The 576,716-nt window shown below is 43.1% G+C and overlaps 4 protein-coding genes across 8 annotated transcripts; 1 reads left to right on the forward strand and 3 right to left on the reverse strand.

The window, feature by feature from the left end:
- Positions 1–3,134: 3,134 nt before the first annotated feature.
- LOC144263542 (uncharacterized) lies at positions 3,135–13,305 on the reverse strand. The gene is made up of 6 exons (XM_077814437.1): positions 13,180–13,305; positions 9,258–9,317; positions 8,030–8,164; positions 5,245–5,391; positions 3,465–3,525; positions 3,135–3,274 (listed from the first exon to the last, which is right to left on the reverse strand). Exons 1-6 carry the CDS (start codon positions 13,303–13,305, stop codon positions 3,171–3,173), a joined length of 633 nt encoding a protein of 210 aa, XP_077670563.1. The 3' UTR covers positions 3,135–3,170.
- A 7,609-nt stretch (positions 13,306–20,914) lies between these two features.
- Positions 20,915–54,268, reverse strand: SETD7 (SET domain containing 7, histone lysine methyltransferase). 4 transcript variants are annotated; one of them, XM_077815257.1, is made up of 9 exons: positions 53,960–54,260; positions 44,891–45,020; positions 37,728–37,929; positions 35,108–35,297; positions 33,367–33,448; positions 32,041–32,158; positions 31,731–31,888; positions 27,503–27,637; positions 20,915–26,877 (listed from the first exon to the last, which is right to left on the reverse strand). In XM_077815257.1, the coding sequence occupies exons 1-9, from the start codon at positions 53,997–53,999 to the stop codon at positions 26,862–26,864; spliced, it is 1,071 nt and encodes a 356-aa protein (XP_077671383.1). In that variant the 5' UTR covers positions 54,000–54,260; the 3' UTR covers positions 20,915–26,861. The 4 variants fall into 4 exon arrangements, 3 of the variants coding, with proteins under 3 accessions (XP_077671383.1, XP_077671381.1, XP_077671384.1); XM_077815255.1 differs by having other exon boundaries at positions 20,915–27,637; positions 53,960–54,257; XR_013345925.1 differs by lacking the exons at positions 20,915–26,877; positions 27,503–27,637; positions 33,367–33,448 and having other exon boundaries at positions 31,752–31,888; positions 53,960–54,265.
- A 37,124-nt stretch (positions 54,269–91,392) lies between these two features.
- MGST2 (microsomal glutathione S-transferase 2) lies at positions 91,393–120,895 on the forward strand. Of its 2 annotated transcripts, none has more exons than XM_077815260.1 (5): positions 91,393–91,503; positions 101,898–101,997; positions 104,364–104,434; positions 116,590–116,671; positions 120,552–120,895. In XM_077815260.1, exons 1-5 carry the CDS (start codon positions 91,446–91,448, stop codon positions 120,682–120,684), a joined length of 444 nt encoding a protein of 147 aa, XP_077671386.1. In that variant the 5' UTR covers positions 91,393–91,445; the 3' UTR covers positions 120,685–120,895. The 2 variants fall into 2 exon arrangements, with proteins under 2 accessions (XP_077671386.1, XP_077671387.1); XM_077815261.1 differs by lacking the exon at positions 91,393–91,503 and adding an exon at positions 97,075–99,020.
- A 3,010-nt stretch (positions 120,896–123,905) lies between these two features.
- Positions 123,906–478,585, reverse strand: MAML3 (mastermind like transcriptional coactivator 3). Its single transcript, XM_077815259.1, has 5 exons — positions 477,269–478,585; positions 265,333–266,823; positions 135,143–135,385; positions 132,977–133,070; positions 123,906–128,509 (listed from the first exon to the last, which is right to left on the reverse strand). Exons 1-5 carry the CDS (start codon positions 477,722–477,724, stop codon positions 127,524–127,526), a joined length of 3,270 nt encoding a protein of 1,089 aa, XP_077671385.1. The 5' UTR covers positions 477,725–478,585; the 3' UTR covers positions 123,906–127,523.
- Positions 478,586–576,716: the final 98,131 nt, after the last annotated feature.

Below are 576,716 nucleotides of genomic sequence, written 5' to 3' on the forward strand. Positions count from 1 at the left end.
CCAATCGTGTCCTCCAAAGTGCTTGCAACCACTCCCAGCTTGGTATCATCCAAACTTTAAGTGTACTCTTTATACCATTATCCAAATCATTTATGAATTTAAATAGAATTGATGCAGGACATATCCCTACAGGTCCCCACTTGATATGCCTTTCCAACTTGACTGTGAACCATTCATAATGACTCTGAGTACGCTTTTCCAACCATTTGTGCACCCATCTTATAGTAGATTCACCTAGGCTATATTTCTCTAGTTTGTTTAAGAGAATGTCATGAGGGCCAGTACCAAAAGCCTTACTAAAGTCAAGATATATCACACCTACTTCTCCCCCCAAAACACAAAGCTTGTCACCCTGTCAAAGGAGAACATTAGGTTGGTGTGATATGATTTGTTCTTGACAAATCCATGTTGGCCATTATTTATCACCTTATTATCTTCCAGGTGCTTATGTATTGTTTGATTTACACTCTTCTTTCTGGGTACCAGTGTTAAAATGACTGTTATATAATCCCTGGGGTGTCCTTATTCCCCTTTTTATAGATAGGTACTATATTTGCCCTCTTCCAATCCTGTGGGATCTCTCCTGTCCGCCACAAAGTTCTCAAAAGTAATTGGTAACAGCTCAAGGACCTGGTTGAAGAGATCTTTAAGTATTAGGATGCATTTCACCAGACCCTGCTGATTTGAAGTCATCTAACCGATGTAATTCTTAATGTGTTTTGTCCTATTTTAGCCTCAAATCCTACTCCATTCACATTGATCACTATTTTAGTCATCCCATCACTACTAACCTTTTTGGTGAAAACAAACAAAAAGCATTTAACACTTCAGCTATTGCTGCATTTTCTGTTGTCGTCTTTCTCTCCTCATTGAATGATGGGCCCACCTTGTCCTTGGTCTTTCTCTTGCTTCTAATGTATTTGTAAAATGTTTTCTTACTACTATTTATGTCCCCTACCTAGTTTAAGCTCATTTCATGCCTTGGCCTCTTCAGTTTTGTCCTTACATTGTTGTGTTTTTGCTACTCATGATGTTCATAATTTAACTTCATTTTCACATTTTGTAGGATTTTTTTCCCTTTCCTCTTTTTTTTTTTTTTTTTTGAGTTTCAGATGGTTGATGTTCTCCTGGTTAAGCCAGTGTGGTGTCTTACCATACTTCCTATCTTTCCTACACATTAGGATAGTTTGCTCTTGTGCCCTTAATAACGCCTCTTTAAAAAACTGCCAACTCTCAACCATTGTCCAGCTGAGAAGTATTAAGTGTCCCAACTTCTTGAGCACACTGGAGTTCTGCTGGAGTGATTGCCATTTGAAACAAGTCTTATGTTGAAAGTTCCAACCTTCCACACATTAATATCAACTATCACAATGACGTTCTCCTGAAGTTAATGTAGAAAGTAACCCCTAGAAAAGTCACCATAGAGACCCACAAGGCATCACGCATCTTGGTATTGATGTCCACCCTTCTATTAAACAACAAAGCCCTAAAGCAGTAATGATATTACCCCACTATACAATACACTCGGTTCCAAAACCTGACTGCCTTCTTAGCCAAAGGGTAAGTAATAAGGTCAACCTTCTCTCTGCTCCAATGATTCAACTTCCATTCTTTATGAAGGAAGCGGGCAGGGATGTCACTAGTTCGTTCATAACTATTATTCCAGGCCTGGGTCAATTGAACCCAGATTGACAGCCACTGCAACCCTTAACATGATTATGACTTCGGTAAGTGATTGATTCTAGGATCAGACCTGTCAAATACCAACTAATGACCCAATTTTGCAGTTACAAGGCCAGTGCACTAACCCTATAGCACCACAGAGCAGAGTGATTTTTTCTAGCCAACTCCTTATCTGTTGCTAGCCTAAGAGGTTTGGCTAGGGACTAAAGCATTTATCGGAATTTGTGTTCCACCCAAGAGTACTAGCCAATCAGAAATTAGTACACATTGACCGGCACTTTGTATAGACACTGAGTTGTTAGTGATGGTATTATAAATTAGCAGAATTAGGTGCATTTTTGTTTGACAAACTATGAAATACCTCAGGGTGAATATATGCGGATTAGATTGTCATGTTGAAAGAGAATGATGTTAGCTTAGCAACAGCTAGGCTGGGTTCTCTAAGATAGAATTATTTAGAGCATTAAACCACTTCACCCACTATAACATTAAAATCTTATATGAATTTAACATCCATTTTCTTTAAAAGTAGCACACTGGAATTATAATCATGCTTTTTGGGCTACAGCTTTAGTTAGTATTTGTTCTTGGTCCTATGTACTTAACAGACATTATATACAAAAAAAGCAGGACTTATAAATGAATATCCCTTTTTCCTCCAACCAAGGAATTAGGACCATAACTCCCCAGTAGAACTGAAGATGCACAGAGATGCTAACAGTTAAACAGGAAGTTGTAGCACTTCACAAATAGGACTGGCTGTTGTGAATAAAACTCCCATCATGTTAAGACACTGATGAGCACAAGCCAGAAATCTAATTAAAATTCTGTTTTATTAGGTGTCCATTGATAAAACATAAATAAGATTTTTTTTAAAAAACACAAAACTGTTTGACAGCGGCATTTCAAGTTTTAATTCCAGACATTTTAGCCTGTTCCCCCAAGAAAGATGGAAGAAGATGGTTGAATATCCAGTGCAGTCTACAGAAGTATAAGAAATTATGTCTAACCATAAGTGGCTCCTTCATTCTAGTATAACTTGTTTAAAAGGCAGAAAAAATACAAGTTATATTTGAGAAAAATATAGATGTATTAACAAACATTTTAAAACATTCAATATGATTTAATATTTGAATGCGCAAAGCTAGCACTAATAAACTGAAGCTGCAAGACAATTCCATTGTCTAGACTTAAAATATGGATCTCATCTAAATGCTGCAGAAGACTGGTTCATACATCCCAGAAGAGATGAGGTATTTTAACTGTGCAAGATCTAAATCAGCTTAAGAACCTGTAAGATCTTTTCATCCACGAGTGCGTAGACAATTGCACTGCCATCTTTGTTGAACTTTCTGTGCATTCAGTAATTCCGTGTTTAAAGAATCCAAGAAAAAGTGCACAGATTGTTTTTAAAAAAGTCTTTAAAAAGGTAGCAAAATATAAGGTAAGGTCTCCAGTGTATTAGCATTAAAATTCTTAGTCATTCTTCAAGCAAGTCTGATATAGGGAAGTGGTTTGGATAGTTCTTCCTCTGCATCTAAGTCTTGATCTGGAAACTGCACTGGGGCATTAAAGATTCTGTTCCCATGACCTATGTGAGGGGGAAAGGAAAAAAGACAATATCTCAACATACTGTGGCTGCTTGGGCCAAATTACTTTGTTTTCAGTCACTATCAGGATTTGGCTTGTAATACATATTCAGTAGATGATACTGTATGGAATGATCACCTTAAACCCCAATGATCTATCTAGGAGTTGGAAGGGAGGAGAAAGTTACTTACTTTGCATAGTGCAAACCAGTTCCACAGTCTGCTGCGGATCCTCAGCAGGTTGTAACCATTCCTAGAGATGAGATTTATATTTATTTTTTCATTGCTAGTCAAATATGGATGTTCTTAAGCAAGTTTATAATCCAGTTTAGAAATTATCCTTGAAAGTAAACTTTGAATTCGTATGTACAATAGAACCTCAGATTTACGAACACCAGAGTTATGAACTGACCAGTCAACCACGCACCTCATCTGGAATCAAAAGTACAAAATCAGGTGACAGCGGAGACAAAAAATAGCTTACACAGTATACTGCCATGTTAAACTACTAAAAAAAGGGAAAGCAGCATTTTTCTTCTGCATAGCAAAGTTTCAAAGCTGTATTAAGTCAATGTTCAGCTGTAAACTTTTGAAAGGCCAACCATAATGTTTGTTCAGAGTTCGTAACTCTGAAGTGTTCATAACCTCCGTTCCCAAAAGGTTCATAACTGAGGTTCTACTCTAGTTTATTTGAAACGAGGCTAATTTTAATGTACTAGATTTAAATTTCATTATCACCTTTTCTCCCAAAGGAGGGCATAGTTTAACACGTGGAATTAAATAGTGACATTCACCACTTTTGATTTAAATGTCATTTTTGACATGTATATATGATAGTCTGATACTTTATACAAATTCCTTTTCTTGATATGTGATGTAGTCAATTTTTATTTATATTCTGATAAAATAGGAAAAAATGTGATTTTGTACAAGTTGTTTATTGAATCCACTAGCAGTCCTCCTTCCCGACACTAAATTTAAAAATCAGGAAAGCGAGCTAGAGAACTGGAGTCACAATATTCAGAGAGATTTTATAATAAACAGCTCAGATCTTAATGAAATCCGCTTGGTCAATTATAGTGCTGGTCGAACGTTTTCAAAGTTTGCAGTTTTTACACAAGAGGGACAGTTTTCCTGAAAATTACTCCTTTGTCCCTGACTGGCTCTACTGTAGTGCACGCACACAGACAAATAAGCTTAGCGAGGTATTTAAATTTAAATCTAGTACGTTAAAACACAAGAAGTGTTACTGGTATGTGTTTGGGATGACATTTTACTCATAATTTATGCAGATCATCCCAAACAAGTACTAGTAAAACCCTTATACCTCATGATGGAGTTTGTATTTGCTATAGTTTACAGGAAGTGCAGAGTTTAAAATTAAGGGGTTATTTTATTCATCGGTTGGTACTTCAATTGCATCTGTAAATCAAGCTGCCCTAATACAGGCCTCAAAAGGAAGAGAGGTGATTATTAAGACACTTCAGAAACCTCTATAATTGTTCTAAAATGCCTTTCCATATCTAGCATTACAAGTCTGATGTCTTGTGATCTACTAGGACTAGGAAAAAGGTCTTAGAGCATTAGGACGAGGCATCCCCAGCTCAAGGTCACAAAGGCACATCTTACACTCTGGGGGTTTAAAAGAAGATATCAGAACTTCTGCCTTTCATCGGATCAGGGCTGTCCCACATCTCAAGGCCAAAGTAATTTTAAGGAGCTGGGGGTGGTGGGGGAGGGAAGGAAGCAGGAAGCTTTGACAGCTCCATTTTTGAAGAGGGAAAAAAGGTATGGCACTTTGACAATTTTAATTGTTAGAATTAGCCATAGTGGGGCTAGATGGCATAGAACTCAGATAAACCAGTCAGATAGATGACTAATGCATTTACCCTAATCCACACAGTTTTCCCTATGTACCACATGTGATGCAATAGAATTAGAAACTATGTTCAAAAAGTCAGCACTTACATACCATTCCAGTTACACCGTCATAACATGAACAACGTGGAAGACTTCGGCAGCCCATGTAAGCAATAATTAGCACAATGAAAGCACTGCAGGTAGATGCAATTAACATTGCTACATTGGCTCCTTTGACAAGTTTATTAAGCACAAACTTCTGAAACAGAAACAAAGGAAATGTCAGATGGATAAACAACGCAGGCTTCAACTTTAACTTAACTTCCAAAACAATGTTTTGATTAGTGACTGAAATTCTTATCTGTAGTGTATTTACTCTTTCCATTGTAAAATCTTTCCTATTCTTTTACATGTCAATGGGGGAATACAATAGTAGTTTTTAGTATTGAGGTACTCCAAGTACTTCTCATTTAAGATTAATTCAGTAACATCACTGATGTCGATGGGAGACATTTCCCTTCTGTATTTGTGTTTTTCTTTGTACTACCCTCTGCAGAGGCAACAATAATTTCTTATCCATTTTGTACTATATAGTCAAGTTTGAAATTAATAGGCATTTTGTTTAAAGTTCATTGCATTTAACACCTTGTCCCAACACGAGTGCATACCAACATTGACTAATGTCAGCTTTGGAAACTGCTGTACCCTTTGCTGCATCAGTAAAACTAAGTAAATACTGAAGGACCATCCTCTTAGATCAGTGGTCTCCAATCTTTTTACACACAGGATCACTCTTTGAATTTAAGTGCAACCCAGGATCTACCCGTCCCCGTCCCCCTCACTCCCATTCGCCCCCCCCCCCCGCCACTCTCCATCGCTTGCTCTCTCCCACTCTCGCTCACTTTCACCGGGCTGGGGCAGAGGGTTGGGATTCGGGAGGGGATGCAGGCTCTGGGCTGAGACTGAGGGGTATGGAGTGTGGGAGGGGGCTCCAGGCTGAGCCTGGGGTACGGATGCAGAAGGGGATGAGGATTGCAAGCTCTGGGAGGGAGTTTGGGTGTAGGAGGGGGCTCCAGGCTGGGGCAGAGTGTTGGGGTGCAGAAGGAGGTGTGGGGTCTGGGAAGGAGTTTGGATGCAGGAGGGGGAAGAGTGGGTAGGGGATACAGGGTGCTGGCTTTGGGAGGGGGGTCAGGGCAGGGGATACAGCAGGGTATGTGGGGTGCTGGCTCCGGGAGGGGGCTCAAGTGTGGGCTCCTGCCAGGTGGCACTTACCCAGTGGTTCCCAGCCGGTGGCGCTGTGGGATTGCTGCTAAGGCAGGCTCTCTGTCTGCCCCATGCTGCTCCCAGTAGGGGTCAATGCGCCCCTGTGGCCCCTTGGGGGGGCGGGGTGCACTTGGCTCTGCATGCTGCTCCTGCCTGCAAGCACCACCCCTGCAGCTCCCATTGGCCACAGTTCATCATTCCCAGCCAATGGGAGCTGGGGGGGCGGTGCTTGCAGGCAGAAGCAGCACACAGAGACCTCTGCCCCCGGCCTCACCCCTCCGGGGCTGCGCTCGCCACTTCTGGGAGCTGCATGGGGCCAGGCCGGGAGCCTGCCTTAGTGGCAGCCCTGCTGCGCCACTGGAGATCACAGTTGACTAGGAGAGTCTCCAGGATCGACCGGTTGGTGACGAGTCAACTGCCTTACAATCATCTTGTTCTACAGTGAGACACATCACACCTAAGCAGCATGACATCAGAAAGTTGGCCTGCAGTGCATGGCTCTATTTGCATTTTTTTCATAAATATATTAATCCCAACAAGCTATTATTGGTACCAAAAGGAGACCAGATATCAGCAGAGACCAAGGCAAGAGACCAGATATCAGCAGAAAATTTGCAAAAGCAAGTATCTAAATGTCAGCACCTAAATCTACATCTAGGTACCTAAGTGGGCTGATAATTCAGAAAACGTTTACACGTTTTACAAATATGCAAACTGAGGAGCAGAGAGGTTAAGTGACTTGCCTAAATCATATTGCAAGCTTTGATGGAGTTGGGACTCAATTCTTTCCTCAAACCCCTAGACTATACTGCAGTTTAGTGAAGTTGCTGAGTTATCTTGTCATTTGTTTACATTTGAGTCCCCAATTTGTTTTATAGTAACTCAAGCCAATGGCATCCCTTCCTATCCCATTCAAAGTTATTCATTGTTTGAAGTTGGGACAGATATTCTAATTTCTCAGTACTTCCTAGCACAATGGGCCTCAGTCTCAGTTCGTGTTCCTATTTGTCTCCATAATCCAATAAAACTGTATGAATAGATTCTGTGGCCAAGAGGCTAATGGTTTCAGATCAAATCAAGTTAGAATGTTGACGATTTTGATCTTAACTCTTCCTGTTCTAATTCTCCTACACTCAATTTCATATCGAGAACTGTCGGTACCAACTCTCCAGTTATATAGGCTACATGCTATAATAGCCACCAAGTACTCCCACCTCATGGGAAACATCTCCAAAGCATTTATGTTCTACAAGGCAAGAACCCAGATCTTCACCACTGAATGTTCTCTCTGTGGGGAAGACCCCATGTTCCTAACATATTTTGACCACCAGGTTCCTTGCTACTCCAAATTGATGTCTCCTAGGATAGGAGTTCGGTATCTTAAGAATTTCCACATCAGAGGAAACCAGTGGTCCACCTAGTTCTGCATTCTCTCTTGGACGGTAGCAAGTACCAGGAGAAGATTATACCGTGGTTCTTCAGAGAATCACAGAGCTTCCTGCATTCAGCAATAATAAACTGATTTTAGAATTGTTGGTGTATGCCTAGTTTGCACATACTGAAAGGAATTGCAAAGCCTGGATTACATTCCTACAAAAGGAAGCACAATTTTGTCACAAAATACTGCCACTTACCGTATGAACAACATGAACTGGCTCATGTGTGAACATCTCATCTTCTTCACCATAGCTTAAAGTTAGGGAAGCATAGACAACTACAATGATGATGGCACAACAAGAAAATATAGAAGCTAATATCATTGCATTCACCTGCATAGGAAAAAATTCAAGGAAAATATGGGAGTGGGGACAGGAAGAGTTAGTGCATTGTCTGTTTTTTCTTTAAAATTAATAAGCCACTCTGAAATATATTAACAATCAAACTTGAATAATTTCAAATGCTCTGACCACCACCCTTAATGCTGCAGTGATTGTATTCTATTGAGGCTGGTTTGAGAGATAGACTGAAGCCATGTGGAAGCCCAGTGACTTTGCAACAAGATATCAGAGCATCAAGAGCTCCCCACAATACTCATTACTGTGTTTACCAGTTGTTTTTCTACTCCCCTCTTAAGGGATCCACAAGTCAGGAATCCCTTGTCTAATTCACTTCCTTTTATAGAAAAAAAAAAGTCTACCTTGCCCTCCAGGTCTCTCTTTCCAACTTTGAGTTTTTGATATTAAGAGGGGCAAAAATCAGGATCATAATAGAAAATAATTTGCAGCAGCTCCTAAAGCTTTATAGTGATAGATCGGTAACAAAGGACAGTAGCAGGAAAAATTATTATGAAACCATGGTCAAGTTCAACATGTATCTCCAAGCCACTACCACCTCTATATTATATATGCCCTATAATCTCAAATCTTGACCACAGAGATGTTTGTCTGTTAAAGCAATTAGATTAAGTAAAACCCCAAGGGTCTTTTAGCAGTTCACTCATTTACAAATAAGAACATATCCTTTTGGAGTTTAGCTGGCCAGAAAGTCAAGAAGCAAGCTCTTTACACATTCCATTTTAATTCCTATCGTACTATATAGTTCAGCAAGCAGATTAAATTTGTGGAAATATTTCTCTAGTACATTCAAAAGTAACTGCTAGAAAATACAGAGCTTGAAGGAATCTAAAATCAGTTACGAAAAATCACATGTTCTGGAATAACTGATCAGTAAATGCTGCCAGAATTCTCATTTTTCTACAGAATTTAATACTGCTACATAGAATCAGAGTGAGGATCTTGCAGCAAGATTTAGCACCAAGTACGATAAAGTGAACTGGGCCACTACCAACTTAATGTTGTTTACAAAAGATGTATCTGGTCACCCCTTCGCCTACCCCTTTAAAAAAAAATTCTACAAACTTACAAGAACTGGATTTTTTTTCTGGGAAGAAAATAAAGCCAGAATTCCAGGAACACCCATGACCTGCATGTGAAAAATAAACAGATTATTTTGCAACTGGAAAGAAACCATGCTAACCAGTTATGCTACTATATTGGGTATGACAAGTTTCAGAAAATATATTCCATAAGGAGCCATTTTAAATTATAAGCACTTAAAGTTATTTAAGTTCATAGTGACCACACAGAACTTGAACCTTTACACCCCACTTTATAAGAAGAATGAGCCTATGAAGAGAGCAGACATTTTATGCCACAATAACTGACGTGGTTTTAACGGTGAAGATCCTGGAGTTTAAGAAATGGCATTCTGTCACTTCTTTAGAAAATGAAACATTCTGAGAGTGAAAGTTAATATCAAATTAGCAGTTATTCCAGCCTCGCTTTATAATTTTGGAGTCAGATTTCACATTTCAGCAGCGTTACATTTCCGCTAGTGTGAAAAGTGTGTAACTAGCACATAATATTCCAGGGAACTAAGGACATTTGTGTTTGGAAAACATACAGCTCTCTTCAGTACAGGAAAACTTATCACCACATGTCTAGCAAAATTTACCACATGTGTCGACACATTTATAAATTATATAGTAGTTTAAATTTCATCAACCTTTATAGCATATGCTGAAGGTATTACAGAGAGACTGTAGATAGCTGTCCACTACCACAAGTTTTGATGCTCTCCCTAACTTTGCTAATGCTCAGCTAATCCACCTGAAATATCCCATGTATACTCCTATCTTGAGAATGTGTATAGTGGGCTGGGGGAGAGGCATATGAATTGGGAAGGCATTTATCAAAGTAGTATTTTGCCATTTTAATATTGGTTTGTCATTGACATGTCATCTTAAGCGTCTTGGCCGAGAAACTCCAAGCTTGCTTTCTTTAACTGGACTCAGTGAGGACTGGTTTCTCTGACTATTTTTGGTTAAGCCTGTCGGCTATTTGAGTTATTTAGGCTGATTTTGTAGACCTACAGTCACAGTATCTGCAACAGACTATTCATAACTTAAAGCTTGCCACTACCTACCTATCCACCTACCATTGGTCTGGAATTCCTGTTTTCTAAAGTTCATTCCATGAGGCAGCCTTATTCGGCTTAATTTCTGGAAATTAGGACATTTTCTGTCATTTATGTAAATATGGTAACATCAATCAAAAATGCAAATTAGGACATTAAGTTACTTTCTAAAATCTCCAGTTTTCTGAACTTTCAGTCTTTAACAGCAAGCCAGTGCCAGCATTGGAACCCAGATCTTCTGATTTCTGGGTACATTGTACTTCAGTGTCAATCACTGTGACCCTGAATGGGCAAACAGATGAGGATTGCAAGCACAGACCTGCTGAAGTCACAGATGACAGAGCAAGGCTGTATTCTGGCAATCCCAGTTTGGAGCAGCAGAGACCAAACCGTTCTACTACCCTTCATAGTGTCCCAGAGACCAAGCCCAAAGTGGTGCACTCTGGTAAGAGTGACAAAGATGAGGATGGGGCAGAATATTGGCCAGGTAGGGCTGAGGTAAAGGTGGCAAGCCTCTTGTTTCAGGACTTAAGCTTGTCTAACTATTAGAGATCAGGATGAGACATAATTTGTTGGGTGATTATCTTACCGCTAAGTTCTTACACCTTCCTTTGAATCGTCTGATGTTGGCCACTGTCAGCGACAGGATTCCAGACTAGATGGGCCACAGTCTGATATGGTATTGCAACTCTTGTATTGACAACCCCAAGAACAGCTTTGAAGCTGCGCAATAGCCAACATGTGCCAAGGCACCAGTGAGCTACTAAAAAGTTGCTTACTCCAACATACATTAGTAGTTCTCTGCTCCTTTTGTGAAAGGAAAGAAGCTATGACTCAGAAGGTAGGAATGAGTCCAGGATGAAAGAGGATGCTTTGGGTCAGCAGCTTCCTGAGTAAATTGGCTGGAGTACATGGACAGCGAGGAGGGAAGATCTGGGGACATGTGAGGAATAGGGAGAAAAACTAATGAGTTTTGTACTTTTAATATTTTGTTTGTATTTTTAGGCACTATGGAACAGAAACATTCCCCTAATAAAACTTTATTAAATGTGAACTGATGTTGTCAATGTGTGCCAGTAACTTAACGGATAAAATCTTAACATAAAGGTGCAGTAAAAATAATCTGGTGGAAGTCAAGAAACTCACAAAAAGGAGCAGGGAACTACTAATGTATGTTGGAGTAAGGTTATGTTTACCCTCAAACATTGGAAAGCATGGAAATAAAGAGTTTGCATACACCCAATGTACCTTATATGGTGGCTGCACAAGATGGCAGGAACGAAAGAGCAGAGTTAAAGTCGTTTGTGGTACCCTAGTGCAGTGGTTTTCAAACTTTTTTTCTCACGACCCAGTTGAAGAAAATTTTTGATGCCCGTGACCCAACGGAGCTGGGGATGAGGGATTTGGGGTGTGGGAGGGGCTCAGGGTTGGGGTGTGGGGGTGAGGACTGCAGGGTGGAGCCAGGAATCAGGGGTTCAGAGTGTGGGAGTGGGGCTCTGGGCTGGGGCTGCGGGGGGTTTAGAGCTGTAGCAGAGGGTTAAGGTGCGTTAGGGGTTCAGGGCTCTGGGTGCAGGAGTGCAGGCTCTGGGCTGGAGCTGGGGATGAGGGGTTTGGGATGCAGGAGGGGGCTCCAGGTTTGGGGGGGGCACTCAGAGCATGCAGACTCCGGGGTGGGGATGAGGGGGGCTCAGGGCACAGCGCAGTGTTGGAACAGGTAGGGACCAGTTTGCGTTAGCTGGGAAACACCGCCTATGGGACTTTTAATGCCCCGGTCAGCAGTGCTGACCAGAGCTGCTGTGATCTAGTGCATTACATTCCGGGAACCAGTGCTGGGTCGCGACCAACAGTTTGAAAATCACTGCTCTAGTGTACTTTTTGAGGAAAGCTTTCTGGCTTCCATTCCCATCCCCCTCTACATCACCTCTCCTGCCCTTCAACCTTAAACCCATATTAAAAGATATGCATCTTTGGGTTATCTACACTTATCTAGAATGAAATCCTGGCCAAACTGCAGTCAATGGGAACTCTGATAATTACTTAAATGGGACCAGGATTTTACCCCCAGGGTACAGTTTATTTAAAGTTTTACACAAGTTGCACTTTAGTAACCTGACAACCTGCTCTGACTAGATAACAGAGAACCTATTCTTCAGAAGCAGTCGACAGACAGACAACCCAAGAAGGCACCACCACCGTGCAGCAATGACTCCTGATCATATTATGCTGTAGCAATGGTATGTTACTTTTGAATAGTAGGAATATTTTCATACGGGAAACCTTATGAATCTGAGCTGCTCAGAACACCTATAAAGCTTTGATGCAATTATTAAGCTTTCATCCCTAACATCAATGAAACGGTGCTGCCCCTAATAATGAAGTTAAAACCAATTAGGGTATTGTTGTACTCTTACTGCAATTCATTTTCAGTGAAAAGTTCAGCTGTGTTATATGGGCACCGAGTCAATCTTATGAAATGAAGGGGTCCTCTGTGTCCCACCACTACATTGAAGCTCAATACAATCATTAGCTTTATACATTTTTCTTTTGGTTACAACTTTTAAAATGGCAACTCTCCACAGCCTCATTTTCTAAATCATCCCATGCCTAATGAAATAAAAGCGGAGTTACAGTGTGTCTTGCTATTCTAGTCCTCGCTGAAGGTCTCCCCCCCTCACCTCGCAATATCCCCAAATCTTTTCCCGGTGCCTCTCCACTCTTGTGCTTTCAGAGCAGTGGACAAATACCAGATTCCAAGAGAGGTGCTGGAGAAGAGTCAGCAGAAGTTCTCCCAGAGGGAGCCATAACCATAACCATGAACTATAACCCCCAATAGGATAAGTAAACAGAAAAATAAGATATGCAACTTTACCATTCCAGCCCAGACGGGTGCTCTCGTTTTACTCAGTGCTGTTTGTGTTCTGAAGGTGCCATCCATTAATCCACTGACGACACACACTGTAGCAAAGGCTATCTGCAAGAACCCCAGCACAACCATACTTTTCTGGTTAAAGATGAAATATCTGTAGCGATCCATTATAATGAATCCACACGTGAACTTGTGTGTGTACACACTGTGTGATCTTAGGAAGAAGCACAGGGATCCTTCAGGAAGAGTCAGCCTAACTGTTTTTCCCTAAACAGAAGGAAGAAGGTGCAAGAGGATTAGCACTTCAACAAGCATCATCTGACAAATTGCTGACATACCTTGCCATTAATAGCATGAGGATCTGCTATAATAGCGCAGCGTCAAACATTCAGCTTTGCCATGTACATGGAACTTATCTTTTTATGGTTGCCAGAAGATGTGGGGAAAAATACAAGAATGAGAAAAATGGACCTCAAAGTCACTCACGCACCACAAAAGCTTTGTTTTTAAATGCACACAGTAAGGTGTTTCTGGATATAGAGAATTACCTAGACAGATAAATCTTTCTTACAACCTCTGCTGCAATTTTTTTCCCCTTCAAAATTATCAGACAACCAGTAGAACATGCAAGATCCAGTTTATTCTTAAGCTTTGTTTAGAAGCCAGGTTTTGTTCCCTTTCAGCAATGACTTGAGTGGTCACTCCTTGGAGCAAGGATCAGGGATTATACTGCTCTAGTGTTTAAAATAAAACTGCTAATAACTTTGCTATAACAAGATTCAGATTGTAGCATGTTTTCAACATTTTAAATGTATTGTCTCCATATTAAAAAAAACCTAACTGTTGCCCCGGTATTACAAGCCTATCCTACTGTACGATTTAGCAATGCTTAATACATTTAAAAGGACAGGATTCCAGCTAGTTCATGACCTCCAGAAATCCAGGGTTTAATCTGCTACTGTCCTAACCTCACTACAATTAAATGACATTAAGGAAGCTAAACATTTAAAGAAGTTTAGATGCCTCATATGAATACACACGTTAATGACATTTCAGCCTGGCAGCTTGCTGTAGAATAACATTAGTTGACCTTCCTAGTCATCCCCACAATACACACACAAATAAAGAACAGGTTCGCAAAAGTTCTCAAATTTTACAGTCCACATTTTGACAGAGTCTCATGAACCTCCTGTTCACAGTTATGCAAACTACATCCCATTCCTCTGACAACTACAGTAATTACTTATGTGGACATTTAACATTAAGAAAATAAGTGCTAAAGCTATCTCAATACAATTCTGTAACTGAAAACACAGAGCTGACCCATGTGATCAGCCTCCTCTCTACTTACAACCTGCAAGAACTCCGTGGTCTACAGTTGGGGAACTTCATTTCTGTAAGTCTTTGCTTTAGCTCAGTACTTCCAAACCAGGAAATAAACATGGATATTTGTCTGATCACATTCATATATATTCACCAACTATCATAATGAAACCTACAGTAAGGACCCGCTCCAGCAGCAATCCCCTCTTAACAATTCTACAGAGCCTACTTTAAACAAGGTTTCCAGTATAGTTTAGTTTGACCTTCAGAATCCACCGCAACTAGACAACTAAATTTGGTCATTCTGGGAGCATCAGGAATACTACTGTACTACTGTGAGAGAAGCTGAAAATGAAACTGGTGCATTGCTTACTTCATAATTTTCAGCTCAATCAACATTACAAAGTTACCATTTTAAAAATCTAAAAGGTGTTAACATAAGTAAGGAATATTTTAAACCTAAGGACTTTCCTTTAAAGGAAAGTCACTATCGAATGATACAAACTATCCTTCTTGTCCCCAACACAGCAAGTTAGGCACATGGCTCAACATTTCCAGTCCCCACTAACCTAGGAATGGAACTGGGGGGAGACAGTGGATTCTCCTACAGTACAAAATATTATTGGGCCTGACTTATTCCCCCTTTAGCGTCAGTTGAGAGTGGTAAGGCATATGATAAGTTAATTTTGAAGAGGATCTTAAAATGGTGGTGCTCATACCAAATTGTTATCAAGAGTATAGTGCAGGTGTTTTGGACATTTATGTCATGTTGTTAAAAGATTAGTCAAAATTTAACTTGGAAAATGTATATTTTTAACAACATACATCTTTAAACAAAACTTTTTAGCCAATCAGTAGTGATGCCGAATTGCTTCACCCTACAGGTTTGATTTTTACCCCCAGTAGTTACACATATTAAAGTCAACAACAAAAAAGAAATTCAAAGGCTCACAATCTTTTTAACATATCTTGTTGGCCTAGGTGCTAGGAGTGTCTCCAATAAGTGAGATTTTAAGGCCCTGGTATGCCTAGACAATTGATTAAATCAGCTGTCCACTAGGTTTTCTGGCTCTTGTATAGAAAAGCTTTACTTCCAGAAGAGAGGCCTTCCAGCCTGGAAGAGTGCCACCCACTCAAACAAAATGTTCGTCTAGAGTTTAACTCAGAATAAAGCAGCCTATCCAACATATGCTAAACCTTACTATACTGAAAATCTGTTAATCTCACAGAAAAGCTTAAAGCCTGGTCCTAAGGAACAGCTTCAACGAAAAAGAACCATTACCCAGGAGGACTGGAAAGGTGACCCATGTTCTTCGTACTGTAGCAGAGAGTTTTCTTTTAAAGACACTCTTTCCTTACTTTAGCGTTAAGGAGAAGAGCAGCCCGGGTGAGCATACAGAGATGCAGTATCGTTAAGGCCATGCTGGATTTGGGCGGGTGTGTACTTTTTGGACTGGAACTGCGCCAGGAAAGAAAGAGAAAAATGGCACGATTGTTCCTGGAGGGATCTAACAGTCTGCTGGAAAACGGGGCCCCGCGCCCTCGGTGCGGTAATGAATTATTTTGCCCCTTTTCTATAAGCAAACCCTGCGCGTGGCTGCCCGCCTCGCCCCCTGCGCGCGTCTTTGCAGGTTAGTCTTAGCGCAAGCCAAGGCCTTCGCGTCCGAAGCACGCACCCACCCACACCCCGTTCACCTGCCCCGGGGAAGCGAAGAGGAGCGTTAGCCTGACAGCCCCAGACAGCGAAAGCCCGTCGGGGCCCAAGTAAGCCGGGGGAGGGGAGGGGAGGGGAGAGGCGAGGCGCGCACACGGAGCCACCCGACCCCTACGGGGAGCGGCCCCAAAGCCGGCCTTGCGGCTGGCCCGCTGCGCGTCCGGAAGGGCAGGCGGGAGCGAGCCCCGCCCCAGCCCGGGCCAGCCCCCCAGCAGAGCGGGCAGGCGAAGCGAAGGGGGCCGCCGGCCGGGGGCACGAACTCACCTGCGCCCCAGCCGCCGCCGCCGCCTCCGCCCAGCGGGAAGCCCCGGGTGCACCTGGGCAGGTGAGTCAGCGCGGCTGCTCCTGCTGCGGGGAGAGCCGGGGCCCCGCCCTCGCCGCTGGCTTTAACCCCTGCAGTGCCGCCCCCGGCAGCCACGGGCTGGTGTGCAAAGGCGGCCACCCGTGCGAACAGCTCCCCGGGCAATGGATTGATACCGTCTGACTACTGCGGAGCTGCCAAGGCCCCGGAGAGCAGCACTGCTAACGTAACCGGCTTCAGCAGGCCAGGCTGCGGTTCCAGGGCTGGGCTGTTGGAGGTGGAGCAGCCTGCCCTCAAGGCTGACACCTTGAATACTGGGTGCAGTTCTGGTCTCCCCCTCTCAAAAGAAATGTATTGGAATTGGGAAAGGTACAGAGGAGGGCAACAAAAATGATGAGGGATATGGAACTTCTTCTGTAGGAGGAGAGGTTAAAAAGACCGGGACTTTCCAGCTTGGAAAATAGACAACTGAGGTCAAATGATAAGAGGTCAATAAACTCATGCAGGATGTGGAGAAAGTGAATAAGGAAGTGTTATTTACTGGTTCAGCTAACACAAGAACTAGGGGTCACCTAAGGAAATGAATAGGCAGCAGGTTGAAAACAAACAGAAGGAAGTACTTTTTCACACAATGCACAGTCAACCTGTGGATGTTGTAAAGGCCAAAACTATAACAGGGTTCAAAAAGAACTAGGTAAGTTCATGGAGGATAGGCCATCAGCAGCTGTTAGCCAAGATGGTCAGGGATGCAAGCCCATGTTCAGTGTCCCTGGCCTCTGCCTGCCAGAAGCTGGGAAAGGACCACAAGGGATAGATCACTGCATGATTGCCTGTTCTGTTCATTTGTTCTGAAGCAGCTGGCATTAGCCGGTGTTGGAAGACAGGAAGGATACTTGGCAACAGGGACCTTCGGGCTGATGCACTATGGCCATTTTTATGACATTCTAATGCCACTGCAATGGGCTCCTCACAAGCAGCCTAGGGAGATTATGGCATGGGGTGGGGGGGGGGGCGCTAGTGAATTGCTCAAGGCTGTGCATGTGGAGTGTTCATATGGAGTTGCTTTTAATAGCTTGTCACACACCCCTCACAGCTGAGCCAAGAAGGCCCCAGGCTAGTAAGGGAAGCCTTGAGAAGCTACTCTTGGCAAGAGGCAGGGCGAGTAAAGGGTGGTCTCTGCTTCTCGAGCAGCCTTACAGAAATTTGTGGAGCAGAAGCTAAAAGGCAACCATACCCCACCCCAGCAGACTGCTTCATCTCTTCACTGGCGCACAGCAACTGTCCCAGCAGGCAAACAGCAAATATATTCAGATTGTTTAGCGACGCCAGGTCTAGTTATTGTGCAAGAAAAGCTGTGCCCTGCCTAGAGGAGCACATGGCTGAGAGCTTTCACACGAGCGAGGTAGGAAGGTTAGAGCCTTGCTCTGCACTGCAGTCCTGTCCACAGCAGCCCTAGGCACCTGGTGAGGCAGGAACCATGGCCAGCTGCTCTTCTCTCCACCCTGCTGAACACACACTTCTAGGCATTGTGGCTTGGTAATATGCACACAACCCTCCCCTGTGCATAGGGAGAGATCACCATTCTTGTACATTTGGGACCCATGTCCACTTTGTGCCCTCAGCACTATTCAGGTATATCTTCCAAGGGGGGCAAATTCCAGTCCCCACGTCTTCCCCTTTCCTCCCACAGGGATTCCAGGTCTCCTACACCCAGCTGGAATCTCCCCCCCCCCCCAAACCAAATAAGCCAGTGCCATCAGGAGTCAAGTTCTTGGCAGACTCCCCTGCTCTCCACCATATAGGAACAGCCTCCCCCTCTGCCAGAGAGGTGCAGCCAGGCCAAATTTCAGCAGCATGGGTGTTGCAACCTGGTGCACAGAGTCACACTCACTGATGATCTGGCCATGCCTCCATTTGTATGGGAGGGGCAGCCGGGGCAAATTTCAGTAGCACTGTGACCACAGCAGACAGCTCTGGCAGCAACCTTACTGATTCAATATAGGACCACTGCTTGGAAGTGATCAGGCCACTGCCCCCCTCAGCTCTGCAGCCTATGGAACTTTGAGCAAGTGCAGGAACTTTGGAGGGGGGTTGCTGCTGCCATCAACCCCTTCCTCCCCAATTCGCACTACTGCTTTCTACCTAGGTTTCCAGATTGAAGAGCTAGGGGAAAATATTACCTTAAAAAGATGTCAGCCTGGGGCTTTCACAATTCCATCCTCTCTTGTTTCTCTTACTTCTCTGATAGTCTCTTCCCATAGGATCTCTTCTCTCCCCTCCTCCCCAGCCTGCAGCTCTCTTATAGAAAACTCCATGTTGGGGTCACTCCTCTCCTCCCTCTACGCCTCCAGATGACATCATCTGCTCTCACAGCTTCCAGTGCTATTTCTATGCCTGTCTCCCTCCAGTCAACCCAACTTTGCTTGGCCTCTCTAACATCTCCTGGATGTCTGTCAACTTAAAATTAATGTACCCAAACTGAATTCCTTGTATTCCCTCCCATACTCTCCCCATGCAATCAATTGGTTACTGTTGACACCACCACCCTCTTCCTTGTCACTCAGCCCCATAACCTTGGTGTCAACATCACCCTCTCTAAACCCACACATCCAGGCCCAGTTCAAATTTTTCCCTGCACAACATCTTCAAAACCTAGACTTTTCCATGACAATAGTTAAAACTCTCATACATCTTTCCAATTTCTCTTGATTAGTGCAACCTCTTCCTCCCTGGCTTTCTGTGGCTCCATTCAGAATACTGCAATTAGCCTCTTCCTCCCCCATAATTCTGACCATGTCATCCTTCTAAGTTCCTCTACTGCTCCATCTTCTCCACTGTAACAAAAACAGGTTTATTTTTAAAGGATTGTAACCATTTAGTGCCTCCCTCCTTTTATCCACTTTTCCAATTTATTACAGCACCCTCCAACTTCCTCCACTTTGTACACAAAGGCAGTCTCCTTGACCTGTTTGTCCACTTTTCCCACAACCTCCTGTTGTGTTCCCCCCCCCCCATATACCATCTCCCAACTGGACTCTAAAGCCATTATAATCAAGATTTCAGTGCCCTGTACCATAGTAATACAGTAGCAGTTTTAAGCCTCTATAGACCACCACCTAAACACTAAAATTGTACTGATTAAACTATTGCTTTAGAAAGAGATTTAATTAAATCAGTGCAATTCTCTTGTGTGAGCACTCTTAAAAATCCGTATCAGAATGGGTAATACTGATTTAGCTTAATTCTTAAATGGTATGGGGCTCAGATGCTCATTTAAGTTTTCTAATTTCTTCAGGCTACACCACCACACTAGTTGAGGAGTGTGCCAAATTTTAAAATAGGAATACTGATTTTAATTTTTTTTTTTTTTTTTAAATAAAAGGCAAACCTTTTCCTTACATGCAGGAAGTTTGGGATGAATACCCGTACAAAACTGTAACCGACACATCCTCCCCAGTAATTGTGTTAAGCCAGTCCTTTTCCAAGTTTTGTCACTGACAGAGTCTTCCAGGTGGCTTCGTTATCTGGGTATTGGTCAAGTGTGGTAGCAGCCCATTTCTTCAGTGTTATGATTATGGAAGTTCAACAGGCAGTGCAGAAGCCACACAGAGCAGAAAAAGGGCAGAGGTACAAGTAGTCTTCCTGTATACACCTGCACAGTGGACAGCATATCCACACAAGGACCAGGAAAATTTTTAAAAAGTGGAGATCTCACAAGGCTGAGCTAGGACAATAGCCTGGCTCCTTTCCACACCAACCAGATTCAAAGATCCCAGCCAGAAGGGACTGTGGTGATCATCTAGTCTAGCTTGTATAACACAGGCCATAGAACTTCCACAAAATTCCGGGAGCGTATCTTTTAGAAAAACATCCTATCAGAGAATGAGCATCAGCATGAATGAGTGGGGTGTGCATCGGGGGCAAGGACGGATGAACATTTCAATGGGTATCCCAAGTACTTGTAGCATTCTGGCTACATTAGGCAGGAAGCTTCTGTGGTTCTTCCCCACCTCCCCCATGCATACCACATTGACTGCAGCAGTAAAGAGTTAGAATAGAGTTCCAGCCACAACCAAACACTTCTAAAAACATTTTAAAAGCTGTTTTGGGTAAACAAAAATCTGCTGTGTTCTTCCAATGCACAAGACACACTTCCTGTTACTTTAACATGAAAACCTAATTCCATGGGAAAGTGACTAGTACAAGAAATGTTTTCTTGTTAGTTCACTATTTTGTATTAGTATAACATAGCCCAAAAGACCGCTGAAACTGGGGCAAATTCTACCTATGCGCCACCAATAAATATGGTTGCAGGGATCAGAGCAATAGAAAGCACATAAAACAGGGCGGAGTGTTGGCAGTCCAAGATTTTATATTAAAAAAACACAAGAGAACAGAGATTGTTCTGTTTGAATATTTTAATACCTGCATTGCTTTCATCACGCAATTAAACAGTTTGTAAGATTCATTTATCACAAATGTTTGTCAATATTTTTCCCCAGAAACATCTTTCCTACATCTGGGCACATGCACCCAAACACACTGTATAAAAAACCTCATTCATAACATGAGAGGAAGGGCAGGCATCATTCATGTAAACATCTTTCTTTAGAGTTATCCATTGTTTTAAAAGTCATAAATAAACCTAATGATGTTCAATAAGGCTCACAGTTCTAGTACAAATGTCATAAAACACCTATCAAGTTCTGTATACAAGCTAATTGTTGTGGGATTCACTTCTCAAGTCACATGTAAGCTTACCCCCAGACTGGATTCTTTAGCATACCTTAGAATTCAGAGACCGAACAATTGTGGCCTAAAAAGTGTAAAAATAGCAGAAACTGTCAGAGCTGGCAGCTTAGATAAAATGGAATGGTTTCCAGTCTCAGTTTTAGTTAACTAAGTACAGTAGTTATTTTGAAATAAAAATTAATTACAGTTGAAAAAAGTTTTATAGGAGAAGACGGAGACTGAAGCTTTTATTACATAATGCATATAACTGAGGGAGAATTGAAAGGTTTGTCTTAAAGATGTGATTGGCCAGGGTATTGAAATGATTATGACAGTTATATGCAACACTACATACATATTCTCTCTCAATAGCTTATCTATTAGCTACTGTAAGGATAATATGCTGCATCTCCAAATTTTAAAAGTTTCATGTATTCATTTTCAGTTATACTCAGATCTTATAAAAAGACACCCTTGTAAATCTGATTTCAAATAGAGGGGAACTTTTTTTTTAAAATATATTCATTCTACCATGAAAATATTTCATACAAACATCTATTTACATACAAACACGTTAAAACTTGTGAAAAGGGTTTCCCACACCTGTGGTTTTATGGCTTGAATTCATTGCTTTGAATTTATATACCTAGTTCCTTTGAAAAAAGAATGAAGTCTATTTAAAAATCAAATGTACCTGAAATAAAATTAGAGAAGGGCAGCTTCTGCTGAACTGGAGGGAAAAAGACAGACACAAGAAGGATCCACTGGATAGTTAGAAATCAGTGTTCAAAACCTTTGATCTATGACAGGTAAACATACAACCATCAATCGTGCAACAATTTTTTAAAAGTCATTTGGAATACAATTAATAATCACTACTTCCAAAATATAGTTCTAAGGCTGCTAGTTCCATAGAGATATCCCCAGATTCTCCACTGGTTTAAGTAAGTGCAAATCCATTGATTCCAGTGGAGTGGTGTATGCTTATATCAGATGGGTGAAGTTGGTCCTCTGTCTCAAGTTGCCCATCCAAATACTCGAACATTAGGTTACTTATGATACTATATACATTGCCCCTGGTTTTTTAAGGACCATGTTTCAGCTAAATGGGAAATAGTGCTTTCCTTTTTTTTATTTTTTTTTTTAAATAAAAAGTTATCTGGTACCATTGGACCAAATTGAGAGGTGGCCTCCAGAGGCATGCATGGGCAGAGAGCTTTAGGATACATCTGTTGTGCAGATGAAATAAAGCCACAAAGAATCTGATCTGGGGAATCCCGTACCTCTGACCACCACCAATGTCCTCTCCAAGGGGATGTCAAGTCAAGTGAAAGTGGTCAAAATCGAAAGCTTTTCAAGGCAGAGATAATGCCTTCCTGTGTTTTAATACAGCCACTAGTGCAATGGGGCTGCAAGCATCTTCGGGTTCTACTGCAATATAAGTGACACCCACAAACTGCAGCTGGGTAAATGGGACCACACAGTATGAATAAGTAGGATCCAAAGCCAATGGAAAAGGGAAGCAGATGGGCTACATCTACCACTACCACAGACATCCAGCAGTAGCTAGAAGCAAACTAGGTGCACAGGCTGTTCTGTGCCTGAAGCACGTGGTGGTGGTTGTGAATCCCCCTGGTAATCCTGCTGAGTTCTCTTGCTGCTTTGTTCACACAGGAACATTACTGTGGCTCTGATCCTTTGTTTGGGATTGTATAATGATAGTCTCCCCTTTAATTTTAAGGCCTTTTAAGGCTTAAAACTCTATTCACTCCATAAATGTCTAAGTTCTCACACCACAGATCATGATGGAGGTGGAGATCATCATCAAACAAGGTCCCAGATGATCTTTTGACTGTCTGTTTCATCAGTGAGCAGTTAAAAGTAGATGAGAATTTCAGAAAGGCAGAATGAAGTAGAGAATTCATGTAGTCAAATCTTTCTAACCCATTCCACTTTCCACTCAGGTTGACTAATGGTCAGCAAAACCCAGCTCCAACATGATTTTGATTTTCCAGAATTATCCCAGCTCAGATTTGTCAGGTTGACTTTTGTGAATTAATTCCTCTTAACTTGAGCAAAGCTCAGCGTGACACCCTCGTCAGATTTGTAGTTAAAATGGCCAAAACCAGAGGGAGGTTCAACAGATACAGGAATGCAAGGTGGCCAAATTATGGCATCAGAATCTCCTGGAAACCCCTCAGAATCCTTAAAAGGCATGTGTTGAGCATGACTAAGGAAACAGCCTAATCCCACTTCCCTGTTCCTGAAGTCCACAAAATACACCTAGCAGCTAACATTACAGTTTAGAGCCCTTTTTCTCATGCTGCTTTGGCTCTTCTACAATTACTAGGTCTTTCAGCAACCTCAGGTTCCTCGATTTCTCTAGTTTCATAAGAGACTTGATGCTAGCTCTCCACAAACTACTGGACTCCTGATTACAATGACAAGCTGCTGTCTTGGCAGTGCTTGGTCCTAGCCAGATTACCTGGCAGAAAGACAAAGGCGATCCAGGGCACAAACCACCATAGTATTTAGGTTGAGGACTGATTTGCAAACTGCTTTATGTGCTGCTCCTTCATAAGGAGGAGCTGGGGCAATCATCTTATTACAGATACTTATTTATGGGAAGATTTTGCAGACCCTGATACAAACAAGGAGGCTGGAATTGGAGTCACACCCAAATCACAATGAACATCTAGGTGGGGACTACATATTCTGCTGTGCCATCCTCCAGGAATAAAGAATACTATGCCACGTAGTCAAGCAGTGTTCCCTGGACAGCATGTGTCCCTATCTGTAGTTCATCTGCCTTCAATTTCTTGTAATAGGACATGTCTTTGCCAGGCTCTGAGCACAAGAGTTTGCTGTCCTCATGTCAATCTAACTCTGTTTAGATTTTGGTTTCATTTCATATTAGCAACACAGTAAATGTATCCATTCTCCTGTGGGCCACTTTACATAAAGACTACTTGCCTAGAACCAGAGAGAAATTTTCTGTATAGGTCTCTTAAGTGCCACTACTCACAACTCATTTCACAAAAATATTTTACCTGAAGGTTCCACAAGTTTATCTGCAAGGTCTAGAATGGATTAACAAATTAAACTGCAGGCTACCCATGTAATTCTGAACAATCAAAGGTTATTGAGCCAACAAGGCCATTGAAACACATGAATATATATCAGACTGCATTTCAAGCCAAAGTCAGTGTCCCTGTAAAAGAAATGGGTATTTACACCAGCAATTTCCAATCCCCGAGAGCCCACAGGAGAAATGAAAAAGAATCAGACCTGACTCAAAACAAAGATGTTGATGTTATAAGATGTGTAATTGGGGAAGAACCAGCAGGAGGATCAACAGATTCTAATGGAGCAGGGAGTAGTATAGTAATGTGAAGAGAGAGACTAGGCTTTTGCTTATCATAATTATGGCACATCCTCAGACTTCAACATCCTTAAATCAGTACTTGATAATCTACTTGCCCAACACCAAAATGAATGGCTTTAGAAAAAAACCAAACAATTAAGACCATTATTTTGGCAACCTGCAGGCTTAATTCTCTATTTTTGCATTACAACAATCAAGTCTGTAAGCAGCAGAAAGCATTTGTCTAACGTTTGCCTTAAAAAACAAAACAGATCACCTCCATGAACAAAGTTCATGGGAGACAGCAGAGGCAGGAATCAAAGTGAAGCAAGAGGACTGTAGCAGACAGAACACCTTATACAAGATTTTCCAAGTGACATGGAAATGTAAGCAACCTCCCTATGGACAATTACCTAGAGTAAGTCAAATCAGTTTGCTATTCATTCATAGCAGAGTTCAGCCAGACCATTTTTGTTTCCCATTGAAACACAACCCTAATTTTCAAGATCCTTTCAACAGTTTAAAGGAAGACATGCCTCTAATAAAGAAGCAGTTACGTCTCAACATTGTGATGCTCTTAAAATGTTGATCTGTGTGGAGGCAGGAATAGTTCTAACATTCATATTTCCTTTTGAGAATCATCTACTGAAGTGGTATTGTCAATCAGCCTTTGACAACTCTCCACTACGTGTGAGGATCAGTTTGGTCTTAGCATACCCAAGCTGAGTCACCAAAATATCATCTGTGTAGGCTACCTGCCATATATGAAGAAACACCAATGTGCCTACAGTCTCCAGAGTGAAGGAGTGGGTGTTGAAAAAACCTGCATTCTGATCTTTGCTGGGAGAGTGCCATGGAACCCAGGGCATAGACCCACCAACTGAAGATTAGCTTCTGTGCAAGCCTAAACGTCAAAGTCCTCAAAAGGCTTTGTGATCAACAACTGTATGAGCTAAATAAATAGAGCCCCAAATTAAAGAGGGCCTTACTTAAATTCCCTAACTTCGTATGTACACCACATTGAGGATCTTCACAGCATAAAATAGCAACATCATTCTTCTGTGTCTTTGGTCCATCCAATGCATTCTCTAAAAACATCTAGTTCCTATACCGTCAGATGCTTTTCTCTATTTGAATTGGAAACCTGTATTCATACTAGTTTTCAGATCCAAGAAAACTGGATGGGTAGCTCTCAACTCTTAAAGCAACAGATCAAAGATGCTACTGCTCTTGTAGAAATTTAGGTCTAATTTTCCCTAAAATCTTTGTATGTCACACACACACGCAATTCTATACTCATTTAAAAGTAAGCATATTGAAAATGCATTTTAACTGTTCCTGAACTACTTAAACCCCCCAAACACAAAGGTCAGCACGATTGTAGATGCCCAAGAAGGCCCGGATTATCTAAACTGAAATGGTGGCTTTATTAATCTCTTCTACAACATTAGGCGAGATTTGTTCATTTCCAGATGAATGTTCAGGAGCCCGTTATCTGCTGAAGTAGATCTATAAACAAGAGAAGCTGACATTTTCTAAATGTCTCTTAACAATAGCGACTGATGTTTTTACATTAATTGTTTCAGTCTTTCCGTAAAACCCCTTTTGCAGTTGCTATTTGAATCTTAGTATGTCACCTATCTTAAACTCATTTACTATGCCTCAAAATGAACAAGACCAGTATGGACCATATTCTCTGCAGATGTTATACTAGTAGAGACGCTGACCCTCTATACTAACCCAGGACTACCTTCTGCCTGCAGATGCATATACTTCTACTGACTTCAAAGGCAGAATTCAGCCTTAAGAATTAGTAGCTCTGATAAGTGAGACATAGAAAGAAGAAGTCCCCCAGACACCATCCAATGCTTCCCCCCTCCCCGAACATAGGTGCTGGAAGTAAGGGTGCTGGCTTAAAGTGTTTTCCTTCATATAGATGGTTTACAGTTTGGTACGATGGCTCTCCGCACCCCCTCAAAATAGTTCCAGCACCCTTGTTCCTCAATGTCAATCTTAAAAATAATAAAAAAATCAAACCCCATTTTCTCATCTTTGAACATCTTCATGCAAATACATGTTAATTCATGTGCGATAATCATAATTAAACAGTGTATCCCAGCCCCAAAGGCCAAACACGTGTTTGTTTTGGACATGAACATCACTAAAACTATTTATATAAAACGCCACAAAGATCTATACACAGCACTCTCTCTCTCTCTCTCTCTCTCAAGTACACAAACCTTTTTCACTGGTCAGAAAGGTTTTCTCCTGCAAGAGAGGATTTGTAAAAAGAACAACGCTCAGATAAGAGGACCAGGGAATTAAAAACCCAGCCTCCCATACACCAATAAATAAACTGCTCTATTGCAAGATTAAGATCAAAGGTTTAAAAAGGCAAATTACACTATTAGAGAATATCAAAATATTATCATCACAAATGGCATGTATGTAAAATGCAGTCACACAGTAATGCCTAGGCCATAGAAATAGTAACACTGAAGTCTGCTGACTAGAAGTGAATGAGCTTTTCATTTTCGGTCTAATCTTTTGGCATCTTTGCATATGGTGCAGAATTAGATAAAAGCTACTAAAAATATCACGCTGCCTTGTATAGAATATTTAATAATTCTTTCAGATAAGACTGGTGCAACACTAGCTAATTTAAAATCTGCTATGAATAACGCAGTCAAACCTAGTTAGTACGCAAGAAACTGGTTTCTAACACTGAATGAGAGGTTATGATGCAACAGCATGAACAAATCCCTGGTTGTCCAGTTTTCAGTATAAAGGTAGTGCATAGATCAAATTTTCTATTTCAGTTTGCTGAACTGAGAATTTTCCTGCATTTCACTTCTGCTGGGCAGCCTCGAAGGCTTTCAGTTCCACCTGGTACCATTCTGGTGCTTCTGGCCCATTCTGCCCGATGGGATTGTGATCATATCCATAAGCCACTGTTAGTTCTTCATCCTTCTCCACAGCCCTGATGGTGCGTATACACTTGACTGGGCCAAAACGAGGATGAACAAACCTAAACAATGAGGAGTATACACTGTAAATTTTAGCCCTTTAGTAAACTTTTTTTTAAAAAACACTAAACCTTCAAATGTAAATTCACGATCCCCTGCCACACAGACTCTTTTTTAAACCCCTCTAATATTTAAGCCATCAAATCAGTCTTGTGCCTCAAAGAGTTGTTTGGCACTTAGCAATATTTATGAAACCTTGATTTACATGAATTTTAAGAAATTGTTTAAGGAGTTACTGCCTTGAACTTCAAGACTTACTCTGGTGTAAGATTTAAAAAAGGCTTCAAATACTGTGTCATGTTACATCAAAAAAAACAACTCTGAAACTGTGACTTGGGTATTCTCAATATTCCTGTAAGATATTGATGGTCTCAAAAAAGTAGTGTCTGATTTGTGCAGGAGTTACAACTACCTTCATAATAGGCCAACAATGAATATTATTTGCAACAGGGGAAGTCAATCATCCATGTTTATCTACTACAGGTTATTTACTAAATGTTTTACAAGAGCACACTTCTGCTCATCTTCCCCAGGGACTCGCTGTAAACAAGGCAGTTTTTTAATCTGTAAGTGTCCAACCCATTATAGTTGTAGGTAACAAAAGAGTACTAGAACTTCGGGGGGAGGGGGAGGGAGAGGCAGAAACACCCCAAAACTAGTTTTTTCATTTTTTGTGGATTTTTTTTTTTTTTTTAAACTTTGACAGCACTTTGTATAAAAAAGATTTCACTGTTTCCCAGGAACAGTCGGCATTATCCAAAACTATTTTTAACTGTCAATTTTTTTTTTTAAAGTGCCCCCCCCCGGGAACATAATGCAGAAGTTTGAGAAGAACCAAAGGTCTTGGGCTCAAAATCAGGCAAAAGAGAGCCAAGAAAGCAGCACTATTGTTTTCACGTGAACAATGAATAAGCAAATATTGACTTGATGTGTAGAATTCACTCGAGATGTGAAAGAGTACAGTCATGAGTTTTTTAATTTGCCCTTCCTGTATACTATTTTGAATCTAGGTAGGTTGATTCAATAAGTTCAAAATATTATCACTAAATTAACAGATTCTAAGGGTGATCATCTAGTCCAGGGGTTCTCAATGAATTTTTTTGTGGCTTCAGAGTGCAGCCATCAACTCTTGCCGGTGGCCGCTGTTCTAATTTTAACTAAAATTCCTAATTAAGTTTAAGACAGACAAATAAATATGCACATATACATGTCCAAATCATTACAATTTATTTTTTGGGGATTTTTTGCAGACAAAAATATAATGTACACTTGTCTCTATTCTTTATTAGATCTAAAGAGAACAGAAACACAAATAAGGTGCTTTGCACGTTCTTGTCTTTTTGGTTGTTTATTTTGCTTTTTTGGTTGCTTTTTTAAAGACTTGCTAGCTAGTAAGTCTGCTGCTGAGAAAAGTGATATTAACAAACATCACTTTTCACAGCAGCAGATTCACTCAGCTCTGGCATGCCCAGGAACAAATCAAGCCCTGGATGGGGAGGTGGGTAGGCAGGCAGTGGGGGCCAGAGGTGATGGGGATAAAGGACGGGGGGCTGAGGGAGAGCCCAGAGCTGGAGCCTCCTGCCCACCCCAGGGAAGGTGAGGAATCCTACTCGTCCAGCATTTGTCTCTCTAGATGGGGGGCAGGACCCAACCCCGGCTGGCAGCCTTGGTGGAGGTGTCACTGCTTTGCCTCCATCACTGCCCAGGAGGTTGTGGCCACAAGAAAAGCTCCTGGTGGCCACATTTGAGAAACGCTGATTTAGTCTGACTTCCTGTCTAACAGAGGCCATAGAATCTCCCCAAAATAATTCCTGTTTGAGCTAGAATGTATCTTATAGAAAAAAAAAATAAAAAAATCTGTTAAAAATTGCCAGTGATGGGGAAACTCCCCACTTAAGTTGTTCTAGTGGTTAATTACCCTCATTCTTAACAGTTTGTACCTTATTTCCAGTCTGAATTTGCCTAGACTCAACTTTCAGCCATTGGATCTTTTATACCTTTGTCTCTTAGGCTAATGAGCCCTTTTATCAAATTTCTGTTCCCCATGTAGGTACTTACAGCCTGTGATCAAGTTACCTCTTAACCTTCTCTTTGTTAAGCTAAAATCAACTGAACTCCTTGAGTCTAATCACTATATGGCATGTTTTCCAATCCTTTGATCATTCTCAGTGAGGGTTGCGTTTGGGGGTGCGGGCTCTCGGGTGGGGCCAGGGATGAGGAGTTTAGGGTGTGCGAGGGGGCTCCGGGCTGGGTGGGGGAGTGGGGGGAGGGGTGCAGGCTCTGGAGTGGAGCTGGGGATGAGGAGTTTGGGGTGAAGGAGGGTGGTCCAGGCTGGGATCGAGGGATTCGGAGGGCAGGAGGGGGATCATGGCTGGGGCTGGGGTGTGGGGAGAGGCTCAGAGGTCCAGGCTCCAGGAGGCGCTTACCTCAAGTGGCTCCCGGAAGCAGTGGCATGTCCCCCATCCGGCTCCTACGCGGAGGTGTGGTCAGGCAGCTCTGCACACTGCCCTGTCCACAGGCACCGCCTCTGCGGCTCCCATTGACACACCGGAGGGAGCCATTGGAGCATGTAGGAGCCAGAGGAGGGCCATGTGCCGCTTCTGGGAGCCGTGTGGAGCGGCCCCCAACCCTGCACCCTGGCTGGAATGGGGAAGGCCCCAGGCCCTGCTCCCCAGCGGGAGCTCGAGGCCTGGCTTAAAATGGCTTGCCCACCCCTGTGTAGCCAGTGTTAATGGGTGCCATAAAAATATATTTATTTATTTATTTGCTCTATAGACCGTTGCAGAGGCACTTGAGGCTGTGGCTGTGCTGAGGAGCTGGCAGGGGCTTCATGTATCTCCCATTTTCTCCCCCCCGCCGCCCCCAACATCAATAGGGTTCTGACTATTTATTTCCTATAAGATTCCCTGACATTTGGAACATAATATCATATGCAGTGATCAGAAGTGGTGTGCAAAAATCATTGAAGACAAATAGGGAAACGTTGAGTGCAAGACCTTTGCAAGTTTGGCTGAAAATATATGTAATTATGTTGTTAAGTTGGCAAGGATTCAGAGAAGAGCACCCCCTCCCGCAACCTAACCCCAATTTTGTGAACATTCGTGGCCCGCCATATAATTTCTATTCCCAGATGTGGCTCTCAGGCCAAAAAGTTTGCCCACCCCTGTGCTAGCATAACAATACTCCTATTTTATCTCTGCCCATTCTCCCAATGGGATTTAAAATGTTGGAACCCTTAATAACTTCTCTCACATAGAAAGCGGGGGTGGGGGGAGTGAAGGAATGTGGGGGTGCACATAGCTGTTGGCATGGGGGACCCTGTTGTGGGTGGAGGGGAGAGTATGGGCCACCCAGAACCCCTGCCATGTAGGAGGACCCTGGAATGAGTGGCACAAAACCTCTGGTGAGGGAGCCTGGAGACCCTGACATGGGAGAAAAAGGGAATAGGGGCCATAGAGAGAGTCGCTGGTGTTTGGAGGAGGAAGTTGCGAGGAGTCCCTGGAAACAGAGCGGGAAAAGGGAGGGATACAAGGAGCCCCTGGTATGTGAAATAAGTTTGGTCTGTACAAGCTACAAAGCATACCCCCCCACCCCTTACTATATTGTTTTAAAATATGTACATCCTTACACGTTTGTAGATGTCAACAGTTTTTCAGCTACTGAAGAGTACTAGAAAAAATTCTTATTTTTGAGGCTTCATGTTCCTAAATGATGCACTGTAAAACATTCTCTGTCAAATGCTAGGAGTGAGGCAGCCATGGCCCCATCCTTGGACAGCTAAGATTTATGTTTCAGCCAAGGATGCTGTATTTTGTGTATCTGAGAATCAATGGTCAGACACAAACGCATAATAAACATGCAATATAATTCTAAACCTGAACCTGCCCTCAATGTTTAGAGATGTTGAGCACCTGCAATGCCCACTTGGTGCAAGCCTCCTCTCCAGTACACAGAGACTGCACGTGAACCTGAAGAAAGACTCTTGGATCCAGAGAGTACATCCAGCCATCTCAAAACATTGTACAAGCACAGTGCACTATAGTGCAGCAATCTCACCTCTGCAGCGTTTGGTCTGAAAAACAGGCTAATACTTACGGGTCATAGGTGCAATTAGGAGTGAAGGAGTGGTTGGCCTTATGCCCCAGCGAGGCACAATACTTGGTGGCATGGTTGTAAGGCTCTGGCACATCTATGACTGTTTCATCATCCAGGGCTATTGTGTTTCCATTGAGGGCCCAGTCTCTGCTGTCCACCTGATTTGCAAGTTAAAAACCCAGCATGTCTGGTCACCTTTTATTTGTTTTCAAAAGTTCCAGTAAGCACACACACACAAAAATCTTACATGAAAACAGTTTAAAAAAAGCAATGAAAATTCAGACTGGTTATATTCCGCCTGCCGCCTTACCTCCTGGTGTGTAATTCGCACTCCATTGTAAAAGGACATAACCGTGCGCGATCCTGCTGCTATTTTAGAAAATAATCCTTCGCCAGCACTGGAAATGAGAGATGCATCAACATACACCCTAGAAAATAAAAAGAAAGGGTAGAAATTGGATATTTTCTCGTGGTCACATTTCAATCCTCTACACAGTATTATTACTACAGCTACTAGTGCAGAGATTAGTAGTTCATGCCCTTTAGAAAATGCAAAAGCAAAAAGAACCCAAAACCTAATAACATTTTATTATTAGAGAAACAGGAGGACTTTTCTTGGGACATAGTTCTTAGGAAAAAGAAGTTACTTATAATTTCATTTTATTGTTCAGATGACCACCATTTTCCAGTCTCCCCCTAATGATGGTTAAACATGCAGGGACCTCCAATCCTCACTCCATGACTAGTCCAATTGAAATTCAATGGGACTACTCATGTGTGCAAGGACTACTCACTTGAGAAAGCACTGTCAGGATCAGGCCCTAGAACGCCACGTTTCTAAACAGTCACTAAGAACCTTTTGCTACATCGCACATTTAGATGTTTGTAATACCAGAAGAGGAAGATTACCATCAGGTATACAGCAAAACCTTGTAAAATGAATGGAATTAAGGCAGCGAAGACAAGCAGTTCTACATGCTGTACACTGAGAAACATAAAAAGGTCATGTTAGTGACTGACTGGAATCCAGCATTCTGTAGAGAAACATGGCATGTCAACAGTCTCCCCTTTCCCCAGGGCTTTGTACTTTATTACATAATAAACCCAATCCTGCTCACTTTATTCTGGTCAACTAGACTACTCAGATGAGCAGACTTTGACCTAACCTGAATCACTATGCTTGGCATACGCATCAATTTGAGACTGATTCTGTGTTCTGAAAAAGGGAACAGTGTATTTGTGCCAGATCCTTTAAGATGCTGAGCACCCTCAACTCCCCTTGACCTTTACCTCGTAGGTAGGGCCCTTAATGAAGGGTTCTGGACTTCACTGAACATGACTTTGCAACTACATTTTTTTTAAGTCACTTTCAAGACGTTACCCAGAAGTATATTATGTCCATGTTCGGTCTACTAGATTGCCAGTTTTTCCATGTAAATCCAAAAGAAACTTCAGTTCAATTAAGTCTGTGCTCCACATCAGTCAAGTTCAAGGTCCAACCTGGCAAACCCTTAGACACCTGACTAGTCCTGCAATTGTTCGTATAAGTGAGGGTTTGCAGGATCGGGTCCCTAAATGCACAGCAGACCAAGAAGTTTACTGAAAGATTTTTAAATGGGAAAAAGAAAAATTCTACCTCTCTGACTCGTAAGGATCAGGAAGAAGTGCATTTGTAGAAATGCAAGATGAAGTAGATTTATCAAAACTGTATACTGGGCCTAAAAATAAATCAATACAGGAATTAAATTAATGGACAATATTAAAAGCATTTCTCTCTTTTGTTAAAGGGACACGCATTCAAGACATTCAAAAGCAAATTAAGTCTGAAAGATGAGATGAACAAAAGAAGAAACATACTTAAAAAGGATATTCCATAGAGCTGCACTGAAAACAAAATACCTGAATCCTCAGCCAGTTACTCCTTCTAGATTTTTCTCCTCCCAGGCAACTGAAAATAGCATATTTTATATACAAGAGCTTTAAAAAAAAAAACAAAAAAACACACACAAAGAGGATCTCTATTATTAAAATTAGGGCCCATTAAAAAAAAAAAAAAAAAAAAGGACTAATGGTTTGTGTGCCCAACTTGGACACCTTACATGGGCCAGGCTTTGAGGAAGTGCTGAGCATCCACCTTCTGACAATTAAGCCCTTTCTAAAGTCTAAATTCTTGCACACTTGTATAATCAACTGTCTGATGTAATTTTGCCCCAAAATAAGCAATGCAGGTGGAAAAGGCAGGGAAAAAGCTGAGTATTTGGAAGTTTGATAAAAAGCTGTTGTCCACGGTAACCAAGTTCTAAAAATGGAGCTCTTCTTTCAGCTTTGCACACAGAGTGTAGTTGTATCCTATTTACAAAGCACAAACTGTACCCTCTCAGCTGGATTTTCTTCTTTTTAACTGTGCTATGCAAAGGTTTTTCTACCATGTTTAAAAACAAAAGGTCACTGCTGTCCTCTGGCCTGTTTTCCCCCCTTTTTCCTAATGTTTAAGTTATTTCCAGACAGTTTAAGTACATAGATCTTTGGGGCACAAAAGTAACAGTGCTAGGATAGATCATATTTCTACTAATGATCCTTTCTTGTCCACAACTGTAAAAATATCTACAACAATTAATGAAACACCCCAAAACACTAATTGGTCAATTCACCATAGCCCTACACCCTATGTAATCATTTACCGCAGCACTGAATTGGTATAAGATACTATCATTCTTACATTTAGCATTTTATGCCCACACACTGGTGTAAACGACGACACAAGTTGCAGGGAAATGGTGAATCAGATTCTTTCTTATCGAAATAAACTCATTAATCCTGATGTCTATGTCCCATGCTCTCTATTTAATGCAGTATCTAAGGGCACCCAACAGCGTTAGTACTGATTTGTACAAACAAACAAACCCAACAGATAGCAATACAGTTAGGACTGAATCATGACCCTTCCTTGCTTGTTTGTTTGCTCATTTTAACAATATGTCTGTCAACACGAAGAGTCATTATAAGCTAATTTTCCAGCTGGCATGGGGAAAAAGTGAATTTAAGGAGTGAACTGGATGGGGCAAATTTCCCAGACTTTTCCTCGACCTTCCCCTCCCACTGTAACCTCCCACAGAATGTCTGCATTTTTCAGAGCAGTGGACAACACTGGAAGTACACACCCACCCAACCTAACTTATAAAAGTCCTCATTAATGTTCTGTAATAGAAAAAAAATCTGGTGTTCTCCCTAATTGATTCCTCCTTACCAGTCAGACCTTACAAACCCTCAAGGGGAATATTCAGAGTATGGGGACTGAGGTGAAGAAAGAATGAGACACATAGACCAAAGAAGATATTTTTTTGTCAGTGTACAAGCTGCACATCAACTGAACTTACTGCCTGGTATCAGTTCAAAGTGTGGCTTTCCTTCCTCTACAGATGTAAGAGTTGCCAGTTTTGCTTCTATCATTTCTCCATCTATGAACCTTCCATAATATGCAGTCTTCTCATCAGGGTACACATAGGCTATTTTTTCCCCCGTCATCTCCCCTTCTTCATTCACTTCTCCTACAAGGCTGCCTCCATCCTGAAAGAGTGTCCAAAAGAAAAAAGTTTTTAATTATAATATATAATAAAAGAGCTGGCTATAAAAATAAAGTATCGGAGAAGGTCCTTGACGTAGTTTACTGATAGGGTTAAAACTAGTTAGTAAGTAATCTATATAGCCTTGATTAAAATAAGACACTTTTATTCCAAACTAAACTGTCCACACACAGATGCACACTGAAAGAACAAAAGGTGTGAATTAAAACTCATTTCATTATTTCAGTGCCAGGAGTAATTCCAATCAATGGAATTACACCAGAAAAAAAAACTGGTGTAAAATCTGAATTAGGCCTTCTGTCCTGTAGGTAAGTAGAAACCACAAGGACTTCCCTTCCACTTGAAACAAACATTGAGATTTCAAACAAGTAGGGGTAACAGAGCTAGGCAGTGGCCCAGGGCACTAAAAACCTAATGCATCCTGCCTTGTCACATTTTGCAAAAATGGTTCAGTGCTAGGGGGCTGGGGAGAAGAGAGAGAGGAGGAGGAAGAATAAGAAGTGCTGCTTTGTATATTGTTATATGATGGTACATCAGAGGACTGAAGCCTATAAAGCATTATGGATATATATTGGAGGTCTGGGAAGTAATTAGGAGTGGCACTGGAAGGAATGAACAGAATAAGAACTACAATGGAGACGGTGAGAGAAGAAACTAGAGGAAAGGCAATGAATTTGGGGAGAGAGAAAAGGGGACAATGGAAGGAAAAAACCATGAAGAAAACTGGAGAGGTAGGGAGAGAGTGGAATACCAAAACCCCAGAAAGAGAGTGCCTTGTCAGTTGCAGACTTTGAATCACCACTTCCAGCATTCAGGTGGAAAGAAGTGGCAGGAGCAATAAATAAGATCAACTCACCTGAACAAAAGGAAAGAAAAAATGAAAAACAAGAGACTAAAAAGAGAGTTACAAGTAATTATTTCTTTTACTACCAATGCTTCCAAGCAGCATTTATTTTTCAAAGTTTTCCATGGAAAAGACCCCTAGCCACTCCACCTCCTCCATCTCCTGTTGACAGCTCCCAGCAATGTGAGCCCCTTTCCTTTTCAACTCTTCTTTCTTCCACCCCAACCATGTCATTTCAGCGCGAGAGACTGTTGCTGTGCCAGTCCAGAGCTACCTACTGGAGCTTACCTACTGAATATCAGGGAGCTTAAATGGGTTATAACTCCCAACTGTTGCGTATATTTTGCTCCTTCCATCCCCAAAATTACATCTCACCAATTTTGGGGGAAGACTTCTTCCTGGCTGCAGGAATGCCACACAGAGAGAGACACTGGATTATGTACCATACTGCCCAAGTACAATGGTTGTAGAGTTTCTAAGGCCTAGTCTTCAAGACAAAACTATCTTTAAACATGGGTATGGCTTAATGATGTTACAGGTTTTCTGTCCATAGAGGTACGAATAAACCACGTTACAGCATATTTTGACAACAGCTATGTTTAAACAGTTATTTTTGGAGCAAAAATGGCATCTTAGAGATCACTTCTCATCCTAAATTCCATCCTGACAATTAATGCTAGCCAGACAGTTAGGAATGAACTTTCCAGGACTTGCAGCAGAGTTCTATCATTAGGAACTTGAAGGAAAAGTATGTGACCTTCACGGTCAGGTGTATTTAATTTTTTGCTTTCACTTGCACTCTGTTCTTGATCACAGATAATTGCTATTGGTATTTCCCTGGCAGCCTCAATTGTAGTTTTAGTTACCTAATTCACAGACTGGACAGCAGTAAGTTAGGTTTTTAATTCCTTTAAGAAATACCCAATGGTCACAGCATTTGAGAGGCACTAAATATGCATAAAGATGTAACACAGAAGGAGCTGCCTCTTGCCTTGAGAGAATTCAATCTACTGGGTAGATAATTGTGTACAGAAGTCTTCCACTCCAATACTGCCTTTCGTTTTCCACACCCGAAGTTCTTCGGGCCTTTGGTGGCATGCTACAGACAAATGTGCTGTGCATGGTCACTTCAGGCCCTACTCAGCACTTACTCAGACAAAATTTCTATGGACTTGAGTGGCCTGAGCAGGGAGTGCTGAATAGGGCTATTCATAAGTTAAAAAAAAAGGGAAGGAACACTACTGTACAGTCTTTAATTTAGCACATTTTAAAATATTCCCTAGAAGACAAAGATTCCCAAAGAAAAGTCCCACCATTTACTTAGAGACAGGAACAGGAAACCCTTGCTATTTTCTGGAACTAGGACTTTTTACCCCTAAAGGAGCGGTCATAGGGAACAAACCTTATTCCCCCCTAAGCCAAGTTCATGGAGCCAGGTCTAGCAAAATGTCTTGAACAGCTAGAAAGAAGCTTCCTCCCTAGGCCACATAGCAGTAACATATTTCAGCCTATACGGCTTCTGCGCCCTTCTTTTATTCTCCAACAAAGAAAACAGGAAATCAGGCTTACCGGGTAATATATCCAACACACGCCATGTCGATTATCATCTTTGTACTGCCCTTTGAATATCAGTCGTCCATCAATGTCATATTCCTGAGCAGGTCCATTAAGTTCTCCATCCACATGCGTTCCATGAAGAACCCCTCCATCCTCATAAGTATAGAGTCCCTGGCCTTGGAGAGCATCATCGACATAATACCCTTCCAGTGTGCTGGTAACAAAGAAAAAGACAGATGGTGCAGTTGTTCCCCTCTTTTAAACAGAGCTCTTGAGAACTGAACAATATACTCAGTACAACCCTCACCCTCTGTTTAAAATCTGGGCATACTGCATATCATTTTAAAACCCCAAATCAAAAAACAAACAAAAAAAGCTAATCTCCACTGAATTCTCTAGTTAAATAACACTTAGCACTTGTATTGTACTTTCATTGTCCAAGCACTTTACAGATGTTAATCATTCCATTGTACTGATTCAGCATTCTTGATCCACACTGCTACATTTCATAGATGGGGACACTGAGGAATAGAGGTGAAGTGATTTATCCAAGGCCAAAGAGGGAATTCTTTTCAAAGCAGATTGCTTTTGGATTAGGATTCTCTCTCTTCTAACCCTATGCTCAGACCTTCAGATCCCATCTCTTCAAAGTCAATGTCTATACTACGCCCCGATCAACGCCCCGGGGATTGATGCACCAGGGCTGATTTAGAGGGTCTAGTGAAGACCCGCTAAATTGACCACAGATTACTCTCCAGTTGAGCCCAGTACTCTACCCTGAATGAGAAGAGTAAGGTAAGTTGACGGGAGAGTGTCTCCCGTTGACCCAGCGTAGCGTGGACCCCGAGGTAAGCTGACCCAGGGCTGGCTCTACTCAGCATTTACCAAAAAATCTGCCACCCCAAGCTGCGAGAGCGCAACTGCAAGAACTGCAAGCAAGAAGAAGAAGAAGAAAAAAAAAAAAAAAAAGGATGGATGGATGGCCGGAATGCCACCCCTGGAATTGTGCTACCCCAAGCACATGCTTGCTTTGCTGGTGCCTAGAGCCAGACCTGAACAACATTGACTCCAGCTACATTATTCATGGAGTGTGTAGCTTAGGTCGACTTACCACAGTAGTGTAGACATAGCTTAAGTCTTGGGCTACACTACCAACTGACGTCAGTAAAATTATGGTGCTCAGGGTGTGGATATTCCACACCCCTGAGCAATGTAGTTATATCGACCTAACCCCTAGCGTAGCCAGCACTTCTCCCATCAACATAGCCACTGCCTCTTGGGGAGGTGGAGTACCTACGCTGATGGGAGAAGCTCTCCTGTCAGCATAGGCTAGCAGCTGCACTGCTGTAAGTGTAGACAAGCCCTAACATACTACCAGCCTGGTGTTAGTTCTTGTCAACAACGTATTTAACAGCTGTCTGCACCAAATTTTCCAGAATCACTGTCATTTTTTTCTTTATTAGGACTGTCAAGTGATTAAAAAAAATTAATCGCGATTACTCACGCTGTTAAACAATAATAGAATACCGTTTATTAAAATATGGTTTGGATGTCTTCTACATTTCAAATATAATTGATTTCAATTATAACAGAATACAAAGTGTACAGTGCTCACTTTATATTTTTTATTACAAATATTTGAACTGTAAAAAACAAAAGATACTATTGTTCAATTTACTTAATACAAGTACTATAGTGTAATCTATCATGAAAGTTGAACTTACAAATGTAGAATTATGTACAAAAAATAACTGCATTCAAAACCAAAACAATATAAAACTTTATAGCCTAGAAGTCCCTTCAGTCCTATTTCTTGTTCAGCAAATTGCTCAAACAAGTTTGTTTACATTTGCAGGAGCTAATGCTGCCCACTTCTTGTTTACAATGTCACCTGAAAAGCGAGAACAGAGGTTCACATGGCACTGTTGTAGCCGGCATTGCAAGACAGTTTTCACGTCAGATGCGCTAAAGATTCATATGTTTGTTCATACTTCAGCCACCATTCCAGATGACATGCGTCCATGCTGATGATGGGTTCTGCTAGATAATAATCCAAAGCAGTGCAGACCAAAGCATGACATCTGACTCAGATGATGAAAAATGAACAACATCAGAAGGTTGATTTTCTTTTTTGGTTCTTCGGGTTCTGTAGTTTCTGCATCAGATCGTTGCTTTTTTAAGACTTCTGAAAGCATGCTACACACATCATCCCTCTCAGATTTTGGAAGGCACTTCTGATTCTTAAATCTTGGGTTGAGTGCTGTAGCTATCTTTAGAAATATCACATTGGTATTTTCTTTGCAATTTGTCAAATCTGCAGCGAAAATATTCTTAAAATGAACAATATGTGCTGGGTCATCATCCGAGACTGCTATAAAATATATGGTAGAATGCAGGTAAAACAGAGCAGGAGACATACAAGCTTCCAGCAGGTGGTTGGACTAGATGACCTCCTGAGGTCCCTTCCAACCCTGATATTCTATGATTCATATTCTATGATTCAATTCTCCCCCTAGGAGTTCAGTCACAAGTTTAATTAACGCATTTTTATTTTAAACAAACATCAGCATGGAAGCATGTCCTCTGGAATGGTGGCTGAAGCATGAAGGGGCATGCGAATGTTTAGCATATCTGGCACATAAATACCTTGCAATGCCCGCAACAAAAGTCCCATGTGAATGCCTGTTCTCACTTTCTGGTGACATTGTAAATAAGAAGTGGGCAGCATCATCTCTTTAAATGTAAACAAGCTTGTTTGTCTTAACGATTGGTTGAACGAGAAGTAGGACTGAGTGGATCCTAGGCTCTAAAATTTTGCATTGTTTTGTTTTTGAGTGCAGTTATGTAACAAAAAAAAGTCAACATTTGTAAGTTTCACTTTCAGGATAAAGAGATTGCATTGGAGGTGAATTGAAAAATATTGTTTCTTTTGTTTATCATTTTTACAGTACAAATATTTGTAATAAATAATAAAAAGTGAGCAGTGTACACTTTCTCTTATGTATTGTAATTGAAATCAATATATTTGAAAATGTAGAAAACATCCAAAATACTTAATAAATTTCAATTGGTATTCTATTAACAGTGCAATTGAAACCACAATTAATCACAATTAATTCTTTTAATCATGATTTTTTTTTTTAGTTAATCGCATGAGTTAACTGAGATTAAAAAAATAGGGCTGTCAATTTAAATATACACATACACACACACACCCCCTATTAAAAAGGAATGTACGTTGTCAAGCAAAACTCATACAGCATTTTGCTAGCGAGTCACTGATTTCACACAACTTTTCTCTTACAATACCTTTAAAAGAGCAGCAATGATACTCGGAGCTAGAATATGTTGTCATTTGTTTTCTTTTTTAGAAAACAATGCTGAGAGAAACTAACAATTAGGGATTAAAAAAATTCCTTATTATAATGTCTCTTCCCTTGCAAGCTAAAACTTTTTTTTTTTAAACAGTGTCTACTTTGCCTCAATATATGTAATTAACATATTAGCTGTTTTCTACTTAATGTCTAATAATATTGTCTACATAATTTATGTTAAAATGCAATGACATCTACGGTAAAAGCATAACTGTCTATCTGGGAATATAAGACTCCATGTGTTTCAGAAGACTTCAAATATTTGCTTTATTGTTGTTGGATATGGGTATCAAAGTGACTCTTAAGTTTCTAAAGTTTCCCTTCTTTACTTTTACAGTGTTTTGTCCCACTGCAAGAAAGATGCTTTTGCGTTGTATCAACAAAAGTAAGATGCCCATAACTCAGTATTTCAGATCGCACTAGGACTTCAGGTTTATCTGCAAAAGGAAATGAACCTGTTCATTCCAAATGTCAGTTGAGGGAAGGCTAAGGAAAAGTGGTTGTGGACAACCATGCTTTGGCTACTAAAATGGACAGAGTTAAACTTTTTTTCCAGCAAGGACAGGACATTCAATACAAGCACAAGGGATCAGTTGTTGTCAACCACGGGCCATTTTACTAGCGTATAAGGTGTTAGTTTTCCTTGCTTGTTTCTAGCTCCAGTAAAAATCAGCTTCAGAAATCTTCCTATGAAGTGAGCTGTAGCTCACGAAAGCTTATGCTCAAATAAATTTGTTAGTCTCTAAGGTGCCACAAGTACTCCTTTTCTTTTTGCGGATACAGACTAACACGGCTGCTACTCTGAAAAGAAATCTTCCTGGTAACTGAACATGCAAAGAATGCCTGCATGTTAAGACTGTAAGCTCCTCAGGGAAGGAGTCACCTTCACATTGTGTCAAGCACATTTTCAGCAGTTATTATTATAATAAATTAAAATGTTAAAGCCCCAGGTCACTGACATTACAACTGCCCTGTAAATTTTCGAACAATTTTTGGGAGGTTGTTTGTCTCCCCCCACCTCTCATTTTCTCCAACTCAAGTCTCTGGGATTTCTCTTAAAAATACAACTTAAAAATGTCAACCTCCCACCTTTCCCCTCTATGCTCAGGGATGCCTCAATCTTTCCCACTTCCAGTAATTCCCATACAAATAGGCTTCAAACTTTCCCTTTTGTAACACTGTTCTCAGCACTTGCTAGAGAAGTGCCAGTTTAGAAAATGCATCTGAAGAAGTGGGTTTTTTACCCATGAAAGCTTATGCCCAAATAAATCTGTTAGCTATCGAACTTCCTGTTTTAGTTTAGAAAAAGTTTCTAGTTCTCCATAGAGAATAGCAGTTGTTCGATGACATCCAACGCTTTTCTGCTCACAGGGATTAATTCTCAAAATGCTCTCAGACAAATGTTAGTCTGAAAGTAAAAGTACCCAATACAAAACGTGGAGCATGCTGGAGTTGAAATTTCATTCTTTGCAAAACATGTGTTTTCTACAAAATGAAAATTTGATCTAATCTCTCTCACTTTTTTAAATAATCAACAGACAGGACAGCAATGCTGACAATATTTAGCAGAAGTAAACCTTTCTGCTTACCCAAGTGCTGGTTTGGACCATTTTATTCCCCTATCCAAAAAAAATTTTAAAAAATGAGAACATTTATAATGTTGCATATGGTCCCTATTCAGGGTTTGGTAGGAACAACCTACTCCTGAACAGGAGAGCTACAGTGCAGTTGTCAGCCTTCACTGGCAGGACTGCAATGGAAACTGGCCATGGAGGAAACGTGTCTGGGCTAAGCCAAAAACAATTAACTTGTGCTAAAGCACACAAGAGTATAAGGGGTTGGGTGTTTTGGGATCCATGGCAGAAAGAGTTGAGCTCTGATGAATACAGGGAGCAGGGAAATGACAGTTTTGATGAAGCCAGGGGAGCAGAAAATCTGGTGTAATTCCTTGTTTAAGAAAAAAAATCCTTAAAGAAACAAAAATCAACTTTCCCGTCCCTTCCACACCCCCTCCGCCCCCTGTATTTAAACCATGAACTTTTGGGTGCAGCATCCTTTTTCAATAGCTGTCCCCAAAGCTGTGCAAACTGCATTATCATCAGTTAGGCTGTCCAAAAGTAACTAGCGGCATTTGAGTCAACTCTACTTAAGTTAAGCTCAAACCTGTATGGGCCCTATCCATATTACAGAAAACAGTTTTAAAATATTATATATATATAGACACACACACACACACACCCACCCCAGATACTCAAACTATTGTGTTTAATTTTGGTCTGGTAGTTACCAAAAATGTACAATAGGTAACTGTTTTGTTTTTCAAAGAATCTGATGTTCATGAAAGGTGCTGTGTTGACAGCTCTGAAGAATTACAGAAGAGACACGGCATAAATACAGGGAAGCTCAGGCTGCCAATGCAACCCTGCTTGCACCCTGCCATTTGGAGGGACCACTTCTCAGAGTAAAAAACAGTAGCTCAGTTTCCATATCTAGACAATCTTTGGCCTCTCTGCGGAGACTTCCAACAAGTATGTTTACACTGAAGCCTCCTCTGAGAAATCAAACCTCATTTTACATATGCCAGCTGTTAGTAATATTTTTCAGTCACTCCCAACAGGCCTTGAAATGGCCAATTGCTACTGACAAATAAGGTTTCCCTAGTGAGCATGCAGGCCCATGAAATTCAATTCTGCAGAACTTATTCTTTAGAAAAATCATTTAGAAAAATAAGGTTACAGGCCCTTATGGCTGGGAAAATAAACTTGCCAGTCTGAACTACGTGTAAAACAATGCCATGCTACACCCCTGAGTTAGCTGATAGGCAGCTCCAGTACCTCTGGCTGCTGCTCAGAACTTTGCCAAGCATAAGCAGAACGGAATTGACAAGACTTTGGGGGTCAGTTTCACCACCACTATTCATAGCACTACACAGCTGGGAAAATCAAGAATGATGTCATTTTGTATATCAGCTGCTCCTTCTGAGGAAATTGCTGAGCAACAGCAAAGAGAGGTACTAGACTGATTTGTGAGGAAAGGGGTGGGGTGCGGTGGAGTGGGGGCGGGGAGAGAGAAATACGGCTAGGAACAGTGAAGTAATTGAGACCTTCCACTTTTTACAGATGAGGAAACTAGCCTGATTGTCAGAGCATAACTCCCACTGAAGACTGTGGCAATTGTAGATGCATTTCTGAAAAAGAGTCAGGTCATAAATGATTTTTACAAGATCAAAGAGCTGGGAATATAAGCCATATTTAATTCAGTCAGTATTTTAACCACCAGACCGCACAGTGTCCACTAAACAAGTTTCAGCACTAATTAGATTGTAAGCTCTTTTGTGCAGAGACCATTTCTTTCTATATCTTTGTAGTGGCCCCATATTGCTGGGCCCAAATCCCAAATGGAGCCTCTGGGCATTACCATAATACAAAAAGCCCACTGAACCAGCCTGGAAAATAGCAGTCAGCAGGTTTTTAAACCACCATGTATGGAGTTAAAATCATAAGACTTCCTTGAAATCTTGAATTAACTTTAATATTAAAGAGGACTACAGTGACTTGACTCTCATATTAAGGAGCAGTCCCTGGGGTCACTCCATTATTTTCAGAGTTCACAAACAGATGGAGACACTGTGTTACTCTAGCCAGCGCACAATGAAGAAACTATCCAACTAAAGCTCTCATGGGAAAGCAGCTGCTGGAACTAGGAACACATATATCCTCTCCCGCCAAAAATAGTTAGTTACATACTGGTGTAAACAGGAGAAAAAAAAAAAAGGAAGACGAGAAAAGAGCCAATGTTTACCTTCCATCAAAAAAGAAGAACTTGCCACGGCCGTTCTTTTCTCCATGCACAAAGTTTCCCTCAAATCTGTCTGTGGACGAATAGGTGACTGTACAGAACCCATGTGGCAACCCATCATCATCCAGAAGCCCTTAAGCAAAAACAAAAACAAATAAAAAAATAGCAAAGATATCAGAACAGGTGTGCAATCACATATAGTAATCAACATATATCTCCCTTCCATACGTTGTTGCTCCCCAAAATATTTATTTTAACAGACCTACTACTCAAAATATTTTATTTAAAACAAAAAATGGACCAGAGCTCTTCAGGACTATTTGCAGCCAGTTATTTTTGGAACAACCTGTTCCAAAAATCTTTAGGGAGAGAAAAAAAAAGAGCCAAGATAGAGTAGTTGATGGAATAAGACAAACACTTCTCAACTAAGTACTGCCCATACTGTATTGTGTTCAAGTACCTTTACAAAAAAAAAGAGCTACTTCCTAGAAGTATTTCTCCCACATGACACTGGAATGGATTCAAGGCTTTCCAATTCATACAATTATAAATTTTAAAAAAACAAAACAAAACTTGTACATCTTGAAAAACATGCTCAACACCTACTAGCCCAAAGACAAATCCTACTAGCCAGGGTGAAAAAAATCCCTTTGCATCCAAACCACATCCCCTGAAATTTAAACAGGCTTTGTAATGTTTATTATTTACTCTAGTTGTAACAAATCAGACCACTTTCTATTTAACACACTTTAAGTATAGTTTACTATGTCTTGCTTGCTCAGGTTATACCTCCTTTCCCTTCCAAGCTTCATGTCCCTTTTTCCTTTATTGCAAGAGATCACAGCGCATCTTTTTCTATTGTTTTCAATATCTGTTTTTTCTCTCTTCCTTCACCCTTTGTAAGCTTCTCTTCCTACACTGTGTGCTTTTCCTCCTCTCCTGTATTTTCTCTTTCCCATTTCTCCTCAAAGGCTCTCCGCTATCCCTTCCTCTATTTCTTCCACCTCCCTCCTTAAGCAGACAAAAACCAAACATCTAAAAAGCCAAAAGATGATCACAGATGGCCCTGCTGTCTAGAGGCAATATCCAGGTGACAAACCCAAGTTCTCTCCACAGCTGCTGGGAAGTGGGAGAGTGCTTGGGAAGTTCACTGCTTTGTAGACTCCAGCTGGGAAGCGTCTGATTTGAACACCTCCCAGCCCGATCTGACCATTCCATTACACCTCTGCTATTCCACAGCTTCCGGTTGCTCACGGAGCAGGGAGCATGGCAAATCTCTGCTAATCTATACCTCCTCTGCTTCTGATTCTGGGGTTCCTCTCTAGCAAACAGCTTCCGCATCTGCTTCCACTGTTGCTCTGAACTTTCTCAAGCAGCAGCATGAATCAGACCTGATTCCTCCCACTTTCACTACTGCCCACAGGATTCAGAAGAGCAGCTGTGTAAACTGATGAAGGTCTGTCAGTTTTCACTCTTCTGTAGTTTTGGAAAACCAGGAGCAGCAGCAGCAAAGAAACCAAAGTCACTTGATTAAGAAAGATGATACTTCACTGGTTACCACTTGGATTCACATTCTGGAAGGTGATCTTCCCAACTCCACTGTTTTTCCCTGCCCTGCCAACCTTACAGTCTAGGTTAGAGAGGAAAGATGACACAGAAAGAGACACTGTAAGGGAAGGAAGGATGACAAATGAAGCTTCTATCAGCTCAGGGAAAGCATGTTGCATAAGCATCAATCCCCCTTCTCTTGAGTCAGGACTTTCTGTGCCCTTATTTCCCCTTCTTTACTATTCCCTAGAGCTGAAAGCCCCATGTTATTGTTTATCTATAACTCTTCTACAAAGTACACCATGCAGTTCAGAAAACTACCTTTTTCCAGGTAACACACATATATACACTCCTACATCAGAGCTGGAAACAGTGTGGTCTAAGGAATCTCCTCTCAGTGTTAATAAGTTACATGCACAGACCAAGGGGGATGAACCAAGCAGCCACATCCATCATTTTAAAGCAAGCTGGTTTTCAACATGTCTCCTTAAAAGGATGCTGCCAGCTAACAGATCACACTGTCAACATACACATTTCTTCACCTTTGTTACCAACATCACCTTGAATTATTAAAGGCCTTAAAATCCATTTTACTGTCACTGCTGTTTACTGCTTGCATTTCTCTCACCTTGGATAATTAAAGTGCACAGAATCAGCGTTAGCTTGTGAGCACTGCAGCAGTGACTGTCTTTTTGTTGTGTGTTTGTACAGTACCTAGCACAACGGGGTCCTAGTCCGAGTAGGCTCCTAGGCATGATGATAATATAAATAATAATAATATTTTCAGGATGTTAGTGCTTCAATATTTGGGTTTCAAAAATTGAAGAGGAATGTTTATTTAAAAACTCAATTGTTTCCACTAGCATTTAAAAACACAAGATCAGATTCATTCCACTGCAGGTGCCATGGAGAGGCAGTTTTCACCTCCCCTACTCGGGGGCTGCAGGGACCGATGTAGGCTATTATTCACTTTTGTGCTGCCCTAAGTCATGCCCCTGTTGCAATGGCCCCTATGGGGTTTTGCAGGGACAGAGAATATCCAGGCTCCAGTTTTTTGGGCTATACCACACTCCCTTGTGACTGCTTACACCCCATTTTCACACCATCCTCAGCACGCCCTGGAACCCCACAAGCCAGGATCTGCTGTGGAAGTGGTGCAGATGTGGCTCTCTGCCTGGCATAGGAGCCTTCTTCAGCAGGAATACTCACAAGTGGTGCGTATGCAGTGTTCCCACCTCTCATGGTTTTGTCATGAGTCTCATGATAATTATTGTTTTCTTAAAGCACCAGCTCCTGGAGTCAAGGGGATATGTGATTATTTCAGCCTTCATTCTTAAAGAAAAAGTAAGTTGCCAGCCCCCATGGCTCTGGAGAAAGTTTCAAAATGTGACCCGAGTGCACCCTAAAAGATCAAAAAGCAGAAGGCAAATAAAAAGACCACATCTATTATTTTTACATAATCATGATTTTAAAGCAAATCTCATGATATTTGCTGAGCATGACTCATGATTTTTGAACACTTGGGGATGGCAATACTGCCTATACTGGTCCTATGGACCTTTCACCCCAGACTAGCTCACACAAAGGGACCATAAGATAACAAATAATCCTGCCCATTGGGAAAAACACATCCATTGGTCTCAGGATTTAGGAAAGAATTTAAAAAAATATTTATTTAAACAAAAAAAGTTACCTTTTAAGCCAAACCCAAATGGATAGTGTCCCTTGGTACTCTAACATTGGTTTATTTCATTATTTAAACTCCACAATTGCTACAGGGAGAGTGACACAGAGGACTGTCTGTGCCAACTGACAAAGGGCTCACTGTTCTTTACAAGCAACTCCTGCCTCAGACCTAACAAACTCACTACACCTAATTCACCCTTCGATTGCATTTATCCATAAAAGGTAGCATGTGATATCTGTACCGAAAGCTTGTAACTTACCAATATTCAATCACTGCAAGATACAGGTACAAGTAACATTTAAGAACTAATGTAGCTACATTGAAAATTATGCCCTTATGGAGTGAAGTGAGTCACTAGGGAATCATATGGTTAGGTACTGGCCCATTCAAGTGGGAGAGTGCTGTGAGACCTCCCTGTCCAGCCAGTTATGTAACGTATTGTTCAACTGTCCACCTCTGCACTAAGCCAGGACAGTCCATGGAAAACCAAAGACAAACAACAAAACCACTTGGAAGTTAAAAGAAATGATAGGACAGTGAGGGGATTGCCTTGTCTGTGAATAAAGCCATGAGTGATTCAGTATATCACAGGGTGGAGAAAGTCACTCCACCTCCATTGACTGAGGAGGCACCTTGATGAAAGACTGGGTCCTAGCTCCTTGGGGCTAGCAATGCTTCAAAAGACTGACTTGCGGGGTAAGAATCTATTTTACTAGACAGGATAGGTAATATTCATAAATTTAGGCCCTAGTTCAGATTTTATTGTTTCCACCACTCACACTTATTTCTACATAAATCTCTATTCTTTCTTAAGTAAGTTTCCTTTTTGTTTTACTATAATTGAATTCAAGTGTTGTGTGATATACAGCAGTGGGCTAAGGTCAGACTGGTAAACTGGGGTACACTGCTCCTTTGGGAATGGAAGATCAGGGATTTCTATAAGTATCCAGTGATCAGGGGCTGGATACCACAGGAGGACACTCTGAAGGGACTCAGGGTCTGGGGTGTAAATATTGTCAAGCTGCAGGGCAAAGGCAGGGCTGGCATAGGCCAGAGGAGAGTTCTTGAGTTGCTGACAGGATAGCTGTGTTAGCTCTGTAACACCCAGCTGGCACAGGCAAAGAAAACTATCATGCTGGAGGCAGGTGGCAACAAGCTGACTCACAGATCTGGGTTCTCCAGAGAGAGTCAGAGAGAGTATGGAGTCTAAGTTGGAAAGGAGATGTCCAGGAGAGGACTGCTGTGGGTAGAAGTTCAATTAAGTATGAGCAAGTTTGAAAAAAGCTGAAGTTGACTAAACAGAGCAGGTTATGTCATCTTCAAGCTGAGAGTAGTGAGAAAAGGTAGTGAGAGTGTAGGAACGATGAAAAATAAGTTACATTGTAAAAATATTTTGGTTTTAATAATCTAAGGTATTACTAGTAAGTAGGAGAGAATGTTTTTAAAACAGGCAAGCATGCTGTTCTCCAAACCAGTAGAAGAAAGGCAAGCTCCTGGCCCATTGGGTGTGGGGGGAGTATATGTGTGTGTGTGTGAGAGAAAATAAGGGTTTGTCTACATGGGAAATTGTTTACTAGTTACACCAGTATAGTTAAAGTGCTATAGTTACACCAGTATAACAGTGTGGACACTCTGATTCCGGAATAAGAGTGGCTTTTTCCTGTTTACAAACTAAACCAGAAAAAAAGCAAAAAAAAAACCAAAAACCAAAACCCTCTTATACCAGAGTAAAAGTGCTCACGAGTTATACTAGTGTAACTATATGGGTTTAAATTCACAACTTAGTTTACATTGATTTAACTTTCCCATATAAACAAACTGTAAGAAAGTACAACTAATTCCTGACAGAAGGGCAAGATTGTTATAAAATACCAAGGAGAAAATATTTTCAGATTAAGTCAAACTGTGCACACTGTACTGCAACAAAATATTTGTTCAGTTTGGTGAGCATGCTACTGGAGTGCAAAAACAAATAAAACTGTCATTAATGTATGTTTATACAGATTATACATGCCAGAATTTTTGTGCAGTAGGAGGCATATTCTCCCAATGATTTTAACAGAGACCTGCAGTCTAGTGGCCTCTGTACAAAGCAAGAGCCATGAACTTGAGTTCTAACTTCAGACATGACAGAGAATAGTGGCTCTCAAATTTTTGTACTGGTGACCCCTTTCACATCGCAAGCCTCTGAGTACAACTCTCCCTTGTAAATTAAAAACACTTTTTAATATATTGACCACCATTATAAATGCTGGAGTCAAAGCAGGGGTCGTGGTGGAGGCTGACAGCTCATGACCCCCATATAATAACCTCACAACCCCATCAGGGGTCTCCAACCCCCAGTTTGAGAACCTCTGACATAGAGGGTCCAATTCTTCTCACATTACTTTTACATCAGAAAAAGTGAAAGGGGAAAAAAATTAAATCCAGCCTGCCTTAACCTAAGGCAAATCAATTTTAAGCTTAGTTACACTGGTGCAACTTTTCTAATATACACCAGGCCTTACGATTCAGTCCAATTCCTACTGAAGTCAACTGCAAAAGTCTCACTGATTACAGTGGAACCAAAATGGAATACTTGATTTCGCCTCCTCAATTGCCCCTACCCATTTGTAAAAGAGAGAGAGTTTTTGCTTCATTCTCTTATTTGGACATTATCAAGATTCTTGTATCTTCTCTAGATAGTAAACTCTTCAGAGCAGTGACCTGTCTTTCTGTGGGTTTGTGAAGCATGTAGCACACTAGACCCCCAGCCTTAATTGAGGCCTTTATACCTACAATACAAATAATAATAATAGGGTTAATAAGAGACTAAAACACATGAAGGCCAGCCTGGTGGTCTAGTAGTAGTGGTCTGTATCGTAAGGCAACAGACCTGGGTACGATCTCATTCCTAGTTCTAGCCCTGGGGTAAGGGCAAAAAGGAAGTCCCTAATGTCACTCAAAAGCAATCCCTCTGCCAACCAATAGTTACCTTCAAAACTCACCCGAAAACACAGAGAAATAAGCCATTATATGAAACCATAACGTGCTGCAAAGGAACTAGCTATGATATCAGGAACCGTATCATCATGCCTAGCACAACTAAAAATAGCCCCCTTACAAGTATTTTTTGGCACGGATATAATACCAAGTTCCTAGACAGGTACACGTATAGGCAGAGGCGGTCTACACATCACATCCAAAGTATCCCGCACTTTCAGAAACCCCTCTATTCCCCCTTGCAATTTAAAGTTCCTGTATAACCTATGAGTTTTGCATAGCCCCCGTTGCTAAAATATCCAATCACTTATTATATCTAGGTCATAAGACCAGATTCTAGTAGTAGCTGCACAGCACACACTTTCACACATCTACTGCCATGCTGCCAAGCTAAGCTCAGTAACCTCTTCAATAAGTGATAATGCACACTGGGTCCTGTTTACCTGCCACAAGGTACAAGTAACCTGCCAATGACTGATGGGAGTTAGTTGTATCCTGCCACACAAATTCCAACATTGTGCTCTTAACCATGATATCAGAGTATCTAGGACTCCTCTTGGTAGTAGGAGCTGTGACCAGGAATTGTCAACTGGCAAATTTTACTTAAGAGCTTCATAAGACAAATCCTGACTATATTCCTAAATGCCTAAAAGGGGAATGTATGTTGCTGACAGGGATGCCATTTGTGCTACTATAAGAAATTTTGAAATAGCTTGGACATCACAGACTTGTCCTCTTTAAGGTCTGTATCTCAGTCCCAAAACTCCTCTCTGGTCTTAAAAATGTGCCAACCAGGTGGTTCGCTTTGGGGAGGCACTAGGGCCCAAGGATAGAGCACTGGACCGGGAGTCAGGAGACCTGGATTCTATTCCAGCTGTGCTACTGATCTGCTGTGTGACCCTGAGCTTTTCACTGCCTGCCCCAGTTCCACCTTCCACTCTGTCTCCCTTGTCTCTTTACACAGTAAGCTCTTCAGGGTAGGGACCATCTCTCACTATGTGTAGGTATTTAGAGACTAGCGCACTGTCATCTGGGCCTGTGGATGCTCCTGTAATACGAAGAGTATCTCCGTGTGTGTGTGTGTGTGTGTGTGCGTGCGAGCGCATATATACACACACACACACACACACACACACGTTAGTTAATAGTTTTGTCCTGCATCTTCAAGACAAAATGTCAATTTTTATATTGCAGAGAGCGTGTGTGTGGTGGGGAGGAGGAAGACAGTAATATTTTATATTTACATAGTACCTTTCATGCTGAAGGACCTCAAATAACTTAGAGTCACTAGAAATATGGCACACTACTGCTAAAATGCAGTCACCTCAGAAGCAGGCAACTAACTGGTGCACACCATACGACACAAAAATGGGAAATATGAGAGTGGAAATGTTGGCTGTGGTGGTCTTTAAGTTGCACACTGAGCCATTGTTTTATACACTATCCTCCAAAAAATGTGGATGTGATTCTCTGTTGTCTTGCACTTAGTCTCGTCATTTACACCAATGCAAAGTGTGTACAAATCAGGATAAGACACTACCAAATCAGAATGCAAGTGATCACACTAGGTGCAAGGCTACAGAGAATCAGATCCAATTACTTTAAATTAAACACAAAGTAGATGCCACATACACTTATTTCTTGTTTCAGGTCAAGTGTGTCAAAACAGAATAACTCCACTGAAGTCAATTCAGATTGACTGGATGTAAACTGTTGTAATACAGTACCAAACAGAATCTGGTCCTTAATTTGCCATGTAAACTAGGTCCTTTCTGGAAAGTCTCCAAGATCTTAACATTAGACAATTATATTTAAAATGAAATGTGTGTATTACCACTGTGATAGTGCATACTATAGAACACCAAGTACTAGGGGCCCAGACCCTGAAACACTTAAAACATGGAAGTAACTGTATTCACTTAAAAAGAAAAGGAGTACTTGTGGCACCTTAGAGACTAACCAATTTATTTGAGCATGAGCTTTCAAATAAATTGGTTAGTCTCTAAGGTGCCACAAGTACTCCTTTTCTTTTTGCGAATACAGACTAACACGGCTGTTACTCTGAAACCTGTATTCACTTAGCCCTGTCCCACTGAGTAGTTACTCGGGTCCTTAAGTATCGGAAGGATCAGACCCTAAAGATTTACAAAGCACCACGTACTTATGAACAGCAACGATCTATTTAGCTGAAAAACGAGTGGCTACTCAAAAAAAAAAAGTATAAATGGGCCTGCAACAAACCAGGCACGAACCGTTCTTCTCCATGGCACTGCTAAGTTTTCCAAGGCATCAGATACCATCTGAAACCTTCTGCCCCACCAGAGATCTTGCCTCGCTATAAAAAGCTGCTTCAAGCACTTTTTTTTAAAATGTCGTGAAAACAAAAAGCGGCTCCTTACAAAGGAACCACCGCCCCGCTGCTCTTTACGCATGGTGTGTGTGTGGGGGGGGGGGTCGGCTGCGGCTCGGCGGCCCGAAGCCGGTAGCGAGAGGCGGAGCAGGGGGAGCGCACCAGCCTGGAGGACGGGGCAGCGGGGCCCGGGCTGGGAGGTTGCTGGGGGGCGGCGCGCGGCCCAGGCCGTGCCACGTGCTGGCCCCTGCACGCCAAGGCTGGGCTGCGGGAAGGGGGGGGGGCGCTCGCACTGCGCAGGCCGGCTCTGCCCGCCCCCAAACTTGCCCCCACCCCCGCGGGAGCTGTAAGGCCCAGGGGGCTGCAGCAGGTTCCGGGCCCCGGCGGCTGCAGGCTGGGGCGGGCAGAGCCGTGCCTGGGGGGCAGAGGGCGGCCGCTCGGCAGCGCGGGGCTGGCGGCGAGCCGCGGTGACCCGGGCTACCCCCGCCGGACGGGGCTCGGTTACCTTCCACGGTCTCCTCCAGCGTGTCCTCATCGCTGTCCATGGCCGGGGCCGCTGGGCGCCCGTCCGCGCTCTCCCGCCCTGTCTCCCCCTAGAGCCCGCGGAGCGAGCGGCTCCGCGCACCCCGACCGCGGCGTCTGTGCGGGCGCCGGCCTCGCTGCGCTTTGTTATAGAGCAGCTGATCCGCTGACATCACCCAGGCAGGGCCGGGGCCGCCGCCTGACTGACAGCTCCCTGCAGCGCCCGGCCCGCCAGGCAGGCCCACCCCCGCCGCGCACACAGCCAGGCCCACCCGCGACCCGCCCCGCCGGGAGGTGGGCGCCGAGACAGGGCGAAACCCACCCGCCTAAGGCACGGAAACCGGCACCCAGGCAGGCCCCCGCACCCAGCCCGCGGGCAGCCAGCAGAATCAGCAACCCCCCATGTTCCACAATGGTGAGTCAAGGCACCCAACATCAGGAGATTGATTAAAAATCATGAGATTTAAAAAACAAAATCAATTTTAGATTATTTTTGTCTTCCAACAGTTGAAGCTTTAGGAGACATGCGGCTCACAGTTGTGAGTTTCATCAGCAGAAAAAATGAAAGCTGAGATTCTCATGAGACAACATGATTCCTGTAGCCAGGGGCTTAAGAAAAACACCAAATATCACAAATCGTGAGAGCTGGCAAGATACTGAGTCAGCACAAACTCTGAGAAAATGGCAGACACACAGTGGTGGCCTGGCATGCAGACATCGGCAGGCTCCCCAAAAGAACCCTGCACACACAGGGCAGGACTGAGAAGGTGTGAATCTGCACTGGATTCTTTTTGAGGGATGTCCCCAACTTACTATGAATCCTACATGACTGCAAAGGAATAAAGCAGAACCTTTCTTGCTTTGTAGTCTTTGACCTGCTAGAAGACCTTAATCTGGTAATGCTAAAGAAGAGTTTTCTAGCTCAGGGCTTCTCCAAATTTTTCATTCAATAGACTGCTTTGTAAAGAGATCCTCTTGGATGCATCTCCCTACCCAGCACCTATCCCCCACTCCTTGGTACTTAGAATCTTGTGTAGTCCATCAGGAAGATCTCTGGTGGCCCACAGACCAGTTTGGTGTGGTCTTTTTCACTGGTTCTCTGTTAGAGGAACAGACAAAACAGCTGTGGATGATATTCTGGACAGAACTGTAACTACTACAATATTTGAATACTATTTCTCTTACGTTTACTTAGTCTAATAATTGTTAGAGGTGTTAAATTTAACTGCATGGCAATATAGAGAATGCTGTGTTTAAGGGTCAATGTATTGTTTTAGCAGGGGATGTGGAGGCTTCTTGCAGAAAGTCCGTATTGCCTATAGAACAGCTCCTCTTCCACAGCAAGAAAAAAAACAACAACCTTCAAAGCCTGGAACAATGCCTGTCTTATTTGTAAATTCTTGTCATCAGTATCTAGGAGTTGCTTTCTTCTGGACACAGAGTACAAGCTCTTTCCTAGACTTTCAAACATTTAGTAAATAATACAAACTTCAAAACACCACAATGAGGTAGTTATTATTACAATTTTATAGATGGCAACACTGAAGCAAACAGTTAAGATCAACATTTATTTAAAAACTTGGGTGCCTAAAGTTAGGCACTTATATCCAAATATGGTAATTACATAAAGGAGGCCTAATTTTCAGGGTACCCTGAGTTCCTACTCACTGACTTCAATGTGTGTTCAGCACCACAGAAATTCAGGGCACTTTTAATTAGATATCTAACTTTAGTCAACTAATTTTGAAAACTTGGCCTATATCTCCTGACACCCAGCCTTGTGTTTTGTCCAGCCTTTACCTAGTCTGTGTTATATCAGCTTATGCTGCAGGTCACTTTTTGAATATGTACTCATAGTTTGGCCTACTTTAATCAAGATTAGGAGCCCCCCCAAAAAGGTGGGGTAGGGTTTCCTTCAAATCATTCAATTGGAGTGGTGGAGTATGCCTCCTCTCCAGGTCCTCAGTATCTCCAGGGATTCCCTGCACAGAGGCCCTATGCCTCAACCCCCACTCTGGAACCACAGATTTCCCTGATTCCATGTTACCAGAGGTCCAAGACTTTTTTATAGGGGCTTTCCCAACACAGAGGGAACATTAGGTTTAGCCTGTATTAACTCCTGAGTGAACATCCTATGGTTCTGGGCATTAACTATGCACCTCTTTCCTCCCTAGCTCCTCCCCACACAAAAATCCCTGAACCCACTGAGTGCCCAAATCCACTTGAGCTGTTTAATGGTGGAACCAGAAACGGAACTCAGCAATTCCTACCTCGCAGAGCTCAATCCTCTTGTTTGCTTTGAGGCAGTGAAAGAGGAGAGCAGATAGGACATTGTGTCACAAATACTATGGTGATTGATGCTATAGAAAAACCTGAATGCCTTAGAGATTCTCCCTGCCAAGACCTTGAATTCATCTCTAGTAAAAGATATTCTTTCCTATGGTCTCATGTCATGTATTATTTTATTTGCCTGGCTGTAGCAAAGCTTTTGATCTCAGGGTTCAAAACAGAGAAACACTGCAAATTATTTTATGGAATAAAGTGCAAGGAATGTGTACCTCTAGAGAGGTTGTATTTGATCTGTTAGCCTATCATCTTTCAAGACTTATAAAAAAGATAACGCATTAGAGTTATAAATGTATTGAGAGATTACACCACCAAAAAATATTATCTGGTATTTTAAAAACAAATTTACCTCTCCAGCTGCTTAAGTTACAAGCTTTATGGCAGTCATGCTTTTGACACATGGTTTATGGAAAACTGCTACTTTGCCAGTTAGAGCTATTACTTCATTTCCTGGCTGGAGGTATGTTCCTATTATGACAAGTTTTCATCAAAAATAAACTGAATAATAGGGAAACAAGGAAACATTTGAACTTTTTTTTCAGCTCTTTAAATGTAGTGCAGCACTTCCACTATAATTAGTATGTGATTCTCTCTCTGTAGAGAGAGAATATATAGTGATGTGGTATAAAGGTTTTATTGACTTGATTTTAGGACGGCTAAACTGCCAACTTGCTCCTGTGTATGAGATGACCTCTTAGGATTGGTCCACCAAGACACTAATCGCTCTTCACTCAAATCCCTCTTTCCAGAAAAAAAAAAAAATTTAGGCATCTCCTTACATCATAAAGGAAGCAAGAAAGGGCACAAATCCATTTTTCTCCTTTGCAGCTCACCTTTAAGGTGTTGCCTTTCTCTGCAAAATTCCCATTCCCTCCTAACCTGTGACAGAACTGTCAAGCTTGGATCACTGAGTGATAGTACTGCAGGTAGAGTATCAGTCCAGTCCGGTGTACAATTTGTTAGAGAGGAATCCCAGCTAAAAACCGTCTTTCAGACTCCATCTGGGACTTTAGAAACCTCTGTGGTCAGGCCTGTGCACTAGGATGTGGAGGGATAGGGATGTGCTGTAAGCTTTGGCCAGTGTCAGAGCCAGCAAAGGAAGAAAGCCAAGGTTCAAAAGTGGTCTTTTTAAAAAAGTCCTTGCTGCTCTTTGCACGGCTGAGAGTGAGGATTAATTTCAGTCACCCAGTGAAAGGGAATCATCGCCCATTGCCACCAGCTTACAGGAAGATTTTCCAAGAGGTACGTCTATGGATTTGTCATTTCTCTATTGGAAGGCATTTGTGCTCAATGGAATGCTTTGCTTTCAAAAGCCTTAGTTATATTATTTGTTGTGTTATTCTGCATCACATTGCAAAGTCTGACATTTTATGTTACTATGAGGCTTTGATTTCAGTTACATAACCTGTGTCAGTTTGAAATGAGTCCAAGCTGCTATAACACGTGAGGCTGGGCAGGTATCTAAAAAGGTATGACTAGCTCAGCATAAGAGTTTGTCTCTCCTTTTTTCTGAAACATTTTGAAAAAAATTGTTTATAAAAAATAATAAGGTCCTGGCAATAGAGTTTCAGATTTCTATTTTCCCACCTGTGTGTGTAGAGGGGTCACATGGTAACACCCAAATTGAAGCTTTGGCAAATTTACTTATTTGGTGCCAAGCAACATCATATCTGGGATCTTACACTATTTTAAATAATAAATACATCTACACTGTTTGCAAGAGGCAGCAGGAATCAGGGCCTATTCCTTATCTGTAATTATGCTTCTTTGAAGGTATCGTCATATCAGATTCCCACGGCTGAGTCTCCAGTTGCTAGTACAGAGAAACTGTCCTAGCTCTGAGTTTTGAGGCAGCTGTTGTTGAGCACATCTCTGCTTCATCATTCATACTGATCATCCGTCAATAGCTTACCTGTCTAGAACCTTCCCAGTTATTTCCTCCACATGAGCCAGCTGGGAAACAAAGCAGGAAATGCACATACTTTCCAAATAAAAAATAACAGCTCCTCCTTGAGGCTGTACAGAAACATATCCATAAAGGTGCCTTAAAAACCAGAACGACCAAATAGTGCAGGGACACGGCTGGATAAACAGTACTCCTGTGACATCCTATCACTTTAAAAATCAATCTTTCATACAGCTTTAACACTCTTGGGCCCCACTCTTGCACTGTGGGGGTCCACATAGATGGACCGCAGCATACACACAGAGCCCCCCCACTGAAGCCACTGTACAGCTGTCCTCAAGGGTGGATCACGGTCTTAAAGACTGCAGTTTGAAGAGTATCTCAGAGTAGAAATGAATACCCAATACTGTCACAAACAACACAATGGCAACTCATTAGAAAGCAGTAATGAATAACATGAAAAGTTTAATATCTATATCAGTATCTTTACATGCTCACCTCCTTCATCTCCCTCCTCAAAACCCACCTCTGGCACAAGGAGTTAAAGAAATCAGGCAATTAATGATAGCTCAATTGAGGAACAGATGGAGGTAGTTGGCACTTGCTTTATTGACAGTAATAAAATATCAAGTGTTTTATACACACACAGTCTATATTTGATTGTATCTCCCTAACCCCACCCTTCACACATCACTTAATTTAAGTTCTTTGGGGGAAGAGATTGTGTAATTCTACATGTCTGTAGCACAATGAGACACTGATCCTGACTGGAGCCTCGGGCGGGGGACTACCATAATTAATATTGAACAATAATAAGAATTTCTCCAAATAGAGAAGAAGTATGTGTGGTGCATAGTGGAGAAGATGTTGAATGGCTACTGCACAATGAGCTGAGGAAGCATGGCCTACAGCACCAATAGGCTTTGAAAGATCATGCTACTCTAGGGCCACTTTCCCTAGAGTGCTGAAATGGACCCAGGCAGACTAAGAAAGAAACAAATGTACTGGGCCTAGCTCTGGATAGAGCCAATACAGCATTCCTGGTGTTGCTATGAAATGCAGCAAGTTGTTGGCAGAGCTGGAATGGCAGCTGCTAAAGTTTGGTGTCCAGCCCCATGAAGCAGCCCCTTCACTGATTGCGTTCCAAAAGGAACTGACTGAGAGGATCCTAGAGAGCTCAAGTACTGGAAGTTGTCAGCACCCAACCTTGAAAATGTTGGCCACAGCATCCACAGGTTGATATGATCTTCTGTCCCTGTTCTAAAGTAGACTGACTTCCAAAGTGTGGTGTCTTCACACTGGCACCGATCTACTTTCAGTACATGTCTCCAAAGAAGACTGACTCCTACAGCATGGGTTTGTGTGGCTGACACCAGCCACCGTTCCCTGCTCATGCTAGGGGTTGGCTGACTCCAAGAACAGATTGTGGTATTCACTAATCACTCTGAGCTACACAGTCTGACACAGGTCTTCTTCATTCAGTGTCCGGCTTCTAACTGATCAGCATTACATGCCAGGCAAGCTGGCTCCCTGGCATTTTCTCTCTCCTTCAATGCACATAAATTCTCTTTTGCTGCCTGGGTCATGCCCTTTCTGCAAATCCCTGGGCTGCTTTGATATTGCATTAGCTCAAACGAGGACCAGCTCTAGGCACCAGCAAAGCAAGCAAGTGCCTGGGGCGGCACAATTCCAGGGGAGGCATTCCGGCCATCTTTTTTTTTTTTTTTTTTTTTTTTTTGCTTGCTTGGGCAGTTGCGCTCTTGGAGTGGCAAAGTTTTTGCTTGGGGCCCTGGCTCAAAGCTAACATTAATGCAGGCCTGGAATTTGCAGAAAACTAAAGCTATTATTGTGGTATAACAGCACTTGCTACCTTGTTTCAAGCATGGTGGAAAGAACTTGCCTCATTTTGTTAATTATACTTACATTTTCAAAAGGACACTGCCAATTTAGTGTATGGATTTTGCATCTATATGTCTGCTGTAAGGAGTGTGTTCTCATCTTGGTGGTCAGAGATTTACACATATAATTCCTATTTGTGTTAATGAGTTAATCCTTTTGGCAACACACACTGCTGAACTAAAGCCCTCCATTCAGGGTGCCTATGTCACGTCAGTGACAAGGAACAGATGTTTACAGACATACTCCTGAACCAATACAGGGTATGCCTTAAATATTCAAAAGGTTGGGACAGATCTTGATAAAAATATGTAGTTGTTTAACCTCTTTTGCATTGAACTAGACTGGAAGTGTTATGACAGAGAGCAGGAAGGATGCGCTCATAATTAAGGTATAGAATTACTTGTCAGATGACCTGGGTTTTATTCCTTGCTGTGTGACAGATGTCTTTTGGAGTCTTGTGCAGGTCACTTTAAAAGAGCTCGGCATTGGCCTAACTCTCTTCCTATTACCACTGATTTCAGTTTGAGCAGAAGTAGCCAGTGCCGACCATTTTTGAAAATCCCACACCTGCAGTTTCCACTGAAATCTGTGCACCCAAACTCGTGAGTGCTCAGCACCTCTGAAAATCAATGTATGATTGCTCCATGCCTCAGTTTTTCACAGTCTACTGTGAAACTAAATTAATGTTTGTAAAGCACTTTGAGATCCTTGAATCCATAAATCTTAAGTGTTACTAGTGGTTTGGGACTTCCTATTTATGTCTGGGAACAAAGCAGAAGTACGGAGATAAAATAATTGTGTAAGATTGATTAGGTTTTGTCTATATCAAAGATTCATTTCAGTGTTTATTCTAGAGTATTTAGCCCATTCCAATACCACCCCCCCCCCCGCCGCCGTCATTGGCCAAAGCAAAACCCTTGTCCATGCACTCCCAAACTCTGGGGAAGTGTAGAGCCAGATCCAAACTTTGGAACTAAGCTTGACTACACTTCAGGGAAAACTGACAGTATGAGTGTTGCTCAGAGGGAACCAAGTCATTCTTCACAATATTCCTGGAAAGACTGTGATCAACTGTAATTGCTTATTATGCAGAGAGAGAGAGTCACCCATCATTTCCAAAAGATTACCTTTCATTGCAGTCTGGTGAGATAATCCTCACCTCTTATAACCAGCTCAGTCTTAAGGCGGATTTCCTCTTGTCTCAAAGAGACTAAAAGAAGCTCGGAGGTTGAGAAGTGTATATTTCTAAAGTCTAAAATAATTTTGCAAACTTGGTAACTGGCTACAGAAAAGATGCATAAGGTATACAACACAAACATAATAGACTTGAATGCCCTACACCCCAGTTCAGGGAGCATTATATGCACTCACTGTGGGGGAAGCTGTACTTCATGGCAGATTCAACACCTTGTCCTGTCAAGGGAAGGCTCTTAGACAGTCGGCATTTGGATACCGTGGTGATGGATAAGAACCTAGATAAATAAGAACCCTAACTAGAGGTGGCTTGAGAAATACACTGAATCAGTTCATCTCCTTAGTGTTCTGTCCCATAGGCGACGACTTCTGCTGGCGCTGGTGGCTGCTCGACCCCCCTCTGCCTCCGGCCCCGCCCTGACTCCACTCCTGCCCCACCCCCATTCCAACCCCTCCCCCAAAGTCCCCGCCCCAACTCCACCCCCTCCTTGCCCCTATTCCAACTCCTTCCCCAAATCTCCATCCTGGCCCCGCCTCTTCCCTGCCTCCTCCCCTGAGCGTGCCACATTCCCTCTCTTCCCCCCCCTCCCCCAAGCTTGTTACTCTGTCAAACAGCAGTTTGGCAGCGGGAAGCGCTGGGAGGTAGGCGGAGGAGCGGGGACGCGGCAGACTCAGGGGAGGAGGGGGAGGGGAGGGGAGGGGAGCTTGGCTGCTGGCGGGTGCAGAGCACCAACTAATTTTTCCCCATGGGTGCTCCAGCCTCGCTGCACCCACGGAGTCAGTGCCTATGTTCTGTCCACACTCTCTCCCAGCCAGGGCTACCCTGTGAATACACAGGGACAACTTGCTCTTCACAGCACCCATCATGAGTAGCTGGCAGGCACCTTGGGCATGTTTGCTGAGGTAAAGGAGGAGGATGCCTTTCCACAGGCAATCCAAACAACTATTCCAGCTAGGGTGACCAGATGTCCCAATTTTATAGGGACAGTCACAATATTCAGGGCTTTGTCTTACATAGGTGCTTATTACCCCCCGCCTCTAGTCCTGATTTTTCACATTTGCTATCTGGTCACCCTAATTCCAACCCTTGGGATGGAGTAGCTTCTGCAGCCCTTGACCTCCCTATGTGGATGTCAAAAGTTGGTAGATCCACATAGGCACACATGCTCCCCTCAGCCCCATCTGAGCAACACAGAACTGAGGGTGGTGCAAAACATTTGTGTGTGCTTCTGAAATTCTACACCCTTTGCACAACTATCACACTGCAGGGGAAGAGGTGGGAGATGTTGCAGCCTGCACACGCAATTCAACTGTTTAGCTGCAGTGCGTAATTGTGCTTTACAGTAGCAAGCAGAGTTACTAATTACAGCAGGTCTCCATGCACATGCAGCTTATATAATCATACTAGTGCCACAAGCCCCTCCGTAATCAAGGCCCTGCCACAATTTTCATTACATTTCATTTCTCATAGGTTAATAACTAAACACATTCTTCCCATACTGAAACGTGGCAGAGAAAAATCTCAATAGGAGTGAATTGTGAAGTTTTTCCTTCAAAATTATTAATACTAATTTTCTGTAGGGAGTTAAAAAAAACAAAGCACAGGCTCACTGGGCTTGTATAACTACAAACTGACATTCAGTAAAAGAAATTTCAGACAGTTGCCTATACCGTTCTGGCAATTCAATTTAAAAAACCCCAACTATATCATTCACAAACGCGTCACTCAGCATGTTGTCATCAGCCCTATCCATAACATTATGATGGTCCCATAGCATATTTTAACATAAGATAGTTGGGAATGGATAAGCTATAACATTTTGCAATCTGTACTGGGTATGCAGTTTTGAAAATTAGGTAAATAAGCATTTCCTAGGGAGACCGTTTCCTTTCCAAATACCAACCAAGCAAACTTATCACTGTCACCTTTGGATTTACTCTCTTCCCCCCTTTTTGTCTATTTAGTACCCTCATTTGTGAGACATCTCAATATAGGCACCAGTCCTGCATTTGGATCTCTGAAGGTGAACCCGTACACTCAGATGTAGTCTTCATTGGTTCAGCAACATCCGGCTGCCCTAATGGTCCCTTGGGGCCAGCCATTGTACTGCTGAGCCAGGACTGGAGGAGTCGAGAGAAGGCTTAAAGCCACCTTTTGTGCACAAGGACACTCTCTCTTCCCCCAAAGTTGCTCTGTGTGCTCCTCATCTGCATCCTCATCAAGGATCAGAACTAAAGTGTTTAAAGTATCAGGCTAAGAAGCATTGGAGATTCCCAAGTTGTGCTGTCTCCAGGGGATGCATATTTTGCACTACTAGAGAAATAATGTAGTCACCATGGAGAGACAACAGAAATGATCATGTGTATTAAATCTTAATGCAGTAGAACCTCAGAGTTATGAACGGACCGGTCAGCCACACACCTCATTAAGAACCAGAAGTATGCAGTCAGGCATCAGCAGAGACCCAAACCTCCCCCGCCCCCAAATCAAATACAGTAAACTACTGTGTTAAATGTAAACTACTAAAAAATAAAGGAAAGTTTAAAAAAAGATTTGACAAGGTAAGGAAACTGTTTCTGTGCTTGTTTCATTTAAATTAAGATGGTTAAAAGCAGCATTTTTCTTCTGCATGGTAAAGTTTCAAAGCTATTAAGTCAATGTTCAGTTGTAAACTTTTGAAAAAAACGATACATTTTGTTCAGAGTTACAAACAACCTCCATTCCTGAGGTGTTCGTAATGCTGAGGTTCTACTGTAAGTGAATTTAATTTGCCCAAAATATCAGTATTTGCCTGAAACTGTTAAATGTGTGTTATGTCCCTGGTGTTACACCACTGTATACAATAATAGCACTAGGCCTGACCTGCAATGGCAGCTAATTAGTTCCTGTCACCAGAGGGCATCAGAGGACAAGCTGATTTTTAGATAGCACAAGCCATATCTTCCTTTTAGGTTTCAGAGTAGCAGCCGTGTTAGTCTGTATCCGCAAAAAGAAAAGGAGTACTTGTGGCACCTTAGAGACTAACCCATTTATTTGAGCATGAGCTTTCGTGAGCCACAGCTACTCCTTTTCATCTTCCTTTTAGTTACACCAGCACAACTTCAGTAAGGTCAGCGGACCTGTGTCTCCTCTCCCATTGTTTTGACACTGGTGTAATGTCATCAACTTCACCTACCCAGAGTGAGAGGGGAATAAGGCCAAGTGCTCAAGGATGCTCCTTAAGGGAGTTGGTCATTTGGAGCCTTCCATTAGGATGGAGCTGGTTGCTCCCTGCACTGTGCCAGCCCTGCTCTATGGCCTGAAGCCATTACCGCACCTCCTACCTGCCCCTCCCTACCTTCTTTTTCTGCACCCTGCTTCCTAAAAGCACATAGACCACAGGGACTGTCTGCTATTGTGTGCCACTCATGTGCAGTTGTGCAAGGGAGAGGGAATCTCCTTGCTTGCTCCTCTACATGGACTACACACAACCGGGCACAAAGGCTTCAGCATAGTTCAGGAACATAATTAAACTGTGCTTCAGTCATGCCTACATTGCAAGCCAAAGCCTTGCTGGAACAGTGTTAGGAATTATTTTTGTGGTAGGCAGGCTCACCAACACCATACTAATAATATTTAGCACTTCTTGCCACATATTCTGAAAGTGCAATACAAAATACTTAAGTCTTATCACACAACAGGGAAACTGAGACCCAGGGAGTTTTACTTACCCTGGCCACGTAGCGAGCAGGTAGCCGAGCTGGGAAGATACATTCCCCTATGACTTCCCCTCTGTTTGCTTTTGTAGTGTGGGTGAGACCGTAATGTACGGTGAGATTAGATGGCTCTTAAAGTTTCATATGGATTCTCACTACCACTTGGGAGTGATTCGTGGGATTTGTTTTTACATTAAATGCAGGTTCAGTTGCTCAGTGTGAGAGGATTTTTTTTTTTTTTTTAGTCTTGACTGAGGTGTACATTTTAAAGTTAGTTTTATTTCCCACATTAATTATGAGAATAGATATAGCATAAGAAATCTGCAGTTTGTCTGGTGGTGTAATAACAAAAGCAGACATATGTCAGTTAAGCAGAGAAAGATACTGTCCATGAAAATAAAACCACCAATCTTTTTTATGCATTCTGAACACATTACATTTAAATGGAATGGGGCAGGCCAAGTGACTTAATTTTTACCACTTTTGCTTCTTCTTAAAAATAAACTTTCATTTAACCTTCAAAATTATGACCAACAACAGAAACTACAAACCTCAAATAATAAAACAATGATAATAGTAATAGTCAAAAATAAAGCATTTGTTAAAAGATTTTAAAACAATTTAAGACAATTAGCCATCTTTTTTTTAAATAAAAAAAATTAACAATTTGTTTTGCATGCTTATCTCAGAACAAGATCACCACATATGAGAATTTTAAAAACAATATTTTGTTTTAAAGTAACTTTGAAAACAATTGTTGTTTGCCAAGGTGTTTGTGAATATGTATTAACCCTTTAGGCCCCAACATGGGACACCAAAAATGTTGTAATCATCTAGATGGAATAAGAAGTCGGTAAAGTATAGGTAGAATTGAGAGAGAAACAGTGAAACATAAGAGTCCCATTTAAATACAACACGTGAAGGTGAGCAACTGAATATTGACAGAATGATACAAGTGCTTATATACAAATGCTAGAAGTATAAATACTAAGATGGTAAACTATAATGCCTGGCATTAAGTGAGGATATTGATAGAGTAGGCTTTGAGGAAACTTAGTGGAATGATGATCAGTGGGACATAGTAATACTAGAGTACAAAATATATAGGAATGACAGAGTAGGTCATGCTGATGGGGGAGTGGTGCTATATGTGAAAAAGCATAGTGTCAAATAAAGTAAAAATCAAATTGTACCATAAAGTCTTTATGGATAGAAATTCCATGCTTGAACAATAAGAGGATAGCAGTAGGAATATTCTACTGACCACATGATCAGGATAGGAACAGTGATTGTGACATGCTCAGGGAGGTTAGAGAGGCTAAAAAAGCAGAACACACAATAATAATGGGGGATTTCAATTATCCTCATATTGACAGGGTATGTGTCACCTCAGGATGGGATGCACAGATGACATTTCTAGACACCATTAATGACTGACCGTTTCTTGTAGCAGCTAGTCCTGGAACCCACAAGGGGAGAGGCAATTCTTGATTTAGTCCTAAATGGCACACAAGATCTAGTCCAAGGAGGTGAATATAGCTGAACTGATCAGTAATAGTGACCATAAATTAAATTTAACATCTTTCTAGGGTGGAAAATGCCAAAGAAACTTACCACAATAGCAGTTAACTTCAAAAAGGGGAACTACACAAAAATGAGGAAGCTAGTTAAAAATTAAAAGGAACAGTCACAAGGGTGAAATGCCTGCAAACTGCATGGAGACTATTTTAAAACACCATCAAGGCTTAAACTAAATGTATACCCCAAATTAAAAAAACACAACAGTAAGAGCACCAAGAAAATGCCACTATGGCTTACCAGCAGAGTAAACAAGGTGGTTAGAGGCAAAAAGGCATCCTTTAAAAATTGGATATCAGATTTTAATGAGGAAAATAAAAAAGGAGCATAAACTGTGGCAAGTCACCTATAAAAGCACAACAACAAGACTTGTGAATAGTGGGGAAGTGGTAGACGTGGTATATTTTGACTTTAGTAAAGCTTTTGATACGGTCTTACATGACTTTCTCATAAACAAACTGGGGACATGCAACCTTGATGGAGCTACTATAAGGTGGGTGCATAACTGGTTGGAAAACCGTTCTCATAGAGTAGTTATCAGTGGTTCACAGTCATGCTGGAAGGGCATAATGAGTAGGGTCCCACAGTGTTCAGTTCTGTGTCCAGTTCTGTTCAATATCTTCATCAATGATTTAGATAATGGCATAGAGAGTACACTTATAAAGTTTGCGGACGATACCATGCTGGGAGGGGTTGCAAGTGCTTTGGAGGATAGGATTAAAATTCAAAATGATCTGGACAAACTGGAGAAATGGTCTTAAGTAAAATAGGATGAAATTCAATGAGGACAAATGCAAAGTGCTCCACTTAGGAAGGAACAATCAGTTGCACACATACAAAATGGAAAATAACTGCCTAGGAAGGAGTCTGCAGAAAGGGATGTGCGGGTCATTTTGGACCACAAGCTAAACGTGAGTCAACAGTGTAACACTGTTGCAAAAAAGCGAACGTCATTCTGGGACGTATTAGCAGGAGTGGTGTAAGAAAGACAGGAGAAGTAATACTTCTTCTCTACTCTGCGCTGATTAGGTCTCAACTGGAGTATCATGTCTAGTTCTGGGTGCCACATTTCAGGAAAGATGTGGACAAATTGGAGAGAGTCCAGAGAAGAGGGACAAAAATTATTAACGGTCCAGAAAACATGACCTATGAGGGAAGACTGAAAAAATTGGGTTTGTTTAGTCTGGAAAAGAGAAGACTGAGAGGGGACATTATAACAGTTTTCAAGTACATAAAAGGTTGTTACAAGGACAAGGGAGAAGAATTGTTCTTAACTTCTGAGGATAGGACAAGAAGCAATGGGCTTAAATTGCAGCAAGGGAGGTTTAGGTTGGACATTAGGAAAAACTTCCTAACTGTCAGAGTGATTAGGCACTGGAATAAAATTGCCTAGGGAGGTGGTGGAATCTCCATCATTGGAGATTTTTAAGAACAGGTTAGACAAACTCCTGTCAGGGATGGTCTAGAGAATACTTAGTCCTGCCATGAGTGCAGGGGACTGGAGTAGATGACCTCTCAAGGTCCCTTCCAGTCCTATGATTCAATAAGGCAGGCCAAGAAAGACTTAAGAGCAACTAAAGACATTAAAAAAATGTTGTTGTTAGTTGTTAAGTACACCAGATGCAGGAAGTCTGCCAAACAGTCAGTGGGGCCACTGGACAACTGAGGTGCTAAAGGAGCACTCAGGCAAGACAAGGCTATCGCAGAGAAGCAAAATGAATTCTTTGCATCAGTTTTCACTGTAGAGGATGTGGAGGACATCCCCCCACCCGAGCCATTCTTGTTAGGTGACTACTCTGAGGAACTGTTCCAAATTCAGGTGTCAGTAGAGAAGGTTTGGGAACAAACTGATACATTAAACCGTAATAAGGTCACCAGGACCAGATGGCATTCATCCAAGAGTTCCAAAGGGACTCAAATATAAAATTGCAGAGCTACTAACTGTGGTATGTAACCTATCACTTAAAATCAGCCTCTGTACCAGATGACTGGCAGATAGCTAATGTAACACTGATATTTTTAAAAAAAAGCTTCCCAGGATCACCTCTAGTGCCTAACTTCAGTACCAGGCAAATTGGTTAAAACTATAGTAAAGTATGGTAAAAAACATAATTATCAGACACATAGATGAACACTATGTGTTAAGGAAGAGACAATGCAGCTTTTGTAAAGGGAAATCATGCCTCACTAATGTACTAGAATTTTCTGAGGGTACCAGACAGCAAGCATATGTACGAGAGTGTTCCACTCAATATAGTGTACTTGGACTGTCAGAAAGCCTTTGACAAGGTCCCTCAAAAGTTCTTAAGCAAAGTGAGCAGTCATGGGATAAGAGGAAAAGGTCCCCTCATGGATCAGTAACTGGTTAAAAGATAGGAAACAAAGGGTAGGTATAAATAGTCAGTTTTCACAATGGAGAGAGGTAAATAGTGGTGTCCCCCAACATTCATAATGATCTGGAATAAAGGGTGAAACAGTAAGGTGGCTAAATTTGCAGATGACACAAAATTACTCAAGATTGTTAAGTCCAAAGCTGACTGGGAAGAGTTACAAAGGGATCTCACTAAACTGAGTGTCTAGGCAACAAAATGGCCAATGAAATTCAATGTTGAGAAGTGCAAAGTAATGTACATTGGAAAAAAAATCCCAATTGATGGGTCTAAATTAGCTATTACCACTCAAAAGAGATCTTGGAGTCATCATGTATAGTTCTCTGAAAACATCCCCTCAATATGCAGCAGTAGTCAAAAACCTAATAGAATGTTAGGAACCATTAGGAAAGAGATAAATAATAAAACAGAAAATATCATAATGCCACTATATAAAGGCATGGTATACCCACATCTTAAATAGTGGTGCAGTTCTGGTCACCCCATCTCAAAAAAGATATATTGGAGAAGGTACAGAGAATGGCAACAAGAATGATTGGGGTAATGGAATAATACAACAAGAGGTTAAAAAGACTGGGACTGTTCAACTTAGAAAAGACAACTAAAAGGGGATATGATAGAGGTCTATAAAATCATGAATAGTGAATAAGGAAGTGTTATTTACTCCTTCACATAACACAAGAACTAGAGGTCACTTATTGAAATTAACAGGCAGTAGGTTTAAAATAAACAAAACACACAAATACACAGTCAACCTGTGGAACTTGTTGCCACAGGATGTTTTGAAGGCTAAAACTATAACTGGGTTCAAAAAAGAATTAGCTAAGATCATGGAGGATAGGTTCAGCAATGGTCAGGCACTCAACCCCATGCTCCAGGTGTCTCTAAACCTCTGACTGCCAGAAACTGGGACTGGACGACCAGGGATGGATCACTCAAAATGGCCCTGTTCTGTTAATTCCTTCTGAAGCAACTAGCACTCGCCACTCTCAGAAGACAAGATACTGGGTTAGATGGACCACTGTTCTGACACAGTAAGGCTAGTCTTATGTTATATACGAATTGAACCAAAGGCTCCTGATGCTTACGCCTATGCTCTATCCTAGTGCACACTGCCTCCCATGCACTGAACAGAGATATTTTAATGAGATAGGCTGTTAACAATCTCTCCCACATCCATTATCAAGTGCATAATTCCTGCCATCAGGAAACCTAAGCACAAGTTGAAAGCTAAAGCTACTTGAAAGTTGAAGTGCCACTTTCTTCAGTCATGCAATTCCAGGACCTCGATGGGTATAATCTAAGCTGCAGTTTGCTTAATATTTATTTATTGTTATCTTTCCTCCAGTCATTTTTCTCCAACTGAATGGGGAAAATATTTTTAAAGGGGCACTGCCCTTTAAAATCATAGGCCAAATTTAGCTCTGGAGGTATTCTACCAATGTCAATGCAGCCTACCTTCCCAAACTCCCCAGTGTGTGTAGGGAGAGCTCATCCTCTGACACTAAGCATCCATTCTTCTCCATGTGCTGGGGAGGGGAACTCCAGAGTCAGGGAGGGCCATAGCCCCACCTCCTTCCTCACTCCCTTTGTGGCCCTGGGTGCTCTCAGAGACACAGGAAGGGTACAGCCCATGATACAGAAGCTGCAATGGCACCTACACAAGCCACACAAGTCTCCTTGTGCCCTTTCCACCTTCCTGGCCACCTGCATAAGAGCCAGGCATACACTAGCCCTTAATGAGTAATTTTTAAAAGCAGCAAACACAGATTTAAGCATGTGTGCCTGTGATGGGGCAGGCTGCTTCTTAAGGTCAGTATTCCAACTGGTCAGTCCACCTTGCCACCTGGCATGGCTCTTTAAGCATTGAAAGGTCGGATTATAGATGTAAGGATCTGGGAGATATTGGGAAAGAGGAAGTGGTCCCAGGAGTAAGTAGGGGTTGGGACAAAACCCTGGTACTGTTTCTTTAAGGGCAAGGAGCATTGCAGAGAGGGGATGAGCTGGGAGAAAGGGAACAGCATAATGCTGCCTCCCTCATAGCAGGGCAGACCCAGGATCTCAGAGCATGGAGGGGTTGTGGGCAATGAGCTGGCAGAAAAAGTGGCAAAAAAAATGTTTAAAATGAGCAAATTAATTTAGAGCTCCCTTCAAGGAAACTGGAGTTTAAAAATCTAATTAAAATTGAGTTGAGAGCAGAATGGCAGGATCTATACCCAAAAGAAAGGAAGGGAAAAATATTCCATGAAATATGCTCAAAAGTAAAAAAATGCTGATATACGCCAAGGCCCTGAGAGACAGAGTGAAGTAGCTCTGTTTAGAATTTTAACTGGCCATTGCGGCTTAAATAGTAATTTGTTTTTAATAAATAAACAAAGATAGATTAAGTGGGACGTGCAAGGTCCAGGAAACCGTTGATCATCTCCTTGGGGAGTGCAAAGAGTGTACCATCAAAAGGAGGTATTTTTATGAAAAAAACGTAGAGGCCTTAAAGTAGTCCCATTAAAATATTAGGTTTGCCCAATTAAAATTTAGTTGGTTAGAAATAATGTCCAAGAAACTAAGCATTTGTGTACAGCTCCCACTAGCATTCATGGGAGTTACTGCTCATACAAAGGGCAGAATAATTTTTCTGTATCAGAAGAATGCCAGCTTACAAAATTTGTATGCAAGACCTTGGTCACCGAGGGTTAAACAAACACAGTAGCACACCAGTTTCAGGATACATTTGCACTGGGAACAAAGAGATGATGAAGAACCTGATGCTTCCTTGCGTCTTGTGTAGTCATTTACACCAGTGCAAAGTGGGTGTGCAATGTTATCATTCTGATATGGTAGTAGTTTGCATTCACTCTGCACTAAATGAGATGTAACGCAATGGAGAATTAGGCCCTTGAAATCCAAGGAAATGAAGTGTATAATATAATCTAGGAATAGGCAATAATAGGACATTTCTACTTGATATCACTGCAACAGTTAACATGCAGATTCCCTCGAGTATTCCCCCAGTCATCAGGTAAAGAACTAATGGACTTTGAGCTAATAGGACTTTTTGTCAGTGGGGTGAGAGAGCACCGTGGAATGGGAGGAAATTATTTCTTCAGCCCATTGTTGTCATGCACAGCAAGGAGATTTGCTTAAACACGTCAGAGGCCCAGTATCTCAATGGAACATATTTATAGCACTGTTTTTGGAGATGAAAATAGTTCTGCCACTGAGAGAGGGAACAAAAAGTGTTACCTAAAAATAAATATCCCAAGTTGATGTTACCTGTTTAATTTCCTTTTTTAGAGCTGAATAAATGAAATACATGAAGAAACATTTGGATTGTGCAGGCAGAACTAAGGCCCTTTTGGAGCCGGAACGGTTTTCACTTTCACACTCTACTAATTTATCAGCAGTTATCCATTTTCTTCAGAACAATCTCTCTGTTACTAAGAAAAAAGGCAATTAAATATGCACTGGGAAATTAGCCAGTCTAGGCAAAAAACAGGTTGGGAGTCATTGGGATAGATGCACATTTTCCTTCACATACACTGTGCTCTCACAAACTGGCATGACTCTCAGTGGCTTCAATATGTTTCACCTGCTTATGCTGGGGCTGAATGTGGTCAGTATTAGTAACTTCTCTCTTTTTACCCAATCAGAGGTTAAAATAAAACAGTGCCAGATCCTCAGTTGGTGAATATTCGTGTTGTTTCATTGACCTAAATGGAGGGGATTTATACTAGCTGAGGGTCTGGACCATCAATTCTGCCCTGAGTTATACAGCCGTAGTTTCCATTGACTTCAAGAGGAATAGCATTCATGTAGTTGAGGGCAGAATTGAGCACAAGTAGTTATATTATTATTAGCTTATAACAATATAACTTCTATAACTCTAATTCCATCTAAGAATTTCAAGCCACTGGCAGATCTTACACTTCCATGGTAAGACCATTTGTCTCTCTAAAGGGCCTGAAGTTAAAATATTTCTAAGCAGACCACAGTTCGTTTAAAAAGGAGAGTGCCCAGGAGAAGAGTCCTTCTTATCACAGCTCATTAGCATGCTTTGGATTTCTATATGGATAAGCTAAACTAAAACCCCAGATCTGAACCCCAAAGCCTGATCCAGGTTTAAATCTGAGTTCATGTCTCAGACCCTTTTTCAATAATGGGCTGAATTCACAAACCTATTCTGAATACCCCAAAGTTTGGGGAAAATTAGATTCATATCTGTTTTGGATCACTAGTTTGAGACTATTCAGATCTGTTGCACTCCATATGTTTTATGGAAATATGCTTATGAGTGTGAATATGATGTAACTGGAATATGCTTTATGCAAAAGGTCTCTCGTAAGGTATCATTACAAAGTTTAGAATCTACGGAGTGTGTTCATCCTATTTGTATGCATGTATCTTTCTTGTATCTGAAGTTAGAAATATGAAGTATAACTCTGAGGTCCTATTGTAATTATGCAAAGTGTGGGCCATTAATGGTGGTTTAGAATCTTGATGGCTCCCATTGACTAGGACAATTGGTTGTAAATGGTTTATTTACCTGCAAACCTTCCTGTGTTCATGTGAGCCAGCCCAGGAAGAATGGAGGCTGGGGTCTCACAGGACATGTGAACATGTCACCTGATACTGGAATCCATTTTAAACCTGGTGCTTTTCCATTTAGAAGGAGGGGTAGGGACCCAGAGAGAAAAGATTTCCGCTTTGTGCCAAAGCTATAAAAGGGAGTAGAACAGAACAAAGGGGCTGCAGTCATGAGAAAGCCCCTGTTTTCCACCTAAGATGTCTGTTGGAACTAACAAGGACTGTACCAGGGAAAGGATTGGACCCAGACTAGGAAGGAGTGTAGTCTGTGAAAGAAGCTTATTGGAACATCTCTGAGGGTGAGATTTTACCTGTAATCAGTTTCTTAATGTATTAGGCTTAGACTTGCATGTTTTTGCTTGGTGACTTACTTTGTTCTGTCTATTACTTGAAATGACTTACATCCTATTTTTTATGCTTAATAAAATCACTTGTTTATTAATTAACCCAGAGTAAGTGATTAATACCTGGGGGAGCAAACAGCTGTACATCTCTTTATTAGTGTTATAGAGGGTGGACAATTTATGAGTTTACCCTGTATAAGCTTTATCCAGAGTAAAACGGGATTTATTTGGGATTTGGATCCCATTGGGAACTGAGTGTCTGGGTGCTGGAGATACGTGACCTGCTGAGCAGTTTTTGGTTAAAGTCTACAGCTTTGGGGACGTGGACCAGATCTGGGTCTGTGTTGTAGCAGGCTAGCGTGTCTGGCTCAACAAGGCATTGTTCTGGAGTCCCAAACTGGCAGGGACAACAGGCTCAGAGGTAATCTCAGCACGTCAGGTGGCAGTCCCAAGAGGGTCTCTGTGACCGAACCTATCACACTGAGATTCTGGTTCTCTCCTGAAGAAGAAATTAAGGGCAGGAGATCTGAAGATTAGGTCAAGGGCTTGGTTTGAGCCTCTCTACATTTAACTGCATAGAGATATATGAACTATATCCAGATACACCATCCGAAAGGTTGGTTTAGTAAAGAAGAGAAGCAATGAGTAGCCCCACATGTACTCCCCACATTGGTGGTGGCACAGTTGGTTAGAACCAAAGCTCAATGGAAAAATATATACCAAGAGAAATATGCCTTCCTTCTGTGCTCCAGTGCTGGGGCACTCACCTCCTATGAGCGCTTCCTGTGAAGTGTGTGTGCCCCTGTCCTTACACACACACTCTCTCTCCCTCTCCTTGCGGTGACTCCTGCTGGCAATTAACATCTCAGGCAGGTTTTCAATGACCGAGCCCTCCAGCCGAGTCACACACAGGCTTTAGGTGTACAACAAAACAACCCCCTTCCAGAGAACACAGTCCAACACGGCCTATCCCAATAGCCTCAGTTAGTATCTTTAGCCCTCTCTCCAGGCTTAGTGCTCAGCCCCCATCTGAGCCAGGTTTCAAATGGTGCTTCTCCAATGGTCCCTGCTCTGGGATGGAGCAGCACCTGCCCCCTCCCCCCGAACTCCCTGCTTGGAGACTCTTTGCCTCCTGGCAACTGACCCTGAGTAGCTCTCTCAGTTCAGTCCCCTTCGGAATATCAAAGTCCACAATGCTGACCCTCTTCAGGGTCTTCAGCCCACTCCCTGGGCCTGTGCAAACTCCCTTTCCTCAGGGCTTTGGCTACTCTGCCAGTGGGGAGGGAGGAGGCATGGTACCTGGCCCACACACTACTTTGGGTCCCGACCCAGGGATCCTATAAGTGGCAGCTGCCTGCTGCTTCCCTTTAACTACCTGCTGCTTCTGTTTCCTGGGCCACTTTCCTGCATCCCCTTCAGCTTTACCTTCACCCTTAAGTTTTGGCTGAAGATTCCCCTTGCACCCCCACGGCTGGCCAGGAACACCTTCCAACGTGCAGAAAGAATAGCAAATATGGCAGGCAACCAGATTGGCTTAACAGAGAAATCTTTGGTGAGCTTAAATACAAAAAGGAAGTTTACAAGAAGTGGAAACTTGGACAGATGACTAGGGAGGAGTATAAAAATATTGCTTGAGCATGCAGGGGTGTAATCAGGAAGGCCAAAGCACAATTGGACTTGCAGCTATCAAGGGATGTGAAGGGTAACAAGAAGGGTTTCTCCAGGTATGATAGCAACAAGAAGGTGGTCAGGGAAAGTGTGGGACTCTTACTGAATGGGAGAGGCAACGTAGTGACAGAGGATGTGGAAAAAGCTGAAGTACTCAATGCTTTTTTTGCCTTGGTCTTCACAGACAAGGTCAGCTTCCAGACTGCTGCATTGGGCAGCACAGTATGGGGAGGAGCTGAGCAGCCCTCAGTGGTGAAAGAACAGGTTAAGGACTATTTAGAAAAGCTAGACGTGCACAAGTCCATGGGGCCATTATCTTCGAAAAGTCATGGCAACTGGGGGAGGTCCCGGACAATTGGAAAAAGGCAAATATAGTGCCCATCTTTTAAAAAGGGAAAGAGAATCCGGGGAACTACAGACTGGTCAGCCTCACCTCAGTCCCTGGAAAAATCATGGAGCAGGTCCTCAAGGAATCCATTTTGAAGCACTTGGAGGAGAGGAAGGTGATCACGAACAGTCAACGTGGATTCACCAAGGGCAAGTCATACCTGACCAACCTGGTTGCCTGCTATGAGGACATAACTGGCTCTGTAGGTATGGGGAAAGCGGTGGATGTGGTATACCTTGACTTCAGCAAAGCTTTTGATACGGTCTCCCCAGGACTGTCCTTACCCATACACAAAGTACGCAGCTGTGTAGGGCATGAGGAAATCTGGGGCACCACATTTCCTGGTGTCCTGCGCAGCTGCGTACTGCTCCAGCCCCTGCTCCACCTCTTCCCCATGGCCTTTGCCCCTGCTCTGCCCCACCCTGCCTCTTCCCTGCCCCGTCTCTTCCCACCCCTGCTGTGCCTCAGCCTCACTCCCACTCCCCTGAAGACTGCAGTCAGGCCCAACACTGCACTCACTGCATGGTAAATGGAGCGACCCAGCCCCAGCCTGCTTCGCTCCCCTGGCTCCCCGCTGCGCCGCTGGCGAGCGCTGGGGGGCGGTTTGCCACAGCCCTGCAAGGCTGGGAGCCAGCTGAGCAGAGTGGGCTGGGGGGGCAGTTTCCCCCCTACCACCCAGCCCCCACCCCTGCGGAGGCCTGGGGCCCCACACAGCCCCCCCGGGTTGGGGGGAAGACTGTGTAGGGCACCACAATGGTTAGGGACGGCCCTGGGTCTCCCACAGTATTCTTGCCAGCAAGTTAAAGAAGTTTGGGCTGGAAGAATGGACTATAAGGTGGATAGAAAGCTGGCTAGATCGTCGGGCTCAACGGGTAGTGATCAACGGCTTGATATCTAGTTGGCACCCAGTCTCAAGCGCAGTGCCCCAGGGATTGGTTCTAGGGCTTGTTTTGTTCAACATCTTCATTAATGATCTGGATGATGGGATGGATTGTACCCTCAGCAAGTTCGCAGCTGACACTAAGCTGGGGGGAGACGTAGATACACTGGGGGGTAGGGATAAGGTCCAGAGAGACCTAGACAAATGGGAGGATTGGGCCAAAAGAAATCTGATGAGGTTCAGCTAGGACAAGTGCACAGTCCTGCACTTAGGAGGGAAGAATCCCATGCACCACTACAGGCTGGGGACCAACTGGCTAAGTGGCAGTTCCGCAGAAAAGGACCTGGGGCTAACAGTGGACGAAAAGCTGGTTATGAGTCAGCAGTGTGCCCTTGTTGCCAAGAAGGCTAACAGCATATTGGGCTGCATTAGTAGGAGCATTCCCAGAAGATTGAAGGAAGTGATTATTCCCCTCTGTTCGGCACTGGTGAGGCACATCTAGAGTATTGCGTCCAGTTTTGGGCCCCCCACTCCAGAAAGGATGTGGACAAATTGGAGAGAGTCCAGTGGAGGGCAATGAAAATAATTAGGGGGCTGGGGACATGACTTATGAGGAGAGGCTGAGGGAAATGAGGTTATTTAGTCTGCAGAAGAGAAGAGTGGGGGTGGGGGTGGGAATTTGATAGCAGCCTTCAACTACCTGAAGGGGCGTTCCAAAGAGGATGGAGCTCAGCTGTTCTCAGTGGTGGCAGATGACAGAACAAGGAGCAATGGTCTCAAGTTTCAATGGGGGAGGTCTAGATTGGATATTAGGAAAAACTATTTCACTAGGAGGGTGGTGAAGCACTGAAATGGGTTACCTAGGGAGGTGGTGGAATCTCCATCCATAGAGGTTTTTAAGGCCCGGCTTGACAAAGCCCTGGCTGGGATGATTTAGTTGGGGTTGATCCTGCTTTGAGCAGGGGGTTGGACTAGATGACCTCCTAAGATCTCTTCCAACTCTAATCTTCTGGGATTCTATGATTTCCGCTCCTCTAGCTTTAGCCTGGTCTGTCCAGATACTGGAACTGCTGCAACCAGTCAGGAGCATCGTCCTTGCTCCGCTGGCTCCAGCCTGCAACTGATCTGCTCTGTCCAGCAGCTCCTTTTAGTATGAGCCTGCTGGGCTCTGCTTGGGTCTCTAGGCAGGCTGGAGGAACCACCTCTACTGCTCCCTTTTTGGGGCAGGCTGTGGTAGGACTGTAAGGCCTCCAGCAGGGGCCTCAAAGGGCCTGATACATCCTGTCATACCTCCCTACCATATAAAAATCAAGTAATTTATAAATGAAATTATGTCCTTAGCCTCCTGCTCAGTTTGAGCCTTGGGAAGAACATAGTTCCTCTTGTTTATTAGTTCTTTTCATCACTTATTCCACTGATTTGTGAACCTGTATCTGCTACAGAAATAACATGATGATCAATGGCAAAATAGATGCCGATATGATGGTTGTCAGTTAGCTACATGCAAGTGACTTTGGGATTAAAATGGAGGTTTTGGTCCATTAGACAAAGGGCATACTCCTATTCAGGAAGCTAAAACAGTTCCAGTAACTGTAGAGGGCACACACCAGCAGTTCTGATTTATTCCAGCAGAGGGCAATGGTGTGGATATATATGTATACACACACACACACTATGACACATCACAATTACAGTATTAAAAAAAAGCTCTCTAACCTGTCAATTTCTTATTTCTCAGATAGCATGTCCATCACATCTAACCAGGAGAATAAATCTCTTTGTGACATCTGGAGGCAACATTTACCATTCTGTGTCAAACAGTTTGTCCACCAGTCCAAACCAGAGGGATGCAGATAGAAGTGGGGGGCAGAAGAAGGAAGAGAGAGAACAGATGTATTGAGGGACGGGGTGTAACAGCATAGCACCCATCACTCACAAGATCCCCCTTCTAGTCAGGTGAGCGTGCAGTCTTTAAACCCATCCCAGCCCTGGTATAAGGCCGTATCCCCAAGGCTTCCCACCTGTAGGCAATGGTTTCGCCCTCTTAGTCTGCTCTGGCCCCAGCTCTCCAGCTGGGCCTACTGACTGTTTGGCCCCTTTCTGGGAGTTTACTGCTGTCCAGTTGTAGGCCCTTCCCCAGTGGTTTATGGAGGGAACCCGGGCCCACCCACTGCTCCAGGTCTCAACGCAGGGACCCTAGGAATAGCAGCCATGCACCACTGTGTCCCTTTAGCAAAATTGTCTTCAGTTCCCTGGGCCTCTTTCCCAGGACCTTAGCCTTCACCAATGCCTTCCCTTAGCTCAGGGCTCTTCTAAACTCAGGCTCAGCAGCCAGGCAGGAGCTCTTCCTCACTCCCTGGGTTCCTACTAGCACCGAGCTGTCTATTTGTGCTGTAGTTTCCTTTAGCCAGCCAGAAGCACCACCAGAACTCCTCTAGCTGCAACAAAGAACTGACTGTCTCTGACTCTGTAGCTCCTTTTTATAGGGCCATCCTGGGCCCTGATTGGCTACTTCCCCTGCAGCCACACTAGCCCACTTGGAGGACCTCTCCACTGCTCCTTTCCTGAAATGAGTGTGGCAGGACCCTGAGGCCTCCAACAGGGAGTCTCTGGGCCTAATCCACCCTGTCACAGGGGGATACAAGCATCAAGGAGTTAATAGAATCATTTTGGTTCACTCTGAAATCTTAATGTTAGCACTGATGTACTTTTTCAGTAGACAGAAAGAGTTACAGAGCCAAATTATTGAAAGTATCCACTAAGTTGGGGTGCCTCAATTTTTAAGTGCCAAATTTGAGGCACCTAGGGCCAGATTTTTCAAAGGTGGAACTCCATAGTTCCAAGTCAGTAGGAGCTTCTGGTGCTCAGCACCTATGAAAATGAAGCTATGAGTGTCTCAGTTTGGGGACTGAACCACAGAGGCACTCAAAATTAGTGGCCACTTTTGAAAGTTTTTTGAAAATGTTGGCCAAATGCGGTAAATGCACATTAATTATGAAAACATACTACAAAGATCAGCTCTGTATTAAACAAGGCAGGGCATGAAGAAATCCGTATAAACCCCTTCATAGCAATAATAATAAGTAAATACTGACAAGACCAATTGCTGCTGTAATATTACTTTCATTTGTTGTGCTTACATCAGCAGGCAGGGGAGTAAGGAAATGACTGATCAGAGAAGACAGAAATACGTTGCTAAGCAACACAACACTGGATGGGAGACCTGCTCCCATGTTATGAAATTGACATGCTGGATGGGTTGCTGGATTTTAAAGTACAATAATTCTGAAAGATAGAAGAGGTTGGAAGAGTTAGCATCTGTCAGAGCAGAGGAAAACGACAGTGAACAAGAGGGGTCAGTGACTGGGAGAGTGGGGTTGAATAAAAGAGCTATTGACTGAGGAGGGGAGTGCGTGGAAATGGAGAAAAGAAATAATAAATATGAAAAGAGAGAAAGGCAGAAGGGAGAGGAGAAGAAAAAGACAGAAATGAAAAAAGAACTATGGAGACAATTACAGGCTATTAGAGATGGCACAGAGCCAGAATGATTTAGATCCAAACTTCCCCAAAATATGAAAGGGTTTGAATCTGGTGGTGTGATTCAGGCCCATCTTGGCTGATTAGAAGAGGAAAAGAATATAAGAGCAAGGTGATATTTTAAAAAAAGTGGGGGCGAGGGGGAGGGAAACAAAAATTAGTAGCAAATGTTCAGTGTGGGAAGTCTGGCTTGAAAGCATGTCAGCATCTGAAAAAGTGATTTCTATAAGGAATCCTGTCACTACTGGTGGTACAGCCATTGTACAGTCACGTGATCTGAGGTCCTAGCAATAGTAGCAATTGAAAGGAGGAAGGATGGACTTGCAGTTAAAGCATTGGACTAGAAGTCAGGATACCTGGCTCTGTCTCAGACTTTCTGTGGGTCCTTGGGCGAGTCACAAGCTGGGATTTTCAAATTAGACAGAGGCTATGTCTACACTACTGCAGTAAATTGACCTAAGTTTCACTACTCCAGCTACGTAAATAACGTAGCTGGAGTCGACGTAGCTGAGGTTGACTGACTGCGATGTCTACACCACGCTGGGTCGATGGGAGGCACTCGCCCATTGACTTACCTTACTTTTCTTGTTCAGGGTGGCGTACCAGGGTCGACCGGAGAGCAATCTGCGGTCGATTTGGCGGGTCTTCACTAGACCTGCTAAATCAACCCCCAGTGCATCAATCCCTGGAGCGCTGATCCAGCAGTAGTGTAGACATAGCCTAAGGGAATTAGATACCCAATTATCATTGAAATTTAATGGAATTTGGGTAGACTCCATTAAGTTTCTTCAAAAACTTTCAGTTTTTCAGATACTCCAATCATTGTTGGAGCCTTTAAGTATCCAGATAAATACCATGGTGGTCAGACTCACGCATGTATAGGACAGGTAGTATGCCACTCAAGCATCATGATACCAGCACTTAACATTAATGTCATGTATAGGCACAACATAAAGGTTGCAGACTCAGACCATAAGTAATGTCACATTTGTAATGTCACAGTTTTGAAAAGCTGACCACATGTAAGGGCCTGGTCCAACCCCAATGCTAAGACTCCCACTGACTTCAGTGGGCATTGGATTAGGGTCTACATGTGCGCAACTGCCTTCCATCTCCCACCCCCTTTAGCACACCTGATTGACTGGATAAAAAAAAATACATCCACATGAGTAACAAACTGCTGGAAAGATCCCTTTGATTGGAACTGGTTCACTAATTAATTCAGCCCTCTCCATAAGGTTAGAAGTTAAAAAAAGTGAATCCTGTAATGCCACGAGTCTATTGTGTGTCTGTGAAAAGAGATGAGAGGTTTACAAACAGTGCAGTTCTTCAGATCTCACGCCGAATCTTCTTTAATCCACAGGATTAAAGAGCAAGCAGGATGAGTTCAGGATCTGTCTGCAATTGGTCAATAGTAACAGGAAAATCTTTAAATCTTCTTTTGATCCAAAAGGTAAATCATAAAGGATCTGGATCTCAAACAACAGCCATGAGGGCTCTAAAGATTATTCACTGTAAACTAGAGATGCTGTATAGAGAGAGAAGGAAATATTAGTAACTCTTGGAAACACTAATAACTCTCAGCCCCCATAATTTATTAATGGATTACAGTATTATAAATTATTATTCACCTATGAAACACCGACTTGTTATAAAGGAAGTCAGATTAGATGATCATAATAGTCCCTTCTGAACTTAATCTATGAATGAATCATTGACTATACCAGCTAAAAAATGACCAAGTCAGTTTTATTTTTAACAAGACATAATCATAACTGATTATAAAACAGTTTATTTTTCTCTCTGTCTAATCACCGTGTAGTGCCCCCTGAATAAGTGGCCCACATTGCCCATCCTCACTGTGCCAGCTTTCAGATCAGTCATTAAACGTCTCACAATTAAGCCAAAGGAAAGATGGGCTATAGCTTTGTATTTTGAATTAACTCTTTTCCCTCTGAAGAGCAGAGGGAACTCTGCAGACTCCACATTCCCACCTTGAGTTAGCAATAACTTTGCAGAGAACAGCCAGACTCTTCAAGGAGAAGCCTTCAGATTAGTAATAGCTCTTGGGACACAAGAAGTGAGAGATCATTGGCTTCTAGCAAATGACATGCCGCAGCAGGTAGACTCTGAACACACTGCATCCTCAGCTTTTACATGGCTGAACAGATGTGCTTGTGCACCTTTCTGCTAGAAGGATTTGATAATCTCTCCAAAGCCTCCCCAGTTGTGGACACTCTCAGAGCAGAAATCAGACCTAACACTAAACAAAATGGGACATCTGGCAGCTTTCTGGCTTTTTTATACATGATTTAGACCTCTCTCTGAACTGGTACAAGGAAAGCTTTGTAATGATTACTCTGAGATGAAACATAGGGTTGGGATAAGGCTTCAGAGATGCACATGGTCTTTCAATTTCCAAAATGAAAAAGCATAATGATGTCCAAAAAGCCACAGAGAAACTGAATGGACCTCTGGGTGTGTAGGCGTGGGAGGGGAGAATTTATGTACAAACAGTAACTCATAGGTGCCTAATTCCATCTATGTTATAAATCTTTTATATACGCAGGTGGCCATATTATGAGCCAAATTCTTTCCCAACTTACATCCATGCAACCTAATAAAGTCAATATGTGGTTGCATTGGGTGTAAATGAGGGAAGAATCTCACCCCATAGTTTATCTAATGCCCTTTAAAATTATATGTTTATATACATACATACCTCTCAGTGACAGAGTATCTCATTCCACCAATGTCCAGTGGCTAGGATGTGTGAATAATAGAAGATAGTATTTCTTCTGTATTATTTGGTGAGAATTGAGGGGGCACTGAACAACTAGAGCTTGAAATGGATCAGGTGCCCAACATCTATTTTTCTCCCTGAGGTCCCGTGTAAGTTCTCTATATATAGTACCATGACAATCTACAGCGCATCCCTGCAGTATTGCCATCCCCAAATATTGAAAAGTCCTGGATTAGCCCCCCCAAAATTATGAACTTCATGATTTTTAAGACGTTATGCATATAGTTGCCTGATAGGTTTTGTGCCTTTAGGGTGCACTTGGATCACATATTCCAAGCTTTTCTTCCTGCAACCATGAGGACTAGAAACTCTCTCTTAAATGAAAGCTGCTATTCACTTATAATCACTTGTCTCCAGCAGCAGGGGCTTTATGCAAAATCTCAAATATCAAAAGAATCTCAATAATAATTGGCACCGTTGTTTCTATCAGTTATATCAGCACAATCAGAAACTGAGTTTGTTCAGCTTGCTCCCTCTGCTGTCTATTTCTGTAGCACAGATGTATCAAAGTGGAAATATTATTGTAAGTGACAGAGTGGAGTGTTTTTGGTACTTAGAATCTGGAATATATGTAATTTTCTCCCTGATTTGAGTAATTTCAGAAAAATTAGTGGGCCAATTTCTGATGTCAGTCACACTGGTATAAATTCAGAACAATCCCAGTTTTTCGTAAATGTTTATTACACGAGGGGCCTAATTCTCCACTCTCTTCTGTGGCCAGTAGTGTTTTACACTCACTTTGCCTGGGTGTAAATGCCTACACTAGAGCACAAGGTTGTGGAGAATCACACCTCAGGTGTAATTTTGCTCTGATTTATAACCTGTTCTACCCCAAAAATTACTTCAGGGCAGTGGTGCTTATACCTCTGGGGGTACGCAGAGATCTTCCAAAGGGTACATCAACTCATCTAGATATTCACCTAGTTTTACAAAAGGCTACATCAAAAGCATTAGCAAAGTCAGTGCAAACTAAAATTTCATACCAACAATGACTTGTTTATACTGCTCTATATACACTATACACTGAAATGCAAGTACAATATTTATATTTCCAATTGATTTATTTTATAATTATATGGTAAAAATGAGAAAGTAAACAATTTTTCAGCAACAGTGTGCTGTGACACTTGTGTCTTTTTATGTCTGATTTTGGAAGCAAGTAGCTTTTAAGGTAGGTGAAACTTGGGGGTATGCAATGCAAATCAGACTCCTGAAAGAGGTATAGTAGTCTGGAAAGGTTGAGAGCCACTGCCTCGGGGTTGTAGGTTGTGTCAGTCTCAGATCTGAATCTTAGGCTCTAAGGAATGTCAAGCAGGGCAAAAATTGTCCTTTGTTTTTAAAATGGTCATATTGTTGCACTGACAACTATGTTAACAGAAACATTATCCAAACCATGTTTAAACACAGGAACACATTTTTATCTCCTGTATAAATTAGAACTAAATTTAATCAGGCTTCTAATTGTTAAATTCAACAGACTAGAGGGATCTTGGGCCAGCAATAAGTGAGGGCATTCACAGTCAAACCAGTTCCTTAATGCTCAGTTATTAAATAAAAAATTATTACTAATATTAATATTTACTTTGCTCAAGTGCAGAGTAAGAAGTAGCCATACAAACAAAATCGGTATTCCAGCCTTAAGGAACAAAACATAAAGAACTCCATGGAAAAAAAACAAAATAAATCTGATTGTCTAATATATATATCACTATAAGAATAAGATAATCCATTGTCTCCAGAACTTATTAGTGTACAGTCCAAAACACTGGACTACAAGAAGAGATTTTCTTTAATAGCAGCTGCACTGTTTCAGCTATTATTGGGCTTTTAGGACATTTATACCCTCCCAGTACATTTTAGAAATGGCCTTATCCAAAGATCAACTCTTTTTTGCTTTTCTAGAGGCAAAACCTAACAGCTTTGACAGTATAACACCACTAAAACAGATTACTTGATCCTACATGGGTTATACTTAAAATGCTTTTGGCTTCATTACACCAACCATCTGCTCTCTTATGGCAGGAGTTCAGTACCCTGCTGGGATTTGCCTTCTCAGTGGGGTCAGCAGGGAATTTCTATATAGATGGAACCGACAGAATCTCTTCAGTAAGAATCACGTAGGGAGATGCAGGGGATGGAGTGAGAAGGGAAAAAGCATAAAAGAATAATTAGTTTGTGATAAATCACTGCTCCAATGCACAGGGGACTGAACTGGGCATCATGAACTGTGGATTCCATTCCCCATTCTGATACTGACCTGCTGGCTGAGCTTGTCAAGTCACTTGACTGATCCGTGCCTCAGTTTCCCCATCTGTAAATTGGGGATAGTAATACCTGCCTTCCCTTGTAAAGTGCTTTGCAATCTCTAGATGAAAACTGCTGTATAAGAGCTATGTATTATTTCCATAGAATATCTAAAACTGCTAAGCTAGTGTAAAATGCATGTTTCTCAGTGTAGTGCATTTCCAATGCCTTTAAAAAAAAAGCTTCCTCAGTTATTGTTTGAACACTGCTGCAAATGTCTGGAAGAGAAGACAAATTGATATGCTTCTTTATGGCCTTTGATACATCAGCTACTCCTGAGAAAATTCTGCACCACTGTGCATATGCAGAATTCATGTCCCACTGCAGATTTGTTTTTTTTCTCCACCGAATAGAGATTCTGCTGGCAAGGTGCTGCAGTTACACCTTTCACCCACAAGGGGTTGCTGTGGCACCAGAAGAGAGGACAGCCAGCAGACAGAGGGAAGGGGAAGAGGCTGCATTCTTCACAGCAGGGCCAGGTGAGCAGGCACACGACAGACAGAGCGGGGCACAGAGGGCTGCTGTGGGAGGGGGTCAGAGACTGGGATTCCGAAGGGCTAATGGGGTGACAGCATTGGGCCAGGGCCTGAATGGGAGGGGGGCTGCAGGGCCACATGGGGAGGGGACAAGGCAGTGCAGGGACAGACATGGATGGGGTAGGAGGGTGCAGGGACAGGCAGGGACAGGGGGTGTGCAGATGTGCCTGACGGAGGCTGGGGTCAGCCCCCGCAACTCCTTAACAACCCCCCCCAAAAAAACCCCCAAAACCCCCAACACTGTTCCATACTTCTCCTACCCACACCCAACAACTTACCCGGTACTCTCGCAGGCGCCTTCTGTCAGCTCCTCCATTACCCCTGATTCCCACCAAAAAACAAAATATATATTTCCTGATTATTTTTTTAAATATGTATTGTTACAGACATACTTGCTGATTAAATTATGTTGGTAATTTATTTCAAAATACCTATTTAAACTGGCATGTTATATTGTGCTATTTTGAAAAAAAAATATGCAGGATTTTAAAATATTGCACACAGAACTTTTAATTTTTTGGCACAGAATTCCCCCAGCAGTAATCAGCTACAGTAGACCAAAAACATCACAGCACATTTCACTGTACAAGATTTCTATTCTTGCTTTTTGACTCTGGAACTAACTGGATCGTGTATTTAATGTGGCGGAGAGAAACCAATGTCAGATCCACAGGATCTGTGCCATGCCCAGCCTTTAAGCAGTCCCTTGGGAGAATCCCCTCAGTGTGCTAGACTCCCTCAGGGTCACTGCTACAAGGGTAGCCTCCAACACCTCCTAGACTGAGCCTTGGGCTCCTGCACTCATTTCTCATTGTGCACTTTGCCCAGTGAGTCCTACTGAGATAGACTCCTGTTCAGAAACTTATCAATGCACTCCCACAGGTATCAGCAGCAATTCCATGCCACCTTTTCCAAAAAGAGTAGGGTTCATTAGACACACAAGGTGTGTGAGGTAAGATCTTTTATTGGACCTACTTCTATTGTTGAGAGAGAGAAGCTTCTGAGCCACACAGAACTCTTCTTCAAGTCAACTGGAATATTGGATCGGGAAGTCCTTAGATGAGAGAAGCAAAAGTTAAGACGTAGTCCATGTTGGCTAAAATGAGAGCTCCCACGAGCCATGCGGCTGGACGAACCATCTTGGTTTCCTTTCTCTGTCTCACTTTGTTCTTTTTGTCTTAGCTTCAGGTAAGAGACCTGTGCCACACTGTGTGTGTGTGTGTACGTACACACTGTAAAAGAACAGCTGTGGCTGGCCCAGGTCAGCTGACTTGGCTTCCCAGCCTGAGCCCAAACGTCTACACGGCAATTTTACAACCCTGAAGCCTGACCCCTGCTCATGAATCAGCTGACTAGGCCTACCACTGGTGTTCTGTTTCAGTGTAGACATACTTTGACACAATTCCTAATCACCACCTCCTCCATCCATTGTTCTCTGGCTGTAAAACCATGTTAAGTTCACACGTCTTGCTTGCTGGAAGCCTGCCATGGATGTATTAATTGTTCAGTCCTTGATGTTTCCATTCCATTCCATTCCAGTATGCAGGGTCTTCCATTGCTATGGGTTGGTTCCAGCCAATCTTTAAACAAACCATTCATATCACCCCAGACAGCTATGTGACAAGACACCTGCTTTGCCCCAGGAGCAGGATTTTAAACCCTTCTTCACTCACTGGTTAGCAATACCAGAGTGAAAGGTACAGTCATACAGATAGAAGTGGGAATTGTCTAATATTTTTATGAACTGTTGCAACATACACAAGAATATGTGCAAGTAGCAAAAACAAATTCCACACCATGCACACTAAGGGGAAAACAGACACAGAAGCTTTGACATTTAGTAAATGTATAGCCAAGAATAGACCCAGCCTAAGAGCTTGGCTTTGCATACGATTCAGCTTCCCATTCCCAGTTCAGGTGGTAGTAAGAGTAAATCCAGTTCAAACACGTAATTATGAGTTATGGGAAAAGAAAATAGAAATCTATGGGCATGGTTCAAAGTCCAATGAAGTCAACAGAAGGACAGCCACTGACTTAAATGGGCTGTGGATCAGGCTCAGTGTGGGGAATTTACACAGTCCATGGATTTCAGATCCCCCATACATTTTATCCCTGCCTTTTTACCCCATAATTGTTTAAATTTTTAAAGTCAAATGGAATTACTGTAAACTGAACTTACATCAGATGAAGTTTCTAGCCCTTCTGGTTATAAAGAAAACCTTCCAGATAAGGCCCAATACATCAGTACTTAACAATAGCCAGACAACCTCAAACAGCAGCTCTAACAGATGAGTGAATTCCCCCATTTTAATAGGATGTTAACTCTGAACCCTACTGAACAAGCCTCTGGGAACACAATGGAGCTGTGCTGCCATGAAGCAAGTCCAACAGTAATAACTATAATTAATAATGCCAATTTAACATTGTTGGAAGTTTATTGACATCATTGGTTATGCAAGCTATTATCATGGCCCAAATTCAATCAAATTCCTTTATTAAATCTAAAGGCCAAATGGTATTTGTACATTGCACTAAACATGTCTAAAAGCCTAAATAATAAGCAATTACATCCACATAGTAACACACATTCATAAGCATTCTCATGAAAGTGTTATACCAATAAAATAAAAACCAGCAGGATCTTATTAAAGGGGAAAAGGCAAAATACCACATTTATTGTGAATATAGAAAGAATCATAGTAAGCAGTTAGTTATAGTTATAACATTCCATTCAATCTCATATTTATTCACACATTCATTCATATACACACACACACACACACACAGGTTCTGCAAGGTTGTTATCATAGTTACCAGCCTTAGAGTTGCTCATGCCAAGCCACTGGCCAGGTGGCCTGGACATGAGGAGGGAGCAGGGCCTTGTCAGATGCTCATCTGATGCTACTGGAAGTTGGTTTGCAGAATCAGACCCCAAAGTTCTCACTTTCTAGAGTCCATTTTTATAGGAATTTCTTCCTATGCCAGTCTATGGGAATTGCTTCATCATGCTGTTGCTGAATCAATCAGCAGATAGCACATTCCTGACGGCTCCGTGCTGCTAGATGTTATCTTGTTCTTTGGTTCTCCCATTCTTGAGGCTGTTGGGTGGATTCCAGTCTGCCCTCCAGGGGTCCTCTGGTTATTTCCACTTGACGCCTTCTTCAGCCGATGGACACTGGATTCTTAGGCTGGCACCTCCCTGATCATTCAGTTATTATCCACACCAAGCATCCATCCACATACATCCTCTATCTCTATTTTAATCACAATTGTTAATACAACAAAAGGGCGGGGAGTCTCTGGGTGCTGTTTCTGTTGTTACAGAGTATTGCTTTGAGTCTCTCTCTGTGTGAATTGCTTTGAGAACAGACTCTGTCTTAGAATGTACTAACACAATTAGCAGCTTGCAAGTTTCACACATAGAGGGACAGAAACAGTACCAAAAACCAAAGAGACCTCTTAATTAGTAATACCCTGGAATTTAAAACTATGGGGAATCAAACTCATTTGTGATTTTAATACAGAACTTCTTTAATATGATTCAACAAAAGGATCAGTTCCAGGGATAACCCTCTCCTCCTGGCTTGCTCCAGTATGACCAGATAAGTTCTGATAATACCCCTCACAAGCCATATACACTAACAAATAAGTGATGTCATAATGAGTTACAATCTTAGCTAAACCCAGGTTTTGGCCAGGTTAGGGTTGATCCCTTTCCTGGTCTTGGCTAAAACAAAATATGGCAATTTGATCTTTCTCCAAGATAATGTTGGTATGTTGGGGCACCACAATCCTCCTTTCTTGTTCAAGCTAGGTAGAACCAGTCGTAAGAAAAGGGTCCTAATTATTATCAACCACATTTTGAGCTCAAAGAAAAGGAGTACTTGTGGCATTTTTACAATTTATCTTGCCAATTGCATGGTTACCTATATTTTCAAAGCCTTTCCCATGGCTGCTAAAACACCTTTATTTCCCTTAAATAACAAAACATTTTCCTTTAAGAAGCTATGCTAATTTAACCCTTTATGTACCCATCTAATCCTACAAATGTAAACATTAGTAACTATTTCATTGCGGATTTGCTTAACAGAACCATCCAGCTCATGTGCTTAGTGCTTATCCACTGAGCCATTCTTCTGAAACAACATCCCCCCTGAAATAAAGTTGCAGGATTTCAAAATGTAACCGCTTTAAAATCAAATATTTGATTTAACATTAACATTATTTTATTTTTGTCCTCAGCTAGAACCTCCTCCCTTTAAAGGAGGAATCTTGGTTTACCAGAGGAAAAAATACATTGAGGAGGGGAGGGAAACCCCAGTGCCCAGGCAAATATTGAAACTATTTGCCCTAGTTGTTTTAGGGAGCTTAATCCCCATTAAGGCTAAAAGAAATTAGTGAGAAGGAGCTATTAGTTCATCTAGTCCATTCCTTGCCAACTGAAGACTGCTCTCTGATGTACGTTTCCCAGTTTTGTCTAGTCTTAAGCAACGGGAGAGCCACAATTTAGTGGACTTACCTCAGATCATATCATTAGAAATTTCCCCCTGATATTCTGCCTCAAAATTCCCTTTAATAGAATTCCATTATTGTTATTTTTACTCCTAAACAATTCCTCTCCCTTAGTGTTTACTCCTACAGACAACCAGAGGCAGTTATCATGTCATCCCTTAGACCATGCCTACACTGTTGTGGCTAGAACAACATAGCTACAGCTGTGCCGTTGTAGTGTAGATGCTTCCTACAGCCCCAGAAAGGGTTTTTCCTTCAATATAGTTAATCCCCACTCCACGAATTCTTCCTTCAACCTAGCTGCTCCGACAGCGAGGAAGAGGTCAACCTAAGTACCTGAGCCTCACACAGGGCACTACATTTTTCACACCCCTAAGCCACAAGCCAGGTCAATCTAATTTTTAGGTGGAGACCAGCCTGCCCAATTAGTCTGCATTTAGCTGCGTTGCTCAGCAAGAGCCAGAAAAGAATCCTACGGCTGTTACAATGCCCTCCCTCCCCACAAGTCCCCCACTTCCTAGAGAGGTTGTTTTTGCTCTGGGTACTTCACAGATTTCTAGGAGAAGCCGGTGGACAATTTTCAAGGATTCAGCATTTTTCACCCAGCTCCACTTCTTGGTTACTTGATGTAAATAAGCTCAGTCCTAAATGCAGCTCTTGTTAGTAGAGCACCACCTGACTATTCAAGTATGAAAACAATTTTCAGGTCAAGGAAACAAGAACTGGCTAAGCAGCCACTGCTCATTTAAAAAGGGAAAAATAAAAGTTGCCTTGTTTTCTTCCTAAGGCGTGTCTTTGAAAAGCAGTTTCACTCCCTGCCCCCAACCTGCTTCTTTATCTGTAGCTCTCACACACACACTCTGACACAGTGCCCTGGCTGCACAGAGAGACGGAAGCTGCTGGAAACATGGCTGGTGATTTAATTTTGCTTGCTGCAGTATCCCTTCTTTCAGCCTGCCAGCAAAGTAAGGCCTGTGGGGTTTTGTGGCTGGGGCTGAGGGATAGTTTCCATGGATCCTAGAACACTGGAGATATTTTATATTAAGCTAGTTTTCTTGTCACTTGAGTGTCTGAGAATTCATAAAAAAAGTTGTCACCAACTGGAGCATTAGGTACCCCTTCTCTGTCCTCTGAAGAGGATGTGGTACAGGGAGACAGATTACCTTGCTAGGGGGTGGGGTGGGTGAGTTTACAATTTTTCCCTTTTATGTTTTGTTTGTAGATTTTTGGGATTGTTAAACCGTTGCTAGAGAGTTTGTAAGCTGATGCAGTCTCATCCTTCTGCTATGTTCTGCGCTGGCTTCGGGTTTTTTAGCCACTTACACAGCTTGAATCCTCAAAACTACCAACTCCTAAAATCACATTCTTGAAGCCTTGAGCCAAAAGCTCTTTTAAAAACTGTCCCCTCAAGCAGATGGCAAAGTATCTAATATCAGAAAGGAAAAAGGACAAAACCTATTAAGTTACAAAGAAGGCACTTGCAGCATGTGGATGTTTCATAATATCCTCTCATCAGGGGTTCCTAAATATATAGATTTATTTTATCCACTGTGGAAATACTTCTTAGATTCACATACAGTATGTGGCTTTCCCACCACTTTGCAAACTACAGCTATAGTAGATAAATGGAACAGGAGAAAGAAGAACGACAATAGTGTGATTAGATATGGTACAGTGACAGCATTTTCAACACTAGCAATTGTTTTCCTTCAGATAATATGGTTGTGTCTACAGCAAGCCATAGCATATATATGCTGTATGGGTTGAAGGAGGACTAAGCCTGAATAAGGAGCAGAGGTTCAAGTTTACGGCTTTGTCAGTACTTGTAAGCTGACTGCTTTGTCTGCAGCAATGCCAACTCTTTATATTTGGTGTTTTCTTAAAGCCCCAGTTCCTGGGTCATGTCATTCATTACAAAAAAAGTTTCTAATTTGGGGAGAAAAGCTTAAAAATGTGAACCCTCAAGATTAAATAACCAGAAGCCAAATAAAAAGAACCCAACAATTATTATTTTTAAAAATCTCATGACTTGAGGGGGGCCTGGCTCATGATTTTTGAATGTTTGAAGTTGGCAACACTGCTTTCATTCTTGAGTTGCGTGTGCCAGATGGGGCTCTCCCGAACAACCTATGTGGCTCTTAGCACAGCGTTTATCTCCTGCGACAGTATTTACCATGAGCTTCCATGAAAGTTCATCCTGCTGCAAGGGCTGCTGTGCTTTACACTGTTTAAAGTGAAAACAGGAAGAAATGTGACAAGGAAGGGCAAAGAGCCGCTGCCGAAAAAGTGAATACATTCTGAAAACTCTAAAACACAGGGGCTACATCGACACTAGAAATGCCACAGTGACACAGTTGCAGCACTGCAGGTGAGCTGCTATAACACTGTCTTGTAGCCAGGACAGTAACAGAAGGGAGTAAATCCCTCCCTTCAACAAGCGATAATTAGGTTGGCAGAAGAATCATGTTGACCTAGTGGTGTCTATAGAGGGGTACTTAGATCAGTTTAACTGTATCATCTGATCAATCAGGGTGATTTGTCACAGCACCGAGGGTGTGGTTAGGTCAACTGAACTTTATAATAAAGACCCACCCAGAGTCGGTGAGGTTAATCAGAAAATCCAGCCCTGCCCAAGCCTCTGCTCTTCCGTGTATTCTGTTAAAGTGGCAGTGTAAGAACCTGTTACAACCAGTTCTGGTAGTGGGAGCAGCCCATTGTCCAAATGTTTGACAGCTGTCAGCACAAGACACCTAGCATTTAAACATCTAGTGGCTTGTCTGCACTCCTATTTATTCCATTACATGTACAGTTCTGGGCTGGGAGTGAACAACTAGGCAATAAGACCCCTCTGCAGCAGCGTTGGAAGCTATGCTTCACCTTACAAAGGCTAGAGGCGTGGTAGGACAAACTTTCAGCCTCCCAGAATCACATGGGTATTCAAGGAACCAGGCTGGGCCACGGATTAAGCCAAGCAAGAAGTGGTCTGTGATGGAATGAGCAAGCAGAAACCTTGCACCGAGTGGGTTTCCAGCAATGTCTTAGTTTTTAAGACTTGCTGCAGGAGAGAGAAGGGGAGGTTTTACAGACCCATTAGAAAAACTAGTGGGGCTCCAGACTGAAGTAGAATGAATTTGAGTCATGGCTGCTTGGAGATGATTCTGTAGAGAGAATAGATACAGTGTCCCCTGTCCTGTGTTTTATTTGGTGCCTAATATCCTTTTATCTGCATCCAGTCAGGTGCTACTATGAGGCATCTGATTTGTTTTCAAATCAAGAATAGTTTAACACACCACTGACTGTGATACAAATGACTGATTTTACACTGTGCATGATTTTTGCACCAGGAATAAGACATCTGAGGGTGCTGTCCCTTGTACATAAGCTTTGTGCTATATTTTCATAGCAAGGAGACAGTCTTGCTAAATGTGACTGCCAGCTGAAATCAGAAAAAGACCAACTCAAGCATACTTCTCAGCTGCCTCAGATGTGACTGGAGTCCAGTGGTTGAAGTCGATTGGATTTATGCTGGATTGTAATCCAAGGGGTTAAACTAGGGTATACATAACTGCTTTCATTTCTATTTGCTTTCAAAGAGTTAAGATGCAAATTCTAACTGGTGAAAAAAGTATACGTGGTAACTTGTTCCACCGCAGCTGAGGCCTCATGTCACCTATTGTATAATTCAAAGCATCTAGATGCATCTTCTCTTTTAAGAAAGAAGCGATGTAGATTCTCCAGTAAAAAAAAAATGGTTACAACTGGTTTTCAAAGGGAAAAGCAACTTCCTGTCTGTCTGCAAAAGATAGCAAGTTATGAAAATTGTAGTTGGGTAGATATAAAGTTACTCGCTTCTTTCAGGGGGCATATAAACCCCAATCTCACCGTCCTGAGTTAGGCAAAGATCCCATTGAGTTTGGTGGAAGCTTTTCCCGATTAAGGAATGGGCCATTGTCAGTGCAATATGATCACAAGAGTCTGGATTTTTGCCCATGGTGAGCCAAATTCACCCCGTAAGATTTCACTGAAGCCTCTTAAACCCAACAATAACTAGAGGCTTGTTAAACCACCAGTGGCAAGTGTACACTTTATTACAGCTAAGGCCTTGTCTGTACTAGAGCACATTTCAGCTGGCTGTACTGCACCAGCTGAGGCACAAAATTCCATGCTAGCCGCCCTAAATAGGCTGAGATTTTTCCCTGAGTCCATACCAAGGTTGTTCTAAACCAGTTTGGGTATGATGGGCTGCTCAGCTGGCCAACTTCCTTTATTTCATCAGCTGAGAATTCTGTCCCAGCCTGATAATGCCTCCCGGCTCAAAGTACAGCCTGGGGACCAACCAGCTATGGTTTGCTAGCTGCAGATGGTGGTCCAATGAAACATGTGGTTTGTCAAATTGGCCCTTGCAGCTGGTGAACCAAGTAGGGTTTGGTGGCTCTAAGTAGCAGCAGGAGGAAGAGAGCATTTTGAGTGGGTAGTAAGGGAAGGGCCAGAGGGAGACCTTTTGAAAATTCCCTCCCTCACCCCCCCCGAAATATTTCAAAAAGTGGCCATCTTGTCCCCCTGAGCACAATTACCCTGAAATATGCTCCTCTGCCTCCTCTAATGCCACCCTCCCCCTCTAAAAGAATTCTGTGGTAGTGAATCACAGCTTGGTCATCAGCTACAATGTAAATGAAGGCGCATTAATGGAGGCAGAGAGGCCTTTCTAGAGGGGAATCCTGTACAAGGTCTGGCAAACCTGCCTTACAGTGAGACTCAAGAAGCTCAGTCTAGTTAGTTTATCCAGAAGAAAGTTATGGGGTGATTTGATCATGGTTTATAATTAAGGTTATGATTTGGTCCCAGATTTTGTGACTTTAACAGATGTGCATGGACTTCTTTGGCTTCAGCTTCAGCCCCAGGGCTCTGGCTTCCGTGATTTATCATCCATTGCCTGTGCCTTTTACTAAAAATACCCGTGACAAAATCTTAACTTTATCTAGCATTACCTACACAGAGAGGAGATTTCAAATTGTAGAGGGCTGTGGACTAGTGGACAAATAACAAAATCCAATGGCTGGAAGTTGAAGCTAGACAAATTCAGTCTGGAAATAAGGTGCTCATTTTTTAACAATGAGGATAGTTAACCATCAGAATAATTTACCAAGGTCTGCGGTGGATTTTTCCAATCACTTGAAATCCCCTTGAAGATTATCAGACTGAGAGTATCAGGTCATTCCTGAACCAGAGCCTCCTACAGAACACCATGTTGTCCTGTCCTGTGGCCACTATTAAATAAATCAGATTTGCTTTTCTGCATGTTTAATTTTGTATCAAGTATGACCTGGCCATCTCCATCAAAATCTGATAAACTTTTTAAATAAGATTCACGTTTCTGAGCTGAAGGTGGCAATGAAAATAGATTTTAGGTACACACAGAGGAATGGAGATTATAGAAATACTGGTCACAGCTCCTTAGTTAAGACTTTTGCATTTACAGCAGGTATTTAGTCTATTTGTAGTAATAATTGATAATAATTATTAATAATAATAATAATACACACCTCTTATGTAATACTGCCTAGCTCATGTATAGCACTTCCGCAATAGATCTCAAAGTGTTTTACAAAAGAGGTGAGTAGAACTCATTTTATAGCTGAGGCCACTGCGGCACAGAGAGTTGAAGTGGCTTGCCCAAGATCACCCTCTAGCAAAGCCAGGCATAGAACCCAGGTCTGAGTCTTAGCTCAGTGTGCTATCCCCAGGGCCACATAAAGGGTAGGTCTGAATGACACCTGGGAGCATGCTTCCTGATATGGGTAGATAGACACATGCAACCTCTGCTTGAGCTAGTGTGATAAAAACAACAGTAAGGCGGTGGCCTGCCTGAGCTCAGCCCATGTTACTCCTGGCTTGGCTATGCTGCTATTTTTAGCATGCTAGTTGGAGCAGAGCTAGCCCACATCTGTAGCCCTGCACTGGGAAGCACACTCCCAACTGCAGTGCAGGCATACCCAAAATTACAGCACTTACTCGGAGTACGAAATGAATTGCTATGGATGGATGTGTAATACATGTGTGTACACACTCAAAATAGGTTTCAGAGTAACAGCTGTGTTAGTCTGTATTCGCAAAAAGAAAAGGAGTACTTGTGGCACCTTAGAGACTAATACTAACCATTGCCAAATGTATCAAAACACATTTGGTACCCAGCTCTTGTTTCCAAAATATGTAATGTTTTCTCTCTCAAAGGTTATACAGCGGAGTCGCATCTTACGCGGGGGTTAGGTTCTAAAGTCAGCGCGTAAGGCAAAAATCGCATATAGTCAAAATTACCCTTGAAAAATCCCTTAAATCGCCCATAAAGTACAGTATACTGTACATGGTTGTGTACACAACCCTGTACAGTAATATGTATAAACATATAAAGTATACAATAATGTACAGTATATAATAAAGAATACATATGCAAAATATAATTTTACAGTACTGTATTTTTAATTACAGGGGGTAATTACAGGGGAGTTGTCAGGGCTTGATGTCGATCCAGGAGATGGAGGCGACGGAGAGCTTGGGTGATGAGAGCGAGTAGTAGACGAAGTGGTTGGCTCTGGTTCAGCTCAAGAAGTTGATTGCATAGGCTCATCTGCTGCTGGTTGTTTTTCCCTTGAAAAACATGGTGATCGGCAACTGTAGCTGTTGTCTCTTGAGCTTCTCAAACATTTTTTGATACGGTCTCAAATAGTCTGTAATACGACATGTGATTTTGAGGCTTTGTTCCAGAGGGATCGTATTCAGAAGTTAAATCATTCAAGTGTTTCGCTGCTTGGAACACTTCAGCAAATTTATGAAGATTCCAACCTGCTGGCTCTTCCTGTTCATCGTCATCATCTTAGTCTTCTGTAGACTATTTTATTAGTTCCTCTAACTCTTCGTTAATCAATGTTTCTCTATGGCTCTCAATTCTTCAATTTCTTCCTCAAGAACGTTGACGAAGCCATCACCACCCACTTGCGTGGCCACTTGAACAATGAGTTTCACTTCATCAATGGTTGGGAAACCCTTAAAATCATTCACACGTTCTTTCCATAGGTTTCGCCAACATGCATTGACTGTTTCAGGCTTGACTGCATCCATTGCCTGTTTAATATAAGTGGTGCAGTCAACAATGTTGAAGGACTTCCAACACTCCATCACATTAAGATTGGGATCAGCATCCATAGCGCTATGCATCCGTGAGAACGTAAGCCTCGTGTACGTGAAACGGTGAATCACGCCTTGGTTGAGAGGTTGGAGGTGGTACTGGGGGGGGGAGAAAGACGACTTCAACGTTGTTATGCACAAACCGGAGTGCCGCAGGGTGGCCAGGAGCATTGTCTACAATCAGCAACACTTTAAAGTCAAGTCCTTTCTCTTCGAGGTACCGCTTGACCTCTGGAATTAAACACTTGTGGAACCAATCCAGAAATAATGCTGCTGTCACCCAAGCCTTTTTACTTGATTGCCAGAACACAGGCAGGAGATTTTTGTTCTTGCCTTTTAGGGAATGGGGATTTGCAGCCCTGTAGAGCAAGCCCAGCTTTATTAAATGCCCAGCCACATTGCCACAAAACACAGTCACACGGTCTTTAGCTGCTTTGAAGCCAGGGGCTTGTGTTTCTGATTTCCAAGTGTAAGTGCAGTTGGGCATTTTTTTTTTCAAGAAGAGCCCAGTCTTGTCAGCATTAAAAACTTGTTCCGGAAGATAGCCCTTTTCTTCTATGATTTTCTTTAATTGTTTGGGGTAGGCTTTTGCTGCCTCTTCATTGGCAGATGAGCTTCACCAGTAGTCTGCACATTTTTGAGGTTGAAGCAGTTCCTAAAACTGTTAAGCCAACCTTGTCTGGCTTTGAATTCCTTCTCATCAGAAGGCTGTCCCTCTTCGGCGGGAGGTTTGAACAGTGCATAGCGGCTAAGAGCCTTTTCTCACAACGTGTTGCCATTGATAGGCACACGTTTACGGTTCATGTCTTCCAGCCATAAGTTTAATGCCTTTTCAGTCTTCACTAAAGTCGTATCACGCACCTGGCTCATCAACTTAGCAGTTATTGGAGAACTTGATGCCATGGCTTGATGAATTCCTCTCTCGAATCTTGATGGCATGGATGATAGATTCATTGTGGCCATATTTACGCGCCACGTTGGAGACCGACATACCATCTCTCAATAAGTCCAACACAGCCAGTTTTTCCTCCAGCATTGGAACAGATCACTGTTTCTTCGGTTGAGCACCAGATGAAGTAGTTGGCTTGCGTTTAGGGGACCATGTTATACAAAAAAATATGTACAGTATCTTTAAACACTAGAATCACACTCAGCGCGGCGAGATGCTCAGACAATGAGAGGCATGCGGGAATCGAGACCAACTGAGGGAACAGCAGATTCATGTTTCCCATCTCATGCTCACTCTGGGGCATTGCTCATTGAATGGAATGGTTGGCAGAATCACCCGTGCTATTTACAGGTATCTTGTTATTTTTCTTTTTTTTTTGCCGAGTGCATATAGTTGAATTTGCGTAAGTTAAATGCGCGTATGATGCGACTCACCTGTATATTATTACAAAATTTAATACTACTACAGCACAAAAATGCAGGACCTTAGGGCTGGCTCCACATGGGTTAGGGTGGTGGGTGTGAAGTCACTAGCATAGTGCTTATGTAACCTTTGGGTGGGCTACAGTTGGCTTCATTGCCCTTCTCTAGTGTCTAAAAAACACAAGTCCCACAGAAAAGCACCTAGAGACCCAGAATTCAGTCACTGAGGTTTTTCACCAAGGATCATACAGGGTCAATCTCCTCACAATCAAGTCCAAAAGAACAAAAGAAATGAACTTAAGAATTAAGTACCAACTTTATAAAATCTTATGATAGAGGAAAAAAAATAACTTAATTTTTACAACATACCATGGCTACTCCATAAACCATATATATTATCTTCACAGTTCAACATTGTCAAGGTTCCTTCCCCACTCTGAACTCTAGGGTACAGACGTGGGGACCTGCATGAAAACCTCCTAAGCTTACTTTCACCAGCTTAGGTTAAAACTTCCCCAAGGTACAAATTAATTTTATCCTTTGACCCTGGATCTCCACTGCCACCACCAACTTTAACTGGGTTTACTGGGAAACGTAGTTTGGACACGTCTTTCCCCCCCAAAATCCTCCCAACCCTTGCACCCTACTTCCTGGGGGAGGTTTGGTAAAAATCCTCACCAATTTGCATAGGTGACCACAGACCCAAACCCTTGGATCTGAGAACAATGAAAAAGCATTCAGTTTCTTACAAGAAGACTTTTAATAGAAGTAAAGGAATCACCTCTGTAAAATCAGGATGGTAGATACCTTACAGGGTAATTAGATTCAAAATCCCTCTAGGCAAAACCTTAAGTTACAAAAAAGACACACAGACAGGAATAGTCATTCTATTTAGCACAGTTGCTTTCTCAGCCATTTAAAGAAATCATAATCTAACACATACCTAGCTAGATTACTTACTAAAAGTTCTAAGACTCCATTCCTGTTCTATCCCTGGCAAAAGCAGCATACAGACAGACACAGACCCTTTGTTTCTGTCCCTCCTCCCAGCTTTTGAAAGTATCTTGTCTCCTCATTGGTCATTTTGGTCAGGTGCCAGCGAGGTTACCTTTAGCTTCTTAACCCTTTACAGGTGAGAGGATTTTTCCTCTGGCCAGGACGGATTTTAAAGGGGTTTACCCTTCCCTTTATATTTATGACAAACATAAAGAAAAATTAAACAGACAGTGCCCACAGAAACAATGAGAAGAACTCAACAGTTCCCAAAAGCTTAGATTGAGTTCACCTGAGTCTCAGTTAGAGTCTGCCAAGTCAAAAGCAACATATTCCCTCCACCTGCACGTAGAAATCTTCAGTTGAAATCCATGCAACTAGGGTGACCAGATGTCCAATTGTATAGGGAGAGTACCGATATTTGGGGCTCTTTCTTATATAGGCACCTTTTACCCGCCACCCCCATCCCGATTTTTCATACTTGCTATCTCAGACTCTCTCTCCTCCTCTTGCTTTCTCGGACTCTTTCTCCTCCTCTGCTGAAAGCAGCTAGTCAGCTAACTAATTAACCAACCACTCAGTTAAGTACATATCCCAACCCTCTGCCCCAGACCAGAGCCCCTTCCTGCACTCTGAACCCCTCATTTCTGGCTCAGCCCAGAGCCTGCACCCACAGCCTGAGCCCTCATCCCCACACATACCCCAATCTGCTGCCCCAGCCCAGAGGCCCCTCCTGCACCCTGAACCCCTTTCTGGTCTCACCCCAGCTGGAGCTTGCTTCCCCTCCCATTCCCCAACCCCCTGCCCCAGCCTGGGGTCCCCTGCTCCACCCCAAACCCCTCATCCCCAGAGCCTGCACCCCCAGCCGGAGCCCTCACTCCTCCCACACCCCAACCCCATACCCCAGAGCAGTGAAAATGAGCAAGTGAGTGAGGCTGTGGGAGAGCGTGCAGTGGAGGGAGTGGGGAGGGAAGAAGCGGGGCAAAGGTGTTTGGTTTTCTGCAATTAGGAAGTTGACAACCCTAGGCACATGGTCTTTTGTAAAGCAGCTTCCCTGACTACTTGCCCTCATGGAGTCTGAGTACAGCAGCAGGAAACCTATTGAGCATTCCCAAAACTACCACACCCAATTCCAGAAACTTCTGGATGTCTAGTGCCAATTGTGCATCTGCCTAGCAACAATGAACCAGACTCAACTCATTCCTACCCCTGCTTCCCTAGATCTCATATTGGGTTCTGGGAAGTGGGCGGGCCCCCTAGATCTGTTAAAGAGATCTCTCACTATTAGTTAGGTGGGCTACACATGCTAGGGTGTCATATGGAGCAGGAGCCAGCCATCCTCAACATCATGCTTTGCCAGAGGAGGAACAGAATATTAAGTGTGTAGACAGTTTTACAAAAAGAAAAGGAGTACTTGTGGCACCTTAGAGACTAAGTTAGTCTCTAAGGTGCCACAAGTACTCCTTTTCTTTTTGCGAATACAGACTAACACGGCTGCTACTCTGAAACTAGACCGTTTTAGTGACTGAATTCTCTTGCTTTGGGGGGCATTCAGCACGTAAGTGTAAAGTTACTGAAGTTGGATTTTGTAATAAGGTTCAGGTCACATTTGAAGTTAGCGTGTGAATTTTTATAGGGGAAGCTAGGGGAGCTGCAAGAGGTGTTGGTCCTTTTCATTCAAATTTAAAAGCAAAACCTGAGGAATGATTATTTCCATTTGAAAAATTGAGATTTGAGGAGGATTGACAGGGCCTGCTGCTTTTCTGAAAAAATAAAGACTCTTTAATCCTTGATCCATTACTTTTACTTGCAGGTCATTTTGCCTGGCTTGTAGGAAAATCAAGAAAGCAGCACAAGATCATGCCCCCAGAAGTCACCGGAACCCCAGAATTTGACAGAATATTCCGTGCACAGTAAGTTCTAGTGTCATTAAAACAGTGGCAATGAGAAACTTCTCATTCATTTAATTAATTGGACACTACAGAGGTCTAATTTAGCCATTCAAGCGTGAAGCAATTTTTTTTCCAGGGTATTTATGATCTTCTGCTGTATGCTATGAGCATAGATCTTAACTCTCAGTGACCTTTCTCTCTTACAAGATATGGGTGTAACAATTGTGGGCATCTCCACAGAACAGCATTTACTAAGACTTTGCACTAACCTGAGGCCTTGCATGACCAAGGGCTTCTGTCCACCACTTGTGAGTGTTTGGTCTCCTCGTAAGAGTAATTGCATTGCATATTCATTCCATGTTCATTGGGCCTGATTCTCCCAGGTACACTGGTCTTCAACTCCTGGTTTACACTGAAAGGAGATTCAGTCATTGTGTTTCTCTACAAACTATATGGAGAGGTTCCATGTACTTTTTCTTTCTAGTTCAAGATACCTAAAATCACAAACTCAATATTTATTAGACTTAGAAATCTTTGTGCTCAAATATTCAAAGAAATTTTTAATTTTCCACAACTGTATACAAAAGCAATTTCAGTCCAGAAGAAAAGGGAAATCACAGAAAGCTCAGACAGACAATACACTATGGCTACTCAACATCTCTAGAGAAATTGAACAACAGATCAGAGCTATTTAATGTGAATATGCTGGTCAAAACTTCACACTTAAGGCTGGTTTTGAGTTTATTTTAAGCAGGGTTTTAGCCTTTTTGTTTTTATGAAGATTACAATGTATATTCCCCAAATTTATAGGGCATCTGTGATGAAAGACTGAAATTTCTGAGAATATACAGGTAAATTGGCTAATTAGTTTGAGTTAAAAAATTAATGAGCATTTAAGAAACTTGTCCTGGTGAGTCACCTATTTTTGTATCCTTTTACCTAAAAAAGAAACAAAAAAACCCAATAGTTGTCACAAGTACCAAACTAGTAACTACACACCTATACCCACAAAAGTGTCTCAGACATAGGACAAACCATTCAGCAATTACTTTTTGAATAGAGTACACTAGATGTACAATGCAACCCACTTACTTCACTCCCTGTGAAGTTTAATTAAAGCTTCAACTGTCACATCATTTAGCTTCCAGCTTTTTATTTAGGTTTGGTTGGTTTAACATAGAAACTGTCATACTGGATCTATCTAGCGGTTCATCGAGTCAAGGAACTTTTCTCAGAGTGGCAAATACCAGATACATCACCATCCCTTGATGCAAGAAAAGCCAAAGTGGATCAGTGGACAATTGTGGAATAACCTGCCCATGGAGGAATGTTTTCCTAGAGCAGTGATTCTCAAACTTTTTTTTTTCCCGCTGCAGACCACTTGAAAATTGCTGAGATCACTTAATGATCTTTCCAAATCTTGTTTGTACCATTAGCTAACTATTGTAAAAAGAAAAGGAGTTCTTGTGGCACCTTAGAGACTAACCAATTTATTTGAGCATGAGCTTTCGTGAGCTGCTCACGAAAGCTCATGCTCAAATAAATTGGTTAGTCTCTAAGGTGCCACAAGTACTCCTTTTCTTTTTGCGAATACAGACTAACACGGCTGTTACTCTGAAACCTAACTGTTGTAAAGCACTTTGGATAAAAGCACTATATTAAAACAAAAACTTAATAAACTTTTTGTTCTACAAATAAAAGCACACAACTCATATTTTAATATCAGTAGTCTTACCTTTCTAATGTGATGGATGTGCCCTGTCTCCCCTGCTGCGGCAGCCCCCGAGCTGGGGCTGGGAAGGAGCAGGGGGTCTCTCCACAGTTTGAGAACCTCTGTCTTAGATCATTTCATTTAGTGATTGGCTTATGCCCTGAAGCATGAGATTTTAATGTGCAATGTAAGGGTTATTTTAAAACAATCCTATCTAATGTATCTAACATTACTGGATAATAAAAATATCCAGTTATAGAAAGTTGCCTTAAGTAAAAAATAAATACTAAAATTTTGAATATGAGCAAAGGAAAAGAAAAAAACAATGTGATATCAGGTACAACTGAAAGTTGTGTTTTCAAGCCATTACTGTTGTTGTAATCATTTAGAAGTTCTACCATGTGCTTGTCATGCTTGATACTATAGTCATAGGAATAGTCAGACCAAGGCCTAGTATTTCAATCACAATGATAGGAACAGAACTGTACATATTTGAAAAGACACAGAAGAGTGAGATTTTTCAAAAGTGCTCATTGTTGGCCTCTCTCTGCTCCCATCCAAGCCAATGGCATGAATTTCCCTGGGAACAGCATTTGGACAAAGCGGAGAGCTTCTGAAAATCCCACCCATAGTTTCTTTCTTGCTTAGGTAACTTTTTTATTAATTTATTCCATAGACAAAACTGTGTGGAGTTTTATTCAATCTTCCTGGTTGCTCTTTGGATTGCAGGCTGGTTTTTCAAACAAGGTAAACACAATTGTTGTTTTATTTTGGCCTAAACAATGTTTTATCAGCTATAATAGTTTCAGTTGTACCCTGAGGTTAATTAGATGTCCTTTTATTGGCTTTAAATGTTACCTCTTTACGTCACTGAGTGCCCCTTGTTCTTGAGTTATGAGGAAGAGTAAACAGGCTCCAGAATGATCTTGGTATTTTACATGTTTCTGTTCTACCAACTTTTACTCATTGCAGACTAAGGATGCAAACCTTGATGTACTTACCACTGACTTCTTTAGGCCAGACCAATGTGTGAGGACTTCCCATTAGGAACCCAAAATATGCATCCAAGGGCAGAATTTAGCATAAATAGTCTTTCCTCTTTTTCACATATGGAATCCCCTCCTAACACCTAATGCCACTAGTAAGTAAATAATTATTATTAATATTTCAGAGGAGTGTTCGGAAGGTAAATTTATTAATCTGTATAAAAACCTGTGTTGTACATTGTTATCATTAACAACAGTTTTCATTATGTTTCTCCAGAGAGAAAATAAGCCTCCACATATTCAAATGCACCCCCCCTCCCAAAAAAAGATAAAACGCTTTCTCCTTTTTTTCAGTATTTAAGCTTATTTTCTCCATTCATTTCAGAAAGTAAAATTCTCATTTCCCCCTCTAGCTGAGAACCTGATTCTGAGGGTGCTCAACTCACCACTGGGATGGCGCCTCCTCCTGATCGTTCTGGGGAATAGCTTGCGAGGTTGACACCCCTTCCCACATTTGCATGCAGTCCTCTGCCTCTCTCTGGGTCTGCATCCATTTCACTCCACGAGCTGCTGCTGTCTCTTTGTGACTCAGCCCTATGGCCAGTCATTCCATGTGTTTCCATTCCATGTGTTTCCCCCTTCTGGGATACCAAAGTCTTCCTTCAGCAGTCCTAGGCAGTCTACTCATTCACTGCCTTGTAGTGTCACTCCCTCAGCATCTGGCAGGGGAACATGGGCCTGCCCTCTACTCTGTGTTCCTGGCTTCCTCCTTTTTCCAGCTTTGCCAGGCCAAAGGCACCTCTCTTCTCCCAGGAAGTGACTGCAGACTTTCCCAGCAGCCCCTTTCTGCTGCCAATTTCCTGCCTTTAGTCTCAGCCCAGCGCATTCCTCCTCAGCTGGGTTTCTTCATTCAGTCAGAGGATTGCTTAGCCACCTCATTCCTCTCTACTGAGGCCTGTTTCGTTAATTAGTATGCATTAATGCTTTCAGGAAAAGTGTGGGATGAACATCCCGTCACACTGATACATGGAATGAGTCTTGCAATAGGAAATGCAGTGTGATTCTGACTCATCCCCCAATTGTTCTCCCACAAATACAAGATGATCAGGGAGTAAAAACTGCAGCAAGGGGGAATATTCTAGAAATAAATATAAAGGAAATGCCATTGGTGTGAATAAAAACTAGACGTGCCTGGTTCTTACCCTCTGATGTCTGCTGGACAAAGGCAGGCCACAATTTTTTTATTGTATATATATAAAATGCATAGGCAAAAGGGGTTGCACAGGCAACGTTAACTTTGGCATTTCTTAACTTTTGAGTACTTGACTTAAAATAACATTATCATGGTAGCAAAGTCAAGTACTCAAAAAAGTTAAGAAATGCCAGAATTAAGGTTGCCTGTGCAACCCCTTTTGCCTATGCATTATGATGCAGTCTTTCATTACATCATCACACACTCACTTTTCTACATGACCCCCTGCCTCATTCAGCGCATGGACTGGATGGTGCTCACTTAGTGATCAGTTATCCAATATTTTGTTTTCTCCTCACTGTTAAATTTGTGCCTCCAGTCTGGAGCATGCCTAGTGTAGACAGCATCTTCAGTGAATTTCGCTGCAAAAATCTAAGGAATCTCTGCAGAGTATATATGAATTGCAGTTTTTCAAAGGCTTATTATGTGGCCAGATACAGGCAGATTTTCACAAGTATGGCAAAAGGCACATCCCTGGTACAAAAGCCACCCCCGCAATGCCAAATTTTAAGTCATTGCTTGAAAGCCTGGCAGGTGCTAGAGCTTATGAAAGAAAAAGTTGCCAACAAAACAACATATCATTCTTGGAAACCACCACCATTTTGGCTGAAATTTTCCCCAAAATGTTCTGTCCGAGACAAACACCTGACGGAGAAAATTGTAGCCAAAATGTTTAAGTTTGTCATAGTTGTAAGCAACTGAAAATAGAGACATAATAGGGAGTGACAGGCAACCTTAATAATAGGAGGTGCTATCATAATCTTGCCTGTAACAGATCCAGTTTTAAAAAACAGATTGAAAAACTCTGGACTAGAAGGGCCTCCCAGAATTTAGGGTTAAAGTCCATTTTGACAGCCTAAGTGAAATGGGATTATTAATGCCCACTTCATCTCTGGGGAGACAGAGCCACCACATGCCATCTAGTAACTTTTCCTCAAAAGAGGTCCAAAACTGAGTGCATTAAGGCAGCCAAGCTTGTCAGAACACAGACGTGAATATGATAATAGCTACAATCATATGTTGCCCTGTATGGTGCCTTGCATCGAAAGGTCTCAAAGCACTGTACAAACAGGATGCCCTGCACCTCCCCTGTGAGGCAGAAAAGTATTATTAGCCCTGTTTCACAGCCTGGAAAACAGGGGCACAAACTGCTCAGGGTTTGACCTTGACTTCAGTGGGATTGTGCATGTTTGCCACTTTTCAGCAGCAGGCCCTAAGGCCATGTCTACACTGGAACAGTTGTGCAACGTGATGAGCACTATTGTAGATGTGGCCTACACGGGCTCAGGCATTTTCAGCACCGTGTCACGAAAAATCTATTTGGGTTTTGAAGATCTTCAGATTGAGTCTGTGGTTAAAGTAGATTAAAACAACAGCAGGAACTCTGCCTGTACTAGCTGAGGAGGAGAAGGGGAGAGCAAGCCAAGGAGAGAATGGGAGCCCCCTTTTTCTTTTAGCAGAGGAGAGAGAGCTGTGCCCCTTCTTACTTTAACCCCTGTATTTAATACAGCTGAGAACAGGGAATTGAAGAAACCCTGTCTATACTAGCACTTACAACAGCATTGTCAGCACAGGTGAAATTGCACCAGTGCTGGAAAGGGGGATTCAGAATTGGAACTGAGCAAATAATTGATTTTTCAGTTTGGTGATCAAATCAGAAACTCGGGGGGGGGGGGAGGGGGGGATTGATTTGGGTCAAAACATTTTCTTCTAACCTGAAATGAAATTTTCCCCTCCATTTTAAAAAGTGTTTCATATTCAGGTTTCTTTCACTCTGCCCACCCCCGCTTTTAAAAAAAATACATCCAGCTAACTTTCAACACCATCTTTTGAAACAAAAAGAATTAAATGTTTAAACAAAGTGACTTTTTCAGGAGGGTTTTGCGGGGAAGGGGAACTATTCTTCAGAGTCGACCCAAATTTACATAGCTTTGGTTGACCCAAAGCCACATTTTTGGGGGGCAATCTGAAAATATTCGCCCACCTCTATTCAGAATGCGTTCACATGGGCAAGGCTTATGTGGCTTTCCCAGTCACCCAGGAAGTCCTGTGACACTGTCCAGGGATCTCCTAGTGATGACGACATTGGCTCAATTTGGAGCTGGATCTCTTGTGACTGCTCCTGGTAAAACAATAACCCTTGTTCTCATCTCTGTTTTCTTATTAACTCTTTCTCTGGCTGGTGTTCTGGCCTAGCAGAGTCAATGTGGCTGGAGAGAAGATGCATAAGTACAAGTGCCATTTAGTTTCCTCCCCTTTTTGGCTTCTCTTGTCCCGGCTACTAATTTTCCCTCCATTTATACAGTCATTAAAGGCGCTAATTTCTCTTTGTTTTACAGGTGATATGTGATTTCCTACAAAAAGGCACCTTCTGGAGGCTAACTTCTTCCCCACCCAGATCCTAATCTCATTTTTGCCAATATAAATCCAGAGTAATGCCATTTAAATCAATGGAGATACTGGTGCCACACAATTGTATAAGTGAAATCAGAGCCAGGCCCTTGGAAAAGACAGAAGTGTTTGCTAGCCAACGGCACAGCCACCTACTGTAGTATCTCCCTTTTGAGAGGAAAGGAGAGGCGAAAGGGACCAGGGTAACTTCCCATTTTAATTATTTTTCCCAGTCAGCATGCCCAGTAAGAGTCTCTTCTTCACTGACATCAGTGTGGAATATAGTAAAAGTTATTTTTTCCAAGTATTTTGTTAGACTAAAAGAATAGGGGACTCTACCTGTTGCCCAGACAAGCCCAGGACAATGTGGCTGATTTTAGGAGGGATGGCTAGGGTTAAATCTGAAAAATGCAGAAAGATACTGCAGGTATTTAATTTCCTCTATTTAGTTCTCTGTGCTTTTGCTGGGCTCGCCCAGGATGGTGTAAAGGCATCCCAGAGCAATAGGGATATTACTTTTGGGACTGCTGTGTGATTTTACTGATTTCATTACATAAGCTGATTCAGGTCTACCATGCTGATAAAAGACTCCATAAAGGGGAGGAGTGGGGCCACACAGTTTCCTCTTCTCCAAAGCGTCAGGGTCTGGGCTCACAAGAATCTGATTCCAGTCTTTCTCGACACCAGGGTGTGACGTTGCACTCCATATGATTTTATGAAAATATGCTAATGAGTGTGAGTATAATGTAACTGGAATATGCTTCAAGCAAAAGGTCTTTTGTATCATTACAAATCTTATAATCTACTGAGTGCGGTTATCTTATTTGTATAAATGTATCATTCTTGTATCTTATATTTCATATTTCTAGTTTAACTCTGAGGTCCTATTGTGATTATTCAAAGTGTGGGCCATTAATGGTGGTTTGGAATCTTGATGGATACCACTGACTAGGACAACTGGTTGTAAATGGCTCTGTTTACTTGCAAGCCTTCCTGTGAGTTAGGCCAGGAGGAATGAAGGCTTGGGGTCTCACAGGACATGTGATCATGTCACCTGATAATGGAATCCATCTTAAACCTGGTGCTTTTCCATTTAGAAGGAGGGGTGGGGACCCAGAGAGACAAAAGATTCCTGCCTTGTGCCAAAGCTATATAAGGGGGTCGGTTCCAGTAATGAGAAATCCCCTAATTACCACCTGAGCTGGAGCTAACAAGAACTGTACCAGGGGAAAGGATTTGGCCCAGACTCGGAAGGCCTCTAGCCTGTGAAAAGCTTATTGGAACATCTCTGAGGGTGAGATTTGCCTGTATTCAGTTTCCTACTGTATTAGGCTTAGACTTGCATGTTTTGTTTTATTTTGCTTGGAAACTTACTTTATTCTGTCTGTTATTACTTGGAACCACTTAAATCCTACTTTTTATACTTAAGAAAAATTACTTTCTTATTATTGAACCCAGAGTAAGTAATTAATACCTGGGGGGGAGGGGGAAACATCTGTGCATATCTCTTTCTCAGTGTTATAGAGGGCAGACAATTTATGAGTTTACTCTTGTGGCAAATTGCCGGCACTACTATGATGGGCCTCGCACTTTCTCTTCTTGGGTGGGGATTCAGGGCACCGTTTCTTGCCCCTGAACTGGAGTATTAACTGCCCCACTAGTGTCCTAGAGGAGGGGAGTGGAGAGGGAGGGACCCAGGCCCACCCTCTACTCCAGGTCCCAGCCCAGGGGCCCTAGATTCCTAGACACTATGGAATTAGGTCGAATTTATAGAAGTTGGTTTTTTAGAAGTTGGTTTTATATATTCGAGTGTGTGTGTCCCCACAGAAAATGCTCTAAGTGCATTAACTCGGCGGAGTGCTTCCACAGTACCAAGGCAAGCGTCGACTTCCGAGGTGTTGCACTGTGGATAGCTATCCCACAGTTCCCGCAGTCTCCGCTGCCCATTGGAATTCTGGGTTGAGATCCCAATGCCTGATGGGGCTAAAACATTGTCGCGGGTGGTTCTGGGTACATATCGTCAAGCCACCGTTCCCTCCCTCCCTCCGTGAAAGCAAGGGCAGACAATCGTTTTGCGCCTTTTTTCCTGAGTTACCTGTGCAGACGCCATACCACGGCAAGCATGGAGCCCGCTTAGGTAACCGTCACCGTATGTCTCCTGGGTGCTGGCAGACGCGGTACACAGTAGCAGCAACCCATTGCCTTCTGGCCGAAGACGGTGCAATATGACTGGTAGCCGTCATCGTCATGTCCGAGGTGCTCCTGGCCACATCGGCCAGGAGCGCCTGGGCAGACATGGGCGCAGGGACTAAATTTGGAGTGACTTGACCAGGTCATTCTCTTTAGTCCTGCAGTCAGTCCTATTGAACCGTCTTATGGTGAGCAGGCAGGCGATACGGATTGCTAGCAGTTGTACTGTACCATCTTCTGCCGGGCAGGCAAGAGATGAGGATGGATAGCAGTCATATTGCACCATCTTCTGCCGGGCAGGCAAGAGATGAGGATGGCTAGCAGTCGTATTGCACCATCTTCTGCCGAGCAGCCATGAGATGTGGATGGCATGCAGTCCTTCTGCACCGTCTGCTGCCAGCCAAAGATGTAAAAGATAGATGGAGTGAATCAAACCAAGAAATAGACCAGATTTGTTTTATACTCATTTGCTTCCCCCCCGTCTAGGGGACTCATTCCTCTAGGTCACACTGCAGTCACTCACAGAGAAGGTGCAGCGAGGTAAATCTAGCCATGTATCAATCAGAGGCCAGACTAACCTCCTTGTTCCAATAAGAACAATAACTTAGGTGCACCATTTCTTATTGGAACCCTCCGTGAAGTCCTGCCTGAAATACTCCTTGATGTGAAGCCACCCCCTTTGTTGATTTTAGCTCCCTGAAGCCAACCCTGTAAGCCATGTCAGCAGTTGCCCCTCCCTCCGTCAGAGCAACAGCAGACAATCGTTCCGTGCCTTTTTTCTGTGCGGACACCATACCAAGGCAAGCATGGAGGCCGCTCAGCTCACTTTGGCAATTAGGAGCACATTAAACACCACACGCATTATCCAGCAGTATATGCAGCACCAGAACCTGGCAGAGCGATACCGGGCGAGGAGGCGACGTCAGCGCGGTCACGTGAGTGATCAGGACATGGACACAGATTTCTCTGAAAGCATGGGCCCTGCCAATGCATGCATCATGGTGCTAATGGGGCAGGTTCATGCTGTGGAACGCCAATTCTGGGCTCGGGAAACAAGCACAGACTGGTGGGACCGCATAGTGTTGCAGGTCTGGGACGATTCCCAGGGGCTGCGAAACTTTCGCATGCGTAAGGGCACTTTCATGGAACTTTGTGAGTTGCTTTCCCCTGCCCTGAAGCGCATGAATACCAAGATGAGAGCAGCCCTCACAGTTGAGAAGTGAGTGGCGATAGCCCTGTGGAAGCTTGCAACGCCAGACAGCTACCGGTCAGTTGGGAATCAATTTGGAGTGGGCAAATCTACTGTTGGGCTGCTGTGATGCAAGTAGCCCACGCAATCAAAGATCTGCTGATATCAAAGGTAGTGACCCTGGGAAATGTGCAGGTCATAGTGGATGGCTTTGCTGCAATGGGATTCCCTAACTGTGGTGGGGCCATAGACGGAACCCATATTCCCTATCTTGGCACCAGAGCACCAAGCCGGCAAGTACATAAACCACAAGGGGTACTTTTCAATAGTTCTGCAAGCTCTGGTGGATCACAAGGGACGTTTCACCAACATCAACGTGGGATGGCCGGGAAAGGTACATGACGCTCGCATCTTTAGGAACTCTGGTCTGTTTCAAAAGCTGCAGGAAGGGACTTTATTCCCAGACCAGAAAATAACTGTTGGGGACGTTGAAATGCCTATATGTATCCTTGGGGACCCAGCCTACCCCTTAATGCCATGGCTCATGAAGCCGTACACAGGCAGCCGGGACAGTAGTCAGGAGCTGTTCAACTACAGGCTGAGCAAGTGCAGAATGGTGGTAGAATGTGCATTTGGACGTTTAAAGGTGCGCTGGCGCAGTTTACTGACTCGCTTAGACCTCAGCGAAACCAATATTCCCACTGTTATTACTGCTTGCTGTGTGCTCCACAATATCTGTGAGAGTAAGGGGGAGACGTTTATGGCGGGGTGGGAGGTTGAGGCAAATCGCCTGGCTGCTGGTTACACACAGCCAGACACCAGGGCGGTTAGAAGAGCACAGGAGGGCGCGGTACGCATCAGAGAAGCTTTGAAAACCAGTTTCATGAATGGCCAGGCTACGGTGTGAAAGTTCTCTTTGTTTCTCCTTGATGAAACCCCCCGCCCCTTGGTTCACTCTACTTCCCTGCAAGCTAACCACACTCCCCTCCTCCCTTTAATCATTGCTTGCAGAGGCAATAAAGTCATTGTTGCTTCACATTCATGCATTCTTTATTCATTCATCACACAAATAGGGGAACGACTACCAAGGTAGCCCAGGAGGGGTGGTGGAGGAGGGAAGGAAAATGCCACACAGCACTTTAAAAGTTTACAACTTTAAAATTTATTGAATGCCAGCCTTCTTTTTTTGGGGCAATCCTCTGTGGCGGAGTGGCTGGTTGGCCGGTGGCCCCCGCACCGCGTTCTTGGGCGTCTGGGTGTGGAGGCTATGGAACTTGGGGAGGAGGGCGATTGGTTACTCAGGGGCTGTAGTGGCAGTCTGTGCTCCAGCTGCCTTTGCTGCAGCTCAACCATACACTGGAGCATACTGGTTTGGTCCTCCAGCAGCCTCAGCATTGAATCCTGCCTCCTCTCATCACGCTGCCGCCACATTTGAGCTTCAGCCCGCCACTTACTCTCTTCAGCCCGCCACCTCTCCTCCCGGTCATTTTGTGCTTTCCTGCACTGTGACATTATTTGCCTCCACGCATTCGTCTGTGCTCTGTCAGTGTGGGAGGACAGCATGAGCTCAGAGAACATTTCATCACGAGTGCGTTTTTTTTTTTCTTTCTAATCTTCACTAGCCTCTGGAAAGGAGAAGATCCTGTGATCATTGAAACACATGCAGCTGGTGGAGAAAAAAAAAAAGGGACAGCGGTATTTAAAAAGACACATTTTATAAAACAGTGGCTACAGTCTTTCAGGGTAAACCTTGCTGTTAACATTACATACATAGCATATGTGCTTTTGTTACAAGGTTGCATTTTGCCTCCCCCACCACGTGGCTACCCCCCTCCCCCCTCCCCGTGGCTAACAGCGGGGAACATTTTTGTTCAGCTGCAGGCAAACAGCTCAGCAGGAACAGGCTCCTCTGAATGTCCCCTGAAGAAAAGCACCCTATTTCAACCAGGAGACCATGAATGATATTTCACTCTCCTGAGGATAACACAGAGAGATAAAGAACGGATGTTGTTTGAACGCCAGCAAACATACACTGCAATGCTTTGTTGTACAATGATTCCCGAGTACGTGTTACTGGCCTGGAGTGGTAAAGTGTCCTACCATGAAGGACGCAGTAAGGCTGCCCTCCCCAGAAACCTTTTGCAAAGGCTTTGGGAGTACATCCAGGAGAGCCACGAATGCCAGGGCAAATTAATCCTTTCACATGCTTGCTTTTAAACCATGTATAGTATTTTAAAAGGTACACTCACCGGAGGTCCCTTCTCCGCCTGCCGGGTCCAGGAGGCAGCCTTGGGTGGGTTCGGGGGGTACTGGCTCCAGGGTGAGAAACAGTTCCTGGCTGTTGGGAAAACCGGTTTCTCCGCTTGCTTGCTGTGAGCTATCTTCTTTGTCCCCAAAACCTGCTTCCGTGTTGCCTCCATCTCCATTGAAGGAGTCAAACAACATGGCTGGGGTAGTGGTAGCTGAACCCCCTAAAATGGCATGCAGCTCATCATAGAAGCGGCATGTTTGGGGCTCTGACCCGGAGCGGCCGTTCGCCCCTCTGGTTTTCTGGTAGGCTTGCCTCAGCTCCTTAAGTTTCACGCAGCACTGCTTCGGATCCCTGTTATGGCCTCTGTCCTTCATGCCCTGGGAGATTTTGACAAAGGTTTTGGCCTTTCAAAAACTGGAACGGAGTTCTGATAGCACGGATTCCTCTCCTCATACAGTGATCAGATCCCATACCTCCCGTTCGGTCCATGCTGGAGCTCTTTTGCGATTCTGGGACTCCATCATGGTCACCTCTGCTGATGAGCTCTGCATGGTCACCTGCAGCTTGCCACACTGGCCAAACAGGAAATGAGATTCAAAAGTTCGCAGTTCTTTTCCTGTCTACCTGGCCAGTGCATCTGAGTTGAGAATGCTGTCCAGAGCAGTCACAATGGAGCACTCTGGGATAGCTCCCGGAGGCCAATACAGTCGAATTGTGTTCACAGTACCCCAAATTCGACCTGGCAAGGCCGATTTAAGCGCTAATCCACTTGTTGGGGTGGAGTACGGAAATCGATTTTAAGAGCCCTTTAAGTCGAAATAAAGGGCTTCATCGTGTGGACGGATGCAGGTTTACATCGATTTAACGCTGCTAAATTCGACCTAAAGTCCTAGTGTAGACCAGGGCTAGGATAGCAGTAAACCATTAGAACTAGCAATTCCTTCCCCTGGGCTACTTCCCTCTCCTGCCCTTCAGCTTGTGGGGCTTCCTGCCCTCCCTCTGCACAAACCAGGTGTCCCTTTACCTAGGGTCTTGGTCTTCTTAGCCCACCACAGCACTTCTCTAAACTCTCCTCTGCTTCTCTCCAAACTGCTCTTTGCTCTAACACCAATCCACTCTGTTTCAACCCCTCCCAACTGCTCTTTGCTCCAATGCAATCCACTCTGCTTCAACTCCTCCTCTTGTCTGATTGAAGCAGGGGTTTTTTATCATGTGACTGGCTTCAGGTGCTTTAATTAATTTATAGCAAACTTTCTTCCCTCTGCAGGGAATAAGGCTCCCTTCTAACACTCTTCTGCTGCCCTCTGGCCATGCTGTATCACACCCTGTATAAGCTTTATACAGAGTAAAAAGGATTTATTTGGAGTTTGGATCCCACTGGGAGCTGGGTGTCTGGGTGCTAGAGACAGGAGCACTTGCTAAGTCTTTTCCAGTTAAGTCTGCGGCTTTGGGGGGTGGGTCAGATCCTGGGTCTGTGCTGGAGCAGACTGGCGTATCTGGCTCAACAAGGCAGGATTCTGAAGGCCCAAACTGGCAGAGAAAACTGGCTCAGAGGTAGTTGTAGCACATCAGGTGACAGTCCCAAGGGGGTCTCTGTGACCGAACCCATCACAGCAGGGTAAATCGGGAATAATTCTGCTTCAGTCCTTGAAGTTGCACCAACGTAAGTGAGATCAGGCCCTGAACAGCTCAGAGTGAATCGAAGAGCTGTGAAACCAGTTGGTGGCACAGTCCCATAGGTGGGGGACAAGGAGACTTTCTATCAGACTTTTGCCTCATTTTGCCTCTTTGAAATATAGTTCTATTGCTGTTCAGCAGTTGTTGAACCCGTTTCTTTATCTCTTATGGACAGTGCATCATATTTAGACTCCTCACCATTGTTTTCTGGCTAGTTGCTACTGGAATTGATTCACCCCTTTCTCGGTTTACTCCACAAATGTTGGACACTTATGTTGAATTGTGATCTCTCTAACTAAACGGGTCCCGTGGTGGGGGACTGATCTACCTCTTACCTTTATAGAAGAGTGGTTCTTCTAGGTCATGGCTGAGGCCGTTGGTAAGGCAGTGAAGTGAAACACCCCAAGGAGAGTATGCTTATGAATTGCAGAAGAAAAAGATTTCACTGCTTCCAGTCCATTAACTCTCCTGTACGCTAATAATCAGCTAGTTAAAGGCGGGACTGGGGAGGCTTGTGGGTACAAGCCCAGAACTGGAGTAGCACAAGAGATGGATTCTGGGACTAGCTCAGATATTGACTTCCTTGTGACCATTGACAAGTTATGTCCCTTCTGGTCTTCAATTCCTTCCCACTGTAAAATGGGGATAATATTTTTTCTACCTCAGAGGGATATCACATGAGCATAATTCCTTACAGTGTGTACCATACTCCCATCCTTCACCTAAAGATACTATATAAATGCAAATTATTAATGGCAACAAATAAAATAAGTAGATAAAAAGTCTTCTGTTTCAGAAACAAAATGTGACTGTTTACAGCAAGGGATTGAGATGTCTGTGAAATGCCATGAAAACCCCTGGAACCACAAAAATAAAATAATCACAATGAAACTGACTAGTTCCTTCAAATCCTAATTTTTAAATTCCCCACTAACTTTCTCCCATTAATCTCTTTTTTTCCTTCAGAATTGGCTGCCTTTCTGGGTCTGGTGTACATGTACACCCATCACAAATACTTCCATGGATATGCAGAGTCTGCAAAAGGAAGGTAAGAAGGACCCACCATCTGTGCTTAAGTTGAATGCTCCAGTTTGTGGCCTGAAGCTGGGCTTACCACCAACGACTGGTAGTGAAAAGTGACTATAATTGAATGCAACATGTGTAAAGTGTCAGCAAGAGGTCTGAAATGAAAACCCGCAGGGAAGGTAGCTGGCTGCTGCAGCTGAAGCCTAAGGTTAAAGCGTGAATGTGCTACTGGTCGCAAGAGACAGGAGGTTTGATGGTCTCAGTGCAATGCCTTGTGGGTGCCTACTTTGCACCCTACAGTCTAACAGGGTTGGCATATGTGCAGTGAAGAGGCCCAGAAATAGAAAGCCTAGAGATTTGCAGGTCAGGATTGCACTACATTGGAGACTGTTGAGGCAAAGCTTGCACACAACCTGTCTGGCTTGTACTACTGCCAGCATTTCCTCAGTTCATTAATAGTAAAATCATTGTATTCACGTATTTATTATGCAGACCACACAAAGTACACAATGGGAACGAGCAAGAAAATTTGACCTTGTAGCTAGAGGAACTTTCACCAAACAGATGAGGAGGCTTTGGATAAGCACAAGCTTACAGTGTTTAAACTGATCCTCCAAAGGCTTGAGATTGCAGAAATGTGCAATAGCTTTGGAATCCATGCAAGATCTCTCTACCTGCCACTCTCCATTTCAAAATCTGATGCTGCCACTGATGGGACGCATGCGCACTCTCACAAATTGTTTCCTCTTTCATCTCAGTACTGTATTAACCCAGATAGGCTAAAGAAACAGCCTCATCTGTGATGCCAACGTTCTTCTAAACCTCAATACAGTGTGTAAGACAAGGAAAAGACAAACTCCCCATCCCTGGAGGGGTTTACAGTTAGACTGAGGGGCTGGGGGCAAGCACTTTAACACACCTTTATCGGGAACAATCCTCTAGTCCATTCCTCCGCTCCTAGAGGAATAACAAAATGTTTTCCAGCTCTACTTTCCTGAGTCAATGCACCAATGCTAACCTCCTGCCTCTTCCCTGCTCCTCAAAATACCCAGTGCCAGTTAGTAGTCCGATTTTGCAAGGCTTCCTTCCTTTCTGCCCCTAAGGAATGAGAAAGAGAGAGACTCCCAGATAAAATTATACCCTAAAATTTGCCCTTTGTTAGGGATGCAATTGTCAGGCTAACCCTCTGAAAAACCAGAAAGGACCACAGCTATAAAAGACCACAGCTATAAAGGAATATCTAGGAGGGAATGCACATTTTGAAATTAAATATCCTTTTTGTATCAACTAAATAAAAAAGCTTCTTTGTTAAGAAACCTTTCCCCCTCTGCAACTCTATGATTTTAAAATTATACCATCAGCTCCTGAAATTGCACTCAAGGAAACAAAGGTATTGCCTAGGTCTATTGTTGTACTGGGGTTTGCTCTTTGTTACTTGGTGGAACTCTTTTTCACTTATTTAAGCTGAGTTCAGTGCTGCTGTCATGGGCCAGACTGGTGCCCTGGAAAACTGAGTTATTCACAAAGGCCCACATCTTCAAGGCACCTAACGGCCATTGAGATGCAAAAGGGCCTGTTTCTGCAACCCTTGCCCATGCTGATCAGCCCCTTACATTTGGTGGGAATGTTCATGGAAGTACTGCTCAGTACAAGTAAGGGTTGGAGAATTGGGCCCAAAACATGTACTGGCCAGGCAGAGGCAGTGCCAGTTTGCCCACTCTGCCCTGTCAATAGATCTCAACCTGGAGAGGACAGCCCTATCCGTGTGAAGGTAATTCCATCTTCAGCGCGGGCTGACAACAAAGGTGCCGGCTGTAATGAGGATACCTGTCCACTAGAAATTGTACTGAGACCACCCATACATTTCACATAGACCATTGAGTGGTCCTCAGCTGGTGATGAATTTTGGTCATTCCCAGTCTGACCTGCATTTGAAGCAGTAACCTGTTATAATAAACTGTGAGATTATGTATCCAATTAGCAACCCCAGAGCAATCCAGTTGTAGGACACTCTGTACTGTTCCAGTTCAGACTGCCAGCATCCAAGTTCCTTTTTCCATCTTGCTCCTTATTGCTAGAATCCTTCTCCATTGACCACTGCTATTTGGATCCCAAAACACTGCACAACAACGTTCTTGGAAAAATGTTTGGGGGCCTCCTACTGCATCTAGCCAACGCTTGATTTTTCCAACGTTTCTCAGCCTGCTGGGGATATTTCACTCTTTCTGAGGAGTGGAAAACTGGTTTTTAAAAGAGCCAACAAAAACTTTGGCTTAACATTTCCTTCCCATTTGCATTTTCTGCCTTTGGTGGAAACCCGAAGTACCAAAGGGCCATGCGAGAATGTTTTCTTGGCATTTTCAACAAAAGCCACCTTCAGTAAGTATTGATGATCTATCTCAGCCAATACTGATCTTACATAGGGCCCAGGGCTTGGGAGAGAGCTGTGGTCAGGGGACCTGTGCACAGGGCTGTGAACCAAGAAGTTGAGAGTTTTAATTTCAGCTGTGACTCTGACTCCCTCTGTGAGTTTGAGCATGTCACACAATCTACCTTTGCTTCAGTCTGCCTCTCTGTAGGTAAATGGAAATAATTATTTCCCTACTTGCCTACTGCACAGGACGCTTTGAGCCTCCCACATGTTCCCATTGCAGCTGCAAAACCCCACAATTGTGTGCACAAATTAGGTGACACCACATTAAGTCATAGAGCTCATAGCATGTGTAGTTATCGGACTTGAACATACCAACCCCAGTTTGCATGTGATAAGGCTGCAATCTGTAAACATAAGAGGTGCCTGGGCAGCTCACTTTTCCCAGGCCTTGACAAGTGTGCAAACCCCCACCCCAAACACACACACACACACACACACACCTGCAGCAGAGCAGTGCCAACCTCCCAGCTTTGTTTGCATGAAAGATTTTTCACATTTTCCTGAGAATTAATAAATTAGGTAACTGGTGACTGTCAGAGTCCACTCACCACAAGCAGTGCCTCCTGCTGGCTGTCCTGGGATTAGCTCTTCCAGTTTGCACACTCCTTCCAGTATTGTCTTCTCCAATCTTGTCTCACTCTGCTGGCTTGCTCACTCCCAGGTCTGCAGCTTCCTCTTTGTGGCTTGGCCCTCCTGCCAGGTCACTAAAGTTCTCCCATTCTGGGGAATCCACAGTCTTTCCAGACCTGCTGCCCTTGCCATTCCCCAGTGGCTGGTAGGGGAGCCCAGGCATGCCCCCAACACTGGATTCCAGGCCAGGAACCCTCTAACAAGCAGCCACAGTCCCTGTACAGTCCTACCTCTTGCTGCTGTTTCCCTGGGCTGCTTCCTATCTTGCTTCCCACCTCTCTGGGTTTGCCAGCCTCCAACTTCCTCCACTCCTGGAATGACTGCAACCTACTTCCCTACATCCTTTCCCAGCAGCCCCCCTACAGCCAACTAGCCAAATACATGCCCTGCCTGTTCCTGTACAGGTGAGTCTGTCCTTAATTAGCTGCCTCCAGCCTAAGTCTCCTCTACAGTCTAATTAGCTGATTGGGCCTACCTGGCCTAATCCAGCTCTTGCAGGGCTAGTGTGAGGAGTCCACCCCGTCACAGTGACATTTTTCCATTTCCACATCAGTGACTAATTCTTCATGCTGTGATCAATCCCACTCTGGAACAAACTGCAAATTGTCAAACACAACTACCTCGGGGGAACATCACCATTTTCAGAGAGGAAAATTTACTAATTTTTCCTGCAAAAATCACTTTCTGGTGAAAAGGTCATTTATTTTTCAAATCAGTTTCATCAGTGGCTGATTTTTCTCTGGCACAGCTCTGATCAGCTGGTGTAGACTGAAAAGTTTCACAACAAACACAGCGTGTACATCTTGTCATTGTGTTTCTTTCCATTTTTGTCCTCTAGGATAACATGTTTTTACTGGAGTGTGGTGGTTCTGCTCTCACTGATGGCCCTGGCTGCAGCTGGGATTACTAATAGCTTTCTGGAAGAATACTTGGACATCAGCATAGGAAAGAAATTACATAAATTGCTCTGACGATTATTTATGTATAAATAAATAAAGCAGATGCTTTCCCTGGACATTAAAAGGCAGATGAGCTGCATCATGTGGAATGAAAGCATCCAGATTTCTTTATTAATTGTCCATTGCAATGTAAAGTGCATGTCTTTCCTGACCATTTGTTTACACTGTTTCTTTCCTATACCACAGAAAAGCAGGCACAAAGAATATAGCGAATGTGGCTTCACTTTTTGAGTTATGTGTTCAATGAACTGGTCTTGTGTACAATATCGTATGACAGCAAAAATTACATTGAATTCAGGCAATGTTAATCCAGGGAGTGGCTTATTTGAAACAGTTGCACGTGACAGCTATTTTACCCAATGTCCTTCGGCTCTGCTGTGGCTGTTGGATTCTTCCTCTCTGCATCGTGTTTGGGGCTGAACATAGAGAAACACATGGCCCGTGCACAGAGGCATTTAGAAATCTGTGGCCCCAGTCCTGCAAGCGACTCCAGCCCTGATTCAGGAGAACATTTAAGCATGTGTTTACAGTGCTTTCCTGAATACAGACAGACTTCATTGACTTCAAACACATGATTAAGTCTTTGAAGTTAAGCACATGCTTAAAATCAGTATGTGTTTAAGTCCCACAAAGCGCCTTTCCTGAACAGGGACACTTTCCTGAGTTGCGGCCTCTCTGTGGGCAGACCCCTGTTTTCGCAGAGAACCCCACTGAAATCAATGGGTCTTCATGAGGGACCAGAGGTCTACCAATCTGAAGTTAGTGGCAGGATCAGGACCGAAACTAGACACAGCTAGGCACAGATGCTAGTCAAGCAACTGAATCTATTTCAGTGTTTCTCCATAAAGCACAGATGGCTGATGTATAGGAGAGACGAGACAAACGCTCCAGCACAGCCAAAGCTCACAGAGAGTCATAAAATAATAACGAAAGCAAACTGACTGTGAAAACAGTTTTCATTAAAAGGGGGTGTGGCAGAGAGAAAAATCACTGCCTGGTGGGCTTTCCGGGCATGGTGCTGAGGTTGAATTGAAACATCACTGTAGAAAGAAAAAAGGCAAAGCTGTTAAATGTCTTTAAATAGGTCTAAATAAAGTTACAGCAGATTCCTGATTACTCAAACTATTTGGGTGACACCAAATCTGTTCAGATAAATGGGAGCTCATAGGCAGAGATTCCTTCTGGCACACATCTGCAGCTGGGGTTTGGCCATAAATATTGTATGCACTTGGTTCTGGTCATTCTGGGCACTATGTGGCATTTAGGAATCCAAAGACCATTGACTTAAACAGATGTTGAGTCAGACCACTGATCATCTTCCACATGATGATCGACGATAAAGTTGAGGCTGAGGCAGTTCATAGCCACTGTAACTAGATCACTTGCCATATTCTAGCATCTCTGGTGCCTGAATAGCGATGAGATTGCTAACTACGCATGGCCAAAGAATTAAAATTCAACATGGGTGGGGCAGTTATGGTTGCAGAGGGAACGACGATGATGAATAGTCTGGCTTTTGCGCTTTTAAAGGAGACTTGCCTTGAAGCCACTGTGGCCAGAGAGATTCCCAAACACCATGGCTCCAGGGGGAAAAACAGGAGATACAGGGCCTGATCCCACACCCACTGAAGTTAATGAGAGTCTTTCCATTGACTTCAATGGGCTTGGATTTGGTCCACTAAGAGGTAAGAAAAGAGACAGAAAAATCTATTCTAGCAGAAATGATGCCTCTTGACAGTCACAATCAGAGTGCTGCCTCCAGGAAAATTGAGAGGGGATGGTAATAGGGAACCAAATTAAATCATAGTAATGAAGTACTTTCAGAGGATCCACAAAGGCCATCTTTAAGCAGTGTTCAGGCATGCTAAACCTTAGCCTTGCGTTGGTACGTTTATAGCGAATCTGCCATCCCAAGGCCCCTAACGACTTTACAAAAAGAGCAAAGTGATATACCAACTCTATGTACTACACGCCAATGAAATGCTGCCACTTCTGGGATGAAACACAGCAGCTGTTTAACAGCACAGAGCAGCAGTGCTAAAGGAGAAATATGGGACCAAAATTATGGGAGTTACACCTGCTCACTACAGAGCTGAGGTGGGCTACTTAAAATTAGAGAGGCTACCACATTGCCTTTTACGCAATTTACCAAGCACTGGACAAATACTAACATCCCTCTGAGGTAAGTACGTAATATCATCTTCATTTTACATATGGGGAAACATAGTAGGTTTATATCAGTGTAATTCCATTGACTTTAATGGAGTGACTGACAGGCCTGGAGACTTTCTCAAAGCCACGTAACTTGGCGGCAGTGCCAAGACCAGAATTCAGCAGGGTTCTGAGTCTAGCAGTAGCACATGTTCCTTTCATATTATTTCTTCTCCCTTTTACAGGGTAATAATCAGATTCTCGACTGGATAAACTCCAGTACAAATCCAAAGGCTGACCACTCACTCACAAGGAAGGAACTGAATTATTGCCGAGGGCAAATTAAATTGCTACCATCATAATACCAGCTTAAATACACTTAATATAAAATGACGGCCTGATCCCAGGAGATACCGAGCACCCTCAACGACAATGAATCTGATTTTTATTTTTTTTTTCAATTTTTTTCCCCACTCAAAGAAGGCAAAAGCACTATACCTCATTGCGTGCTAAGTACGTGCCAAATATCACGTTTCAAACCTCAGCTGATTTCACTGTCACCCTTTTCAAAGAGTGATTTCAAAAAAAAATTTGTTTGTTTACAGTGGGAACACTGTGTCTTTTTTACTCTCCCATACCTCAAATAGGACTGAAGCAATTTTGCTCAAACTTTTAATTCAAATAAAATTAAAAGAAAACCCTCAGCACAGCCCAAACCTGGAAAAAAATTAAGACTTAAAAATGATTTCTCCGGAAAGTGTGAAAATGACTTATAATGAAAACATTTTTGCAATGTTAATTATAGCTGTTGTTACTGGTGATCATGACAGCATACCACAAAGTGAATGGTTCACTCTTGTAATCAATAAACCCCAACAGACTTTGCCCCTTTCTTCTCACTGACTGTTACTTTATAGCTAGCCGACTGAAGAAAATAACCTTCACGCCCATTTTAAACTCGATCCCTCTTGTTCCTTTGAAGCCCCAAAGATAATAATGATAATATCTGGATATCATGGTTGGATGAATGTGAGGTGCCATGAGTGAGAGTCCTCTAAATCAGTCTTTTCTTTGATTCAGATAACAATCTTTTATTTGTTTTTTTGTTTTTTCTTTAAAAGTGGTATGTTAACATCAGGTCATTTCTACATTTTCAGAGCTCTGTACAGGTCTCAAAAGGAAATAAGCAATGCTTAATGTACAAAGTAAAAACAGAACACTAGAAAAATCTGAATAAAATGGAGCAAGTTGCTGTCAGGGATACAGTACAAATTAGTAATTAGATGTCATCTGAAGTGCAATACCACTGCAGTGAGGATGAGTTAAGGAATGAAATAAAAATACTCTATTTTAAACAAACAGTATATATATATTTATATGTATATATTTTACAGATAGTAGACCCAGTGATATCTGCAGAATTGTAAAAACCTATTTACAAATAACCTTTTTTTTTTAAACATTACATATACATCAGCACCATAGTAAGAAAAAAACCAAACCTATTAAAATCTACCTCTCTATTACTTGGTCCCAGTACGGAGTATTTGGAGGAAGCTTTACAAAGACAACAGCAACTCAGCCCTCATCAGCAAACTTCCTGTCACCATATATGAGATAATTCCTGTACCCTTCCAATAAAAATGAATTTCCATTACGTCACTTTTCTCTCGCTGTGTGTGTGTGTGTTTCTAAATCTAATTTCCCAGTTTGCCTCTCCTAGGATACATCTACAAAGCAAAATCAGACTCGTGGCAGAGAGTCTCAGAGCCTGGGTCAACTGACTCAGGCTCACAGGGCTCATGCTGCGGGGCAAAACAAAGCAGTGTAGATGTTCCGGCTCGGGTTGCAGCCTGGACTCTGAAACCTGGCGAGGGAGAGGGTCCTGGAGCCTGGGCTCCAGCCCGAGCCCAAACACGTACAAGACTATTTTCAGCCTCGCAGCTCGAGTCCAGCGAGCTCAAGTCAGTTGACCTGTGCGCTGGGACTCAGCACCGTAAGGTTTTGGGTTTTTTTTGCTGTGTAGATGTATCCATCGTTGACAGGGAACCCTTTGTTACCAAGGCCAGGAAATAGTGACGCTGCCTGGGAGATGCAGACCAGCCACTCCATCCCCACCATGCTTGGCGTCCTCACTGCTGTATGTGACCCTTGGTTAGCATGGTGCAGCTGTTTGACACAGTGAAGGACAAGCATGTGTCCCATAACATTTACACATACCCACACCATTTTCCCTTGCAGGTGCCAGTTCTACCCCTTCATCTACCCCCCTTTTATGCTAGTATGACTAAGCTCCTACTAGCTATAAAATGCTTGTGGTTGAAATCTTCAGTTGGTGCTCACTTTTACAGGATTAGGGCCCACCCTGACGTCCACTGAAGTCAGTGGAAAGACCAAATCCCATGGACTTCAACGGATACTGATCAGCCCCTTCAGGTATATTATTAAAATGTGTTGGGTAAAACATTTTTACTAATGCATTTTAAAACTCTGGTGTAGACAGGACACGCTGCATTTTAACACAGATTGTTTGGGAGTTACCTTAACCAGCTAACCCATGTTAAAATACAGCTTGCCCTGTCTACACCCTTTGTCCTAGTCTAGACAAGTCCAGCAAAGGGTTACCACACAAGAGTGAACAAGCAGCAGGGCACTGAGTTCCCTGATGCTGTGTCTATACTGCAGCTGGAGGTGCGATTCCCAGCACAAGGTCACAGACTTGCATTAGTTCAGCTCAAGCTAGCACATTAAAATAGCAGTGTGGCTGTTGTGATGGCTCAGGCTACCAACCCAAGCTCAGACCCAGGGAGCGGGGTGATGGCTAGCTGGAGCGGTTGCCAGTGCCACAATATCCATGCTGCTAATTTTTAGGACAGTAGCTCCAGTCTGTCTATCCAGCTGGGAATCACACCACCTGGCTGCAGTGTAGACACACCCTCAGGAGATAAAGGGACCATTTTACTCCCATTTCTTGCTCCTGCTCAGACCTGTGCTCCATGCAGAAACAAAGGGCTTGAACCTGTGAGGTACTGAGTGCCCATCCTCAGCTCCCACAGATTTCAGTGGGTCAGCACTTCACACCATGGAGCCTAAACCAAGCCACTGAAGACAACTCAATTGGTAGGTTTGGATCATTTAAACAATTTTCACTTCAGCAAATGTTTTGGCTCATAGAGATTGGTTTCAGACATTCTGAAGGGCCGGGTTTTATTATTTTAAAAGCACCATTTTGAAAGATATATCACAGTTTTGTTACCAGTTCAGCACAGATCTGCTTTTAACTTGTCAAGAGATATGTCACTGCTACTGCCTAGCGAGCTTGTCTGGGTAGACCCTGTATTTGTGATAACCAATATACAGTCATTTGCCCCTCCGTGGATGATCATTACAACCAGTCCTTTCTTGATTCCTGCTGTTTGGATACCCCCGCGAATTTATCCCAGCACTAGGAAGTTTACACTGAACATCTGTTTAGGACAGAAAAACAGGCTGCATGTAGTATTAAATCAACTGCATGGGCATCCCAGCCCCAAATAACACCTCTAATCTTGTGCATTCAGGAGAAGAAGGGAAACTCATTCAGAGTTCCACACTCTAGTGGGGCATTTTAATGTTCTCAGACCTGCTTCCTTTCTTCTTTGTCCCTGTTTGTGGGGGCTCCTGCTCAGCTGAAGAAAAGTGAAGTGCAATGGCCTTGTGTTACAGTGCATATTTCTCCCCATGGTCAAGGGAAAATCATGAAACTCATGAACATATTGGGGGAGGAGGAAGAGAAGGGGACTTGAATTCGATCTGCAATCTGTACTGTAATCTGTTCACTCTGCTTAGTCCTTTTACACTTTGTTTAGCTGCTAGCCAACAGTACACTGCTAGGCAGCACAGATGAGCCGAAGCGCCCAGATACAGAAGCACAGACATGAGCCTAAAAGAGTATTAATAGCTCATTAAGTTAACCCACGCACCTAAGCAGTGGGTATGCCCACTCATATCCACAGACAGTCCTGCACTCAAACTGTCCTGCTCTTTGTATTGCCAGGTTTATGTTCTGCTAATCTTTTATTTTAAATTTTTTATCATGCTACAGTGAAAATGGTAACCCCTCTATGATTGTTTAGGCTAATCACATGTGCTGGACATTCTTGCACAATAGCCTAGAGTAGGCTCCATAGGCCTTGTTCTGTAACAAATCAAAGAGAGTGGTACACTTTGAAATCTGGGATCTGCTGACACCCAGAGTTCAGAACATTGCTGACCTGTGCACATGGGCTGCGCAATCACCTGGCAACCCCCTTAGGTTTTGTTCCCGGCCCGAGGGATCTAGCTTTTCACACGCCCTGAAAGCTGCAGTGGTTACACTAAAATAGAGTGGGAGAGACTGGGAACACCACATCGCTGTGCAACAGTGCCTCACCGCACAGAGCGTGCCAGCTCTTCCCAGGGACAGAGAGCAGGTGCTTTCCCAGCCCTTCCCTCTCTCTCACAGATGGACAGAGCAGGTACTGCTGTGCAGTGGAGTTTGCTATGTGGAAGTTTTGTGAAATCGACATGTCGATGTTTTAACCACCACCTGACTCTTCCACCGTTGGCTGCAGTTCAGCTCGGTTTGCACAGATTAAAAAGCAAAAAACAAGGATGGGGGGACATCCTGTTTTCTTTTTTTAACGTAACTATCAGAGTTTAAAACTATACAAGCCCACTCACTATGGGTTTCCAAACAACTCGTCAAGTTCTTGCATCCACTCATCACCTGGTCCACCTTTAATGATGGAGTCCACAAGGTCTGCACCCTCTGCTATACTTGAAAAGGAACCTCCAGCTCCTTCATTACTGTAATTGTAAGATATGTCCTGAGTGGGATTCCTCTCATAGGCCTGACCTTGGTTGCTCTGAGCAAAATTCCCACCTGGCATTTGTTGTGCAGGGGGCTGATTGAAACCAGGCATAGTGGCAACCCCCTGACTTATGGCAGGCAGAACCATTGTCCTTGCTTGGCTGGTTCCTTGCTGTGCAGGGAGCTGTTGCAGCATTTGTCTTCCCACTGCTGGATTTAGGGCTCTGACTGTTCCACTCGTGTCCACGACTGACTGGTTAATTCCCTGTGGGAAATGTTGCTTGGGCAGCCTTGGTTGCCCAGACTGCACTGGGTACACTGTGCCGTTGCTGAATGACCCCATTTCACTGCTAGTCCTTCCAGGGATACCTTGTATGCCTCGCTGCTGCCAGCTTTGTGCTCCTTGAGGGACAGTTGCCATCATGTTTTGAAGTCTAGGGGCTTGTGGCCTGGGCAGGACCTGGCCCACAGGTCCTTTCATCTGCTGATGTTGCTGGGGAATAGAGTTCACCAGAATACTTTGACCAAAACTACTGACAATTCCAACCCCTTGTCCAGACGCGGGCTGTCGTGGTCCCTGGCCTGCACTATGTGCCAGGGTCATGCCACTTTGGTTTGGGTGCTGCAACATTTGGCTCATTCCTGTGCTCATATTGTACATTCCTGGTTGGCTGGTAGATGTGTTGCTGTAAGGAGTCATTCCCATCTCGGACTGACCAGCTGCTGTCGACATTGTGCCAGGGTTCGGGGAGGGCCCCATTGCCATCATGCTCGCATTCTGGGCCATCATTCGGGAGGTCCTCATACTCTGAAGCGCTGCTTGGTTTCTCACTGCTGCTATATCCTGGGGAGAACCTACAGCAAGGAGGGGGGAAAACTGTAAGTGTTAAATCATACATCTTTGCATACCAAAAAATTTGTAGGAGCCTTTCAGATTGTAGGAGCCTTTCAGATTGCTTTGCTTTTTGGGTGAATAAATTATTCTTTCATGCGAGAGTTAAAGGAGAGAGGAGAAGGTTACCCATCCCGGGAAGGAAAACTCTAGTCCTCCTGGTATTCACATGTCAGACAGGACGTGCTTCCCCACAACATTCTAGCTGTGACCTGAACGCCGACCTGCAAAATCTCCTTTCCTTGAAGGTGAGAGGTGGTACATCTCCAGTGCTACCCTAAACAGGAACTGCTGATCATATTAGGTATTCAATCTGTGAAGTGGAAGACTGTTAGCAGAGAATACTATCAATACAGGCCATTAGACTAATTTCCCTGAAGACCTAAAATAGGGCTGGAGAGGTTAAAAGCCAATGATTTACCCGCTAAGCAATTCTCATTTATGACAATTTTTGGAGATGTCCCCCCAGAGATCCAGGGGCTTTTGGTTCTCCGTTCATCTTTAAAATATCAAGGCAAACTGATTCTGTGCATGACCCAGCCTAAACCATCAGAGCCTTCTTGATAATGTACTATACAAGCTCCTCTAGTAAAACTGTGAGGCTTCAAAGCAGCAGGTACACTGCAGAGCCATGGGAGCAGCAGTGCTGAGGCAGAGTTGCCCTTCTATTAGGCAGTGACTGACGACAAAATGTTCAGAAGGCTCCTATGTCACTTAGGCGCTAAGTCCCATTTTAAAAATAATGTAGGGTGCTTTTGAAATTTTTACCCTAAGTCTAGAAAAACTGTAAATTACATACCAATATATAACACTAAATCATCTCCTCACTGGGAAAAACGGGACCCAGGGACATTTTTACAAATTACACAGACAAAGGTCTTCATTTTTCTAGCACTGTATGCAGCTGCGCATACGCTATTCTTTTCAGACATGGGGCCCAATGCTGCTTCTATCAAAGTAAAAGACAAAACTCCTATTGGACTTCAATGGAAGCAGGATCAGGCCCATCATAGTGCATGTGATGGTTAGAAATCTACTTTGTTGGACTGAATTTCAATGTAAATAACTGAACTTCAGCCAACCAGTTAAGACTCTCTTCTAGATATCTCCATTGTCTTTCAAAACTGAGCCATGAAAATGGAAATGTCAGACTCAGAAGGCCAATCAATTTTTTAATAGCTCAGGAGGCATAAATGAATGGATTTTCTATGTCATTGTTACTGATTAAGTCTACGGAAAGAAGAAAAATTGTTTTTTCTGGACATGTAGAGCAGAGAGAGTGTATTAGTGAATCAATATTATAAACACATTTTACTCCACCTTGGACCAATGATGGGAAGCCAGAAAATCCTAACCTTGTTAAATTCCACACCATGGCAAATAACTGCACCATGCTTGTGTCTTTCTGATGTGGGATTATCGATTTCTGGGAAGCCAATATGCCTCTGTATTTACTATCTTTATTTAAAAACAATTACAGGAATTCTGATTACGCCACAGGTTCATTGTGGTTTTGGGTCAATACCATACCGAACTAAAACAATCAAATACTCTGCAGATGAAGCTCGAACAGGATCACAGAATGAGGCAGACAATTATTCCCAGATCAAACATTATTAAATTTAAATTAAAAAAATCTGTAGTAAGAGACAAACTAAACAACAAAAGCAAGACATGATGTCCTAACTCAGTCCTCGTCACCATGGCATACAGCACAGATGAGTGTCAGTCTGAAGGACACAGAACACTGTCCTGTTACGTAAGATGGATGGTTCTTCTTTGTGAGTATATAGAAAACGTGTGCTAGAGAAAGCACGTCACATATTATTGCACACATGGCTCAATGGGATGGCCCCATCTCCTCTGCCTGGTGCCTGGGATTGGGTGTGGAGTGACGTGCAAAATACAGGTAAGCGAAGTGTTTTGGAGAGTGAACAAAAAACCTATAAAAACCAGATAATCCAACAGCTTTTACTTAGCCTATGTTACTGACACAAAACAATTTTCTCAATGTTATACATTAGCGAGTCTCAGTTGTTTATGGTGCTCCCCCATTTATGACTGGGCAACCATCTCCCCACCCATTGGCAAGCCCATAACATTTTTATTGTGATATCTGCAAGCGCTTAAGGAGAAAAATAGTATTAGGAAAGTATACAATGCATTCTTAGCTGTCTTTTAACTCATGTTAGCAACTGGAAACAATCAGAAGAGTCAGCACCAGCCAGTCCCAGTCTGAGCAAGACTACAATCTGAGAACCACAGTTTTACCTGCATAAGATACAGGAGCTCAGATAATGTGGTAGTTTAGAGAGATAGGAATTTTAATATACTGGTGAAGTTCTGCTGTCAGCTACATCCATGCAACACCTGTAAAGTCCTTTGGATTGTGTGTATATAACCAGAGGGCAGAATTTGGCTAAATATTTCTATTTAAATTAGTTTATTCATGAAAACTAATCCCTTCATTGGTCAAGTTAGACTAATTCTTCTCTCTATTTTCTTCTAAACAATGGAGCTGGTGCAATATTTCAGAAGATTAATAAAGAAACATTTTGGGCAGGATTCTCAGCTGGTGGATACTGGTGAGCTCTGCTCAGGTCAATGGAGCTGTGCCAGTTTACAGCTGGAGAGGATGTGGTTCTTTGTTCACATGGCTATATGCTGGTATCAATGTACATAAGAACACAAGAACAGCCATACTGGGTCAGACCAATGGTCCATCTAGCCCGGTATCCTGTCTTCCAAGAGTGGCCGATGCCAGGTGCTTCAAAGGAAATGAACAGAACAGGGCAATCATCAAGTGACCCATCCCCTGTTGTCCAGTCCCAGCATCTGGCAGTCAGAGGCTTAGGGACGCCCAGAGCTTGAGGTTGCATCCCTGACCATCTTGGCTAATAGCCACTGACGGACCTATCCTCCATGAACTTATCTAATTCTTTTTTGAATCCAGTTATCTTTCTGGACTTCACAACATCCCCTGACAATGAGAGCCACAGGTTGACTATGCGTTGTGTGAAGAAGTACTTTCTTTTGTTTGTTTTAAACCTGCCACTTATTCATCTCATTGCGTGACCCCTGGTTCTTGTGTTATGAGAAGGGGTAAATATCATGTCCTTATTCACTGTCTCTGCACTGTTCATGATTTTATAGATCTCTGTTGTATTCCCCCCCCCCTCCAGCCATCTCTTTTCCAAGCTGAACAGTCTCACTCTTTTTAATCTCTCCTCACATGGAAGCTGTTCCAAACCCCTCATCATTTTTGTTGCCCTTCTCTGTACCTTCTCCTATCTTTTTTGAGCTGGGTTGACCAGAGCTGCATGCAGTATTCAAGGTGTGGGTTTACCATGGACTTATATAGTGGCATTATATTTACTGCCTTATCCTTTTCCTAATGGGTTCCTAACATTCTGTTCGCTTTTTTGACTGTCGCTGCACATTGAGTGGATGTTTTCATAGTACTATCCACAATAATTCCAAGATCTCTTTCTTGAGTGGTAACAGTTAATTTAGACCCCAACATTTTGTATGTATAATTGGGATTATGTTTTCCAATATGCATTACTTTGCATTTCTCAACAATGTAGTATGCATTCCTCCTTTACACATAGTCTGTGTATGCGTTCCTCACTTACAAATAGTCTTTTACTATTACTCCACACTATCACAAACAGATACTACAACGATAGTGCTTTAGTCCTTTATATATTTACACTGCATCGTTAAGGGAGCCATTAAACTGGATCTTCATATTTTAAAAGCTCAAAATTAGTTGTACCTGAAACAGGATATTTTCCCTAGGTTTTTCGACAACATACAAATGTCCTGAAAAAGTCCTTGAAGCTTCAGACTTGTAAGCTATCTCTCCTAGTATCTAAGATACTTAACTTTTTTCTATAGCTGCCATTTCTGGCATGACTAAATCCATTCCTGGTCTGAATTAAGATGACCTCTTCTGAAGGATAATCATTGAAAATCCCTTTCCAAAAAGGGAAGGAGATGGACTGAAACAAAGGTGGGGAGGAAGAAGAGAAGAACCAAGAGGGAGGGAGAGTCACTGGTTGAAATAATTTATAATGGGGAGTGGGGAGAAAAGATAAACTCTCAAAATCAAAGAGCCAAAGAGGCAGAACAGAGGTGAAAGAAAAAAGTGACTGGGAGAATTTTTAAGGGGCAGATTTTATTGGAGAAAGCTAAAAGCCACTCAGAAATACAACTCTCCATGTAAAATTGTACAACACCCTTCTGTGAAAGTGTGTTATATAAGTGTACATGTGAGCGTGCAGGAGGCAGAGAGAGAGAGAGAGAGAGGGATCTTTTCCCTCGATACCCCCCAGCCTCCCACCTACACAAAAGAAATGAGCGCCCAGATGCCTGCTACAAAGGACAGCACCGATTTGCAGGGTGTGAAAAGCATTTATAACTTTTACCTGGGAACTGACCGGCTTGTTGCACTGGATACGAGCTCCGCTGCTGCTGGAGATGGTGCCGAGGCAAATGGGGCTGCTGCTGCTGCTGCAAGTGCTGGAAGCGAACGAGAGAAGGAAAGACGGCAGGGGAGAAAAAGACGATTAGCGAAAGAATGACTGAACGTGACCGTTCTGAGACCGGCCGAAACGACACACAGCAGCTCAACTGCAGCACTTCCGCTAGCAGGCCGTCCTGGGTGTCAGCAGACAGGCGAAGTGCGCCGCAGCCTCACGTGAAGAGTCCTACTGAGAGGAGCTAGAGCACTCAGCACATGGGCTTCTTTTTGGTTCAAAAAGGAACCAGCACTTTGACTCCCATGACCTGTCCCTACTCATCAGCACTTCCTAAGTAGCAGTATGATTGTCTCCAACCTAGAGGGAGGGGAAGTGAAGAGGGGATGGGAGGGAATATTTATAGAAATGTCTTTGTCCATCAACATGAGAGGTGGGTTCGAAATGAAACTCTGGATCCCAAATCCCTTGAGCTCTGGCAATGTTCCCTTCCGGATCCAGACTTAGTGGCTGGCCTTGCTCTTTAGAATGAGAACACACACTCCGGATTCATAACAGCCCCAACTATGAGGATTGTTGGCTCCAGACCTGAACTTTGTGGCTCAGGCCCATCTCTATCCAAACAAAATGAGCTGCTGGGGCCCAATTCCCCTACTGTTCCCCCCCCCACATCCGCCCCATTTTTTGGCTTTGTTTTGTTGTTTCCATTCGCTTGTTTTATTTACCACGTACAGTAGCACCACAGATGTGCTGATAACTCTTTCAGGACAAGTGAATCCGTCTGAGATAGCGAGTGATTGTGCAATGCCTGTGTGTCCCGATTTGTTGCACAGCTATGTTGAGCAGTCTCTCATATCTGCAGTATATGAATATTCTTCATTTATTTAAAGCACACTCAAATGCTGATTGTGAATATAAGTGGAAGCCAATGATGTCTGGGTTTATATGTGCCTTCAAAAGACTAGCGGGTGCTCTGCAAAGCAGCTCTCATAAGACCCTGAGGTTATCTGGTTGCTTCATCAATGTATTGTAAACAGACAGTGGCAAGAGAGGGAATGAAAACTGACCTCTTGTACCTTGATTCCTTGTCCCACAAATGTTCATTATAAACTTCCTGGTCACAATATATAGATTCCCCCAGCTCACAAAAAGAGCCTTAAGAAGAGCCCACTGCTGAATACAAAATGTGTAGGAATCACAGCACAACTTTGAAAAATGTATTAGCAAAACACAAAGGAAAAATTGCTTGATACGATTTCCAGTGCACCAGAAAAAGCCAGGAATCTAAGCGGACCATTGGCCCAAGAGGCTTTTAGTCATGTGTGATGCAGCTGATCGTATAGCTGCTGTTTCCCAGTACTTTTAGGGTCTGGTTCTCCACTGGCTTCCCCTTGGGTTGCGATGACCACCTGCGAAAGCGGGTGTAAAACACCACCATTCTCAGTGGGCAGCTTAACATGCATTTTGCACAGGCACAAGTGATGACGCAAAGGGCAAGGCAAGTGAGAATCAGGCCCTAACACTGAATTCAATTTCAGCCTCTATTACCGGAATACAGAGGCACCATTTGCCATTCTACTACAGAAAAGATGGAGTCAGGTGGTGTCTCCCTTACAAACTGAGGTCCTGATTCTGATCTCCTGCACAGCAGTGTAAATGGGGAGCAGCTCCAGGAATCAGTGGGAGTATACAGATGTGAAACTGGCTTGAGTTCAGAAGCAGCGTTTGTGCTTTTCAAATTTACTTTTCAGTTCACTCCAGGCTGACAATTCAGTGTACACTAATTCTGTTCGTACCAGTTTTACACCCGCATACCTCCAATGACTTCAGAAGGGGGTTGGACTAGATGACCTCCTGAGGTCCCTTCCAACCCTGATATTCTATGATCTATGATCTAAGTGTAGCTCCAGATTTACACTGGTATGAAATCAAAGTCAAGGGCAAAGTATAAGCCAGGGGACATGAAATTAGTTTGACCATGTGTTTACTACATCAATCACAGTTTGCGCATATGAGCATAGATGAGGAAAGGCTGTGCTGTGATGCTTCCATTGCCCCTGTTCTCATGTGTGTGGGTATTGTACTGTCTGAAATACAGAAGAAGAGCTACAGTACCTGCTCTGCCAGGATCTGCTGCTGCTGCCTTTGCTCCCTTAGAAACTGTTGCTTCTGTTGCTCCATCACATGGAGCTGAGCCCTTTGCTCTATCAGCATCTGCTTCATGATGGCTGCTTGTGGCTGATTTCCCAGGAAACTGGGACCTCCTGGGTTTGCACCTGTGACCACGTTGCTGGAGCCTGGTGGGACAGAAGGCTGCATAGGGCCTGTGGTCCGAGAAAGTCCCACCGAATGTTGTTCCTGTACAAAGAAAGAGATACAGCTTTACTACTCCATGTACTTCACATACAAGGGGAAAGTATGAACCAGGAACAGTAAGTGGTGGACTCGCTTGTGAACCTAACACACCTCAGAAAAGGCAAGAGATCCCTGAAAACCCCCCACACCCAACCAACCAATTTCATATAGCACATTCCAAATGGAACAGGTATTAGACTGAATTATACTTAGCACCCACATAAACTTATGTTGAAAGCACTGCACAGAAATTAATTATCAAGATCCTTACAGCTGCCTTGCTACAGAGGGGAGAATTTACTATTTCCATTTTACAGATGGGGAAAGTGAGGCAGAGAAATGATTTGCCTATCACATGGTGAATCAACAGCAGTGCTGGGTTTAATAGGACTTCCAAAACTCCAGCTCTGAGCTCATCAGTATTGCCAACTGCAAGCATTCAAAATACATGAATTGGGACCCGAAAAATAACGAGATTTTCTTTAAAATCATGAGAACAATAACAGTTTGGTTCTTTTTATTTTCCTTAAGGTTTCTGGGCCTTTAGGAGTCATATTTTCAAACTTTTTCTCTGCAATCATGAGGATAAGAAACTGTTTTTAAAAAACAAACAAACAAACAACAACAAAAAGGAAACTGAGATCCTCACATCATCATTTGACTCCAGGAACTGGAGCTTTAAGAAAATCACTAACTACTGTGAGATGCATTAAATCTTGAGAATTGACAACACTGATTCCTGTAGACCACAGCATAGTTCAGGATTTAGCCACAAAATAGAATCATTTAAGGTTCATACCTCAATCACATTGTGAGAGCTTGGGGCTGAGGAGGAGAGGAAGCAGGAAACCATTGTGACAGGGGTACTTCTGCCTAAAATGACCCCATAGCTCCCCTCTGTCTCCAATCCAATGTGTCCTACAGTTGTGTTGGGGTAGGAACTAAAACGGGAGAGGCAGGCTGGATTTCAAGGTCATTCTGGCACCTATTCACTTTTAACCCATCATCCTGTCCCCTGCCCTCATTTCCCATGGAACTGCACACAGTGTTCGCCAGAGCTGTGGCGGGGACTGGTAGGATCTTCCTTATCAGCTCTGTGAGCAGCATCTACCCAGTTTTCCCAGGACGATCTTTTTGACTAGAAGATTTTGTTAGAGTGCCTTCCAGGAGGTCAGTGCCTAAGGGCTTGTCTACACTTACAGTGCTGCAGCAGCACAGCTGCATTGGTGGAGCTGCGTCGTTGTAGCCCTTAGTGAAGATGCTACCTACACTGACTGGAGAGCTTCTCCCATTGGGGTAGGTACTCCTCCTCCCTGAGAGGCAGTAGCTATGTCGATGGGAGAAGCCCTCCTGTCAACATAGCTCTGACTACACCAGGAGTTTGGTCAGTAGAACTATGTTGCTCAGGGGTCTGGATTTTCCACACCCCTGAGCGACGCTATTATACTGACACAAGTTGGCAATGTAGACCATTGAACCAAGAACCACACAAAGGGAGAGAGGCGTGTTTCACAAACACTGCGTCCCTCAAAACTCACAGCTGTTTTATGAAATCTTTAGAGGCTGTACACGCCTCTAACAAGGTCCAGTGCACTGCCCAAACCCCCACTGAAACCATGAGTCAGGGGCTTAAGTGCCCCACAGGACCCTCTCCAGGGGGGTACAATGCCCAATTTATTAATCTGTATGTGTCCTGTTACTACAGGCTAGGGTGACCAGATGTCCCAATTTTATAGGGACAGTCCCGATATTTGGGGCTTTTTTTTATATAGGCTCCTATTACCCCCCACCCCCGTCCCGATTTTTCACACTTGCTATTTGGTCAGCCTACTACAGGCGGACCCCATGGGATGGGAATGCCTGTTTCTGAAAATGGCCAGTGCTGCTGTTCTGTCTCTACACCAGCAGATGGTGATATCCGCCTGATCCTCCACTATTCGGCCCAGCTTGGTGATTGCTGCCCTGTCTCTCCCCCCCCCCCCCCCCCGCACTTGCAGATGGCTTAATCATGACTACTGTTCCTCCTCCTCCCCCCCGCACACCCCCTCAGTACGTCTGGGATAATGCTGCTAACGTAGAGCTAGGCAGTCAAGTGTTACAGCGTAGGGCAGGTAGCCTGGCAACTGAGAGTATAATACTGAACAGATGGTGTTCGTACAGCATGATGGACATCACACACGACAGCCTGAGACAATCCAGGAATTCCCTGGTGATTTGAGGCCCTCTTTACACAAAATGAGCTCGCATCACCGTTGCCATGTATCTGTTGGGTTCCCCCCACCTCTCCCATTGACATCTAACCAGCAAACTGGCTCCCTATTATTCACTTTACCTACAGCCCAAAGGGCATGTTATTTGGTGACGGTGGAGGCAACATGCTGAGGTTTCAAATCAGGGTGCCCTGAACTAGACACTGAGGCGTAGCTATTCCAAACAAGGAGGAGGAGGAGGGAGCTTTCCAAATCTTTGTTTCAAATCAGGGCCCTGGCTTTCCCCAATGAAAATAATTTGAGGTGGGGGGGAGGGGAAGGGTGCATGACAGAGAGAGAGAGAGAGAGAGATACAGTCTTATGGCACACCAGGGTGTATACCTCTTAATGTAAAGACTTTAAAATACAATGGGTCATTTGTGGGACATTGTGATTCATGCCTGAATTATCTGTCCCAATACCCCTGGGTGTTATTTAGCCCTCTCGACAGCATGGATGTTTAAAGGAGCCCTTAAAGAAGACAGTAATAGATGGGAAACCTTACACCCCAAATCCCTCGCCCCACCCTGCTTTCCCAAACAAAGAAACAAACAACTCTTCCCCCTGGTGAGAGCTGCAGGCAGAACTGCAGTGCACCGGCTCAGACTCCAAATTCAGTGCGATACTGAGGGGACTCCTGACACTTCTTTTACAGAACATGCTGCTATTTACTAATGAGCTCAGGAAGTGGAGACATACCCAGGCTGTCAAATTTTCAAACACCAAACAACACATAATGTATGTCTGTGGCTGTGGTTGGGAAGGAAGCAGGGGAAGAAGGAGCAAAACTCTAGAAGAATTTTCAGAGGGAGAAGAGAAAAACAAAAGACAATAGTCTTTCTGCTACAAAATGTACCGAGACATAACAATAGGTATATAAGAAAATCAAACAGTGCTCTCTCTCCCACCCCACATCCACTCCAAGTGAGGGTGCTGCTGAGTTTTATTCAATGACTAATGGGTTTATTCCATCTTTTCATATCTGACCATTTCCTCTGACACTCCCTCACTACCAGTGTCCCCTGCTAGCAGTGATTTATAGGTGAGGAAATAGGATTTCTAGGGCTGAGGTCAGAAGGACATCTGGCCTACAGGCAATGCCAGCTTGCACTCACTGAGGGCTTGTCTACACTTACAGCTGCAGTGGCCCAGCTGTGCTGCTGTAGAACTTAGTACCAAACTATCTATTCTGACTGGAGAGCTTCTCTCATGGGTGGAGCTACTCTCCCTCCCCGAGAACTATGTCTACGGGAGAAAAGCTCTGGTTGACAGAGGACTGTCTACACCAGGAGTTCAGTCGGGTACAACAGCATCGCTGAGTAGTTCGTAATTTGGACTAGGGCTGAGAAAGATCTGGGACAAGCATTCAAGACTCTTCTAGGGCTGGCCTGTGGCTCCCTGCACAATATGCATGCACCCTCCATCATGAAAACTACACCTACTTTAAGCCCTGCTTCAAGGGAGGGTATTGTCTACACGTGCCTAGAGCCACCCCAGGCTCTCCAAATGGTGGCTGAATCCACACTGTCATGGGGATTTTTGTGCCAGTGAAAGCAGTGCCTAGAAGAAGCATGACACAGTAGTATTGCACAGCATCCCTGCTGGCTGTTATCATGTGCTGAATACTGCCAGGATAGCCTGAGCTGTGCAGAGCATAAAAGAAGCCTAGCTCCTGCCCTAAGGAGTTTAAAGCCTAAAAGCCAGGCAAAAGAGTCCCACTGGAAACGCCACACCAGCTCCCAAATCCTGTGGTGGTGGACATTAGGAGCAGGAGTGAGAGAATCCACTTTGAAGGCTGTAGTTTGGGAATGATTAGCGATAGCAGCAGACCCAGGCCAAGGAATGACCACCTGGGAAAAGACCAAACAAAAAGCAGTTTGAAATAAATGGAATGGGTATATGCTACGTATCAAGAACAGCACTGAGATAATAAGGCAACAAGCATATTATAAACAGGGAGATGCGGAAATAGAACCACATGATGGATATTATACTATGGATGTGATAATATTTTGAAAGCAGTCAGACATAGGTGCTGGAACTAGAGGTGGGGGGGGGGGGTGCAGCACCCAATGCGCTGAAGTGGTTTCCATTATATACATGAGTTACAGTTTGGTTCAATGGCTTTCAGCACCCCCACTATACAAATTGTTCCAGCACCCCTGCAGTCAAATACAATTGTCAGGAGCAGACTATAAATACCTAGGCAGATACAGCAGATATAGATGATAGATAGACAGATTAGAAAGAGAGTCTGAGTAGGTGAGGAATATTAAAGTAGAAAATACACCAAGGATCATGGTAAGTTCTGAAAAAAACACAAACCTTTCTTATAAGCCATTTGCCACCCTGAACAGGGAAAGATCCCCATTATCAACTTCGGCATTTTTACAAAGGTCACAAAATGAGACCATATAACCATTAGACAAAAAAATCCAATATCTCCCTTTGAAACCTGCTCAGCTATTAGGAACCGAGCTTCATCTCAGAAAAGACAGGTTTTTTAAAAAAATTAATTTCTGCTTTTGGTTATAAAAGCTTCAGGATTCTCCCTCCTTCTCCTATGATCAAAAGAGATGGAGGATTTGCTGCTCACTTCCATCTATCTATTTATATGGCTCTCATCGTGTCAGTGTCTGAGCATCGCACAATCACTCAGACATTTTATCCTGGGAGGTAGGAGAAGTATCGTTCTCATTTTCAGATGGGAAACTGAGACACACAGTAGCTGAAGTGATTTGACCAAGGTCATATAGCAAGTCTGTGACTGAGCTAGGAATTGAACTCAGGTCTCCCAAGTCCCAGTACCCTAGCCTGTAGTCTATACCATCCTTCCTACCTTTTCGCTAGATTCTAACTCTATGGGCCTTGCTGTAGTATCCAAGTCCTTTTCAACTCCACTAATGATCATTCTGCCATTTACTTCCCCATTCCTCAACACTTAATCTGTGACCAAGAAGGGATGTGTGTGTGTGTGTGTGTGTGTATAAATGTACAAAGGAATGAATTCAGAGGTGGAGGAGGGATGACCACAGTTGGGCTTGACTTGGCCTGGCTTCCCTTAAGATAAAAACTTTGCAATACGAGTCCTTGGCTTGTCTTTCTTCAGTGTTGGAAAGTGCCTGGAACATAATGGGAACGATTATAATTAAATAAGTAAAAACAAAACACTCTCAATCTTTACTGGGGCCTAAGCTTTAGACCTAATCCTTCAACCATGTGCGTAACAGGAATGGGCCCAATGTTCCCTCACTAGAACCTCTTTAATTGTTCCACACAGCAGCTAGGTCACCTGGTTACTCATTGCCCTACACAATTTTTGGCTCCTCTGTGAAATACCTGAAGATAACCTTTAGATTCACTTACAAGATAAACACTTTGAGTTACGTCAGGGTCTGTGTGACTGGAAAAAGAGAGTAAAATGAGAATATGACCCCATCAGCTCCTCCCCCGCAAAAGCCCAGTCTCTGACAGGGTTAAAATCAATGCTGGAGCGTAACATGGGAAAGTAGGATCAGCCCTTCTGCACGAAGGTCAGGTTTGCAAGGACTTTTTTGAGAAAACAACAAGAAAATACAATTTGTCCACATCTCTACTTTGCACAGATATTCCCTGAAGGGCTCTCTGCTGAAAGGTAGCTCTTAGATTTTTAGGTTGGGCTTTTTTTTTTCCATTTTAATTGTATGCCCTGGTTTCAAAGTTTCCTCCACCAGCACTTTCCCCCCATCTCTTTCCCATGCTGTGTTTTAGAACTGGTTGGACACATTCGAAGAGCAGTGTAACTGTCTGAGTTGTGGTCACCTGCACAGTGGAGCAGAGCAGCTGCTACAGCTTCTGAGCAGCCTGTGTCACTAACATACAGCACACTAACGATCTTTCAGTTGCTCTGTGAATTGAGCCCTTTACCCACCCTATCTGCATGCTACCTCTTTCTTTCTTTGCTTGGGAAAAAAAATGTCAGCTGTCTCTAGCAAAGCTGATGGCAAAGGCTTTTTCGTACCCTCCTCCCCAACTCTCCCCCGCCCCCGCCCTCAGTTCTGATGAAGTCATCAAGCTAAAGATTTCATAACTGATGCACAGGACGATCTTGTGTTATACTGGGAGATGGGCCAAGTGCTTCCATTTATAGACAAAAGCACCGCCATGCTGCCAAATGGAGCCCTTTGCTGCAGACATTACAAGGAAAAAGAAAGGGGGGGAAATCAGGAGCCAGAGGGCATGCTGTGAAGTGACATCACTAGGAGCTTCCTCTAACAATCCCCAGTGCACAGCTGCCTGCTGCGGCAGCAGCCTGAGACCAAACTAAACCTACTTCAAAAAGACAGTTATATAACTACTGTCCTAGCTCCCTTAAACACACACCACACATACTCCAGTAGGCCAAAATTAACTCTGGTGTACCTGCATGGACGTCACCCAATTCTGTAGCACAGAATCAAGTCGATTCCAGAATATTGTTCAAAAAGGCAGAAAGGTTTAAAATAAATCATGCCAATGGACATGTGTGACCGGGGTCCTAGTGGGGGCCAACTATGGTCACCCAATTAGGGTGAACTGCAAAGAATAGGGCAGACAATCCCCATCAAGCTGGTGGATATTTCCAATACTTAGCTTTACTAAGCCAGCATAAAACAGCTTCTTTACTACCTTACTGGTTACTCAGAAGTCCAAACAACACAATTCCCTTAAAGTGATCCATCCAAGTACGTAAGTCAAATATGATGATTTCTGAAAATCTTATTTCATCATATAAAAGAAAAAGTTCTACCAATCCCAAAGGATCGGACACATTACCTCCCAGGTTATCGAATATTCCAGATTTTACTCAAATACACGCTACAGCCAATTCTTATTAACTAAACTAAAATTTATTAAAAAACAAAAGAGAGAGAGTACGGTTAAAAGATCAATATACATTCAGAGTAGCAGCCGTGTTAGTCTGTAGCCGCAAAAAGAAAAGGAGTACTTGTGGCACCTTAGAGACTAACCAATTTATTTGAGCATGAGCTTTCGTGAGCTACAGCACGGATGCATCCGATGAAGTGAGCTGTAGCTCACGAAAGCTCATGCTCAGATAAACTGGTTAGTCGCTAAGGTGCCACGGTACTCCTTTTCTTTTTGCGAATATACAGTCAGACATGAGTTCAATTCATTACATGCACACCAGCTTTGTTTTAAGCACAAATCTGAAAAACTTCTAGTATAGTTTGTTCAATTATTTATAGGTTCAAGAATTTAGATTTCAACGGAAGCTTCCTGTTGTATTGATATTTATTTACCAAAGCAAAACCCAAATTAAGGCCAAACACCCCAATACACCCCAAAGCTTCACTCCTGGAATATTTCATACGGCTTTCTCTCTCTTACAGCCAAAGGCCAAATTTTGTTCCCAAGATAATTACAAAGCACCCAGTGACTTCAGCAGGTACAGGATAGGGCTCCAGATCCGGAAAAAGGCAGCACAGGCCAGGTCAAAAGGCTTTGCACACAGGAAAATGGACTCCAGTGTCTGAGACGGGGAACCAAAACCTCAGCTACAACATTTTATTACCTGCCAGCCAGGTTGTCCACACCTCTACTGTTAGGTTCAGAGCATAAGCAACAAGCCAGCTGCATGGTTCTTATAGCAATGTTGGGCTGTACAGACTTGTGCTGTGCACTCATCTCCCGGCTCAGCCCCAACACATGCACTTTCCTTCCTCCACAGTAAACTACCTAATCTGGATAGGAACACAGAGCCCCCATCCCCATTGCTGCTAGGAGCTGGAGATGAGCTAGGGTATGTCTGCCCTGCAGCTGGAGCCAGGAAGACAGACTTGCATTAACTTAACATGCTAGTCCCAGACCCTGAACCTGTTCCTGCCCCTCCAGGGCACGCTGCTCAGGGCAGGTGGAGGGTCCGGGGCTCCCCATAGCAGCATGAGCTCCCTGGTCAACTCTTACTACTGCCTGGCTTTAGCTTCTGGCCTGGCCCACCACCACCACCTGGAAGAGGTTCAGTGCTACAGGGAATCCAGGATAAATGCTGTCCTGGAGTCATTCAGCCTGGAATTGGGACTTGAACTCTCATTTTGAGACTGTCTCAACCGTTTGTATGGGTGGTCACCCTAGTCGGGGCAGTACCCAAAGCATCAGTGTTCCTTTTGGTTCCCAAGGGACAGGTATTTTTTTAGAAAAGCACAGAGACAGATTTTCAAGGCTCAGCACCCACAAGTGGAGCCAGATTCTCAAAAGAGCTCAGTTCCCATTGAGGTACCTAAATTAGGCCCAGATTTTCAAAAGTGATCTGTAACTTGCAGCTTCCACATGCTACATATAGCCACATTTTTATAAGAGCACAGCAGCCAATATGCAGAGCTCTGGTGAAAATCTAGTCACCTATTTTGGTGCCTAAGTGGGAGCTGAGCTCTACTGAAAATCTGGGCCTTAGCTAAGTCCGTAATAGGAGTTTACACTTGTTAAAAGTTAAGAACATTAAACATGGATGGCCTTACGAATAGGTTAAAGTAGAATGGAAAGATGCCTGTGTTTGTCTTAAGCTAGATCTCAAATCCTTTTTCTTTTCACTGTGTGATTTACATTATTCCTCCTACTGCATCATCAGTTTCTTCTGATCGGAACTAAAAGCAAGCCCAGGAAGAAAAGAACAAACACCTAATAACCCCACTGGGGCCTGGACTGAGGGTATCTATCAGAAGGTGTACAATGGGGATGACAACAGGTGCAACAAACCCTGCCCTGTGGATTCCTGTGCATGGACTAGATATTGAATATCCTGATTCTACCTCACTGAAGTTAATGGAAGCAGCATTGGCCTCCATGAGCAAAATGACTGTTCAAAACGACCACCGCTAATGAGGACGTTATGCCCCTCTTGGTCCACTCCAACTAATGGAGGTGGCAGGAACAGAGTATCTTGTACTGTTTCAAAAGGTACGCATTCAAAAAAGAAGTGTTTTAATACAGCCACATGTAAAATTATCCATCTAGGCACAAGGTACCCAGGCCATATCTACAGAATTGGGGACTGCATCCTGGAAAGCAGGGACCCTGAAACAGATGTAGGGGTTATAGTGGACAAGAAACCGAACATGAGCTCCCATTGCGATGCTGTGGCAATAAAGGACTAATGCAATCCTTGGATGTATAAACAGGAGAGTAATGAGTAGAAATAAGGATATGATTTTACCTCTGTATACGGTATTGGTGAGACCAATATTGGAATACTGTGTACAGTTCTTGTGTCAACATTTAAAAAGAATGTTGAAAACTTGGAGACGTTGCAGAAAAGTGGCCTTATAGTGTGAGACTTAGAGAGCTCAATCTGTTTAGTTTATCAAAAAGAAAAGTGAGAGGTGACTTGATTACAGTGTATAAGTACCTTCACAGGGGAAATATATTGGGTACTAAAGAGCTCTTTAATCCAGCAGAGAAAGGCATAACAAGAACCAATGTCTGGAAGCTAAAGCCAGAAAAATCTACTCTGAAATAAGACACTTTAAAAAAAAAACAGTGAGGGTGATTAATCATTGGAACAAACTACCAAGGGAAGTGGTCGGTTCTCCATCTCCTGAGGTCTTCAAATTAAAACTGGCCCCTTCTGGCCTTAAACTCTATGAATCTATGGCCTGTCCTTCCCCAGCAGGCAATGGGCCTGCATCAGACATAATGCATCCTGGGACTCCCATTGGAGTAGTGAACTTCTGCAGCCCATGTACCATGGGCCTGTGACTTTATAGCCACTATCTCGTCCCTCATGAGTATAGAGTGACTGTTCATCTCTCATGATGCACTTAAGTGATACATTGAAGCTGTACCTATTTAGGGGGGAAAGTCTCTATTTATTTTAAAGCAAAATATTAACATTTATACATTCTATCCCACTAAAAAGTCTATCCACTCCGATGTATTTCAATGCAGGCTAAAAGAATGTCCCTCTTTTCCCCTGAAAATAGCCCTATTAATTGCTTTGTAATGCTGGTGTCTATCATAGTGCAAGGACCTTAACCTACACCCCTTCTATAAATGGGGCAGCCCTAATAGGCAGGCCACTGTTAGTGGAGTGGTACTGTGTGAACAACTGGGGGAACTACAAATGCATTCATTTAAGACATTTTGTCTTTAATAAACCAACATACGGCATGAACGGATATGCTGCTTTACAACACTGAAATCACCAACAGGCTCTGCAAAGTGGATTGCTTCACCTATTTGTTCTGTCATCTAATCTAAGGGAGGAGCTACAAATCTCTCCTCGTCTGTCTCTCTCTCTCTGGGCCCCTGGTTGCCATGGTCTTTCTTATAGTATCTGAGGGAACAAGATCCCTCTGACGTTTGACACTGGACCTCTGCATGCAGCCAATTTGTTTTCCTTTCACCTCCCTTCCCCTGCATCTCTCCCCTCCACGTCTTTAATACAGTTTATTCTTTCTGTAGAACAAATAGCATTTGTCAGACTATTATTTCTGTGTATTTATTTATTTATTGAAGAGACTAATTTCTTTATTTTCTTTGACAAAGTATGCAACAAAGGGTTCTAAACGAGCGAGTATTTTCCTATCATCTAAGAGCTAAAGAGTGTCAGAAGTTCATCGCAAGGAATGCAAGGCCAAATTGGTTCCTAATTTTACCCTGTGGCCTGAAGAGTCAGAAGCACTCTCTTTGAATGCTATTCTTGTATGTTAGTGTTATAGCACTGACTTCTGCATCAAGGCAGCCTTTGGAATCTACAGATCCTAAGCAGTTTGGAAATGCAATATTTTAAAGGAGCAGTACCCGGTTAAAAATCACATATTAAAATAGTTTCCTTGCCTATATTACTAGTATTATTTTTGATGATTAAAAGTAACAAAACAGTACCTTCATTAATGAAATTAGTCACTTTCACTTTTTTCCTTTCTGTCTCTAGTCAGTTTCACATTCTAGTTTTCAGGCACAAACAAAATGCTACCATGACTGGGTTGCATACACTGTAAAGGGGGTAGTTTAAAATTGCTGATTTGCATGGAATTAAAAAACTCTATTGGTCTTTTTTTTTTTAAATGAGCCAAATGTAATCTGTCTCTACAAATATGCCTTTTAAAAGTATGGAGAGGATTCTGAAAAGAAATGAGCAGTGAAACCTTAAAATACACATTGATAATTTTTTGAGAGATGTGACTACTGGTTTGAGTACAACCCAGGTCAGTACTGACCTAAAGTGGTTACTACCTGGTATCTGTTCTGTTGTCTTGGTGAACTAAGCATGATGGTGTCAGTGGAGACGCAGTGAACCGGTCCACACCATTAAAAACACCTGTTTGGCAACCTTGCTGGCATTCACACAGAAAGTCCAAGGACTGAATAGGCATGGACACTGAGCTACCCTCTCATCCATAGATGTAGTCCTTCCCTACCAGTACTGAAGAACGATTGTAGGTCATAAGGGGGAGCTTGTAATGCTTCTATCTGTGTGTCAGCTATTCTGTGAATCAGCCAAGTTCTTCTGTCTCCAGTGCTTTCAATCCCACAACTTGCACCAGCATTAGATTCATATAAACCATTGATTTTAAGCAAAAACAACGAGGAGTCCTTGTGGCACCTTAGAGACTAACAAATTTATTTGGGCATAAGCTTTCGTGGGCTAAAACCCACTTCATCAGATTATTTTAAAGGAATAAATTCAGTGGGGTTACACCAGAGTTTATCTGCTCCTCCCACATCTCCTGTCCTTGACCAGCACTTATTATCTATTATGGGAAGTGACTTTTAACCCTAGCCTGTGATACATAAGGGTTAAAGGAGTGATACTATTCTTGAGAAACCAATTCCAATGCACAGCTTTTACACTTAGAACATACCGTGAATGCTATAATTATTGCAACATGCAGCAATTATTGTAGGAAATGCCATCATGGTGTCACACAGTATGTCTTACCATCCAACAAAAGAAAGTAACAATCTTCAAGGAGGAAAAAAAAAGAGAAGTTGCAGTTCAAAACTCGCAAGGCTCAAGACTTTCTCCAAACACAGCACCTCTGTTGGGACACTGTCTTTCAACGGTAGCTATGGACAAGGTCTTCAGATGGTGTAAGTCCGCGTAACTCCATTGACTTCAGTGGAACTACGCTTATTTACACCAGCTGAAGATTTGGCCGACCACTTCACATGTCCAAGATGTTAATAAGTAGGTCAGCACTCTGGAAGCAAGCTACAGAGCAACTCAAACCCCCAGAGGAGTGTGGGGTACTAAGACGGGTGCCAGGCTGAGTTTCTCGTGTTGGAGTTTTAATGCCTGTCAATGTCACTTTCCAGGCTCAGGTGCAACTGGCCCATCCTCAAACTAGAAAGAGGGAGGATTGCGAAGAGCAGGGATCACCAGATCAGAGAGCTGAGAGCAAGAAGCAGGAAAGGCGAAAATGGAAAATGAAAGCAGGTGGATGGTTTAGACAGACACACAGGGCCAGTGAAAAGTGGGATGGACAGAGAATGACACAGCAAAAGGAAGTTCTATAAAGAAAAGAAAAGCTTACAGAGTATACAAGAAACAATGCACCGCCTAGAAGATGCACAGTGCAAGGAAGGGTTACAAAGCCCTACTGGAGCTTTGCAGCAGCAATGCTATAGCTATGACAGACAAGGTCCAGCCCTACAAAGAACATATCACCTTCCACTTCCACTGCGTTCCCTGAGTGTTGAGTGCACGAGGCACTTTATGGCATCAGGCTCTAGAGTTAGGCTGAAATCTCTCATGGATGGTTGTGGCCCTTTTTTGTATTGTGATAAGTGAAAACTTGGCACTTACGCTAATGCTCAGTAAGGAGTGTGTGGTTTGCCAGGTCTGAAAGAATACTGGCTGAGAAATAAAAACATTGGCCCACAGGCTCCCTGTCCAGTGTGTGGAAGGCAGTTACCTCAAATGTTTGCTAGAGGCTGCAATTGCAACACATTGTCCCTGTAGATGCAGAAGATCCACAGGAAATTTCCCAGGGCTAAGACTATGGATCTTCGGATAATCATAAGTAGTGGCTGCCTCATGCCTCCAAAGGCCCCTCTGGCACCTTTGTTGTGTTGCCATTGGCCCACCTTGACTGCTGCCTGATGTGAACCCAGTAATGGGATCAGAGTGCAGATGTCAAGTTACTAATGCTCAGAGCAGAGATACATTGCCTTTGTCAGTACTTACGCAACTTTGTCAAAGGAACATGCCACATAGCACACTTGTTCCTTTGACTCCTCTCCCTCTCCCCACTTGCCATCGGACCATGCTCCTATGTGACACAGAGCACACACAAGCAACTGGTGGGAGTCACCCCCATCTCTCAGGATTTCTGTCTTTCTGTTCCACGATACGTTGCATAACAGAAAGAAGCACAACAGCCACTAAAAACAAATGAATATAGCGTCCCACATACTTGCAATACTTCACTTTCTTTACAGACATAAGCATATGCTAAGTGTGGCTGTTCGGTTAACATGCACTGAAATAAACACTTGTATTTACTACAAATGGTTACCCTTTCAAATTAAAACACAGATTTCCCCCACATGCTCCTTCCTCACCTGATACCCTCATACAAAACCAGAATAATTGGTCTTCATGTGAGGAATGCCACTGGATGCCTCCTGCCAACCCATGGCTAAGTACTCTTACGCAGAGACTTTGGGCCACTGGACCCAGACAAGTGTGGATCTAGTAGCCCATCTCCTGGGCCATCCCCAAGGTCCCTTCCCAATGGTTTATTTGGGGCTGATGCACAGCACGCTTCTGTGGCGCACAGTAGGTGCTGAGGCCCTACTGGAGACACAGTGGCTACTCTGTGTATGCCTCCCTTCTCCACAAACTGAGAAGTTCACACGTTCAGGGTTTAAGCACTTGGAAGAATACCAGGCTGACTTCCTTCACTACAAATGCATTCACTCCACCTCGGGTTCTACCATCTTTCTAGCTAAACAACTCTATTTCTCCAACTTAATTGAATCCTATGTTCTCAATCTGAGGTGCCTTTTTCCCACCTTTGACTCACTCCTCAACACCTCCCCTCCTCCCGTCTCCCACTTATCTCTTTGCACAAGAGCCTGCCAATTATTGCAACTTTTCTCTGGCTTTGACAAATGCAACCTTGCCCTGCTCTTGTCCATTCAGAATGCTGCTGCAAAGATCATTTTTCTAGCCAGTCACTTTGGCCACATCATCCCTCTCTTTGCATCCCTGTGTAACCCACACACCTCCTGGGTGTGGTGCTGTGTCCCACCTCGTGGCACCAAGACCACATAGAGAGAGATTAATGAGGTTGCTCTACAGCCTTAGCTAAGGGCCATATGGCTTTTAGCTTATGCAGTAGAGGTTCATGTATTTAGCTCCGGAGGTCCCAGGGTCGATCCTGCCTGCCGACGACCGGGGTCTGTCGGTGTTATACCTGCACTGGCTCCTATCTCATTAAACATGAACTACTTGTCTTAACTTTCAAGGCTCTACACAGCTAATCCCTACCCTACCTATCGCCTCTCATTCACTTTGGAGATGTCGATTCCTACCTCCAGTTGGCCCATGATGCCAGCCTCCATTTCCCACTTGCTAAATTTTCGAACATACACCTTTGTGCTTTCTCCCAGGCTGCCGCTCATGCTTGGGAGGAGCTCTCCATAAACATCCACAAAACTACCACGTTATCCTCCTTAAAATTCTCCTTTCCCATGATATCTACAAAAAACTTGACAGTGGCCATTGTTATGCTGAGAAGACTACCTATCACGATGACCAGTATTGTCTCAATGTTTGCTTGTACTCCCCTGTCTGTTTCCTTCTGTTGTCTCTTGTCTCATGCATAGACTGTAAGCCTTTTGGGCATGGATTCTTCTTTTTGTTCTGTGTTTGTACAGCATGTAGTGTAATGGGATCCTTGTCCACGACTGAGGTTCCAGTGTGCTATGATAAATAAATAAATAAATAAATAAATGATGATGCATTTATATGTTAGACATCTGGGACCACTGAAATTTTAACGTGCAATGGCTTTTTAATTAAAGAATGTAATATTAGTAGTGGGACTTTACATATATAAAAACCAGGACATGCAAAGTTGTGGTTCCCAATTGTAACAGACTCAAATCTTAAGGCAGAAAGGTTATTACCATATACAATAATTGAGGATGCTGAACTCATCCAAAGGGACCGTGTAGCCATCATCGCAGGAACCATAACTGTGAACTTCCTGACTTTTGTGCAGATAAAATCTCAACCATTCACAGAGCTTTCTGCATTTAATTTTCAATATCAAAGTCAAATACCCTCCAAACAGAAATCAAAATTATGTTGTATAGCTAGTAACCAATCCTAGCAGTAACTCACAGCCCTCATCACAGAAATTGCTAATGGCGACAAGAAATATTTCCGTTCATTTATGTGCTCTGGTAGCTGTCAAGTGAGGGGGGAATCTGCCGATCACAGAAATCTGGGAAGACATCAGTATGTCAGAACAAGTAAAAAGACTTGACATAGAGGGCACATTTTTGTTGAGCAATTTGCATTAGCACTTCTGGACAAATTCTACATTTCACATGCAATTCACAAACCAACAGCAGCAGTGCTAATTGGTGCGGTTGCCACTCAAATGTGGCACCTTCTTTGAGCTATCACCAACGTGACTGAAGAATACTGAGTTTTGGAAAATGCAGTAATTATTTTACAGGGTTTGGGTTGTATTTTTTCCTCCCACCCATACCATTTCATTAACTCCAAACCTCAAATACAATCTTCTGTAGAAAAAACGCACACCTTAGCAACTGCTGTTATGAAGAGAATAAATGATTGCAAAGAATGACAACCCTTTCGTTAATATGAAGCAACTGCTGGTGCCACAATGACACTGAATTTGATTGTGCCCTAAAGTGTCAATAGGGTGCCAAATGGTACTCTGAAAAAAACAACAACAAATGGCAGAATGTTGGGTGATTCCTAACAATCCCAATCACCAATGTGATGTTGTTCTTTGCACATATCTAAAACATTGACAGAACTGACAGACACTCTCTGCCTCCTCTTATGTGGCATTAGAAGCCCTTTAACTTATCACAGGAAATATTTCTCATCCATCATTCTTAATCCTTTATAAAAATCAAGTCCCCAGAGAAAACGAGAGATCTTCCATATTACTGCTTTCTATTACCACTACTTAAAATGCTCAGGCAGCGGCCGCTACTGCTCCACTGGAGGCAAATTTGGCTGATCTGTAGGAAATGGCTATTATGTTCCCTTTGTATAGAAGTTGCATGGCTATTTTTAGGCCAACTTTCCTTTAGGCCTCTAAAGTATGGAATCTGGTTGAATATATTTGATAGGCAATTGTGTACATTATCTGTGACCTATGCAATCCCAGAATTCACCTTTCCCCGCCTATTGATTTAATGTGTATATTTCATAACTACAAAAAGAATGAGAACAACATACAATTAAATATCCCCGTCTTAGCTAGCTCCTATATGCATTATAATTAAATGCCAGAAAAAGAGATTCAAAATGCAATAGTTAGAAATGGGACTAAACCAAAACCCCAGATCTGAATACCTGTGAACTGGGGAAAAGTTCAAACCCAGTTCTGAACTTAACATCTTGGGTGCATCTAAATAGATAAACATTGTATGTTCAAAATATGCACCTGTAATTTAGTCTTACTCTGGCCTTGATCTCTCCCCCAGCTTTGAGCGCCTATCAGTGACCTAATTTCAGAGTAACAGCCGTGTTAGTCTGTGTTCGCAAAAAGAAAAGGAGTACTTGTGGCACCTTAGAGACTAACCAATTTATTTGAGCATGAGCTTTCGTGAGCTACAGCTCACTTCATCAGATGCATACCGTGGAAACTGCAGAAGACATTATATACACACAGAGACCATGAAACAATACCTCCTCCCGTCCCACTGTCCTGCTGGTAATAGCTTATCTAAAGTGATCATCAAGTTGGGCCATTTCCAGCACAAATCCAGGTTTTCTCACCCTCCGCCCCCCCCCCCCCACAAACTCACTCTCCTGCTGGTAATAGCCCATCCAAAGTGACCACTCTCTTCACAATGTGTATGATAATCAAGGTGGGCCATTTGCTGCACAAATCCAGGTTCTCTCACTCCCTCATCCCCCTCCAAAAACCACACACACAAACTCACTCTCCTGCTGGTAATAGCTTATCCAAAGTGACCACTCTCTCTACAATGTGCATGATAATCAAGGTGGGCCATTTCCAACACAAATCCAGGTTTTCTCACCCCCCCACCCCCATACATACACAAACTCACTCTCCTGCTGATAATAGCTCATCCAAAGTGACCACTCTCCCTACAACGTGCATGGTAATCAAGGTGGGCCATTTCCAGCACAAATCATGGCTTTCTCACACACACCCCCACCCCCCGGGACACACACACACACAAACTCACTCTCCTGCTGGCAACAGCTCATCCAAACTGACCACTCTCCAAGTTTAAATCCAAGTTTAACCAGAACATCTGGGGGGGTGGGGGGGTAGGAAAAAACAAGGGGAAATAGGCTACCTTGCATAATGACTTAGCCATTCCCAGTCTCTATTTAAGCCTAAATTAATAGTATCCAATTTGCAAATGAATTCCAATTCAGCAGTTTCTCGCTGGAGTCTGGATTTGAAGTTTTTTTGTTTTAAGATAGCGACCTTCATGTCTGTAATTGCATGACCAGAGAGATTGAAGTGTTCTCCGACTGGTTTATGAATGTTATAATTCTTGACATCTGATTTGTGTCCATTTATTCTTTTACCTAGAGACTGTCCAGTTTGACCAATGTAAATGGCAGAGGGGCATTGCTGGCACATGATGGCATATATCACATTGGTGGATGTGCAGGTGAACGAGCCTCTGATAGTGTAGCTGATGTTATTAGGCCCTGTGATGGTGTCCCCTGAATAGATATATGGGCACAGTTGGCAACGGGCTTTGTTGCAAGGTTAGGTTCCTGTGTTAGTGGTTCTGTTGTGTGGTATGTGGTTGTTGGTGAGTATTTGCTTCAGGTTGGGGGGCTGTCTGTAGGTAAGGACTGGCCTGTCTCCCAAGATTTGTGAGAGTGTTGGGTCATCCTTCAGGATAGGTTGTAGATCTTTAATAATGCGTTGGAGGGGTTTTAGTTGGGGGCTGAAGGTGACGGCTAGTGGCGTTCTGTTATTTTCTTTGTTAGGCCTGTCATATATGCCATCATGTGCCAGCAATGCCCCTCTGCCATGTACATTGGTCAAACTGGACAGTCTCTACGTAAAAGAATAAATGGACACAAATCAGATGTCAAGAATTATAACATTCATAAACCAGTCAGAGAACACTTCAATCTCTCTGGTCATGCAATCACAGACATGAAGGTCGCTATCTTACAACAAAAAATCTTCAAATCCAGACTCCAGCGAGAAACTGCTGAATTGGAATTCATTTGCAAATTGGATACTATTAATTTAGGCTTAAATAGAGACTGGGAGTGGCTAAGTCATTATGCAAGGTAGCCTATTTCCCCTCGTTTTTTCCTACCCCCCACCCCCCCAGACGTTCTGGTTAAACTTGGATTTAAACTTGGAGAGTGATCAGTTTGGATGAGCTATTGCCAGCAGGAGAGTGAGTTTGTGTGTGTGTGTGTGTCCCGGGGTGGGAGGGGGTGAGAAAGCCTGGATTTGTGCTGGAAATGGCCCACCTTGATTACCATGCACGTTGTAGGGAGAGTGGTCACTCTGGATGAGCTATTACCAGCAGGAGAGTGAGTTTGTGTGTGTATGGGGGTAGGGGGTGGGGTGAGAAAACCTGGATTTGTGCTGGAAATGGCCCACCTTGATTATCATGCACATTGTAGAGAGAGTGGTCACTTTAGATAAGCTATTACCAGCAGGAGAGTGAGTTTGTGTGTGTGGTTTTTGGAGGGGGGTGAGGGAGTGAGAGAACCTGGAATTGTGCAGGAAATGGCCCACCTTGATTATCATACACATTGTGAAGAGAGTGGTCACTTTGGATGGGCTATTACTAGCAGGAGAGTGAGTTTGTGTGTGTGTGTGGGGGGGGGGGCGGAAGGTGAGAAAACCTGGATTTGTGCTGAAAATGGCCCAACTTGATGATCACTTTAGATAAGCTATTACTAGCAGGACAGTGGGACGGGAGGAGGTATTGTTTCATGGTCTCTGTGTGTATATAATGTCTTCTGCAGTTTCCACGGTATGCATCCGATGAAGTGAGCTGTAGCTCACGAAAGCTCATGCGCAAATAAATTGGTTAGTCTCTAAGGTGCCACAAGTACTCCTTTTCTTTTTATCAGTGACCTAAGGATCCCACACTCTGTCACTCCTTTCTCCCAACCTTCAAGGACTTTGCTTTAAGGACTCAATCTTGCTCCCATTGAAGTCAATGATAAAACCCCCATTTACTTCAATGTTACAGGATCCCTGCTCCGTTCTTTTGGATGAGGTGGGCTGGATCTAAGGAATTCACAACTATCTTGTTCCTGAATTAACCAGGGGGTTGCTGACAGACTGAGTACAGTGACTCCCAGTGCTCCCAGACTGGTACGAAATGGCTGAGTTTGAGTCTCAGACATGGACTGCACATAACTTTGCATTGTGCTATCACCAGACTGCTGGGCAAGCTTGTAATATATAGTTCTGAGGCAATTAATACATCTTGGATTTCCTTCCTTCATAACCCAGCCTCAATGACTAAGACCAGATTTAGAGCCAATTATTTTGAGTGCCACTGTACAGTCTTCTTGAGGTGCTATTTGCATCCTCACTCCTCATGCTCCTGCAGTGATAGCTGATGAAGCAAGAATTAACTGGATGTTAACTCTTTGTACAGTGCCATATGTGCCCTGCCTGGCAAGAGTATTTTTGCTCATCTTTTCACACATTCCCAATTGTTTTCTTCATTAATCAGTCTAAAAAATTCCTTAAAGCCCATAAGATTTTCTCTTTCAAACTATATTCCACCTGTTTCGCAGCTTGTAAACTGAAGTTGTGGAAAACTGCAAGAGGCATCCAAAGATGGAAAATGAGTTTAGTATCACCATTATCTACACCTCCTGATTTGCAGGAACAGAGATGTGTGGCTAGTGAACTCCTCTGGGGTATCAACTCCCTCTTTCCTCTCCATAGATACCTAAATAGTATTGGTTAGCTTGTCCAAACCTAAGTACATTCTTTCTCTCTCTCACACACACACACACACACACACACACACACATACACAGAGGGAGGAAGGCACATTTGTGTGTGAGCAACACACCATGCTTCCTCCTCATTTTAAATCAGGGTATCAATCTGTACAGCATGTAGGATGGTCATCACTTTTATTTCTCCTAAGTCTTCCCAGCAGATGTCATTGGGCTACCTCATACTGCCTTTTTATTAACATATTGAGTTTTGTTTTTTTAGGTGCAGCTTCTCACCTGCTTAAATATCATTCATTACAAAATATCTAGCTAATAAGTATGGCTCTTTGTAATCATCTTGTTATTACCTGCAGTGCTCATGTGATGCACACCTGTGGCATGTTGGCAATACACCTAGTTGAAGAGTGGGAGACTCCTAGGTTCAAAGCCGCCCTTGTATCTTTGCTTTCTATTGAATGGTTCTTTTGTTTAGTTTTTTTCTTCTTTATGTTGCTGCTGTAATTCTATCATTAACATCTTTAAAACCTTTTTCACACAAGTTACCCTTAGAACGAAGAAAGGTTGTGAGCATACCCGGAGGTATATAAATGGATAATGACCCTTACTTAAGACAAGTTTAACAGGTCCTGATCTCTGTTTCAGCAGCATTGTTGGTTACATAGCAGGGCAGGTAATCAAACAGTCAGTCACCTGAGAATCAACTAGGTTAGTCCTTCTGTACAATATTCCAGCTGGCAAGATATGTTCGCAATATTTCCAGTAAAGAATGTATTAATTCTTAGTGAGATAATGATAAAGTGTTCAGTGATCCTCCATAAAATACTTCTGCACAGTAGGTGGGTACTACTGTTTGCATGCAGAAAGACACATTTGTGCATTCAAATCGCCATTTATTACAGTTACTTGCTTGCATACACAAATGCAGCTTTTTGTGTGAGCTGGATGCTCCTGCAACTTTTTCAGGTACATTTGTGGAAGCCCACTGAAAATGCAACTCTGTATCTTTTAAGAAGTAACATTATATGATCCTTTACTAAGTATTTCTTTCACATCTCTCCCAACCATTTCCATATTATACATGTTTCACACCACCAATGGGCATCAAACTGCCTAGGGGTCCTGGAAAACTGGAGAGAGACACCAAGATCAAGAGTTAAAAAGCATCACAAGTAGCCTCAGTTGATTGACAGCTGTTCACCTTTAGCCATTCATTTATTTTTAAATGAAATTCAGTGGCTTTTTATCCTCAAGAAAAACAACACTTAAAAGTAATGAGTGATGGTAAATTCAGTGGGCTGACTTGGCAAGTGCTCCTGTTCTTTGATTTCCAAAGTTATCAAACCTCTTCCTCAACATAGTTTAACAACTGTATAGGACAACAAACAAATAATAAGGGTTTCAGAGTAGCAGCCGTGTTAGTCTGTATTCGCAAAAAGAACAGGAGTACTTGTGGCACCTTAGAGACTAACAAATTTATTTGAGCATAAGCTTTCTAAGGTGCCACAAGCACTCCTTTTCTTTTTGCAAATAATAAAGGTGTAAGCCAAAGAGTTTTCTTAGTGAGGAGAATAGAGCCAAGGAAAAGAGAGGAATGTGGTGTAATTGTTATGTGTGTCAGTACTCCTGGGTTCAAGCCTTCTCTTTGTCCGGGACCCCTTAGGCAGCTTAACTTCTGGGGCAATGCTTCCCCATTTTGATATCTGCATAACACCAGGCTGTAGTGAGCCACAATTAATACCTGTAAAGAGCTTTGAGACCCTCAGATGACAGGTGCTATGTGGGCCCAGTTCTGTGAGGTGCTAAGCAACCTCAAATCCCACTGAAGTCACTTGTGCTCAGCATCTTACAGGAGGTGCTCAGCACCTGAGAGGATCAGGTCCCAAAAGCACCATATTATTAGCTAGTCCTCTTCAACCTATTATGATATTATTTTGATTTAATTGTGGCATGTTTTGAGCACTAGTGACCAGCTCCTATCCAAAAGAGCCGGTTGCTCTGAACTGAGGTAAAATCTTTGCTCACCACTTCTGAGAAGACATTTGTAATTTTAAAAAAATCAACATGCCACTATTTAAAGAGTGATGTAACGACAATACACAAGAAAAAAACTGAACCATAAAGCAAACACTCGCCCCTCCCCAATGATTTTACAGTATGTAATTATACAGAAAATGAAGCCCCAAGATGAGCAAAAAAACTACATCACTTCAAGTAGGATGGCAAGCTATGGGACACAGCCAAAAAATAAGGCAAGTCAGAGTCTCTGCTCTTCACACAGGTTCAGACATACTGGGTTCTAGAAGGCTTCACAGAATGCTTCTTTGACTGGCCCTGCTCTCCTCCTATTGCTGTTGTTCTTTCCCATAACAGAGCTGGAACTCTGATAGCTATCAACACGGCTTGTAAGAACACAGTAATATCTGGTATGTTTACAGCTCACCTGACAGCAACCTCTCTTGTCCTGAAACCTAGCCACCACTAAGGAAACTCCATATGAATCAACCACAAAATGCAGCTGCAGAAGAGGAAGGCTCGCTGCATCTTCAGCAGACGCTATAAACACACACGTTGGCTTTCAAGAGGAAATGACTGAAGATTAAGATTTACAAAAGGAAGAGTGCTAAATATAGATAAAATACACAATTTAACTTTTTCCTTCCCCCAAAACTTTGTCGTCTTGTAACTACAAATACTACTTATGGAACAAGAAGATGAACCCAGAAACAGCTAATGGTGTAACCAAAAGAATTAGAACAATGTTCAAAATCATATCCGAAAATGCAGAAAGCAAGGACATTAAAAATTGCAGGGAAAGAATTTATGAAACTCCTTATACTTGTACTGATTGGGAATATGAGATAGGAAGTGGAGTAATCCAATTATTTACACTATTCGTACTACATTTGTACTTCTTAACTGCTATTTCCCCGAGCTGATCTTTGCTTTCTCCAAAATGAAATTGCTTAAAAAATAAAAACAAAAAAATTTAAAAAGTCCTTCCATTTGCCACCCAAGAGGCTGTGGCTAGATTGACTGGCAACAGTGAAAAGCTGCTGCACTATTATGAAACGATGGAAGTGGTTTCAGTACAGTGTGAAGGCTGGACCCACAATGGGATTCAATTGTTTTGGTAGCTGATGTGAAGTGAATAAAACTATTAATGAACCCCAAAGTTGGGGTGTTCTGGTCTTTACTCAGAGAATACAATTAATATTAGGTGTAAAAGCTGAGAGGCAACCAGAGATTACTTTAGTTGCAAAATAAATTAAATTGCTTAATTAATCTAACTAACCCCCCCCCCCCAAACTGTTCAACACTGGAAAAAACTCATGTCGATGCTGCCCTTGTTTATTTGGCTGTGTGCTGGACTGAGGGTATATTTAGCTTCAGTGTGCTTTCAGGATTGCATCTTGAAGCTCAACAGGAAATCTCTGGAGTCAATGCTAAAGATATCACTGCATGCTCGGAAATTTACGACCAGCTGTAAAAGTGGAGCTGTGGTGGTCAGAGTGCTGGAACAGTCTGCTTTTTAAATGAGAGAGAAGGCTGAATTAAACACTTCAAAGTACTGAGTTCATGGCAGGCAGGATGCACCCAACAAGCTAAAAATAGCAATAGTGGAGGCTCTTCTACTTCTAAAGTAATATTGAATTGATATATATACACACACACACACACACACAGCCCAGCACCAGACACGAACTCACATAGAGTGGGCGGATGGGGTAAGAATTCCAGGGATGGGGGAGGTGGAGAAGGTATGTGTGTGAAATGTTGCTGAAAGAGGACAGAGATCTCCTCCTCTTCCTCGGAAGCTTTAAGAAACCTAATAATCCTCAAAACCATTTCAACTGAGAGAAAATTAATCAATATTAATCTTTTAAATAATAAAATTATACACAAATTGCAGCACCAAAATCTGCGGCAAACTTCAATCCATGATCAGTCTTACAAATTTCTTTTTGTTCAGCCTTGCTCTGCCCTCTTCATTTTTGCCTGACACTTTTAAGGCTACTCGGTGTTTGTTGCCAATACAACTCGTGCTGGGAAAGGCTATGTTGGAATGGCTGCAGGTTAACTTTGTGAGTAGCCCTCAGAGACAAAGGTTGTTATGGGGGGTGGGGGGAGGGATTAAATTAGCAGGATTTTTGTGCTAAATGTTTTTTAAACCATTACAAACTAATATAACTATGCAAACTTAAAAATGTAAACAGCAATGGCTGGATTCTGCTCTCAGATGAAGTCAATGGAGTTTTTTGGGAGGAGAGAAATGGGCGGTTTGCCTGGACTAGGGAAGTTTGCACCACATTGATCCAGTTACACTAGTGCAAACCCTTAACCTAGACACCCTGCACTAGTGCAAAATGGGGCTTGTACCAGTGTGGTGTACAGTGGTAACGTAAAAGGATAAATTGTACTGGTGCAAGCCTACACTGGGGGTTTGCTGTGGCTCAGCTACACTAGAGAAACCCCCTCTCCTTCAAAACAAACAGACAAAAACAGAACAGATAGGGCCTAAAAGCATATGCTGGCCCTGAGTCTTTCATGGCTTAATCCTGCAAGGTCCTAAATGCTACTGAAGCCAATAGAGTTGAGGGTATTCAGTACATTACAGGATCAGGCCTTTATTTCTTAAGTGGAGTGAGATACAAACATTACCCAAGACTGTTTTCCATTGGGATCATAGGAAAATAGTACGAACAGAACAGCTTGTTTTCTGTTAGTAGGTTCCAACCACTATCATCGTTTTCTATGTGTAAAGCCCATCTGATTGAGTTTGCACCCCATCTTTGCTTTGTGCATCTTTCAGGGGCCCTGAGGGACACAGAATGCCCCTCTTTTTTGGTTAGTTATATGACAGGACTTGTGTTTGGGGAGGTTAGTAACAAGACAAATATTAAATCTGCCCTCTTTAAAGAGCTTTTCAGGGTGTTTGGTCAATAGCTGTTTAAATTGCCTGAGAGTCCTCCTACCTTTAAGCCTTCCATGTCAATGATAACAAAGCAGCAACTTTGTTAACACAAATAAGACAATCTGAAAATGCCTGATGCCATCCTGCCTTGAAGAACCAGCTGAGTAGTCTCACAAATACAAACTAATTTCCTTGCCTGGAAACAGTTCATTAACTCAAGAAGAGGGAGTGAACGGATGATCCAAGCCTTGTAGTGTGTGCAGGTTTTTATTAACCCTACATGGGAGGCAGTTTTTTGAAACGATTAATGCTGGAGATGGCAGTCAGGAGCCACGCTCCATTCCTCAGTGCTACAGAGTCACTGTCTGACCTTGGACAAATCACTTCACTGCTTTGTGCTTCAGTTTCCCCTTCTGTATAGTGAGGATAATGATACCTCCCTACTTCACCGAACTGTCATGAGGCTTACTTAGTTATTAGTTGTAAAGTGTTTTGAGATCCTGACAGGTGTAACAGGAGTGCAAAGTATTATTGCATGGTTACAGAGAATGTCCTTTTGAAAAGAATCTGACTTTTACTTTGCTCTTTTGCATGTAGCCATCCTCAAATGAGCAGGGAGAAGTTTTACTCATAATGGATCATGTAATAAAGTATACTTATTGGGGCTGCCCAGTACATCAAATTTCTAGGCCGCCAGTAGCATGCTAAGTGTACCGCAACTTGGTCGGTGCTTCAGCAGTTAGGCCTCATAGGCGTTAGTCCTTGTGGGTCCCAGCAACCACTCAGACACATGGCTAAAGGAAAGCATATTTTATTAGGGCTGGCAGGAGGTACAGAAGATTGAACCGTCGGGTCAAGAGTCCAAAGTGAGCAACGGCGGCTCTTGTTTTGGGTTCTGGGCGCAGTCCAATTGAGAGTAAGGGCTCATCAGGCCTACTGTGTGAGGTACCCTCTCCAGTCCAGTCTCTACTCAAGCAAACCCAGGGCAGGCTCAGTTAGTGTTTCTCAGTCTCTGCATGGGCTCTCTGCTGCTCCTCCATAAATTCCACACAGATCTGAGCCCAGCTGTAATGTCCAGCAGTCACAGCCTGTTCCACACGCTCCTCTGCATATGGTTCCTGGGGATTCCACTCTGCATTCAGCTTCTCTCTAGCTTCCTGCTTGCTATGAGGCCAAAAATGGCCTGGTGACACTGCCGGGTTCAGGACCGTTCCCTTATCTGGCTTGGAGGAAGGGGATGTACAGTGGGGAGGGGGCAGAGGGGAGCTGTAGTCCCCTGCTTAGCCAATCCATTGCTAAAGAAATGAGTCCCCCTCTATCTGATGAAGTGAGCTGTAGCTCACGAAAGCTCATGCTCAAATAAACTGGTTAGTCTCTAAGGTGCCACAAGTACTCCTTTTCTTTTTGCGAATACAGACTAACACGGCTGTTACTCTGAAACCTCTTCCCTTGTTGTAATACTACTAGAAAATGCCTTCAAAAATGGCTAGGCAGAAGAGAACAGGGCTGTTTGGCTAGTGAGCAGGGACTGTCTCTGGTCGAGACAGCAACTAGTTTAGCTGAATTCTGACACAGCATTTGCTTACCTCTGGAGCTCAGTCAAAGAAAGTAAGCAGCAGAGGCTGGAGAATCTGTCACGGCTGTCGGGAGCTGACAGCTGTACATTCACTCTTCAGCAATCTGTTTCCCCTTTGACAGGTGTAATTTGAGTGCTACACACCAACAGGCACATTCAGCCCCTTCATTACAGATGGCTTTGCAATGCCAGAGTGAGGTTCAGTCACCACCACAAGATTTAAGAAACTATCTCAAGAATGGGGCTGAGGACTCACAGAGATATTACAGCCCCCGAGCCAGCAGAGCAATGCTTCTGCAACAGGGGCAGTGTCTCAGATGCAGCGCTGGCTCGTTACGCGATCAACATTAGTTCATTGCTGAACTCACTAAACAAATCAAAGTTTAGCAGTAACCAGGAGACTCCCTGCCAGTGATGGACTGCAAAGGCCCTGGAGATTTCCCTGGAGTGGGAGAACGGGAAGAGTGGGGAGTCCTTCTGCATCAGGCAGTGTTCCAGAAGCATGACCTAGTATTAGGGTACAAGGCTGTTCAGGAACCCTCCCTCCTCAAGCACCTCTTCTGAGTGGTGACGGACCCCTTACAATAGTGCGTTACAATCCCCAATGCTCAGAGTGTCAAGTCATGACCCGACAGGCAGATGATGGGACTCAAACCATGCTCTCCCGAGTACATCAGATGCTTACAATGCAAAACAGCTGCTTTGGTTAAGTTTTTATGCTTTCTATTATGTGAGGTGCTCTAAGCTAAAAAGGCTCTCCTTGGATAATCCCAGCATTTTACGGTTTTACCACCTGGAGTGCTTTCTAAGGGCAGTTTAGACAGGTATAATGTACAGTAGAGAGTAAAGAAGACAGAATCACAGAAGTTACATATGGAGAAGATCAGCCAGTCCACCTCCCAGCCATCGGATTCTTCCCCATAGGACATTCTGTCCAATATACAAGAACTGCTGTAACAGAAAAACTCACAGCCCCACCACCACTCTTTAACAAACAAATGAAAAGCTAGGAAAGGGCTGATCAAGAACTTTACATCAAATGCCCATTAGGAGACAGAGCCTTCTCAGCACAAACTGGAGTATTCTTGTTAAAATCCCACTGGGCACATGCCTTTTTTTTTAAGGAGATGCATGTTGCTTTTTACCAGCTTTGCCTGGCCCAGTTCAGACAATTACAGATTAACTTCTGGGAGTAATTTATTTACACTGTGTGTTAGAAAATGAGACATAAAGGGACATTCTAAACTATTTTAGACCTTGAAATATCATGTGTTTAAAGGAAGGAAAAGCATTCTCTAAAGAGGCCCTTTTTGTCATTTGAAAAATCCCTCTAGTGTTTTTATTATTTTTTGAAAGAAAAAAAAAAGTGTCTATGAGCCCAATGGCCTTCAGCAACACATCATGCTATGGGCGTTGGTTTGCATGGAAGCCTTATGGGGTTCTCACCTTTAAGGTCTACACGGAGGGGGGGTGCAGAGGGGGCGGGGGGGAGAGAAGTGTGGTCTTAGTTTGGAACCTGGGTTAATATAGCCACAAAGACACAGCAACTCAGCGTTTAACAGCTTGAGTTCAACCCCAAGCTTCCCTAACCCTCTTGGTGTTAACCAAGGTTACAGCTGCTAGACTGGGAGTAGATGTGTCATTACACAAAGTAAAACTATTTCCCCTTATTTCCCCTCCTACTGTTCTTGTAAAGTGCTGGAATTGACCCATCTTGATTATCACTACAAAAGCCCCCCCCCCCCCCTCACCCCCCCGATCTCCTGCTGGTAATAGCTCACCTTAAGTGATCACTCTGGTTACAGTGTGTATGGTAACACCCATTGTTTCATGGTCTCTGTGTATATAAAATCTCCCCACTGTATTTTCCACTGTATGCATCTGATGAAGTGAGCTGTAGCTCACGAAAGCTTATGCTCAAATAAATTTGTTAGTCTCTAAGATGCCACAAGCACTCCTTTTCTTTTTACGGATAACAGACTAACACGGCTGCTACTCTGAAACCTATTTTAACCCAAGTTATCTAGCATGGGTGAGCTAACGTGAGTTAAGAACACACTTCCCTGCACCCCCCAGTGTCGACATACCCTATGACTTGCAGAGATAAAATGGCTTTGCCCCTTATGAAGAGGAGTCCTACCAGTAGCTTCCCTCTAGAATGCCTGCTGATGCCTGGGGAGCTCTGTCAGAAGATTGACAAGGTGCAAGGCAGTTTCTCCTGGCAGCTAATGTGACCCCCGCAAAGATTCCTGCTGGTGTGGAGAAGACTCCGCCAGTCTCACACCCAAACCCAAAGACTCCCTTGATTGCAGAAAGTGGGACCTCCATAAAAATGACAGTGTGTGCAGTGGCACTGTTTTCCCAGCTTCCCCGTGAGAGTCCCACTGGTGCATGGACAGCTCCACTGGTAACTCTATGCTTTGAAGATATACAGTAGTGTGGCAGGAGCTCTCCTCCTCTAAGGATATATCTGCACTTGGAGCTGGGGGTGATTCCCAACTTAAGGAGACATACTCCTTCTATCTCTAGTTTTAATCACGCTAGTTCAATCAGAGTGTAACCACTGCAGTGCAAGTGGCAGGAGACCCTACCGGCCCCGAGTACATGCCTGGGCTCTCAGATGGGTATGCACCCAGGGTAGCTAACTTGTCCCACCACCTGTGCTGCCAAGGCTATGCTCTATTTCTAGCATGCTAGCTTGAGTCTCCTCAAGCTGGGAACCACATCACCAGCTCCAACTGTAGACATACCCTAACAAAAGGTTCCTGCTGGTGCTATGGGCATGGGGTGACTCTGTGCTCCTTTCAACTAGGAAATCCTGGATAAGTTTGGGAAATGTGCTATCAGTGAAGATGGAAGGTTGGTAATGGTCGGGTTGCAGAAATTTGCAGGATCTAGCAGGGAGGCATCATTCTCAGACATTTGCAGGGGTTGGAGAAATATTTAGATTTGTAATATCCTTACTTTTGTAACCGAAATAAACATTAAATAATAATAATGACACACAATGCACCACCAAAGACATAACCTCCACTAATGCTACTCCTCCAAGAACTTGCATGAAAGGGCTTCCGGAGTTCTGCAAAAACTTGATGCTGAGCAATTGCCAACCCCAAACATTCCAAAACTTATGAATCAGGCCCTACAAAATCATGAGACAGGTTTAAAAAGCAGGAGACTTTAAATACTGTAATAAATTTAGGGTTCTTTTTATTTACCTTTTGCTCTGAGTCTTTGGGGTTCACCTTTTAAGCTCTTCTTTGCGAACACAAGGGCTAGAAACTTACTTTTTTAAAAACCTGAAAGCTGAGATGAATCGTATAATCAGTTGACTCCAGGAGTTGGAGCTTGAAGAAAAAACACCAAAGATCACAAGACCCATGATAAAATCATGCGAGTCAGCAACACTATCACACCACTTGTGTGCAAAACTCTGCTCTTGGATGCCCACATAGGTCATGCCAACAACAGGAGACGTGGATACTCTTCCGAGGCACACTGTGTTCTCAGTGAGGGGGATTTTTTTGTGTGTGTTCTTTCCAAGATGTTATTAGGCGCCTCTCTATGAAACAACAAATAACGAACGTTACCTCAGCCACATACACGCACACTGTGAAAATTCAGAGGATTCATTTTGGAGAAAAAGGAGGAATTGCATGATGTGCAGCAAAGAAGGATTTTGTTTGTTTGTCTGTTTCTAAACATTAAGTAATCGGCTTCTTCTCTGGCCTACTTCTTTAGCTTTCAGTTAATTGCTTTTCAGACGAATCTCTGCTTGCGAGGTTCATTTGGCCATTTTAGTTTAATAAGCAGGTCGAAAAGGTTTCAGGCACATGTAGGCAATTATGGAATGCAGCACTAAGTAGTAAACATCCAATAAGAGCAGTGTTTGTATGGAATTTTACTGCTGTGTACACTTCCGATACCAAGAAGGGGAAGGGGCGGCAGAGGAGAACCAAGTCATGTGTTCTGGGGAAGGAAGCCACAGTAACCTTTCTGTTCAGATCCTCCACAAGGTGTCTCTTTATGCTGAGTATACCCATGCTCATTCAACAGTTCCCTTTTTCAACATATGCCTATATTTGCTCTCTCCTCCTTCTTGATATAAGGCTACAGTAATGGGGTAGGTATTCTAGGAGTGCTATTTACCCTGCTGTTTCCTTTTCCTTGTAAACTCTTGTTTGCAGGGGCTTACAGTATGGCCACGTTGATTCTCTTCTCTTTCACAATGGTTTTATATTAGCGTATCTCCATGTTGCTCCTGATTTACACTGCTATAAGTAAGAGAAGAATTAGACCCACTGATTTTAGGCCCCCAAGAGACCTCAGGCAGAGTGAGATCTGGTTATATATGAAAAAACACTCTAACATTTGTCATGAAATATATGAAAAAAGACTCTTACTTTTATCATTTTAAAGGCACACCGTAAAAAAAGCCAAGTAGGTTAACAGTATTTTTAAATCGCCCATACCAGTGATTTGCAAAAGGTTTGCTTTATAAAATGGAAGTTTGCTAGCAGGGGCCATTGCAGTAGCTAGGACATTTGGAGTGTCTGGAGAGAAGAGCTAATTTAAAATTATGTTTACAGAACTGGGAACATCTTTGACCTGCATGTTCTGAAATAAAAGTCCCACTCATTATTCGTGTTTGTGTACATTCTTAATAATCGGTTTAGAGTTAAGGTCTTTAAATAAGTACACATGTCAGAAGGCAGACCTGTGTGGCAGCATGGTCAGACCAAGGTTCCTAAAGAGTTCAGCAGCTAAAATGACTATGAAAAATAAGTGTCAGCATTTCTTTACAGACGCACATACACCCTGCTTTAATTTCATTTTTGTCTGCAGTGCAACCTTCCACCTATGTTTTATGAAATGGGGGACGTATTTATTTTGGGGAACATACTCCAAAACCATTTGTTGGGGAAGGTTATATTCCTGAGTTTCTTTCAACTACTGATCCACTTAAATGTGCTTAAGTAATAAATAGTAACAGAAATAAATAAAATAAATAAATAAGTGCATGAACAACACTTAAATATAATCCATAGTGCAAAATTAAGCAACTCACTTCTATTTTTCTTTTCTCTTTCCATCTCTGTTTCTACCCTGGGTTTTTTTTTTGGGTCTTCCTCCACTTTGGTCTGTTCTTGTTGCTCCCTCTGCTTCCTCCTATCAGGGGCATGATCGGAAGCTGGTGTACAGAGCATCATGGAGCCACTCCACTTAGGATGGACACCAGTTGTCAGTAGGGTATATTTACATACTCTGCTGCCTACAGCTGGCTAAGTTGAAGGCGACTCTACCCACTCTGCTCTCACTCTCATGAAGTTCGTGCCTTTCAGATCCATAACACAGATGGAGGAATATGTAGAAATTCGGAAAGGAACATCCTCTGACTTCTATAGAGCTTACAACTATACTCCCCATCTGCCCTTATAGCAATTGGACTGAAAAGCAAATGTTATATGACATTATGTGATAGCTCCTCCTTTGAGCATTGGGTCTGTGCTCCAAAATATACAGCCTGCTGAGAAGTTACTTTTCCTTAGCTAGTCATATTGTAAACTGGAAAGTTTGCATTGTGATGTATTCTAGCCGACTCATCCCTTACAACATGATAAATAGAACATAATAGCTCCTGCCAAGCCAATAAAAAGGCCCTAAGTTTGTGCATACATGTTATAGCTCCAGAGGAGAATTATAGCCTGCAGAGAAAAGATGACACATCTCACAAGTCTAAAAAAGGAGGTGAGGTTTGCAAGAGTAAAGCACAAGGAGGATGCATCTGTGTGTGATCAGAAGTTGATCTGTTCATTGAAAAATCACCATCTGTCTATTCACCACCCCACTCCAATTTTGACTTAAAAAGTGAATGTAAAGCGGATGGTTCAGCAGGGGAGTTTTAGAGACTGAAATAGTGAATTTAGTGTCCACACTACAAGATGCAGGAACAGGTCCTGTGTGCTGTAGAGATAATTGGGTTTGATTTCTGGTTCTTTTCCCCCTGAAACAGTCACAATGGGGAGCAATGCAAAGGTCACGTGCTCAGCCTTTAAAGGAAAAAAGGGTGCCTCACTCAGAGACCTCTTTGGTCAATAAAAGAACAGCACTGACAGGTTCTACACCCAGTCCGCCACAGCTGGAAGAATGGTGACCATGACACCATGCCTTGGACAGGAAGCAGTTCCTCAGGGCAGTTTCACAGCTATGGAGGACCTAAGCAGAGAAAAAAATGTGTGCTTAAAAATTGGGGCTGATCAAAAACTTTCCTTTGAAACTTTTTCAATGGAAAATTGGGATTTCAACTAAGTGAAAATTTTTCAGGAGTAGTTTCTGCCATCTGTGGAAAGTTTCAAATTATAGTAAAAAAACTGAAAAAAAATGGAAAATTTTCAGATCAAGGAAAAGTCAAAATTTTCCACAGAACAGATACCCATTCTCTGACCAGCTCTACTAAACATAAAACCGATGTCAATTTTTCTCCAGTCGCGTTACTCTAAATAGTCTTCTTTACTGAGCTCTGTACAAACGGATGGACTTTGTTGACTGCTGAGTTTCAGGCTGTAACTTGTTGAATCATCATATGCAAAAACTAGCAGAGTCCAAATTCAATCTGCTGATTGCTTTAGAGGATACAATTCAAAGCTTGTCTGTAAAAGTTAATGTGGTCTGTGACAGAAGTGCAGCTGGGCTGTAATAATTTATGAAAAGGGTATAATGATGCGGTTATTGGGATATTTACTGTAGGAATATATTGATTTAGTTTAATAGGAGGCTGTAAGGAAAAGCAAGCAGTAAGGAAACAAGGTCTCAAGATAAGCCACCCCTCAGTAAACCCTTTAATTTATTAAGAAACAATGCCCAAACTATTAGCTCCTGAAGATTCTACCTCTCGGCTCCAGCCAATTAAGAGAACTGATTTTGACAAGCAGGGCCCAATGGCGGATTAGCAAATGGGCCGATAAGGCCCATGTCCAGAGGCCTCGGCCAACTGGGGGGCCCCAGAAAAATGTGCACCACTGCGCCCTGACCCTGGTTCCTGGCAGAAGCACTGAGCGGTGGGGGAAGCCCCAGTGCCCAGACCTGGCTGTGACCTTGGGAGTTGGGGAGTTCTACCTCCCTGTTGTGGCCTCAGGGCTAGGGGAACTCTCACTCCCTGCTTTGGCCCCGGGGATGTGGCGGGAGACAGAGCTTCTCTAGTCTTGGGGCCACAGTGGGGGTGGAAGCAGAAAGGAGCAAACAGGTTGCAGGGCCGTGGTGGGGAGGGGCACAGAATGGGTCAGACCATGGGTGGAATGAGGCGGTGGGGGAAGGGGCAGAATGGGGTGGGGCCATGGGTGGGGCCACAGGTGGAAGGGGTGGGGATGGGCCCCGCACTTGCTCTGGCCCAGGGCTCCACAAAACCTTAATCTGCCTCTGGAAGGGCCAACACCCAGGAAAGAACATGAACAAAGGACTATAGCAGTTTAAAAAGGGACTTCCTCTCAAGCGGTGGATAATGTTTCAGGAGTTGTTTAGGGAAAACAGGGATGATGGTAAGCCTATAAGTAAGATAGACTGTTTAAAACCTTTTTCTCCAAATGCTTTTTCCCTACTGTTAAAGTAAAAAAACTACGGTTTAAGTGAAGGCGGCTGCCTGGTCACTATATTAACCACTGGCCACAGACTCCCAAAGGGAAGAACTGTAGCTGTCCGAATCCAGTAAGAACTGCTGGGTAATTGTGAAACTCCACTCCAGGAGAGGTAAAGGCAGAAGGCCTGCCATGTGAGGGGCTGCACTGAAAGATACCAGGAAGGGGACAGAGGTGCGGCTAGCCTTGTAACTATGACATGGTCGTCTCAGGTACAGAGGTCTGGATCTCCTCAATGTCAAAATGCAGTCTCACCTCAATCTTTCCTTTGGTTTGAGGGCAGAATTTTAGCAAAGGACTCATGGGAAGGGAGACCCCAAAAGCCCCCCTCCAACACATCACTCTATCCCAGCCTGGTCTAACTGCTGTACCTGTACTTTCTGTGCACGTATGGAGGAAAGCAGCATTTTTCCCTTTGCTGGATATAGAAAGTAATTATTTTCAGTCTGTTTTATACAATAACAGCACTTCTGAAACTTTAATGTATAGGTCAAGATATTTTCATGTGCCCTCGTCTATCCTGACTTGCACAATTCAATAAAAACAGTTACAAAAATGTCCGTAATGACAGTTTTCATAATTTGCATTTTTAGAAGTCAGCTCATACACATGAGGAAACAGTCTGTCAATCCATGTACTTCCACTAGAAAATTAATACAATGTTCCCAAACCTATGTTTTGTAAACAGCAGGCTAGGAACTTGCCCAAGGACATCCCGAATTTCAAATGTGGATGTCTGACAAGAAAATATGGTTGGTACAATTTTTTGAGCCTGTAATGTCCCCTGTAGTACTGAGGATGGTAGGTGACAGACCCTGCAGTTTTCACTGGCTGTCTAGTTCCCAGAATGACTAAAATAACTTGTGTTTCCAACAAAGGGCCTCTTTACAGTCTTGGCCAGGACCAACCTAGCAGAAACCATTCTGCTTCAGCCTGGGTGTCATGTCCCACGTGACTGGAAGTTCCTTAAGTCAAAGTACTGTACAGAGACCTGATACTTTATTCTAAACATCATGGAGCATGACTGCAGTAATGGGCTTCGTGAGGACCCACACTGCACTGATGTAAACTGTCAAAGTCCTTTTCCCTTGCAGCAAAGCACTGTATTTTTGGGTTTATAGACCAGAAAAGTTCTGCATGATGTGAGTCTATGTGTGGGCTCTCTTTGCCTTCTTCATGACAGTAGCATAGGCTTATAGAAAGACTTTGGACCTAGTCTGTATCAGATTGAGTTTTCTGCCATCAAACACATACGTATTCCTCCTTCCTATCTTTCCATCACAGGCCATCCAAAAACCACAGCGATCCGGTGTGAGTGCTGTGGTAGGAGAGGGCTATCTGATGCTACAATGCCTACAGTAGTAGTCAGGGAGCGTTTGTAGGGATGATGATTTGCTGGTTCCAAATATGAATATTTTAAGGAGAACGTGGTTTTTTTGGGCCTTTGTCATTGTGTAGAGCTAAAGTGCAAGACAATGGAACTGGAAACACCCTGCCTGTTGACATGTAAATATTTCCTTGAGGATACAGTCTCCATCAGGCAAACAGCTAATTTCTTTACTCTAACTTCATTCTCTAGTACTCCAGTGTTAGTATGATGTCCTGCCCCTGAAGTCAAGCCTTAATTACTGTCAAATGTTCAGAAGCGAAAGTGATGTCTACATATCATTCGTTCAAGTGTTGTTACTGGGCTGTGAATTAAGCAGCGGCAGCAGCAACAGAAACCTCTTGTCAATTTACTCCCATGCAAGCTGTTTTGCTCAAACAGGGGCTTACATTTTAAAAGCATCAAGGTTCAGTTTCAGTAAAGGTAGGACCACCAATAAAGGGAGGAATTCAGATACGTTTCACTGAAGTACCCTTAGCTGGTCCAGCTGAACCAGGCTTGCAAGGGTACAGGGATTTCTCTTTCCCCAGTCATTCACAAATCTTCCCATTGAAGAAAAATGTGCATTTTCCTTTGTCCTTATCCAAGAGGCCATTCAGTATGAAATTGGCACTGAGCACAAAGCCAAGACACAGAGTTCCTCATCTGTCTTATTCACGGGTAAAACAGATTTTGGAGCTGGCTAACTTTTTGCCTCCTGGAAACCGTACTGCCACTGAACAGACAGGTAATACTAATGGCCAGACGGGTGACAGTCAGTTATTGGTCATCTGATTGGATGCACATTCATCTTCAAATTATGTTATGTGACAGCACAGGCTGCTGAACACCATTTTAACATGCAGGATGACTCCTCAGGAGGCTCTTCATTATGCATTCAGCAGGCTATTTTCAGACTCAACAGCACATCAGGAAGCCCACTGGCTGCGTTTATCCCTTTCCACCTGGGCAGAGGAAACAGTGCCGTGTCCCTCAAGGGAATAGATATATTTCAAAACCCACACGTCAACTCTCCTAACCAGACAGAAATGGCCAGACACATTATGTGTTTCCATCAGAAATTAAATCCCTAAATACGGTATCGCTAAGGAAAAAAAGTGTTCAAACAATGACCCTTTGACAAGCGGAGAGAAAATTTGATCCACCTACATGAAGCCTTTGCTCCTGTTGCCCCCACCCCCAGCCTGTTACACGTCCAATATCCTGCTTCTAAAACTGCCTCATAAAATATTTCACTTGTGTCTCCAGTAGAATTCCAAGCAGTCCTGGAGAGTCACAAGATGAACGGATTCAGAATGAGCATTGTGGCGCTTCAGACCTCTCTTACACTGTCCACAGCACAGCACAGTCGGCATTTGCAATGAGGCTCAGGGGAGCCTTCTCCCTCTCTCTCTCTCTCTGTCTCCTCTCCAGCGTGATTTACTTCCACTTGCTAAGAATACTTCATCTCCTGCCCTTTAATAAATTCCACCAGTGAGCCGTGCTGGTGACTTCCTGCAAATGGATTCATGCAAAGCAGTGACTGAATAGTGTAAACCTCCCCCTGATATTATTCCTTCTCTTGTTCTCTGCTTTACCTATTCACCATTGATGGGGAAAAAAACCCTGCCAGGAAGCTACTCTTACCAAGACTCAGATAATGCCTCTGAGTTTTACTGGAGCTAACAGGACCTCCAAATAACAATTAACAAGTTACGGATATGCTTATACTTTGATGAGTACTACAGAGGGGCCTGAACTGGAGCACTGGATCCCAAGCATTGCCCGAACCCAGAATTTCGATAAATGTGAGATCCCCAGCAGGGATCTGAATCCAAATCCAGACCCAGTTTCAGATCCAAACTTCATGACTTATTCCTGTCTTTATAATGGACTGAAACAGAATGCTGAAACTCAACACCCTCAAACTTCGATGCGGTTTGGATCCAGAGCTGAATCTGAACGCTGTGCAGTACGCCCACCTCGCATTAGCATGTCTTCAAATTTCTAGCGGTGCACAGCAGAGATATTTGGAAAGAAGGCTACACTTGTTTAGTGCTAAGCAGTGCCATGGCAGGTCATGAGATCAGAAGGACAAGATCAGAAGTTCCTATGTACAAATGTAAATTAAATTTGAAACAAAAGTTTGGGTGGGGGGTAGGGTTGTATTAAAGCTGAGATTTCTAGGGTGACTGCCCAACTAATTAGAAGTAACAGCTGTGAAGCCAGCAATGGGAGTCCCAATATAAGATGCTGCAGTCACCATCCTGCATCACTACCAATTTAATAGTCACAGGAGGACATTTAAGGCCAGATTCTTTGGTCTGCTAAGGTCACTTTATACTGTGTAACCATTTGTAGTGCCAACCACCCTACCCAACACTGATGACAGGGAAAAGGAGGGCGTGTCAGAAGTGTTCCAGGGGTAGGGCCAGGTGTGGTGGAGCAGACCCTCCAGTCATACAAGATCTGATATGGACCTTATGATAATGGCAGAAGTTAGAGTAGGCCCCCTTGCTCCTCTAACCTTCTCCAGGGCTTCACAGTTGAGGATTAGGGAACTGCAACTGGCTCCCATTGGCCTTCATTCTCTCATTTCTCCCAAGTCAGAGCCACTCTCTCTAACTAATAAACAGGAAAGTTCATTCCAATGTGGTTTTATATAGTAAATTAATATTGCATTACACGACAGAGGAAAAACTGAGAAGTTAAAAATCAAATGGTGGCAGGTGCATTTCATGTGATTACAGAATAAGCCTGGGAGCTGCATGGACAGCAGTTTCATTATGTATTTTAACTATGCAAAGTATGAAATCCTTTGAAATCAAGAGGACTTTAGTTGCAACTATCGACTTAAATGTTATTGAGAGATACTCCAGAACACTATCAGGAAGAATGATGTGCGTGGTATAAGCCAGGAAGAATAATATGGCTGCCGTACTATCTTACAAGAACTGAGCAGGGATCCATCTACAGACATATCCCATATAGATTATTCTGTACTATTGTTAAAAAAACATACCAAAGAAAATTAAAAGCAATATACTATATTCAAAATGCCATTGCAAGTCTGAACTTTCTGTTTTAATACCTCTAAAGGCCTCAGAAGAGGGAACAGTAGTGCCAGTATACCATCATGAACTAACCCAGTTGTGCTCAAAACTGTAGGTTTAAACCACCATCCATTAGAGGTGACTCTATACAGTGCATCACATGAACTACAATAACAGTATTGAACCTTAGATTTATTTTAATGTTTTTTTTTAAAACAGACTATATACTGTAATTTTACTTTGTTTCATCAGTACAGTGCCTGCAAAAGTACATCCACTTTTCAGTCACTGCTCATAATCCAGAATTGACAGCTTGAACCAAGGAGATGCTGTGAAGAACCCATATGACCCTTCAAATAAATCTTTGGATTCTTGTTGGAGCCAATCAATTCTGCTTTCCAAGTGTCAGCTGGTAACAGACATATCTGTCAATACCACAAGTGTTGCAGTCACCAGGCAGGTTGTATTCACAGTTGGAAAACTAGCTCAGCAATTGCTTACATTTAAGTAAAGGATAACCCTGGATTATGCATTTCACACACTTGAGGTTAAAACAGGGTTGGGGTTTGGGTTAATACCAATGCAATGTTTCCATCTGACATTGAGAGCACATCATGTTGCATTTAGTGATGTCTCTTCTCAGAGCCATTTCTAAACATGCCTCTCCCAAATGGCCATGAAAAATAAGGGATGCCTCGTGGATTAGACTTCAATTTACCTCCATTCCATATTGATCTGATATTAGCTCACTTTTATTATTGCAAATTATTCACACCAGAAATGCTAAATTGTGACAAAAATAGTTTAGAGAAATACATTTTGTTAATAAATAGGTACAGAGGCTTTATTTTGCTGGATGAGACCATAGGTCCATTTAGTTTGATATCCTGCCTCAGACAGCGGGCAGTACCTAATACGTCAGAGGAAAGTGCTCGCAAGTCATAGTACAACTAGCTAATTGTACAATGGGGGGATGCGTGGGGTGGAATCCATTTCTATGCCCTATAGGAAACCAGTTTGCAGTCGCAAACATTAGGCTTGCTCACCTTCATATCATTACCTTAACTTGCATATGTACAAATGTTATTAATGCTCATAAAGTCCTTATTAAGTTAATTTACAAATGGACCATTAGTCTGACCCCCGTATGGCTATTCTTATGTTCCATGTGAACCCCATCATAAACACACATATAGAGGGACTTGCAATAGCTGGTAATAAGATATGAGAAGCAGAGAACCCAGCTTGATTTTTAGATCCCAGGTACAGTAAGAAGGGCTGGAAGTTGAAAAAAAATTTTTTTAATTGCACTGAGTCTATCTGATATGCAGGTCAAAGAAACCTCATAAAGTCTTTTTTACAGACCTACTTTTCAGAGAAGAGTCGTATTTCAAAACATTATAAAGAAGGGCATTTCTATTATATACGCTTCCTGGAAGTTATTATTCCATGCTTCCAACTCCCAAATGAAACAAAAACAGAACAGAAATTATTTCTGGAACTTCAAATATGTTACTATCCATGCAAAACCATCCATTATAACTGGTGTGCACAGTATTACACTAACTCCTTCATTGCTGGTCCTCCACCACAATTCCCATGCTGCAGTCATCCATTGACATTCTACTGAAATCTATCTACATGTTTCTTACTCAACCCCTCATTGCAGAGTTTAAGAACTGAACAATACAAATGCAATGGCGTGTTAAATATATTCAGCAACACAGCGGGTACATTCTTTGTGAAGTTATCTAGAACATTCGACAAAAATCAAGCAACTAATGGACCTCAATAGTGCTTCCCTGTGAGTCAGAAATACATCCATAAGGTACAATTGAGAAATTATGGAGAAACCTCTACACACAATGGTAATCTGATACACAGTCCAGCTGAGGGTTAGCAACAATGCAAATCTTACATATGTTAGGTGATGTGCTAGAATTGCCTGGAAGGCACCAGATTTTTTCATTTCCCCCTCCTCTTCTCCCTGATCAGGAGGATTTCCCGGCTCTCTCACCCTGTCAGTCTTCTTCCTATTTGAAACAGAACAATTTTATTGCTGTCACTCCCAGCCTGCGAAGCATAGCCACTGCAGGATGCCAAGGACAAAAGCATGCAGTGACTCCCATGTCTGACCTTCCCTGGGTTGACTCTGGTGCATACAGGTGAACATAGGGCATGCAACAGCAGACAGCCTTGATTCAGTGACTGTGAACAAGAAGTGAGACAGCTCAACTTTCCATTTCTGCAGAACAGCTGCTTTCACCCGCTAAGTCCTCAAGCTCAATAAGCCATTTGGCTGTAGAACAGCCGGGATTGCAGAGCTCAAGCCGATGATTCTGTCTGCAAAAGACAAGGGGCCTCACCACCTCTCCAGGCAAGCACTTTAGTGCAGGAAATGGCTCTTCCCCCACCTCCCCTCATTCCACAAGGGAACTGCAAACTTCTCCACCAAGTCAATTGCTTCCATGTAACTGGGGCTCTCCATGAAGTAAGTGAGCAAGAAACAGATATTTTAATTCCATTTTATGATTTTTAACAACTTTGTCTCAAAAGCAAAGCTCCCTTCAGTTCTCTGGTTCATATTTAAAACAGTAGGAAATGCAGTTTAATATGTTTTTCACAAGTGGTAAAAACAGAAGGGAGAAAATAAAGGGAATAGGAGATAAATGAAACAGGAAACTGAATGTTATATTGCCAAAAAAAATATTCAATTTTTAATACAAAACACAGTAACATGAACCACAGGCAGAGAGCAAACTATAGTTCACAGTGGGGAAGGCTGATTTTGGGGCTAAAAGGAAAGGTTTGAGACACCAGATCTCTGTTACATTCTCAGTTCTTCCCCTCACTTTGTGTGTAACCTCTGGCCAATCTCTTAATCCTGCTGTGCCTCAGTTTTCTCACTTGTAAAAAAGGGGATAGAAATCTTTATTTCCTTCACAGGGATGGATAATTCATTACTGGGCCAACTCCAGACACACTGGCACAGCTACCACTGACTTCAAGGAGAGTTTTGCGGCAGTAAGATCTCTAGGATTTGGTCCTACTCTTGAAGTATGTCTTCACTACCCGCCGGGCGATCGATTGGCCGGCGGCGATCGATCCAGCGGGGATCGATTTATCACATCTAGACGCGATAAATCAACCCCCGAGCGCTTTCCCGTCGACTCCTGTACCCCACCGCTGCGAGAGGCGCAAGCGGAGTTGACGGGGGAGCGGCAGCAGTTGACTCACCGCGGTGAAGACACCACGGTAAGTTGATCTAAATACATTGACTTCAGCTACGTTATTCACATAGCTGAAGTTGTGTAACTTAGATCGATCCCCCCCTCCAGTGTAGACCAGGGCCAGGGCTGGCTCTAGGCACCAACAAAACAAGCAGGTGCTTGGGGCGGCACATTTCTAGGGGCAGCATTCCGGTGCCAGCCATGCTGCCCCTAGAAATGTGCCCCGCTGCCCCAGCTCTGCCTTTGCCTGCTTCCCTGAGCACGCTGCTGCCGCTCTGCTTCTCCCCCCGCCCTCCCAAGCTTGCCATGCGCAAAACAGGAGGGAGGGAGGGAGGAGAAGCCGAGCAGCATGGTAGAGAGGAGGTGAGCTGGGGTGGGGGGTGGTTCCTCTATCTCCCCATTACTTCCTGCGCTCCCCCCCACCCTCACTCACCTCCGCTCCGCCTGCTCCCCTGAATGCACTGCCTCTTCCTCGCCTGAGAGGGAGGGGAGAGAAGCGGAACGGCGGTGTGTTCAGGGGAGCAGGCGGAGCGCAGGTGAACTAGGGTGGAGGGTTGCGGGGGGTGGGGTGGGGGGGAGCTGCAGGAAGCAATGCGGGGAGGGGGGGAACAGAATGCAGCACGCCCCGGGGGAGGAGGTGGGGACAGGGTTTTGGGGAAGGGGTTGGGACGGGGAGGAGGACGGGGATTTGGGGAAGGGGTTGGGATGGGGAGGAGTTGGGGCGGAGCCGGGAGGCACGAAAAAAAAGCAGGGGTGGCCAAAAATTTTTTTGCTTGGGGCGGCAAAAATCCTAGAGCCGGCCCTGACCAAGGCTTGGAAAAGCACGCTGAAACCCTTGGATAGCAGTGCAAGGCATTATCATCCAGTATTCTGCAAATTTGTCTTTTCTTGAGAGAAAAGAAAGAAGGAAGCTAGTACTGCTAATCTGATACTGTATGATGGACTATATTACTCATGATCTGTGCTAATCTGGAAGCAATTTCCACGTACAATTAAACCTATGGAGTATTACCAACTTTATGTTTTTGCATTTTGTTTAGATACATATTTTGGGATTTCAGGATGGAAGAAAGCCAAGATGTGTATCTGCTCCTATCCTCCAGTCTTGTGTTCACACCCTGTGATAAATGTTTCTCTCTCTCTCTCTCATCTAAGTGCTTGTTTGATTATCCTTTTAAAAGGGAGAGACAGATGCAGAGCCTATATGAAGTTCAACATCCATGTTACGGTAATATTAGGGATCCATGACAAATTGGAAGAATTAAACTCCCTGTGCCCAATCATCCTTTTTGGCACCAAAAAGCAAGCAGGAGAAAATTGCCATGCAAGTGCATGATTCGTCTCCTCTGCTCTGCCCAGAGGCTACAAACAATTCCCACTGAAGTCAGGGAGAGTTACTTGTCTCCTGTGGGGGAGAATCCAGCCCCAGGAAAGTGTCACTAGCTGCACACTGTTGTTTCTCTGAATCATTGTCTTCAGGACATGTGTGGAGGCTGTCGTGAGTATGGTTAGTAGCAGGACTCCATGACCAGAAAGGAGTGAGGGAGGTGCCTGAAGTAAGTGCCATAAAGTCAGCTTTGCAGCAACTCCCTCGGCAAAGAAGGAAAGAGGTGATGTCAACTTTGACGCTGCACGGAAGACGGAGATCCCCCAATGGAGGCCAGTAAGCTAATTGGTTGCCAGAGGAACAATCAGTTCAAGATGTGTTTTAAAAATTGGAATAAATACTAAATAACCTTATCACGGATCCATGTCTGAGATGGAGGGTTCAGGACTATAAAGAGGTACAGCCAGTATGCAATAGGTGCAAAACGTAAGCCGAGGGCTAGTAATACCACAGAACGCGGCACAACCAAATATGCTGCTGAGGCTCAGGGCATAGCACCGACACTGCCATACTGCTCCTCTGCAAAGCTGATGGGCTTTATACTCCTGCGGGTGCCAGTTTGGTGAAACTGGCACCCTTTATCGTTAGTATGCTGCACAGCCAAGAGAAGGGACCAACAGCCACATCCTGTTCTACTTGAGCATTGGTGCATCTACTTAGGTATATTGTCCACTGCTGGCGATGACTCAGAGAGAATCATTTTAGGTGCAATGTGCAGGCACAACAGAACCAAACTATAAAATATCCTGGGTTTTGTGGATTTGAAATACAGATTAAAATATTATTTTACTATTGTCAGGGTCCCTTTTAAATATATCTTTAGGCCTTTAAAACTGTGCAATGCCTAGAGATCTAAGACAGAGCTCAGACAGATTGTGTGCGTTTGTACGAGAGAGAGGAGTGGGGGACTTAGGGAGCTGGGGTTTGGAACGGGATTAGTAGATGAGTGGAGATGAGATGGTTAAAGGTACAAATAAATGTAGTTTATCACATTGTTCCTGGGTTGATCGCAGGGTCTCCCTACCATAAGATATCAAAGTGGTAAGCATGGAATAAATTCCTAGATAGACAGACATACAGTACAAATAAATATATACCAGACTAACAAGCAATGCACAACCAAGTATGCTCTTATACCGGATACAAGAGGTACAAGAGTGAATACAGCAGTGGCCGAGTTTTGAATCATGAGAAATATATCCTTACAGTATCAGACTCTACTGCTTTTATCACTTTTTAAAGGGTTACAGTACTTTATTAAATGACATGCCCTGTACCTGTAACCACTGGCTGATCCCATATGTCTGTTAAGTGAGAATCTTTTTTAGCCATTCTGACTCCTCTTTTTATGACATCCGTCTTCATAACAATTATAAGAATAATCAATTAGTCAGGTGCAAAGTAGAGTCCACCATCTCCAGGTAGAAGTCAATGGAAGGAAGAGGCTATAGAACATCTTTCAGACTTGAGGTGATGAAGGTCAAACACCTGCATCTAAATTTAGGCATCTAAATAAAAGTAGCAAGATATAGATATCACCTTTCATCCCCAAAAAATCCCACAGAGACACTGAACACTCACAGCTCCTATTGACTTCAGCCCTTTTATGTAGGTATTCAACTTCGAACATCCAAGTTTGTAAAATCTACCTAAGGGATTAAATACACTCATTTTACTTGGTCTTGTTAAACACAGCTTGGGTCACAAATGACGAGTCTTGTAGGCACAGTTTAGCATGATTGACAAGCCATGACTGGGAGGATGGTGCTATGGGCTAGGACTGAGACAGGTGTGGGGAAACTTGACCCATGTGTATCTGCAACAGAACAGACCATAATCAGATCTCATTATAATCCGCACCAGAACATCACCAAAATTAAGGAAAAAACTGACTGATCAGAACCCTCATTGGTGCTAATCTGAGTTGGAGGGAGCAGGGGATCTCATGGGAAGAACTAAGGTCCTTGCATAATCAGGGCTCTTTCTGTATGTTTAATGAAAGCGGGTGTGTGAGATGTTACTGTTATTATTTGACAGTAGCACCTATTATCCATTATTTTTATTACAGTAGTGCTGAGAAGTCACAGTCAAGATTTAGGCCCCATTGTGTCAGGCACTGTACAAACGCACACATGACAATCCCTGCCCCAAAGAGCTACATTTGAATGGCAGAGATGGGAAACAGAGGCTCAAAGGCAGCGAAGTGACTTGCCGGCAGTCACACAGCAGGTGTGGCCAAGCTAGGAACAGAATACAGGTCTGCTGTCCAGGGCCCTACTCACTACGCCATGCTGTCTTCCTGCTATTCTGTGCCCCTTGTTGCTAATATTCCTACCCTTGTTTGTGTATATGGGTTTTCTTTAGTATTTAATTTACATATTTGTATGGGGTACTGGCTAATACCCCAAAACACTAGTGTATCATAAACGTTCAACACAGGTTCAGAAAGGGCCACTGCGATACCAGCAATTATAAATACATATAAAATCCCTCTGCTGCCACTATGAAAAGAAAGGAGCAAATTAAGAACTGCCTCCTCACTAGTTTGTGGCTGGTGGCTGCTACTACAATGCTTCTTTGGAACCCAGTTATTTTATTATCACCATCTTTACGACTACCCAGGGAAAGAGCTATCTCAGCTTTGCGGCTTTCACAAGCAGCTGTCCTACTGCTCCACCGAAGCCAACAAGCTGACACCAGACCACAGCACTATCCTTTTTACGGCAATTCCACTTCTAACCTGAGAGATGAGGAGCATGCAGAGTCATGCAATGACCTAAGGAGATATTAGCTCATTGAAACCATATCACCAGTGCACTAAATGCTAGTCACTCAAATCGTCTCTCTTCGTTCCCCTGCCTTGTGTGCCTCCCGTCTCTGTATTACCCTCTCCCTTGCCCCCACTCCCCAAGACCCTGGCTACATTCTCATCCCTCCAGGGCGATTAAAGCAGAATCAACAACAAAGGGAAGGCTACATGGAAACCTGTTATTTATACTCGGTGCTATGCTCTTTCGTTCAGTTCACAGAGCCCACCCCCGTGCAGGTATCCTGGTCCTCCCAGGAGCAGGGGGCTAATGACCTCCACCAGCTGGGCTACCTGAGGTGGTGCGCAGTCAGAAAGGTTTTTTTCCTGTGCCGAAGAGGCACTCTTCTTTCTCAGAGCAATTACTACGAATGATTTATGTGGCCAGTCAAGAGGGCCCTGCCAGGGTTCTTATTTCATCTATGAAAAAAGGAACTCTGCTGGAATTTTATCAGGGAGCTTGGATTAAATTGACAGCTGCCTTTTGTTTTGTTTCTAAAGACCTTCCCTTCGGAGCATTGCATTCTGTTTCGAAATGGGGAAAAAAACCAAGAAAAAAAGCCAGAACAGAAAAATCCATTTTCTTCCTTTCTCTCCGTATACATTTTAAATGGGGCCGTTTTTAAGAAGCTGACATTTGAGAATGATCCTGGCTCACAGTGACTCGAAACAGCATTTCATTTTACTCCCCTGAAGCCACCAAGGCAATAGCTTTTACTCCCTGGTACAAGTGTCTGTTAGGCTGATGGAGAAAAATGACGGCATCTCCATCTCAACAAGAGAACAACCCACGAATTCTGTTTAAAATGCTACCCTCCCCTACTGCACACAAAGACATACAGGTAGATAGACACACAGACATGCAGAGACAGACAAAGGCAGGAACACGCACAGTCACACGGAGACACAGAAAGACAGACAGATAGATACACACAGAGAGGCACCCAAATGTACTGACAGATTGCACACACAAACACGTCAACAGAGTCACAAACACACACACAAAGAGATAGACACACAGTGAAACAAAAGCTCTTCCAGACATGCACAGATGGACAGAGACACATGCAACACACGCACCAAGGGACATGCAGTTATAGACAAAAAACACAGGCACACAAGCACATTGACAAAGCCAAATGCAAACACCAGAAGACAGAGATGGACACACAGACAGGTGCATTAAAACCTCAGACTCACAGCAAGAAGTACAAAGAAGCATTTAACTGCCACCTAGCCCCTTATTTCTGTCAGTTTCTCACTGGGTGCTGCAACCTCCGAATATATGTGACAATCTTTTGTTTTTGATTAAATTATTTGGTTTTTATTTAGGAATCAGAGCCTAACACACATACATAAAATCATCAAAAACACAATTAGCTAAAGCATCAGTTCTAATGTGTTTAGAACTAGATTTATTACCATCAGAAACAATTCTATTTTTGATACACAGAACCATTCTTCCTTGGTGCCCTCATTTTTGGAAAGAAGGGTATTATAACTTTTGATTAAAACAGTTAAAGAGAGAGAGATGAACAGCCCAATAACTAGTGGTGTAGAAGGTATTTCACACAAGGGATGGGTGTGCGTCATTTTTAAATCTTAAAGGTAGTCAATTTCAGAACACGAGTTAAAAGCAGTTTCACTGAATACACCTGCCATATACCTCCACTAACTTTTGTTATTTTATGATCAGATCCTCATATCCTAAAGATTATTCTCTCTCCACTGTTGCTGTATGACAGACTGAAACAAGCAACTGCGGAAACTAACTGTCATAAATATAAAGGGAAGGGTAACCACCTTTCTGTATACAGTGCTATAAAATCCCTCCTGGCCAGAGGCAACATCCTGTTACCTGTAAAGGGTTAAGAAGCTCAGCTAACCTGACTGGTACCTGACCCAAAGGACCAATAGGGGGACAAGATACTTTCAAATCTTGTTCGGGGCTTTTGTTTGTGCTCTTTGTTTACGTGGTTGTTCTCTCTTGGGACTGAGAGAGGCCAGACAGAAATTCATCTTCTCCAACCCATCCTAATCCAAGTCTCCAATATTGTAACCAGTATAGGTAAGCCAGTCAAGGCGGATTAGTTTATCTTTTGTTTTATGTGAATGTTCCCTGTGTTAAGAGGGAGGTTTATTCCTGTTTTCTGTAACTTTAAGGTTTTGCCCAAAGGGGGATCCTCTGTGTTTTGAATCTGAATACCCTGTACAGTATTTTCCATCCTGATTTTACAGAGATGATTTTTACTTTTTTTTTTTTTTAATATAAAAATCCTTCTTTTAAGAACGTGACTGATTTTTCCATTGTTCCAAGATGCAGGGGTTTGGATCTTTGATGATTTTGTAACAAATTGGTTAGGATATTATTCTCAAGCCTCCCCAGGAAAGAGGGTGTGTAGGACTTGGGGGGATATTTTGGGGGAAGACGTCTCCAAGTGGTCTCTTTCCCTGCTCTTTGTTTAAAACGCTTGGTGGTGGCAGTATCCGGTTCAAGGACTAGGCAAAGTTTGTACCTTGGGGAAGTTTTAACCTTACGCTGGTAAGAATAAGCTTAGGGGGTCTTTCATGCGGGTCCCCACATCTGTACTCTAGAGTTCAGAGTGGGGAAGGAACTCTGACACTAACTATACAGGAGAAACACTGAACTGATTATATACAATATGCTGTCAAATGTTGAACTGGAGAAACAGAAAAAAATGTCATCTTTAATCTCTTTCACCTCTAGTCACGTTAGATATTGCTATTAACAAAAGTCATTAAAATACAATTTTAGACAAATATTTTTAAGATGATGGTCTCCCTTTAAGGTGCCAAAATCTTTTAAGATCCAGCTGCTTCTTACTATTCTGACCATTCCCACTGCTGTATGCCCTCCAGACCCAGGTGTTAGAAGCACTGTGCAGCTGATGGAGTCACATCAAGCACGCTGCTAATTCAAGTGCGCTGCTCTTCCAGGAGCATTTCAAGTGTGTTGCTCTTCTGGTTCCCCCACATATCTTTACTAGTGGCTTCAGTGGCATTAAATGTGCCACAGAACAACCCCCACAACTGCCCCCAAAACAAAACCAACAAAACTAAAACACCTACCAAAACAAGCCACTCCTGGACACATACTTCTCCTGGGGAGAGGATGAGAGAACAAACAATACATGGCTGACATTAGTCTTGTTGCTTAATGAACTAGTAGTGGAAGGAGTTCAGATACTTCAGTGATGAACATGGTATAACAGAATAGAAAGGAAAACGTTTTTAAGAGGTGCTACAACCATACACTTTACAGCAACCCTGTTGCCATTCTGTATCAATTTTACCTACTTTGGAGAGGCAATGTTGATGAGGGGAGGAAAGTAGTTGAAAAAAACCCCAACATGGCCTCTTTGTAAGGAATAAAGTACCAATATGCCAATGCTTTCCTGGATTCAGCATTATGAAACCCATGACTCATCCAGGATGGCTTTTAAGGCTACCTGATGGTGTGGTCAGCTAGTGGTGAAGTCCCCGTTACCTAACATTTTGGGTGGCTGTTATAGCCACTAGTGGCTTCTTGGACCATAGAACTGGAAGCCAAAGAATGTCCCAATCAGCACAATTCTTTGGATTTGGGCAGAGAAGAAGATGACAGGATCAACTTTGGAGCCCAGGGGAAGATGACTGCTTTGGATCACCCAGGCACACTGCCAGTGAGACTGTTTGCTTTAAGTTCTTTTATTGGATGTTCAGGGCACCCAGTTAATGCCCTCCGTTCAGTTGAAAGTAGCACATTTGGCAACCTAACAAATTCCAAAGCTACTTTTCAGATTTTGGTGTCTAAAATTCAGCATCTAAATAAAAATTACCTGCTTTTTCAAGGTGGTGACCATCTGCAGCTCCCACTGATGCCTATGGCTGCTGTGGGCACTCAGTGTCTTTGAAAACCAAATCACTTAGGCACTCAAGTTTGAAAATGTGAACATAGGCCTTGTACTGTATAAGAGAGAGAAGATGGGTAAGATAATACCTTTTATTGGACCAACTTCTGTTGGTGAGAGAGACAAGCTTTCGAGCTACACAGAGCTCTTCTTTGGGTAGCTCGAAAGCTTGTCTCTTTCACCAACAGAAGTTGGTTCAACAAAAGATATTATCTCACCCACATGGTCTCTCTAATATTCTGGGATTGACATGGCTACAACAACACTGCGTTACATTGTATAATTAATTTGGCACATACACATATAAATAAAAGGTGCTTTGTGTTTTTTTTCTTGGAGTTAATGGTTAAAAATTATTACTTTTAAAAGCTGATCTAGTATTTTCATCACTCTAGTTTCTAAAAGATTTTGTCAAGATCAATCATTCCTTTTTGGGTCTGGTTAGGCTGCTTGGATCAAGATGGAGAACAGAATAAAGAGTGTGGCTGCAATCTGCTCCATTTTATCCAAATTAAGTGTGTCTTTGGGACTACTGGTAAACTGCCATTTTGGTCCTCATTTGGGTAAAGTTTGGCTACCCCACTCTAATGCACAAGAAGCTCAATAACCAACCCAGGGCTTTCTTATTCCTCTAGCACTCAACTCAGACCTTGGGGGCAAACTAACAACAACAACAACAAATAAAAAATTAGGAATCCAGCCTCACTAAAAGAAAAAATATAATGCTGGAATCTTCGTTGTTTTGTTCCATTTGTGGTTCTTTTTTCCACAGTCACAAGACTGCCAAGCTCTCAGACCCAAAAATAGTGAGTCAAGCAGTAGAAAAATCAGAGGGGAGAGGGAGTCTCAGATAAAAATAGAGAGAAATCTTGATTGCATTGTTACTGCTTCAATTAAGCTCAGATGCACCAGCCTGATGAGTCAACAGCAATGACAAGAGGGCACTGAAAACGAGAGACTGCAATGCATAACCAGTTACCAGCAACATTAAGTGGAGGGACCACTGAACTCCCAAGCCAATGACTTTTACAATCAAAGGAGAAACAGTCGTGTGACAGTCGTGATATCCCTTTGGTGTGAGAGTTTGAAAACAACAACAAAGGCAAAGTTAATAAGCAGTGACAGCTAATGCTCTGTTAAAGAGCTGCCCTAAGTGTGCAGTGACAGGGCTGTAAAAATTAAAACCTCTCCAATGCATCATCAAGGATCTACAACCTATCCTGAAGGACGACCCATCACTCTCACAGATCTTGGGAGGCAGGCCAGTCCTTGCTTACAGACAGCCCCCCAACCTGAAGCAAATACTCACCAGCAACCACACACCACACAACAAAAAGACGAACCCTATCCTTGCAACAAAGCCCTTGCCAACTGTGTCCACATATCTATTCAGGGGACACCATCACAGGGCCTAATCACATCAGCCACACTATCAGAGGCTCGTTCACCTGCGTATCTACCAATCTGATATATGCCATCATGTGCCAGCAATGCCCCTCTGCCATGTACATTGGCCAAACTGGACAGTCTCTAAATCAAAGAATAAATGGACACAAATCAGACGTCAAGAATTATAACATTCAAAAACCAGTCAGAGAACACTTCAATCTCTTTGGTCACTCGATTACAGACCTAAAAGTGGCAATTCTTCAACAAAAAAACTTCAAAAACAGACTCCAACGAGAAACTGCTGAATTGGAATTAATTTGCAAACTAGATACAATTAATTTAGGCTTGAATAGAGACTGGGAGTGGATGTGTCATTACACATTACACAAAGTAAAACTATTTCCCCTTGTTTATTCCCCCCCACTACTGTTCTTATTAAGTGCTGGAAATGGCCCACCTTGATTATCACTACAAAAGGTCCTCCAGGGGTGGTCTTCCAGGGGTGGCAGTTTTCTTCAACTTCATACAGTCTACACTTCTGCCCACACCATACCACGCCCTATAAAGTGCTCTCCTCCTGTCATGTTTTATGACGAAGAAGGAGAAGGAGAAAAAGAAGAGCTCTGTGTAGCTTGAAAACTTCTCTCTCTCACCGACAGAAGTTGATCCAATAAAAGGTATTACCTCACCCACCTTGTCTCTCTAAGATACAGTATCAGCGTTTATTGCACTGTCTATTAGTGCTCTCCCTTGTACAGTGAAAACCAAGACAATCACTATCAAAAGGATGCTGAGGAAGTGGTGGATGTGACTTACAATCAGTGGCAGTTCCACAGAGCTGCATTCCATAACCGGTGCAGGCTCAGTTATCTCAACCAACAGGTGCTTACCCCACCCTTGCCCTATCCCTCCATTGAGTGGAGCTCAGGAGGAACCGAATATTTGGCCCTCTGTTGTTTAGAGGAAATGTACAGTTAATCTAATTAATCAACTGTGGTAACTGCTGCCTACTGAAAGTACTTGTTCCAGTGGTCCTGGGGCCAGTTTTGTTCAACATCTTTATCAATGATCTGAAGTGATGGGATGGATTGCACCCTCAGCAAGTTCGCAGGTGAAACTAAGCTGTGGGGAGAGGTAGATAACCTGGAGGGTAGGGACATGATCCAGAGTGACCTAGACAAATTGGAGGATTGGGCCAAAAGAAATCTAATAAGGTTCAACAAGGACAAGTTCAGAGTCCTGCATTCAGGAAAGAAGAATCCCATGCACCGCTACGGGCTGGGGACCAACTGGCTAAGCAGCAGTTCTGCAGAAAAGGGCCTGGGGATTACAGTGGACAAGAAGCTGGATGAGAGTCAGCAGTGTGCCCGCATTGCCAAGAAGACCAATGGCATATTGGGCTGTATTCGTAGGAGCATTGCCAGCAGATCGAGGGAAGTGATTATGCCCCTCTATTCGGTACTGGTGAGGTCACACCTAGATTACTGCATCCAGTTTTGGTCCCCCCACTACAGAAGGGATGTGGACAAAGGAGAGAGTCCAGCAGAGGGCAACAAAAATTATTAGGGGGCTGGGGCATATGACTTATGAGGAGAGCCTGAGGGAACTGGAGTTATTTAGTCTGCAGAAGAGAAGGGGGGGGGGAGGAATTCCAAAAAGGATGGAGCTAGGCTGTTGTCAGTGGTGGTCGATGACAGAACAAGAAGCAACGGTCTCAAGTTGCAGTGGAGGAGGTCTAGTTTGGGTATTAGGAAACACTTTCACTAGGAGGGTGGTGAAGCACTGGAATGAGTTACCTAGGGAGGTGGTGGAATCTCCATCCTTAGAGGTTTTTAAGGCCAGGGTTGACAAAGCCCTGGCTGGGATGATTTAGTTGGTGTTGGTCCTGCTTTGAGCAGGGGATTGGACTAGATGACCTTCTGAGGTCCCTTCCAACCCTGATATTCTATGATTCTACGATACTTTTGCTGTTTCTACTGCATATTCTTTCCTGTATATTAAACATTGCCGCACTTCAACCTTACAGGTGAAGTGATCTCTGTCTGTTTGTAAAGTGACTTGAGTTTCTTGGGATGAAAGGAGATACCTAATTTTAAGACAGCTTATGTTTACAATACTAAATTTTATTATCCTAAGTATGAATATTTTATTATCCAAATGAAGGCTACAGCAAGGCTTATCTAAATTTCAGTGCAGGATGAAGGACATGCCAACAAATAACTTCCCTGGGCACTCCAAGAGCGTAACTGGGAATTACATATTACCTTTTTAATTGTGACACAGCCTGGGTTAAAAAGAAATACACGAGGGACACAGCCATTACAGCCTTGGGTGAAAACCTGCAAATCCTACTGAACCCTGGGGACAAAAGCAATTGGCTTCTAAGACATGAAACTGCTCAGAAAGGAAAAGAGTTGGCAAGGGATTAGAGTAAGTGAAGTTTGAAAGTCCTTAGATCTAGTGTTTGCACATGCATGGGTCTGTATCCAAGGTTCACAGTCTTTCTGGTAGCTATTCATCAAAACATTTGCATTGCCAATTTGGACTACTCTCATTAAATTTATGTTTCGTTTGTAAGTATCAGGCCAGACTGTTCAAATAAATGACCTAGCAAATTAATCTCCTTTCCTAATGGTATCTCCTGATATTTAGGATGACTTAATGCCAGATATTCTGCTAAAGAAAAAGAGTGATGTTTTGGTGGGGGGATGTGTTGAGGAGAGGAAACTTACTAACATTCATTCCATTTCTCTCCCCTGTGAGCCCCTTTTCATGATACCACCAAGCATAACACAGTTCGTGAAAAGGACCCACGTTTCCTCTAGGAACCAGGGTCCCAAAAAGGTACATCTTCAACATCATTAGCAGTTCATCTTCTTAAACCTCCAGGCAGCCCCTAGGCAGATTCCCTCATGCAAAACCCCTCACCCTCCTCTTTTTAGTGTCTGCTTATCAAACTAATGAAGCACATCTAGACTGAAAGGTCTTGGGTGGAATACAGCAGCTTAACAGTGATTCAATACATGCCCCTTTCCCTCTTCCTCTTTATCATATAAAGCAAGCAGAATTTCCTACACTTAAATGGGAAGGGGGAGGGAAATGGGAGGGAGTCGTTTGTCTAGTAATTCCCTGCAGAAGGAGATGTCTGTTTACTTTCTTTGACTGAGCATTTGCATATTAAAAAGGCTCAGCTCCTTTGCGGATGGGATTTATCAGTGCCACATTTTCTTCCTGATAGGCCAGTGCACACAATATCTGTTCCAGGTAGAAGGAGGATAAAGCAACTTCCTATGACCTTCCTCCTGCCCTTTTATAATTCCTTCCCGTCCAGTGGAATGTGCTTGCCATCAAGAGCAGGCAGAGATTTTAGTGGTTTGTGTGAATGCAGTGATGTGTGCTGAAAGGAGTGAGTAGGGAGTAATGCCTCTTGCATTGTAGACCTAAAACAACACCACCACTACAAAAGCAATGAAAGCACAACAAGGCTCCATTAGGGTTTTTCCATTCAAAGATATTCGGAGAGGCAATTTCCAGCTTTAGGTTAAAAACACATAAACATCTCTTATCACGTCAGTGACCTAAATATAGACGATTACTTCAAGGCAGCGAGTGGGTGGGAAGGTAGGGGGTGGAATCATATTCTTATACCTTCAAATGCTGTGAAGGCCTTCAAGCAGACTGTGGTGAAGAGGAGCAATAGATAATCAGTCAGTTGTGAAGAGAGAGAGAGAGAGAAAGAGAGAGAGAAATGCATGTTCTAGAATGATTGCCTGATAGATGATTACATTTCTGAGCAGAGCACCCATCCTGTAATATGGGTCTCCCCAGTGAGGAGTTTGGAACCTTCCACTGCACAAAGCCGATTCTTGTAATGGGCCCAGAAGGCTTAAGTACAGGGCATCCTTATCCCCCATCAGCACTCATGCAGGACTTCAGTTTTACCAAAGAGCCTCCCCATTTCAAATTTACATTGACTACAGGCCCTATTATATCTGATTTGTAACTCTACCCTAAAGATAATGGGTAAATTTTTCAAAAGGACCTAAGTGACTCAGGAGCCTATGTTCCATATCCAAAAGTGCCTAAGTCACTTAGGAGCACAAGTCCCATTGAAAGTCTGTATGATTTAGGTTCCTAAGTGACTTGGACACTTTTAAAATCTTAACCCCTTAGTCACTGTCACACTATAACAAGATCACTTTCTCCAACCTAGGAAAAAGATAAAATGGATTTTGCTTGCAATACTTGGGCTGATACGCAGCAGTCTTCACTGACAGGGTAACAACCTAACAACCATAGGAATCACCAGTCAGAGCACTGCATATGGTAACTGGTAACCAGCAGCATGTGGGATTGTGACCCAAAATTGGTCAAAGAGTCTCAAGGCTGGCTGGGCTTGTCTCCTTGCTCCGGGCATTGCAACTTCGTGCACAGGGTCACAGCGCTGCTCGGGTTTGGCCCAGCCATCCCTCTCTCATGATGGCAGGAGGCTAGCCAGGACCAATTTGAGTAAGAACACTGTGACCCCACGTGCTAGGTCACAACGCCATTCACAAAAATTTGGCCCTGGCCAAACCTGAGTGGTGCTGCAACTCCAGAGCAGGGAGCTGAGCCATGCCAGCCCTGTTGGACCACAGCCAAGAGGGAAACTTTGGTGTCAAGTTGTCTTGTAAGTTCCAGACCCCCAATGTACTCCCACCCTACATCTGGACAACACCTCATCTGCAATACCTCCTGTCCTGCCCCTGGGCCTGGGAAGGGAACTATATCCCCCTCTCCCATAGCTGGGCAACTCCCACTCTATCATACCATCCCATGCTGGCCCCCAGATATTCCCCCATTGCACCCCAAGTCCTTTCAGCCCCTATAGGCTTCCCCCAGCCCCCAGCACCCCCACCACTCTGTCCCCAATTCTTTCCCCATCAGCCCCCAACTTCTTCCTAACTACACCCCAGGGCCCTCAATCTTCCCACTTCACCAAAAGGCAGGGGTGCTGGAACAATTTGTATAATTGGGGTGCTGAGAGCCATTGAACCACACTGTAAACTTGTTTACACTTGTTTTTTCCTACCCCACCCCCCAGATGTTCTGGTTTAACTTGGATTTAAACTTGGAGAGTGGTCAGTTTGGATGAGCTATTACCAGCAGGAGAGTGAGTTTGTGTGTGTATGGGGGTGGGGGAGATGTGAGAAAACCTGGATTTGTGCTGGAAATGGCCCACCTTGATTATCATGCACATTGTAGGGAGAATGGTCACTTTGGATGAGCTATTACCAGCAGGATAGTGAGTTTGTGTGTGTGGTTTTTGGGAGGGGGGTGAGAGAACCTGGATTTGTGCAGGAAATGGCCCAACTTGATTATCATGCACATTGTGTAAAGAGTTGTCACTTTGGATGGGCTATCACCAGCAGGAGAGTGAATTTGTGTGTGGGGGGGTGGAGGGTGAGAAAACCTGGATTTGTGCTGGAAATGGCCCAACCTGATGATCACTTTAGATAAGCTATTACCAGCAGGACAGTGGGGTGGGAGGAGGTATTGTTTCATATTCTCTGTGTATATATAAAGTCTGCTGCAGTTTCCACGGTATGCATCCGATGAAGTGAGCTGTAGCTCACGAAAGCTCATGCTCAAATAAATTGGTTAGTCTCTAAGGTGCCACAAGTACTCCTTTTTTTTTTACTGTAAACCCTGTATATGATGGAAACTAACACCTATGCCAAAAGGCCCCAAAATCCCACATCCTTACCCTCTGCCTCCCATGGGCCATGTGGAGGGGTTGTGTGTATTTTTGGGGTGTCTTGGCTCACCACCTCTCCCCACAATTGCCAGTGGGGGGGATTCCATGTCTGGAATCTTAGTTCTGAGCTCCACCCCCAAAGGACTCCCATGGGGGGAAAGGAGGCTTGGATTGAGGGGCATCTCCAGTGGGTCTGTGGTTTGCAACAGGCCATCAAGGTTTACAAATAGGTCCTGAGCCCAAAAAGGATGAGACCCACAGATGTAGAATGTTCCCATATGCACACTTTTATTGTGAACTACACATTATGTGGTAAACCGGTAGTAGACGATAATGCAGGGGAGAAGTGTTATGTCTGCTCTTCAGGGAAGTGAATGTCATATCAGACCTTAGCTGCCATGCATTTTCTCTGTACACGTGAATGTATATGGAGGCTGGTGTCTGACCTAAATGCTACACAAATCTGGTTGGTTTGACCAAACTTTGAGGCCAAGTGTACACTACAAACTTACATTGGTATAACTACGTCACTCAGGGGCATAAAAAATCCACACCCCTGAGCGACGCAGTTACTGACCTAACCCTGAGTATAGACAGCTCTGTCAATGGGAGAGCTTCTCCCGTGAACATAGCTACTGCCTCTCACTGAGGTGGATTAACTATGCTGATGGGAAAAGCTCTCCCATTGGTCTAGTAGCATCTTCACTAAAGTGCTATGGGGTGTAGCTGCACTGTAGACCCACCTGCCCTCTTACCTCGGCTCAGGATTATGTCTTTAATTGCTCTGTGGCCCAGTTTACCTAGATGTGAAAGTGTATATTCTAATATATACAAACTGCTATATATAAAATGTATCTCACAGAGATGTTGTGAAGCTTAATTGATAATTGTTTGTAAAGAACTCCCAGATTCTTTGCTATAAAGTGCTATTCATTTTCATTGCAAAGCATTAGCAGTTCTCACTTTGTTTCTGCTCAATCCTGATTCCACTGAGTCAGTGGTAGTTTTCCCTGTGTAAAGACTAAGTAAAAACTGAGTGAGGACTGCAGGATTAAGACCATTATAATTATTATTGTTAGAGAGTTGAAACCTTGTCACAAACTGAATATATTCTGAAAAGTTTACTGCATACTCTTTTGTCATAAGTGCTGTCTGCTATATAGTCTCCCTGAGTGTCACATAATTACCTGCTGTTAAGGGACAGACAAGCCACTTTTAGTTTAAGATGCCTTTCTTTAGAATGAAATAGAAATTCCCTCATGCTCCCTAACACGAGCAATGATCTTGCATTTGCTGTATTACTTTGTGTCTTCTGAGAAAAAGTAAAGGCAAAGCTCAGTTGATCTGCTTAGCTAGCACTTGTTTGGAAGCTCTAATTGTATTTCCTGGAATTAAGCAACTCCTGCCTCTTGAAGGGCAGGAACTAAACAATAAAACAGGACATATGGTAATAGACACTGAATTTATGGGTTACAACACTGTACAGAAAACAAGAAAGAAGGGGTGTATTTTTTAAAAAGTGTCAACAGATGGTTGCTAAGAACTAACAAACTCTGATATCAAACAGATGTAAAGTCACTCCACAGAAGTTGGCACCGGTGCTAAATGTAGTCCAAAGCTCTCAAAGGAAAAAAAGTTCTGGATAAACAGAATCTGGAAGATAAGAACCCCAACTAAGTCCTCACTGATTGAAACGAGGCTTGTGGTGAACCAACCCAGACACCAGCCGATGGAACTCTGCCCAGATGTCAATGCATCCACAGCTACAGTGACCCTCCCATACTAAATCCTGTTTCCAGACTGACTGGACAGCAAGAATGCAGAATTGGGCTCTGGTGTTATGTCACAAGGTTTTGCTTTCTATTTCTACACAGAAATAAGCAGTAACAAAAAATAACAACCAACCCGCCCCCCGCCCCTCCCCCCCCTCCAAAAAAAAAAAAAAAAAGTGGTGTAAGACAACAAGGTTCTGTACCACTTTGGGAGAAATGCACAAGCCTTTCACTTCCGGAGACCAAAGTTCGAATCCTGTTAATTCCACAACTGAAAATGAACCTGATGCTTTATTCTAGTCTCCCTTGGCCCCCATCACAAAAACCATTATGGACCTTGTCACAGCAATGATTGGCATTCTTTCTGAGAAATTTATGCCTAGAACAGACAGAGGGTATGATGTTGCATATATATGCTTTATGAAAATATGGTTGGAATGTAACTGGAATATGCTTTGTGCAAAAGGTCTCTTGTAAGGTATCATTGCAAAGCTTCAGAGTAACAGCCGTGTTAGTCTGTATTCGCAAAAAGAAAAGGAGTACTTGTGGCACCTTAGAGACTAACCAATTTATTTGAGCATAAGCTTTCGTGAGCTACAGCTCACTTCATTGGATGGATACTGTGGAAAGTTTAGAAGATCTTCTAAGATCTGAAACTAACAAGAACAGGGGAAAGGATTGGGCCCAGACTAGGAAGGAGTCTAGTCTGTGAAAGAAGTTTATTGGAACATCTCTGAGGGTGAGATTTACCTGTATTCAGTTTCCTACTGTATTAGGCTTAGACTTGCATGTTTTGTTTTATTTTGCTTGGTATTTTACTTTGGTCTGTCTGTTATTTCTTGAAACCACTTAAATCCTACTTTTTATACTTAATAAAATCACTTTTGTTTATTAATTAACCAAGAATAAGTGATTAATACCTGGGGGAGCAAACAGCTGTGCATATCTCTCAATCAGTGTTATAGAGGGAGGACAATTTATGAGTTTATCCTTTATAAGCTTTATACAGAGTAAAACAGATTTATTTGGGGTTTGGATCCCATTGGGAGCTGGGTGTCTGGGTGCTGGAGATTGGTGACTTGCTGAGCAATTTTTGGTTAAAGTCTGCAGCTATGGGGGCATGGCTCAGACTTGGGTCTGTGTTGCAGCAGACTAGCGTGTCTGGCTCAACAAGGCAAAGTTCTGGAGTCCCAAGCTGGAAGTGGAAAACGGGCTCAGAGCACATCTTCAGCACAATGGGTGACAGTCCGAAGGGGGTCTCTGTGACCAAACTCATCACAGAGGGTATCCTAAGACAGGGACACAAGTCCATTGGGAAACCGGCATGGGAGAAGCTAGTGCAGCATCTGCCTGTGTTATGCCTGGCTTGAACCAGTACTATTAGGGGTAGATGACAACCTTTATGTGGTCTCCCCTGTTACGTGCAAAAGCACAATGAATGTCATCAAATTGGTGATCAAATGTCCTTAAAGGACCCCCTGATCAGAAAAATAATGGCAATAAGGGCCTATGTCAGGGCCAAACCTTCCTTCAAATAGGCCCATCACTGCAAATTATGCAGCTCAACATCGAGGGCCTATCCAAAGCAAACTGTGATTATATTGCAACGATCCTATGGACTGAAAACTCTGATTCCTGGAGTTACAAGAAACACACATAGAACGAAGGCCACCGATCAAAGATAAATGGATCCTCATATCTGCAAGCCTCCACTCTAAATATGGACTTGTGATATACATAAAACATGACCTTAAGGATTCTACCCAGGTCATGTCTATCACAAACCCCTACTCAATTGCCATCAAGATCAATGATCTGACATAAATATGTACAAACCACCATCAATTAAACAGCCACACGCCAATGTTACCAACATTAAGCCATCCCACCATCGAAGTCAGCAATTTCAATAGCCACCATAGCTTATGGGGCTATAACAAGAAAGACTGTGCTGGAGAATAGCTGACATCCTTGGCTTTCAAGAAGACCAGCACCTCCTCTACAATGCCAAAGACCGTGGTATGTTCAAGTCAGCCCAGTGGAGAAAGTGCTACACTTCTGACCTTGTTCTGTGTTGTGTAACATCAGCAGCCAGTCAATACCTTCTGAAGACTCAGTTCTCAATAAGAAAAGGAGTACTTGTGGCACCTTAGAGACTAACAAATTTATTTGAGCATAAGCTTTCATGAGTTACAGCTCACTTTATCGGATGCATTCAGTGGAAATTCAGTGATTTTTCCATTGAATGCATCCGATGAAGTGAGCTGTAGCTCACGAAAGCTTATGCTCAAATAAATTGGTTAGTCTCTAAGGTGCCACAAGTACTCCTTTTCTTTTTGCAAATACAGACTAACACGGCTGCTACTCTGAAACCTGTCAGTTCTCAATGTCTTTCCCAACAGCCAACACCACCCAGTCGTGATTTGCACAGGCCTACAAGTTCCACTCATTCAATCCCTCCTGAAACTGTGCTGAAATCTACAGTCTGCTGACTCACCTTGCTATGTGGTGATCATAGAGGGTTCAATAAAGTGGATCACACCATATCTGGCTCTTTACCACTGCTTTGTAGGCTCACTCATATTGGCCACCAAATTGAGCATACCTAGGGGTTTCAGAAAAGCATTTACTTTGTGCTGGAAAAAAGAGAGAGAGAGGCACTCTTCTGACAATTTCAAGCTGAAAAACTGCAAATGGTACTGCTTCAGTCTTTGAACTCAGCAAGAAAAAAAGGTGGTGTGAAAGTGTGTGTGGTGTGATGGCACTTGACTTCACAATGGCAAGCCAGAAAGTCCGGAAGCTCCTTCGTTATTTAGGCAGTCTGGCTCCAGCAGCCTACAAGCCATCTCAAGTAAGTGTAGATGCCATCTCCACAGTCTTAACTGCCAACTCCCATGTATCAATGGATAAATACACGAGACGGCAAGTCCACAAAGAACTTTACCACACACTAAACCAGCGCCAGTTGTCTTCACCACTTTCTGTCCCCTACACAGTAGATGAAATGGACAAGAGCCTCTTCAACACTAAGTCTGGGAAATTGGCAGGAATGGACAAAATGTATTCAGAATTCTTGAAGAACCTTGTCTGAAGGCAAGAAAGGGGCTGGCAGACTTCTTCAGCAACATCTACTCTTCTGGCATAATACCAAAAGAGTGGAAGGTAGTCAAGATCATAGCCATTTTGAATCCCGGAAAAGAGACCACTGACCCAAAAAATTACTGGTCCACACCCTTCCTTAGCAGATGCTATAAACTGTGGGAGCGGCTCCTAATTCAAAGGTTACAGACGATGCTGGAGAACTGATCCCCAAAGAGCAGACCAGAATTAGAATCAGTCGCAAGTGCTGTGACCAGGTGCTGGACTTAACCAGCTACACAGAATCTGGCTACCAGCAAAAATTAAAAACAGCGGCTGCATTCATTGACCTTTCTTCTGCATCATTAGCTTTCCCATGCCAATCAATCATCAGACTCACCACGTGATGCTGAGTAACTGAAGAGTCACCATACACCTTGGTGAGTCTGCCAGCAAATTACGGAGCTTGAACAATGGCCTCCCACAGCAATCTATTTTAGCACCTGCACTCTTCAATCTCTATACTAGCAACATTCTGGTCATATCATCCCAGAAATTCATATATGCGGATGACGCGACACTAACAATACAAGCATCCTTTCTGAAGGCCATAGAAAAGGTCATGAACAATGACCTCTGGACACCTGAGATGTATTTCAAAGCTTGGACACTGAAACCCAATACTTTGAAAATGCTCATCTCTGCCTTCCACTTGAATAATCACAAGGCTAAAGTGCCACTGAAAGTGGACTTTTGTGGTCTGCCTTTATTGCATGACTACAATCCATGATACCTTGGAGTTACCCTCAATCAGACACTGAGCTCTCACCAACACCTTGATAACACCAAGAAGAACGTAAGACAAAGGTTGACATCACCCAGAAGCTCGCTAGCACATCCTAAGGGTGCGACACATGCACACTTTAAACGTCAGCACAAGTCCTGGTCTTGCCAACAGTGGAGTGTTGTGTGCCAGTCTGGGACACCACTCTTGTTGACAGTGAAATCAATGTCATGCTTAGGATTGTTAACGGCTCTTGCAAATCAACTCCAATACCATGGGTCCCAGTTTTGATGGGCATTGTGCTAACCTTGCCAACATGAGGCAAGATGCTGCTGTGGTCCGGGAGTACAACAAGATCCTGGCTGTTCCAGATCTGCCAATACACCAAGACAGCAATTCACTGCCATTTTCCCGACTCAAATCCAGGAAGCTTTTCTAGATCCATGTGTCAACTATACAGGCCAACAGAAAGGACACCAGCACTTGCTGGATGAAATCCTGGGCCACTTATAATGGCCCAAAGAAAGATCTGATTGAAATTACAATAAACGAAGTCCTGGGATTCTGCCTTCCTGGTAGGCAGTGGACTGTACTTAACTGCATTTGGACAATGTGTGGAAGGTGGGGATATCTCCTGCACAAATGGAAAATCAAAGTGTCACCAAATTGCGACTACGGTGCGGTACAAACCATGTGACATATCAGAGACTATGCCCTATTCACGCTTGTAGTGGCACAAGGGGGATTCACCTAGCTATCTCAGAGACACTGGAACAGCTTTTGAATCTCAAGATTCAATTATAATCCCAGCCTGTTGCTTTTCAAATGCCCTACAAAAGAAGTAATCTCTCACTTTCCTGAGCACTACATGCAAAGATGGAAAGATTTAAACAATTGTTACTACATGTAACTCTAAAATACATAGCAGTCTAAATGCCTGGAGATCACAACAAAGATAGTGGCAATAATGTGGAAGAATTGTTCCTTGCAGAGCATTCCTGTTTGTTATGCCATTTTCAATCCAGAACTGTAATTAATAGATTGCCAATGAGTGCTATAAACAGTGCCAGAGCCCAGTATTTCCTTCCTCACAAAATACCTCCACCAACCTAATCCCAGAGAGAACCCCGCCCTTCCATGACCAAAATTGTAGTAGATTTTTACAGAGACCCGTGGATATTCTTGCACTTTACGTTCCTTTCAATTTTCGATAACGACATAGTCTTTGGTACACAAGTCTGTTCAGTATCCGGTTTGTAAGGGCATGTCTACACTTGCCATTTAAAGTGGAAAAGGTCCCCTTTTTGCACAAAAGTCATGGGAGTGTCTACACTTGTCAATGACTTTAAGAAAACCACCTCCACGAGAGGCGTACAGGTCTTACCGGTGATGCTTTTGCAGTGATGTGCAAGTGAAGACACATACTTCCTGTTTACAGAGCTTTTAGCCTCCGCAGGATATCACACAGTGCCTAGGTGACGACTCTGGCCAGCAACTCTGCTGTTCTGATGCCAGGTAAACAGAAGTCCACCCCTCCCCCTCTAAAGCCCCAGGAACTTTGAAAGTCCCCCTCCTGTTTTCTTGGCAAGTGGTCACTTATCTTCTGGCCCGGTGACAATGCCTGCTCCACGGAGCAAACAATCCCCTGCTTGGAGCAGTGCTGAGGCCTTGGCTACACTTGCGAGTTACAGCGCAATAAAGCCGCCCAGAGCGCTGTACCTCACTCCCCGTCCACACTGGCAAGGCACGTACAGCGCTGTGTTTCCGCGGCGACCGCGCTGCTGGTACTCCACCTCCCCCAGAGGAATAAACTTTGTGCGCTGCCGCTGGTGCCCTGCGGCACCAGTGTAATTGCCCGATGTGCTCTGATTGGCCTCCAGAAGAATTCAGAAGTATCCCACAATGCCTGTTCTAGCCACTCTGGTCATCAGTTCGAACTCTACTGCCCTGTCTTCAGGTGACCAACCGTCAGACCCGCCCTTTAAATTCTCTGGGAATTTTGAAAATCACCTTCCTGTTTGCTCAGCCAGGCGCCGAGTGCTCTCAGCGAATCTTTCCAGGTGACCATGCCTCCACGCGCCAGGCGAGCCCCAGGATGGAGCAATGGAGAATTGTTGGACCTCATCAGTGTTTGGGGGAGGAAGCTGTCCAGTCCCAGCTGCGCTCCAGCCATAGGAATTACGATACCTTCGGGCAGATATCAAGGGGCATGAGGGAAAGGGGCCATGACCCCTCTATTCGACATTGGTGAGGCCTCATCTGGAGTACTGTGTCCAGTTTTGGGCCCCACACTACAAGAAGGATGTGAAAAAATTGGAAAACGTCCAGCGGAGGGCAACAAAAATGATTAGGGGTCTAGAACACATGACTTATGAGGAGAGGCTGAGGGAGCTGGGATTGTTTAGCCTGCAGAAGAGAAGAATGAGGGGGGATTTGATAGCTGCTTTCAACTACCTGAAAGGGGGTTCCAAAGAGGATGGCTCTAGACTGTTCTCAATGGTAGCAGATGACAGAACGAGGAGTAATGGTCTCAAGTTGCAGTGGGGGAGGTTTAGATTGGATATTAGGAAAAACTTTTTCACTAAGAGGGTGGTGAAACACTGGAATGCGTTGCCTAGGGAGGTGGTGGAATCTCCTTCCTTGGAAGTTTTTAAGGTCAGGCTTGACAAAGCCCTGGCTGGGATGATTTAACTGGGAATTGGTCCTGCTTCGAGCAGGGGGTTGGACTAGATGACCTTCAGGGGTCCCTTCCAACCCTGATATTCTATGATTCTATGATTCTATGACCGGGACGCACAGCAGTGCAGAATTAAAGTGAAGGAGCTGCGGAATGCCTACCACAAAGCCCGCGAGGCAGACGGCCGCTCGGGTGCTCCCCCCGCGACCTGCCGATTCTACAAAGAGCTGGATGCGATACTTGGGGGCGACCCCACCTCCACTCCAAGCACCACCATGGACACTTCAGAGCGGTAGGAGGAGGAGGAGTAAAGTGGGAGTGAGGGTGCTGGGGCGGGCGGAGACACCCCGGAATCCCTGGAGGCATGCAGCCAGGAGCTCTTCTCGAGCCAGGAGGAAGGTAGCCAGTCGCAGTGGCCGGTACTTGGTGGAGGACAAACAGAAGAGCAGGTTCCTGGTAAGCGGCTTTTTTTTTGGGAAGGAATTTTTTCGGTGGGGGCTCTTTGGTCAAGGAGGGTTAGGGCTCCATGCATGCCTAGATGCGGAATAGTGCATTGATGTGGTCTATCACATCGCGGTAATCGGCCTCGGTAATCTCTCTGAAAGTCTCATCCAGAACATGGGCAATGCACTTGTGCAGGTTTATTGGGAGAGCCACCGTGGTCCTTGTCCCAGTTAGGCTAACCTGTCCACGCCACTGTCCCGTGAAGGGCAGGGGGACCATTGCTGCACACAGGCCAGGGCGGAAGCTGCATTGCAGTAGAAGACCCTCCCTTGCTTCACAGGTCACCCTCAGCCACGAGATATCTTCCAGGACGGACTCCTGTGGAAAATGTTGGGACAGTATTCAGTGTAGGTGCCCCCTGCAGCTGTTGGCTCTCCCCAAGGCACAGAAACCCAGAGGACAGTACAGCCGTGAAACAATCAGTCTCCCTTGACCCTGTGCTCACTCACCATTTTGGGGCTCCCATGGGTTATGTGCTCTCTCTTTGGGATGGGAAAATTATGCTATTGTGTAGACTGTGTGTGCCCTCCTTAAGTTCAGGGGAATCATTGCTCTGTCTGGTATAAACAATGCTGCCTCTGTTAAGCGTTGCATTTTGCCTTTACAGATGCAACCTTGAGATCTCAGCAGTCCGTGTTATCACCGACTGAGAGACTTCAGGAAGAGGCTACGAAAAAGCAAAGAAGACATGCTGCAAGAAGTGATGCAGCAATCTCTTAATGAGAATCAAAAAGCACAGGAGTGGAGGGAGAGCGAAGGCAGGATCCGCCAGGAAAACGCAGTGCACTGGCAGCAAAGCACTGAGCTCCGGCAGCAAAGCACAGATCGGCTGATAAACATCATGGAGCGCCAAGCAGACTCTATCCAGGCGCTTGTAACCATGTAGGTGGAGCACTACCATGCCCGACCCCCCCGTCCCCCGCAGCCATTGTCCCAAAACTCTTTCCCTTGTGCCCCCATGTCACCTCCAACCCACTTTCCCCAACATCCGGGTTCTTATCGCCAGCAGCTGCCTCCAGCACCTGTAGCTTCACCACCGAGCCCTGAAAACTACAACCCTTACGCACTGCACTCAACTCCCATCCTGAATTATAGCCATCCTGAAGTGCAACACACATTGCACAGCACTCCAGACAGGAAGGCTGAGTATGAGAACAGGACATATGCAAATCTATGATTGAACCGTTCCCCACCCCACCCCCTTGCCTTTTCCGTTTCCCACGCAGTTGTGTTTCTTTTCAATAAATGAATTTTCTTTTCAATAAATGGAGGTTTTGGCTTTGAAAATATTCTTTATTATTGCATAAAGTAAAAGATACCTTAGCCCAGGAAAGAAACAGGCACTGCAAGTCACCGTAGCAAACACAGATTCCTAATAACATTGGAACCACTGCACTTCACTCCCGTGCAGGGCACCAGAGGTTACTGGTGGTTTTCAGCCTCAAATTGCTCCCTCAAGGCATCCCTAATCCTTGCAGCCCCGTGCTGGGCCCTCTAATTGCCCTGCTCTCTGGCTGTTCAAATTCAGCCTCCAGGTGTTGAACCTCAGAGGTCCATGCCTGAGTGAAGATTTCACCATTCCCTTCACAAATATTATGGAGGGTACAGCACGCGGATATAACCGCAGGGATGCTGTGTTCGGCCAAGTCCAGCTTCCCATACAGAGATCACCAGCGGCCCTTTGAATGGCCAAAAGCACACTCCACAGTCATTCGGCACCGGCTCAGCCTGTAGTTGAACCATTCCTTGCTGCTGTCAAGGCTCCCTGTGTAGGGTTTCATGAGCCACAGCATTAACAGGTAAGCGGGGTCTCCAAGGATCACAATGGGCATTTCAGCTTCCCCTACTCTGATCTTCCACTCTGGGAAAAAAGTCCCGGCCTGCAGCTTCCTGAACAGGGCAGTGTTGCGAAAGATGCGTGTGTCATGCACCTTTCCGGGCCAGCCTGCGTTGATGTCAATGAAACACCCACAGTGATCCACAAGCGCCTAGAGAACCATAGAGAAATACCCCTTCCGATTAATGTACTCAGAGGCTAGGTGGGCTGGTGCCAGAATAGGAATATGCGTCCCATTTATCGCCCCTCCACAGTTAGGGAAACCCCTTTGTGCAAAGCCATCCACAATGTCCTGCACTTTTCCAGAGTCACGGTTCTTCTGAGCAGGATGCGATTAATGGCCCTGCAAACTTGCATCAACACGAGTCCATCGGTCGACTTTCCCACTCCAAACTGGTTTGCGACCGATCGGTAGCTGTCTGGAGTTGCCAGCTTCCAGATTGCAATAGCCACCCGTTTCTCCATCGTCAGGGCAACTCTCAATCTCATGTCCTTGAGCTGCAGGGTGTGGGCGAGCTCCTCACACAGTCCCATGAAAGCGACTTCTCTCGTCTGAAAGTTCTGCAGCCACTACTCGTCATCCCAGACTTGCATGATGATGTGATCCTACCACTCAGTGCTTGTTTCCCGAGCCCAAAAGCGGCGTTCCACGGTGCTGAGCATGTCCGTGAATGCCACAAACAATCTCGTGTTGTACGCATTACTCAACTCAATATCATCGTTGGACTCCTCACTGTCATTTTGGATCATACGGAATAACTCGACTGCCAAACGTGACGTGCTGGCGAAACTTGTCAGCATACTCCTCAGCAGTTCGGGCTCCATTTCCCGCAGACAGAAACGGAACACAGATCACGCTGCACAGAAACCGTTGAAAGATGGTGCCAAATGTGGAGAGAAACACAGGGATTGCTGGGATGCGAAGCGATGAATTACAGGGCGTTGGGATGGGACCCGAAATGCTCCGCACCCGACGCCCCCTTTCCACAACCCACGATGCCAGAATGGGAAGAGGTGCTCTGTGGGATACCTGCCCATAATGCATCACTCCCATTGCCACTGCAAGTGCCGCAAATGTGGCCACAACAGTGCGCTGGCAGCTGTCAGCGTGGACAGACTGCAGCGCTTTCTCTACTCAGCTGTACGAAGGCGGGTTTAACTCACAGTGCTGTACATCTGCAAGTGTAGCCAAGGCCTGAGCTACTGGAGCTGATCAGTGTTTGGGGAGAGGAGGCTGTGCAGGGACCCAGGATGCCCTGCGATCACACCCCTCCCTTCCCACAAGACCTATTGTCAAAGTGAAGAGAGCTGCACTGTGGGATAGCTTCCCTCAGTGTGCTGCTCTCATCAGCGATGGAAGTCCTGCAAATGTAAACACTCATTGATGCTTGTGGAAGTAAGTGAGTACACAAACCAGTGCTTTTCTTTCACCAGTTCACTATCACCATTGAAACTGACAGTGCAAAAACTCTGCAAGTATAGACATAGGCCAAAACTTGCTGCCACCTTGAAACTCTTCACTGCTGTCAGAAACTCCCTGAATTGTCTGAGTATTGAGAATGTATGTTTCTGTCCTAAATGCAAAGGCTGTTGAAGAGGTGAAATGCATTCTGGGGACGGAAGCATGTGGAAGCATGGGGTATCCATGCATGCCACCTGTCACGCCGTCTGGAGTGGTTCATGACTGTGAGCACCAACCTCAGAGCAGAATGTCAAGCAGGGCAGAAATCCCACACTGGTTGTATGTTCTATAATTAGATTTTACCAGTAACAAATGTGGACTCCTGAAGCACTAGAACTGTCTCACCATCAAGTCACAGACAGTCTCCTGGGACATTCCAGTCTCTCTTGCCACCCAGGCAAGCTGGACTTAGGGATAGTTGATTGCTATACACCAAAGATCACAAAAGGTTTAGGTTGCTTCCAGTTCCAAGGCACCAGCACTGAACCAGGTCAATTTCTATCTCTGATCTCACACCACAGACAACACTTGTAGCCAATCCTACAGTAAACTAACTAAGGATTTGTTAACTTGGAAAAAGAAATGAGAGAGTTATTTACAGGTTAAAGCAGGCAAACATATACACAAATGAGCTACAGTCTATGCTTCCAAAAGGTAACAGGTTTTAGAAATCTATTGGCACTGAATACCTTTTAGGGCTAACCCAAGATCCTGGGGATCCCTGCTTCTGTTTTGTAGCCTTGTGAGAGGCAAAACAGATGAAAAATTTTCTTGTTCACTATCTTTATTGCCTTCTTCCAGAATTCAAGTTGATGGGACGAGCCCTTTTGCACGTACCCTGGGCAGGGGCAATTAGCAAGTCTTTGTATCATGATGTCCAACAATGACCCATTTAGTTCTGACAGTCCTTCCTGAGGAACTAGAGAGGATCCCATCTGATGGGATGGCAGTTTTAGGGCAAACATTTTTTAACAATTATAAAACAAAAACTTAAATATTACCTTATAATGTGTGATAAAGAAATTATAAGTGAGATTAATGCATGCAGCAATTTACAAGCATTTTATAAAGTCTAAACACTAAACACATTGCTATAAGCTCAATATCCATCTTAAACATGCTAACACAGAGATGAAATAGACTGGTTTCCAGCAACTAATTTGTCAGTGCTTGGCTGAGGCCTAAAGCCTTGGCAAGAGCTGGCACCTGGTTTGCCAGCATCACACCAACATCCATGCAAGCATGGGGACTGCATGCAGCCCAGTACAGGGAATGCACATGTGAGCACACCTTTGTGTATATGTGGTAGGGAAGAGAAATCGATTGTACGAGAGAGAGAGAGTCTCCCAAGGAGGACTACCATCTCTGGATTACCTGCTTTCGCTCATCTTTAATTATAGCCGCTGTATTCATGTAGTATATACGAAGTGCTAGAAAGGACACAAATATTTACACAGTCTAAAATATCATATTAGTCACAGTGACTGGAAGAGAGAAGAAGTAAGAGGCCGATGGCCTTTGCAGACAGCTGGGCCCTAGTCTGGGTGTTCAGTGCTAGAGAGAATTCTCCCACAATACAATAAAATGTGATATTTTCTCCCACTCTATCTAGTTTAATCTCATCAGTGTATTAATACTGCTCTCCCCACCATGATATGTAACCCAACCGTGTAATTCCTGAAGCTCTCTTACCTGCCGTTAGCCCCAGTATAGTTTCAGCTCTTGAAATAGCGACATGTACCCCCCCTTATAGGAACTCTGCTACTTAGTGTTATAATTGTATGAAGGCCGTTGCTTCTAATTCTCAACAAGCCATGCACTATGGAGATAATCACTTTGGCCAAACTCTGGTCCCAGTCAGACCAATAGGAATTTTGCCATTGACTGCACTTGAGCCAAGATTTAGCCCTTTATAAAGTAAGTGTATGAAAAAGCTTAAATATGCACACACACTCACAGACAGCCTATACAAATAATTTGGCTGTGTGTGCCTTTGACACACAAAAATATCTGTAGAGTGAAAATAACGCTTAGGCTGTGTCTGCAACAAATATTTTTTCTTAATATTTTCCACCATTACTACCTTGGCTGCCAGTCTACCAGTGGTAGCAATGGTAGAAGATCTAATGTATACGAGAAACCAACAACTAGCATTAGAATTACTGTTTCATCTAGATCTGCTCTGAGCAGCTCTGGATGGTAGGGTAGTTAAAATGCCAGCAGCCAGTCTAGCCCTCTCACAGTTGCCACTACTAGTGATGCTGCACTGGTGCTGGCCCCAGCCACGGGAAACTTGAAGACGTAACTGCAGCATAATTAGCGTGACACAGTCAATACATCTTAAGAGCCACCAAGGAAGAAGCTGTACAGAGCCTGGGAGCTGCAGAGACACAGAGTCACTGGAGAAGAAAATACGTGCAAATAACAGGGACTAAAAACGTGGCTCAATTTTTAAAAAAGTGAGAAAATGAACAAAGTCTATGTCTCGTAACAGAGATGGGCCTGTACAACACAATGAGGATTGGGGGCTCACGTCTGGATTTCAAGTGCTCCCCGAAGTTCGAGGGTGTTTGGATTTGGGCTTCTGGGGAAGCCAGGCACATATCTATCTGACACAGCCTGTTTTGTTGATCGCTTTTGTGTGTAATCACATTGTCATCAGTCCAGTGCCCCATCTCCTATTTAAATGTAAATACTAATTGGAGGGTTAAGGGAGAATATAGCTATTTTATTTTCAGTTAAAAAAAAAAGTCCAGGCATCATAACAGCAATTTATGATTTTACTGGTGTATTATCATTGGGTAATAAGTGCAACCCAAAACTGCCAATTATCTTATAAGAGGGGGTATCACCTTTTCTGTTTTGAATGACTATCAATAAACGCAGGTTCAGCTTGCTCTAATGTTGTGTCACGCAATCAGTGGCCTTACAGCAGGAGACAAGTGAGAGAAAGAGAGGAAAAACAAAATAGCAAATACAAACACTTCATGTTAGCTAAGCCCTTGGCTCAGAAACCGGGGGTTGGGGAGGAATAGCCTGCAGCAGTCAGCAGGTCACACACACAGAGTGTGCAACAGCAAACTCAGTTTACAAAGAGACATCTGTTCCATTACTTCGATGCATTGTGGCTAATTACATCCTGGCCCGTCTGTGAAATGACAGCCACTTATTCTCCAGTGAACCATAAAATCTGTACATGTTCGATTTGGGGAGTGGGGAGTACAAGGAGTGCAGAAAAGGAGTGGGGTGGGGGTGGGAAAGGGAGAATGGGAAGGAAAGGGAGAAGAGAAGCACCAAGAAAATGTGTGATGCTTCTCCTACCAATTCAGCACCAGAAAGTCAGTAACCGGCAAGAGAGAGAGAGCCACTGGCAGAAAGGCCCTAACAAAGCACTGCCATTCTGAAATAGGGCTCAGGTGCCCGTTCTAACTTGAGAGTCTTCTTTCCCTTTCATTGCTTTCTGATTAGGCAATGAAGTGTTGCCAGCAGAAACTACACCAAACATGCATCAATATACTTTACTTTCAGATTCCCTCAGGGTTCCTGTTGATACTGATGTTTAAACATTTCTTTTCTGCTCCTTACTGCTCTTATCCTCTATCCCATTTGCATTTTAAACTTAGCTAAATGAAAAACCAGGCCCTTCCCCTCCCCACATTTTTGGGAGTCTGAAGAAGGGAGTGGCAAGAAAATCAAACTTGTCTGAATGACTGTGTCTCTGAGCAACTGAGTGAGATGACACAATGTGTCTTAGTGATCCATGTAGACCAGCCAGTGTAGACAAATGGCGTTTAACCACAATTAAATCCCGATCTTGGTAGGTTTGCCAAAAGAACACCAAATCTTTCAGCAAACCTGGGATGAAAATCAAGGAAGTCTGGGGCTGTAATGATGGAAAGCGATTATAATCATGGGAATTAAATGCTAGCAGCTTTGACTTCTGCCTGCACAGAACTGTCATGACAGCAGCAATGCAGCTGTTCGCAGAGCACTTCTGTCCCCACAGCCCACCACTTATCCTGCTCTAAGAGCTTACTGGCCAAGGAGGCTTGCCAACAGACCACTGGAGCTGCTTAGATTGTGGGGTCAAATCCTAAAGTTGGCAATTTTTTTTTTTTAAAAAAAAGGTAACATCGGAGGTGGGCTAGTTCTCAGGAGGCAAAGGAATGGGGGGAGTCAGTGCTAGATGAGAGAAGACCAGCTCTGCTAGAAAGATGCAGCGCTGCTGTCACATTTGTTCCATGCTAAACGCACCAAGAAATGCTAGCAGAAGTCTCCCATTATTACAGTCACAGCTTGCGGTTTTGGGTGGAAACTAAGTGGAACTTCGTAGTTGTGACTGAGCTTTGCTGACCCAAACCACATTCAGTGGAGGAAAAAGATTTTTGTTAATCTTTACAGGTCAAAGCTGCTGAAATCTGGTGCAGTCTAACAGCAATAGCTATGCTCTAAAAATTTGTCACAACACTGAAATGCTTGGGGAAGGGGGGGAGAATTTTTCTTGTGTTTGGCTGCAGGTGTGGGGAATAAGAAGTGCATATTAATCCAGCTGAATCTCTGGCCACACCATAGCCTGCGGTGTTATGGCTATTCAAAATAGCCATGTATGGGGGAAGGAAAATACAATTAATCTATGTTCACTTATGGGATGCTGAGACAGCTGTACAAAAGGGAAGTGCTGTAGGCAGCTGGTTATGTTTACTGCCTTAAAACAAAACCACCTAGGGCTGAAGCATCAGGAAGCTGGTATGTGCAGCCATGCTTTTGTTTCAGCATTCAAACTGCCTTCTGTAGACATCTTCCCAACAGCATGCTTATTCGGGGGATGGGATGGCTGAGAGGATTGGGATCTAGTGCCCGCTACAAATTGGCATCCAGGCCAGGTTGGCAGTAGAGTTGGTCTGGAGTTTTCTTGCAAATATTCATCATTTCTCCCCCATTTTTAATAAACATTTTGTGATTTTTTAATTCCTCATTTTTGACAGAATTTTCATTAGGGCTGTTGATTAATCACAGTTAACTCACGTGATTAACTCAACAAACTTAACTGCAATTAAAAAACTTAATTGCGATTAATCACAGTTTTAATTGCACTGTTAAACAATAGAATACCAATTAAAATTCATTAAATATTTTGGATTTTTTCTATGTTTTCATATATATTGTATTCTATGTTATAACTGAAATCAAAGTGTATATTATTGTTTATTACAAATATTTGTACTGTAAAAGTGATAAACAAAAGAAATACTATTTTTCAATTCACCTCATACAAGTACTGCGGTGCAATCTCTTTGTTGTGAAAGTGCAACTTACAAATGTAGATTTTTTTGTTACATAACTGCACTCAAATGCAGAATAATGTAAAACTTCAGAGCCTGCAAGTCCACTCAGTCCTACTTCTTGTTCAGCCAATCGCTAAGAGAAACAAGTTTGTTTACATTTACACAAGATAATGCTGGCCTCTTCTTATTTACAATGTCACCAGAAAGTGAGAACTGGTATTTGTATAGCACTTTTGTAGCCAGCATTGCAAGGTATTTACGTGCCAGACATGCTAAGCATTCATATGCCCCTTCATGTTTTGGCCACCATTCCGGAGAACATGCTTCCATGCTGATGACACTCATTAAAAAAATAATGCATTAATTAAATTTGTGACTGAACTCCTTGGGGGGAGAATTGTATGTCCCCTGCTCTGTTTGACCCGCATTCTGCCATATATTTCATGGTATAGCAGTCTTGGATGATGACCCAGCACATGTTCATTTTAAGAACACTTTCACTGCAGATTTCACAAAACTCAGAAAAGATACCAATGTGAGATTTCTCAAGATAGATACAGCACTCGACCCAAGGTTTAAGAATCTGAAGTGTCTTCCAAAATCTGAGAGGGATGAGGTGTGGAGCATGCTTTCAAAAGTCTTAAAAGAGCAACACTCTGATGTGGAAAATATAGAACTGAACCACCAAAAAAGAAAATCAGCCTTCTACTGCTGGTATCTGACTCAGATAATGAAAATGAACGTGAGTTGGTCCACACTGCTTTGGATTGTTATTGAGCAGAAGCCATCATCAGCATGGACTCATGTCCCCTGGAATGGTGGTCGAAGCATAAAGGGACATGTGACTCTTTAGCGTATCTGGCATGTAAATATCTTCCAATGCCGGCTACAAAAGTGCCATGAACATGCCTGTTCTCACTTTCAGGTGACACTGTAAACAAGAAGTGGGCAGCATTATTTCCTGCAAATGTAAACAAACTATTTTTTCTGAGCGATTGGCTGACCAAGAAGTAGGACTGAGTGGACTTGCAGACTCTAAAATTTTACATTATTTTATTTTTGAATGCAGGTGTTTTGTACATAATTCTACATTTGTAAATTCAACTTTCATGATAAAGAGATTGCACTACAGTACTTGTATTAGGTGAATTGAAAAATACTATTTCTTTTGTTTTTTTTACAGTGCTAATACTTATAATAAAGTATATATAAATAAAATATATAAGTGAGCACTTTATATTCTGTGTTGTAATTGAAATCAATATATTTTAAAATGTAGAAAACATCCAAAATATTTAAATAAATGGTATTCTATTATTGTTTAACAGTGCAATTAATTGCGTGATGAATCGCGATTAATTTTCTTTTATCGCTTGACAGCCCGACTTTTCATAGATTTTAAGGTCAAAATGAACCATTATAATTATCTAGTCTGACCTCCTACACAACACAGGCCAAAAAATCAGGCCCAAAACTTCTTGATGAGCTTGAGTATATCATTTAGAAAGACATCAGGAGTCTTGATCTAGAGAGTTTGAGTGATGAAGACTCCACCATTTTCTACCAGCTCTTGCTGGTGGTAACAATGTTATTACCCTCTGATGGCTATTGAAAGGCCTCTGGGAAATTAAATGGTCTCACACTAACTCACATTGGATGTATCTATATCACAAATCCCACTGCATTGACAGACAGTCCTGCTGGCAGTCCCAGCAAGAGAGGTTTTCTGTCTGGGCAGAAAGGAGGGGGGTCTCTGCAGGTCAGGGTTGGAATGCCCTTGTGGGGAAGCTGCTTAGGGCAGTTTGGAGGAAGTTTGCACTACTTCTGTCTATGCTGGCACCTAGTCTGTGGATAAACAGAGTACTTCATTTTCCAGGGGATCAGGACTCTTTTCACCAGCACTAGATTCACATGCACAGAAGAACAGATTAACAGAAAAAGGAGCTCAGACTATGTAATTCTCCAAAGATCTTATTGGAAGGATTTGTAACAAATTAATACTCAACAGCAGCCATACAACTGTTTCTAACCTTTCTGAGTAACTGTGATTTACTTGAGTAATACTTAGGTGTAACACCCAGCAATCTCAATTACCCCTTCCCCTTCTCCTTCTCCTGTGAACTTCCTCCTCCCTGCACCTTAATGGTGAACTCAGCCTGAGCCTAGTCTCTCACATAGGCATTGGGTCCATCCCTTTTCATCTCATAACATACCATATCTTGGCCTACTCTCCTCTGGTGCACAGTTTCAGGGTGGGTTATAGCATACACCAGGGGTAGGTAATAGGTGGACCACAGGCTAAAATCCAGACTGCCAGATGCTTTTGAACAGACCACAAAATATTTTTATTATTGTTTTTTTTTATTATTTTCTCTGGAGTCTGGACCTTGACTATACTTTGACCAAAAAATTTGGACCTCGACAAAAAATAATTTACTACCCCTGGCATACACAATATAATGGGAACTAGAAACAGCACATCAGACCCCAGCAAAGAGGCTAGATCCTGAGTTCATCCTGATCTCAAAAGGTTAAAAATAAATTGTGCCCCTCCTCACCCCCTTTTTTTCTTCCTCGCCTTGTATATTGAAGGCCTCAATGGATTTTTCCTGTCTAGCCTAGAATTCTATGATGACTGGGGAAGTAGAAAAATGGTGATATCAAAAGACCCGAGAGTGAAAGTTGCAGAAATGAGAGGGGAAGGGATTTTTAGTCAGCCTGTTTAAAATGCCTGCTTTTTTCTTTTAATTTAAATTTCTTTTGTTAACACCTATTAAAATTCATTGATGCATGAGAATTTTGGAGAAAGGACATCTTAGTCACAGATGCAACACTCCCAACCCTTTAATTAAGGTGCAAGCACTCTCTGCGCACACCACGAGACCCCCAGGAGCCACTCAGCCAAAGGCTTGGAGGACCAGATTTGACATTCCTGATATTTATAAGGTAAAAAACCCAAACAACTGCCTTTCCTCTTGTCAGCGTCTGCCCCCTCCCCTCACCGCCCCTTTGTGAAGGGAAAGGGGTACTTCTAAAGCTATCTTTCCAAATCATAAAGATGTAAAACAACCTGCAAAGGATTTTTTAAATTTGGGTCTGTGCCGTTTTTTAGTAGTAGAAGGGAGCACCAGCTGAATGAAGGACGAACACGTAAGCACCAGCAGCAAAAACTGTAAGGACTAGTATTAATAAAAGAATCAGAATACAGATCAGCAGCTGGGAAGTGGGAACCACTGACATACAGGTTGAGAATGGTCTCTTATGTGCAAGACAGATGCCCATAATCGCTAAGCTTCACATTTCTCTCTCCCATAGTGCTCCTAAAATAACACTCATCCCCCATGTAACCCAGACTACATGTGTTAATTTACATCACAGTGGGAGGAGAGCAGAACAATTGTTGCTTGTTCATCCCTTATTACTTGGTAAACAAAAGGCCAGGTTAACCAGAGCAGCTTGAATGAAGGAGGGGAGTAATCATTTTACTTTTAAATAAAGAAGGATTTTTTTGTTTCTTTGTTTTTGGGCATCTGAAGGTACAAACAAACATTCAGGGCTGGTCAACACCTCAATTATGGATTTATTGATTTCTAACCCAATATAGCTAAATCAGTACAAAACCCAGGTGTGGACCAGGGCTCAGACAGATGGGGGGGAGGGGGGAAGGTTCAAAAGAATCCATTTTAAAACCACATGAGGAATATGGAACATTCTTAGAAAAGGAGATATTTGCCCAATCTATTGTGTTAGAATTCTTTGAAATAGACAAAATAAGTGTGTGTGTGTCCAACTGTGTGCACTGATGCAAATTAGGTAGTTAGATGGCTACCCAATCTCTACTAGGGGCAACTAGTGCTTGCAAAACCTGATTTGCATCTGCAGCCATGTGGTAAGAAGAGATGCATATACTTACATTTATGCCCACAACTGGGTCATCTCTACAGCTGGATTGCTTTGTAGCTGTAGCTGTATTAGTATAGTACACTGGCAATGTGTTCCTAGCGTGGACACAGTTTTGCTGGCATAACCGCATTTACACTAGGGGATTTTGCCAGCATAGCTATGTTAGTCAGGGATCACATCTCTTCACACCCCTCACCGACCTAACTATGCTGGCAGAAATCTTTAGTGTTCACCTGCCCTGGCCTTGAATTGGGAGCACCAAATGCACCCACCACCATCATTACCCTTTTGGATATATGGACAAGGTGTAAACCTTTCATTTGAGGCTCTCAAAGTGTTTAATGTTATTTAATGAAACCTCACATCCTTGGGGAGCTAGGAGTTAAGAATTATGATAATTTCTCTTTTACAGATGGGCAAGCAGAGGCACAGAGCAGTCCCACAGTAAGTCTGTAGCAGTGATTGGAACAGAATTCAGGAGCCCGAACTCCCCCAACCACCTTGGCAATAGTGATCACTCAACTTGGTGTTTCAGGTATCCAAACCATGAGACCAGATCACTAAAGTGTTCCCTGGCAGTACAAAAATTTAAGCCCCTGGGTGAGGCTGACATACAATAGTTTAAACTGCCACTTCCTGGAGGCCAAGTGAATATGCAGCTGGACTTTTAGTCTGCTGGCTCTGAGTCATTCAGCAAGTACCTTGGTCCCAATACACCAGCCCTTAGGACTGGTCACAATTAGCAATGCTTGCTTGGGAGAGACCCAACTCATTAGCTAGCATAGAAAGTTAATCACCTGTCCACCCTTACAAAAGTGACAGTCCCTTCAGGAGCCAGGGTCGGTATCTGAGATCACTCAAGGGACAATGTCTGTTCTCTAAATGGTGCCCTATGAATAAATCAATCTCCAAATCCCCCGGCTTCTAAACCTTTATCATTATAAACACTCAGAGAGGATATACATTTAAAGAACCCTTCTTCCACTGAACCCCATGTTTCAAATGGGTTGTTCTCTCCCATCATTGCTGTTAACCCCTCCGCACTCAGGTAATCTTGTTCAGCTGCACAGAGTGCATTTTGTTGTTCCCACAGTAGGTTTGTTGAAATAAATATGGAAATAAGGCTGAGCAAGCCAGCCAGACTGAAATAAATTCATCACTCACGGGCTCTCAAGGGAAGAAAACTGTGCATTTTTTCTAAATGATTATTTCTGAAGCACTGAAGGAATGGCTATATCACTAATGAGGCCAGTGCTCCATGACTGCTGATTATAAATGACCTAAAAAGAGACAAGGGGATGGCGCATGTGTGTATAGGGGGAGGGAGAAAGAGATGAATTGTTCTTTAGGATCTAGAATCATCTCCCTTGGCTCCTCAAAAGTACGAGAGCATTTGTAGTTCACCACAAACACAGAACATGGCATATTTACAGAGCCACATGATGAAGTCTGAGCCAGGGGGCTGCACTATTCTAAATGTGTAAAAGCATCACCACCACATGCCCCCTCCTCTCCAGATCAGTCACTACGTACAAGCTGCAACAAATATTAAAAAGAAAAAATCACTATGTTTGCCTGTGGTAGGTCTGAATTACAGCACTGAAGGTTGCACGTGATGCAGCTGGATTCCAGGATGAGGGTGGCGGCAACAGCCATGAATAAGACTCACTTGTGTCTTCCTTCACTCACTAATTCCCATGGAAACAGAAACTCACTGCAAATGACTAAAATCCACTTGCAAAGCCTTACTCACATGTTTTGCTCACTCCAGGTTGAGGCTGTGCTGATTACAGATCCATTATGCATGCAGCTCTCCTGCACACAGCCAAGTTTTGAACAGAATGACCACGTGGAGAGGATTTGGGAACGGAAGCAAAAAGCGGCAACAAAAGGCAGCTTGAAGTTAAAAAGTAATAAAGTGACTCCAATCAAAAAGCTGCAGCTTTCAGATTCTTACTGAACCAGATTATTTAGATCACATGATATGTACACGTAACAGTGACAGGAAGAAAAGGCTTGGCAAAGGAGATACCTCTCAACACACAAAATGACCTGTTACCCAAATGTGAGGTCACCAAGAAGAGGGTTTTTTGTTTTTTTAAATGGGTTTATTATTTTATACCCCTGAATTACCCAGCATAGTCTTACAGAACGGAGAGATCTGAAGGTGAGCTCCGGCAGAAGCTCAGACAAAGGAGCCTTGACAGATACGAGATGGATTATAGTGATGAACCAGTGCCAGAGGTTCCCTAACACATACTGAAGACCATCCCCTATCTCTGCCCTTTTGCAGTTAGCAATGTCCTCTCAAAACAACCTGATGGGGCTTGGGAGTTGCAGCTTCTGTCCTGTCAAAACAGTTCCACTTGCAAACTGATTTATTGTACAAAATAATACGTACTAATAGCCAAGGCTCATGCTAGGGCTCCTAATGCAACTTACACTCTCTGGTTCAGCTTATCAGATCAGCTGCTCGCATAAAGGTTATTATAATCTCAATGGTGGGTTCTGGAAGATTTTTATCCCCTTGATAGAGAGACCATTGCTTGGGAGCCTAGCACTCATATCATTATTCCCCTTAACACAAAAGAAGGTTTAAGGCACAGTAGCATCAAAGGTTACACTTGAGATGGCTTATGGTAAGTGATGACCACAAAAGAAAAAAATAAAAAGAAAGTTTAGCTAGGTTTTTTTCCCTTTTCCAGTTCATGTCATAATCCCTTACAGAAAATTTGTATAGTTCAACAGAGAACAACAATATTTTTATGAAATTTATAAGCCATATGACAGAATTCTATAGCAAGGAAATAATTCTGTTAGTCTCTGTAGAGTGATTCAGAAATCCTACAGAAATGTATAGTTGTCTATTAAATTCCACAGGTTTCAAATGTATTGGTTTAACTCTTGTTAAATTCTCTAGGACTAGATAATTGCAAGACATTAACCCATTCACTGCTGTCAGGTGCCTTGAGAGCTGTTTTCTCAGGACTATTCATAGCAGATAATGTCAGTCAGCTACATTCAACCAACACCATGGGCAAGAGTGGAAACTGTTTGGCCCCAAAAGGGTTAAGGTTCACTCACCTCCCATTACTCCCCCCCATTTTGGCTTACAGCAAAATATATGCACAAATGAAGCATCTCACTTGCTCACCCAAATGCCTTGATTCATCTCAAACAAAAATAAAACCTGGGGAGACACTGAAAATTGTGCCTTGAGCTATGTTAATTCCCTCCCCCTTCCTTAGAGCGAGGAGCAAAAGAAACCAGACCAGATGCTGTATCAGTATCGTCTCTGAAGTACTCTAATGAATCTGACCCCAGGCTGCTTCTTTAACAGAGTGTAGTGGTGTGTCAATGTAAACAGCTAAAACTAGTGTCATGTCAAGTGGTAACAAGGCCACTGCCGTTTTTACAAGCGCTGTGCACTTAGCAGATAAAAATGAGCACCCTATCGCTGCTCTCCACAAGTCGCAGTTATCAACAGCGGGAAGAAACAATGCCCCATATGATCGGTGTTACTTGGTGCCAGTGATAGGAAGTCAAATTTCTTACAAGCTGTCCATTACTATGATGAAGAGACGAATAACCACCACATATGGTTTTTTATCTTTTGTTGTTGCTGTTGTTCTTGGTCCACTGGCAACTGCTAATAGCTTTCCAGTATTCCTTTAAATAAAAGAACTAATTACTCTGCACAATACCACCCAGGCTAACACACAACTAATTATGTTGGGGAGGGGTTTCAACAAACATACTTATTTGCAGAAAGCCAAGTCCAGCACCAGACAAATCTATTTATGCTTTATATCAGCCTGGTATCAAAATACACACTGATCCAGATCACAAAACTTTAGTAGGCAGCACCACTGGCTAGGTTACCCGAGGCACCCAAACAGGGACACAACATGGAAGATGCATATTGTAGATAATGCATAGCAGTGTCATTGTTAGCCCCACACACATACAGTGCAATGCCATGATATAGTGCTGAAATACTTGTGTAAATAATGTTCCCAGTTCCCTGCTCTAATAACCCCTTTTAGCAGACAGGCGCAACAAACTGGGAAAAAATACGTTAGTACATTTTTGAGGGCAGAAATTCAGTTTGCCCGTTTTTAACAGACAAAAATCACAAAAAACAAATCACAAATTAGAAGTCAGGGTGATGAAATGCCTCTGAGCTGCTGCAAATCAAAAATGACTTTGCTCTTTAAAGGGAAATGTTGGATTAATATCCCTTGAGTACAATCAGCTCCTCCCTAACTAAAAAGCAAAACAAAAAAACTACCAAAAGGAGGCTGCCAGACAACGCTCCAATACCAAATGCTACAGGCCACTTTCCTCAGATCCCACTGAGGAATACACTAAGAAACTGCACCATCTACTCAGGACACTCCCTACACTAACACAGGAACAAATCAACATACCCTTAGAGCCCCGACCGGGGCTATTCTATCTAGTACCCAAGATCCACAAACCCGGAAATCCTGGACGCCCCATCATCTCGGGCATTGGCACTCTTACTGAAGGACTGTCCAGATATGTGGACTCTCTACTCAGACCCTACGCCACCAGCACTCCTAGCTATCTCCGTGACACCACTGATTTCCTGAGAAAACTACAATGCATTGGTGATCTTCCAGAAAACACCATCCTAGCCACCAGGGATATAGAGGCTCTCTACACAAACATCTCACACACAGATGGAATACAAGCTGTCAGGAACAGTATCCCTGATGATGCCACAGCACAACTGGTTGTTGAGCTCTGTGACTTTATCCTCACGCACAATTATTTAAAATTTGGTGACAATATATACACCTCCAGACCAGTGGCACCGCTATGGGCACCCGCATGGCCCCACAATATGCCAACATTTTTATGGTTGACCTGGAACAATGCTTCCTCAGCTCTCGTCCACTCACGCCCTTTCTCTACCTATGCTACACTGATGACATCTTTATCATCTGGACCCATGGGAAGGAAACCCTGGAAGAATTCCACCATGATTTCAACAGCTTCCACTCCACCATCAACCTCAGCCTGGACCAATCTACACGGGAGGTCCACTTCCTAGAAACCACAGTGCAAATAACGGTGACGGTCACATTAACACCACCCTATACCGAAAACCCACCGATAGCTGTGCCTACCTTCATGCCTCCAGCTTCCATCCTGGACACACCACACGATCCATTGTCTACAGCCAAGCGCTGAAGTACAACCGCATTTGCTCCAGCTCCTCAGACAGAGACCAACACCTATAAGATCTTCACCAAGCATTCTCAAAACTACGATACCCGCACGAGGAAATAAGGAAACAGATCAACAGAGCCAGATGTGTACCCAGAAGCCTCCTGCTACGAGACAAGCCCAAGAAAGAAACCAACAGAACTCCACTGGCCATCACATACAGTCCTCAGCTATAACCTCTCCTACGCATCATCAGTGATCTACAACCCATCCTGGACAAGAATCCCTCACTTTCACAGGCCCTGGGAGGCAGGCCAGTCCTCGCCCACAGACAACCTGCCAACCTGAAGCATATTCTCACCAGCAACGACACACCTCACCATAATAGCTCTAACTCAGGAACAATCCATGCAACAAACCTCAATGCCAGCTCTGCCTATGTAGCTACATCAGTGACACCATCACAGGACCTAACCAGATCAGCCACACCATCACCGGTTCATTCACCTGCACGTCCACCAATGTAATATACGCCATCATCTGCCAGCAATGCCCCTCTGATATGTACATCGGCCAAACTGGACAGTCCCTATGTAAAAGGATAAATGGACACAAATCAGATATTAGGAATGGCAATATACAAAAACCTGTAGGAGAACATTTCAACCTCCCTGGACACACGATAGCAGATTTAAGGGTAGCCATCCTGCAGCAAAAAAACTTCAGGACCAGACTTCAAAGAGAAACTGCTGAGCTTCAGTTCATTTGCAAATTTGGCACCATCAGCTCAGGATTAAACAAAGACTGTGAATGGCTAGCCAACTACAAAAGCAGTTTCTCCTCCCTTGTTGTTCACACCTCAACTGCTAGAAGAGGGCCTCATCCTCCCTGATTGAACTAACCTCGTTATCCCTAGCTATCCTCGTTATCCCTGATTCTTGCTTACATATTTATACCTGTCTCTGGAAATTTCCACTACATGCATCTGACGAAGTGGGTATTTACCCACAAAAGCTTATGCTCCAATATCTGTTAGTCTGTAAGGTGCCACAGGATTCTTTGCCTCTAAAACAAAAAATTTAACTTTCAAAAGTTTTAGAACTGGCACTCTGCATGAACAGTAACCTTCCAGCTCCTGGAAGGATGTATAGCATAGACACTCAGGGGGAGTTCACCTCTCCATATGCACACACAACTCCCATTAGCATTAATAAGTTACATGCATGCATAAAGAGCAGCATGTACCCCTTTAAGCATGTATGAGTGGCAGTTGCAATGATACAAGAGAACAGAATAGCTTCTCTGGAGCCATTAGTGGTCTGTCTGGTAAAAAAAAAAATCTGTATACAAAGGTGTGCCCAATTAGATACACAGTAGACCTCTAATCTCAAACCATAAGAGACACCAAGCACAGCTACACACAATAGACAAAGGAACTGCAGCGTCAATAGATTGCCTTTAAAGAAATCCCTAAGTCAATCATTCTCAGATTTTTGTATTGGTGACCCCTTTCACACAGCAAGTGTCTGAGTGAGTCCCCCCTTATAAATTAAAAGAAACCGTTATTTAACACTATTATAAATGCCGGAGGCAAAGTGGGGTTTGCAGGTGGAGGCTGACAGCTCATGACCCCCCACATAACAACCCTGCGACCCCCTGAGGGGTCACAAACCGCAGTTTGAGAACCCCTGCCCTAATATGATTTTCTATATACAGGCAAAAGCATATAAAATGGTAGTCTGCATCTTAAACCTAAGGTTCTCTTCACTGCAAAAGCAGTGTGTTTTGACTCCAGGATAGCTAACTGGAGAGAGCTATCTTGCTGAAAAATCCTAGGGGAGACAAGGCACTGTCATTTTTACCTCAATGGTGGCTAGTCAAGATCTGACCCATTGAGGTACAAACTATCTATGCCCTGTCTCCATTACGATTGTCATGTAAAAACACGCCTTTTTGCAATGAAGACAAAAGCTAAGAGTTTTTTCTTTTATAAAATGTGCCATTAAAAGAAGACAAGATGTGCATACAAAACTAAGCAATAGTGAAGTTGCAAAAGAAACCAACAACTGGCATGAAATCAAAAGAAACCGCTGACACGCCTTATCTCCCTTCCCTTGGCCTGCTCCGTATAAATAGTACCGCACAATACTATACCGGAATGGGACAGAACACAACAGCTCAAACAAGTGATGCTGCAGCATTTAGAAGTATTACACAGGAATATTGTAGGGTTTTGTATTTTTTAATAAGGGTGAGTGTGGCAAAACAAACCAGTTGAGAATCCTGTAATACCAGCCAGAAATGGGGTAAAGTAGGGACAGAATTAATAACCTTGACTTTGAACTTCCTGATTTTGGTTAGTGCCATGTGACAATGGTAAAGAATCACAGAGTTGCTTTCTTCTAACTCTGAATAAAGAACTTTTTCCCCTTATTCTAATACAACCCTCTAAAGCTGCTCTCTCTTTCATTACTGTAGAACTTCTGCCTAGAACTTTCTCTAGCCCCTTCCTGATATAGATTTAAAGAAACATTATATATATATTCACAGTCAGCCTAATATAGAATCTGATCACTCATTCCCATAGGAAAAGCAATTGGTAGGAAGGATTTCTCCCTAAGGTCTCTGCAGTGTTTTCTCTTGACTTGCCCCCAAAATCATGAGATTTTTTGTTTTGTGCTTTATTTATGATACAATTCAGGGACTCTGTCTATATACAGCCTACGACTTCTGCTGTTTATGAAATTGCTCTATCATGGAATGCCTCAATGTGTAGTGAGTCAACTATCAATTGACAGGGCTGTGTCATGTATCTGCCAGACAAGGGACAATGGTAGGTTGCTAAACCTTAATGGAAAAAGAAAAGGAGTACTTGTGGCACCTTAGAGACTAACACATTTATTTGAGCATAAGCTTTCGTGAGCTACGGCTCACTTCATCTGATGCATTCAGTGATGAAGTGAGCTGTAGCTCACGAAAGCTTATGCTCAAATAAATTTGTTAGTCTCTCAGGTGCCATAAGTACTCCTTTTCTTTTTGCAAATACAGAATAACATGGCTGCTACTCCTAAACCTTAATGGTCACCTATTCTCGTGGAAATCTCTTGGGACAATGGGTTGGCCGAAGGTAAGAGAACGAGTTCCTCCAACTTCTCTACAGGGAGTGGGGAAGTGGAGAAAGGAGAATTCCCAAACAGGACAAATGGATAGATGTGACAAAGCAGGGGCTTTAAAAAGTCTCATGGAGGGGAACAAAAGCTCAGGCTGTTGGAGGGAGGAGCAGGAAAGAGGGGGCAGCTTTCATAACAGAGGAGACCTTGATTAACAGTGGCACCAGCTCAGGTCAAAAGAAGCTGACGTGGAGCTTAAAGAGAGAGAGAGAGAGAGTGTGTGTGTGTCCATGATAGGGAGGAGAAGCCATGAGCTTCAGGAGAAGGATCCTGGATACCCAGAGGACTCTGTCCTAAGCCCAGAGAATACTCCAGAGTGGTGAGGAAACTGAGGTGGGGAATTGTGTACAGGTAATTTTGTCTAAATCTGCATATCTTCTGTGCTAAATAAAGAATAATTTTGTTCAGAAACCCTTAAAAAGTCTGTGTCTGTTTACTTTACCTACCACATACCCAGGAAGAGATTAACATACATTTAGAGTTCCCACAAGACTGGAGCTCTGGGATGGGGTGTACTTAGCTTACTAAGGAGCTTGTCTAGTCAGCACTGGTCCTAGGGGCACCTGGGCTGTGTTGCCTCATTTCAGCGAAGGGGTAACAGACAGAGTGCCTGTGTCTAGGAAATGTGCCAGTCAGGCTCAGGGAAGAAATAGTACTGGAGCCTAGAGAAACCTAGAGAAACTTAAGAACACATGGTCCTAGTATGGTGTGACACAGACAGCACCCAAGTGAATGCTGAGCAGAAAAAGCTCTACCAGGACTGGGTTTGACAATTTACCTTCTTGTTTTGAACCTTTCAGTTTTGGGTTTTCAAGCTCTCCTCCACTACCATCAGGGCTAGAGACTCTTTTCAAATGAAAACTGAGATTCTCATATGACCACATGACTCCAGGAGCGAGGGCTTTACACAAGACCCCAACATCATGACATTCAGGATAAAATTGTGAGAGCTTATAACACTGGTTGTCTGCTGCGGCATAGACTGTGGGGCCCACCCTGTGCCCCTGCAGATCCTGAGATGCCCATTGATGTAGGGATATCAGCAGGAGGCCAGGGCTAAGGCCCCTTGCCTCCACGGTTTGGCTCTGTTTCCTTGGCAACACCTTCCCCTACAATGAAGTCATGCTGCCAGGGCTCCTGCAGCCAATGGCTCCTCCTGGAAAAAAGGAAGTAAATAGAGGGTAATATAGGCTGTATTACACCTCTGTCCTTAGCTGCGGTGGGCTGGTGGCAAGATGATGCACATCCCTTCCAGCCCTTCTCCTGGTCTATCCCACAGCCCATTCTCTCCATGCTCTCTTCCTCCTTTGCAGAACCTGGCAGGCTCACGGGGACGATACCACACATAGGTGACTAAGCACTCCTTCCAAGCAGGAAAGAGGAGGTTGTGTGTGGAGGTGCCTCTCTGTGTGTATGGATCTAGGAACCATGCCAGGGCCCACCACTTTTTTTTAAGTGGCCTGTGAAACATCTTTCTGCAGTGATATATGCTGAATGTTCCCATTAATTAGGTTAGGAGCGCATTCAGTGGGCACAGACAGATGGCTCTGAAATCACACCAATGCAGTGATTATTTACATAGTGATAGCACACACAGCATGGTAGGTGCTTGGCCCCAGAATTCAGCATTGTGGGATGGCAAAGCTACCCAGGAAGACCCTGTAGTCTAGCATGGTGTTCTCCCATACATAGCACGTGAGAAGTGGTGGAGCGGGCTTCACTCAGGGGCCAAGAGGCCTAGTGGCCAGGTTGTGACCAAACTGTCTGTCTGAGTCTTGGGATGGCTCTTCCAGGCAACCCAGGGGGCCCAGCAGCCAAATCACAGTTTGTGTCCCACCTCCCCCTCCCACTGGAGCCCTCTGGGGTCTCTCTGGTGGCTGGGAAAGGACGAAAGAAGAGAGGAACCAGGACCCTCCCTCTCCACCAAGTCCTGGTCCAGGGCCTAAGGGCAGAGAGCAAGGGGTAGCTCAGTTCCTTCTGGCTGCTACTCCAGACCAGCCTCCACTGAGCTGCTTCCTACCTTCCCTGTTTTCCCTTTGGCTTGGGGCATGGACCCAGCCTTCTGCTTGCAGTCTCAGCCATTCAAAGCATCAGCTGGTGGGGAGGAGAGTCTTCCCAGCTCATTTTCAGAGTCCTGTTGTTCCCATGCTCAGGGAGAAGGAAGGAACAGGAGAGGGCTCAGGCTCCCAGCCGAGCCTTACTGTCAGTCCCAGTCCTTCCCCTGTAGATCAGTGGTTCTCAAAGCCGGTCCACCGCTTGTTCAGGCAAAGCCCCTGGCGGGCCGAAGCAGTTTGTTTACCTGCCGCGTCCGCCGGTTCGGCCGATCGCAGCCCCCACTGGCTGCGGTTTGCCGCTCCAGGCCAATGGGGGCTGCGGGAAGGGCAGCCAGCACTTCCCTTGGCCCATGCCACTTCCTACAGCCCCCATTGGCCTGGAGCGGCGAACCGCAGCCAGTGGGAGCCACGATCGGCGGAACCTGCAGATGCGGCAGGTAAACAAACCGGTCTGGCCTGCCAGGGGCTTTCCCTGAACAAGCAGCGGACCGGCTTTGAGAACCATTGCTGTAGATCACTCTGTCTCAGTGGCTACAGCCTATCTGCCTTCTTGAAGCCTCCTTCATTCTCCCCTGGGCTGGGCTGGGACACCCTTTTAAGCAAGGGGAGGTGCCTTCTTGGCCCAACACTGATCCACCACTCCTAAGTGTGGAAGTTTATACTCCATCAGACATAGTTTAACTCTACATAGTGGAATCTTAAAGGATTTTAATTTAACCATAATTTTATATCCCAAATGGGTCCTGAAATGGGTAATACATTATCATATCAGCTAATTAAGAAATCAGTTGTCCTTCATGACTGCCTGCATTTATCTGAACCACAAGTGATATCCTGCATGAGGCTAGAGTAGACAATCAGTATATGCCATACTACATACTGCAACATGGGTAACTGATATAAAATGAGATTAGTGATGGCCTGAGACACAATAATTTAGAACAGATTCCAGATTTTGAATACTGCAAAATTCAGGAGTATTTGGATCCAGGGCTATGATTCTGTGCAATGTGGGCTAGCAGACAGCTGTGGAATTTGGAAGGGGATTCTGAAACGCCCCTTAGCTCCAGTACAAAGCTTCCGGGTGTTCAGATCAGGATTTTGGCAGTGTCCTATTTTTAATTCATGCAGAGGAAGACAGAGGTCAGAGGAAGAGTAAAGACACATAATCTAATTTTCATTTCATCCATTAACCATGCATGATTCCAAATAGCCATTTAAGAAGGTGGTATTCTAAAGAGATCTCTGCACAGACAGGGAAAAATTCTGTGTTGTTCTTTTGGTTTGAGTGCGTCTCCTAGTAGCCCCTTCCCCACATACACCACCTGCATACATGTGCCCTGGGAATAACTACATTCCATTGCTGCTTTCCCAAACCCTTTTGTTAAATCTGCAATGGTTGGGTGCACATCTAGTATCATCCCTCACAATTCAAGCAGAAAAGAGCAGCTCTGCAATTTTAATCCCACCTGATCATGAAGTTCTGAGTAAGGGCACAATTGCCAATATTACAGCTTCACAAATAGGGACACAGACCTTGGGCGAGAGAAATTCACTGTGTCTGGAGGAATACAAATTAAAGACACCCTTCTCCACACTTCCGCTGCAACCTGTCAGTCTCCTAGTGCCCTCCTCGGAAACCCCTCTCTTCGTCCTTAATGTGAACAGACTTAAAATGAAAAATAGGAGCATCTGTCCCAGGGGAGCTGGGTCAAGAAGGCTTTTGACATCTGTGGGAATGGGAAGGAAGGGTGCCCACTCACTTACTCCCTCCTCCCTGGCCAGCGTTAACTAACACACTAGTAGCCACTGAAGCCTTGTCTACACTATGGCTCCTACTGGTGCTACTACCAGTGCAGCTGAACTGGTTGTAACACCCATGGGAATTCTTTGCTAAAATGCCCTAGTGTAATCTCAGCCAAAAAGTCTCTCTGTAAGGGTTAAGAATGGTCTAAATGAGGTGGACTGAGGACCAGGGCAATGAGCAGCACAAAAAAACTGGTCAGGGGCAATGAGTAGTGTGGAGTAAATATGTTGCCTCTTCATGTCTCACAGCTATTTAATGGGAGTAGATGTCACTTCCACTCCTACCAAGGACTGGTAAGTGATAAGTAAGGGCTTAAAGGAGCATCCTGAGGGGTGTAGGAGGAAATGCTCTGCAAATTTTTTTTCACCCTCTTTCATTCCTCCCCCAGGAATATCATCACAGACACTAAAGACCACATTTTCAAAAGAGCTTTCTGATTTGGGTGCATCAATTTTTGGTGCCACTTAAAGATACCCAAAACAAAAGTAACAACCACTTTTCATAATTCTGGCTTAATTTCAGTCCGAAGAGAAAAGGTTAGGAGTTTCTGCACTGTCAGTGGTGCTCTGTCTATTGTTTAAAAGAGGCAGCAGCTGAGAAAGAAGATGAAACTCACCCTTCCCCCCCGCACCCCCAGAGCTAAGCAAAATGTCTCTGCAACACGTTAAGCGCCTGGAAGCCATACTGGTTCAAACTGGCTGCTGGGAGGCATGAAGGGAATCACCTTGTGCTGGAGTTGGACCAGGAGATGAATATATAGCAAAGTATTTACTGAGAATTGATTGCAGCTGTGCAGTAAAGGAGCAACCCCATCAATTTGTTCCCATAAGGCTGCTGGTAGTCACAGGACTGAGTTGTCACAGCCACAGATTGTGAAACCTTCTGCTAGTTATATCTGAGTAGATTTATTCAATTTAGTCACTGAATATAACATGTTCCCAAAGGGTTTAGAATCTGGATAAAGTTGTTCCTAGTTTAGATACTGAAATCTTAGTGTAGAACCTTTTCATATTAGTTAAATCTTGTTCATCTGTTTAGGACACTACAGAAGGCTGTATGATAGTTTTGCTGCTTCAGTCCAACATTCTGAGAGAAAGAGAAATTTTTAATTTCTAATTTTATAAGTGACCTAATTGAACACTGTGACTATGTGAGGTTTCATCTGTGCATATTACCATTCCACACCACTGCAGATCAAATGCTGTTGTAAAAACTGTGTCACTGGGAACCTGGGCTGGATTTGGTATATTGTCTCTCAGGATCAACCCCCCAAAATATTAAGAGAGACTAAAGCATAAGCGCAGTTCTCAGATACCTCCCCCTGCCCCGACTGAAAATGTTAAAATATTTGGTTGGTATAATAGGAAAATTATCACAGGGGAATATACTAGAGTAAATAATACAATATAACGTACAATGGTCGCAGGCAAGTTATAGTATAGTATAGCTTACAATATTAGATTCTTCTAACATGGTTTATTCTGCTGCTTTTCCTGTCCATTTGAAGAACCTGGATACAGTTTTCAGCCTTATTTGCTCATTGCGGATTCAGTATTATTTAACTGTGCCCCTTTGTTTTCTGTATAACCAATTGGATTAATGGTCTCCTGGCAAATGTCATTGTCTCTTATGAGTACCTATGGATGAGTGCATCTAGGATCATAGTAGTTAGACAGGGCTCAAAAAATCCACTTACCCCGGGCGAGTAGAAATCTTTTCTGGATCACTACCATCAACTTCTGCAGAATCTAAACCTCCTTTAAAATAAAAATCATAATGGGCCAGATTCAGTGGTGTAACACGCATTTACAACAGCTGAGAATCTGGTCCTAAGTCTCTAAAGGTATGTCTACACTGCAATAAAACCCCTGCGGCTGGCTTGGGTCAGCAGACTTGGGCTCATGGTCTTGCACTCTAGGGCTATAAAACTGCAGTACAGATGTTCGGGCTCGGGTGTCAGCTAACACGGGCCAGCCATGGGTGTTTTATTGCAATGTACACATGCCCAAACGCTCATGGCTATGAAGAAAGCCTTCCAAAAATGAACCAAGTGTAAACTGATTATGTGATGTCATCCAAAGTCTTCACTGGAACTGCTTCAGCATGCTGACTTTGTGGAGGGCCCAGTTACCACCAGTGTTAGGTCTCCGGGGAGGAGGGGCTCCAGCTGCTGCTGTTAGGAGTAGGTTGCCCTGGGGGTGGCCATGTTGGATAAGGGGCTGCTCTGGAGTAAGGGCCATTAGGAGAAGTACCACCACACGGGGCCCAACTACTCCAGCAAAGCGCTCTCCCTGTGCGTATAGGGCCCTGGGCAACATGATATTGCTGCTCCACTAGAAAGCTCTGTGTCCACCACAGAGTTCAGCCAGTGGTTTTCAGGACCAAGAGATGGGAATACCTGACCAGTGGGAGACTAGGTAGGAGCCAGTATGACTCAAGGCACTGGCATATTTCGGTCCGGTAAGTAGGGATAGTCCTTGCACTAGTAGGTGTTGGGCATATTTTTCAAGGTGTGGTGGCTACTAATGGAAATGACATTACATTTTTGAATTCACACTCTTGTAATCATGCCTATGTTCTCCTATAGATTAGATATTAAAGTGAAACCAAAGACCTAGAAGATCAATATAATGGTACAGAAAACATTTGAAGCCACAAATGAAATCTCTACTATACCTATGAGATAGCCCTGTGCATCTCTAGCAACATTTCCTATAACTCAAAGTCCCTGGAATACACCAACACCTTGCAACATGTGACACTGGTCAGTTTTAATCCCCTGATCCTGCAACAATTTATGCACAGGCTTAACTCTGAGTAGTCCCATTAACTTCACAGGGACTCCTGGTGTGTAAAGTGAAGCACACATGTAAGCCTTTGCAAGACTTAGTCCCTGGACAGCAGAACTGAAGTTGTGTTTTTTCTCCATTGGCTCCTGCATATAGATTTTCTGTAGGAAACAAAGTTCTATAAATGTGCACAAACTTTTGGTGGATTGGATACTATTATGACTAATGCGTGCACACAGCAGGGCAATGACGAGTACCCCGAAAGGCCAAATAATAAAGATGTAAGGGGAAATTTTCAAAGGCACAAATGGGAATTGGAGGCCCAAATCCCATTGATGTTCAGTGGGAGTGGGATGCCTCACTGCCCTTTCCACCTTTTAGAAATCTCCTCAAAAGCCATGAGAAGAAGACTGTGTGTTCTGACAGACTGTACCTGCAGTCAGGAGGACAGAGGAAGAGTAGAGCCACTTGGTCAATTTTAGCCTCTTTATTAAATACCTTAACTACATCTTGAGCCAAAATACATACAGGGAAACCCTCTGATGCAAACCCTGATAAACTAATATACCTAAAAAAGAATGACCTTCCAATCTTACTGAAAGACAAGCAGCTTTTGATAAATGGTGTTTTAAATTAATACAATTGTATGCCAAACCAAGATATAGTTCATAAAGAGCTGTTATGAGAGTCCAGTGGAAAGAATAGCATTCTGTTGTTGTTTTTGTTCACTTGCTTGATCTACAGGAAGCAGCAGACAGCTGAACTCTCAGCGGTTTGATCGGTTTTTCTTCTAAGTAAGAGTGCTTAGCAAACTACACATTGTAAGCAATGCCAGGGTGAACAATCCAAGCTCTGTTAATACACTTTTGGATTTTGACAGGGACCACAACAACATGGAATAATCCTCCTCAATTTACTGAAGAAGTCCCCAATTTCGAAGTTTTTAAACTATTAGTGGCTGATCACTTGCAACAAATATGCTGCTGCTCCTCTGCTAATGATTGCATTTTTAAACATTCATGATAAATAGGGCCCTACCAAATTCATGGCCAAGAAAAACACGTCACAAACTGTGAAATCTGGTCTCGCTCTGTGAAATCTGGTCTTTTGTGTGCTTTTACCCTGTACTATACAGATTTCACAAGGCTAGACCAGCGTTTCTGAAATTGGGGGTCCTTACCAAAAAGGGAGCCGCAGAGAAGTCGCAAGGTTATCTTAGGGGGGGTTGCGGTATTGCCACCCGTACTTCTGCGCTGAATTCAGAGCTGGGTGACCAGAGAGCAGTGGCTGTTGGCCATACCATGCCACCCTTACTTCTGCACTGCTGATTTCAGAGCTGGGTGGCTGGAGAGTGGCGGCTGCTGACTGAGGGCCCAGGTCTGCAGGCAGCAGCACTGAAGTAAGGGTGACAATACCATACCGTTGCACTCCTTACTTCTGCGCAGCGGCTAGTAGTGGTTCTGCCTTCAGAGCTGGGATCCTGGCCAGCAGCAGCTGCTGCTCTCCAACTGCCCAGCTCTGAAGGCAGCACCGTCAGCAGCAGCACAGAAGTAAAGGTAGCAGTACCGCAACCTCCCCTACAATAACCTTGTGACCCTCCATCCCCCCTCAACTCCTTTTTGGGTCAGGACCCCTACAATTACAACACCATGAAATTTCAGATTTAAATACCTGAAATCATGACATTTATGATTTTTAAAATCCTATGACTGAAATTGACCAAAATGGACCGTGAATTTGGTAGGCCCTAATGATAGAGGCCATTCTGTGTGTGTAAAGAAGATGTCTACTGCTGCTTTTCTCAGGGACACCTTTGAAAATGAGTGGGGTAGTTCCTGCTTAAGTATTTCAATCCAATTTTAATATTTCCCCCACACTGTATGAATCTAGAATAATAATACAGTCCTATTAGCAAAAAAGAAGCAAGTGATGGGCGGGAAAAGCATACTGAACTTGTGCAGAAGGCAATGTTTTTAAAATTAACATAACCGTTATTTTAATTTAAAAATACAAAAAGAAAACCAACAAAAACAGTAAAAAAAAGACCAGCTCAGAAGAAGCCTCAACCTCTCTTCAGAACAACTTACAAGCCTCAGTTTCTCACAAACCCTTCTATTAAACAAAGGCTCATACAGTGTTGTAGCTAGATCAGTCCCAGGATAAAAGATACTACCTCACTCACCTTGTCTCTCTAAAGGCTGATAAATACATTTTAATATAAATAAAACAACTAAAGCAGCTAAACCTAACGGCTGCAAAGGTCCTTGAATCTCTCACAACTCTTAATTTTGTATTTGACACCTAGATACTATGGTGATGAGCTCAACAGAAATATATAAAATAAGAAAGAAGAAATGACAGACTGAGCTTCACAGCTGACCAATGACCATCCAATTCTAAAATTCATAATCCTATTTTTTTACGGATGAAAAAAAAAAAAGGAAACAAAATGTTGTTGGTGTTGATCATCTGTAATGCCCAGAGGGGCCAAATGGATCTGACAAAGAATTTCAAAAGTTTATTCTGCTCCCAGGCTGAGACTTTGTGCTTAGCTCCTGTCACCCAAATCCAAGTGGTTTTATGCACATGCTCAAAATATCTTGGTCCTGATTCTCCACTGCATTACATCAGTTTTACAGCAATGATACCATTAAGAATCAGGCACTGCTTAAGAAACAATCCAGCCTCTAGCCTTGTTTTCCCCCCTTGAATAAAGCTGTTCTTCTTGGTTTTGGCTTGGTTATTTTCTATTGTCACAATTAAAACCTATTCAATGTTAAGTGTTTTATTTATTTTAGTTGATTTAGTAATGGCAGGGAGAGATGTAGGCGTGTACACTGTTTGTCCAACTTTTTCATCCCTCAGACTAGTTTATAAGTGAAAAGCCCTGTCTCACAGATGCTGTTTGGGATCCCTCCAATGCCCCATTGCTAAGGTCACAAAATATTTCATTCTACACACCACCAGAAAGGGCTTGGTGGATCACTGCTGATCCCTGGATCAGACCAGCAGACCGTAGTCTGGAGGTCGGAGCAGAGAACTGGGAATCTGGAATTCTTGAGTACCAACTCTGACACTGACTCTCTCTTTGGCTTTAGGCAAGTCACTAATGCCCATATTTTCAAATGTGTCCAATGATTTTCATTGTTTGAATTTTTTGGTGCCCAGTTTGAGCAACTGAAGGCCAGATTTTGCTGACAGCAGTTAAAGTTGTGGGTGCTCAGCACTTCTGAAAATCAGGCTCAAGCTGGTATCCAAACACTAACAGACCTGAAATCATTTTGGAAAATGGTAGCCTGAAACGAATTACCTCAAAAAGAAAAGGAGTACTTGTGGCACCTTAGAGACTAACCAATTTATTTGAGCATACGCTTTCGTGAGCTACAGCTCACTTCATCGGATGCATACTCTGGAAAGTGTAGAAGATCTTTTTATATACACACAAAGCATGAAAAAATACCTCCTCCCACCCCACTCTCCTGCTGCTAATAGCTTATCTAAATTGATCACTCTCCTTACAATGTGTATGATAATCAAGGTGGGCCATTTCCAGCACAAATCCAGGGTTTAACAAGAACGTCGGGGGGGAGGGAGGGGGTAGGAAAAAACAAGGGGAAATAGATTACCTTGCATAATAACTTAGCCACTCCCAGTCTCTATTCAAGCCTAAGTTAATTGTATCCAATTTGCAAATGAATTCCAATTCAACAGTCTCTCGCTGGACTCTGGATTTGAAGTTTTTTTGTTGTAATGTCGCAACTTTCATGTCTGTAATTGCGTGACCAGAGAGATTGAAGTGTTCTCCGACTGGTTTATGAGTTATAATTCTTGACATCTGATTTGTGTCCATTTATTCTTTTACCTAGAGACTGTCCAGTTTGACCAACGTACATGGCAGAGGGGCATTGCTGGCATATGATGGCATATATCACATTAGTGGATGTGCAGTTGAACGAGCCTCTGATAGCGTGGCTGATGTTATTAGGCCCTGTGATGGTGTCCCCTGAATAGATATGTGGGCACAGTTGGCAACGGACTTTGTTGCAAGGATAGGTTCCTGGGTTAGTGGTTCTGTTGTGTGGTATGTGGTTGCTGGTGAGTATTGCTCTACGATACAACCACATTTGCTCCAACCCCTCAGACAGAGACAAACACCTACAAGAGCTCTATCAAGCATTCTTACAACTACAATACCCACCTGCGGAAGTGAAGAAACAGACTGATAGAGCCAGAAGAGTTCCCAGAAGTCACCTACTACAGGACAGGCCTAACAAAGAAAATAACAGAACGCCACTAGCCGTCACCTTCAGCCCCCAACTAAAACCCCTCCAACGCATTATTAAGTATCTACAATCTATCCTGAAGGATGACCCAACACTCTCACAAATCTTGGGAGACAGGCCAGTCCTTACCTACAGACAGCCCCCCAACCTGAAGCAAATACTGACCAGCAACCACATACCACACAACAGAACCACTAACACAGGAACCTATCCTTGCAACAAAGCCCGTTGCCAACTGTGCCCACATATCTATTCAGGGGACACCATCACAGGGCCTAATAACATCAGCCACACTATCAGAGGCTCGTTCACCTGCACATCCACCAATGTGATATATGCCATCATATGCCAGCAATGCCCCTTTGCCATGTACATTGGTCAAACTGGACAGTCTCTAGGTAAAAGAATAAATGGACACAAATCAGATGTCAAGAATTATAACATTCATAAACCAGTCGGAGAACACTTCAATCTCTCTGGTCACGCAATTACAGACATGAAAGTTGCGACATTACAACAAAAAAACTTCAAATCCAGACTCCAGCGAGAGACTGTTGAATTGGAATTCATTTGCAAATTGGATACAATTAACTTAGGCTTGAATAGAGACTGGGAGTGGCTAAGTCATTATGCAAGGTAACCTATTTCCCCTTGTTTTTTCCTACCTCCTCCCCCTCAGACCTTCTTGTTAAACACTGGATTTGTGCTGGAAATGGCCCACCTTGATTATCATACACATTGTAAGGAGAGTGATCACTTTAGATAAGCTATTACCAGCAGGAGAGTGGGGTGGGAGGAGGCATTGTTTCATGCTTTGTGTGTATATAAAAAGATCTTCTACACTTTCCACAGTATGCATCCGATAAGTGAGCTGTAGCTCACGAAAGCTCATGCTCAAATAAATTGGTTAGTCTCTAAGGTGCCACAAGTACTCCTTTTCTTTTTGCGAATACAGACTAACACGGCTGTTACTCTGAAACCTAATTACCTCAGTTTCCGAAGTGCATAATGGCAATAGCACATATGGGGTTTTGGGAGGCTTAACCTTCTTCCCTTCAAGGTATATGTGTAAGCTGGAAAGATCAAATAGTCAAATGTCTTATAAAATCACAAAGAAAAAAGAAAAAGAAAATCTCAAGATTTTGTTGCATGTGCTGGTGTAGACAAGCCTGAATGATTCCTTCGGTTCTACTGAGCTGTTTTCTTTAATGATCAGCACATACAATATGCTATCTACATAACACTTCTGCAACAACAACCTCCAATGGTTTACTGTTCCTGTTCTAGGCCACCCTCATGCCTTGACATCTTCACTCAGTTACACACAGCACTGTTTGGCAGCAGATGACCAAGAATTCACTGCTATAATAGGGATTCAGCCCCTATAATCTACACTTACTAGCAGCATGCACTTACTCTATGCTCCATTAGGGCACTGGGACCTTACTGGAATTATTCTGTCCCAGAGTTAAACTATATGCAGTCTTATTTTCTTGCCTGGGATATCTTAAAGGCTAGGACTTTGCTGCTACCATGACGGTAATTACCCAATTCACTAGGACTAAGAACCGAACCACTCAGTTAAAGCAAGTTCCACAAACAAATTCTTTGCTATGCCAAGGCACAGGCTCTGATTTCCTAACCTCAGAATGTTATCTGGCTACAGTATAGGATTACCATTAGCTCCATACGTCTGTCCTTACAGCAAGGTCACTCTCATGCCATATGGTACCTGAATAACCTTCCTCCTTTCAACATTTTTTTTTAAACTCACACTGTTCATTTGGAGAGGCTTGGATTCCCTTGGCTTTCAAAATCTGCCGACAGCCTTGTGTATTAGCAATGCAAAGCAAAGAGGTATTGTTTGCTGAAAACCAGTTGAGATATAGAATGTCTTCAGGGTACTCGGCTCTTAAATACTAACAAACATCATGGAGAGTTTATTTAATTTCTCTTTTCCAAACAGAGGCCCTGATTCTCCTCTTACACTGGTTTTACATCTGCGTAACTATTAACTTCAGTAGTTACTCCTGAGTTGGACCAGTAGAAGGAAGGCTAGAATCAGACCCAGAAAGTGCAGATTAGGCTCTGCAGGGGCAGGGGACTAGTGTAAAGAATAATATTATTACTACACAGAAGGAGTCTGTACAGTTTGTTACAGCAGGGAGGGTCTTTTGTTAAACTTGCTTTCAAAGAATTTCCTCCAGTGTGGGCCAGTGAAGACAGAAAATGTGGCTGTTGTCTCTAGCATTGTGTTAAGAAAAAGGGGTCGTCAATCGTGGAAGTGACTGTTACTCCCTGAGTGGAACAACACACAAAACAGCAGAACAGCTAGAGGAGGAGTTTAAATGACTGGGCTGCTCTTAGAACGGTGGTTGGTCTTATAGTGTATTAGAAGTATTTTCCTCCCGAAGGCGCTCCAAGCACCTTACAAATTGAAATATAAACCATGCACAAAGATCACTTCATCCATCGTAAGGCAGTCTCTTCTGGTGAGAAATATACCAGCTGTTTAACAGCGCACAGCAACACCAGACAGTGCCATCAGCGTGTAGAACTGTACAATACACAGAAGAGGATTTAGTTTCTGCCCTAGGGTTTTATAATCTGAGGGCCAGACTGTGTGAATTACAGAGTTGCACTGTCCCAGGAGGAGCTCAAGGAGAAATTATTCCTCAGGAGAACAGGCAGGGCATCTCTCAATCAGGGTGGCATGGAGAGAGCTGTGTGCTTCCAGAGGGGCTGATATTGTTCTGGCCCTTAATTAGACACGCAAAACAGTATAAACAAACACTAGATGATTAGATGCAGTTTGGCTCATGATGAGCACAGCATCAGAACCTACGGGCTTGTACACATTACCACTTACGTTGGTATAACTTATGTCGCTCAGGAGCGTGAATAAGCCACCTCCCTGAGTGATATAAGTTACACCGACCTATGAGCCAGTGTGGGCAGCGCTTCTCCCACCAACACAGCTACTGCCTCTCACGGAGGTGGTTTTATTATGCCAATGGAGAGCTCTCTCCTGTTGGCATGGAGCGTCTTCACCAGGTGCGCTACAGCAGCACAGCTGTAGGCTTCTAGTGTAAACTAACCCTAAGTAGAACAGAACAGAATCCAAAATGTTCTTTAAATGTCATTTCCACTTCTTCCTTTGGGGAGTTAATGCTGAAAGGTATAGTTTGCTTTAAGGAAGGGTCTGAATTAAGTCAAGGTGGTTGTTAGGTACACAAGAGGGAGTCTGTTTCAAGCACAAGGGGCTATAGGAAAGACAGTATGAAGGCAAGAGTGAGAAGAGGATACAAATAGGTGTTGGGGGGAGGCTTGTGTAGCAGGGAAGGACCAAGAAGAAATGACAACAGAAATGCAGATAAGACAAGAGTGAGGCCCAAATTTGCTGGTGAGGATTCACACTTGAACTAAATGCAGGACGCGAATGGAAACACTACACAGCCACCCAGGGGAATAAGTGAAGAAGACAGTAGCAAACTGAAACTATAATTTAGTGACTGTTCCCTTTAGTGACTGTTCCCTTTCCAGCTGAAGATAATGAGAGATTTTCCATCAGGTTCAAAGGGAGTAGGATTGGCAGGTTTTTGGGTAAGAATATCTGACTTGGACTGAGGCCAGGACAGGAGGGCAAACATCAGTCCTTTATAAAAAGTACTATGGGCTCTATGATTCACTTTTAGATTTAATCCCCCCAAAATGACCATTCGAGCAGTACAATGCCCGCTAATGCCACGAGAGGTGGCGCTCTGGTTCAGTATAGACTCGGGGGAAAGGGGGACACCAGCTGAATCATCAACATGGCTTCCTGCAGCACATAGGTCTTCCTTAAGGCAAGTCCTACCACAGTGCCAGATGCTACTAGTCTTCCATAGCTTGTGCAACCTGAAAAGACTAGCACCAAGTGGTAAGGCTGCAGTAGAGATCTGCCACTCCACAAACCTGACAAACTCCAAAACAGCTTTGGAGAGCTCACATCCCTACAAATGTTTAATTGGTCACACAACTCCACTAAAGTCAAGGGAGATATGATAGTGAATACCTGTCCCCTGATGCAAACATACACAGCTTGACTTCCTGACTCTCCCATTTTTGATGCACAGTATTAAGCCTCCATCACCTCCATGATTTGCAGGCATATCAGTGGGATTGCCCACGATGAGGTGGTGGGGTAAGTGGTAAGTCAGGAAGAGGCTGGTCCCACTACAAGATACCATGCATTCTGCATGATTAAAAGTTAACAAAATGCAATCACATTAAAAATGATCATGAAGTGCACCATGATTTACTGACCAAATAAATGAGAAATTTATCTGAATAAAATAGTCTTAGACTTACTGCAGTGGCAATACATGATGAATTCCTGATTCTGAGAGGACCATCTCTTGCTATTGGATGACATATATACATTGATTTTTATAACAACATCAATTAGCATAATGGTATCTCCACATATATTACATAAGGTTTTCCCTTTGGAAGAGAAAATTATTGCAAGCCTGCAGGTCCAAAGTTGCAAAGAGCAAGGAAGGAAAAAAAGGATTGCAAACAGAATCTTTGTCTTTGATTATGTATATCAAAAGTCCCACCCCCTGGATTTTATGTAATTTTGAAGGCACAGGAGCAAAGTTCAAGGAAGTGCAGGCATCGTGCAGTTAAGTGGCAGTCATAGAGGTTTGGTTCTTACGTGGTTGCTGAGCTAATTTAATGAGGAGGGAAAAAAATTACAAAGAGGACTCTAAGAACTCGAGAAAAATGTTTCTCCAGTTTCATTCACACTCACACAGGGAGCTAGACTGTGCAATCCTTAGTTGCACAAGTAGTCCCACTGATTTCACTGGGATTACTTCTGTGCATAAGTGCTTGCCAACATGAAAAAGGAATGCACAATCCAGCACAGGGACAGTAAAAGTCGTGGGGTAAATTGGGAAAATGAACAATTTAGGGGAAGAGAGGGGGAGATTTTCCAGTTACCTGGGAATCAATCAACTAAAATTATCTTTACTTAAATAAATCCCTGATAGGCGATAAAAACCACACAGAAAAGAAAACAGTACATCACTGTTTAGTACTCATGGAAGTGTTGGGAATTCAAGCCAATTACCTAATGACTTTCCAAATCTTCATATCCTTCCAGAGAAAGAAACTGCTATGAAAACCTGAGGATTTGCATGATAATTGTTGGTTTCAGAGTAACAGCCGTGTTAGTCTGTATTCACAAAAAGAAAAGGAGTACTTGTGGCACCTTAGAGACTAACCAATTTATTTGAGCATGAGCTTTCGTGAGCTACAGCTCACTTTATCGGATGCATACTGTGGAAACATCCGATGAAGTGAGCTGTAGCTCACGAAAGCTCATGCTCAAATAAATTGGTTAGTCTCAAAGGTGCTACAAGTACTCCTTTTCTTTATGATAATTGTTGTTCATGGCCGAAGGCTTGTCTCCATTAAGGCTTTTTATAATGCAAACACCACGCTCCAGTCACCCTCCACACAATGCCGATGTTCTCACCAGGATACACCACGGCTTGCACCAGTGCAGCTTACAGTGTTCTGAGAAACCCGTAATGTAGAGGAGCTCTAAATCTACACTAGCCGGCTTCATAGCCGTAATTCACTACTGGAGCCAATCCACGAATGATAGCAATAGTGGATGCTTGAGTGTAGACAGGGCACAGGTACTTCTGCCATGGTGTCATCTAAACTGCACAGTGGTAAAAACACACAAACCCTGTTTACACTAGAGCTTCCAGCAGTGCTGACACTAGTTGGAGATGCACAAGTAGTGAATTATAGCTAAGAAATTTGCTAGGGTAGATAAGGACTATTTGGCTATATAAACCCAGACATAGGCTATTTATAGCCAAATAGTCCTTATCTACCCTAGCAAATTTCTTAGCTATAGTTCACTAATTGTGCATCTCCAACTAGCGTCAGCAGTGCTGGAAGCTCTAGTGTAGACACGGCTTGTGTGTTTTGTATATATATGAATGTGTATGTGCATTCGTACTGAAATGGACAGGATACAAATTATAATAAAAATAATTAAAAGTCATGTTTGTTGGCACAAAATCATGGATTCACTCACTAGACAGAACTCTTCTCTATAAGAAACGAAGCAATCAGTGGGTTTTCCACGAGGGCAGTGGTGCAAGGAAATCAAGGATAAGGCAGAGTGTGGGGGGGAGGAACAGCCAGGATTAGTATTTCAAATAAGAAAAAATTACAAAAAAGTATCGGGTCTGAGACATGACAAATGATGTCAGAATTGCTATCAAAACAAAGTGAGAGGGAATTAAAAAATACGCTCAGTTGTGAGACTATTAAACTACAGTCAGAGAAAAATGATAGATGTGAAAAGGCACAGAGAGAGAGAGAGAGAGAGAGCGCGAGCAGGTGAAAGAGCCTCTTCACAAGAACACAAATAGTGGTGCATAAATCTTCTAATGTAAGACAACAAAAGAAGCCAAATCAAACAAGTAACACAAATCCCAGTGACAAAAAACACGGCTAGGGAAGGGGAAGGTGGAGTAAAGATCTGCTCACAAATCTGTTCTAGTAGTGGCTGGTGTGGGTAGAGGTTTGCACAACACTCGAGTGAAATGGTTATGACTAATAAGAGGTCTGTGTTCAACTGGTCCTTATGTGACTGCACACACCCAGTGGGAAGTATTCTGGTTGAGTGACATGCGTGTCTGTGCGTGCACGCGCACACACAAAGAAGAAAGCGAGTGAGTGAGGAGTGGAACTTTTCTCTCCCAGGGAGTAGAGCTGTAAGGGCCTCTCCATTTTTCATGGGTCCCTTTCTCCATGCGGCTGTGCTTTCTTTCTCCCTCCCCCCGCCCCCACCCCCGTCATTGCCATGGCTGCATTGTGACTGACCTTGAGCCTTTTCTGCTGCTTCATTAGCATCAAAATCGTATGCTCACAATGCATCTGCCACGTCTACCATTCCTAGCCAAAACAACCTCACTCAAGCTGTGACTGGGTCTGCAGGTGACACCTGTGCCCGTTTCAAGGGTGCCCTTGGAAAACATCCTACCCTTTATGTAATCAGAGTCAATGATTTTTTTAGAGTAATAGAGTGAGTGCTTCTCTAAGCACTGGGCAGAACTGGAGATGTAATCCCATTGTTATCTGCAAAGCAGGTGCAGTAACTGAGCAAGGGAAATAGAAACTTTTGAATCACCACTGTCAATGTATCATGAATTTGGTCATAGAAAAGACTGCTCTGTGCCCAGACGATGGGAATAGCTTGTCTGTCTGCCTAGCGCTGGATCGACCGTTCTGGTGACTGAAATTTTCTGTTTATCCTTAAAACAGGTACAACATGTTCATATGACAGGCAAGCCTTCTAAGACCACCCTCTGAGTGTGCCACGCCATACCATCCTGTATTTCCCGCAGCTCCCCTTGGCCGGGAATGGTGAACTCCGGTCACTTGGAGCTGCGGGCGGGCATGCCTGGGGATGGTCAATGTAAACAAACTGTCTCACGGCCTGCCAGCGGATTACCCTGATGGGCTGTGTACAGCCATAGGTTGCCCACCACTGCTCTAAACAGCCTTTCTTTGGGCCCTTAGCCCTTGTGGGGTTAATTTATGCAAAAACCTTCCCATGCCCATAACAAGTCCTAAAACCACAGTGCAGACAATACACCAGAATCTGCTCAGGTGCCCCTCATCCCCCTCTATGCCCCAGCTCTCCAGCCTCAGCCTTCTCTGGCCCTCAGGCTTTGGCTCTCTGGCTCTGAGAGCCAGCAGGCATCTCCCTCTACTGCCCTCAGCCTTCAGCTCTCTCCAGCCTTCTCCAGCCATAGCTCTCTGGCTCAGAACAGTCAGCAGGCTAACCCTTCCACTGACTTCCTTGCCTTCAGCCATGTTCAGCCTCTTAGCACTAGTTTTGGCTCAGAAAGGTCAGCAGGCTAACCCATGCATTTGCTTCCTGCTAATTCCTTCCTCTGTTTTCACAGGGAGGGGCCTGTAGAGAGCTTTCTGCTCTCAACATCTTTCCCTGAAGAACTTCTCCAGGCTCCTGACAGCACCAACTCACCAGGCTGGCTTGTCAGCCTGCAACGGGCAGCATGCTCACTTCCTCATTACATCTCTCTCCTTCTTAAACTGTCCCTGGACTCTTTTATTATCTCCCAGGTGCTGCCCCACCCTCTTAATTGATCAAACTGGGAACACCTAATCTGGCACAGGGGAGCTGGACCTGCTCCATTTCTAGGGACCAGCCACCTTGTGACAAGTCTTTAAGGGACTTGTGATTGTTAAAGGTTTCAAGGTTTCAAGAGTAGCAGCCATGTTAGTCTGTATCCACAAAAAGAAAATGAGTACTTGTGGCACCTTAGAGACTAACAAATTTATTTGAGCATAAGCTTTCGTGAGCTACAGATGCAGCCGATGAAGTGAGCTGTAGCTCACGAAAGCTTATGCTCAAATAAATTTGTTAGTCTCTAAGGTGCCACAAGGACTCCTTTTCTTTTTTAAAGGTTTTAAGGTATCTTACTGCCTTCTAGGGCTAGAAACAAAGCCCTATACTATGGGAAATGGGAGATTCCATACTATCTAATGTATAAAGCTCTTATTTCTAGCCTTGAGGGATCAGGATTCACTGGACCAAGAATGTTGGCAGTGTAGTTTTTAGTGAGAAAGAAACATTTCTCTCACAGTTTTTCCTCTGTCTCATGACTGGTCAAAGACAATGATGTGACAACAAATATTTAATTCTATTTCCACTGAGCATCACAGTGTCTTGCACCAACTCCTGCAAACTGTGACCAGCTTTATCAGCTGCCACGAAAACTACAGTGCTAAGGAACAGATCCCCACCAATAAACAAATAAGGCCACAAAGATAAGGAGCTGGGGAGGGGAAAGTAGGATGAGGGGCTAGAGAGGTTAGAAGTGGGAGGATCAGAGGGAGAAAGAAAAATGGCAGGGGAATCAAGGAAAGACAGAAAAGGGATTACAGAAGCAGAGAAACAACAAGGAATACAATAAAACAGATCTTGACTGACTGCAGACTGACTGGACTCTAAGAACTGCACCTTAGAAAAATATTTCCCTTGACTGTGCACCTTGCACTAATGGTTCAGGAACTATCTTGGGAACTATTTCTTTCCTCCAGGCAATATTGAATATAAATATTAATTTAGAACGTAGATTCCTTCAAGGATGTTCTGCCTCATGCCTGTAAGCAGTAGAATGTCACAGAAAAAGGATACATTTCTCCAGGGCAGACATAACCTGCTTTTCAGGCTGACCTTTCTAAAATCTTTTGGTTTCTTTTTCTTAAATAAATTATGTTCTCTTCACTCTCTCCAAAGGGGATAAAGAAAAAAGAACTTAGAAATACTTTTATTGCTTAAAGTAGAAGTAGAGCATTTACCTGTAGTGAGGAACTGGGATAACACCTAACAAAACAGTATTTTAACAGCAGTGTATTTGCTTGAGCAGACTCAAAGATGAGACTGAGATCCTGTAACGAGCACTGAATGCATCCGATGAAGTGAGCTGTAGCTCACAAAAGCTTATGCTCAAATAAATTTGTTAGTCTCTAAGGTGCCACAAGTCCTCCTTTTCTTTTTGTAATGAGGAACAAATTCCTGTCCTGGGTGAGTGTGAAATGTCACTGAGGAACAAAGGCAAAACCTTAAAACAAATGTTTGGTGTAGTAGGCCAAGGAAAAATGAAGTTACTTCCCCCTCTGTAACTTGAGGTTCTTTGAGATGTGTGGTCTCTATCTGTATTCCACTGTGAGTATGCATGTGCTCAATGGACCCAGAGCTGGAGAATTTTGAAAGCAGTGTGTGTTGGTATGTGCATGTACCCTTGCTCTCTTCGTACCTCCAACCAAGGAGATCAAGAACGGGGTGGACCAACCATCTCTCCAGTTCCTTCCCTACCATGAATCAAAGATGATCTGAAGCAAAGTGGAAGGAAGCCTGGCAGTGGAATACAGATAGGGACTACATATCTCAAAGAACCTCCAGTTACTAAAGTAAATAATTTCTTCTTCTTTGAGTGCTGGTCCTTATGTGTGTTACACTCTGGGTGACTGAAAAGTAGTTCTCAAGTAGGAGGAAAGTGCAAGGATGGAGATTGCAGAGCTGAACCAAGGACTGCCATGTCATTCGAAAGGAAGCATTAGCGGAGGAGTCCTGCACCAAAGGAAAATGCCTTGCAAGTATGTGACTGGAACTCCACAGAGCTGCTTTACAAATGTACATCTTGAAGCAATGTCATAGACGTGCTTGTGCTCTCATGGAATGAGCCATCACCTGATGAGTGTGATAGAGATTAGACAGCTGATAGCTGAGCAAAATACAGCCCCAGATCCATTTAGAGATGCTTTGCAAGTTCATAAATTCAGACTCATTCATAGACTTTAAGGCCAGAAGGGACCATCATCACCTAGTCTGATCTCCTGCACATTACAGGCCACAGAACCTCACCCACCCCCTCCTGTAATGGACCCCGAACTCTTTCTGCTATGGCAATAAACAGTCTAGCAGATTTTCTGATTATTTTTGTTCTTTGTGGGTAAAAGGCTAACACCCATCATATATTGAGGGAATGGAGCCTCCTTTCTTCTGAGGATGTGTGTGGTTTTGGAAAGAACACAAGTAAGTGAATTGAGTGCTTCAGGTGAAACAAACTACTTTGGGGGTGAATTTAGGGTGCAGACACAATGAAACCTTGTCTCTCTGGAATATGGTATAAGGATGATTTGCCTCCAGTGCTCCAAGCTCACCCACTCTCCTGGCCGAGCTGATGGCCACCAGGAATGCAACCTTCATGGATTTGAGAGATGCCTATGTGCTGGGGTGCAGTTCAGACCAGTGAGAGGTTGTGTCATGACTTTGTACGATAACCCTGAGTGCCCCAAAATGTTTCTGCTACTTGTGGCGCCTCACCTGGGACATACACACAGCCAGCAGCCAGTATGCACTTTGGGTTCTATATACTATACGGCTCTTATTCGAGCACTTTGAATCCAACAGCCTCCTAGCAGTTATCACAGATGCAGTCTTATCTTTATCACACTCGGTTAATGTTAGCAGGTGACCCCAGCACATCTCCAGTCATAAACTTCCCCAGACCTGTGTGTTCTGTTAAATCTAGTCCTCTCCTGCAACATTCAGAGGAATAAGAAGATCCATTTGCTCCTTTAAGGAGACAAAACCCACCAGTTTCTCACTCACAAGTCTTCCAGCAAAATGGTAGCTGACCTCCCTTCTCAGTCGGAATCTCTTCCAATGGCCCACAGATGCTAGTTCCTTTATCTTCTTGGGTGCAAGAGATAACTTGGGGGTTTCTCCCCTTTCTTTTCTAGTTCAGTGAACCTTAGAAATGGATTCTTCTGAAGCTTAGCCCTCAAAGTAAAGTTTATGCAAGCTGTGAAGAAGGCGACATGAGTCTGATGGTAAAGAAAGCTCCATGCTTTTTTTTCCCTCCCACTCCTGTTTGCTAAAATGCGAATTGTTTCGTTTCCTGCAATCTCCTCCCAATGCTGTCTTGATGGGTCTGTTTATTAGTTATATGTAAACTGAGGTAAAACCACATTTCTTTATTTAGGATAGGTCTGTTTAACAACTTTTGTCGAGGCAGGGCTATGTGGTTTTGAACAAGTAACATCATTCGGGGGGAATTCATAACTTTACATATAATGTTGCTACATACATTTCACTATGACATTATTGATCAGTGAGTTATTAGTTTTCAAGTGACACCTCACAAAGTTTATTTTGTACAAAAAATATTACAATAACGTATAGGGTGTGAATACCAGGTGCTTTGACTAACAAGAAACACAGAATATCTAGTTAATGGTTCGAAGTGGGGATTACTGAGCACAGAAAGAATAAGATTCAAGTCCCATTGAGGAGTAATCTTTTTTACTGGAGTAAAGGTTTTGATTAGGCCTTTCCAGAATCTGTTAGTCACTGGGTTAGCAAAGATCAAATAACCCTGTGAAGATGGATGGAACACACAGATTGCTGCCAAGTGGACCCATATATAAGTGATGGACAAACATGTTGTTTTTAGGGGGAAAATATAGTCCAAAATAAAAGGAATATCCCCAGAAGCTGTGGAGATAAGTCTTTGTCATGCCCAGACAGAGAAATACCTCTGCTTAGTTAACTAACATCTTCTAGTGGAACCCTTTCTACTGTTGGTAAGGATGCTTTGAACAGCTTCAGAACATGATCATTCTAAGGCCAACACCCATCCAAAAACTACACTCAGAGATGGAGTGGTTGGGATGTTTGATTTTGACTTTCCCTTGAGTCAGGAGATTGGAAAAGGGCTCAGTGGTGAGTGGTGGTGAAGATGACGTCCATAGAAGGCTTCGGAACAAAAACTGTCTGGGCCAGTTGGGAGTGATGAGGATGACCCCACTCTGTCCTGACGAATCTGCCGTAAGACCGGAGAAAGGATTGGTAATGGAAGGAAGGCATAGTTCAGATGATCTGATTGTGAAAGAAATAATAGAGCAGGAGTGGGCAAACTTTTTGACCGGAGGGCCACATCTGGGTGGAGAAATTGCATGCAGGGTGGGACTGGGGGTTGGGGTGTGGGAGGGAACGCGGTGTGCAGGAAGGGGCTCAGGGCAAGGGGCTGGGGCAGAGGAGGGGTGCAGAGTGTATGAGGGGGCTCAGGGAAGGGGGTTGGGGTGCAGGAGGAGTGTGGAGTGCAGGAGTGGGCTCAGGGCAGGGGTGCAGGGAGGGGTGCAGAGGGCAGGGGGTTGGGGTGCAGGAGGAGTGCTAGGTGCAGCAGGTGGCTCAGAGCAGGGCGTTAGGGTGCAGGCAGGGTGTGGCAGGGGGCCGGGGTGCAGGAGCGGTGCGGCAGGGGGCTCAGGGCAGGGAAATGGGGTGCAGGGTGGGTTCAGGCTCCGGCCCGGTGCCGCTTACCTGGAGTGGCTCCAGGATGGCAGAGGCACGCACCTGGGCCAGGGCAGGCTCCCCCTGCCCTGGCCCCGTGACACTCCCGGAAGCGGCCGGCACCATGTCCCTGTGGCCCCTGGGAGGGGGTGGGGATGGTCAGAGGGCTCTGTGTGCTGCCCTTGCTTATGGGTACCTCCCCCGAAGCTCCCATTGGCTGCGATTCCCCATTCCCGGCCAACAGGAATTGCGGGGGACAGCGCCTGGAGGCGGGGACAGTGCACAGAGTTCTCTGCCTCTCTCTCCCAGGGGCCGCGGGGACGTGGTGCCGGCCGCTTCCAAGAGTGGCGTGGGGCCTGCAGCACCACGGGGGTGGCAATCCCATGGGCCGGATCCAAAGCCCTGAGAGGCCGGATCCGGCTCACGGGTTGTAGTTTGCCCACCCCTGTAATAGAGTGTCACCCTGAGAATGGCATCCTAGGACTCCTCTGGAGCAATATATGCTGCATTTTCTGTTTGTCTGCAAGGTGAACAGATCCCTGTAGGGGGTCTCCCATACAGCAAAAATATTGTTCACTATGAAGTCATATAACTCCCACTTGTTGTCAATAGCAAAATGTCTGCTAAGGGAATCCGCTGGCATGTCCTGGTTCCCTGAAAGATAGACTAGCGACAGGGTGATCTGATTGCTGATGCACCAATTCCATAGACTGACTACTTTTGCACACAGGGGGATGGGTCTTGCTCCTCTTTGTTTGTTGAGATAAAAGACAATCATGATATTGTCTGATGTTATGAAGTGTGGTGACCTTGAATGGATGGGAGAAAAGCCTTGCAAGCCTTTTGGACTTCCCGCAATTCCAAAATACTGATGTGCATCATGGACTCTTGAGATATCCAAGTGCCCTGCACTATGAAGTTGCCTATATGAGCTCCCCAATCTAACAGGGAGGCCTCTGTAATGATCGTCCTGCCCAGGGAGGAGGAAAGGAAGGGAACACCCATGGGTACCTGGTGGGGATCCTTCCACCATAGCAGAGATGATGTTACTTTGGTGGGAACAGTTACTATGACATTCATGGACTGCTGATTTGGTGAGTACAGTTTCAAGACAGACTTGCAGGCAATGAAGATGGAGTCTGGCAAATGGTGTGCATGAAGCCATATGACCCAGTAGAGAAACACGGATTCTGCTGTGCCTGAGGTTGCTTATGACTTCGTCCATGAGGAGGACATTCATCTCCTGGAACCTGTTCATCAGCAAATAAGCTCTTGACATGATTGAGTTTAGGGATGCTCTAATTAAGTCTAAAGTCTGCTTTGGGGTTTACGCTGACCCCAAGGAAGACAGGAGTTGAAGCATTACCAAAGTCAACCTGTAGGTTTCTTGATGCATCTTGGCAACAAGAAGCCAGTCGTCAAGACAGGGGAAGATGGTGAAGTCATGATGCTTGATATGATTTGCTATTACAGAGAATACCTTAGTAAAGACCCTGGGCGTGGTAGTAAGGCCGAACGGGAGCACTCTGTATTGAAAGTGGTCGGAGCCCATCATGATTCTGAGAAAACATCTCTGAGTGGGGTGAATATTTATGTGAAAGTATGTGTCCATGTCGATATCTGCAAACCACATGTCTTTTTCTAGGGATGTGATTATACATGCAGGTGATACCAAGCAAAACTTGAGTTTCCAAATAAAACAGCTGAGATGGCAGAGACTGAGACTGGGTCTCCAGCTGGCCTTCTTCTTGGGTACTAGGAACTACATTGAGTAAAAACCCTTCCCTTGGTACTGAAGAGATACCTGCTTTACTGCACCTTGCTGTGAGAAGAATTCTACTTCTTGTTTGAGACTCTCCTTATGAGAATGGCCATTAAAAAGGGGTGGGATAAGGAGTTGTGGAGGGTACAGGGAAGTAAACTCAATTGCATAGCCAGAATGGATGATGTTAGCACTCACTTGTCTGTTACTGCATTCCAGATGTGGAAAAAAAGAGTGCTAGATGACCCTCAAAGCATATATAGGAATCAGCAGGTGGTGGTATTATTGGTTTACAGTTCTCATGCTCCCATCAAAAATGATGCTTAGTATGGGTCTGGGGCTAGGATGATGCTGCTGCCACAGAAGATGCAGGGTAATGGGACGTTTTAATCCTTTACATCTACCATAAAGTGGTAGAATTGTTGAGCCATCAGCCCAGGCTTGTATGATTGCCTATGGAATTTCCTCTTCGGGGCAGGTATATATATTCTCAGGGAATGGAGGGTGGTCCTGGAGTCCTTCAGGCTGTATAAAGACTCATCTGGCTTTTGGTTAAACAGATGAGTTTCATCGAAGGGCAGTCCTCCACAGTGTTTTGGACCTCCCTGGGAAACCTCAAAGTGTGAAGCCATGGTTCTGGATGTATTATATTGGAAGTAACCATTGCCTTCGAAGATGTGTCTACTGCTGACTGAAAAGCAGTCTTGGCAACCATCTTGTCCTCTTCTATGAGAGCCTGAAATTGAGTTCTATCCTGATGTGGAAGATTGTCAGTAAAGTCTGAAAATTTTGAATAGTTCAGGAAATCATATTTAGCAATCAGTGCGTGGTAGTTGGCTATCCTGAATGGAAGAGAAGAGAAGAGAAGAGAAGAGAAGAGAAGACCCTTCCTTCCCAACAAGTCGAGATGTCTGCCTTCTTTGTTAGCTGGAGAAGTTCAAGGATGTTGCTGTCTAGAGCGCTGTGGCAACCTGATGGAATAGTTAGAGCAGAATGGGAAAAAAGAAATTCCACCCCTTTGGCTGGTACAAAATACTGTAATATTTTTCTGCCCTCTTATAGGTAGGGGCACAAGTAACTAGCATATGCCAGACTGCTCTAGCTGGCTCCAGGATGGCTTTGTTAATAGGAAACACTATTCAGCTGGAACCGAAGACTGACGATGCCTGGGAGCTTGAGGATCCTGAAATTCCTAAAGAGAAATCTGTAACTCCCCTGCAATTCTGTGCAACAGTTCCTGAAACTGCTTACGGTCATCGTGTCACTAAATCACAGCCTGGTACCAATGGAACCCTAGATTTTTGGGCTTTCTTGTCATGCCCCTGAGACCTAGGACATTCTAAATTCTCTTGGGTGGAGCTAGAAGACACGCTCAATTTAGGCAGGGCTGTATCTGACTTCTAAGTGGATTTGGAGGAGGATTTACTTTCATGTTTATGAGAATGCTCCCTGGTCTCCCAACAAGGGATCTGTGGGGGCAGACTCCCTCACTCCTGAGTTGGACCTCATGGCAAGTGGCAGGAGATGCCCTCTTTGCTGAATCAGGCTGATGTACAAGGGGAGAGAGGGAGATCTCCTGACCTGTGTCCACCTGAGGTCTCAATGCCTTTTCCACTAGGTGCTTCTTAAGGCAAAGTTCCCACCCTTCCTGGGTACGACTGGGGAACAAGTGGCAGATAGTGCACCTTGCTGTGATGTGGGCTTCCCTGAGGCAGTATAGAGTATAGAATTGATGGTTGTCGCTGACCAAGAAGGAGCACGGATTTTGAAGCCCTGAGTCTAGGCATTGTCCAGTACTCGTAATGAAGCTAGGGGGTGGGGGAAGGGGGAAGAAGCTCCCCAGGATAGGGAAGCTATTTAACTATAACCCAGTAAAACTATCATAGAATTCAAACCCAAAAAATTCTAAAAACTATTTACAAATACGTATGTTTTACACATTATTGGGTAAAGACGTCAAAGCTCTGGCCACTGGAGGTTGAAAGCCTGGGCATGTGGTGCTAAAAAGGAACTGGAGAGTTGGTCGTTTATCTCAATTGGAGGCAGGGGGAAAGCAAAGACACATGCATGGACCAACGGACACTGCTTTCAAAATTCTTTGGTTTCAGGGCCTGGAGTGCATTGTACCCACAGATGAATACACATAGGGACCAGAACTGGAAGAACCACCACAGGTCTTGGGCTTTCAGACATATGGTGTACTTGATCTGCTCAAGAAGGCAAACATCATAGTCAGAATAATACTGTAACTCTGCTAACAAACTTCCACCACGTTGCCTAGTCTTATATATGATTGGTGACAGGACAATGCAAAGAATGTTATTCATGTCACCCAAAATGTCCCACAAATGTTGAAAAACAGACTAGATGAAGAGGTGCAGTATATGATAGCCGAATTCACAGAACTGAATAGCCAACGGACTGGGTGCACTCTTCAGTAATTGTGAAGAAAAGAGGTTGCTGACTCAGATGCTGCATTGATTCTACGGAGTTGAACACGAACATAAAAAGGCAACTTTTCCACTTGCCCATAAGAAATAAAATGTTTGCTGAGAGGGAAGAAGCCAAATTCTTCAGCAAATCAGATGCATCATCCAGATTTTGGCAGAATCTCATGAACGTGGAAAGCGCCAAGATTTGCACTTTCAATACAGTATTTGGCAGATACTGCTTTTTATGTTCAGCACCGCAAGTATTTCACTGCACTGCCTCCCATACGCTAGAAGATCTTATAGGAATGAACATGCACATTCAGTGACATAACAGACTGGGGCAGCACTGCTACTGAAAGTCAGGAAGGATTGCAGACTGTACTTAAATAACCTTAAAATGAATAAAGGCAAATGCCACTTTAAAACAACTGGAATCAGCTACTTAGGGAAACTGACCACAAAAAATATAATGCCTGCTGATTCCAAGATTCAAGTGCATCTGGCACAGAGATAGAAAAGAAATTCAGAAACTGCAAGACATGTTGCATTATTATGTCAGTATATTCATACCTAACTATTCAGCCTGGACAACTCACCCAAGAAAACTCCTTCACAAAGATACAGAATAGGCATGGATATCAGAGTGTGAAAGAGAGTTCAAGGATTTGAACATGTAGTAATATCAGCACCAGTGCAGCAATTCTTTGACCGCAGAGAGAGATCAAGTTCTTCATAGATGCTTCAAAAGAAGGGCAGTGAGCTGTACTGCTACAAAGCCATGGGATTGAATGATTGTTTGTGAATTATGCCACAAGAGTTATGATAGCACCAAAGAGAACGTATACATACGTTGAAAAAAAGCTACTAGGACTTGCACATGGATATACAAAATTTAATGATTTTCTCTGGCCACAGTTTCAAAGCTGATGCAGACCATAACTCACCAATTGCTGTACGCGCACAAAGACTGGAGAAGCACCATCAAGGATACAGCAATTGCTTCTGAAAGTATAAAAATATGACCCCATATTTCTAGCCAGGACATCATCTTGTAATTGCACATACACTAGTAAGAGAAAGATCTAAGTTATTTCATGCTCTTAGTTAAGTAAATTATTTAAAGCCTGTTTCAGTCAGCACTGAAATACTACAATGGAGAGAACGTGGCAAAGTTTGTGAAGCAAAACCTCAGTAGGAGGCAACAGTGGATACCAAGAAGCAAGAGAATTGTCAGACAACTCCACCAAAGCAGATTATGACGTCAATGGTAATGGGGAGCTGGACTCAGCAGCTTCATAGAGATGGATAATAAGGGGCAAGTGTGATGCAGCATTTAAGATATCTGGGGCCACAGGAGTATGCTCAAAGTGATCAATGCTACTGCCATATCATACATCCATATACACTCTGCCATATACAGGTAACCAGAAGCCAATGGTAATAGGATCCTGTTTGGTGGATACTGGCTGTGGCCCTATAGATCTTGGGCTTGTTGTGTCCACTGGTGTGATTTCTCCCCTCTGAAGTATAACTGTGCCTCTGGGCAGTTTTACTTTATGCTCATGCGGTGCCTTTTCAGGATGCTCAGTAGAGAGGGGAGCATAATATGGTGCTTTTCCTTCTGGGCATGCATTCATTTCCTTCGGCCACACCCACTTCCATCATGTTGAATAAGAACTGAGCGCTGCTTGCATGTCATGCTACCCTCTCCTCACTGTGCGTGAGAGCAGCATAACTACTATCAGTCTCTCTTTTTCATCACCTTCTTCATTCACTTGTGCAGCATGCAACAGAGGGGGAACCATTAAGCACCCAGTTTTAAACCGTTTTTGTCTTATAGCTTCTTCCAGCCCTGACTGAAACAGTTACCTATTTTCAGAAGGAGACCATCCTGCCCAGCCCTTCCTACTCACCCATGTGGGTTCAGGGAGAGGCCATTTAAAATGTCTAGGAAAAATCCTCTAGGAAGGAAAGGCTCAGCAGCAATGTCTGCCAGCAGCATCACTGGGCACGGGGTAGCCATTACCCCTCGCATCCTCATCATGAGAGGACTGAGGGCACATGGCCCCAGGGAAACTTCCCCTCCCCTGCAGCAACATCAGAGCAAGGCTCCTGCACAGCCATTCCGTCAGCAGCTTCAGACCCTATGAGCTGTGTGAGGTGGTTCGGTGGTGGGAGAGTTGGGGGAAACAAAGGTAAACAAGGACAGAGTTAGGAAATGGGCAGGCCCAATGGCAACTTCACAGCCCTGAACCAGTGGTGCTGGAACAATTTTTATATTGGGGTGCTGAAGGTGGAAACCATGTATTTGGGTTGTTATTACCACTTCAAGCCAAGGAGTGCAGAAACACCCCCAGTTCCAGCACCTACGCCCTGAACCTCAGCACATACCCTCCATAACTGATCAATAGACTTTCTTTCCTCTTGTACTCACCCCTGCCTCACTCAGAGTGGGTAGAAAGAAGCCTCAGAGTTCCACATGGGCAATCTGAGGCAAGAGGATTACAGAGGGTGACCACTGGGAGTTGTGGGAATACCTTATATTTAAATGGAGAGTTTCACTTCTCCAAGCAGTGGGAGTAGAGAGGGGGCAAATGCCAACAGAACACAGGGGTGCACAGTATGATAAAGGATTTTAAAGGATTTTTTTTAAAATGTTTAACTTGCATGGAACCATCACACTGTGCACATTGTTAGCCTCTGTAACTGCATAATCCCCTCAGCTGGCATTTCCTAACTTCTGAGTGCTTGACTTTGTAACCTCAATGTTCTTTTAATGTAGTTTTTTATATGCAATCTTTAATTAGCTTGCAAGCTCTTTCAGGCTGGTATTACATCTCCCTAGGTGTTTCTTCAGCTGAACAGCATAATGGGGCCTGATCCTGTCTTGGACCTTTGGGCGCTGCCGTATAGAAAGAAAGAAGAATGATTTCCTTTCCTGGCAGCTGCTTTTTCATCAGCTTGACCAGGCTTTACAAGAAACTCTAGTGACTGCTTTCACAAGCAGCTAGAAAGGATCTCAGTCCCAACCCCTGCCTTCCTTCCCACTCACCAAAAAAGGAATTTCCTCATTACTTTAATATTCTACTGGTTTCCTCTTCTGCTGTCCCCCTCAGGTTATCCCTGCTCTTTTCTTCCTGTGCTTCCTCTACATTCCAACACTGCCTATCAATGTTTACCAAAGTCCAGGCACCGAAATGTAGTAGCAGCCCTTCTATGGTCTTCCACAGCCAGAGCCTTCACCAATTAACGTGTAAACAGGAAAGAGGAGCTCCTTGTGCGAGACAACAAAGAGGGATTCATAGAGAGCACTGGGTGCTGCAAACATTCCACCCACAGGAAAGCAGCAGGCAGGGAGGAATACAGGCCCATGGTGACATTCTATAATTTACCCCCATTTTGGAGACCCTTTCTTCCTCAGTTTATCTGACAGTGTGCTTTGGGTAGGGGTTAGACGACCACCTACATTTCACAGAAATAAAGAACAACTGTGAAAAATATAGGTCAAAGCTTGTTTTTAAGGGACCCACAATGTTTAATCCATAGTACAAAGCCTGGCATTTTAATGAGGGGGTATGATCTTTTTAATGATTATTGCTTGAAAATAGTGCTTTTATTTCATCAACTGCTTGTCACTAGCTCCTGACTGCATATGGATCATAGAATGTCTGAGCACCAAAGAAAGGATGTTCCTTAACATATAGGGTAATCAACCATCTAGAGTGGGCTTGAGAGAAGAAGAGGTTGAGTGACGAGTCTGCCAGACAAGAGAGTAAAACAGCAGCTGTCCCAATGTGAGGCTGGCTGATACTAGTGGTCTGAGCACAATTTTGTTTTTTTTTAACATGTAAAATTAACTTTTTCATCAGCTACTAATGAAAGAAACGATACAATGAGTTGGGATGATAGCCCAGCTTGTATGGCCATCATTACATGGGGCAGCTTTCTGAGTCCAATTTTTGTCTTTCTTTAGAAAACATGTGGAGAGATACAGAAAACAAATGCTAACTGAACAGTAAACTCTCTGCATGTTTGGAAAAGGGATTTCTGACAAAAGAATTTATTGCTGTTTAGTTCCAAGCCAGGTGATATTGTCAAAGGAGCCCACATAAAACAAGAACGACTTATTTAACATCATCAACACAGACATATGAACTGACAGGTACAGTCCAGGACTGAAACAGTGACTGAAAGGCAGTCCAAGTATAATTATCTATGTTCAGCCTAACAAGCATTGAGGCTCCAGTTCTCTCAGAAATCTAAAGCCCCTTACTAATATCTAAAGTAGGATTAAAGCTTTATTTATTATTTTACAAATACATTAAAAAGCTGGGGGGAAACCCAGTATAAGTGGGTCTTCCATCTCAAAACAGGAATTACTATTTCATTGTTAAAGAGCACAAACGTAAAAAGTGTAGAAACCCTTCAAAGTAAATCCCTGCCCCTCCATATAATATAGACATTCTTCCATGTTTGCTACTCCTTATTGGTTTATTTGAAGGTGATAATCTGGTGGGATCCACACATACCAGATATGGGTAGACAATTATAGAATGTTCCCTGCTCTTTCCATTGTAGTCCTTCACATACCAAAGTTGCTTTAATCATATGGGGCTCAATCCAACTTTTATTTGCTGCAGTGGGAAGCCCCCCTTTAGAATTGAATGTGCAGGAGTTGGAGATGGTGATGAAAGGAAGAAGAGAATTCTGCAAAGGGGCGAGCTTCTTTAGATCTGCAACTTCATTCTTATATCCAATCAGAAAGTGGTGACCATTTTATTATTATTGCTAGCAGAAGTGTCTAGTTAATGCATAAAATGCTTTTCTCTTGTTGGCCAGATGAAGCAAATCAGATCCACCCTCTATCTGTCCATTTGCTGAGCAATTTCTTCATCCCTGTCCCTACTGAAGTCAGCAACTTGGAAACAATACAATTTATTTTTATATAGTATCCTTCATAAGTAGTAACACAAAACAGTTGAGAAAGAGATGGAGAAACACTTTCCAGAGACAGGATCAGACATGCGGACAGGAAAAAAGGGAAGAAAAGATATATGAAGACAGAATAGATTAGTCAAAATAAAAGAAAGAGAGAAAACTACAGATGACCTTACGGACTAGTGAAGTGAGAATGGAAGACACAGCAATTTGTGGAGTGAAAGGTTAGTATCAGTGCTGCCATCTCTTGAAGTTTTATCATAAGTCTTGCAATATTTGGACAAGAAAGAAAGAAAATGTTTCTGTCCCACGTATTTGTGGAGAAAAGCTTGGAAACTTTAACCCTAAAGGCAGAGGCAAATAAAAAAAAAACGCCATAGTTATTATTTTAAAAAATTCTCATGATTTGAAGACAATCTCATGATTGCTGAACACTTAGGGTTGGCAATACAGTGTAGCACAGGTGAGCTAAATTTTAGATACATTCATATTTGGATTTTTGATTCAGATAAGGCATTTGTGAATCTGAAAAAAATGGAATCTAGTTTTGTGACTTGAATTAGTGTGTCCAATAATGATAAACAGTATGGATAAATTCAAAACATGGAAATGCCCTGAAACTGGGCTAGGAAATTAGAATAAGGAAAACAAAAACAAAAAAACAGGCAAAATGAAAAATTGTAAATGTTGTGAACTTTTTCTCCCAAACAAAATGCTAGTTAAAAAGGACTCTGACTCAAGCTGTACATTCAGCTGAGTATGGAAGTCATGTTTAAAGAGAAAACAGAGTCAGGAGTCTGGAGAGTCAGGAAAAGAGGGGAGGGCCAAGAATGGGAATGAAGAGTGAATTGGTAAGAGGGGGAAGCAGCAGGTGAGCTGCATTCTCACCTTGACACTAATGATCTGAACATAATTCTGATCACAGGAATGTATTTTATTAAGTTACATTAGCTTTTCCACAGACTTCCTGCATGGCTTTGGGCAGGTCATTTAACATCTCTTTGCCTTATTCCCTCCCTCTGTAAAACAAAGATATTAATACTTTCCTATCAGACAGGGGTGCTTCTACGGTTTAATTAATCAATATTTGTAATGCAAATAAAGATCCTGACATGAAAGCTGCCACTGAAGTGCAAAATATTATATGCTGTTTTCCTATGCTCCCCAATCCTTGAATACACAGTCAGAGAGGTAGAATGGAGCAAAGCCATGGAGAGTGTTAAAAAAACAGGAAGGCAGTTTTGAATTAGAAACCATGATGGCCACTTGGAGGGGTAATATGGTCAGGCTTCCTAAAACACAAGTGAAGAGTGGTTACCACTTTTTGGATCCTCTGAAGTTTTCAGAGGAATTTGGAAGATGTTGTCTCTTTTGCTCTTTACACAACAGCAGCAATATGAAGAAACCGTGGGAACACTTCCATCCCCAAAACAGTGTTTATGAAATATAAACAAGCATGCTATGTCCAGATACGTACATACTACTGATTTGAGGCAGCTTCTACAACAGAGAACACAGCGAGCATGACTTGAGGACTCAGAAACTATTTTAAGGGATACTACCCTATCCCTATGCTCTTCCGTAGTAAATAAAAGAGGGAATTGCAACAATGGAGATGGAAAACAATTGGAGAAAGAATACAGATTTCAGTAACATTAGGGTTAAGGATGATTTCCAGCAATGTTCTGGAGATACTGATAAGCCAATTTATAGACAAGGGAGATTTAGAAGGAAAATCCAAGTCTAGGATCAAGAACTCCTCCTAAATGTCTAGCCTGGAGTAAAAGTTAAGAATAGTGGTAGAGTTCATGGCTTGAGACAAAGAGTATAAAATGTTTTTTTACCGAGAACAACTTCAGATTTTGAAACACTGTCTAAAGTTGTGATTTAACTGGGAGCTGAGTCAGGCAGGATGACAGACAGCAGACACAGGGATCAAGTTAAGTCAAGAGAGATACACAGGCAAGAGTTATGTAAAATCTTGAAGTCACCAATGAGACTTCTCAGAAGTACATACAGTAACCCTTCACTTAATGTTGTAGTTATGTTCCTGAAAAATGCAACTTTAAGTGAAACAATGTTAAACGAATCCCATTTTCCCGTAAGATTTAATGTAAATGCGGGGGGTTAGGTTCCAAGGAAAGTTGCGGGGGGCAGAAAAAGGCATAATATACTGTACAGTACTGTACAGTACTGTGGTGGGGAGGTGCCCCTGGCTTACCCCACACAGGCACAGCCTGCTGCAGGCTAGGAAGCACCTTGCAAGCAGAGGCAGCTTCCGTCCAGAACAGGCGCAGACTTTGCCGGGGGATGCTCCAGGCTCGCCTCTTCCCGTCCCCACTCCACTCTAGGCCCACCTCTTCCCACCCCCACTCCATCTCCTCTCTGGAGCACGCCGCGTCCCCGCTCCTCCTCCTCCTCCTCCTTCCCAGAAAGTCCTAAGCATTGCCAAACAGCTTTGGCGGCGGGGGAAGCGCTGAGAGGGAGGGGGAGGAGGCGGAGAAGAGGAACTTGTGCAATGCTCCCTTATAAAGTCGTTGCTCTTCCAGAGACTCCTACCAGCAGTGGACAGAGCAGGCAGCCAAACGACGTTATAGGGGAGCACTGCACAACTTTAAATGAGCATGTTCCCTAATGGAGCAGTGACATAACTTCGAAACAACGTGAAGCAGGAGGACGTTAAGTGAGGAGTTACTGTATGTGGAGATGGTGGTTCATGTTGGATAAGAGGAGGAGAAACTGTGAAGCCTTAACTACAAATAAAATGGGAACATGTAGAATTCAAACCAGGAATTTAACCAGTCCATTCTTGAATATGAAGGTTCTCAAATGCTCCTTGCCTGCTCACTAAACACATGTAGATAGGTGATTTTATGTTACCCATATAGCTCTGCATCAATGAATTGTTTCCTCCCTGTCTGTGATTTCTGAAGAGTGAATTTTAGTTGAATTTTGGTGTTTGTAAAACCGAGGCCCAATGAAGATAACAGGAGACTTTCTTGAAAGCTGTGGCTGGAGCCAAACATGAAGTCTCTACATTTCCTCAGGTTGTTTGGCAAGTGCTCCTCAAAATTCCAAACTGCCAAATTTTTGCTATTCCAATCCTATGCCTCCTTGGAGCAGAGTCTGCCTGTTGTCTATGCTATCCCTGGAAGCACCAAGAGCAAGTGTGGAGACCTTCTTCTATAATTTCAGATTTCATAGAAATTTGAATGACTGTTTTGGTCTAGGTATAAAAGGCATTGTATTCAAAACCAAGACAATCTTAAAAGAAAGCAAAGATCTCTTTCACAGTTCTATGGGGTTTTTTCAGTTAAAATAGTAGAGCTAGTTACATTTTAGAAATGATCTATGGATACAAAGGCCGTTTTCTCACTCACACACAAAAAGACTGATTGAATCAACTATACCTCTTCAAAGTTAAAACAAAAAGATAAAAAAGCAAATCTCAAGGGATTCTTTCTATGCGGTGTTATTTCTTCCCTCCTCCCCCATATACTTCTAATTTCAAACAAGGTATCTGATAGAATAGCCACAGCATCCTCACAACCTCATCAGGGTGAAGAATCAGAAGTTTATAAATTTTTTGTACATCCACAGAGAATTCTCTTTTGCTTTGGCCTCCTTCCACCTTCTCATACTAACTTCTGACAGCTCTCTCAGTTCCAAATGTTTGATTTTGTACTAGTCATACAAGATCTATTCTGTTATGCTTATTTCCCCTATACAATTTACATTTATACTGAAGAGTTCAAAGCTTTTTTTTTTAAAAAAATTTCCAAAGAAAAGGGAAATTTAATGATTCTGAAATACAGGCGTGATTGACAATCTTCCCGATACACAGGGTAAAATGGTTCAGAGTACACACTGATTTTGTTAAATCCCGATTTCAGGGTAATCTGGATTGTACGCCCAATCAAGATCATCACTGAAGTTACTTGACTAAAGCTACAATTCTGCAAACATGCACAGGTTTAACTGTGTTACCCTGAAATCAATGGGTCAGCTCTGCAAACCCGGATTACCCAGATATGTAAACATCCTACTAAAGTGAATATGGTTTCCCACATCTTTTCATGTTCTCTGTATATATATATCTTCTGACTGTATTTTCCACTCCATGCATCTGATGAAGTGGGTTTTAGCCCACGAAAGCTTATGCCCAAATAAATTTGTTAGTCTCTAAGGTACCACAAGTACTCCTCATTCTTTTTACTGTTACCATATTTCTCCTCTTTAGTCATCGCTACCCTGCACTTTGGCCCCAACTCAACAAGATAATTAAGCACATGCCTAAGCTGAAGCATGTGAGTTGTCCCACTGAAATCAGTGGAACTGCACATGTTCTTAAAATTAGCCATGTGCTTAAGCAGCCACCTGAATTAGGGCCTAAGAAATTACTTTATCCTGAGAACCAGTGCAACTGCAGAGTTAGCATTTTCCTACTACTAACATCTCCTTATATTAAAAGCAGGCCAGGAAGGTCAACTTTTTTTTGGAGGAGGAGGGGTATAAAATGGAAATAGGACTGCAGATAATCTTGAGGCTGTCAGGTGAAGAAAGTCTGACTTTATTAATTTGCAAAGTCTCATTGAACTCTACATGTTATAAAGGACTGAAGAGAAAGTTCAGTATTTCATTTCGCTCTTAATTTACACCAATTCCTACATAACAAGAGCATATCTCCACTGTCCTGGCTCAAAGTAAAAAGAAAATATATAGAATGAGCAAAGGGGTGGAGAGCTTTTGATCTCTAGGTCCCTAGTTCATAATCCAGCCCAGGCTGGTACTGAGTCAAAAGTATTACCATTAAAGGGTTTTTGGTGGTTTACATGTAATAGGTGAGCAATCTCAATCTAATTCCCAGTAAACAAGCCTCCCTATAAACCATTATCATAACTGGCACTGATTGTCAATCTTGTTAGCAGTCACAGCAGAACCCAAGGAATTAAGTGGCATACAGACTGAACTAACCTCTCACCCCTAAAGTAGGGCTTCACTGCAGAGTTTGCTCAGGTGATTGGCACCCAACTTAGCCGAGCCTGGGTGTCAGCAGTCACAATGAGTTACTCCTCAACAGAACTGAACTCCCTTGTGTATGTTGCTCTGATTTCTGAGGCCATACCCCATGGTTCTTTCTGCTGCAGTAAACTGAGGCACTCTGTGAACCTTTCCCAACAAACTGTGGGAGAACTTGTCAGCCCTTCGGGGTACTGCAGGGGAATTGTGGGAAGGGACTATCAGCGTGAGAGTGGTTTAGCCTCTGTCCTCACTACAAAGTGGGTGGGTTACCAGCGGGTGGGTTACCAGCCTAAATGAAAGTGAGTACCTGGGATTTAGCCTACAGCCCCAAGTGAGCCAGCTAGCCCCAGCTAAAAGCACTAAACTCAGATGAGAGGATTTCGTTTATAGATGGGAGTGGAGTTAGGAGTAACACCCAGTAAGAGCCCCAGTAACTGAAGTGAAAATGTATCCTTAACAGGTGGTCCCTCTGGGTGAGGCAGTTTGGGGGGAAGGTAGCACTCTTGCTACCCAATACTAGTTAGCTTTAAGAAAAATACAAAGTGCCCATTATAACAGAACTAGGACTAGTATAAAACATAGGACTTGAAGTGCCAGAGTGTGTATGTTCCAAGGATTATGACTTTTTCAGCTTTGGTGGCAGTTTGTTCCAAACACTACTACTGCCTGCTTCAGGCTTTTAACTGCACAGTGAATCATTACTAGTACACTTACCAGGAACAATATCCAATGGTGTTGTCACATACACAGCCCTGATAGAGCTCCCACTCTGGCAGGACACTCCCTAGGCTGTTGTGTTTGGAGCCCATCTCAGTAGCCTTATGTACTCTTTAAGCCTCCTGAGTCTGAAGAGAGATCAGGCGCTGCCCCTGGCTGGGGTCTCTAGGCACATGCCTGGGTTGAAGAGCCTCTGTCTAGCACCACCTCCTCCTCAGAGCTGAGACCCCATGCTCCAAATGCCCACCTCCTGGGACCACTGATAACCTCTCAGATTTCCCCCTACCTTAAACACACCCTCTCCCATAATACCAGACTTGTGGGCACTCTGGGTTCACAGTTTTACTCTTCAGGGGCACATGAGAATGAAACCAAATAGACAGACTTTGCACAAGATTCTAAAACACCTTTACTCTGTACTTGGTAGCCCAAGAAATACACAGATCTAGACAGAATAATAAACACACATATGCATTTTCCGTGCCCCATGTTCCTCATCACTCTGGAACATTCTCTAGGATTGGGCAGAGTCTTCTGGAGTATCCAGGATCCTTCCCCTGCAGCTCGTTGCTTTTCTTCAGGATCACTGAACCTCTCTAGGTCAGCTAGCTTTCTCTGACTTTGGCTTCCCCCTTTGTTAAACATTGCTACAAAAGCATGCCCCACTCTCTCCTGCCCAAAGCTTCCTCTGTGGCTTTGTGAGATTCCCTTGAGTTAAATGTCCCCCTACCAACACCTGGGGTTTGTTGTTGTTCCACTGGTGATTTTCCACTGTCCATTTCATCAGCCCCCAGCAGAGAAACTTGGTCAAACTCTCTGTATTTGCTACAGCCCCCGTCAGCAAAGGTTGGATTCCACAACCACCTAGAGGCATTCTGTAGTACAATTTCATAACAAAAACAGAATTCTTAAGTTATACAGAGACAGATTCCCCAAATCATCACAGGTGGTAAATGCAGAAATGGAGGAGCTCATTAAGAGAAGTTCTACTACCTTTGTGCATGCAAGAATGTTTGTTATACGTAAGTTTCTCTCACTACCACCAATTTAACACTCTGCCAGTTGTCCAATTACTCACATTCATGTTGAGCTAAATGGATTCCTCTCTAGCTGCACACCTTTTCTTCTAAACATAATTAACAAGGTTCATCAAAGCCTAGAAAACAGGGCCAGAGCACCAGCCAGACTGACATGTTAATAGAAAGGTCAGATATGCTTGTGACCTCTCCACAGAATGCTTATATAGCCCCAACTTTGCTGATAAAATGGTGTACATGTTATGAACAGTGAATGATGCAAGTGGTAAATATGTGTAGATGTTCTATTTATTATAAACAGAATTACATAGATGCAGATGTGTATGGATTTAAGCCTATCTATATATTTTATGCCAATATAGAAATAATACTCAAGATTTTTGTATGTACATAATCTGTTGAATAAACTTCTGTACCAGTCGTGCTTAATTTATAATGAAAGAGATGCTAGGGTTCCAGTAATTTTTTTTACTTTCATAACTGACATGCCAAGACCAGAGGTGCCAGGGCTATGAACTGCCTAGCCTAGAGGTCGGGGGCTCAGCCCTGGCAAACATTGTACCAGCCATGTAATATGAATATAAGCTCAGTGCCAACCATGTGACCCAACTAGTATAGCAGTATCTCTTGTCCTTTGTTTTTAAATAATCCTGATACACACACTACAAAATATAGATCTATAAAACATATGAATACATGCCAGAGGTAAAAAAAATTACAGTCAGAGAGTACCAATTATAAACTCACAGAAAGATATAGGCACACATTTATTTACATTTTGAAATTTGTTTCAAACAGCAACATAAGAGTTTTTCATTATGTTTACCTATAATCTGGGTCTGATCTAAGATTCTAGCACCTTTGTCTCTCTCTGTATCCTGGAGTCTGCAGCAGTAGCTCAACATCTGGATTTGGCTCAATATTATCAACAGATCTTTTCCCATCATTGTGTGAAACAATCCACTCCTGAATGAGCAGACCTCAGAATAACAACAGCTTTCCAGTTTTCCATAGAAAAGTTATCTTCAGGGAAGCAGTAAGGAAAGGAGTAGGGAAATACCTTTCAGCTGAAAATCTATTATTTTACCTTCCCCACCTCTTTGAACCTTTTCTATACATGCACCTTAACTGGCCCATGGGACTGGAGGGACCTTTCAATATGGAAGCAATAGGTCTCTATTTTATAGGTCTCTATTTCTGGTCAGGTCATTTAAAGGTGAAACGCAAATGTTTTTTTAAAACATTTTTGGTACCCCCCCCAATGTTGCCCTCTTCTAAACTACAAAGATGCCTTCAGTGCTTTGTTTGTTAAAGAGGGTTTTCTGAATTTTTTAAACCATAACAACAACAGGAATATGAAAACTTGACTTCCCTGCTCTTGCTGGAGAACTGTAATGAGAGAGTGATATATTTGTAAAGGTAAAATCTGCACTACAGATTTCTCAGCCTTCAAGTGAAGGGATGTTAAATCTTTCACAGTGGCAGCTTTTCTCCTAACTGTTTGATAGGTGTTTAATTCAAACAGGTTTGAAAACAAACCAACAAAGAAAAGAAACCACAAAGTATTAGACAGTCTGGCTAAACATCCCTTTCCCTTTCAGTGAAAGGCTGGAAAAGCTGTAGCTCAGATTTCAGTCTGTTTTGATGTCATTATCCCACTATTTCTTTAGACAGGCCTTCACCAAAAACAGAGAAGTTGGACCTGTAATTTCTAATGCAAAAGACAAGCAGAAGAACAAACCTTTTAACTATCGTCATGAATTATGAACAACATGGAAGGCACCAGCACATTTCTTTTAGCTTTGCAGTTCACTTTAAACAACATGTGAAGGGCTCTATGGTGGAAAAGATATGCTCCCCCTGTTGGTAGATTCCAGAACTCATCGGGTTAAGGAAATGTAAAACCCCGCTATATTCACATGTGCATTAGCAATGTGAGTCACAATTAATTATCTCAAACTATGCTGAAAAGGAAGCACTTATTGTAGGTGGTTGTGGAAACAGCTAATTTAGTAAAAGCTGTTTGGACTAAAACTAACAATAGACAATTCTATTAGCATATCATTACATCACAATTCCTGACACTCTTTGGTGGCATACCTTCCATGAAATGTATCACATTAACTGTAGGCCTGGACTGGTTATAAAACAGTTGATTATTTTCTGTAGTTCTTTTTAAAATTAACAAAACAACACTCAAACATGAACAACACTCAAATAGTCACTCTGGTGAACACTTATGCACAGCAGTAGTTTTACTGAAGGTTTTTAGTGTGAATGAAGGGCTCTCAATCTGGCTGACCCATAATGTTACTTGGTCTTTCTATTGTTTGTATTTAACTCAATTATTTTAGATCCATCTGCTTGTGTATCCCCTAAACCTCAGAACACCAGCCCCACAGGGGTTTAAAGTGAGAAGGTAATGGAAACTCAGTCAAGCCAAGTAGGTAAAGCTTATCCCTAAGAGCTAAATCACTGGGCAAGCCACTGGAGAGGACTTTATGCATCTGGAAAACGAAAAAACATTAAAAAGGGGCAATTGAGGATCACTTCGAAGTCACGCCATAAATAACCTCAGTTTGGGCATGATCCCATGAGGTGCTAAATACCTTCAGCTGCTATTTACTCCCTCAAATAGGAGTTGAGGGCATTCAGCATCTTGAAGGCTCTTCCATTGCCAATTCATGCCACTTGGGCAGATCCTTTCTAAATACTCTGCTTCAAGACGGCTTGAGCCTCCCTTTACTTGCCCACCATTGAGGGAAACGTGACACTGCTAAACCTCCTCTTAAGATGTTAACATTCTAAAAATTAAACAATACAAGGGTACCGGATGCAAACGTACAAAGTGTCCCATTACACAGAGAGTGTGACAAGCTCTCAGAGGAGATGAGACTTTAAAACTAATCTTCTCCATACCCTCCCTGCCAAGCCCTCATCAGCGGATACACAGACAGAGTATGTCTGCTCACAATAAAAGCATTAATTTGATGTCACACTGAAAACAAGAAGCTGCTGCAAAGAAACCCCTCCATTTAAAGAAAGAGAACATAGACATATGAGGAGCTGTGAACGCTGAAGCTTTGTGCTACTCTCTCCTTGCTTGTCTACAAAATGCTACACGTGCATTATTCAAAGTGTGTCCTGTATTCGTGCTTACCTGGCCAAGGGAAGGAAGTGTTGCATATGCAATTGGTTGATTCATCATTCCTTTCTGCTTCATAATAAGCATTCGTTTCTGTTCCTCACTCAGGTGTGTCATTTGAGCTTGCATCTGTGGCTGCTGGGACTGTTGCTGCTGTATGTATGGCATCATGGGGTTCTTGCTGGGATTGGCCACTGGTGGGGTCATTCTCTGACTCAATTCAGCATTAAAATGAGTCAGAGGTTTAGTGTTGCCATAAGTAAGCATATTGGGCTGCTTGCTTAAAGAGTTTGTACCCAAATTATTTGTCTGTTGATTGATCATATTCATGTGATTTTGAGGGAGGTAGTTATTCATTGTGGTCTTCTGTGGATTATTTGCCATAGGAGGCACTATAGGATTTTGGTTGTTAAAGGCTTGGGGATACATCATTGGACTATTTGGTTTGTCTGCACTGAAGGGTCCTCCATACGGACTAGATGGAGGTCCCACAGGTGACCAGCTTGATGCTTGATTTGGATGCTGCTGCTGCTGCTTCTGCTGCATGAGTTTAGCTCTTTGTTGCTGCTGTGCTGCCATTTGTTTGAGCTGTTCGGCTGGAGACAAGTCAGCACTGGGTATAGCCACAGGACCAGGCCCTGAACCCGCGACAGTCACTGCTGCTGGATTAATAAGATAACCATTTCCAGGTCGTGACTGAGTTTGACCTGGAGTATGGGCTTGGTTGGGAGTTTGGGGTGACTGAACAACACAATTTGCTGGTGAGCTGGCAGGGATAGGAGCTGGTGGAGCACTGGATACAGAAGTTATACTAGAAGCTGTGGAGACATTTGAAAATGGAGGGCCTGACGAAGAAGGCCTCACCTGAGGAGACCCCATTGGTACGTGAGCAAATGGAGAATGAGATGGATCACTCTTAACGCTTGCACTTTCTTGAGTATCAGCGGTAGGCCTTGGAAATTCTGGTTCCTTCTTCTCTTCAAAGTCTTCATTGAACAAATCTTGTATGTCATCTTCTGGTACAGTGTTGGCCAGCTCATCTATTAACTCCTGCCACTCCTGATCATTCAGATTAATGTCTGAGAAAAGCTTGTTTTGATTCGAAAGGGATGTTTCAGAAGTGTCTATGCAAGTGGGGTCATCCAAAGGTTCTTGTTTTAGTTCCTTGTTTTGCAGGATGTTAAAACTGTCCTCAAGCTCACTGCAACCATTAACTGGGAGCTTTATCTCTGGAAGTCCACCATTTTTACCCAAGTCTTCCAGACCACTAGCATGAGTTCCACTCTTCTGCAGGGGTAAGGAAGGCTTCATGTCAAGCTGGTGAAGAGGAGAAACAGAAGGCAAAGGCAAGTTATTGGGCAAGCTATTGATTGTATCGATTCCTGGTACATCCTTCCGTATCCGCTTGCTGGTTGGAGAGAAACTGCCATCACAGACACCATTCTGCTGCTCTCCATTGAGGGGTGAACGCGCTCCTTCCAGTTTCCTCTTTACTGTCTCTTGTAGCTTGAAGGAAGAAAAGAAAGAAAAAAATAAAAACCAAATAAGCCACTTACACAAATTTATCTTTCATACAACCATGTTATGAACTTTGCAACAGTAGCTTTCCCCCTTGCATCCCACAGATTTTAGAAATTCTGAATTGGAAAAGTCCTCGGTTTTCGCCTTATGCCTCAGAGGTCAGACAAATTGGAAAAGAGGGTTTGAAACAAACAAAGAAACCTGATCCTGAATATGAGGTGCAGAATCCCACCTATTGGTGCACTGCTGTTTAGTTTGCCGTTTGAGGGGTTTTACTATAAAGGTTAGGCTGCTATGTTAATCACTAAAAATAAAGAGACTGGCCAATATTTTCAAATGTGACTAGGGATTTTGGGTGCTTCCATTTTTGGGTGCCCAAAGTAGCGAGACACCTTAAAGTAGCTTCATTTTCAAAAAGTGCTAAGCATTTGCCCCCTGAAAATCAGGCTCCTGTAAGCTAGCCTCAAGTTGGGCACCCAAAAACTGAGTCAAAAAAAAAATCACTAATCATTTCTGAAAATCTTTGTTTCTAGAAAATTATTTACAGTATAAATACTGCCATTCCAAACACATGAACTGTTTTCTTTGATGTTTTTAGACAAAACTTTTTAAATTAATCATTTGTCTAATCAGCACTTTGCTCTATTGTACTAGACAGAGATATATTGGAAGTTGGTCTTAAATATAGTAAAAAATATATGAACTTTAAAAAAAGAAAGATCGTTAGCACTTTATATGACATTGAACTGATTCAGATACTCAGAGATAAAAAAAAATTATATAAAAAAAAGTTTGTACAGCACCGCTAGGTACTACCATAATATAAGTAATAAAGAACAAATAAAACCAATAAAATAGCAATATTCGCTTAACAAAATAAGTCCACAAAAGCAGCCAAATTAGCCTTTTACATAAAAAACTAACTCGTTAACAAGTATTTTAACTCAGATTGATATATTTATATTCCATCAATGCAACTAGCTACAATTCTACCCCATGCTACACCAAATGCTAAGTCTGTTGTTTAAGTGCCAGGCTAAAAAAGCAGCCCTCTTTGGCTAAAGCAAAAAGAACAGGGAGTGGACGAAGTGAAGAGGTCAGAATTCCAGAGAACTTGTTCAGGACACATTTGCATCCTTGATAGTAAAACAATGGAGAACAAAATACTGAAGATTTTATCAATTTGTAACTATTTTACTTTTACTAAGATCATGGACATTTATCTCCCAGCCCTTCCCCACACTAGAGGTTCTCAACTTTTTTCTTCCCACAATTCCAAATTCAGACAATTTTTTTCTCCAGTGACTTCCCATCCCAGAGTCCTCTGTTGGTGGTGCTTGAAGGAAAGTTTGGTCACCTCAGCATATCAAAGAATTCCAGGGGTGGGGAGGGGGGGCTCGCCACACTCCCTCTTCCCTTGTCCTTCCTGCTGCTCAGAGGAGAAGTACTGCATTCATTTCTTCTCATATCCCTCTGGTTATCTGGAATGGGAAAGTGGGAGTTCCAATCTCCTTCCCTCCCCAAAAGTTCATCCTGGCTGTGGAAAAGTAAGTAACGTGCCACTGTCTCTTCTCCCTTGATAGAAAGATCCTGCTGACTCACTCTCCCTCTCCAGTCTGTGTACACTCTTCAGAACCATTTATTTACTGGGAGTAAAATTCTCAAGACAAGGCCTATGCATCACACAGTTCCAGTTAAGAGCTCCACATAGTGTGTTAATGGGACTTTAGCAGTGCCCAGACCTTGTGCTGGTCCTCTACACAGGAATAATGTCACCTTTATAATATGGAAAGGAAAGTCTATGAGTCCCCAAGCAAAACATCAGCTTCTTCTCCCCAGTCCCAGCTCCTGATTCCACTGAAATGTATTAGAGATTTTTAAAGGGACAGAGTGGGAAAGTGATTAATATGTTGCTAATTAACATAGAAGCTCTCTCTCCTAAGTAAGGGTCTGTTGGCATATAGACATGGGAGTTTGTTGCCTGTTACCCAAGAAGAAAGAACAGTGTATAAATACCACAGTCCATGTCCTATGCCTTTTTACAATACATTTTACCAGAAAGCATGGGTGACATAATAAGGGAACGTATAATGCAACAGGCAGATTACACAATCATCCACTGTAATCTGTCAGCAGTGCTAACATTTCCAACTGGCTAACCAGACAAACCTCTTTATAAATAAACAAGATAAAACATCAGCCAAAAGCCAACTCTAAGCTCATCGGGGTGAGTTCCACAGGATGGACTAGATTAGGGTCAATCACTCTGGTATTTTTCTTTTTGCACACGTCTGGGTTACTTTTGGTGCAGCTACCCCCAGCAGGAAGAATGGTCTGGAGTGTGTTCTGAGGTTCCCTAACTCCTTAATTCTGGGGTCACCATTCCTATAGTTTGACTCCTCCCCAACAGTCTCACTGCAGCTCTCTGTGAGCAAGCACCCTCCTCCAAAACTAGTGCCAACAGAAAATCAGGTCCCATAAGGAGGCTTTATAACAGAATAACCTCTAAAGTTTAAAGCTAGATGATCACCACCATGTGACATCAGAGCTCCAGGCAAAGAGTGAGTCCCCAGGCTGTTCTTGAACTGATGTCACTAGCGTGTGGCAGTGTGTTACTGCCATTGAGCTTGTCTGACTGATCTTTATATATCCTTAGTTCAGACCGCACAAACCAACAAAGGATAATATGGATGTGGTAATACTACCTCTTCTCAAGTACAAAAACAGTCATTTCCAAGTTTACCTCCTTCAGAACTTGAAAAGAAAGGTCATAATCTCTTTTGGCTCCAAGAGTTGGTCTTCAATAAAACAGCTGATAGAGTAACTTAAAATAAATACTAGAAGCTGCGAGAGTATCTGATATTATCAGGCCATTCACACATCACGCTCTGTACTCAGTTTCTACACATCTTCATTTCAGCTATTAAACATTCAGTTAACAAGTACCTCTCTGTCTCCCCTTTACCAGCCTCCCTCCCCTGCCAAAATCCCAACAAACAAGTGACCCTAACTTGCTGTGCCGATAAAAGAGCAATAGAGGACACTGGAGTAGTAAGCATTTCAAAGAGCTGGAAGTTGCTGTGCTCAAAGACCCACATGGGCCTTAGCACTGAGTGACTGCATGCTTAGTACTTGGGTCCATCTACAGTGTACGAACAACCTTGCTGGAAGACCTGCTCACTGTACTAATGGTCCTTGGAGAGAGTTTACTATATGGTTTGGTCCGGTAGAGTAGGCAGAACCCAGCTGTGTTTCAGCCATGTCCCTGCAGTATGCAACACCCTTAGGCAATGTGATTCAGGGGCAGGATTACAACACAGTTGGGTCTGATGTACATTTGCGAGATTGAAGTATGTTTTTAAGAATGCAAAGGGACAACCCTGTTCTCACCAGGTTCCCCATCATACTTATTTCTGTTGTAGAGCTGGGCCCTTTGTTCCCCGAGAATAATCTTATAACAAACACCTGCATTAAGAATAGGGCTATTATACTTAGGGTTTGGGTTCCAACCCCGCCCCCGGAGATTAACTTGTCAAGTAGTCACTCAAGGTACCAAAAATATGAGGCTTAATAGAGGTGGACATGTGGTGCTGAACTGTACTCAGTCCTTTTAGAAAGACTGAAAGTGGTCACTTAAAACATGAGTTTGCTAATAAGGAGATCTATTTGCAGGTTTCACTATATCATTAAATGATTTATACTGAACCCATCATGTATTATATGGACATGTTTATGAAAACTAACACAAATTAGTGCTAAACGACCAGCAACAAATCGAACCCATTCCTGCCAATACCAACTCTTAAAAGATTTCCTAATGTTCCTAAACTTGGCTGTCTGACTATACACAAACACTTACTGACTTCAGCGGGAGTAAGAGCACGACCAGTATATGAATATTAATGACTACATTTATTTTTTATTGCAACAAAGAGCCACAAGGAAACCATTTTCCCCCACATGTCTAATGTGCAGAAAGCATGTACTGTTGCACATGAAAACAAGTGGACACTATTCTAAGTTTGCATCTAAAATTGTTTGATTTTTCCTAATGCAATTTCAGGATTTTGGGATATACACAAATTGCACAATCAAAAGACAAAAAAATAAAGACTTGAGTGGTTTCCTTTGTTTGCACTTTGAAATAGGGTGACCAAGATGTCCCATTTTATAGGGACAGTCCCGATTTTTGGGTCTTTTTCTTATATAGGCTCTTATTACCCCCCCCCACCTCCTATCCCGATTTTGCTGTCTGGTCAACCTACTTTGAAATCACCTTAACAACAGTTACATTAGACAGAAACACCATATGAATGATGCACTCAAAGTGAATGTGCTGGTCATAAACTTTGAAGAGGGTAAAAGAGAAAGCTGAGACTGCCTCAGCTGGGCTGGAGAGGAAATCTCTCTTCTCTTCTGGTATAAAACCAAAATATTCTCACAAGACCATTTTAGTGCAAAGGTTCATTTTCATGTCCTGACTGCGGAATGGTGAATGGCTGAGAAGTCTTGCATTGGCCATAGACTGGCAAAAACACCCTGCTTTTGTATAAAATTGCAGTATGTCCCCTTTCCCCTCTGAAAACAAAGCCTGAATAAGATATTCTATTATAAAACGCCTTCCATCTCCCTCAAAGAAACAATATGTTGCTTGGACATGCAATCTGCAGTTTGCATAAAGCGGTTATTTGCAGGGGCTTGGAGGTTTCTCTCTGAGAGCAAAAAATTCTTGATGCATAAAATAAAATAAAAACCTCTTCGTGCTGGTAGGACATTATTCTTATTAACAATACCTCACTGATGGGATTCCATTTCACAGCAGGTTTCTACCACAAAGCAGAAAAGCAGAAGGCTTGGTGATGCAGGACTCAGAATTATTTATATGTCATTAGAGGAACTTTGTGGAACAGGAAAAGGTCAAACTTAGTGGGTTGGTTTCTAGAGTGCGACTCTAAAGGGTGTGAGTGTGTGCTCACAAACACACACAAATGCATGCACACACTCTAACGGCCTAATCTAACCAGTCTTGAAATTTTCAACAGGGCTGCAGCAGGCACAGCACAACGTATCCAAAACACAAACAACAGGCCACTTGAGGCTGTCGGCAGAGCTTTCATCTGCTGGGAGAAGCTGCTCTGCTTCATCCCACCAGCAGCAATTCATTTTTCAAAAGAAATTAGACCAAGGTGCTGTTGTTATAGCAACAGTCAGAGCCACTTATACCGCCCCATCCCCCCAATCTCACTCTGACTTCAGTGGGCAGCTATTTCAATTATGTATGGGGAGTGACCAGGACGGCTGCTGTTTAGTCCTTTTATTGCTCTTCCAAAAAAAGCTCAGAGACTAAATTCTCTTTCTGTTTCCTATCTGGCTGTAAAAGTCAAACACACTTCAGAGTGTTTAACACAGTTCCCCTTATGCTTGATGGTCAGATGATCAGTGAGGCCATAGACAAGACGGCTCCAGTTGCTATTACAGATGTTTTCATCTACCAGCTACATAATGGTCATGTTGCCACTGACTTTTTCTGTTGTTAACCCAGCTCTGGCCATTTCAATCCCTATGTTACAAGGCATGAATGATAACTATGGCAACTACTGTGTGCATATCCAGAAGTTCTGCTGGATGCAGTAGGATGAGGCTCTGTTCTGTAGCTGTCCTTTGTTCTCAGAGGAAAAATAAACACTCAAACCCCAAAGTAAAGCTTGCAGGTGGAAGAGGTGCATCTAAACAGAACACAGCTTAATATTCCCTTCAGAGCACTCTCATGACTCAAGCTTTTACAAATATATATATATATATATATATATATATAAAAATTGATCTTTTCCATCCCCCCTTCCCATCTCAGATGAGCTGAACTGTCATCCATCTGCCCTCAAGTCTGAAGCAATGACTAAATTCTGACCTTCCCTGCAAAGGGAGTCCTACTTCCCCTCTCATCTGTTTGGCTGTCCCACCATCTCTCTTTCCATGTTTTTCTGCGCTTGCCCCACCTTTCCTCTCTCACCATCTCTGCAGTTGCAGCATGCTGCCTCCCTAGCTGGGGCGAGGTGAACATGACTTTCCTGTGAGATCGCCGGTAGCTACGCCCAAGCATGAGCCTGATTCAGTCACCTCCACTCTGTATCTCTGTCTCAAGAGTGAGAGTCCTGAGTCTATAACCTCCATTGCTGCACCCAGATGCTATGAATAGCTCATTAAAACATCACAGCTGGTAAAGGTCCCTTGCCCTGGAGTGACATTGAGTAATTTTATTTGATATGACTGACTCCCAGGCAAAGGTATAATAGTCCTCGTTGTGTCCTTTGATGATCAAGATGGCATAAGCATTCTTCTCTTTTGTTTTATTTGACCATTTGTGTGTTATGAGTTCAGCTTTAGCTTGTGAATGGACTTCTCATTCCTTCCACATTCCCTCTACTACACATGCAGTGATGGCTATTAAAGAAAGTCAACAGTTACAACATGCTGGTGTTTGAGAAAGACCAGTATTGCTCTGTGTGGAATACAGAATATGAAATAAACTGCTGTATCTCAGATTCGGGGTGTGTGTGTGTGTGTGTTCGCTTTTTACTAGCAATGGCTGCAGGTGCAATGGGGGGGGGGGAAATGTGGAAGGAATGAGATAGCCTTCCACAGATTAAGGCTAAACTCTTTACAGAAAAATGGTTGAGCAAAGCAGAAGTGCATTACATAAGGCCACTTCTAACTAATTAAGATATTTATCACCTCCAACCCCTCCCCAAACTATTTATATTTTTCTTTCTCCAGCCTTTTGAAGGCGATGCCCCCAAGGCTGAGAGATCATCACTTGAATCCTGCTGTAGCCAAATGATTTTGGATTGCAATTGCACATAGAAAGCACGTCATGCTCTTCCATCTTGGGCCTTGTGAAAAGAAGAGAGATTTAAAAATCCACTTTGTGAAACCTGTTTTAAGTCAGTAACATCTCCAATGGTCCACCGAGACACTACCCCATTGAGCTTTGCGGGTTCTTACAGAAACTTTGCTTCCAGTGACTAGACGTCACACCTGTGTGTTTGATCAATCCTGCTAAGTTGTGCAGCAGTGCAGGGCAGTAAAGACTCCAGCAGAAGTAAACCAGGCAAATAATGTGACTATCAGAGGACTCGGATGATAGCAAGGATTCTAGTCCGAGGTAAGGTGGCAAGGGCAAGGTGTAAGGTGTCTTATTAGGAAGAAGGAAGAGCAGGAGAGAGGATAGAGACACGGTTTTTGTGGGTGTGGAAGAAGAAAAGGACAGAATACTGTAAATAAGTCTACTCATCCCTAGCCCCTGGCTCCACCAGTTCAGAGTTAAGATACATTGGAAGGGCAGTGTAGAGAAGTTTGTTCTAGCACAGCCCATGCTGTGGATAATAAATAAAGGTCTTCAGCATCCAGGGCTTGCACTCCAACAACTTTTATGTAAATATTAATTTTATTACAATAAATGGACAAACATTCATTTTAAACAATATTCTTCATATTCTTTTTAACCACAGAATGTACCTGTCTTTTACATATCAATACAGTAAAGAGTGCACAGTTAGTGAGCTAGAAAGACAGATAGGCAGGAGTAAGTGCATTAAAAATACACCAAATATGATGCTCAAATTGTTTGTGTATATAACATGCACACAAATTTCATGGCCAACGCTGAATTACAGGTGCATACATCTTACCTAACAACCTTGATTTTTCCTGCAAACATTTTCATTGCATGTTTCTATTTATCTCCCTCTTTATTTAACATTCAGATACAAAGCAAATGTGAATATAAATACACTAAAGGATACATTTCTGAGGAGACTCAGAATGCAGTGTCCCTTGGGCATATGTTGAGCAAAAATGGGCAACAGAAGTGCAATCAATTTTCTTAGTCCTAAATTAGCCGCATGTCAAATTGGTCCTCATCATTTCATGGATGAAATTTTTTTTATAATTCTCACATAGCCTTCACCACTTTCTGACTGAGTCTACAGTGCTTTCTTTCTCTTTAGGTCCATTCAGTTTTATCCTTAGCCCAAATAGCTAAATACTAGTAAAGCAGCAACCTAGCTACTGCTGCTGCGACTGTACATTTCAGATTGTGCAGAAGTCTTAATCAAGGTGCTGAGTGCATGAGGGTTAAACCATTTAGACAGCAGTGGCTATTCTTTTCACACAGAAAACAGCTGAGTTACACTCTTCCTACAACTGTCCTTAGAGACAGCAGGAGTTACACTGTCAAAGCATGGAATGAGGATTTAGCCATGAAACCTCTATTGACTTGTATGGGAGCTGTGCAGCTAAACCTTTAGCCTTTGAAAAGGTACCCTAGTCTGTTTTGTATTTGAACAGCAAATAAACTAGAGATAAAAAAGAAGTCATACAGGATTACTAAAGTTTATCTCCTGAAGAACCTCCTGTTAGCTGGAGCACAAATTCAACAAAGAGGTCCCCATTTACCTAAATGATTATTTCACCAATAAGAAAAGAGCTAAGCAAAACAGTACTAGATATACTCAGAGGTTATGATTTCTTTCCCATATTAGATTTACACTAGGGAATTTCAAGGTCTTCATAAGAGTTACTCCTTCTGTGTATGAGAGATGAGAAACAGCCCAGTTGGTGTGACTTTGTCCCAACTTATTAGAGGATAAGCAAAAATCTAATAACCTAGTGAAGGGAGCGGGAGCCATCCTGATACTGTGCTGCAGGATGGCTCAGAGGGTGCTGGAGGGAAGGACCAGCATGTTCTCCCCACAGCAACTGCTTCCCAAGGCAGAATTTGCAGAAGGGGCGAGAGAGCTAACACTGCCCACGCCTTCTCAAACTGGCAACAGAACATGCTCCCTACCTACTGCTGTAGAGAGCAACAGGCTACAATCCTGCCTTACTGCTGCTGCATCAGTGTGTTGGGTGTGAGAAGAGGCTCCTTGTGCATCTGCATAAAACAAGGCAGGATTTCGGATTGTAGCTCCTCGGGGCAGACAATTTATCTTCTTATGTGTATGCTAATTCCAATGCACATCTATGGTGCAATCTAAATGAATAATACAATCATTAATAACATACTCTGTTAAAATTCACTGATGAGAGAGAGAAGAGTGCAGCCAAAGCTGGATTGGCACAAGAGGCACCCCATGCCAGCACTTCTCTGGTCACTCCATCAGTTCCTGCAAACTATACAGTTTCATTTAAAAATATTAAGTTTCCAGGCCATATGGTTTTGAAAAAACCCTTTCAAATGTGAACCAATTCAGCACTGTATGACAATCTTCAGACAACCGGAAAAAAATAGTTCTAAGAATGGTGTCAACTGCTCCCATTCAACAAGTGGGAGTGCTAACTCTGAAACCTAATGATGATCACTTAAATGGTTACTTATTTTTGTGGCTGCTAGTTTTAGTAGAACCAGCCAGCTACTCTGGAATTCTATAGAGTGAGGCACAACCATTCACACTGCCTCCCCCCCAACCCTACCCCACTCTGTAACAATTCAGCCCCTGGGATAAGTGCAAGATCATGCTTTTAAGAATCTGTTCAGCAAAATCAAAGAAAGGAGAAGTTGAAAAAAAAAAGAAGTGTCAGACAATCAAAATCAAACACTAATGTAGGTTCAAGCCCGTATTTCATTGGTGGTATACAGTATGACATCAGTGAGAAACCATCACTGGAGTCCAGAATAAGAAAGAAAAAAAATGTTTTCCTGATCTCTAATGGAGTACCAGCAGTTTTCAAAGCCCTGATTTTTATTATGGCACAAAGCAGTGTGTTTTAGGGGAAGAAAAGAAAGAACAAAGATCTGAACGGTCTATGCCACTGAATGCAGCTTAAACTACACGACAACTTGCATTTTAAAAAACCCCTCCTCTTGGTCACTACTTTTAACAACAAAAATAATTATTAAAAAAATCAAACGTGAAATTCTAAAAAATGAAAAAAGGCACTTGGAAATGTTCAGAATGCATCTAGATCTCTTTTTTCTTTCCTCCACACTCGTTCCTGGTCACGGCAGTCAGCCCAAAGGAGATTGACTGAATGGCTAGCAGGCTGGTGGTGTTAGAGAGCTGACCCCCAGTTAAGCATATACAAGCCTCCCTCTTGCTGCAAGTGCGGGAGGGAGGGTAACAAGTTGGCTCACAGTTCTGGGCACCCCAAGAACCCACACACCCTGGAAACAAAACACTCTCAAATAGAATAATTCAATCTAAAATGTCTCCTGTCCTTCGCCCTGTAAGTGCACGACATGCTCAGACTAGTTTTTTAACATTTACCTGTTAGTGATGGAGAAACTCCTATGTATTTTTCACACATGCAAGCATGCATAGCTGCTGCCTGTTACAGTCACATGGGCTTTCATCTCAGAGATCCATGTGTACTAAGCATATGTTACTGGCTAATAGAAATTAAATTTAGCTTTCAAGTCCCATGCACCACTGAGAGCTTGTTGCCTTTTAACAATGTTGAATAAACACATGAAGAACAAAAGAGCGTTTTCTATTGTTAGATGCTCTCGGTAAACAAGATCTAAGGCTGAGTCACTGAGAGTTCCAGAGTTCTTTATTAAACCCCTTAAAGGCATGAAGCACAAGATACCAGTTTGCTTAAGACTCTGGAACTACACAACAAACCGGCTGTGCATTCACAGAATGTCTTCCAATGATCTTATTTTCTTCCTTAAAACACAGTCATTCCCACCTTTTCCTCTTGCAGCAATACCAATGATCCAGCTAGCACTGACCTGCTTTTAATTTGTTAGTCTGTAAACAAAATGCTCCAGGGCTAGAACCAAAATTATTGGGACTTGATCTTGGGGGAAAACAGGGTGTATGTGTGAGAGCAGGAGAACTGAAGTGCAGAGGGGTTAAGTGCCTTGCCCAAGGGCACATATCAAATAAATGGCAGAGCCAAGAATAAAACCCTAGGCTCCCACTCCTGTCCCCAATCCATAGGAGCACAGTACCATATTTCTCTGCCCTCTCTGCTCCTATTAGGAAGAGAGAAATAATTTGTAAAAAAGACAAAGATCCCAGGAGCTCTTGAATGTGCCATGAGCCACCTAGTGGAGACAGAGAAAGATGGAGAAGAATGTAGAAGGGCGGAGCCTTTCATATCAGTCTCCCAGGGATTGACAACTCTAGCTGCCTTCCTTCATTGCTTTAGGGGCCAATCCATATGTTCAAGCAGAGGACATTTGTATTTAATAAGGGTTTCCTTCTTCACAGCATTGAAGTCGGTCAATCATGTGGGGGCCAAACTCTGTTGAGGATCTTCCCCACACTGCTTTTTCACTGACTTCATCATTCAGAGTTTTGCCTCAATAAAGGCTGAGAAAAAAGTAAGCAAGGTCTTCATGGTTTAGCCTGCAATTATAACAACACACACAGTTAGTTATTCTTATTTTCCTGCAGGGCCAAACAACGGAAGACAGATTATGAGGTACCAAATCCTTGTTTAATTACCTAGATTGTAAATTCCTGTTGGATTATTTAGATGAGAAACACTTTGGGGCGGGGACTGCATGTCCTTTTTGTCTATAAAGTGCTTTGCATTCACTGGATGCTAGATAAATAATAATCAGCTTTGCTAATTAGCAAACATGGTTAGGTAAATGAGGGAAAATCATATGAAAAGCATCTGGTATTATGTATAAATCTGCTATGTGAAAAAGTTTCCTGCTATATGAAAGTTCCTCTTAAAAAGAAATTATATGGACGACATCAGGTTGGGATTTTTCCTCATGCTGTTTAGCAGATGTATTTTTCCTTCCTTTTTCTGGACCTTCTCAAACTGTCACATGAAAAAAAATGCTCATTATCAGGATACTTCAAAATAAAGTGAAAGGGCTGACATAGCAGTCCCAAAAGCCCAAGAGTTGCATTTTGCAATGCAAGGTGGAAGATGCAGATTTGATTCACAGTCCTGCAGTTTCTTGGTCTCCAGACTAGCAGGGATTAGGGATGCTGGGGAAGCCAGGTACTCAGCCGAGGGTGGGGAGGGGAGCAGCAAGTCCTTCCTGGATGATTAACCTGACAAATTTAGTCGGGGATTGGTCCTGCTTTGAGCAGGGGATTGGACTAGATGACCTCCTGAGGTCCCTTCCAACCCTGATATTCTATGAAATTCTAAATCCAGTCGCCTTCAGCCAAAAAGTCCATGGCCACAACATGGGGCCTTAAGGAAAGGGGTGCAAAGCAGAGGAAAAACAGAGGACTCCTTTGGGTGCCATTAATAAAGTCAGTCTTATTCGCCTCACCCTAATGAGAAGAACCCAGGACATTTTGAGTTAGAGCAGAAATTCTTTCCTTGAAGTGCTCCTTATGTGTCTGTATATTACAGTACCCATTGTTCTGAGATTTCCCCTGTAATACAGGGTTTGGAAATTTTACCAGACACCTACATACCAGAGGCCTAGGACGACTCGCAAGAGGCTGGGAAGATAGCTGGGAGGGGACCTCACCAGGGAAGCTGAGGGGCAATGCCCTGGTGAAGCGTCCAGCAGAACACCTCAACCTGTTGGGATTCTACCTATCACGGGTGCTGACTGGAGCACTCACGGGGAAAAAATGGTGGGTGCGCAGCCTCCCATCAGCTACCCCCATCCCCTCCCGCCCACCAGCGGGCCCTGCCGAGCAGTGCTTCCCCCTCCCTCCCAGTGCCTCTTGCTTGCCATAATCAGCTGTTTTACCGTGTGCAGGAGACTTGGGGGGGGGGGGAGCAGGAGGGACGGTGCGTGCTCAGGGGGGTAGAGTAGGGTGGGAAGGAGGGGCCTTGGGGGAAGGGCTGGAGTGTGGATGGGGCCTGGGGCAGAGCCGGGGGTCGAGCACCCCCCAGCACATTGGAAAATCGGCATCTGTGCCACCTATTTTTGCATTTTCCAGCGAAAGCCAATGGCAGTTGATGCCTACCTTTTTTAGATGCTTTTGAAAACCCCACCATTAATTCTGCAGGAAATTGTGTCCTAGGTGCTCCCAAAGTTCCAAGTCGCCACTAGTGAGAGGATTTTGCATGATTTTCCCTTATGCCTGGTACAAGCTAAGGACAGAATTTCCTGTAGAAACTCAACATTTCCTGACTTTACTTATTTTCATCCTCTCCCTCAACATTCTAATTTAAAAAAAAATTCTTACCAAAAATAATGAGCGAAAATGAAAAACTCCTCTCTAGATGCATAAGGGCTGGACATATACATATTGTCTTTCTGGAGCTTCTGTTGGCTGCTGTACACAGGGTCAGATTTATTAAAGAACCAACTGGTTTATGACCAGGAGCCCTAGAGCTGTAGGCCCTGGCCTTTCAGAACACCTTTATAAAAGTACTCTAGTATTCTACAGGAAAGGTCCCAAGCATGCTGTGTCATGACTGGAAGATGCAGTGTTTGGGACCATTCCTGCAGGATTCTGCATAGCATGGGCTAAAATTATAAAATGGAAAAAAATACTGAAAAATGTCCCTTTTTGAAAACCACTTTTGCCAAAAATAATTTCAAAATTTTTTGTATTGTTCTGGTTTTTTTTATTTAAAAATACCCCCCAATTAAAAGTGTTCTGGCTTTGATGATTTTAGTGTTTGGTTTTCCCCTTTCCTCCACCTTTCGCCCTATTTTTCAGTCAAAGGGGGGAAAAAGGAAAAAAATGCGAGAAAGAAACCAAAAAAACTGAAAAGATGAAAATTTCCCAAACCAAAATTTTTTAAGAATAATTATCTCAAATGCATGAAAAAACATTTTTCGCTGGGTTTTTGTGTGTGTGGAAATTGTTAAACCATTTTTGATGTGATCTAATTCTGAAGTTTTTTTAAGCCAGGGTTTAATTTAATGGAGTAGTGGTTTACTGGACACCAAATGCTTATTTTACATGTTGGACGTTGTGAATACAAGACATCCTTTCTTTTTCTAGAGCAAAAGTTAAGAAAAGAATGGTAAAAATGAATCTTATTAATGAGGGGAAATGAACAGAATGTTAATAAAAATACTACCTCAGCGGAATTTGAACTCCATCCCTTGGAAAGATTAGTTTGGCCACTGGAGGGCTCCATTATTGTTCCATGAAAGTAACAGACAGATACTGGGAAGATTGAAAACATTAAAAACTGGAATGTCTGACCTATAAAGTTCAAACATAATGTTCAGTCTGAACGAAGATCTATGGGCACACAAATATCTAACCCAAATATTTAATGAAAATCAGAACTAATTTACCTGTTTGGTTCATATGGCACAAAAGAAGTTAAAGGAGAATACTTTTCTTATAGTTTGGCTATCAATGAAGCGTAACTATTAAAATGATGCTTGTATGTGGTCTTAGAGTGATGAGGTCTGTGCAAAAAAAAATAAAATTTCATCATTGTAATTTCAGGGAAACAGGACCAGTAGGGTATATAGAATGTAGCACTTTTTCTAGCATTATTGTGGCTAAGTCTTCTCAATAAAAGTTGGCACGTGCAAAAAACAAAAACTGTAATAACAGTGAGCACAGGGAGGAGACCTTGTTCTAGAAGTGCCCCAACATTTTTGTTAAACAGTCATTGTGAGCCATAGCTGTTTTCTAAAGGGTGTAACTTGGGCACGTATAGTCACTTAAAGGGTAAAATCCTGGCCCCACCTGAGTTTTGTTATTGACCTAATTCGAGCCAGGATTTCACCCAAAGAATTAGTACAATCGTCAGTATAGGCCCTAATGTGTTACCAGTTAATGGACTACAAAAATTCCAGTTTAAAATGAAATGAAAGCATTTTCAAGTTACAAGAAAATTTAAGTCAAACCTCACTCACATCTATGGCTTCTTGTGTGCTCATGTAAGTTCAGAATTTCTCAGTCTATTTTTTCCCCATCAGGTTTTGTCCGGGGGGGGGGGGGGGGGGGAATTAAACCTGAGATCCTGAATGCTAAATTTCACAGAGCCAGATTTTTGCAGCTGAGTTAAGCACTCCTGAAAATAAAGAAAAGGAGTACTTGTGGCACCTTAGAGACAAACAAATTTATTTGAGCATAAGCTTCCGTGAGCTACAGCTCACTTCATTGGATTCATCATGAGCTGTAGCTCACGAAAGCTTACGCTCAAATAAATTTGTTAGTGTCTAGGGTGCCACAAGTCCTCCTTTTCTTTTTGCGGATACAGACTAACACGGCTGCTACTCTGAAACCTGAAAATAAAGGAGGTTTATCAGAAATAGTGAAAGATGCTAGTGGGTATTGCTATGATAAACCCAATAGGGCACTGTTCTTGTTTGATGAAGTGTACTGTACTGTATTAGGCTGATATACCAAACATCATAGGTTTTTTTGGCTTCTTGCCTGCACAAATGATTTCTTTTGGTGCTTAAAACACCGCCCTGTTCCTTTCAATGCAAAGGGGGAGAGAAAAAAAGAGCTTGTGTTGCTTAAAACATGCCTGCTGCGTTTCTGTAGCCCTTCCTCTGGCACAGCACATGTTAATGCTGATCTGCTGGGAGATTGCAATTCTAACATAATGAGATATTAATGAGCTTTGCACATGTCCCTAGCCGCAACAGTTCCCCCCTCCACCTTCCACAAACCTTAGGAGAATCTCTGCTTGTTTTCCTGACGCTGCAATTGTGCCTCTCCCTCCCCCCAGCAAGCACTACTGCACCATTCACCTTAAGCTGCCAGCACTAAAGAGCACCAAATGGGCTGGCACAGTCTTGTTTCCTGGCCTAATGGATGCTTGTTTAAACACTGGAGCTGTTTGCATTGCTGTGGCTCACTGCATGTTAAACACAGTCCTCTGAAACCCTACGCCAATCCAATAAAGGTATCAGCAGTTCAGCGTGGGGAGGCAATTACTATAAGGTCCCAAGTGTGCCTTCTAAGCTCTAGGAAGGAAAATTTGATCGAACAACTAAAAGGAAAATCTGATTCGGCTCAGTATCACGTGGAGGACACAAGGCTTAACTAGAGCCTGGCCTATGGAGGGCAGGAGGAAATCAATGGATGAGCTAGCAAGAGCAACTGCACATTGTTAAGAGGGCTTTAAGCTGGCCTGTTAACAATGCTGGCTGCTGCATTTACCAAGCGTTATTTTAAGAGGTGCCTTTAAAAAAAAAATTATATACTGCCAATTTTTTTTCTTCATCAGTCCTTGAAACAATCCTCTTCTGGGAAGGGTCCCTTCCCTGTGCAGAATCATTGTCATATCAAAGGGGAAGAGAGAAACACAGAAGGGACAGAAATGACAGAGGGCTTGCAGAAACCAAAAAAGGCCTGCCCTTCAGAGAGCATGAAAAGCTAAATCTCAGACTAATGATAGTCAATATTTCAGTGGATCAGCTCTTTATCTGGGCGAGGGCAGGAAATCAAGAGATGCAGAAACTGCATTTCAATTCATTTTATACACTGAAACAAAGGTTTTCTAAAATGTCCCACTTCCTCTGCTTTAAAGTGAGGGACAAAGGGTGGTGGTGGTGATGGTGGGGTCTCCTTCATTATCTAACAGCTTTAAACTGGGCTTCACTCACAGGGCAGCATTGCAATTTATGTGGAAAGTTTTCTAAGCACTTGCTGTGGCCACATTCGCTAACAAGAATCTAGGACTATAGGATTTGCCACACCAGATCAGACCAATGATCCATCAAGTCTGGCATCCTGCCTACAGCAGAGGCCCACACCTGCCACTGTAGAGGAAGCTGATACTCCCTTCCAGCCCCCATATTGCAACTGACTGATCATACAGAGCTGCAAATTAGGGGAAATATCCCCTCTGGAAGCTGCAATGATCGGCTTATGCCTTGAACTTGCTGAACCCAGTCCATTTTAATGACTGACATGGCAGACAGGGCAAGAGAAAGAAACTGTCTGCATATGATGCTATCTGCCATCAACAGTGGCCAGTGGCAGTAGTTGGCTAATGGGCTTAAGGATCAAGCTGTCCCTTAAAAGCATCTTTGGCAGCGTTCTCCTGGGTCAGAAATCCAATGTGATTCTAAGAATTGCTGGCTGAAAGGTAGAGGATTCTGCCAGTTAACTGGAGGATAAATTACTGGAGGATAAATGTCTTGTTGAACTGCAGTCAGCCCCATCTAAAGACACTGCTGTCCTCAAAACAGAAGGGGGAAATGAGCATTTTGTTGTTTAAAAACATGGGGTTTGTTTATTTGTTTTCAATGGGCTTGGGGGAGACTGGGAGGAAAAGACTGTTGGGAAATCCCAAAACTTCACCTTGGGGACCTGGAATTACCCTGTGACTCCATTTTCTCCTGGGATTCAGAATTCAGAGTAGGCGGGGGTCTGTGTGTGCGCGCAGTGGGGGTGGTCTCAGTATAGCGAGTTGAAATTTTTGTCAATAGATTTTTTTTTCCAAACAAACATTTCCCCCCCCCGCCAAAAAATTTTTTTTGAGAGGAAAACATCAATTTCTTGTTTCCAATTGAAAAAACGACAATGCAAAAGCCTCTCCTGTTTGATTTTTTGATAATCACTGAACACCAATTTTAAACAAGCCAACATTTTGATGAACAAGAAACTATTTTTGTTTTTGTTGAAATTTTCTGAAGGGGGGAGGGAATTCCTTTCTTGATCACCTGTAGATATGAAGCTGTGATCTTGTAACTTCCAGTAGACTGAATTTCCCATTTAAAAGCACCTCTCAACAGGGATTGTTACTGATAGGTCAGAGCAAGCCCCTATAAAAGAGCAGTGTCCTCTTCAGTCCTTCGGTTAGACCCATGCAACAACCAGATGAGAGAAACAGACTGCATTCACAGGACTGGAACCCACTCACTTCAATGAGGCTGTTGTGATATCAAGCACTCTCTGCCTCTTGGAGCTAAGGATATCACCTCTATTAAGGCTTGAAAAACCCATTCATTTACCCAGCAATGGCACGTGGGGTGATTTCCTGGTAAGGCTGGGGAAAGAGGTGGCTGCTGAAATCATCAGCTTCTGCAGAATCTAACCTTAAAAAAAAGTTTCTAGCCCTGAGGATCGCATAGATAATCTTCCAAAGGTTACTCATGCCAGTACTGTCTCTCTGAGTCTGCAGACATGTGTCGCTCCTGTGGGCCCCAAGCAGCAACACAGTGAAATCAACCAGATTCATTAATGATCATTGGATCCCTGTGGGCAGCAGCAAAACTGACAAGAATCATGCCAATTTTACATTTCTGCTGTTACTTGGGGAAGCGCCAACCAGCAGCAGAGGCAGATTTCCTACTTGCTCTCTTTCAGCAACAATAGGAAGTCAAAAGCTGATACAAAGGATGGAGCCCCTAAGAAGGGTCCAGACACAACATTCCTGTAAAAATCCATGCATTCATTCCCATCAATGTATTGGTCCATCTATGCAACCAATTAGGATTAGAACCTCTTTTTTTTTTTAATTAAAAATTGGATATTACGGAAATTGATGATTTAGCTGTCCTCCTTCAAGCACTCCAAAGAAAATGTTCCCATTTTCTGTTCCACTGGCAGGCAGGCAAGCAAGCCAATGTTTTCAAGCCCAAATGGAAGTGATGTCCTCAATTCAGATAAGGAAGAGGAGCTATATGATGGTGGGGAACTAGATTTCTCACCAGTGCAGTGCCTTTGGACATCACTAGTGCACCTCTCCGTTTCCATATTCCCTCACCCCGACAAATAGATATACTTGTATGATTAATTTCAGAGTAACAGCCGTGTTAGTCTGTATTCGCAAAAAGAAAAGGAGTACTTGTGGCACCTTAGAGACTAACCAATTTATTTGAGCATGAGCTTTCGTGAGCTACAGCTCACTTCATCAGATGTATCTGATGAAGTGAGCTGTAGCTCACGAAAGCTCATGCTCAAATAAATTGGTTAGTCTCTAAGGTGCCACAAGTACTCCTTTTCTTTGTATGATTAATATACATCTAGAAAATTTTCAAGCTCTCACTTCCCCACCAGTTGATTATCTACTAAATAAAGCCTCCTTCTTCATGAGAAAATCCATGTTAATTGGCATAGTCCTAGTATCACAATACCTTATTTTACACAGTGCCATTAAAGCTGCAGGATCCTAAAGCCCCTCTACAAGCCATATATATCAAAATCACTTCATCTGCCACTAGAATGCAATCACTTCTGGTGGGGAACACTGCAGTTATTTAACAGCAATATCACATGACAGTTTAGGACAGGAAGTGAAGAATATCATATCCTATTGAAATCCGAGGAGAATTTAGGAAGTAGGGTATAATAATTCACTAAGTCTCAAAAACAGACATTTGAGAAAAAACTGCAAATTATTAAAAAAAAAAACCTAAGTATTTCACTGTTTGATTTACAAATGCCATTTCTACCTCAGAGGAGCCTGATGTTTCCCATCCTTGAGATCTGGCTGAAGGAGATAGGCAAAAAACACATTAAGATTTAAAGCAGCACAGCATATAGTTCCTCTTTCTTGTCGTCTCTGAGGCCTGGTCCACACCAGGAGTTGAGGTTGAATTTAGCAGCATTAAATCGATTTAACCCTGCACCAGTCCACACGACAAAGCCCTTTTTTTCAACTTAAAGGACTCTTAAAATCGATATCCTTACTCCATCCCCGACAAGGGGATTAGCGCTGAAATCAGCCTTACTGGGTCAAATCTGGGGTAGTGTGGACACAATTCGGTGGTATTGGCCTCTGGGAGCTATCCCAGAGTACTCCATTGTGACCGTTCTGGACAGCACTCTCAACTCAGATGCACTGGCCAGGTAGACAGGAAAAGGCCCGAGAACTTTTGAATTTCATTTCCTGTTTGGCCAGCGTGGCAAGCTGCAGGTGAGTGCTCATCAGCAGAGGTGACCATGATGGGGTCCCAGAATCGCAAAAGAGCTCCAGCATGGACCGAACAGGAGGTACGGGATCTGATCGCTGTATGGGGAGAGGAATCCGTGCTATCAAAACTCCATTCCAGTTTTCGAAATGCAAAAACACTTGTAAAAATCTCCAAGGGCATGAAGGACAGAGGCCATAACAGGGACCTGAAGCAGTGCCGCGTGAAATTTAAGGAGCTGAGACAAGCCTACCAGAAAACCAGAGAGGCAAACGGACTCTCCGGGTCAGAGCCCCAAACATGCAGCTTCTATGATGAGCTGCATGCCATTTTAGGGGGTTCACCCACCACTACCACTACCCCAACCCTGTGATTTGACTCCGTCAATGGAGTGGGACGCAACATGGAAGCAGGTTTTGGGGACGAGGAACATGATGAGGAGGAGGTTGAAGATAGCTCACAGCAAGCAAGCAGAGGAACAGGTTTTCCCGACAGCCAGGAACTGTTTCTCACCCTGGACCTGGAGCCAGTACCCCCCAACCCATCCAAGGCTGCCTCCCGGACCCACCAGGTGGAGAAGGGACCTCTGGCAAGTGTACCTTTTTAAATAGTATACATGGTTTAAAAACAAGCATGTTTAATGATTAATTTGCCCTGGCATTCGCAGCCAGTACAGCTACTGGAAAAATCTGTTAATGTGTCTGGGGATGGAGTGGAAATCCTCCAGGGACAGCTCCATAAAGCTCTCCTGGATGTACTCTCAAAGCCTTTGCAAAAGGTTTCTGGGGAGGGCAGCCTTATTCCGTCCACCATGGTAGGACACTTTACCACGCCAGGTCAGTAGCACGTAGTCGGGAATCATTGCAGAACAAAGCATCGCAGTGTATGTTTGCTGGCATTCAAACAACATCCGTTCTTTATCTCTCTGTGTTATCCTCAGGAGAGTGATATCATTCATGGTCACCAGGTTGAAATAGGGTGCTTTTCTTAAGGGGACATTCAGAGGTGCCCGTTCCTGCTGGGCTGTTTGCCTGTGGCTGAACAGAAATGTTCCACGCTGTTAGCCATGCGGTGGTGGGAGGGGTTAGCCACGCGGTGGGGGGAGGCAAAATGCGACCTTGGAACGAAAGCACATGTGCTATGTATGTAATGTTAACAGCAAGGTTTACCATGAAAGAGTGCACCCACTGTTCTATAAAATGTGTCTTTTTAAATACCACTGTCCCTTTTATTTCCTCCACCAGCTGCATGTGTTTCCAGGATCACAATATCTTCTCCTTCCCAAAGGCTAGCGAAGATTAGAAGGCGAAAAACATGCAGTTGCGATGAAATGTTCTCTGACCTCATGCTGTCCTCCCACACTGACAGAGCACAGACGAATGTGTGGAGGCAGACAATGTCAAAGTGCAGGAAAGCACAACATGAACGCGAGGAGAGGTGGCGGGCTGAAGAGAGTAAGTGGCAGGCTGAAGAGAGGGCTGAAGATGATAGGTGGTGGCAGCATGATGAGAGGAGGTAGGATTCAATGCTGAGGCTGCTGGAGGATCAAACTAATATGCTCCAGTGTATGGTTGAGCTGCCAAAAGGCAGCTGGAGCACAGACCGCCGCTACAGCCCCTGTGTAACCAACCACCCTCCTCCCCAAGTTCCATAGCCTCCTCACCCAGATGCCAAGAACGTGGTTGGGGGGCCTCCGGCCACCCAGCCACTCCACCCCAGAGGATTGCCCAAGCAACAGAAGGCTGGCATTCAATAAGTTTTAAAGTTTTTAAGTTATAACGTGCAGTGTGGCCTTGTCCTTCCCTCCTCCCCCACCCCTCCCAGGCTACCTTGGCAGTTATCCCCCTATTTGTGTGATGAATTAATAAAGAATGCGACTTTATTGCCTCTGCAGGCGGTGATTGAAGGGGGAAGGAGAAGGTGGTTAGCTTCCAGGGAAGTAGAGTGAACTGGGGTGGGGTGGGGTGGTTTCATCAAGGAGAAACAAACAGAACTGTCACACCATAGTCTGGCCAGTCATGAAACTGGTTTTCAAAGCTTCTCTGATACGCAGTGTGCCCTCTTGTGCTCTTCTAACCGCCCTGATGTCTGGCTGCACGTAACCAGAGGCCAGACGATTTGCCTCAATTCTCACCCCGCCACAAAAGTCCCCCCTTACTCTCACAGATATTGTGGGGTACACAGCAAGAGGTAATAACAATGGGAATATTGGTTTCACTGATGTCTAAGTGAGACAGTAAACTGCGCCAGCGTGCTTTTAAACGCCTAAATGCACATTCTACCAGCATTCTGCACTTGCTCAGCCTGTAGATGAACAGCTCCTGACTACTGTCCAGGCTGCCTGTGTATGGCTTCATGAGCCATGGCATTAAGGGATAGGAGGGGTCCCCAAGGATAACTATAGGCATTTCAACATCCCCAATGGTTATTTTCTGGTCTGGGAAGAAAGTCCCTTCCTGCAGCTTTTGAAACAGACCAGAGTTCCTGAAGATGCAAGCGTCATGTACCTTTCCCGGCCATCCCATGTTGATGTTGGTGAAACATCCCTTGTGATTGAAAAGTACCCCTTATGATTTATGGACTCGCTGGCTTGGTGCTCCGGTGCCAAGATAGGGATATGGGTTCCGTCTATGGCCCCACCACAGTTAGGGAATCCCATTGCAGCAAAGCCATCCACTATGACCTGCACATTTCCCAGGGTCACTACCCTTGATATCAGCAGATCTTTGATATCAGCTTGCATCACAGCAGCCCCCACAGTAGATTTGCCCACTCCAAATTGATTCCTGACTGACCGGTAGCTGTCTGGCATTGCAAGCTCCACAGGGCTATAGCCACTCGCTTCTCAACTGTGAGGGCTGCTCTTGGTATTCTGGAGCTTCAGGGCAGGGGAAAGCAAGTCACAAACTTCCATGAAAGTGCCCTCACGCATGTGAAAGTTTCGCAGCCACTGGGAATCGTCCCAGACCTGCAACACTATGCAGTCCCACCAGTCTGTGCTTGTTCCCTGGGCCCAGAATTGGCGTTCCACCTCATGAACCTGCCCCACTAGCACCATGATGCCCACATTGCCAGGGCCTGTGCTTTGAGAGAAGTCTGTGTCCATGTCCTCATCACTCTCGTCACCGTGCTGACGTCGCCTACTTGCCCAGTTTTGCTTTGGAAGGTTCTGGTGCTGCATATACTGCTGGATAATGTGCGTGGTGTTTAATATGCTTAAAATTGCCAAAGTGATCTGAGCGGGCTCCATGCTTGCCATGGTATGGCTTCTGCACAGGTAACCCTGGAAAAAAGGCACAAAACGATCGTCTGCCGTTGCTTTCACGGAGGAAGGGAGGGAGGGAGGGCCTGACGACATGTACCCAGAATTACCCACGACAATGTTTTTGCCCCTTTAGGCATTGGGATCTCAACCCAGAATTCCAATGGGCAGCGGAGACTGTGGGAACTGTGGGATAGCTAGCCACAGTGCAACACTCCGGAAGTCGACGCTAGCCTCGGTACTGTGGAAGCACTCTACCGAGTTAATGCACTTAATGCACTTAGAGCATTTTGTGTGGGGACATACACAATTGACTATATAAAAACGATTTCTAAAAAAAGACTTCTATAAATTCGACCTAATTTCGTAGCGTAGACATACCCTGAGTAACATTTGCCATGTCATGGTTACGTTGCTGGAGTTTGGGTGATTCCCTCCTGAGAATAAAGTGGCCTTTTCCAGCACCCAGGATGACACAACGGGGAACATTTTGCACATTAATCAATTTAGTTTGAGGGTAAAGAATTAAATTTATGTCTGTACAATCTGCTTAGATTTAAAATCCTGAACGTTCTTATGATTCACACTGTCAAGAGAGACAGAAGGATTGATAGACCCTACATTTGCTACGAGAAAAAGGAAGAAAAAAATCCCCCCAAGTGTTTCTCACAGCATAATGTCATCTCATCAAATGATGCACAGGGGTGATGCTGAGGTAAAGGAAATGCAGAAAATGCAATTTCCTGCATCATTTCCTCAAGAGAAAATTCAGAGAGAGATTTCATCAGATTAGATATCCAAACAACTGTATGCAGATTAAATGTATGTTCTGCAGCTCCATGGCCCAAAGGGAAGTACCCTGGAGACAAGCAGGCAACAAGACAGCTCTGCCTCAGCTGAAGCAGTAGCAGGAGGAGGAGAAGCAGGGAAGAGGACAAAGAGTTGGGGGGAGAGAATAAAGTGGTGTCCATCACCCTCTTCCTTGGTTTCAAGCCCTCAGCCCCCACAGCTCAAGCAGATGCTTCTAGTTCCATTACAAAAGACTAACGTGTTTGAGCTGTTTGTATTTGGTGGCTATCTGAAAACATGCCCACTCCAATGGTAGCTGTCGAAACAGGATGCTAAAGATATAACCTTATATTTCTAAGTGAGTAATGATTTTGGGTACTCAACTTTAAAGGGACCTGATTTTCAGAAAGTGCTGAGTGCCGACCATCTGAAATCAGGCCCTTTAAAGGCCCTTTAAAGATATCTCAGCTTGGGCACTCAAAATCACTAATCACTTTTGAATTTCTCCTCCCTCTCACTCCAGTGTAAATCAGGAGTGATTCCACTGACGTCAATGACATTACACTGGTACAAAAAAAAAAGTGAATGAGAGGAGAATCAGTCCCATATATGTTGTATAAAAATTGCATCATTATTATCAGCTGTATTTTATTTCAGTGAAACATTATCATATATACATACATTGACAAACTCCTGGCAGAAGCTGCTAACTACACCCATTTTCTGTTGGGTGCTTTAGAAAGCTTACAGAATAAAAATAAGGTTGATGCCATTCATGCTTAAGATAGTTAAGCAAAGCACCCTGGATTCTGGTGGTGAGGGGTAGAATTTTCAAAAGGGTTTAAGAGAATTAAGAGCCTGCGTCCCATTTCCAAGAGAAACTTCGGGCAAGTCTACACTACAAAATTAAGCCGACCTAAGTTACGTCGACATACAGCCACTGCAATAATTGAATTACTTTTACATGTCCACATTATGCTATTTGTGTTGGCATCCTCACCAGGAGTGCTTGCACTCATTTAATTGCCAGTGTGGGGCACTGTGGGACAGTTTCTGAAAGGAAGCAACAGTCGATGTAAGCAACACAGTGTGTACACTGACACAATGTCGACCTAACTACATTGACTTAAGCACTATGCCTCTGGCAGAAGTGGAGTTAAGTCAGTGTAATGGGTGAGTTACATCGGTAGGAGCTATATTTTAGTGTGACCAGGGGTTTTCAAACTGGGGGTTGTGACCCCCTCAGGGGATCACAAGGTTATTACATGGGGGTCATGAGCTGTCAGCCTCCACTGCAAACATTGCTTCACCTCCAGCATTTATAATAGTGTTAAATATATTAAAAAAAGTGTTTTTAATTTATAATGGGAGGGTCACACTCAGAGGCTTACTGTGTGAAAGGGGTCATCAGTACAAAAGTTTGAGAACCACTGTTGTAGACGCTTACAGAATTAGATTGACGGAAGCTGCCTTATGTCGACCTAACTCAATAGTGTAGACCAGGCCTTGGACACTTTACATACTTTTGAAAGGGAGGCTCTGAAGTCACTAACATGCTTTTACTTACACTGAATGTACAGAGAACCATCATGTGATCAGCAAGAATTCACATAGTCTTGGACATTAGAACTTGGTTTTACTGAAAGAGTTAATGCTGACCAGCGCTCAGCCTCACTTCAGGAAAAGGAAACTATCCTTCCACCGCCTCACCAACCACCTCACCATGTTTTGTTAAAGACCTATCAATCTTAATTTATACAACTACTGCATCCCAACAGTAGAGTTCCATAGTATGTGTTTCGTTTCCTTTCCTTTCTTACATGGTTAGACAGCAATAGTGACCAATACTGACATTAAAGTATCATAACTGACATGTGAGTTACCAGCCATTGAGGCAGTTCATACCTATTGTTTCAGGCTCTATGTGAGCTAAGGCAGACATTTCTGCATGTGTTACACTCGCTTCAGTCTTGAAGGTTTTTGTTAGCAATTGTAGCAACCAGATACTAATTTTTTTTTTAAATGAAAGCTGAGATTTTGATGAACAATTGTGACAGGTCTATTTTTCCCAGATAGCATTTCAGCCCTCCACCATGGTCACGGCCCAGCCTTTGGGAAACATTGCCTCAATCTCTCTTAAAAGTATTGGGAGATCTTTCATTTCAAGAAGCACAAACAATCTGAAATTAATTTTGATGGGATTATTACATCACACCAGAAAGGCAGGGGAAGAAGGATGACATAAAAAAGGCACTTCCTTCCTGTGGAGTAGGATGACTGCTAAATGCCCCAGGTCTGTCAGATAAGAATCAGCTCGCTGGACTTTATCAGAGTGACACTTTTGCTTTGTCTTGTGGGATGCTTTGGAGTACAGAATTTCAAAATTCAACCACAATATCTTTGTGAGCTACACTCAAACTGCAACCTAGAACACAGACTTCAGATTCTAAGTGCCTAGTAACTCATAGACAACTCATAATGCTGTTTGGAAGGGGCCATATTCTAGCTTTGGATACTGGCACACAACTACTATTGAAGTTAACAGAAACCCGTACATTTATCGTAAACCAGACTATAGTCCAAAGTGTTCTACTTTATGTTTTCTTTAACCAGGAAGTCAGGACACTGTTTCCATAGACAAAATATAGTAAATTACCCTGTTGCCCTTGAGATGCTACCCTCTCTCTCTCTCTCTCTCTCTCTCAATCCGTCTCAGCGCATGGGAAAGGTCATGGATAGGTAAGAAAGTTCATTATATATTTCAGATCTTTGTTAGCTTTCCAAATTGCATTTGTTCAGTTGCAGGGTATTTTTGTCTCTAGTCTGCTCTCTGGTGCAAGAAGAGACAGTGTAGAAAACTTCAGGCAAAAGACAGGTGGATATGTTTCCCCTCTCTTGGCCCTTTCAAATTACCAGGGTGGTTTATAGTTTGATTTATGCATGTCTGCTACTTGATAAGTTTCGCTTTGTTGTTAAGTTTTGTATATTTTGCTGTTCTCCTTAGAAAACATGCACACTGATTCCAGCAGCAGCAGCAGGTGGGATGTACAGATTATAAAGAAGGAGAAGAAGAGGAGGAATATAAACACAGTCAAGGACATTCACTGAAATTAGCTTTAAAATGGAACTTGAGAACATTTTTATTAATGATGAGCCCAAACTGAACACCGGATCCAAACATATCCAGACTTGGAGAAATTTGGAATATGAACCTGAACTTCATAGCAATGTCCCATTTTTGTAATAGCTCCAAACAAAATCAGAGCCAGCCTTAGGGGGTAGGTTCCATAGGTAGCCACCCAGGGCCAGCTCTAGGGTTTTTTGACACCCCAAGCAAAAAATTTGCTGCTCCAAGCTCCGAGAGTGCAACTGCCCAAGCAAAAAAAAAAGGGTGGCCGGAAGAACGCCGCCCCTGGGATTGTGCCGCCCCAAGCACGTGCTTGCTTTGCTGGTACCTAGAGCCAGTCCTGTAGCCACCTAATTTCTGTGGCAACTCCTGCCTACGCATCTGCCACTGGTTAAGATGACCTCAGGAAGTCTGCTCCTTTAAGTGCAGACCCTGCATTGCTAGGAACAGCAGCAGTGGCCAGGGCCAGGAGCCACCAGAGATCTGTGGTCCAGAGCACCAAAGTGCCTTGTGCTAAGCCCTGACATGAGATCATCATGAAAACAGAAAGCACAAATCTGGATCCGCACTTTGTGGATAGGCCTCTCTCATTTAGATCAAAAAGTCTTCAGGACAGGGACCTTGTCTTCAGACCTGCTTTTAAAGCACCTACAGTAGCACCCTGTTGGTACTCGATTAATATTTACTAATCATCTTTTGTTTTTACTCAGGAAAAGCTTCTCAGGAGAATAACTGACATGAAGGCAAAAAGGCCCAATGGCACAAAAACATACAAAAGCTGGTGACTAGTTCTGCTGTTGTCTCTCTCACTAATTGTTCTTTCTGAAATGGCCTAAAGTTAATGGAAATGTGATCGGACCTTAACGGTAAAATGAGAAAGAAGGGAGCCCCCAAAAATCTAGATTTTAAAACCAGCCTTCCCCAACTCTCTTCTCTAACTGGGACTCTGCCGAAGAGGCACTGGCCCTAGCTCACGTAGTGAATGCCCTGTACTGTTGCTTGCATTTTCTGGGCCTTTTGTCAACTATTAGTGGTTGAGCCTGTCATATACTCTTTGATGTGCAGAGTCAGGACAGCCCATGCCTGCTAAATATTTACCTAATCCAATTTGGCCAACCAAACTTCAGGTCTGATAAATGTATTATAATAATAGACTGCTCTTGACCTTTGCGCCCTTTTGCTTCCTAAGGTCAGCTTTGGGTTTTGTTTGAAAACAAGAACCTAGCAATCATTGTGTTGGGGCCGAGGGCGGGGGGGCGGGGTTGGTGGCTGCGGGAGAGAAAGACACAGAGACTCTCATCAGAGTGCTTTACAATTCACACCCCTGCTGGAAATACATTTACAAGGGAAAAAACTGCAAGAGGTTTCCAGCACTCCCTTTCATGATAGATAGAGGATCATTCCCTAGTGCTTTTCTCCCTTTACTGTCCACACATCCGTGCTTCCCTAGAGAAGAGAGGACAGCACTTTCTGAGGGCTTTTCTACACTGGCAAGTTTTTGTGCAGTAAAGCAGCTTTATGCGCTCAAACTGCAGACGGGAACACAATGCCAAGCCACTTTGTGCGCAGAAATGCCTAAGTTGCAGTGCTGCAAAAAACCCAGGTCAATGAGAGTTGTAAGGCTATTCGCACAGAGGCTCCAGCGCTCTATTGCTAGAGTAGACACTTGATTGCCTTCTGTGCTGTAATTGGCCTCTGGAGCTGTCCCATAATGCCTCAAGTGACTCAGCTGCCCTGAAGACATGCGCCCCTCCCTTTAAAAGCACCATTTCTGACAGCCATTGCGTGCTGTGCTGATCTGCTCCGTTGCTTCCTGACACTGTCTGAACATACAAGACAGCATGCTGACACACTCTCTGTCCCCCAAAACACACAGTCTCTCTCCCCACCTCCATACACACACACACACTCCCTGTCACACACTCTCCCCCCACTTCGGATGAAAAGCAGCTGGCAATGTAGTAGGATGCCCATGGAACAATGGGATTGGGAAACCTGCACCTGCACAAACACTGTGCCTGCCCCATGAGGCATTGCAAACCCTTCCCAAATCACCCTGCGGCCAGTTGCACAGTGGGATAGCTACCAGAATGCACTGCCGTCTTTGCTGTTGCAAGAACGGCTAATGTGGATGCGTCCAGCATCACAAGGAGCATAGCTTGGACACGCAACAGCGGTTTAATTCCAGCGTTTTAATAAAAATGGTACAACTGGTGGTGCAGAAACTTGCCACTGTAGACATATCCTGAGATGTCCTATTCCCCATGCCCCACCACAATTCCTGTCAGGCAATGCTCTGATTAGCTTTGCAATGGAATAGGGATATATTGAAGAGACACTGAATAAAATTAAAATGCCCCTCCCTGAAATGGCAGATCGTTGTGGAACTTGAAAATAAGATATAAATTGCCTTCAAGGGAAAGGAATACAGATATCGGGTCTAATAACAGTTTTTTTTACAAAAATATTCTGCAGAATTCTTTAGGCAGCAGAGAGGGGAACCAATGGTATGTAACAATTTTCTGCCTATCAATTCTTGTGCCCAGTTTGTCTCAATAAGCAAAACATTTTGCAGCATCAACCAGCCCAATTTATAGTGCAGGGACCTTCATGAAAGTGGAACAACGTTTAGCAACAGATTTCTCTGCTTAATGTCCTGGGCAAGGTATTAGTGCCAACATCTGTTTTATTAGGCTGTTTTATACCATCCATGTCACTGAAGTGCCCTCTCTTTAGCAAGCAATAGCCCTCCTTGGCCATGAGAATTTCTGAAGAGCTGCTGTCATATGACCCACACAGACGAGATTCTTTTTTTGATCAAATATTAAAACCCTTACAAAATCATTAGTTCTGACTCTCAGTAATCCATCACCCATAATTCCAATAAGCAATGGATGCCTACAGGTTAATGCTTAAATCTCAGTGGTGGAATTTATTTATTTTTACAAATTAAATTATATTTTAAGAAATAGATAAATAACAGATAAAAGCTGATTTATGCAAAACGTTCATTATATTTTCCCAGATGATGCTCTTTTTATTGCCATGCCTCCCCTTTGAAAAACAAACACAAAATTATAAAGACCCGAATCCTGAGGTCTTGACTCTGTTTTTACTAAGGCTATGTCTACACTTGCAGAGTTTTTGCGCTGTCAGTTTCAACGGTGATAGTGAACCAGTGAAAGAAAAGCACTGGTTTGTGTACTCACTTACTTCCACAGGCGTCCGAGAGCGTTTACATTTGCAGCACTCCCCTCAGTGAAGCTCTCTCCATTTTGACGATGGGTCTTGTGGGGTGATCGGGGGCATCCTGGGTCCCTGCACAGCATCCTCTCCCCAAACACGGATCAGCTCCAGTAGCTCAGCATTGCTCCAAGCAGGGGATCGTTTGGCATTGTCACCTGACCAGATGATAAGTGACCACTTGCCAAGAAAACAGGAAGGGGAGTTTCAAAGTTCCCGGGGCTTTACAGGGGGAGGGGGTGGATGTCTGATGACCATGGTTTGCAGCTAGAACCTTATTCTGCAGGGACTTTGCAAATGCCACTTAGTGGCTCCTCTACCCATAAGATGAGCTGCCTCAATAGTATCCCTGCACCATGCTAATTGGAGCAATTTTTCTACCCCATGGGATCAGTATAAATGGTTTACCTTCAGACATGTGAATATATGTTGTTGTATTATAAAAGCTTTGCAGGGGGGGGAATTTCCACTGGGTGTCACACTGCTGTACTGCATAATCTATCACTAAATCAGAAAACATCTGGCTCTGAAAAAAAAAACGGTTGGGGGGATAAAAATTTATAATCCACACTGCTATTTGAAAGTAAAAATGATGTTCCCTCTTGCTAGGTACATTGTATCTATTTTTAATGTATCATATTGAAAAATTAAATCCTGGGGAGAATTTTTTTTGCCCCCATCACTGAGCTGATGTGTCTATAAAAAATGGAGCACCAGAGGTATTGGTTACTTGAGCTAGATTGTTTCTTTAAGGCAGAGCCCATTGTAAGAGCCTGTATGGAGGTGCACTGCCTCAGAGGGCGCATCGGGAGGCAATCTGCCAGAGAGAGGCACAATGTTTCCTGGAACTCCCTGGCTTTGCTAGTACTGTGTGAGATCCATTTGAATGGCAAAGCACACCTGAGCCTAGGGAGCATGAGGGCAGACACAGAGAGAGTGATTTGCTCCCAGGCAAGGCAGCAGCTCAACAGTAGCTTCCATGCTCACACTGGGCCTAGTGGATAAAGCCTTGGACTAGATGTCAGGAGACTGGGGCTCTTTTCTCAGCTCGGCCATGGATCTGCTGCGTGACCTTGGTCAAGTCACTTCACCTCTCTGTTTCCCATCCCCTCCTTTGTTTAATTAGATGGCCAGTTCCTCAGGGCCAGAGCCATAGTCTTTTACTATGTGTTTGTACCATGTCTAGCACAATGGGGCCACGATCTTGGCTGGGGCCCTGAGACACAGCTGTAATACAAGTAATCATCATAAACAGGGCGGCTGTTATGCCAGTTACACTGGTTTTGGAGGACTTCTTAATCCCACCTTCCCAGCTGTATCTGGCTGTAAAAGGGCCAAATAAAATCTCATCAAAAATATTAATTAGCTGCAATTTTAAATTAATTTTTCTTTAAACCATTGTGACTATGCTAAAATAAATAAATAAATAACATCCTTGTGACTACTTGTGGACACTCCTGCTCAGAGTGATCTCAGGATTACTTCTGAACATGTCATCCTATCATATCAGCATGGGAAAATAATGCTATTTCATTCTTTAGCTTAAAGACAGGAAAAAAGGCTTCTCTGAAATCCAAATCACCACTCAGATCCAGTGTCACTTCCTCATTATCTCCTGATTTTCTTCTGCTTTGTTCTATCGTGATTTGCTCATGTGAGCAAGCCCTGAATTTGCGTGAAATGCTTTTAGTAATTACAACTCCCTTTTCTGCAGTTCGGAGGACTTAGCAGCAAACTAACTACATAGATGTTCCAAGGGTTTAGGTGTTCAAAAGCCAGCTAGCTATGGAAGTCAAATGTGCCTGACTGATATGAGAGACATAGTTTCTCTCTGCAGTGGAACCTGTTTACTGTAGAGAAGTCATTTTTTCAGAGAACAACTTTACCATGAGCTCAGCCCTGCATTGCATTTTAGCACTTTCTGCAGGATGCTGAGTGCCCTTAACTCCTACTGACTGGACTCCAATGGGAACTGAAGATGGTTACCTACAGGGAACACTCAGAATCTATAGGAATGGGTCACCTAAGTAGAGAGGTTCACTATAAATGGAAATGCCTCTTCCACACAGTGAGATACAGAGTCAATTCAGGACATTCAGGTTACTCAAAAATAAATGGAACTTTTGACTATATCTGAGTTCATGCTGTGTGGGTTCCCGCGCATGTGTATCAAGTATAAGGAGACAGACAATCGCTGCACCGAATGAGGTGAGGGTCTTGAGGAAAACAACATTATGTGATTAGTGTAATTGATTCCCAGGAGGGGAAAGATTAAGGAGCCACACAAAGACTACATTTGTCAGTGCCTAACTTCTCAGTGTTTTACTCTGGAACCTTAACATTCCTTGTTGTTTAAAGTGCAGCACTGTACAGATTCCAAGCGTTCTGCCACTGTCCTTCAGCCCTACCCTGCAACAGTTTAGCTATTATCTGGAGCACAGTGTGCCAGTCTCTTCAAACCACAGAGTGGTTACATCTTGTATTGAGTATTGTAAAGAGCTAGTAGTTATCTCTTTAAGGGAAAGAGTCTGATCTGCATGTATTTTTTATTGTTCACTAATGCAAACTTCCCAATTTACCAGACTTATTTTGCTACCATAAGCCTCTAGCAGTTGAACAACCACCAACACAGCCGTGAAGGAGTCTTCCTATTAAAGGCTTAACAGCTAATTCTGGTACAATGCAAAAGTGAACAGTAAGTTACCAATAAATTAATTAAATAAATAAATCGCACACAGCTATAGTAAGCAACATTCCCCCCAAAAGTACTTTCATTTCACTTAGCAGAAAAGCTGAAAGTAGGGTCCATTGTAAACAGCATAGCTGCTATCTTTGGTTCTTGAAGGAATTCCTCTCAAGTTGCATTAAATTTACTTCAACTCCTGCTGCGGTTACAAAACCAAAACAAAAATAGCAGCAAAACTCCTTTACCCGAAGTAAGCAAAGTTTGCAGCATGCTATAATTAAGCTCACATCCTGACAGTGGGAGCATGAAGTTTTATTCTAAATATAGCAGAAGTCTCCTCATTGTACAAAACCCAACTTTTTTTTTTTTTCAGTGAAATTTATAAATAATTATGTCATCAGTGTCCTCCTTACAATGAACAACTGGCTTCTTTTAAAAAAATACAGGGTACTTCACAGCAGGGTTTTAATGTAAGCATTAATGTCAGGAAATTAAGAATTTTTTGGTTTACTTATTATCTACATACCACTTACAGTGTGGATGGGGCATTATACAGACAACCAGGAAGATGTAGTCTCTAACTTAACCAGGAAGATGTAGTCTCTGCCTTGAGCAGATAGCCTATACAGCAGACAAAGGGTAGATAAATCCCTGAATTTTCCCCTAATATCAATCTCTTTCCCCAGCTACTAGCTGCTATTTCACATGGCACTTTACCTTTAGCTGGCAAGGCATTAAAGATTCCATCTGCATGGGGTTGGGAGCCATTTTTACTGAATAAATTAAAAGCACAGTTTTAAATCCATTCAGACTAACTCATTTTAAATGCAGTTTGGCTGGCTAATGTGAAAGAGAGTAGACCATGTTTACAAAGAGTTTGGAAATCATGTTTTCGTACAGATCCCTAAGTTATCCCAGGCTCAGATTCTGATCTCAGGTGTACCACTGTAAAACTGGGGTAACTTCACTTCAACAGAGTAACACTGGTGTAAAACCAGAGTAACAAGAAAAGGAGTACTTGTGGCACCTTAGAGACTAACCAATTTATTTGAGCATAAGCTTTCATGAGCTACAGCTCACTTCATCAGATGCATACTGTGGAAACTGCAGAAGACATTATATACACAGAGACCATGAAACAATACCTCCTCCCACCCCACTCTCCTGCTGGTAATAGCTTATCTAAAGTGATCACTCTCCTTACAATGTGTATGATAATCAAGTTGGGCCATTTCCAGCACAAATCCAGGTTTTCTCACCCTCCGCCCCCCCACACGGCTAACCTGGTGGCTGAACTTTGTGACTTTGTCCTTACCCATAACTATTTTACATTTGGGGACAATGTATACCTTCAGATCAGCGGCACTGCTACGGGTACCCGCATGGCCCCACAGTATGCCAACATTTTTATGGCTGATTCAGAACAACGTTTCCTCAGCTCTCGTCCCCTAATGCCCCTACTCTACTTGCGCTATATTGATGACACCTTCATCATCTGGATCCATGGAAAAGAAGCCCTTGAGGAATTCCACCATGATTTCAACAATTTCCATCCCACCATCAACCTCAGCCTGGTCCAGTCCACACAAGAGATCCACTTCCTGGACACTACAGTGCTAATAAACAATGGTCACATAAACACCACCCTATACCGGAAACCTACTGACCGCTATTCCTACCTACATGCCTCCAGCTTTCACCCTGACCACACCACACGATCCATCGTCTACAGCCAAGCTCTGCGATACAACCGCATTTGCTCCAACCCCTCAGACAGAGACAAACACCTACAAGATCTCTATCAAGCATTCTTACAACTACAATACCCACCTGCGGAAGTGAAGAAACAGATTGATAGAGCCAGAAGAGTTCCCAGAAGTCACCTACTACAGGACAAGTCTAACAAAGAAAATAACAGAACGCCACCAGCCGTCACCTTCAGCCCCCAACTAAAACCCCTCCAACGCATTATTAAGGATCTACAACCTATCCTGAAGGATGACCCAACACTCTCACAAATCTTGGGAGACAGGCCAGTCCTTGCCTACAGACAGCCCCCCAACCTGAAGCAAATACTCACCAACAACCACATACCACACAACAGAACCACTAACCCAGGAACCTATCCTTGCAACAAAGCCCGTTGACAACTGTGCCCACATATCTATTCAGGGGACACCATCACAGGGCCTAATAACATCAGCCACGTTATCAGAGGCTCATTCACCTGCACATCCACCAATGTGATATATGGGGTAGGAGGAGGTATTGTTTCATGGTCTCTGTGTATATAATGTCTTCTGCAGTTTCCACAGTATGCATCCGATGAAGTGAGCTGTAGCTCACGAAAGCTTATGCTCAAATAAATTAGTTAGTCTCTAAGGTGCCACAAGTACTCCTTTTCTTTTTGCGAATACAGACTAACACGGCTGTTACTCTGAAACCAGTAACAAGATATAATCTGCTCTGTGTTCCAATTTGGGGGTTTTGGCTCAGATTCTGGGCCTCAATCCAGACTTTATGCCACTCCTGGAGTGGGAAATTCCTATGGCTCTACACCACCTAGTTCTGAAGCCCCTGTTATAAGGCTGTGCCCCCGGGATGAGGTGACATGTAGTGGCAGAATGGGTGTGGCTGGAGCAGTCTGTGCTTCAATTATTTTGGTTCACAGGCAGCTAGGGGAAATTGATATAAAAGGTAAAGCAGGACCCCAGACAAATCCAGAATTCATGGCATAAAGTCACTTTTGCCCCATCCTGCAACCCTTCCGGGCTATGCCTCCTGTGAAGGGCAACAGAGACTTGGGGCCTTTGGGCCTAATTCTGATTTCATTTACCCTGATATTAATCATCAGTGACACTAGAGTTACTGCAGTGCAAGATAAGTATCAGGTTTTTAGGCTGGAAATGGTTTCCAAAGTCAACTTACACACAGCTTGGCCCTGTGCACACTGACTAACCAGACTGTGTTGAAACTCAGTTAGCCTGAGGCAGTTCAATGGTGTTTTAAAGCAAACACATTTCCTGGCTCAGTGTAGGCAGAGGCCCTGTGGCACCCTGCTAGATAGATCTACATTGCAATACAAAGCCCAGACAACAATAAGCAATAAAGGCAATAGAGCTGTCTCTCATCCCTTCCCCATCTCGGTCCAGAGGCTGAACTCATCCGTGGTACAAGCACTCTGCCATCTAGTCAATTTACAAAAAAAACCAGTGTGAGGTCATCTCAATATGTATTTTTGCCCTACCTCAGGGCACTCAAAATTTGCCAAACTAAAAGCCCACAGTGACAAATTTCCAGGAGCTTGAAGACAGCCCCTAATTACCATAAAATGGAGTAAACAACAGACAGGCACCAGCATGCAATTCTCCATATTGATTGGAGCACTCTGTAGTGTCTGCAGGATTCATCTCCATATTAAAGATGAAGGCAGAAAGGGACCATGATGACAACATTTTGAGAGCTCTATTTTTGTCTTGGGGCCACTCTGTGGCCTACCAGGGACAACCAAATACTATCACCTGAATAAAAGGAACTGGTACACACTGCTGCTTTAACAATCCGTGTCAGCGGCTCAAATGGGATTTTTAATGCCTCTCCTATTTTGTACAACATCATACACAGTGCTCTGCTCTCCTACTGCACATATCATACCCACAAAGAAAAGCTATGTAGGTTGTGGGTCATATCCATTCCCATAAAAAACTACCCCAAGCCCTACATTTTGCAAGAGTCTCCCTATTTTGCCTGGGAGCCGTGAACATGTCACAATGAGCAAATCCGCCATTTACTCTAAGCTGTTTTCCTTGTGGTTTCTTCAGTAGCATGCATGCATGCCTTCAATGTTTACTGTCAGCAATTTTCAACATGCTGACATGGCTAAAAGTGACCACAAAGCCAATGCAAGCAGGCAAGAAGGAGAGACAGAAGTGGAAATGCCAGAACTTTGTACTTCTGCAGCTACAACTAACCTGGTTCCCTGATTATCAAGAAGAAAAGATTTGATTAGTGCAGCTTGGAACAGCATCACCTTTCTCCTCCTTTTTTATTAGCCAACAGAGCATTGTTCCTGATGTTGCTATTTTTGTGGCTGACGCATGGAAAGTGGAGGAGGAGGGAGCCATTCCCTCTACAAACGTTACATTTCTCTCCCTGCTGTTGGCTCAAACAGGGCTGTGCTGCTTTTCCAGCAGCTTTGTGAACTTCTCCTCCCAAGTTTTGCTCCAGAAGGGGATATTTTTCTCAATTTTTTAAAAACAGAAACTGAAAGCTACGTAAACAAAAACAGTGCCTGAACATAGTTAGGGACTAATTAGTGGGGACATGTACAAACAGAGTTGAAAGGACAATCATCAAAAAGTTTAGGTCCCGAATTTGACCCACTTTCAAGCCATTGTAATCTGTTGAGAACTGACATCCAGATTCTAAATAGCTATTGTTGATTTTTTTTAAAGTAAAATATCTATAATAAAATATTATTAATGTAAGGACTTGTAATGTTTTGTGCATAGCTGGCCGAGGAAGCAAAAATTAACAGGTCCTCCTTCCTTAATTTTGCTGGAATAGATGAAGCAAGCAAATGGAACTAAACCCTCTGGGCTGCTGTTTCCTACAAATCCCAGGAATAGAGAGAGTCAGTTTTACAAAACAGAAAAGGTCAAAACCAAAAGAGGATTTTCTCACCATTCCACTGGAAATGGCACATTTGTATGACAAGGCTTCACTACAAGTAACCTATAACAGGACATCCAGAAAGCTGTCCATATACAGGAGTTTTTGCTTCTCCATGAGTTTTGTTATTTCTCCATGTTCCATTTCTGTTATGATGGATGTTAAATGCCACCTGTAGGTGAGCCTCCAAGAAACCGGCTCTATCGTATTAATGTTCACAGCCCATGGAATTTCTTGAAAGCCTAATGTATGGACTCCTTGGTTTTCCTATGCTTGTAATTTTTTCAGGGCCTGTGGGCATGGATATATGAAGAACAAAGTAGCCAAAAATGGTCAAAGCACTTATGGCATTCAAATAAGTGACAAGCAGCAGAAAAGCCTTGGCACCTGAATACACACTCACGGGGTTTCAGCCAATTATAGATTCAACCCATAAAGAAAGACAACAAATAGTTAAGTGTCAGCATTTAAAAAAATTAGATCCAGCATTCCACAGAGAAAAAGAGAAGAATGCAGAATGAGAGTGAAATTCATTCTTTATGAGTATGGCTGTATAGAGAATGCTTGATCCTTTCAGTGTTTACAGACTGGATTCTGCTCTTACAAAATTCCCCCATTATGTCTGTCTCCCTTTGTAGAGAACTGAATAGTACATCCCATGATGATGAAGCATTTGAGGTCATGGGGCTATTAGGCTCCTAGGTTGTAATGGTCATAATTTGTATTAGCAAAGAAATAGCAAAGCAGTACAGATTAGACCAGTGGTGGGCAACCTGTGGGTCACATGCAGCCCACCACGGTAATCTGGTTGCGGGCTGTAAACTCCTCACAAATCCCTGTCTGAGATTTGGTTTGGTGTTTTACAGAGTGCCGGTGTTGCCTGTGTACTGCCATGTGAAAGACTTGAGTAACCATCACTGGGTAAACCAGGGTGGCAAGAGACCACCCTGGCTCGTCCAGGAGATCTTCAACAGTCCTACAAAAAGTGGAAACTAGGTCAAATTACAAAGTATGAATACAAACAAATAACACAAGTATGTTGGGACAAAATTAGGCCAAGGAACAAAATGAGATTAAACTAGCTAGAGACATACAGAGTAATAAGAAAACATTCTAAAAATACATTAGAAGCAAGAGGAAGACCAAGGACAAGGTAGGCCTGTTACTCAATGGGGATACAAAAACAATAACAGAAAATGTGGAAGTGGCAGAAGTGCTAAATGTTTTTTGTTTTAGTTTTCACCAAAAGGTTTAGTAGCGATTGCATGTCTAACACAGTGAATGCCACTCAAAACGAGGTAAGATCAGAAGCTAAAATAGGGAAAGAACAAATTAAAAATTACTAGTTAGATGTCTTCAAGGTACCAGATCCTAGAATACTCAAAAAGCTGATTGAGGAGATATCTGACCCATTAGTGATTATCTTCGAAAAGTCGCAGAAGACAGGAGAGATTCTAGAGGACTGGAAAGGGGCAAATATAGTGCCTATCTATAAAAAGGGAAATAAGGACAACCTGGGGAATTACAGAATTACAGTCTGCTTAACTTCAGTATCCAGAAAGATAATGGAACAAATAATTCAGCAATCAATTTGCAAACAGCTAGAAGATAATAGGGTAATAAGTAACAATCAGCATGGATTTGTCAAGAACAAATCGTTCAAACCAACCTGATAGCTTTCTTTGACAGGGTAACAAGCCTGGTGGACAGGGGGAAGCAGTAGATGGGGTATATTTTGACGTTAGTAAGGCTTTTGATATTGTCTCGCATGACCTTCTCATAAACAAATGAGGGAAATACAGCCTAGATGGAGCTACTATAAGGTGGGTGCATAACTGGTTGGAAAACTGTTCTCAGAGAAAAGAAAAGGAGTACTTGTGGCACCTTAGAGACTAACAAATTTATTTGAGCATATGCTTTCGTGAGCTACAGCTCAAATAAATTTGTTAGTCTCTAAGGTGCAACAAGTACTCCTTTTCTTTCTGAGGATACAGACTATCATGGCTGCTACTCTGAAACCGTTCTCAGAGAGTAGTTATCAGTGGTTTGTAGTCAAGCTGGAAGGACATATTGAATGGGATCCAGCAGGGATCAGTTCTGTGTCCGGTTCTGTTCAATATCTTCATCAATGATTTAGATAACAGCATACAGAATACACTTATAAAGGTTGCGGACGATACCAAACTGGGAGGGGTTGCAAGTGCTTTGGAGGACAGGATAATAACTCAAAATGATCTGGACAAACTGGAGAAGTGGTCTGAAGTAAACAGGATGAAATTCAATATGGACAAATGCAAAGTACTCCATTTCAGAAAGAACAATCAGTTGCACGCATACAAAATGTGAAATGACTACCTACGAAGGAGTACTGTAGAAAGGGATCTGGGGATCATAGTGGATCACAAACTAAATATGAATGAACAGCATAACACTGTTGCAAAAAAAGCAAACATCATTCTGGGATGTATTAGCAGGAGTGTTGTAAGCAAGACACAAGAAGTAATTCTTCCGCTCTGCTCCACACTGATTAGGCCTCAACTGGCGTATCATGTCCAGTTCTGGGCACCATGTTTCAGGAAAGATGTGGACAAACTGGAAAAAGTCCAGAGAAGAGCAACAAAATGATTAAAGGTCTAGAAAACATGACCTATGATGGAAGATTGAAAAAAACTGGTTTCTTTAATCTGGAGAAGAGAAGACTGTGAGGGGACACGATAACAGTTTTCAAGTACATAAAAGGATAGGACAAGAAGCAATGGTCTTAAATTGCAGCAAAGGTGGCTTAGGCTGAACATTAGGAAAAACTTCCTGTCAGGGTGGTTAAGCACTGAAATAAATTGCCTGGGGAGGTTGTGGAATCTCCATGATGGGAGATTTTTAAGAGCAGGTTGGACAAACACCTGTCAGGGATGGACTAGATAATACTTAGTCCTGCGACGAGTGCAGGGGACTGGACTAGATGACCTCTCGAGGTCCCTTCCAGTCCTATGATTCAGGAGCCTGGAATCCTGCCTCCAGCTAGTACAGCTTATAACTCTGCTCCTAGCACAGCTCTTAGTTCCTTGGAATAAAAAAAGGAGGAAAATCCTGGTCCAGAATGACAGGCGGTGAAAGAGTCCTTTATGCTCACCTAGAACCTGGAAAAAATGGCCGGAAAGGAAAGAATCCCACATTGTGTTCTAATATCTTCCTTCTATCGAATGTATCTAAGCCACACTATCTCCATAGTGTGACTGTCCTATTTCTTAGGACCTTCACACACCCAAAGGAAAAAATAGACAGGAAGAGTCTTTTATGGGAGGACAATGAATAATAACATCAATATAGTTTTTGATAAGTCAGAAGTAGACCTGAATTAGATAAATTCAGGAATTATTTTACTTGTGGCAGGTAATCACATAGAATGAGGAGGTTACTTACCCGTAACTGGAGGTTCTTTGAGACATGTGGTCCCTATTTGTATTCCAAACATGGGTGCACATTCATGCAATGCGCTGGAAGATTTCTGTACCAGTGTCCATTGACCCACATGTGTGCCGTATGTAGCCTCATGTTGCAGATGAGGTTATATGAGGTGTGCGGGACAGCACCCCCCAGTCTCCCTCGTACCGCTGAGCAGCGCGGACTGCAGCAGAGGGGATGGAGAGCAGGTACTGGAATACAACCAGGGACCACACATCTCGAACAACCTCCAGTTACAGGTAAGTAACCAGCTCTTGTTCTGAGAGTCATAGTCCCTATATGTATTCCAAACAAGAGTGAGTAGCAAGGAACGATCAGTGCAGAAGGGGGTGCGAGGATGCAACAGGTATTTTGGTATTGCGAATAGCAGAGAGGGAAGGTAGGGCAGGTCTAGGTGCACCACTGGAATGAGAGGTTCAACGTGTCCAGGAGTCTGCAGGGACATCTCTAGGACTGCATCCGTGGTGTGGAGTGCAGAAACACTGGCGGTACTGGTGGCGAGATCCCCGAAGAGCAATCCCGTCAGGCACCCAGTGCATCCACCCTCGGAACGGGGAAGCTTAGGTTGTGGTGTGGTAAGGTCCATAAGGTCCCTGGCTCGGGGAGGGAATGCTGCGCTTGGCGTCAGTTCGCAACGAGGACTTCTTGCAGTGCCCATAGAGTGTTTGTGACTCTCATGCTTGGGCTTGTCCTGCACCAGCCCTTGATCTGCAATGCGGGATGGGATAGGCTAAGCGAGGCACTCACCACTAAGGGTAGTACATTGCTGAGTCCGATGGTCCCGGGTTGAACTGAGCGCGAAGCTGGAGAGCCTCCTCTAGGAGGAACTTATGGAGGTAGAGCAGACGAGCCTCGTGGGTCTGTGGTAGGAAGGATGTACGTATCTCACAGTGAGTGGCAAGATGTACTGAGGCAGTAAAGACAACGTTGGTGCTCATCGCTCACTGAGAACGAGTGAGGGTACAAAGCACAGTTCTTGAACTCCGGAATGCGGGGCATAGTTCCCCAGGGAAGTTGGGGGCGAGATGGGCCCCAAACAGGGTAATGGGAAACTAAGTACACTAACTAACTAACTAACTAAATAAGAAAACAAGAACAATGATTATATACAACAGACTAGAATGCTCTCGCAGGTAAGCTATGAGCATGGAGGAACAAGGGTTCCAACTCCAACCATGCAGCCGTAAGAAGGAACTGAGGATGCATCATCCCGCACAGCATCATATAACCACTCCTGCCACGTAAGACTACATATAGCGCATGTGCGGGTAAACAGACACGGATAGAGAAATCTTCTGTCTCCAGCACGTGGTGCATGTGTGCACCTGTGTTTGAAAATCATATAGGGAACCATCACTAAAAGAAGAACTGCTGTTTTTACAGTGACTTTAGAGGACCCACACCGCCATTTTCATTCCAAGACACTAGTAGCACAGCACTTGATCTCCTTCGATTTACTGTGCCCAAATCCCATTTAAAGAGTTGAAAATCTGACTCAATTTCAATTTAATGCTCCCAGCAATCCAAAATCAACATTTACAAATGACTGATCTCTATAGCTTTGGCTCCATAAATATTCACATAGAGATACTTACAAACAAAACGCAATGAAAAGTAGTGGGAGTATTTCAGTCCACTGCAGGATGAGTGGGGGGGAATGATAGCTCAGTGGTTTGAGCATTGGCCTGCTAAACCCAGGGTTGTGAGTTCAATCCTTGAGGGGGCCCTTTAGGGATCTGGGGCAAAAATTGGGGATTGGTCCTGCTTTGAGTAGCGGGTTGGACTAGATGACCTCCTGAGGTCCCTTTCAACCCTGAGATTCTATGAGTACATTTTTGTAGCAATTTTGTAGCAATGAAGAGCAATTTGTAGCAAGGAATTATGGCTTTTTATGTGCTCTGGGCCAAATGGACTTATGTCTAGATGGACAGCACTAGGGAATTAAAGCAGTGGAAAAGACCTGTGCTGGGCTGCTGCACGGGGATGAATTTCACCCCCCATGAGGATGATGAGCTACTAACGCTTTGGCAAGTCAGACAAGCTACCATTCAGCCACGAGAGCTCCCTGGCGCTGTCAATCCAGGCCCACTGGACACATGTGAACATGCCAGACAACCTGGAACATGTGGTCACTTTAGTCTAGTCCATGGAAGTTGCCCCTGATTGAAGACTTGAAGACTTTTCACCACTTCCACCGAAGCTTTAGTGGAAGGAGGATATTTTGCTTTGTAATGTATCTTGTCTTTGTCAATGACATGCATATAAACAAACAGAACATACCAGACATATGATAGATTGATATTGCTAGAAAACATTAAGCTCTTTTTCTGCTGCCTCTCCAGTTTTGATTTAAAAACTACCATTATAATCACAACTCCACACATTTTAAAGGTATGAATAATTAAATAATTGTTGGTTGTTTTGCTGTTTGTTTTCTTTTACATCCTTTTCTAAGCCACAGTTAAAATGTTCCCCCAAATTTAAGCCAGAGAGGGGAATACAATTACGATAGAGCTGCAAAATATAATCATTTGCATATCCGTGACTGACACAGAAGATCATTAATTAGGCATTCTGAGTATAAGTATATATGTATAAATTAGCATCTATTCATCATTTAAACTGTAATAGATTTTTCATATCTGAATATTAACTATGTAGGAAAATTACTAAGTTTTCTAGGTAAGGGCATCAAACAAGAACTGTAGCAGCAAAAGTAAAATGCAAATTAAAAAAATCGAAATGTGAGAATAGATACTGAAGAATTTGACATCAATAGCTGCCAACACACCCCAGTTTAAAATTACTTGTTGCAGGCTTTTTGGTAAAGATCTTTTCCTATCTCCTTCTACAGTACCTCTCAAAACACACACACACACACACACAGAAATTTATTTAAAGCAAAAGCATTTCAGGATTACTATTTTACTTGTGTAAAAAAGGAATATTAAGAAATTCAGACTTCCACATAGTTAATTCATGGAATTTATGAAGCTACAAAATAAGGTAGCCCTAGAAAATATTTGCAGATACACCTCTGCTTACATGAGTTCCTGATGACACTTCTCTGTCCCAGGAATACATTTACTGACAGTCCTAAAATCCAAACCACACCAGGCTTCTAAAAGATAGAACTGGCTATTGGATTTAAATATTGAAGATGATTTGTACCTAAAACAAGCTAAGAATAAATAGCTTACCCTGATTCACTCTGATACACAATGATTCTTGGTGCAGAAAAATAATTTTAAGCAAGTGAGAGATTTAAAATGAAGATAAACACAACTTACCCTCCTTCACAGATATTTTAAAGATTGCACCTTGAGGGATTAAGGGAATCCTGTGATTGCTGGAGGTGCACAAGAAAAATCAGGAAACTACCACAGTTCATGTGTTTGGACATAAAGAACCATGAATTTTTGGAAGAAAGTGTTAGACATGATAGGGTCAGTACTGAAGATGGAAATATTAATGACCGTATCAGCATCTTTGTTTGCAGATACAACAGGTTTAAAGGGAATACACATGTTCCTCCTACTCAGATAAAAATGTAGGGCCTGATCTTTAGCTGATGTTAACTGCTGCAGCTTCACTGACGTCAGTGGACCTCTGCTGCTTTACAGCATTTGAGCATCTAGCCCATAATTCTCAGAAATGGGAAGAATGCAGCAATGAGGTGCAACAACAGAAAGAGCATCCTCCAAAGTCTGATATTCAGGGTATATCTATGTTACAACCTACAAGTGCTACAGCAGCATAGCACTGTGGCATAGATACTTGCTACAGCAACAGAAGGGGTTCTTCCCTCCCTGTAGTAAATTCCCCTCCTCAAGAGGTGGCAGCTAGGTGACCTACTGGTGTCTGCACTGGGGCTTAAGTTGGCTTAACTAGGTCTCTCAGGGGTCTGAATTTTTCACACACCTGAGCAACATAGGGCAACCTAACAGGCCTTAGTGTGCAGGATAATATTTGATAGATTTCATACATATGAAAACCATTATAAGACCACAAAAATCTAACAGAATTAGTAGATAAGACATAGAAAATGTAAAGCACACTAGTAAAATAACTTTGTACAAAAATTCTCCAACTTTCCCCTTTCTGCTTTCTCTGCCTTTCCTACCCACCTTTATTTTCCCTTTAGTTTTCTGTCAGGAAAACAGATAATGTTGGCTGTTTGTTACTATCAGAATGATGGCCTTCAAATGCAATGACTTGGCAGCTGCTGTTCCAGCATCTTCTGAATTGGTTGAGATGGAAAAACCTGTAATGCCTGCATGTAATATAGCCTTGTGTGATATAACTTTGAGTAATGCAACTGTGTAACTGATGTATCAGTCACTTCAGTTGTACAATAAAATAATGTAGACGTAACGAAAAAAAAAGATGAGCATATTTTCCCCAATTTGAAAAAAAAAGGCCCTTGAGATTAAAGTTTCCTGAATTCAGTACATTCAGATTCAGAGGTACAGAACATACACTACACTTTGACAAAACCAACTACAACCACTCCACATCCCACAGAACACCAACTCTGGGAGACATCATGGCGCTAGTACCCACCACATGGACATTACATGACACCAGAACATCATCAATTGATCAAGATACCCCTAACTGGAGCTGAATTATCTGTAGCCTGTAATGGATTCTGCCTTACCACAGAATCTGATACCAAACAAACATGTGGTGAACTAGAAGAATTCTTCCACTGACAACTCCTCAAAAATTCTCTCACAACGACAACATCACCTACAATTACCACGTCCCAACCAACAATAAGAAATGAGAATCATCTGACTGAACATCACAGAGTGGACGAAACCACACTCTTGATCATTATATTTATTGCTTCAGGAAAAAATTGACTGTGAAACTCTTTACAAACATCACATCCAGCACAATCTCTCCATCACTGAGAGGACAGCACTCTTACTGAAGGAATATTGATAATCATAGAAATCATCCTCAAACCACTCACCACACAAAGGCCCAGCATCCCCCATGACACAACCGACTTCCTCCACAGACTCCGCAACACTAACAACCTTCTACAGAACACCATCCTTACCGCTATGAATGTCACTTCCCTATACATCAACATCTCTCACCGTGACAGTATACCTTTTTGCCTCAAATATTTAAAGACCATGGACAACTCTCAGCTATCCACCCAAAACACATCGCTGAACTCATCCATTTCATCCTCACCCAAAACAATTTTACGTTCAACAACAAACACTTTGTCCAAACAATGGTAACAACACTGGCTACTAAGATGGCTCCCTAATATGCCAACCTCTTCATGGGCTATCTTGAACATAAGAACAGCCAATGGTCAACAGCCAATTGGGTCAGACCAATAGTTCATCCAGCCCAGTATCCTTTCTTCCAACAGAGAAAGAATAATAATTTGTGGACAAATGCACCACAAAACCAATGATATACCTGAGATACATCAATGATATTTTCATCCTCTGGACAGACAACTTAAACTCCCTCAGATTTCCACCACAACTGCAATAACCACCACCCATCCATTAAAACTCTCTCTGGACACTCTCACATTAGCATCAACTTCCTGGACACCACGATCAGCTTCAACAATGGAACTCTACAGACAACTATATACAAGAAACCCACGTATCACCATACCTACCTTCACCTGCAGATTGATGCAGCTGCACCGCTGCAGAGTGTCTGGTGAAGATGCTCTATGCCAATGGGAGAGCGCTCCCTTGTCGGCATAATAAAACCACCTCCATGAGCGGCAAAAGCTCTGCTGGCAGGAGAGGCTCTCCTGCCGACATAGTGCTGCTGTCCACACTGACGCTTATGTTGATGCAACGTCTGTCACTCAGGGAAGTGGTTTATTTACCCTCCTGAGCGACGTAAGTTCTGCAACGTAAGATGTAGCGCAGACACAGCCTACACTACAGGCGCTCAGATATCAAAGAATATGTCCTGAGGAGAAAGCCCGGGACATACATCTTAACACACTCAAACCTCCATTCACCAAACAAGAGCACTCCACCAGAGAAGTAGATCGCATCATGGATTGGGCCACCCAAGTACCCCGTCAATATAGAAATAAAACGCCCTCCAACTGCACACCCCTGGTTGTCACCTACCATCCCACACTGAAACCCATACAGGGTATCATCAAAAAACTATAACCCATACTCGATGAGGACCCCATACTGAAAGAAGTCTTTCCTGAACCTCCTCTTCTGGCCTTTACACAACCCCCAATCTCTCCAAGCTCATCACCAGAAGCAAGCTGTCCACAGACCAGGATGCACCAACTCAAAGCAGCACCCTGCCAGAACAACAGATACAAAACCTGCAGACATATCTCCGCTGCTACAATGATCAACATCCCCCACAACATACCTTTCAAGATCCATGGGTCCTATACATGCTTATCACAACATGTGATGGACCTTATCCGATGCACTAAATGCCTCCATAACAATTATACAGGTGAAACCAGACAATCACTACTCTCTCGAATGAGCTCACACAGGAAAATGAAAAAGACAAAAACACCATATCACCTGTGGGTTAACACCTTTCACAAAGTGATCACTCTATAGTTGACATATCAGTCCTTACCCCCCAAGAAAACCTGCACAACACTTTTGAAAGATGAGTCTGGGAGCTTAAATTCATAACGTTTCTAGACCCTAAAAATCATGGTCTTAAAGACACTGGATTTAGAGCTTATTAAAACAATCTGTAACCCACTAACTCCCCTTTTTATCCTATGACTACAGGAGCATTAACAGGCCACTTCACCTTGAATGGTCCCTTAGAGTATGTGCCAACTACTTATGCTAAACCATCTGTTCAATCTTGTATTTAGCTGGGACACTCTGAGTACCTTTCCCAGACCCAAAGAAGATCTCTATGTAAGCTCAAAAGCTTGTCTCTTTCATCAACAGAAATTGGTCCAATGAAAGATATAACCTCACCCACCTGGGACCAAAACAGCTACAACAACACTGCATAAAACTCTGTCTTTCTTCCCAATCCTTCCCCACCCTCCAAGCCCCCCAATGTATCCATGCACACTGATCGTGTTTGGCCTCTGCTTTAAATTATATTACAAGGTTAGTTTACCCATTTCTTTAGATTGTCAAAGTAGAGAAAGTAACAGATCGAGTTTACTTTTAAAAAAAAGTTGGATGGAGACTGTACTTCTCCTCTTTGGACAAAAGACATTGGCATGAGACAGGCCAGTCCTTGCTTTCAGACAGCCCCCCAGCCTGAAGCAAATACTCACCAGCAACCACACACCACACAACAAAAACACTAACCCAGGAACCTATCCTTGCAACAAAGCCCGTTGCCAACTGCGTCCACATATCTATTCAGGGGACACCATCATAGGGCCTAATCACATCAGCCACACCACCAGAGGACACAAATCAGACATCAAGAGTTATAACATTCAAAAACCAGTTGGAGAACACTTCAATCTCTCTGGTCACTCGATTACAGACCTAAAAGTGGCAATACTTCAACAAAAACTTCAAAAACAGATTCCAACGAGAGACTGCTGAATTGGAATTGATTTGCAACTGGACACCATCAAATTAGGCTTGAATAAAGACTGCGAGTGGATGTGCCATTGCACAAAGTAAAACTATTTCCCCATGTTTATTTTTTTCCCCCTACTATTCCTCACACATTCTTGTCAACTGCTGGAAATGGCCCACCTTGATTATCACTACAAAAGGTTTTTTTCTCTCCTGCTGGTAATAGCTCACCTTAACTGATCACTCTCGTTATAGTGTGTATTGTAACACCCATTGTTTCATGTTCTCTGTGTATATAGAATCTTCCTACTGTATTTTGCACTGCCTGCATCCGATGAAGTGGGCGTTAGCCCACGAAAGCTTATGCTCGAATAAATGTGTTAGTCTCTAAGGTGCCACAAGTCCTCCTGTTCTTTTTGCAAATACAGACTAACACGGCTGCTACTCTGAAACCTATCTTAACTACTGTACGTGCATTTCTGTAGATCCAAATCTAACTATCATCTACCGTCTCTGCATTCTGGGGTTGTTTTAGCTTGAGGCTTTAACTGACTCTTAGGGCACATCTTCACTAGCAACTAGTGGCTTGTGTAGTCATGGCATAGCGCTGAGAGAGAGCTCTCCCAGTGCTATAAAAAAAACCCACCTCCATGAGGGGAATAGCTACCAGCGCTGGTGCACTGTCTACACTGGCAGTTTACAGTGTTGAAACTTGCAGCACGCAGGGGTGTGTTTTTTCACACCCCTGAGTGAGAAAGTTGCAGCGCTGTAAATTGCCAGTGTAGACAAGCCCTTACTCTGATCTTGAGAGCTGCTGAACACAGACAGCTCTCACTGAATTAAATGTAAGAGTATGGTGACCATATTTTCCCAAAGGGACAATGGGTCACCCCATGGGCTGACCCGAGGCCCCCTCACCGCCCTTCCACGTGCGGGGGACTGGCCCGACCCACTCTCCTGAGCCCTCCCTCCCGCATGGAGCTGGCGTTGCTGCCTGCCCCATCCAGAAGTTCCTCCGTGCCCTGCTAGGGGTTGCACTCCACTTTTTTGGCAAAACTGTGCCTTTGTCCAGTTTGCTCTTGCCCAGTTTTGCCAAAAAAGTCAGGACGGCTGGGACAGGGCTTAAAAAAGGGATTGTCCCGGCAAAAATGGGACATATGGTCACCTTGCATAAGAGTGAATTTGACTTTGCCAAAACTAAGCAGGATACTCATAGATCCTTCTGAAGCAATTCAGAATGAACACAGGGGATTTGGATTTTCTGTATTCCAGTTTTCTATATAAGCAGAATTTTCTCTCTCATAGCACACAGAATATGTTCCAAAAGGGTATTTTTTCTTTTTGGGTTCAGAGCAAAGCTGTGTAAAACAGTATCCTGATGATGATAAAAGGGGATCACACTTTTGGAAGCAAAATAGGGCACAGGTACTGAACAACTGTGTTTATCCATGTATGTTTATCCATCAAGCCAAAGGTCACAATGGCCAATTCTCCCACCTTGAAGACAGCAATTATAGCCATTAATACTGGCCCTACACCAGCCTTTCCCCCCTGTTTCCTGTAATTGCTACCTCTGTTGCAGTTGCACTCATGATAGCAAAGCTGCTGCTGCTTACATAAAAGCATGCACTTACTCATACCACAGAAGTTTGGGAACTCCATCGGAACCAGTGACAGAGCCACCAGCCACTCCTATTGGGGGAAGAAGGTATCCACAAAGGAATGGAATATCCTCATTAAATATGTAGGGCAGGACTTTGAAACTTGTTCCTTTGACTGAGAGAGAAAGAAAGAAAAAATATTCTGGTATCTTCATCAATGTAGGCCAGAGGACGACAGTGGAAAGTGAGGAAGAAAAGGGCACAAACATCAGAGTTTTCCCACTGGTTGCATCAGGGAGGAACTTCCCTGTGGATTGTACTAGTGGCAATCCAGGGCTCAGAGACATATACTAAGACAATTCTGTGCTACCTGTAACCACTGAACTATCTTGCCATTTTGAGCTCTGCGGGGGGGACAGGTGCATTTTTTCCTTTTTAGCCTAAATCTTTGAGGGATCACTTCATGCCCACAGCTGAAGCAGGAATTTGTAAAAATGGAAACAAGGACCCAAAATATGAGAGAAACAAAGAAAAAGATGGGATTTTCCATAGTGTGACGTGTTTGATGAGTTCAATTTAAAGGTAAGGTTATTGCCAGAAGTATCCATCCACCAATCTGGATTTACTATTGGGATGTAACAAGCAGTAGAGATGACAGGGGATAGAAGAAGGAATAACAGAGAAAGGCTTATCGGTTTCCATTTAACCTTTGTGACATGGTCTGGCCAGATGGTTACAGGAGATTGATAGAAGGCAGATCTATTAGCCCCAGGTTAAGTAGGTCCCTTTTCCCTGGGTAAGGTAACAGGGAAGGTTCCAGAACAATCAGGAACTTTCTGGAAACAATTAACGCAGACAGGCTGATTAGAACATCTGCAGCCAATCAAGAAGCTGTTAGAATCAATTAAGGCAGGCTAATTAAGGCACCTGGGTTTAAAAAGGAGCTCACTTCAGTTTGTGGTGCATGTGCAGGGAGCTGGGAGCAAGAGGCACAAGAAGCTGAGAGTGAGAAGGTGTACGACTGGAAGACTGAGAAGTACAAGCATTATCAGACATCAGGAGGAAGGTCCTGTGGTGAGAATAAAGAAGGTGTTGGGAAGGTGATGGGAAGGAATAAAGAAGGTGTTGGCAAGTAGCCCAGGGAGTTGTAGCTGTCACGGAGCTGTTACAGGAACCACTGTAGACAGCTGCAATCCACAAGGCCCTGGGCTGGAACCCGGAGTAGAGGGCGGGCCTGGGTTTCCCCCATCCCTCAAACTCCCTACTTGATACCGGAGGAGTTGAACTGGACTGTGGGTTCCACCTGAAGGGAAGGTCTCTGGCCTGTTCCCCAATCCACTAGGTGGATCAGCAGAGACTGCGGGGATTGTTCTTCTTCCTTTCCCCATGCTGGCCAGTGATGAGGCTAACTGAGTGAACAGCAGATTTGAGCCACGAAAGTGGCCAAACTGAGGGTTGGCGTGAACCTCTGAAGTGAGAAAATCCGCCAATAAGCGCAGGACCCACCAAGATTTAGGAGGAACTTTGTCACACCTTCTACAACATTTAGCCTCCTACATTGTGTATTAACCCTAATTCTTAATAATCTGTCCCAACTTGTATTTAGTTCAGACACTGATTTCATTCCCCAGACCTGAATAAGAACTCCATGTAGCTTAAAAGCTTGTGCTTTCCATGCACAGGAAGTTGGTCCAATAAAAGATATTACCTCACCTACCTCATCTTTCCATTTAACCTAACAGGTAAAGCTTTGTACCAAGTTCAGAAAGGGTGGATTTTTTAGTATGATTAAATAAGTATTGATAGGAAGGACAGTCTGCAGGATCCAGCAACCAAAAGAAGCACCAGAGGAACTACATACCTGGTTAGTGAAAGAGTGAAGGGAGGTACAGGTCATGGCCTTGCAGATTTCTTCATGAGCACCTGTTCTTCTGTGCCTATGAAGCTGCTAATAAGCTGGTTGAATGGGCGTGAATCCTTCAAGGAAATGTGTTCAAAGATAGGATAAGATTGTTTGATTGAAACTTTGATCTTGATAAAGTGGGCTTTAGACACGTTAGAACAAATTCTGCTCTCTGAGCTGCTGTGCAGAGCATAATTTGGTGCACCTCACCCCAAGTCCTTTTTTTGTAATATTGTATGTATTGGCTTCGGAGATAGCAGCTGATTTCTTGGAAAGAGTGGTCTTGGTGGGATGGTGTAGGTCAGAAAAAAGGAAGAGATATCTCTTCATTGACATGGAAGGGGGAAGACCACCTTTAGTGTGAAATCCAGAGATGTTCTGAGCATGACTTTGTCCAGGATGAATTGCAGAAAGCGTTCCTTGCAGTAAAAAGGCCAGAGCACATGGATTCTGCTGGTGGTGGTGATCCTGATGAAGAAACCAACTTAATTGAAGAAAGGAAAAAAAAGAAAAAGAAAAAGAGAGCCTCCCACAGGGTTTAATGGGGGGAAGGGGAAGAGTGTTATTTAAAGCTTGAGGGTCCAGGTTACAGTTCCATTACTGTCACTCTACAATGCCCTTTCATGAGTTTCAAAATGGACTTTGTCAGAACTGTTACAGCTCCAGCTAGAGCAAAACTACTTACACAACTTGATCTTAATTGAAATATTTGGTGCCTGCTGATATGTTCAAACAAATTCACCAGATCTTGATTATGCACTGGTAATTAAAGCCATTAAGTCAGTAGACAGACAGCAGGTTATTTCACTGCTATTTGACAAAGCCAGTCTCTTTCTTTCCCTCTTCTATGTGACAGCACTGTAATTAGCAGTAATCAAATACTATTTGTGCTAGGTGCTGGGAGTTTGCTTCCTTCGCCAGGAAGGTATCTCTGCCAGCCAACTGCAGAATGTGGAAATGTATCTCTGGTCAGAAGATACACAAGATACCAAAGGGTGAGGAAAACAGTGCAGTATTAGGAAGGACTTCTTGCTTACTCTAGCTTCTGCAGCTTGTGTTTGAGAGCCAGGTTCAAAATTGAGAACAGGCTTAATTTCTGCAAGTTAGATTTAAAAAATAATAATGAAGTTAAATTACAGAAGGCTGATCAAGTAATATTGTGCAATATAATGTATAATTATAATTATACTTAGCATTTATATATTCTCTGCTTGAGAAATGCTTGTAACCACCATTAGCATTAATGGGAGTTCTGCTCATGCATCAAGCAGAGACTAAAGCCTAATAGTGCATTACATCTTCAAAGTGCTGTACAAACATTAACTAATTAATCTTCATAACCACCCTGTGTGGTAGGTGAGTAAATGGCATATGAAATATATATCTGAGCTAGCCCAACAGCAAGACAGCACCACGCTGTGCCCTTCGATGGAGACCAGATATTCATCATGTTTATACTCATACCAGCTATACATTATAGACCTGAGAGGGGTGAACATGGTGAGCCAAGTTCACTAAAGCTGGCATAGGAAGGAACAAATCACATCTTTTTCTGCCAGGCTGACCCCTTGTGTTCCAGGGGGTGGTTCACACACAAGGAGGGTAGGTGGTATAGCTGCCACCTGCCCCACCTGGGTGGGGGGAAATGATCCTTTGGACCCTTGCCAGTGGAGGCTGCTGAAGGGATGCACTGATTTACAGCACCCTTTGGCCTCCCTTTCCACACTTCTTCTCAGTTGATGCCATCCATTATTTGGCCCCTACCCCCACTTTTTGCTGCTGCACAGCTGGGTCCATGTTCCTTCTGGCTGACTTTCGACCTCAGAGACCCTCTGACAGCTTGGTTAGCATTCCAAACTAGTGGACCAGGAATTTAATAATAAAGACACTGCAACTCTGATAGTGTAACTTTATTAACATGAAACTGTTTTCATACCAGACGATAAGGTCCAAGGAAGTATTAGTCTGTCATATTGGTTCAATAAGTAAACTATTCTGTTTTTAAAAGAAGTCAACTACAAAACATAGAAATTCAGCAGCCTTGGAAAAAGAGGTTGAAATACTAAATGAGAAGGGCAAAACCAGAATTGCAGACCAGGTTCTTGATTAAAATATTACAGTATAGCACTTTTCATCTTCATTACGCTTTACAACCTTTAACAAGACATTACTCATTATGCAACAACACTGTGAGGTAGGTAGATGCTGTGGGAAACTAGGCATTATGTAGCTTTCCCAAGGCCTCAGAGAGAATCAGTGTCAGAGCCAAGACTGAATTGAGATTCGTGGTTCTTTGACCCGTTCTCAGACCACACCAATCCCTTACAGACTTAATAATTAAAGGGGCCTCAACCCAGCCTCCATTTGTGACTGCACAACTTTGCTCTCTCCAAAACCCACCTGCATTTTTTAAGTACTTTGTCCAGCATCTATTGGTGACTGTAAGAGAATTCACAAGCGAAAAACTACACCTGTGTACACAGGTGTTTGGAAAGTGTGAGCATAGGAGTTTGCACAAGCAAAACTGTGCTCACATAAGTGGACGCTGCTTTATAAAAATTAGTTTAATTATTTTCTGTTACATCAAACACCAGAATACCCCGACAAAAATCAGAGGAACTTCTTTTGAATAACATATACAGCTTTCCTTTAAAAGTGGTCTACAACATGTGAATGCAATTCATATTCCCATACTTCTGTACATACGCTATTCAGAAGATTTTATTCTGACTACTTATCAAAGCAGTGTTCAGCTAGAATGTCAGCAGTAACTAACTGTATGTAGCAAAAAGAAAAGGAGGGCTTGTGGCACCTTAGAGACTAACAAATTTATTTGAGCATAAGCTTTCGTGAGCTACAGCTCACTTCATCAGATGCATCCGATGAAGTGAGCTGTAGCTCACGAAAGCTTACGCTCAAATACATTTGTTAGTCTCTAAGGTGCCACAAGTCCTCCTTTTCTTTTTGAGGATACAGACTAACATGGCTGCTACTCTGATAACTGTATGTAGGTTACTCAGCTGATAGGTTTGGTCTTCAGTGAAGGGGATTTATATGAAATATCATGGCTTTATTTTGCCATACTCTGCCCAGAATGTATAAAAAATTCTCCTAAACAAGTAGGTGTTATTCTAAGCAATATTAATGAAATTTCAACCAAGTTAGGACTAATCTTCCTAGAAAATGAACTGTCTTATGCCTTGAATTTTCCTTGTTAATGTCTTAACATTTACTCTGGTAACAGTCAAGCAACATCATGGCAATAGCAAGGCTTCTGATAGTTTAGAATGCAAACAAAGATTTCTGAATTCAGGTCAGTAAATAAGAACATAAGAATGGCCATACTGGGTCAGACCAATCAGACATCTAGCCCAGTAACTTGCGACAGTGGCCAATGCCAGGTGCTTCAGAGGGAATGAACAGAACAGGCAATCATCAACTGATCTATCCCCCATAGTCGACTCCCACCTTCCGGCAATTAGAGGCTAGGGACACAGAGCATGGGTTTGCATCCCTGACCATATGGCTAATATGTCCATTAATGGACACATCCTCCATTAACTTATTTAAGTCTTTTTTAAACCCCATTATAGCTTTGGGCTTCATAACATCCCCTGGCAATGAGTTCCACAGGTTGCCTTTGAGTTGTGTGAGAAGTACTTCTTTATGTTTTAAGCCTGCTGCCAATTTCATTGGGTGACCCCTGATTCTTGTGTTACATGAAGGAGTAAACAACACTTCCTTATTCAATTTCTCCACTTCATTCATGATTTTATAGACATCTATCATATTATAGTCAATATAATTAAGTGAGTATGCCAGAGATCTGCGTTTGTGTTTTGGGGGAAAAGGGAGGGGTAGAAGTTCTAAATGGGTAAGGCTGAACCTATGTAATATAATGAGACAATATGTAGGAATGTGATCTTTTATTTCACAGGACAAGTTACAGTATAGAAACCCACACAACAGAGTACTTGAATCTAGACTGATGTATATTGGGTGGAGACCTGAATTTGGTCCAGATTTTCAAACATGAGTAGTGCTTTTGGGTGCCCAATTGGAGATATCTCTTTAAAGAGTTCTAATTTTCAGAGGGCACGTACTCTGAGCCTTCTGAAAATCAACCCCCTTTAAAGTGTCTCAAGTTGAGCATCCAAAAGCTGAGGCACCCAAAATCACTAGTCACTTTTGAAAATCTGGGCTCTTTAAACTTTTTCATTGTGTTTCTTTATAACTGGAGTTCTTCACAACATGGAAAGACCTCAGCTCATAGGGCCAAACTTGCTCTTGGTCACACTGAGATAAACACGGAGTAACTTGACTAATTTCAATGGAGTTACTTCAGATTTATACTAATATACCTGAGAGTTTAATATTGACTCACATTTTCTCCCCTCTTTATTCTTATTTAATATTTACATGATAGTAGCACTCTAAACCTCTGATCATGATCAGTGCCCGTTGTACTAGGCACTGTATAGTCAGAGGCAGAAATGGTCTCTGACCCAAAATAATGCTTGTGTACCTTTCTCAGAAAGGTAACCATGTGTCTTTCTAGATTTAAGTTTAGGGGATATGTTACTTTTATCTGTTTTTCCTCCAAAAAAGATACGGTTTCTCCAAAAACCTTACAATGGCTATTCCTTTTAGCTGACAAAAGAAAGAAATCAATTCACGAAGAGCCTCAGAAACACCAGCAAATATTTTAATTCTGTATTTTAGGATGTCCGCAGAATTTCCTGCACGTTGAAAAGGATGCTAATGAACTGATCACATAAGGGCCAAGCAACAATTAGCACAAACATGTTCAGCTGATTTCACTCCATCAGTGTTTCTAAATCCACCCCAGACCAGACACATTGTAACACAAGGTTGCTCTTACTTTGCCTGAACAAATGAAAGTTCTGAGACAGGCAAGGTTTAGGATTCCTCCCAGCCCTCCACCTGCCGTTCTGAACGGTCTTTCCAAAATAAAAGAAACCAAAGGAAATCTCTTTCATTCTTTCCCTAATCCTACTGCTTTACCTGAAGAAAAAAACAAAACAAAACAGAATGGAGAAGTGGGACCTGGAATATGGAGGCTCATTTCAAACACAGCCTGCATAACACTCCCTGTGTTTTAGTAAAGGTTCAACCAATGGTGTAACCACTTGATATCCATCTTCTCTCTCTCCCTCAGCCAATGAATATCATTTCCAAGTATGCTGAGGAGATATTCCCTGGTCAGATGATATTTAGTGTAGACAAGTGCAAGGTAATGCACATAGAAAAGGAATAATTTACTCATACACATTGATAGATTCTAAATTAACTGTAGGTTTCAGAGTAACAGCCGTGTTAGTCTGTATTCGCAAAAAGAAAAGGAGTACTTGTGGCACCTTAGAGACTAACCAATTTATTTGAGCATGAGCTTTCGTGAGCTACAGCTCACTTCATCAGATGCATACCGTGGAAACTGCAGCAGACTTTATATATACACAGGTATTGTTTCATATTCTCTGTGTATATATAAAGTCTGCTGCAGTTTCCACGGTATGCATCTGATGAAGTGAGCTGTAGCTCACGAAAGCTCATGCTCAAATAAATTGGTTAGTCTCTAAGGTGCCACAAGTACTCCTTTTCTTTAAATTAACTGTAGCCACTCAGAAAAATACCAAGGCATCAATGTAGACAGCTCAATGAAAACATCTGCTCAACAGGGAGTGGCAGCCAAAAACGCAAACAAGATGTTAGACTTTATTAAGAAAGGGAAAGAGAGCAAGAATTAAACTATTATAATGCTTTAAATAAATCTAGGGTATACCCTCAACCTTGGATAATCACTATCTCAACTCAAAAAAACATACAGCAAAACAAAAATTATTATAGCTATGGAAGAATTTTCATATGAGGAGAGATTTAAAAGATTATAGCTATTTGGTTTCGAGAGGAGTGAAACAAGAGGTGACAAGATACAGGCATATAAAATAATACATAGTTTAGAAGAGCTCCATCAAGTGCTCCTACTTACCTTATTTTTAACTACATGAAATGGGGAGAGCCAGTTAATTAAAAGGCAACACATTTCAAACTAATTCATAATTAACCTGTGAATTTCACTGCCACAACATATTATTGAGGCAATGTTCCTAGAAAGATTATTTAAAAAAAAGACTGACATCTATGTTACAAATATCCAGTTTCACTACTTGTGTTATCCATTTACATGGGATCCCAACCCTCATGCTTCAGGACATATAAGACATCCACTAACCGCCTGGGTAGGAAAAATCTTCCTCCACAGGCATCTCCTTGCATAATTTTTTATTATGTTTCATTAAACATTTTCCAAAGCATCTAGGGTCAGAATTTTAAAGATATTTAGAAGCCTACAATTAGAGATAAGTGTGTAATGGGATTTCCAAAAGCATCTAAAAAAGTCAGCCATCTCACTTTCATTAAAATCAATGGGAATTAGGCACCTAACATGTTCAGGAGCTCTTGAAAATCCCAGTGGGCACCCATCTACAATTACAGACATACAGCAAAGCACCATAAAGTCACATCACAATGAACAGTAAACACAACACATGAGAGTCATTGGCCAGCAATCCTCCCCCACAGTCTTCACACAGCCTTGAGAAGTGCACCATACTGCATCTCATCCAGTCAGCCACATTGTCGAACCACATTCACCATGGGCTCTCCTTGCCCCTGGCACCCGTCCCTGCAATCTTCTCGCTCATCCGAGTCACATGTCCCACAAACTCAAGTTATCTTTGATCATCCTGATGATGTCAGGTGTCACTCCAGTTATACAGTAAATCTGGCTGATTTCCTCCTTGCTAACATGCAGCCATCACCTGTAGCATTTTAATTCAAAGGCCGAAAGACTCAACGTCCTGTTTCGTTAGTGTCCATGTCTCGCATGCATATAGCAAAATGCTGAAGACAAGAGACTGCAGCAATTTCATTTTACACTTCATGGTAATACCTTCGCTTCCCCAAATGTTGCTATGTGTCGCCAGAGCAGCGGTCCTGAGTACAATTCTAAGTCCAGATATCTAAGTGATGTTTAGTGTCCCTTGAAGTCACACTACCCAGGTATGTGAGGTACTCAATGTACTTCAATGCTGCTACAGATTTGGATAGGGATATCTTTGCCTTTTCAACAGACTTAGATATCCCCATTGTCTTTTTGTATGCTGCAATGATAAGCTTCTAAATGCCTTTGTAAATCTGGCTCCTTGTTCTGGCCACCACCGAGGCAGAAGGACATGGACTTAGATGGGGCACTGGTCTGGTCCAGCTAAGACAATTCCTGTGTTTATATCACACTGCTGATAAGCAAAGTGAAGAAACAGAGATGTCAAAGTTTTGAAACTCAAACTACCTCACAGGTAAGAGGTATCCACTTCAAAGCCAAAAATTAGTTTTATCAAGGTTGGTTTTCATTTGATTTCCCAGACACTGGGCCAGATGCTCCTCTCACTTAGATCACTCCACTAAGATCAATGGATCAACTCCAGATACCCATTAATGTAACTAAGACTATTGCCCAGAAAGTGTACTAGACCTTGTCTGCGTTCTTTCTTTCATTCCATTAATGCCAGTCAGTTTCCTTAATTTTTGCAAGGAGGCCAAGGCAAACAAATGTTACTGATACAAGTTATATTACAGAGGACACCATAATAAAGAGCGAAACAAGTAGCAGAATTTTAATATGGCAGTTTCAAGTTGTCTTGATTTTAAAGATCCTTCATATTGTTTGTTATAGAGGGAAAAAAATCAGAAAACTGAAAAGAAACCCCTGCTAGGGTTTGTTTTTTCGTTTTTGTTTTTTTGACAACCCCATAGTCTATATAATTACAAGACCATATAAACTAAGCAATTTGGCCTAACAGGTTGAAAGGTCAGAATTTATTTCACATAATTCAGAGCACTTCAAAACATTGCTGTGCTTTCTTTTTACAGTACTGTTCACTTCCTATCCCAATCTATTTATTTCCTGTTGCTAATTACTCCTTACCCAACCCTCCCCCACCCTGACTGCACTACAGAGACACTCGAATTTTTACCAGGTCTATAGCTTCCCAAGCTTATTATCATTACAATACTGCCTTAGGGCCTGATCCTGTAATGAGTTCTCCAGGGACGGACCTTTGTGCCCACAAAGAGTTCCCCTGGAGTCAATGGGGCTCCCCCCATGGACAGCTCATAGCAGGGTCAAGCCCTAGTCCCTGAGCTTGTATTTTAAGGTAAACAAAAAAACCCACCTGCTTAAAAAATAAAAATAACGAGCCTTACCTTCCCCTCCCCCCCGAAACCCCACAAAGGGGGAAAACTATTGAATATCTTAGTGCACAGAAGCCAACTCATCCTCCCTGCAGGGGAGAGGGACTAGCAGCTTCAGAGAAGGGATAAAGGACTCAGGCTCTCAACTATTCACAGCAAGAGTATTAATGAGGCATCCTGGCCCCAAACCTGTGGCTCTCAAGTCACCAGCACATCAACTAATTCCTTTGTATGACATCAACCACCCTTTCCTCAGGCAGCATGACTGGTCCTGCAAGCATGTACCCATTGGACTCCAGTCCATAATCACAGACCACTTCTGGAGTTACAGAAGCACAGATCAGAAATTAATGTTGCAAGGAGTCGCATTACATTACGAGGGGAAACCCACAGGAAACTGAGCAGGTTTCCAAGGGGGGGGGCTGCTTACAGCAGCTGTCCTACTGAATTCCCTTTGAAACCCAAGAGCATCAGCATAGAGGGCTTCTGTCAACCCAGGAGCAGGGGGAGGCATGCAGTAGGGTCTGCTCCCCTTATCCTGCAATATTCTGACCTATTTGACTGCAGTTACCACACTTTTCTACCCTCTGTGCCTTGTGGAGGGGACCATAATACCCACTGTTCTGGAGCAAAGGGATTTAAGACTGAAAACATTCCACAAAGTCGTGCTCTCACACACAGTGTTCTCTTTTTTCCTCTTTAAATTATGCAGGATAGTTCTATTAAGATTTATTAGCAGATCTTTATGAACAAGCACACCTTCTTACACACAAAAAGAAAAGGAGTACTTGTGGCACCTTAGAGACTAACCAATTTATTTGAGCATAAGCTTTCGTGAGCTACAGCTCACTTCATCGGATGCATACTGTGGAAAGTACAGAAGATCTTTTTATACACACAAAGCATGAAAAAATGGGTGTTTACCACTACAAAAGGTTTTCTCTCCCCCCACCCCACTCTCCTGCTGGTAATAGCTTATCTAAAGTGATCACTCTCCTTACAATGTGTATGATAATCAAGTTGGGCCATTTCCAGCACAAATCCAGGTTCCCCCCCACCACCACACACACAAACCCACTCTCCTGTTGGTAAAAACCTGGATTTGTGCTGGAAACGGCCCAACTTGATTATCATACACATTGTAAGGAGAGTGATCACTTTAGATAAGCTATTACCAGCAGGAGAGTGGGGTGGGGGGAGAGAAAACCTTTTGTAGTGGTAAACACCCATTTTTTCATGCTTTGTGTGTATAAAAAGATCTTCTGTACTTTCCACAGTATGCATCCGATGAAGTGAGCTGTAGCTCACGAAAGCTTATGCTCAAATAAATTGGTTAGTCTCTAAGGTGCCACAAGTACCCCTTTTCTTTTTGCAAACACAGACTAACACGGCTGCTACTCTGAAACCTGCTTACACAGAGCATACTACAGTATGACTCATAGTGAAAGAAAGTTACAGTTCAAAGGGTGGGAAGTGAAGACACGTGTGAAAAATGTCTGGCAAAGTAATGCGATTAATGTGAGCGATAATGTTTAAAACATGATATTGCTGGTGTCTTTTTGCCACTACACAAGCTAAAAGCAATAAATCAAAAGCAAAAACAAGGCATCTCCCCCAGTACAAATAACATTAAAACAGTAACTGACTAAGTCAGGCTGGGGGTTGAGTGGGGAATTAAATTAAGGTTAATACAGACTTGCAAAATTTTACTCACCCACTCAAAGTAAGTAATGTTTTTGATGGACAAGTAAACGATCATATTTTTTCATATGAGGGCAACTGAGTTGTTTTGTTACTGGGCTAGTATATTTTTGTGCCTGGGCTGGTATAGTTTTGCTGCTTTAAAGGGAAGGTGTCACTAATATTCAGGTGTTGGGTTTTTTATGCATTCATATTAATTTTTGTATTGTGACGTAACTCCAACTTGTGCTCTCATCTACACAGGTATAGGTCTAGAGTAACAGGTTTATCTGAGACTTTTACACTTAGGACATATGCTGCTTTAACACAGCAGAATTTGGCCCAGTAACATTCCATAGAGCACCCTCTATTCTTTGGAGGATTGTATGTGTTATAAAAAGGGGGAATCTGTGTTATTGAAGGTAAACAGAGGGAACACATTCCTGCCTCTGCCTTTTGTGGGATGCATTTAACTTCACTGGCATCGTCTCTTGTTCACAGGAATGTTAACAAGAGGAGCTCACTATTTAGATGACTGAATTTGTCAGCTCCAGTACAGACTATCCTAATGATGGAATTTCTTCACCGGTCATGTGTAGAATAAAACTATTTCTGAAAGGTTCCTGAACTCTGTGTGTTTTCTCACTTCTACACAGTTAAAGTTCTTCCAGAACTGGATCATGGTACAGTAACTCCTCACTTAACATCGTCCCGGTTAATGTTGTTACGCTGCTGATCAATTAGGGAACATGCTCATTTAAAGTTGTGCAGTGCTCCCTTATAAGGCCGTTTGGCAGCAGCCCGCTTTGTTCCCTGCTTGCAGGAAGAGCAGCCCATTGGAGCTAGCTGGTGGGGGCTTGGGACCAGGGTAGAGCGGCAGCCTCCCCATCAGCTCCCCTAAGTTTCCTGTGCGGCAGCTGCCCAGCAGGCTATCAGTTGCCAGCAGTTCAACTGTCCCTCCCCACTGCCATGTGCTGCTCCTGCCCTCTGCCTTGGAGCTGCTCCCAGAAGCCTCCTGCTTGCTGTGCAGGGGAGGGGGGAAGAAGGGTGCTACTGTTAGAGTCCCCCTCCTCCCCTTCCCCCTCTCCACTCCTTTACCCCATCTCCACGGGTGGCGGGGGGGGGGAAGGGGACAAGACAGGGGACAGGGCTCAGGGCAGAGGGAGCTTGTTGGCAGCAGCTGCTGTCTCAACTTGCTGATCTACTTAAAAAGGCAGTGTACTTAGAGTGGGGTCAGAGTACTTAAAGGGGTAATGTGTGTGTGTGTCTCTCTCTCTCTCACCCAGTGTTCGTAGTAGCGAGGTAGCAAAGTTTGCAGATGATACTAAACTGCTCAAGATAGTTAAGACCAAAGCGGACTGTGAAGAACTTCAAAAAGGTCTCACAAAACTAAGTGATTGGGCAACAAAATGGCAAATGAAATTTAATGTGGATAAATGTAAAGTAATACACACTGGAAAAAATAACCGCAACTATCCATACAATATGATGGGGGCTAATTTAGCTACAACTAATCAGGAGAAAGATCTTGGAGTCATCATGGATAGTTCTCTGAAGACGTCACGCAGTGTGCAGCGGCAGTCAAAAAAAGCAAATGGGATGTTAGGATTCATTAAAAAAGGGATAGAGAATAAGATGGAGAATATCTTATTGCCCCTATATAAATCCATGGTATGCCCACATCTTGAATACTGCGTACAGATGTGGTCCCCTCATCTCAGAAAAGATATACTGGCATTAGAAAAGGTTCAGAAAAGGGCAACTAAAATGATTAGGGATTTGGAATGGGTTCCATCTGAGGAGAGATTAAAGAGGCTAGGACTTTTCATCTTGGAAAAGAGGAGACTAAGGGGGGATATGATAGAGGTATATAAAATCTTGAGTGGTGTGGAGAAAGTGAATAAAGAAAAGTTATTTACTTGTTCCCATAATATAAGAACTAGGGGCCACCAAATGAAATTAATGGGTAGCAGGTTTAAAACAAATAAAAGGAAGTTCTTCACTCAGCACACAGTCAACCTGTGGAACTCCTTGCCTGAGGAGGTTGTGAAGGCTAGGACTATAACAGGATTTAAAAGAGAACTGGATACATTAATGGAGGTTAAGTCCATTAATGGCTATTAGCCAGGATGGGTAAGGAATGGTGTCCCTAGCCTCTGTTTGTCAGAGGGTGGAGATGGATGGGTGGAGAGAGATCACTTGATCATTACCTCTTAGGTTCACTCCCTCTGGGACACCTGACATTGGCCACTGTCGGTAGACAGGATACTGGGCTGGATGGACCTTTGGTCTGACCCAGTATGGCCATTCTTATGTTCTCCCTCTCCCTTCTCCGCCCCCTCCCCCCCAACACACAAGAGTGTGTCTCTGTCCCTCTCTGCCATGCTGTCTCCCCTCCCTCCATTCATGCTGCCTTGTAGAGTGTGAAGCTACATTAACAACATGTTAACCCTTGAGGGCTCAGCGGAGTGCTAGTTCATCATTTAGCAGTAAGTCATTTCCCTGGGAAATATCCCACCCACTTCCACCCTCTGACTCCACCACCGCAACCAATCTTCACAATCATTGCTGTGTACAGTATTAAACTGTTTGTTTAAAATGTATAGCGTATGTGTACATTATATTATATACAGTCTTTTCCCTGGAACCTAACCCCCCTCCCCCATTTACATTAATTCTTATGGGGAAATTGGATTAGCTTAACATCGTTTCACTTAAAGTAGCATTTTTCAGGAACATAACTACAAAGTTAAGCGAGGAGTTACTGTAAATGACTGCATCAGAGACCCCCTGAATTCCCCCATTCATGCACAGTAATATCAACCAGAAGCCAGGTGTCACTGAATTCCAAAGGACTAAATGCATTTAGAATTTAAAATGCAATTTTTCATTAAAAAAAAATCCATCTATCCATTTTAGGTAATTCCAAGGCACCCATCTCCTTGGCAACTATCCTGATACTTAAATGAAATTACATACAAAATAAAAATCTGCTTCTGTGGTTAATGGATGATCAAAATATCGTTTCATCCAGCCGCTTTAAAGAAGAATATCAAGTGGATGTAAACACAAAACAAGCTTAGTCTTTCAGTCCCTACTGGAAAGGAAAAAAAGCACAAGCAAAGAGTAAGAAAAGAGTCTAGCTACCACCTGAGTTTGCAAACTCTCTGTAGCCAGGTCTACCCGAGAAAGGGTTTCCTGGTATAGCTACCAAGAGATGCAGCTTATACCAACAAAAGAGTTCTTAAGCTATACTGGCAAAAGGACTTTTTGCTGGTATAAAAAAGTGTTGTAAATAGTCACACCCCAACTGATATTATTAGAGAAGCAAAATTTTTACTGTAGACCTGGCCTTGTGTTTGTCTGGATTTCCACCTTTATGTAGATGCCAATGTCCATTGGGGGCAGCCCTTACTTACCTCCTACCCCACTCTGAATTCTACACCAGCCTTGCAAAACTATCACAAACATGTACGAGCTTGGAGGGGTGAGGGGTGTAAACAGTGTGTGGTACTTGTATTGGCAAATGCCATGTTGGCAATGCTGCTTTAAATCACTCTTATTTCCAATCAGTGAGAACATAAGAACAGCCATGCCGGGTCAGACCAAGGGTCTATCTAGCCTAGTATCCTGTCTTCCGACAGTGGCCAATGTCAGGTGCCCCAGAGAGAATCAACAGAACAGATAATTATCAAGTGATCCATCCCCTGTCGCCCATTCCCAGCTTCTGGCAAACAGAGACTAGGGACACCATCCCTATCCATCCTGGCTAATAGCCGCTGATGGACCTATCCTCCATGAACTTACCTAGTTCTTTTTTGAACCCTGTTACAGTCTTGGCCTTCACAACATCCTCTGGCAAGGAGTTCTACAGGTTGACTATGCGTTGTGTGAAAAAATACTTCCTTTTGTTTGTTTTAAATCTGCTACCTATTAATTTCATTTGGTGACCCCTAGTTCTTGTGTTTTGAGAAGGAGTAAATAACACTTCCTTATTTACTTTCTCCACACCAGTCATGATTTTATAGACCTCTATCATACCCTCCCCTTAGTCTTCTCTTTTCCAAGTTGAAAAGTCCCAGTCTTATTAATTAAATTAAATTAAATTAATGAGGGGGCAGAAACAACAGGGCATGGTGCTACCTCAATGGGGAGGCCCCAAGTATAGATGTAGGGCTTCAGGGGGCTGCCTCACATCTTGTCTAGATTAGGGGAAAAGGTGTTCTTTTCCATAGAGCTAGCTTAACTCGATGGAAAACCCTGCTTAGCACCAGTGTAGACACAGTTTAATCCCTTCAAGCGGGTCAAGTTAGCTAGATGGATTTAATAAAAACACCTTTTTCCTTGTCTAGACAAAGCCTCAAAGAGCAGGCAACTCCATTTTGTTATAAGCCCTGTGGCATGGAGGATGGTTTGCTGAAGGACAGAGTGGCTTTAATAGGAGCTGATGCTCAAGCACCTGTGAAAATCAGGTCACTTATTCAGGTGCCTAAATATGAGTTTAGGTGCCTAATTTCAGATATATAAGTTAGAAAATTTTCACCATAACTCTCTGCCCCCATTTCCATTGCTTTAAAATGGAGACAATATTTACCTTACCTCAAAGGTGATGTAAGTAGGAGAATAGCTACAAAGCATCTCTAAGACAAACAGCACTAAAATTCAGGCCTTTTAGCAAAGCACATGCAGCAAGCTGTAAAGTGGTAGTTTTCAACATTCTTTCATTTGCGGACCCCTAAAAAAATTTCCAGTGGAGGTGCGGACCCTTCTGGAAACCTTAGACATAATCTGCAGACCCCCCAGGGGTCCGGAGACCACAGGTTGAAAACCACTGTTGTAAAGAAACAACGTTGACAGTGTATAGTCATTTATCAGCTATTTGCTAGAGCCCTTTACTTTTAAAAATCATCTGCACAAAACCTTGCCTTGCTTTTATTTCCTATGGTTTACCTCAAAATGCTTTCAATACCCCCCATTTATATCTTCTCTGCTGCTTTGTCAGTAACTTCTTGGACAGACACCAAGTTTACATGGTGGAATCAGACCACTGGAGATAAACTACTAGTTACAAGTCTAAACCAAATGGACATTACATGTGGCAAGTAAAAAATAAACTTTCAAATTTCAGAAGGCTCCGTGACAGTATTTAAAAGGCTGCAGCATACACGCTGCCAAAAAGCCTATTTGGTGCAACTAACACAATGAATCCACAAACTGCACCGCACAATAGACAACACGAAGAGGAGGCACAGGGGGAGGGGGCAAGGAAAACCCAGAGAACTGCTGGAGAGGGCTGCAGACACAGGAGCTGAGTCAGCCACAGACAGCAGCTCTGAGCTCTTTAGCTGAGTAAATGAGAGGCTGCGGGAGAGTTCTCTGTGGGCCCTGCAGTGATTGATTCCACTAATGACAGGGCTTTGTGACTTTTCACTAGTCAGTAATAGCTGCCTGAATGGGCAGAGGAAGAAGCTTGCTGTGCGAATAAATGACTAATGATCTGCTAACCCACCTCCCCTCCCCGTTTCCCTGATCCAGGACAATGCTGGCTCCGGTCTCCCTCTTTTCAGCCTGTTTTACACATCCATGCCATCATGAGGAGTGAAAATGCTGCGTGTTTAAAGGCATTCTTCTCCCACCACCCAAACAAACCTGCTCCCTCTGATCTCTGTTCTCATGCAGAGCACAACTGAAAAATAAATTACACGATTTGTTTCACTGGCCCTTTCTGTGATCATCAATACACAGAATATCTGTCAGGAGAGGCAACAAATAAATTAAGGAAGCTGTTTAAAAAAGAAAAGAAAAATGCCTTCTGTTCTTGACAGTGCTGCAGGCGCGGCGAAGGAAGATCTGTTTAAGGCTCCCTTTGTCCTCTGCTCTCCCCATTTCTGTTTCTTTCTCTAAATGTCACAACATTTGATGCCTTCATCTGAAAACGAAGACAGGTATATTTCCTTGTAACACAGCACTGTGCGAAGAATTCATAGGTTAACGACATTTCCCCAGTATTGTTCCATAAGCAGGGATCCGAGTCTCACTAAAGACTTAGGCCCGGTCTACCGGAAGGAAATTTGCACCAGTGTAATTGTTGATGTAGCTAAACCATTGCAATCCCCTAAAGGAGATGGGGTGTGTCACCACAAACAAGGGGTTACCCGGGGTACCTTAATCCAGTCACATGGTGAACTAAACTATATTGGCATAAATTCCACTTTGCACCAGTTAAGCATATCTACATTAGGGGTTTGCATTGATGCAACTACATGAATATAATTACACAATCTTAATACAGGTTGGCTGGGCCTTCCTACTAAGGCCTGGTATACACTTAAAACTGACATCGGCATAGCTCTGTTGGTCAGGGGTCAGAAAAAAGTCCACACCTTTGATTGACATAGCTATGATGACAAAGCCCCAAGTGTAGACGCAGTTTTGTCAACAGAAGAATGCGTCTGCCAGTACAGTTAACATTGTTTGGGGAGGTGGTGTCCCTACATTGGCAGGAAAACTCCTTCTATTGGCATACACTGAATCTACACTAGGGGGCTATGCTGGAATAGCTATGTTGGTATAGACTCTGTAGTATAGACATGGTCTACTCTTAACATTTAGGTTGACACAGATATGCGCCCAGGGTGTGAAAAATCCACCTCCCTGACTGATGTAGTTATGCTGCCCTAAACCTAATACAGAAGCAGCTATATCGACAAAAGGTTGCATCTATACTACACGGTTATGCCACCATAACTACGGCAATATAGCTATGCCAGTACAGTCCCCATAAAGTGGGCCTACCCTTCGTGTAGTGCTTGCTACCAAGAATATTTCCACTTACTTTAATATCCGCAAGAACAGACTCAAGTTTCTGATTTGGATTGTAAAATGTTAAAATGTAAACATATTAAAAGCTCTTTGACAACACAGCACTCAATAGTTGTGATGTAAATTTTAAAAATATACATTTCATATTGCATTATCTTTTAATCTTTATTCCCACTTCTAACTAGGCCTGATCAGCAGCTCTTAAAGCATGTGTGACTTGAACAGCAGTCAAGGGGAATTTTGTGAGCATAAGTACAGCAGTATTAGCTTTGAAATTCTTCATCAGAATATTAAAATGTTTATCCTTAAATCAGTGCACACACTAAAATCCCATTAATGTTAAAAGGAGTTACAGAAAAAAACTTTATACATTAGTGGGAATACAGAACCCTTGACAGATAAATTAAGCTCTCCAATTCCTTTGGGATACTGTAGGGGCAATTCTGATCTGTTATACTTGTATAAATCCAGGGCAATTTCACTGAAGCCAATGAAGAAACTCTGAATTTATACGAATGTTATTCAGAGCAGAATCTGGTCCAGGGGTTACAACTAACAAAGTGGCACTTACAAGACCCTAGAGATATATGCCATACTCCCTCATATTGCACAGAATTTAATGACCACCCATTACAATAACCTGACTTATACCTCTAACAAATAGTCAATGGACAGATCAGAATAGATTTTTTTTGGTCTCGGTTATAAGAAAATAGTAATAGATTTACTGTTAATATTTACAAGGATATGTGGAGCAGTGCTGACACTGGTTAAAGCAAGGGACTTCACAGTGAAGGGACTTCAAATCTTTTTCTTGTTCTTCTACTAAGTCAGTGTATGAACTTAGGTAAGTCACTTCACCTCTCTGTGTTTGTCTACCCATCTCTAAAATGGGGTTAGTCATATATATGTGTCAAAGGTCTGTAGTAAGATTTAGCTAAATTCATGTTTGTACAACTACTTTGAAATCCTCAAACAGCCCTTATGGAAAATATACAGAATTTAATAAATATGAACATAATAATGCTTTAGAGAAATTACTCTTAAGTGCTATTAAGTTCATAGAATAATATTCTTTCTATAGGCTTTGTGAACCATCCTACAAAATTCTATAGCAGAGATATTCATTGATACTTGGGAGGCACTCTCCTACTATGCTGATGGGGGTCAGTTAGGAACTTAGCAATAATTCTCTATTAAATTCTGTAGGATGATTAAAAACAATAGAAAACATCTTTCCATCAAGGAAAAGGTGCTTGATAAAAGCAAAATTGTTTCCCCCCGCCTCAGAATATTCTATATTTGGGTGGGTCGGAGATCTGCAAGGTGGAGCTGCTGAACATTTAGACTCTGTCAAAAACAAGAGTTTTCAGGTTCTGGGTTTGTAGGTAAAAGGTCAACATTTTCAATGGACAGCAGACACTTTTCATGAAAAATTTTGTTCAGTTGAAAACCAAATTTTGACAGAAAACTTTCAATCAGCCCTTCATATATATATATATATATAAATTGACCTACCTCTTGGCGTTCTCTGTGCCCCTGTACTTGAGGCATTAAATACAATAAACTTCCCTCCGGAACTTTATTTAGAAACCACGCTGCTCACCGCTGAAAGAGGAACCTTATCATCATGCCCACATAGACCTATGTTCCATGCTATTATTTAAAAGACAAACTTTACAACAGTTCTATGTCAAATGATAAAAATGGATTCCTGAAATCTTTCTGATAGGCTGCAAACTTCTGTGGAGCTTCCAAAACTGGGTTTATATAACATGGAAGAGACATGCAGATGAACTCCACCATAAAGGGCCTATTTCTGTTTGCATCACTCCAATGAGTAGTCTGAACGGTTTCAATGGAACTAATTGTGCAAGTATGAAGAGCCCTGCACAGACACAAAATTTGTATCCGCATCCAATCCGTGACCCACAAACATGGTCTGTGGATATAAAGCGGATATCCACAGATTTGCAGGGCCCTACAAGCATGGAGAGCATGATTGGACACAAACATAAACCTATAAGAAATGTAAAAACAACATGCAGTCTGAGGACTTGTCAGGAAAGTGCCACTTTCTTGAAAGAGGTTTGAGCATATAGGAGAAAGACAAACAGTGAAAGAGAAAAAAAGCTTGATTCTGATCTCACAAGAATTCTGTGATAGGTCACTATATTGGTTTCAGTGGGGTCACCATCTGATTTAGGTTCTGATTCATGAAACCATTTAAGCACATACTTAAAGTCTACCTTTGTTCAAGACAGCACTTTAGCACATGGTTAGCCTGTAGTCCCAGTGAAGAAGCAAAGGACTGAATAGACCCAGAAGGAGCACCACTGTACCTGTCACTTTTAGAAAAGGCCCTACTCAGGTCAAGATTGGAAAACACTGGAGACACACTGTAGGGAAACGTGCACAGCTGCTGCCTCTGTTGTACAAGTTCTGTGGATAAAGGACATTAAGTCTTCACTGCCGTCAGGGTGGTACCTTTCATAAATGTAAAATTCAGTTAAAAAAACTAAATAAAACCTGTGACGGGGTGTACCAGCCCTGCACTGGGCCGCCAGAGGTGGACCAATCATTGTGGGCCCAGGAGGCCACACCTCCTCTTCCCTGCTGCAAATGCTCCAAGTGGAGAACTCAGATAAAAGGAGGCAGTCCAGGCCGGGGTGGGGGGAAGGAAAAGAAGGAGGAAGGAAGCACACTGCTAGCTCCTGAAGCAGTAGTGCCCCTGATGGTAAAGCCTGCTTGCTGCTTCCTCCTGACCAGGGGGCTAATCCCACAGACTCTTTGATTGTTAGCTGCCCCAGCCAGGAGGCTACCGGGCTATAGACACTATTCGCTTACTTTGTCCCACCCAGGGGCTGCAGCCTGCTTGCTGCTTCCCCCTGACCAGGGAGCTAATCCCACAGACTCTTTGATTGTTTTGCAGCTCAGAATCCATGGACCACCTGTTTAAATGACCCCGTCCAGGGGCCGGGCCACACTTGGCACAGATCACCCCGCTTAACGGGGAAGCCCACGACTGAGCGGCGTAGCGGGCCAACCCCATGCTGGACTGACAGGGGTACCCCAGCTCAACCAGCAAGGACCTTCCCATCACAAAACCCATAATCAAAAGTCACAAGATTCCATGATGACTTGTGTGTCTCCGAACAATTCCAGCAATGAAAGACTGCCCTAGAGGTAAAGGTCACCACTGGCAGCTGGTCACTTGTAATCAACCTTTAAGCACTGGTCCAGTAATATCTCTTTTCTGCGAAAATAAAGAGCCCCTTGTCAGTCAAATACTTGTTTTATTTGAGAGGCGGCATTGCTACAGTCCACTGAGATGCTGGATTAGCAGAGCCACAGGTTATTTTTTTTTCCTTTCTGTTCATTACTATCAGTTTTTGAAACCTGATTAGCTGTGGTTGTTATTCATTAGTCACATCTCAAATATCTGAATTAGAAACACCTTTATGAAGTCTTATTCTAATCAACGTATCTCAAGTCTTGCAGTTAATACTAATACCACCAGAATATTAGAGCATCGTGTTATGTTTTAAAAAACCCAACTAAATCCATTTGAAAAAGAAGAGGAAAACGGAACCACAAATGGCCTAATGGAACACAAGGTTCTGTTTTCCCCCCATGCACACAGCAGAGAGTTCATCTGTTTAAACACAGGAAATACAGTGAGTACACTGTAACTGCACACATGAAGCAGCCATTAATGATATGCCTGGTGTGGCCAGATATTATGTGGCTGATAGATCTAAGGAGAACAAGAACACGCAGGCATGATGAATTAAGAGATTGCCATTGGCTATGTGCTTGCCCTGAAAACTTTGCTATGGACAATAATCAATTACTGGGGACTGGTAACGATGCCGATCAAAAGCACTTAGCACTTCTGCACTATCAACCTGGGGGCTGCAATCCTGTCAGTTTTAAAACACATGAGCACATATTCAAGATGAAATGTGATGTCTTCAAAAACTTCAAAACCTGAAAGGAACACTGGTTTTTCTTCCTCTTATTAATATAGGTTTGTTTAAAATTAAGCAAACTTTTTCCCCATAGGATGACACAGTTTACATATGTTCTAGCATAAAGTGAAATGTCTGTGTCAGCGGTTTCACATGAGCAGATATTCACTGCTGAAGCAGTGAGTAGTTAGGAAGCAAAAAGCCCATTCCCGCCCTACATGTCTGCTTCCAGCAGTTCGTGTATTATACAGTCCAGTTCCTGCCTAGTCTGATGTCACTTCCCAAGCTTTTGATCTCTGACCAGTAACATTTTGCTTCATCATCATGATCATTATTATAGAATGTTGATTTTTTTCCTTCCAGTTTTTATGACGGAGGGAAATAAAATTTTGACACTGGCTTCAGTGAGAGCAGAATCAGGCCAAAAGTTTCTGATTCTGTTCTAGGCATCCTGAGCTGCAAATTAACTCAGTTTCCCGTCACTGTAAGCTCCCTTTTTCCTAGGTACCTTTTCCCGATTAACGGCTTATCTATCGACACACAAAAGTTGTACCACTTTAAATATACCAAAATAGCTATTCCCATATAGGAAGCAGAATAAGCTATAGAAGAATAAGCTGGCACAAGACAATTTCATACCAGTAAAACTGTGTCCATATTGGGGGTTCATAGAATCATAGAATATCAGGGTTGGAAGGGACCTCAGGAGGTCATCTAGTCCAACCCCCTGCTCAAAGCAGGACCAATCCCCAACTAAATCATCCCAGCCAGGGCTTTGTCAAGCCTGACCTTAAAAATATCTAAGGAAGGAGATTCCACCACCTCCCTAGGTAACGCATTCCAGTGCTTCATCACCCTCCTAGTGAAAAAGTTTTTCCTAATGTCCAACCTAAACCTCTCCCACTGCAACTTGAGACCATTACTCCTTGTTCTGTCATCTGCTACCACTGAGAACAGTCTAGATCCATCCTCATTGGAACCCTCTTTCAGGTAACAGAAAGCAGCTATCAAATCCCCACTCATTCTTGTCTTCTGCAGACTAAACAATCCCAGTTCCCTCAGCCTCTCCTCATAAGTCATGTGTTCCAGTCCCCTAATCATTTTTGTTGCCCTCCGCTGGACGCTTTCCAAATTTTCCACATCCTTCTTGTAGTGTGGGGCCCAAAACTGGACACAGTACTCCAGATGAGGCCTCACCAATGTCGAGTAGAGATCACGTCCCTCAATCTGCTGGCCATGCCCCTACTTATTCAGCCCAAAATTCTGTTAGCCTTCTTGGCAACAAGGGCACACTGCTGACTCACATCCAGCTTCTCGTCCACTGTAACCCCTAGAACTGCAGAACTGCTGCCTAGCCATTCGGTCCCTAGTCTGTAGCGGTGCATGGGATTCTTCCGTCCTAAGTGCAGGACTCAGCACTTGTCCTTGTTGAACCTCATCAGATTTCTTTTGGCCCAATCCTCTAATTTGTCTAGGTCCCACTGTATCCTATCCCTACCCTCCAGCGTATCTACCTCTCCTCCCAGTTTAGTGTCATCTGCAAACTTGCTGAGGGTGCAGTCCACGACATCCTCCAGATCATTAATGAAGATATTGAACAAAACCGGCCCGAGGACCGACCCTTGCGGCACTCCACTTGACACCAGGTGCCAACTAGACATGGAGCCATTGATCACTACCCATTGAGCCCGACGATCTAGCCAGCTTTCTATTCACCTTATAGTCCATTCATCCAGCCCATACTTCTTTAACTTGCTGGCAAGAATACTGTGGGAGACCGTATCAAAAGGAATAACACGTCCACTGCTTTTCCCTCATCCACAGAGCCAGTTATCTCATCATAATGGGTTGTACTGGTATACCTATTTTGGCAGTAAAATAAAATATCATACCCATAACCGACAGTGTTATGCCAGTACAATAACTGTGTAGACCAGCCCTAATTTCCTGATCGGTTGCTTTCTATCAATCAGCTGGGCTCCTGACTTCATATGATCTTATCCTCTCTTCATCCCCTTTGCATCTCTACCTTCTGCCATATGGCAGACTGTCCCATAATAACACTCTGAGTGACCCCACAGGTTTGCCAACCACAGGGACCAGTCAGCAATCTGGAGCACAACTCAGAACCATTCTTACAATCATGTTGCATTTAGTCAACTTGACAAAAATAAACTTTCAAATTATTACAAACTATAACTGTCCAGGAGGGAATCTGTAGCAATTATTTCTGCAGAAAAGCATATGTTCTATAGCAGTGCTTCCTTTGAACACAAGGTGTATGCTGAAAAACACATCTTATTTTTTTATAATAAAAAAAAAGAAGAAATAAGAAATTACATTTCTATAGCAGCAAAAAGTGTTTTTACAAACTATATCCAGGGATCACCTCATCCACTGCTAGTTTACACAGAATAACTCCTTACCAGCTTATAGTGATTCAGGACAGGAAGTAAAGAAACCTATTTTCAATGGAAACTGCAGAGGAATTTTAAATAGAATGCAATTACTCAATTTGCATTTTAGCCAAGATTTACCCATCTGTAAAATGAAGATAATGATGCTTCCCCAACTGCCTCACAGGTGAGGGAGGATTCATTAATTAGTTAAAAAGGAAACTTGGGTTGTTAACAATTCGGCTCTGTTACTAACTGTTTATTAAGCAGTAAGTGCTAAGTATGATGATAATGATGCCAGGTTAATTCCCATTCTTGAAAAATTGCCACAGTACCTTTCACAACAACAAGATTTTATAGCTTCAGTTTCATATCTCACCTCCTCCCACCATGCTGGGTCACTACTTCATACAGATTCCAAAAGAAGATGCCACCTACTGAACTGCCACCAAACATCATAATCAGCAGAGGTTTGGTGATCCTTGGAAGTCTCCTAGGCAAGTGCTGACCCAGCCTGGCCATGGATAGATAATTAGAAGAACTGGCAAAATCGCTGCACAAAGCAGTATGGCTTCAGGCAAATTAAATTTGGCCTTCGTGAAATGAACTGGTGTAGTGTCAGGTAGTTCCTAAGGTACAGGTGTACACTACACAGAAACTGCTACCCACAACTGATGTAAGTCTCGGCAGAGAGGCCCAAGTTTAAACAGCCATGGAGTCTGAATTACACTCTCACCTCTAGAGCTGGTCTCCAGCAGAGTTGAGGCACATTGGTGAGGCAGTATGGGGAAATTTGCACTACTATTGCCAATGTTCAGATGGTACACTCTTTGGAGCCGGGACTATCTTTTTGTTCTGTGTTTGCACAGTGCCTAGCACAATGGGGTCCTGGTTCATGACTGGGGTTTCTAGGACAAACATACACAGAGAATTTCAGTCTCCAGGACTGTTAGACTGACACCTTTCATCAGTACTGAATTAACTTCAAAATATAAATTAAATAAACCAGACAAACCCAAACAATAAATGCATTTAAAATGCATTAATAGACAGAATATGGAGCACAGAAGGATTCCTTTCTTGGAAAGAAATATCAAACAAATGAGACGGTTTGCACAATACAAGATGCAATGACTTCTCAGCTAGTTCTTTAGCCAAGCACTTCTGAGAACAGGCTCTGGAGACTGCTGTTTTACTGTAATTTGCCAATGCTGTGTATAAAACTGTTCTGTTCCTGCTCCATCTATGGGCTGTTCTGAGGCAACTACTGGCAACTTGCTATTCTACAGTATTCTATTTTATCATTTGGGTCTCAATAAAAAACCAAAACAAACTGATTTCTTCCTCCAACCCTCAGAATCCACCCCTTGTCCCATTCACTCCACATGCCCAATCCAAAGATGCAAAGAGAGAACCATCACCACTTGAGGAAATTAATTAACCATCACCACCAATTAAGGAAACAGAAACCTTAACTGTGGAGGCAACTGCTTTGGTGGCCTTGGACAATTAATATTTTGAGTAAATTAAGCAATTATCAGGAATAAAAAATAAAAACTTCTCTCCCTCTACAATCCTTTCTAATCTTTCATTCACCATGGTGTGCATATTATTCCCCAACTGACTAGTTTAAGAATCCAACACAGCTTTCAGCAACCTACCTACTGTGGCCATACACCTCTTCCTGGTACTAGAATATATTACTAGTTTTGCATATTGAATAGTTATTTATTTACATGTCTGCTTCTGGATTCCTTTGAAAGCTCTCTCTCACTGATTAGGATAAATGTTCTTTCTAGAGGTGTTGCCAAGCTGCCCTGATTCTCAGACGTCAAAGGATGTAGTCTGCAGAATCTATCAGATGTAACTCATGGTCTAAGGGCTTTGAAAATTACAATTGATACAGTTACCGTACAGTGGCTTCAGTTAGGTATCACTCCCACCCAGCATCACCTAATCCCTTCTCGTCTTCTGAGATCTCCTGATAACCATGGGGAATTATCTATTTGAGAAGCAAATTAAGAGAGAGCATTGATACATCCTTTTCTTTTTGGAGGTCAGCGATCAAGGTCTTGTCTGTTTTACCGGGGAACCTCACAAGAATGTTTTTCACTTACAGATTCTGCAGAGACCAATGTGAGGATCCCTAGAATTTGTGTACACTAAGGCTAAAAGCAAACTAATAATAATAATAATAATAATAATAAAAAAAGCAGGTTTATTTTAGATTTAAAACAAAACCAAAAACTTAGTTTTCCCTGTTGCAGTAGTTCTGGACTTTAGCAGTGATTACTTTAGCTGGAGCCTCGCTCTGAATCTCAAAGTGGATATTCATTTTTAAAAAGATAAAAATAGTACTTAGATGTTGAATGAGGTTACCACATCAGGCCTGATTCACCCTGCAAGTGCAACAAGGTGCAATTGGCATCCCCTTGTGGCTGTGGGGGCAGCTGCACCATCGGGCAAATTCACTCCCTTGCAGAGGGTAGCTCTCTTGAGGATGCACTAAATCAGAGCACCTCCGGTCTCACCTACCTGAGGGCTGAGCCAGCCAACACAAGAATCTTCCACTGCAGAGCAGGTATTGTAGGAAGCTTTCACTGCAGTAGCTCTGCTTCAGGCAGATTCGTCATCTTTGGGGATGCCAATGAAACACATGAGGTTCTACTGAGTGAATTTCTTCCAGACAAAAAGCTCATGACATCATGCTTTAACTGCAAAACGTCTGTTAATGAGAAGGAATGTAGGGCAGTGTTTTTCATCATGTGCCACCATGCCGGCTGAGAGCAGTAGGGATAACAGTCCTTAGATAAACATCTAGGGGCTGGCAGCAGGGTACTTTCAGTATGATTCTGAAAATCATTTTCTCCACTGATCCACCAGAGCTGTGTCCTGTCAGCCTCCATGGCCCAGCATCAGACTTTCATCTGTGAAGGGCAGCAAAAAGTTCAATGGTGGATGAGAGTCTACCCGTACTGATAATATTTGGTTAATTGTCCAGAGAACTAGACGGGCATTTTTATAAATAATAATAATATAAGCAAATGATCAGCCCTATTTAAATATTTTGGACCCATAAAAAGGAAGTTGATGCTTCAGTCAGGGCAGGTCTATACTTAAAACTGGTGCCGCTGTAGCACTTCAATGAAGATGCTATTACGCTTCTCCGGTCGGTGAAGTTAATCCACCTCTGCGAGAGGCAGTAGCTATGGCGACAGGAGAAACCCTCCCATTGACATTACCATGGTCTATACTGGGGGTTAGGTTTGTGTAACTGCATTGCTCAGGGGTGTGGATTTTTCACACCCCTGAGCGAGGTAGTTGTACCCATGTAAGTTCGTAGTGTAGACCTAGCCTCAGAATTTTTTTAAACCAGCAAAGATTTGTGTAGTGTTTAGGTCAGAAACCAGACTCCATATACATTCACACATATAGAGAAAATGCATGGCAGCTAAGAGTTGATATGACATTTTATCTTCACAAGTGAGAAGATCAAGTGGCAGTGGTACTTCAGAATTATCCAGTGTCTCCTTACAAGTGGTGATAAATATCGTGCTTATATCAAATCGGAGCCATTTGTGCATTGCGTATTTTACAGTGACACATTTGGTCTGCACATTTTTCCAGGATGCCCTCTCACCTATTTCCCGCCTCTCGCCCCACCCAGTAATTAAACAAAATGGCTCAATAGGGTCTTTAGACATTTTTATTTTTTCAGTTTTCCCCCTTTAAGCAGCTACAGCAGGATCCTGTCACAGCAGGATCAACATTTCATCTTCTTGTTGTTGTTGCTTATCAGTGAGACTGAGTAAATGGACACTTGCAAGCTACTTGCTGCGATGTTTCTATGATAGGTATTAATGCCCTTGAATGGATGGATTTCAGAAGTGAATGCGGACACCTTTACCCACTTTAAATGAATGGCCACCACTGGCTGGAGCAACTAACTTTACCAGATGGAAGTCTTTTGATGAGGATGTGCCCACAGATTAAATAAAACAATATAAACGAGAAATAAAGTCTGGTAGATGGTCCAGATGCAGAGGCTGAACTATCTTCTCTTTCCTAAAGGTTTTCATACCAGGCCATGACCAGGGAATTGTTAGTTTGCACCACTGCTCCCCACTCTGTTTCGTACAGAGCCAAATACTGGAAGAACAAGATAGCCGATGTGCACTAGAACCATCCTGCCTGCCTGCAAAGGGACCGCAGCCGCAGCAGCAGGCAGGCAGGATGATTCTAGTGCATGTCGGCTATCTTGTTTTTCCAGTATTTGGCTCTGTACGAAAAAGAGTGGGGAGCAGTGGTGCAAACTAACAGTTCCCTGGTCATGACCTGCTATGAAAACCTTTAGGAAAGAAGAAAAGGAGTACTTGTGGCACCTTAGAGACTAACCAATTTATTTGAGCATAAGCTTTCGTGAGCTACAGCTCACTTCATCGGATGAAGCTTATGCTCAAATAAATTGGTTAGTCTCTAAGGTGCCACAAGTACTTCTTTTTGCAAATACAGACTAACACGGCTGTTACTCTGAAACCTGTCTTTAGGAAAGAGAAGATAGTTCAGCTTCTGCATCTGTAACTTTCACTCCATGCATCTGAAGAAGTGAGGTTTTTACCCACGAAAGCTTATGCTCAAATAAATCTGTTAGTCTTCAAGGTGCCACTGGACTCCTTGTTTTTGTGGATACAGACTAACATGGCTACCCCCTGATACTTGACACTAGTTACTAGTTACCCATGGCAGCTGGGGCACAAATTTGGGCAGCCCTCAGTGCTACCCTAACTTGCGCTGGTTTAAATGGTGTCAAAAGTCCCAACAAAAGGAGTTCTATACTCCGCCCAGAGCTCTGTACAGACAGCAATGAATTGGGGCCATATCCATCTTAATGACAGATTATTGAAATATATCCTAGACAGTCCAATGTTACAGAGAGTGAACCAAACTGCAGCCTCTCTCATCAGTGCAATCCTTCTGAGGCCAATGGAGTGGGTCTAACGAAAGGCAAAATTGGCCCTATAGATATTTAACAAATACCAGGCCAAACTGAGCCCAACTTATTTGGGGTTGCAATGGTATAAATGAGATCATGAGAGCAAAGTCTGACTCCATGCTAGCCGTTATTAGATGTTGCTTTACAAGCAGGACCCTTCTGTGAAGTGATCCCACATAGCACTGTGAAAAGATCACTTACTCAAATAGTGCATAAATACATTGTCCTCACAGCTATAAAACCCCACATAATTTGTTATCACTGCTAAGAATAGGATCAACCTGTGTCGTACCTGCAGTAGATTACCCTAATTTTCTCCACCAAAATATTCCCATAGCACAGCAGCCATCAATTCCCAACTGGTGAAAGTGCAAGTTTACAATGCTACTGTTCACATAACCTATATGCTCTCAGCCATATGCCTTAGTTATAATTTTAACTGGCTATGTCATCTGCTGCACTGTAGTATGTCTGTAACAGTTTCTAAACAGGTGTTCCAAGGGTATCAATAATGTTCCTTAATATGTGGTATGGAAGGCTGGTGGGTACTACATGTTAATTTTCTCATATTCCTTCCATTGAGTCAGACCATCTGAATATCCCATAGAGTTCTAGAGTACATGCTCAAAAGATGATGGGACACCTAGATATTACTGCAGTCCTTTGTTGTCAGCAGCAAACTGGAAAAAGAGGGTACATTATAGTGTCCTGCTGTGTCTTTATTTACTTGGAAATCTGTTAAATATTATGCAAGACACGGTGCTTGTAAATTAACTACTATTTATTTCCAACAATATCTTGAGGAAAAGGCCTTTGGCTGCAGCAGGTTAGAAGACATGCTAGCAACTCAGCAGATATTTCTCAAGAGGCCATTTTGGGATTTCACCCTGGTCTTTCTGGGTATGTCTACACTGCAATTAAAAACCTGCAGCTGGCCCATGTTAGTTGACTCAGCCTAAGGGGCTATTTTTAATTGTGGGGTAGATGTTCAGACTCCGGCTGGAGCCTGGGTGCTAGGACCCTGTGAGGTGGGAGGGTCCAAGAGCTCAGGCTGCAGCCCAAGCCCCAATATCTATGCTGCATTTAAACAGCCTCTTAGCCGGAACCCCTTGAACCAGCACATGCCAGTCGCAGGTGTCCTACTGCAGTGTAGACATACCCTGTGAGGTCCTGAAATTTCAATTATGAAATTAAAGACAGAATTTAGCACTTCTGGGACTGAATAAAACTAGGCACATGGCTCAGTAGTGCCAACTAATATTTTTTCTTTATAGCCTTTCTCAAACTGCAAAATAAACATCACAATTCCTCATGATCATGAATGCAAATAAGAAGGTAAACTTCTCTATCATACAGCAAGCGCAAATGCTAGGAGAATTAAAGGGACAAGGGCTAAAAAGGAAATGTTAGCTTTCTAAAAAAAAAAGCACTCAGAGAGCCACATTCATCTCTTGTGTCATGCCACTGACGTCATTGATTAATCTGGGCTGCTGTATTTAAAGCAAGAGAATGGATGTCTGTTAAAAACAAGCAGAAGGAGGAAGTCATTTAAATCAGAGACAGAAAGAACATTTTGGTCTCAGATGGGGATGGACTCATTTCTAGAGGGTTTGGATACTGCCTACTGGAGAGGGAGATCTTCGAGGCACAAACTGCAGTTAGGTACCTAAATCCCATTAAAAATCAAAGCAAGTTAGGCTTTAGAAAATCTCCCCTGCAGCCATGTATTGATACAGAGACACACTTGACTTGTATGATGTGCAGAGACTGCATGTGCTCAAGTCAGGTATGAACACAACTGCACCTTTGAAAATATAGCTGTGGAAAACTAGTACCACAGCAACCATATTAGTGGGTCAAAGGCAAAGTGTCTCGCCCTGTCTCAGATCCGCCACTAATACTAGTCTAAACACCAATAGACTTTACAGTTGGGCACAATTGCTGTTTAATCACAAATTACTAAGTAATATGAATTAAAACTTTCAATTTATAATCCCCTCTGCCCCCCCAAATTAGGATCTACATCAAACCTGCAAAGACCCTTAGCCTTAGCGGCAATGGCAACTGCTGCCGTAAAACCACAAATTATGTTACTAATGTGATCCGGCACTTTTACTTGTGTCCCACAGCTGCAGCTTAATCGTATTTTTGACACAACTAAATTGTCAGTCAACATTGGGATCTGTATCTAATAATGTTGCTGTAAAAATAAACCAACTCCTGTTTTCTAAAGAGATTATGAAAGAGACAGATTTATATTAAAGGGATGACATCATCTTAACCATCCTTCTCTCTGAAAGTTCATCTTCTATTGTCACAAATAACTGATTTGTTTATATTATTATAACTGAAATGGGTTAGACAAACTTTGTGTATAGTCAGCTTCACTGTTGCCCTGGTGCAGTCAGTTATATGTTACTCTTTCTGTTTTGTTTAATGCAGCAACAGGAGAGAAGAAAAACACTTAAAAAACAGGAAAATGTGATTGTACAATCACAATTGGCAGTGGGGACTCAGGGCAGCTGTATTGAAACTGCTTTTAACTACTTTCCTAGATTTCAAGTTGACAGTGTCCCTGGAACTCTGCTCCAAAATGCTCCACCTCCAAATCTTAAAGTTATTGCATGTGTTCCATGCTAATCAAAGCATGGCCAGATTTAGACCGGTATAAGTACGTGGCAGTTACACTGAATTCAGTAATACCGAACCTGCTTACAGTGGGTCTAAATATGGTCCAATATTGTGAATGTATTTGTAAAATCTGGAGAGGTAATTCTGCCATTGTGTGGATATGTATGTTTTGGAAGATAATATATTGGATAATTATGAGACAAGTCAAAATCTTTTATCTGACCTGCTTCCTCTATCTCTTATCAATCTGCCAAACTTTTGCAATTCAGATCCAAAGGAACTCAGATCTGAACTGAAAATATTGTGCAACAAAAAGTCAGCCTCTTCAGTCTATTTCACTAAAAAAATCTAAAAGAAACAAACAAAAAAAGGCACACATCTAAGGGGAAAGACAAAGAGTGTTTTGTTTGATTGGTTTGGGGGAGGAGGGATTGTCTGTTTCAGTTTCGGATATTCACTAACATTTTTTTCTCTTTGAAAATTTTTACTGTACCATCAGTGACAGAAAAAATTTTAAAAAGAACAATGTTAGTGAATATCTGGAACAGACAATCCCTAATCTTTAAAGTGATACATATGCATTAATAAAACCATGTCTGAGCTAAGCAAGCATTAATATACCCATTTTACAGGTGGGTATACTAAGATCTCCATACTGCTAAATCAATTTCTTCAGTTTAAAAAAACAAGATTTTTTTCCAGCTACCAGCCACGAGGGTGAAATCCAGGCCCCATTAAAATCATTAGAAAAACTCCCATTGATTTCAATGGGGCAAGGATTTCACCCTGAATCAAACCAGGTTCTTTCCTCTTCATATCATCATCTAAAAATTGTGCAGGTCAAATTATGGCTTCAGTTACATTTGTTGTAAGGCCAATCCCCATTGTCTTCAAATGATACTTGCATTTGCAGCTGTGCAATAAAAATACCATTTTATTATTAAAAAGAGCACATCTGATCCAAGGGGGCATAATAAACATAATAATAATAATAAATAATAATAATAAATAAATAATTATTAAATAATAATGATAATAATAATAATAAATCAAGGGGGCATAATAAACATAGAACCCCCACAGTGCCATTTTTACAGTCACCGTTCAGAGTGGAATCACACTTCAAAGTGCACCAAAGAATTTATTTCAATAGATTGTAAAATACCAAGGTATTTCACAATGGATTTATCATCATATTCCTTCCTTTATTAACCATGGCACGTAAACCAAGAGCACAAAGGCAGCTCTCAGAGATAGATATCCCAGAATCCTTTGGGGGAAAAATCTAAACAGAACTATTCTGCTGTTCTCTGATATGTTACCAAGGCGCCCCCCTCATCCCTCACCCCCAGAAGTGTTCTTAATTAAATAAGAATCTATTAAAGAATACAGTGCCCCTCTGTGTAAACTCCCACCCCCATCCTTGTCTCTCAGTTCTAAAAGCCTGCTACCTTGCCTTCTAACTTCCTAGGAGCTCATTAGAAACAGCCCCTTCTGCACGTATACATCACCATAACACTCACAAATTCTGAGAGAGAGACAGAAATAAGAAGCTGACTGAGAATACTGGGCCTGTGACACAAGCAAATGCAGACAAAGAACACCCTGATATTCACAAGGAACAATGAAGGCTCAGAGAAGTACACTGGGAACATGGGATTAAAATACAGGCTACTGCTCAGTTCTGCACCAGAATTACATTGGTCCTCTAACTAGGTTCAATTATCAACAATAACCATAGCAGACCAGACAGATAAATCACACCAATTTCTGTGGGTGGTAAAATGTTTCAATTAAATGATCCTTACACTTCACATGGCAGTTTTAAACATGGGCACAGTTCCAGTCACATGCGCCACTCCAACTTGTTACATCTCCCTTCAGATATTAATTTTCCTCTTGTGGCTTTTGGCTGTTCATTATGTAACACTTATCAAAGCACCATTTTGTTTTCTGACACTTGCTTCAAAAACTAGCCCTTTCTTGTCTGAAACATATGAACTGTTCAAATCAAGAAAAGGAAAGAAAATAATGAAAAATGTGCATATGACGTCCCTCCCTGTCAGCCACATGGGTGATGAACACAGTAACACAAATGCTACTGACTCTTCCATCCCTTCTCAACAAGGGGCAAATTATTCTAGGAAGTAACCCCATCATCTCATATTAAAATAATTTTGGGCCATTTTGGCTTTCTCACATGCAGGCCATGTTCAGCCAGATGCCTTTGGAGCAGGGTGACATGTCAGGTGCTGGCAAGCCATCCCAAACTGGAAACACCGTAACAATCAATAATCTTAAGGCATGAGACAGCTTGATGACAGAACACATAGCATATCCACAACCTCCTTGACACAGACAGGAACAACACGGGGGAGGGAGGATCACAAAGAGAGTCATGGGACAAATCCAAAATGCAGTAGATGAACAATCTGCCTGCCTTAAAGTTCAAAAGAAATTAAAGGTAATCCTTGTAAATGGCTCCTATTTAAAATACATACAATAGTAAAACAGACACTCACTCTGGGCGCAGTTTGGAACAGGGCCTTCCACTCAGTCCGCCTTGAAGCACCTTCATAAAAGGTAGTTTAACCTCTAAATGATACCAGTTTCTCTTGCATAGGATTGTGCAATGATATGTGTCCAGAGAACTGCAAGTGCAAAACAGGAAGTTCTACACATCTAGAATAGTACAACCAGTACATCTAACATTACAAACACTTCACCTACAGAGCACGGAGTTTAATACGAAGTATTTCAGCAAAGATTGCAAATGAAAATTGCAAGTCACCTTGTAATTTTCCTGGATGCACTACAAATGCTCCTCTAATTGACCCTCAGGAGTTTTTCTGAGGGCAGATCTATAGGCTGCTCAACCTGTACTCTCACAAGTCTGTGACTTCTGTAAGATGCTTCAAATGAACTAGATTAGGGGTTCCTACACACAATTCATTGAATCCTGCAGCCATCTCATCTTTAATAAGAAAGTCCATCGGGACCATGAGGATCCATGGGATTGTATACTCCCACCTGTGATCCTACACCTTAAGAGGCCACATTGCCTACTGGGACTTTTTAGTTTACCTGAGTCATACTTTGGTAACAAACACGAGAATGGTTTCAATCTGCTCCACTCTATGAGAATTATGGGGGCTTTTGGGCTCCCAGAATGTTGCACATTTGGCCTAAATGGGAAACATTTGGAGACTATTAAAACAGAAAATCAGAAAAGAGATAACTGCAGAGAGAATACAGGATGTCTAATTTACTCCAGGGCTTCCAATGTCTTCCAGTGAATGAAGAGGAGCAATGCCCCCAAAGAGTGAATTAAGTCCAATCTATTTACTGCATTCATGCAAAAAGAAGATTTTTGACTGGATTTTTGGTAACCTTATACATTTTTTGTAACTCTCTTCAGGAATGTTGTGGTAGGACTGGACAGACCATTCCTCTCCCCACCCCCGAAAAACTGTGCCAAAAGAGTGGAGAGCGGGGAGGAGATACACATCAGGGACCATAATTGTAAGACAGATTACAGGGTTGTTTTATCTGGAATGTCACTGCAATGTTTTTCTCTTTCATATATTGTGGGCCTGCACTCTATTGAGGGCCTTGTATTCTTCTGACGAAATTATATCAAAATTCTAGAACATATTCTGGTAAAATTTGCAGCAGTTAGCCCCAGCTTCAAGACAGTGCTTTCAGAGAAAAGATTGCAGGGCTTTTCCAGGAACATTACTGGGAGATTCATTGTCTCTGCAAGGAGAAACAAAACAATGCCACCATTAAAGCGTCCCACTGATCAGAAGAGAGGAAAGATTCAGTTAATCTTCTTCAAACACAAAGACTAAATGTTCACACTGATCCTTGTTTCTAAAATTGCGTGATCATCCACTCATCTTAATCTCAAAATCTGCTTGGTGCCACCTGTACGTGAGGGGTCTTCTAGAGTAGAATTTCCCCTAAGATTTTTACAGTCAGCTGCTGAAGCACATGTGCATGTAAGAGGGAGAGAGCGCGCACAATCCATACATCACAATGCAGTACTAACATTCAAATAGTAAGAAACTGAATAGCAAACTTGACTGGATCTTCATCATATTGTCAGTAGTAAGGCCTGTAAATTGAGGAGGAGAGTGATGGTAAGAGAAATCTTTAAGAAGTCAAGCAATTAGACATCAGGTGGCTATTTACCTTTTTAATAAATCCTTTCCCAGTCTGGGAGAAGGAGGGGAAACCCCTCCATGAGAAACACACTTTACAGATTGAAAAACATGGTACTACATACTCTATACAATTCATGCCAGTCCTGAGAAAAGAATAATAATAATTTTAAAAAGAGGTGGGACGGGGGGAGTGCTAGGGAGCGGTATGAAAAAGGTCTGGTGACTGCATCATGTTTGAGTACCTCCTACTGATCAGTTGACAGCAGTGTTAGTACAGTTTTGGTAGAAACCCTCCAAGGCAGGGGTGGCCAAACTGTGGCTCACAAGCCACATGAGGCTCTTTTACAGTTAAAAGTGTGGCTTGCAACGCTGCCCCCACCATTCTTCACTTGCAAGACTTGGGGTGGGAGGAGTTTGGGACCTCTGCCTTGCAGCAGGGTGGTAGGGTAGGGGCTTCTGCCCAGTGGGAAAGGAGGGTCATGCCTGCCAGGGCTTGGACCTTCAGCAGCAGAAGGGCTGAAGCCCCAAGCCCCAGTAGGTGCCTCCTGCCAGCTGAAGCTCGGAGCTCCGGCTGGTGTACCCTGGCTCTCAAACTTCTAAAGATGGTCATATGTGGCTCAGAAGGTCAGTAAGTTTGGCCACCCCTGCTCCAGGGTGTTAGTACACAATGAAAGAGCCATGACGCTTCAGAAAACTAGCGTCTTTGGAGGAAGGGTGAAAAGTGATAGTTAAAATTCACACCACACTTATATTTCTTGAATTAATGCCTAGGTGCAGGTGGAGTCCTTTCAGCATATTGTGGGCCAATTTTTGAAAGGCACCTCAACTCAGCCTCCATTTTCGCTGAGACCATCAGTTTGTTAGATGTCTTGATGCTAGCTACAGCTGATAACACCCACAAAAATTGAGGCAGTTGTTTAAAAAATTAAAACAACTGTCCTGTGTGTTCTTAGTCCGGTGGTCCAACAGGGAACCAGATGAAAGGAAATCAACCCAGCCATTCAGAGATTCTAAACTTCAAATAAGTTAGTTTTAGATTTCCATTGCTTTCCTTTTGTACACAGAAACACACTATCATAATGATCCTAAACCCTGCACCTTACAAGGCTTTCAGTGCAGTATTTAGATTGAACCTTTGTTGTAGAATACCGTGGGGAGTTTTTTCTTTGTATTTTTTTAAATAAGGAACTTCAGCCTTCTCCCTCATTTAACCCCAATTCAGCAAAGTACTTAAGCACATGTTTACCTTGAAGTCAATGGGACTTAAGCATGTGCTTAAGTGCTTTGATGAACTGGGGCCTTAATAGGGAAGTACCAAAGACATTTACTATGACATCTAACCCATAGGCCCAGGTCACATTGTGAACAGGGCTGTCAAATGCCAACAGGGAGCAAAACTTCAGAGACTGAGCTTATCTAAAGGGGATCTACGTTCACCCTCCTCTGGATAGTTGTGCAATGTTCTACCTCCCCAAAAAGAAATGAGGTTTCAGGGTGAGAAGTAGGGTCACTGACGTCATATATGTTTTCTCCTTTAATGGTGGTGAAGCTGAGAGAAAGGATACCATCTTTAGAGTCAGAACATGTGCTGCTTTCACTAATTTTCAACTGTTTTTAACATATATCATCAGCTGAATGCCAAGTCACAAGGTAAAATACAGTCACATTTTTTATTAAAATATATGCCTAAGACACACTGGGCCTTGATTCTGTTTCCATTGATGCCAATGGAGCAGAATCAGGCCTGCAATGGCAAATTTTGTCCTCTGATATATTATCAGCTCTTTCTAAAATTAATAGGAGTTTTACATGAGCAAGGATTAAGTAAAACAAAATCTATAATAAACAGAAGAAAGAGGGAGTTGATAGTAATGAATATAAACAGAAGTTACAAATTGTAGAAAATCGATAAGGGAAGCAGAGGGACATAAGGCAAAATCTATGGCCAGCAGAAGGAGTTTTTTAAATATATCAGGAACAAAAAGTTTCCTGACAATGGCACTAGTCAACTACTAGATGGTAAATGGCAGAATCATCAACAATAATTCAGAAAAGGTAGAAGTGTTCAATAAATATTTCTGTTCTGTATTTTGGGGGAAAAAACAGGTAATATAGTCTCATCATATTGTGATGATAATACTAACATCCTCCAGAGATAGTAGTGGAATGGAAACATGGAAGCTACTAAAGTCAGACATTTCTATATCAGCTGGTCTAGATAACTGGCATCCAAGAGTTTCAAAAGATCAGGCTTGCTGGAGCATTAACGTTGATTTTCAATAAGACTTGGAGCACTGGGGAAGTTCCAGAAGACTGGATGAAAACTAGTGTACCAATTTTTAAAATGGGTAAACAGTATGACCCGGGGTAATTATAAGCCTGTCAGCCTGGTATAGATCCTGGGCAAGACAGTGGAGTGGCTGATATGGGACTTGATTAATAAAGAATTAAAGGAGGGTAATTTAATTCATGCAGATCAACATGGGTTTATGAAAAATAGATCCTGTCAAACTAACTAGATATTTTTGATGCGATTACAAGTTTGGTTGATAAAGGTAATAGTGTTGACTGCTTTAAGGCGTTGACTTGGTATCACACACCATTTTGATTAAAAAACAAGAATGATATAAGATTAACATGACACAAATTACATGGATTAAAATCTGGCTAATTGATAGGTCTCAAAATGTAATTGTAAACAGGGAATCATCATTGAGTGTGTGTAGTTCCAGTGGGATCCAACAGGGATCAGTTCCTGGTCCTATGCTATTTAACATTTTTATCAGTGACCCGGAAGAAGACATAAAATCATCACTGATAAAGTTTGCAGATAACACACAAATTGGGAGAGTACTAAACAATGAAGAGGACAGGCCACTGACTCAGAGTGATCTTAATGGCTTGGTAAACTGAGCACAAGCAAACAATATAGGTTTTAATACCACTAAATGTAAAGTATACCTCTAGAAACAAAGAATGTAGGCCATACTTACAGAATGAGGGACTTTATTCAGGGAAGCAGTGATTCTGAAAAAGGTTTGGGGGTTATGATGGATCCTCAGATGAACATGAGCTCCCATTGTGATGCTGTGGCCAAGAGAGCTAATGTGATCCTGGGATGCATAAAGAGGGGAATCTCAAATAGGAGTAGAGGTTATTTTACCTCTCTATTTGCAAAATCTATGAAAAAACAGAGTCATGACTTCAAGTCACATGAGTGTGTCTGTGTGCAGGATTTGGCCCATTCTGTATCTCATGCTGAAGTACAAAACCTTACATTTTGTTTTGAGAAATTCAACAGCTTTTCAGCCATCTACCACATAATTATTATCCCAGGAAGTCTGCTTCTCTCTAGAAAACAAATCTCTGATATTTATGTGTACCCAGAAAGAAGGGCATAGAGTATTGTATTCCCAGTTATATGACTATCCTGAATACTGCTTTTATCTCCTCTTCAGTTCAGTTTGTTAATGAATATAGGCAGTGAAGTTCTCTCTAGCTGTCCAACAGGTTCTCTTGGTACATTCCCTGCTATAGTAATGAAAGGGAGATATCAGCACAGCAGCGGCTACATTTGCCTAACCTAGCAGGCAAAGCAAGGAAAGAGATCCTAGATACAGTTTGTTTGTATGCATGCATATACAAGCACAAATAAGGTATTAATATGTATTGTAGCTATTGAGACTTGTGCTATTTAAAACAACTTGTTTCTATCTTATGGTGAAGGCCAATTGATATAAACATATTACTAATCCTGGTACTCTTTATTTAGGTTGCATCAATAAATATGTATTAAGAAGCAGTACGGAGCACAGGTTCATCCTGCCAGATTGTATGCCATGTTAGCTTGTTATCTGCTTCTTCATTATGAGTTGCCATTTCCCTCTATTAAGTCCTCTTAGTCTTCGCAGTGAATGTTACCCTACACATCGTTTCCTTCCCTCCGTCTGAATTCTTGATGCTTATTTTAAAGAGGAAAAGTGTGAAAGGTACTTGCAGCCAGTGATAATATATCAGGTAAAATTTTCAAAAGCACTTAAGGAACTTAAGTGTCACTGAAAATCAAAAGGTACTTAGGAACCTAAGTCCCAAAGTTGCTTTTGAAAATGGGATTTAGGCTCCTATGTCACATAAGCACTTTGAAAATTTTACTCAGCATGGATAAGGGAAGTTCTGATACAGCTCCTTCCCTTTTTGACAATTTATTTTATTCAGATCCCTCAAGTGATTTAATTCCAAACAACAAAGTCTTGAAGCATGGTCGTATTTCAAAGCAGGTTAAAATAAATGTGGAACTATCTCTGTACTGGGCTAGATATTCCCAGAGTTCACCTTAATAACATTTACCGTCAGTTCTTGTAGCTTCACCTTTATGAGGGGTTCTCCTCTTTTCCTCTCTGCTGAAAGGGAACTAACAAGTCACACTTACTCTGGCTGCCTACAGGAGTCAGCACAGTAGTTCTGCATTTCCCATGTAGCATTGATGTTTCTTCTCTTTACAGAAAAAGACCCAAGATGTTCTTCAGAAGATCTTGTCATACTTGTATATGGGGTTAAATACACAAACCATAAAATGCTTTAAGAAAGGTCCTTATAATGGCCGTTTATTTCAATACATGATGATGTGGTGTCATCATATTATGCCTCTCTTGTCATCATACAATGACCAAGTGAAACAACATAGCATAACATCATGTCTTTTTAATGTGTCACAGCAATTTAACAATATCTAAAGCTTGGTTTTCACATATATTTACAGCCACACAAAAAGAAGACGGCCTACCTTTTAGATGGTCTCTGTCTTTTCCAAATAAACAAATACAATTGATGGGAGCTGTATGAGAGATACAGATCTTTAACTTCAAGCAAAACGAAAAATGCAAGTCAAGCTCGTGCACAACCAAGTCTGTCCCAGAAGGAAAGTGGAACTGCTAATAAATTGCACTTTTCCTGATACACTGTTTAAGCCTCTAGATCCATGATTACTCAAGAGATCTTTTCTTTCAAAACCCTTCAGGGTATGTCTACATTGCAGCTGCGAGTGTGCCTCCCAACCCACACAGACAAACTCACGCTACCTCCGCCCTAGCTACTGTACTAGAAAAAGTAGTGTGGACCTTACAGCATGAGCAGTGACATGGGCTGGCCACCTGAGCTTGGACCCAGGCGGTAGGACAGGCTTGGATTTAGGAGGCTTGCCCAAACCTGTGCCACCATGTGGTTCAGAGGGTATTCTGTAGCTGCTTGTGTTCTCTCCTTCTTGCACACAGACACACACAAAAAATAGATTGTCCAACTAAATGCTAAGCCTCAACATTCTGCACCGCATCTTCAAAATTTATCCAATAATTAAAACTTTCTAGAAGAAAAACTGCCATTTATTTAAATGTTTATAATCATTTCAACTATTTATAAAACTATTTATATGCCAGTATCTTATCCCAATATAGAGAATGTTAACTAAAAACTAGATATCTTCCATATGTCTTACTTGTCTAGTTTGTGATAAAGAAATGTTATTCAAACATCTGAATACGAGACACTTAAGATCGCTGTTTTAGGGTAGGTTTTTATTTTTGAGTTGATTTTTTGTTAATTTAACTTCAGTGTGAACATTACTGATACAGCTTACACAGATCTTCTCCTACGGAATCAGAGAATGGACTTTCAAACACTGAAAATCTCCACCTTTTCTCATGTATCTGAATGCTGATTAGAACTTCTTTTAGCACAAACTACAAGCCAGGGGTACTGAACAGCAGCAGAGCTGATTTTGGTTGTTTAGGATGATGTTGGAGATATGTGGGATGTGGAAAGGAGGCAGCTGAGGGTGAGAACGAGAACCGATGAGTGGAGCAGGGATGGGCTACTGAATGATTTATCTGAGAGATTAATTGCTTTTTATAGTTTTCATTAGTGGAATATGCAGTCTAATTCAAATTAACCTAGGTTTTTGTGCAGGAATATATAAACATATAAACACAAACAAAGACATGCACACAGAGTTGTTTCTAAAGAGAATGGTTTCTGAAGTTGTCCATGAGACATGCCTGATCATGACATAAATGTACAGAATTGTACATGCGCTACTTTGGCACTGCATCTTAGGAAAAGCTAGAAACCTCAGCCTCCTGTATCCCTGCTTCAACATAACATGACAGTGTAAATGCAACTCTTACCACTTCCAGACATAGCACCTCAATCTTTCCCTCCCAAATTCTTTCTATGTCTTTAGACCATTTTAAGATGCTTACCTACTTCCCCCACACCCAAGACCTCGCCTTCAGCAAAGTAATATGTGCATTAGCTTAGCAACCTGACATAAATATCCAACCAACCAGCAAATAAACACCTGCTCACTCCTAGTTACCATGTCCCCATGCATAGCCTTATTACAAACAAAACATGAAATACAGGATAAATTCATTATTTAATTCAATTCAAGTTATCATTTAAGGTTTGGGAAGGGGTAGGAGGGCATCTGCTTCCTTTTTGTTTTGCCAGAAGTATACTCTGTAAGTCTCATACTATTCACTGATTCACTATTGTAAGAAAATACCAGGTACCATGTCTTTCTCTGCTGATTTGTAATTGACTAGCCAGATATCTTAGCCAGCATAAGAGGGGCAGGATGCTGTGTTTCAATGGTAAGCAAAAGGTAATATATTAGACAAATGTAGTTCACTCAGAGCCAGATCCTGCGGGTGCTCAGCAGCACCTCTCTGCTCCCAATGAAGTCCCAGGGCACTCAGCTACCCTACTACAATGGACACAATATAAGGAACTAGATAGAGCTCTTGTTTGTAATTTCAGTAATAACAGATCACAAATGTTGCGGGAGCGAGGGGAAGAGAGAAGAAAAGCCACACATAAAATCATATGAGATTTTCTTTTAAAAGTTCCAGCTAATCTTGGTCTTGGTGGAAACCACAGTGCCTTCTCACACTGTGACAAGACTATCTGTTCTGAGCAGTTCCTGATGTCCGAAATAGTGACTAATGGCCTTCTTCCAGCTCGCTTTCAGCAGATAAAAGGAAGCATGCCCAGTGCAGAGATGATGGCTGCACACAAGAAGAATCAGGTTTGCCCATCAGTCCTCTCTGAATGTCTAGTATGTGATGAGTATTCAGAGGGCAATGTGCTCTCCAAACTCCACAGAGGCAGAACTCTAATGCTGAATGTTCAACAAGAACTGCTCTTCCCATCTGCCCTCAGCTTATACTAACACTAACTATTTTATAAAACACAAGGCAATTTTATGTTTCCATCTATCATCCCTACATGAAAGGGGTGTGAACCAATTTCAGAGGGGATAAAAGTGGGCAATGTGTATATCCTGAATGCAATTAAATTATTAGCAGCCAAAAAAAGATTGCTTATGGTAGAATTACAATTTACAAAATTCAAGGAAAAAAAGAGGACAGTTTTCCACTCCAACCTTAACTATAGCCATTGTGACTGCATCAGCTAATGCAGAATCTGAGATCTATTGGTCAGTACACTAGAGTCCAAACTGGTGATTCTGGCCTTTAAATGTGTGACAAGGCCAAAGTGAGAGACTCCCCTGCAATAAAAAAAAAAAAAAAGTGATATTTTGACATGTAATAAAAGTCGTCTTCACCCTCACTTTAAGGTAAAGCATTGTTAATGTCAATAATTTCCAGTAACAAACAAGGAGATAATACCCATACCAGGTTTGTGTGGGATGAAGGTAAATTTAAATGACATGCCTTGTAAAGAGGAACAAATTGTGATCAGTACCCAACAGAATGTTCCACATGTACTGTACTGCAATAGTTAAGTACAATGGCAAGAGTTAAGGATGCAGTGGAAATCTTAACCCTTAAATTGCTGTAGTTTTCCAGCCACCAAGTGAATGCTTAAAAAAGTATATATAGACAGAGAGAGAGAGAGAGCGTGAGCAACTTTAATATAGAGTTAAGATTGAGACCATCATAACACCTTCATATGATGTCCTTTAAAATAACACTAATAGTCAGGTCTTAAAAAAAAAATCCCTAGACGCTACAAACTTGGGAAATTCACAGTTAAAGTTTGAGATCATAACCTTAACTCTCCTTTGGATCTCCAGTCAGCTTCTGCCTACAGGATGGAGACTGTCCCCTCCCTCCATTAGCTACAATCCCACCCTTAAAACTGTCCTAAGTATATGAATTTCATCAGCATATGCTTTAGCCATGTCATGGTTTAGCACACACAAATCTTTCCAGCCCACAGATCTTTGCTACTTATTGGGATCATACTGAAGCAGATATTTGTATACTTAGGATTTACGTATGGAGTTGAAAAGGACCCCTCAAGACTGTAAGCTCATGTTACATGTAGGATTGTTGATGTCTGTTTACCTGGTGCATATGCAATGTGCTGGACCCAGAGTAAGTGGTCAGAGGAACAAGTGATTCAATGGGTTTTCCTTGAACCCATCAAGTTGCTTCATGTGACTTGCTGATTAAGTTGAGGGATGGCAGAGTAAAATTGGCCTGAGGTGTAAGAAGACCACCAAGCAGAACCTGCAAAGTTGGCTCATCTCCCATCTCCTCAGCGAGAGGGGCAGAAGTAACGTGAATGGCATCTCATCTTGGCATCCTAAGTGGGCAGATCTGGGTTTGTAAGTAGAGCTTAGCAGAGAATTACATTTTTCCCTCAGTTCAACTTCCAAAGCCTGGATACCTGGGTTCTCCTTGCTGTTTCTCTCTCTAACTTGCTGTAGGATGGGGAATAAATCATTTAACTTCTCTGAGCCTCAGCTATCCCCACCCCAAAAATTAGGGTAATCTAGTTTTCCTACCTCAGATATCCGGCTCCCACTGATATTATTAGGAGGTTTTCCATTGGTGTGAGTGAGAGCAGAGTCAGGCCCTAGAAAACACGGTGAGGCCTAAACAAACAAAATTAGTAGAAATAATGGTAGCTTTTATATGTATAATTTCTATAGCTTTATGAGTGTAAACAGTGCATTATCAATAGAGTAAGTCCTGGTCTATACTACAACCTTATGTTGGATAACGAAGTCACTCAGGGGTGTGGGAAATCCACACCTCTGAGCTACCAGTTATACTGACCGAATCCATATAGACAACGCTATGTCTACAGGAGGGCTTCTCCCAGCAACAGAGCTACGGCCTCTCGGGGAGGTGGAGTACTTGCGTCAATGGGAGGAGTTCTCCCGTCAGTGTAGGTAGCTTCTTCACTAAACTCTATGCAGCTGCGCCGCTGCAGCACTGTAAGTGTAGGCCCGCCCTAAGATAACTTGCCTTGTCCTGAAGAGCCTCATTTTACACCCTACTGTATTTTATAAACCGTTATCTCTACAACTTGTGCAATAATATGCAACAATATTCAGCAAAACTAATTGGTGCAACAATCTACAACTGGCTTTTTAACCTCAGAACCAGAAAGACTACAAACATTTTTTTTTTTTAAACAAAAGCTGAGATTCTGTGGGAGATCTCAAGACCCTCAGGAAATAAGTCTGCTGCTCACGCTTGGGTGAATGTTGAGGGATTTCTTTATTATTTTAAAAAAAAAATAATGAAAAGAAAAATATAGAAATGTCACATGTCAAACACCCAAATTACACAGCATCTTCTGAAATCTGACACACAAACTAGTTCATCTGAACATACTCATGTTACAGTTTCGTTGGATGCCCTATGGAAATCAATAAAATGAGGGCTGCAAGCACTTACTCCATACTCTTAATTACCAAGACCTTCATAACTAAAACCATTCTGTGAAATCCGATAAAACAAAGACCCCATGTAAATGTTGAAGTCAGATGCATGTTTGCAGTTATATGGAGCAGTCACTCATTGTTCCCAAGCCTGGGGTTTTGGTTTATCATCTGGCACTCCTCTCAACTGAGCAGAATTTTTATTGTCCTGGGACTAGTCTCATAATAATGTAGGTGGCCTTCAGTTTGGAACTCATTACTTACTCCTCCTATTGGTCCATCCAAACTGGGCTAAATGTATTGACAGGTACTCTGCAAAACCTCTCTTTGTGGGGTGAGTTGACTGGTCAGATATTGGGGAGGGAGTGGCTCCTGTTTAGTTTTGATTTTGAATGGATTTTATTGAATAAGACTGGAATTCTAATTGAAGGCAAGGACACCTAGCACTAAGGACAAATATTTTTTTTAATGTGCTGAATTGAAATAAGTTAATAAAATTCATGATACAAGGTGCTTCACTTCTGATGCTTTAAGTTCCCATGGATGCTATAACTTGTTCTACCGTGTTCTCCTCCTAACACCAGTCACAAACTGCTTGTGTCTGACAACAAAGACCTCACAAAAACGTACGTGAGTGGGTATCAAAGTGCAGCAGCTTATCAAAGAAGTAACAAACCAACAAAAACATTTAAAGGAGGAGATTTATTGTGTTCCAGGAAAATAAAACCCAAAGAATCAATTCCATTAAAAAAAACCCAACAACAAAACTCTGGGTCAATTTGTATTTGTACATGGATAAAAAAAAATATTTAAAAAAATATAGAAGTAGTTGCCAAGTTAATTTAGTAGATGAAAGCCTCAAAATAAAGCTCCCCATTATAAGATTACTTCATTGCAAGGTTCCTGCTGCTGCATCTTCGTTCCCAATTTATTTGCAAATCATTCATTACACAAAACTTTTCAGTTGGACAATACTTTATTTGGACAATGCCAATCTTCAAGGGTGCAGGGCCCTAGTATTTCCATGTCTTTTGTTTCAGGAGATTTCCACTTTGCAGACAGCAGAACTGTTTTTCACCTGACTTTTGTCAGCTAACATCACTGCACTGCACTTGGAGGTAAGTAATAACAATGGATATGACCTGCCTTATTTATTCAGTGTTAAGTATTAACAAGGCCTGCGCTATCTCATCCACTGCCATATTTCACTAGGCTAGAACTGCGTACATAAGTGGCCTTATACAAACAGTGGCCCAGGCTTCGGGAAGGATAAAGCATCCCTCAAATTGAAAAAGAACCTTTCCAACTTTTTGAAAAAACTCAACTGTAAAATAAAACTGTGCGCGTGTGTGTGAGAGAAACTTTGCTGTTCTGCAGTTAAATGATCCTTATTTCTACCTTTAAGAAATCAGAGGTGAAATCGACTATAAGATGGCTTCTGGGTTTCTCTCACAAATACCTCTCAGTATGCAAAGAAACAGTGGTCCTCAGGATCTGTTCTGCAGGGATTCATCTTTTCAGTTTCTTCTGTACAGTGGAAATGTTGTGGAGAGGGAAAAGCCAATGAACGTTTATTAAAGCACATTCCCAGGATTTTAAACTTACTGGATCACATACACACTGTAATGACTTTTGTTTTAACTGCTTTTGGAGATTGCTTTAGTGCACACTGAAAGTGAATTGCCAGCTATACCCGTAGAATAAGAACGTTTAACATGATACATAAAAAGATCTATGTCATTATGTTGTACAGAGGTTTATACGCATTTGACCAGAGGTAGGAACAGATAAATATTTTTGTTCTCAAGTTGTTGTTTTTAAATCATACTATAGTCATTTCGGTGTATCTATCTGCCCATGCACAGACAAATGTACCATAGCTACAGATGCACTGCATACCCCCACCCCCCATCAACCTAAAACTGAGGGGAGCTGCTCATGGACAAATCTGTATAAAATATAGTTGTTATGGAGAGGTAGCAGCCTGCCCTCTCCATATTTAAGTTTGCAATGAGTTTCCATTTGAAAGCCCTGTTTTACCCCTATTTTGCCTTAAAAAACTAGTCATGAAAACTCACAGATTTACTCCGCAGGCAAAGGAGAAAATTCTCTACAGAGTTTGAAGAAAACTGGCCACACTGTTTTTGAGTTACAGGACATAATTACTTCAACTGAAATTTTGATGGTCAAACGTTTATTTTTCTCACTCTAGTTCAAAAATGGCTTATTACTACTCCTTTAAATTTTTGAAACAATTAAATCTCCTTGCAAATGCATGAGGTAGTTACATGTGAAGAAAATCAGCAATGACTTTTGTTACTTTGAACCCTATTTCCATAGGAATTATGGGCCCAATCCAACTTTCACAGATGCCAATGGGAGGTTTCTTTGCCAATGACTTCAGCGGGAGCAGTATCAGCCCACCATAGCTCCATTACGGGCTACACATGGAGTTATTCAGGAACAGCTATTCCCGAATGACTGTCTGTGTGGACACTCTTATTGTGGAGGTGGTTTTTTCCTGTTTCTTAGTAAAGCTATGGTGGCCTGATACAGCTCCTTTTGAAGTTACTCGCAATTAAATCTACCACTGACTATTAATAACCAAGCACACTATTCCAGAATAAGAGTATCCAAACATGGAGTTATTCAGGAATAACTGTTACTGAATAAATCCATGTGTGGACAAGCCCTAACTTCAGTGGAGGTATGCTGATTTACACCAGCCAAGGATCTGATCCTAGGGACATTTGAGCATGCTGCACTCTGCTGACCGTTAGAAAGAACACAAGGGCCTCCTACCAAGAGGTAACAGAGATCTTCCTGTAGTCAAAGTAGTGGAGGCCTAGGTTTTTGGAGTTATAGGACTAGGGTTCTGGCGCTGGCTCTGCAAGTATCTGTGGTTTATTTAGGACAGATCTTGATCCCTCTTGTAGAACCAAAAAATTAAAAATTCAGTAAACAAAAAATACTTTTGATTTCAAAATTTCCTTGACAACTAGAATGTGTCCTGAACATCCAAATATATGAAGTAAATTTTCCAATGAAAAGACTTAAAAGTTTAAAACTTTTTACATTTTTGTGACTTTTCCTTTAACCTTCTGGAAATCCAAGGACATTCCATTACATCCAACAAGTCAGTTTTAAGACTGCCCCCAGACTGCCTCACAGTTGATGTCAATCCATATGCAGTACTCATGTACGGTATCACAATGATAAACATTTTATAAATGCATATATGCCAATAAATAGATAAGACAGACTTTGACACTGGCTTGTGCAATAGGTTGTTTTCAATGGCAAGAACACTAAAATGTCTAAAGCGTTGCCAATATTTGAAAACTAGTCATGATTCTCCATCAGTGAAGCTGACAGAGAAAAGTAAGAGCCACGATAGCTGTTGTCTTTAATAAATTATTTCAACAATAAAACCAAAAATGTATGGGTGTGGTGATGCTAGTCCATAGTCATTGCTCTTCAACAAGTGCTTTCCATAACCCTTACAGATGTATTGGGGGTGCTGTATTGCAACAGACAGTGCATTTTCCCCACACGGATTCTTTCAACAACTATTTCAAAGCTAATAGAGGAATAAGTCTGTTGGTTTCCAGCCATCAATAGCTTGGACAGCTCCATTTGCTCTTTTAGCTTAATAATATTTTGACTCTGCCTTCTCATTCATTTAATTTTTTTTTAAACCATACCTTTATTTACCTATACAAAAAAAAAATTAGTTGTAAGGAAAAAAAACACTCTAGGAAATTCCAGAAACAAAAACTTTGTTTACAAACAAATAAAGGCTACTAAATGACAACAACATACTCACCTATCACATTTACAAAACCCACATACTTAAAAGCAAGGAAATGAACAGTAAGGCTAGATGAGAAGTCTGTTGAAATTCTTTAAGCATATTTATAAAATGCCAAGATTACTACCTGGCAGACATTACCAGTAACCAAGGGGTTAAAAACCAGGAACTTCCCTAGTCTGCTCTTAAGGCAAATTAAAGGGGCAGCAGCTGCTTTCCTAAACCTGCAACAAAATCTGTAACAAAATATTCAAACACTGTTGGCCCAAATGGGGCTTGAGGCAAAACTGATAATAGGTTCAAGTGTAGCCTACAAGGAACTCTTTCCAACAGCTGTAGTGAATATATACCACCCATGTCACTCTTTCTTCCTTCAGCCTGCCTCAATCGCTTCCATGTATGCACACACAAAATTAACACTCACATACACCCACACACTTTGTAAGTGCAAACACTTAACCACACACTAAAAATATTCTAACAGCTGGGGATACATAAGTGGTAGAATTTGCACCTGGAAATTCATTTAGGATGAGTGGGTTTTGTTGGTGCAAGTTCTAACAACTGAATAATATTCCTCACACCTGCCCATGCAAAAGAGTGAACAACGTTTGTACTTGCATGTGACACTTCTCATGCACAAGTGCAGGGGTGAAAATAAGGCTCTTCAAATCTGTAGTAAACTACAATTTCAAGTTCCCCCAACAGCTGGTTCTGCATTTTTTCATTCTCATTCTCCTTCTGTCCATCTAAATACAAAAGATGACACACTCCATGTTCTCATTTATTTTATCCTTCCACCATCCCTCTGAATTATCAAATTTCATCTTGCTAATTTGACTTTCTGTGACACCCCACCCCAAGTCTTTCTTTTCTGTCTCCCCTCTATAGCTTGCACCCATCCATGTTGATATGTCAGTGGTGAGAATTCTCTCACCATGTTGCACTTACACCCACAAAAATTAAACTCTCCAGCATTTAGTATCACTCATGTATTTCCCATACTGCTTACAACCTGGTCTCTAATGCTCCTTTCTTATTGTTTTTGTTCATCTGCACTTATAGTACCTATATGGCCTATGACAGCCACCGGTTACAGCAGCAAGGAATAGTGCTCCTGGGCACATATAGTAGCACGTTAACGCGTGCCATGTTAACGCATGCAGTTGGCAACAGGTTCTTACAAATCAGATATCTTAGAAACTAAAGTATTAGGAAATCGAACAACTAAAAACTGAAGAAAGAGTGAGAGAACTGCTCACTATTACATTATTAACCCTAATTCAATTTATAAACACTATATCTATCACTTCAATTGTACATTTCTAAACAAGATACCCATAATTATACTGAAATGCAATTTTTCCGTTAGCCCAACAATTGTATGCGTTTTTCCTCACAAAATGCAATAAGCAAACCACCAATTTATTATTTTCTGTAAATTACAGACAGATGAATCAATCTAAATACTTCTTTTGTCACAGATTTGATTTTTAACCCAGAATTCTGTTTTCTTCAGATAAAACAAAATGCAGCAGGTGTTCAGACTCATTTCTGCCTCCTCTATCATGCATCTCCCCCATACACCAAGTCTTTCAGGCTGGCAGGCTTAAACTAGTAGCTAAAAAGTAAAATTTAACCCATCTCATAACAGTGAGCAATTCATGTCTCTCTCCGCTTTTCTTCCATCTTCCCAGTTCTCCCTTCCCCTCTTGGAATCTGTGAAGCATTTCCCCAACAACCCTTTATTCCTACCAGTCCCCCCCTTTTCTTCCACATTTCTCTTCTCCCCCAACTCGCTTTGTTTTGTCTTCTCCCTTCTCCCCGTTTATGGGAGAGTGTTCTGACTTAGATACTCTCTCCTCCTTTTACCCTCCCGCATCCTCAAAAGTGACCTGTAACAGTGACGTTCCCATTCACTGTCACTGAGGAGCAATGGACGTAGAGCCCATTGATGCTGCTCCTTTAGTTGGCCAGAAGTGATGGCGAGAGAGCAGTATGAAGCACCAAGACCGAGTTCCCAACATCTGCTGCACAGGATCATCCTCAGAGCTGATCTTGGATGTGATGCCATGAGACGACATTCAGATCGTGTGGTGCTCTGTGCTCTACATCCTCCGCTTGTTTCTTCCTCACTTGCTCCATTCCACCCCACCTCTCTTCCTCCAACCGTTTCCCTTCAAAGCAGCGTTTCTCTCTCTTCCTTTCTCTCCCCTGCTGTTGATCTCCACTCTCTCCCCAGCCTCTTCCTTCACTGGGGGACTGTGCTGCTGCTAGCCATCTTGCGTGCTGCTGTACTCCCACCACCACGAGGTGGCCAAAGTGCATTCCAAACAGTAAATATAGCCTCCACAAATTACAGATGGGGAAACTGAGGAACAGAGAAGGGAAGTGACTTGCCCAAGGAAATATTTAACAGATGCGGGAAGAGAACCTAGACTGTCCGACTCCCAAGACTGTTTTAGTTAGGAAAAGGAGAGTTTTGAGGAGGGATTTGAAGGAAGACAATGAGTTTTGTGGATGTGTATGGGAAGCTCCACCCAACCATGAGGAGCAGCATCAGGAGAAAGCACAAAGGTGCTTGTTAGAAAATTTAACTAGTGGGTGATGGAGGCTGGCACAATCGGAGGTGGGAGTTGACCTCTTGATACTGAATGAGAGATGATAGGTAGGGTGGAGGGTAGACTGTCAAGGGCCTCGGTTATGAAGACAAGTAGCTTGTTTGATGGGATACAGAAGGCTGGGCCAGTGGAGAGATGCAAAGAGAGAGGGGACATGGTCAAAGTGATGGGCTAGGAAAATGCTCTTTTTAATATCATTCATTGGATTTCATCGACCTTTCCATTTTAACAGCCTTTGACCTTAAAATAATTATTTTAACATAAACAAAGGGCCAAATTAGTGTTGCGATTAAGATTACTGTGCATTTGACATGTATTTTTAAAAGTATGGGAGGAAATGATTTGATGGAGGGGAACATCTATATCATTTCTGCATAGAGCATTTCCCTAGTTACATTGGGATTAGGGGAGAAAGCATATTTGCTGTGACGCCTACAAAAAACTTGACAATAGTTAGGCTGCTGCTGTGCTGCACCACTGCCAACCACTTTGAGCAGTACTGTCTCACTCCCGCATCGGTCTGTCTGTATACAGCTCTTATCTCTTGTCTTATACTTAGATTATAAGGTCTTTGGGGTAGGGACTGTCTTTTTGTTCTGTTTGTATAGCGCCTAGCACAGTGGGGTCCTCATCTATGATTGGGGTTCCTAGCTATTATGGTAATATAAATAAGTAATAACCACCAATATACTGGAGACATAAACCAAACTGATCTTTCCTGTTACTCTTTACACAGCTATCATGTACCTTTATATTTGACAGTGATTTCTTACTGAAAATATGGATTAATAATTTATTATAAATGTTGCCAAACAGAATATAATCAATCATAATAAAGACTGAAATCTGTACTTGAAATGAACAGCAGCAGCCAGGGATGACTCTTGGCATTTTGCTCGCCAGGACGGAAAACGTTTTTAATCAGTGGAGTAAAAAACAACCCAGGGCCAAACAGTACAGTGGATGGCCCTTGTATTTGGCACCCTGGGCAACCACCCTGCTCACCTGCCCCTAGAGCCAGCCCTGATATTTAGCATGGTAATTTATCTGTAAACATATTTTAATGGATGCAACTGGCTTAAGTTACATTGGAGCTATTTAGCAATCCAGGAGGTAATTAACGTGTTTGAGATTTGACAATACCACTGTAAGCCAGTATGCAGTACACCAACCAGAGAAGATAAAATAAAGCTCCAAACTGCAGTTCAGTCCAAGTCCCCTTCCTCAGGGCTGACTTTAATAACACTAAAAGCGTCAAAAAAAGAAAAAAGAAAAAAACTAAAAAGGAAGGAACTCAGCCTACTTGTAAGGGGACACGCCCTCTACCTTAGGTAGCCTCTCCTTGCAGCTGCTAAACCTGTGCTCCTCTAGCCCCATCCCAGATCACTCACCTGATAGGCAGGGAACCTGGGTTCTCCTTGTAATCACTTTTATGCTGAGATTCAAGGAGCACCTTCAGGCCTTGTCTCAATTATCAGTTGACATTTTTATTTTGGATTTATTAGAGTGAGCTAACAAATAGATAAGATATGTAGGGTCTTGCCCTATCAAGCCCTTTGCTTCCTTTATCCACTAACATCTCCACACAATTTTTCTTGGTGTCCATTGTGCCCGGAAAAGCCTCTGTGATCCAGTGTGCCTAACGACCTTGCTTGACTGAAATCCCTCTGTTCTACTCATTAGTCTTCCACTGCTAAGCACCCTCTCTCTTTCTCTTGCCTACAATAATATAGATACCAGTATTTTATATTATTTAACATATAAATTAAAAAGAAACATCATGGAATTACTAAAAAAGAAACATCGTGGAACTACTACAAGCCAAGTGTTGTCCACGTATTTACATGACCTTTTATTACATCCAATCGCTCACACTTTTTGACCGATTACATAATTTAAACTGTAAGCTTTGCGGTCAGGGATCTTGTCTTCTTTTATTTGTTTTTAAAATACCATGCCACTGTAAGGCAGGTACTGTAACTAATGAATATATTTTAAACTAGCGATCAAGGCCAGACTGATCTCAGTTTTAGCAGTATAAATCTGGATTTACTCCTACTGCAGTCACTAGAGTTATTCCTAATCTGGACAAGTGTATGTGAGGGCAAAATTTGACAGCACCTTTGTGTATTGGGTTAATCCAAGGTTCTCAAACTTCATTTCACCGCGACCCCCTTCCGAGAATAAAAATTACTACATGACCCCAGGAGGGGGACCAAAGCCTGACCCCAACCGAGCCCCGCCGCCCTGGGTGGATTAGGCCAAAGCCCCACCACCCTGGGACAGGGAGCCAAAGCCCAAGGGCATCAGCCCCAGGAAGGGGGCCTGTAACCTGAGCCCTGCCACCCAGAGCTGAACCCCTCTGCCCCAGATAGTGGGGCTCGGGCTTCGGCCCCGGACCCCAACAAGTTTAACACCAGCCCTGGCAATCCCATTAAAACGGGGTCGCGACCCACTTGGGGGTCCTGACCCCAGTTTAAGAACCGCTGGGTTAATCTAATTCTTATAAAGACAGTTATTAAAATAGAGATCATTACTTTTAAATAACTTTTCGAGACAATATACTTTTTCTCTGTGCATGCCAACCTCTTTATTGTCCCTTTTGTTTTGACTTGAATAAATAATGGAGGACAATTAATATTTTTCACTCTTTTCTCAGGCTATGAAAGATGTAGGCTGTGGGTTGGAGGTGATGATACTCAAGGACAGACCTTCTGTGTTATTTTGAGCCGTTATTTTGAAGTTTCAGAACTCATGTTACATCTGTATTGAGAAACCATCACAATTCTCTTAAAAAGAAAATTCCCGTCAATGGACTGATAAATATGCTAGAATTATGCTACTAGCAAAACTGTCCTTGAAAAAGGTTTTGGGCAAAGCTGGTGCTAGCAGAGTTATAACTATAGTGAAGATAAATTTAGAGAGACAAATTGACTTAGAGAACTATAATGAAAACAACTAGATTCAAATTAAAGATCTTTTTTATCTGTAATAATTAGAAGCTATGTTCACACTACATAAAATACCACTTTATATGTACATGGCTCACATGTAATCTTGTTCTATTATTAATAGGTGAATGACACAACAAACAGACCTTTGTTGGCTGAAATTTTAGTCTTGGACCAAAACTCCCCCTTCTCTTCACTCAAAACCATAACTACAGTATCCTGGGTAGCATCTTTTAATAAAATATAGCTTTTAAGAGCCAGACCATGTCTTTCCTGCAGGGAGTGCCTGGAAAGTCTTTTAATTAAAATGCTAGTAGAACAATAAAGCTTAACACCAACTTTCACCATTGGAGGTTGAGAGCGAAAGCTTTGGTAGAATTCCTTTCCGAACAATGTCTACTTTTTCGTTCAAGTTTTATTCTTATCTATTATTGATGAGCCAATGAGGAGTATCATTACATTCAAGAATGAACTCAGATGAACTCAAACAAGAAACAAAGCCTGTCTATACAAGGGAATGAACAGCATAAGAAATTCAGGGAGGAGGCTTATTGCGTTTCTAAATGGTTTGTCACTATAATACAACAGTATTTTGTTGTTCTTGGTGATACTAACTGCATTCACCCCTCTGATCTGCTTTTATTTAGTGTACTCATTAGTGTACTCATTAAATAATAAAGCATCAATGCTTAGAATATGCATTCATGATGTTTCTTAGATCATATGAAACAAATGGTTATATGTCCTAATGTGAAAGGACACGTTTTGCAATATGAAAAAAACCAATCTCGTGTTGTGTTACATTTTCTTTGGTTCTCAGAATGTGGGGCGTGAGGAGTAGAGACCTTGATGTCCAAAAAAGAGGGACAAGAACATTTAAAGCATCGAGTGTCCTTGTCAGTCAGTGACATATGACAAGCACGAAAGAAACACAGTTTCAAACTTTTCCTTCTTAAAGTAACTGCAAAGCTGCAGTGCACAATGCCCCTTTTACTTTACTACCAAGATGGGCCCAAACCTACGTCTTGTGGGACAGACACATAGGAGCACGGGGGACTGATGAGACTTAAAGAAGAATTATCTGCTCTACACTCTTCCCCCTCCCTCCAGTCAAGCACCTTTAGTGCTCCCATTAAAAAATAAAAAGATTAAAAAGCAACCTGTTACAAGTTCTTAATAAAACTTAACAATGAGAACAAAACATTCCCTGGAGACGTATGTACAGTCACCTAAATAGTCATGTGATCTTCTCTTTGCAAAACTTGTGGCACCTTAGAGACTAACCAATTTATTTGAGCATAAGCTCAAGAGAAGAATGAGGGGGGATTTGATAGCTGCTTTCAACTACCTGAGAGGTGGTTCCAGAGAGGATGGTTCTAGACTATTCTCAGTGGTAGAAGAGGACAGGACAAGGAGTAATGGTCTCAAGTTGCAGTGGGGGAGGTTTAGGTTGGATATTAGGAAAAACTTTTTCACTAGGAGGGTGGTGAAACACTGGAATGCGTTGCCTAGGGAGGTGGTGGAATCTCCTTCCTTAGAAGTTTTTAAGGTCAGGCTTGACAAAGCCCTGGTTGGGATGATTTAATTGGGGATTGGTCCTGCTTTTGAGCAGGGGGTTGGACTAGATGACCTCCTAAGGTCCCTTCCAACCCTGATATTCTATGATTCTATGATTAACTACGCCTTTTCTTTTTGCGAATACAGACTAACATGGCTGTTACTCTGAAACCTGTCTTTGCAAAACTGTCCTTTCTTCCCTCCCATCCCCCCTTTTGTCTTTTTCTGTATTCACTTATTACATCTCTCTTCAGACTGTCAGCTTTTTACAGCACAGCCCATGTCCTTTCTAACTTCTGGAAGAACCTAACACACTTTGGGCTGTCCATTAAAAAAAATAAAAATAAAAACTAGGACTAAGAATGCATCAAGAAGCTACAGAAGAAGGAATAAAGCATGTGCACTCTTTCCTTTGTTAGCCAAAAAGAAACCTACATTCTCCAGTGTCACCTGCCTTTATCTCAGAAATTTATTTTCTGCTGATTCTCATTATATTTTTAATGATTCAAGAAGAGCTTATTTAAAGTCATTCCATTACAGATGAGATGCTTCCTTCCTTCCTTCTTTCTTACTTTTTAAAGTACTGCAGTACTGGAGGTGATCTTTATTGTCAGATGCATATTTTACAGAATACCACAGAGACCGCAACTCATCATTTTGATCTAATAACTAATACCAAATCTCTGGCCCCAGCCACTCCACAAGCATGGAAGAACCAGAATGAAGTGGACATGTTTTGTTTCTGTTTCACATGGCGGACAGACCAGAGAGTCAATGAAGGAGGATTCTGCAATGCCCTGCACATCATAATGCAGAATTCCACAGCTGCTATGTTGGACCAAGAATGGGCTTGGCTCGTGGAGATAGTATAAAACATGGAGCCTGCACTGAGGGCCTTGGCCACTCTTTCTGCCAATAGACTGCAGTAGCAGCCATGGCCAAGTTGCACTGGTATTCTCTGCGCCCTTCCTGCCAGAGAGGAGTGCGGATTCTGTCCCACGCCCCAGTGAAGTCCTTTATTCAGGCTTTACATCGATGACCAGAGTTGAATATACAGCATTTACTCTTCTTTCTACATCCAGCATGCAGGACTGACTAAAACTTTTGCAATGAACTGATTTGTAACACACTGAGGCTGTGACAAGCACAAGATTCCTGGACAAGGATTTACATACTCTGGCCTTGCCTGGGAACACCTAGAGCGGGATAGGCAAACTTTTTGGCCTGAGGGCCACATCGGGGAATGGAAATTGTATGGTGAGCCATGAATGCTCACAAAATTGGGGTTGGGGTGCAGAAGCGGGTGGGCTCTGGTTGGGGGTGCGGGCTCTGGTGTGGGGCTGGGGATGAGGAGTTTGGGGTATAGGAGGATGCTGTGGGCTGGGACCAAGGGGTTTGGAGGGCAGGAGGGGATCAGGGCTGGGGCAGGGGTGCGGGAAGGAGTGACGCTTCCAGCTGGGGGTGCAGACTCTGGAGTGGCGTTGGGGATGAGAGGTTTGGGGTGCAGGAGAGTGCTCTGTGCTGTGATCGAGGGGTTTGGAGGGCAGGAGGGGGATGAGGGCTGGGGAAGGGGTGCGGGAAGGAGTGAAGGTTCCAGCTGGGGGTGCAGGCTCTGGGGTAGGATTGGGGATGAGAGGTTTGGGGTGCAGGAGAGTGCTCTGTGCTGAGATCGAGGGGTTTGGAGAGCAGGAGGGGGATCACAGCTGGGGTAGAGGGTTGGGGCTTAGGGAGAGGCTCAGTAGGCTAAGCGGCTTCCGGAAGCAGTGGCATGTCCCTTCTCCAGCTCCTAGGTGTGGAGTGGCCCCCGATCCTTGGAGGGGGGCCATGCAGCTGCTTCCGGGAGCCACGTGGTGTGGCCCCCGACCTGGCACCCCAGCTGGAGCCCTGGAGTGGGACCGAGCAGCATGGTGTGGCCCCTGTCCCGGCGCCCTGGCTGGAGCCCTGGAGCAGGGCCAACCCACGTGGTGTGGCCCCTGACCCGCACCTTGGCTGGAGCGCTGGAGCTGGACAAGCCTCAGACCCTGCTCCCCAGCAGGAGCTTGCAGGCCGGCTTAAAACAGCCACAGTTTGCCCACCCCAACCTAGAGTGAGCACTAGTGCTAAGCTGGTTTGTACCACACAAACTGTACTGCTGGTTCAGGGACTAAAAACAAGAGATTACTGAGGGGGAGTCACCAAGCAGGACTGGTTTCAGAAAAGGAGACTTTGGAGCCATGAAAATGTATTCCAGCACAAATAGAAACCACTTCAACTCTTGGCCCTGGCTTTGGGAAAATAATTAATGTTCCCAAAGTTTTTTGAAATGAGGTTTTTAAGAGAATTGTAACATGTTCTTTCCCCCTCAAAAATTGGCCTTTACATTTCAGACAAATACTTCTAAAAACTAATGCATTAACTACAAAGGAATAACTCTTCATTTAAATTACTGCACAAGCAGATGGCTCCTTAAAATGGCTAGAGCAACATGAAAGGAAAATAAGCAGAAAAAGAATTTGAATAATGCCCTATGTCCAAGGCAATGGTTCCCAAACTTGTTCCACCGCTTGTGCAGGGAAAGCCCCTGGTGGGCCAGGCCGGTTTGTTTACCTGCCGCGTCTGTAGGTTCAGCCAACTGCGGCTCCCAGTGGCTGCGGTTCGCTGCTCCAGGCCAATGGGAACTGCGGAAAGCGGCGCAGGGACTGGCTGCCACTGCCAGCAGCTCCCATTGGCCTGGAGCAGCGAACCGCGGCTACTGGGAGCCGCGATCGGCTGAACCTGTGGACGCGGCAGGTAAACAAACTGGCCCGGCCCGCCAGGGGCTTTCCCTGCACAAGCAGCGGAACTAGTTTGGGAACCACTGGTCTAAGGGTTACTGTCTAAATAGTTCATGTCTCAACCGTGTTATGATCATTCAGGTTTAAACTTCCCCAAAATTATGACTATTTTTACAGAGGCCTCATCTACACCTACATCTTAGATCAAGGTAGCTATGTCACTCAGGGGTGTGAAAAATTCATACCCTCAAGAGACATAGTTAAGCCAACCTAAATGCCTGTATAAACACTGCAAGGTTGATAGAAGAATTCTTCCACCAACCTGAGGGGATGGATTTACGACAATGACAGAAGCCCCCGCCCCTGTACACTACAATGCTACAGTGGAGTAGCCGTGCCTCTGTAGTGCCTGGTAGTGTAGACATAGCCAGAGTGTTAGCTCCCCATCTGGCGGTGTCTCCATTTGTTTTTTCATAATCCATCATTAATGGTATAATACAATACTAGCAACTTTAGGAGTTCCACAATGTAGAAAAACAGCAAGACAATCCAAACTGCGCTTTTAAAAGAAATCATTTAGTAGTTTCACAAAATCTCAGCTGGCACTGTGACTAGACATAATCTTATAACAGTCTTTTGTCTCTGCCTGCAATCTTCTGGTATATAGCACTCTTTGCTGTGATAATTGGTTTGGCTGTCCATTCCACCCATCAGGTGATAGAAAACTATCAATCAGGCTAAATGCAATGTGAGAGAAGTCTCTTTAGCCAATTAGTTGGTAATGAGAACATTAGCCACAGTATCTTCTGCAGAGGGCACCTTAGCAATTCTAGTGGAGCCCACGAAGATGACAGTTCTATCTATGTGATTAATAGAGATCATATGATACTACAGGAATTCTACACAGTTGTATAAAATCTGGGAGGAATTATCCACTTCACTTTGTTAAATATTTGAAAAGCCACAGATGATCTTATACTTCAGAAATAGTCTTATTTTTGTCTTGAAATTAACTCTCTTTGTACCAAACATAGATTTGAACACTTTTTGAAATCCTCTGCATGAGCAGAGCTGTATAAATTCAAGTCATTATTACTACTATTCACAGAATTATTTCATTGCCCTGAGACAATGCTGGTTGGAACTCTAGGAGAGTGCAACTAAGTAATCCGGATTCTTTACTAACTTGCACCTTGAGCAGTCATTTATACCTATACAAAATGGATGTAAAATGCTACATTCCTGATCTGGTAGCTTTTTACATTCTCTTTTCACCTACATAAATAAGTATGCAAGGTGTGAGGAAAATCAGGCCAATGAATACACATACGCTTTTTGTTACATGTCTCCTTAGAATGTAAAATTTTTGGGACAGAGACCATATCTAGTGAGTGTCTGTAAAGTGCCTGGCAACTGAGTCCTGTGAGTGCTACTGTAACGTAAATCAGAGGAATAAGATGCTAAAATGGCCTGGCAATGAGTATGGTATTAAAGTATAGATAGATTAGATTACCACAGCAGGAGTGGGATATACCACTATAGTTAGGCAAAGTGAAGAAAACGTAGAGTGCGTGTACAATCTAAACAGCAATTAAATTCCATTTTCATAAAAATCAAAAGCAAAAAAAAAAATTAATTAACCCTCACAACACACCTCCTCAGCAGGCAAGTATTCTGCCAACTTTAAGGTGAACAGAGATTAAGGCAAAATTGTTTGAACGCTGGTATCTAAAGCTTAAAAAATATAGCCTAAATGACTTGATCACAGTCACCAAGTGAGACAGTTGGGAATAGAAACCAGAGAACTCCAGTGCCCTACTCTAGATTACAGTGCCTCCCACATGTACAAAACTATAAAGGGAATGCAGTACTTTCTCATAGCATGTGGAATTCACTGCCACAGGATGTCACAGATTTAAGGATAGATCCGTTTAACATAGATATGCTATGAGATAGTTTTAGAAGGTGGGATTTTCAAAAGAACTTGACTTCCAATGAAAGTTAGGTGAGTAACTCCCTTAGGTGCTACTGAAAAGACCATCCATAACTAATAATGTGTCATACTATAAACTAAAATAGAGGGACTCTGATACTATGCCTCAGGACAATACTGATCACTGCAGGAGTTAAGAATTCCTTGACTACCACCATGTACATGCTACCCAGAAGACCAGGTGCACTGCAGTAAGGATGTAAATATCGCTTAAAAAGTAACAGTTTAAACGATTAAAAATATTTCATTTAAATGGTTAACCAATTAAAGGACTGGCCGGTGCAACTGGGTTTGATCTGGCTGGCTGGCGCGGCCGGGGCTGCTCTGGCTGGGGCCAGGACTAGTGGGGCTGCTCTGGCCAGGGCCGGTGTGGCTGGGATTGCTCCAGCCGGTGCAGGTGGGGCCGCTGGGGTCGGTGGGCCAGCTTGCGTGGGGCTGCTGGGCCAGCCAGCCCCGGGGTTAACGGTTAAGGCAAGTTAACATTTTACATCCCTACACTGCAGTACTTTTAGGTATCCTCTAAAACATGAGACGTGGGTCACTGCCAGAAGTATGCCACCTAAATTGACTGACCAATGGTCTGATGCAGTATATTGCACTCTGTGCCTATACTGTTGAACTGCATGAAACCTTGCCTACATTAAGAAAATTTACACTAATATATATAAATTGATTTAGTTACACTGGTGCAAACCTCTAGTATAGACACGCTGCAACAACATAGTCCAGTTTAGTTTAATTTGAATTACCAAATTAAGATAGAACCAGTTTAACCACTCTGCACCAGCATAGTGTCTATATTGGGGTTTGCAACAGCGTAGATACATGAATTTTGTTACAGCGGAGCAAATTTTCTTAATATAGACAAGGCCTGAGTAATCTGTGTTGGAGACTGGAGTGAGGTAGAAGAGATTAGTGAACAGTATGATGATGGGAAGTGACAGGGCAATCAATAGGTCTAGGTTCAGAGGGTAAATTGAACTGACAAAAGTCATCCTTAATTTGCATATCAAAATTTCATTTGTATAAATTCTTCTTGGATATCAGAGAATAGGAGAATGTAACATAACTGTTGGGATGATTTAAACCTATTTTTCTTCTCTAACTACCCTTTTACAATGTTATTTCTTCCTCGGCCCTTCCTCTCATTCAGGTCCTGTTAAATTTGAAACACATGGTGAATTTCAGATGGAATGTATTAAAAAGTGCTTAGATACCATAGTGATAGTCACATTAGAAATACCGCAGAACAGAGGAGATGAGACAGACAGACAGATTTAAACACACAGTGAATTTCATATGAGAGGCATTAAAATAAATCTAATTTTTTTTAAAAAAAAATCAAGTCTACTGGGGGATTTTGCTTGCACGTAAAATAGTAAAATTTCAGGGCTGGATCCTGCAGGCACAACTTCCAATGACTTCTGTAGGAGTGAAGCAAGCACAAGTATCACAGGTCCAGGCCCTTGATGTGTAAAACAGTTTTCTGAGGGGAAAACCCCATTCTATGTTACATGGAGACTTTAATGAGCAGAACTCAAAATCCAAGGGAAATATTCTCCATTCACTTCTGCATGGATCTCTCCCCCCTGCCCCCATCGATGTCAATGGGAGAGCAAGGCATACATGGCAAAATTAACCTATTCACAAGGGTCAGTGGAGACCCCCAAGCAGAAGTGGATTAAGGTTTCCTGGGGCCCTGGGCCAGAGCTAGTGTGGGACCCCCCTCCCCACCCCTTCCACCTGCAGTCCTGCCCCTGTTCCACTCTTGGTCCACCCCATTCTGACCCCACACTGTGACCCCTCAACCTGTTTGCTACTTTCTGCCCCCTTCCTCTGTGGCCCCAAGACTGGAGAAGCTCTGTCCCGCCACCATGGCCCCGGAGCTGCAACAGGGAGTGAGAGCTCCTCCAGTCCCAGGGCCGCAGCAGGGATCCGGGTGCTGGTGCTTCCCCTGCTGCCCTGTGCTTCTGCAGGGGACCACGGTCGGGGTGCTGGGGCTTCTCCTGCCCTATCCACCCAGCACTTCTGCTGGTAACCGGGATCAGGGCATCGGTGCTTGCCCCACCCCACACTTCTGTCAGGGACCGGGGTTGGGATGTGGGGGCTTTCCCTGCCTTACCCGCCTGGCGCTTCTGCCAGGGCTCTGGGCTTCCGCTACCGTGTGGTGAATTTCTGCTGGGGCAGGGTGCGAATTTTTCCGGGGCCCCCCAATTGGCCAGGGCCCCTGGGAATGGGCCCCGTCTGCCCATTGGATAATCCGCCACTGCCCCCTATGCAGTAGAACAAAGAGTTTCTGGGAGAAGGGGGCTGGGTGGCTGGAGTATGCCAAGAACCAGTGCCACAGAGCCCAACAGTGAAGAGGAGTTTGGGGACAGGAGAGCATTGGGATGGGATATGACTCCATTAGCCACAGTCCCAGAAAAGGACTGCTCAGTGGTCATACCCCAGTGTTAGTCCAGGTGCTGGAGGAACAACCACACAAGCGCAGCAGAACTGCTCCATGCACTAGCTGCAGGTTGGAGTGGATTCCCTCCTCGTCCACCTCCTGTACAATTTACTGGGGCTTTATGCAGGGGCCTTATGGATAACAGAATATCTGAGCAGAGATTTGCTATGTAGATCTGAGAGGAGAATTTTGCCCACACAGTTTTATTGAAGAGTTAGGGCTGAAATTATCAAAATGCACTTTTCTTTAGTTAATAAATATATGGCTGTGTGTGCATGTGCAAAGGATTTTCTATCTAAGGAGAGTTACTCTGAAAAGAATATTACCATGGAAGTTGTTCGAGCACTGGGAATTAAAACTGCTCTGTACTATTGTGGATTGACAATGTGTCATTTGTTAATTAAAGTAATTGACGGCTGTAGCATTAGATTCCATTGCACAGAGCAAGATTACTGAGTGTGGTAAGGTTTCCCTAATTTGTATCTACTTTACAACAGTCTGTGGAGTTAAAGAAGTAAACAGAATGCTAATTTTGCAGTGCATTAAACAAATTTGCCAGCTATTTACTAACAGACGGTTTCTGTTGGCTTAAAAGGGCCAGTGTCATGTCCCTGCTTAGTGGCACAGCAGCAGCTGTAAAATGTCAAGGCAAAATGACATGAAGGATCCACATGGTGCCTGAACTGTAGACAGAATAAGCTTAGGTTTAAAGAAACATTTACTGAAGCCATACTGACCCTACATAAAGTCATCGCATCATGCTGACCCGCTATCCAAATTTCAATCTTTCGTACTAAAGTCCAGCTCTCTTTTTATTTTATTTTTTGCACTAAGAAATCAGAACTGTTTGAATCTCTTACAGTCATGAAATACACAGCTGTGGCAAGGTAAAGCTAGAGAGGAAACAACAGTTACTGTGCAGTACTGCTCCTCCTGACTGACTGTTCCCTGTTCTTTGCATTCCTAGCTCCCATTAAAATTTCAGGCACAGGGAGCAGAAGAGGAAGCCCCTTTGGTGGGCTTTTAGGGAAAGTAAAACAAAATTAACTACTTCTCTTATGCTGTGGTTGTGCAGAAGCCGCAAAGTTTCCATTGGCAGAACTATTCCAAATGGTTAATAACATTGATTAATCCAGGTGATCTGCATCTGGTGACAGGGTGGAGTATTTTTCTGTTTGAGGAGATTTCAAATTATTTTGCAGATAAGATCACTCAGAGCAAGAACTCAGCTTCTTTGGTAGCAAAATCAGTTTTTGGAGGTACAAACACAGCCTCTTCTCTGTTCTGAGTTGTACTCTTCGATGCTTTGGAGGTCCTCCTAGTTGATGAAAGTCAGCAAGGTGGTATGGGGGCTATTGTTAGTGCTGACAGTCAGTGCCTCCCTGTGGTCTCTTAGAGAGACCAGTGTAAGACCCTTGCTCAAGAAATCATATCTTGCACAGCAAGTCTCTCCACCTATTGCCCCATATCCCATTTCTGGGGTAGACTATCAAGCAAAGCACCTCCAACAGGACCTGTACCCCTCAGGTGTCTGTGATCCCAGTCACCTTGGTTTTAAACCCTAGCATATATTAAGAGTTTACTGACGTTACTTCTGGTGACGGATGAAAAAGAGGTGTCTGTGAAGATTCTTTTAGATTTATTAGCTCCTTCCGACACCGGACCAGAAGGTATTATGAAACTGTCTCTGGACCATGATCAGAGGATCCTGTGGTGGCTCAAGTGACTCTGTTACCAAGAGTTCCTAGAGGTGGTATAGAGCAATGGGTTCTCTGTCCAGTGTGCTCTTATGCTGGGCTCCACGGTGTTCTTAACAGCTCTCCTTCCTTTCAATATGTACATGAGGCAGTTTGAGGGGGTTCATTGTGCTCATGACATCCAGCTTTATGTTCCTAGTTCTTTGGACTTTAGTGATGCAGTGACTTATCCATTGTCTAACAGAGACAGGTGTAGATGAGTGCTCGCTGTCTGAGGCGACTCACACAACACTGAGGTAGCGCTCAAAGGATGGGAGAAACAAACAGCAGAATCGATACTAGTTTCTTTTAAGGCTTGCAGCTAGCGGATCTTGTTGGCTTCGGGATATCCACACAATAATAGTGGCTGAATGTGTCGTCTATCATTTGCACTCAACAAGAAGGTTATGCCCTTTTCTTCCAGATCCAGACCTCACTGCAGTTATCCGTGTCTCTATCGTTTCAAGGCTAGATCAGTTCAATGCACTCCACATGGAGCTACGCTTTAAAACCATTCAGAAAGTGCAGAGCGCAGAGGCCCACTTATTAAGCAATGTTTCACAGAGAAAATGCATTACACCTGTGCTCTGTCATCTGCACTGTTGATTTTGAGGTGAAGGGTGAAGTGTTGCTTCTGTCCAAATAAGCCCTAAATGATTAGAGTCCTGTGTGATACCACAGCAGAAGCAACCCTCTGGTTGAACTAACCACCCCAAGGTTTAAACAGGAGAAGGCTGAAGGAAAGGCATTCTTGGAATCAATACGTACCCCCTTGATCTGTCAAAGTCTGGATTCAGTTACCATTATGACATACTGTACGAATGACCTGACAGGCTTTTTATCAGGGAGGAGAAGATTGATTGGGAAATGGGGTATGAGGGACGATGTATGTTGCAGGATTGGGAAAGATTTTTTTCTTCAAAAACCTTTTTTTTTTTTTTTTAATTTCAAATGACTTTTTGTCTGGTGTATGCTTAAAGCGTGTCCTTGTTAATCTCTATACTCTGCCTAGAGAACTGTGATGGGGCAAGTGGAAACGAACAGTTAAAATAGTGAGATATTCAAGACAGAATCTAACTTACCCCCAGACTTAACAGTATGTTGAAGTCAGACATTAAGCCATCAGCAAATAAAAAATTTTATTTAAACATTTTATTCAGGAAGATCCGAAGATCCTAAGCTCTGTTTGTGGCTACGTCAGCCGTAACCTATCTCACTCTATGGAATGTTACTATAAAATGCCTAATTCTTACACACACAATAACCAACAGCTTGTGTGGTTGTTTTGAATTGACTCATTCCTCCACCCGCAAAAGCTAGATTTCAGCAAATACTGTATGTCTCACAAGTGTTTCATGTCTGTGCAGCACTGAGCCCCCCATTTGGCACACAATAAACAAGTAACTGAAAACAATAATTATGAGTTGATTTAAAATACGTTGTTGCTAGTTGGGGAGTGGGGAGGGTTCACGGATTCCACTACATGTCTTATGCTGGGTTCAGTCTCAAGACCTGTTTCATAACAGTAAAAATTGATAGCTACACAGTCCACAGCAAAGCAGCCACACAGTCTGAACACAATTCTTAATCACAGCTTGGAGTTTACAGCACAAGGGAAAACAATGCACTTCCTTGTCGCTTGTAAATACACGGGAGCAGCACGTTTTTTCTCCTTCACAAGGAAAAATGGCATTTATCTCCAGCACATCAGTGGCTATTAGGAGTTATCTCCCCCATTTTCTCTCTTTTCTCTCTCTCCCACCTCACCAGCCCCCTTCAGAAAAAAAAAATGAAGAAACTACAGCACATTAGAGTCTCTTTCTTCAGCTTTTACCAGCCTTTGGAGGTCAGGATACTATTGGCTCAGCTGTGTGTGATATGGAGCTGCTCACTTAGCAACAGCAAGCAGAAGAGCCAGACAGCAACACTAGCTGGCTCAGCAAGTGTGAATGGTTTAAAAGCTCTGCTCTTGTATTGCACACAGAAGGTCCAATCTTTAGAAGTGCTCTAAGCCTTGGACATCAGTGGGAGTTGTGAGTGCTCCACACATTTATAGGGTCCCATCCAGTGAAAGCAGCCTCAGGGACTTACTCAGAGTGTACCAAGAACAACAAAAACAGGAAGTCTTGGTAGAGCGTATATTTAATGTGAGTTGTAAAGTGTGTGTTCTCTGTGTCTGAAATAAAAAGGGATATAAACTGTGATGCAGTAGAGGCAAAAGACAAGTGAGAGAAACCAGAGCTCAGATTTATACGAAACACTACAAATGACTTATTTACTTTCACCTGCCTTTTTACCTACTATTTCTCAAGGCAAGAAAATGTAAAACTGAACAGACTTGAGTGAGCAACTGGCTATGATAATATTCAGCATACAAAAGGATTATCAATTACTGCAGCTACTTCTAAAGCAATCAGTTCCTTACATGATAAAGAAGAGAAAGAAAAGAGAAAGGCAATGGAGAGGGGGAACTTGTACTGAAGAGTTTTTGTTTTCTTTATGAAAGAGAGGAGAATGTAGGGAGATTATCTAGTGAAGAGGTTAACTGTCATGTTGCCACTCAGGTTGATAGAGGGACATAGGAACTGCCATGCAGATCACACCCGTGTCTGGTGGCATCTAGTCCAGTATCCTGTCTCCAATAGTGGTCAATACCAAACGCCTCTGAGGAACGAGCAACAAAACCCTCTTTACTTCATGCCAGAGCCAATGGCATGAAATAAAGCCTCTAGAACATCTCTGGGGGGAAATCATCAGCTTTTACATAAAGTGCCACCCAAGAAGTTAATTCTGAAAGTTAAAATAGAAACTTTAACCTAATCCTTCACCCAAATTGCTGATGCATTTTTTAACCTGAATTCTAAAACTAAACTAAATTTGTCCCTGCCTGTAGTCTACCACTTTTAGACTATCCAAATTTGATCAGGGTCTAAAGTCTTAAATTGTCTTTAGTTACTGCCATTCACTACAGCAAATTGTAATGAGAAGGGCAGAGCTGAACAGTTTTTACTTTCCACGGTTCCCCTCAGTTAAGTTAAACAAAAAAATACTCCAGCCATTTAGAGCTTGGGGTTTAAATTCAACCAAGTATGTTGTTTTATCCCTTTCACCCCTCTGTGTGACTAATCTATGGGATTTTCCCTATATTCAAAAATACAACAGACACATAATGAAGGAGAAGAAATATGACTTTCTCAGATCTAAATTATTTTGGATAAAATGTGTGATTATTAAAGGAAAGTCTATTCTTTCCTAGAAACAGAACTACAGTGCTGGTTTCAGGCCTGATGTAATAGGAATTGACTTTCCCAACAACCCCCCTGGCTTCTGGCCGTAAGGTTTGAATGCTAAGGCAGTTACCAAGAGTTGCAAGTTGGTACTAAGAGAACTTATCTGGGGTGGGGATAAGACAGTTTCATATATTTCAGGGTTTGTTATATGTTGACGGTTCATGAATGAATGAGAGTGGAATACAGCAACATAAGGAACACAAACAGCAAAAGGTGTTGGAATCTATTACTTAGGAGCTACCTTTACCCAAAAGCATAGCTTCTCTCTCTCTTCAGCATTCAGTACAAAATAAATTAAATGAAGCATGTAAAGTAGCCTATTTTCAGGATCCTCCCTTGTAATCATCACAGCTAACGAACAGGAATAGGAATCCACAAGGTAGAGCCCCTTTAGGAAGGCCAGCAAGTCTACTTTATATACAGCGTGGGGATCTTCCAGTCACTTTTTGTTCTGTTACAGACTAAGTTAAGAAACAAAACTGTGTGGAGGAAGCTGCCTACCTCACTGTACAACTTCTTTCCTGTACAGTATCAGCCTCTGCAACCACAATGCACAGCTTCGCTTCCGAATGAGAGTTTTACAAAAATGTAAAATTAAATTCCTGATGAACAGAAAATAGAACTCTCCCAATTGTGGAAGGAGGTCCTTGGACATGCTCTCAAAAGGGTCACATTTACCTTCTTCTGCTCAGGAGATACATAAGAGCAGAGGTAAAATGGACCTGTTGGCTCGTTTAATCTTTCACAAATGTCTATTTCGCATTTAACTATTTGTTTTTTTAATTTGATCTTTTAATCTCTCTCTACCTATTTTTTTCTAAATTTGCACTTATTATAATTTGCTTTTTCACTTCGTATTTGAGTTAGATGGGGAGTTTATTTCTGTTTCACTCACTTGCTTTTTTCATTGAGTTTGGGGTTTCTCCTGATTAAGGCAAAATTCAGGACCTGAGCTAGTTTTTGTACCAATACCAATTTACTGTTCTGGATTACCATAGGTACAGTTCTGTATTTGTAATATATTCCTGAATATGTACATGTCAAAGGTCCTCCTGTTTTTCTTTTAATTTACTTATTCTTCCTAAAATTTTACATATTTTTTTACCTTTGACTATTTAATGTACAGTTCTTCAATACAGAATGTATCCTAATAAAATTAAGCTACTGGCATCATTACCTGTTTTAAGGCTCAGTCCAACTCTCATTGAAGTCAGCAGGAATTTGGATTATGTCTTTATAGTAAAGTGGTTATTTATGTAGATTCTGTAATTTAAACACACACACACACACACACACAATAGAACCTCAGAGTTATGAGCATCTTGGAGGCTGTTCATAACTTTGAAATGTTTGTAAGTCTGAACAAACATTATGGTGGTTCTTTCAAAAGTTTACAATTGAACATTGACTTAATACAGTTTTGAAACTTTACTATGCAGAAGAAAAATGTTGCTTTTCCTTTTTCTTAGTACTTTACGTTTAACACAGTTCTGTATTTGTTTGGGTTTTTTTATTTGTTTTTTTTTTTGTCTCTGCTGCTGCCTGATTGCACACTTCTGATTCCAAATGAGGTGCGCAGTTGACTAGTCAGTTCGCATCTCTGGTGCTCGTAATGCTGAGGTTCTACTGTACTGGTTTTGTTGGTTACTTACGTGAGATGAATAATGCAGAAGTAAATAGTAACCATGTTAATCCAATGGACAAAAAATACATCTATAACAAAAGGCATCACATAATTGTCGCGATAGCTTTATGTTAGACTAAAACCCTTCCATCTCTTTGGAAATCACATCTCCTTGGCCTGCCACAGCCTGAATTTAATGACTTCAGAGAACACTGCAAGACGTTCTCAGTCTCTCTCTGAAAGGCCTATTCTTTCTTACTTACTTGTAGGTAGTATCTTACTCCCCCCGCAGTCTCACTGACCTCAATAGAAGATGGACTGAGCCCTAATAGTGGTGATTGTGCCAGCAGTTCATTTGTATGGTCCTCATTGGGACTATGCCTGCAGCACTTACCACTAACGGTGGCAGAATTAGGCTGCAGAGGCAGGAAGTATGGATCAGGGGCATGGGAATGGGGTGGTCTCTCTTTTGGAGTTAGGTGGGTTGTTTAGAAGACTTGTCTTTCTGACTTTTTTTTATCATTGTGAGTGTTTTAATTCACACTTTTCTATTTGTGCCTAGAGAACTGATAGGCACAACTGGAAAAACTGAAATAAATTAAAAGATGAAAATGTGAGCTTTGGGGACTAGGCGAAGATCTACAATCCCACTCCTCCATATCTAGTCAATGTTGTCATCATCTGAGGGGTGTGAACTTAGCTGGTGGTATCAATCCAATTCATAGTGAAGTGTCCACATCACAATTATTGTTGTTATTATTTAAAATTGCATAGCATTTTACATAGAGAAAAAACAGCATGGGCAATCAAAACAGAGAAGTTAACGAGTCTAATCTACTATCTTACCACTAGAGTTGATCCTTCCAGGACAGAGCCTCATCTACACTGGCAGGACAACGTGGAAGGGAAGGTTGGATGGCCACAACTCATGCTGTGAATAGAGGATTTTGACTTCTAAGGTACTTTATAGGAGCACTAAGACCCTCATCCTGCATGGCCAGAAAAGTCACTGGGGCTCCATGTGGATGCAAAGGTTGCACGTGTGCTACATTTTGTTTTTTTCCTAAATTTTTTTTTAAGTAAGCTTTTAAGTGCCAAACTCGGTATTCCCATGATCTGATGACGAGACTATTACTGCTCTAAGCTCACCTTTTAATTTTTATTTACTGTTACTCTAATAAATGGGGGTCCCTTGCCATTTAGTGATTTTTTTTCTAACAAAATGACATCAAATATCCTGTACACTTCAACTATGAGAGTCTAGTCCATGCCCTTCTGTTTTGAGCTAAGGACTCTTGTTCTGTAAGGGAAAATGAACGTTGTGATTCAGCTAAAACAAATACATATTTTTTAGAAAGAAAAAAATAATTAATTCCCTCCAGCATCCATTCTGCTGATATAAACAAAACTTACCAAAGAAAAGGTTTTTGCTTATAAACAAGACTAGATGCTTGCAGCTTCCAACTCAAACGAAGAAAAGCAGAAAGGTATCCTAAGAACTCAAGAGACAACCTAAGGGACAACAAATACATCCTGGAAACTGCCTCTATTTCTCTCCCATACTCCAACTATGTATCTTTATTTCTCTCGCACAGCAACTGAGAAACACTTCCAGCAACAGAATGCTACATTAAACCACCAACAAAAGCATGCTTCCTTTCTCCCTTTTTGGGTGATTCTTTTGAAAAGACAGCCCAGTATGTGCCCATATAACGCTGGTAACATGAGACTTCCACACATATTCTGAACAAGCTACCCTTTCCCTGGTCTCCAGCTTTTTGATGCAACCTAATTTCAACACAACTGTTTAGATACTCCTCTAAAGATTTTCAGTGTAAGTAATCTCGGAGTTCCAGGCAGTCAAAGGAATTTTCACAGCTTCTAAGACTGGGGGTTATTTTTATTTTAAATGGAAATTTTAGCAACAGAGTCTGCCTGCCTTTAAAACGTCCAGGCTGTTTCTGCTCTTAGAAATTTAATGTGACCATGGAGCAATCAAGTTCTGCTATTAGACACAGACAGGAAAGCAAAGCACTACAATATGACTTTATTAAGCTAACACATATTGTAAACAGTATCTCTGAGAGCTTCTTAAAATGAATACTACTACTTAGCACTTATACAATGCATTATGAGCCTAGTTCTCCACCCTGCTACTTCTCTTTTACATCAGGATATCTCCATTCACTTCAGTGAAGTCACACCAATTTAAAACCCACACAAAGGAGTGGAGAATCAGGCTTATATGACCAAAGCACTTTACAGGCATTGACTAACTTTCACAACACACCCTTGTGCAGGAAATGCAAGTGGGTACTCCTTAATTTACAGATGGAGAAACTGAGGCAGAAAGCTTAAATAACTTGGCCAAGATCATGCAGCACATCAACAGCAGAACTAGGATTAGAACCCAGGCATGTTTGACTGACAGCCCTGCACTCATTCCTCTAATTGCTTCAAAAGAGCACCACCCAACCCGCCCCCCCCCCCAAATTACAATTACAATTAATTACAAACAATTCTGAATCCTTTGGTAACACAGCTACTTCATGTGACATCAGTGGTAACAGAATACAAGCTGAGAAAGCCAAGCTGCTAATGTCAAGTGGTTAAACAAAAAACAAACAAACAAACCAAAAAGAAACTTCAGTTTCCTTTTTTAAAAAGCCTCAATAGAATAAAGGCTCTTATCTCCCTAGAAAGAGAATTTTCCAAGGCAGAAGAATAATGGCAACATGTACTATGACTGGCAGAGTGAAATCTAGCCCTATAGTAAAACAGCATCAGTAGGTGGTTATCAAATCAGATTCACCAGACAGTCCAAGGCCATGCAAAGCTTTATAAATCAGTACAAGGAGTTTACAACTGATACGCCATTGAATAAAGAACACGAAAGAGCCTTCACCAGTTCTGTAAGGCAGATTTTTGGCAACAGTCTAGCTGGATCTTTTTTAAATTGCTTCCAAGTATCCAAGAGCTGAAGCAGAGAAAATGAAGTAATCCTGTCTAGTAGTCAAAATAGCATGAATAAAAATCTGTGTCCATTGCTCAGAGAAATTGTCTAACACTGATAGTACTCTTTAGATAAAGGGCTGTCTGAGAAAGAGTCCAAGTATTGCATGAGAACAACAAATAATCAAGATCCTAAAATTTTGTGACATTCTTTGCTATCTGGAAGTTGGTGTGGGCACCCCCATCAAGTCATATGTTATCACTATAAAGACACTACGTGACAGTGACTACATTCAGTAATACGTAACCTTTCTTTTAGTTTCAAACTGAGCCAGCTATTTGGCCACCTAAGCCTGGATCTCAACCAGACATTGCCATCAATGAGAAATTGGATTGAGATCTGGTAATAGATATGTAGATCTGTGTATCACCTACACAGCAATGGAATCCATTATTTTTAAACCCAATATAAACTTCCTTCAGTGGCAGCATAAAGCCATAGAGAATGTAAGTCACTGAAAAGAATGGAGACTGAAATGAATTTCAGATGGAGCACAGCAAAAACTGTCAATGGCGATTTATTGGCAAGACAAGTGAAATCTTATAAACAGACAAGTATGATCTATCCCTGCAAGCTCCAAATTCAATTCTAGGGACTCCAAAAAAGATTCAACAGTCCAATGTGTCCACAGCTGCAAGATCAAAAAAGGCAAGAATTGACAAGGAACCTTAAGCCATGTTAGCAACTAGATATATTACCCAGCCCATATCTGAGCTCTACTTTCATTGAAATTCAGACTGGAATTTCTGAAGTAAATTGTAGTGAGGTTTGCAAGCAGCAACCATCTTGTTTGACACTGCCCTAAAAAATTGAATAGAACAGCTTCAGTTTAAAAACAATCTTTACCTAGAGGGAGAGATTATTTAATTCAAGTAACCCAATGAACGTGGCTGTTTGATGCAGGACATATGTACTTTGTTATTCCATCATTTACAACTGAAGTGTGATAATACAGAGGCACACACAAAATGCTACATTGGCCAGGGTTGCAGGAGAAAAGGCAGGACTTTAGGCTCTCATCATAAGGAGATTAAACTGAGCAGGATGCACATCACAGAAGACAAATGTGGTTAATCAAATTGAGTTATTCAGGTGAGAACAGCCATTAAACAGTCCCAAAGAGAACTTCATAGAACATGCTTTGTTTCTAGGATTCAAAATATTTTCCTCAGCCTTGAACAGTGCACCAGTCTATTTACGCCCTTTGCAATTTGCCTAGAAAAATACAGAAATGCATTTTTCATATTAATAACCTGACTCTTGGAAAAATGGACCCTCCAAACAAGACACTGAGCACCCAGACCAGACATTCTCCAAGGCCACACAAGTCTATGCCTAGTTCTTAATACTTCATTGAAAGCTGGGATAAAGCACCAAGTCTTGGCAAGGCATAGAGGGAATAAGATTGTAATGTGGTTGCTGTGTGTGACAGCTCAACAGCCTTGTATTGATCAAACCTGATTAGTTAGGAGAACCTAGTTAAATCAAGCAGTTGATGTGTTATAAAAGACAGTTTCGGAAGTAATCTGTGCGCAAACAAGTCTAAAAGAAGAAAAGAATGCAGTAATCAAGAAAAAAACACAAAACAGTGAAGTAAGAAGCACAGAGCTTGTAAATCACCTTTATAAAAAGTATGAAATTCCCCCTCTGTAACAAATGTCTAGGACAGTGTGTAAGTGAATTATTAGTAATGGCCATCTCAATGTGTTAATCGCGTAAGGCCAAGAAACAAAGACAGCCCAATACCAAATCTTTCGATAAAAACGTGAGAAACCTGAAAGAAAATTTGAACCAGGACCAGGAGGGCGACAAATGACCAAAATTAAAAGAGGATTTATGATGTCACAAGAAACCGTAATGTGTTCAAGAGAAATTATTGTGAACTGAATGCCAAATGGATCCATTTAAGGAACAGAGAAGCAAAACTGAAGTGCTACCATTGCACCAGAAAGTAAAGATTTATGAGCAGCCTAGACATTAGGGAGAGCATGCTTTGGCTATTATAAATCACTCTTTCTTCTCCAGCAAAACAGTGTTCTGGATTTCACAGTGATCTGATGCACGTAGGGCCAAATGGAGCTACACCAATTTATACCAGCTGAGGATCTGGCTCAAGAAGTTAGATGGAGCTATGCTGATTTACATCCAGCCCTGACTGTGTTTGCAGTTTTGTTTCACTTCCCACAGAATGTCGGGGAGGCTCAGAGCCTGACTAGCTGGGGAGAACATAAACTGTTCACAGCCTGGAGCAACAGGAGCGTCCTCTTTCACGCTAATACCAGTCCCAGTCCCCACCCATCCCTAGGGGCCGAGTTCTGTCCACTGAAGGAAATGGGAGCATGAGCTTCCATGGGGTGAATCTGTTCCTACAATGTTAACACAAATGAATTTACTTAGAATATATGATACACATTAATAAATTAAGCAGTAACCCAAATGAAATGTGATCTTGCTAAGTGTCTAACCATCAGAACAGCCTAGAGACACTCCTGCACCCTTAAAGCAGTTCACCTTAATACATAATCTCCTCCAGACCTAACCAGTTCTCAATTATACAGACTTTAGTAACACATTGTTCCATGAACAATCCCATCAGATAAGTTTTTACCAGAAACTGATCCTATTTTTACTAATACAGCTTTTGCTTTACAAAGCATCTCTCATTAAGTACTCAGAGGAGGCTGATGGAGGGGTCATTTTTTAGAGGGGATTCCTCTAGCCATTAGAATTCTTTCACAGGTTCTCTAGTTTTTCACTAGAAGCTGGACTTTTAAGGCAAAGTTCCTGATCCTCCCAAAGAGATGCATTATGAGTTGAGGGAACAATATTTTCCAGCTAAGGGACTGATTCAAAGCCCAGTGAAGTCAACAGAAGTCTATTGATTTCAATGGGCTTTAGGTTGGGCCTTCACTAATGTAGAGGGTAGGACCCGGTTAAAATTTCAGTGACACAATCAAAATTTGTTCTATATAAAGAGCTTTGTTTCATAAACAAACTTTTTTATGTGGCCCCTTTCGGGAGCTGAAAGTCCTCTCTGGTGCTGGTTCGCTAAAAAAAGCACCACCTGTAGGTTGCTGGTTCAAATCCAGATCAAGTCAATAGTAACTGACAGCAACGGGTCAGCATCCTCTATGGAAAGTGGCATAAGTCCAGTTTTTACTGAACAGTTTGCCCACATAATAAAAGCCATCACAGTTGTCACTTATTTCTAGTCTGTTTACAGACTCAGCACAGAGTCTCAGCATCGAATGGTCCATGAACTAGGAGTCTCTCAGCCCTCAGGCTGCGGCAGTAGGAGAGGCTTAGTCTGTTGCAGCCTACACTGGACCTGTTCTGTGGTGAGTATCCTTCACGGCTGTCAATCCGGTTCCTCCAGAAACCTGTTTTTTTTTTTTTTTTTCCTATTTAAAGAAAAAGCATCCTAGGAAATACACCACTGCCCCAATGCCTAGGGACCTAGAATTCTCTTCTCTGCTTCCCACGCCCCCAAAAGAAGAATCATTGTTACAAAATGCGGCTCAGGCACCTTCTTCCTGGGAGAAGTTGTTAATGTAACGGACTCTTCTGGAGAGGGGTGCCGCACCTGGTGTAAGAGGCACTCACTATATACAATTTCAGAGAAAAGAAGAAGAAGAAAAAAAAACTTCCCTGGGTTTAATGTGAGTTTGTGAGAAAAGAGCTGTGTTCCTTGCAAATGGCTTAAGCACTTGTAAAATGCTTTTTCACTCACCCAAAGAATTACAGGTTTGATTAGCACAAGGACACCAACATACAGGCCAGATGCCAATGAAGTTACAAAATCAGTTATAACAGGAAGATACATCTGTTACAGAAGGCTGTAGCTCTCAGTGTCTGTAATTCAAATGCTGGAAATTGGCCCTATGTTCATAGGTAAGTGCATTCTCCATGTGAAAACTCCACATCAACAAACTAGAGAGTATTCAATGCACCCACAAGCAGCCATAGTAAGGGGAAATGCGACTAACAGCGTGACCTTCACTCCAACCAATGAAACTGTTCAAAATGGTTGACAGCTTAGTGAATCTAGTCTGCCTCCAAATGGAACTGGAGTTGGAATTCTTTTGCTGAGAGGAATTTTCCCAACTACTTTGCAAAGAGTGACTGGATTCTAACATCCGCAGTTGCAGATACATGTCTGAAGGGGCCAACAGAAACCTGTTCTGTGGAGTTTCAGCCTCTCTCACTCACCAAGTTTCTAGAAGCACTAAGGAAATTACAGATGGGCAACCTGCATGCTGGTCCCTAGCTCTTTAGGATTAGTAAAATGAAGCAGAGATGGACTGGGTCTTCTGTGCATTTAAATTGTTAACCCTACTCCATAATTAGCAAATTAGGTACTGCTCCTGGCAAGTTGCCAAGAAACCCTCAGATGAACAAAGGTGGGGCATCCTTGCTCTGATTTTTTTTGGCACCCAACATACAGTACATAAGCATTACCCAGTGAAATGAAACTACACCAATACTCTCACCCTCCTTCCATTTTGACTGTGGCAAAGACTAGTCACTTTTCCTGCTCTACATAAGCTTGATCAATCATCACATTGCCAAAAATAGCATAACAGTTGTATACTATAATTAAAGTGGGGTTTTTAATTAATAAAAAAAGCACAGCTGTTTGTTACTACTGGAACAAAGTCAGTCATTTGAAGGACTGTAGTTTATTACTCACTGTAGTGGAAGTAAATGCTTGACAACACATCATATGTTACTCTGCTCTACCAAAAGGTTACACACTTCCTTCCCCTGATACAGAGAGATCCCATTGTACAGTCGATATCAAGAGGATACTTCTTTTTGGAACATTCTGAGAGATCTAAAGTTTCTGCACCTTCAGCTGACTCAAGACTGACCCAACCTTAAAAATAAAAGGGTGTGTATGTGTGTGTGTCATGCACAGGTGTTATAAATACTGGCCCAGTATTTACATTTGAATGTACACACCCACACATTCATAGAGAGACTTATTTGTTTCAAGCCACAGCACCAAGGATGCAATCAGAGAAAAGTGGAGAGACTTTGGGAAAACAGAAAGTTAACAGAACAAAAAGAAACTACTGTCTGAAACTCCACTAGCAACCATTGACTATGAAATCTGTGAATCTGAGCCCCACTCCCTGACTGGTGGTTTCTTTTAACTGTCCAGCACAATCCTATCGCAGGGATCTCTCATCTACCCATCCTTGGCCTCAGTCACACTTCAAGAATTTAGCTGCATTCAGGCCCATAGAAACTGGGAATGGAAAATCCAGGACTCCTTTGCCTTTGTTATGTGAAAAGAAGTGTTAAAATATAAAACACAAAATTGGGACAATGCGCAGAGTACAGGGCTTGAATACAAGTGCGCTCCAAAGTGACTCACTCAGAGAAAACGTTCCTATTCTGTACTATTGTCACACTGAGAGCTTGTCTCCAGAGTTAAGAATGCTTCGCAAAATACAACCCTGGCTCTTTAATACAACATACAATATCCTGGCCTCCATTGCTGTTTAATACCTCTCAGTGGCAGAACTTTACTCTCATTGCATAGTTCAGACAAGGGAAAGAATTTATTACTGGAAAAGTCAGTCACTTGAAGGATTGGTGACTCAAAGTTTATTAATTTCCTCTAGCTGGTGGTCAATTGTAGGTTGTGGTATAACCTGTAAATCATGTGTCTGTTGTGATTATTTTGTATATCAAGTCATACTTCTCCAATGAATTGTCCAAACTGTTGCAGGGTGTCAGTGCTGAGGAGATTCAAGAAAAAACACACTGAGTTATTCTCAGCTCATAATAACTGCAAGAAAGTAAAGTTGCATCTGTTTCCTCAAAAACAAGGAAATGGGACATGGGAAACAATGAAAGATCTGGACCTGACTCTCAATTTGCTATATACATCATGGGTGAAATCATTATCCATGGTTGTCAAAAGGAGCTTGGCCATCAACTTCAACAGAGCCAGAATTTCACTCTCCCATGCATGCACTGATGGCTGTAGTCTTATCCAGGGAATTAAACCATGTTAGGTTAGTGGAACTAGTTTTAAAGTAGCTTTAAAACAGTTCTGGCTAAGACTGTGTTTAAAACTATGTTAACAAGCAAGTCCATGGTGCATTTCAGTCCCCAGCATATGCAAGGCCTTTGCTAACCCAACTTGTGCTCAGGTGAATTGTGAAAACAAAACAAACTACCTTCCTGCTAAGAAATTTTCCTGACCTCCTAGTTATGCTAACTGGTCAGCAAGTGACTGATTCGTAAAATCACAGCTGCTTTTGACACCTTCAGAGCATAATCAAATTATTAGGACATGGCTCATCCAAATCAGCTAGGAATGAAAGATGTTTTTCAATGGCCAGAAAGATAGATAAAAATTTTCTTATAGAGATTCTGCCACCCACTCTCTTCCCAGATTAGGTAAGAGTATGTTTTGTGTGTTTGTGCAGGTATGTGTAGAGCTGGGCAGAGGCTGTGTTGGGAGAATGTGGTTAAATGTGTTTCACCCTTTCCATTCTCTCTCGTGACCTCCTTATCTACTTTTGCTCACTGGATTAGGTGACTGATTGGGTCTTACTGCCACCATTGCTAACTCAACATGGAATCAAACCCAAGCATAAGACTGTGATCTTGCAGGTCCTCCCATGTCCATAGGAAATGCAAAAAAACAAAAACAAAAATTAACCCCTTTCTTACACAAAGCACACAACCCCTTTCTTAGCTGACTGAGAAATGTGCACTGCATTATCAGAGGAATGCTACTAAATAAAAAGAAGCAGATAATTAACCAATTTGTGTTCCCATTTACATCTTTGCCAGCCCCACTGAATTGAGTTAAGGGAAGAATGTGGCTTCATGGTGTATGCACTCGATAATCTGTAACACTCATGTCAGATTTTTTATTATATCTGAGGGGCCCAAGAGAGAAAAATATTGGGCCAAATTCTGGGCACCATTAAACCCAGTCAGCCCCAGTGAAGTCAACGGAGTTGCAAGGTGGTAATTGAGATCAGAATTTTGCCCAGTATGTTTGAATTGGTTTTAAGCTTAGTTCCTGGTTCACTGTAGATCCCTGCAAAGGGGAGACATAAAAATAATGTTGGGCTTTAATATTCTAAAATACTATATTAAAAATGTGGGTTTTTTCCATCATAGTGTGGTTGCAATCAGAAGAGTGACTACATAGCACCCTCTTCTTCAACATATCTTCTCCCTGGGCATCTGACAAATCAAATCTAATCATTTTCATGACAAAAATCAAGATTTTACTCCTGCTAGCACTGCCGAGCAACAGAGCAGCAAGCTGGATTTTCTTCTGCTGATGCATTATCAACAAAATTGTTGATTAAATTCTGTTATTGCTAAGCATTTATTAGCAGGTGAGATGTAAAAGACAGTGAGAAGTCAGCCTTGTGTAATTCCTGCTCTGCTACTCACTTGCTGGGTGATCTGGGACAAATCACTTCAGTATCTTTGCTTTTTGCTTCTTCTCTCTCTCCTATTCCATTGCTTCCGTTAATTCATGCCTTCCTGTCTTGTTCTTCATCCTGACCTCATAACACATTTCAATAAAAATAATCAAAGCAAAATGGAAATAAGACATTTGCCAATCAACACGGAGCACTTTGCTTATATGTTTCTTTCGCTTTGTCTGTCTTGTCTACTTAGGCCCCAGTTGAACAAAGCATCCCTATTCAGGTTAGCACTTAAGCACATACTTAAAATTAAGCATGTGCTAAAATGCTGTCCTAAATAGAGAAGGCCTTAAGTACTTTACTGCATCCGGGTCTTTGATTATAAGCTCTACAAGGTAGAGACCATATTCCCATTTATGTTTATGCAGAGTTTAGCAAAATGGTCCCCGATTCTGACTTAAGGAGATTCTGAACGTCAAATTAGGCCTCTAGCAGCACCTGTGTGTCTGATTAAAACTTAGTAAACAATTCTGTAGATGACACATACAAAAAGAAGAGAAAGCAGCTGCCTCCCTCAGAGTTGGGTAACCTCTACCAGGCTAATATGGGTACTAAACAGTATAACCTTTGTTTGGTAACTAATCTCAGCAGACAGAACTCGGCGCACACCCAGGGCGCAGACCTGTTGAGTATGAAGGTGCCATTTGTACAATCACTTTTTAGAGTAGAACTACACTTTAGTCTCTCTGTGTCAGAGTTTCCATCTATAAAATGGGGATAATATAACTTGCCTGACTCAGCTATTGTGAGGATTAATTGCTTGTAAAGTGCTTTAAGACAGGAAGCTCTCTATCTGCTAAGCATTTCAATTATCAGGTGTTATAGTAATACACATAATAAATAATACATAGACTCCTCCCAGACACACTGCAACTGTTTTGATGAAGAAGGCTCAATGCAGTTCCCACTGATGCCTATCAATGCCACTTCCGCATTAGCTAGAGGAGTCTCTGCAAAGCAACCAAGATAATCTCTTCCCCTCACAGGGCTATTCAGACTGTGGCCTCTGCAGCTCTCCTAGGCCTTGCTGGCCTAAACAAGAATGTGCTTGAGTCTGAATTTAATATATTTGAATTAGAAATTGCATTTTCACCCCCTTTCCTTTCAATCTTTTAATTAAATCTTTGGTAAAACAAAAAGTGTTTTTACAGAGAGTCTCAGTTTTCAAGGCAGAGAGTGCAGCACATTCTGATCAGCTCTCCTCCCTCATAACTGGAGTGAGTTTAAATTCATGAATGTTGCAAGGACACAAACAGTGTGTACATATTGTACAGTCCTAAGCACCTGAGGACTCTGATCACGGCTGCATATTGTGTCATTTTAATGATGCACAACTCTGGTAGCTTTTTTCAAAGCTTTATGTAGGAGGCATAATTATGTAATAAAATTCCTGTTTCTGCAGCATTCTCCCTACACCAAACAAGAAATGTGGGCTTTATTATGCTTCCTAGCTAGTAGGCACTGAATTACCAGCATATTAACCCACTTTGCACTAAACCCGCAGTTTGATTTCTGACTCCAGCAGCAGGAGAAACAAACACTGATCATTTCTGTTCTTTTACTTGTGAGTTGATTCCTGGCCTTTGAGATCATCTTTATCAGCTCATAAACCACCTGCTTGTTAAGGATCTGATCTGCTTCCTGGGGAAACTCTTAGTCATCATGGTTGACTTGTTTCCAGGACTGGTATGCTACAGCCTCAGGACAGAACTGCTTGACCCTATTTCACTTCTTGATTGCACTGAGAAGGATGGCACACATCCTGTGAAAGGGCATAGGTACAGAGAGTACCACATTATGCTGCTCAATTATGCGTCCACCTTGGAGGCAAAGCTTTAGGTGTCATTGATAGTAAAGGGGTAACTTCCGCTGACATTTCATTTTCATTCTTTGAAAGGCAAGGATCAGAGGCTCACATCAAGCATCTCTTCTTGTTTTGATGGCCCTGATTGCTACGTGTTCTTTGTTTCTAATACCCAGTCATTTTTTCCCCTGTTAAAGACCCAAATCCAGCTCCCATTATTCACATGAGTCATTTATGTGACAAGTTTTACCACAGCCATTAGAGGAGCAGAATTTGACCTAAAAATCTCACTTAGAGAAATGTAGGCAGGCCAGTGACACAAAGAACCATATGGTTCTTTTTAATTACAAGGGACCAACACCTGGAATCAACACATGTAATGAGCACTGGACACAGACACGTAGCCAGAATATCAAATGCTTCCCTCATGGCTGGCTCCAGCAACATACCACCTGGTACCTTCACAGAGTTAGGAAAGCGTTCCTTTAGCTCAAGTGTTAACAGCCTGAGTTTTTTGCTGAAGGTCTCAAGTTCAGTTACCGCTGACTTGGTGTCTCTATGTACAAGCAGCCATAGTTCATTACAAAACAGTAGCTCATTTGGGACCTGAACTCCTGTGGCTCTCAGATGCTCTGGAACGGGGTTATGGAACAGGGGGAGTATATCTACTACATCAAATGGCCTAGTGCATGTGATCATGTCTCCCTCTAGTGGCTGGCCCCTGTGACAAATTGTTACTATCTGATAAAGTTCTCCATGTAGCTCAACTGGTAGGACTCTTCATAGGGAGTGTGGGGGTGGGGTGAGTCCTCTCCCTCAGACCACGAAGTGTCTGAACCAGTGAAGCAACACCACAGCTCTCTCAGGGTTGTATTAACCTCCTGCAGCCTGTTCTTCTCTCATCTATGAAGATAAATGTCCAGTTGTAATCCACATAATCTCACGTCCACTGCCCCCAACATTCTCTGCATACTAAGGCACAGAGAAGACACCAATGACCAGCGGTGTCCCCAAATCCTAACCCCCTCCCTTCTTTACCATGCCGATTCTGGTGGGTCAAAGCTTTCTGTGGTTGTGAGAAGGGGGAAGGATTTAGTTTAAAAAAAATCTGTAAACTAGGGTAATTCTTACAAATAAAGAGGATCGGAGTATTTATTTTAAAATAATTAAAAAGGGGCATGTTGGTATGGAAATATATATTTATATTCATCTTCCTAGGTTATGGCCACAACCCTACTTTGCGAGCCATATTAAAGTAACGTCATTTCATCTTTTTCATCTTCATATTAATGCCAAAACAAAAAACAATGAGGAGCTTGGGTTAGAAAAAAAGCCACTAATTTCGTCAGCCTTTTTGTCTTCACCAGCCCTCTGCCATGGGGCTGATGAGGAAGAAGGTCTTGTGGGCTAGTGGTGTTCCATGCCAGCTATCCAGCTTAGCTCGTGGACTAGTCACCTGTCTACACTGTAAATACACAACAGCTCCCATCAGCAACTTCCTTGAGGTTCAGTGAACAAACTTCCACAAAGCATGAAGACTCAACAAAGGTCTGTTTATTTTGTTTTGCTGAATAATCTGGTCCATTTTAGTGTTAGAATTGTAGCACTCTTGAACCAAGTGATACAATCTACCTCCTCCTCTGTGCCCCCACTAGGGTGATCAGACAGCAAGTGTGAAAAATCGGGACGGGGGTTTGGGGTAAATAGGAGCCTATATAAGAAAAAGACCCCAAAATCGGGACTGTCCCTATAAAATTCGGACATCTGGTCACCTTAGCCCCCCTGCCATTTGCTTTGCTCATCTAAAAGCTTTTAATTTGGAGGGAGGGTTGGGGTGAGGAGGAGGTAGAGTGTTGAAGTAAAAATCAGAGACACTAGTTCTGCTATCTCCCATTTTTGGTTTCCCCCTGAAAATAAACTCAAGGTTCACACATTTAATAGAAGAGATTCCTTTTTCGAGAGGTGAGAGTGTAAAGGGAAATAGTGTGTGGGGAGGGACATACAGAATTAAGAAAAAAGAAAAGGAGGACTTGTGGCACCTTAGAGACTAACAAATTTATCTGAGCATAAGCTTTCATGAGCTACAGCTCACTTCATCGGATGCATTCAGAATTAAGAAAGATGATCTGACCTTTGTTCACTGATGGATGTAAAATTAAAAAGCTCAAGAAGGTTTTTCTCCTGTAAAGTTTCAGGCAGCCACAGGAATGTATCTCTAGGAAAAAGCTGGCTGAGTAAACTGGATAGAACAAGTTCAGGGCAGTGTTGCAGCGTGCTCTGACGCCATTCATGGAGGGGGAGAGGGAGGGAGAACATTTAAATAGCAGCTGCGGGGCCACTTGCTTCTACACTGAACAGCAGCAAGGCACAGTGTGAATTTTAGAGGAGTGGATGGGAGAAGAAAGGGGGACGGACGGACAGGGACTAAGAATAGAAGAATTACAAACAAATGTTTTCTTTCCTCAGCAGATGTGTCTAGAGGTGATGCATTCCTGATCCCAGGGAACAGTGTTTGTTGCTAAAAGTTTGGCAGTGGCCATAAAGAAGCTAGGGTAGTGCTGGGATCACACTAAAATACAAAGCTGTGCCTGTCACAATAAATGGGACTGGTGACGGGACAGCCATATTTCCACTTTCTAATGATGGTTTCATGAATTTAGTGTAGCCAGAAGATCAGAGTGTGGGTGTGTTCATTAACCTTTTGTTGGAATTAAGTCAGTTTAATTATTTAAAGCAAATAGTTGATTTTTTGTATGCTGCACTGTAAGGTAGCAGAAACCGCAGTTAGGCTCGGTTATTGAAGAAGGGGTGCTTTTCATCTTTTCAGTAGTAGAGAAAAAAGTGATTTTCTTTATTCAAATTCTCTCAGAGAAAAGATTTCAGAGTCCACTGACTCAAACAGAAGCGACACCTATTTAAACAAGGGCACAATTTGGCCCAGTCACTGCAAATCCACACACACAAAGAGGTCTTACTGTGTATACTGTCCTTGGTTGTGCAATACTGTGCAACCTGCCTACGCTGACTTTTTATAGAGTGAAACTTTTTGTAAAGAAGTAGGATTAAAGTCCTGGATTGTTCGGGACAACTCCAGAGTACCAACTGCAATTCCAAGGATAGTGAGCCTCCTACTTATACTCACAATCCTGAAATGCTAATGCTAGCAAAAACCTAGGGCCTAATTCCCCATTGCCCTCCAGATTCTGGTTTGATAGCATTTTAACCTCACTTTCTCTGGTGTAAGGGAGCAGGGCAACAACTCACCAGGCCCCTACTGAGTACAGTAGGAAGTTTTCCTACTTGCAGACTCCAACAATGGGCCCACATCTAGTTGTACTGTGGATATAATTTTCACTTTCAGAGGGTTCTGCTGTATATCTTTCCTAGCTAATTTTTTAATTATTATGGTGAAAAACTTCTCTGTTGATTTAAATACACTAAAGATTTCTGCAGGGGAGTTGCTACGTACATACAACTTATTTAACTAGGTAATAATATTGCCCCATCACTGTGGTAGCTGAGCACCTCACGAACACTAATAAACAGAAGAGTCAGAAAAAATGACTGGGTTTTGCTTTTCTGACTCAGAGAAAAAGTCTCCGCAAGAAAAGTTGGCCTTAGAAGTTATTAACTAAATGGAGCAAGTTTCCGAAAGACAAAGGGTTACATTCTGTAGATAGAAAAGGAGTACTTGTGGCACCTTAGAGACTAACCAATTTATTTGAGCATAAGCTTTTGTGAGCTACAGCTCACTTCATCGGATGCAACGAAAGCTTATGCTCAAATAAATTAGTTAGTCTCTAAGGTGCCACAAGTACTCCTTTTCTTTTTGCGAATACAGACTAACACGGCTGCTACTCTGAAACCTGTCATTCTGTAGATATTTATTATAGTATCAATTCTCAGCATTTCCATTAAATGAGAACATAATCCAAGTTTTTATTTTACAAATACATTTGTGTGCAAATACATTTCTCTAGCAATGGTTAATACACAGGGAAGAATAAGCGAGCCCGTGTAATTAGCACAAATGTAATCAGCATAAAGGATGGGAAAGGAAGACCATGAGAGTGCATTGGAAAGGCTGTTAGCAAGGGTAAAGATTCCACCTTGCTTCCCTCCCTTCTTTTACTACCACACCTCTCTTTATGACACGAGTTTAGAAACCCTGGGCCAAATTAATCCATGATGTAATTCCACTGGGGCCAAAAAGATTATACCTCCTACCAGGCCAAATTCATTCTTCATTTACTTCATTGGTATATCTGACTACGAGTGAAAAAACTGGAGAAGAAGATATAGAATAGCTAAAGAGTTCTGAAAACAATGGGACAAATCCTTCAGTTCTTAATTAGGAAAATGGGAGATGTGCCTAATTAAAGAGGCACAGTTAAAAAAATAATCACATTTCTGCCTATGAGTTTTTGTTTTGTGATTTTTTAAAAACTTTCAATTCTTACAATTAAAACCTAAGATCAGTATAATGGAAAGAGATTAGAGATAAAAATATTTCTCTTTAGTTTTTCAGTTTGCCCACTTGACAGCAATGTGTATATAGTCAGTTTCACTGTTGCACTATAGTCAATTTCCTCTGTTGTTACTGAAGGTCTTTCACAAAGCAACAGACAGAGAAAACATTTTTAGACATAGGAAAATGTGGTTGCAAAGCCACAAATTGGCTGGGGCGCTTGGGCAGGTGCAGGATCTGAAACTACTTGTAACTTTCTTTTTAGTTATAAGATTTCAAGTTGTCAGTGTCCCTTTAAGGACTGCAGTTTTCAGCTGATTACTTGGTTGTTTGTCCCCCCCGCCCCCCCTTTTGTTTACCTATTCCAGATGCTCCTGCCTGCATGCTCTCTATAAAGGCCACTTACCTAGCAGTAGCTAGGGGATTCTTTATTGTAAGAACCACACAGAAGACAGACAGCATTAGAATTGTAAGAGTTTTTTCTCCACCTGTATGAACAGGTCCTACATAACCTGTGCTTTTAAAAAGTGTTCTACTGAAGTTTTTAAAAAAGCAAGTATTAAACCTCCAGGATACCAAAATATCAATTGACAATTGTAAGTTCCCAGTGTTTAATTCTGGCTGATCTTTGACAGGCCTGATAGTTGTGAATAGTTAAAACACTTTAAAAACATCTATTTCTTTGCTTAAAGTAGGTATACTAAAATCAAAGCATTTATTGGCTTTTCTAGAATATTTAAGTACCATTCAGCATACCTTTTCCTTCCACTAAGCATACATATGCACCCCAGCTTTTGAAAAGAATGAGTTTAGTTATAACCAAGGTGAAGACTCAGAAATTACAGCGGTGAAAACAGTAACACATCATATAACAAAATAAAGAAACACATACGGCTAGATATTGCCCTCTGATGTAATTCAAACAGGCAGCTCTCATTCAGAGGTCAGCATTTGGTCCTGAGGATTTAAGTGGATAGATCTACAATGTAAGTAAGCTTTCGTGCTACTCCTCTACAGGCAGACACAATGGTAAGGAACCAGCTATATTTAAATGCACATTCTGAAGGATCAGAAAGCAGTGGGAGGAGAGAGAGCAAGAGGAGGGGGACTAAGTCAATAATTATTCTGTTTGAGAAACTGTAGAAGTAAACACCAAACTCTAGCTGATCTGATTTCATCATGGTTTCAGTAAACAACAAAAACATGTTCTGTTTCATCTTGTCAGAAGACTAAGGAACCAACCTTACCCATTCCAGGGTACCAGAGACATGAGTAATATGTGCCCTTCCGCACCTCAATAAACAGGGCATATCTTCCTCAAAGGCTTTTCTGGAATGGGGTTGAAGTTGTTTAAACTATTACTCCTTCTATCAGATTTATATTTCCCACACTAAACCCAGCCACCTTTATTGCCAACAGGGCTTCAACAAAATGAGACCTTCGGCTTTGAAGACCCACTTTAAGAAATCTAGAGGGGCAGTAAAGTTAAAGCAGAATCCATGGCAACAAAATGGGTTAAACTAAAGCTCTTGATCAGCTCCCATTTAAAAAAAAGGGCTCAAAGTAGCTGTCCAATAAGGTTTGCTAAATGAATGTAAGGAACAAACTGGGAAGTTGCAGAATATAAAGAATTCCTGCTGTGCTTTCCCAATGCGTCTCCTTTATGTTCAAGAGTGTTCAGTAGAACAGGTTTTTAATACACTAGCTTTTCACATCTTGAGACACGGGTTCAAACTTGTGTTAGGTCGTAAGTCTCCATTTCTTCCCCACTGGACAAAGCACACACATATGGATAAGTTGGTACCCAGGAGAATACCATTACAAAGGCCATGGAAAACACATTCAACACAGATGGCATGGATATGGGCTAGACCTATAGATTTCTGTCATTTTCCTATGTTTTCTGAAGAAAATCTCTCTCCTAGTTTTCAAGATAATCCTCTAAATTTGACATAATGTGGTGCTGTCTGAGTGGTACAGAGAGACAGTCCTGTCCTACACAACAGCTAAGAAAAGTATGGAGATGCCTGCCAATCATCCCAGCTGAGCATTACCTCTGAAAGCTAACAGCAGCAATCAAATGTCTTGTCGAAAATGACACTTAGAAAATGACACTTTTTCTGCCAATATCTTCAATACAGCCAATCTTCATTTTTTTCCCAGATAACCCATATCAGAGGGCAAGAACAGTTTTCAAACATTGCTTTTAGAAACTTATGCTCCATCCAAAAAGGCCAGTAAAACTGTGTTAGCCAAAACGGTGTTCAAAACATAAAAACAGTTTCAGAACTTGCTATTTTTTCAAGTGTGGACAGGGCTTAAATGTCCAGACTGTTAATTATTTTGCTTCTGAGCAAAGAATATGCTTTTGTCCCAGTGCAGTTGAATTTTCATGGACCAGAATTCCACACGGATGTGGCAACAAGTTTTTAAGAGGCAAATAAGTGAATACCTATCAAATATATTGTGACATTACACTTCATATTCTTTATGGAAATATGCTTATGATATAGATATGACCTAATTAAGATATGTTTTATGCAAGATGGGTCATGTGAGATATCACTGAAAAGGTTATGATTTACTGAATGTGATTATCCAATCTGTATGCATGTATCATTTCTGTATCTAAAGTTAGGAATATGGACTATATAACAATTACAACTGGGTGTTTATTTAGAAGACATCGACCAGACAACAGGCCATCAGATTTGATGGGCCATTAGGAAGAAACAACAAGACTGTGATGATACTAATACTAATCTCCTTCCTGAGAGGGAACAGTGACTGCTACTAGGGTCAGGTGGTCTTGTCACCTGATACTAAACATTATCTTGGACTTCTTGTAACTTTCCACTAAAAGGATAGGGGGGTCAAGTTTGGAAAACAAAAGATTCCTGCTCTATGTAAATCTTATTTAATGGTGGGGAGGAAGGCAAACGGGACTCTCCTCCATTGCCTACCCAAGGAGGACTGCTGAAAGAATCTGAAGGGACAAAGGAAATAACCTGAAGGGAAAGGCAAGGCAGAGTCCAGACTAGGACAGGGGTGCAGTGTGTAAGAAGAAATAACTGGAACTCTGAACTACAGCAACTCTGCATCCTGCCTATTTCAACATTTAGGGTGAGAAATTACATTTTGTAGCCTGTTTCTTTAGTGAAACTTAATTAGTTTAGTTTGAGTGTTTAATTAGCTTAGTTTGAGTGTTTTGCTTTATTTGCTTAGTAATCTGCTTTGTTCTGTTTCTCTCTTATATTCACTTAAAATCTACTCTTTCCAGTTAATAAACTTATTTTTTGTTTATTCTGAAACCCAGTTTGTGCAATTCATAATTGGAAGGGGGGGTGGGGGGAAGGGGCTGTGCATACCTTCCTACACGTTGAGGGAGGGGGCAGATTTCACGATATACCTTTGTGTCTGCACTCCAAGGGAGGTGGGCACCTGACTGCTGGGGCAAGTCCCCTAAGCGGAGTCTTCCAAGAGCCGAGCTCAGTGTCTGTGTCTTTCTGCAGCGGGGTGTAGCCCTGCCTGTGTGACTGCTAGAGGAGGCTTAAAAGCCTACCTCAGCAAGACAGGGTAAAGGGGGCCCATGCTGGCAGAACAGGCTGGCTCAGTGGTATCTCAGCACATCAGGTGACACCATAAAGGGGGCAACCTGTCACATATATATTATACACACATCTCATGTGTGTTTTGGGGTATTAGCTAGACTCCACTGAACACACTTTCATGCTTAACCTTAGTTAGTTTTTTGCTTGCGTATAAATAAGGTGCAGAAGGCTTCAACGTACGAGTCAGGAGGAGAAGGGAAACAAGAACATCTCAATGGGAAGAGAGGTTCTGAGAGGATTGGGAGATCTTCTTCCCCTGGAATTTTCATGCAGAAAGATCCCAGAGAGGCCTCAGTAGCTTTAATTTTTTTAATCAAGAGTGGGTGAAATAAAAAAGAAAATTTTGTTTTAAAGTACTCAAAAACTCAGTGGTCAACAAGAAAGTCTACATTTGCCACATGCCTGTTATCAGACTCACCACGGTTATTTCCTCTTCTAAATATGGAAGGACTGCGGCATCTCAGATACCAATGCATACTAACGGACATCAGATGGTTACTTTTTAATGGTAACCACTATACTGGTGTTTTCATGTGTGTCTTGGAGTGTATTTACTTCAGGCAGTAGCACAAATTTTCCTGGAGTTTCAAAATATGTCTGCAGAGTCTGGGGAAAATTATAAAGAATTTGCAAGATTTCCTACAGATTTCTTGTGGCCTTGACCCAAAAATGGAATAGCAGAAGTGAAATAAAGAAATTGTCAGAATGGAACAAAACAATAAATCATGTTGTCTCATGACCAACAGGGCAGAGGAGTGAGTCTTCCACCCCCACCTCCATAGTGGATCTAATTGTGACCCCCTAGGTGGCAATTAAACTTATGCCCTGAAACACACACAGCCCACATAACATCTTACCCTTATTCACATCAGGTGAGAGTCATTCCCTTACAAAGGACCAGCACAAAGAATATGCACAACTTAAGTCATCAAAAGAAGGGCTAAGGGGGTAAATGGTGTGTAGACTTTATGGACAGTTTTCACTGGGTCTAGCCCCTTATTATTAAATCTTACTAAGACATTTGCTTCAAAATATCCTGCAGCTGAGAGTTCCATGAGTTAATCATGCATGCAAACTAATAGATCTTTTTGTTTGTTTACATCTTTGGCCTTTTAAATCTGAGTCCCTTCTTGCTCTTGCATTAGGGAAAGAGTTAATAAGGTGCACTCAACTGGCCCTCACCAGGGTAGTCATTTTTACTGACTCCACTCACATACTTAACTCTTCTTTCCAGAAGTATTGCATTTTTTCATCTCTCTTGTTACGGAAGTTCTCTATCTTCTCACCCGCCACTTTGTTGCCTCCAATTATTTTTGTTTCTCTGATTGAAACTTTTATTTCATTTTATTTTTTTTATTTCCAGTATGTCTTTTGCAAGACGAAGTGAACAAAATTCAATACAACATGGAAAGCAAACTGTGTAAAAGTAATTTACATTGCTCCCTCCAATGTACATTACACCTTGCACTCCTGTATGGCAAACTTTGTTTGCCATTGTGTTGCCTTTAGGTTTTATCATGCAAGTCCTCAAAGTTTAATCAGAATTTCTCACAAAGGGTTTGCAGGATCTGGCCCTTACTTAGCGCCTTCTGGAAGTGTCTCATCTTTATTTTTTATGGTCCTAACCAGCTAAAAAATGACATCACATTCCCAGCAAATGTTGGGATTTACTTACTTTACTTACTACTCTGCCCTTCGTCTAGGTCATTAATACAGTGAATGATAACAGACCTAGTACAACCTATAGGGTGCTCTTCTTTTAACCTTTTCCTCTGATGAAAACTTTCCCTGATGAGAATTTGCACTCTTTGCTTTCTATCCCTTAAACAGTTTTTAATTCATAGTAGGACTTTGCATCTCACCTACTCCTGGGGGAATTCTGTGCCAAAAAATAAAATACTGTACACAATATTTTAAAATTCTACAAAAATCTGAAAATTTTATTTGTCAAAATAGCAGTACATAATCACACCAGTTTCAATTATTTTGGTAATTTATTTTAAAATACCTTTCAGCAAGTATGTCTGTAACAATACAGACACACACAAAAATTCTCCCAGGAGTAGAGAGTTAAAGAAACCCCTATGACAACCTAGTTCCTGTTTCTCTGCCCCCTGTCACCCAAAGATCAGCTGTTGCCTCCCTCGCAGCCAATACACCCAAACTCCCCACGCTCCTCCAGAGCCCAGGTGTGGGGCTTCCCCTTGCCCAGATACCCAACCCCTCCTTCCGAGAGCCCAGCTGCAGGGCCCCCACCGCTGAGACACCCACCCCCGCTCTCCCCGCAGAACCCAGGGCTCCAGAAGGAGAAACAGCCTGCTGCTTGGTCCCAGGCTTGTGTGGAGTTTCCTCCGCACTGCCATCTCCTTCCCTCAGGGGGTGCAGGGAAGCGCAGCCACTGGGAACTCTCTACTCTGTCCTCCCCATCCCCTGCAGTGTCTTCTATGTGCAAGCTGGGCTCTGCCAGGTCCAGTGGCCCCTAGTGGAGGACAGCAGCACTGCAGCCCATTTTTGTGGGGGAAAGGAAATTCAGTGCAAAAACATTAATTTCTGCAAAATTCTGCATTTTGCAGTGGCACAGAATTCCGCCAGGAATAGTCTCACCCCATGATTACCAGGTTTTCTTAATAGCTTCTTGTGAGGGACTTTAATAAAAGCCCTTTAAGAATCTAAATAAATTATAGTATCTCCACCAATTCTCTATTTTCTGCTATTTTAACTTTTCGAAGAATTCTAATATATTAGAGAGAGAGAATTTCAACTTACAGAAGCTATGTGGTTGTGTCTATCATATAATACTTAGGTGCTTTATAATGACATCTTTAATGATTTTCTGAACCATTTTTCTCGTTACTTAAATAAGGGTCATCTGTCTATAATTCCTAGGATCATCCTTAGCACTTTTTTAAAAGTAAGAACACTGGCTACTCTCCAGTATTCCGATATAGTTGCTGTAATGATAAATCATTCCTTTTTTTGTTCATAGCTCAGTCTTTAGTTTATTCCAAACTCAAGGATGAATACCATACAGTCTAAATGGCATCTTACCACTTAGGTTGATTTGTTCCATCCTTATTAACTCTTTTTGATGCCTCTACCCTGACAATACCTCACCTTTACTGGAATTAACATTAAACTCAGGAGGTAGGCACCCACTATAGGAGAGACCAATGCAAAGAAATTATTTAGTGTCTCTGCAATTTTCTCATGTTCTTTGATTGCCTCCTGAGTACCTTTGTGGTCTAGTAGGCTTATTAGATCTTCAATATATTTCCTACTTCTCACATACTTCTGTAGAAGAAATCACTGTGTTTTTGTCTGTTTGTCCTTTTCATTTCCTCCCATCCCTCTAGGACTCCATCTTTCCTACCAAAGTTTATGTTCCATTCTACTAGCACTACTTGGGCTGAATATTCTTTTATAAAGGCTACTTCTTTGGCTGGAATAATCATTTGCACCTTTTCATTTAACCATAGCGTTTCATTTTTCTCTACTTTTTCTTCCTTTTCCCCTCTTGGGTATACAGACAAGCCTTATAATTTTGTGTAAGATGTTATCTTTATTCATAAAAATGTTTAATCCTTATTCAATTTTACTAAGCTGTTTGGTTGAATAATATTGTGCAGCTCTGAGTTCCACTGATTATTTTTTAACTTTCTAGGCCAGATCCTCACACAGTGTAAAAACAGTGTTGCTCCATCAGAGCCAATGGAGCAATGCCACTTTCCCCCCCGCTGAGGAGTAGTTCTTTCTATGCAGAGTCTATAGATTATATTATTTCCTAACTTTTTGTTTCAGGCTCTTTCCAATTAGTTTCCTCGCTGCTCTATTCCAGTATGTTCTTTCATTCCTGTTCCCTAAAATCCCCCTTCTTGATTGTAGGCATCAAAGTAACATTAATAGCTTACATGTACATAGAATCTTTAATCTAGAAGCATCCCAAAGAGCTTTCTTTGATGTGAATCATCCATGAGGAGGAGGAGGAGCTACAGTAGCTGTTTACCAGCAAAGAAAAATGCTACACAATAGTTTATGAGAGGAAGTGAAAAAAGAATACCTTCTCCAACTGAAACTGAAGGGAAACTTTAGGCAGGCAAAATATAATTATCCTCTCTGGAACTGGGACAGACATCACATGGTAAATGGCTGTTCTCATGAAAATAGTGACACAGGATAGTTACCGTAACATTGGTCAAAATCTTGAGTATACATCTCACTCAGAATGCCACCGGTGAAATCCTCACCCCTGTCCCAACCCCTTTACACAAGGTAAAAGGGTTGGATTGGCATAAAGGGGCTCTAAAATCCATGGCTGAGGTTGGGTGAGGATGTCCCCTGTGCAGGAGACAGTTGTATGGCTGACCTCTGAGAACCCCCTGGCAGAGACACAGTACAGAACCTCACCCAGCATCTTTACTAGTACAATTTGCACCCCTATGCTTAGGTATTGGCTCAGTATCAATTTATCTTAGGCACCTGCACAGCACACTACAGCCTAGTATCTAAGTGCAATACTTATCAAGAGGGTACAGTGTCACCAACTCAACCACCAACAATACTTGCTGCAGCAACCTGTAGTCTTGGAAATCTCCCGCTCAAATACTGACCTGCCTCACCCTTAATTTCAAAATCTTGTGTTTTACTCAGGACCAAATCAAAAGTAGACTCTTCTCATGAATGCTCCGAGAATAAACTGTTCCAAGAAGTAATTATTTATGGTATTGACATTTTTTCCTGCAAACTATGTCCCAATATAATTTTCTATCTATTTATATTTGAATAGCTTATTATTATAGTTCTCGCAGATTCTGATCACTCCCTAACCTCTGCATTTGCTATCACTGCTCTGATCTAAAGACTGACAGCATCTCTCTTACTGCTGTAGCTTTATTCCTATGGCATAGGCTTTTTAATCCAGCCAGATTCGACTTTATGGTCAGGGCCCTACCAGATTCTACTTTATGGTCCTTCACACGGAGATACTCTTTCAAGAGGGTCTATGGAATCCCTTAAGCACAGCATTACTTCTCTACTTCTACAAACCAACCAGTGTTTCCTATAAAGTTTATTATATCCAGAAATTACAATATTGATCACTCTCATCCCCCTATGTTTCAGAAAGGCCAATTCAGTCTACACTGGCTACAATGCTAGGTAGAGTGACCAGATAGTATGTGCGAAAAATAGGGACGGGGTGGGGGAGAATAGGAGCCTATAAAAGAGAAAGCCCCCAATATCAGTTTCCACGGTATGCATCCGATGAAGTGAGCTGTAGTTCACGAAAGCTCATGCTCAAATAAATTGGTTAGTCTCTAAGGTGCCACAAGTACTCCTTTTCTTTTTGCGAATACCGACTAACACAGCTGTTACTCTGAAAAATATCAGGACTGTCTCTATAAAATCGGGACATCTGGTCACCCTAACGACGGGTATTCCAGTTCATCTACTCTTCTGTGTCCAAGCTTTTCAATTTATGAAACTGGGATATTTAATTGTCCATCTAAACATGGTAGACCATTTTTATTTGTTAAAACTAAAAGTTAAGATGGTGCTTTGGCAAAGCCATTAGGGAAACTAATCCAGTGCCTTTAGCATTATAACTAGTGCCATCTCCAATTCCCAAATTAAAAGATACATTATATATATTGCCAAAAAAAAAAAGCCTTATTTGGTAAAGTATACCTTTACATCTTCCACTCTTTTAATCTACTGCTGCCAGAGTTTCTCTTCAGATGAGACAGAAATCTGGGATCCCAAAACTGACTAGTCTGACATGTTCATTTGTTATCTTTGAGAGAATTAAGCCCTACTGTTTAAGAGACCTGCTGAAACCTACTCAGCAACTTGCAGCTAACACAATATCCACACACTGAGAATTATTTTTAAACAGTTTTTAAGTTAAACAAAATGTCAGTCCTTGGGAAGGATGTGGTGAACAACAAACATTTCAATAAGATTTAACAATAAAAAACTGAACAAAGAAAGGCCCTCGCCCTCTCCCACTCCCCCTACGCCAAAGCAGAATCAGACAAGAAACTAAGTGAGACATGTTAACAGAGAAGCACTCCAATTAATGTGTTACAGCTCCTTTAAAACAGAGAACAAACGGCATGGCTGCTCATGATACTGGAGGATACAGAGCAATAATTGTCACTTAGCCACTTAACTCCCTGCTGCATGGCTCACTCACTCATTGTGGTTTATCTCTCAGCCAATTACTACTGTCATTTGCATTTCAATGTGTGCCATCAGGAACCAGTGCAGAGTCAACAGCGGAACAGGAAATAGAAGCAGAGTAACTTGAGGTTGTCTTAGACAACATTTTATAATTTGGGGGCAGGACTATTCTCTGTATGTGGCCTCATGATGTTGGGCATATATTTTTCCTTAAGGCAATTTCAGAAACCTGGCAAAAAGCCAGCTTTTGCCAGATGGGGTAAGGCTGATGAAGATTCAGAAACAGGAAATAAAACCAATGGAAAGTAAGTTTAGACTGACAGCTGACAAGACACAGCAGAGGAATTTTTTAGGATGATTTTACAGCTAAGGAAAAACATATTACGTAAATGCAGGAGTCCCACTTACGATGCAGCCACTATGATGTTCTGGAATTTTTTACTCATTAAAGTTCACTTTTCTCAGTCACTTTAACTCTACAACACATGTAGAAAATGTGTACAGCTTGCAACTCTGTTTTCACAGTGCATGTGTCCCTTCTCTGTTGTCTTCGCTCTAGAACAGGGGTAGGCAAACTTTTTGGCCCGGGGGCCACATCTGGGTATGGAAATTGTATGGCGGGCTATGAATGCTCACAAAATTGGGGGTTGGGGTGCAGATGGGGGTGAGGGCTCCGGCTGGGGTGTGGGCTCTGGGGTGGGGCTGGGGATGAGGGGTTGCAGGTGCAGGAGGGTGCTCCAGGCTGGGACCAAAGAATTCGGAGGGCGGGAGGGGGATCAGGGCTGGGGCAGGGGGTTGGGGCGTAGAAGGGGGGCAAGGGTGCAGGCTCCGGGTGGCGCTTACCTCAAGCAGCTTTGGGAAGCAGCAGCATGTCCCCACTCCGGCTCCTATGCAGAGGTACAGCCAGGCAGCTTTGTGCCCTGCCCTGTCTGCAGGCACTGCCCCTGCAGCTCCCATTGGCTGGGAACAATGCTTGGGGCAGGGGGCAGCGTGCAAAGCCCCTTGGCTGCCCCTACGCGAAGGGGAACATGCCACTGCTTCTGGGAGCCACGTGGAGCGGGACAAGCCCCGGACCCCACTTCCCAGTGAGAGCTTGAGGGCCGGATGAATACATCTGAAGGGCCGTAGTTTGCCCACCCCTGCTCTAGAAGCACAGTGCAATCACTTGATTTTATATGTTAATATTCAGACATTTTTGCTGAAATTAATACTTGCTAATTGCAGAAATCATAGGCGCCAACACTGTGGGTACTCTGGGGCTGGAGCACCCACGGGGAAAAATTAGCAGGTGCTCCGCACCCACAGGTAGCCAAGCTCCCCCCCCTCACCTCCTTCTCCCTTCCCGCCCTGAGTGCACTGCGTCCCCACTCCTTCCCCTCCCTCCCAGAGCTTCCCCCCCCCCCCCGCCTAACAGCTGTTGGGCAGCGCTTAGGACTTTCTAGGAGGGAGCGGGAGGAGAGGGAACTGTACACTCAGGGGAGGAGGCAGAGAAGAGGCAGGGCAGGGGAGGGGACTTGGGGGAAGGGGCGGGGCTGGGGTGGGAAAAGGCAGGGTGCGGCAGGGACTTTGGGGAAGGAGCGGAATAGGGTTGGGGCGAGTGCAGTGCAAGAGGCGGGTCAAGCACCCACTGGGCAGAGGGGAAGTTGGCGCCTATGGTAGAAATGATTAGTGGTTTGTATTGCAGTAGGTTTAAGTCTATGTATTCACAAGGTATCACTCCTGGTGTTTACTACCAAGGTTCAGCCACATTTTAAACAGCTTAGGTTTGTCACAATATTTGGTGTTCAGGGATCAGACTCTTAGTCCTAGCTGACAAGTAATGCTCAGCTTATCAGCATACTCCCTATAACATTCCATCACCACATGTTGTATAGCAGCCACCCAAGGGGATAGGGAAGACCTGCTGTAGCTGGATCTAATTCAATGTGGCCTCTGAAACTGAAATAAGATTTCTGACTTCTTCAGCCAACAAGAACCAGATGATGTACAGAACAATCAATTTTATTTGCTGACAAGATACATTTCCATGGGTTTTTCCATGAGTGAGAGAAAAACATTTAGTGGGCAATTCAGACTATCCACCCACTATGCACACAGAGCGGGATACAAATAGCTGGCGAAGTGCAAAACAAATTTTACCCTCCTACTTGGGAGTATGTTAAGGAAAGCTGGTTTGTCATTGGCTAACTGCAATCTTCAGGCTATAAACTCCCCACACAATATTTGAAAAGGATTCTGTTCAATGTTTACCTACAAAACTCAGATACAAAACAAATTCATTGAGTCTTCTTTTTAACTAGTAGTCAGAAAAACGATTGGTGACTTAAATTCACCACGGCACCTAGCCCGTTGCTCCTAATTAAGAAAACCTTATACTTTTATATATATATATATATATATATATATATATATATATACACACACACACACACACACACACACACAATCAATTTCAAAAAGCCTTCATAATCTGCCTCTCACAAAGACAGTACTTAAATAAATGATCCAATGCAGTTCTTAAAAAGCAAGTAGCCAGAGTGCGAACCTCGGTTAATTAAAGGCCAACACAAAAGTAACTTACCCTTCCTTTTGTCTCTTTTTAAGTGTTTTTAAATGCTTTTTTTGGCTGACCAAATTACTTGAAACTCTCTATATTAATAAGCTGATCAGTTACTGGCTCCCTGTCTGCTAAACTGAGCCAACAAACTGCTCTTTTTCTTTTGTCTCCAAGCCAAAGGAAACTTTATGCAGAATGAAATCTCTCCCTCCCCCTACAGTGAATCACAACACAATGGTGATTTGGAATCCTGCCATGTATCACTAGGAACAAAAAAATGCTAAGCCAAACAACAAGTCATGATTTGAAGCAAGGACTGAAACAAGAAACTCCCTTCACCACAGTTTATAGAGCTACCGACTAGGGCCTTTACCCTAAACACCACCACTGTGCAAGGTACTGCTACCCTTCTGTATACCAGCTAAAGTTGCGCTTCGCTGGGTTCATGTGCTTTCACAATTATATATTACAGTTCACTATGCTACAAAATGGAACAAAATCTTTTGTTCTTTGATTTACCAATCCACATCTGCCAAACTTATATACAGTACTCTTGGGAAAATTCTGTGCCACTGCACATGCGCAGAATTCATGTCCCCCACAGATGTCTTTGCTACCCTGCAGAAAAATTACTTTCTGACAGCAAAGCAAAGGGAAGCTGCAAGAGTGGCCACGCACCCCTCTCTAGCAGGGCAAGTACATCGTTTTGGGCACCTGGAGGAGAGGTAAATCACCTCGGGGCTGGTGGCTCCTACCCTGTGCTGGGATCAGCTGCTAGTCCTGGCTGGGCTGGAGGCGGGGGAGGATGGGACTTCCTCTTCCCCTGCAAGGAGTAGATGGGGCTGGGTCAGACCCACCCCAGAAACTTCCCCCATCTGCAGGAAGCTCAGCATCCTCCCCAGCTTCTGTCCCCATTGCTCCTCTGCCAAAGGGGGAGGGGTCACTGTACAGAAAGATGCTCCTCCATCTGCCCAACCCCCATGCATTTGGACCCCCCGATACCCAGACCCCCACACCATGCCTCACCCTGTACACCCAGAACTCCTCCCAGCCCTCCATATCCAAACCTCACCCTTCTGAACCTCAACCCCTGCCTCTGGACCCCTACTCCTGCACCCAGACCACTCCCCACTGAGCCCCCTGCACTCAATCCTCCATCCCAATAAGCCCCACCCCCCTGCACCTGGACCACCCCAACAAGCCCCCCCACCCAGACCTCCACCCCACTGAGCCCCAACTAGCTGCAACCAAACCCCCACCCCACCAAGCTCCACTCCCCCAGCACCCAGACCCCCTCGCTGAGCCCCAACCTCCTTCACCAGGAACCCCCTGCACAGTCCCATTGCCCCCGTACCAGGAACTCCCCCCAATGAGCCTCTGTGCATCCAGATCCCCCCACACCTGGATCCCCCCACACTGAGCCCCTCCAAACTTGGATCCTGCCTGGTTGAGCCAGTCTGCCCCACACCTGGCACACCAGGGTGTTTCTGGGGCAGGCCCAGCCCTTACGCTGTGTCAGGGTTGGGTGCAGCCTCACTGCCGAGTCCATGTCCCAGAGGGGGCAGGGCTGCAATGTGATCTTCCACCTCTATGTAGCCAGTGGCCTGTGCGCCCCACTGTCATCCTGAAGCCTCCACATTTATTTATTGAAAAATAAAACTTGCAGATTTTTAAAATGTCGTGTGCAGAATTTTTAGCTTTTTGGCGCAGAATTCCCTCAGGAGTAATATAGACAGAAATCAAGTCAACTGTGTGAGTGGAAGTTCTGCAAAAGGAAAGGCAGGTTGAATGATGGCCTGTACAAAAAAGTCCATAGGAATCATCTGGGGTGAATTTGCTGACATTCAGTGCTTATGAAAGTGACAAAGTGATATAACGTGGACTGTAGCCAAGAACTATGCTAGTAGGCTTAAGAATGCTCTGCACACACAGCTCTGCCAATCCAGACCAGTAATACCCTGTCATTCTTATCCAGAGCAGAGAGCAAGTAGCTTTGTGGTTTTGGGAAGTGCACAACATGATCAGTTGAAACCACATGCATTTCACTTGCAATAATCAAAATTTGAAATCAGTTCACCAGAAATGAAAGTTTAATGCATTAATCCACTACACTCTGCTTCCCAACCCTCTAGATTTTGGAATGTTTCCTACCCGCAGGGGAAGGGGGTAGTGTGACAGTTTAGAGCACCTGGATTCTGTTTGCCAGGCACTTGCAGCCAGCCTGTGCAACCTGGTCCAAAAAGGGGGAGCAGGCCTGGAGGTGGATGGGACATGACCAGGGTAGCTAAAGCAGTGCACACCTGAGGCAGTCTATGCCAGATCTGTGGAATCCCAATCACAACTTAAAACTGCCCTTCCCTTGATGAAAGAAAAGGAGTACTTGTGGCACCTTAAAGACTAACAAATTTATTTGAGCATAAGCTTTCGTGAGCTACAGCTCACTTCGTCGGATGCATTCAGTGGAAAATACAGTGGGGACATTTATATACATAGAGAACATGAAACAATGGGTGTTATATACACTGTAAGGAGAGTGATCACTTAAGGTAAGCTATTACCAGCAGGAGAGCGGGGGGGTGGGGGGTGACGACACGGGGGGAGGGACCTTTTGTAGTGATAATCAAGGTGGGCCATTTCCAGCAGTTGACAAGAATGTCTGAGGAACGGTGGGGGTGGGGGGGAATAAACATGGGGAAATAGTTTTACTTTGTGTAATGACCCATCCACTCCCAGTCTCTATTCAAGCCTAAGTTAATTGTATCCAGTTTGCAAATTAATTCCAATTCAGCAGTCTCTCGTTGGAGTCTGTTTTTGAAGTTTTTTTGTTGAAGTATTGCCACTTTTAGGTCTGTAATCGAGTGACCAGAGAGATTGAAGTGTTCTCTGACTGGTTTATGAATGTTATAATCTTGACGTCTGATTTGTGTCCATTTATTCTTTTACGTAGAGACTGTCCAGTTTGACCAATGTACATGGCAGAGGGGCATTGCTGGCACATGATGGCATATATCACATTGGTAGATGCGCAGGTGAACGAGCCTCTGATATTGTGGCTGATGTGATTAGGCCCTATGATGGAATCCCCAAAGCAAAACACCATCTACCCTCTGCAGTACATGACCTTTCTACCAGGGCACAATACCTACCTTCGTCCACCAGCATAGGTGAATCACATCTTATATGTAGCTTCCAGTAGGATTTCTCATTAAGTCAGTCTAATTTACTGCCTAGGGTAGCTCACTAACCTTCACCACCATCTTCACACACTCCACTACACAATCCACCTTTTATGCAAAGTCTCATAGACTCAGACTATCAGGACACCATGTAGCAGGTGCTACATCTAAACATTGGCTAATCTTGTGGGGGCTAACAGAGACAAAACATTTGCTGATTAGCACTGATTACTTGCAGCTGAAAGGTGAAATAAAAGCTAGACCTAAATGACGTCGAAACACTGGGCCACTTTGAAGGAGGATACTTGGTACAACTAGTTTCTTTTCTGCCTCCCAAAAGAAGAAAGACAAAGTGCCAAATAGCGCACAGCTCCCAATTTTCAGATGTATTTATTACATGTAGAATTCCTCTTAGATCTTATGTCCAGCATTAGAATAAGACTGGCAGAATTACAACAAAACACCGTATTCGGGACCAAATACTGTTCTTATAGGGCTTTGATTTCATTTTTGCTTATGAGGGAGCTCTCTCACACACACAAATGGTGGAGATTGCAAACATTTCAGGTTGGAGGTTGTATTTCTGCATTTCTTTGGTTACCAATCTAATTAACTCTGACCACTAATTGGATAAACAGCCAAGAGAAACTTGAATATAATTCCCATCCTAAAATTAAGCAATCAGCCAGATTTCTAGAGGTAGCAAGCACTCACAGATCCCATTTACAGTAGAACCTCAGAGTTACAAACTGATCAATAAGCCACACACCTCATTTGGAACCAGAAGTACGCAATCAGGCAGCAGCAGAGACAAAAAAAAAAAAAGGGGGGGGGAGGGGCAAATAGTACAGTACTGTGATAAACGAACTACTAAAAAAAAGGGAAAGCAGCATTTTTCTTCTGCAAGGTAAAGTTTCAAAGCTGTATTAAATCACTGTTCAGTTGTAAACTTTTGAAAGAACAACCATATGTTTTGTTCAGTTACTAACAACCTCCATTCCCGAGGTGATCAAAACTCTGAGGTTCTACCGTACCTAAATGGCAGTTTTGGGTGCTCAGGCCCCCTTAAAAATCAGGCCCTTTGCTTCTGTTTTTATTTCTCTCCTGGTGTCTCTCCTCTATCTGGGGAATTATTCTGGTCTCCTCCCACATCCTAGAATATTATTATTGGTTTCCTCCCATTTCATGGTTCACCTACTTCCTCTTCTGCCTGAGGTTCCCACTTTATTTATGTCTTCTGTTCCTTGCTCTAAGTGCCTACTACTGCTCCTTCTCTCCCTCCCTTATTGTTCCCCTTCTTCCTACTACCCTCTCTCTATTTACAGTGGAAATGTAACTGCAGCTTTGCAGCTAAACTGGGTCCAGATGGAGGATCTCACAAGGCACCATGACCATACACAACCATCTTCTGGCTATGTGGAGCAGAACAAAAGGCTGGACTCCTCCATCTATCTGGCAGGAGAAGCAGTTACTGAAACTATTACCCCAGTCCTAGACTCGTAAGGTATGTCTACTCTGAAGTTAAACACCCACGGCTGGCCCATGTCAGCTGACTTGGCCTCATGGGACTCAGGCTAAGGGCTATTTAATTGCAGTGTAGACGTTCAGGCTGGACCCCCTTGTGAATCCCAGAGCCCAGATTCCAGCCCAAGCATCTACACCAGTGGAGGGCAACCTGTGGCCCATGGGCCACATGCGGTTCATCAGGGTAATCGGATTGCAGGTCCCAAGACATTTTGCTGACGTTGACTGTCTGCAGGCACGGCCCCCCACAGCTCCCAGTGGCCGCGGTTTGCCCTTCCCGGCCACTGGGAGCTGCGGGGGGGCCGTACCTGCAGACGGTCAACATCAGCAAAATGTCTCGCAGCCTGCAATCTGATTACCCCGTGGGCCACAGGTTGCCCATCAATGGTCTACACCATCATTAAACAGCCCCTGAGCCCAAGCTCTGAAAGACCAAATCAGCTCACATGGGCCAGCTGTGCGTGCTTAATTGCAATGTACACAAACCAATAGAGAGTAAGATGATTGCGGTGGAGCGGAGGTCCCTGGTCAGCAGTGCAATTCCTCCCTTTATAGAGCAGTTCAGGTCCTCATCTGCCCAGTTGATTATCCAAAGCACTGAGTGAGGCACTGATTCTGGTTGAAGGGTAGGATTCTCCCTTGTTAGGAGAAGTAGAATTGTGAAGCATACTTTGAAGCTATCTGTGTAACTTTATGACCAAGTTTATAGAAAATTAATGTTCAGAGTCAAACTCACAAGAGTTAAGAAATGCACAGAAAAGATTTCCTCATTTTCATTTCTGCTTGTTCTTTCTCCTCTTCCCCTTTCAGTGCGCATGTACCCCCTTCCTCCTCCATTTCCACAACATCCACATCTCTGACCCCTTTGCATTTACAGGCAGTACGATAAGCATTAGGTGAACCTGAGAAAGTTCAGCTAACCTCATCTGGACATTTCAATCTGCAAAACTTGAATTAAAATCTCAGGAGAACAGCCTCTCTTACAGATATCAGTGATCTATCACAAAAGGAGTTCAGCTGAACAACAGAGAAAGTTTCAGGTCACTTCTTGTTTTATCAGGATTAGCTCAGCCATTCCCAATGATCATAGGGCAATTTAACAAATAACTTTACTATAACTAGTATATTAAATACATCTGTAACTTCAACCCAGCTACCCCATTCTTCTTTTCCCCCTCTCCAGATAATTGCCCTTTTTTAACTCTCTTTTTTTACAGAGAGAAGAATGATGAGGGCTTAAACCAAGAAGAAAAACAAGCCTGGATGTCTCTATATTTCCACACACACTCTCCAAGTTTTTGGTGTTCAGCCACTGGCCACACTTTTCTTCCTCCTGTTTGTGCTTTGTGGGTGGACCTGTAGAACACAGACCAGCTGCTTCATGGCAATGCACTGACATTATCAAGGCTCGACATATTTCTTGGCCCATTTGTGGAGTACATTGGCCACTGCTTCAATGAAATAGCAATTGCTATGAGTACACATTGAAAAAGTTTCTTATTTTTTATTGTTCCAAAATGCCTAATTAAGCAGAGATAACGCTCCTGTGTTTCCTCAGCTTCTCCCCCACAGGCACTAAGGAAATGAGCTTTTTCCAGCAAATAGAACTTTTTTAGCTTTTAAAAAGCAGCCATATATAGTGGACTCACTTGCAGCTGTCATTTGAAATGTAACATATGAGTATCTTTCATGACAATCTGGCCCTTCCATTAAATACTATATATATGTATGCTGAAATGCATTTCAAAATAATTGCAGCTTTACGATTCTATTTTGAAATACTTTGGACAAAATATTCAAATATGGGTACCTAAAGGTAGGCCTCTAATCCATATTAGGCACCTAAATGAAAGTCTTTGTTGAGAGAAACACTGAGCTACATGTTGAGTGAGGGGAGAGACAATGGACTGAAAAAGGGTAGCTTGAGGCGCCACAAAATTAATCGTAATCACTACAGCTCAGGCCTTTTTTTCCCTTCTGCTATTGCAGCCACAGGAGGTGAATACTCTCTGCTACCAGACTCCCTCCTCATCCACAGCTCCGAGAGCAGAATGATTAATTATCACGGTTATTTATTCATTATTCTCAGTACCACGTATAAAGAGTCAGGGCAATTCCAAATAGAAAAGAACAAACCGGTCTCTGCCCCAAACAGCGCACAATCTGAAGACAGAAAGAGGGGAAGGGGAACAACATAAAATTAGAGAGATGCAAAAGGCAATTGGCCCTGTCTTGGTCATACAATATGTTAACACAATGTAGCAGAATATACACTTTACACTTGCTATTATCTGTCAGTTAGTTGGCCACAAGCATCACAGCAGGGGATGCAAAACGAGACAAAGACTGCTAAGTTAGGAGGGGAAGAGTTTACTAGACTTTGGAGGGAGTGGCAAAGGTAAAACTTGATGTAGGGGGCGGGACCTTAAGTTGAATTGGAGGGGGATTCCACAGTAGTTGCTGCCTTTCTGGATCCAGGAAATTCAGGGCCCCACATTCAAAAGCCCAGCCTGCTTTATCATTCTGTGTATAACACCACAGACTTGGTCAATGAAGACTGATCCAGCAACACATTTGCTATGTCAGTATAACCTTATAAGTGTATGTACTGGCTTATCTCTTTGTAAACAAACTAAACTATACTGGGCTAAGTGTGCAGGAAAGTACACTAATCATGAGTGGATGTAAGTTTTTTGGCACTAGAAGCAGCCACTTGGTTTAAGTGGCACATGTCTTAGTATTAAGACTCATACTGAACAGTTCAAAATGTGACAGGCGAATGACACACACAACTGTCTATATTCACCAGTTTGTACATTGTGATGCAATGTACACAGCTGATTCCAATGTACACAGCTGATTCCAGAGAGTGAAGGAGATGTATTCAGGAGGGAGATCTCAATTTTTTCCCCCTAAAATTCCCCAAAATTGTCTCTGGATACACCCATTTCCAAATGTGTGCTGACCTGCTCTTATGAATGCATAGTCTCTGTAACAGCTAAACCAAAACCTATTCTATCCACCAAATCAATTAGTCGAATATTGCATTTTAGTGCAGCAAGAGCCAGCCTCAGCTGTATGGAAATTGTGTACGTAAGTACAGTGACTTAGGCAAATATGTCATTGCTCTTAGACATAAGATTTCATTACATAAAGCCAGCCCACTGAAAGTAAATGTTAGAGAGGAGAGGGGAAGGGAGACTTTCAGTAGAGAAAAAAGCCTGTGAGATCCACAATAATTGATTCTTGATTCACAGTGAGCCAGGAAATACAGCTCACACCCAAACACAGACACTCCTTCATGGCAGACAAGCATCCTGATGGTTGCTGGCTTTGTTGTAACAACAGGAAACCTCCCCCTCCCCACTAGGCACTACTGGATTGTCTGAGGCAGTCACTAACTGAGGCTTTTGCTCTCCTGTCCGAGCCCCTGACTACCAGTTATGGGACTAAGAAACAACTCAGAAATGCTCATCTATCAACCACAACACAAATATCTTTTTGATTCAGAAGGACTGAAAGGGATCAAGACATTTTTTAAAAAGCGTGTTTTTAACCTAACACATAGTATAATGCAAAAGCAGTTAACATGGCTTTCTTCTTTACAGTAATACACATTCATGTACAGTATTAGCAATTGCAATAACCATGTCACTGTTGTAGCCTGTTTGTACAAGGATTAATGTTAAACTGGATGCTCATTAATTATTAAGGTCCAGTAACAAGTATTATATTTGAAAACCTGAGAGTAGAGTAAGTGCAGCTTTATTTTTTTATTTTTGTTCTGTTCATGACTAAACAGCTTTTGAGAATCAGGGGACCTTACGTTTTCCAGGCAACTTAAGATGTGGAAAAACATTGCTAATCTTTAAAAGCAATTTAAAGCAATACATGAGCAAGCTAATAAAAGACTACAGCACAAAATTTGAGAGGGACATTTTTATACAGAGCATTAGCACGGGTCAGTATTGTGAGCAGACCCTTTTTCACAAGAATATACAAAACCAGGGAGGTCTGTGATTCTGCAGTGAACTGCTAACTCAGTCAGGATACATATCGCTTTGAAAGATGTAATCTGTATTGTCCATTTCCCTCCTCCTCCTCTCTGCATGAGTACAGATGTTCAAATCTTACAGCTAACCCTCAGCAATGGATAATGAGGTAATAACTCTGCTCAGACTAAAGCCTCTGTGCTTACCTTCACATTAACTTCCAAACTACATTATCAGATTCACCATACCAGAAACAAAATTTGAGTTCACCAGCCAGACCATCCTGTTGGTCAGGAAATGGTCCTAACAGCTACATTTCTGCATAGTTTTTTACCCTTCAAAGTTGTGTACAGTTACTGTAAACTTATGCATCAAACCACCTCCACATTCTAGCTTTGAATAAAAAACACACACACCATAGACTATTCCTGAATACTAATGACGAAACTACTACAAATGCTAATTTGGCACCAACAGCCTATGATTAAAAAAACAATAAAGGACCTTAAGTACAAGAATTAAGGCATCATTGTAAAACACCCTCTCTTTTTCTTACCCAAAAGGACACTTACATTTATTTTTTGCTTTTGAAGATTTTAGAGTTACAGTCCCTTACATGAGATGTTAATCCAACACCCTTTTTGTTTTTTCCTGGTCTCTCTCTGAAGGGACATTAAGGATCCCTAGCACTCTGGAAAAGAGCAGGGGGTCAGCCTGGTGTCTCAGTTAAAACTCCCCATTACAATAAACGGATTTTAATGTCCTAGGCAGTAACTGAGACCTAATAGTTTCTTGGTGTCCCTGTTCAGTTACTGAATTATTGGAACTTAAAATTCAGCATTCTGTAAAGAACTTTAGGATACTTTGAATGCCTATGATAATTCAATAAATAATACATGTGCCCTTTTATAACACTGCCCAGTCAAGGTTTTGAGATCTCAAAACGTTTTATAAACATCAATGAATTAATCTTCACAGTGCTTGTTTTAATCACAATTTCACAGACTGGGAAACTCTGGCACAGCCTGGTTAAGTAACTTCCTGAAGGTCAGACACCAACTCAGTGACAAAGCTGGAAATAGAATCCTTACTGCTCAATTCCCTTCCATGTGCTCTCAAAACCAGACAATATTCCCTCACAATACTATATAAAACCACATTCTATTCTAATCTCCCATTTCTGCGCAATGTCTAGCCCACACAATATATTTCATCAAAAGAGTGAAAAGGCAGATAAAAAATAACCTTGGAGAACATACTAGCCAAGATTAAAAGAAAGAAAAGATAAAATAGGTATCTCCTATTTGTAGGGTCTGGAGGAGTTTTGCACATCAACCAGCCATATGCTAAACTAACTTAATAAAGGACCCACCTCTCCCTCCTCCACCCCCCCCCCCCCACGTTCGCTCCTCCAAAACACTAGGAACTTTAGGATAAGGACTAAAATAAATATGCTTGTTCAAGGAATTTCTCTGCAACCCAACAGTGGTTTCTGTGGGTAACAATCAGACACCAGAAATACTAAGGATCTAGTAGGTCATAGTGTCCATTCTTCTACCAGTGCAGGGTTGTTCCTGCTAGATCTTTTTATTTTTCTGCTTGCAAAGTCAAGTATTTATGATGTACCGTAAATATCTGCCTGCATTAATAGTTTAATGGACAGATTTATATGTGAACACCTGGCTAGTGGAAAGATGCTTATGAGGAACAGAGTGAAAAACAAAAGTTCTTCCTGTTGTCAGTCAAAAGAGTTGTAAGAGACGTGCAATGTAAAATCCCAATGATGCATCAATAGAGGCATCTAAAACTGGGTTTGGGAGTCTTGAGAAACAGAACTCTAGATTAGAAAGCACCTAGCCATGCAATTCAGAATCAGTTTCTATCATTTGACAATTATTCGCCCATCAGATTAGTCATAGTTTTCAAATGATAAAAATGGATACTTAATTGCTTGGCTGGGTGTTTTGTAATCCACAGTTCAATGCCTCAAGACTCCTGAAACCAGTTTTAGATCCTTGATTGATGTACCATTGCGTTTATATTGGGATGTTGCAAAAGAAGATATAATTAGCTGATAACACAAATGTGACCCTTATTCAAGTACAAACTGAAGACCACTCTTTAAAAAGCTGCCTTTATTCAAGCCTATATTTTCTAGCAGTTTTAGCATCTAATACTTGCTGAGGAAGAGAGTTCTTTCTTTTCATTAATATTTTCCATGCTTTCCTATACTGTATATGGTGAGACTTGCCCTGTTTCCACGCAGGAAGGACTGGATGACAGTTAGTCCTGCTATGAGTCTTTATGTTTCTTGTGCTACTACCTCTGAGGCCTGGTCTACACTACGAGTTTATGTCGGATTTAGCAGCGTTAAATCGAATTAACCCTGCAACCGTCCACACAAAGAAGCCATTTTTTCCGACATAAAGGGCTCTTAAAACCGATTTCTGTACTCCTCCCCAATGAGGGGATTAGCGCTGAAATCAACATCATCGTTTTGAATTAGGGTTACTGTGGATGCAATTCGAAGGTATTGGCCTCCAGAAGCTATCCCACAGTGCACCATTGTGACCGCTCTGGACAGCACTCTGAACTCGGATGCACTGGCCAGGTGTACAGGAAAAGCCCTGGGAACTTTTGAATCTCATTTCCTGTTTGGCCAGGCGAGCTCATCAGCACAGGTGACCATGCAGTTCCAGAATCGAAAAAGAGCTCCAGCATGGACCAAACGGGAGGTACTGGATCTGATTGCTGTATGGGGAGAGGAATCCGTGCTATCAGAACTACGTTCCAAAAGACGAAATGCCAAAACATTTCAAAAATCTCTGAGGCCATGAGGGACAGAGGCTACATCAGGGATGCAACACAGTGCCGCGTGAAACTTAAGGAGCTCAGACAAGTGTACCAGAAACCCAAAGAATCAGACATACCGCTTCTACACTGAGCTGCATGCAATTCTAGGGCGGGCCGCCACCACTACCCCACTCCTGTCCGTGCACTCCGATGATGGGGTACTCCCCACCATGCCTGAGGATTTTGCGGACGGGCAAGAGGAGGAGGAGGAGGACGAGCTTGAGGAGAGCACACAGCACACCATTCTCCCCCACAGCCAGGATCTTTTTATCACCCTGACTGAAATACCCTCCCAACCCAACGAATCCGGAGAAGGGACCTCTGGTGAGTGTACCTTTTAAAATATAATACATGTTATAAAAGCAAGCATTTTTTTAATGATTAAGTAGCCCTGAGGACTTGGGATGCATTCGTGGCCAGTACAGCTACTGGAAAAGTCTGTTAACGTGTCTGGGGATGGAGCGGAAATCCTCCAGGGACATCTCCATGAAGCTCTCCTGGAGGTACTCTAAAAGCTTTTGTAGAAGGTTTCTGAGGAGAGCAGCCTTATTCCGTCCTCCATGGTAGGACACTTTACCATGCCATGCTAGTAGCAAGTAATCTGGTATCATTGCATAACAAAGCCTGACAGAGTATGGTTTCGGTGTTTGCTGGCATTCAAGCAACATCCGTTCTTTATCTCTCTGTGTTATCCTCAGGAGAGTGATATTGTTCATGGTAACCTGGTTGAAATAGGGGAATTTAATTAAAGGGGACATTCAGAGGTGGCTGTTCCTACTGAGCTGTTTGCCTATGGCTGAAAAGAAATGCTCTCTGCAGTTAGCCTCGCAGTGGGGGTGGGGGGGCCATTGGCGCTGAGTTGTTCACGTTTGGCTAGCAGGGATCTTCCCTGATACCAGCCAGGCGGTGGGGTGAGGGGTAAAGCAATCATCCCAGACAATTGGAGGGGAGGGGGGTTAGTTTGGTTTCTGCTGCTGCACGTTAACAGGAAAACCGCAGCACTAAATGGCCAACTCAACGTGCTTTGCTTGGTATGGGAGTGGAGGGTGCTGCTGTTATGAAGGTTGCAGAAGCCAAAAGACTATGGCTTACCATGGCCGCCTGCAAGCCGAATTCTGTTGCCCAGCACCGTGTGTGTGATCTCTAACACCAAAGCCACAGGCACTCAATATAAGATGCAAAATGCGACCTTGTACCAAAATCACATGTGCTATGTAATGTGAATAGTGTTGTTCACCATGAAAGAGTATAGCCGTTGTTCTGTAAAATGTATCTTTTTAAATACTTCACTCCCTTTTTTTCCTCCAGCAGCTGCAAATGTTTCAAGCCTCCCTCCTCCATCCCAAAAGCTATCTCAGATAAGGCAGCGAAAAAAACGCACGCGCGATGAAATGTTCTCTGAGCTCACGCAGTCGTCCGGCACTGACAGAGCTCAGCAGAATGTGTGGAGGGACACAATAGCAGAGTACAGGACGGTGGCTGATGAAAGTGAGGAGAGGTGGCAGCAGGAAGATCAGAGGAGGCAGGATGCAACGCTGGAGCTACTGCAGGATCAAACGGACATGTTCCGGTGTCTGGTGAAGGTTCATGAACGGCAGCTGGATCACAGACTGCCGCTGCAGCTCCTGTTTAACTGTCCTCCCTCCTCCCCAAGTTCCATAGCCTCCTCACCCAGACGCCCAAGAATGCGAGGTGAGGAGAGGCTCCAGGCACCCAATCACTACCCCCCAGTGGACAGCCCAAGCAACAGAAGGCTGTCACTCAAGAAGTTTTAAAGTGGCCTTTTCCTTCGCTCCTACCCTCCTCCCAGACCCCACCTGGGCTACCTTGTGAGTGATCTCCCTATTTTTATAATCAATTAATAAAGAATACATGTTTTTTAAACGACAGTGACTTTATTTCATTTGCAAACAAGCTGTGATCGAAGAGGGGAGGGCGGGTGGCATACAGGGAATTTAGAGGCAACCAAGGGGGCGTGTTTTCATCAAGGACAAACAAACAGAAGTGTCACACAGTACCATGGCCAGTCATGAAACTGGTTTTCAAAGCTTCTCTGATGCGCAGCGCTTCCTGCTGTGCTCTTCTAACCGCCCTGGTGTCTGGCTGCATGTATTCAGAGGCCAGGCGATTTGCCTTAACTTCCCACCCTACCATAAACATCTCCCCCTTACTCTCACAGAGATTGTGGAGCACACAACAAGCAGCAAAAATATGGGAATATTGGTTTCACTGAGGTCTGAGCAAGTCAGTAAACTGCGCCAGCGACCCTTTAAACGTCCAAATGCACACTCTACCACCATTCTGCACTTGCTCAGCCTATAGTTGAACAGATCCTGACTACTGTCCAGGGTGCCTGTGTACGGCTTCACGAGCCAGGACATTAAGGGGTAGACTGGGTCTCCAAGGATAACTATAGGCATTTCAACATCCCCAACAGTTATTTTCTGGTCTGGGAAGTAAATCCCTTCCTGCAGCAGTTTAAACAGACCAGAGTTCCTGAAGATGCGAGCGTCATGAACCTTTCCCAGCCATCCCACGTTGATGTTGATGAAACGTCCCTTGTGATCCACCAGTGCTTGCAGCACCATTGAAAAGTACCCCTTGCGGTTTATGTACTGGTTGCCCTGGTGGTCCAGTCCCAAGATAGGGATATGCGTTTGTCTATTGCCCCACCACAGTTAGGGAATCCCATTGCAGCAAAGCCATCCACTATGACCTGAACATTTCCCAGAGTCACTGATGATTGCGTTGGCTACTTGCATCACAGCAACCCCCACAGTAGATTTGCCCACTCCAAATTGATTTCCGACTGACCAGTAGTTGTCTGGTGTTGCAAGCTTCCACAGGGCTATCGCCACTTGCCTCTCAGCTGTGAAGGCTGCTCTCATCTTGGTATTCTTGCACTTCAGGGCAGGGGAAAGCAAGTCACAATGAAAGTGCCCTTACGCATGCGAAAGTTTCGCAGCTACTGGGAATCATCCCAGACCTGCAACATTATGTGGTCCCATCAGTCTGTGCTTCTTTCTCGGGCCCAGAATTGGCATTCCACGGCATGAGCTTGCCCCAGTAACAACATAATCTCCAAATTGCTGGAGATCGCGGTTTTAGAGAAATCTGTGTTCATGTTCTCATCACCGCGCTGCAGTCGCCTCCTCCCCTGGCTTTTCAGGTGCTGTTTCTGCATAAACTGCACAATAATGCGCGAGGTGTTTACAATGGTCGTAACTGCTGTGGTGAGCTGAACAGGCTCCATGCTTCCCATGCTATGGTGTCTGCTCGGGCAATCCAGGGAAAAGGGAGTGGAATGATTGTCTGCTGTTGGTTTCATGGAGGGAGGGAGGGTTGACTGACAACATTTACCCATAACCACCTGCAACAAATTTTTGGCCCCATCAGGCATGGGCGCTCAGCCCAGAATTCCAGTGGGCAGCGGGGACTGCGGGAACTGTGGGATAGCCACCCACAGTGCACCGCTCCGAATGTTGACGCTTGCCACGGTACTGTGGACGCACACCACCAAACTAAAGTGCTTAGTGTGGACGCATGCACTCGACTTTATACAATCTGTTCTCAGAAATCGACTTCTGTAAAATCGGAGTACTTTCGTAGTGTAGACATGGCCTTAGAGACTAAACCACTTTCCCCCTCATCTTGTTTCTAGCAGTCAATTTCACCATCTGCTGTCTAGTAGAGCAGCTGAAATGTATGATATATCTCTGGAGAGTAAGTCACTCTGTACACTCTTTAAAGCAGTGTTGATTTTTCTACCTACGTTTTTGCATAAAGATATATTCTTAGTGGATCACAACATCAAAGTTGTGGACATGGTCCCAAAAGCATACTCCGAGGTAATATATACCATATTACTTCAAAATATGAGAAAGAACCCATGTATGCATCTCAGAACATGAAAAACTACTGAGACCAAAACCATCAGATTAATTTAATGGAACCCACAACAAAATTCTTGCGAAGACTAATGTATTGTGCCAGGAAATGACATCAAACCTGAATACAGTAAAGTTTAACTTTTCTACATCATTATTATTCTCGTTATTATTATAACCACTTGTGAAGAGTGTGTCTCTCATCAGAGCACAAAGGCAGGTCACTACCTAGTGTAAGGAAGCAGTACTTAGCAAAATTACAGAGATTTAGCTCTGACATTAAATTAGTTCATCTAAATTCCAGAAGCTGGAAAGGTATGGAGGGGGTGATGAAAAATAATTTATTTTTGATCATCATGCAAGAGACTAGAAAACCTATTAAATATGCAACTTCTCCGAATAAGAGACAAAGTTATAGCAGTTCTGACAGGCATTTGCTTTAAGACATCGTGACTTTAAAAACAGGCTGCTTTACAACATAAGTTTTGGTCTCCTATGTACTCCTTCAACATTTCCACATTAGGTCAACTTTCTCTGGGTGATTATAGTACTGTACATCAGTACTATGTAAAGGTAAGAGACCCATCTTTTCTCACAGCAGCAGTGTGTTCTGATGTTATATGGTCTGATCCAGCTGTCAGCTGGAAGGTATTTTGTCCTTCTTTACATTTCAGCATGATACTATTATGTTCTCTCAGCCATTTTCCCAAAGTTGAAATAATTATAAAAACAGACAATGAATTTATTTGGCAGTTTCTTTCTTTAAAAATATATTTTTCCCTTACAAAAAAGGAAAAATTCTAACTAATAATTTCTAAGCTACCAAATGCTTCTACAAAAAACTGGCTAGCTCTCCTCCACCTGATCCTATAAACACTGCTGGCATTTTTTTCCTCCCAGTGCCTCTAACATATTTTCACTTAGCACCAGTTTGATGTATAAGATCTGACAGCTAGGCAGTTATAGGCCACCTGCATCACTGTCGCCATGACAACAATGAAAGACAATCCATGATCCCATGCCCTGGTCACACGTTTCAATACAGCTTATCTGTCCAAAGCCACAGAGTCTAATGGAAGAGAGTAATTACAATCTTCCATTCATTATCAAAATTCTCACCATATAATGCTCTTCAAAATTATTTTATTCCTCTCACATGGCTGCTTTGCAAAAAAAAAAAAAAAAAAAAAAAAAAAGAAGAAGAAAAGAAACCTTAAGAGAGTGTGGGGAGGGGGGAAGAGGAGAGAAAAGGGAGACTGTGACTGGTATAAAAATGTAGCAGAATGTGAGCGAACTGTCACCTTGCAGTGTTAAAGGACTAATCAGAAGCAGAGGAATGTACCAACCACTAAGAGGGATAAATTAAATTCTCTCTCTTATTCATAGATCATCACTCATGATTCTTTTGGCTTTGGCTGCCAGGGAGAAGAGAGAATATCAGCTGCCTCTTCTTTCTCCTCCCCTTCCTGGGTAACGCCTCCCTATGAAAACTGAACAATCACAGTACTGTACAGTGCAGCAGCAGCCCTCCACTGAGCAGCCTGGCTGTTCAAACAAACTATATTGTCACGATGAACAGAATCCTGAAAATCTGTACCAAGAGATGGCTAGGTGGCAAAATCCCCAAAAGGCCCTGGCTATCCTCTCATTCTTAATACCTTGGCCTTTTAAATGAGGATACATGCTCCTATGTGTATCCTTCCTGACCACCCTTGGGACATCATGCCCCACAGACTTCACAGCATGCATGTGCCACAGGGAAACATTACAAGACACTACTCCTTTGTCCATAGATCCACACGCAGTTCTGGGAGGTCCAGAAAGAAAGCTCTGCCCCAGTGAAGGCTTTAACGGAATATTGGTCTCAGTTCCTCATCTGGAAAAGGGGAGATAATAATGCTTCTCTACCTCACAGGTGTGAGAGGGTAAATACATTAAAGATGTATATTCTTATATTTAGAGGAGGCTGATAAATAATAAATGTATATTCTTATATTTAGAGGAGGCTGATAAATAATAAAATTAAGAACTGAAAACTGAATGAATAAAAGCAAAATTAAGCTGATAAAGTTGCTCTTTAGAATCAAAATAACTGAAAAGAAGCATATTGTGTGAATAAAACCCTGATCCTGCAGCAAGCTCCACGTGGGTGCAAGCACTCTCTTGCATGGACCACACTGCAACATAAGGGGCATAAGCAGAAGGGAAGAATGAATTTCCCTGTTGCTGTTACTATCCATTACCCACTCCTCCTACAGAAAGCAGCACATTACCATCTACCAGTCAAAATTCCAAAGCCCTCTATTCCACAGTCAGACATATCACTTTGATCAGTGAAACGTCTCCTTTCCAATAATGAGCTAATGGATAAACAAGAACACTTTATTAGCCTCTTTCATCCAAGGGTACCAAAGCACTTTGCACTCATTAGTTAATTAAAAGTTGAGACACCCCAATGCGGTCAGTGTCATTAATATTACAACTGTGCCCATTTTACAGATAGCTGTTAGCCACCAGTTTAGGATCACATTGTCAGCTAGTGACAGAGCTGGGAACAGAGTCCAGGAGTCCTAACACCCAGCTCCAGAGCAGCAAGTTAAAACATAAAATTCAAGGAATTACAATACCTGCATATCTTATATAAAACCACAACATTTATTGAACTCTGAAGCAGTTTAACAGGATCTTTCACCTGAAGGGGGGAGATTTTCCCCACCATTCATGACAGGATTACCTCAAACATAAGTGAAGTTATATTTGTGCTTTAGCAGGTCTCGTCTCACGTGAACTAAATAAAACATAACAACAATAATAATGACAGGTTTCAGAGTAACAGCCGTGTTAGTCTGTATTCGCAAAAAGAAATGGAGTACTTGTGGCACCTTAGAGACTAACCAATTTATTTGATGCTCAAATAAATTGGTTAGTCTCTAAGGTGCCACAAACAATAATAATAACAACTTAAATAGCATCTTTATATTTATAAAGTGTCTTTTATCCCAAAGCCCTTTACAAACTTTACATGTGTACTCACCGTTGAAGTACAGCGACCTCAAGAGTTGTTCTACACCATAAGACCACACAGCAGTTCAGGGCCAACAGGGAAGAACACCATATCCAACCGAAAATGTAGGGGGACTTTTAGGTAAACAAAATATAGTGACAAAAATTGGATTTGAGCCAAGACATCAGGACTCTCGAGAAACATGTCATGGGATCTTTGATCTTTAATGACAAGTGGTCAAAAACTTGGTTTCATGTCTCATTCAAAAGACCGGACCAGACTGCCAACTGGTATAAATCAGCATTGCTCCACTGACTTCAAAAGATCTAGGCTGATTTGCACCAGCTGAGAATCTGGCCTGTAACCGCACAGTGCCCCCTACCATTCAGCTCAGGCACTGGTTCAGTATGATCTCAAAGGGAAGAGTGCCACCTACAGCACTGCCAACAACACTTCCTGTAGCACCCTGGGTTTCCCCGGGTGGCCTCCCACTGAAGAACTGACCAGATCCAGCTACTGAAAATGAGAGGCTGTCAATTCTTACAAGTTAAGGTGGTATGATCGCAGACTGTGCCCTTCGTCCATTTGTCACTTTAAATCTGCAGAAGTACAGTCTCTCAGAAAGAACAGATTTTGTGCTATTAATTCCTATAAACTTTCCAGCCTGTGGCATTCTTCCCTAGCAATGAACTTGAATATTAGAGTACAATTGATACGAAGAAAATTCCATTTGTTAAGAGAACAAAATACCTGTTATCTTTCTCTTCTGTTCAGGAAAACAGTGTCAAACCTGTCAAAATTTTTGCACTAGAGATCAGTCCCTACTCCAAAAATTTCTCCACCACCTGCCCTAATTTTTGCCCCTTGTGTACATCCAAAATATCTATTCACTAGTTTTGCAAAGACAGTTATTTTCACTGTCGTGAAATTGCGGCTTGTGCTTCTTTTGGAGTTCCTGTACATTTAATAGTCTGACCTCCAAAAATGTATTAGAAGTGGAGTACAGCTCCCTGTTTTTAATCCTTTTAAACCACTAATAATTCACACACTAGACACATAACCAGTATCTCTCACTCTCTCAAAGTATTCTAACTGGATCCGTCTATGATAATCTAAGGAATTCAAGGCAAAAGCCTCTTGTGGAATGCAAAGAATAGACACAGAAAAATCCAAAAGGAAGAAAAGGAAGCTGGGCTGAATCTGACAGGACATCCACCATTCTTCATGCTATGACATATAAAGGAAAAGCTAATTTACAACCATACATACTGCAGAAATTAAAAGTAGATTTCAGAACAGCACACATGTTTCTTGAAAGTAAGAAGTAAGTTTCTTCAAAGTAAGGCTAAATTCTTCTCTCCTACCCATACTGCAAATGAATTCTCCATAGAATTTTGCCCCCATTTTCCCAGGTATTTTTTAAAAATTATTATTAAAAAGACAAAAACATATGATTGCAAATTGTGCTCCATGTTGATGACAACAAAGAAGTAAAGATTAGAGCTAGGTTTTATCAAAAATTCTCTAACACAGATTTCACAAGATATACACTGGCTATATCCCCAGCACCTACAATCAGAAAAGAGTGAAATCAGAATTAATTTCTCATAGCTTTAAAAGGAAGAATCTCTCATTCATATTAAGTCACAGTATTCCTTGCAATGGGGTCACTTTTGCCTGGTGTGAACCCCTATGGCCCTGATCCAGCAGAGCATTTAAGCAATCTCACTTAAGTCTCATATGTAAGCAGAGAACGGGTATACAGGGAACCACAAAGCCACGCCTATTAAGGGGCTGTACTTGGAAGCCTGCTGGGGGAGTACCTATGCAGGAATATCTGCACCCCCCAATTTTGCATCACAGACAGGATCTGTGCATGAGTCCTGCATAGTCAAGAATGAAAGGTCACACTGAAAGCAGGCCAAGGAATGGTCACAGATCCATCTTCACAGAAATCCAGCCATCCCAGTACACCGTACATCCGGAATAGTGGCCACAGGGGGCTCTGCACCCACCATGAATCTTGAACCTAAGTCAGAAGAGAGGATTTCACCTCCTCAGTGTCTCCACATTCCATGTGCATAAAATCCAAATATTCAGCTTTGTGTACATGAAGCTGATTTCACTCTAAATCCTTTACTTAGCCACTACAACTACATCTTAAATTGTTAGCTAGCATTTAGCTCTTTACCCAACTGTTATAGCAGAGGGGAAAAAAATGGACAGCAACTAGGATGTTTTTGTTTGGGTCTGTTGCATGGCCAGGATTGCTCAAGATTTTACACTACAGCTCAGTGGCAAGGAGCCAACTGGAAAGGAGCCGATGGAGAAGGAAGTCTGGTGGCCTGACAGCAGAAACACAACACAGAAAGATGTTAAAGCATAAAAACTAACTTCTGACATCAGAACTTGGGCCTGGTCTACACTTAAAAGTTAGGTCGACACAGTTACAGCGCTCAGCTTTACACAAACCTCACCACCGTAGCTATGCCAACCTAACCCTTGGTGAAGGTACAGCTAGGTCAAGGGAAGAATCCTTTCGTCGACCTAGCTATCACTACTGGAGAAAGTGGAGTTCCTACGGTGATGGGGAAAAAAAATTCTGTTGCAGTAGGAAGCATTTACAGCACAGTGCTACAGGCTACAGTGACACAGCTATGATGCTGTAGCCCCGCTCATGTGGGGCACTGGACTAGATGACCTCTCAAGGTCCCTTCCAGTCCTATGATTCTATGCAGACATGACCTTAGTTATGCCACATATCCTGCACTCAATATGTTTGCATGTCTACCTCAGGAGCTGGGATGTCATCAAGGATATTAAGCATAAGTGGAAGCCACTCCAATCCAATGAACCTTTAAGCCCTGTTCACACTCTCAGAGCCAACATCTGCCATCAGAAAAACCATGCAGAGCAGAAAGTGTAGTGAGGAAGGTTGAAAAGGGCTGAAACTCCCCTGTGTGCAGTGACGTTAACTTAACAAGATAATCCAGTGAAGCCAGAAGTGATTTGTTTGTGCTGAGCAACAGTTAGGTGATTTTCAGCTAGGCAAAGGAAAAATCAAAAACAAAAAAACAGGCCATGGCCTGGGGCAGAGTTCAGGAGTAAGGAGAGACTGTTCGAGAAACACTGAAAGCAGTGAGAAAAGCATCCAAAAAGGCATTCAAAACCCCTGAAACTAAGGGCATGTCTCCACTACAAACTTTTCTTCTCCCTCCTCCCTGTAACAACCTTTTATGTACTTGAAAACTGTTATGTCCCCTCTCTGTCTTCTCTTTTCCAGACTAAACAAACCCAATATTTTCAATCTTGCCTCATAGGTCATGTTTTCTGGACCTTTCATCATTTTTGTTCCTCTTCTCTGGACTTTCTCCAATTTGTCCACATCTTTCCTGAAATGTGGTGCCCAGAACTGGACACAATACTCCAGTTGAGGCCTAATTAGCACGGAGTAGCGCGGAAGAATTACTTCTCGTGTCTTGCTTACAACACTCCTGCTAATACATCCCAGAATGACGTTCACTTTTTTTTTTGCAACAGTGTTACACTGTTGACTCATATTTAGCTTGTGATCCACTATGACCCCCAGATCCCTCTCCGCAGTACTCCTTCCTAAGCAGTCATTTCCAGGAGTGGCAGGTTTGTATAATTTTTGGTGGTGTCCAGAACAGGTCCAAGTCCCACTCCCTCACATCTGCCTTATGAACCCATATATATATATTTAAAAATAATATAAAAATGTGAGGGCTCTGGGGTAGGGCTGGTGATGACGGGTTTGGGGTGTGGGAGGGGCTCAGGCAGAGTGTTGGGGTGCAGGGGAGAGGGCTGTGGGATGGGGCCCAGGGATGAGAGGTTCACAATGCAGGAGAGGGCTCAGGGCTGCGACAGAGGGTTAGGGTGCAGGGAGATAAGGGCTCTGGCTAGGGATGAGGGGTTTGGGGTGTGGGAGGGGGCTCAGGGCTAGGGCAGAGGGTTGGGGTGCAGGGGTGAGGGCTGCGGGGTGGGGATGAGGGGTTCATGGTGCAAAAGGGGATTAAGGGCTAGGGCAGAAGGTTGTGGTGCAGGGGGGTGCGGGCTCTGGGTGGGCCGGGGCCGGGGATGAGGAGCTTGGGGTGCAGACAGGCTGCCCCGGAGCTGGGACCAGAGAGGAGAACTCCCCCCAGCCCTCTCTCCGCTGGCAACAGTGAGCTCCAAGGAAGGGACCCCCTTTTTCCTCCCCGGCAGCACACTCACCTCACACCATTGTCCCCGCACATACTCCTAGGGCCCCTCTCAGGTCCAGGAAGCCCCTTCGCTTCCCCTGTGGTGGGTGCCAGGGGGGCCTGCGGCTGCCATCACATGTGCGCCTCCCTCCCCAGCTGCTGCCCCTCACTGTAGCCTCACTAGGGGTGGGGCTGCCCCTTCCCCAGCCTGGGGCATGAGCGGTGACTGCGGGCAGGGGGGCCCCTGTGCTGGTGAAGGATCTGAGGCAGAAGGGCAGGGTCAGGGGCAGGGTCAGCCTGCCCTGGCACTAGTGGATGTGGGGCGCTAGGACCCTGCAGCGGCAGTTGATGCCAGGAGCCAGCAGAGCGGAGCGCAGTCTGGAGCTGCAGGAGGCAGCTGCCAGCTTGAGGCAGGGACACTCCGGAGCCCAGGGGAGGTGCGTCGGGACAGCAAGTGGGGGCCAGGGGACACTCAGGGAGGCAGCAGGTGGGGCCGGGGGAGAGACCCGGCCCCAAACATTGGTGGACCCGGGCCCTGAATATTGCTGGAGCCCAGGCATATAACTCGCCGCCCCTGGTCATTTCCCATTTTGTATGTGTGCAACTAATTGTTCCTTCCAGTTTGTCCAGATCATTTTGAATTTTAATCCTATCCTCCAAAGCACTTGCAACCTCTCCCAACTTGGTATCATCCGCAAAATTTATAAGTGTAATCTGTATGCCATTATCTAAATTATTGATGAAGATATTAAATAAAACTGGACCCAGAACTGATCCCTGTGGGACCCCACTTGTTATGCCCTTCCAGGATGACAGTGAACCAGTGATAACTACTCTCTGGGAAAAACAATGAGGAGTCTTTGTGGCACCTTCGAGACTAACAAATGTATTTGGGCATAAGCTTTCGTGGGCTAAAACCCACTTCATCAGATGCATGGAGTGGAAAATACAGTAGGTAGGTATAAATACACAGCACATGAAAAGATGGGAGTTGCCTAACCAAGTGGGGGGTCACTGCTAACAAGACAATTGAATTAAGGTGGAAGTGGGCTATTCTCAACAGTTGACAAGAAAGGGTGAATACCAAAGGAGGAAAAATCACTTTTGTAGTGCTATTGAGGTCATTTTAAACAGTTGACAAGAAGGTGTGAGTATCAGCAGGGGGAAATTAGTTTTTGTAGCAACCCATGCACTCCCAGTCTTTATTCAGGCCTAATTTGTTAGTCTCTAAGGTGTCACAAGGACTCCTCATTGTTTTTGCTGATACAGACTAACATGACTATCACTCTGAAACCTACTCTCTGGGAGCGGTTTTCCAACCAGTTTTGCATCCACCTTATAGTAATTTCATTTAGGTTGCATTTCCCTAGTTTGTTTATGAGAAGGTCATGTGAGATCGTATCAAAAGCTTTACTAAAGTCATATATACCATGTCTACCACTTCCGCAATATCACAAAGCTTGTTATCCTGTCAAAGAAAGCTATCAGGTTGGTTTGATACAATTTGTTCTTGACGAAAAGTTAAGGTGACTGGTCTGTCATTTCCTGGGTTGTCCTTATTTCCCTTTTTATAGATTGGCACTAAATTTGCCCTTTTCCAGGCTTCTGGAATCTCTCTCGTCTTCCATGACTTTTCTAAGATAATCGCTAATGGCTCAGATATCTCCTCAGATAGCTCCTTGAGTATTCTAGGATGCATTTCATCAGGCCCTGGTGATTTGAAGATATCTGATTTGTCTAAGTAATTTTTAACTCGTTCCATATCTATTTTAGCCTCTGATCCTACCTCATTTTCACTGGCATTCACTACCAACCTTCTTGGTGAAAACAGAAACATAGTGGATGGATTTTTAGCACTGGGGTTCCTGAATTGCAGTGAAGTGACAGACTGCACATATATCCCTATTTTGGCACCAGACCACCTTGCAACAGTGTACATCAATAAAAAGGGCTGTTTTTCTATGGTTATGCAAGTGCTGGTGGATCACCAGGGATACTTCAGCGACATCAATGGGGCTGGTCAAGGAAGGTGCATGATGCTCACATCTTTAAGAACACAGGACTGTTCTTTCCTGACCAGCAGATTACCATTGGTGATGCTGAAATGCCAATAGCGATCCTAGGGCCCCGCCTACCACTTCCTCATGAAGCTGTACACCCAGGGGTGAAGGTAACTTAAAGGACTTACCGGTACACCAGAGTCCTGAGTGGGGGCGTGGCCTCAACCGGAAGAGGCGATTTAAAGGCCCCGGGGCTCTGGCTGGGAGCCCTGGGGCCTTTAAATCACCCCGCTGCTGAGGCGGCTGGGAGCCCCGGGGTTCAGGGGTGAATTAAAAGGCCTGGGGCTCCAGCCGCAGAGCTCCGGGCATTTTAAATCCCTGCTGGAGCCTAGCTACCAGAGCACTGGGGCTCCGGCAGCCGGGCTCAGGCGGGGATTTAAAGGGCCCAGTGCTCCGGCCCCGGCAGGGAGTCCCCGCCCGAGCCCTGCTGCCAGAGCTCTGGTGGTGCTTTAAAGGGTCTGGGGCTCCCTGCAGTGGCAGGGGAGCCCCGGGCCCTTTAAAGCACCATCCGAGCCCCGCTGCCAGAGCTCCGGCGGCACTTTAAAGGGCCCGGGGCTCCCCGCAGTGGCAGGAGCACCGGGCCCTTTAAATCCGTGCCTGAGCCCGGACCGGACCGGCTTACTTTCACCTCTGCGTACACCAGTCACCTTGACTTCACCAAGGAAAATTCAGCTACCAGCTCAGCAGGTACCAAATGACAGTTGAATGTGCTTTTGGTAGAATGAAAAGAGCTGGTGGTGTTTATCCACAAGATTGGATCTCAGCAAGAAAAATATCCCAACGGTTACAGCTGCCTGCTGTGTCCTGTGTAATATCTGTGAAGCAAAGGGGGGAAAGTTGGCACCAGGGCAGAGGTGGAGCAGTTATCTGCTGAGTTTGGACAGCCAGATACAAGGGCTACAAGAAAAGCTCAGTGCGGAACTATACGGCACAGGGAGGCTTTGAAAGAGCACTTTAACAGTGAGCCACAGAAATGCATTGTGGGCTACTGTGCTCTACCTGGCCCTGCAGTTTGGGGTCCCGTTAAAAAATTATGTCATGTGATGAAACCTCCAGGAATACGCCCAACCAAAATTGGTGACCCTACTCCACAGCAGTGTGCAGGGTGGTGAGGGGATCTATGGCAGGCAGCTCTTTGCAAAAGTGGCAGGTCTGTGGCTCTGCACCAGATAGACTGTTGGCCCCTCTGGCCTTCTGGTATGCCTGCCACAGTCCCTATGCTTTCACACGGCACTGCTACTGGTCCCTGTTGTACCCCTTGTCCTGCATCCCCCATCAGTCTGTTCATAAACGTCCATGTGTCTGTGGCTGATCTGTACCTGTGCCAGCACTTGCCTCTTCTTCCCACGGGGCCGGAAAACACCCAATATCTCCTGTCTAATCTGAGCGGGCGAGAGCAGCCTGCATGGGCAGCTGGGCATCTTCACACAATAGCGCAGAGCTGGTAGGTGTGCTTGCCAAGATGGACAATCAGGAAAAGGCATTTCAAAAACATATGGGATTTTAAAGAGGAGGGCGGGACTCCAATTTCCCTGACCCTTGGACACTGAAGTTCACAACTGTGACCAGAGCGGTCACTGTCAGGCATTGTGGGACAGCTGCTAGAGGGTTGTTAGGGTTGACATACGTAACACAGTGTCTACATCTGTGCTGCACTGACCTCAGTACATTGACCGTGACTTACCACCACGCGGTGAGGTGGCATTACTTTGTTGGCATTATGGAGAGTCCACATTAGTGCGGGACAAATTTAAGTGTAGACTCATGCACAACTAGATTGGATGCAAGGCGGCTTACATCAACCTAACTTCATCGAGTAGACCAGGATGTTTTACCATTAACATAGGCCAAAATATTCTCACACTCGTAGATCTGGTAAAGAGTGCAGCATTGCGGTGTATGGATGCATACATACATATACTACAGAAAACGTGAAAAGATATTTTTCAACATGTGCACAAGGGTATGGTCAATCTCATAAAACCATCACCCTTCAAAGTAGGATGAAAATGAGAGGTACACTGAATATAAAAATACGTAATTAATATATTTATGAAATTGGTAAAATGTTATTGTGAACCCAATATAATTAACCTCAGATGTATAGATTTTCCATTACTTGATTTGGTGAAATAGCTAACACATAAGTCATAGGCTCCACAGGGTTTACATATTTACCGTGTGTATTCAGACACATCTTGCACCCCCTCTTCCACAAGTGTAAGGATCCCCGTGAAGAGTTCCACTGCACCTGGGGCTGAAGGACAATGGAGAAGGGGGTCTGAAGGTATGCAGAGATTCTGGCTGTGCCCTGAAAGGGAGACTCTGAGACTTGAAGCCTGCAATTAAGTTGTCAGAGTGTGTATGTATTTGCACACTTAATGGGACCATACCTGCACAAACTAGCCAGTAACTGGGCTCACAAAGAGTTAGTTACACATTCAGCTGGATATTTGTCCATAAAAATATCCAGTTTTGCAGTTCTGGCATGCATTAACTAAGCATGCAATTGCAAGTGCATTTTTCTTCATGTAATTATTTATTCACTATTACCTGCACATGCCTAATGTAGAAAATAAGACTCATAAGAACTATTTCAGAGTATATGTACATTGCCAGACCCTGTATTGATACTGGCACTGTCTGCTGGGCTCTTCTGCAGATTCCATTCCGCCTCCCCCCGCCACTCTGTTTCTCTACAGTTTTACTTTTATTGGCAAGTCCCCTTGTGACTCAGGCATGTTTGATTGTGCCCTGAAGTTGCTCCTATCCATTTTTAGTGCACTAGAAGGATTGGGCCCTCAAAATATTCATATGAATGGAAGGTTTTTTTAAAAAAGGCTTTATTTAACACAAGTTAAACATACTTTGCCTGCTGGCCAACGTGGAGCAGGTAAAAATGTATTAAAATTATTTAAGAAAACAAATTCTGGAAAAAGAAAAGGAGTGCTTGTGGCACCTTAGAGACTAACAAATTTATTTGAGCATGAGCTTTTGTGAGCTACAGCTCACTTCATCGGATGCAGGCAGCAGAAAATACAGTGGGGAGATTTTATATACACAGAGAACATGAAACAATGGGTGTTACCATACACACTGTAACGATCACTTAAGGTGAGCTATTACTAGCTATTACTAGCGGGGGGTGGGGTGGGGGGGTGGGCACCTTTTGTAGTGATAATCAAGGTGGGCCATTTCCAGCAGTTGACAAGAACATGTGAGGAACAGTAAGGGGGGAAAATAAACATGGGGAAATAGTTTTACTTTGTATAATGACACATCCACTCCCAGTCTTTATTCAAGCCTAAGTTAATTGTATCCAGTTTGCAAACTAATTCCAATTCAGCAGTCTCTCGTTGGAGCCTGTGTTTGAAGTTTTTTTGTTGAAGAATTGCCACTTTTAGGTCTGTAATCGGGTGACCAGAGAGACTGAAGTGTTCTCTGACTGGTTTTTGAATGTTATAATTCTTGACGTCTGATTTGTGTCCATTTATTCTTTGCCGTAGAGACTGTCCAGTTTGGCCAATGTACATGGCAGAGGGGCATTGCTGGCACATGATGGCTATATCATATTGGTAGATGTGCAGGTGAACAAGCCTCTGATAGTGTGGCTGATGTGATTAGGCCCTATGATGGTGTCCCCTGAATAGGTATGTGGACACAGCTGGCAACGGGCTTTGTTGCAAGGATAGGTTCCTGGGTTAGTGGTTCTGTTGTGTGGTGTGTGGTTGCTGGTGAATATTTGCTTCAGGTTGGGGGGCTGTCTGTAAGCAAGGACTGGCCTGTCTCCCAAGATCTGTGAGAGCGATGGGTCATCCTTCAGGATAGGTTGTAGATCCTTGATGATGCGCTGGAGAGGTTTTAGTTGGGGGCTGAAGGTGACGGCTAGTGGCGTTCTGTTATTTTCTTTGTTGGGCCTGTCCTGTAGTAGGTGACTTCTGGCTCTGTCAATCTGTTTCTTCCCTTCAGCAGGTGGGTATTATAGTTGTAAGAACACTTGATAGAGATCTTGTAGGTGTTTTTCTCTGTCTGAGGGGTTGGAGCAAATGCGGTTGTATCGTAGAGCTTGGCTGTAGACAATGGATTGTGTCGTGTGGTCTGGATGAAACCTGGAGGCATGTAGGTAAGTATAGCGGTCAGTAGGTTTCCGGTATAGGTAGTGTTTATGTGACCATTGCTTATTAGCACTGTAGTGTCCAGGAAGTGGATTTCTTGTGTGGACTGGTCCAAGCTGAGGTTGATGGTGGGATGGAAATTGTTGAAATCATGGTGGAATTCCTCAAGGGCTTCTTTTCCATGTGTCCAGATGATGAAGATGTCATCAATGTAGCGCAAGTAGAGTAGGGGCATTAGGGGACGAGAGCTGAGGAAGTGTTTTTCTAAGTCAGCCATAAAAATGTTGGCATACTGTGGGACCAAGCGGGTACCTATAGCAGTGCCGCTGATTTGAAGGTATACATTGTCCCCAAATGCGACGTAGTTATGGGTGAGGACAAAGCCACAAAGTTCAGCTACCAGGTTTGCTGTGACATTATCAGGGATACTGTTCCTGACGGCTTGTAGTCCATCTTTGTGTGGAATGTTGGTGTAGAGGACTTCTACACACATAGTGGCTAGGATGGTGTTTTCAGGAAGATCACCAGTGGATTGTAGTTTCCTCAGGAAGTCAGTGGTGTCTCGAAGACAGCTGGGAGTGCTGGTAGCGTAGGGCCTGAGGAGGGAGTCTACTTAGCCAGACAATCCTGCTGTCAGTGTGCCAATGCCTGAGATGGTGGGGTGTCCAGGATTCCCAGGTTTACGGATCTTGGGTAGCAGATAGAATACCCCTGCTCGGAGTTCTAGGCGTGTGTCTGTGCGGATTTGTTCTTGTGCTTTTTCAGGGAGTTTCTTGAGCAGATGGTGTAGTTTCTTTTGGTAACCCTCAGTGGGATCAGAGGGTAATGGCGTGTAGAATGTGGTGCTGGAGAGCTGCCTAGCAGCCTCTTGTTAAATGAAAGCCTCTGAAACCTGACATTCTGGAAAGGATCCCAAAATACTGAACCTAGCTAAGTTAGAAGACATAGGCTTGGCATGCTTTGCCTAGTCCACACTGAACTTGGAGACATGTATAACTTCGGCTATCTGTCACTGTTTGGGGGGGTTTGTTTTTTAAGTTCTCATTCAACACAGATAATTTCTTAGGTCCCTAACCTGTGGATGTCTGTGTCTACACAAAGGCCGACTTGAAGTCAGTTGGGCTGCTCACATGGTTCAGCTTGCAGAACTGGGGCCTTGGTGTGGGTGGGGACATATTCATTATAATTTTCTCCCCATTTGTTTCACCCATGATGAGCACAGTATCCCTGGCTACGCTGATCTTCTTGTGTAGCTGAGAAATGCGATTGTTTTAAGGTTTTACAGGAAGCCTTTTGTCCGAGATGCCCTTATGGTAGCATTTTAGCAGTTCTTGTTTCTTCCTTCTCACATGTATAAGGAACAGCTCTTGCTAATAGCAATGACCATTTCTTTACCATCAACTAAAATTATTATTAGCTGATTTAGCGAAGCAAATTAATAATTATTACTTGGAAAAAAGAGCCACAAATCATAATCAAATATGTCTCCTGAAGTTAAAAGCTAACTAAAGCGAAATGCCTACAATGTGGAGCTGGGTGTCTTTGCCAATGGGTAATGAACAATATTAAATTACAGGTTGCCACAGATACCTCATATGAAAAAAGACCCACTTCCAAGCAAGGTGAAGTCTTGTACAAGGAACTATTACTACCAACAACACCTTTTCTATTAACTGATATTACTCCACCCCACCCCACCCCATGATCTACTATGTATCTGTTTCTGTCAGTTATTGCAAACTATGGGCCAGATTCTGTAAAACCATAACCCTAAATTTCTATAAATAAGTCTCTTTTTTGCCCCTCCCTCCCCGTTTCATGGAAGTCATATGCTACTAACAGACTCCCTCTCGTTTAATAACAATGTTATACTGTCATTCTAATGCATTCTCACATTTCCTGTTAGTGCTACTGTATTATCATAGAATATCATGGTTGGAAGGGACCTCAGAAGGTCATCTAGTCCAACCCCCTGCTCAAAGCAGGACCAATCCCCAATTTTTGCCCCAGATCCCTAAATGGCCCCCTCAAGGATTGAACTCACAACCCTGGGTTTAGCAAGCCAATGCTCAAACCACTGAGCTATCCGTGGCAGAACCCAATCCTGCAAATATTTAAGTATGCGAATAACTTTGCATACGTGAGAAGACCCACAGAATCTCAGGTACATTTGGAATGCACAGAGTTGGGCTCCTATAACCTACATCAGGCTGCTCTTTGAACCAATAGGATTTACTCACAATTCACAAAATTACATAAATCTGTGCAAGAGAAGGGCCTTAAATCAGATTACCTGGGAGTTAATGTGCATATCAGAATCAAGGGATGGTTTTCTTTTTAACTAAAGTCTCAAAATTTTAGAAAAAGTCTTTCCAACAAATTCTGCAATAGTTTCTGACAACTAACTTATCACTGCAATTTTTTTGTAGGAGAGGAAGGGCAATTTTTTTCTTAGTTACACCACAGTTAATCTAGAATTACTCCACTAAAGTTAATGGAGTTACTCTGGTTGGATTTATAACAGTGAAACTCTCAGTAGAATTTGCCCAAAGGTTCTGGATAGGTGCATAGACTTTCAGTGACTCATGAATGGAAGTCTGATTTGGGTCTTATGCCGCCTGCATTCCAGATGCAGCTAAATACATCCTGCAGATGTTTCTTACAAGCCATGATGCACTGCTATTTATTCCCACTGTATGCTCCTCCATTAGATATTTTATTTCATTTCCTATTAAAGAACTAATAAGGGCTAATTTTTTTAGGCTTCAACTCATATACAAGACTTGTGCCAAGCCAGGCTATTGTAACGAAACAGTCTAGATGCATCTATCTGTGTTCTGATATGAAATTATGAGAAAAGGAGACCTAGCCACATAAATGCTGCTACACTAATCTGTTGCATTTCATCACTTTCCCATCTTTTTCCCACAGTCCAATTTTAGAAGAAGTATTTTTAGTCCACTCGTATTTGATCTTTTTCCATGTTCAAAAACGAAAGGTTGGTCACAGCCCAGATTTGCTAATTTATTCCCAGTTTTGATGTGCAAAGAGAAAAGTAAACGTAGGGTGTTTTTTTTTTTAAATTGTTCGACACCAAATTTCTATCTTTATATATGAAAGTCTGAGAGAAATTCTCTCTTATCTATGTCTGATAATCAACGGTCATCGTGTTCTAATTAACAGCTTCCAGCCAAGCACTCTCCAGTACGGTCAGAATATTCTTTTTCTTAAAAAAGGTATTACCGTTTATAACCTGTCCTAAAATTATTCCTGGAACGCACTTAAATGGGAGAAGTCTGCTCCTGATTCAATGTAAACCTTTTTTCTACAAAAAGAAATAGGTGTTGACTATATTTGCTAGTAGATCTCTGTGGACTATTGAGCTGTCAGCACCACAGACTTTATTTTCATACGTGTAATGTAGACTTACCTAGTACTTTTGCTAATAATGCTATCTGGTGCTTTACATTGCACCACCTCAGAACACAGCATTATTTTCAGTCAGTCACCTGGACCCTGATGAACACAACTTCAATTTCTTGGTTTCTTGCCTTTGTTTCTGTGGGCTCTACATCAGTGAAAGAGTGTTGCTGTTATTATTCATTCAGATCAAGATAGCACCCACAATGTGCCAGTCACTTTCCAAACATAGCAAAAGACACACACCCTGCACCAAAAATAGTCAGAAAAGGTTTAAAACCTGAACAATACTTTCCTTTGCTTTCCAGTTGAGCAGAAATTGGATAGTCACAGAAGTAAAACAAAATAATCTGCCAAGCACCCTCTCTCTCATCTTTCAAATCCTTTCACAAATCCACTTCCTCATGCAGTCCTTCTGACATTTTTATCATCAACAATTCTCACACCTCCCCTACTCCTGCTAAATCCAGTGGAGAGCAGCTTGAGACCCCTGAGCTATAGCACAAAGCTTTGCCTTTGTCACGTTTTAAAGAGTGTAAACTTGTTGTTGCTGGACACCAGTTTTGATCTATACTTGTAAATTTACTAGGCTGACTGACATACTACTAAAATAGTAATAATCTTACATTACAGGGACGCTAAAGGACCCATCCCAATAAAGTATGCTAACAAAAACCGGAAAGCAGATATAATTTTGGGGTTTGAATTCATCTTTCTGGGGGTCTTTTGATATCTTCCAATTAATTACTCTCCATTAAGACAATTAAATTTAGCAATCTTGTAGTGTAGACACCAAAATTAAGATTCTGGAGAGATCACAGTCATCATAAGGTTCTTAAATCCATAGTCCCATTGCCTTTAAATTACATGATGTGGAAAGAAATTTGGGACATTATTCCTGTACAAAAACACAAACTATTCTTTCACTTACAATGCCTGCAGCTTTGCTACTCTGCTGAAAAAGCGAGAGCTTTTCTGAGACTCTTCTATGGAATCATCTTTGTGTTCGTAACATCAGAATGAAATAATGGACCAATGGTTCACAATGGATGTTAAAAGTCCCATCAGCGGAGCTGCCTGGCTAAGATAGGCTAGTCCCTACCTGTTCTGACACTGCACTGCGCCCCGGAAATGGCCGCAGCAGGCCTGGCTCCTAGGTGGGGGGCCATGGGGCTCTGCACACTGCCCCCACCCCAAGCACTGGCTCTGCATGCCCATTGGCTGGTTCCCAGCCAATGGGAACTGGGGGGGTTGTGCCTGCGGGCAAGAGCCGCGCGGAGCTGCTTGCGCGCCTCTGCCTAGGAGCCGGACCTGGGGCTAGCCGCTTCCAGGGAGCAGCGTGCTCCGTGGTGCCAGGACAGGCAGGAAGCCTGCCTTAGCACCCCCGCTGCACCGCTGACCGAGAGCCGCCCAAGGTAAGCCTGTGCCCCAATCCTCTGCCCCAGCCCTGAGCCCCCCCAACCTGAAGCCCCTTCCTGCCCTTAAACTCCTCACCCTGGCCCCACCCCTGAGCCTGCACCCCCAGCCCAGAGCTCTGACCCCCTCCCACACCCAACCCCCTGCCCCAGCCCTGAGCCCCTCCCACACCCCAAACCCCTCATCCCCAGCTCCATTGGGTCCCAGGCATCAACACTGAATCACAAGGACATGCTAGGCAGAGCATTAGGCAGCACAAGAGGCACACGCGTGTTATACGCGTGTTATACATTTTCTTACTGTTTGCTCAGCAGGAGCAAAGCAGCTCAATGAACAGCTGGACTTCAGCCCAAGGAAAAAAATGCAGGTGTCTGGGCCACATTTTTATTCTGCAAGTTACATTTTAATTGTTTGAAAAATAAAACAGACAAAAGTTTCCCTAGTTATTTCCAAATCATTTAAAACGTATGCCTCAAAAACTATCTGAAAATAATATTTAGAGATGTTGTACAACACCCCAAAGCAAAGTAACCCAGTAAATTAGTAAATTCCTAATATAAAGATAAACAGGACGCCGTCTTCGGCCTCAATCCTGCATGTCACATACAGGGCTGTTCAAGGACTAGCCTTTGTAGCTGCCAGCTTGCACTCTGCTGCCAGTGGACAAGGAGGTCGTGTGATATGGAAATGGCTACCACACATGCTGCACTGCGTGGCACAGGGGCTGCTTATCCCCAGTGCCGGCTATTGCACGAGCAACAGTGAACTAGGCATAAAGGAGGAGAGCCCACAGCAAAGAGGGACTGATCTGCATGTCGGATTTCAAAATTGGCTGTTACATAACTTCACATCTTGCCAATAGCTTCACTGGGGTTCTACAGGTTGGCAGGACAGCAGAATGTACTGCCTTCAGTAATTGATGGTGTACTTTTTAGAGGGATTTGTACTTGTTCTCTTTACATTTGTCAGACTGTACTTCTAGCACCGGCTAAAGATTAACTAAATGTAAAAGCCAAAAACAACAAACACAACCTAGCAAAAAGTCCTCTGCGTAAACTCAGCCCCAGTTCATGAGCTGGCTATTGGCATGACAAGCAATGCACGTTAGGAGAGTGTCCATCACCTCCTGCTTACTGGGCCTTCTCACAGCCCCGACATCTGACTATTTTTATGTCCAGGATGGTGTGTGAGCTCAGAGCTTATTACCAGGTTTTCTCTGCACACAGTAGTAATCCCACAGATTTTCTCAAGTGCAGGAATGGGACCCAACAATGCTATCCACGTCATACCTAGGAACTGAGGTTTAATTCCAGATTGAAATATTTTGATTTTTCTCTGGGTTTATATCACACCCATAATATTCTCAGAATACACTTTAATAAATCATTTTGAATTGCTTGGGGGTAATTTCTGAAAGCTCTTATGTTGCTCTACTTGTCTATGTGACTTCACCTGAACTGTCTGTGCCTTGGTAAAAACAGGAGAAGCTGCTGCATTACAGCTCACGCCTTTGAGTGATTTAATACTCTTATCTGTCCTTTGAAAGAAAAAAAAACCTTGAAATTATACAACTGAACAGTACCTGACCACTTCACCCCAGGACACAGTAAAGCTGATTGTCTGGTTTCCTTGTTACTGACTGGGGTCTGACTCCATGTGCCAGCTTTCTTTAAAGTTAATTTTAGTGCTCATCAGAGGTGCTGGTTTGACAGTCCTGGCGAATGAGTATCACCTTTAGCCACGAATGATACAAAACAGCAAGCAATGACAGTGCAAGCTGCTCCAGATCATTCCAAGTCTAGAGTGAGAGGGCAATTCAGTCTCTATTCTCCGTCAGCATTTGGCCTCTCTGATCAGACTGTCACACGGGGCTGCTGCTGCTGTTTAACTACTGTGATGCTGGGATCTTTTTATAATATAGAAACAGGGCCGGTGCAACCACTAGGTGAACTAGGCGGTCGCCTAGGGCGCCAAGTGGTTGGGGGCGGTGGTGGAGCGGAGGTGAGCTGGAGCAGGGGGGGCATGGGGAGGGCCGCCTTCAGCAAGTAACGGGGGGGGGAAAGGTGGCACACAGGGGAACCGCTCCCCGCCCCAGCTCACCTCTGCTCCCCCTCCTCCCCTGAGCACCACCCTGCTCTGCTTCTCTCCCTCCCAGGCTTGCGTGCCAAACAGCTGATTGGTGCCGCAAGTCTGGGAGGCGGGAGAAGCGGCGGCATGCTCGGGGAGGAGGCGGAGCAGAGGTGAGCTGGGGCGGGGAGCTGCTGCACGCGGCTCCCCGGGCCGAGGGCGGCGCAAGGTGGAAGTTTCGCCTAGGGCATGAAACCTCCTTGCACCGGCCCTGTATAGAAACCTATCTACTAGGAACTGGACTGAGACTACTGAATCATTAACATGCAATAAAAACAACGAGGAGTCCTCGTGGCACCTTAGAGACTAAAGGCTACTATACACAATCATTACATGTGCCAGATTTGACCCAGAGGTGGAAGGCTCCTATTCCATTACCAATCACCAGCCCTTTCAGCCCCAACTACAGAAAGGCTTTCTCAGGGTCTTATGTAAGTAATGTATACAGACACACAGAATGGTAGTAACTTCATTCTCCTATTTTGCTCTGGCTCCTAAACTGATATGCGAGAGTTTACTGCTTTAGTTCTAAATTAACTTAAACCAAATTGTAAGTTCAGAAACATATATAGTGATCAACACACATCCTCCCTAGAGGTAAAGGGTTATTTCCTAAGTGATAATTTGGTTTCTCAGAGTCCTCCTATATTAGCCAAGCGGGTTGGCCTACCTATCTCCTTTTACCAGCAGGTAGAGATTGGACAAAAAATACAAATAAAAATTAAAAAAAAGGTTTGATAATATCAATCCATTACACAGGGGCTTGTTGACTACATCAGTTCAGTTGAACACTTCCTATCAAGTGTTCCATCCAGACTTGTTGCTTCATATCCAAGAAGTGCTGGACTGTGTGCTGATGGAAACCCTCTGGAAATCATACTAAAGTTAGCCAGGAGAGGATCCCCTTCTGTGTTCTGGCTCAGGTTTCTCATCTTTTAACTAAAGGTTAAAACCACCTTTTAGAAGAGTGTCTTATGTCTTCTATTAATTAGTCAGGCTTTAGTTCCTCTTCAGACAGGATCTCTCTTCCTTGGGGATAGGGGGGAAAAGACCCACTTCCATGGGGAAAAGGGCTTGGGCAGAAGAAGCCTGCTAGAGTGAGGGCTTGTCCATACTGGCACATTAAAGCACTGCCGAACGTGGCTGTGTAGTCATGGCAAAGCGCTGAGAGAGCTGTCCCAGCACTCTAAAAAACCCATCTCCACGAGGGGCGCAGCTCCCAGCAATGGCGCACTGTCTACACTGGCGCTTTACAGCGCTGAAACTTGCTGCGCTCAGAGGGGTGTTTTTTCACACCCCTGAGTGATACAGTTGCAGCACAATAAAGTGCCAGTGTAGACAAGCCCTCAGTGTCTTCATACGATGGGCTGCACTCCAATCAGACTTCCACAGTCCTGGGCTTCTCTGACATTTCAAGGGCTGTGCAGCATAACAACAAAATAAAATGGCTGCCACAGAAAAAGCTTAGGGCTATCACTACTTGGTGGGTCCAAATATTTTTCCCCCCTACCATGGAACCAATTTCTTTAGGCTACCACTAGGATCCCCAGAGATGCAGGAGCACCTTCTAATAGGGTTGCCAATTTTGGTTGGATATATTCCTGGAGGTTTCATCACATGACAGTCTTTAATTAAAGATTATTTTTTAATTTCTGGAGACTCCAAGGCAATCCTGGAGGGCTGGCAACCCTACCTTCTAATCTCTGTTGTGTGGAACTGGTACTCAACACTGCACCTACCTTCAGAAAACAGCTTCATCTTACAGCTTACTATCATGGGAAAGAGATCAAACTCCCCCTTCCCCAGCACACCCATAGCACTGTTTCTGCTCAAGAAAGAAGGATAAACTGCAATACAGGATTCACAGGAATATATCACAGGATTCACAGGTCACTATATCTCCCAACCACAGCAGAATCAGGAAGGAGAAACCACTAAAGCCAAAATGAACACAATACAAAGATAAACTTCAATTAATTTTAAAATGTAGCCTAATTCTCTGAGTCTTAACCTGTAACAGCTGCTCACAGCAGCAGCCAGCAGAGATGTCTATCCATATCATCAGAGCAGGGAACAGTTAGTTGAGCAGAAGGAGCCAGTAAGACCCTGTTCTAGGGGGAAGAGAGCTTTCCCCACTCCCACTTCCCCCCCACACACACACCTTTTTTTTGTTGTTGCCGCTATTTCCACCTGGAGGAATTCTTGTGCCATCATGACAGGCCTTTGGAGAAAAATGATTTTGGAGGAAATAAAGACTATTTTTCCAAGCATATAATTTTTTTGAAGCGTCAAACCTCCACTTCCTCAAATTTCCATTTTACAAATGGAAATTAAAACATGGCCCCAGTTGTCAAAACCTGCATTTACCATAAAAAGACCGGTTAGTAGCTGCAAGGTTCTCTCTATATGAATTATATTGCCTTATGAGCAATTTGGATATCAGGCTAAAGAACTGTAAAGTGTAGCTGAATATCTCCTGACATATGAAATCTGAATAAAGTAAAAAGAAAAGGAGTACTTGTGGCACCTTAGAGACTAACCAATTTATTTGAGCATGAGCTTTCGTGAGCTCTCATGCTCAAATAAATTGATTAGTCTCTAAGGTGCCACAAGTACTCCTTTTCTTTTTGCGAATACAGACTAACACGGCTGCTACTCTGAAACCTGAATGAAGTAAGTACCTTCTAATTCAATGAATGACAACCTTGGAGCAAAGTGATACGCTTATTATAACGCACCTATGATGCTATCTTTCTCTTAATAAAAATAAACCACCACAAGCTAATTTCTACCCTGAATGAAATCTTAGGTCTATTGGTAGCACATGAATTCACTGACAATTCTGAAAGTATGGACAACTGGACTTTGAAGAGTTAGAGATAATGAATCTATGTGCTGCCTAGGTCGGACATAATGTCTAGAGCAGTGGTTCCCAAACTTGTTCTGTCGCTTGTGCAGGGAAAGCCCCTGGCAGGCCGGGCCGGTTTGTTTACCTGCCGTGTCCACAGGTTTGGCCGATCGCGGCTCCCAGTGGCCACGGTTCGCTGCTCCAGGCCAATGGGAGCTGCGGGAAGCAGCGCGGGGACTGGCTGCCACTTCCAACAGCTCCCATTGGCCTGGAGCAGCGAACCGCGGCCACTGGGAGCCGCGATCGGCCGAACCTGCGGACGTGGCAAGTAAACAAACAGGCCCGGCCCGCCAGGCACTGTCCCTGCACAAGTGGCGGAACAAGTTTGGGAACCACTGGTCTAGATAAATCTCACACACACATGCAGAGAAGAGATACAACGTTCTTCCTTCAGCTCCAGAAACACAGGCCTCTGCCACCTGAGCTAGAGGAGATCTCCCTCTAGCTAGCAATAGTAAATGCTTTATCCTCTTCCATTGGGCCAAGCACTAGATGGTGACACGATCTCAAACACACATAACAAAGCAGTACATTGCAATAGTCACTCAAAAATCTAATTTTCCCTAGATTTGCCATAATGTCTTGGATTGGACCTATGGCTTTTAGACTGAAAGCTCTATAGCACATGGACGGTGTCTCCCCTACATTCTGTACAGACCCAGACACAGAGTTTACACTCGACAATAAATAAGTAGGCATGGGTTAATAATAATCTCCATAGAATATATCTCAAATCTAAGCAATGAACCCACATTTTTGTAGACTTGCTATGAGGATTCTCACCAGTTGTTTCTACAAGTGCGGGATTCTGCCCAGAACGAGTGGCTTTCAGAGAATTTCCTTATTAATTTGTTTTAAATGCTGCCACAAACACTCACTTTTGTTGTCTCCTTAGGGCAGAATTTGACTCCCTGATTCCCTCCAGTTCTTTTTTTCTTCCAGTAACATTTCCCAAAGATGAACCAGATTAGGCTAAATGACCTCTTTTTTATAAAAACAATATATTCATCGGGTAACAAAAATACGTGATTGATTTATGTTGGTATTTACAAAGCAACAACAAACAGAACAAAAATAATACACGTAACAAACAGCAATCAACAGCAAAGAAACAAAATAAACAAACTGCACTTTAACAGCATCACAACACACATGGTCCTCAATTATCCACCATTTACAAAAAGGAAAAGGTGTCTTTTGTGACACAGACTACCAAGCAGTCCTCAGACCTTAAACTTTCCTGTAAGGTGCTTTTGAAACACTGGAGATTACAGGAATTACGGGAAACAAAAACGTTTCATTCTCCTTTAGAGCTCACGCCATGAGTTGAAGGCCAAACACAAACTTCTCTGACTGAAGTCAACCGTCAACTGAAGTCTGTCCCAGTCATCACCATCCCCATTCTAGAACTCTCCTAACTCAAGAGGATAGGGCTTGGGACGAGAGTGGTAATGTATATGATTTAAATTCACTCAAACTGAATACAACTATTCCTTGGACAGGTAGCTCAACATACTTAAAATAAGCACATAGCCATTTCTTTCCTCCTGCCACCACTTCCATTAAGACTAAATAGTACTGACCATTGTTATATGTCACGTTACCCAAGGAATCCTTTATTGGAATTACAGTAATAGGCATGTTCAGCTAATCAAGTATTACTAGCCCAGTATCCCTTAGTGTATAGTATATCATTACATGATCCCCAGAAAATACTTATAACTGAAATACAGAACATACTGTGAATGGCCAGGAAAGTAGAGGGGAACAGTTTCTTTGCAGGTGTTAATAGGACACCCTTTAAATCGGTTCTGAGTACCCCCTGGAAATCATACAATTGTATTAGAAAACAAGTTTGAGAAATGCATATGTAAAGCTAGGGTTTTTCCAAGAATATTAAAAACATACAGTTTAAACATCATACAATTGTTTAACTTCATTGTCTGAAAGACAGTAACTTACGTATAAAAAGTCCAACAAGCTTCAATAAAGCACTCTTGCAAAAATTTTCAAGCTTGGGTGCATAACAGTACGCAATCTAAACCCAGGGCCTGATTTTCTGAAGTGCTGAGCACCCACAACATCCATTAAAGTATAAAGCTTATTCTGCTGATGGCAAGGTATGATTGTTGCTATCACTTATTGCCTTATGAAATCTGTAACAAACCTCTTGGACATCTTGGCTTTTGAGCAGTTTACAGCAACAGCAAAGATAAAACTCAGCTCCTCATCCCCTAAAAATAAGAGATATTACTGCCTGAGTTAAAAGGAACAATCTCTTTTAGCTTTTTAAGCAATATAGCGCTGAAGGTGCACAGGTGGGCCGTTCTCAATCAATCCATTAAGAGAGCAATGATACACACAGGCAGTAGACAGTACAATTACAAGCTACTTCAAACATGGTTCACTTGCTGAATATCATTAATGGGTTTGGCAAAAACAGAATACCCAGCATCAATTTCTCTCTTCCACCTCCAGTTGGAAATCCAAACCTTGTGTAGATTGTATGTATCAGTTCTGGTTGTACAGACAAAGAGAAGAAAATAGTGGAATGTTTGTTCTAATAATGATAATGGGTAACGCATCAAAGGTGAGGGAACCCCATAATTTAAGAAATTTTAGAAATGTATAAGTGGGTTTTGGCATAAAGCACTTGAAAAATACATACATGTATTTGTTATAATATATCAGAGGTGATGTAAAGATTTAATCTACTGCTATCAAACTGATAAGTGCATAAAAGCAGCACTTGCAACATACAGTAAATCACACACTGTAAATCCAGTGGTGGATTTAGAGTTAGTGGGGCCCCGTGCACAGCTTCATGTTTGGGGGCCCTCCCTGGGGACCCAACCAAGAAAAAGAACATTCTCTCTTATCTCCCCCCACCCCCCTGTTTTTCACTTTTTTCTTCATCCGCCTCCTATATTATAAGTAATAGGAAGCAAACGAAAATAAAGTGAGGTACCTTGATTCGGACAGGGCTTTGGGTGCAGTCTCTGGGGTGGAGCAGGGGGTTGAGGTGTGGGAGAGGTGTGGGCTCTGGGTTGGGGTGTGGAAAGGGGTGAGGGCTCTGGGAGGAAGTTTGGGTGCAGGGTGTGGGCTCTGGGCTCGGGTAGGGGGTTGGTGTGCGGGAGGAGTCAGGGGGTGGCGCTTACCACGGGCAGCGCGGCTCCCAAAGCGACCAGCATACCCCTCTGGCAGCGGCTCTGGGTGGGGGGCAGGGTGTGTCTGTGCACCGCTGCCCACAGATGTCGCCCCCACAGCTCCCATTGGCCACATGCCTGGCCAATGGGAGCTGCGGAGTTGGCACTCAGGACAGCGGCACCGCGCAGAGACACAAGACACCCTCCCCCCTCCGGGGCCGCAGGGACATGCTGGCCGCTTCCGGGAGTGGCACGGTATGGAGGGAGAGAGGGAGGGAGGCAGCGCAGGCAGAGAGCCGCCTTAGCCCTACTACTGGCACATCTCTGTGTGCCCCTTAGGGGGAGGGAGGCAGCGGGTCTCCGTGCACTGCCTGGGGTGGGAGCAGCGCATGGAGCCGCCTCCCCCCCAACCAGGGGCACGCAGAGATGTGCCAGTAGCCAGCCACTTCCGGGAGCAGTGTGGAGCCACCGGCCACAAAATGCAGGCAGCCTGCCTGCCTGAGCCTTGCTGTGCCACCGGCCAGGACTCGGGGGCAGGCTGTCACAGGATATTTGTCCTGCATTTTAGGGGCTCCCTATGACTGGGGGCCCCGGGCCACCGCACTGTTTGTTTCATGATAAATCCACCTTTGCTGAAATCTACATCATGCAAACTCATGCTCTTAACTGTTACCATAAATATGTGAACATATACTATATACAGACATGGCAAAGTTTTTTCTACATGGGGGAAAATACAAAGTTGTAGTGCAGTGTGGGGGAGTGTGGTGTGTATTGTTCACGTTTGTATGCTGAAAATCCAAGGGAGTTTGTTGCAGAGGTAAGGCACCTGTGAGTGAATTTGGTAGTGTAACATTTCTGTGCTAAGGCATGAAAATTAAGTTTGCCTTAAATGGTGATTTCCTTAATTTTTAGTGATTATGTTAGTGAGCCTTGCACTCAAGCTACCTTGATTCTGAAGTTTTCTTTGGTGGTGGAGAAGGATATATGTGTATGTGTAAAATTACATTCATAAAACAATCTTAGAAGGATGTTGAGGTTGCAAAGTCAAGCAATCAAAAGTTAGGAAAAACCAGCATTAAGGTTACCCATGCAACCTTAATTCATCCCCCCTGTGTATATGCACCATTATATAGTCTTTCATTACTTCATCACATACAATTCCAGGCTCTGCAGGGGAGTGCATTCTAGTAGTTATGGACTGTTCTACGTCTGTGCCCCCTACCTGTCTCTATCTCCCTCTGCTCCTAACTCCCAGACTCAGTCCTGTTCCCCTCTGCTCCTAGTATTCACCCCAAACCTGGCTCCTGTCCACCCTCACTCTGCTCCTATCCATCACCTCCAATCCAACTCCTGTCACCCCTCCCCCACCTTCCATCTCCCTCTGCTTCCTGCCAGCTCCTGTCCCACCTTTTCTCTCTGCTCCTATCCACTCTCCAGCTCCTGCTACTCATCTCCTCATCCACCAATTCCTCACCTGTCTGCAAGCCAGCATGGCTACTTCCTCAGTCTCCTTCACACTGCCTGGCACCAGCAGGGAGACAAATGAGAGTACAGGCGAGACATTCCCCCGCTCTTAGTTCTGGTGCTCAGAGCCACTGCAGCCTCTGGGAGCTGTGAGGAGCAACTGCAGGGAAAGTCCTGCTCAGGCTCTGCACCCCAGGCCTGAAGCAAGCTCATTCACTCTGTAGGAATAGTGCATGTGCAGTTCAATCAGCACTTAGCAGCTGAGAGGGGATGGAGCATGCTCAGTGCAGAGAGACTCCTTAGAGTAGCTGCCAAACTCTAACAAGTCACTACTGAGCATGTGCAAACTGAAATTTTTCAAAAGCTCATAACGTGGCCAAATTTTGGTGAATGTTCAGAGGGATGACAAAAGGAATACCCCACCCCACATGCCACCTTTCAAGCCCTTGCTCCTAAGTATGGTTATGCCAGAGCTTCTCATTGACATGGCTGTAAGAATTTTTTTACCATGGGCAAAAACATATATTTTCTCCTGATTTCATTCTCAGAAAACAGCTGAATCATGTTATTTGAAAGTTTCCCAAAAGATTCAGCCTGAGGCAGCCAGCAGGCATGGAAAAACTCAGCCCAAAGCATTAAAATTTGGTAAAGTGATAAGCAACTGAAAACAGGATCTTAAAAAGCATTAAGCAACCTCAACTACAAGCAGTGCTACCAGCTCCATCTATAACAGGGGTAGCCAAGCTGTGGCTCCGGAGCCACATGCAGCTCTTCAGAAGTTAAAATGCGGCTCCTTGTATAGGAACCAACTCCAGGGCTGGAGCTACAGATGCCAACTTTCCAGTGTGCTGGGGGGGTGCTCACTGCTCAACCCCTGGCTCTGCCCCTACTCGACCCCCTCCTGCCCTTTCTCCTGAGCCTGCTATGCCCTCGCTTCTCCCCCTCCGAGCCTCCTGCACACCATGAAACAGCTGATCAGGAGGTGCTGGGAGGGATGGGGAGGTGCTGATCGGCGGGGCTGCCGGTGGGCGGGAGGCACTGGGAGCGGGGTGGGGGGAAGCTAATGGGGGGCTGCTGACATATTACTGTGGCTCTTGGCAATGTACACGGTAAATTCTGTCTCCTTCTCAGGCTCAGGTTTGCCACCCCTGATCTATAATTACACACATACATACATATATATATATACACACACACACACTACTTATAGTGATGGTATCCAGATGATAAATTACAGAATCTTGTGATAAACGACACTGACCGTCTCACCTCACTTGGCCCACTAATCCATTTCCACTGGGACTACAATTCACTCTATACCTTTAAGCACCTTCTTGCAGTCCCTCCTTTTAAAAAATAAATCAATAAAACACCAGCAATAAAAGTGTTTTCTGCTTTCCCACCAAACGTGGAATTTCTCCAAAAACTCTCTACTGGTCTGAGGTGTAAGATGAATAATATTCAGACCTTGTCCAGCAACAGATTTAAGATCTGAGATCTTGCTATCCATCACTATGAGAAATGGGAGTTTTGTACAACTAGATTAGTGAGAATATGCAACATGATTGTGTATAGAAAAGGTGTTTTAGATAACTAATACACTTTAGAAACCTCTAAAATTATCATTTTTCTCCCTCAAAGCCCTGTACAGTTCAACTCATAACTAAGATAGCCTGACTTTACAGTTAGAGGGCATATGAAAAACAGTCCCAATTTAAAAAAATATATTAAAAACACCCTTAAAAGATTTAATATAAAAAACAATGTGGAATATACATAAGGCATTATGATAGGCTATGGTACATATGTTTTATTGGCACTTATACGACATGGTTGGCATAACTCATTCATGGTAATGTGGCCAGCCCAAATTCATAATGATAAAACTTATATGCCACACCATCCCACCATATGTCCCTCGTTCATATCAGATATTTCATGGATTTTAATAGTAGATAAATCTGACACTAAAACAATGCCCTTTCAAGTAAACTAGGGTGATTTGATGTGTCAGAAACAATGGTATTGCTAATAGTAGAGTTTCTTTGCTGAGCTTGTAAGTGATTCTAAAAATCAGACAGTGTAACATAATCCTCCGACCCTGACAAACACTAACTTGTTTGGTTTAACTAATGCCAAATATTATTATTGATCATCATTCAAATGACCATTTTGCATGAAATCCATTGAGGGAATCATAATTTACTTCTTCAGTATCAGCTGTCCCATGAGGAAACAAAGTTAACACAAGATGCCCTCTAAGAATACTTTTAAATAATTCTTATGCTGGCTGTCCAGAACACATCTCACACATAAAACTGGACTGGGCTGTCCTTCAACAGTATTCAAATTACACCAGAGACAGGGAGCTATTGAAGGAGCAGCTCCAGCAGTTTAACTGATGGGAGATAAGGCAAAATGAAAAGGCCCAAACCCAACTCTAGAAGCTGAATTCAACACTGTCCTCTGGTCTATTCAACAACTGCAAGGCACTGCATCCAAGGCATGGTGACAGAAAGCCTTTTCTTAATTATTGTAGCTGTTTTGAATTCCATGTAAAATAATGCATCATTATGACTGTATTTGGGTAGCTGAGAGATTACTTTTGAACCCATTTAGTGACAAAAAGCTGTCATTTTTCTTCTCTCTCTCTCTTTTTTAAACATCACAGAGTACTGCATACTAAGTTTATCAGATTCACAGAAAGACAGACAGAGAACAGAAAAATATGAATGCAACTCATTTTTTCACAGGAGGAGCAGGGTTGGCCAACATGACAATGATCTACACTCTGCCAATGTGTTGTTCTCCCCAGCCATCCTCACATCTCAGATCATTATTCGGGTCCCTCCTCCCTCTCACAGATACCTACATCAGTACCCCCAAGTACTGAGTCCGACTGCTGAGACTGACAGTGACAAAATCTACCTCACTCTGCCCAGCTGTCTATATAAAACTGTCTAAATATTTAACTGCAAAGTTAAATTCCCCCAGATAGGTCCATCTCACCTAACCACCAAAGGAGGTCCCCAAAGACTTATCTTTATTTCCAGGTTTTTGCTAGGGCTGGTAATAGGGCGGCTGAAAAGCAGGGTGACAGAGATGCTCAGATGGATAGCATGTTAGGGCGTTGGAAAGAAGTTGTCTTATTGAGCTATTCCAATGGAGTATTGTTTTGGTACCTATATGTTAGATTTCAGAGTAGCAGCCATGTTAGTCTGTATTCGCAAAAAGAAAAGGAGTACTTGTGGCACCTTAGAGACTAACAAATTTTGAAGTTGATAGATTTCCACTCCATTTGTTAGTCTCTAAGGTGCCAGAAGTACTCCTGTTCTTTATATGTTAGAATACTGTTGTTATCTATTCTGTAATGTGTCTAAATGCACAGATATTACAGCCAAATAAGATTGGTAAGCAAATATGCTTACATCAATAAATTGAAACGACATGAACTTTATGGTAAAAAGGAGGGAAACACAAGCTAAGCACAACTGGGGGAATAGTTCATTCCCAGTTCAAACTGTGTAGTATTTTGACTAACAACAGGACAGAATATTCCTCATACTCAAAGGCCCAAGGCAACTTAAAAAGCAGCATACACTCCACATTCCACCTTTGGCTGTAGCTAGAGAATCACATGGATTTTTAACACAATAATGGCTGAGGCTGGGGAAACCTTTTAACGCCGCTAGTCAAATCTATTTTGTTTTTGCTGCTCTGCTTTCACAAGCACTCCCATTATCCATTATCACTCCCCACTGCAGGCATTTCCCACAACAGAAATATTATTAAGGGGGGAAAAAGAACACCAAAGATCAGAAAATGAAGAAAACATCTCAGGGACAGCAGGACACAGATCCTCTTGTACCTATGGCCTGCTACACACAATGAATTCGTGCATCCTAGCATTTGTTAAGAATTCGTCAGATTATGATTTGCTCAGTATTTGTGCTGTAATCCTTTCCACAGACAATGCACTTACCCTCTTGCCCCTGGTACTTCTTGTTCCCCCTTTTCTCACACCACTTTTCTTTCCTGAAACAGTCCCAAACATGATCACCTCTCCCTCCCAATTCACCGCACAGATATACTGGAAAAAGTTGGGAACAAATCAAATGGGAGAGAGAAGCATAATAACTATTTCAAAGAATCCCCCTCACCACTTCTCTTTTCAAAACGGTGTGAAAACTGCATAAGGAAAAAGTGAGCATTACACCAAAGTCAATACCTTTATTCCTCAAATACAGCAGTCTAGTTAAGCAAACTTGAACTTTTAGTAAGAGGTACCAACTAACTCCCCCAAGGTGATGACTGGTGAAAGACTGTAAATTGAATCCTCTCAAATGGGTTTGTGAAACTGCGACAATCTGAATGATAAATGAATATTCAGCCTACCAAACCGGTAACACAATGATTCCTGCCATCAAAGAAGGAATGAACGTCACATACTAACAGCAGCATGCCTATCCACACACCTGGTGGAACCAAATCAAACATATTTCCTAATTTACAGACTCCAAGCTGAGCCAACCAATTTACCTTAATAGAAGGAGCTAGGGATTATTTTGAACCATTACTTCAAATCCAATCATGGATTACACGCCAGAAATGTTTCAGCCAATTTTGAGCTCAAACAATGTGGCTGTCACTCAGTTACAGAAGTCTGCACTTCAAAGTTACCATTACGTGAGTCAATGCAAATTAAAAATATATGTTATGGCTACAGATGCAAATTGCCAAAACAAACTTTTCAAATGGAATTATTTAAATTTGTGACAGTTTCCCCAACAGCCTCAATCATTATTTGGATCGGAACACAGTGAAATTAGAACCCAGAATCACAGCCACCCACTTCACTGATAAATATAAACTACTTTGGAAATTCACTGTTAAAATTTAAATTTTGTTTTCTGCTGTTCAGCCACAATTATTCCTAGCTAAGTTACTTTTTAAAAGGTCATTGTCTTAAACAAACACTAGAGAATAGTGAGGACAACACTGCATGAAAAGAAGTAGTATAGAAATGTTACAATTCCTCTCCTGAGTTAGGTGCTGATTTGCACACAAAGATGTAAGGAAATACGTTAAGTGATTAAAGAAACACACGCATAAAGCCTTTTCTAGCCAGTCATCTGCCATAAGCACCTCCCTTTTTCCTGTAGATTACACATTGGAAGAAAGAGCTAAAATACCACAATGGATTAGAAATGTGAACCAAAGTAAAAGAGAAAAGAAGTTAGGGGAGCACAAAATGGACCTATATATGTTAGCTCTTTGATGTTAAATGATAAGTCCCACGGTTCATATAATGTAAGGGCCCAATCTAGTAGTTCTTACTCAAAGAAAATTCTGAAATCAGTTGCTTAATGGACGTATGATCAGGCACTAAATATTCCCAAGCTACAAAAAAAAAGGAACAAAAAGATGACAAGCTACAGAATCTTAATTGTACGGTCTAAGGGACTGATTTGTTTGTTTGTTTTAATGTAAAGCCTGGAGGAAAATGAAGCTATGATCATTTTATAAACCATGAAATATTCCAGCCTGGCAGCTGCTTGGAGCACCAGAAGAGGAGCCTGAAGTCTGGAAGTAGGAGGAGTGAGTCTCCCGTACCCCAACAGCAACTCCTTCAGCCAATTTTAGAGCAACACTGACAGACTCTGACAGTAATTTAGTTCAGTCCTCCACTGCCAAAAAGATGGAGGCTGTGATACAGGGCAATTAAAGCAGATGGGGTGTGATCCACAAAGATATGCAGGTTTAGGCCTAAGTCCTGTTTTTAGGCACCGCTGTGATCCACAGAACGGCTGGCCAGCTGCCACCTAAATTCACTCAGCACCTAAGTTTTTGTCTCTGGGCATATGCCTCAGCAGCCTCATGCTATGCATCTGGGCGCCTATCTCCCGTCTAAGCATGTGCACTGCTACCTCACAATAGGCATCCGGAGGCCTATTTCTCACCTAAACCCCAAACTGGGGAAGACAGGCATTCAGCCACCTACGCTGCTAGTCGCATGAGGGAGCCTGATCCAGTAAGCGTGCTCAGAGGCGATCTACTAGATGGGACCCCTCAGACAAGTTCAGGGGACAAGGACGTGCTCCTTTATAACCTTTAGCCTCATGGACAGGGTACTTACCCAGGATGTGGGAGATTTAGGCTATTCTGACTGAAGCTATTCCGGGAGATTTCCCCCCCCAACATGATATTTCTTAAAATATCCTACAAAATCTCCCGGAGTGCTTTCAATTGTCACCAGGAGATCAGTGCCAATTCTGGGAGACTCCAAGCCAATCCTAGGCAACCCTAGGGAGATTCCCAGTTCAAGCCCCCTTTTTCCTGAGGGGGTAAAGGGATTTGAACAGGCATCAGCCACCTCCCAGATGAATGCCCTAACTACTAAAATATGGAATATGCTGATGTGAATCTCCCTCAATCTCTATTAGTTGTTTCACTTTAATTGAATAATGAAATATTAATTGGGACAATGAACAAGTTAGAATGACTCTCTAGCCTAGTGGTTCGGGCACTCGTCTCAGAGGGGGAAAATCCTTTCTCTCCCTCTGGATCGGGGGGCTTGAACCAGGGGGTCTCCCACATCCTGAGTGAGTACCCTATCCACTAGGCTACAGGTTATAAGGGAGGTCCCCTGGCCCCCCCCCACATTTCGTTTCAGACTATATACGCAACTTAGGCAGCTGAGAGCCGATCTTCCCCCAGTTCATGGATCACTAGCACAGATAGGCACCTCCCTGCAGCCCAAACTTAGGTGCCTATCTCCATGAAAGGGCAAGGCTTAGCATCTCCCATTGGCTAGTTTAGGCAGCTTCCCGCCTGCTTTGCTGGGTTTGTGGATCCCGTTCCTAGGCACCTATCCTCTCCATTGGTTGTATAGAAGTCTAGGCACCTAACTCAGTCTCTGTGGACTACAGAGTTGTTCCTGTGATAAGTCAGGTACCGCAATGCTGAGCATTGCAACATAGGGATGGGGAATACCCTCCTACCCTTGAGGAAAGCAGTCTTGAAAAATTACATTTTACAGGAAAAGTAGGACATATTCTGCACATTCCATATGTTACAAAAAACCAAGTTCCGTTATTTTTAAAGTCATATGCTAAAACTTCCCTTTTACGCTGTGTGTTCTGGGGTTGTATGGAAAATACTAAAGGCAGACAGCAAAGGCCAGGTCTGCTATCACCAGTTTAGCAGCATCAGTGTAAATGCTCAGGGGAACCAAATTGTAGACAGAAGGTTCTCATAGTTGGACCCATTTTTATCACCATTTATCACCAGGTCAATTAAACCTGCTGAGACACTCCTATACCCATGTCAATCTACATTTTATGTGATGCAGTAAAGTGACTATAAAAGGGGGCAATCTTAAAGGGAAACTATATCTTGTTTGTTCAGCCCAAGAGTTTAAAACTTCAGAAGGTAAAAAATGTATGATATTTTTAAGCTTTCAATTACATTTGGCACTTCTGAGGCTATTGATGTTGGTGGCTGATGTGATGTCATCTCTGACATGAGCAGTGTAAGGACCCTGAGGGAGCGATCATAAACCACTTCCTAAAATAGTTTAACATTAGCAAAATAGAATGAAAAACTGGTATACCTAATATTAAAATATTAAACATTTTGTGTTATTTGTTCTTTGATTGTTAAGCAGTTATTAAAACAGGTGGGACTCTACAGTCTCTTGCTAGTCCAACAAATAGCATCCAGCAATAAGTATGCAACCAACACCAAGTTTAGAAATACATGTATTCATGGTGAAAAATAATTAGTATCCTACAGACTTTTATGTCACCTTCAAAAGAAAATGAGAGCTACAGTAAGTGTTCAGTGATACTTTTTTAGTTATTTAGATGCTCATACCTGAAAGTCTCTGAGTGCTTTAACTAAAAAGAATATTCAAATGGAACATACCCCAAGGCTGAAACAACACAAGTGCCTTCATCAACATATTTAAAGGACTGTACATACACAGACACAACCAAACAGAAAAGGAAATGAAAATAATCATGAATCCTTAACCAAAATAATGGCACATGGAGCCTCACTATTCACCAGCGTGTATGTGACTGGCCCAATGTCACACAGAGAGTTTAGTGGCAGAGCCACAAGGATCCATTTTTCCTTTCAGGACCTATGTTCAGAGAAGTGTACTGGCCCTGACAGTATTTGTGGTGGTTCATCAAAAATGGGCCTAGATTATAAAATATCAGACACCAAGATAATTTGATACAGTATCATCTTGTGTGTCTCCCACCATGTCAGTTAGGACAAGATTTCAGCAGCTGATATCTTTTGAACTGTCAAAGAATTAAACACAGATGATTTAGCTTAGCCCATTTAAAAACTGGGTTTCAACCTTGCAGAAGGCAAACAACTACAGCACTGGTTTCTAGCTCTAGTGATCTTTGGGATATAGAAGCAACTGCTAAAATAATTTTGGAACTGAAGTGAGTGGTACGGAAGCAAGAGAGTAATCACAATGATATGATGTTATGATTAGCTATCTAAACAAACAAGGGCTAGAAACAAATACCCGTATAGCACTGAAGAGCTGAAATTCTCAAATTCCCATTGAGTATATGGCATGCTTCTCATCTTGATGGTTTGCTAAATCTTAGACTTGAAATCTGTTACTGGTCAGTCAGTGCTTTTTGGCTGTGGCCCAGGACTGGACATATCAAGTCTCACACCTCAAAGCAGCAGAATTTATTAATCTTGCTCTGTAGGGAATGAAAGTCTGGCTCTCAGACCTGTGCTTGAACCACTAGACCAAAGCATCTCTCTCATATAAATCACACCTACTAAAGCATAGATAACAAAATGTTATACAACATATGCTCAAATCTTAGGGTGTTGGCTACACTGCAAAAGAAAGGTGTGACTGTAGGATGGATAGGCATACCCATGCTAGCTTTGATCTAGTTTTGATCTAGCTAGCACAGGTAACAATAGCAGCATAGATGTCTACACTACACACGTGTAAAGTACGTGTAGCTACATGCCACAGTGCAAAGCAGGTGTGTTTCCTCACTGAGCTGTGTAGCTGTACGTGTCAGTGAAAGGTTCTAGCAGAGGGGAGGCAGCAAGGAAAGGCTTCAGCAGCTCCCAGAGCCTTTTCCCATTGCCATCTCCCCATTGCCAAAGTCTTTCCCCTCTGAGGGAGTCTTTTCTGGAGAAAGATTCCAGCAGTAGGATGCTATAAAGAAGAGCCATGTAAGATGGAAGGCACGGCTTAGGGAAGTAGAGAGCTGTATACAGTATGAACTCGGGTACATACACACCACCCTTCAGGCATGTCTTTTCTCACCTAAGCTATGCCTCACGGTCTATGTTGCTATCTATACCTGAGCTGGGGGGCTATGCATGTATGTACCCTGCACACCGCCAAAAGAAGTATTCAGCTTAGATGTACCCTTAGTGTCTTGTTTTGTTTAAGTGAAATTTAACTCTGACATCTTCAATGACTTTTAAAGACCCTCCGAAAATCCCAGTGTCTATGTGAAAGAATGGAAAGGCATGTGCACACTCTGAAAACTGAAACATAGTAAAATGTAGGGTTTTACTTGACTAGGACAAAAGGTGTGTTGTCAGCTAGCACATTGTAACTAATGTGTTCTGGGGTCTTGTCTGTACTAAGGTAAAGATTAAATTTAGATCAGGCTTAGCATAACACAAGGTAGCTAAGTGAAACCTAAATTTGACCAATTTTCCAATCACATATAAACGGTAAGACCTTTAGCTCAATTTTAGTATGTTTAATTGTGGCCTCAGCCCGAGCTCAGCCACTCTTTTTAGTCTAGACAAAGCCTAAAACTCTCTTGCATACAATACTTTTAACATGCGCTATCTGATCAAGTTGAAGCCTAGGGTTCACCATGACCAGCTAACACAGGGGTGGCCAATCTGTGCCTGCAAAGGAGCCAGAATTTGCCAATGTACATTGCCAAAGAGCCACAGTATTATGTCAGAAGCCCCCCTCAGCTCCCCCGCCCCGCCTGTCAGCCGTCCCACCAATCAGCGCCTCCCCTTCCTCCCTGTGCCTCACACAGGATACAGGAGGTTCTGGGGGCCGAGGAGAAGAGCAAGGGCGCGGCAGACTCGGGGAAGGGGGTGAAGTGGGGGCAGGGCCTGTGGCAGAGGCAGGGGTTGAACAGTGAGCACTGGAAAGTTGGCACCTGTAGCTCCAGCCCCGGAGTCGGTGCCTGTGCAAGGAGCTGCATATTAACTTCTGAAGAGCCGCATGCAGCTCCGGCGCCACAGGTTGGCCACCCCTGAGCTAACACATTAAAATACAGCTTGCTTTGTCTACACTAGGATTTATAAACATGTGAGTTAAAACATGTTAGCTAATATATTTTAAAAATACCTTTTCTATCATAGTGTGGACAAGGCCACAAGTGGCTAGAAGACTTGAGGCACTGCCCAGCATCAGTCTAAACAGCCATCCTGTCCAGCTGTTACGCGAAAGCCTGTTGTGCCAACTAGCTTCAACAGGAGATCCTGTCCACTCCTCCTGCCCCAACAGGTGATGATCACACAGGGGCATCAAGTGTAAGGGGGTACGAGATGGAGAAGAAAAACTGGGAGAGGGTGGGATAACTCTGGGTCCGACACAGGAGCCGCTAGAGAAAGAAATTAAAATCCACCCTTTGAGAAATATCAAAATGAGTTCTACTTCAATAGTACAATCACTCTTTCCCTGCTGCAAATTAAATGAAGGAGCACTGCTGACCGTGAGCCTGATTCTGCTCTTACACCAGTTTTACCAGTGTAATTTCACTGACTTCAGTAGAGTTAGGGCTTGTATACACTTGAAACACTACAGTGGCACAGCTGCAGCTGCACCACTATAGTGCTTCAGTGTAGACACTACTATGCCAATGGGAGGGGTTCTCCTATTACTGTAGTTAATCCATCTCCCCAAGAGGCAGTGGCTAGGTTGATGGAAGAATTCTACCATTGACCGAGCACTTGTCTGCACTGGAGGTTAGGTTGGCTTAACTATGTCGCTGTAAGGTGTGGATTTTGCACTACCCTGATTGACATATCTGGGTTGACCTGACTTTTTAGTGTAGACCAGACCTTACTTCTGAATTACCCCAGCAAAAGTGAAAGCGAATATGGCTCATTATGTCTAGCATTGACTTAATCTTGAAGTTCCTACTTAGTCATCACTGAGTAAAGACTGAGAAAAGACTGCAGCATTTGATTTTCTGTGGAAAATGTCTGCTCTTCATTTTCATCTGTGTGAGGTTGAGAAACGTACAATTCCTGTAGTGTAAATTGCATATAGCTAGTACCCTGAAGCAAGTTTAATAAATTATATTACAACATGAGGGGGAAAAAAAATCAAGATTCAAAGAGGAGGTGTGTGTGTACATGCCCACACACAAATGTTTAATGTAACAGATATATGTTTAAAAAACAAACTTGCCTACAAGTATTGAAAGCAATCGTTTGCAGTGTTTAACAGTTATCCGCTCTACTAACACTGATATCTACAGAAACATCACAAAGATAAACAAGGAAGTCCTGATTTTCAAATTCCAATTCAACAAGAGGAAAAGTCCTCTTGGAAAAATTCTCCTCTTTAGTGATGGAATACTTCCAAAATAGGCAGAGAGCCCCTTCAACAACTAACCTGATCCTTATGTTTTTGTGCCTATCATTTTGCTCCTATGCTATGTCAGCTGAAACAGTGAGCCTGCTCATCTCCTGTACCCCAGGTGGAAGAGTGACAAGATTTTTAACTTCTGTTAGCAATGCACTGTCCGAGGGAGTGTGAAAAAACAGTATTGGAAGATGTTGTATTTATAAGTCATGTTTACACTAGCTCTAAACTAACCCTGAACTGGCATAGTCTGTCTTGGCAGGGAAATAAAAAAGATGATCTAAAGGGTCATTTGACTTCTGTCACGAATTTCTATGATCTGAATAACATTTTGTGTTATGATGTTTAATTCTAGTGCCGCGTCTTCTTTGATTCTTAGATGTCAGTCTTTGGAATAGGAACTTGTCAATATGATAATAATGAATCAATAATGTTAGATATATACAGCTTATTTTAATAAAAAAGGTCTTCAAGGACTTTAAAACTAGGACAAAGTAAACCTCAACACACTTAAGCCCCAGTGTAAAGTTAAGGTTCTAATAAATGAGTATAAGAAAGTCAACGTGATAGTTATGGGAGTGGCATTTCAATGGACAACAAATTATAAACCCATCCTCCAAGAACAGCAGTACAATGGGATCAGATACAGAGGTGGTTTAACTTGGTAGGGATTTCAAGATGGTATGTAACACTGAACAAAGGTCACTAAATAACAATGAAGAGCCAGAAGAATCTTGCAGCTAATGCAGTGGGAAATGGGCAGGCAGATTAGCTCACAAAGAACTGGAATAATGTGTTGATGTTTCCTGGAACCAGTCTGAAGATGAGCAGCAGAGTTTTGGATGGGTTGCAATTTTCCCCAGTACATTCTTTGAAAAGCTAACTAGTACGGCATTCAAATAATCCAGCTCAGAGGCACAGAAAACAACTTTGGCCTTAAGCCAGGTTGAATTGGGAAAAAGAAAAAGTACTTTCATCCATTTACAAATAATTTAACATTTTGTGGGAGTCCAGATTTTTCATTATCTATTTAATGCCTACATATGGTGTCTGAATTTCACATCTATATACTGTTCTACCCAAATTAAGTACATTTAAAAAACAAAGTTGTCAATAAGACTTAAGAGACTTCGTAGCCCAAATTCATCCAGTGAAAACTGTGTACCTCTGCTCCCTCCCAGTTACCATAACTATTTTCTACTTCTCATGTTCCAGGGCATAAGATAACTTCTAGCTACAGTATTTGGGGTTAAGAGATTTGCCCTGGCACAAGTTTATTCCAGACCCCTTTTGTACACCTCCTCAGAAGCATCAAGGACTGGCCCCTATTGCTGACAGGATACTAATCTAGATAGACCACTGATCTAATCCAGTATGGTCACTTCTATACTCCTCTGTTCCTTGTTACTATTTTAAAATAGCCATTCAGTCATAGCTACTCTTCAGTGGACACAAAATCTCTGAACATTGGAAATGGCATAATTCCTCCCTTGAGTTTAGGAATAGGGTGTTTTGGTGTAAATTGTGGGGGTGGGGATGAGAAGCATCTTAAATGTTCAATAATTCTTATTCCCCTCAAAAGAATAAAATCAGGATGCATGTCTTTAAATGGCAACACTCCTTTTAAAACCTTGACATTTGCTGCCCAGCTTGCTGAAGGGCAGATCGGTGTATGTGTCAGCACCACCTAGTGGGAGGGCTTGATGGGGCCCAGGCTACCTCCTAACAGCCTTAAACCAACACAATCTCTCTTTCTCCCTTCCCCCAATGTCTGTGAACTTGCAAAGAAAGAAGGGGAGAGAAACACACTGAAAATTACTAGTTCTCCTTGGACTGTCTCCCTCACTTGATAAGAGAGAGAGATTTTTTTAAGTGACCAGAAGAACAAAAAAACAATAATAGCAACAAGACAGAAATACTGTTCCCTCTTGCATTTGTTTATTACTTGATCCTAGTTGTTCATTTCTCTAATGACTGCATCACGTTCAAAATCTGCAGCCTAATCTAAGGGCTGAACTGAATAATGGCTCTGTGTAAAGATAGTGCTACACTGTAAAATATTAGGTGAGACGCGAGATTATGTCAGTGTTTTTGCTGTAAACTCCTATTTTTAAAAAGATTTAAAACTTAAATTCCAAATGAGAGTAAGGGAGTAACACATTTAAAGAAAAAAAATCAGTTTACCTGTTTTCACATGCCAACAACAAAAATCAAACCCTAAACAACTTTGTGTAGTTTTTGTAACTAAAAATATGTCACACATATGAAACATGAACTTGGCAAGTGATTATTTGATAGTATTAACTATTTTCTGCACAACTGAAACACACACACACACATCTCTAAACAAAGATTTTAAAGTTTGAAAAGTAGCTTTGAAAGGATCAATTTATCAGATAGAAAATCTAACTCTTTAATGTGCATATTACACATACTACAGACCACAGTGTATTTTCAGTCTTTGGGCAAAACTCACCAGCAATAATATTCTGTGAGTGAAACAAAGCAGAATTTGTCCCTACTCTTTGCCATAACAATTCTCTACAAATGTTTAACTTGACAAGAACATTTTAGCAAATATGTTCAAATTTATCTTTTTAAAATATTGCACATAAAAACATTTAAATTATATGATTTAACAGAAAAACACATCTTTATCTTAACAATGGATTTAATAGCTAACTCCATCACTACATTAAGCCACTCTTTCTTTTTAAGTTTTCCATCATGAAACAAGTTGTTATGAGTGTGGGCTGCAACGGAGTTTCTTAGCTTTTTGCTGGGTGTCACGACTTTCACAATTATCAAAACACCCTTTTTTATTTCTATCCTATATATTCCATGCAAAACCAAATAAGCATAAATGAAAACCCAAAGGTTTGGTGCTTTCGTGTACTTTTGGGAAGGGAGTTGCTACAACCTAGGTGCCTAAGAACCCAGTCAAGAGAGGTCAGACACTAATTTTGATCACAATGTTTGCACAACCAACCTCCTACATCATAGTTTTCTGGTGTCAGGAACCCCCAGAAAAGACTCCTACCCTCTGAGGTTAAAACCCCTTCCACAGCCTCTGGACCTGCAAAATGGAGAGTGTGTTTTGCGAAAGACAAACCAAACCCTAGGGTCTAGGGAGACTCTTTTACAGGAAACAACATAAACTCCACAGCTGAGCAGAGGGGGAATCGAATTAACCGAGTATTTAAGAGCCCGAAGCCTGTGGCCAGGAGGAGACCCGGAGGAAGGGGAGGAGGGTTTACAGAGACATGGTTGTGTATTTCTGGTGGTATCAGGAAAGCTACACTGGGTCCGTGAGGCTTTTCAGCTTCCTGTTTGCAAAGCAAGAGCCTCTCCCTGTGTGTCTCTCTGGATCTTCCCGGCTGTCCCCTGTACGTGCTCCCCCAGGTCGGGGGGACACGGGACTGACTGACGCTGTCCTGGGACGCTCTGGGCCGTGGGGAGACAGCGGGTGCGTGTCTGTCTCCCAGGCGCACCCCCGCCCCCGAGCCGGGCCCGCCGGGCTGCCTGGGGAGCGCTTCCCTGGGACACACGGCGGCGGGGGCGGCCGCTGTTGGGTCATGCCGGGCGGGGGGAGGGTTAATTCCTCCACCTCCTCGTTTTCCGGCTGCTTATCCAGCGGGCCGTGGGGCGGACAAAGCGTCTCGGTCGCTGGGAGGGAGGCGGCCGGCGGGCTGGGCAGCGGGGGCGGGAAGGGGCTGCCCGCGGGCTGGCACGGGCTCGGGGACCGGGGGGGAGGCGGGGAGGGCTTGGTACAGCCCAAGATAAACAAATGGTCCCTCTTCACGTGTGGGGCGCCGGGGAGCGCGGCGGCCCCGCCCTGCCCCCGCTTTGTCACTGCCACCGCCGGAGCCTCCCAGGGCAGGGGCGGGACGTGAGCGGCTTGTAAACCGCGCGGCGTGATCGCGGCTCCCTCCGCCGCTCTCCCGAGAGCCGGCCAGCGCCATGCGAGGAGCAGCCGCCCGCCGCCGAATGGCTAACGCGGGCGCGTCTCCCCGCGCGGCTGCGCCCGGCAGCGCAGATTCACGCTCAGGCGCTCATTAAAAGTGCGGACTGTCACCGGGCACACGCGGGGGGGCTCGCAGCAAACCCCTGCTCTCACTCAGCCCGAGACCAGGTCCCGCGCTCCCCAGCACCCCTGTTATTACTCCTCACCCGGGCAGGCTGGGAGTGGGAAACTCCACTTCCTGCTTGTAGTTACACTCCTGGCAGCTCAGCGCCCGCCCCCTTCGCTGTGCGCTAAGCCTCTTAAACACAAGGAAACTTTAGCACGATATTCAGCTGAGTGGCGGCTGCTGCTGAAGGGACTTGGGCTCCTGCACCCTGTCTGGCAGCGGAGGCGAGAAACCTGCCAACTTTTCTGCCTGTTGTCTCCAGCCTGGGAAAGCCATCTCTTACCTTCCCCTTCTGCTGGGTTTAAACAAGCAGCCAGCATCTACGCACGCACACATACACACACACTTACTTTTTCGCTCCCATTTCAAAGCTGATTCACAAAACTCTTAAGACTTTGTAAAACCCCAGGGGCTGGTCCATTACATGCTCCATACTCTTCCCCTTCTCTTCTTCTGGACTAATTCTTCCTGCAGGGAAGAGCTATGTCAATTTCCCCTTCCCGTAGTGGATCTAATAACCTGGGTGGGTTTTGGAGGGTGGAGCAGTGTTATTTTAGAAATATTTTTCATCTGAAAGCGAATCATGGTCTCAGCTATCATGGGAAAGTTTCCCCTCCCCACTTATTTTTACAGTCTTAAGAGTCTCAGCCAGCTCTTACCAGCCCCAACATTTCTCCGACTTGCACTGTGCGAAGAACGCTTGGGTCCTGTGCCTCACTGCATAAGAGTAAACTTTACTCTCCTCTCTTTGCTTTAGCCAAGCCCCTCTCCATCCCCCCCACCACCCCAGTCATAGCTCCTGTTCAACCCAGTCAGTAACTCCGAGCGGACAGCGACAGCCCCATCCCCGTCCCTTACCATGATCAGAGTGTGGTTCCTCTGCTCGGCCGTGGCAGACTCAGCATCTTGCTGCTGTTTGCTCTGATGCTGCTGTTTGCTACTCCCGCCGCCGCCGGTGCCCGATTTCTTGGCCCTTTGCTCCAGGGTCCTCTGGTAGAGGCTCACCGTGTCTCTGCGTTCCAGCTCCAGCTGCTCCGCCTGGGCTTGCTGGTACCTGCTCTCGCAGTTGATATGGTGCCTCCTGCAGCCCTCGATGCGCTGCCTCAGCCTCTCCACCACGGTGCTGTGCTTGGGAATGCCGCCGCCGCCGCCGCTATTAGTATTGTTACTGGGAGCAGCAGCAGGAGGACCGTGGGGAGTGTTATTAACCCCGATACCGGCACCACCAGCCCCGCTGAGGCCGCTGTTCAGGTTATTGTTGATGCAAATACTGCTGCCATTCGCGGCAGCAGCGGGGGCTGCAAAATCCCCCATCCTCTTCCCCGGGCACACTATTTTGGAAGAACTTTTTATCCTCCCTTTCACACACACACACACACACACACACACACGCAGCCTCCTCTGGGGTCCTGAGGTGATACTTTTTAGTGAACCATGGGGGGAAACACCAACAAGTAGAAGGGAAAGAGCGATCCCAGGTGAATGTTTTTCTCTTCCCCCAGCCGATCCTCTACGAAAATCTCCAGTATTTATATAAAAGAGCAAAAGAAAAAAGTGCTAAAAGGTTATCATCACCACATACACAACCGTAAAAAGAATCACAACAAAGTGAGCAGCAGCAATTCGGGTTGCAAACTCCAAGAGAGCTCAGATCAGTTCCTGCCCTCCCTTTTCTTTCTTATAATCCATTATTTCAAAATAAATTCCAGGAGTTTTCCGGAGATTTTGCCAAAGACTTCTCTCCCCATGTATAAATATAGAGAGAAACACACGCACCCTTCCACATGCATGCACACACAAACACATACACACATCCAGCAAAGGCATACGCTGGTCACACACAACACACGCACTCACACTCCACAGCATCAAAAGACAGGCAAAGCTGCTTTCTTATTGTATTTTCCTTCCAGAAAAAAGTTTTGGTGTTTATGCCGCACCGTGTTCTCAGAGTACTTTGGCTGCTCAGTTGCATTTCAACAGGAACCTAAATAGCAAATCCTCAGGGTGGGGGAAGTAAACACATGAACAATCCGGGCGATCTGAAAAAGTGGATCGCAAAAGTCTTTGCAAATCGCCGAGCTGATACAGCCTAATGCTTTGCTTTGCTTTGCTTGCTGCTGCTCCTGCTGCCACCATCACAATGATCAAGTGCTCTCCTCCTCCACCTCCTCCTCCTCCATGCCAGCGGAGTGATATCAGGACAAGAGCTCTCAGTAAACACAGCAGCAGCTCCTCCAGGCCGTGAGGCAGACCCGGGGACAAGGTGCAAAACCCGGTGCGGACTCCAACCCAGCAGGAGCGGACATGGCAATCCCCCATCTAATTCCCCCCACATTTAGTACTTATTACCTTGCACTAGACGAGAAACCAGGGCTGCCAGAAACAAGAAAGATATGGGAGGGGAGGGGGATTGCAGGGCCCTCAATCAACTTCTGACCTCTGTGTGAGAATGTGCCTTTGTGCTTGATTCCCTTATTCAGTGCAACCTACTGTCTCAAGCAAGCCCAAGTTGTTATACATTTATGCATTATATTGCAGAACTTGTGCATGACCACGCAGAAACACTGGAGTTTCGCAGCCGTTGTCTATCGTCCCCATCCATGTGGGAAGGAAAAGGTAAATAAGCGAATGTTTTTTAAAACGATCCAAGCAACAAAGTCGTCTCTCCACACACACCCCCATCCACTTCCCCTCCTTTAAAAAAATAGTCAGGGGGAATAGACACTTAATGAAACTCTGTCCCCTCCTAGGAAGATATAGGAGATAACCTGCACTGAGCTAATGGGGGATACAAATGAGGGCAACTAGAAGAAAATTATTTATTCTTAAAACCCAGGTATATTTGCCCCAGAAATATTCAAGATTAAATACACAGGCTATTAGGTTAGAATGATAACAGATGTTAATAAAATGTTGTGGACCTTAAAGGCAATTGACAGCAGAAGTAATTAACAGCAAATAACGCAAGCAAAAAGATTGCAGATTTCATGGACTAGAACTGGAGGAAATACACAACTCTGCACAATCTGTAGTGGACAAACACAATACAAAACAAGTAGTAAACAATTCAAAAATTGTTTGTGATTTATGTCCCTCTTATGTTCAAATTGCTGAACAATGAATGCAATTAAAACAAGGAATGCTGACCCTCCAATAAAGACATCTGAACTTTCTATTTTAAAACAAGGAAAGAAACATGACACCTTGAGCAGAAACATTTTTCCAAGCGAACAGTGGATGCCTCCATATTCAGCACTGATGATTAACGGATCAAAAATAACATCCCAGGAACCTGGTTTTAAACCATTTCACAGACACAATAGTATTCAATGAAATATTTTAGCTAAATATCCTATTTTATTATTAGCTAGCAGCACAAGCCATGCTTTAATTGGAACCAGAACACTAATGTCCTTCTGATTCCATATTTTTCAAAAACAATACAGAATAATTTATTTAAGGTAAAAAAAAAAAAACCTCAAGTTCTAAAATGTAGCTGGAATTAAAGAAAATTTGGATTTCATGTATTAGTCATGAGATCTGATTTAAACCATCTTCATTTCTGGCCTTTCTGCAGATTAGCATAGGATACTATTTCTAAACCAGTATCAGAAGGAGTTTTCTTTCTTTCTTCATTAAGCATTTCTGCAATATGAAATTTGCCTTTTGAATACTTACTGTTCTCTGTAATTGCAACATATTATTAAGATGGTATAAGAGTATTTCATGATGGACAAATAAAATACAAAATTACTGCAGTAATTATTCCCTTCTTGCAGAATATATAGGGCGATGGGGTAAATGAGCGTAGTTTTTTCTCCATATTAAAACTTCAGCTCCAGAAATAACTTGAGAATCAGGCTGAAACTATTTACTACTCTCCATGATCAGTAGTTACATGCTCTAGAGCATGTAATCAGTTGTATCTCTTTTGCTCTGAAGAGACCAAGGACTCAGGTGAGAAGTTGAATTCCTTTCCCATTTACAAATAGCACTTCCTCTATCCATTTGGAAACACTGTATAACAGTAGACAGGAAACTCTGTTATGGAGGTCTTTATTAGTATTTCTCTGCCATTAGCCTCACAGGAACACAATATACTTGCAAGCATATGCCATAGGTGTGGATTGTGTCTTACAACAATATGAAAAGATAGGAAAGAACCAAAGAAAAGTGTCTGAAAAATCCATTTGTGAAAAAGTTAAGAAGTTTTGTAGTAAAATGGCAGCCTAGCAGGCCAAGGACCAGGAAGGGAGAGGGCCCTGCTCAGCTTCTGAACAGTGCTTCAGGCACTTCTCTGCAGCATCCCCTACAGCTCACAGACCTGCTTATTGAAAGATCTACTGAAAAGGGGCCTGATCCAAAGGCCATTGAAGTCAATTAAAAGACTACCCCCATTGACTTCAGTGGACTTTAGATCAGGCCAAGAAGAATGCTGGTAGCACACTGACTACCACAAAGCTACACTGTTTGCTGGTCTAAATTGCTTCTGTTTACTTCCAAAGGGTAAATAGCTCATTCAAAAAAATAGAGTGAGAGAGAGAGAGATGAATGGAAACTGGGAGGGAGGGTGGGGAATTATCAATGTTATACACATTTAAAATAATAAAAAACAGAAAAGAAAAATGTATATATTGCTTTGCCTTTGATGAAGCAGGCCAAATTCAGAACTATTCTAAGCAACTGCAACTTCAGTGACTTGAATGGGTCCAGACTGGATGTGGCCCATTATGTACAATGTGTAACACACTTTCTTAATACAGTAGTTCTCCATCTTTAAGTAATTTAAAGACGGAGAGATTTTATTTAGACTTGGTGAATTATTGTTTTATTTAATTTCAGTGCTTATGTACCATGGTACTAGGTGCTATACAAAACCTGAGACAGATACATTAATGAAAAAAGAAAAACAATGTGCTTGTTTTTTATTTAGTAATTTAGATCCTGATCCTATAATAAGCTCCACAAAGTCAGATCCCTGCACCTAGGCAGAGCTCCAAATTAAGTCACTGAGGACCCATGTAGCCAGCACTCATTGCTGGAGTGGGGCCTAAGGTGAGAGTTTCTTACAGATCACCTTTTTTTGGTGTACTTTATAGATGATTTCTTCTCTCTTTTTTAAATAGCCACTTTAAAACTATGCAGAACATTAATATATTTCATCTTTTAATATACATCTTTTGGTAGTGAACACATTCTTTTTAAAGTCTATGTTGAACTGTTGTAGAATTAGACTAGCATATTTGCTGTTAGGAAGTTTTTGAATTTTTCAGCTATTATATCTTGGTCCTGATAGGCTGTATAGCCTGAAGGCTGATAAGTTGAGTAGCATCATTTGGGATCTAGTTTATGCTAACTAGCTTTCAGTGTTAAAAGTTTTGCAAGTATATCAATCATTAGTATAGTGCAAAACATCTGAATAGAATCAAAATAGTGGATGCTGCTCTTAAGAGATTTTTTTGATTTGGGAGAGGTTTAACTGGAGCTGAGTAAATGTATATCACTATATTTCCTCACTCATTTCAGCACCAACAGTTGATGTGTTTATATTTTTCTGCATTATACCTATAAGAAAATACAGCATTATCTTCATATTTTAATATGGTCAGTTGAATCTAAGTTCCATCAGAAAATAATTGAAAACTGCTACCTAAATACTGTCCTATTTTATACTTGTGGTAATTCAGTGACCAGATTTCAAAAACAAACTATTTTCAGCTGGTGTTTTTGTTAGGGATTAGATTTCTGTATTTATTTTTTTGTGTAATTTTTAATCAAAGGATATTTATAAAGAGGAGTACTAACTTCTATAAACACTCAGGGCAAAGTCCTGAAGTTTTTAAACTTAATTTTTACTCAAGGCAAAACTGCTGGTAAGCTAATGCCTATGAGTGAATAAAAACTGAAAAAGAACTTTAGGATTTGGCCCTGATAGCACAAAACCTGAGAGGTCTCAGAGTGCTGCTCTAGTACTAACTGCTGTCATTAAAACAGATGTTCTCCATAACCTTGACCAAACAACTCCATTCTCTAATCAGAAAGGAGCACAGACTTGTTTATGGATTTATGATAGATGTGTGTGCCAGAACTAAGTCTATGACTGTGGACTTACTTTGTATGTAGTAATTTAGCTTGTGTGATTTTAAAATCTGCTTTATACACTTTCATGCAAATGTTATCTTTAGAAAGCCTTCTTAATAACTGGATAGTTCAAAGAAATATATATCACAATTATAAGTGATATGATGAATTTGCTGATGTCAGCAGTTGAACACTAATGCCTACTGATAGCAACTGACAGGACACTAATTACTAGTTATAGGAGACAATTGCCAGTTAAAGGAGCTATTCAGTGAGTTACAATTTTGAAAAATTATAAAGTACACGCCTGATTTGCAAAAAGATATAGGATATGAAAATACCACGCAAGTTCTCAAGATGATTATCATGACAGAGATTTGTCTAATTAGGAAGAATCTATTTTAATGCTGAAATATGAAAGAACCCAGCTGGGAGAGGAATTTAGGGGAAGACACAAAAACAACACTGCTCGGCTGACAGCAAGTACAGCCTAAGCTTGTTCCAGTGGCAGTTTCTGAAAAAAATAACTCATCTCAGCATTTAATCAATAATGGCTTTAGAACAATTACATCCTTACAGATAATCTATCTAGTCATATTAGTAGGAGGAGCTTCATAAATAACATGAAAAATGTGTTGTGTAAACACTCTTTTGCCTGCTGAGCTGTCTGCCCAGTAGTTGGACAACATTAAACATACGATAATGCAGTGAACACATGCATCACCCCGTACCCAAGAGACCACAGTTTAGTGCCCAGTGCTCCCAATCAGGTTGGGACCTGCAATTGTTATGGCTGCAAGTTTCAACCCAGAGCAGGCTGCCGATTAACCTTCAGTATGGTTGCTTGGATAGAAACCTTTCTGAAGGATTCTGCAGTAATTAAATGGCTTATGTCTAAATCGGTGGATGACATAGTAAGGGCTCCTCTGCTGGAAGACTAAAGTGGTATCAACAACTCAGTGCAATCACTGAATATAACTCCAAAAACCTGTTAACAGAGACATTTGGGAAATGTGAAAAAAACCTTTACTACACACAGAGAAATGTTCTGTAAAGATTCCTCCAGAAACATCATTTGGCTTCTGCTCTGTTTAACTGAACAGATCAGAGTTATCTCAGTTATTGCTGAAAACTATTTTACCGTGTGTTCCTTAAATACAGCTCTAGCGAAAAGGAACAATAATATCCACTGGAGAGCAGGGGAAATGCCACCATAAAGCTGGGGATGGATAAAAAAAAATACTTCAGAAAAGTATTTGTGAAACACAACTACACTTTAGCAACATGGCTGAAACTCACAAGACAGCTGGGCTAGAAATGAGTTCTGGCTTCCAGAACATCAAAAGCTGTAGGAGTTCTGGAAGTGATGAACTAAGTATGGTGCAAAAGAAATTAAAGTGTTTAGGGGAAAAGGTTGAAGTAGCTGAAAAGGAGAACAAGAAAGTGAAAAAACAGGCAACAGAGAAACCAGAGGTAGTTAGATTAACCATCATAAAAATAAAACCTTTAGCATGATAATCTAGAATCTAGCAATTCTTATAATTTGATGTAAATAATAGTGCTTTTAGGCAATTATTGGCATGTCTGTCTACCCATTAAGACATCATACTAGAGCAGTCAAAGCAATGCCAGGTCTTGAAGACCCATATTGTCCCTACTCTACAAAACTGAGACCTTGATCTGGTTTATCCCTGCACCTTCAGAGAACCCGAAAACCCCACTGATTGACGTCTGTAGGGCTTGGTATAGGCACATGGTCTGCCTGCATGCATCTCTTGGCAGAATTGGCACCTAAGAGTTTTCTGAGTTTTTCCATTTGTTTAGCTCAACATTACTACCTAAGGTCCCAATTCAAAAAAGGTTCTGCAATGGGACAACTCACATGCTTCAAGTTAGGCATGTACTTAAGTACTTCGCTGAATTGAGGCCTAGAGGAATAAGGGGAAGGAATACAAAATAGAATAGAGCTAGTGGCTCTATTCTGACTAGAGAGAGGCCACAACTGGAACTTCAAACCCAATCTCTAAATATTTTTTTGTGGGGGTCTCAGATTTAAATCCTCAGATTTAAATCCATCCCTATGTTGTTTGCTTCAAGGAAAGACCCAAAACGAAAGGGAGTCTATTATCTAGATTTTGTTCCTATATGGTCCAAGGCAGAAGTCTCATAAGAACAACAGATCTCATGAGATATTCAGCTCAAGAAAGGAGACATTCAGCAAGATCAGCTGCTCTTACAAGGTTTCCACCACCTGATTCTCCATGTCATCAGATGTGTTTGTACAGTGCCTAGCACCTCAGGACCCTAATCTTGGGTGGGACCTCTGAAAACTAATATAAATATTACATAGTCATAAATGAGTAGGTGAAATCTGGCAAGACTATTTGTGTTGTGGCTCCTTATATTTGGTCAACAAAATTAAAAGATGGTTCAGATTTATTACTGTACTCAAGGCAAAAATCCACGAGAATAACTCAGACTGGTTAGAAAAAGCCAAAATAAAACAGATATTTTAAAGGGTGAGTTTTTATTTGCAATACTAAGAGACCTGATAGTATAGGGAAAAACAGCTATTTAAACACTGTTGATGTGAAGATTTAGAGAAGACTATTTTTCATTTTCTTCTTTTTTGGGGGATTGGAGCTAGATCTGAAAATCCCAACTATTTATTTCTTTATCACTTACTTATTTCATGTAGCAATCAAAGTGAAAACTATCTAAAGCCAGCAGTGAGGAGAGCAATGAGCAAAAAGGATTTAAAAACAAAACTAAAAAAACAACTGCTTTTATTCTTTACTGCATGAGACACTGTTTCAGGCAGATTGGATAGATTTAAAAAAATATTATTTATTTATACAGAAAGTTTAATAGGTTTACAAATCCTTGCCAGGTTAATATCAGAAACAAAAACCAACAATTATTACAACTATGAGCTCTTGTTTAAAGAGACATTATGCAGAAAGAGAGATATCATTACAACACCCATGACATGTCATTTTTAGTGATTTTATTAAACTGAGTGAAATCTCTGATTACGCATATTTAATAGATGAGGCATGTCTATCAGATGTTAATATTCAAAAAATTGGACACATGCTGGAGGTTTTGTGTTTCTTTTTTTTTAACAGGTGAATGTACTTTGTCCCAGTACTGACTAAACTGTAACCACATATCTAAGTATCCATTTGTCCTCTGTCTATTTTGCTGGGTATGTAATTGGTGCATTAATTTTTCCATAACAACCTCCCATATTATTTGAGCCGTTCCTCTACAGTTGGGACTATTTTTCTTTTTCCAACAAGAGGCTAGCAGTAGCCTACCACATATGTGCAGATGAGAGATTAATTCTTAATTTCCTTTTGTGTGGCTATTTTTAAACCTACATTTTATTGAACCAAGAGTAGCAGCCACAAGACATCACATGACATTTCAGATAGTACTATATCACACATGATAGTTCTTCTAACCAGAACAAATAAACAAACAATTAGAGCTATTATAGCAAGACTTTTCATGTGCTGTTGGAGTGGGAATTTCTGAATGAGCTTCAGAAAACAGTTGAGGTTGTCAGGTGACCATTAATAGTAACCACCAGTTCTGAAAAGGTATAGCAAGTGACCAACTTCTCCTCACCTACAAAGCATCACTAGTGCAGCACCAGAGGCCCAGGCCCAAACCCTTATGGGAAAATGTATCAAGTTGCAATTTTGCTTTCTATCACAATAGCCCAAATTCAAAAGCTACCTCTAACTCTAGACCTAGCATAATATTAACACAAGGTCCCATAAATTATATAAACTGTAGGACTGCACAGGACATGGAGACAGAGGACAAAAATACAGTGGATTCCTGCTGGGGCCCAGGAAAGTGAACAGTACCATTCTGTGGTGCTCTGATCCCTTTACCCAAGCTGCACGGAAGCCCCTAGACAGTATCTCTACAGGGATGTGGAGCAGTGAGATAAGGTGGAAGTAGACCCAGACGGGGCATTTTCATCCCATTATCCCATCAAAGTTAAACAGTGTTAATGCAGTGCTTCCCTACAACTCTATTCTGAACCCCATCCTTCTGGTGAGATTCTGGCTCTGAGGCCACCAGCTGGGGCAGATGTCCCTGGAAAGGGCTAACAGAAAGCCAGGAGAGAAGAAGAAACAGTCACAGGCATCCATGTGGCCCAACCCCTGTCAAGATGCACTCTGAGCTCAGGGGATCCTCTGGTTTTAGGGGGGCTCAACATTATGCTTGGAAAGAACAATGCTAGGGACACCCTACAAGGGACACTTCATAGGGTTTCCAGTATCTTACAGTAGATATTCCCACACAAGAGCAGATCTGGCCTTCAGTTTGGAGGCCCTAGTTGTCCTCAATACATCCTCCCTATATTTTAGCCCATTGCTCCTCAGGTCTCCTGGATAAAACCTTCTGCCCATTTCAGTTTAGTTAGACTCTTGTTTAAACAACAACAGACTTTAAACAATTCCAGCCTGTCTAGTGAATAAAAAAGCCAGGAGGGAAGATTAACTTCATTTCCCTTTATGGCAATTGATGCTAAAGGTCAGCCATTTACAATAGTTTTAGAGTGAGAATGTGACCATTTTGAAATTTCCAAGCCAGAATATTGACAACCTATTCAAAGCTACTTTCCATCCTTCATATAAAGGACTGGTAATTGTGCTGTGACTCTTGGCATAGGCAATCAAATTTAATTTTGAAACAGGACTTTTTTTTATTTTTAAATTATATGGAACTGGAAGTAAAGACCATTTTCCACAGTGGCAATTCTTTGGAAGATATATATGCTCATTCTTATGGAAAGGTAAGTGGTATATTTCCCTTATCCAGCCAATGTGCTGACTGAGAATATCACTGTTTTGTTGAAACTGTTATAGATAAAAATCAATAAATAGAGATATATATTACATACAAAAAAGCTACATTAAAATAACTTTGTGAAGGTTGCAAAGTCAGGTACTCAAGAGTTAAGAAATGCCAGAATTAAGTTTGTCTGCACAACCTTAATTTGGCCTCCTTGTGCATATGCATTATAATTAGAGCTGATTTTTCAAGTTGCTGGCAGTTCTGAAATATCAGAAAAAAAATCTGTTTGTGTCAAACTAAATCAGAAAATTCAGAAAGATTTCAGCAAATCAGAAATGTCTGTTTCAGGTCAAACAAAATGTTTCATTCAACCCGAAGCATTTTGTTTCTGAGGATTTTTAAAGGGCTAAATTCAGAGGAGAAAGAGGTTGTGCCCCCCCCCTTATAACTTTTAACCCTCTGGTTAGGGCACTCAGTCAAGATGTGAGAGACCCAGGTTCAATTCCCCTCTGTAACTGACGTAGATGAGGATTTCAATTTGGGCTCCCCCCAGCTCAGCGGCCAAACCACCAGGCTATTGGGTATTCTTTGGGAGTGGGGGCGGTTCTCTCAATCTCTCCTGTTGAAGCTGTTCAACTCTATATAAACAATTAAATATTCACTGGAGCAGAGACTTGCACATGGGTCTCTCCCCTCCAAGGTGATTGCCCTAGCCACTGGGTTATGGAGTCAGTCTCTCTCTTGCTCTGGCCCAATGACTATTCCATTTTGTATAAAATACTTGATTAGTTTAACAAGAGAGACAGAGAGAGAGCCTAGAATAATCCATAGCTCAGTGGCTAGGGCACTCACCTGGGGAGGAAGGAGATCCGAGTTCAAAATCCTTCTCCACATCACAGCAGGGGGAACAACTTGGGTCTCCCACATCCACTGGCCTAAAATTTATAGGAAGGGCAACCACCACCACCTTTACCTCTCTTGCTAATCGAGCCTGATTTTGTTATTGTTGTCTGTAACTATTCCGCAAATTTGTGTCACATTTGCTAACAGTTTCAGGTCAACTGAAATGGCATTTTTTTCAGAGAATAAACTATTTGTCTGAAAAATTTTGCCCAGGTCTAATTATGATACATTTTCTAATTACATCATAACATACCGGTTTTTCCACAGGACCCCTATCTCGTTTAGTTCACAGAATGGACAGTGCTCACTTAATGAGCAACTATTTGATATTTTGTTTTCTCCTTGTCATTCAATGTGTGGTCTCATGCTGCGCACTATTTAAACCCTGCTCTGAGTGCCAAATTTTTTTTTTCATGGGCTTTTCTGTGGCAGCCATCACTACTGTATCCGAGCACTTCTCAAACATTAATTATTTTATTTTCACAGCATCACTGTGAGGTGAGGAATATTATTAACCCCATTTTACAGATGGGGGAATTGAAGCAGAGAGAGAATAAGGTAAAAAGTTTCCACTATGAGACATCTAGGACCTGATTTTTTGAGAATACTTAGCATTATATAGCACTTTTGTGAAATGGACAGTTTCAAACTGTGTTCAAAGAACAGCTTCCACTGACTTCAGCTGCAGTTGTGAATGGTCAGCACTTTTGCAAATCAGACCCCAGGGTCTCTAGTCAGGAACCCAGAAAATAAAGGAATACATAATAAGTGACCACCCATGAAAAGTTTTGTTTAAATGACTTGACTAGATAGGTACTCCGTGGCAGAGGTAGGGATTGAATCCAATTCTCCAAGGCAGCATTCAACTACCTAAACTATGAGACTATCAGGGACATGCAGTCCCCTGCCCCAGTCACTACACACCTTCCAACTTCTGCAACATATAAAGCAGGGATCCTACAGACAACAGCCTCCTTCATGACACAGCCTTGATTCATCCCCAGAGCAGGGCCATTTTGTGCAGTGAATGAAGCAGGGGTCCTGTGGAGAAAATAGCATTTGGTCATGAAATTAAAGACAGTATCGTCACATATATGCACAAGGAGGACAAATTAATGTTGCACAGGTAATTTTAATTAAGCATTTCCTAACTGTTGAATGCCTGAATTTACAACTTTTATGTTCTTTGAATGTATTTTGTGTGGGTGTGTAGTTTTGTAGATTATTTTTAATAAAGCAAAGAGCAAAAACAGAAATTCCATCTTGCGGTATCATATTGACATCCATATGGGTCATCAGCAGGGCTGGAACCATTAGTTGCACCACACAGGCCTCTGCCACTTGGGCTAACCATGTAAATGAGAGCAATAGCAGACATTCCCAGCCTCCCCTGCCCCCCCAATCTTCTTGTCCCCAGTCTCCTTGCCAAGCCATCCCAGTTCTCCCATCCTGGCTTCTCATCCAATCTGTCTCCTCTAATAGCCTCCAGTTGCCCCCAGGCCCACGTTCCTTCTCCTCCATGGCTCCCAGTTCCAGTCTCCCTCAATCTCAGTGTTTCCTCCCTACCCACGTCCTTGTCCCAATCTCTTTGCCCAGACAGTCCCATTTCTTCCCCCACATTCTAGCTCCTCTGCATATCTGTCTTCTGTCCCCTCATCTCATTCCACCCATGCCACTTGTTCCCAGTCTCCTCATCAGCACTTCATCTGATCTCGGTCTCCCATCAGCTTCCATTCAAAGAAAGGTCTTAATGTGGGCAAAATAATGTCTTATTCCTAGCTTCATTCTCAGAAACTATTAAACCATTTTAGTTGAAATTTTTCACAAACATTCAGCCTCAAATAGACACCCAGCATGGAAAATTTCAGCTCTAAGAGTTAAAGTTTGGCAACATTATAAGCAACTGGAACAAGGTCTTATTATGAGAAGTACTGGACAACCATAATAATATACTGTGCTTCCAGCCTCCTATAAGATATTTAAAGAGAGGTATTAAGTCCAGTTTTGCATTAATTTCTCTCTCTCTTTTTTTTTTTTTTTAAATTTAAAGGACCCACCTTTGACAGGCATACCTTTCAGATAGCTTTCACTGCAGTGTGTCGAAGCATTGCTGTGTTTGGAAAGTGCTACACAGGGAAAGCTTCCCTGCAGATAGAAAAGAACCACAAGAGAAAGACATCAGAATAAGATGGGGGAAATCACTGAAAGGACAGAGATGATCACTTTCCAATGCTGGGTCAGATTAACCAAAATGTGATAAACTAATTAACCACATACAAACCAGAGCCTGCTCTCATACTCCTTCCTCAGCTACTGCTGCTACCTCAGGACATTCAGCAGACGTACAGGACTCCTACCATCTTACCTCAATTTTGCAGTACTTAATGCTTTAAAACAATAGCTTATTATTTAGGGGTTTTGAAAACTATAAATACATTGTCCATTTTTTTCCTGTTTGAAACCAAACCAAACCAAACCACACCTGGCCCGATTCTGATCTCACTAGTGCAACTTCATTTACCTTACTCCTGACTTGCTCTGGTGTACATCCATGAGATCAGAATCAGGCCCAACTGTTTTATAACAATAGTATTTAGCATGTATGTATAGATCTCAAAGCCCTTTACAAATGTAAACAAGCATTATCATCCCTCTTTACAGGGAACCACAGAACAGCTAAGTGAGAGCAAGTTAATGGCAAAGCCGATATCAGAACCCCGTCTGGTACACACATTGGCACCTCTTTTATTCACAGTCACATGTTTTGGTGTTATTTTCAGTCAAATAATTATTACTTTTAATCAAATAAATATTGATGAGTGAAGTAAATAGATCGTTATTTTCCACCTGCCTCTTACATATATGTATAATTAATATTTATGTTGTGCTGGGGGAGGGTTCTTATGGGTCGTAACAGTGTAACATAGCATGTTTTTATGGGACTAGATATTTTCGGCTAATTTGTTTAGTTTCTACAGCTTGGTTTTGTATTTCATAGCTCAGTAGGGCACCCTAATTGAATAATGCAATACAAACATGAGGCCATATGTTCCCATGGTTTGCATGGCACATATCCTGGAGAAATGTAGCAGTATAGACTGAAAAATACCAGCAGCACCATCATTGCTTAAACATGTGACCTATCAATAGTAACAGTAATTCTCCATAACATGGAAAACAAGATAGCTAAATATCTGCAACTTTTCTGTAGTATCTTTACATGGGTGTGTGTTTAGTTTTTTCAAAAGCAGGTATCTTATTTCAGCTTTTTCATTGTATTTGATGCACAGTCATTCCTCTCTCACTTTCTTTATGCGTTCTGTCTCCTCTTTTCCACCTCTGCATTATGCCATTTTTTCTGTATTTAGTGACACTCTGCCTTACTTTTGCACATTTCATTTTGGTGAATCGCTCTGCTAGTATGATACGTCTGCGTGTGGAGATACAGAAATCTAATTATTTGTCTTTTTTTCCCTACAGCAGCTTGCATATGCATATTTGCATTTTAGAAACTAGCTTGTTTCTCAAGCATGGTTTGGTTTGGGGTGGGGTTATCCGCGTCACTAGTCAAATTAATGCTGTTGTGATCTATGAGTGATGTGGAGTGCACTGTGTTTTCATTTGGGTTTGGTATTTTATCCTCGAGCACTTTGTTCTTTTGGTTGAAATGGCACCAAAAGTTGGATGTTCTTGTCTTTAAATTGGCTGAGCGGGTGGCATTATCATAGTTCTGCTCTGTAGCCATTGATGCTGAACCCAGATTTTGTTTGCAAGTCTGTAGTTATAGAGTTTCCTTTAACTAGGTTCATGTCCCAATTGACATAATTATCTGTTAAACTTGGGTTCCAAACTTCACTCTCATAGAGAAGAATGCATTGAAATTTTTCTGCTGAATCGTTTAAGCTGTGGTGTTAGCAGTGAGTTGCACTTATTCATGCTTTCAGTATTATGGTATGGTAGACAGACATAACTTTTTCTAGTAATGCTTTTGTACTTAGTCTGAAACTCCCTGATGCATTTCTTAGGGAGCCTGGATATCTATAAATTAGTGTGTGTTCACTGTGTGTTCATCTTGACTGTTTTGGTCCAAGTTATGTTGCTCCTTTAGCCATACCACTGCCAGATGCAACCAAAATTTCCCTCTGTATACGAAGGCATGCGAGGCCTTAACTCCTGCACTAAGTGTTTGTCACAACTTTCAGCTGACACTTGGGCTTAAGTACCTTTTAGCGTAGAAGGGCATCATGTGATCCATGAAAAGGTGTTAGTCTATCACTAGTTAGCACAGGTATATAAAGGCATCTAATGCTGTGCATGTATGGGAAAGACAAGGTGAGACCTCAGAAGGATAGAGAGTATTATTCCCAAATGAAAAACATTTAACTGTCAGTTATTTCTCTGGAATCTATACACAGTTCTGCTACTAAATGAACAGACCATTAGAATGTGTATTAGTTGTAGAGATTTGTTTACACATCCCTTTTGGTTATCACTTTGTAGCAGTAGCACTGAGAAGCCAAAATCTGGGTGCACAGACTCCCCATTTCTGGTTTTATGAGCCAGAAAGAAAACTGCCATCTGTACTGAACCACCTGGTAGAGTAACATAATGGAATTTCATCTTCATATATTTAGTAACAACACAAGTTTGGTACTGTACCAATAGTTAAAATTCTCTTACAGTCATTGCTAATTTACTGATTCTTAGTGCTGCTGAATCAGCATAACTGAAAGCAATGTCTCCTCTTAATCAGTGACAGAAAGCACTGCCTCTGCAAGGCAAATTCAACAAAGAACAGGATGAGGATAGTCTGAGAGCAACTGTGTCCCCCCTTGTATTGGGGGGAGAGATAGCTCAGTGGTTTGAGCATTGGCCTGCTAAACGCAGGGTTGTGAGTTCAATCCTTGAGGGGGCCATTTAGGGATCTGGGGCAAAAATTGGGGATTGGCCCTGCTTTGAGCAGGGGGTTGGACTTGAGGACCTCCTGAGGTCCCTTTCAACCCTGATATTCTATGATTCTATGTAATCATTTTTAAATGATCTAAAAATCACTAACCTTTAAGAACTTCTGGAGCACTGGGTTCAAATCCTGTGTCAGGCCATGAGTGAAAATGTATTCAATGGTCTTATTTTGGTCTCCACAAAACCATCTCATAATTTGTCATGACTGGCAAATTCTGCTAAGAAGAAGGGAAGAATATGAATTAGGAAATAAAGTAGAGTTTTAGTCAGGTAGAAAAATGATCATCAATAAACCTGAATGACAGGATCACAAATACAAATTCAGACTTGAATGTCAGAACCTTTGCACATCCCTAATATAACGAGAGCCAAATCTTAGAATACATGGGAGGATCCACCTTAGACTGAGGGTTTGTCTTCACTACCATGCAACATAATGTAGTGCATCAGGTGAAGACACACTATGTCAACAGGAGAACACCTCAATGAGAGGCAGAAGCTATGTTGGCAGGAAAGCATCTAGCACAGTGTAAACACTGCTTTAAGTTGCTGTAACTTACATTGCTCAGGGGTCTGGCTTTTTCATACCCCTGAGCGACATAAGTTACATCGACTTAAGCAGTAGTGTAGACAAGCCCCCAGTAAGTGGGCATCATACCAAAGGAACCTCATTGAAACAGCAATGAAACTACCAGGATCCGTTCTGAACCCTCCTCCTACATCTGTAGAGCGTATGCCATTCCCACAAGATGTGTCCCTATTACTGCTCAATCAGGTGTAGCAGGCAGCTTTGAGTCTCAAACATGCCCTAGAACTTTCTGATGCCAGCAGCATTTTTTAAAAGCACTGCTTCAACTGGTGCAATGAATTTGGAGGTGCAGCTGAGATCCAAGGGTTGTCTGTCCTTTACTGAGCAGTAACGGGGGCTCCCTTTTGTATTGGGAAGCCACACAGCAGTTCCTGCCAACAGAATACCTGGTTCATGTCGGCTACCAGTCCCCCTCCTTCACGAACATGAAATTCACAGTAAAAAGCATAATTTTAAAAATCCTATACAATAGAAGATTGGGGACAGATGGGAAAACTAAAAGTCCGAAGAAAGGGATAAGAAATGAGAGTGAGACAGAAAGTGAAGAAAGGCATCCCCATTTGTCATTTATCTCTTCTCACTTGCTTTTGGTGACCACCTTTAGGTCCTGACCCTGCAACCTTTATGTGAATAGTCTCACTGAAGTCCACTGGGCTACTTTTGTCAGGGTTGCAGGATCAGTCTCTTAGCTCTTACTGTACACTTATCTGCTGTGTGGATACATTATATCATCTCTTGCATCATTTCCATTGCTATTTTCTTTTTGTCTAATTCCAAACTTGGTGACAGTTTAGGAATTCTTTAAGCCACTTCTTACATGAGAGTACCTGCACAACAATGCACTGTCATTTCAAAATGAGGAGAAGAGAACTGAAAGAAGATGCACCCTTTTAACATCCTGGGGTCCAAATGAAGACTCTACTTGTATTGTACACAGTTTAAAGCACGAACCATGTTTTTGTGTATGTTTGTACAGCACCTAGCACAAACAGGTCTCAATCCTGACTGGAGCCTCTGGACATTATTGTGTTATATGAATATTAAAAAGCTTAATTATAGCTGTCACTGCCAGTTTGGCCTACAATAACAACAACGACCCAAAAAAGAGGAAGATTTCAAGGAGGTGGGATTAAGCGTTTTAACATAAATAGTAAATGCAGCATCAGCTGTAGGATACAGATTTTTCAGATGTAAATAGTTTATTGTAAGAAAAGTGAGAAAAGCAAGTTTGTGAATGACAGGATTGCACTGAGCACTCCCCAGCCATCTGGGAACATGGGGGCCTAAACAAATAAAACTATTGTAAAGTCACACAGGTTGGTGAGGTAATACCTTTTATTGGACCAATTTCTGGTGAAAGAGACAAGCTTTTGAGCTACCCAGAACTCTTCTTCATAACTACACACAGAGCTGGCTCCTGCTCCCACGGAAGTCAATGACAAAGCATATTAAATTCAGTCAGCCCCATAGCACAGATCAAATACACACAGTAAGCTTTGTGTACAACAGCTTTATAACCTAAATAAGTGTATTTTGTGTTTAAATCTGTAATAACGACATTCTGAACCTATGTATGTGTTAAATTGTGTAACTGTTTTAATTACACTTCTCCGTTTTTGTCTTTGTAAAAGTTTGCCTTGTTTTGTGTCTAGTGATATGTATTCAGGCCAGGCGGTTTAACCCATAGGATGGATAGGTAGCTATTGTACATAAGATGCTACATGTCAAGGGGGAACCGTGTCTCTAGGAGAAATATCGCTGCCCGAAGAAGCTGTTCAGTTGAAAAGCATTGCAGTCAAAAACCCATCCCCAGAGTGGGAGCTGCGGAAAAAGATCATTTACTCAGAAGATTCTGTACCCCCGGATCATATTCCCCAGATTTGGGGTTGAGGAAGGAAACTGATCTGTCAGAAGATGAGTTCCCCACCTTCGCAAGGGGAAAGAGAAGAGAAGCAGAGAAGTTGGGGAGAAGAAGAGTGATAAGCGATGAGAGCTTAGCTCTAGGAACAGAATAAAAAGAGATGAAGGACTTGCTGATTTGAAAGTTAGGGCACCATAAAAACTCTGCCTAGAGCACCAGTACAGCTAGGGTCAGATAGTATAGAGCTGGCCTTGGCTGTATTAATCATTGTAACATTTCTAGAAGGGGCTGTCATTCAAAATGCTTCCCTTATCAACTGAAACACACACTTCCACACCCTTAACCCCCGATCCCCATTTTTCCAGGGGTTCCAGTCCCTGGCTCCTCAGTTAATGCATTTTGCTTTTGGGGAAAGATTGGAAATGCCTCTACTGTTTGCTGTAAATTCCCTAGTGACAGCCCTGCTTAGTTTAGAAAAGAGGCACCTTTTGGCATACATTTCAAATTTTTCCAGTTCTACTTCTGGAACTCAACTCTCATGGTCAACAAAGCAAAGGGTTGATAGAGAAGTCTAATTTTACTGTCCATTTGCTAATCTAAAGACATATTAGAAATTAATTCACTGTAGTCTATATGAAAGCATTGCTTTAAAAATGGATACTTGAAAGATGCTCTATGATTTGTAAAAATAAAGAGCGGATTCTCTCAGAAATGAATGCCAAATAATTCATTACCTGAGTTATCACTTTTCAGTCAAAAAGTATATGAAGAAACTATATAACTCATTTAGACAGCAATCACCATGGAGTTATGCTAGCCTTTCATGCAGGTGATGAAACAGCCACATTCCCTGACAGTGGTGAGTTATTCCTTTTATCACTGGCAGTGCTGCCAAAAAAATCATCAAGGCCACAGGCATGGAAAACATGAGGCCTCTTCAAATTCAAGTGATAAAAAGACATGTCTTATGTTTGTTTTAATCTCTATCATTTAAGTTTTAAAATTAAATTACAGTGATGTTAAACATAGCCAGGGACCAACATGATTAATTTAAATTCAGTATTTAATTTCTATAAGTACGCTTTCTTTCAGGACAGGGCCTTTGGACTTCTGTCTCCAACTCCCTCTGCCCTAGTCCCTCTTGTAACTAAAACATGTGTCTTTCAAACCTGACAACGTATGTATAAAATATTGGGTGTTTTATTACAATTTATAATTCAATCATTTTGGAGGTGGATTTTCTCTGTCTCTCTCCATAGTTACAGTAATGATCTGGTATAGTAAATCAATGATTTTTTTGTTGCAGCTTTATATTGCTAGAGAGGTCATATATTACAAGTCAGAATATAGGTGATTAGAAATTTCTCTGCACAGCCTGGTGAATTTTGAAAATCCTAATGAATGTAAAATTATACTTAATTCTTTTGTCCAGTTAAAAGTTTTTATTGTAAAAACCTAACATACTGAGGATCAGTCAAGGCAGTAGGCCTGATTTCAATTTGAACAGAATTCCAGTTAATAATGTCGTACACATAAACCCTCTCTTAACAGTTCATAATGTTAAACTGAAGACAGGATTGCTAAAGAACTGTTATTTTTTCTCCCTATTAAATCAGCATTACAGACTTTCAACAGATGTCTTTAATAGACACTGTTATTAAAAAGAATATTACATAAAATAGATTTAGACCATTTCTCCACCATTATCACTCCTACCACCAAAAGGAAAGTTTTTCTTGTATCTTCAAATTATTAAATTTATGTCTAATGAGAAAAAATAACTCTGGATATTATCAACCTATAGCAACATCCATACCATTGCTACAGTTAAGGCTTTGTCAGTGCTTCCATTATACTGTAAACCCTGTACTTTGAGGACTTTAGAGGTTGGCTGTAAAAACATGCTCTAGTTAAAAGGTTTCAGCCTAGGAGCAAATTCTTTGTAAAATTGTGGGGGGGGGGGGGGGGGGAGAATCCAGCTGTTTAAGTTCTAAGCTTGCCAACAAATAAAATGTCTGGTTTCAGGTTCTTTTCTGAACTCTCATAACTCAAAAATGTTATGTTTTAAGGCAAGGTTTTACAGGCTATTAGTCAATAACATGGATTTGTGCCTCTTGGATTCTTTGGAAAAATGCTAATAAAAACAACAATTATGTGGTTGGAAAACTGCCAAATTTGTCAATATTGACTAAAATTAGGCACCTAAATTAATATTTAGATATAATATTGTAAATAAGTCACCAGACTTTCAAAGATGCTCAGGTACCCACAGTTCTATTGACTTCAGTGGGATATCATAGAACCATTGAATATCAGGGTTGGAAGGGACCTCAGGAGGTCATCTAGTCCAATCCCCTGCTCAAAGCAGGACCAATCCCCAACTAAATCATCCCAGCCAGGACTTTGTCAAGCCTGACCTTAAAAACTTCAAAGGAAGGAGATTCCACCTCCTCCCTAGGTAATGCATTCCAGTGCTTCACCACCCTCCTAGTGAAAAAGTTTTTCCTAATATCCAACTTAAACCTCCCCGAATGCAACTTGAGACCAATACTCTTCGTTCTGTAATCTGCTACCACTGAGAACAGTCTAGATCCATCCTCTTTGGAACCCCCTTTCAGGTAGTTGAAAGCAGCTATCAAATCCCCCCTCATTCTTCTCTTCTGCAGACTAAACAATCCCAGTTCCCTCAGCCTCTCCTCATAAGTCATGTGTTCCAGTCCCCTAATCATTTTTGTTGCCCTCCGCTGGACGTTTTCCAATTTTTTCACATCCTTCTTGTAGTGTGGGGCCCAAAACTGGACACAGTACTCCAGATGAGGCCTCACCAATGTCAAATAGAGGGGAATGACCATGTCCCTCGATCTGCTGGCAGTGCCCTTACTTATACAGCCCAAAATTCTGTTAGCCTTCTTGGCAACCAGGGCACACTGTTGACTTATATCCAGCTTCTCGTCCACTGTAACCTCTAGGTCCTTTTCTGCAGAACTGCTGCCTAACTATTCGATCCTAGTCTGTAGCGGTGCATGGGATTCTTCCGTCCTAAGTGCAGGACTCTGCACTTGTCCGTGTTGAACCTCATCAGATTTGGCCCAATCCTCCAATTTGTCTAGGTTCCTCTGTATCCTATCCCTATCCTCCAGCATATCTACCTCTCCTCCCAGTTTAGTGTCATCTGCAAAGTTGCTGAGGGTGCAATCCATGCCATCCTCCAGATCATTAATGAAGATATTGAACAAAACCGGCCCCAGAACCGACCCTTAGGGCACTCCATTTGATACTGGGTGCCAACTAGATATGGAGCCATTGATCACTACCCGTTGAGCCCGACGATCTAGCCAGCTTTCTATCCACCTTGTAATCCATTCATCCAGCCCATACTTCTTTAACTTGCCGGCAAGAATACTGTGGGAGACCACGTCAAAAGCTTTGCTGAAGTCAAGGAATAACATGTCTACTGCTTTCCCCTCATCCGCAGAGCCAGTTATCTCGTCATAGAAGGCAATTAGATTAGTCAGGCATAACTTGCCCGTGGTGAATCCATGCTGACTGTTCCTGATCACTTTCCTCTCCTCTAAGTGCTTCAGAATTGATTCCTTGAGGACCTGCTCCATGATTTTTCCAGGGACTGGGGTGAGGCTGATTGGCCTGTAGTTCCCCGGATCCTCCTTCTTCCCTTTTTTTAAAGATGGGCACTACATTAGCCTTTTTCCAGTCATCCGGGACCTCCCCCAATCACCATGAGTTTTCAAAGATAATGGCCAATGGCTCTGCAATCACGTCCGCCAACTTCTTTAGCATGCTTGGATGCAGCGCATCCGGCCCCATGGACTTGTGCTCGTCCAGCTTTTCTAAATAGTCCCGAACCACTTCTTTCTCCACAGAGGGCTGGTCACCTCCTCCCCATGCTGTGCTGCCCAGTGCAGTAGTCTGGGAGCTGACCTTGTTCGTGAAGACAGAGGCAAAGAGAGCACTGAGTACATTAGCTTTTTCCACATCCTCTGTCACTAAGTTGCCTCCCTCATTCATTAAGGGGCTCACACTTTCCTTGACTTTCTTCTTGTTGCTAACATACCTAGGGGGGAGGGATAGCTCAGTGGTTAGAGTATTGGCCTGCTAAACCCAGGGTTGTGAGTTCAATCCTTGAGGGGGCCATTTAGGGATCTGGGGCAAAAATTGGGGATTGGTCCTGCTTTGAGCCAGGGGGTTGGACTAGATGACCTCCTGAGGTCCCTTCCAATGCTGATATTCTATGATATGCAGTTGTTCACCATGTCTCCAAACAGGGCCTTTAATTAGGCAAATTTAGGTGCCATGGGTCTCTACCAAGTTCTCTGTACCTCACTTCCCCAACTGTATAATGGGAACAATAGCACTTCTCTACCTCACAGAGGTTTTGTGAGGATAAAGTACATTAAAGATCATAGTGCTCTCACATACGGTAGTGATGGGGGCCATAAGTAACACAGAGAGATGTATTTGTTTGAATTTTTTTACTCCCTGGCAGCACTATAAGAAAAGCCCTGAACAGTTGCTTATAGCTTGGTAGCTGTTTTAATCTTTGCCTTGAAGATTTGAAGATGTTCCAAGCTGCTCCAAAGTGCATCATGGCTCCAAGTACCTCAACCCAACTTCAAAGCACCACTACATAAATTGTTGGTGCACTATATGAGCTATAAAAGGACTGTTGCTATCTGTGCATTGTGAAAATCTTTACAGAGATGCTCACAGTACCTTTATTGACACAAATATGTATTCCAGCTGTAGGCCCTTAAGAGGCACTGAAAAGAACTGCCTTCAAAGGGCACTGCTAAGGGTGGTAGGACAAAATTTAGACTTGCTGGTCTTGTTTTGTTTTGTGGACACACGTACTTGCAATCAAACAGCACCTGAGGCTTGTGGTTGGTGGGTCACCCGGCTGAGATTGTAGCTATGCTATAGTCCTTGTTTTTAGATAAGATAATGGAACTTCAGACTGAGGATGACTTTTTTTAAAGTAATTGTTATTAAGGTTACATTTTTGAGTTGCTGACAGTGTCTCTTTAAAAACTGGCAAACTATCGTTAAGTACTCACCAGCTACTTTCCTTTATAACTGGATTTAAAAAAAACCTGACTGCATGGGCATGCTCTGATTATTACTCTCATTAACTACTATGCTATTTATCAATGAAGATAGACTTCTAGATGGAAGAAGACACATCTTTGAAAAGGAGCAGGAAATAAAGGAAAGGATGGAGCTTGCCCAAAAGACCTCATGTGAAGAGACAACAAGCTGAAGTAGGGATAAAAGAGGCAATTACATTAAAGCTATTCCTCAGCAACTATAAATTCCACACAGACACTGGGGCCCATTCAGACATCCCCATTGTATGTCTCAACTGTGAGACTATAGATAGGCACAGTGAGGTGATCTTGATAATCATAAATATAAGGACATCATTTATTTTCATAAATCATTAAGATACATTATCCATATGCTAATATTACACAGTATGTGTTTTATGTTTCAGCATTTATGTTAAACATAGTCAATCACTAAAAGTTATGTTACCCTATACAAAGCAACGAAAAGAAAGAATGAAATTGCCTCCCTATCTAGTCTCAAGCCAGTTACGTGTCTGTGACCAACCGTGTCCAGCTGCCTAACACTGTACCTGCCTTAGAAACAGCCATGATTCTGATCATTTGTGTTCTACATGTAAGCCTCAAACTATTTCTCTCTACAGAGCTACGCTGTATGAAAGTGCCTCTCTCAGTTTGCATGGAAATAATAAAGTACCACTAAAGACAGTGCTTAGAGCGGGGTGTGCAAACTAAGGCCCGCAGGCCAGATCCGGCCCACAGGATTGCCACCCCCATGGTGCCAAGGGCCTCGCGCTGTTCCCAGAAGTGTTCGGCACCATGTCCCTGCGGCCCCTGGGGGGACAGATGGCTCCGCACACTGCCCTCACCTGCAGGCACCGCCCCCTGCAGCTCCCATTGGCCAGGAATGGGGAACCACAGCCAATGGGAGCTTCGGGGGAAGTACTTGCAGGCGAGGGCAGCACGCAAAGCCACCAGCCCCCCTCCAGGGGCCACAGGGACATGGTGCTGGCTGCTTCCCAAATGCAGCGCGGTGCGGGGCCAGAGCAGGCAGGGAGCCTGCATTAGCCCTGCTGCGTGCTGCTGCCACCCTGGAGCCACTCAAGGTAAGCAGGGCTGGGCTGGAACCCGCATCCTGAACCCCTCCTGCACCCCAACCCCCTGCCCTGTTCCTCCAATGCACCCCTCCTGCACCCCAACCCCCTGTCCTGAGCCCCCGCCACATCCCACACCCCAACATCCTGCCCTGAGCCCCATCCCGCACTCCGCACCCCTCCCTGCACCCCTGCCCTGAGCCCTCTCATACACCCTGCACCCCTCCTCTGCCCCAACCCCTTGCCCTGAGCCCCTTCCTGCAGACTGCACCCCCTCCCACATCCTGCACTCCCTCCTGCAACCCAACCCCCTGCCCCAGCCCTACACTCATGGCCCTGCATGCAATTTCCCCACCCCGATGTGGCCCTTGGGTCAGAAAGTTTACCCACCCCTGGCTTAGAGTCATTCGGGCAAGTTCTTTGCTGTGTACAGATTTTGCTGAGAGCAAAAGTATGGGGGAGTTGGTTAAGGCTCCAGATTATCTATCTCAGGCAGTCATTGCAATGCATAAGCTAAGACATCATGAAGGCTGCTTCAATTAGCACCAGCTGGGTATGGTCCCCTAGGAACAGCTGGGGATTACTGTAGTACACTGCATGCTGACCACTCACCCATCTTTCTTCCATTATGCTCCCTGCTTTGAGTGTTACTGGGAGGAAGGTGTGTGAGCTGCCTCTCTGGGCTTATGGCTGCTGAGGACTCCCCTGTGTCAGGGTTATCTTCCACAGAGATTTAGCAGAGGTTTCTGCTCTCTTTGCACCATGTGAGTAGCAAAAAGGGAGCAAACTGGGGACTCTGTCCGATTAGCTCTCCAAAAAAATAGCTAATGGAGATCCATGCAAGACTTGGGTAAATTAGTATTTCCAGTTATCATCTGCTCAGATGGTCATACATATGGACACAGTCCTGCCTTGTGATGTGACCCACAAACTGAACCACCTACTTGACACCTTGTCCTCAACCCCAGGAAAGTAATTTTGACATGTCCAGCTGACAATATAATTCAGTCACTCCATCAGGACACAGATGAAATCTGTGAGGTTCACAGAGAAAGTCCATCTAAACTATCCATACAGAACAGCACAAACTCACAACAGCTAAAACAGCTACTGATATAGTGAAGCAGTCTGGATTAATCAGACTGGTTACAACCCAAGAGAGTTCAGTTGGATAATTCTTTGAAGTGCTGTCACTGAGAAGTAACATTTATTGACCTTAGTCAGAGCTCTGAGGTACATTTACCTCAGAAGATAACCAGGCTTCTCTTGTCCACACAGATATCTTGATTCCAACATGAACCCCAGCTGCTTCAAGTGTTCAAGATCACTGTTGGCTCATGGTTGCCTCTGGAGGCCAAAATCTGCAAGGTTGCAGCCAGAGGCCAGGGAGTTGATGATTGCCTCTAACAACGGAGAATAGCCATGGATAAGATGTTTCTTCTCTATCAAGAGCAAGTTGGTGGCTCTCACCCTTTCCAGACTACTGTACCCCTTTCAGGAATCTGATTTGTCTTGCATACCACCCCCAAGCTTCACTTCACTTAGAAACTACTTGCTTACAAAATCAGACATAAAAATACAAAAATGTCACAGCATGCTATTACTGAAAAATTCCTTACTTTCTCATTTTTACTGTATAATTATAAAATTAATGGGGTGTATGGGGGACTAGGGGAGGGGTAGTACCTCTATTGGAGGAACATGTCGTGCTCCTTTGGGAGTAGTTCATCCGCTTTGGTCCACATCTACACCCAGCTCTCACCTGTGGCTCCAAGTAGCTGCTTGCATGCAACAGCGGCCACACCCCAGGAAACCGCTTTGCCGAGTGGGCCAAACCAGGTGAGGGTAGCCAATGGGACTTTTGCCCTTGGTGAGATAGGGAAACTGCCTCTCTCTAGTATGCAAAGACTGTTTCTGTGGACTGAGCGGAGAAAATCAATTTGTGATTCAGCGGCCATGAAAGTGGTTCAGCAACGTGCTGTGGGGAACAGAGAGCATGACAAGGCTCTGAAGCTGTCCTGGTCACCCAGTGCAGCTAAGGAAGTCCCCAGCCATAACGATTTTTTGTGCCGCTGGAATCTGGTTTCCACAGCTGACAGAGTGGGACTGCCCCTGTGCAACAGCTTTCTCGCTTAAAAATTTCCCACGTAGGTTTTATTATTTATTATTATTATTGTCATAATCATCAGCGATGGACTACCAATAATAATATAATCTAAAATTAATCAACTGGAATATAAATATTGTACTTACATTTCAGTGTACAGTATATAAAGCAGTATAAACAAGTCATTGTCTGTATGAAATTTTAGTTTGTACTGACTTTGCTAGTGCTTATGGGCCCTGTTGTAAAACTAGGCAAATACCTAGATGAGTTGAACACCCACCCTGAAAGACCTCTGTGTACCCCCAGGGGCAGGTGTACTCCTGGTTGAGAACCACTGATCTAGATCAGTTGCTCCAGATGTACAGATTTGATAGCAACACTTTGTTGCTGCTATGCTCTCTACTTAAGATGTATTGGTCACTTTAATTTTAAATGCTGTTTTCCTGAGGTTTATAACCAAAGCTTTTGTTACAAAGTCCACAGCCAGACAAAACTTGCCTTATTTTTGTTTTCACTACAAAACCAAGACTTTGTCCAGATTCACAGGGACTGTATATTACAGGTGAATCTAGGCCAATTCTAGATGATCTTAGAGCAGTGGCTCTCAACCTTTCCAGACTACTGTGCTCCTGTTAGGAGTCTGATTTGTCTTGCATATCCCCAGGTTTTACCTCACTTAAAAACTACTTGCTTGCAAACTCAGACATAAAGATACAAAAGTGTCACAGCACACTATTACTGAAAAATTGCTTACTTTCTCCTTTTTACCATATAATTATAAAATAAATCAATTGGAATATAATACTATACTTACATTTCAGTGTATAGTATATAGAGCAGTATAAACAAGTCATTGTGGGTATGAAATTTTAGTTTGTACTGACTTTGCTAATGCTTTTTACGTGTCCAGTTGTAAAACTAGACAAATATATAGATGAGTTGATGTACCCCTGGTAGTTCTCTGTGTACCCCCAGGGGTACGTTGAGAACCACTGTCCTAGAACAATAAATGGGTCGGAATCTTGCAAAACTCTGATTCTGGCTGAATTATTCTTTCAGTTTTTGGGTTCTTTTGCATTCAAAGCAAAATCTGGGATGAGGTAGGGGGGTGATGAGAACCCAGGTGGACTGAAACAAACAAACAAACAAAACCCTTGTTTGCATGAACTCATGTGAAAAATCAAAATAGCTGCATTTTGCACAGCTCTATTTATAACTCTGCAATTTTTAATGGTAAGGCCAAAAATAGTCATTACAATATGTCAGCCTGATGCAGTTTTTTCTTTCCAAAAGGCTTAACATCAGTATAAACTTTTTTTGATGCAGAGTAGTAGGAAAAAAACAAAAAAGAATAGTTTTTTGGGTGGATTCAGATGCTTGTTTTTTAGTTTTAGTCCTTAGTGGCAGGAGTTCTTGGCATTTGAATGTGACTTTGCCTCATCTGACTTCATTTGGGGGATACATATGTTATGTCAAGGGACTTTCACAAACATGTAATGACTCAACAAGGGAGCCAGTTCAAGTGGGGGATAATTAGGTTTCCACCCTCCCCTTCATTCTGTGCCACTGTTTTTACTCTGTACATCTCCATTGTACCCTTAAGAACAGCAGATCTGCAGCCAAGCACTGCACACTCCCCACAGCCAGCAACTTCCTCTGAAGCTGCAATACATAATTACAACCAGCTGCTAAGTGTTGCTTGAGAGCAGTACAAACAGCATCCTCATACCCAGAGATTGAGAGTCAACTCCCAGGCTTTGCTGCAGTGGATAAGCCGAAGGAAGCTCCCGCACCCTTGCAGTAAAAGAGAGCAACAATTCCTTTTATTTCCTGTACCAACAGAGGTGTTAAGAGGACAGGGCATTTCTGACCCCTCTTCCCTGCCTTCCCCTTTGCCCATTTGTTTAAATGAAAGAAAGCCTCCTTCCATGGCCTCTGCTGCTCATCTGGCTGACCCACTACTGTGTTGCTCTGAGTCTGCTCTAACACACACAGCGCTTCTTCTTAATGACTGACAGGAGGCACTGCCTATGCTGGAGTTGACTCGGTCATGCAGCTGGATAAGTGATAGTGACAGCAGTAGGAGATTACCTCTTTTTAAATCATGTTCATTGGCTCCTGTGAGTCTTATCTTCAGTGTAGGATTTTAACTTTTAAAGTTCAGGGCCCTTGTTGCCAGTCTTGAAAGTTCCCTCCAAAGCCAAGTCCTCTGAGCCCCTTGAGCTCTAACACAAACACACACAGTTTTCAACTATTTAATTTTTTGCAATACTGGACTCTTATTTTTTTGCACTATTTGAAACAAAAAGATTGTATAGCTATGAGAAACCGTACAAATAATTAAATGTGATTTACCCACGGATACTGAGTTATCGGACTCTCCCCAAGCAAGCGAGAGAAGACCACAGCTTTAGAGTGGGAATAGTTCAGGGTGAGATTTTCAAAGGCACCTAATGGAGCTGAGAGGCCAACTCCCTGTGACACAGGCAGCACCAGTGGCCGACCTTAATAACATTTTGCACTTACAGAGGACCAAAATCTCACAGCACTTCAAAAACATTAATGAATTCAGTCTCCTAAGCATGAGGCAAGGATCCCACTTTAAAAGTTGGGGAAAGAGAGGCACAGAGACAAACTGATTTTCCCAAAATCACAGCAGAAATCGGTGACAGAGCTGGGAAAAGAACCCAAATCTTGTACCTTCACTGTGAGACCATCCTTCCTCCTGTGCAGCCACTTTTTTTTTCCTCTTTACCTCTACCTACTGACCTTACAGTTAATCTAGCAGGGGGGAAGCAGCAGGAGAGTAAGCTAGACTGTTTAACAGTGTGGCTGGTTTTTTCAGGTAGTCTCTATTTATTAAAACTGTACTTAATATTGAATTGTAGGGCATATCTGGATAGATTTTTGGATATGGCTTGTTTAAGAACCAGAATACAAAAATGAAGTCATATTGCACTGCTATTTCACAGATCAACTCCCTGGTGGCTTCAGCATAGCAACGATGGGGAGGTATCAGCAGTGTCATGCCTCCTTAATTAACCTTTGGCTAATGCTCCAGAACCAGCAAAACCAGGAGTACAAAGGGTCATATTCACACTTGGCTGATATAATAAAACCACAAATGTTGTTGTAAGTGTCTATTGCATTTGTGTCAAATTGTTAAAAATATTGTGTAAAAGTCTCCAAAAATGCCTAAGGGTTTGGCTACATTGCAATAAAAAACCTGCAGCACCGAGTCTCAGAGCCTTGGTCAATTGACTAGGGCTCGTGGACTGTGGGGCTAAAAATTGCAGTGTAGTACTCGGGCTCTGAGGCCCTCCCACTTGTGGTCTCAGAGCCCAGGTTACAGTGAAGCCCAAACATCTACACTGAAATTTTTAGCCCTGCAGCTCAATCCCTGCAAACCCAAGTCAGCGGACACAAGCCAGCTGCAACAGTGCCCCACGTCTTTCACTGCAGTGTAGATGTACCTTAAATGACTTAGAAGCCTATGCACAGTTTTGCGAAGCCACTTGGGGATTTAGAGAAGAGACTTGACTTAGATATATTTTAAAAAATGTGAAAAATCATCACCACAAGGTTGTGTTGGTTACCTGTGACATTGTGGGAAAGTTCCTTGCTTAACTCTATGGGCCTGATTTCCCATTGGGCTGCACTTTGTGTTGTCACTCACAGCAGACCGAAGTGGGTATAAAATGCTACCATTTTGATCTGGGAGCATTTTAAGCTCACTTCGGACTGGTATAAATAACAGAGGAGAGGGTGAATTGGACCGTATACATGTAAATGACAGTGAGCTACAGTGTGTCCATTTCCTTCCCCTGCTTTTTTTGTTCAGATATTTATTTCCTTAACAGTGTTCTTTTGGTGATCAATTCACATTTCCATTTCTTTGACCATCAAGGTTGGATTCATGCACCCTAATAAACAAATCAAACATTTGTAACAGGATCCCAGTGCAGTATTTTCAGTTGGAATGTTACTTGTTGGTTTTAGCAGCTCACCCGACTCTCTAATTTAGAGCAGTTTGCATTTCCCAGTGACGTTAGTTATATAATTTTCAGCTGACTTTTTGTAGGGTTCTAATAATGAACAAGCTTACCATGCAACATAAAAGTACTTTAGGGTCTCCATACTGTCACATATCTAACTTCGTAAAATATCGAGTGTGCGAGCTTGAAGGATCTCATCACCTATAGTCTATAGGCAGCAGATTACTACTGATCTATCTTTTTTCTGAATTTTATATATATATATATATGGGGGGGGGAATCATAATATAGGAAAATATAAAGGAATACAAGAATCTGCAAAACAGTTCTACATCAGCCTTAGAAGATGGCAGGTTAATATTTTTCTGTTCATGTTCATTTTAGTCAAGGTACTGTTTATCTGTGACACAGTATACGTTTCTCTACCTGAGTAGTAACCTTGCGGGGTTACTCATTACCCCCGCAAGGTTATAGATTCTCATTACCTATAGTCTATAGGCAGCAGATTACTACTGATCTATCTTATCTTTTCTGAATTTTATATATATATATGGGGGGGGGGAAATCATAATATAGGAAAATATAAAGGAATACAAGAATCTGCAAAACAGTTCTATATCAGCCTTAGAAGATGGCAGGTTAATATTTTTCTGTTCATGTTCATTTTAGTCAAGGTACTGTTTATCTGTTTTTCTGTGACACAATATATGTTTCTCTACCTGAGTAGTAACCTTGCAGGGGTTCTTATGGTAATCTAACAGACGTTAACTATTTTCCAGCTACATGTATGCAGGCTGAGTTCCATTTAATCCTTTCTTCTGACACTTCTTCATCCATATTATTTCAATGTGGAACAAAGTGACCAATAATGTTACCAATTAAATCATCAGCAATACACCCAGGACTGGACCTCCAACCAGCAAATATCTTCCTTTTGGATTCCTGGTATATAAAAACAAATTCCCTTAACCTTACCTTCTAAAGAAAGCATGATGTAGGCTTCAGGGCTTCAGATTTTAAGAATAAGATAGTAAGTTCTGTCAAGATTTGCATATGGAGCAGCAAGTCTCTCCAGAGAGTCTGAAGTAAAAATTGATGGAAAAGTTTTAAAAGGCACCTAGAAAAAGGTATCTTATTTCAACATACATTGTTTAATCACAAAATCCAATCTTCATACATTTTGTATCACTATCCAAGGGAAAGAAAAATACAATCATGATTTTTTGGAGGCCCAGCAGTTAAGACCTTTTTTAAGCTGATGGAGTTTTAAAAAGCCAGAAATCTTCCAAAACCTTTGGAATACTTTTTTCATTGCCATAGTGTTCACTGGAGAAAGTGTCCACAAGGTGAAGATTAAAAAGGAGTTCCATTTGGAAACATGGCCATGTAAGTAAGATAGGTTAGCTACCCACACAAAACTGCTCTCATCCCCACATGCACTCATTGTCATTTTTGCTTTACTTCACTGAGCAAAATAAGCTTTTACTACTTTTTAGTAGAATAGCCAACACAACTATGGTATGAGAGAGTGAGCCGGATTCTTTTACTGCTTTTGCATGATGAACAGAACATGATTCTAAGTTCTGATTCCAGAATTATTATTAGTGTAATATATGAGCGAGAAAGAACTCAAGTTGACTGTCTGATTCCAGACTGAGTTTGCAGGGCTGTCAATTAGAGAAAACAATCTTTCACTTGTAAACTGACCAGATTTGACTTAGAGCAGGAGTGGGCAAACTTTTTGTCCTGAGGGCCATGAATGGGTATGGAAATTGTATGGTGGGCCATGAATGCTCATGAAATTGGGGCTGGGGTGCGGGAGGTGGTGAGGGCTCCGGCTGGGGGGTGCAGGCTCTGGGGTGGGGCTGGAGATGAGAGGTTTGGGGTGCAGGAGGGTGCTCTGGGCTGGGAATAAGAAATTGGGGCATGGGAGGAGGTCAGGGGTGCAGGCTCCGGGCGGCGCTTACCTCAAGCAGCTCCCAGAAGCAGCAGCATATCCCCCCTCCGGCTCCTACGCAGAGGTGCAGACAGGCACTGCCCCTCCAGCTCCCATTGGCTGCAGTTCCTGGCCAATGGGAGCTGTGAGGGCGGCACTTGCAGTGGGAGCAGCATGCGGAGCCCCCTGGCTGCCCCTATGAGTAAGAGCCGGAGGAGAGACATGCAGCTGCTTCCGGGAGCTGTGCGGAGCCACGGCACATGCGGAGCGGGGCAAGCCCCCAGACCCCGCTCCCCCGCTGGAGCGGGGCAAGCCCCAGACCCCGCTCCCCCGCTGGAGCTCGAGGGCTGGATTAAAATGTCCGACGGGCCAAATGTGGCCCACGGGCCATAGTTTGCCCACCCCTGATTTAAAGAGACAAGGTGGGTGAGGTGTAATATCTTTTATTGGACCAACTTCTTTTGGTGAGAGACATAAGCTTTCGTGCTTACAGAGAGCTCTTCTTCTCTGTGTAAGCTCAAAAGCTTATGTCTCTCACCAACAGAAGTTGGTCCCATAAAAGATATTACACCTCCCCCACCTTGTCCTCTAATATCCTGGGACCAACATGGCTACAACACCACTTCACGAAGATTTGACTTGTAAGTCATGAGAAACAATAAACATGGAGCCCTATGATGCCGCTCTCCTTTTTCAGGGCAGAACTGCAGTTTAATGGGGACAAACTTTACAAAAATCACTTCCAACATGGAAGTTCAAAGAAGAATGGGAAAAATGGTTAGAGGCCTGGAGGGACAGAATAGCGAGGAAAGAATAAAAGACCTAAACATCTATAGCTGTACTGACAAAGGAATAAGGTGTGGAGAAAAGAACACAGCCTGTTTGAGGGGGTCAATATCAAGAAATGACCAGAATTATTTAGAATGGTACGAGGTGATAAATCTAGGGGAAACTGAATGTATTTAAGAAAAGAGAAATTTAGGTTAAACATCAGGAAGAGAGTTCTAATAGTACGATGTGTAGGCTGTGGAATATTTGCCTATGGGATGAGACGGAAGTCCCATCCCCGGAGACATTTAAAACTGCACTGGACAAAAGCACTACAATATCTGGTAAGGAATAGTCCTATACTAGCAGGGAGATGAACTAGATGATCTAATTGAGCTTTTCCAGTTCTATTTTACATGATTCAATTATAATTTTACAGTACTAAACAATTCTGATTTCAAATACAGAAGTCCAGCATCAAGGGAAACATGCTCAACCCAGTTCAGAAATAAAAGTTTCCCTATTTTGAATGGAAATTCTGCAGATACTAAATGAGGATAACAATACTACATAGCATGATCAGCTGTCAAGAGGTAAGCTAATAAAATCTTCACTTCAACCTTCCCCCCTGCCCCCCCAAAGATACCAGATGAAAGAACATACAAAACAATTAACATTTTGAAGATGTTTTACATGGAGCCCCTAGAAAATGCTGCCATTTCCACCTGAGATAGACTGTGCCTGGATTTGATCCCCGGATTTGATAGAAAGTAGCAACTAACTAGCTCTATGAGAATTCACAAGAGGGGCCGATCTCCTTTAAGGTCCCTATTCTTCAACTCTTGGTAATACTGAGTAGCACTTGTGCCAATAATTCCTCTAACTACGTGGGAATGAGGACTTGTCTACGCGCTATTCAGAGTGAGTGAGGCTTGAAGGATCAGGCTGGAGAAGTGCTGCACTAGAAAAACAGTAGTCGTCTTGTAAATAGAAGACTCCCATGAAATACTGATAGGTTAGCTAGTATGTTTGTTAGCCTGGGAGTTCATGTAGTGGCCTATGTCTAGACCAGAGATTCAGCAGAGTTTAGCTCTTCTCCACCTTCTGCTCTATCTGGAGCGCACCTGCTAGCTGTATAAAGGGAGCAAGTGTTACTTCAGAGAATTCCAATTTGTAAATGCTTTATTTCTTAAAGAATGGATCAGCATTTCAGTTAACCCAGGTCATGATCCGGTGGATGGATTTCCATCTAGCATATCACTGCTGAATCTGGGGTGATAAACTTGGCTACAGAAAAAGGGATACAGAGACTTTTCCCCCGCACCCTCCCCAGTCACCAGCAGACAAGAACTGGGCAAATACTGCAAAAAAGTCCTCATAAACGCTAACTCAATACAACTACCAATTAATTTCAATGGTATTTGCCCCACTTTTAGGTCAGTGAACTCTGTACTATTCAGTGAATGTTCCAAACATATGTGTGAACTTGTATTTGCATGAGTATTTACACTTGAAGTGTTTGCCTGGCCATCTTGAAAGCTCTTTGTGGTTTGGGAAGCATCTAATCGGGAACAAAAACAATACCCCATGTGACTTAAAAATGACCAGTTATACAGCATAAGTAGTAAATAAACAAATAATTTACAAACAGCAAACATTTGAATAAATTGTTCACTGTGAATAGCTCACCGGGTTCTAATGGAGGGAGAGGAGAAACTTTATTAACTTGGAGTTAAGGTGGAAGACTCTCTTTGTTACTTAAGCTGAAATCTTAAATAAATTATTGGAATTTTCTTAAAAGATTCAGACATTACAAAGCTTAGAAATTTTAAGTATTCAAAACTAATATAAAGTGGAACTAACTTCACTCTGCTCCCTTTGCAGTGAATGCAATGCCACAACTTTTAGAAAAATTTGCACAACACTGTTCCCCACAATACAAGTGTAATTCAAGTATATAAAATGTAATTTTATATCGATATAATTCACTAAATACTTTTAAATCTAAAAATAAAAGCAGAAATAAAACTTTTTAAAAAAACAAATGCTAAGAATCATATCTAAACTGAGAACTGGATCTCAAAGGATCTGGATTCTTTTCATGTAGTAGTGTTTTCTGCTTTCAGCAGAACTGAGAACTCTGTCTAGATTAATTCGTTTTCCATAGGCACGGAGATAAAGCTGTTTTATTGTTAAATCTACCAATCAAATGCTACCAATTTACAGCTGTAGTGAATCCTAAAAGGGTTGTGCCTTTACAGATGTGCACATTTCATACTGGTTTTGAAAACTTATGAGAAATTTATGTGTAAGAAATGAGCTATACTGAATCCACAAAAGATGGTTCCCTGCTTCTGCAACCAGTGGGCTAGGGCTGTCAGCTACCCACTACTCAAGTCAGGGTGGGATCTTTGTGGCACAAGCAGCGTCTCCTGTTCAAGGCTCGCTCCTCAAACCAAACTCTCAGGAGCAGTAACCCCCCAAAAGGATCGTATCACTTCAACATTTGTTGGAACACAGATCATTTGTCAAGATCAGCACCCAGATATGGGGGCCCAATAGCACCCAAGCAACAGAAAAACTTTTCCCTTTCCACCAATGGCAAGAATTCTGTTCCCACTTGCAGCAACCAGAGGTCAGCCCAGTAGCTAAAGGTCTGCCCCCACCAGCCTCCTTTCAGCAACTGCTCTTCCCCTGCCAGCCACAACAGCTCTGCCACTCCAGAACTTCAGCAAGAGCTCAGTCCCCACCCCTCAGCACCAGGGGCCTTGTCCCGCAGCACTGCTGCTCTACAGGCTCTTGTCACCCCCCTCCCCGCCCTGTCTTCCCCAAGAGTTCCCCTCCTAACACCAGCAACACACATGCACCAAACCTGTTTCTAACAAGACCGCTGTAGCCTTGCAGCTTGGGAACTAAAGTAAAGTCTGGGTGTGGGCATGCAGAAGCCAGCCTCTGTGTGGCAACAGCAACAGCGTGAGGCCTGTCTGCTCCTGCTTTATTTGTTGATTGTCCCCAGTTGTCTGTGAGGCAGGAGGCAGCCATTCTGAGATTTCCACCTCTCCTTGGGTCCTACATCCATTTACACAGGGAATAAACAAAACACCAGCAAACAGCTAAAGCCCCTCTGGCTGCTGTAGGCTTTGGGATGAGGTAGCTATACTCTGCAAGGGGGATAGGACCTCCCCTGACTACTTCCTTCTCCTCAATGGCTCCCTCTCTCCGACTGGAGCGATCCCCAGCAGGACATACACTCTGTACTGGGAAAAGCCTGAGCCTGCCGCTGGGGCCTTTGTGTTGAAGGCTGGCTCAGTGCCATTCCTCCTCCTCTTTCCCATGTTGCTCTTTTCCCCCTGTCCCTGTCAGGCGCCCAGCTGCTGACAAGCAAGGGGGGAGTCACGGCTGCGAGGTGTCTCTGCGGTCTTCATCCCTTGCCTGGCCCGCATAGACTTACTGCTGCCTGCTGCAGGTACGCCATCTACTGGCCAGTCACTATTACTGCATGGCTACAAGAACTACTCAGCCAGGTGTAAATGTCAATTTTAAGTGGATCGTGATCTCCAGTGGACAGTAGAGTTTTCCTAAGTGATTCTTAGGGGGTGGCAGCATGTGTGTCATCAGTGTGAAATCTATTTTAACATCTTTTCATATTCATTATATAAAGAACAAGAGAATCAGATTCTGAGACTACCAAAGAAATATTTTCAATGTCCATTAATGACTAACATTTAAGAGTTGGAAGAGCAGGCACATTGTAATAATAAGAGACTGAAGAGGCGGAGGTGTACAATCTATATCTGTACATCAGAGGAAGCATAAGATAGTGGTTAAAGCACACAATTAGGAGTCAGGAGAGGTGGATACTATTCCTGGGTCTGCTACTGACTTGCTGCGTGACCACGCTGAGCCCACAAATATCTCTGTCTCATTTCCCTATTGATAAAATGCAAGTTGGGATACCTACCTTACAAGGATATTGTAAGGATTCATTTGTTAATGTAACCTTATAGATCTTCAGGTAGAATGTACTATAGAAGTGCAAAATATCTCCCAACCCTCCCAGTTTAATTTTCAGATTTGTGCTGCTCTAAATATTTTCCTTCCTTCCTTCCTGAAGTGCTTTACAGACTAAATACATTAGAATCTTTCACTGATAGCTGAAATGAAGATTTTCATGCAGTGGTATGTAACAGCAGTTTAACAGCACAACTCTGCCCCAAATTGTGAGTTTCTTACCCATAAAAATCCAACCACCTCCATTCATTCCATTGGACATTTTATTACGTTAAGATGGTTGTGTTTTGTGTTTTGTTTTTAAACAAGAACAGAGTTGTACCTCAGGAATACTGGTCCTTCCTCCTGGCGCACGCATATCCTATGGTCTGCCTGGAAAAACTTAACCAACATGCTACAAAACAGTCAACGTGTAGTAAATATTAATGGGAACTACACCAATAAGACAGTGCTGATGCCCCTTATCCTCACTCCACTTCCAAAATGGTACTGTGTATCCCATTCTCTAGGACTTAAAAATATTCCTTGAAGTTATGAAGTATGGTACTACCATAGAACGCTCCCTTGCGAGTCTTTTTGCAGACCTCAAAGAAAGTCTGGTCTTCCAGGTTAATATTTAAAAAGTAAAGGTAAACACAGCAAAATCACAAAACCGGAGGCAAACTAAAGCCCAGATCCACCAAAATGTTGGCTCCATCAACAAACTTACAAGGATCCATTCAAACACTTCCTGTCATCTCATGACAGGAACAAATTATCCCTTCTTTCTTCCATCCCAGCCCAGAAAGAGTCCTTGCTTTTCCTCCCATCAAGGCTACCAAGTCATGCTATGACACATGGCAGTCCATCACTGCATTTAGCATGCTGAGTCTGTGAGAGAAAGACTCTCATACCGCACGCACACAGACAGAGTCCAGATTTCACAGTCTGTCCTCTTCCTTCCCCTCTCTCACTCAGGTCACTCATAAGTCAAAACAAGACAATGTGCTATAGCCACTTTTCCTTTGCCCAAGTTCCTCCTCCTAACTTTTCTACCATTGTAGGCAGCTGGCTGGAAACAGGCAACTGATGTACTTTGACTCCTTCTTCCTCTTGTCCATCTTTCCCTTGGCGCATAATATAACTTGAAATGAGGAGTCAAGATTGCAAGATAGAAATGCATTTCCTCTTCTCTTCTGCTGGAACTTATCCTGATAGAACCATCCTACATCACTTAATGGGAATGAAATCAATAGGGTTCTACAGAAATGTAAAAGGCTTCTGTACAAATGACTCTAAAAACGTATAACATTTGACAGAGAATGATATACCTTCTATATTATATCTAAACCATCCTATAGAACTCTATAGCAGGAACATGATTTTCTGTCTAATTCTGGCCTTCTACAAAATGAGATACTGAACCAAGACTGTGCTGAGTGCGTTGGTCCTCCTCAGAATGGTTGAGATTAGATCTTCATGGTGATATTATCAAACCTATCAGCTTCCTTCAAGTTGATTGAGTGTGTATGTCTAGTCCCCCTATTATTAAGATTACCTGACAATTTCCATTATAAAACACTGTATCCAATTGCTTACAACTTTGCCAAACTTTAACAGTTTGAGCTGAAGTTTTCCATACCAGGTGTCTACTTCAGAATGAATATTTTTGGGGAAATTTAATTCATAATGGTTAAATTATTTCACAGAATGATACTATGGAAAAATGTTGTTTTGAAAAAAATCAGGTGACCCTTATTTTTGTATGCTCTAGCACCCTGATGCTTTGAAACAGTGACTTGAAATTTGGCAGCAGGGACTTTGTGTCAAGGATGTGCTTTTTGCCACCCCCATGAAAATATGGACAAATTTGGCCAAGTTATAGGCCTTTGAAAAAAAAAAATCAGTTTGCACGTGCTCAGTAGAGACTTGCTAGAGCTGTGCAGCTCAACTCCCAGAAGAATCCATCCACACCAGGCATTCCCCCTCCAAGGGCTGAGCAGCACTATCCTAGCAACTGCAGCTCTGGGCTGCTGCAGCATGAGCCAGGGCCAGACTCTGGAAATGACAGCAGGGAACCTCTTTCTTCTGTGCTCTCAATTACATGCCTCCTGCTAGGCTAGAGCAAAGAGTAGGAGAAAGTTGCCTGATTCGAATGATGGAGGGGACAAGAACTGGACCTGATTCGAATGACGGAGGGAACAAGAACAAGTCTCAATGGAAGGAGCCTGGGCCTGAAAGCTGGCATGAGAGAGAAGAGGAAAACTGGAAGATGGAGAGGAGACTGGGACTGGCTAAACAAGGAGAAAGGGATCAGGAGCTGGGGACAAGGGGAAGAATGGAAGTGGCTGCCAAGGAGACTAGGACTGGGAGACAAGGAGGGAAAGTGGAGGTAAGGAAGAGACTGGGAGCCAGTGGGTTGTGGAAGACTGAGGTTGGATGAGGAGCTGGGGGAGAGACTGGGACTTGGATTAGGAACCAGTGGGCAGAGGGAAGGAAATGAAGGGTGAAGAAAGGCAGCTCTGATGAGAAGTCAGAGAGCAAGTGGAGAACTGGAACTGGCTCATGAAAAAGGCCGGAACAAGGCGTTTGGGGGTGGGAGGCACTGAGATTTGAAAAAAAGAGCCCAGGGTGGAAAGAGACTGGGAGCCAGTGGGGACAGGAAACATAGGCAAGAGAGTGCAACTGGATGCCAGTGTCGAGGTGAGAGAGAGAGATTGAATGAGGAGCCAGAAGGATGGGACCTGGGATTGGCTGGGCAAGGAGCCTGAAATTAGCATGAGAAGCATGAGGGGAGGCGTCTGGGACTGGCTACGTGAAGAGAACAGGACTGGGACAAGCAGCTAGGTGGGAAAGAGACAGGAGTGGAATATGGGCATGCTTCAGGGGCTGGGAGAAAAGGAGTCAAACTTTGGGGAAGGGTGGGAGAGCAGAAGAGTTGATGCTTGCTAAAGCACACTTTCCTCCAGGGCCTGGAATAGAACCCAAGATTCTTGAGTCTGAGCTTTCCTCTGGTGTCAGCAAACATCCTGTGAAAGCCACTGACCAAGTGTCCCATCCCCCTGTAGTGCTGATCCATATAGGGGATGACAACCTATTAGTTACATCAATAGCTCAAGTGATATAGATCTGTGTAGTGGATATGAAGGTTCTAGTCGTGCTGATGACCCATGTGGGCGTCAGTGATAACTCATGATGAAATCTGTGGGTTTTTTAGGTTTTTTTTTTAAACCTAGAAAATTATACACAAAAAACAACATTAAAAGAACATTAATAATGTTGCAAAGTCAAGCACTCAACAGCTAGGAAATGCCAACATTAAAGGTGCCTATGTGCTCCTCATTTTTTTGGGTGCCCAACTCGAGACCCTGACCTTCATAAGTGCTAGCACTCACAGCTGCAACTGAATGTGGGGTGTTCTCTGAACATATAAAGTGCTATATATAATGCTAAGTATTCTGAAAATTCATGTCCTAGATACCTCAAATTGGGCACCCAAAATTAGAGGATACTTTTTACTTTCATCTCTCCACCTCAGTTCTCCATCTATAAAAGGAATATTTCATCTCACAGGGGTTTTGTGAAAATAAAATGTGTTAACATTTATGAAATGGTCAGATACCATAGTGATGAGTGCCACAGAAAAGCTCACAAGGAAATTAATAATTCTGTCTTCAGAGCAGGGTTTGAATAATGTGCAGTAAATAAGGCATAGGTACACACATTGAACAAGGAGAAAACAAAATATTGAATAGCTTAGCTGCTACGTGAGCACCATCCACTGTATGCACAGAACGAGGCACATGGAAAAAATATGTGATGATGTGATTAAAAATGGCATCATAATGCATACACACAAGGGGCCAAATGACGGTTGCACAGACAACCTTAATTCTGGCATTTCCTAATGTTTGAGTGCTTGACAGTGCAACCTTAATAATATTCTTCTGACAAAGTTTTTTGTGTATAACATACACACGAGTTTTTCTTATACCCAGGTAGTGTCAACTATTCCCATAATGTGTTCAACCTAGCTATCATTAGCATTGTCTTGAAATAATGCAAAAAAAAATTGTGAAGCAAATAATTATTAATTAATTTCTTGCATTATACCTTCACATGGCATTATGCTCATTTCTGTCCCAATTTTCATTAACTGGTATTTGCAATTTCAACATTTACTGAGTATTCATCATTCTGTTAGCTGAAAATGGGTTCATAGATAACACTGAATGTCTTCTTTGTCAGATACATAATTTATGGCAAGAATCTCCTTCAAACGGATTCTTAATTCTTAGTTAATAACCTGCTGAAGAACAGTCAGTAAGCACCATTCAGGAGACTGGGAAGTGCCTTTAGGGAAGGGTTAAGATTAGGCTACTGGTAATAGGATATTACCAGTATGGGCTCAAAATCAGCTTGCTCAGATTTGGTCACTGGTTAAAAACTTCTATCCAACCAGTCAAAGATGACGACTTCTGGAAGCACTGCAATGTGATGGTGCAGGTACACTTAAAATGAACACACATTGAAGAAGAAAGTAGATGGTGGGATGTAAACTTCCAAGATGCATGTGTACTGATGTTGACTTGCCTTCTGAATTCCTGTTTATGGGCACTATGTTTGAATCTGCAAGGTCCTGGGAATATTCTCCCTCAACTAAAATCAAAGTGAATTTAGGGCACTCAGCACCTCTTGAGGTCTTTGCAAGATTGTGTCTTTTGTTTCAGTAGTTCAAGGCAACATCCTTTGGGGTGGAATTGAGATTAGACTATTAATTACTTGTTATAATTTACATAGCACTAGCAATGTACCATTGTACTATTTATATAAAACTATGAATAGTTTGGTCTCAAACTTGGAGTACAGTTACCTGGGAGTTATATGAAACAACAACCTTGCTTTCACAAGTTCTGAAGTATATGGTGGAATAATTCACAATAAATTAGACACAAACCCATGTCAATTTTAAGGATTAGCTATTCTGTAGAGTTGGTGGGCTTTCAGAGAGGCACCAACTAAGCAGCTTAATTAAGTGAACTGAGATTTCTTAATAAAAAGCTGCTAGGATTGTTTAGAAATGAGTGGAGAATGTCTTAGTAGAAAAGGTAGATGATACTAGAATCAGAAGCAGGATATTAGCATGTATCTGTGAACAAACTGTTAAATATGGCACTTTAAGATAAGTAAAGATGAAGAAAGGATTGCAGAGCCTCATGACAACGGAGAAATCTGTGTGAAAGTAGAAAGTTATGACTCGTTTTCTAGTTCAGTTATAGCATCACAGGCATGGATGAAAAGGTCAGCAACCTAGGATAAAGAGTAGGAGTAAGACAGGCTGAAGAGGCAAAAAGATCATAGCCTCAGGCTTGGTCTACGTCTAAAATTTATGTTGATTCAGGGGCATGCACGGTGGGGGAAGGGGGACGCCAAGCAGGGGCACCCCCTCCTCCGCCCTCAATAATTGTCAGGGACACAGAACTCCTCCAGCCCCGGGCCATGGTGGCAGGGAGAGTGAGCTCCTCCTGGCTCCCAGGCTGTGGGAAGGAGAGCAAGCTCTGGCCGGAGTAGGGAGGAGAAGGGAGGGAAGAGCGAGCTCCTGCCCAAGATATATCACTGAAGACTGTAAAAATTTTCATGTGCTGTGCGATATACAGTTAGTTGCATCCAACCCTCACTGTAGGTGCCCCTAACTTCTGGCTTTTGAGGGGGTGGATTTACTACAGTGACAGAAAAAACACTTCTGTCATTGTAGTAAATGTCTGCGCAACTGCGACATAGCTGCAGCACTGCATCTGTGCTGCTTTAGCACTCATAGTGTAGATATACCCTTTGATGAAGCAAAAAAGTCCAACCGAAATACTACTACTAAAATTTTGTCCATATAAGGAGAGAAAGTTAACCAGGTCTAGAAAAATGTAGAGGCCATTAGCATTCTTGGGAGTTTCAGAGTAACAGCCGTGATAGTCTGTATTCGCAAAAAGAAAAGGAGGACTTGTGGCACCTTAGAGACTAACCAATTTATTTGAGCATAAGCTTTCGTGAGCTACAGCTCACTTCATCAGATGCATTCAGACTGAATGCATCTGATGAAGTGAGCTGTAGCTCACGAAAGCTTATGCTCAAATAAATTGGTTAGTCTCTAAGGTGCCACAAGTACTCCTTTTCTTTTTAAGAATTCCAGAGTAACTTTAGCAGAGAATGAGGAGTAATAAAGCCAGGAAGCAATACCAAGGAAAAGCACACACCAGGAAAGAAGAGAAGCCAAGGATGCTAGTAGAGGTTGTCATAGATCCTAGTAAGCACCCCCTCTTGGCCACCCACTAGGACTGCCGTGAAGGGAATCCAAGCCTATGCTCTAGATTCCCAGTTGTTTCAAGCTTCTCTGGGTCTTGGCAGGCTGCAGCACTGGTTTCTCCTTTGGCCCTTCTGGCACATCTTCTGGACACTGACTCTCAGTCTGCCACCCATTCTTGGAAATGGAGCTCCTTGGCCCACCTGTTCTAGGCCCCCAGGACCAATGCCGACCACGCCACAGTACCCCAGTTACTTAAACACACCATCTCCCAGAATTCCACCCAAACAGTGTGAAGCTTCTGGTTACAGTTTAACTCTTGTCAGTTTTGAAGAAGTTACACACACACACACACACTTTGCACAGCATCTAACTCCTTTATGCTCTTCTACTTAATCATACAAAGCATAGGAGAGTCCAGATCATCCAAAATAATATACACCTGACATCACAATGTCCCTCTCACTAACTTACCCGTCCCTTGTGAGTCCTTGGGGACCGTCTGGGTCCAGTAAGGCTGGCAGGGTGACCCCTCCTCATGCAGGCTACTGCACACTGGCAGGTCTTTCTCCTTCACAGAACACCTTCCCAGCTTCTCTTACCTTCTCCTTTCCTGCCCCACATTTCCTCCTCTTTTCTTACTACCCCATTGCTGTGTGGCTCGCTATTTTAAACCCACATTGACTTTCTTTGTTCCGTTTTTTGGGTAGCTTTCCGATGCTTCTCCTTCCTTATCCCCTCCCTTTAGAGGAGTCAGCTAAATGTTTTTTTAAGAATGCAGCTCACCCATTGTCCCAAGTGTTTGAACCTGAATAGGGTCATTGAGGTCTAACCTCTCCCATGGTAACTGTCTGGTTTGTTCCTGCTACAGTCCCCGTCAGCAATAGTAGATCCACAAAGTAAAACTATTTCCCCATGTTTATTTCCCCCCACCCAACTGCTGGAAATGGCCCACCTTGACTATCACTACAAAAGGTCCCCCCTCCCCGCTCTCCTGCTGGTAATAGCTCACCTTACCTGATCACTCTTGTTACAGTGTGTATGGTAACACACATTGTTTCATGTTCTCTGCGTATATAAATCTCCCCATTGTATTTTCCACTGCATGTATCCGATGAAGTGAGCTGTAGCTCAAGGAAGCTTATGCTCAAATAAATTTGTTAGTCTCTAAGGTGCCACAAGTACTCCTTTTCTTTTTGCGGATACAGACTAACATGGTTGCTACTCTGAAACCACATACATATAGGCACTCATGATATAGTGGTCACTCGATTACAGACCTAAAAGTTGCAATACTACAACAAAAAACTTCAGAAACAGACTCCAGTGAGAAACTGCTGAATTGGAATTAATTTGCAAACTGGACACTATTAAATTAGGCTTGAATAAAGGCTGGGAGTGGATGGGTCATTACACAAAGTAAAACTATTTCACCATGCTTATTTTTTCCCCCAACTCCTACTCACACCTTCTTGTCAACTGGTGGAAACGGGCCATCCTGATTATCACTACAAAAGTTTTTTTTTTTTTCTCCTGCTGATAATAGCTCACTTTAACTGATCACTCTCGTTATAGAGGGTATGGCAACACCCATTTTTTCATGTTCTCTGTGTGTATATATATATCTTCCTACTGTATTTTCCACTGCATGCATCCGATGAAGTGGGTTTTACCCCACGTAAGCTTATGCTCAAATACATTTGTTAGTCTCTAAGGTGCCACAAGTACTCCTTGTTCTTTTTGATGGTATAGCAGTTTTTCATACTAAAACTTCATATATCAGAATTGATAATTTGGAGAATGGACAATGTAGAGAGGTTTAAAACCTGCCTGCAGCATAATACATTCAGAACAGGAATCACTTTTAATTATAATGCTGACTCTTGGTAGATTATCTACATTTACTTTCTTTACAAGGCCAGAAAGACTTCCTGTCCAAAGAAGAAAATGTGTGACCATGAGGTAAATTTTGAGTAAAAAGGCACAATGAAGTGGATAGAGGTAGTGGAACCTTTTGTAAGAGGTAGAACTATTGTTTGTGAGGGAATCTTCAGTAAACAGCTATAAACCATCACTCAAGATAATGAAATCAAAGGAAAGGAAGGTGGCAATGCCTTCTAAAAGATGAAGCTCTGCTCAGAAGAATGAATTTATGGGTACACAATGGTGCACCACAATGACAGAAGACACAAGCTGAAGTCAGTTATCAAGCTGAGTCCTTGGGAAGGATTTTTGTGATATAATTAAGATGACCTAAGAGAGAAAACAATTACATATGGAGTAGATTTAGAGCACCTAAAAGCTACCTAGGAGCAGGTAATATAATTGAGTTGCCTAGAAAGGAAGAGGCTTTAGAATGAAAGTTAAGAAATGACAAGAAAACAAATAAATTTCAGTCAATCACAACCCAACTTTTTTTCTTATTTTGAATGTACAAAGTCTTGCAAGGAATGTGGAAAGGCTTTGAACAAGACAAAAGTGAGATTAAATATTAATTATTAGAAATTTGTCTTGATATATAAAGCCAACAATGGTTGTTGGTGCTGCTTTAACAGCTGATGGTTAATCATACTATAAAATAGAATTTATTAGGCCAACAAACTTTGAGATGCTGTGAGGGAAAGGATTTATGGATATGCTTTTGAAAGGTAGTTCTAGCTGGTTTTGACCTACCATCTTGAGAAAAGAGTTGTTGTGGTTAGCTGATGGGTACTGGTCAGAAAACTCTTCACTATATACTAAATTGTTAATGGTAGGTATTAGTTGACAAGGGTGAAGAGATTAGGGAACCGTCACTTTTATCCAGAGCCTTACAGGTGGTTCCCTTAAGTGAACTGACATATGGGTGAACATCTTTGCAATCTACAGCACTTTTTATATGAGGATCTCAAAGCACTTTGCAAATATTAAACAATGGGAACTTGCAGCTCCCATTGAATACAATTGGAGTTATGAAAAGTTTCTAAGTGTATAGAGGTAGGCACCCAAAATTAGTGTACATTTTTGAATACTTTGGCTTAAGTGACTTGCCCAAGATCACAAAGTGAATCATTTGCAGAGTAGATAATAAAACCACCTCATGCTGTATGTGTAGAAAAATTAAAGCAATTAAACAAACCCCAAGGATGAAACTGCAGAAAATCTGGAACTCATCACATAAAGGGTAAGGAAAACTTTGAATGTCTAAGAATCTAAGTGATCATATTATATACACATTCAATTCATGCTGAGAAATAGGTGCGTAATATGGGGGTAGGAGCAGCAATAGCAAAATGGAGATACATCCAGGGCTCAGAATGAGATACCCAGAAAGGCAGTTCCCATTAAAAAAAAAAAAAAGAATAGTAAGAATGAATAACTCTAGAGAGAGACAGAAAATGAAAGATTAGGCATCCTACTTGTTAAACTTATTACTGCAGCCCAGGGTATATAAAGAAAATAGGTCTTAATGGACCAAAGAGCCACAAAGCAGCATGTATGGAAATGAGTGGGCCCTGGGAAGATGTAGTTCTTTCTCAGGAATACTGCAGATGGAAATATAGGGGGGATATATATTAGAAGCTAAAAACACATACCACCTAGAAGCAGGGGAGTATAGCTTGCCTCTCCTAAATTAAGGGACCAACTATCTTAAAAGCTTGCTGAAAGATCCACCTGTAAGAAGGTGATCCCACTGTAAAACTCTATTAAATCAGAACAGTAGCAGTTTAAACCCACTTAGCATAGCTGTAAATAATCATACATGGTGCAAGGCAGTGGAGAATCAGGTCCTATCCTCGTTAAATCCCGGCCCTCTATGCTGAAACTGCCAGCAAGCATGTTAATGAGTTCCAGTTGTGATAGTGGTCCTTCTGCTGCAGACATCCATCTTCTAGAGACTGGACTGAGATCACCATCTCAAAATCAAGCACTATGACCCCATTCTACCTTTGGTGACTGTGTGTAATTCCCAATGATACCAGTGAAAGGCAGGGCTGGCCTTACCATGAGGCGAACTGAGGCGGCCACCTCAAGTGCCAGACTAGGGGAGAGGGGGCGCCACTAGGACTCAGAGTTTCAAAGTTTTGGCCCAAGCGAGGGGGCGTCATTTGAGCTCCCTGCCTCAGGTGCTAAAATATTGTGGGCCGGCCCTGCTGGAAGGGAGAGTTCCATGAAGGGACTGAAAGAGGTATATGGTTCTAGAACCTGATCCTGTGAGGTGTGGAGCAGAACCTCTCTCTGGATGCTAAGAGCCCTCTTATAGGAGATTCTCAGTGTTTTGCTGAATTAATCCCTAAGGCAGTAAAACATCTCTACATTTATTTTCACATGAATGTACGTGCACTTCCTCTTGCTCTTGGAAGCCTCATTTTTGAGATTTCTCTGATTTAGATTCTTAGCTCTAATTTTCTTAAATACCCATTTCCTCTAATTTCACTGTCAAGATTTTAAGAAGCCTTCTTATGGTTTTAAAGAGACTATTGCATAATCTGTTCATGTTTAAAGAAAGAATTACATTGTTAAATAAATGTGGCTCTCCATATTCCAAAATAAAAAAAAACAACAAGTGAAGTTACATCATTTGAATTATGAAGTGATAATGTCTTCAGTTCTGCCCCAATCAGAAGTGTAACAGTTTAAGGCTTATAATAATCATGTTCAAACATATTCAGATTATAATTACTTTTCTTCTGATAATGATAGCCCGTCTGATTGGATGATTACCTATTTGACTTTGATAAGTCTCAGAGGTCAAAGAAGAGATAATTACAGACATCTGTTTTCTATGAAAATAAAATCTTGGAAAATAGTATTTAAAGTGACATCTGCAAATATGTGTTTTACAAAGATGCATGTTGCACATGTGAAAATCAAGGCAAAGAAAAAAGCAGCAGCAATTTTTAGGACTGCTGAGTTATTACATCTTCTTTGTAAATAGTGCACAAGTTTAACTTACTGTTATTCATGTATGATAATTAATCTCAACCAGACAGGAATATATTCTGAGTAGGTGTCATTAGGAATCAAAATAAATTATCCCCTCAAAAATGAAAATAATCTGTGTTCTAGAAATCTTTACACCACACATACAGGTAGGTCTGTTTATTATAGTACAAATTCTAGTAAGCATAATTTGTTAGAAAGAGAGAACTTGTTTTTTTCTTTTTTAATGAGGCAGGGCAAGCAGACCATGCATTCTGCCATGCTTTTTCTTCCAACAAAGGAAGCAAGCTAAGGCATTTTCAATTCCCTGAACCATAGACTAATCAGAATAGATGCCCCCACTTTGATTCATACTGTCACTATGCCCTCCGTTGGCCATAGGTTCATTGCCCAATAAATTACCACCTAGGGGACAATCTACTCCCAGACTGTCACAGAGTTATTAACCACTAAGGGGTGTTCTAATATCACCCTCTTTGGCTGAATATGTGCTCTCTTTCTCTCTCTCTCTCCTATCTTCTTCCAGAGACTGAGCCCAAACCCCTGATCTGAGCCTTCCAGCCCCTAATAGCTCCTAAGTCACTAATAGGTTAAGGTTCTACAGTCAGATAGTCATAGTCTGATAGAGGATAGTCTGATTTACAGCGTTATGGGGTGGTTCTGGGAGTTATACAGTGGTTCCCAATCAGCCCAGAGAGGTGGCCCATGTGACATCCTCAGGGCCATATAGTATTGTATACGGCCCACATAACACACTGTGGGCCACATATGTGGCCCACAGTGGTAAATAGGTTGAGAACCATAGGCACCAACTCCGTGGGTGCTCCGGGGCTGGAGCACCCATGGGGAAAAATTAGTGGGTGCTCTGCACCCACCGGAAGTCAAGCTCCCTGCCCTGCCCCACCTCACCGCCTCCTCCTCCCCTGAGCATGCCACGTCCCCATTCCTCTGCCTATCTCCCAGTGCTTGCTGCTGCCAAACAACAGCAGCAAGCTCCAGGAGGGAGGGGGCAGAAGAGGGAACGTGGCACGCTCGGGGGTGGAGATGCGGAAGAGGCCGGGGCTGGGGCGGGGATTTGGAGGAGGAGTAGGAATAGGGGCGGGGGGGAGTTGGGGCAGGGACTTTGGGGAAGGGGCGTATGTTGGGAACCACTGTACTAGACACTAGACACTTACTTGTTTAGAAACAAGACATATTTCCACTGGCAAGGAAATGAGAACTTTCATTCCAAGAAATGCTGAGGAAAATACACTAAAGAGTTTTATGGGAACACCCGATGTTCATACCTACACAATGAAATTTAGAAGAACAGTAACAAATGCCAGTTAGTATTCTTATCGATATTGGAATAGGAAAAGTAACCAAAATTAAACCTAAAACAATCCATGACAAATGGTTGTGTTACAGGAATAGTTATTACTATTTGTATTACAATAGCACCTAATAGCTCTAACTGAGATTGTGAGTCCCTGTCCAAGAGAGCTTACAATCGAAATCAGTGATGCTCAGACCTCAGTGGTTCAGGAGCCAAATTAGCAATCAACATTACCCAAAAGAGCCACAGTAGTGTGAATTCATTGTTTCATTTACTCTCTCTCTCTCTCTATATATATATATATATATATGTGTAATCCTTCTGCCCATCAGAGTTGGCAGCAACAAGGACCGGGTTCAGTATCTAGGGGTTCCGTTCCAATAACAAAATGCAAAACTGGCTTGAGGCCCCACTCAGTGACCTGGGACAAATATATACCCCACCCCGGTCGCCTCTAAGAGGCAATGCTTCCCCCCTCGCAAGCACAGAGTCTGAGTGTAGCAAAAGCCTTTTAATAACAGAGAGAAACAATGTGGCATTATGTTGGAGAAACAACACCAACAGGATTCATAACACAAATCATGAGCAAAAACCCACCCCAAGCAAATTGGGCCATGTCCTTTCCCTTAGGTTCTTGAGTCCAGCAAACCCAAAAGTCACCCAAAGTCCTAAAAGTCCAACAACCCCGAAGTCCAGCAACCCAAAAGTCTCTGTCCCTGGTCAGTGCAGCCCCAGAGTTCAAAAGTTTACCTGCAGAGTCTTACCTACCAGCCTCGGTGAAAATGGGGGTGTTAAGGGGCCCCTTACATGGTCCGAGGCCGACTACCCCACCTCTTCGTGGAATTCTGCTGTAGTCTTCACCACGAGCCGCTCCGCTCCAGCTGCCCGCAAACTGCTCCGCTCCGCCAGCCGCTCTGCTTTGCCAACCATCCTGTGAGCCGCTCCAGCCATCCTGCAAATTGCTCTGCTCTGCCAGCCATCCTGTGAGCTGCTCCAGCTGTCCTGCAAACTGCTCCGCTAATGACTCAGCAATATATCTTCAGGCCCCCCACTACTTAACACAGCACTCAGTGATTTCAGCTCTTAGTAACTTTAGCTCTTTAGGGATTTCACCTTGTAGTAGGGGAGACTCAGCGCTAGTACACCATTGGCCCAAAGTGAATTCAGCTCAGCAGTCTGTAACTAGACTCCTAATAGAATCAAAATTAGCTCTGATGTTCTACCATGAAGAGAGGAGGAGATAAAGTTGGCATTTAAGGCCATCAGAAGGGGCCCATACCACAAGGTACAAATGTCTGTCCCCAGCTTCTCTCCATTCACTGGGTTTTGGAACCCATGTCCCTTGTCTAGCAAGTGCTACTTAGTTGATGGCGAGTCCCTCTGTCATAAAACAGTTCCACTGTCCTTGATCCACATAATCAGGGTAACAACACTTTATTCTTCCTGCCCCAGGAACAGAGAACTGGGGATCCCACAGCAGCCAAAGTGACCATTTGGGCAGCTGTGGGCTCACGCTAGGCGGGGTGGGTGTGTGTGCCTATGCAAACAAGATCGGCCCCTGAAGTTCTTTTCCACAACTCACCACAATTCACCACCAGATGTCAGGATAGAGCTCATCCTGACTCTGCTTACACACACACACACACACAATTTTCACAGCACAATGACTGACCAACTATTTTTTTTTTTTTATCAGCTACAATTGGTTGATAACATAGTAAAAGCATCCTGAAAAGAAAAAGGATAGGAGAAAGGAGATATTATCCCCATTTTATGTAGGAGCAACTGGGGCACACAGAGAGTAAGTGACCTGCCCAAGGTCACACATGACGTCTGTAGCAGAGCCAGAATTTGAATCCAGATCTGCTGAGTGCCAGTCTTGTGCCTAAATCATTCAGAACCACCTGTGTCCTCACATCCAATATAGCATAGATAGAAAGCTGAAAAAACAGGTACAAAATGTCCCAGTGTAGAGAAACATTTCTTAACCAGAGGGGCATGTCTGAGGCACCTGCTGGATTGCACCCCATTGAGGGGGAAAATCTGAAGTATTCTGCACTTGCTAGGACCCAGGACAGCAGAAGGAAGAAACAATTGCATCACTGCAATCCCAATCGCACTCTTCCCACTCCCCCATGGCACTCAGTTAGAAAGCAGAGGAAGTGATACTTCTAGAAAAGCAGTGCTGGCCAGAGCTGGGTGGGTGAGAAGGAGCTAAGAGAGACGATAAACACCTCCAAGTACCCGCCTCCCCAACAGCCTTCAAACCCAGAACACACCATCCTCCAAGTAGCATCCTCACCAATTCCAAACCCAGCAGCATCCCCCACGTACCAGCTTTGCAGCCAGCCCTCAGCATCATCCCTAAGCTCCTAGTACCCAAAACCTTCCTGTAACCCAACTCCCACTGTCCCCATATACTAAGTCATGGGGCAATTTTGGTGTCACTTTTCTTGGACTGCTACCCCAAAAATATATGAGCCCCACAGAGGGCATAGATGCTACCTCAAGGTAGTCAGCAGACTGAGCCTACAGTCAAACCAAATCACTTAGGGCAAGGGTCATAGAGCCTTCCCAAAAGTGGGGGGCTAGGGGTCCTCACTCTCAAAGCCCTGCCCCTTCTCCTTCTCTTCCTCCCAAGGCCCCACCCCTGCCCTTCCTCTTCTCCCGGAGGCCCTCCCCCAGCCAAGCTGGAGCAGGATCGGGAAGCCCGGCCCCCCTATCCGGTGGGGCAAAAAATCAGCCCCTTCCTGTGTCACTGGCCCCCTGCCCAGAGCAGGTGGAGGGACCCAGGCTCCCCACAGCTGCCCGCGCAGGTTTTACTATGGCCAGGCTGAGGATCCAGGATCCCACCCCTCAGCTGGAGTCAGCTCGGGATAAGAGCCACGCAGGCAGCTGTGGGGAGCCAGGGCGGACTCTCCACCTCCATGGGCCGGGAGCCCGGGGGGTGGAGACATGAGGGAAGAGGAGAGGAAGGATCCACTATAGCAAAAAGTGGACAGGACAGGCCCATCCACTTTCAAAAAGTGGGAGGGCCATGGACCCCACATTCCAGCACCACTGATTTAGGGATAGACAATACAAGAACTTGGGAGAAAGGGGACCTGAAACAACCTGCCCACGCCGCAAAAGGAAAAACTATCACATTAGAGCTAGTACCACTGTCTCTTCAAATGCAGGATCAAGTCCTCTTTTTCTTAAGTACTTACGCTCACTTTTTCCTCCCCCTGCTCTCAGTGGCCTGGTTTGCAGGCTCCTTGCTTCTGGAGGAACTAAACTATGGAGAGCAGAGAGTAGAGGAACAAGTCCAGAAGAACTTAGAAGAAAAAGGGACCTGCACCCCCTAAATAAAACAGAACTATATTTAACAATACTGTACTGCTTTCTCTGGGAGAAGAGGAAGGGCCCCTTCGAGCCTAAGTGTGTCTGGATTTTTCCCTTCTGTGTCAGTAGAAACAGGAAGGCTCTGCCTAGCTAGCCCCCTTTGATCTTAATGGAATTAGTAAAACGCTGAAAGATTACCTTGGGGTATGCTGAAAATGAACAGACATTGAGACAAAGTTAAGATTCCACCCCCTATCAAAGTGGCAGACCCATAATGCAAATCACAATTTATAATTCCATTAACCTTATTACCATTATGCCAAACAATTTTGTTTAAGACAAAAATAAAATTAATTACTTCTGAGTGACCCAAAGTACACACATTCATAGAATGAGATTCAATGTGGCAACTTTCCCTAGCCGACAAGATGCATTTAAAAGACTTAAAAAGAAACAAACAAGGCATATCAATTTTGTCTTAATATTGTGATAGACCCAGACCAGTTGGGTACAGCAGAGGAGCCGTATTGTGATCCAGGAAGTGGGCGGGCTGCTAAAGGATCCCCCCCCAGCCCAAGCAGGGGGTTCACAGGACCTGGAAAACCAAGTAATTACGGGGGACAACTAATGAACAACAGGGACAGGAGTGCGGTCAAAGGGTCAAACGAATGGAACCGGATGGGGACACCGAGCAGAGGACCCCGGACAGCGCCCACTGCTCCTCAAAGGCGTCAAGGGAGTCAGTGGATGCCGCCCAGAGGAACTCTGCCCGGAGGCGTGAACGGACAGAGGATCGGAAATAGGCCCCACAGTCGCAGGAGACTCCATCAGCCACCCTCCTCACCCTGGTTTTATAGATGGCCACTTAAGCCAGGGCCAGGAGGAGGTTGACCAGGAGGTCCTGCGACTTAGCAGGGCCACGGACAGGGAGTGCATAGATAAGGAGGTGAGGGGAAAAGTGCAACCAAAATCATAACAAAATATTCGTGAGGAGCCGGAATAGGGGCTGCAGCCTGGCGCACTCCAGGTAGACATGCGCCAGGGTTTCCCTCACGCCACAAAAGGGGGGTAGGTGTCCGGGATTGGGGTGAACCACGCCAAGTACACGCCCATGCTCACGGCCCCATGAAGGAGCCGCCAACTGATATCCCCGGCGGGCCTCAGGACTAAGGTGGAACATAGGCTGGCCCACCAGGGCTCCTCACCCTCTAGAGGTGGCAGGAGGTCCCGCCACTTTGTGTCAGGGTGGGACGCGAGGGTGAGGACGTGAAGGGTGTGGAGCACGAGTGTGTACAGATGTTTCCTTGGCACGGTCTGGAACTGGACCAGTTGCAGCTCGCATAGCCGGCTCACGGTGAAGGGGCGGAGGGGTTGGTCGGATCCATGGGGCAGGGGCCCGATGGAAAGGTCTGGAGGGCCTGGGGTGGAGGATGGGCGCGGCGCGCCCTCTCGTAGGACCCGGTCGAGGTAAACCCGAGCAGCAGGCGGCAAAGCGGCCCTCACCTCCTGAAGTACGCACAGGGGAGTACGAGGTCTGGAGAGCCTCATGCGCTGAGCGAGCGTCAGGGGATCCAGCCAGTCTCCCCGGTTGTAGTCTAGGAGGTCTCCGACTCTGGTAACGTCTGCCAGGACCAACCTCTGGCGCACCGAGGGGGACTCCACCACCTGCACACAGAGCTGGGGGTTGTGTAGCAGGGGCTCTGCGAGGAGGTCTTCCCCCACGGACCTGGTTGCTGTGAACAGTTTCCAGGTCCGGAGGAGGTCCTGGTAGAAGACCGGCAGCCCAGAGAGGTCTCGCGGAAGACCCCTCGGATGGAGATAAAGGAGTTGCCGGTCATATTGGAGCCCACGGAAGCGGCGCAGGAAGGCGTGCGCCAGTACGCTCCATGCTGGACTACCTGCACCATAAAGGAGCCTCTGCAGGGCCTGGAGGCAGAAGACATTGACCTGAGTGCGGAGACACTTCAGGCCCTGCCCTCCCTCCTCCACGGGTAGATGGAGAACCCCTGCAGAGACCCAGTGCAGTCCTGACCAGAAGAACTCCAGAATCAACGTCTGGAGGTTGGCCAGGAAATCCGGGGCCGGGACCAGGGTGTTGAGCCGGCATCAGAGCATGGACAGGACTAGTTGATTGAGCACCAGTGCCCACCCTCAAAAGGACAGACACCGGAGTAGTCCTGTCCATCTCCGGAGCCGCCCTACCACCCTGCCCTCTAACCCTGCCAGTTCTCCGGTGGAGACGGATGCGTGGCAGAAAGGTAAACGCCGAGATAGAGCAGCGGACCCGTGCTCCACCGGATGGCCTGAAGCACGGGTGGGAGGGAGCTCACCTGCTGCCAGTCCCCTACCACCAAGCCAGAGCTCTTGACCTAGTTGACCCAGGCGGAGGAGGCTGCCGAGTAGACGGCCTGGCAAGCCTCCACCCACGCCAAGTCGCCCGGGTCCTGGACCACGAGGAGCACATCGTCGGCGTATGCCGACAGGACCAGACGAAGCTCAGGCTCCCGTAGCGCCAACCCCGTCAACCTCCTGCGGAGGAGATAGAGGAAGGGCTCGATCGCCAGAGCGTACAGCTGGCCTGAGAGGGGGCACCCCTGCCATACTCCTCGCCCAAAGCTGACCGGTTCGGTCAGGGTCCAGTTGAGCCTGATCAGACACTCTGCGGAGGCGTACAGCACCTGGAGAAAACCCACAAACTGGGGTCCGAAGCCAAATACTCGCAGAGTGCTCAGGAGATACCCGTGATCCACTCTGTCGAAAGCCTTCTCCTGATCCAGGGACAGGAGGGCAAACGACAGACCGTCCCTACACTCGAGTTCCAAGAGGTCCCGGACAAGATACAGGTTGTCGAAGATGGTGCGGCCCGGGACGGTGTAGGTCTGTCTGGGTGGATCACGTCCACCAGCACGGACCCTAGCCGCAGCGAGATGGCTTTCGCTACGACCTTGTAGTCCGTGCTGAGGAGTGAGACGGGACGCCAATTTCGTAAATCGCAGAGGTCCCCCTTCTTTGGCAATAAGGCGAGCATGGCTCGCCTGCACGAAAGAGGGAGGACCCCGCTGTGCAAAGACTTGGCCCAGATGGTGACTAGGTCTGGGCCGAGGACGTCCCAGAACACGCGGTAGAACTCCACGGTCAGCCCGTCCATGCCCGGAGATTTATTAGTGGGCATGCGGTGGAGGGCCTCCAAGAACTTGGCCAGAGTGAGAGGCAGCTCTAGCCAGTCTCGGTTGCCCGCGCTGACCATTGGGAATTCGTCCCAGAGCACTCTGCAAGCGTTAGGATCGGTCGGATCAGGGAAGGAAAGGCCTGCGTAGAAGGCCCTGGCCCTCCCGCACATCTCCGTCGGATCCGTGAGGGGGGTGCCATCCTCTGCGAGGAGGCAGGTGACATGCTTCTTGGCCCCCCTCTTTTTCTCCAGGGTGTAGAAAAAGCGGGAGCCGTGATCCATCTCCCGAAGGAGGCGGATGCAGGATCTAACAAAAGCACCCCGGGCCTGATGGTCCTCGAGGGCCCGGAGCTCCTCCTGCTTCTCCCGGCACGCCCCACAGAGGGATGGATTCTCGGGGCTGGCGGCCAGAGGCCTCTCCAGCTCTAAGACCTCCCGTTCCAACTGCCCTATCGCCGCATCCCTCTGTCGGCTGGCGCCCCGGGTGTAGTCACGGCAGAAGAGCCGGGCGCGCACCTTCCCTAGGTCCCACCACTGCCGCGCTGAGGGAAAGGCACGCTGCTGCCCTCACCAGGCCAGCCAGAACTCCTGGAAGGACGCCACGAAGCCCACATCCTCCAACAAGCTGTTATTAATATGCCAATAGGCCGGCCCCGGCCTCTCTGCGCAGAGAGAGACCGTCACGGTGGCCAAGTGATGATCGGAGAATGGGGCCGGCTGGATGCTGGAGGAGTGGGCCTGTGAAAGGTGGAAACGTGATAAATAGATGCGGTCCAACCGGGAGTGGCGCGACCGATGGGCCTCCACCCGGACAAAAGTGAACGTCGAGACGTCGTCCGGGTGGTGGTCGCGCCAGATGTCCACCAGGGAGTGATGGTCAACTATCTCCCGGAGGACGTCCGTGGCGGCCGGGCACTGCTCGGTCCCTGAGCGGTCCCGCTCCTCGAGGGTCATATTAAAGTCCCCGCCCAGGACCAGGCATTCGTGAGGATCCGAAGTGCCGAGGAAGGCAGACGCCTGTTGAAAGAAATGCAGCCACTCTGGGCCCGATGTCGGGGCATAGACGTTGACAAGATTGACCACGAGCCCCTCCAAATGGACCCGGAGGTGCAGCAGGCAGCCCGGCACAGCCTCGGCGACCCCCAGCACCTCGGGTCGTAGGTCGGGGGAGAACAGGATCGCCACTCCAGCTGTACGAACTGTGAGATGGCTAAAGTAGACCCTGTCCCCCCATTCCAGCCGCCAGCTAGCTTAGGCGGCCGGATCCTTATGGGTCTCCTGCAGGAAAATCACAGAGTACCCCCCCTCCCGAAGGAAGGAGAGCACCTGGCACCTGTGGAGACCCATCCTACAGCCCCGGGTGTTTAACGTGGTGATGGTGAGAGGTGCCATGAGGAGGGCTGGGGGGGATCCTCGCCGGCAGTGACGCTCGTGGTTCCCAACGGGCCACGCAACAATCCGTGACCTACCCTGTAGGTAAGTAGGGAGTCACGGAAGAGACGGACCCACTGGTAGGCCGCGGCGGCCTGCTTCCCGGTCCTTTTACGCTCCCCCATGAGGGCCCTCACGGCCCGAAGAATTAGATGGAAATCCCCCCCATCGCTGCAGGGCGAGCTGCACCTTATTACGGGAGCCCCGGATGTACTCAGGGAACTCCTGCAGCTCCTCTCGCAGCGTATGGGGGGCCGGGGTCACTAGCCCCCGGCTGTGTACCAGAGGGACCACTGACACAGCCCCGTGGCCCACCGAAACAGGCAGGCAAGGGGCAGATCCCCGACGTAGCACCTGATGGGCTGGCGCCATGCAGCCCCCCTCAAACCCTGGCTCGATTGGGGGCGGCGGAGGGAAGGTAGCAGCCCCTAGTGAGTCGGGACTGGGAAATACAGAAGCCGCTCCCTGGGGGCTATCCTCTAGGAACGAGGAAAGAGGGAGAGGGGCAAAGGCAGGATCCTGGGCCTCAGGAGCCAGGCTGTTGAGAAATGGCCCCTCTCAATCCGGCTCGGGGAGCTGGGGGCAGGGCAGGGGGCCCTCTGTGACGCTGGGCCCCAGGACCACGGCCCGCGTAGGAGCCACAGCATCTTCAGTGGGGTCCCCGCCCAGGAAAGAGGTCGATCGCCCGACGCCCACAAGGGACAGCCCCTGGGGCTCAGGTCCCAGCCGCTCGGCACCAGCGGTCGCCTCGGTGGGCTTGGCGGCCAACGGCAGGGAGCCACCTGCGGCCGGGCAGATGGAGGAGCCCAGGGAACCCTCGGAGGCGGGAGCAGAGGCAGCGGTTAGGGGAAAGGAGCATGGGGAAGGCGGGGCCGGGGTGAGGTCACTCAGATCGAGGCCCGCTAGCGGAGGGTCGTCCTCCCCCTGGGTGACTGGGGTGAGATCCAGGGCCTCAATCTCCTCGTAAATGGAGGGGAGCTCTCCTTCCACCACCCCGGAGGTCTCCCCGCCCGTGCCTGAAGCGACGCTCGCCCTGGAGCTCACGGGGGTTCCGGATGGTAACGGGACAGGTGGGGCTCCATTGGGGTCCTTGGAGAGAAGGGACTCCAAGGGAGGGAAGGTACTGCCCTCCCGTGCTGCCACGTTTTCCCGAGCCGGCACCAGGGGATGGTACACGTCCGCGGGCAAGGCAGAGGGCTTGGCATCGGCACCCCCCCTTCTGGTCTTCCAGGGGGCTTCCGCATCGGTGGAAAGGAGCAGAGCTCGAGCCTTCCCCTTGCCCCGCTTCCCCTGGACTAGGGCCCAGCCCTCCATGGCATCATCAGGGGGCTGGCTAACAGGGGTCAGGTTGGGGGGCAAGGACGATGGCTCAGGGACTGTGGAAGGCAGCGGTGGGGCGGAATAAGGGAGGGAAGATTCCCCTTGGGGCGGGCCTTCTCCCATGCTCGGCGGTATCCCTGCCGCACCCTCCTCTAGGAGCCCCGCCGAATTGTAGGCAGCAGAGGCGGGGCTCTTCCGCTCGTCTGGGCGTGTTGGGGGGAGCGCCCCTTGGGCCCAAGCGGGAGCAGTGATGGACTGAGTAGGAGGAGGGGCGGCTTCGGGTGCCGGGCAGCCAGGGGTGCCGGTGATGACAGGGCCAGCGCCCTGCTGGGGCTCGGGGGTCCCGGATGCCTCTACGTGCCGGGCCAAGGGACAGTCCCTCTGGACGTGCCCCATTGCCCTGCAGAGGTAGCACCGGGCCTCCCCCATGGAATAATGCACCCGGTAATGGGCCCCCTGGTAGGGGATCAAAAAGGACCCCTCAAGCGCCTCTCCATCACACGCCGCCGGCAGCAGTTACAGCTGCACTTGCTGGCGGAACAAGAGGACGTGACGGAGGGCGGGGTCCTTGCAGCCCAGTGAGAGAGGGCTCAAAACAGAGATGGGCTTCCCCAGAGTGGAGAGGGCAGGTAACAGCGCGGCATTGGGAAGGAAGGGAGGCACGGAAGTCAGGACCAGGCGGACACCCAGATCGTCCAGCGGCTCCAGAGGGACGAACACACCCCCCACCGCCAGGCCCTTCTCCACCGCCTCCTGGGCGGCGGCCTCTGATGCCAGGAAGAAGACCACTTTCCCGTACATTTTGGAGGCCGCCACAATGGCTGTGGGCCCCACCACTCTCACCAACGCCCGCACGTACGTCTCCACGTGGGGCGAGGCGGGCACCAGGAGGCAACGGACGCCGTGCTTCCTGGTCATGGTGGGGAAGGAGCTCCGGCCGCTGTAGCTGGTAATGGAGGTGGTGGGTGGGAGAGATGACATAGCGGCAGGCGGGGGGGGCTGCCACCACCTGGGCATACGCCCTGGGGGCCGGGGGAGGGACACACGCAGAGCTGGTGGAGGGAGGAGCGGGGCGGGACACCACGGCCGATGGCGGGGCCGTGGCAGCGAGGGCAGTCCTTGCCATGGAGGGCCTGGTCTTTTTAGCAGGGCCCTTCCCCTTCTTCCTATCCTGGCTTTTCCCGCCGGCTGGGGGGGCTCCCCCAGAATCTAAGGGGGGAGGGACGTGGCAGCAACGGAGGTCATCCCGGTGCCTGCAGCTGCCAGCGCCCCAGCGGGGGCGGTGGCAGGTGGTTTGGCAGCGGCGGCTGAGGTAGAGGCTTGTGGGGGAGACGGAGGGACAGGCGGGGGAGGGGTATCTAGGGCTGCTGGAGGGGCCCCACCTGTCGTGTCCCCCACCATAATGAGCAGGGAGGGAGGGAAAAACACCAGAGAGAGGAGGGGAAAGGGGAGGCAGGTCAACCACTCCTCCCCGCTAGGCTGCAGGCAGGGGAGGAGGGCACCAAAAGGGGTGGGTTGGACAGGGGGGCTATCGAGGGCTTGTGGGGGACAGTCACCGACTCAGGATAGGAATCCAGCTCCTCTAGCTGCACTAGGGGAGGGGGGGCATAACGTTTGGGGAGTGCAGTACGATCAGGGCAAACTCAAACAGGGGAAGGACACAAGCGCATGGGAGAGGGCATGGGCGCACTGAGTAAGGGGCCAATCAGGGCAGGGGTACCACTTGGGGAGTGGGGAGAACCAGGCTGGAGACAGGACAGGGAACCAAAGGGTCAGCTTCAGAGGCAGGGGCAGGACAAACAAGCACAGGCTACAGAGGGAAAAGGGCGGGGCAGACAAACTGAAGCCTGCGAGGTGCTGGGGTAAAGGGGAAGGCAAAAAGGCTGCAAGGGGCAAAATGGGGCAGGGAGCCAGGGACAAAGCTGGGGGCTTGCTGAAGGGGGTCAGTCCAGGATGGGGCGGGGGCAGGGGGATGTGCACCCACGTGCGCTTGCAAAGAGTCAGTGCGGGCTGGCTGCTGCTTCAGGCCCAAAAGGTGGTGAAAGGGGGCAGCAGGCCAAGCAAGCAGCAGAGTCCCAGAAGCAGGAGCTTGAGGCAGATGGTAAGTGTCCACTGGGGGTGGTGGAGAGGGCAGCGCCGACAGTGGTGGTGGGGGTTGTGGGGGATGACACACAGATGGACTGGGGGGCAGGCTCCACGCCACACCCCCCCGTGTCCCCACAAACACAGTCAGAACCCCCACCACAAGAGCACAGTTCAAAAGTTACTCAGCCTTCAAGCCCCCTCCACAGTGCTCTGCAGAGTCCCTGTGCGCTCCCCCAACAGCAGATGGCCTTGTCGTCTCCTCCGTCGGGGTCCAGCAGCTCTCAGGCAGTAGCAAGGGCAGCAGCAACCCCAGGCAGCAGCCCGGTGGCCAGGCAGGCAGAGAGGACTCCTCACAGGTGGTGATGGTAGCGGTGGTGGTGTCCACAGCAGCAGTAGCAGCAATGGCTGGGGTAGGGGTCCTTCACTCCCCCCCTCTGGGGAGCGGGCAAGCAGCCTCCCCCCCCCAGGGGCTGTAGTTGGAACCATAACAACAGCACCCAAGGGTGGGTGGGGGAGTCCAGCAGCTAGCCAGCAACCAGGTAGCAGAGAAGGGTGGGTGGGTGGTGTCTGGCCCAGCCAGGGTAACAGCTGGGGCAGGGGCAGTAAGGGCCAACAGCAGCAGTCTCCCTCCTTCCTCCAGGCCAGTCAGGTTCAGCAGAGGAACCGAAGGCAAGTCTACTGGCCACTGGCTTAACAGTTTTCTGTTCCCTGACTAACCAGGGCAGGGGCTGCTCCAGGCTAATGAGAACACTTGACTCCGATTAACCTGCAAAGAGTCAGGTGAGGCCATTAAGCTAATGTGACTACCTGACTCTAATTAAGGCTCCTCTGATAATATAAAAGGGCCAGAGGAGAGGAAATGTGGATGAAGGGCTGGTTAATGAAGACATTCTCAAGACTTTGGTAAGGGAGCCCTAAGATAAGGATGAAGAAGGGAGAAGCAGAAGAGCTGTGGGGAAGTGGCCCAGGGAAATGTAGCAACTCTAGCAGTAAATGCTTGGCTGCCAACAGCTGCTACCATTACGGTCCCTAGGCTGGAACCTGGAATAGAGGGCGGGCCTGGGTTCCCCCCAACCCACCACTACAGAAACACCTCCTGGGAGGGGAAAACAGGCCCCTGTCAGGACAGGAGGCTAAACTGTTTTGGCATGAGGCCATAGGAGCAACAGAGACTGTGGGAATTCTCTCACCAACCTCCATTGCTGGCTTATGATGAAAAGGGCTCAGTAAACTGTATCCCTGGCCCTAGAGAGAGAAGGGCTACGTGGAGGGTTGCAGTGAGCCTCTGAAGCTAGCATAAACCGTCTGGAAGCATGGGGACCTCATCCCAGCCAGTCAGAAACCAACTTATCTTAATGAACACATGAAAAATACACTTTCATTACTGAAGAACTGCATTTGCAATGTCATTAGCTGCTGGCCTGATTACTGCTGAAAGAGGAGGAGAGTGAGGGTTGATCACCTTTCATAATTTGTTTAAAAGATAATAATGATTTTAACATCACATGTGTGTTTCTGCCACAAGAAGACATTTCAGGATGGGTTTGGTCTTGTTAAAATTCATTCAATGGGGGATGGCCATGTACCTGTGAAAGCAGAATTTGACCCAGTTTTTCATCTACTAGGAAAGCAGAGGATTGCTTTGCAGTAAAACTGTCATCAAAGACTTCAGGAGCAGACAACGTGTGACGCCAATTAATATCCAGCATAATGAACCCTTTGCAGTTGGTCCACTATTTTGGAGCTAGGACCACATCTACTCATTGGTGAAAGGGTTATGGGGGCCTGGGAGCAGTGACTTCAGACCATCTGAAGGAGGATGGAAACCTTTTTTATTTGTTGTGAGATTCCCCTGTAGAAGCGCCCTTTCTCTCCTAAAGATTTCTGATTTCCCCCCCCCCGCCCCACTCCCTCTGCAACAGCACGCAGCAAAAACATGGAGGCTCCGCCAACCCTGGCTGGCTAACTACCTCTGCTATTAATGGTGTGCCAGCCCAATTGGAAAAATGTTTCAACTGCTATAGATAAGAGAGAGGGGATTGCTTTGTGCTCCGTGAGGCATGTGTTTAATGCGGCAAGTCCACTGTCCTTCAGGTATGGCCGGCACTACGTACAGTCTTATCAAAACATGTGACCCAAGTGGAAAACGTCCATAAGCTAACTGAAGGGTTTGAATGCTTGTGAAATTTCCCAAACTGTAGTGGAGCTACAGATGAAGAAGAAGAAAACTATTAGAGCCTCCCCTGGGATAGTGCTTGGGGTGTGCTATAGACCACCAGGATCTAATTTGGATATGGATAGAGCCCTTTTTAATGTTTTTAATAAAGTAAAGGCTAATGGAAACTGCGTGATCATGAGAGACTTTAACCTCCCAGATATAGACTGGAGGACGAGTGCTAGTAATAGGGCTCAGATTTTCCAAGATGTGATAGCTGATGGATTCCTTCATCAAGTAGTTGCTGAACCGACTAGAGGGGATGCCATTTTAGATTTGGTTTTGGTGAGTAGTGAGGACCTCATAGAAGAAATGGTTGTAGGGGATAATCTTGGTTCAAGTGATCATGAGCTAATTCAGTTCAAACTGAATGGAAGGATTAACAAAAATAAACCTGCAACTAGGGTTTTTGATTTCAAAAGGGCTGACTTTCAAAAATTAAGGAAATTAGTTAGGGAAGTGGATTGGACTGAAGAACTTATGGATCTAAAGGTAGAGGAGGCCTGGGATTACTTTAAATCAAAGCTGCAGAAGCTATTGGAAGCCTGCATCCCAAGAAAGGGGGAACAATTCATAGGCAGGAGTTGTAGACCAAGCTGGATGAGCAAGCATCTGAGAGGTGATTAAGAAAAAGTGGAAAGCATACAGGGAGTGGAAGATGGGAGGGATCACCAAGGAAAGCTACCTTATTGAGGTCAGAACATGTAGGGATAAAGTGAGACAGGCTAAAAGTCAAGTAGAGTTGGACCTTGCATAGGGAATTAAAACCAATAGTAAAAGGTTCTATAGCCATATAAATAAGAAGAAAACAAAGAAAGAAGAAGTGGGACCGCTAAACACTGAGGTTGGAGTGGAGGTTAAGGATAATCTAGGCATGGCCCAATATCTAAACAAATACATTGCCTCAGCCTTTAATAAGGCTAAAGAGGATCTTAGGGATAATGGTAGCATGACAAATGGGAATGAGGATATGGAGGTAGATATTACCATATCTGAGGTAGAAGCGAAACTCAAACAGCTTAATGGGACTAAATCGGGGGGCCCAGATAATCTTCATCCAAGAATATTAAAGGAATTGGCACCTGAAATTGCAAGCCCATTAGCAAGAATTTTTAATGAATCTGTAAACTCAGGGGTTGTACCGTATGACTGGAGAATTGCAAACATAGTTCCTATTTTTAAGAAAGGGAAAAAACGTGATCCGGGTAACTACAGGCCTGTTAGTTTGACATCTGTAGTACGCAAGGTCTTGGAAAAAATTTTGAAGGAGAAAGTAGTTAAGGACATTGAAGTCAATGGTAAATGGGACAAAATGCAACATGGTTTTACAAAAGTAGATCGTGCCAAACCAACCTGATCTCCTTCTTTGAGAAAGTAACAGATTTTTTTAGACCAAGGAAATGCAGTGGATCTAATTTACCTAAATTTCAGCAAGGCGTTTGATACTGTGCCACATGAGGAATTATTAGTTAAATTGGAAAAGATGGGGATCTATATGAACATTGAAAGGTGGATAAGGAATTGGTTAACAGGGAGACTACATCGGGTCCTAGTGAAAGGTGAACTGTCAGGCTGGAGGGAGGTTACCAGTGGAGTTCCTCAAGGATCGGTTTTGGGACCAATCTTATTTAATCTTTTTATTACTGACCTCGGCACAAAAAGTGGGAGTGTGCTAATAAAGTTTGCAGATGATACAAAGCTGGGAGGTATTGCCAATTTAGAGAAGGACCGGGATATCATACAGGAGGATCTGGATGACCTTGTAAACTGGAGTAATAGTAATAGGATGAAATTTAATAGTGAGAAGTGTAAGGTTATGCATTTAGGGATTAATAATAAGAATTTTAGTTAGACGCTGGGGACGCATCAATTAGAAGTAATGGAGGAGGAGAAGGACCTTAGAATATTAGTTGATCATAGGATGACTATGAGACGCCAATGTGATATGGCTGTGAAAAAAGCAAATGCGGTCTTGGGATGCATCAGGAGAAGTATTTCCAGTAGGGATAAGGAGGTTTTAGTACCGTTATACAAGGCACCGGTGAGACCTCACCTGGAATACTGTGTGCAGTTCTGGTCTCCCAGGTTTAAGAAGGATGAATTCAAACTGGAACAGGTACAGAGAAGGGCTACTAGGATGATCCGAAGAATGGAAAACTTGTCTTATGAAAGGAGATTCAAGGAGCTTGGCTTGTTTAGCCTAACTAAAAGAAGGTTGAGGGGAGATATGATTGCTCTCTATAAATATATCAGAGGGATAAATATCGGAGAGGGAGAGGAATTATTTAAGCTCAGTACCAATGTGGACACAAGAACAAATGGCTATAAACTGGCCACTAGGAAGTTTAGACTTGAAATTAGATGAAGGTTTCTAACCATCGGAGGAGTGAAGTTTTGGAATAGGGAAGGGAAGCAGTGAGGGTAAAAGATCTATCTGGCTTTAAGATTAAACTCAAGTTTATGGAGGAGATGGTATTATGGGATAACATGATTTTGGTAACTGATCTTTAAATATTCATGGTAAATAGGTCTAATGGCCTGTGATGGGATGTTAGATGGGGTGGGATCTGAGTTACCCAGGAAAGAATTTTCTGTAGTATCTGCCTGGTGAACCTTGCCCATATGCTCAGGGTTTAGGTGATTGCCATATTTGGGGTCAGAAAGGAATTTTCCTCCAGGGCAGATTGGAAGAGGCCCTGGAGGTTTTTCGCCTTCCTCTGTAGCATGGGGCACAGGTCACTTGTTGGAGGATTCTCTGCTCCTTGAAGTCTTTAAACCACGATTTGAGGACTTCAATAGCTCAGACATAGGTGAGAGGTTTTTCGCAGGAGTGGGTGGGTGAAATTCTGTGGCCTGCCTTGTGCAGGAGGTCAGACTAGATGATCATAATGGTCCCTTCTGACCTTAGTATCTATGAATCTATAAAGGCACCATTCTGTGCCCACTCTAGGAAACAATGGACTATATTAAGTGAAAACTACTCCATTGTGATACAAGTTGCAGTGGATGCTTAAATAGGCTGGCCAGGAAACATGTAAGATACATATATTTTTTCAAGAATTTGGAGCTCTTGGAGGGAGCACACAATGATGCAGTCACCTCATTCCACATCACAAACATAACCCTACAATGATCCTTGGAGACCCTGCTTACCTGCCACTCCTCTGGCTTCTGAAATCTTTTTCAGATTACACCAACAAGGAAAGGTGTCACATCAACTTCTGCCTCAGTAGGAGCAGGGTAGTGGCTGGATGTGTCTTTGACAGTCTCAAAGCAAAATAGGAATACCCCTTGAAGCAGAATGACCCTTTCTGTTGTTCTAGCATGCTAGATTTTTGAAAGTCAAGGAGAAGTGTTCCACAGGCAGTGGGCTGAGCAGGCACTACAAGGCACAGGATTTCACAAGCCAAAACTGTGTGGGATCTGGGAGTCCATCATTGCTACCAATAGTAGGAGAATTAATATGGTTTGGGATGCCCTCTTTCAGTACTTTGCCTCTGCTGCTGTTGAGAATGACACTGAGAACTGATTCCATTATTTGACTGCCTGAATGGTGACAAGGCCTGTAATGACAAAGGTGCTCCCATCTATCTTTCATGTATAATAATCAATCTACATTTGAGGAGAGGGAACTTCCTTGTTAAGTTCTTCACTAGTACAGCAATAAAGAAATGTCTTTTCTCTAGAAATTTTAAGATTTCAGGGACACTCAATAAAAAGGCTTTCAAGGAAATCTGTGTTCCATGGTCACTCAAGCCAAATAGCACTATATCATTTATAGCATCCATTCTATAAAGAATAATAAACAAAACATACCTGGATTGGGTGTGGGAAAATAACCCAGAAAAGTATGGGATGTGGAACTGATGGCTGTGCTGGAAGTCCAAACTGTCTGACCGTCCTGGTGGAAAGACGGTGTTGATGTCCGATGTGATGGGGCAGGCTGGTGGGAATATCACAAGAGTGAATATTTTTCAAGTGTGGCTGGTGGGATGTGAAGCAAAGATGCAGTGGCTGACTATGCCCTTGGAAGGCAAAAGACAGGGCAGCCCATAAGTCTCATATTATCTATTATTTTGTATTACTACAGAGCTTAGAAGACCCAGTAATGGACCAAGACCCCTCTGTAATAGGCACTGTACAAACACAGAACAAAAAGGCAGTCCCTACTCTAGAGTACTTATGATCATCCAGTAGACAATGTCCTATTTTCTGTCTCTGACCTCCTCAGTCTCTCTGATGTTATATGGACTCCATCATTCTCCATTCCTCTCTCTCTCATTCCATAGTCTAGTGCTCTCTAATCATAGGACTGGAAGGGACCTCGAGTGGTCCTCTGCACTCATGGAAGCACTAAGTATTATCTAGACCATTCCTGACAGATGTTTGTCTAACCTGCTCTTAAAAATCTCCAATTATGGAGATTCCACAACCTCTGTAGGCAATTTATTCCAGTGCTTATCCACCCTGACAGTTAGGAAGTTTTTCCTAATGTCCAACCTAAACCTCCCTTGCTGCACTTTTTGCCCATTGCTTCTTATCCTATCCTCAGAGGTTAAGAAAAACATTTTTTCTCCCTCTTCCTTGTAACAACCTTTTACATCCTTGAAAACTGTTATCATGTCCCCTCTCAGTCTTCTCTTTTCCAGACTAAACAAACCCATTTTTTCAACCGTCCCTCATAGGTCATGTTTTCTAGATCTTTAATAATTTTTGTTGCTCTTCTCTGGACTCTCTCCAATTTGTCCACATCCTTCCTGAAATGTGGCACCCAGAACTGGACACAATACTCCAGTTGAGGCCTAATCAGCGTGGAGTAGAGAGGAAGAATTACTTCTCGTGTCTTGCTTACAACATTCCTGCTAATACATCCCAGAATGACGTTTGCTTTTTTTTGCAACAGCGTTATACTGTTGACTCATATTTAGCTTGTGGGCCACTATGACCCCCAGATCCCTTCCCAGAGTACTCTTTCTTAGGCAGCCATTTCCAGTTTTGCATGTGTGCAACTGACACTTCCTAAATGGAGTACTTTGCATTTGTCCTTATTGTATTTCATTCTATTTACTTCAGACCATTTTTCCAGTTTGTCCAGATCATATTGAATTTTAATCCTATACTCCAAAGCACTTGCAACCCCTCCCAGCTTGGTACTGTCCACAAACTTTATAAGTGTACTCTCTATGTCATTATCTAAATCATTGATGAAGATATTGAACAGAACTGGACCCAGAACTGATCCCTGCGGGACCCCACTTGTTATGCCCTTCCAGCATGACTGAACCACTGATAACTACTCTCTGGAAACGGTTTTCCAACCAGTTTTGCACCGACCTTATAGTAGCTCCATCTAGGTTGCATTTCCCTAGTTTGTTTATGAGGTCATTCAAAACAGTATCAAAAGCTTTATTAAAGTCAAGATATAACACATCTACCACCTGCTCCCTATCCACAAGGCTTGTTACCCTGTCAATGAAAGCTATCAGATTGGTTTGACATGATTTGTTCTTGACAAATCCATGTTGACTGTTACTTATCACCTTATTATCTTCTACACGTTTGCAAATTGATTGCTTAATTATTTGCTCCATTATCTTTCCGGGTACAGAAGTTAAGCTGACTGGTCTGTAATTCCCTAAGTTGTCCTTATTTCCCTTTTTATAGATTGGCACTATATTTGCCCTTTTCCAGTCTTCTGGAATCTCTCCCATCTTCCATGACTTTTCAACGATAATCACTAATGGCTCAGATATCTCCTCAGTCAGCTCCTTGAGTATTCTAGGATGCATTTCATCAGGTCCTTGTGACTTGAAGACATCGAATTTGTCTAAGTAATTTTTAACTTGTTCTTTCCCTATTTTAGCCTCTTCTGATCCTACCTCATTTTCGCTGGCATTCACTATGTTAGACGTCCAATCACCACTAGCCTTCTTGGTGAAAACGGAAACAAAGAAGTTATTAAGCACCTCTGACATTTCCACATTTTCTGTTACTATTTCCTCCCCCCCGCCCCATTGAGTAACAGGCCTACCATGTCCTTGGTCTTCCTCTTGCTTCTAATGTATTTGTAGAATCTTTTCTTGTTACCCTTTATGTCTCTAGCTAGTTTGATCTCATTTTGTGCCTTGGACTTTTTAATTTTGTCCCTACATACTTGTGGTGTTTGTTTGTTTTCATCCTTTGTAATTTGACCTACTTGCCACTTTTTGTAGGACTCTTTTTTTTATTTTTAGATCACTGAAGATCTCCTGGTTAAGCCAGGGTGGTCTCTTGCCATACTTCCTATCTTTCCTGTGCAGTGGGATAGTTTGCTCTTGTGCCCTTAATAATAGCTCTTCGAAAAAATGGCTCTTTGTCAACTGTCTTCAATTGTTTTTCCCCTTAGACTTGTTTCCCATGGGATCTTACCTACCAACTACCTGAGTTTCCTAAATTCTGCCTTCTTGAAATCCATTGTCTTTATTTTGCTGTTCTCACTCCTACCATTCCTTAGAATCATGAACTCATCATTTCATGATTACTTTCACCCAAGCTGCCTTCCACTTCCGATTTCTCAGCCAGTTCCTCCCTATTTGTCAAAATCAAATCTAGAACAGCCTCTCCCCTAGTAACTTTCTCCATCTTCTGAAATAAATTCTCCAATACATTCCAATAACTTATTGGATAATCTGTGCTTTGGTGCGGTGTGTGTTCCCAACAGATGTCTGAGTAGTTGAAGTCCCCCATCATCACCAAGTCCTGTGTTTTGGATGATTTTGTTAGTTTTTTAAAAAAAGCCTCATCCACCTTTTCTTCCTGGTTAGGTGGTCTGTAGTAGACTGTACCATGACATCACCCTTGTTTTTTACCACTTTTATCCTTACCCAGAGACTTTCAACAAGTCTGTCTCCTATTTCCATCTCAACTTCAGTCCAAGTGTATACATTTTTAATATATAAGGCAACACATCCTCCCTTTTTTCCCTGCCTGTCCTTCCTGAGCAAACTGTACCCTTCTATACCAATCTTCCAGTCATGCGTATTATCCCACCAGGTCTCTGTGATGCCAACTATGTCATAGTTGTGTTTATTTACTTGCATTTCGAGTTCTTCCTGCTTATTCCCCATACTTCTCGCATTAGCATACAGACATCTAAGATACTGATTTGATTTCTTCCCCCAGTTCTGTCTTATCTCTCCTTAATCCCTGCTAAAACGGTCCATGCTCCCCCAAATTCCAAACCTTCTCCCAGGTCTCCATGTTCTTGACTTACCTGCAGTTTTTGGTCACCTGCCCCCTTCAAACCTAGTTTAAAGCCCTCCTCACTACATAAGCCAGTCTGTATCCAAATATACCCTTCCCCTTCCTTGATAGGTGGATCCCATCTATGCTTAGCAGTCCTTCTTCCTAGAACAGCAGCCTGCGGTCAAGGAAGCTGAAGCCCTTCTGGCAACACCATCTTCACATCCAGGAGGCTTCTGTCTCTGGCTGGGCCCCTACCCTTGACCAGAAGGATTGAAGAGACCACTACCTGTATTCCCAACTCCTTCACCCTTACTCCCAGAGCCCTGTAGTCATTTCTAATTGGCTAAGGGTCATACCTTGCAGTATCATTAGTGCCCACATGGATGAGTAGCATGCGGTAGTTGTTAGAGAGCCAGATGACCCTCGACAATCCCTCTGTAACATCTCAGATACAGGCCCCTGGCAGGCAGCATACCTACCGGGATGCCACGTCAGGGTGATAGATGGGTGCCTCTATCCTCCTCAGAAGAGTCACCAACCACCACTACCCTATATTTCCTCCTGGGAGTGGTGACTGTTATCCTCCCAGCCTTGGGGGTACATGGCTTCTCCTCCACCACCTTTTGGGGGTGATTCCTCATCACTTGTTGCTAGGGCAGCATATTGGTTTTCCATCACCATGGTGGGTGGGTGGGGAGTAGAGGTGGAGCACTGCCTGCTGCCAGAAGTAACCAGCTGCCAGTGTCTTTCCTGTGACAGAGCCATATCCTCCCCCCCGTCCAGTGGTGTGACAGCAATCCTCTGTAGCTGGATAGCCTCCTCAGCCTTGGATGTCTCCATATGAATACTCTCAAGGAATTCCTCATGGACATGGATGCTCCTCAACCTAGCCACCTCCTCCTGTTCTCTCCCATCTGCTTCCTGAGAGATTCCACCAGCAGGCATCTTTCACACTGGATGGTCCCCCCAGCCTGGCTTTCTGAGAGTGGGAAATGCAGTCGAGAGTCTCTGAAAGTCCACACCGGGTTCTGGGTAGAGGCCACAGCATGAACTTCACAGACCTCATCCGGCAGCATCACTTTCACCTCCATGTGCTCCAACGCCGTCATCACCACTCTGCAACTTGAGGATGCTGTCTCAATACATTTTTTTTTTCAGGTTGTTGAGTTGCTCTGGATGCCACCTCTTTCAACACAGCTGAGAAGTTCACAGGTCTCTCAGTATTGTCCCCTCGTGGTTCCAGAAGCTCTATCTGTGTGACTTCAGATCTTGCAGGCAAACAACTGGTAGTCAGCACCAAATACAGAAGTGTGCTGGCCAGTTGTTGAAAATAGCTTGGCCCTACCAGTACTCATGTGTGAAACAGTTTCATCTCTTTTTTGGGTTCATAACTAGAGTTGATCATGGTTAATTTCCCTGAGTCTTGTGTGTGTTTGGGGAGGCATTCTGAACAGAACTTACTATAAGCTGTCCTTGACATGGGCAAGAACTGACTGAGACATATTTGTTCTGGGAACACATGGGAAAGAGATTCCATGGTGTTAAAGCCTATATAAAACCACAGAATCTTGGTTTTAACTCCAAGTACGATATAAGACTCATAACTGTATCTTAAATTAGTTTTCATAGCCAAAGTAACAGCCTATTTCCAAGGACTGTATAAGCATAAAGAAAAGCAAAGTAGGACTAACTATTAATCCTGGAACTGCTGTCCAGGCATTCTCTCCCCTAAAGGAACTAAACAAATTCTGTGGTCACTTACATACGGAATATGCAGCTCCCTATTCATAGCCCTAAATCTACAGAATGACACAAACTTGTTTTATTTATACTGCAGTGAGTGAAAATAGTATTACTGTTACTGCAATCTACAGTAACTCTTAGTGGTAAGTAATTAAAGCCACTCATAACTTCTTAACAAGCAAATATACAGTATCAAGTCTAACCCTAATGGTAGCTAAATGGTTAGTCCATTGCCATCAGTGCCACTGGGGGTTGGTGAAAATGTGTAACTAGTCAACTGGCTTTGCTTAATAATTTAAGTCCCGTGAGCTGCTATTTGACACAGTGATTGATTCATGGAGGCCTGCAGCCTTCAGTGTATCTTATATTTTGGTTTAGAATTTAGATTATCATGAGAATCCTCTCCTGTAGTGCTGAACACAGAGCACTGATGCAAGACTGCAGTCTCAAGACTGGAGATTGGGTCTTGTGATGGGGTATGCCAACATCACACTGAGCCAGCAAGGATTAACAGGTGGGCTCACTCAGCCTTGCCATTATACCTGCACTCACTGTCAGATAATGAAGAGGCAGTTAAAAAGGGAAGAAGACACCACAGTAGTGGGGGAGCTGATCTATGAATCTTTGCTCCCTGAGGAAAGGCTCAGCCCAGCACTTCTGCAGAGACTGTTGAATACTAGAACCTTTGGGAAAGAGGCAGACGTGACAAAGTCAAAAAACCAAACTCAGTCGTTGTATTTCTTTGCTTTATTTAAAAAAACACACACACTACTGGGCTGTCTTTGCTGCCTGGGACAGGACTGTGGGGCTTAATGAGACTGTTGCAAGGAACCTCTGCCCAGGGGTATGTGTGGGGAACTGCCTCAAACTGCGTGAACTTTTGCATCCTACTTGAGTATACCCTGTAGTTTGTCTTGGACCCTGGAGAACGTAATCATTGGTATATATTGAAAAGCTGAAAATTTGGAGCGGAGAAAGTGAAGGAAAAGACTTTGGTTCTGATGCTACAATCAGATTTATGCAGGCAGATCCTGACAGCTGCATGGTGCCTTCTTGAAGTCTACCTGCACAGATTTAATTGAAGAATAACGTCCTGATTATACTACCGATGTTTGTTAAAATTTACTGCTTCTCAGTCTACCTTTCATATCTTTTTTCCATTTCAAACTGAAGATCAGTCCAGAAACAGATGGTACAGGCCCAGTCCAACTCTGGACTGGGCCCTTTATGAGGCAGATGAACAACAAACATATGGGAATTATAGATCCTAGCATCTAGGCTGAGTCTAAATCTTGCCAATTCCTTCTGCACAACATCTCTAATATATAGCCTCTCCTATCCATCCACACTACTAAAACTCTCATCATCTTGTGTCTCAATTACTGCAACATCCTTTTCTCTAGCCTTGACAAATGTAATCTTGCCCTGCTCACATCCATTCAGAATGTTTCTGCAAAGATCATTTTAGTTAACTAGCCTGTCCCTTTGACCATGTCAACCATCTCTTTGCTTCCCTCCACTAGCTTCTTCTTTTCTATCACATCTTCACTTTCAAGGTTTTTCATGACCTATCCCTTCCTTACCAATCATCTCCCATTTGCTATCAAGATGTCAACTCCATCCAATAGGTCAATGACATTAGCCTTCATCCCCCACTAGTTAAATTTTCAAGCAAGCACCCTCATGCCTGGGAAAAGCTCTCCATATACATTCACAAAACTAACATCTTTCCTTCAAATTCCCCCTCAGAACTAGCTGCTGGTGTGCTGAGGCCACTGCTGATCACATTGACCAATACTGTCTCACTGTTTCCTTGTACTCCCCTGTTTGTCTGTGTAACCATCTGTTGTCTGTCTTACACTTAGAGCTTGTCTGCATATCGAGTTAGTGTGTGTCAAACCAGGGTGTGACACTTCAGCACAGCAATGGCTTTGTGGTCGCTTCTACAACACAGTGAAAGACCTGGAGTGTGGCTTAGATTACTACTGATGTGCAGTATGCTAAATCGCACTCCAGGACTTTCATTGAGCTGTAGCAGTGACCATATGCAATGTTACAGCGTAGAAAGCTAATATACTGTAGAATCACAGCTTGGCTTGCTCCACATTAACTCACTTGTAGACAAGCCCTTAGATTGTAAAATCTTTGGGGTAGGGAGTATCTTTTCATTCTGTGTTTTGTACAGCATCTAATACAAGGGGTCCTGGTCCATGACTAGAGCTCCTATCTGCTACAGTAACATAAATAATTACAAATAAAGGTATACAGAATCACAATTTCTTTGAAAAAATACTGCAGAACGAGAGCCATAATTCTTGCCAAAAACTTTAAGTTACACTAATAAGAAAGGGAGGGACATACTTAAGTATCTTTCCCTGGATTGAAGATATGCTGTTTTTAAAGGACATAATTAAATCTTCAGGTAGTTTTTCTAGCAAATAAATATTATTTTTGACAAAATTTAATTTTAAATTATGCAGCATTTTCAGAGCTATGGGATTAGGAAAAAGCATCCCAGAACAGATATGCTTGGGTTAGTTTGTTTTTCATTTTTGAAAACTTGCAAAGAAAAACCACTCCCTAGCTCAGATCTTATAAAGGAAAATTTCACTGCAGAAATAATTATAATAGGTGGAAACCCAAGAAAATAATGTTTTTAACGGAATTGCTCTCAGACCCTCAAGTGTTGCAGTTAATGGCCTCTCCTTCCTGGCCACAGGACTTTTCATTAATCTTTGTGCCACATGAACGAATTTAATAGAATCACAAAAGTTAGAGATGGAAAAGACCAATTGATTCAGCTAGTCCATCTCCTCCCAAATAAAATATCCTTCTATACAGAGCATTTCCTAGCATTTTGCTTAGCCTGGTTTTCAAAGTCCCAAATTATGGGGTTTTCACTACATTCCTTTGGATACTTTTCCACAGTCTAATACATACCATATCTGGAAGTTTTGCCTTTCTAAATTTCATCCCATTATTGCTAGTATTACCATTCTGAATAATTCCTCTGCATCCTTGCTATTTATACTCTCCAAATATTTGGAGTCATATCCCTTTCTAGTCGTTGCTTAGTCAAACTCTACATATTCAGTTCTTCTAATCATCCCTCATAAATCATTTCCTTTGGTCTACAAGAACTTTTGTAGCTAGCCTTTTAGCTCTCTTGTCTGTCAATTTTTTTTTTTTTTGGTAATGTGACCAAAAATAAAAGCCCTTTTCCAGGAGACGTTGACTAGAAAGGGTCTATTATCCCCCTGTACATACGCAGTGCCAAATTATTTTAGCCTTTTCCAAAAAATTTCTAATTTGCTGTCCATTATTATTTAAATTATGCTGGTATCCAAAAATCCTGTGCTAGGCACTGTACAAACACAGAGTTAAAGTGGGCTCTGCATAAAACATAATTATTTTGGCTTTCTCCCTCCCAGCATATGTTAATTTTCATTTTTCTAAACTGAATCTGATTTTATTATCTTCTCCTGAGTCCCTTGTAGCATTTCTCAAATGTGACTGTTATTTGCAATTCTTCCCAATGTAGTATCACCTGTGAATTTCATTAAAATTCTGTTTACTTTCTCCTCTAGATCATTAAATAAGATTTTAAGGACAATGTGATTTAACTCAGATACACTGCAGCACTCTACTTTATACCTTCACTTCTTCAGCTAGTTTTCAATTTAGAATCATAGAATACCAGCTGATTTGAATTACTTTTATGCATAAAATTTCAAGAAGTACTGAGACAGATTTGCTGAGCAGAGATATAGAGTGAAAAAGGCCACACACTCCTAACAGGCTATTCCCCTGCCTTAGGGGAGCCCCAAAAGGCATAGAGCTGGTGTAGCTGTCTCCTATGCCCCTTTCCCCTGTATTCCCAGCATAGGGATGGGTAGGCTGATGTCGGATGGATAGTTGTATGCTCTAATTGCGGCCTTTCTCTGTTCTCAATCTACTCCATTAGTTTCTCCTTCATTTTTCTTTTTATTGTAACCCCCACCCCACAAAACCCATCACCACTATACTCTTTATTGCAGCATCAGATGTACTTCTGGCATACACCATTACCTCTTTGTATTTCTCATATACAAATTGTACCAATCCACATTGCAGTTATGATAACCCTCATATCGGGTTACATTTATGCCCATCAGAAAATAATCACTATCACTTAATGGCTTCTAGTTCTTCTTGCTTGTTTCCTATGCTCCTTGAATTTGTATACAGATGTCTTAGTACTTCAACACTCTCCTTGTTCATTTTTTTGTTTAGGAACAGCTCGATCTTCTGCTATACTCTGCTGGAAATCCCTACGAGATTTTGAGTTAAGAAAATCTTCCCCTGTCTTGTTTAGTTTAAATCATGCCTAGTAAGCCCTCTTATTTCATGGTTTGACCTAATGTCAACTGAAGTCAATGGGATCATTTCTATTCACTTCCATGGGTTTTTGGATCCCATTCTGACACTCCAAAACCTACATATCTAAATCACTGGTTTGACTTCTGAGTCCATCTTGTTCTTTCTTTTCCGATACTAAATAATGAGAGGATCACCTCTATCACTCCCTTACCCCTCAGTTGTCTTTCTAGGCTCCTTCCCTGCTGGTGTTTGTTCTCAGGTGAAGTTCAGTTACTGGGAATATCCAGCATTACTGAGAATATCCTTCTCGGATACTGGGCTAAATCGGAAAGTATAGCTATGTATTAACTAGAGAGCATGGTCAACCATGACAAGATGAGAATAAGTTTACTTCTTTACGCCATCCCACTAAATCTATATACATGAGATCTGCAGAGATATGAGAGGAGAAGCCTTCTGTCATACCACGGTGGGCTACATAAAAACAGTGTAAAAACAATGGTGCCCAGGAATCTTGTACATTATTTATTCCTGCATTTATTAAATGGCCATGTGCCTGAGCTCCTAGAAAATAACTGTGGGGATTGCTGTAAGCCTGCATTGCACTCAAAAAGACCTGTACTCAATGTACTGATACCACTGATCAAGTGACCTATTTCTACATCTTATATAATTATGATGAATTTGGATACATGGATGATGAGTTGCTGAAAGTGACTGTTTTGTCTCAGTGCCTATGGAATCTCTGAGGCCATCACATTACCTCTATTGAATAATCCATGTTGCAGATGTTAAAGCTAGCATACCATTTGCAGATTTCAAGGAAGGCTACTCAATTGCATGGGTGCACAACAGAACACAATACTTAATTATTTTTCTACACAAGGCCTCAGCCCTCTTCTTCTGTCTACTTCATAGTATTTTACACTGACACTGACTATTCTATGGTCATCATACTTGTTGCTTAGCTTTTTGAAGATCTTAACTCCTGTTATTTATCCATTACTCCTAAGGCATAACTTTTCAAATTGATGTGTACAGCTGACACCTGTGCTTCATACTAAGTTGAGCCACATCACACAAAGGACTAATTTAAGTTAGGGGTATGAGCATGTTTTAGAACCCACTCAAATAGTGGGCTCTAACTTTACAATAGAAGAGTGCTTCAATGAAACAAAGGTAAGCATCACAGAAATAAAACAGAACTAGAAATTTTGATGTCTGACTTCTTTGGCTCTGGCTAAGTGTGAATTCACTGCTGCACTTTCTTACCTTGGCAATGCTAGAAACAAGGCAAAAATTATTTTCAAAACCAGAGTATTTATTGGTGTTCACAGCAATATGAAATAGAATTTTTTTTTGGAAATTTAAATTTTCTTTGAGTAGCATGGGTTTTAAATGAGGAATTTTTGAAATGATATTCAAAATTCTGCAAAACCTTAACTTAAAATAAATGAAATTTTCCTAAACATCGTCTCATCCCTAATTTAAATCAATGCCATTATGTCAGAATGATTATTTTGTTAAATATTTTTCTAACACATTCATCTAGCACCTTTCATACCAGAAGACCTTGCAAACTATGGGACAAATTTTGCTCTAAAATATCAGGACAATCCCACTGAAGTTCACTGGAATACAACCAAAGGTGATTTTTTTTTTCCAAGGGACTGCGGGTGAGAAGAGGAATATTGAATTAAAATTTCTCACATACACACACACACACACCACTCCTCGTACATCCACACAGCTGCAGCCACTTCTCGAGTGAAATATTACAACTTTTTTAACACAATAAGCCTAATTCTCTACAAAGTACAAGTTTTACATCCACTCTACCAGGTGTAAATCACTACCCAACATGCAAGGCAGTGGAGAATTAGGTCCACTTGAAATTTCAGAGAGAAGTTACAGAGGCAAATTAATCAAACTGGAATTTGTCCAAAACAGAATTGATCTAAACTTTGGTTTTAAGTCTCAACAAAAAGATAGCATCAGCACAACATCCCATATGCTACAGCCTTGGTTCAGCACTGACTTAGAAATGGGGGACATTCATTATAATGAATCACCTCCACCTCTTTATGCAGCAGTGTCCAGGACCAGACCTGGTTAGTTTATAAGGTATGACAAGGTTACAGCTCTTAGCTGTATGACTATGGAAAATTATTAAAGATATATTTAAAAATCTCTTGGATCTGCCTTCACTTTTTTGGGTGGAGAAGAGCACTGTAATTTTTGTGCAAAAAAGAAATGGAATAAAAATGTGTAGGTTGTGGTTTTTGCAAGTTTAACAAAATAGCTGTAGAGATCTAGGTTCCCTATGCATGCAAAGCATACAGTACACAGAGCATGAATAATTAGCGTTAATGAATTTCAAGCTCATGAGTGAACACTGATTGTTGATTTAGAACACTGCTGGCGTGTGAGAGTACTGCTCTACTGGGAACTAATACAAGGAAAGGACTAAAGTCTATTGGAAAAGTCAATAAAGACTAAGCCCTAGTCTACAAAAGGAGTTGAGGTCGAATTTAGCAGCGTTAAATCGATTTAACCCTGCACCCGTCCACATGACGAAGCCCTTTTTTTCGACTTAAAGGGCTCTTAAAATCTATTTCCTTACTCCACCCCCGACAAAGGGACTAACACTGAAATCAGCCTTGCCGGGTCGAATTTGGGGTACTGTGGACGCAATTCGACGGTATTGACCTTCAGGAGCTATCCCAGAGTGCTCCATTGTGACCGCTGTGGGCAGCACTCTCAACTCAGATGCACAGGCCAAGTAGACAGGAAAAGGCTCGCGAACTTTTGAATTTCATTTCCTGTTTGGCCAGCGTGGCAAGCTGCAGGTGAGTGCAGATCTCATCAGCAGAGGTGACCATGGTGGAGTCCCAGAATCGTAAAAGAGCTCCAGCATGGACCGAACGGGAGGTACGTGATCTAATCGCTTTATGGGGAGAGGAATCCGTGCTATCAGAACTCCGTTCAGGTTTTCGAAATGCCAAAACCTTTATCAAAATCTCCCAGGGCATGAAGGACAGAGGCCATAACAGGGATCCGAAGCAGTGCTGCGTGAAACTTAAGGAGCTGAAGCAAGCCTACCAGAAAACCAGAGAGGCAAATGGCCGCTCCAGGTCAGAGCCCAAAACATGCCGCTTCCATGATGAGCTGCATGCCAGTTTAGGGGGTTCAGCCACCACTACCCCAACTGTGTTGTTTGACTCCTTCAATGGAGTGGGAGGCAACACGGAAGCAGGTTTTGGGGATGAAGAAGATGATGATGATGATGAGGTTGTAGATAGCTCACAGCAAGCAAGCAGAGAAACCGGTTTTCCCGACAGCCAGGAACTGTTTCTCACCCTGGAACTGGAGCCAGTACCCCCCGAACCCACCAGGCAGAGAAGGGATCTCTGGTGAGTGTACCTTTTTTAATAGTATACACGGTTTAAAAGCAAGCGTGTTTAATGATTAATTTGCCCTGGCATTCGCGGCCAGTACAGCTACTGGAAAAGTCCGTTAACGTGTCTGGAGATGGAGCGGAAATCCTCCAGGGAACATCTCCATAAAGCTCTCCTGGATGTACTCCCAAAGCCTTTGCAAAAGGTTTCTGGGGAGGGCAGCCTTATTCCGTCCACCATGGTAGGACACTTTACCACACCAGGCCAGTAGCACGTAGTTGGGAATCATTGCAGAACAAAACATTGTAGTGTATGTTTGCTGGCATTCAAACAACATCCGTTCTTTATCTCTCTGTGTTATCCTCAGGAGAGTGATATCATTCATGGTTACCTGGTTGAAAGAGGTGCTTTTCTTAAGGGGACATTCAGAGGTGCCCATTCCTGCTGGGCTGTTTGCCTGTGGATGAACAGAAATGTTCCCTGCTGTTAGCCATGGGGAGGGGGGAGGCAAAATGCAACCTTGGAACGAAAGCACATGTGCTATGTATGTAATGTTAACAGCAAGGTTCACCGTGAAAGAGTGTACCCATTGTTCTATAAAATGTGTCTTTTTAAATACCACTGTCCCTTTTTTTTTCTTCACCAGCTGCATGTGTTTCAAGGATCACAGGATCTTCTCCTTCCCAGAGGCTAGTGAAGATTAGAAGGTGAAAAAAATGCACTCGCGATGAAATGTTCTCTGAGCTCACGCTGTCCTCCCACACTGACAGAGCACAGACAAATGCGTGGAGGCAGACAATGTCAGAGTGCAGGAAAGCACAACATGAACGTGAGGAGAGGTGGCGGGCTGAAGAGAGTACGCGGTGGGGCTGAAGAGAGGGCTGAAGCTGAAAGGTGGCGGCAGCATGATGAGAGGAGGTAGGATTCAATGCTGAGGCTGCTGGAGGATCAAACTAATATGCTCCAGCGTTTGGCTGAGCTGCAGGAAAGGCAGCAGGAGCACAGACCGCCGCTACAGCCCCTGTGTAACCAACCGCCCTCCTCCCCAAATTCCATAGCCTCCTCACCCAGACACCCAAGAACGTGGGGGAGGGGGCCTCCGGCCACTCCACCCCAGAGGATTGCCCAAGCAACAGAAGGCTGGCAGTCAATAAGTTTTAAACTTTTAAAGTGCTGTGTGGCCTTGTCCTTCCCTCCTCCACCACCCCTCCCGGTGCTTCCCTCCTCCACTACCCCTCCCGGGCTACCTTGGCAGTTATCCCCCTATTTGTGTGATGAATTAATAAAGAATGCATGAATGTGAAGCAAGAATGACTTTATTGCCTCTACAAGCAGTGATCGAAGGGAGAAGGGTGGTTAGCTTACAGGGAAGCAGAGTGAACCAAGGGGGGCGTTTCATCAAGGAGAAATAAACAGAACTTTCACACCGTAGCCTGGCCAGTCATGAAACTGGTTTTCAAAGCTTCTCTGATGCGCACCACGCCCCCCCATGCTCTTCTAACTGCCCTGGTGTCTGGCTGCGCGTAACCAGCAGCCAGGCGATTTGCCTTAACCTCCCACCCCACCATAAACATCTCCCCCTTATTCTCACAGATATTGTGGAGTGCACAGCAAGCAGTAATAACAGTGGGAATACAGGTTTCACTGAGGTCTAACAGAGTCAGTAAACTGCACCAGCGCGCTTTTAAACATCCAAATGCACATTCTACCAACATTCTGCACTTGCTCAGCCAGTACTTGAACAGCTCCTGACTACTGTCCAGGCTGCCTGTGTATGGCTTCATGAGCCATGGCATTAAGGGGGTAGGCTGGGTCCCCAAGGATAACTATAGGCATTTCAACACCCCCAACGGTTATTTGCTGGTCTGGGAAGAAAGTCCCTTCCTGCAGCTTTTGAAACAGACCAGAGTTCCTGAAGATGAAAGCAGCATGTACCTTTCCCGGCCATCCCACGTTGATGTTGGTGAAACATCCCTTGAGATCCACCAGTGCTCGCAGCAATATTGAAAAGTACCCCTTGTGGTTTATGTACTCGCCGGCTTGGTGCTCCAGTGCCAAGATAGGGATATGGGTTCCATCTATCACCCTACCACAGTTAGGGAATCCCATTGCAGCAAAGCCATCCACTATGACCTGCACATTTCCCAGGGTCACTACCCTTGATATCAGCAAATCTTTGACTGCATGGGCTACTTGCATTACAGCAGCCCGCACAGTAGATTCGCCCACTCCAAATTGATTCCCGACAGACCGGTAGCTGTCTGGCATTGCAAGCTCCACAGAGCTATTGCCACTCACTTCTCAACTGTGAGGGCTGCTCTCATCTTGGTATTCTTGCACCTCAGGGCAGGGGAAAGCAGGTCACAAAATTCCATGAAAGTTCCCTTATGTATGTGAAAGTTTCGCAACCACTGGGAATCGTCCCAGACCTGCAACACTATGCGGTCCCACCAGTCTGTGCTTGTTTCCCAGGCCCAGAATCAGTGTTCCACCGCATGAACCTGCCCCATTAGCACCATGATGCCCACACTGCCAGGGCCTATGCTTTGAGAGAAGTCTATGTCCATGTCCTCATCACGGGGCGCCCAGATAATCTTCATCCAAGAATATTAAAGGAATTGGCACCTGAAATTGCAAGCCCATTAGCAAGAATTTTTAATGAATCTGTAAACTCAGGGGCTGTACCGTATGATTGGAGAATTGTTAACATAGTTCCTATTTTTAAGAAAGGGAAAAAATGTGATCCAGGTAAGTATAAGCCTGTTAGTTTGACATCTGTAGTATGCAAGGTCTTGGAAAAAGATTTTAAGGAGAAAGTAGTTAAGGATATTGAGGTCAATGGTAAAAGGGACAAAATACAACATGGTTGTACAAAAGGTAGATCGTGCCAAACCAACCTGATCTCCTTCTTTGAGAAAGTAACAGATTTTTTAGACAAAGGAAACGCAGTGGATCTAATTTACCTAGATTTCAGTAGGGCGTTTGATAGCGTGCCACATGGGGAATTATTAATTAAAGTGGAAAAGATGGGGATCAATAGGAAAAGTGAAAGGTGGATAAGGAATTGGTTAAAGGGGAGACTACAACGGGTCCTACTGAAAGGTGAACTGTCAGGCTGGAGGGAGGTTACCAGTGGAGTTCCTCAAGGATCGGTTTTGGGACCAATCTTATTTAATCTTTTTATTACTGACCTCGGCACAAAAAGTGGGAGTGTGCTAATAAAGTTTGCAGATGATACAAAGCTGGGAGGCATTGCCAATTTAGAGAAGGACCGGGATATCATACAGGAGGATCTGGATGACCTTGTAAACTGGAGTAATAGTAATAGGATGAAATTTAATAGTGAGAAGTGTAAGGTCATGCATTTAGGGATTAATAACAAGAATTTTGGTTAGAAGCTGGGGACGCATCAATTAGAAGTAATGGAGAAGGAGAAGAACCTTGGAGTATTGGATGATGATAGGATGACTATGAGATGCCAATGTGATATGGCTGTGAAAAAAGCTAATGCGATCTTGGGATGCATCAGGAGAAGTATTTCCAGTAGGGATAAGGAGGTTTTAGTACTGTTATACAAGGCACTGGTGAGACCTCACCTAGAATTCTGTGTGCAGTTCTGGTCTCCCAGGTTTAAGAAGGATGAATTCAAACTGGAACAGGTACAGAGAAGGGCTACTAGGATGATCCGAAGAATGGAAAACTTTTCTTATGAAAGGAGACTCAAGGAACTTGGCTTGTTTAGCCTAACTAAAAGAAGGTTGAGGGGAGATATGATTGCTCTCTATAAATATATCAGGGGATAAATACTGAAGAGGGAGAGGAATTATTTAAGATCAGTATCAATGTGGACACAAGAACAAATGGCTATAAACTGGCCACCAGGAAGTTTAGACTTGAAATTAGACGAAGGTTTCTTACCATCAGAGGAGTGAAGTTTTGGAATAGTCTTCCAAGGGAAGCAGTGGGGGCAAAAGATCTATCTGGCTTTAAGATTAAACTCAATAAGTTTATGGAGGAGATGGTATGATGGGATAATATGGTTCTGGTAATTAAATATTCATGGTAAATAGACCCAATGGCCTGTGATGGGATATTAGATGGGGTGGGATCTGAGTTACCCAGGAAAGAATTTTCTGTAGTATCTGGCTGGTGAATCTTGCCCATATGCTCAGGGTTTAGCTGATCGCCATATTTGGGGTCGGGAAGGAATTTTCCTCCAGGGCAGATTGGAAGAGGCCCTGGAGGTTTTTCGCCTTCCTCTGTAGCATGGGGCACGGGTCACTTGCTGGAGGATTCTCTGCTCCTTGAAGTCTTTAAACCACGATTTGAGGACTTCAATAGCTCAGACATAGGTGAGAGGTCTTTCGCAGGAGTGTTGGTTGAAATTCTGTGGCCTGCGTTGTGCAGGAGGTCAGACTAGATGATCATAACGGTCCCTTCTGACCTAAATATCTATGAATCACTCTCGTCACCACGCTGACATCGCCTACTTGCCCGGTTTTGTTTTGGCAGGTTCTGGTGCTGCATATACTGCTGGATAATGCACTTAGTGTTTAATATGCTCCTAATTGCCAAAGTGATCTGAGCAGGCTCCATGCTTGCCATGGTATGGCGTCTGCACAGAAAAAAGGCGCGGAATGATTGTCTGCCATTGCTCTGACGGAGGGAGGGGCGACTGATGACATGGCTTACAGGGAATTAAAATCAACAAAGGAGGTGGCTTTACATCAAGGAGAAACAAAAACAACTGTCACACAGAATGGCCCCCTCAAGGGCTGAACTCAAAACCCTGGGGTTAGCAGGCCAATGCTCAACCCAATGCTCAACCCACTGAGCTATCCCTCCCCCCGGTATTTCAGGCGGCACTGAATCTCCATTAAACTTTTCAAGGTGCCCCTGACAGACCTCACCGAAACAATTGTCGGCCGTTGATTTCACGGAGGGAGGGAGGGGGGAGCAAATGAATACAAAACAAATCTGGTGTATTGCTTGTTTTGATCCACTCCATCTATCTTTTACATCTTTTGCTGGCAGCAGACGGTGCAATAGGACTGCTAGCCATCCTCATCTCCTGCCTGCTCGGCAGAAGATGGTGCAATAGGACCACTAGCCATCCTCATCTCCTAACTGCTCGCCATAAGACGGTACAATAGGACTGCCGGCAGGACTAAAGAGAATGACCTGGTTGAGTCACTCCTATTTTAGTCCCTGCGCCCACGTCTGCCCAGGCGCTCCTGACCGACCTTACCGAGGCAGCCAGGAGCACCTCGGACATGACGACGATGGTTATCAGGCCTATTGCACCATCTGCTGCCACAAGGCAATGGGTTGCTGCTGTGTAGCAATGCAGTACCGTGTCTGCCAGCACCCAGGAGATGTACGGTGACAGTGAGCTGAGCGGACTCCATGCTTGCCGTGGTATGGCGTCTGCACAGGTAACTCAGGAAAAAAGGCACAAAACGATTGTCTGCCATTGCTTTCACAGAGGAACGGAGGGAGGGCCTGACGACATGTACCCAGAACCACCTGCGACAATGTTTTTGCCCCATTAGGCATTGGGATCTCAACCCAGAATTCCAATGGGCAGCTGAGACTGCGGGAACTGTGGGATAGCTACCCACAGTGCAATGCTCCGGTACTGTGGAAGTACTCTGCTGAGTTACTGCACTTAATGCACTTAGAGCATTTTGTGTGGGGACACACACAATCGACTACATAAAAACGATTTCTAAAAAAATGACTTCTATAAATTCGACCTAATTTCGTAGTGTAGACATACCCTAAGATGACTTTCTGTGAAAAGAGTACTAGACATAAACATGTTTTTCTCCCTTTTAAAATCCAATTTACTCTTTAATTGTGTACTCGGATCTGGTGAATTCTCGTGGATTGAGAGGGAACTGCTCTTTGGGCAAATTCTGACATGCTTTACTCAGTTTTAACTCAGGCAAAGAGTTTGCCAGCGTAAGAACTGAGTAAGCATCACAGGATCTGGCTCTTAGTACACAGGATGCAAAGAACTCTAAGAATAGTACTTCTGTTGCATAAAGTTCTGAGCATTTAAGAAAGCGATTTGTTCATTAATTTGTGTATACATAGTCTCAGCTGGATACAGTATTCTTCACTTCCTTTCCTAGAATGTTGAACAGAGTTGTTCAGAAGCTGCTACCTGCCACTTCTAAAGTTACTGTATTTCTGCTCCAGGAGCTGAGGCTTTAAGAAAACACCAAATATTGTGAGACTCTTGATAAAATTCTGTGAGTTGGCAACACTGTTTAGGGTAAATGGGCACAATTCGTTGGAGTTGTTCCCACTTACACTGGGACTGAATGAGAATAAAGATTTTCCCCTGCTACCAAAAACAACCAAACAAAAACGGTTACCTACCATTCTATAACTTGTGTTCTTTGAGCTGTGTTGCACATATCCATTCCACTGTAGGTGTGGGCGCACCTCATGCACAATTGTTGGAGAACTTTACTCTACTAGGCTTCGGCACTGCTGCCCCGAGCAAGGTACGGAGCCTCAGGAGGATCTAAGCCTTTTCTTTGATACTGGCAAATGGGACCGAGGAGCTCCAGACATCTCTGGTGTTGTTCTGTACTGATGTTAACGTACTACTTCAGGGACAAGTAAGAAAAGTCCGGGGGGGGGGAGAGGGGGCAAATTGTTGCCTTCATGAGTAGACATTTGAGCTTCACCGCTTTCTTTGAGCTGGGCTTAAATAAATGTGACATTTATTACTTATGTGGTATTCTCCCAAACATTTCAAACATGCCAAATGTGGGTCACTGACCAAGATAGGTTTAGGGCAAGTGTGACATGACTTAAACCCTGGTGAGCACGGCATCGTTCCAGTACTGATCCCAGCAACAGAAGAGGAAAACTAGTCCAGAAAGTCCCAAGCCTAAAATCTATCACTAAAACTAACATAAATTTAGTTACATAACTACCTCCTAACAATAACAGGGTATATATATATACAAAGGAGTGAGAAAAGCTTATGACAACAAGTCTGAGATCGCTCCGACAACTGTCACTGGCGGTAAGAAAGAACTGAGAGGGAACCGCGGGGTGGCTCTGCCCTCTTATACCAGCATGCAGTGGCGTGTGGCAACAGAGGGCGCTCAAGCCATCCCAACAGGTAACGCTGAGGGAAAAAGTTCTCCAGCAACTGTGCACAAGGTGCACACACACCTGTGTTTTCATTTAGATGGTATAATCTTTTCTAAATAATGCCCTTATTCTATCCCATCTGTGATTTGTCCACTATTGTATTATTATTAGCATTACTGATCAGTCTATTAAAAGCATTAGTCATCTTATCAAATTCTTCTCTCCAGGAATGAGCTAGCCTCAGTCACAGACGCCATCAGCAAAAATCTTTCAGGAGGCTTGTACAGTAGAATCTCAGAGTTATGAACATCAGAGTTACGAACTGACCAGTCAACCACACACCTCATTTGGAACTGGAAGTACACAATCAGGCAGCAGCAGCAGTGGGGAAAAAACCCCAGTACAGTACTGTGTTAAACATAAACTACTAAAAAAAATAAAGGGAAAGCAGCATTTTTCTTCTGCACAGTAAAGTTTCAAAGCTGTATTAAGTCAATGTTCAGTTGTAAACTACTGAAAAAACATAATGTTTATTCAAGGCTACGAACACTTCAGCATTACAAACAACCTCCATTCCCGAGGTGTTCGTAACTCTGAGATTCTACTGTACTGGGAAAAACTGCTGAAGCTTACATACACAGGGCCCAAGAATAAGACAAAAATGGCTGAGCAAACACCATGTCACATGGCTGCATTCCACCAGGGATTTCTGTGAAGAGAGAATAATAAACTTGGCATTTAAAGCAGGCAACACAGCAGAAGGAAACAGGAAATGATGTACAGAGCTATAAAGGAGCCACAACAGTCTGTGAGAAAATTCCCCCAGAGCAGAAACTGCACAGGGCTAGCATACACAGTCTTATACCACCCTTCCTCACAGCCCCTAGCATAGCAAGCATGCTGGAATCAAAGTGGCTATCATAAATTAGAACAACCCCAGGGCAGACAGAATCCAGGTAACACAAAGGTACACTTATTGAAAAATTAAAATACTCATATTTATTCAGCCAGCTATAACTTTAAAAACTTTAAACTGTTTTAAAATCTGCATTTACATATTTTTCTCTATAAATGCTAAAATTCAGACTTGCAAATTTTTATAATTCCTGTGCAGAGTAAAAACTATAAGAATTTTGGTTTTGAAACAATCTATGAAAATCATTCATACTGGACTAGATCTCTACCAGCCATTTAATGGTTAAAGTTTTAATTACTAAGCAATTAGCAGTCGGAGCCTGAAGTGCTAAGCATTTAACTATATTCTGGAACTGCCCAGAGTGCGGTAGACAAAGCTTTGTTGGTAATAGGGAATCCTGTGGGACCTTGGATGCGGCCGGGAAAATGGGGAGACTTTCTGATGTATTAATTCAACGAGACTTTATTGTCATGACAAGCTAAACAAGTGTTCCCAAAAAATATAAGAAAAAGACAGACCTATCCAGGATAGGGTTACACACACTGTTTGATCCTCTGTACTCATTTCTCATATTCTGTCCAATCCACCTTCACTTATATTCTATATATGAGGGAGGAAAAACCAAATAAACACCTAGGTAATATGGCTATGTACACTCATCAAAAAAGGACGCATGCATTGTCAGTATATAAGTTTCAGAGTAGCAACCGTGTTAGTCTGTATTCGCAAAAAGAAAAGGAGTACTTGTGGCACCTTAGAGACTAACAAATTTATTTGAGCATAAAAGCTTTCGTGAGCTACAGCTCACTTCATCGGATGCATTCAGTGGAAAATACAGTGGGGAGATTTATATACATAGAGAACATGAAACAATGGGTGTTACCATACACACTGTAACCAGAGTGATCACTTAAGGTGAGCTATTACCAGCAGGAGAGCGGGGGGCGGGGGGAGGACCTTTTGTAGTGATAATCAAGGTGGGCCATTTCCAGCAGTTGACAAGAACGTCTGAGGAACAGTGGGGGACGAGGGGGGTATAAACATGGGGAAATAGTTTTACTTTGTGTAATGACCCATCCACTCCCAGTCTTTATTCAAGCCTCAGTTAATTGTATCCAGTCTGCAAATTAATTCCAATTCAGCAGTCTCTCGTTGGAGTCTGTTTTTGAAGTTTTTTTGTTGAAGTATTGCCACTTTTAGGTCTGTAATCGAGTGACCAGAGAGACTGAAGTGTTCTCCAACTGGTTTTTGAATGTTATAATTCTTGACGTCTGATTTGTGTCTATTTATTCTTTTAAGTAGAGACTATCAATGAGACTAAGAGACTAAGTTTGACCAATGTACATGGCAGAGGGGCATTGCTGGCACATGATGGCATATATCACACTGGTAGATGTGCAAGTGAATGAGCCTCTGATGGTGTGGCTGATGTGATTAGGCCTTATGATGGTGTCCCCTGAATAGATATGTGGACACAGTTGGCAACGGGCTTTGTTGCAAGGATAAGTTCCTGGGTTAGTGGTTCCGTTGTGTGGTGTGTGGTTGCTGGTAAGTATTTGCTTCAGGTTGGGGGGCTGTCTGTAAGCAAGGACTGGCCTGTCTCCCAAGATCTGTGAGAGTGATGGGTCATCCTTCAGGATAGGTTGTAGATCCTTGATGATGCGTTGGAGAGGTTTTAGTTGGGGGCTGAAGGTGATGGCTAGTGGCTTTCTGTTATTTTCTTTGTTGGGCCTGTCCTGTAGTAGGTGACTTCGGGGTACTCTTCTGGCTCTGTCAATTTGTTTCTTCACTTCAGCAGGTGGGTATTGTAGTTGTAAGAATGCTTGATAGAGATCTTGTAGGTGTTTGTCTCTGTCTGAGGGGTTGGAGCAAATGTGACCATCGCTAAACACCACCCTATACCGGAAACCTACTGAGCGCTATTCCTACCTACATGCCTCCAGCTTTCATCCAGACCACACCACACGATCCATTGTCTACAGCCAAGCTCTATGATACAACCCCTTTTTCTCCTTCAATAAACATCCATTTGCTCCACCCCTTTGTCACATAATTTCATAAAAAGCTGGGGAGGATTCAATGAGAAAGAGTAGGCTAACAGGATTATTATTTATTGTAGCACAGTAGCACCTAGAAGCCCTAATTAAGGATGAGGAACCTAACGTGCTCACAGTTTAGAATTATGAGAGGATTCAGTAAGCAGAAGAAACAAAGCAATGGGATTGGGAAGTAGGAGAATCAAGTAACAGTAAAATGAACATGCAGGTCAAGCATTAGTCTCATCTCACTACAACCCCCATCATAGTGAAATTGCAATATCTTGTAAGTCGCCCAGCAGAGGTGACTTTTAAGGGGGATTTGAAGGTGATATGGGGGTGAGGTTTTGGATTTTGGGGTAGGAGGCAGGATGAGAGACACTCAAAGGTGTCTGAGGGAAGAATGGACAAGCAGGAGGTAAAGGCTGGCATCAATGGACTGGAGCTAAAGCAGGGGTGAAAGTTGGGGCTGGGACTGTCTTTTTGTTCTGTATTTGTACCTAGCAGAACGGGGTTCAGGACCATGACTAGGGATCCTAGGTACTACAATAATACAAATAAAAATAATAATCATTTTAAGCAACGTTGCAATACTAGATCTGATTGGTAGGGCAGAGTTAAATAGTGAAGAGACCTAAAGGTAGAAATGAGAAACTTGTGTTGACCAAAGGACTTCCACAAAGAGATGTCAGAAAGATGGGTTGAGATGCTAGATTAGATAGAGGGAGACAGCTCATTAGCTAGAGAAGCTGATTTGTGAATCATTGGCATTAATAGGTAATCAAAACCAAGCAGATAACAGCACCCAGAAATATGGCATAGTGGGAGAAGGGGAATAGGCCAAGGATAGAGTCTTGGGGGGAAGCCCATTAAAAAGGGGAGAGGGGATAAAAGAGGAGAACCTTAATTTATGGTGAAAAAAGGCTACATGGTTTCAGGCCTCCTACCAGAGACACTCAGCTGCATGCGGGCAGTATGGGAAATAGAAGTTGAAGGTAAACCAGGACTAGGAGTTGACTGGGCAGGAGTTCTTTTGGGAGGGGGTAAAAGAGTTGAGGGTGGAGGACAGAATAGAATTTTCCTTTGCTGTATGGAATGTTGTAGCCATGTCAGTCCCAGAATATTAAAGAGACAAGGCGGGTAAGGTAATATCTTTTACTGGACCAACTTCTGTTGGTGAGAGAGACAAGCTTTTGAGCCAAACAGACTGGAAGAAGAGCTGTGTGTGGCTCAAAAGCTTGTCTCTCTCACCAACAGAAGTTGGTCCACTAAAAGATATAACTTCATCTACCTTGTCTCTCTAGCATGGAGTTTGTTATTATTTAACATTTATATTGTTGCAGCGCTTAAAGGCCACAAGTAGGGTATGGCCTCATTGAGCTAGGTGCTCTAACAAAAACGTGTAACAAAAGGGAGTACCTGCCCCAAATAGCTTGTAATGGAGAAAAGAAACAACTGAAGAGAAAGTAGAGAAAAGAGGACTGAGAGCTGAAAAGGAGTAATTGTTGATGGTCGGACGGCTCAGGTAAGGAGGCAGTTGTTGTTAGGCAAAGATGAAAGAAAGACAATATCTGGTGACGACCAGATCAAGTATGCAGCTCTTTTGAGTGGGAAAGCTGATTCGGATCAAATGAGATCAGAGCAAGGGAGTGAGTGACTGGAGAAATCAGACAGCATGATGAAATGGAACCTGAATTTGCTAAGGATGAGGATAGAGGGTTGCTATATGAAGAGAAAAATAGGGTTCAAAGGAGGGAAGGGACTGGCAACAGCAGGAGAAGGAGAGAAATATGCAGAAGAACCATGCAGAAAGCTGCACATCAAAAGTTCTGGTATAACACTAACATTTTTTTTAAAAATTGGCCCTATTTTAAGAAGAGGCAAATATCCATCTGGACTTTAAGAGCCAAATGTTCAGAAGGCACATGTCCAGATGTGCATAAAAATAATCTGATCATGCAAAAAGTGTGCATGCATTTACCAAAATTACATGTCCAAATGGGATTACTGTGAATTCAGATAGCTAGTTAGGTGCCCAATCAATCATTTGGGCATGCAGTTGTGGTAACAGCATGTACAAATTTTTAGATACTTTTGCACACATCCTTCAGTTTTAAAAAATCTGTCCCTGAATGCACATAGGAACCATCTGAACCGCAGCACAGTGTGCAAGTGTCTCAAATCGGTAAGCAGCGAGGAGGGGGAAAGTATGCCTAGCAGAGTGACTGACAAGCATTAATATACTTCAGTTCAGTGGTTAAGACTATGAATGACACTTCTAATGCAGTTCTGTCACCACCTTAGTAAGCTGTTGTTCTGCAAGTAGGTTATTGTCAGACAGACTAGCTTTGAACATGCCATGAATTTACTAGCAATATCACTACTTTATTAGCATGCACTGAACACATGAGCCACAGCTTATTTCCATCAGAGTTCATTATAACAGAAATGCGCTGGCAGCTGTCATTTTCTAACAAGACACATGATTTAAAAATACAGTATTTTACATACTATGTATGACTGATAAATTGGAGAAGTCTTACCAAACATTGTAAAAAAAATAAAAATTAAAAATATTCTCATTTTGAACTGGAGAAAAGCTGACAAACTCAAATAAGCAAACGTAATTCTACAATCATGTTTGGGGCCTAATTCTGCAATCCTTTACCTACAGAAGTACCCCACTGCCTTTGCTGAAAACAAAGTTAAAACAAAATGATGATCTTTTAAAATTTACTTATCCACTGTGAACATGTAGCCACAAATAGGAAAATTTCCTTAATATATACCCTAAGTTAATGCCCACCATACAGAAAAATCAAACTACAATTAAATGTCCCAGTTGCACTTCTTTTAATTTTTAATACTAAAAATATAAAAATTGCAATTCATCACTTTATAATTAAATGGATTTTCCAATAATTACATAGTAAAGGTAGCATAACGCATTTACAACGTAATTGGAAGAAACATGTCATGAGTCAAACATTCTTCTATATACAAACCACGTCTTTCTCCCACTTCAAAATCTTTAAATGGTATACTTAATACTATGGTGCTTAGATTACATACCTCTATATTTGTAATAAATGCCTCAAAGTTAGAGAGTCATTGCTAATTCACAATTTAACAATAGAAAACTCAATAAAAGCATCAGCCAGATTTGAAGCAATGTAACCCAATAGGAATAATCAAATGTTACTTCCTGATAGTTACAATGACCTAATACAATGTGTATCACATGCATCTGGAGCCTGAACCAGCATCCATTTAAGTCAATGGGAATCTTTTCACTTACTTTAGTGGCTTTGGATCAGGCTCTTTTCTTTTTTTAAAGGTGTTTGTGCTGCTTTAATGGCTTAGTGTCCTAATCTACAAACAGGAACATAAACATTAATCACATGAGTAGACCCCATGAGTTTTGTGACATTACCTGTGAAAGTAAAGTTATATGTGTGTTTTTCAGAGTAACAGCCATGTTAGTCTGTATTCGCAAAAAGAAAAGGAGTACTTGTGGCACCTTAGAGGCTAACCAATTTATTTGAGCATGAGCTTTCGTGAGCTACAGCTCACTTCATCGGATGCATACCGTGGAAACTGCAGCAGATATTATATACACACAGAGATCATGAAACAATACCTCCTCCCACCCCACTGTCCTGTTGGTAATAGCTTATCTAAAGTGATCACCAAGTTGGGCCATTTCCAGCACAAATCCAGGTTTTCTCACCCTCCACCCCCCTACACACAAACTCACTCTCCTGCTGGTAATAGCCCATCCAAAGTGACAACTCTCTTCACAATGTGCATGATAATCAAGGTGGGCCATTTCCTGCACAAATCCAGGTTCTCTCACCCTCTCACCCCCCTCCAAAAACCACACACACAAACTCACTCTCCTGCTGGTAAAAGCTCATCCAAAGTGACCACTCTCCCTACAATGTGCATGATAATCAAGGTGGGCCATGTCCAGCACAAATCCAGGTTTTCTCACCGTGTCCCCGGGGGGAGGGGGGGAAGGGGGGGTGAGAGAGCCTGGATTTGTGCTGGACATGGCCCACCTTGATTACCATGCACATTGTAAGGAGAGTGGTCACTTTGGATGAGCTATTACCAGCAGGAGAGTGAGTTTGTGTGTGTATGGGGGTGGGGGGGTGAGAAAACCTGGATTTGTGCTGGAAATGGCCCACCTTGATTATCATGCACATTGTAGGGAGAGTGGTCACTTTGGATGAGCTTTTACCAGCAGGAGAGTGAGTTTGTGTGTGTGGTTTTTGGAGGGGGGTGAGAGGGTGAGAGAACCTGGATTTGTGCAGGAAATGGCCCACCTTGATTATCATGCACATTGTGAAGAGAGTTGTCACTTTGGATGGGCTATTACCAGCAGGAGAGTGAGTTTGTGTGTAGGGGGGTGGAGGGTGAGAAAACCTGGATTTGTGCTGGAAATGGCCCAACTTGATGATCACTTTAGATAAGCTATTACCAACAGGACAGTGGGGTGGGAGGAGGTATTGTTTCATGATCTCTGTGTGTATATAATATCTGCTGCAGTTTCCACGGTATGCATCCGATGAAGTGAGCTGTAGCTCACGAAAGCTCATGCTCAAATAAATTGGTTAGTCTCTAAGGTGCCACAAGTACTCCTTTTCTTTATATGTGCGTGTATGTTTGTAGGGTCAGACCCAAAATGTTTACTAAAGTATTATTATTTATATTACTGTAGTGTGTAGGAGCCTCGGTTATGGACCATGACCCCATTATGCTAAACATTGTACAAACACAGAACAAAGACTACTAGCCTCATTGCCTTTAACAATAATGAATACGATACCTAGTAGTAAGTGTTTGGAGGAACAGGTCCTAAGCCCATACTGTGCCTTTGTAAAATGATTTTGGGATGACTAAGAAAATATAATTATCTGAAATTTTAGTGGAAATATCTCAAGGCAAAATAAAAATATCCCTTCCTAACCTAAAATATTTGAAATTAAGGCAGAGTAAAAATTTCTAAAGCAGTGGTTTCCAAACTTTTTGTATTGGTGACCACTTTCACACAGCAAGCCTCTGAGTGTGACCCCCTCCTTATAAATTAAAAATGGGAGGGGGGACTTAAAGGGGTGTGGGGCTCTTGGCCCCACACAACCCCTCTGTAACCACCTTGTTGACCCCCTCAGGGGTCATGACCCCCAGTTTGAGAACCCCTGTTCCAAAGCACCTAAGGCAGGGGTGGGCAAACTTTTTGTCTTGAGGGCCACATCCAGGTATGCAAATTGTATGGCGGGCCATGAATACTCATGAAATTGGGGCTGGGGTGCGAGAGGGGGTGAGGCTCCGGCTGGGGGTGTGGGCTCTGGGGTGGGGCTGGAGGGCTTGGGGTGCAGGAGTGTGCTCCAGGCTGGGACCAAGGGGTTTGGAGGGTGGAAGGGGGATCAGGGCTGGGGCAGGGGATTAGGGCACAGGAGAAGGTCAGGGGTGCAGGCTCCGGGCGGCGCTTACCTCAAGCAGCTCCCAGAAGCAGCGGCATGTCCCCCCTCCGGCTCCTATGCAGAGACGCAGCCAGGCAGCTCTGTGCACTGCCCCATCTACAGGCACCGCTCCCACAGCTCCCATTGGCTGCAGTTCTTGGCCAATGGAAGCTTGGGGTGGGGCAGCGTGCAGAGCCCCCTGGCTGCCCTTACGTATAAGAGCCAGAGGGGGATCATGCCGCTGCTTCCCCGGAGCCACGCAGAGCCATGGCATGTGTGGAGCGGGGCAAGACCCCGACCCTGCTCCCCCACTGGAGTGCCAGAGCGGGGCAAGCCCCAGATCCTGCTCCCCAGCGGGAGCTTGAGGGCTGGATTAAAACGTCTGATGGGCTGGATGTGGCCCATGGGCCGTCATTTGCCCATCCCTGACCTAAGGGCTAGCTTTTTAAAAGTATTTAGTCATCTGCGATAGCTTTACAAATCTAGTCCTAAATGTCGTAGGAACCTAAGTCCTATTTTCAAAAGTTGCTTAGGCACTTAAGTCTTCTGAAAGTCAATTTGATTTCTTAATGTTTTGTTGTTGCTTTAATTAAAAAAAAAAAGAGAGAGAAAAAATAAAGAAAAAATACCCAGAGCTATTTGGCTTATGAAGTATATAGATTCCTTGAACCAACCAGCTGAATGTAAAATCCTTAAACCAACCACCAGGCACTTACACAGATCTATAAGCATGAGCAGTATATATATTTTTGATGTATATCTGGAAATCTTTCTACCAATTTTTATTATTTTTATAAAGTTGATTAGTCAAAGAAAAATTGGTTAAGTTTGGGCCTGTAGATCTACTTCTTTATGGTGTATGAAGAAACCTTGAGAATTTTAAAAAAAATAAGCAGGAGTTCTGATTGTCCTTTTACATCAGAAATTCAAGTGTCATCTATCCCAGATTTCTGTGAAGACCGTATGGATGTCTGGTTATTTGTTTTTAAACATCTATTTAACTCAAATTCCAAACTGTTGGAAAAAACATTTTTTTTAAAAAAGATATGACACCTCACCCCTACAGTTAGTTGAGAGAGTTCCCAATCCACATCTGTATCTTCCATGGGAAACCTCCAGCAAAACAAGGAAAATGAGACCTGATGTATTTAATATTTCTAAGGTGAAAACAAGCAGAATTGTGTGTGTATAGATATAGAAACCTTCCAAGTCTTTATTATACATCATAAAAAAGGCACAAACCCATATGTGACAGATATAGCAATTTCCTGCAATATCTTTGGGAGATCTTACTGTATTAAGTTTATGTACCATTGTGGGCCAGAGACTGTATGTAACTCCATGGGGGAGGGTGACCACAGGTCCTCCAGGAACTAAGAAGAGTGGAGGGTGATCAGGCAAATTCACTCCTGTTGTAACATCTCTAGAGAGGTACCACCACCTGGGGAGAGGCTCACATGTATTGATTCAACCGGGATTCTCCAGGGACCAATAGACAAATACAGGACTCTTGGATAAGCCTGAGTTTAAACTGACTCAGGCCCTTCTTTCTGATCCAGGAAAAGGACAGGACCTTCTATCCAAGACGGCCCCCGTCCTGTTGGGAGGATTTTGAAGGACCTTGGCCTTTTGAGGCCCCATAAGACAATAAGTTACCACTGTTGTTGTTTTTAATACGACTTCTCTGTAATGCTTTCACTTTAAGAATAAATGGGCTTGCTTAGAAAGAGCTGTGTGGCAAGTCACAACTGGTGGCAATTACGTTGTTCATAGATTTTGAAGAGTAACCAAATGCAGACACTCGCCTAGCTAGGAAGTCTAGCTTGCTAAGGATATCACAGTGTAGGCAAGGAACTGTGCAGCCTGGAAAAACTCCAGTCCAGAGAAAATGAGAAGCAGGTCTCTACCCTGGAGAGGTGACAGCTGGGAGCCGGAAGCATAAAAGTGGGTGCCCTTTGCTGGACCACAGAGAGGAATACAGGTGCAGTTGCCCTGAATTGTGACACCACATATCTCCCCTTCTTATAGTTATGTTCCAGGCACTGAAATGAGTGTCCAGGGAAGGGGAAAAAGAGACCGCAACCACCAAAAAATGGAAGGAGGGAGCAAAGCCTTTGGGGTATGAGTAGAGGTTCCTTTCTCCACTAGAGGATTTTTCCCCCCATTCCAGCACTGAAGGTTACATCATTTACCAAAACCTGTTTCTCTAACTTACACTTAAGGCTACATATTTGGCACAAAAATCATGATGTTCAGGGTAATAGTGAATTTGAATAAAGTTTGTGACCGCCACAACAGTTCCTTTCCCCTCCAGGTGTTGCAACCTGACCCATGTGGTCACTCAGGTTTGAAACATCCAAACTTTGCGACCCTGTGTGCTAAGTTGCAACACCAATGACATTTCGCCCTCTACCTCTCTGTCTCCATCTACAGAGGGACAGATGGCATTGCGACCATGTGGGCCAGGCTGCAACACTCAGAGCAGGTAGCCAGGCCCAGCACCCCAGGACAGGAGCTGCCACTGCAAGGTGAGCTCATTGTCCAACTTACACCCTCACTCCCTTTACATGACACATCCTTGCTTTCCCTACCTCTATTTGGAATTATTAATAAAATTTGAAATTATTAACATGGGAAACCAGACACTAATTCAACCATAAATTCCTTTATTAAGTCCAAGGCCAAATGGTATTTTATACAAATTACTTTATATATGCCTAACAGCCTAAAAATAAGCAATCACTTCGCCCAATACAGTAATAAAGTATTTGTAAGCATGTGATCAGTATACTTACATATAGGCCAGACCTAGGGAAAACTATATCATCCTGGCAAGCTCCAGCATGAGCAGGTAGGGTCTGACAAAGAACCTTCAAATTCATGGCTCTCTCTATATACTTCAGCTAACTGGCTAGTTTTAGCAAAAACCCAGTTTGAAGCAGTTTAGCCTTGCTACTTTCCTTCCTCCAAGGCCTTCCTTTCTTATCTCCTCCCACCTCCTTGCTTGCCAGCAGAACAGTGAGAAGGGTTGTGCTTGTTTCTTTTAAGACAGCTTTCCTTTGTCTTGTTACTGCAGCTTTTCACTTTATCGGTTACTCTTTAAACTATACATCTTTCCTACACTACAAGTAATATTACTTATTATTCTCATGGCCTTCTTTTACTTGCTGATTGGGACTTCTTCCTTTCTAGCCATAAACTGCAAAGATATTATTTTCTTAACCAAACTTAAGCTAATTTTAATTATTTTAATTTCATAAATATCTCTACACCTCTGCTGTGAAATTTATTAACATTTTCCATGAAACTCTCACAGCCTTACACATACTTCATCCCTGTCCTCAACTAGTACCATAAGTTATTCACCATCACTTGAAGGGCTGGTCTACTTCGGGAATTTATATCAGCATAGCCACATCTCCGAGGGGTATGAAAAACTGATACCCCTCAAACTCACATTACAAGCTTGATACAGGACTTACTGAATGGAGGCTCATTGGCCCATATTACGCAGGAGGCCAGAAGCCAGTGGGAATTTTTTGACCGAACATTTTTCCATTAGAAAATGCCAATTTGTCAAAAGAAAAATGTTCAGTAGAAACATATCATTGTCAATAAAATTTTATTTTGGGGGAAAATGAAGTGTTTCAATGCAGTACAAATAATCCATTCTGACATATTTGGAACAGAATTTTTGATTTTTTGTTTGAAAGTGACTTTTCAATTTGAAATTTATTTTCTTTTATATTATACAAAATAATTGAAAAAAATTTAAAAAGTTAAA

This window comes from Eretmochelys imbricata, chromosome 4 (genome assembly GCF_965152235.1).
Source record: "Eretmochelys imbricata isolate rEreImb1 chromosome 4, rEreImb1.hap1, whole genome shotgun sequence".
NCBI classification, from domain to species: Eukaryota; Metazoa; Chordata; order Testudines; family Cheloniidae; genus Eretmochelys; species Eretmochelys imbricata.

Coding starts and splice junctions, on each gene's coding strand:
- LOC144263542 (XM_077814437.1), bottom strand. CDS start 13,305: ATGGTTGTGCTGGGGTTCTTGCAGATAGCCTTTGCTACAGTGTGTGTC. Junction 5,392..8,029: donor CAGTTCATGTTGTTCATACG/GTAAGTGGCAGT, acceptor TTTCTGTTTCAG/AAGTTTGTGCTTAATAAACT. Junction 3,526..5,244: donor ATGACGGTGTAACTGGAATG/GTATGTAAGTGC, acceptor TCTCATCTCTAG/GAATGGTTACAACCTGCTGA.
- SETD7 (XM_077815255.1), bottom strand. CDS start 53,999: ATGGACAGCGATGAGGACACGCTGGAGGAGACCGTGGAAG. Junction 45,021..53,959: donor GCTGGAGGAGACCGTGGAAG/GTAACCGAGCCC, acceptor TTTTTGCTTAAG/GGCTTCTGGATGATGATGGG. Junction 27,638..31,730: donor CCTAATTGCACCTATGACCC/GTAAGTATTAGC, acceptor CTCATTGTTTAG/GTTTGTTCATCCTCGTTTTG.
- MGST2 (XM_077815260.1), top strand. CDS start 91,446: ATGGCTGGTGATTTAATTTTGCTTGCTGCAGTATCCCTTCTTTCAGCC. Junction 91,504..101,897: donor TCTTTCAGCCTGCCAGCAAA/GTAAGGCCTGTG, acceptor TTTTACTTGCAG/GTCATTTTGCCTGGCTTGTA. Junction 101,998..104,363: donor GACAGAATATTCCGTGCACA/GTAAGTTCTAGT, acceptor TTTATTCCATAG/ACAAAACTGTGTGGAGTTTT.
- MAML3 (XM_077815259.1), bottom strand. CDS start 477,724: ATGGGGGATTTTGCAGCCCCCGCTGCTGCCGCGAATGGCAGCAGTATT. Junction 135,386..265,332: donor CACTTCCTTCCCTTGGCCAG/GTAAGCACGAAT, acceptor TTCTTTGTACAG/GAACAACATTCGGTGGGACT. Junction 128,510..132,976: donor ACAAGCCGGTCAGTTCCCAG/GTAAAAGTTATA, acceptor TCCTTGCTGTAG/GTTCTCCCCAGGATATAGCA.